The sequence below is a fragment of the Emydura macquarii genome, unplaced genomic scaffold, assembly GCF_026122565.2.
Source record: "Emydura macquarii macquarii isolate MOO-44397 ecotype Brisbane River unplaced genomic scaffold, CSIRO-AGI_Emac_v2 contig_1253, whole genome shotgun sequence".
Taxonomy (NCBI): Eukaryota; Metazoa; Chordata; order Testudines; family Chelidae; genus Emydura; species Emydura macquarii.
In genome coordinates this window covers 72,904,134-73,480,849 of record NW_027131390.1, presented here as the reverse complement: position 1 = coordinate 73,480,849, position 576,716 = coordinate 72,904,134, and the positions used below count along the sequence as shown (strand labels likewise).

The window sequence follows — 576,716 nt, the reverse complement described above, 5'->3', positions numbered from 1 at the left end:
GAACCCTTGGACAATAATATTTTAAATTTCACAGCAGTGTTCTCATTTTTAGGAGGAGGTCATGTAACTATTTTGCTACCTCTAATTGTTTAGAATAGAGGAATCTCAGCTACATTGTAGTTTACTTCCCAATTCTCCATCTGAGAAAAAGTTAGCAGAGCAGTAAAGCTGCATTCACAACTAATATTTTCCCAGTAATTTAATTTGGAAAAATATTCTTCACTTCCTATCCTAAACTGTTGTACAGTATTGCTAAGAGATGTAAACAGTAACTATATTCCACTTTCAAAAATGGTTCCCTTTCTGTGCTGGATGATGTGGTATGTCTTCATGCAAAGTTAACCCAATTTTTTGCCCAGGTTTTAGCCCTAACCCTGCTACTATACACACAAAAAAACCTTTTACCTGTTTTTAGAAGTGCTTTGAACTAGGGCTAGATTTAGGTTTAAATTAGAACTTGAGATCTACTTTAACTCAGACTGGAACTTCCCCACTTTGCAGCGTGCACACAGGCTGTAACTCAAGTTGCAGAACTCAGGTGCTAATAGTCCTCCAATACCTTCCCACAGTTCCCCTGGTGTCATATTTTTCTGCTCTTCTACCTGCTCCATCTTCTGCAACTACCAGTTCTCTCTCTCTCTCTCTCTCTCACACACACACATTCAGCATTTAAACCCACATTCCATGCATCCTGCTCCATACCTACATAGCACTTGAACAGAGATGACTTCCAAGAGATCCTCATCCCAGCATGCTGCTAGTTCCCCAGAGGCTCACTCCAAGGTTCTAGTCGTCTGGCATGAAATTAGTAAATTCTACAATTTGGGGAGATGTACTCAAAATCAACATCTCTCAAGAACATCTTCAAAAGGCTGGCAGAGGAGGAGGATAAACCAGGCAAGCAATTCAGTGGAGGAAAGAACCCAAAACCTTAAGGGCATGCAGTGCAAGGCCAAAGATTCCAAGTGCAAGTCTGGCAACTCTCTGACAACCTGCCCCTATTACAGGAGTTTGACTGGATGCTCAGCCCTGCCCCAAGCATGCAGCTCGCTGTTGTGCTAGATGGGCTTTTGAGAATAGATGGGGTTATTGCTTGAGCAGAGGCAAAGGGACTTGAAGACCCTGAACAAACTGTGAACAGCAGACCTCTACTGCTTCAGGGGATAGCCTTTCAATCTGGATGCCCAGGATTTGTTCAGCAGGTGAGACCAAGGAATGGGCTGGGAAGAAAGCAGCATCACAGCTAGCTAGTTAGAGGATGATGCCTGTGATACTGGTAGACCATATGCCAGCTCATACCAAGACCCCTAGGGCCTCACTGAACACTCTCTGTTTTAGTATTGTTAAAACACATTGTTTAAAAGAATTATGAAATGCCTGTGAGTTGCTGCATGCATTAATCTTACTTACAATATCTGTATCTCATATTGTAAAGGTAATATTTAAGTGTTTGCTTTGTAACTGTAAAAGTGTTTGCTATGAAACTAGAAACCTCCCCAGTCAGGAGAGAAGCATTACCAAGTGTGAAATACAAGTTTACCACAAGAGGTGTCAACCCCTACCGAACAAAAGAAAGCTGATAGACACCAGACAAACCATTGTGGAACATCAATGGACAGAAAACTTTATTGATTGCTCCCCAATACCCATTAAGAGGGAGCATGCACAAACTCTCATCCCATCACAGTTTGAACTCTGGGAGAAGGAAATAAAAATCCCTGACCAGAAGGAACTGTATAACTATGCTGCTTGGAACTTGCAGAGGGGAACATTCCTAAGCAGAAGCAAAGCTCCGTAAAATGCTTAGCTTAGGTTAGCTGTAACATATAGAGCTTGCACATTATAGCAGCTGCTATGATGTTTTGGAACCTAAGACTGTAATTCATTTGCATGTATGTTTACCTGCTTTAACCTTGTAAATAACTCATTTCCTTTTCTTAGTTAATAAATCATTAGTTAGTTTATTACATGATTGGCTACTGGTGTTGTCTTTGATGTGTGATCTGAGGGTAAGTGACTGGTCCTTTGGAATAACCTGAATATTGTTGAGATTTTTCATGTTAGGGACCATCCATCACAAAGGCAGACTTGCTTGGGTGGCAAGATAGTCCCCTTGGGCATTCCAGTCTGTCTTGTGACTCTGTTTTTAGGCTGTTATAGTGCTTGAGGAGTTCACACTTGATACATGGTTGGTGAAATCTAATTTTAGAACAAAGCCAATTTGAGATTTGTGCCCTGGTTTATAACAATCTGCCCTGAGGATGGCACCCACATTCATGAGCCACTCCAGACAGCTTGACAACATTATCTTTAATGTTGTTATGGGGGATATTGTAACATAGGTGGGACAGCTTTGCTAGTTTATGACCAATCTCATTATTGTGGGGCTATTATGTGCTGTGGGGTAGGTTTTGTTTCAGTGGAGGGCAGACAAAATGCCATTTCCCTGGCCCTCCTTCCTCTCCACATCCCCCTCACTGGGCTTGTGAGATACAAGATGGATTTCAAGCAGGGGGGGGGAAATTAAACATGCATCTACTGTTCTATTGTGGCATGCACTGCTGCATGCATGCAAAGTAGGGATTATTATCCTGGCCTCATGCACCCTGCCAGGACATCCCATGTTAGTATTCATGAACCTGCCACTATGATCAACTATAAGGAGTAGATCTTTTCCAGTTTACATATTTACGTATACCATGTGCGGAGACAGACAGTGGACACATGAGAACCATCAGTGTCTCCTGCACAATTCGGCAATCACATTCGCTCAAAGCCAGCCATTATTTCGGGGACATTACCCATGGGTAGTCTAGATTGCCAAAGCACAACAATAATTGCCTTGCAAACCTTCATCACCACAGTACCAATAGTAACTCGCCAATACCAAATTGATTATTCACTGATTTGTAATTAGTGTAGGGTAGTCACCATCTAGATAGCCACTCACTTCTGGACTGGTATGGCCTCTCTCATCTGCATCTCCTGGTGAAGAAGAGCCTGCAAGCTCCTCATATAACTCCATGATGGTGTCGTTCCTCATGTGGAAGTTCTGTACTCACTACTGGTCATCCCAGGTCTGTAGATGATGTACTCCCACACACCTGTGTGCCTTTGGTCTTACTTCAGGACCACCAGTCAACACGGGGAAGTCACAGCTATGAAGCCCAGCATCAGCTGTCTCCACTCCACTATGTCTGCATGCAGCCTGCATGATCCCCTTACCAAGGCACCCTGCTGCCTTCTCAAGGTGACAAGCTGCTGCCAAATTGCCCTCTACCATGTCTCATGCCCTGCATTCACCTCCTGTTCCCCAAATGAGTGTTGCATTAATGCCAACAGCTGGAACAGGTCATCTTAAGTTGGATCCATCCCTTGCTACCAACTGAAACATCTCCACAAACAATAGTTTGATACATGTCAAGTTGGAAATGTTTTAGTTTACTGAGCTCAGAACACTTCTTACAAGGCCCAGGGAAGGACAGAAGTTCTCCCACAATACACTGTGAAACAATTAATAGAGCAGTGCAGCGCTAAGAACCATATGATATCCCCCGCAGAAATCATTGTACCTAACCCAGGTTAGTGCAGCACTAATATGGACCCGACTGCAAGGACTCGAGAGTGGTTTAGTACTGTGGATGCTCAGACCCAGGCATGGCGAACCAGGTTTTCCAGACCCAGGTGTCCAGATCTGGGTAAAATCTGAACACCAGGCAGTGAAGACATACACTAAATTTAAGGTTAAATTAGAGTTTCACCTTCGTAGCCTCTGTAAACAAAAACAAAAACCTATAGTCAGTCACAAGGATTCCTTTTTTCTCAGGGATCCAATCCAGTTACATGTGTGTGTGCATGGCATTGTCAACCTATCATGCCATTGTTTTAAGTACAACAACTTTTGTTTAAGAGTGAGTGGCTATACTAAGACGGTTGTACTGCTCATAGCAACATATTATGCTGCTCATAACAATGTATTATGCTAGCCTTTGGATATTCTGTTGAATAGGAGTGCTGAAAGGGAATAGATAATTGCCTTCTGATGTTAAGTTGTGGGAAGGATGAAATTGAAACAACAATAGTAATTTATTATAGGAAGGAACCTTTTTGTGGTCACTGTTGTGTCAGATATGCAAACCTATAAAATTAAATTGCTGTTACGGATGTAAAAACAGATCAACTGATTGCAGTGCCACAACATCCGAACTAAGCTTATCAAAAGAAATTTTCCGATGAGGAGAATTGTCTTTATCAAGTAAAGTACTCACTTGGTCTGCTTTCTATCCAAAGAAGATCTTGGGATGCTTGATATGCCAGTTACAATTTACAGGATTGTTGACATCATCATCGGAGAAGTTACACATTTGCATAGGTCTTTTTCAGAAATCAAGTTCTTAAAGTCCCCTTGTCCCCCATCTCTAACTGTATGACTAGAAGAGAATGAATTAGTTCGTGGGGCAGAAGTTTTTAATGTCAAGAATCCAAGCGTTTCTGAAAGATCTATAGTGTATAGCCATGGCTGTATAATGTGAGTGGGGTTGCTTAAATAGTATTGGCAGGAAGATTAGTTCTGTGGTTGCTCAGAGTTCTAACTGCCAATTCTATTCTATATAGAATATCTATTTATCCATTTTCATTTCAATGTTGGGAACAATAAATAATCTCTTTCCTGATATATAATGAAATCTTAAAGTGGGATATATTCTTGCAGGGGATTTGTGGATGACTGTAGAGAATAATGGTGAGATTTTCAAACTTGCTTAAGGGAGGTTGTCAATAGAAGTTGGGTGCCTAACTCTCTTGGGCAGTTTTGAAAATCCCAGCCTGACTTGAAGCTACACAAGATCATTTAAAATTTCAATAAATTCTCCTCTCCCCCACCCCTCTACAAATTGTTGAAAAAAAATGATGTGTTTTGTTTTTACCATGATGGTTAATCTTTCTATAGTTTATCTTTACGATTTATGTTGTAATTGTTGATCACACTGCTAGCCATGCAATGATGTTTTTTATGAATTCTGTTCATTTTCCTGATGGCCCTGTGATCCAATCTGCAATCTATTTACAAGAAAATACTTTGTGTGCCATTTTGTGGTTGTGGTTGTTTGGAGTTCTATTTCAGCTTCATTAATATTGATGTAGCTCGTCTCCTGCCTTATTGTCAGTAGATTATTTTAAATTAATCTTCAGCGTTTGCTGTGATTGGTTTCTGTTTTGTGCTTCATCTCCTAGTCCAGTTCTTCTCCAGTTAATTTTGTTTTCTTTATTTTTATGCACTTGCTATGACAGTTCTCCTACTTGTACTACTGTGGTGTGTCATGTCCTTTATGGGATCCCTGTTTTGTCTCTGCATTTCACTGTGATTTTCCATCATTATGGACCTCTTGAATAAAAATGTAACCCTTGTTTCTGACAAAGTCCATGTTCCTTTTCTTTTCTTTCTGTGTGATTTTCCATCATTATGGTTCTTAAATTTCTTGAATAATGATATATACTATGAACAAATGGATGGAGCAGTAATGGCTTCATCAGTGTTTTCTAAAATGTACCTGCAGGTTTTAGAGCATACAGTGCCACAGTAGAATCTGTACCATGTTTGTAAAAAATGTTTTTTTTTAAATATATTTTATAGTCTATTTTGACTATTCTATCATGCATTAATAATTCACATTTTTGCTTATAATCTCTATTTCTTAGGATACTGGTTCCAAAATACTATTTGGATTGAATAATAAGCACGAGTTTTAAATGTCTTTGAACAAAGAGGTGAAAGTATATAATCACTTTGTAATGTTTACAAAAACAGCTACTATTTTACTATTTTATCTGGTTAGCATTTTACAGACAGGAAGTATTGACTTCAAATGCTTACTTAAAAAATTGAGATCAAGAAAGAACTGTTCTAATTTGAGGTTATTTATCTTAATGAATAATTATACTGAATGCTTAGAACAACACACGACGGTAAAATTAAGTGATAAAAGAACAGTATTCATAATTAAGTTACATTAGTTACGTTTAAGCAATATCAGAGATGTGATGGAAACCAAATGTAAGCTCTAGATTTCTTAAGCGTCTGACTGGACAATAGCCATTCATTGTTGTGAACAATAATTTCTAAAATGTGATTCAAAAAAACATAAGTATATTTAAATATCTTTTAACAATGGACTATATGCTGCCCCTTGAGCTTCATGCAAAATCAATGTATGATACTAGTAGTTCTGTATGCAGATGGGGGTCAATATATGATAAAATATCAATAATGGGGCAAATTTTCCTTTCATTCTGACTTCAGTTACGTCTCATGGACATGGCTGAGAGCACAATATAGTCTTTTATGTTTGTCAAATCCTAGTCTCACTTATGTAAATTACTAGACTCCAACTGAGTTCAGTGGGATCAGGATTTGACCCTAAATCCTCTCAGAAGCATTAAAAAAAATTAAAAAAATTAAAATCACATGCTGTCCTTTAGTGCTTGATTTTGCATTTGGGTGATGCATCTTTCTCAGAGATGTGCAAAACTCAATCACAGATCTGAGGAAGCTCAAGAACGTAAATCATTCTTTACAAAACCATTTGTAATATAAGATCACAAAGGGCCTGAACCATCTTCCACTAAAACTTCAGCGAGAGCAGGATTGGGCCCGAAGTGCCTAGTTCTCCCCTTTGTAGCTACAAGTTACATTATCTTTACTCAAGAAATTTGAGGAATCATTCACTCAATGTTGTCTCCTTTGAAGTAGTAATATACTCCCTCCTAAATCTTGCTGAACATAATCCAATCTCAGATACAAGCCCCAGATCATTCTAGCCAGTCAAAGAAGGAGATCCCCAGAGGAGCAGTCAAATGGTTCTAATGGTGCAGCCCTTGTTAAAGGATTATATATTATTTTTGTTGTTCCCCACCCTCACCCCATAACATCTGGTCAGGCTCCTGTAATTACCTGAACCAAGAGTCTTCATCTCTCTATTTCTTTGTATCAGACTGAAGTTTAAATCTGAGTGTTTATTTTAGGCTTTCTAGGCTTGGATCTAGCTGTCAAGCTGCTTGTCTTAAAACTGGCCCCTTTAAGATCATTGCCTCAAGTTTATTTCACAGCCATTTTCAATAGCTTGTGATCCTTGGAGCTTATCCTGTTGCCCTGATTTGGTTAGTGGTTTTGAATTGAGGGCACTTTGATGCTCCATCCCAGTATCCCCCCTCAGGATGTAGTGAGTGTTTAACAACACTCCCCCCCTTCTTATTTCTTTCTACTAGGTTCCCTGGTAATGTGAACCTGGTCCATCCATGACAGCTGCTTGCTGTCCATGCACCGACGTGGGCATGATCAGCTCTTTAGAACAGCCTTCTGTTTTCATGGGGGGCCCTCTTTGGATTGCTCTCCTCACGTGCTTTGGCATATGGAGATGTACTCAAGGATGGGAGCTTCTTGCAAGCCTCCGAAAGGTCAGAACTCCCAGCCATCAGGATTAGGACATTCCTGCTTGTTTTCTCTCTGCTTGGCCAGTAACATGATCAAAGACAGACTGAAGCACTTGGGAGTGAAATACATTGTGGCCAGATCTTAGTTTCTTGTCAAGGAATATGGCTGCTGCCTCAGTGTCCGTCACTAGTAATTGGTTTAGCTCTCCAGCTAAACTGAAAAATTCCAACCTGACAGAGGCAATAAAACAAAATTCCAAATAAAAGCAAATTCTCCAGCCCTCTGGTATAATAAAGGGGACCACTGGGGGATTCCTATATCTAAAGGAGAGTTGCTGTCCTCACCCTTACAGTAATTTCAGCTTTGGGCCCTAGATGACAAAATGGGCATCTGACTCCATTGTGAATTCTTCCTTCAAGGGTATTTTCCTTGACCCCTTAGCTTTCCCTCTTGGGATTTCTCCACCTCTGGTGAAATGACCCCTATATGGAGGCACTTACCTAGCTATCTGGCTATATCTTTAAGCCTCTTCCATAACCACTTCCTCCTAACCCCCTCCAGATTCAAGAGCCATCCATTGATGCTAAGGAGATTTCTCAGCATCTGGTGACTGACCAGCACATCTACAAAGGGAGGGGCTTGTGAGCTACAGAGGCAGCTCGAATAAGTATGTCCTTCCCGAGGATGCATCTGACTACCTGGAGTTCCTACCCCATGAGAAGTTCTCATGCATCACTGCTCAGGAATGAGGGAAAATTCATGCCAAAACAAATAAGATGCTGATTTAGGCTAGAGATGCATTACAGTCTCCTTACAAGAAACCCTGCACTACTCTACAGACCCAACTAAATACATTGCCTGTTTCCATGAGGAGTCATAATACCGACACCATAGACTAAATGGTGGGACCATGGACTTATAATACTGGATCCATGCTCCGCTACCATTTGGGCTGGCACTATAAGCAGCCCAGGATACATCAGCTATGCTGGGAGGATGGTCCAGCATGGCACATTTTGAATCTGTGTTGTATCTGCAGTAGAGGTAGTGTCAGGTTCAGAAGTCTAATACGCCAGACCCATGTTTCTAACAATAAGCATACACTTGTAAAATTTCTTGCTAAGCACTTGATTAACTCTTTTCCCCCCCATTTCCTGATCTCCATTTTGACTCCCACATGGTGTTGCGGGGGCATCTGCTAGGGAAATGGCCTGGTTTCTGTGCTCAGACACACACTACAACCCACAGCTTGCAATAATACTTTGATTGGACAGAACCCAGAAATCCCTCCCATTCTTAATATAAATAACAAAAAAATGCATCTGCCAAAATATACCAGGCTCTGGCTCCAGTGCTGCTGCTTTTGCTGCCACTTTAGCTAAACTGGTCTGGTGGCATAGCCAGATTTGTGATTGGCATCCGCACCAAGGTTATTTCTGCTTCTTGATCAGGCAGCTGCAGGCTCTCCTGCAGTGGTGCCTCTGGCTGAGGGGTTATAAGTGTGCCATCCCCACTCAGATTGTTATGCAGCACTGTGGGTTTTGTGCTTGCTTTGGTTCGCAATACCCAATCCAATTCCTTGTAGAAGAAGCAGTTGGTAGACAAGGAGTTCCCTGAGGTGCTGTTGGATTCATGGTAGTTGGTCTTCAGCTGCTTGACTTGCTCCTGGCACTGATAGGTAGTCAGCTGGATCCTCCAGCGCCACCCTTGCTGAGATATTTCTGTATCTATGGTAATTTCTGGTGTTCCTGTGGAAGTCAAATGTTTTGCTTTGCTCACACCACATTTTTCTCGAAATTCAGCTATGTTCCTCTGGCCAGCTAACAGTGTGCTTGATGTAGGACATCTTGTTAGTGCTGGCCATAGCTAACACATGTTAACTGTATTTCTAGTTGAATAGTCAGTGTGGAAATGAAGGATTAAACACAGAGCAGCTGTATTTGAAGCAGAAGATTGCAGTCCATTTCTGGGACTTGAGTGGGAAGATTGGAGATGGAAGGGTCAGGATGCACAGGCCTAGGGGATTGTTGGATAATATTGGCAGACTCCCCAGGCACGAGCCTGGCTTCAGCAATGTCCACACTGCAAAAAGAATGGGTTTGGACCCATGCCACAGACGCAAGTCCTGGGAGGTTTCTGGTGTGAGTCTGAAGACTTGTGCGTGTGTAGATGGTAGTGGGGTTTAAGCTTAAATCTGAGTCTGAGCCCAGGTTTACCATGCAGTGTAGACATACATACATACCTTCTGTACCACGAGCAGAAAACTGGTCACTTCTGATTCAGGTGAGTGGTGAAGATGTCTATCACTCTCCTACCAGAGCAAGATCTAATCCTTTATCCCCCATCTAGAGATCCTGTGAGAGAGTGCAACAGGGCCTACTGGCCAATTAAAACAAGCTACAGGTCTAGCACTGCCCCACTCTCAGTGGAAATCTGGGTTCTATAGTTTCCAGACTGCTAGAAACTGTAGGTCGCACAATAAAGAGCGCTAGGAAGGGAGGCCATATATAAGTAGCTGTCTTTCTTCAGACTCCTGAAGGGAGCAAGTTCTGCAGTGGGGCTCTTCAGTCAAAGGACCTGTGACAAGGGACTTGAATCTAGCATTAATGATGTTGACAGGTCTGCCTTTTGAACCGATAGCTACTTGCTCTTTATTTCACCTGTCCATGAAAGTAACATTTTTGGTAGCTATTACTTCTGCAAGAAACATGGTGTAATTATGAGCATTGGTAGCTGACCCTCCTTACACAGTCTTTTATAAGGACAAAGTTTACTTATATCGGCATCCAAAATTTGTGACTAAGTAATATTAGAATTCCACCCTTAATCAAGCAATATACTTTATCTTTCTTTCCTAAGCCTCATTCTCTTAAGGATGAAGAGAGACTCCATATCTTGGATGTCAGAAGGGCGTTAGCTTTTTACGTGGACAGAACCAGTTTGTTTAGGTCATCAGCCCAACTGTTCATAGGAGTTGCAGACAAGATGAATAGGATCCAATTTCAATGCAGCAAATCTCATCATGGATTTTCTCCTGCAAACGTACGTGCCATGTGAGATTGCCAAAGTCACCCCATCAAACGAAGTGGTAGCATGCTTGGCAAGAACTCAAGCAACTTCTGAAGCTTTTTTAGCTCATGTGTATATAACAGACATTTGTAGGGCTGCAATTTGATCAGTGGTACACATATTTACAACTCATTATGCCATATTTCAGCATTCCAGAGACAATGCCAAGTTTGGTTGAGTAGTCCTTTCAGTTGTTATTCAGAGATGATGAACTTCATCTCCGGACTGTGCTGCTAGTGAGTCACCTGAAGTGTAATGGACATGTGCAATCACTCAAAGAAAAAACAGTTACTAACCTGTTCTGTAAATGTTGTTTTTCGAGATGTGTTGCACATGTCCATTCCATGACCCACCCTCCTTCCCCTCTATATCAGAGTCAGTCTGGTAAGAAGAAACTGAGGGGGCAGAGGTGGCTCTGCCTGTTATACAATTGGGCAGCAGCACAAGGCAGCAGAGGGCGCATGTGCCACTCCGAGGGGTACTGCTGAAGGAAAAGTCTCCAACTCTGGTGCACTGGGCAAGCACACACCTGAAGTGGAATGGACATGTGCAACATATCTTGAGGAACAATAGTTACAGAACTGATTAGTAATTATTTTTTCCTGGGATGCATCCTATTTATCACTGAGTGGTTAAACTTGATGGGTTGTGTTTTCTGTGGGGCATTCTTTCCTTCTCTACTTAAAGCATACAAAAAACCTCAAAAAACCCAAAACAAAAATACACCCTTGTTTCTTGTTGGTATCAGTTTGTGTTTTTCCAAGCCCCTGTTAAGTCATTATTCCTGCTTCCTTTGTATAATCTATTCTACAGGAGTTAGAATTCCGATGGTATCTTTAGAGAAGGGAAGATAGTATGTTCAGAGACAAAAAAATTAAAAAGTATGTTTTTAGGCAGCCACCACATGTCAGATTTGCAATTTTTTAGGTAAGTATTCTGAGTTTTCCTACTAGATGATTATATATTCACTGCCTGCTCCTGATCTGGAACATTAGACACTTTCGAAGGGAAAAAGAGAATTCTTAATAATATTATATATTTGTGTAATTAAGAGCTTCCTTGGAGCGCCTAATCCTGCTCTTAAAAGGGATTGGCTGGAATATTCTGGGGCCCCTGAAGTACCTTGTGATTGAAGCATAGTTAGTAGGTCAAAGACCTAGAGCTGCCTGCAACAAGGGTAGGTCTACACTGCAGCTGGGAGCAAAGCTCCCAGCCTGGGTAGGCCGACTTGGGTTAGGTCAGCTCAAGCTAGCATACTAAAAATAGCCGTGTGAACGTTGCAGCTCAGGGTCTCAAGCCCGACTCCATCCCTGGGTCTAAGCTCAGGTGACTGGACCAAGCTTCAGCCGATGCCACAATGTCCACGCAGCTATTTTTAGCATGCTAACTTGCCTGGACCTAGTGTGAGTCCATCTCCCCAGGCTGGGCAGCTCACCTGCTGCTGCAGGGGGGACATAACCGTCGAGCTTTGGAGCACCACAGCACTAAGCACTGTAATAATTACATTATCTTCAGAGAAGCACAACTACAAGCACTTTTTGTTTTCTCCTTATTCAGATAAGACATGCAATGGGACTCACCCTGCTTATAAAAGTTTCATAGGCAGCTTTAAATCTCAGTTTCTCCACTTAAAACCAGATTAATTTACATTCCATCACTATTCCATCCCCAAGAGTTCAAACATCATGTCGAACCCTGCAAGAGGGTCACCACCTCCCAGAGCACACCCTCACGGCCAGGCGCAGCACTGCAGCAGCCCTGCCTCAGTTTCCTTGTGAGATTCCCAGAAAGAATCCACAAAGGCTTTTTTTATGGCTAATCCCACCCCTGTTTGGGGGCTGATTGAATAATATAAACAATTCAAAACAATCCTCAAGGTCCCCAAAATAAAGTCTGTTACCATAACACAAAAGGTCATACTCAGCTTTGGCAACTTCTGTCATCCTGGGCCTCCTCTTCAGCTAGAAAGGGCTGGGGATGGCTGCTGGATGGAGTCTTTTCCTGCTCTTCAAGCAACACTCTCAGGCCATTCTACTTGGAGTCATTCCTTCCCCTCAGAAGAGGATCTATAACTCTGAGTTGTCTTTTCTCTGCCCGGGCAAACCTCTCCTCTGCTGCTCTCCTAGCATCTCAGGATCTCCTGCAGAAGCTCCAAATCCAGGCTTTTGCTGCAATTTGTCTCTGTCTAATCAGGCCTCTTCATTTTCCCCAACTGGAGAGACAAATTAACAATGTTACAGGTGAGGGTAGGTCTCATTCCCGTTAAAGGGCCAGCCACACTGTCACATGACTAACAAAAAAATGTTTGTTTTAAATCAAGAGATTGTCTTAAAAATAACCAGATTTTTTAACTTGAGGGGGGGGGGGGGGGAATTATTTACCTTCCAGTTTGAACCTTCTGGGGAAAGCTGCCAGCTACAAAATGCATGTGATCATTTCAGGTTCAAAATTCAACCTTAAATTCATATGTGAAAAGGCAAACCTCCTGCTGGCTACTCAAAGTGGGAAGCTGCTTACCCTCACCTACTGTAATTCTATCAGTCTCCCTCCAACACCTTGACACTATCCTGTCTCTTCCTTTCCCATCTCCATCCCTGTCTTGCCCATTTTCCTTTCCTATTCACTTTCTCTCGCCATGCACTCCCTTAGTCTTCTGTCTCCCAACTGCCCTACATTTCTCTCTCCTTTTTCCTTTCCTATATCATACCCTGCACATTTTCCCTCTCAGCCACCCCTCAGTGTCCCCTGCACCTGCACAGTCTTCCTTCTGCTCTACACATTCCTGTTTCTTTCACTGTCCCTTCCTGTGCCTCACATTATCTTGCACCCACTTTTACCTGCCCTTCTGTATCTCCCTGGTAATCCCATTCTCTTGGACCCCTCAGTTTCCCTCCCTGTACCCTGATTCCTCTGCATACTGATTCCCTTGCAGCCCCCTCAGTCTTCTCCTGCTTCCAGCATTTTTTGCACCCTCTCAATCTCTCTCTGAGCCATGAGTCATCTCTTCTCAGTACACCACATACCTCTGCACCCTCTCAGTCTCCTGCTACCATATTTTCCTTCAGTCTTATGTCTCCTGCACTTTTTCAACCTCCTTCCTTTTCTATTGTCTAATCATAGTTTCCTGTCAGCTCCATAATATTAGGGCAGCAGCCATCTTTCCTGAAGGCAGCCTGACTTCAGTCTCATTGAAATAAATGAAAATTGGTGGCCATCTTTACTACAGAGAGCCTCACTTCCACGTGCCTTTGCATAGAAATTGTGGCTATCTGGAGTAAGGGCAGTGCATAAGCAATAGTTTATATGGGAATACAGACTAAGTATAAACTTCAGAATTTTATGTTTTAAGTGGGTTTCATCTTGATAGGTCTTTAAACCAACTTTTTTCTATCAAGATGATGATTCCAGAAGATAAGATTTACAACCTATTTCCAGAATAGAATATTGTAATGCTTAGTTTCAGAGAAAAAACTGAGGATGACAAACTGATCATAACTTTGAACATATTTTTAATTTTGCTGATGGATGAATGTTGAGTAACTAGCTGTTCCTAGGGTTCTTTTTCAACCAGCTACTTTTATAGAATATTTTTATATTGACCTTTCCAAAAATTGGTGACACAATGTGAGCTCAACACCTTTTTACCCCAGATAAGATCATGTCAGCTTTGTCAAAAGTAGCCCCATATATCCACATTTTTTATATTTTTGGAGAGTCACAGATGTCCGTGGTATGCAAACATCAAATATTTTTACATTGCTGATTTCAGCAAGATTTTTCTAAGTTGACATGCACTCAGTATGACCTAATTAGAACCTGACTGGATCAAGTTACATGGCTCCAAAATAGGGTTGCCAGATATCCCAATTTTATAGGGACAGTCTCGATATTTGGGGCTTTTTCTTATATAGGCACCTATTACCTCCCATCCCCATCTTGATTTTTCACACTTGCTATCTGGTCACCCTACTCCAAGATGGGCCTCACACCTGCTTTGTCTGAAGGCTTTGGAAGGAGGTGCTGCAAGGTAGAGCGAGCAGAGTTTGCAAACCATGCAAATCAAGAGGAAGGCTGAAAAGCCTCACCTTCAAGCTCAGCAAGCCAGCCAAGGGAAGACTGAATTTCCAATACTAGCTACATTGAGAGGAAGTCACAACATCAACAAAGAGGCCACTCCAGCCTTTGCTCAGTCTCCCTGCACTCTGAGGTGTCCAACCAGAAAGAAGCACTGTGCTAGCAGAACATCACTGTCCGGCTCCTTGACTGCAGTTTCAATTCCTACTCTACAACGGTCCAGAAAACTATGGGAGCTGAAGAGTTTGCAAATGCCTCCCTCTTTTATCTTCATTATCTTATTTTTCCTTTTTCTATTTGTGTCTTTTGTTTTTCTTAACTGTGAGCAGGGCCGTATTATTCATTAAGCACAATAGGCACAGTGCCTAGGGCCTACGAAACTTTCAGGGCTTACGAAAAAAAATTTTGTATATAATTTTTTATTTTATTTAAAAATCTATTTATTAATAGCTTAAAATCAAATTAGTTATTTCGGTCGGGGGGTCTACGAAGGCAAGTGTGCCTAGGGCCTATGAAGATCTTAAAACGGCCCTGACTGTGAGATGTCCCAGTTTATTTAATTTTAGGATATGAAACTGGAAGTGTGTCTGAATGCAAGTGTCTGTGAATACCAATAAAACCCTCACAGGGAAGGTGCTGGAAAGAAAAGTTCCCCTAATTTAAACAGCCCTAAATATTGTCTCATATAGATAGTCATTAAAATGAGTACTGTGTCTAAAAGGCCTGGGAGACTTGAGATTGTCATCTATAATTTCTGGTAAATAAGAGCTGCCAAACTTCTGCTTATCAAGAGTGTTCTGTTAAACTCAGTATCATATGTCTGCTGAGGGGAGGGAAAGACTTAGTAATTACATAAGAACTGTAGTCTAACAAGGAAGCTTTATAATTGGCTCTGAGTTGTGGTTTCAACATTAGATAATAATTTGGTTTCAGTATTAAAATACTTAACCATTCAAGCCCTAAATTGGATAGACTTTGGCAACATTTTAACTAGTATTTATAATAGCAGACAGCCACCTTTTAGACTCATTCTTACAATTAATAAATATTGATTATTTGTGGTATTCATTTGATTATTTAAATCCAATCCGATATTGAGACTGATTTGTTTGATTTGATCTTGAGTGGATAGTAGTATTGTTTCATTTTTAGTTTAGTTTATTATTAATAGCTTAGCTTTGGTGATATGTTCTCTTTATTTTATTTCAGTTTAGGAATAAAATGTCTAAAAAGATAAAAAGTCACGTTTCTTTCAATAAGCAATGTGGGTTTAGAACCGTTGAAGATCTAGGTGGAGAGTAACCAGTCAGCCTAAAAGCCTGAGCAGCTCCATTTAATCAGTCTTTGGTTCTCTCAGCAGTCTGGCTTCAATCCCATTTAAAGCCATGTGTCATGAAGCCCGTTTTTAATACAGGAAAATTTGTGAATTTGATGCCAGCAATTCTGAGATCATGGGAAAATTAAAAAAGAAACAATCCTCCAAAAATCATGAGTCATGAGATGAAATCATGAGAGTTGGTAATACTGCCCCAGAAATAGACTTAAAGCTAAGCAGAATATATATATATAATTAAACCATCTTGTTAAGCAAACTTTTTTATTAAACATCCGTCCGTACCCCACTTTTGGAGCTTAAGTATGAGCTCCATGTGAATCTGGAATCAAGCATATTTGGGGAGGATAATCGAATCTCACAGATCTTCAGTTAAACTTTTTGATTCACCTCATTTTTCAAAAATGCATGTGTAGATCGGAAGGTAGAATGACCCAAATGTGAATGGCTACTTCAGATAGTAGCATATTGTAGAAGGAACTTCTCTATTTTACACAAGACACCATGCCACTTTTTTTAGATCTGATTTCACTAACTTAGAAGACATGTAGATCTGAAGTTCTGCACTTTCTGAAAGATTGTGTAAAATTAGCAGATCAAAAGTTAAACAAGGAAACTACTCACAAATACATGCTGTGAACCCCTTCAGTATACACGTGTTTGGCAATACACTACTCGCAGTCTACATGCAGAATCATGCACAGATGGCATAAAGGCAATATATCATCCTTTGTTCCAAGTCCTTATGCTATATCTGGTCAATAAGAGCACTGCAGTTGCACATTATCAATGACAACATAGTGTGAATTCACAATGGCCCATTTTTATCAACTGTAATAATTAGCCTAAATTTTGTTTCTATAACAGTAATAGCTATTTGTTTGTAAAATGCAAATTTCATTCCTGAATTATTCCAACACAGAAATGCAACTTATACTTCCCTCTTTTTCAGAGCTTAAAAGTGTTTGAAAAGTGGCCAAACAACAGATGTACATGAAATGAAGAGTAAAGCAGCAGCACTCCTGAATTCCATACCCTCCTGGGTGGAGAGGCATGAGATTTTCATCCCCTCCATCCACAAAGGCAGAGTAGATGTTCTGGCCCAATGAAAGGTAATGGTTTAATATATTCTAAAAGAATGATTTTCATGGTGTAATTTAACTACTATTTTCCTCCTGCTTGGATAATGGGAGTGCTCCTGTTCCCATTTTTCCAACCATGTGGAATACATACCCCTTCTGCCACATGTTAAACTTAAACTTCATATTTTATAGTATGTAAAGTCTGTGGCACTGTATGTTATTAATCAAACTTTAAATATTTTTCATACTGTTTAATAAACAATTTTCCATCATCAAAAACTTACAAAATCACAACCTGAGACACTCAAATGCCTTAAAGCACTAGAGAACGTTTCAAAGAGTAACTCCTTTGTAGAGTTCACCACAGAACATTCAACTTCATTAACATAATGCTGCAAGCTTTATTTAAAAAGTTAGCAAGAAGCATTTTGTGTAACTCTTTTAAATCATTAAGCTATTAAAAAGTCATGTTCAAGTAGTTAAGATCAACACTGAGACACTTCTCATAAATTTTGACACAAGAAAGCTCTAAAGATTGTATATATTACTGATTTCAGAAATAATGTTGTATACCTACAGTAAATTAAACTGTCACATTTGATGCATGCAGTGTTGTTGTTGCCGTGTGGTCCCAGGATATTAGAGACAAGGTGGGTGAGGTAATATCTTTTATTGGATCAGCTTCTATTGGAGAGAGAAACAAGCTTTCAAGCTGAAGAAGAGCTCTGTGTAAGCTCCGAAGCTTGTCTCTCTCACCAACAGAAGTTGGTCCAATAAAAGATATTACTTCACCCATATTTGATGTAATCATTATCAAAGATCACAGTAAATGTACAGAAATTCAAATAGTGCCAATAGCTCTACATTTGAAAGATTTCTTATGGATTTTTACACATCCTGGAGCAACTTCTGATGATCAATGAAATAGGACTATACTATTAAAGCATCTGAACAAGATTTTTTAAATTGTTAGCTAATATAATACATCTCACCCATATTTCTTTATAACGCTTGTTCAGAAAATATGTAGTGTGACAAAGAAACATGTATTATTACTTTTCACTTTCTTTCAATACTGCAAATTTATTTTCTACGTTATAGGATCTTGAACTGGGTAACCCTGATGAAGCAAATAAAATCTAGTAGGCCAGTTGTAAAGATAAACATTCTTAATATTATCAGTCATTGTAAATTGCAGTAGTCTGAAGTACCACTTCCATTTTTTATTTTAAAGTGATCTGAGTGAGCAAAGAGTATTAGATCAGACCCCTCAGGGCAGTGTTTCTGAACCAAAAAGTGAAACTACAATCCTGGACCTACAGCTCAGCATTCTGAAAAGCTGCAATATATTAACACGTGGGTATATTTTTGTAATATTTTGAAAGGATGGGAAAAAATTAATTACAGAAAGTTTTATTTCTTAAGTTACACAATAAAAAATAAAAAACAAAATGCTCAGGAAGAGATTACTATCCAGCTGGAAATTTTAACCTAAATATATTAGTTGCGATTATTTCTGCCACACAGCAGAAACTATAGTATAAAATGCTGCTTTAAACACCGATCTTTCACTAAAGTCCTTAATGCCCAAACCAACAAAACTTGATCCTGTGACCTTTACTTATGGGAGTAGTCTAACTGAAGTCAATGGGCAGACTTTTATCTCTGTTATACTGGTGTGAAGCTGGAGTATCACCACTGGACTTAATAAGAATTATTTACATGAGTAAGGAGTGCAGCCTCAGCTGCTAATAGTGATGGATTGAGAGAAAGTGTTCCATATGTTATTTAGCAATACATTCTTAAGTCAGTAAGGGTAGGAGACTTTAAAAATTAGCATCTAGCTAAAATAAGACACACAGATGCACACATACACACAGACCAAGAAAAATAATATGCCAACACTAGATGGCTATTTTTCTTAGTTTTCCATTCACTAAACCTTAAGACTACCATGCATAGCTTACCCATCCTTATTTTGTTCCAAAGCAGTGGTTCCTAAACTTGAGGTTATAAACTTAAAAGTCATGCAGCTATTTTTGGGATTCCATGCCATTTGCACACACAAAAAATTACATTAAAATTTTTCTAGTTTTCTAGTACAAAGAGACTATACTGAATGTAAATAGCTGTAATAAATAGATTCACTGAATGTGTACTTTTAAGAAAAGTGCAGCTCCTGAAATTTTCAATATGAATGAATAAATTATATTTTTGGTGAAATAGTCACGTTTGTACTCATAGAACATAAATGTGAAATCTAATGTGATATTGACAGCCAGATGTAATATTGGTTAAGTCATTTGAACCTAGTGCCTCAGTTTCCCCATCTGTAAAATTGAGATGCTAACATTTCAGGGAGATGTGAGATTTTATTAACTGATGTGTATATAAAAGTGCCCTGAGATTTTCAGAAGGAAGCTGCTATGGAAGGGCAAGCTAATTATTATAATAAAATAAATTAGTAGGAATTTAAACAACAAACTGATGACATTGTCACTCTAGCATTTGTGTGGCCTGTGACAGTTCAGTTATTGTGGTGATTATTCAAATCAGTTATTGAACCCTAAAACCCTGTGAAAATTGTCCAAATGTTATGAGGCAGCCTCATTGCACATTATTCTTTTATTAAATGTATTTAATGTATTTATTTATTTATGCTGTGACTAAATCTATTTGGTGCATTCCATGTTATAACACTTGGTGTTCAATTGTACCAAACTGCTCTTTTTATAGCTACATTTATTTCAAGAGAATAAGAGAAATATATTAAATGATGAAACTTGAGATTACTAGCAATTCCTCTTCCTAAAGGGCTCTCTCTCATTTTTTTTGGCACTCCAGTACTTAAGATTCTTATGGGAAAGCATGGGTCTGACTGTTGGGTCTTTGTTTTGGGATTATTTTATTTTGTTTAAATGACTGGGACCTTTAGATTTTTTTTTTTTTGCTTCCCCCTGTAAACAGGGCTAGCAGGTATCAAGTGCCTTATCTGCTATCAAGTGATCAGTGTTGAATCCTATCTTTATTGGTATTTGCTCTTTGGAGGTGGAAAAAATACATGTTTTATAAAGCTCAAATTGGCCCTATCAAACAAAACACCTGCTAGATTTGTGAGTGACTTATGACAGCAGGACACATCAGTGCTGGCCTCACCAATAGAAGTCACTACAGTTAATGGAAGCTATTATGGAAGAATTCTGGCAAGAATTTTTTTCAAACAGCTAAAAAAATTTTAAAAGAAAAATATATTCTGTTGCTATGGCAACTGTGGTTTGAAAAATTATTGTAACAAAAGGGGAGTCACATATCAAACTATCAAACTTAATTTGACTGGATTTTTCTAAAGTAACTAATTTAAAGGGATTTCCCCCCTCCTGATCTAGTCATACTTGGTGTGTCTGTGCCTGTGTGTGAGAGGTGAGATCACTTGCAAATAGTTTTCATTTGTAGAGTTTCACTTACAGAGTTTCAAAGCCTTTGCTATCATACCCTTCTCCTACCCCTCACAAGTTCCTATCCATACTAGTTTGGAATAATAACTAGGTGTATAGGATTAGTCACTCTCACACGTATGCTTATTTGTCCTATAAATATTGGCCCAATGACACGTGAAGCACATTTTAAAGTAAACAGGGTGTGTAGCATTCCCAGTCTGCACTTTTGGCACACTGAAAACTGAGTAATTTGAACGTTTTGTTACTTCCCAGAAAACCCTAGTTTCTTTGCAAACATTGTATCTAATTAATGAAACGGTTTTATATGTGTAAACTGAAGAACAAACTGTTGTGAGCTATAAATGGTTCCCAAATTACCACAGTTTAGTGAATCGAGCTTTAGTTCTGAACACAGTGTGACAGCATACTTTTCCATACCCTGCCCCAGGATTTCGTAATTGACGATTTTTCAGATAAGGCTCGTGAAACGGACAAGAGGGGATGTCTATCGTTCTCGCACTTTTATTATTGTGAGTCAAATCCTGCAGTCCATACCCAGCTAAAATTCCCATTGAAGACAATGGGATTTTACTTGGGTAAGGACTGCAAGATCTGGCCATTTGTTGTCGTTACATGCTGGGTTATATTAAACAGAGAGGATAACAGGAAACAGCTACTGCTCTTGTATGGAACTATTTTTGTGAAACGTCATGTCAAAAAGTTCTTTTTTTGTGATTATGTGTAACTTGCTGTCTCCACCTGAACTAGCCTAAGAAGCAATGCCAAATTTTACTCCGAGCTACATAACTGGGGTTGAGAATAACATCTGTTGTTTCCTTCTGCATAATGATGATTTTAGGACTGTAAATGTACTGCTTTCCGTTCTCGTGGAGTGTACTCCTACTCAGGGCGCTCAACACAGTCTACACTTGACTTTTAGTCCTGTTTTAATCGGAGTAACTAGACATTTTAACTAACACGATTATAAATGTTAGTGTGGAGAGGACACACCTGTTTGCTGCTAGTCTGTTTCATCCTAGGCGGCAATCCAAGAGCAACACACCTTTTTAAGTGTGTCGTCCCAAATATCTGTTTAGTGGCTACACTAAAATTTACCAGCTGGTGATTAATACGCTTTAAAAAATAGGAGGGGGGGAAATCAAAAGTAGACATGAGCAACTTTTGACAGGGCGAAAGGAGTTTAAATAGTCTCTTATTTCATTTTGCAAAAGTGAAAACCAGATAGTTTTCATCTATGGCTTCCTGACTCAATATCATTTTGCAATTTAGGGTCTGCTTACACGCTACCATGTAACCGTGCCTTTGAATTTAGAAACTGAGTGCAAAAGGTGGGATTTCTCAAAAGTGTCTAAGTAACATAAGAGCACAAGTCTCATTAAAAGTCTTTAGGACTTGTGCTCCTAAATCACTTAGGCGTTTGAGAACTCTCACTCAAAGTGATCCTTTAAGGTGTACCTCACTTACTCTATTTGTCTTATGTTACATATTGATCTGTTGATTGTTTACTTTTGAAATAGCCAGTGGAGACATTTATGTAAATGACCTGAAAGAAGGATTGAGCCGATTGTGAACAGAGAGAAGTTAAATTATATTTGCTTTGAAATCGGGGGACAATCGGCATTCGTGCCTCATTATTGTTGTAAAAGGACCAGTTCTCCATCACTGCTGTTTCAGCTAGGCTTGTAGCTATATGGGAAATTCTTCATTCACCGTTTACTTAAGTATAGCAAACAAAAAGTTGATTTCCTGGATGGTCCCAGACTGAGTTCAGCTGTGTAGAGAACTGAAAGTGTTAGCGAACGCCTAAAAGCCCAGTCATGTTCAATATGTGGTGTAGCTGTAAATTATCACCTATTCCAGGTCAGAAAGGCCAAAATAATTTCCAGCTCTATTTTTCTAAAAGCCAATTTCATTTAATCTGTCCTTTACAAATGGTAAATTTAATGAGAACTTCAGGCATAACTCAGACTAAAATGTTTTTTAAAAAACCTCCATGTATATTCAAATGTATTTCTGTAAGCAACAACCTGCCACTATTGAAACAGTTCTTGAGTACTGTTGAAATAATAGGTGTATTCGCAAAGGAAACCTGCTTTCCTTTAAAGTGACTGTATGCATTATTTCAGCTTCTTCTGATAATAGCACATTTAATGCCAGGGCAAGATGCAATCACAATCTTTTGTGTTGGAAGAAAGTGTTGTATTGCACCCCTATGCTTACACTCACCTAGCTGTTTCGATCTGTTAAGCAACCTGAAAGTTCAACTGGGCTGCTGCTTGGCCTCTGTGGCTTTTTCTTTTTTTCCTTCTCCCTTCTCTTCCCCCTCCCCTTTCCGCCCTTCCCCCAGTACAGAGACATTGAATTAGATTGAAGTGAATAGTTGACATCCTCTGTAATTATACACACATTGAACTCTTTACAGTTGACTTAAGTTACTCTGAGTTGCATTGGTGTGGCCCTCCATATTGATTAAAAGCAGCATTTGTTTACCTAAACAATAAATGTGGAGATTAGTAAAAGTTCACTTGATCACAATAAGAAGACAGATCATCACAGGGCAATGCAACCCAGATGTAATATAACTGCCTCAAGCAGCACATTATGAAGGCATAGGCTGTTTTCTCGCAAGAGAACATTCAAGTCTGGGTTTAGGCTCGAAGAAAGCACCTTAAGTAGCTATACGTTTTGCGCAGAGACAAAGTAAGGGAACTCCAGGACCTGTCCTGAGAAGTTGGCACGGTAACTCTCCCGGGAGAAGCGTCCAATACAAAGCTTTGGAGAAAAAATGAAAGGGGGAGGGGAGACTTTAAAGCAAAATAATTAAATGGACTGTGTATGGAAAGCCTCGGGATGGGGCCTCAATGTCTTTTATTCTTCTTTCACGTCTTCTCTATCAGAAAGAACAACTTTAAGGTAAGCAGGACACACTGCTGGTTGTGTGCGTTAAGCTCTTGATGGTGTAGGCTCTATAAGAAAGGAAAAAACCGGGTTTGGTATATGTCAGGTTCAACAGAAACACTCCCTCTCCCATCAAAGGATCTCCTATAGGGAAGGACAGTTCGTGTCGTCCTATTGCATCTACTGCTCGGTTTACACGCTAGAGGATGCATTTTACCAATCCTTTTTAATCGAGAAAAGAAGCCAGTTGATAACTAGATTAGTACATAAATAGGCTTGAATCTCATAGGAACTATTGGGAAAAACAGATTCTAAACTAATAGTATCCGGTCCCTGTAACAAAAGGCTCCGGTCTCTTGATGGGATTTGATTCCGCCTCTGTACCGATCCTGATGCACTGTGCTTACCGCCTGCTCATCAACTGATGTGACCGAAGGGTTACTGCTGACAAACTTCGAAGGGAGTGCTAGCGATGATAATGTAGAAAACAATAGACCCGACGGTAACTGGCATATGACAACCTAATGTTTAGAAACTCGTGCTAGTTCACATTGTCACTCGTGTGATATGTTGGATTAAATGACCAGCCGAAGGGTACATTGGGATCGTAATTCTTGTGCACACTTTTATTAAAAAAGATTTACACCAGTTACATTGTGCCCACCGGGGATTAGTTGGGATAGTTTAAAGAATGGCTCAGTTTGTGTGGGTCCCCCCCTCCCTGTTTTAAATTCAGAGCATTTCATTCAGAGAACTTTAAAAACAACCCATCCAATCACTATGTGATTATAATAGAAACATGCACCTTTGCACTGAGTTCAGAAACTGATTCGGTTTAGCACCAAGCAAAGAGAATGGGAGGAGAGAGGGAAGGAGAGCGGCCATCCATTAAAGTCAAGACTAAACCAGATTCTGTTCGTTTCGACCTGAATGTAGGCAAAGCCTACCAGAAGTGTTTTGGCAAGTGTGAAGTGCGTCATTCCTCGCCTTCAGCCCCGACTTGCAGGCTGTCGGGAACTGGAAAGAATTTTCTTGTCGTGAGAAGTTCAATGTGTCTTGAAAGAAAACAACTGCAAACAGACCCAGGCCTATGGGGGGAGGGGGACTGGGCTGGCTTTGATCGCCGCAGTTACGTTGTCATTTCTTCGTTTTAGGTTAGTTGGAATATTTAGCCACGGTAGGGAACGTTGTGGCATAGCCCTTCCTTCATCAGAGCGGGGCTCTGAACTTCAAGGGCTAATGGGTCTGTGTCCCCGATGTAATTAAAAGGCTACAAAGCTACCCAAACACTTCATTAAACAAACATGTAAACCAGTGCTTTTCTCCTTGCATTGCCTCTGCACAGCAGATTAGGGAGTTGTTTAGGAAGTCGTCAGGAATCTCTTTGTTTCCTTCTTTCAGGTACAAGGTGAATTAATCCGTTTGCAAATTCCCAGCAAATTTCCTCTCCCCCCCCCATTTCTGAATTCTTGTAGCCTATGTCTCCTTAACAATAAAGGGAGGCAGACAAAGCTCGAATACCTCTCAAGACGAAAGAATCGAGTCTGTTTCTTTGCATGTAAGTTTTCTAAATAAATAGCTTTTGTTGTTTAACGCTGTGATGGATGGACTCACAGGGCCAGGTTGGTCTCTGGAACAGTACAATGGATGTAAGAAGGTTTTTTCTTCGCCATATAAATCATTCACATTGTTTAAGGTACATTGATCAATCTAATGGCTTGTAATAGGCTCCTAATTGCCACTAGGAAAGTACTGCAAGCTTGCATTTGAACGTGAAATGGTTCATGATCTGAGCTGAAATTCACCTTAAGCTTGAGATCCAATAATTATAGCACACATAGGAGCACAATGAACGGCTCCCCCTCTTTCCCAGTCCTAATACCAGGACAAGAGGAAGGGAGAAGGGGGAAGGTACTGAATCTCTCCAATTTGTGTATTTTTCCTCCCAGAAATCAGCAATTCATTAATAGGCAAAACCTGCAGCAGGATTTATTGGTCATTGTGGACTGAAGAGCACTTTGTAATGTCAGTCATATTGCTTATAACATTCCCATATACCTAGTTAGAGAGAGTTTTCTTAGTCACAAAGCAACATACTGAGTCATACCTTGCCGTACATGTTAATAACCTAGGGCAATATCAGAAGTACTGTTCAAGGAAAGACCAGAGATTTTTTTTTTAAATCTTCCCTTTTGAGGTTCACCGGTTGAGCAAACATGTCTAATGTCGCGTTTAACTTCTGCAGTACAAATGCTTACCCTCAGATCTAATAAGCCCTGCTAAAGGAAGGAGGGGAATTATGAAACGTGAAAGTAATGATACCGCTGTTATTTTGGCTTCTATATCTAGAAAGCAAAACTAATAGCTATGGCTAGCTTTTCTTTACTTAAAATGCTACCAAATTGCCGAAGTTATCAGGGCTTCTTCTTTAACCGACTTACATGCAAAAGGTAGCTTTAGGCTCTGCAAATATGGGACCAATCGTTTGCTAATTGAATTCCCTTTACTTAGAAACCCATTAATTTTAACACAGAAAGCGCTAAGAACGCTAGCATTGGCTGAGTTTCAAACCTGCTGCGGTTTGATCTGGTCTTGTCTAATCTATATACCAGAACAACATTGTAAGGAATGTGAACCAAGAAGATAAAATCCCCATAAAATGATCCCGAGGCTTTCCTATCGATGCAGTAAACAAATCTATGAAGCTTGTTGAATAATCTTTCAATAATTGTAGTAATTAAAATCATCATACAGTCTACCGGCACCTTCCTTCCTTTGACACTGCAGTCTCCCTTTCATTGTTAACGTGTCTTCGGTTGAGATAAATAGAACGAGGAAGGTTTAAAATAGATGGTCCAAATAAATTTAGCGGAAGAAAATCGGTTTTCTAGGCAAATGTTTGGACAGCACTTAACAGACAAGGATTTTTTCACTGTGTCCTACAGATTTCACAACTGGAGAGTATGTGTGTGTCGCCCTGTTACTTCTAAAGAGTGGCAATTTAAAGACAGAGGAGAGATTAACGCCTCGTCCAACAATTGCTCCGTCTTGGGTGTTTATTTGTATGGGTCAGGGTGGGGGTGAGAGTGGGAGTGGAAGGGAGGGTGTTATGTAACAAATATAAAATGAAAGCACGTACAAACTCTTGGAGAGTTCCATAATTTTCACTTAATGTCCATGATCTATTTGATCCCCGCGCTCGTTCCCTTTTTATGAACTATAAAAGATTTCCTTCTAATCAAAAGCTGCACTTCATCTTTGCCCACAAATGAAAAACTCTACAGCGGAAATAATTCAGGAGACTCAACAGGCACCATGGGCTGTATTTTAACACTCTCTCTGTATAGCCTCCCCCTTTTAATATCTACTCTTCCATAGACTAGAGAGGAAGCCTTTTCTTAACGAAAGTTATTAATTTATCACCTGGTCCCCCTCTGCGCTGCTCTGATAATCAATGGTGGAGTCTATATCATGTAAATGAAAAGCATAATTGAGAGAGAGAGAGAGATGTTCACATGGAAGCCCTGATGCTAAACAATGGCAGGATGCAATTATTTGTGTAAGCGATGGGCATTTTGCGGGTTTCCCCCACCCGTTCCTTCTGTTTGGCACAGAATTTGATTGCTTCTCCTGAACTTGGAAAGGTTTACACCTTCCCCCCGTCTCCCCCGTAACGTCCGCGTGTAAATTCTGTGTCCGTCCTGGGATTCCCGGGAAATAGTACAACAACCTCACATTTAACTGCTGTTAAATCGATTTATTTGGAAAATATTTGGCAGATCTTTCCCAGAGCCCTGTTTGAACAGAAGAACCATTTAATCTGACGCTCTTGAATGTGAAAACCCAGGAGCCTTCCAATCAGCTTTAATGAACGAATTGTTTCCCAGCTTTACCTCCTGAAGACAGCAACTTTAGTAGTTGCACAGATCAAAAGATCCATGTTAAAGGGAAGGTGGGAAACAATATTTGTTCAAAGGAAGTGAACTGTTTCATTTAATTAGACCATTCTTCATTATTAGTACTCATACTGAGACTTTAAAAAAAGATTTATGTTGATTTAACCATAGTGTATTTATGATGTAAATATATTCCGAGATGAAAACGTCACGGATCAATTGTAAAGGACCCGGATACATAATTTAAAAAAATCAGTTTCAGTGTATATGAGGTTCTCACCCCACTTTCGCTTCTTAGTCAGATTTGTTTATGCAGAATCGACATTTAATAGTGCTAATTGCACTCCAGTTAAATTGCCCTGATTGCAGAAAGGGAAGCAATTTCGTGCTCTCTGTCTGGGTTTGGAAGAAATTGTTTTATATTCACCTCTTTATAAAGAAGTGGAGATAAGGCACCGAGCCTTTGCACAAATTGCACTTATGGGCTGACTGGCAGCATTCAGGCGCTATAATAGAGCATTATTTGGCCGTTTTGAATAATGTAAAGCGTTTGCTGAAAGCTATTCTCCTGAAAATTGCTTTAACTTTTAAAAGGGTGGTGATTCACGCCAAACCAGGCCTTTGTTACATTGTCATTATCCTCCCAAATGTTTTAACAGTCAGCTCAACACTTTAGCATAACACATTGATCTTTGTTTAAAAACTAAATTTTTGGCATATGAAAAAATCTGTCAGAAAATTCTTGACCCTCTAAAGATTTTTAGGAGAGTTTCCTATTTCACCGCAAGTCGTTTTATTCTTTTAAATGCGTGCCTTCCTTTAGCAGATTTCAGTTACTTGTATTATTATAAAAATGATGAATATATGTAACGCTCCTATCATGTGTGTTCAAAAACAGAAAAAATGTGATTGGATTTGGAAACAAAATGTGAAAAGGCCAGTAGGTGCCTTTACCCTCCGGGTTAAATAGCTGGGATTTGAACATCACAATTTCCAACTGCCTTTGCAGATTATTTTATTCATTACTTTGTCAGCTTTCCTTAAGGAGGGGGGGGAAGCCTCACCAGTTCTCCTCCCTGTGCTGCCCCGGGGTTGGTCAGAAACGCCTCGCTGCCACTTAACAATCACCTCTATTAGTAAATCAACGGCAGATCCTCTAAACAAACAGTAGCGCGGGCTCCCCCCGTAGGAAAGAGTCACCTGTTGGGCGATTGCTCCCGGGTGCCCCTGTCGAACTCCTAGTCTTCCCCGTGCTCCATGGCTTCCCACCCCACCCCACCCCCCTCGCTTTTCAATCGCCTCCCCCCGATGAGTACTACAGCCCCCCTGGGTAAAACCGCCGTTTATGATCTGCTCCAGGCGGACCTCCTCGGGAAAGGGATTGCAATTCACTATCTGGCCCCCCTGTGCTCAGCGCAAATCAATGTGCAAAGCATTAGGGGCAGACCAGTATTCCCTCCGACTTCCACAATTTTAAATATTCACCGCGTCAAAAAGGCAGCAAACACCCTTTGACAATAACCTTGAACGTTTAAATGAAAGAAAATCCGCACTGACATCCCTGCCCATTGTGGCATAGTTACTGCAGACTGGGTCAGGCTCACATTGTACCACAACATGCTATTCTTGTCTCGTTGGAACACTTCACAATGAAATTATAAAAAACAAACAAACCCGAAAAAGAACCTTAATCCATGGTTTCCCCACCTCGTCCTTTAACTCTGTGTATTTTGCATCTACTGCTGGGTTTTGTGCTGGATTACTGAGGCGGGTTGGAGGAAAAGGAAAATATTTACTGCAATCCAGACCAAGTAGCTAGGGTTGCCTGAATGCACTCAGACTTCTGGTTCAGAACTATAACGATAGCTGCACCCGGGAAGAGAGAGAAAGAGGAACCCGTAATAACCATTCTCAGCGCTACACAGACAATCGCAGTATTTAAAAAGTTGTCCGTCTATTGATCTTTCCCCCACACAGTGCGGGTGAGTCCAATGCAATTACTTAAGAAGCTTCCAATAATTACAATCAAATGGACTAGCCTACAACACATTTAGGAGCCAAGATGTGGACTTACATTTCGCACATGCAGAGAGCAGGTAAAGTCTCTGTCGCTCACTGGGCGTGTGGAGTGTGCACAGTGCAGAGGCCACAGGCGAGTGCTAGGGAGGCTTATTCCAGCGGCGCTTTAGCCCTGCGAGGAGGAAGCACGCTCCCTGCCATTAGCAGCACAGATTTCATGGCTTTCTAGAAGGGTGGAAGAACAGGCTCCAGATTGCAAACTTGACTCTCAAAGGCTTTAACCAGAGATGGTTATTTAAGATAAAGCCCTTCCTCTCGAGCAAAAAATGTCGGTCCTCGGGGTCTTTTTGGCAGTTATGAGACTATAGAAAGAAAGAAAGATACATACGTGTCGGTTTAATATCCTGGTGTGTTTTTGTTTTGTTTTGTTTGTTTTTTTTTTTTTGGGGGGGGGGGGGATATGTAACTAAAAAGCCTCTTCAGCGTTCCACCCTCCCCCCAACTTGCAAATATATTCTGCATCAGCATGGCGAATCACTTAGTCTTTCGACAGAAATAGAGAGAGTGAAATAATGAACTTTGGGATCTGGTTACTGAACAGACACAGAAATTCCTTTCTATAATCACTTTCGGGTATGTCTGAGGTGCATTGGTTGTGCCCCCGCCTCCCCCCCCCCTCCCCGCCCATTGCCTGATGGGCCAGACTGGCAATGAAAGGAAAGGCATGTTGAGCAACTAAACTCTCTTTGTACAAGAAACAGAAATACATATTTCCTGGATCCACTGGCATGGTGGCTTGGGTAAGTAATTATGGATACCATACAGTCGAATAATGTTCAAGCTGACACAATTCAAAGTGAACGCTGACCTCCCAGCTCCTGCCCTTTGTGGCTTTCCCCCCCTTTTCGTACAACCAGTGAGTTAAGGAGGAAGTGTCAGCCCTAAATTTGAATTTCCTGGCTTTTGTTGGTTTGTGTCACAACCTTAAGGATATTTAAACCCAGGGTTTTTAAAAAAGTTAATTACAGTATAATTTCTGTAGTCCAAAGCACTGAGTTTTATCCCTGTGCCTTTGACTGGCACGCGCCCTGAGCCCTGGTTCTTGCACCTCCAAGTGTCTGATTGGCTGAAGGGCAGCTCCTGCCTGCTCTTTCTGCGCCCTCATTGGGTGAGAGACCCAGCCAGCGGTACTTCAAAGCAGGCGCTCCCCACACTTAGGCTGAGTTTAGCCCTCCAGAGCCAGGAGTGTACTTAGTGCAACTGGAGTAAAGCGGGGAGCTAGGAGAAAATTGAGCAAACTCTCCGGTCTGAGCGCAAGGCAGAGCCCCCCATTCGATCCCATCACCCAGTCAAGGGACGTGCTATGGCTACGTCTATACTTGGGGTAAGTCGGAGACACATCTCTATACAAACGGCACGTTTTTCGTTGTGGTTTCTCGGGGGGCAGGTTTGTTACTCTGAAAAAAACTGTTGCTGCGTCTGCTGTATTGCAGTTTCCCGTTATATAAATGATGTGCTGCAATTGAAGGGTAAACTCGATTCATGTTTCGGGGGCGTTCGGGGCTGATTTCCAATCGCACCGTTCACGTGCAAGATCGCTTTAGTATCAAGTTTATTTTCATTCAAAAGAAATGAAGCCGCTTTTACTTGGGAAGGGTTATGCCAAATGGGAATGGATTTCCCCAAACCAGTCTTGTGTGTGATGCTTGCACCAAAGCACTGCAGCAATGTAATCGTGTTTACGTTTCTGCCGGCTCGTTTTGTAAACTCTAAGCCTTGTGGCTTTAAAGCACATCGTTTGTTCGTTTCCATCGGGATGTCTGCCTTTACAATCGCACGTTGAAAGAGGGAAGCATTGCCATAGAGTCTCACACCGACACAAAACTCTTAAGAAATTACGTCTGTCATTTTAAAACATCACTGTCGTTCGTCCCCATTCTGACTATGGAGAAGTGTATCGTTTAATTTAAATCGGTTTGTAGCGCTTATCCAAGCACTGTGGGTCCCTGAAAGCAAGATAGAAATGACATCAAGCTGGGCAGGGTGGCGTTTTTATGCAAAACGACAGATAACTTTTTCCGTGTTCCTTTTCGGGCACAGTATTTAGCCACGTTGCTGTGTCTGCGTGTGCGCCTCTCCTGGCCTCTCCAAAGCTCACGGGCTTGCTTTGTGTCTCCCTTAGGAAGAGCCAAGATTTGGAACAACTCCCCTGGCCATGCTGGCTGCGACCTGCAATAAGATCGGCAACACCAGCCCCCTGACCACTTTACCCGAGTCCAGCGCCTTCGCCAAGGGAGGTTTTCACCCCTGGAAACGCTCCACCTCCAGCTGTAACCTGGGCTCTAGTCTCTCGGGCTTCACGGTGGCCACCAGCCGGGGCTCCAGCGGACTGGCCAGCGGCACGGGCACCGCCAACAGCGCCTTCTGCCTGGCCTCCACCTCGCCCACTTCGTCGGCCTTCAGCAGCGACTACAGCGGCCTCTTCTCCAACTCGGCGGCGGCTGCGGCGGCGGGCGTGTCCCCGCAGGAGCCCGGCAGCCAGTCGGCCTTCATCTCCAAAGTGCACAGCTCTGCGGCCGAGAGCCTGTACCCGCGGGTGGGCATGGCGCACCCCTACGAGTCCTGGTACAAGTCGGGCTTTCACTCCACGCTGGCCGCGGGCGAGGTGGCCAACGGGGCGGCCTCCTCGTGGTGGGACGTGCACACCAACCCGGGCTCCTGGCTGGAGGTGCAGAACTCCGCTGGGGGGCTCCAGAGCTCGCTGCACTCGGGCGCCCCCCAGGCCTCGCTGCACTCCCAGCTGGGCACCTACAACCCCGACTTCAGCTCGCTCACCCACTCCGCCTTCAGCTCCACGGGCCTGGGCTCCACGGCCGCCTCGCACCTGCTCTCCACCAGCCAGCACCTGCTGACCCAGGAGGGCTTCAAGCCAGTGCTGCCCTCCTACACGGACTCCAGCGCGGCGGTGGCCGCAGCCAGCGCCATGATCACAGGCGCCGCGGCGGCCGCGGCCGGGGGAGGGTCCGCCCGTTCCGCCCGCAGGTACTCGGGCCGGGCTACCTGCGACTGCCCCAACTGCCAGGAGGCCGAGAGGCTGGGGCCGGCCGGGGCCAGCCTGCGGCGCAAGGGGCTGCACAGCTGCCACATCCCGGGCTGCGGCAAGGTCTACGGCAAGACCTCGCACCTGAAGGCGCATCTGCGCTGGCACACGGGCGAGCGGCCCTTCGTCTGCAACTGGCTCTTCTGCGGCAAGCGCTTCACGCGCTCGGACGAGCTGCAGCGGCACCTGCGGACTCACACGGGCGAGAAGCGCTTCGCCTGCCCCGTGTGCAACAAGCGCTTCATGCGCAGCGACCACCTGAGCAAACACATTAAAACGCACAACGGGGGTGGCGGGGGCAAAAAGGGCAGCGACAGCGACACGGACGCCAGCAACCTGGAGACCCCGCGCTCGGAGTCCCCCGACCTCATCCTGCACGAGGCGGTGACCGCGGCCCGGGGAGGCGGCGGCAAGGAACCCACCGCGGGGCCAAACGACTCGTAGGGAGCCCGGACGGAACCGCCGCCCCCCTTTCCCCGCAAAGGCCAGGCCGGGGAGAGGCGAAGGAGCCGCCCCCAAACTGCGCTCAGACTGCAGGAGAGACTGGACTAAAGCGCAGGGTCTAGGGCCAAGCCCCAGAGCCACAGTCCAACCCCTCACCCCGCAGGACACTGACACTGACCCAGCTTCCATGCAGAGCAATAGCGAGAGCCAAGCCCGCACAGACTGAGCAGTGCGAAACCAACGGGACCTAGAAACCGCCCTTGGTGTGGATTACTCGTCTCCAGCTGCAGCTAAACTAAAGCAGGTCCTGCTGCTTGACGAAATCTAGTTACAGTGACACTTTGTTTTGTTTTTGTTTTGTTTTTTTTTTAAAGGAAAGCATCCTAAAAGAGGCTAAAGGTGAGAAATTAAAGTGGAAGTCTGAGACAGTTCCTCTGTATTTCATAAACATCTGTATAAATAGGGTTAAAAAAGATTGTGTTCTCTTATTTTTCTTGTAAGCGTTGATTCGGATAGGGGGTTTATTTTTGTCCTTTTCTTTGGTCTTTTTTTGTGAATTCCTGAAATTCAGGGAGTTTATTTTTTTTAAATTTCTAATGCACTTTGTGGAAGTCAGTATATATGTAAAAGCTATTTAAAATGTTGAGTTAACATTTCACTCAAACACACGTAAGTTAAGGTCATTTAAAGAAATTAAATGCGTTTATCTGTATGAAAAAAAACTTGACTTAATATTTTCATTTTGGTATTATTAAAGGACTCTGAACAATATACTTACGTTTTTGTTCTTTTTTCACCAGCCCTTATATGGGTCAGCTTTTAGTGCAAACCTTAGTTTCTCTCTCAATGCTAGTACAAGGGAATGGGATTTAAAAACAAGAAATACAAATTAATCAAATATCTTACCAAGGCAAATTTCAATTGGATTATGTCCTATTACTCTGTTTCCGCATTCAAATCCTCCCCCCTCCAGATCTGACCCCAAATAAAAAGGAAGAATGTTTAAAATCTATACAAATTTGGAAACGCATTTTATAAAAATGCCCCCAAATAGACAAACGGTGCAAAGAAACTGTTTTTTAAAAAGTCGTCAGCCCCACAAAGCTTCCTAGACTGGGAGATGATCTCAGGGGAATAAACCGCTAGAGTCAATACTCCGGAAAAGACATTTCATGCCTAAATGAAAATCTTGTTAAATGTTATTAATTTTGACTTAGAGCACACAGCAGCCCCCTGTGCCTTGTATTCCCTTATTAGGGATTCATGTCTTATCAAATATCTAATTAATCTCCTAGACATCATTTGTTCTGGCCAACTTTAACTCAGCTGGTCCACGGGGACAACTCCGAATATTCTCGGTGACAAAGCTCCCTTGAAGATCCTTTTAATTGTCTAAATTAACTGCACCAAATTTGCATGTCAAACGGTAAAGGGCAACCTGAGATAAAATGTAAACGTTTTAGAAGCCCCAAACTAAGCACTTGATTTGATAACTAGGCTTTTTAATGTTATGGAAGACAACTGCTCCTTTCCTTTTCAAAGACAGTTGATCTATGCAAATAGTGAATTGGAAATGCTTATGTCCCCATGCAGTCAAATGGTCCTTGCATGTTATTTGAATATCAGTGGCTCTGCTATTGAAAAGGTTCAAGGATGCTCTCTGACTTCTTTGTGATTACTCAGTGCAGCGTCTTATTCTGAAGGAAAAAAAACCTCAGGAATAATTAAAGGCTGGGCTAAGGCCTGGGAACACATTTGGGACAGGAATCTCATTTAGACAGGCTCTTTCAAAATAAGGCACAGTTAAATTGACCAGAAGGCAATTATTGAAATGAAAATTATTTTCACTCCCTTTGTCTCCTGACCACCAACTTAACAGCCACAGTATTTTTTTTTTTTTTTGAAAAAAGAAAATGGTTAAATGAGATAATTGCGCTATTTAAAAAGAAAAAAAGTTAATTTAGTGCAGAGTGGAGGAATAACACTTTAAGCCACTACAAGAGACAGAATGCAAATACAATCAGAAAAAGGACAGTGCTGTCAACCACAAATTATAAAGATTTTGAATGAAAAAATTCTGTGACTATTAATATAAGGTATTTAACTTTCCCCAGCAGTCACAAAAAGCGAACAGAATCTGTGCCTACATTATTTGTTTAGGCACACAAGTGTAGCTCAGCGGCGATGCTGAAGGGACTGACAGAAGAAATCCTAGCAAGAATGCAATTTTAATTACTTTAAAAAACAATCTTATGAGTCACCCTTGAATTTTGCCAGCCTAAATTATCGAATAGCATCGATTTTTCCCTGCTTTCTTTTCTCCTTGCCTGACCTGTTTGTCTTCCTCATCCCCGCTTTTTAAACTTAGACCGCTCTGTAAAATGAAGGGAAAATATTTTGCTTTTCCACACCACTCTTTCCCCGGAGTAGGCGGTGGGTGCCTAGAGGGTCTGGATTAGATCTATTTTATTCTAGGACAGGCGGGGAGAGAGACAATGGGAGTTGGTGAGGATGACATTGTCGGGCAGAGGTAAAATAAACAGTGCGCTTGCAGGTCTGCAGGACATGGCTCTCCTGCTTGTCAGTTGTTGGGGTTTCCGAGGAATGCATTCTCACTGGTGTTGGGCAGAAGTCAGCTTTGTTTTCAATCCATAATAAAACAGATCAAAGGAAGCCATCCAGGTCCAGTTTCTGCCAGGCCAGGGTTACAATTCTCAGCTCAATGATCAAGGACCTCTTTGCCCCTTGGGGTCAGAAAACGTCCATCATTTACAGACTCCCCAGAAATGAAGAAGGGAGCAACTCCGGGCCGCAGAGCCGGTTCGTTTAACCAAGAAAATAGAAAGCATGTAACCTTTTAAAAATAAATGGCACCATTCTTTAGTACTTGTTGGTGATAATTATATGGTCTGGGGACTATAGAACTTTTGTACGGCTGGATAAAGAACAGACAGTGTGAGAACCGAAAAATAATTCTGATTCACTCTTTTCAGTTACAGTTAAATAGCATTTCTATAGAGGGAGTTTGCAAATCCGGGAGCAAAAAATAACATTGGGGGACAGAAACGTTCTTTTAAATTTGTCACCTCTAATGGTAAGAGAGCGAGGGAGGATTTAGATATTTCCCCCCCCACGTTGCTGTTTCCCTGCCGTTTTGGCCCCGTTCAAACGCGACTTTTCCATTTCAACCCACTGACTATTCGTAATTTACATTTTGCCTGAGCGGTTACTTCCAACCAGTACACGATGTGGGACCTGACTTTCATACTCGATCCTGGAGCTCACCCATTAAAACAAGGTTTAAAGAGAACTAAAGATAAAATATCAAAGTAAACTATGTAGTAAATGTTATTTGAGCGCTCTGCGTCTGATTCGGATATGGCCCCTACCCCCCAGGGTGCATTACAGTCCTTTAAATAAATAAAAACAGAAGTAAAGGAAGGATGAATATTTTTGCTTTAAGGAGAGAATGTAGAACTCGACCTTTGTGTTTGGACAGTTAATTTTTACTTGGTTTTCTTCATTTCAATTGAGAGGGAAACTTTATTTATTGACGCTCTAATTTATTTGCAGCTATTAGCTGATTTACGAAGATTTTCTTCCGCACTCCCAAAATGCAGATGTAGGAAATCTTACAGAAATCCCTCCCATTTGGGTAATTGGTACACTAAGTGTTTATTTTAAGTGAGAATAATTTAGCTACAAATTTTCTTAAGGAATAACATTCTTAACACATTAACCAAAAAAAAAAAAAAAAAAAAAAGGCGGGGGGGGGGGGGGAGAACTGATTTGCTTTTATGGTTGACAGTCGCTCTTGATTCCTTTGAGTGAGGCTTACAACTGTGGCTCTTTGGCGCCATCTAGAGCTTCAGGGAGCACAGGGCGGCACTTGCTGGGCTCCCTGCGCCACAAGCCCCGCACACCTAAGACTTTTGCGCCCGTGCAAGAAGGATCCCTGCTCATTTCGTTTGCCAGAAGGAACCAGCGCCTCGCGTGCGGCTGGGCCCGGCTGCAGTCCGTGTTTTCACCCGAGCAGGGTTGGAAACGTGGGCCAGCTAAAGCTCACATAAGCCACTATCCAGCCAACTGGCCTGGAGCTTGGATTTCAAAGGTATTGCAACTCTTTGCAGGGCAGGTGAAGTACCGCAGCCACCCTCGTGGCCCTCCACTCCGGAGAGCAAGGGCGAGCCGCCCTCAGCGGCCCTGACGGCGGGCACGGGACCCCCGAGCCTTTAGCAGCCGCGGGAGACACAGACGACGCCTGTTCAAGCTAGCCCTGTGGTTTCGTGAGCACAGTGACCAGACCGGGAGGGGGAAATCGAGCCAGGCTGCAAAGATCATCCGCTTGAGAAAGGGTCCTGCCTCGGCTCTGCGCCACCGCTCCCCTGCCCTACTGGCCCGGCGCCCAGCCTAGGCAGCCAAGCGGCTCAGGAACAACACGGCGCCGCTTGCTCTGAGGTGTAGCCCTCCTTAATTCGGCGCAATCACTTCATGGGCCGGAGCGACCCTTTCCAATTAGTTGCATCGTCAAGGCCGCACGTGTCTGATGTTTTAAAGTCCACCTAATGTGCGGTTTGGGGCCTTCACCTCCAAATGGGATCTGCACCTCGGTGCCATTCAGCCTTGGACTCCTGTGTCGTGCTAGGCTGGAGTTCGTGTTTGGGAAGGCGGTCAGCTGTGGCCATGCACAGAGTAAAATGACCTGTTCCTCGGTAGCATGCAGCTACCTCTGCACTGGATAATGCGGCTGAACGCGTGTTGGTGTTTTAATACAAATCCCCAGCCATGCCTATTTCAAAGATGTGCTAATTACTACTTGGGTAGCAGGGCGCGAAGTCCTTGTCCATTTCCTAGTACAAAGTAGGTTGGTAGAAAATTTGAAATTGCCTTTCAGCCTAAAGCTGCCTTACCTGAATGTCATAATTACAGTAATTATGTACATCCAAATTACATGCTAATTAAATTAGAATCAAATCGTTCTAAATCGAAATCAAATGAGGTAGCGAGAATTAATCAATGACAACATAAATAGAGAGCTTCCTTCAGGGATATTTATTGTAACGATCCAAGCAGGGATTTGATCTGAGTCACCTGTTTATTTACTTTCAAATTAGTAATAATTTATTTTCCTTCTCCATAAATTTCAGTGATCAGTTTTCCAAGCGCCCAGAGTTAAAGGAGAAATTGGGCAGTGCGGAAAACCATGATCTGGACGCCGATACTCCGAGTCACTGGACCACCACACAGGCTGAATCAATCGTCCTCCTAACACTGCAACGCGCAGGAGCTTTGGCCAGCAAATCGACCCATAGCGCCGGCTGCAGAGCGGCGCCCTTTTACTAGGCCCTGCAGCCGGGCAGCGGGCGAGGCTCCATTTTACCACGACGTACATTGCTGGCTAACGGGAAACGGCCTGTTTTCTTGCCGCTCGCTGTCATTCCACGCCTAATTAACACGTTCCCGTGACAGGTTCCAATCCCATTGTTACAGCAGGGGAAGGCGAAGGGTCCAAACTAAAGCGGCAAACGCCTTTCACCTGGACGGGAAACTCACCCGTGCGCTACGCCCTGAACGCGGGGCGCCCCCCCGGGAAAGGGGGAACCATAAACCCCCTCCAGCAAAGCCTGCCCAGGGGCTTGCACCGGGGCCCCCGTCGAACCAGCTCTAAGAGCAGCGGGAGCTGACGGTGCAGTGCGGGCGCCTCTTGGAGGAGACAAATCTCGGCTTCCTCAGGCCCCGACACCTGCCCCAGGGCTGGGCTCCCGCGGGGAGGGCCTGGGCCGAGGCTGCGGCCCCGGGGACGCCTTCGGAGCACAAAGGCGGCCCGAGCATCTCCCGCCTTGCCCGTGGCAGTCTCCCAGCAGCGCAGGGCGGTGACACAGCCGCGGCCCCTTGTCCTGTGCCCAGGGGCTCAGGCCTGGCCTGGCCTGGCCTGTGCTAATCCCCCTCCCCTGCCCAGGCGCCGTTGACGCGCTCCCCTCCTGTGGGGGCAGGCACGGGGGCTGCTCCGGGCTCCTGCCTGTCCGTCCCGCTCTGGCTAAGCACGGCGGCGCCCATCAGCACCCCGCCCTGCTGGCTCCCCCCTGTGGGGATCTCCCTGCCCACTGCAAGGAGGAGTGGGGCCGGCCGAGCTGCAAGCCGAGGGGCTCGGTCACCCTGCCGGGAGGACTCGGCCTGTTTACAGCAGCGCCCCCCGACCCCGAACTTCCCACAACTGACTGGGTAACTTTCCCTGAGGCGGGAGGGGCAAGGTGCGGTCTGGCCGCAGACAGCAGGGGCGGGCGCCGCATCACACCCCGCCCCAGCGAGGCGAGGGGGCTGCAGAGCGCGCTGCAGGGGCGCAGCGAACGAGCCGGAGCGGGCAGGTAGCGGGAGGGGGAGCCCGGCTCTTTGACCCACTGACTTCGCGGCGCCAAGTGCAACAGGCGTTGTTCATTCCCCCTCCTCCAGCGGACCCGATCGCGCGCGGATCAGCTGGCCGTGCCCTAGGGTTAGGGGCTGGCCGTGCCCTAGCGTTAAGGGCTGCCCCGCTGGCCAACTCTCTCCCCCCTCCGGGCCCCTGCTCCCACCCCGCGGCTGATCTACCTGCACCCGGAGTTCATGGGCAGTGAGAGCAGCCGGAGCGTCTCCCCCGACTGTTGCATCACCCGCCTCGCAGGGGGGCTGGATTTAACAGTGCGGGTTTAGCGGCTTCGCTGCTGCCAGGTTATACACAAGTGGTTCCCGGGGGCGGGGGCCTTACCGACCGGCCAGTCATCCCGCGCGGCCCGGTGTCACGGCTCCTCCGTCCCGTCCCGCTGCAAACCCGAGACAGCCAACAGCCCAGGCCATCTGTGAGCCAGCAGCACCTTCTACAGGCGCTAATCCGCTAGTGCCAAGTTGCGCCGAGGCAAAGCCACGTTCCCACAACAACCCCCTGCCCGCAGCAGCTGTGGGGCCGACGACGCTCCCCGGGGCGCGCCTCGCGGGCGGGCTCCGTGGAAGGGCTAATAATTGGTGGCTCGCCGCAGCCGGAGCTTCCTTAGACTCACCTGTCGCCCACGCTCGCGCGAGGACCTCCGCGCGCTTTTTGTGTCTGGAGCCCTGGGGCGGGCGGAGAAGGGCCCTGGCGGCCAAGGTCGGGCGCCCGAGCTGCTCCCTGCGCGCGGAGCCCGAATGCGGAAGGGCTCCTCGTGCCCAGCTCAAGCTGCTCCCGAGGCGTATGGGAAAAGACTGCCCTAGCATCCTGCCCCCTTTGCGCTAGGTTTGAGACACCTTTGCTGCCCCCGTTTAAAAGCACGGATCCAGGGATAACCAAAGCAGGCCCTTCTCCGCAGCAACACCGCCAAACTGTCGGATCCTCCTAGACCCTTCCCTTGGGGTTTCACTTTGGACTGGTCTAAAGAAAATGTTAAAGGCAACAAGGCCCTTGGCCCGACCCAGTGTGAATCCTTCCCCAAAGCGGCCTCTGCTCTCTGCTGAAGGTAGAAAAGCAGTTTAACTAACACAAATATGGCATTTATCAGCTACCCCATGTTGCCTCTTATACAGATATTTCCAACATGGCATTGCTTGTTTCTGTCTGTTCCTGGTTGCAGACATGTAACAGCCAGCCAGCCAGCAGAACAGATACACACCCCTTAACCACAGACTAATACCTGCTCTGTGCAGGCACAGAGGCAGTGGGGAAGACAGTGTCAGATGCTCAGGGTACACTTTACCAACTGCCTGCAAACAGAAACGAAATACACAGCATACACAAATGCCCAGGAGACGTAGAGGGGCTGAGCCCTTCCTCCTTTCTGCATCAGAAAGTTAGTAGCTGTATTACAGAGAAGTTGCAAGGCCGGCAAGCCACTAGCACAGATCCAAGGCCCTGTCTGCCATGTGCAACAAAACAGGACGTGCATTCATGGGCTGACTGAGCTCTTTAGAGAAAAGAGCAGAGGCACATCCTGCTGGTTTCCAGTGCCCTTTCACATTGGGTTTGAAATACAGACAGTTTAAAATGAACACATGGGATATCAAAACAGACCATTTCCCCAACTACCCAAACACTGGAGGGAGCAACCCTGGATTCTCTCTTGTATCCAGGCTGCTATGTAGTTTTTTTTCAGTCTAGTGCTCAGTGTTTTTCAGACCTTTTGAAACAAAGTAAATGCCACTTGGTAACAAATGTGCCTGGTTCCCTTGGTGCCTCACCCCCAATATTTAGGTGGATATGCCTGAGAATACTTTAATATGCTGTGAGTCAAATGGAATGTACTTTAAAAGGTTACACCCCAACACTGGGCAGGTCAAGAGTGAATTCCTCTCACAAGTTTGTTTGGTTTATTTATTAAAGATCTTCCCCTTCCCCCCAAGGAGTTTATCAAATCTTGTCTCTTGTCCTTTTTAAATGACAGCTTTTACAAACAACTACTATGGATTAATTTAGAGTCCAATCCTTCCAAGTGCTGAGTGCCCTCAATTCCCATTTATATCAGAACTGCCCAGGGCCTAATGGGCAACCTGGTTCAAAGTATTTAAACAATAAAAGCCTGACATATTTTAAAGGATGATCCTTTCAAACACAGTGTTTAAAAGGTCTAATAATTTCTATAGCATTTTAACTCCATACGGTATTTAAAAACTTCTGCTTGGCAGTTTTAAGATGTGCAGGTGGGACAGTTAAAGAACTACAACCTTCCATTTGTAGTGTGAGTGAAGAAGGGGAAAACTTGCTTGCCTGAGTCTGATTGCTCCGTTTTACTATTTCACTGCTAATTAAAGCATCTTCTATTTTCTTAAAAACTGTAAAGGCATCATTCTCTTTGCACCAGAAAAGCATGTGAATTTCCTGCCTGTGCCTTTGAAATGACTTAGGACTTTGAAAAATTAAAGCGATTCATATTGCTTTTAGAGAACAACAGTTTATTAAGGTAGTTCATCATGACATATGGTAAAAAAAATCCCACAAATGTTAAGAAAAAATAAAAGTCAAACTGCTGCATGACAAAAGAATGAGCATTTGCCTTAACTTTCTATTGCACACAATGAAATACCTGGAAACAGTTGCAAGGGTGAATATTCTTTTCATGTCTTGAGAAATTCTTGAACAATATCTGGACGCTGTGGTGACACATACCAACAGGCATTCAAGGTATTTAGATAGCCCTGTTTAAGTTAGACACTACAAGAGGTAAAAAAAGAATATTGGCTACACACTTACGTGGAACTATGTCTGTCAGTTGTTTTAACTAGAGAAATTGCCCTTTTATGTGCAAAAATTTCAGTACAAAATAATCTAATCTTCTGAGGTCTGAAGTAGTGATCTTTATCCTGAACTATTTCAAATGATGTTTGGCATCATTATACAAATCCTGGGACTCTTCCAAAATTACCCTCTGCTCCTCCAAAATCGTTACATCTCAGAAGCAAGGAGAAATAATACTCTACAGAACTTTAACACATCATGTACTGGTATTTTAAAAATATTTCTGAACAAAGGAAGTATGATTTACAAAAGGTCTATGACTTGTTACATAAATGCAAGAAACATTTACAAACAAAATATTTCTATAGTTAAAAATACCATAATGTTTATATCTAACTTACAAATATCCCAAAATCATTAATGGAGTTGATGCTGTTTTGTAGGACATGACGATTACAAGACTGGAAAATGAAAAGTGACTTCTTAGAAAGACAGCAATGCATAACTGAGCCCTGGTTAAACGTATTCAACAAAAAGGGAGATGTGTTTGCACCTGTCACCCACACTATATTTTCTCTGTCTGTCTCTCTCTGCTTCTACTTCTACTGTTTCTGCCTCTTTCCTCATGGTCCACTCTACTTCGGTAGTCTCCACAGCTCTCTCTACATTTCTTCTCTCTGTACACATCTGTGCTCTGGCTTCTAGTTTCATTTTTTCTGTGCCGCTCTTCACTGGGGCTTCGACTTGGTCTTCTTCTTATCTGCCTTTGCCTGTAACTGCCATGACTTGTGCAAGAGCTTCTCCTGCTCCTCTCATCCTTGCTTTGGCTTCTACTAGCCCTCTCATTTCTTTCAGTTTCTCTCTTGTCTGTGCTCTGATTTCTGCTTGTGGACTTTCTTTCACTCTCACAGGAGCTCCATTTGTTGTTCTCCCCAGAACTATATTGCTTTAAATGTCTATACTTCTCCCTATCTTTGTCCTTGTTACCGTGACTACTGGGTTCTTCATAAAGTTTTTGCTTCTTAGTCTTTGCCTTCCCTTCTGAATCACTGCTGCTAGCCTCTGAAAACGTGTCTTTTTTTCTTTTCCTAGAATATATCTTCTTTAGTACTGCTTTATCTTTGCTGTCAGTCTCACTATCATTGCTGCTTACTGAAGTTTCACTGGAGGAGGAGGAAGAGGAGCTGATCTTATGTTTCTTATGTTTACTTTTGCTTTTCTTCTTTTGCTGCTTTTTCTTCTTTCTCTCTTTCTTCTTCTTCTTCTTTTTCTTCTCCAGACGATCCAATTTCCTTTTATTTTGAAAAGAAAGAGAAATCAAGCATTTTAAGATAGTTAAAAATGTAGCATCACTGCCTTCTTGCAGTCAGTACTTAAGATGATAGTATGCAGTAAACATGCAACATTTTCTTACAAAGTGTGTTGAACTTTTTCTTTCAAAATATTTTTAAATTTCTGATCCCAAACAAAATTGAAGTATTTAAAATGTAGCTCCATGTAGCCCTCACTCAGAACTACAATGAAGTAACTTTTAATTCACAAAATTTAGGAAGGTGAGGGTGAGAAATGTGAACCTGGGCCTTACAATTGGTAATGCAGCCAGTTGATATTTCTTAATTGAGTTGGCTCTGTAGGAATGACGTGTAATACAACGAAGAAAATGTTCAAAGGCACAAATAGCAGTTAGGTGCCCAACTCCCAATGACCCTCAATGGAAATTAGGAGCCTACCTGCTATTTGTGCTTTTCAAAATCTCCTCTGATGTTAACAGCTTTCTGGAGAACTCTATAATCTATTCAGTCATAAACAGAAGTGTAACATTTCTATTCAGCAGTGCACTGTTCTATCAGGCAGCAAACATACTCATTTTCATTTCAACTGCTTTTATCCATTCCAGTCCTTGGTCACTCTTATTTTATTAATTCTTAGCAATGAGACAACCATTAAATTTGATATGCTACCTAAACTGGCTTTACTGAAATTAAAAAAAATTAAAATCTTAAAATCACTGAGGACATAAACACTTAGCTAAATTTGAGTGTTTAAAAAATATGGTAATTTAAACAGTGCTTGGAAATGCAAACAAATGTAGGTTAAATTATTGAAGCCATGCATGCATGCGCATGCGCGCGCACACACACACACACACACACACACACACACACACACACACACACACACACACACACACACACACACACACACACACACACACACACACACACACACACACACACACACACACACACACACACACACACACACACACACACAATTATCCTTCACAGATAGTGGAAACTGTTTTCCTTCCTTAAAGTTAATTACATTTTTGGACCTCACAATGCTCAGACACTGCTCTTTTAACTTTTCTAGAGGTTAATATATTTAAATAAATATGAGTGATACCTGTGTGGTCTATCAGCCAGTGATTCAAAATTGTTTAAAAAGGACACAGAAAATTAAAGAAGAAATGTGAAACCTTCTCCCTCAACCATAAGAAATCAACAAGGCAGCAGCAGAGGAAAAATAAACTTTTTGTGAGAACCACAAAAATATGAGCTCCCCCTACTGGCTAAACCTAATCCTAGAACTACGGTAAGCTGTTACACCAACAGTGATGCTGGTGCACAGAAGATGGGTTAAGTTTAGCTCTATTAGGAACAAAGGAAGTATATCAAGCTTTGCCAAGTGCAAAATCAATAAGGAAAGAAATTTCATTTTCAATCTTGGAAGAGGGCATTGTAAACAGTGGAGTGTAAAATAATATTTTAAAATAGCAATTGACATTGTCCTCTACGAGCCAATGCATATATAATGTTAGTGTGTATGTCATAGCATTCAAAGTTAAATTTGAAATGAAACTGAAAACAAAGCCATTAAAACTGCATTTCAACAACTGGTTTACAAAATGATGAATAAGGATGCTGCACAATAGAAAATGTATTCTGAACCATTTTGTAGTCAAGTGTAGATTAATCTAAATTGATTTTTTTTCAATAGAAGCAAAACTGTAGTTAAAAGCTATTGGCTATATATTTGCTAAACTTATATGAGTAGGTGCCATGCAACTGCGATAAAATTACCTCAGAAGTTTCTGTTTTTGTTTAGTGGACAGTGATTTTAAAAATTCAACTTCTGGGTCATCTTCTCCTTCACTTGCAACAAATTCCTGCAAACAGAAAAAGTAATAAGATACCATGTCCTTAAATAAGAATAAGATGGCATTTCAAATTTATGTTTCCTGTATTAAAAATATTATGAACATTAAAAGATGTGTTTGAATTTGATTGCATGTATATAAATGCACACACAAACATCCCTTATATAGCAATTTTGGGGAGAGATAAACATTAAACCTCCTACAGAAAGGGAATCTATACTAGGTTTAAAGGGAGGTGGGTGCCACAGTACAGGAGCCATATATCACCATAACATGAATGCTATAATGTTTCCAGAGACTGAGTCATTTAGGGAAAGCTGTCCTGAGTTAGGCCTAGTGTAAAAGATGGGAGCATTGGCTGGTGGCTGGGAGACTGCCAAATCTCACTGAGCCACAAAGGAATTTAGGCAAGTCACTATACCCTTTTCTACATCAGCTTACTCATTGGAAAAAATGGGTGTTATACCCATCCACCTCACCTGTGTGTTATGATCCTTAAATTGTCTGTCAAGTGCTATACAAGCACAAAGTGTTGCAACTGTATCTTTTACCCACAGTAGTACCACCACCACTAAAAATCAGGTCAGGTTTAAATTTAGGAATTTTAAGAGTCCTTTTAAATTATATGCATCTCGAATACCTGATTTCTCACTCTTCACATTTTTAATTTTAACAACACATGAGCACTGACAGGGCAGAAACTAGGGCAGATGTTCTTCATATGTGATTTTTCTAAAAAACTGGTGAGAACATTGCAAAACATTTAATACTAATCCCATAAACTGGATTGTCTCCTGGATATGTAACATCCTGTAAAGGCAAAGAGAGTGCTGTTTATGTGCATAAAAAGGAACATAAGAAGTTGTCTGTTTACTCAGACTTTTTGTAAAGGGTTCAGAGGTACAGTCCCCAGACCCTGCCCTCCAAGTCCCCTCCCCACCTTGGTTGCTTCATGGTTCAGTTATCTTGTTATATGAGCGAGGTTGCTTTATGGTGGGCTTGCTATTTTGGATAGTGTATATAAATTGTGTATTTTACATTTTTGTTAAATGTATGTAATAAAAATAAATTAAGCTAAAAAGCTTTAAATATGGAATTCCCTGGATAGAGCATTATTTTTTCCATACTTTCCCCTGATTTCATCCATAGCCAGTTAAGGGATAAGGCAGCAAAAATCACATCAGAAGTATGTTGCCGAAACCCAAATCATCCCCTCTGGGAGATATTCAATTTCTAGTCACCCAGAGGAGGCATTTAATTTATTAAACTGTGGTCTTAAAAAATCATTTCAGATTTGTCCCTTTGGCTAAAACTAAGCAGCAAAACACAGTAAGTTTCAAGACATTTTCCACTGCTAGATCTAGCCAGCTTTCCTATGGATATGCATATTGAAAAATGTTAAGTCGCAATTCACAAGCAATCACATTTAGATTTACAGACATTTTCAGCTTACTGATAAAAAGATCATTACCTGTGATGGATCATTTGCGGTCAAGTTTCTCCCCAGTACATTTTGTTTCAGTGCAAACCCACTGTTTCTCATCTCCGCTATTAGCTCTGAGGGGTGCATTGATGGCCCTGTTCACAAAAATCACAGTTTGAATGTATCATTTATATCTCTATACCTTTTTTGGACTCCACAGTAGGAATTCAGTTGAAGCTTTGTTAAGTAAAATCACAGCTAAATCAACTCAATAATCTTCTGCTGAGCAAATAATCAGATATGATTTTCTAAAACAGCAGTCTGGAGATTCAGAATAGAAAATAATTGCATTTTTCTTTAAGTGCAAGGGGATTCTCTTCTTATGTAACTTTCTCATGTTGAAAACAATATATTTAGGTATTGTCTGCTTGTATGTTTTTGACTGTAGAACAAAAAATGTAGGAAACCTAGAAAAACCAAATTAACTTCAGGACTTTTTAACACTTCCTCTCTTCAAAAGCAATAAGAAACCACACTTTTAAGAGAACAATATAGCATTTTTCATAATCATACAATACACATTTTTAAACTTAATATCAAAATTCATTGGAAGCTTTGAGTCGGGGGGAGGGGGGAAGGGAGGGAGGGAAGGGGAGTCAGCACCCATGCTCATTCCCCTCCCTTTAACTTGAGGGGCTCCTTAGTTATTACTGTCAGGTTGTTCATGAGTTCTATTTGTAACAGTTTGAAAAAAATAATTCAACAAACCTCATCAGAGCACTTGTTTTGGAGTACATGCAGATTATATTTGTGTCATATTTTGGGCCTCTCAACCTTGATTGTGTAGCTTATAAAATTCACAAATAACCCTATTTTTCTAATTACCTACTTCAGTAGTCAAGATCCCTCATATGGTCTTAAAAGTTATTTCTGATGTTATACCATGAACTGGACAGACACTTTTTGGTATTTCAGCTTTGCTGAAAGTATTGCAATATTATTTTCTTTTCAGTAAATTTAACTACTGAACAGTGGATTATACAATGATTCAGTACCTCCACATCAATGCATTGGTAAATTGTACAAGGCTAATAAAAATGACAGTCTAATACAATATACATATTTACCAATACTTCTATAGGTTTGTTGTAAATAATGAAGTTTGCTAATTTTATCAAATGTAACTGTCCTTTGTTGAGAGTCTCAGAGAATTTTATGAGTTTCAGAGACCACATCCACAAGCTAGGAATTAAGAAATTAAAGAATTATTTTTTCAAATATACTTAAAATTATATCAACTTTTTCATTATAGAATCTTCATAAGTTTCTAATTTTACATGATTTCATCAGAGGAGGTGACTTTTAGTGAAATGTTTATAGAAGTGGGGCCTTCAATCTGAATTTCCATACATTTTTATAATTTAGTAATTAGACTTCTTTGAAATGGTTTTTAAAGAAAAAAAGTCTGTTTTTTTCCTAAAATATAATTGAGACCAGAGGTACATAATATCCATGTACTGATCACTTGGTTATATTTTCTTTCAGTTTTGATTTCTAGTTTTAAATACTGACTGAGAAGAGGCAGGAAGCATCACAGTGAGTTCTAACTCCTCAGCATTTCTGTTCATGCTTATCACTGTACAGATCAGAGCCCTGGCGACTATGCAATACCAAAAAGGCTATGTATATCTGCAAACAAAACACAGATACTGTCTGTGGAAGAACTGTTATGACTTATTAGGTAAAAGGCAAATGAATCATACTGATACAAGTCATTCACAAGAAATTCAACGTATGTAGCATCTCAGTATTCCATAAAACCTCAAAAGGAAATTTACTAATATATTTTAATTACACAATCTGTAATGTCAGATTAACAACTGGATGCAAAAAGGAAAGAAGTGACTCTTCAATATTGTCTGAATGGATGTCTATCTTGGATACCTTTTAACTGGTATTTTCAGAGAGATGTAATAACTGAAATGGCAATCATACACTGAAGCATATTTCAGTGCCAGTGAGACAAATGGGCCAGCAGACTATGACCCCAGAGCCAGCCCTAGGAGCAGTAGGTGTGAGCAGACCAGACAGAGCAAAAGCTGGTCAAGATTCGGAAGGATTTATAGGTCAAGAGCAGCACCTTGAGTCTAATTTTGAATGTGACAGGCAGAGTGTGATTGAGTCAGAACGGCTACTGTAACCTTCCTCTGCTTATCCACATCTGCTCCTGTTGTATTATCCTGGTACCTGCTTATTCCAGATGGAAACCTAGCAACAAAATTTGGTATGAGCTGAAGTCTTAATTATGATTACAGGGAAACTAACAAAAAGGGCATTATAATAGCCTAAACAGGGCACAACAATGACCTCAGAATGAGGGACAGAAAGGCAGACACACTAGGGCAACAGACATGAAACTGCAGACAGCAGATTTCACCATAGCAGAGAAATCAAAATGTTTGACCAGACCAAAGCCCTGAAGGCCACTTCTAAGCTTGCAACCATGAAATGTGGCTCTGGAAGAAAGACACCAAATGACAGGAAAAAACAGTAATTCTAGAACTCCTTCCCTTTTCAGGATCTCCCAGCATTTTATGCATATTAATGAATTAAAACTAGCTATCCCCTGTTGGCAGATGGGAGAAACCGAAGCACAGCAAATATAGGCAACTTGTCCAAATTTCCCCCAAAGGGGGAAAAATAAATGCATGCGCTCTTTATTTTTTATGAGATTAAAAAGTCTGAGAGATTCTTAAGATTTTTTTCCCCCATTTTCCTTCCTTTGCTGTAGAAATATCAGCAAGTTCAAATCTTGTCTTTCCTATTTTTGCTGGAACACTAATGAATTAGAGTGGGAGCTCTCAGAGCTCTCCATTGACAGGCTATGTAGGGCCGTTCAGCCTTTTTCAAAGACATCTTTTCTTCCAATTGCTCACCAGTATTTAAACAGTTATTAAAGGAAAAAAGACAAAGGGCAAAAAACCCCAAATCTGACTAAATATCACTGTAATTCCCTTGGTGTTTAGGATGTCATGATTTTACTAGTTACCTACCCATCCATAAGACAATCTGCTATAGCTCCTTTTTTGTTGGCTCAGCTACTGTAAAGTAGCCATTGAATTGGCTTATCTGATCCCCAAGGAATATTCTCAAGGGGCTCTCCTGGCAGCACAGAGCTGATAGAATGATACCTGTGGAAGGGGCATGTCAGAGGTGGGAAGGTACATAGCTGAGCTCAAAGTACTCCAATTGATCTGTAGACTGGCAGGGTGAGTTATTCAAAATTGCCATTACTCAAAGCAGTCTTTGGGGGTAGCTCTATCTTATGCCACAGCAGTGATACTCAGACTGTGGCTTTTAATGTGTCTCCTGTGACTCCTTGGAGCACATATTAAAACACTGTGAGATGTAATCATTAACCAATCAGAATGCTTTTACTATGTTATTAACCAATTGTAGTTGATAAAATAATAACTGGGTCAGTCACTTTGCTGTGAGAATAATATATATATATATATATATATATATATATATATATATATATATATATTTCATTTACTATTTATTTATTATATGCAAATAAATAGTAATTGAAATAATGAAATCACACTGCTGTGGCTCTTTTGAGTAATGATCACTAATCTGGCTCCTGAACTCATGAGCTGTGAGTATCAATGTGGTACAGCTATGCTCAGGATATGAGAGGTGCAACAGAGAATTACAGCCCCCTCATCTCCTGGATCACTTTGCTCAGGTTGTGCCTTCTAAAAGGTGCAGTTCAGAACAGGGGCCAGAGTCTTCCAGGAATAAACTTCTTTAGTTTTAAAAGACCTTTCAGGCCTTCTCTGCATATAGTAATTGGGGGAGAGGAGAAAGCACACCATTTTTAACTTCTTTGCATAATCAGATAACCCAAAACTGTATTTAAACTTTTCTGTTCTCTAAAAGCATGAGAAAACTAACTGAATTCAGCAAATTAGGAAGTTTTCTGGGGAATAAAAAGAACCCAAAGATAAACCCAAAAAGAAAATGAATTAGGCTAGTAAGAGATTTAGACAATTTCTACATTTTTTGTTTTTTAAAAGAAATTATGGAGCCATGGTCTTAGCTCCACCAAGCTGCAATGCTTTAGGCTGCAACCAGGTTCTACTATAATAAGCGCTTGAAGGAGGTCAGCGTCATTAGATCTATAAGGGTGTTACATTTAAGTTATATCAAAGATGCTTAGAACATATGGAAAAGTTCCCTCATTTAGTTTGTATAAATTGAAACATATAAAATAAACACGATCCCTATTTTGAACCTCCACATAATTCTGGTTGGGGAAACTAGCTCTACCTGAAATTGACCGGGCTATTGCTCTGAAGATAAAGAAGAATTTTCTGCAAACTTTTGAAGAAAACTGGTCAAACTGAGTTATATGTTTCTAAAAAAGTATTCATTTGGAATTTTGACAAGTGTAAGTTTTCTAGCTTGCATTAGCTCAGAAATGTCTGGTTAATAGACCTTGAATCTTCCCATATATTTAAATCTACTGCAAACTTGTGCACAGGCTATGTTTGAAGAAATTGCTCTGAAATTACAAAATATTACTAATGATAGTTGTATTTCTGATTAAGGGTTATAGTATGTGTATGACAGACAGAGTGAAACAGAATGCCAGATGTTATGACCCTGGATGGAAGTGCAGACCTATTTTGCTGATTTAGCCTGTAGCTAGATGATGTGAATTTCATTAGAATCAACTCAAGAAGAAAAAAAGAAAGCTGAGTTATTCATTAAAATAACAGAGTTAAGAAGAGGACAGGAAATCTTGTAGAGGGAAGCCCGGGAATAAAGCAGTGAAAATAAGCTTGAGTGAGGTTAATGGAAAACTGCAACTAGAGACCTGCGCCTTGAGGTTTTGTTGCACGTTATGTTTCTAAAGCTGTGGAATAAAAGCACACCCCAGGAATGGGTAAATTCTGAACAAGCCACTACTGTGCATGTGTACTGTGCTGTGTGGGGGAAATGATGGAGGAACCTCACCTATTCACAATGAGCATGTCACTGAATAGTGGATGGTTGCAGTGTGTGTAAGAATCCCTTCTGTAGCTGACAAGTAATGGAGAGATTTTTTCCGTATTAAAAAGGTAGAGACCTATGTTTTTTGGACATGTAGAGCTGGTGCTAGTTTAGATGCTGCTGGTTTATTTATTTAGTAATTTGTAGCTGTGAGAACCAAAGGCTAATTTAAGTGGAGTCTGTCAGGCTTTTGGATTGATTGGCTGGTATCCATCCAGGTCCTCAAAGGCAAAACTAAGCTACTATCAATAATATTAAATTAGCTCAGATATATGTTTGTACAGGGCTTAGTACAATGGGGTCCTGGTCCATGACTAGGGTTCTTCAGTAATACATACATAAATAAATAAATAATAAAGCAATCAATATCAAATCAACAAACTGGCCTCAATACTGGACTGCAGTTAAATCATCAATCCTTATACATTTTAAGACAGGAGCTGAGAAGATGGCTATCTGTTATAAATCCCAACTAAAGAATTTAACTGAAGTCATGAGGTTTATAATTTGAATGGTTAAATAGCTTAATACTGAAGCCATATTATTCTCTAGTGTCTGGAACACAAAATCAGAGTCAATTATAAAGCTTCCTCCTTGGATTTTAATTTCTGTGAGCTAGCTAACCCTTTCTGCCCTTCTTCCCCCACTCCTGCCTGGAGATATTATAATACAGACTTTAACAGAACCCTCTTGATAAGCAGAAGTTTGAGACTACCAGAAGTTACAGGTGATAATCTGAAATCTCAGGATTTTTAAACATATACCACACTCTAATGAGTAATTTAATTAGACAACATTTAGGGCTGGTTAGCAAAGGAACTTTTCTTCCCCCAGACATCTTCCCCATGTGGAGTTTATGGTGCGTGCGTGCTCACACACACACACTCGGTCTTGGACACACTGTCTCGGTCTCAAACTCTCAGAGTAGAAGTTGGATCTGCAGTCAAGGATCCAGGCAATGGTGTTTGGCTACCACAGTGCCTCTCGCTAGTGGACCTTCTTCTTGTGCAGAGAGGCTGGAGTGGCCTCTCTGTTGGTGTTGTAACTTCTCGTCAAAGTTGCTGGCCTTATAGTATCTGGAACGTTACTCTTCTCCCTCAGGTGGCTTGTTGACCTGAAAGACTAGGTGTCTCAGCTTTACCCTTGATTCTTATGGTTGGTGAGCTTCTCTCACTCCATCTTGCAGCATCTTCCCCCAAGTTCTTTGGACAAGTCTAGTGTAAGGGCTATTTTGAAGCCACACAACTTGATCCAATTAGGTTTGAATTAGATCATCCTTAGTGATTGTCAACTTGTAAAAGTTCCACTTAAATCAGCAATTTAAAATATACTTGATGTTTGCATACCAGAAACAGACATCTGCAACTCCTCAAACTATATAAAAAATCTGAATACAAGGGACCACTTTGGAGGAAGATGGCACAGAAGTTGGGTGAAAAGGTCCTGAGATGACACAGTGTCACCAGTTTTTGGAAAGTTAGACATAAAAATCCTATAGAAACAGCTGATTGATTGGACCCTTTTTAGTTACTCAACATTCATCCATCAGCAAAATTAAAAATAATTTCAAACTTATGATCTGTTTCTTCATTTCCATTTCTTATTCTTCTTGAAACAAGGCAATTACAGTATCTAAATTATTTTTGAACTGGGCAAACTTTTTAAGACATTAATTTAAGAAATAAAAATTTTGAATTTCTGTAAGGTCTGTATATCCATAAAAGATATTGTCCTCAAATAGCAATCCGGTCATTGCAGAATGGTACCAGTCTTTTTCCCTCTATAAGATGACAATTGGCTAAACAGTTTAGCTTTATGCATAATTAAAATTACATTATGGAGTCACAAAGAAGAGACTCCATAGTTAATGGATGCATCCAGAGATCCAACACAAGGCCCTTATTTTCCTGGCCCTAATAACTTTGCAAAGAAAAACTATTTCCAACTAAGTCTCCTGTGGTGTGTAAGAGTGGCCCTCCCGAGGACTCTGCTACCCAACAATCCCTCAGCTCAAGTCCAACTTCTCCCCAATAAATTCCTGCTGCTCACTGCCCTCCTTTCTCCACACACCTATTATCCCTCCATTGACTGGCATTGTGCACCTTTGGGGTTCCTACAATACTACTGTATAAAGCAAAGGGAGACCTGAACAAGCAAATGAGGGGGAGGTAAAAGGTGATTGAGCAGCAGGAACCCAGGTTATGAGGGTGTCCTTGGATAGGCTCCAAAGCTACATTGACCCCCCATAGCTCTACTTCACCCTCTGCCTCCCCCAGCCTGCCTTAGAATACCTCTATGGTTACTCAGCCTGCCTATGTGGTGAGTCATGGAGGCAGGCAAGTAGCATCAAAGAATAGAAATAGCTGGTGGAAATTGACAGTTCTATGAGCTTTTCTGTGTAGGGATCAAGCAGGTTATGGCAAATAAGAGAAATAATTCTAACATTTTAAATTAAAACATACAGCGTGGCCTAATCTGAGCTGTTATGTGCATGAATATGTGAAGTTTGTGGAGACTGTGATAAAGCTAGCACAGTCTGAAAACATCTCAGGTGAAATTTAAAAAAAATGGGCTCATTCTGGAATGTTTCTTCTGCTAAAATTACTATTTGAGAAAGAACACAAACAATTCAGTTAGCCCAGGAAAAGTTAGGATATTAAATGTGGACACTATACTCATTCAATAAAGTGTGAATGAGGGATTTAAGTCCTGTTTGAAGTGTAATCTGAGTGCAATCTTAACTATACAGCTGCCAGCGCACCTCTGTAATATATATAAACAAATAAATATACTGTTGTAAACAGAATTTTTCTGAAGCTCTGATACAAGAGCCAATTATACTGAATTGCAGTAAGGTATTAGATAGGGATATCCTTGAACATGTTGCCAACTTGATTCCATTACAACAGAATGCTCAGATTTCTCATGGCATTCAACTGAGATCAGTTTAACAGAATCTATCTGATCATCTGTATTAAATAACAAAGATTAAAAAAAAATCCTGTATTTCACTTGCTACAAGTCTAACTACAAGTTCTCTCATCCCCCATTTAAGCCCCTCCTCTCCGATACACAGGACGACTGGAAGTTATGTCTGAAACTATTCCTTTTTAGGTCTTGTCCACACTATGGCTGAAGTCACACAGACAACCACTGTATTTAACACACAGTAGTTGCTATCATGGTTTCACTAACAAATGTGGGCAGGGATTTCTTGTTCATGAGAATAATTCTTGCTAAAGTGTATGCCTATATGAAAGTAGTCTAAAGCATAGTTTTCAAAGTATCCTCAACAGTGGCAGAAAATTAAATTAAATATAGCTGTTGCTAGAATGGTTCAAACTCTAGCATGGACTGTACCAAAATCTTATGGTCACTAGTGACTAGCAAAAATAGCACTTTGTTATTTCTTCTATCCGCTCCTGATGCACTGCTTGATAATTCCTGCTTTGTTTACTGATAATAACTTTCATTTTTGTCAGCACGGCAGAAGATCAACCTGTTATTCTGCAGCATGCAATCAATTAAATTACCAACTAAGGTTTGATTTTAGACAACCTATTGAAAGTGATGAGGTAAGAGGCAGCGAAAGCATAACCCATATTCCCACCAGAGGCAGGAGCAGATTACAGTAACTGATTTTCAGACATCATGTTATGCTTGCATAGTAGTGGCAGTTACAGTTTTTACCAAAGCATAGATTGTTTAGATCTAAACCCTTCAAGTTTGGGTGTGGAGGCTGTACAGATCCAGAATTCCAAACTAGAAACAGACCAGTGTGATAATGCTGAGATCAAAACTTCCCACAGGTGAAGGGAGCTGGAATGGGGGTTCTGGTTTGGGACAGTTTCTAGATTAAATGTATTCTTTTTACTCTAAAAAGGCCAGCCCTAAAAAATCATCATCATATTAGAGTCTCTATAGATTTATGCTGATAGATCTGATAAGGACTAACCACCCGCAAGATAGTATCCTTTGAATAATGCATTGATTTGGAACAACATTTGGCAAAAGCAATCTGTCCACTCTCTTCTATCCAAAGAGTACCTTTAGATTACATGCTACTGTAATATTTCCAAAATTGTATTTTTCAGATGGAATAAATCTACAGCATTGTTCCTCTTTGCTTCCTATGCAACAATGATTCTAAGAACACGTTGATATTTCAGAGGGAAACTGGTGACTATACCATCAGTCAAGCTTTAGACATAGCCTATCCAGCAACCTTTAAAGGAAGGACAAGGATTTACTGGATTACCCATTCAATGTGAACTTTGCAACCTATATTTACAAACCAGATGATCCCACTGGTAAAAAAGAACATAGCAGAGTGGACTGGACTACAATGGGAAGCATTTAGTTGTGCAGATCACCTGGCTGAATTGATCATATTCTTGTCAGATCTGAATTCACAAAGTCTTGCTGTTCTGGGTGATTTCATTGATTACACAGACAAACTCTTCTAGATTGACTCAAGAGCTCTTAGCAACCAAGGGCCGTTTCTCTCATTGGCTTTGGATGAATATACATAGTTTGCCACACTCTGGATTTTATTTTTGGGTTTGGATTAGAGATTCAGAACACTGCTTCCTATGGTTGGTGGTCAGGGCTCACAGTCTGAGGAGGAAGTCCAGTTTTAATTGGTCTGTCCTTGGAGACTAAAGACAATTGGCTAGACTTTAAAATTCTTGGAGGGAGAATGCTGTCAAGCCAAAGAACTACTCTCCCAAAAGCTTCTTGGAACACACTTTTTTGGTCTCTATCATTAAATGCTCTCAAAATGTCCCTTTCCCTTTGTATCATCGAAGAAAGAAGGAAGTTGAGCACCAGTGAGGGAAATCACAATCTGAGCTTGATCACAGGATGGAATTTTTTAATTTAGGTCATAGCTGCAATGCATATAAAAGTAGAGCTCTTTTTCACTCCACCACAAGGACAATTAAGTCAGCAGAAACATTCCAGGTCAAAAGACAACCTAAGTGAATCTGGGCTACACCTCCACTTATACAGAGTTGAGCATTTCTCATTCAGAACTTTTCTACCTACTTCATAGAGAAAACAGTAAATGCAACATCTCCGATCCTTTTCTTTAAACTAGTTTGATCTTTTGGGAAGATCCCCATGAACTTCAGACTATGGCCTTTATGGAGGACTCTATGGAGTCAGTGTCTCTTATGGGTGGTTAAACCAAGTGGGGTGATAATGACACTATTATTGGTAGAGCTAATCAGTGCTTCCTTTGAGGAAGAGTAGGATGCCAGAATATCTTAGATAAGCAGTTATTAGGTTATTATTAAATAAAGTGTCTCTTGATGCAGATAATCTTGGCAATAATTGCCCTGTCTCTAACCTTCCTTTTTGGGCGAAGGTTACTGTGACTATTTTAGCAAAACAGCTTTGCTGATAATGGGGAATATTCTGATGCCCTGGAATCCTTTCAAACTGGTTTTAAATGTGGTTAAGTTATGGAGGCAACTCTGAGGATTTTCCTCCTGGCAATGGACAAAGATCAAATATCTGTGGGGTCTCAGATAGGTAAGCAGCCTTTAATAATATTAATTATAAGGTATTGGCAGCATGTCTGAAGACTTTGGGAAAGAGTTGCTCCAGTGACTCTGTGCAGGATCTTCAAAAGTGCACAGGTCAGGTTGAGGCACAAGTTGATGGGACATACGTTTTTCACTCACTTTTGAAAATCCAATCCTATTCTCTTCTCTAAGAAAGGACCCAGAGAACACATCAGGCAATTGCTCCTTTGTCCCAGGGATTCTGTTGCATGGGGTGCTGAAGATTCCAGCCTGTTAGGTTTCCTGTTCAATGTGCAAATAAAGCCACTAAATTGTGAAAGTGTAATGCCGGTTATCTGAGGGTCTGACAAATGAAACATTACTAAAACTAAGCAGTAAAGAATTGTTGGGCTTGGGGAGCAAGGAAGGGACATTGCTCGTAAGGGGACATTTGCTCTCTTACAAAACAGTAATGAGGATAATGAGAAAGGTGGATTGCATGGTTTGAGTCTGAGTCCTGGTTACCTTAGAGACTATCCATCCTTACATTATATTATGGCAACTGAGATCAGCTGAGGCACTTGAGCTAACAACCCCATTGATTTAAATATGAGAAGGCTGAAGACAGGGTATTTTCAATGAGGGACCCCCTACACTGGAGCTTACTTCTCCCCCACGTTGGTTTGACCAGAAGGCCAATATAATCAGTTATGCTTTTGCCAGAGGCTATATTTGGGAGAGTGTTCAAGATTTCTCTTTTTTTTTTTTTTTTTGGGGGGGGGGAGGGGGATGTAGAGTGGGGGTGGGAGGGGAGGAGAGGGAAGAGGAAGTGGTCTTATTGACGTATTAAAGTTTTGTTACTGTATTTAACAATGAACACGTGTTTATTGAATTTATCAGTGCTTTTATAGAACCTAAGTATATTTAATGCACATAAACTATAACAGAGAATTCTGAAGCATGAATTTGGGTTTAATGTAAAATCTGATTGATGCCAAGGCTAAATGAAGATTTTGCTAGGATCCTACTGTTTACAATCAAAGTGCTCAGCTGCAGATCTTTAAGGAGGGTTTTGTTTTCTATGCATTTTCCAGTAGTACCTAAATACAGATGACTATACACATTTTCATGGTTGTCACATTAAACCACTTTTTCTTAATAAAATACTATTCTAAATTAAATAGACAATTAAGTTCTGCTTTCCTATTTTTTATCTGCTAGGAACAAAAAACTGGTATTAAAAGCATCATGCTTCTCACTGCTTTCTGGAGCAGAGTCTCACTTCTCTAGTAATGCTTCTAAGTTTTCAGAAGAGATTGAGCCAGTTGTGATTCTTCTGACTATCTCTAACAATTTTCATTCCACACTTAATATTATTACACTGTTGCAGGTGTGTGAAGAGATCCATTTTCTCCAGTGGAATTAAATGCTATTTTATTTTACATGCCATGACCACATCTTTGGCGTCACGCAGGTTTGAAACTAACTGTGGAGTTTTATTACAGCCCTTTTTTGTTCCTCTAAAAATAAATTCCATTACCAAACTTATATGGCATATTTTATATTTGTGTACGTCACTTACTGTAATTGACACCTTGGAATGAACAGATATCAAAACATTATGAAGGAGTTCCAGGATTGTGAACAGACCACTGATGTATTCAGAAATGAAAAGCTGCTGCTGTTTGAACTCCATAAAGCATCAAAAGAACAAATAATTGACAGATGCTGGTAGCTAATTAGAAAAATAAGGGTCGTATAAAATCAGGCAAAGTTTTGGTGGCTATCTGAACTTTCGTGTATAACTATTAAATACCAATACATATACACACAGAATACCAATTCATAGTCAGAACTGATATATAGTATTGTATATAATTTTTACCTTATTTTGATTATGAACCTTAGTAGTTGATTGTGTCAGTAAAAAACATTCTAAACCAGCTTAGCCTGAAGAAGCATTTTGATTGCCTAATTTAACTTTGTAAAGGAGTAGTAAATCTTATAGTTGGTCTCTGTAAACCTCACAGCTGGAACATTCTAACACTACCTTGCAGTTTCCAGTGATCAAAGTAAGTTACTTTATATATCAAACTAAGAATTTCATAATGGAAATAATGCAACACCAGGGGGTGCAGTTATCATGAAATAATTACACTCCTGGGAGATTACAGATAAGGCTGTACCCCAGGGGTGTGATTATCCCATGATAACCACATCCACTGAAATTGCTTTATTGCAAAAATAATCTCTATTCACTGGTGAGATATTATTCAATAGGCGAATTTTTAAAGGGTTTTTTTCCTTTTAGCTTGAATCACCAAATGAATTAGTACAACGGTCTGTATGCAAAGAAAAATAAAACAAATCTAACTCAGCCTTGGGTTGTTATTATTTTCCTGTTTGCTGCAGCATAGACCTACATTTTGGATCTTGAGAAATAGCTGTTTCCCTCCACAGAACAAGACTCTGATTACCAGTAGACATGTGCTTTAATCTGTATAGGCCCAATCCTGCAGCACTTCTACATATGGAATCCTCACTGAAGTCAATGGGAGGTTTGTACATGGAGTAGATACGGTATCTAGTCCTAAAGGGCAATGCAAGTCTGTTTGTGTGTAAAGAGGAAGATAAGTCCAATGCAGGCTCCTTATCATATCACTACCAAAGGCCCAAACATTTTTTGTTAACTTTTAAAACAATTTTAGTTTTTATAGGAGCAGTAGTTGTTATTGAATTGCAAACTTAATACTTAGCACTTGCATAGTGCTTTTTATGTACAAAATGTTTTTCAAACATTATTGAATTAGTCCTCAACACCCCTGTGAGCTAGGTAAATAGGATCTCAGTTTTATGTAGATGAGGAAACAGAAGCAAAGATTTATTTTTTGGTCAGGGAAGAAAGTGTCCGCTTGCATCTCATTGAACAGACCCGAATTCCTAAAGATGCACACGTCATGCACCTTCCAGACCACTCCACACTGAGGTCGGTGAAACGTCCCCTGTGATCCACAAGGGCCTGCAACATTATTGAGAAGTATCCCTTCTGGTTTATGTACTCTGTGGCAAGGTGGTCAGGTGCTAGGATAGGGATATGCGTGCCATCTATTGCACCCCCCCACACACAGTTTGGGAACTCCGAGGCAAACCCATCCACTATGTCCTGCATGCTTCCCAAAGTCACTACGCTTCTTAGAAGAAGCCTACTGATGGCCTTACACACTTGCATCACAGCAGCTCTAATGGTGCAAACCAATATTAAATATGCACTCTAGATTTGCCTCAACCCTGACCAGTCATCCCCGTACTCCCTAACCTATGTTAAAAAGACATCAGGAGTCGCTCAGGATAGCATCCTTTCTTCTTCTGAAAATTTCAACAAATGATTGTGCTTAGGAGGTGCTTAGTCCCAGAGCACACAAGCTTTGGAATTTATAGCGCTTATGTTCAAACCGAAAGTACATCAGACATACTAAATCCCTTTCACTGGTGCTCTTAGCAGTCACTTGGGAAGATGCCCTGGGGACAGGTACCTGACTAGGAAAAAGCCTGACATACTCAGAGACTACTTAGGGTTGATGAGATTGTGTAAAACAAACTCGTTAGGTTTTCAACAGTCACTGAAAAGTGGCCTTGGTGCAGTTATGAAGAGGAAGAAAAATAGGCACAATATGATGTGTGTGAACACTTATTTACAAGTGCTTTCAAATTTTCACAAGTATGTATTCTTGAGGATTATGTAAGTCAAGATTAAAATCAGCACAAAATTGAATTTTCTGAGTATAAATTCATCTCTCACAAGTAATAGCTGTAAAGTATATCCCACCACCCCACACATACACCAACATATACCAGTAAAACTTTCCAATAAAAATGTCTTCTCAGCTGAAAACAAGCATGAGAAAACTATTTGGCAACATTATAAGCCATTGAATACAGAGGCTCAGAAAGACTGCCCATCTCATCTACAACTATAAAGTTACTATTATGATGGTATAATTTTCAGACAATGCTTAAAAGCAAAGCAGTATAAGATACACTGTTTCTTGAAGTAAAGAATTATGGCACTTCCCTTCAATAAAGTAAAACCATATAATTATTTTAATTAGTCCCTCTAGATAAGAGAGATCGTCAGTAGGCTGACTATGCAGAAAGAACTAATAGTTTTGCTCTGTCATCTTTCTTGTTGACTAGAAACACTTATGCTGCATTTTATTGTTAGATCATACCACCCTTTAATCAGAAGCGCATGTGATTAATACATACCACACTATATCTACTTTGAATTCTTGAAGGGGAATTCAATTTTTATCTTCAGTAATTTGACCCAAGATTATGACTCTGAAAGTGTTAAGGATGTCACAGTGAAATAGCTGAGAGTGATTCTAGTTTCACTGAAGAGATATGTTATAAAAACATGAAGGCGTCTTCATGTTGTGGTACATTCCACTCCAAGACTATGGAGAATTTTATAATCTGAGAATGAAATGTATTCTCAATTCATTTCTTCAGGGATGCCATTACAGTTGACACCCTGGTTAACATTCTGAGAAGAGAGGCCAAGGATGGAAGCTGAACTATGTGACTTTGATGTAATAAACACTGTTCTTTAAGGAGTGAAAACCTAACATGAGGGGAAAATGTGGCATTTAGAAAACAGCCTCAATTACTCATCTGCTAATTTATTTAGGCACTTCAGATTTCTAAGAAATTAAGAAAAACTATATCACCAGTATGAATTGGTGTACCCTACTTCTTATGCCCTTATGGTTTGAGTCTGAACTGTGGTTACATTGATTTTGATAGTCCTTTTAACCAATTAATTTATCAACACAGAAACATCTTTTTTCCATTCAGAACTGAAGTAGACATCACAACGCTTCATCAGAACTAGATGGCTATAGAAAGGGGAAAAGCAATGTCACCAGGACAATGTTCGGGAGATTTTTTTCATGTGTTACTAATTGGATAATTATATCTTTGGATTCTGAGATATGATCTTGAAATTACAATAGATGCAACAATTAGAATCAAGGATCCTTGTTTCCTATTTCATCTACCATTTGAAACATGATGTACCTGTAACATTCAACATTTAGATCTAAAGAAATGTCTTTGAGATTTATGGTCAGTTCCTTATGAGATAGACTGTTACAAAACATTTGAAATACATTTCTAGTGCCTACCTGATCCATCATTGGAAACTGAACTTGCATTAATTCCAGAAAGACCAAACAAAGGACATTCTCGGTCAGTGTTTACATGACCCCACTTGTGGCATTTAATACATCTCACATTCCGCACCTGATGAATAAATAGTATAGTCATAATTGAGTTAACAGTACAACTTCATGTCTTCTAATAATTTGCTATGTTCTTATGCCTAAGGAAGTGTTTTAACTTACTGAATAAGATATGATAAAATCAATGTGAATATCATGCAGTTAGACAAAAATTTGAAATACACCTAAGACTCTCACAAAGATAAGTGTAACTTGCCTGGATGCCAAATGGCTGATCTCTGATGTTCATGTCATCTTTAGCATATCTGTTACATGCAAAAAGAAAGGTTAAATTCTCAAGACTAATACAATCAAATAACTGGAAAAGTTTGTCAAACTATCATATACAAAACCACTACAGAACATCTCATTGTTAGATGTATAGGATGCATATCTATTCCAAAATCAATCAAAATATCTCATACACTACTAACAAGTGGGAGGAATTTCAAATAATTTAAAGGTGTACTTAAGTGTTCAGTACTAAAACAGGTGTGTTTTCAAATATGCATCCAGAAAATAAACAAAAGAAAACTAAGCTGATCGAGGCGTTTGTGTGTTCTAGTTTTAAAAGCTTGATTAACCAGCTACACTGCCATGACAGCATCAGAGAAACCATCTTCCTGAAAAGTAACAGAAGGAAAGCAAGCAAAAAAACATTGAAACTAGCTCCAAAAAGAGTAGATTTTATCCAGCTAAATAAACTGTTCTTACTTTTCTCGTGGGGCTACTTTCTGCCATTCAAATTTGTACTCGGTCTCTCCCTCTTGCTGTAAAACATAAAATACAAGAACGTTGAAAATTTTATATCAAGTTTGAAAATTATATTAAGTAAATGTAAAGAAAGTGTTAAGAATTGATGTGTTGAATTACCTCTTTGGTTTCTTGTTTGAACAACAGAAAAGCATGAAAAAAAAAAAAGACAAGACATTAATCACACACACAGCCTGTTGTGGATACCTACATTGGTGACAGAACATTTTAATGGTTTTTAATACTGTAATACTGCATCTTATTTCAGAAAATAGTCTATATAAAACAAAGAAATCATCTCTTGCATATTCAGTTACAAACTCTGTAAAGCCATAATCATCACAGCCTTGAAACCTAAGTGTAACATTTCCTCCCTTTTCAAACTAACACAGCAAAGGAACAGGAGAACATAGCTGAAGTTTTATAGCACTTTTGTAACTTTTTGAACTCTGCATTCGTTAGTAGGTAAATACAAGTGAAGTTCCAAGTAACAAAACAATCTAATGTTCCAGAAGCTAGGGCCTTGATCCTGCTAACACTTATGCAGAAGCTTAACTTCACTACTGTGAGTAGTCTCACTGATTTCAACAGGGCTACTTATGCTAGTAAAGCCATACTTGTGCTTAAGTGCTTATAGGATTGGTGCCTATATTTTCAATTCTTGAGAAAATACTTAAAATAAGAGTTCATAGTGAAATATTATTACACAAAATGAAATTAATGTTTTTCATACAAACAGATTTTTCTTAAAGGAAAACTCTAGTGATACTTTACAATGATTTAGATACAACAGTTATGTAGGCATGGATACTTTAAGTAATTATCTGCAAATGATATAACATTAAGAATTTCTTTGAATAGTTTTTATAAATAACCATTCAGCATCTCTCTGCAGGGACTGCTTTCTTAACAATCCAGTAGAACCTCATTAATTGTCACTTACCTATATATATTTGAATCAAATTTCCCACAAGACATTAAGAAATCAGAAGTACCTTTCTTTGCTCCAGGTGGGGCCTCATACATAAAATTAAGACCATTCTTCACACGCTCATCACCCATAAGCAATCTAAATTAAAAGAACAGAGTTTAGGACATATCACAGGAAAGACAAAATTTACATTATTTACTGAAAGAGCTATTTTAAAGACATAAAAATGGCACAAGGGAATTGAGATAATAGTTCACAATTTCTCATTTGTTAATCTTAATATTAATATAATATTAAAAGAATCGAGAGATTGGTCAATGGCTTTGCAGGCACCACTACATAACACGATACATGAATGCTTCAGACAATTTTGTGTCTCGCTTCCCTGCTAGCAGCATTATGGAAAACAAACTTTTATGGTGGTACATTTGTACCATACACATTTGCTTGCTTAGAAGCTGCACAGCAGTCTCTGGTAACTTGCTGCTCCAAGAAGAGAGCATAGTGTTGCATTTATATGAATCGGATGAATACTCCTAACATTTTTGGAGAATTGGAGGAGCAAACAGAAAAAATGATGGCCCAAAACAAAAGGAAGGACCAAAATCCTTATGACTCCTGCTTAGGTAGATTCAAATTTATGAATCTCTGTTCCAAAGTGATGAGAACTTTTTTGGACTATGGGACAGATGGAAACCACGTGTTGATGAAATTTCAATCACTTGAGTGTGGGCTGTTTCTTGATGCCAGAGAATACAGAAAAGGAGGAAATCCTCCTACTCCCATCTTTTAGCTTTTGTTAATACTGCAGAAGTTCTCACCTATTATCATAAGATTCCTGTTCTTTAAGATATTGTTGCATTAGCTCTTCTTGTTTCTTCTTATCATAAGATATTTTCTGTTCTGCCATCCATACCTATTTAAAACACACACTAGTTAAAAATTAATCTTTAATTCTCATTACACATAAATAAAATCCTATTATAGCATAGATACACAAAAAACAATATATTCTCAGTCTACTTATATATAAAGTTGATTAGAATTGAGATTTGCTGCTTATGATCAAATAATATCTACAAACTCTTCATTTAAGCAAAACAGAATAAAAGGATGCCCATACAAAATTACATCCTATAAAATAATGTCCAGGTATGTCTATGTGTGCAGCAAACAATCATTATATTGCAAACTGATTTAGATAAGTGATGTATCATTCCAAGGTCATTTTTCTGCAGATGTGTACATTTTTTTAAAAAAAAGATTGGCCTGTAATAAGGTAAGACTTAAGGCATTTTAAGCAACAGAACTGAAGCAAGCAAATATGATTACACATCAACTGTACAGAAGGATAATAAGCTGAAGCAATACTACCATCCAACTTCAGGTTATTCTCCTTCATTGGGATGTCATAGAAATTATAAAAGTGGATTTGACAAATTATAGCTTCCCTGTCTCACTTGTGGCAGGAGGAGGAAGGTGACCTGGATTGGAAGAGGCAACTGGAAATATGCATCTCAACAGGGTAGGAAAAAACATCAGTCTAGAGCTGACTGCAGTGCCACAACAGCTCTGTGGATCAAGACCAGAGCCTGAATGTGGGTTTCTGAACATCGGAATAAATCACACCCATCCTGGGACAGGATACCAACTAACAGCACTTTGATCCCTTACAAACCATTACGTAATTTAATAACAAAAACTGCATACAGCAAAACGTAAATGCACATGTGCATTTTCATGTACAGATATGCACCATGGTGAGCTCAAAGCAATTACTAAATATACCAGTCATTGACTGAGCTTAGTGTTACACTTTCAGGGGACACTAAGGGAAGGCATTCCAATGCTATGCCGATGAGGGGTAGTATAAAAACCTATACAGAATAGAATAAGGCCAAAGTGTCCCCTCTGCATCATTCTGGCCTCCAGGGCAGGTCAGATGGTGTTTCCACCCTTTCCCAGGATTTCTGCCAGTCAAGGGGTGGAGCAACTGTGAGTGAAGCTGATGAATACGGTGAAGCCACGTATCTCCCAACTGCTCTGGCCATACACCTTCTCCCCAATCAGCACTGCCCACCACTGGGACAGGAGGTCAGAGCTGACTTGTACTGCCCCAATCCCTTGAACAGACTTTTTCCTGAAGAGACACCTTCTGTCAGGGTCTCTGCTCACTTCTATCAGTCAATCTGTCACGGGGTATGCCTACACTGCTGGCAGCACTGTTGGCCAAAATCTTGTTTTTGAAAAAGACATGAAAGAACAGAGCCACAAACACCCCACCTCCTTCCTACCAAAAGGCACTTCAGCCTGACACACTGTAACTTTAATCAAAAGTTAAAACCTCAACTGACTCTTATTGTTTTACCCTTTTAAATGTTCACTTACTTTCTATAAGTCTATCTGTTTTAAGACCATTTTATCTGTTAATTTTACTATTTACCCACTTTCAATATACCTACCTAATTGTAGAAGATACTGGCAAAAATGAAATAATGTTTGCTTTAAAAATAATATGTAAGTTTTTCAGCTAGGAGTTGGCCCTGAGTGATTGAAGTGTGAATGGCTGAGCAATTGAGTTGGGTGTAGACAGAAAAAGTGATTGAACAATTGGTCTCAGTAAGGGATATCGAAACAGACATGAAGAAAACACCAGCCTCACCTAAAATGCTTGAGAGAAGAAGAAAGGAGCAAAAATGTTCAAATGGCCAAAGAGGAACCCACCCTGATAACTTTGGAGCCAGCACATTTCAAAGGACAAAATCTGATCAGGCTTGCAAGAATGTGGGTGATTGAGAATCACACCAAGAATGCAGTTGCAGCATGATAATGCAAAACCCATAGACTTACATGGGGTCCTTTCCCTATAAAATGGGACAAGAAGATGAAGGCTCGAGGTTCGGGTCTACAACATCACATCAGCCAGGAGTACCGATGCACATTGGCAGAACCTTGCTCCTCATCCTCATGCTCTAGACCAGCGGTTCTCAAAAAGGGGGGGGGGGACTTTCGGCAGCGGCGGGGTTTCGCAGCGGCGTTACATGGGGGGAACAATGCCCTCAGCCAAAACCCTGCCGCCGTTTGCCCCTTTTCGGCGGCAGGATTTCACGGGGGTGGGGGGGACTTGCGGCGGCAGGGTTTCGCAGCGGCGGCAGGGGGGGGACTTTCGGCGGCGGTGGGGTTACATGGGGGGAACAATGCCCTCCACTGAAACCCTGCCGCCGTTTGCCCCTTTTCGGCGGCAGGGTTTCGCAGGGGTGGGGGGGACTTGCGGCAGCGGCGGGGGGGAACTTGCGGCGGTGGCGGGGTTTCGCGGCGGCGGGGGGGGGGGGGGGGGACGGGACTTTCGGCAGCGGATTCAGCTGCGCGGTACGGCTCGCATACCATCCAGCCTTCTTCAAAGTACCACCGATGGTACGCGAACCACCGGTTGAGAACCGCTGCTCTAGACACCTGACCAGTGACTATCATGAGCACCAAGAGGCTGGTAACTATGACATCTGGAAGATCCCTATGTATGTTTGTCTGTCTCCCTGTCTGTGTATGCCTGTCAGCGTGTGTGAGTGTGAATGAAAGCATCAATTGAAACATGTGTCTCTGTAATTGTAGTATTGATATAATGCTAATACTGTTTCCCTAGTGTTTACATTATTATTAATGCTATTTCACTAAGTAAAGCACAATATTGATGTTATTACAGTGTTGATACTTTTCTTTTCTTTAATACTATTTACCAAGTTTCTGTGTTCACAATAAATGTGGCTTGTTGCCTATCCCCTAAAAAGATCCTGTGATATTTGTTATTTGGGTAACAGCACCACCAGCAGTGCAGGATTGATTTTGCAGATTCGACTGAGCGGCAGTGAAGACTCGCTCAATCAAACCCAGAAGTCGACTCTGTTAATCCACCCTGGCAAAAAGTGTAGCACTGCATTGATGGGAGGGCATTTCCCATCGGTGCAGCGGAGACACTGAAGTAAGGAGACATTAGGAAGTCGATGGGAGATATGCAAGTTACTGTATATAGCTTGCATATCTCCCGTCGACTGCCACCAAAATCCGCGGCCAGTGTAGACCAGACCACAGAGTCATCATTTGTTATTGGTGCAATTTTCTACCTTGTACTGTAAGCTTCAGCATACAAAGTCTCATCTTTATGGCTTACATTGCATGTTAGAAGCATCCTTCAGGTGGACAGTTAATAAGACTGTTACTTAACTTGTAACTGTTGTTCTTCGAGATGTGTTGCTCATGTCCATTCCATTGTAGGTGTGTGCTCCTTTGTGCATGGTTACCGGAACTTCTTTTCCCTTTACCAGTATCTGAAGGGCTGGCATCGACGCCCCCTGGAACCACGCACACATGCCGTGGTACATGAGGAGCTACCAGCCCTATGCCCCCTCAGTTCCTTCTTGCCGCCAACTCCGGCAGCAGGGACAGGGGATGGGTCATGGAATGGACATGAGCAACACATCTCAAAGAACAGTTACAAGGTAAGTAACCATCTTTTCTTCTTCAAGTGCTTGCTCATGTCCATTCCATTGTAGGTGACTCACAAGCAATACCTTGGAGGTGAGCTGGAGTTACGGATGAGGTGCTTGCAGCACCGCTCTGCCAAAGCCTGCATCGTCCTGTGCCTGCTGGACAATGGTGTAGTGGGACGTGAAGATGTGTACAGCCCTGCGGATGTCTTGAACAGGCACTCTTGCTAGGAAGGCTGTAGATGAAGCATGAGCTCTGGTTAAATGGGCTGTAATTATCCCCGGAAGTGGCACCTTCGCTTGCCCATAGCAGAAGCTGATGCAGGAATGCAGGTTATCTACGATGAGATGCGCTGGGCAGAAACAGATAAGCCTTTCATCTGATCAGCCACTGCAACAGAGTTGTGTAGATCTTCGGAACGGTCTCGTGTGCTCGATGTAGAATGCTAACACCCGTCTAACATCTAGCATGTGTCACCTCCTCTCCTCCTCTTAACCATATGGTTTGGGAAAAAACACGGGGAGAAAAATGTCTCAGTTATAATGAAATTAGGAAACCACCTTAGGCAGAAAGGCCAGGTAACTGAATTTTGTCTTTATAGAACACAGTATAAGGAGGCTCTGAGGTCAGTGTCCTAATCTCAGAGACCATCTTTGCTGAGGTAATGGCCACCAGGAAGGCCACCTTCCATGACAGCAGCAAAGGGCATGTAGCCAAGGACTCGAAGGGGGGCCCCGTGAGCCACGAGGACCAGGCTGAGATCCCAGGAAGGCACCAGGTCACAGACCCGCAGATAGAGCTTCTCCATTCCTTTCAGGAACCTAATTGTCATAGGGTGGGAGAAAACTGATCTCCCCACCAAAGGCTGATGGAATGCTGATATAGTCACTAGGTGGATCTTCAGGGAGGCCCTGGCTAGCCCCTGGAGTTTTAGCTGCAAGAAGTATGGGTTGGATGAATGGACTATAAAATGGATAGAGAACTGGCTAGAGCAGCGGTTCTCAACCTTCTTTTCCCGAGTACCACTCGGGAAAAAAAGGGGGAGGACTTTCAGTGGCGGCGGGGTTTTGAAGCAGCGGCGGGGGGGGAGGGGAGGGAGGAGAGGGGACACGACTTTTGGCGGCGGATTTGGCAGTGCAGTACGGCTCGCGTACCACCCAGCTTTCTTCGAAGTACCACCGGTGGTACGCGTACCACCGATTGAGAACCGCTGGGCTAGAGCATAGGGCTCAACGAGTAGTGATCAATGGCTCCATGTCTAGTTGGCAGCCAGTCATAAGCGGAGTGCCCCAGAGGTCGGTGCTGGGGCTAGTTTTGTTCAACATCTTCATTAATGATCTAGAGGATGGGGTAGATTGCAGCCTCAGCAAGTTTGCAGATGACACTAAACTAGGGGGAGTGGTAGATACCCTGGAAGGTAGGGATAGGATACAGAAGGACCTAAACAAACTGGAGGATTGGGCCAAAAGAAATCTGATGAGGTTCAACAAGGACAAGTGCAGAGTCCTGCACTTTGGACGGAAGAATCCCTTACATAGCTACAGACTGGGGACTGATGAGCTAGGCAGCAGTTCTGCAGAAAAGGACCTGGGGGTAACAGTGGATAAGAAGCTGGATATGAGTCAGCAGTGTGCCTTGGTTGCCAAGAAGGCTAATAGCATATTGGGCTGCATTAATAGGAGCATTGTCAGCAGATCGTGGGAAGTGATTATTCCCCTCTATTCAGCATTGGTGAGGCCGCATTTGGAGGATTGTGTCCAGTTTTGTGTCCCCCGCTACAAAAAGGATGTAGACAAGTTGGAGAGAGTCCAGCGGAGGGCAACAAAAATGATTAGGGGACTGGAGCACAAGACGTATGAGGAGAGGCTGAGGGAACTAGGCTTGTTTAGTCTGCAGAAGAGAAGAATGAGGGTAGATTTGATAGCAGCCTTTAACTACCTGAAAGGGGGTTCCAGGGAGGATGGAGCTAGGCTGTTCTCAGTGGTGGCAGACGACAGAACAAGGAGCAACAGTCTCAAATTGCAGTAGGGAGATCTAGGTTGGACATTAGGAAAAAGTTTTTCACTAGGAGGGTGGTGAAGCACTGGAATGGGTTACCTAGAGAGGTAGTGGAATCTCCATCTTTAGAGGTTTTTAAGCTGCGGCTTGACAAAACCCTCGCTGGGATTATTTAGCTGAGGTTAGTCCTGCTTTGAGCAGGGGGTTGGACTAGATGACCTCCTGAGGTCCCTTCCAGCTCTATGATTCTAAGTACTCCAGAATCGCCTGCATCGGCTGTGGGTGCGGAGACAAAGGATGTCAGCGCTAGGCCACATTCCTGGGGGGCTGGGTGTTGGGCCCAGGCTTTGGACACGAATTATCTTGGGCTGAAAAGGCCACGTACTACACAAGCAATAATCATGTGCAAACCACAGCATTTTTCTAGCCATGAAGTTAGGGACAGAGGGAGCAAATCAGGGCAACTTTCTAGCAGTGGCTAGAGCAGGACAGACCTATCCGATAGGTACCATGGTAGCGAGGGTGTAATATAAGTAGGCTATCTTCTCCCTTTAATTCCTTCCCCCCCCCCCCCCCCACTGGACAAAGAATGTAGTAAGAAGAGTGTTATCTTTTCTTTCCCAGACCTCTGGTTCTTCCCTTGTTGATAGTTTGTTAAATTTATAGTAAGAATGCATATGCCACTCAACTTTTGTGGTAAATAACAAACAAGGGCGGGTACAATTATATGCCTCCCCTAGCCATTAATATTAATTTTATAATTATTTATATTATCAAATAGGGGTTTTATGGGGCATTGTAAAAGTATGTATATTTACATATTATTTTAGATAAAATGTTGTAAAGTAATGAATTCGGGGTTCACTTTGTTGGACACGCATGACAAAGAGGAACAGGCGGATTAGAAGCTGTAACCGAATAAACTCTCCTTATCACTCCACCCGGCTCAATCTCTCTCTTCGACCAACCCTGCAACATTTTGGCGCAGCGAGCAGGGTGCCAGGGTTTGGGACTGATCTCCCCAACATGGAAGCGGGTAAGTGCAGTGTTCCATTCAGTTCAGCTCCTATGGTGCGGTCCTGGTTGGACCACTGGGTGGAAAAGGAGAGGAGTCCATTCCTCCCTCCCGTGGGGGCTCCGGATTCATGGGGAGCCTGTTTAAAGTGGATGGAGGACACCTTGAGTAGTACAAAAGCCTCCAAAGGGAGGAAGAAAGCTATGTGCTGCAGGGGTTAACGGCAGGAATTTCCTCTGCACAGGAATGGAAGAATCGGGCCCTTCAAGCTGAAGCTGCTTTGGCTAAAAGAAGCAGTTTGACAGCAGCCCCTCCTTCCATGCCTGATCTCCCTGGGTTGAGGAAAGCAGTGCTCCCACCCCATATCCTTCCCTGTCAACCCTTTCCCCTTCTGCTCCCCCCTCATATGAGGCAGTGGGTGAACCCCCGTTTGCCTGGTTACGGCCAAGACCATCATAATGGCTACTAATGTTGCTATTCCCTGTGACCTAGTCCGCTGTAGCGGTTTACTACCCCCCGAGGACACGGACACACACACTCCAGCTTTGGCAGGGAATGCCCAGCAGGAAATCATAGTGTCTATCTTGGACCCCCCTGAAAGAGCAGCTCTGAGCCAGGAGCTGATCCATGCCAAGGGTTTTTAACCTCTTCCTCACCTGGTTGGTGGGGATGGAAAGGGCATTGGAAACTCTGGAGGTGGCTGATGTTCCAAGAGTGTGGGACACAGTTCTGGGATCCCTCGCCTCCTGTATTCAGACACGGGATCGAGAGTATCAGGCCATCGCTTCTGATTTAGTGGCTACAGTTTTTGGGATTCATAGCTTAACTGCCGGTCTCTCAAAATTGCAGCCCCCTACTCAAAGAACACCCGATGGAGGCTATTCACCGCATTCAAGTGTGGACAAGAGTCTGGGAATCCCCCTTGTCAAACGGATGGCTGATGCCGGCCAGAAAGGGACAGGGTACCAAACTGTTGGAGGCACAGGTTTTGGTCCTGCCTTCTGAATTAAGGACCATTTGGAGCTACACCATGGCCCCCTCCAGGCAGGCCAGCTGAGAGCCCTAATAAGCACAGCCGCCACTTGGTTGCACCAAAAAGGCCGTCAAACAGAGGATCTCTCGGGACTGGTGGAACCAGACATGGTTACAGGGGGGCAAGACAGCAACCGGCGGTTGCAGGAAGAGATACAGAAGCTTAAGGCCCAGCAGGCGCCTAAGCTACCTGGAGGGGCAGTGCAAAATAAAAATCCGCCCAGCCCTCGCCCGGGTGACTGGATCTGCCTGGGGTGTGGGAAAAATAACTTTGCCCACCTGTCAGAGTGTTTTGCTTGTCAGATGGCTAAACTCGGCACTAAACCCCAGGTATGCGCTATGGGTGCCCCAGAAGGGCAACCCAATTGGGTTTAGGGGTGCCAGCAGTTGGCAGGTTCAAGATTTTGGCCCCTTACCTCGGACCGCCTTGGCCGCCTCATCATCCAAAGAAGGGTGGGCCAAGGGGATTGTGCCACCTTCTTGGTAGATAGAGGGTCTATTCTCAATTTGGTTTGTCAAAATAACCCCCCCAAAGGGGGACAAGTCATTCAATTCCAGGGGCGGCAGGAACTTTTCAGAGTGCTATGCTACTACCAGCATGGTTCGAGGAGGCTTCCTCAGGCCACCATGTTCGCGGTACCTGGGCGGTGGGACCCCATTTGGCTCTTAACATTGTGGGAATGCCCATCCTCCAAGGCTGTACAATTGATATGGCTAATGGTCGGCTTTGGTTGCACAGCCCGGGTACGGGAACAGTTCATTCGGTGGATGTGTGCGGGGCAATCCGTCCCTGTAAGGGAATGAAACCTTTTATGGTCCCCCCTGGTTGGGAGGAATGGAAGGTTTGGATGCAGGACAATCTCGAGTGCGGACGGCTTAATGTGGGCCCAGTAACAAATGAAGGACCGGACTCCCCATGTATAATGCCTTACCCCACTCCAAGGGAAAGCGCTGACACCATCACACAGGTTGTGGCCATATTCCTGGAATGGAGATTACTACAGGTCACAGTGTCCAGGACGAGTGCCCCACTCTGGCCGGTCAAAAAGCCCGATGGGTCCTGATGAACGATCGACTACCAGGGACTCAATAAGGTTACCCTGCCCCTGATGCCAGTGGTTTCCCTGTACCCCGAATTAATTTCCAAGTTATCGCCACACATGAAATGGTTTTCGGTTTTGGATGTGTCTAATGGCTTTTGGTCTGTTCCCCTGGCTCCAAAGGATCAATGGAAAACTGTATTCACCTGGGAGGGGCAACAGTACTGGAGGGCGGTTCTTCCCCAGGGGTACCACAATGCCCCCACACTGTTCCAACAGTTCCTAGCACGGGTGCTGAAGCAGGTACCCCCACCTGAGGGTACCAGCTTCTACAATACAATACAATGCCCCCACTTTAGTGAAAATGGACCCTACCAAACCCCTGGTAATTTACCCACATGCTCTCGAAGACATGTTGATGGCAGTCACGTGCCAGCAAACTGGGGTCCAGGTCCAGGTCGTGGCTTATGCTTCCCGCCTGCTCTCCTCGGTGGAACTAAAGTTTGGACCTTGTGAATGGGCAATCCTCAGTATGTATTGAGCTTTGCAAAAGTTCAAGAATCTTGTTGGGGGGGGGAGGGGGGGAAGTTGTTATTAGGTCTGCCCATTCCCTGGGTTGCCTTTTGCGATCGGGGGAACTGCTGAAGGAAGGGGTACCTGACACGTGGGTGGAGTGATGGTCAATGGCCCTGAGGAACCATAATATCACAGTGGAACCAATTAAGGGCCAGGTACTTGACCTTTCAGGACTGGTCAACCCAGGGGAACCACACGACTGCTTATTGAGCGCTCTGTCACTTCCCTCAAACCCATTTTGAGAGATCAGACCTGAGCAGCTTAAGGAGGGAGACGTGCTGTGGTACACTGATGGAAGTGTGAGCGGCTCCCCCTGCATCACGGCAGTGTGGGTAGTCACTTCCTGGTCCACCTGGTCAGTAGGGCTTCCTGGGGAGAGGCGGGGCACAATTTGCTGAGGCCGTGGCTCTATGGATGGCCGTAGGCCTCATTCATGGAATTCAGTCACCCTGGTGACAGACAGCGATTATGTGTTCCAGAGAGCTGTCAATTTGCTCGCCTGGTGGGCAATGCACCAATTCTGGGATTCTTCCAGACAACAGATGCAGCATGCTCACATCTGGAGAGCCATTTGGGAGGAAACCCAGGGGATATCTGTTAAGCTAATCAAGGTCAAGGCTCATCGAAAATCAGGTTTTGGGGCTGCAGGAAATGCCAAAGCGGACCAGGCAGCCAAGCGGGCAGAGGCCCCCCTGCTGTCCTTTCCAACCCTGCCATCCAAGTCCCTTGATCAGGTGGCGGCTGTGCAAACCTGTTCCAAGACCCAGCTGCAGGATTGGGCGTCATCATATCGGAACTATCAGGAGGACTGGGACTCTGAGGACAGCAAACCCGCTGGATTGGAGCAGATACAGGGGATCTGGGTCAAAATGGAAACCTCTGGGCCAGTCCCTTACATTCCCAAAACTGATCAAAAGGCCTTATTAAGATGAGTCCATGGATCAGAAGTAGGGGGCCACCCTGCCCTCCCTGAGGCCAGCCATACCCTTAGCCAATTGGGGTGGTGGCCCACCAAAAAATTCGACCTTGAACAGCATTTAGCAGGATGTCTGCAGTGTGCCCGACACAAGCCACAGGCCCCCCATAATCAGGGCCCATTACAACGGCAGGGCACAGAGGGACCTTGGACTCGTATTCAAATCGATTATGTCAGTCCCCACCTGAACTCCACGGGGACACTGCTTTTTGTTGGTGATAGTGGACGCCTTCAGTTGCTGGGTGGAGGCCTTCCCCACGCATCCCCAAACAACAGAGCAGACAGCACAAATCTTGGTAAATGAGGTTTTTACCTGGTGGGGGAGTCCCACGGGTTCTGGATTCTGATAATAGGCCTGCCTTTATATTATCAGTACTAAAAAACGTTCTTAAGGTAATCGGGGTCCAGCAAAATTGGCACATCCCATATCATCTGCAAGCCAAGTCGAGTGCATGAACCGATTCTTAAAGGAGGAGCTGCGAAAAGGTGTTCATCTTGGGGAAACTAACTGAGATCAGTAGGTTCCCCTCATTCTTATGAGAATCCGGGCCCAACCCAGTAAGGGTACTGGACACAGTCCGTACTCAATCCTGTTCAGATCTGAAATGATGAGATGGGAACAGCTTCTTACCCTGGTTCCCCAGAACCTACAAGAAAGCGTCAAATAGAGGAGTGGGTCACAGCCCATGTGAATCATGTGCGGGCCATACAACAAGCTGCAGCTCGCGAAGACGAAACGAGGGCTCAACAGGTTTGCCTTTGGGCGGATCCTAAGCACAAGCCCAGTTTTGATTCCATCAAGGCTGGTAATCTGGTCATGTATCAGCAACCAGGTCTCCACCTTTTTCCCCATCCCATTGGAAGGGCCCGTATTTGGTGGCTGACCAGTGAGGCCCGTGCCTGTTCCGCCTAACTTCTGAAGGGCAGCATTGGGGGTACATGGGCCACAAATTTGTTTATCTTCTAGGCCCCAGCCACTAGTTAAGGATACAGGTGAAGCTAACGAAGGCCTAAGGGCTGTTTTTTATATCGCAGAAACTTGTGTTTGGCTGCTGGGCCTGTTTGCCAACCTTTCTCTGGGTTCAGCTCTGACTGTGGACATCAAACCAACTTCTATCCTATGGCCCCTACCTGAAAGCACCTGCAATTGTACGGCTGCCTCAAATCCACTCCTTCCAGTCCCTGTGCAGTTTGGAGTATGGCCTGATATCTATAACCAATCTATTGCATGTGAGTGGGTGGAATTGGTAAGCTTAACTTCTGTGTTGCAAGATAACTCCTTAGCGGTCCGTCACCAATGGAATACATCCCTACATGCACTGTGGTTTGGTAATTCCCAAAGAAGTGAAGCAGGGACATGCCAATACTGGGATTGTGAAGGGTTTGGGTGACCCTCCCTTCGCCAATTCGGGGTGGACCGGGCCTCACTTGGAATTGTCCCAGTCCTAGAATCCCCTACCGTATTTGGACAATAAATGTAACAGGGTATCAGGACTCTTCCTTGCCTCATTCTGTGCCGCGTGTCTGGAGCCCTTGGTGTTAACATCTACTTATCTTTCCACCTCCTCCTGCCTTGATTTGCCTGCGGTATGTAAAGTCCAGGGACTAAATCACTGGTGGCCAAACTTTACTGATTTCCATACCTGGCAAACTGACTGGTCCCTGGCCATCTCTGAACCGACAGATTGGGAGGGCATTATTTGATATCACTTGGAAAATTGGTCAGTCCATGACAGTATTCGAACTGACCTGTATGCAAATCAATTAAATAAATGGAAACTGGAGCGTATTGGGGCAGGACGAATTTGGGGATGGGTATATCTGTGGCCCAGCCAGTTTTGGCAAATCCTGTGCATGACATCAAGTGGAGGTAAGGGATTCACTCGTTTTACGAAGGCCCCTTTGCCAACACGAAATGCAGCTGCTGCACCCATAGGGAATGGTCCCTGGGTGATTGACCACTCGCAATGTGAACCTGGGAAGGTGGGGGGGGAGGGAGCAAGTAAATTTTCACTCAGACCTCCAGGATTGGAACGTGGGTTGTACCATGCCGCTCTGCGCAACCTGGGAACCCCAACACTCCGAAGGCCTTCGGATGTTTGTTGTAAACACCCCATTCCATACTAAGCGCGCAGCATCCGTACATCCGGAGTTCCTACCCCCAATTCTGCTGCAAGCATTAGACTCATCACTGTATCTCCACGGTAAAGCTGTTCAGTATACTACCAACATTGCCAACCAACTTCATCAAGCAATCTTCAACCTCACTGTAGAAACCCACAGGGGAGTCATCGGAGTGGGACAGCTCGCCGTGACGGCACAAACAATGGCCCACTGTCACTTGGGACAGGCCACGTTTAATTCTTTTCTTATACGTATGAACTCAGCTCCCCGTGGACTAACTGTCAATGACTCGCACGGAACAAAATGAACCATGTTGGGGGGGGGGAGGGGCGGGGGAGAATGTGATTTGTCTGTTTGTGAATGGAAATTCTCGCGAGTTGTTGTGGGTGGCTAAGGTATCTATTTGCCCAGTTATTGCAGTGGGAGGAAAGGGCTAGTGGGGACGATGGAAATCATCTGACAGGGTGGGGGTGGTAACTCAGGGTAATCATATGCTTGATTTTTCTTGGTATTGGGAATCTCAATTCCACAAAAGTGGGGGGGAGTGGTGGTTAAAGGGAGGGGTCACTCAAATGCTACTCTCCAACCCCCCAGAAACAGAGTATAAAGTCTCAGAGAGTATGTGGCTGCAGGAGGGAGAGATACGGTGTGTAAGGGGAGGGTGCAACATAACCATTGTTAAAGGGAAAAAGAAAAAGCCAGAAGCGGGAAGTGACATGTGTTGGATCCTGGATCCAGGGACCAAGGGACTACGGATAACGGGGTGGTGTAATGGCACCCGGGAGACCCTCAATATTTTGGGACAAATTGTCAAAAACGCGTATATATCCCAGTGGGACCTCTGGGGCCAGCCATCCCAACAAATCGCAGATACAGTTCAGGCTCTGAAAAAAATACAGGATGCTCTTAAAGTGGTTTTAATAGCCTTCCATGATAACACCCAAGTGAGTGACCTGCTACAACGTGGCCACACCCTCGCTACACATATTTTATCTTTGCATAAGAACATTTCACTTATCCAGTTAGCAGATGGGGAGCAAGCGAGCACCCAATGGGACAGCTTATGTGCGTGGTACAACCTATTATGCCATTTAAACATCGGTTGAAAAGAATGCTTCACCTGGGACTTCCTTTGTCATTTAGGGGTAATGGACGCCTTGGAAGGAGTAAAAAAGGTCATCTTTTTAGGATTAGGAGCAACTGGAGCAATTCTATTGTTTGTGTTGGGCCTATGGATGCTTTCTTGGCTCATGCAACGTGCTGCTAATAGGGCTTTGCGACACCAGGTAATGGCCCTGCAGTATGAGGTACGTACTCTGCAGCCCCTAGATATATCAGAATAAAAAGTGGGGGCATGTGGGTGCGGGGACAAAAAGAGGTCAGTGCTGGGCCACATTCCTGGGGGGTTGGGGGTTAGGCCCAGGCTTTGGACATGAACTGTCCTCCGTAGGACCCCTGACTTGGGCTGAAAAAGCCATGTACTACGCAAGCAATAATCATGTGCAAACCACAAACACTTTTCTAGCCTTAAGTTTTTTTTTTTTTTTTTTTTTTGGGGGGGGGAAGGGGGGGGGAAGTAAACCACAGCAACTTTCTAGCCTTGAAGTTAGGCACAGAGGAAGCAAATCAGGGCAACTTTCTAGCAGTGGCTGGAGCAGGGCAGACCTATCCGATAGGTACCATGGTAACGAGGGTGTAATATAAGTAGGCTATCTTCTCCCTTTCATTCCTTCCTATCATCTGGGCAAAGAATGTAGTAAGAAGAGTGTTATCTTTTCTTTCCCAAACCTCTGGTTCTTCCCTTGTTGCTAGTTTGTTAAATTTATAGTAAGAATGCACATGCCATGCAAGTTTTAACAATCAGGGGCAGGTATGATTATACGCCTCCCCTAGCCATTAATATTCATTTTATAATCATTTATATTACCAAATAGGGGTTTTATGGGGCACTGTAGAAGTGTGTGTATTTACATATTATTTTAGATAAAATGTTGTAAAGTAGTGAATTCGGGGCTCACTTTGTTGGACGCGTGTGACAAAGAGGAATGGGCAGATTAGAAGCTGTAACCAAATAAACGCTCCTTATCACTCCACCCGGCTCAATCTCTCTCTTCAACTGACACTGCAACATCAGTGAGAACCCAGGCGAAATCCCTGGGACTCTGCCCAACAGGTAAATCGCTTCCATTTAACCCAATACACAATCTGCATAGAAGGTTTCCTGCTACCCAGCAGGATTTGCTGGACTTTCGCCAAACAGGCTCGCTTGTCTGCGCTCAGACATGGAGCCTCCACGCAGTGAGGTGTTGGGAGTCCAGGTCCTGGTGAATAAACGACTGTGAGCCTGGGACAGGAGATCATGCCATCTCAGAAGCTCCAGCAGAGGGATGATCGAGAGATCCAGCAGCATGCTGAACCAGTGCTGGAGTGGCCAGGTCGGTGCAAATAAGATAACGTCTGCCTTGTCCCTCTTGATTTTCAGCAGAATTTTGTGAAGGAGAGGAATGTGCAGAAATGTGTACATGAAACTCCCCAACCACTGCAGAAGGAAGGCGTCAGAGAGCAACCCAGCCTCCAGACCACAGAGGGAGCAGAACTGTGGGCATTTCTTGTTCCATGCCGACACAAACAGGTCCATCTGGTGAGAGCCCCACCATTGGAAAATCATAGAGACCACACCTGGATGCAGTGACCAGTCGTGGTGGGATAAGAACAACATGCTGAGGCAGTCCACCTCATCCTTCCTCACTCCCGGAAGGTGAGACTATTATGTGAAAATTGTGCCTCACCACCAGGTCCCACAGACAAATGGCTTCCTTGCAGAGGGCTGAGGAACGGGCTCCCCACTGCCTGTTGATATAATACATGGCTGTTATGTGCCGAGGTTGGTACTGATCTGGGCCCCCCACCTTAAGTCCTAGGCATCCAATACCAGAGTTACCGAGGGGACTAGCTCCTCGAATGGCACACCCCTCAACAGTGCCTGGGGGCTCTGCCACCACTCTAGTGTGGCAGGGATCTGGTGGGGGGACTATGACCATCTGGTCCAGGGAATGTCTGCTCTGGGCATAAACCAAGGCCAGCCACAACTGAAGTGGTCTGAGCCTTAGGCGAGCCAGCCTCACCATGTAAGTGTAGATCGCCATGTGGCCTAATAGCTGCAGACAGTGTCAGGCTGTTGTCATCAGGCAGATGTGCAGGCAAGTAATGATGGCAGACATTGCCTCGAAGCGTGGCTGGGGTAGGAAAGCTCTGTCTTGGGAAGCATCCAGGACCACCCTGATGAACTCTATCCGCTGCACCGGAGTTAATGTGGACATCTATTCGTTTATTAGCAGGCCCAGCTGGCAGCATGTGGTGCACGTCAGATCTACATTGTTCTGGACCTGGGCCCTGGACTTGCCCTTGATTAGCCAGTCATCCAGGTAGGGGAAAATTTGGACCCCTTTGCGCCTCAGGTGTGCCGCCACCACTGCCATACATTTAGTAAACATCCTCGGGGATGAGAAAAGACCAAAGGGCAACGCTGCAAACTGGTAGTGGGAGCCAGCTACCACGAAACAGAGAAAATGCCTGGGGCTGGGGAAGATAGAAATGTGGAAGTATGTGTCCTTTAGGTTGAGAGTGGCATACCAGTCTCCTGGATCCAGGGAGGGGATGATGGAGGCAAGGGAGACCATGCGAAATTTCAGTCTCTTGAGATATTTGTTGAGACGACACAGATCTAGTATAGGTCTTTGGCACCCTTTTGCTTTGGGGATGAGAAAGTACCTCAAGTAAAACCCTTTTCCCCTCATGTCTGGTGGAACCCCTTCTACAACCCTCAGACTATGAAGGGTCTTTACCTCTTGCATGAGGAGTTGCTCATGAGAGGGGTCCCTGAAGAGGGACGGGGAGGGAGGGTTGTTGGGAGGGGTAGAAACAAACTGGAGGGCATAACCTGCCGAAACTATGCCAGGGATCCAGCGATCCGAAGTGACCTTGGCCCATTTGGACAGGAAGAGAGCTAGACAGTTCAAGAAGGGATGGGAGGGATCCAGGGAACAGGCTGGAATGCCAACCTCAGGCGCACCTTCAAAATGGCCTCCTTTGATTACTGGATCGCCTAGATGACTCTTGCTGGGGGGCTGAGGACCCTCGCATCGGTTGACGTCTCCTAGACCCCCTATTTCTGTCCCTCTGTCTGTAGGGCATGAACTGCTGTGGCTGGTACCCCTGTTGTTGCTGACCCTGAGGACGGAACTGGCATCTAGAGGTCTGGGGTGTATAAAGACCCAAGGAGCGGAGCGTGGCCCTCGAGTCTTTCAGACCATGCAACTTTGCATCCGTCTGGTCTGAAAACAAGGCTGAGCCATCGAAGGGGAGGTCCTGAATGGACTGTTGGATCTCCTGGGACAGACCCGAGGATTGCAACCATGAGCATCTGCGCATGCAGATGGCGGAGGCCATGGCTCTGCCCGCTGAATCTACTGCGTCCGAAGACGCCTGCAGCACTGCTCTGGCCACCATGATACCCTCCTCCAGGATGATACTAAAGTCCAGCGCCTGGTCCTGGGGCAAAGCATCCACAAAGCGCTTTAGCGAGTCCCAGAGATTGAAGTTGTACCTGGCCAGGAGAGCCTGCTGATTGGCAATTCGAAACTGCAGGCTTGCTGTCGAATAAACCTTTCTCCCGAACAGGTCCAATTTCTTGTTCTTTTTATTTTTTGGTGTGGAAGCGGGCTGTCCCTGTCTGTCTCGCTGGTTTGCTGCATCTACCACCATGGTACTGGGAGAAGGGTGGGTGAAAAGGAACTCAAATCCTTTGGCCGGGACATAATATTTTTTCTCAACCCCTTTAGAGGTTGGAGCTACTGATGAAGGGGTCTGCCACAGGGCCTTCGCTATCTTCAATACTCCCTCATGCATAGGGAGAGCAACCTGGGCTGGGGCGGCCGCTGCCAAGACATTAAAGAGACTGTCTGACACATCTTTCAACTCCTCTGCCTCCAACCCCAAGTTGGATGCCACCCTCTTGAGAAGTTCTTGATATGCCCTGAAATCATCTACGGGCACCGAGTGTCCCTGGATGACCGCCTCATCTGGGGAAGAGGAGGATGACTGGAGGGGCATGGTGGGTGGTGGCATCCCTTCCCGCTGACAAGGGGCCCCAACTGAAGTCCCTTCCTGGGGGTCCAAATCATCATCAGAGGCCCAATGATGGCCTTTCTCTGGCACTGGTGGTGCAGACTGCACCTCAGATGACCGGAATGCCTGCAGACCTGGCCCGACTGGAAACCCCCAGGGTACCCAATACAGCCATTGGGGTGGCCACTGCCCCTGGGGCCATCCTGGAGCTGCCTGAGCTGAAGGGTGCTCTAGCATCTTTTGCTGGTGGCAACGACTCGCCCGGTGGCCGTCCTCTCGAGAGGACACCGACTCACTGTCAGACAACCATGGTGGGGCTGTCTCGGAGGGTCCAGCTGCACGGTGCCGAGTGGTGGGGGAGTGATGACCCAATCTGTGGGTGCTCTGGCGCTCTGGAGAACAATCTCTCGGCGTTGTCGATCGTGATGATGACGAGACCTGGTGCCGGTGCCACAACCGATGCCGACGCGGGGAACCATGCTCCAACTGTGAACTAGAGCAGCGCCTGGGCAGTGATGACTTATGACATCGCTTCCCTCTCGGTGCCGAGTCAGCCTCTGGCGATCGGGTTCTGTGCCGCAATGGTGCAGGTGAATTCCTCAGTGCTGGGAAGCGGGAGCAGTATCGACTTCCCTCTGGGAAGCGGCCTCCTGCAAGCGACCCAGACAGGCACCGCCCCCTGGAGCCAACTTCACCCGGTGACAGGGATCGTGACCAGTGCCGGGAGGGCGACCTCGCTCCATGCCCCGCCGATGCAGGATACTCCGGTGACTGTGATCTGGAGCGACTTCTGGGGGAACAGCGCCATGTCGACCTCTCCACCTGGGGCGACTGGGTTGTTGGAGATCTTCCTCTCCGCTCCGGGGATTGCCTGAGCGAATCAGGGGGTCCCAACGCGAGTTTCCCCTGCGACACTGGCTCCTTCTCTCTGGATGGAGACCGGGGTGGGGGCAGTGTGGGCAAGGCCAACAAGGTCCGATGCCTCTGGTGTCGATGGTGCCTGCAGGTGTAGAGACGCATTCCCACTCCCAGGAGTCGGAAGTAGCTCTCTGGTTGGAGACATAGGGTCCGGCGGCGACCAAGTCTCCACTGTCTGGCTTCGGTGCGGTCCCGTGCTCGACCCCGCTTTCTTAGACGGTGCAGGGGAGCGACCCCACTCTGTGCGCTGCTTCTTCCTTGACGGAGAGGAAGAAGTCCGGTGCGGAGGTGGGGCCGGTGCCGACGGAAAGAAGGAACTGAGGGGGCGTAAGGTCGGCAGCGCCTCATATACCACAGCATGTGTGCAGGGCTCCAAGGGCGCCGAAGCCAGCCCAACGGGTACTGATAAAGGGAAAAAAGTTCCGGTAACCGTGCATGAAGGCGCTCACACACCAACAATGGAATGGACATGAGCAAGCACTTGAAGAACCAGATATTTTATACTCATCATACATTGATTTGTAGATGCAAATTAATCTCACAGCAAAATCTTACTACATTCCTTCTCTCAATGAAACAGTAAATTAGCTAGCAATAAATTGTTAACTGAAAATGCAGTTAAATCACAATCTCGTGTTTAAGAAATGCAGAAATCAAGAACGTGTTTCCAACTTCTATATATCTATGCAAGATATTATTTTAAGAGTCTCTTAAAATAAGGGACCTGATCATGCAGAGAGATTTACTAATGTGGTCCTGTCATATGTTTGTAGATTAGAGCCAAGATTAGGACCTGCCTTTGATATGCTATAACCCACCCCCAAGGTTTGCATAACCTAAAGACTCCAGCCCCTCTATTAACTCAAGGTAGTTAACATATTTGTAAAGGCTAGTCTCAATGCTCCCCAAATGTTCATTAAAAACACAGATGTCCAGAACAGCCTTTGCATGTGTTAACTACCGTGAGTTAATTGGCAAACAATTAACGCAAAATAAGGGTTTGGCTACATATGGATTTATTTTGGAATAGCTAGCTACACAATGCATGATCACTCTTACTACTTGTCTATACTTAAAATGCTACAGCAGCACAGCTGCAGCTGCACCATTCTAGCAACGCTATCTATGCCGACCAGAGAGCTTCTCCTATCACCGTAGGTAATTCACCTCAACAAGAGGTGGTGGTATCTAGATTGACAGGACAATTCTCCTGTTGACCGAGAGTTGTCTACATCAAGAATTGGATTAACTGCTTTACTCAGGGGTGTGGATTTTTCACACTTCTGAGTCATTTAGGCCTTGTCTACACTTGTGGTTATGCCAACATATATTTGTTGCTCAAGGGTGTGACCTACCACACCAGCAATATAAATTTTGCCAGCGTAATCACAAGTGTAGACAGGCCTTAGTTATACTGACCTAATTTCGTAATGTAGACCAGGCCTCATTGTGGATTAAACTAAACCAGAAAAAGGCGCTCTTATTCTAAAATAGGAGTGGCCACACCTGGAGATATTCTGGAACAGTTATTCTGATTAAATTCAAACCCTACCTCAATCCAGAGTAATGTTTATGTATAGACAAACCTGGGAAAAGTCTACACTCCAGACTTCTGCCAGCACAGCTAAGTCAGCCAGTGGTGGGTAGTGTAGACACAGCTGTAAAGGCTATATGGGCTTTTAGCAGTATAGCTTGTTTCACTCATAAAGAGAAGTTTTACTAAACCAGAACAAATTACAGCTTTGTTAGTATAACAAAGTATACTAACACCCACACCAGGAGTGCTTTGCCAACATAGTATACCGGTATCCTACACCAGTTAAGTGCACCTACTGCTGATACCGCCCCAGTGTGAAAATCTATCCTAGGCAGCTACTTGATGTGTTGTAAACCCACCTGTGACAGCCTGAATTGGCTCTGAACCCTCTTTTTTTTTCTTCTTTTTAAAAATACTTTGAAATACACTCACTTCTCAAGCCAATCAAAATCTGAAGGGGGATGGAGGCTCTGGCTGGGCGATAGGAAGAGTGGGTAGGGAGAAGAGTGATACCGGGGGTCGGCGGCTCTGGCCAGGCGGGGCCGGGATGGGGGGAGCAGGGTGGTATTGGGGGTCGGCGGCTGGGGGGGGGGGGTGGGAAGGGTGGTACCGGGGGTCGGCGGCTCTGGCCGGGGGGGGGGGGGGGGGGGCAGAGGAGCTGCTGGGGGTCGGCGGCTCGGCCAGGGGCAGAGGGGGATGGAGGCGAGGCCCGGTCCGGTCCGGTCCTGCCCCGCTCACCTTTTTGATGTTGGATTTGGAGGCGGGGTGAAAGTCCTTCTTGCACATGAAGTTGGCGAAGGATTTCCCCATGGCGGCGGCGGCGGCGGCGGCAGAGCCGAGTCGGGCCGCCCGCTCGAGTCGCTCTGCGCCACTAGGCCAGGCCGGGCCCAAGCTTCCGGGGCAGGGGGCGGGGCTTCCGGGCAGGGGGCGGGGCGAGGGTCACACCTGACCCGTCAATCCTGGAGCCGAGCGGCCGTGGCAGGCCGCGTGCGCCAGGTGAGCCCTGCGCGGAGCCCCTCCGAACCTGCCAGCCCGCGCGCTACTGCCCTGCCAGGATCCCTGCATCCCGCCTCCCCGCCCCCGGCAGTTCCTGCTCCCCTGAAGTCCCGGGTGCCGCAGAAGAGCGGCTCGTCTAGTTCCCGTTTTGCACGTCAGCCCCGGTCACTGAATAGTGCAGCTACCTGTGGGATCGCAGCCGCTCACCGGCAAAGTGCATTGACTGCACTCGGCTCAGGTTCAGTGGGGCTGGAACTGGGGATGCTGCACCCTCCCGCTTGAAGCAGTAATAACAAACACCGAATTAAACCTGGTTTCCATTATCAGCATCCCCCCTAAAAACTGTTCCCGCGCCCCTGCTCATACCACTATCAGGGGGGAAGCACACCCGCATCTGAATTTTTAAGTTCACTCTTGTACATTATTATTTAGTTCAAGGATGGCTTCAGGAACCATTGAACCTTGCTCCTGTGACACATTTGTGGCACTGCCTCCAGCAACAGTTGGCAGCCGGATTGTTTTTGGAAAAAATTCAGATCGACCGTCTGACGAAGTGCAAGAGATAGTCTATTTCCCTGCTGCTTCTCATAAGCCAGGAGAAAAGCTTGAGGTAAGAGCAAAGTCTCCTGGAACAGAAACAAACAGTGCTTGTCCACCATATAATAAAAATAGTAAAGAATTAAACATGAGTTTTAAAAAATCTCCTGTGTCTGGCTAAGCACAACATGTAAAATAGTGTGAGTTTTGTATTGTGGTGTAATACCTGAGCACAGCAGGATCATAACCCTCCATCAGAAATACCCACTATTGCAAGGAGAATGAGAGTTAGCTTTGGACACCCCTTCAGACTCTACATTTGAGGACCTTGTTTGATTTGACTCAGTCTAAACCCACTTTTTGTGGGTCCCAGTCTAGCCATTGCTTGGACTTTTCTGATGAAGATTGCTTTTAGCAGCATATTAGTTTATTTATAGATACCCAACATCTGGCACAGCAGAGAACCTGGACCCAGGAGTCTGCCTGCAGCATAGAAGTTACTTTGGGGGCCTTTTGAAATGTGTAGCTAACTACCTCCCTAGAGCACCTTCCTTCCAGGTGATATACCTAATAGTGAACTTACATGCAGGCCTGTAGAAGGAGTTTGAGCAACTTCAGGAAAATCCTGCTTTTTCTCATCAGTACACACTTTAAAATGGAAGGACAGGACCACGGGCCAACTTTACTGTTCTGTGTAAGATTTGAGCACGTTGCCAGACTTTAAAGATATTTTTCAGTATCTGTGTTGCCATGATAATTCATGAAGATAGAAGTTATTTTGTCTTCTTTTGCAGCCCCTGCTGCAACAGATCATATTTTTATTGTAATTATTTTAATAGAGTAATACTGTATCTAGTATCAGTAATACAGTAAATTTCTCTCAAAGCTACATTTAACAATCCAATTACCTTGATTAGAGAACTATTTGAAAATAGATAGAATTTGGGGGTCCAAAATATGTGTCAGTATTCCTTTAATCATTTGAATAGGAAACCAGATACCATATATTATTTTGTCTTCCCCTGCAAGTTAGGAATCAAGTACCCTTGAAGAAAGCTTGTTTCCATTAATTATACTACTTCACTTGCACAGTATATATATGCATTTCTACTGACTGTTTTTTTTTAAATGATAGCTCACTATTCTATGGTTTTGAGGGATAAGGAGAAGAGGAGGAATTGTAAGTACAATATAATTTGGTTGGTTATGGTTGGAAGTGCCTCTTCCAACCATAGCTAGGAGATCTAGCTGAATGAAACCTTTCAGGGCCTGCATTCATTAAGTACTATTTTGAATTTGGGTCACACTTCTTGTGCCATGATTTTTCTTTCAGTGCACCTATATAGAAATTGAGCAAGCAGCAAAAACATACGCAGTTGTTTTGAGTCGTCCATCTTGGCTATGGGGTGCTGAAATGGGAGCCAATGAACATGGAGTTTGCATTGGGAATGAAGCAGTGTGGGGACGAGAAGAAGTCTGTGATAATGAAGCACTTCTAGGCATGGACCTCCTCAGGTTGCAACATACTGTAGTTGTATTGTGTATACTATGTTGAATTTGGATTTAAGATATAACTCAGATACATGTTTTTATATGGAAACAAGCATGCTCTAAAGACAAGAAACCTGCCTTTTCTGCTGTTCTGTTCTTGGTTAAAATATAAACACTTCTAAGAAGAAAGACCTGATCCAACTTACGTTATAATCATTGGGAATCTTTGAGATGGATGAGGTATTAAAACAGACTGCAAAGAAAGATATTAGAAATTATTCTATCAGTACTACTAGAAACTTTTTAAAAGATAATTATGAATTAAAATTCTCACAAGTGCACTGTTGCAGTTTGAGGGCTGGGGTCATGCCCTGTAATTGTTCCTCCCAAATTTTCTTTTCTCTCTCTCAGCTTTGGCCACGGATCCCCAAATAAAACAAACACCCAGCTCCTTTTTGCCAATTTCTAATTGGCTAGAAATAAATAATCAAGAACAAAACTAGTCTTACTATGGTAGAAGTCTCTGCCAATAGCTTAACCCTTCTTTCATAGGTCAGAGCAGGCAGTTAATTCCCATCTAGGAATGGGGAGTGAATGAGGACATTTCCCAGGAACTTTCTTCTTCCTCCTTCGCACACTTCCATTTTATTCCCGGCCCCCCCCCCCCCCCTTTCCCCCTCACACACAGAGGAGGCACAGTCATCAGATCCTCCATCCAACAGCTTAACAAGGAGCTCAGATAGGTTCCTCTTTTCTTCCCAGGGAAGGGATCTGATTCCTTCCCGGGTTAGACAGGGAGAGGGTACTCCTACCCCAACATAGTATCACTCTTCAGCTTCAACTTGAATATTCATGTTTATGAATTCTTCTAAAACAAGCTTATATACGGTAACATCTTAATTTTGGTTTAGACTTGGACTCGAAAGAGCTGATACAGCTGAAAATGCGCTCACTGTCATGGTTGACTTGCTAGAAAAATATGGTCAAGGAGGAAACTGTATGGAGAGTCATATGGTATTTACCTACCATAACAGTTTTCTGATAGCGGATAGAAAGGAGGCTTGGGTACTGGAGACTTCAGGAAAATACTGGGCAGCGGAGAAAGTAGAAGGTATGAGTAACATTCTTCATTAGGGTTTTAAATCTTCCCAGTGCAATAGCTTGTGTAATTCCCTCCTTTCCATAAACTAACTGCTTCATTAGGAGATAAGCTCAGGGAGGTTACCATACATGGGCCACACAGGTGAAAGCGCAAGAAACTGGGAAACACTAAGGGAGGAGCGAACATAGGCAACGTGAAGCGTGATAAGAGAATGGCAAAATTATGTAGAGCTTTAAGGGTGGTGATGACGTTTAAAATTTGATGTGATAATAGACATGGAGCTATGGGAAGGATTCAAAGAGAGGAGTGAGTGGATCTACTTGATGGGCAGAGAAGATGACTGTCAGCTGTTTGTTTTTTATATGCATTGGAGAGGGAGAATTGTTTGGGAGGCCCAAGGGAAGGCTGGTGCAGTAGCTGATCTGGAATATAATGAGGACCTAAATAAAAGACTTGGCTGGGGGAATGGAAAGAAAAGAGTGAATCTCAGAGTTGTTGAGGAGGAAGCAGCAGCAGTAGAATTTGGATATGGCCTGGATGTATGTGATGGGAGAGAGAGAAGCCAAAAATATCCCAATGATTGCAGGGGAACTCAGCACGTTTCATGAAAACTTCAAAAAAAGCTGTAAAATACAAAATCGGTTTCAGTAAGCTAAATGTAAACAAATAAAACAGTGGATAAATCACTGCATAAGAGAGATGAAATTTCTTTTCCCACTTTACAAACAGAGGGTGTGCGGAATATCTCCAACCAGTTCTCCATAACAACCAAGATTGATCGGGAACATCCAGAAATGAGAGATTATGCTAAGAGCAAAGGCTGGTGGGATGGTGAAAAAGAATTTGATTTTGCTGCCATATATTCCTATGTAAATACTGCTAGAATGACAACTTCAAGGGGCAGATATTGCGAAGGCTATAAGTTACTGAATGAACACAAAGGTACCTATTATTATTATTTGAATATAGAAAACCAAATAAAAGTATTTAGTATGCTGTGTGCATTTAATTCAAGCAATTAAAACATCTGCCGTATTAGTAAATACATACACTGGGTTAATTCAATAAGGTGAATTGAAGATGATATTAGAGTGCTTGGATTTTTCAAGGCTGTTCATGATTTTTAAGTTTTCGAATATTTTCTGCATCTTTCTGAAATGAGTGAGGCTAAATAATAATAAAACAAATTTTATATATTAAAAACCTTTTATACTTCAGCAGTACCTCTAGGCTGACCAAGTCAGGGCGATGTTGTTCTATGCTCAGCAAGGACTGACTAATTCTGGAATATGTGATGGATTATTTGCCATCCACCTACTTACCAGAATAAAAGCAGACTTCCAAAAATTCACTGCCACATGTACAAGCTTGAGTAGAGCTTTGGGGTAGGCCTATATTTGTACAGTTTTTAACTCAACACATCTCTGAACACTCTTTTCATATAAATATTAAGTCATTCTGCCTAATCTAAACTTCTTTTTGGACTTGAAGATACTTATATTAAAAACAGCTTCTAAAAAAGTTACTTTTAAAATTGTATAGTGTAGTAAAAACACCCCATCTGAAAGCAGGATAAAGGAATTTACAGAACTATCAGAGGAAAATCTTAAATTACCAACTTATTCACATAACTTTTCTTCACATTTCTGCAGAGAGAAACTACCACTTCTCTTCCAACCACTTCTACTTGGCAGCTTTTAACTGTGGTATATATGCCTCAAGATAGCATCTGTATTCACTGTTGCATTTGAAATGATTAATCTAAAGAAAAAGCAAATTGCATCCCTGTGTGCTTTTTGTTTTGTTGAGCTCTGTCACCCCAGCTTTAGCACTTATTCACTGCTTGCTAGTGAATTACCTATAGATATCCTACTCTGGTGATCATGTAAATCCCACCTCCATTTTGGGAATTGCAGGTTCTGAATACTTAATACCTGTATTATATCAGCATTTTCATTCTAAATCCCCATTTTCAGGCATTCACCTCAGCCATTTTTAAATCACCCTAGGTATTCAAGTTATCAGCCTGATATAGTTTCATTTCATTTAGATGTTTTTAAAATCCATGACTTGAAAGCTATTTCATTTAGAGCAACAACAAAGGCATAGTTATATCTCACCCTTCCAAGCTTTATCTCTCAATAGCTTAAAAAAAATCTTCCAGACTATTGATCTTCAGTGTCTGGATAAACCTTTAAAATAGCTGATGTTTGTTTGTAAAGTAACTACTGAGAGACTATATGAGGAACCCAGGAGAATCAAAAACTTGATCTAGATAAGAGAAATTTAATACTTAGTCCTGCTGGACAAGCTGCTGACCTCCACTTTAATCTTGGTTTGTAGTGACTAACCTTGACTAAATATGAAAACTGCCTCTTCTCTTGAGTTTCCTTCATTTGTCTGTTTGGTTTACTGTGCTGATTTCCTCCTGCTGGCTTCCTCCAGCCAGTTGTGCCCATACTTGAGAGGAGTGCATGCACATGGTTAATTAAGCATCTGCCGTTCTTGAAGCACAGCATGGATTGCAACTTGCATCATTTACAGGGAAACTTGGACAAATCAACTTAAGTTTTCTCAATGAGCAGCCATCTTCATGATTTTCTTAGTTCAACTAGAAATGGCAAGGCCATTTAAACTAGAAATCTTAATACATTGAGAGATGATATGAGGGAACCATAGTAAGAATAGGAGGTTTCAAGTTGCCAATATCCCTTTAAAATGGAAAAACAATGAATATTTAGCTGTTTCCCTCCTTTATATAAGCACTTGCTCACCCGTTGTACTGGCTTTAGAGAGAAAATGTTTGTGGGTGCCCTTGTTAAAATATTGGCAATACATCACTAGACACTCACATAAGCCGCTACAATATATAAAAACCAGAGATAGTATTTGTACATTAATTACTTGAAAATAATTTACTTTTAGAACTTTCACAAGAATAGCCAATACCAATGAAGGGGTTCCATTCACCCTATCTCAGAAAGAAAATTATTTTCACAAGGATGCTGCACTCCAGTTTGCCTTATTTAGTTGTGTGCTGGCTGATCAGTATTGCATAGCCTTTCACAAGTGGATACGTTAGTGTGGTTCCATTCCATTCAAGATATAAAACTGATTGTTCTCTAGTGCATCATTTCAGCTGTCATCTTGAAATATAAATTACTTGGGAAGTCAAATAATAAGGAACAGTCTAATCTCTTAGAGTTGCATTTTCAAAGCAGTGCATAGGAAATCCACATATAGTTGTCATTATTTTTATATTTTCAAAGCAGTCTAGTGGGATGTATATACAGATAATACCAATAATCAATACTGTGATGTGTCTGCTTAACTCCTGCATAGCACTTAGGAAGTTTAGTCTTTCATCTTGAACTATGAATTTTCATCTAAAAGGTTATTTTATGTGAATTGCTTGCTAGGTTTATTATTTGTCATACACTTTGGAAATCCAAAATACATTTTTTATAGCACTTGAGTCATAAATGCAATATCACATTGTCATTTACCTATCAGAAAAGATAAAAATAAAATAGTAATCTTATTTGCTATTTTAAACATGTGTTTATTCCAGTATGTATGTGGACTGAAGAATTATTTGCTTTCATGATGGAGCTATAGAGTATGTGTTTCATATTTTTAACTAGGATGTAGGAAGCGACTCTGATATCTCTTGTTTTGCACCAGCCTTTTTGTCAACACAGCATATTAAAATGAACATTAGCTTTGAAAAATTTGAGGAGTGAAGTAGGAGATTGTAGAGTAGATGGCATTTAGTTGCTAGTAGTCTTGTATGTAAAGTCATTGTTTTGTATTTTAAATAGGCAATATAACTGCTGAAAGAATGATGGAAATTCTTCGGGATAAAGAGAGCGGCATTAATATGGAAGGAGGATTTATGACAACTGGAAGTATGGTCTCCATACTACCTCAGGAGCCACGTCTTTCTTGTATTCATTTCTTTACAGGAACTCCAGACCCTGACAGGTGATGCAATAACTAATTAAAATGAAAACATAGCACATGTTTTCTAAGTTATCAGATGATGTCATTTACTTGCTTATTAGTTTTATTTTGTTATTTTAAAACAAGCCTCAAAATGTAGTGAGAGCAAAATATATATGTCATAATTTAGCAGTTCATTACCGCTTTATGTACATGCATAACACTGATGTAAATGTTGGGAGACTTCATACACATTTTAAACTACTAATTTACTTAAAACAGGGCTAAGAGTTATTAGAAGCCTTTCTACAGTGGAAGTAGAAGGGAGAAATGGAGGGAAAAATACGACGCATTGACTTCTACTTGGTACCTTTAATAAAACTCTATCAGTAAAGGATCTATGTTCTGTTTCCTCTCTCTAGATCTGTTTTTAAGCCTTTTATTTTTGTGCCAAATATTACTCAGTTACTAAAAACCAGCTCACCAGCATTTGGTCATGATGATCCAGTGAAGAAGAAACCACGGTTTCTGACAAAGCCAGATCGAAGACATGAACTCTATAAGCAGCATGAAAGGGCTGCTGTGGTTATGGATACCTTCAAGGTACATTTGATTTCAGTGCAAGGTGGTAATTTATGTAATTCCCTCCACTCGTGTTTTGCAGATGTGATACTATTTAATACTCCAGTTTGTTGGATGGTGAAGAATATTTATGTAGTGCAGCAGTGTGCAGCCTGCCCAGCCTCCAGTATGCACACATTTCAGAAATGCCAAGGGGCCACAATCAATCCTTGGCTCAGGCACGGCCAGTCAAACTTCGGTCCTAGAGTTCCCAGAGCCTGGAATAGAGCAGGCAAACTACTCTTTCCCTCTCTTGTGATTGCATCAGCCAGATTATGGGGGTACTACTTAACAACCCCAGCAGGGAAGGAATGGCCCCTGGTCAGAACACTCCCAGCAATCACTAGTGCTGCTCTTGGATCTGAAGATACTTACAGCAGTACAGCATACCAGCCACAGATGAGGATTTCAAACATGCTTACTGCACCAGTCATACATTGGTACTACTTTGCCAAACCATAGCTGTGCTTACACCAGGAATAATGGAAGCCCTAATTCCCACAGATAAACTGATGGTGGCAATGGGCAAGGGTGTAGCCAAGACAAGTCTCAGGCATTTATCAGTTTTGTTTAATGCTACTCAGAGCAGGTCAAGACTATATTGTGTTAAACATGAGCCCTGTTTACATTACAGCTTTCCTTATTGATACACTTTAGAGAATTACAGGCCCCCGTTTTCCTCCTCATTAGAATTGCCTACATCTTGTGGAGCAAAGAGACTAATTGCTGACTCCTAAAAGGTCATTTGCTTTTGGTGAAGTAGAGCTTAGAATTTATTTTAACTTGGCGTCCAAATATGGATGCCATTCAAAGACAGGGCTATTCAGAAGCTACACCCACCCCCAATTCTAAAAAGGCACTTCTGTACAATTAAGTTTTGCTGCTGGAATCACTGGTTTTAGTTTTTCCATTCCAGCCCCTCACACAAAAGGCTTGTAACTTGTAGATAGATGGGGCATGTATTGTATAAGGGACAGAATACCTGAGCAAGAACACTATGTAATCTAAACAAAACGGACAGCATTGATTCCCACTACTATTACAAACTGTTGTTATGGGCACAGGTATAAGTCTAGGTAGAAGGATAACTGACTATAGCAAGCCTTTATTTTAAACTGTACATTGTTGTTAGTTTCATTCGGAAATGTGGTTTTTTGTTTTTGTAGGAAAAAGGTAAAGAGATAATGGAACAGATACGGAAGTTGGAGAAAGAGAAAATTAGGAAGATGGAATCAATCCTGCAAAATGGATGTCTTGATGTTAACCAAGCTGTTAACCTTTTTTCACAGTGTGTGGAAGAGGAAATCAATACATATGCCTAAGAGTATAAATCAAATGCAGTGGAATTTGATCTTAGTGATCATCATCCCTTGTAGTCATGTGGCTCTAGGGATCAAATCTTACTTTCCAAAAATGATTTCCCATTGATGATTATGTGTTCAGCATCTTATATATTCTGGCCAAGGGACTTTTGATAATGATCAGACAAAAGAAAGGTTTTCAAAGGTAGGGAATAATTTTTCCTTTAAATGACACTTGGCTGAAGGTAAAGAATATTTCAATTAGGTGAAATGCCAGTTAGAATCAACTTCATTAACTCAACTAAATATTAAAATGCCTAATAGATATTAAAATGCTTGGTTATTTTATAATTAAGAGTTTCATTCTGTGCATCTTTGATTTGAGCAACTCACTCTGTGAATATGCATGTAGATTTTAAACTCAAGAAGTGTTACCCAAGTCGATCATCATAGCATAATTTCACGTCTGAATTAAAATGGCCAAATGAGGATTCTCTAAAATGCAGAAGCCACTATTATGCATCATTATCCTTTGAGCTTATTTTATTTCTGTAAAACAAATAAAAGTTGCAGCACCCAGACTTAAACTCTCTACTAATAACCCTCCAGTTGTACAATTGCCACACAAAGAAAAATACGTTACTTGTCAGCAGTAAGAGTTTACATTACAGTTGTACACTTGGATAGACTATAGTTCAATCTAGTATTGCACTGTTATGTATGTTATACTTGTATTGCCACTTTCACAATTATGAATGACAAACTAACCTTCAAACTGACACATGGATTGTGTGTGCCTAAAATAATCTGCCATTTTAAAACCAAATTACAGCTTCAACTTTACAATCAGTAAATTGTTCTGAAATTTGATGAAATAGCTTAGACTTTCAAGTTGCATTAAGGTAATGAGTGTTTGGTATCTTAGCAGTACAAAATGTCCTGCCAGTTACAACAAAACATTTAACTTCCCCATCCTCATACATTTGCTAACTTTTATTTAGAAAGAAGGTGTGTTTTGGTTTTACATACTATTTTATGATTACTTTGAAATTAATTCTGCCCGTGCAGTTTTCAAGACAGCTTTTTTGGTAATCTTTTTATTGAATCATTGAACCTGTTTAAAACACACAAGTACAATGAATAATAGGTCTGAGTATTTAAAGATCTGAAGTGTGTGTACTTTGACAGCATGACAGTTTTTAAAAGACACCTTTTAAACTTTTCTGCTTTAGGTTAACTTGTCTTGCCAAAGCTACTAATTTAGGATTTGTTTCAGCAAAGTTAAATCCTTGATCCTGTATTAAAGTCGTGATGAATTTGTAATATTACCTTCATGTTCATGGCAAGAGACTGAAAGGATAGAGACAGGATTCTGACTTCATTCATACAGAATCAAGCCAAAGGTAAGATAGACTTGTAAAGGAGAAAGTATCTGAAGTATAGAATGTATAAAATAACTGGTGATATTATATTATGGGCATACATAAAAATCAGTTTACATTTTCTGTAACTAGTTAGTAACTGTAAGTAATAAGACACATTAAATATACCAGGCAATCACTATTATCACAGAAATCAATTTATACAAAGTATTTTTTTTTTTAACAAGACTTTTACTTTTCCTGGATAAATTTGAAAAACTTATACAAATAGTTAATTTCCCCCCATTTAAAAATTGTTGCTTTTCTGTGTCTATAACTAAGACTGTCTAATAGAAAGCGTCCAGGCTGCACTTTGTTACAATTCTTCATATACATTAAAATTGTTTTGAAATGGACTAGCATCTAATTATTTAACAACAAATATCTCCTTTAGTCAGCAAAATACTGTGAGAAAACATTCTTGTAGTATCTCCCTGTATTAGGAGCCACACGCACTAGCAGAGGCATGAAAAATTCAACCAGAGGAAACCCTCGTACCCCACAGCTACCGTAAATACAAACTGCCAAGTAGGGAGTCTCTTGCGCATTCCCCCACAATGTGAAGTATTTGAAAGAACAACACTTCTATGGCAAGGTGTTGGAAGTGATTAACACATTTTTATAATTCTATAAATTAAATATAGGGTCTAAAATTGTGATCAGGATTACAGCTACGGCAAACTCTCCAGAAAACTTTAAAATAGTTTTACAGATGTGTTTCTCTCTGCAGGGGCTACATCAGATGTACAGTGCATACAGGCCCTAAGAGCAGGTTCACCTACTCTCTTACCCTGCTTGCCCTCTTTGGTCTCTGTATACATCTATTCAAGGCCTTCTGAGACCTGGTCTACGTTACAGACTTTTGTCGACCAAAGTCAGCTTTTTGCACCAAAACAGTGATGGCATACACACTACAATCCCCCACCTCACACCTCCCCACCCCGCTGACCCAACTCCCCTGATTTTGTGACAAAATAAAACCACCTTGATGAGAGGCATTGAGCTCTTTGCGCCAAACTTGTAGCGACAAAGCATCAGTGTAGACACTGCATTTGATTATGTCGTGGTAAATGGCCTCCAGGAAATGTCCCATAATGCCCATCCTGACTGCTTTGGCCACCAGTTTGAACTCCACTGCCCTGCAGCCATGTTCCCCTCCCCCTTTAAAGTCCTGGAATTTTTGAAATTCCACTTCCTAGTTGGTCGGGGTGGAGAGCTCACAGCTCATCTTCCCAGCTGACCATGGTGGCTCCATGCACAAAAACGCTCTCCCACTTGGAGCACACTGGAACTTCTGGATCTGATCGGCATTTGGGGAGAGGAGGCTGTGCAGTCCCAGCTCTGCTCCAGCTGAAGGAACTTTGATACATACAGTCAGATTTCTTGTTTAATGGTGGAGAAGGGCTATGAATGGGACACACTGCAGTGCTGTGTGAAAATCAAGGAGCTGCAGTAGGGGGTACACCAAAAGGCTACGAGTCAAACCATCGCTCTGGTGCAGAGCCAAAGCCCTGCCGCTTCTGTAAGGAGGTGGAAGCCATCCTCTGCGGTGACCCCACCTCCACCACCAAGAGACCCATGAATACCTACGTGGGCCTGGGGGAGCAGACACTGGACTCAACCCCAACGAAGTCATGGATGGAGGAGGTCAAGTTGGAGGATGATGCAGAGCAACGGACCAAGTAGTCGGCTGACATGGGAAGCCAGGACCTCTTCTCGACCCTGGAGGCTTCAAGCCAGTCCTAGCCTTCTAGCTCTCACATGCAGGATGTAGGAGAGGGGAGCTTGGGTAAGTGATTTTTTTGAGCTGTTGCTGCTCAGTTACATGAGGTATAGCTGTCCATTGCTTTGTTGCACTATACAGCTGTTTGAAGGGATAGAAATGCACAAGAGTAGCTGTGTTTGCATGTGCTTCTCATTCCCCTGTTCAGCTAGACAGTGTGACGGAAAAGCATGTTAATGCACACCAAGATTTCCCAATAATCCTCCAGAGAGATCTCTAAGAAACTTTACTGGAGGTACTTGCCAATCATCCGCCAGAGATTCCTTGACAGAGCAACTTTCTTTCTTTCCCCCTTGTAGGAAACTTTCCAGCGCCAATTGGCAATCACTTGTGCAGGGACCAAAGCAGCACAAGGGCGAGCAGCATAGGGACCAAGTTTGAAGCTGCTCGCATGGAGGAGAGGCATCCTCCCTGTTTACTCTCAGGGGTGAAATATCGGCTTCTATGGTGAAAAAAAAAAGGGCATGGAGACACATTGTGTCTGAAATCAGAAAATTGATAGGCAGGAGAGACGGGAAAATAAGGAGCAAGTGATAGCAGGTCACAAGTGCATGATAAAAGCCATGGAGGAGCAAACGGAGCTGCTGAAGTCAGTAATAATTCTGCAGACTGAATTCATGCATGCTTCCCCCCCCTTGCAGCCAATACAGAACTACTTCCCATGCCCCTTCCCAAACTCCACCCACACATTCCTACCAAACTGCCAGCCTGTCTTGGTATCCCGTTCACTCCACCCCTTCAAACAGCTTCCAGAACGATAGCTGGACTTACACCCAGCTGTCATAGCTCACACTGCCCCCCATTGCTTTCTCCCCTCCAGCCCAGCTTTTTGTGTGTTATGAATAATTATTTAATAAAGACATTCTGTGAAGAATAAGCAATCTTTGTTTGTGTCTTGCACACGGTGGTTGCCGCTCACAATGATACACAGTGTAAGCTGGATAGCAGTCATAGCATGGCACAATGCTGTTAACAGAGACACCTTATTGTTGATCATTGTCAAAATGACTCAAGACCTCCCTGATTCAAAAGCCTCCCCTGTTGTGCCCCTCTAATGCCTCTAGCATCTGGCTGTTCATATTTAGATGCAAAACGATTTGCCTCTGCGGTACCCTCTGAGGGAAAGCTTTTTCACCCTTAGCTTCACATAAATTATGGAGCATACAGCAGGCAACTATAACTATGGGAATATTGTCCTCATTTAGGTCTAGCCTGCCATAAAGGCATCTCCAGCGAGCCTTTGATCTGCCAAACGCACATTCAAATATCATTCGGCACCTGCTCAGCCTGTTAGTGAAACGCTCCTTGCTGCTATCCAAGTTGCCCATATAAGGCTTCATGAGCCATGGTAGTAAGGGGTAGGCTAGGTCTCCCAGGATCACTATGGGCATCTCAACATCCCCCATTGGAATCTTTTGGTCTGGAAAGAAAGTCTCTATTTGTAGCTTCCTGTACAGACCAGTGTTCCTGAAGATGCGTGCATCATGCACCTTTCCTGACCAACCTGTGTTGCTGTCAGTGAAACACACACGGTGATCCATGAGCACCTGCAGCACCATAGAGAAGTACCCCTTTCTATTGATGTACTCCATCACAAGATGGTCTGGGACCAAAATTGGGATATGTGTGCCATCTATCACCCCACCACAGTTAGGGAATCCGATCACTGCAAAGCCATCCACTATTTCACACACATTTCCAACACAATTCTTCATAGCAGAATGCAATTAATGGTCCTGCACACTTTTGATAACACAGCTCCAATGGTGGACTTCCCAACTCCAGACTGATTAGCAACCAACCAGTAGCAGTCTGGAGTTGCCAGTTTCCACATGGTGATTGCCACGGTTCTCCACCGAGAGGGTAGCTCTCATTCCGATGCCCTTATGTAGCAGGGCAAGGGCAAGCTCCACACAGAGTTCCATGAAGATGGCTTTGTGCAGTCGAAAGCTCTGCAGTCACTGCTCATCATCCCAGACCTGTATAACAATGCGATCCCACCACTCAGTGCTTGTTTCATGTATCCATAAGCTTCAGTGCACCAAGTGCAGATGCTCCATGAATGCAAACAGTAATCCAGCATTGTTTGTTTGAATAACACACAGCAAGTCAGGTGTCTCGGATTCCTGTTCCAGTTGGGAGCTCATGATATACTGTATGACCAGATGCGATGTGTTCTGAACACTGACAACAACAGTGGAGAGCAGTGCAGAATCCATCCTTTTAGATAGTGATGGCAGGTGCACAGGAAACTGGGGCCATTGAAAATTGCCACAAAACAGTCGGAAATCCATGGAATGATGAGACAGAAATCACTGCATCACGGGACGTTGAGCCCACAGCCATGGTGCACTGTGATCCTCTCCACCTTCCCAGAACTCCTAGCAGCACAAGGTAGCGAGTTGCACAGTGGGATAGCTGCACACAGTGCACTGCTCTCACTGTTGATGCTAGAGCACCAACTGTGGCCGTGCTTTGGCGACAGAGTGAGCGCTGTACGAAGAGGCGCAAGCATAATTACAGCGCTTTTTGATCATCACTATAACTTGCATCAACAACATTTCCAGTGTGGACAAGGCTTTAAACTCCTCCCCTTGAAATCAAGTATCCAGTATTTAATTGTTATACAAAGAACTATAAAACTCAACCAACTTTGTATCACACCTCCAGTCCACCCACATCAAAATGATAGTTAACTTTATGTGGTTGATTTAGAGAACTAAGTTATTTCAGATACTATACCTACCACTGAGACAACCTGGTGACTTGTAGTTTTACAAATCCAGTTTTACTATTTTGTAAACGGTTTCCTTTTCCTCATCGTGAGAAAGAGCCCACAAATAAAAGTTGAAATTGAAACTGAGTGGAGTGCTGCCAAGTATACAAAGTAAACTGAAAACCTTTGCAACCTTTTAGTTTTAGCTATCTGAGGTGTTACAAGTAACACCAGTAGGTAAAACATTTTCTATAAAAGTTTGATTAAGTTGACTGTGACTCTTTTATGTCTATGTTAGCAAACACTAAAAAAAACCCCAAAGATTTCTTGAAGGTTTAGCAATACAAAGAATGTTCATAAACTGTCAAGAGTATATTTTTGAATAAAATGATTTGCTGTGTTCCATATGAGCTCCTACTGGATGCCTGTCTTCGATCGGGCGAGCCATTTGGCAGTCATACAATCTTGGGCTGTGATCTTGTCACACCTCCCAGAAGGGCACCTGTATGGACAGCTTCATGTTAAAACCCAGGTGCTGAAAGAAGCTGTTGGATCAGAACTTAGCTCAAGCTTTAGTCACCAAGACCATGGGGTCAGATTGTGAAATAAAAAATGTACTTTTTAACATCATAGTCCTTGATTCACTACTGCCCAGTTTTATGATGGTGTAATTCCTGTGATATCAATACATTTACACAGGCATAAAATAGGAATAATGCAATGGTGAAGAAGGCCCATAAAGTGGACTAACTTACTACTTGATCATAATGAGTAGGGGTGTCCCATTGTTGCAGCCCAGATTCTAACATGCAGCATTGTTCCGGCTATTCCCCTCTAGTGTCTATTATGCTTTCCCTTTCCTGGCCTAAAGTGATATGTAGTGTAGACTGTGTGCTAGATTCTGGAGGTGGGTGAACAAACAAACCTAAACTCTCCTCTAGAGGGCAACCTCTGCACATATGTGGTTTAGAGACTCCACTCCAGGCTAGCTGGCAATTTAAAATGGCCCAGGGCTCTTCTGCCCGTGGTCCCACCCACACTCCACCCCCACTCCATCCCAGGCCCCGCCCTACCCGGACGCTCACTGCTCCCCCCCCCCCCCATTCCCTACTCAGCCTCTCTGCTGCTTGCCATGTCCCTCCCTCCACCCCCACTCAACTCCCCTGGTTGTCACTTGCCACCTGGAGGAAGGGGGAGTGTGGAAGAGAGGAAGGGGATCAAGCCGGGGGGAGGAGGGGCGGCGGAGGGAGGCGGCAGCGAGCTGGCTGAGCAGGGGGGAGGGGCCTAGGGTAGACTGTGGGCGGAGCCACGGTGGAAAAGGCAGGATGGAACTGTTCTGCCCTGTGGCCTGGAATTGCTGTCAGTGGGCCTGCCCCACTCACTTGCTTTTCAAACATTAGAGGAGGAAGACTGTTTGCCAACAATTCACTGAAAAACATTACCTAATAGTTTTCTATTATAAAAACCTAGTACAAATGTCCTATTTCTCCACTGCTTCCTTTGGTAAGTGCTAGAAATATAGACGAAAAAGTTAGAGCTCAGTGCTTCATTCTACAGGGTATTTGAATCATCCTTCTGCAGTTTGGACATATTTCTGCCAAATTATAAGTAAATACTGCCAAAATTGAGGTTCACCCATAATTAACTTACCTTAAATACAGAAGAGTCCAATTTCTTTAGATTTTCAAGTCTTTATATGTCTTCATAACAAAAGCCACTACTGTTCAGTCCCCAACATCTGCATGAATGTGCCATGGGCATTCATAAGCCACTTTTAATATTTCCACTGATAGCACTGGAAAACAAGCACCTGTCTTGCTGTGGTAGGGCTTAGACAATCCCCTAATGTTGTTTAAAGCCTATTACTTAGTTTGTAGTGGTGCCTAGCCTACTTGAAAAAAAACCAAACCTGACAAGGCCCTATATTTAAGGTAGAGTTGTGTTAACCAAAGTACACAACCTATGTAATCAAATTGATGGTGCAGTATCAGTGGGTCACATAATGTTGTTACTCAGTTGATAAAGTATCAGTTGGTCTAAGATGGTGAAAGGAAAGCATCTTTTTAATTAAGATGATAGTTTGAATGTTTTTCCCTTAGAGACTGATGGATTATTTGGTATGCCAAGTTAGGCGAGGCTCAAGGCACCCATGGAAAGAAAAACAACTGAAGGACTATTTGTAGACACTGAAAAGGTGGGAAGAAAAAGACTACTGAGACGATGGGCAAATTCAATACTTTAACAAAAAGACTTGGCCAATTTCTTGAATGTTTGGAGAACTCACCTAATCTAGGAAGCCAATAAACAGGAGTTGAGCCATTTAAAATATTTCACAACTGGGTTGAATAGGTCGCCTCATTAACTCACATAGGAAAACAGAACAATAGTCTCCACTTGAAAGAAATCAATTAACTGTCAACAGCAAGCCCTCCAGTCAATTAGAGAGCAGTGTTACAGAGTATTAAAAGGTGGCAGAAATTGGGATTCCCAAGTCTGTAGTGTGAGGAAGAGAAGACCCTCCCAAGGAGATAAAAGTATTCCTTATGGTGCTTGGCCTGTTGAGATAACCCATAATATTACAATACACAAAAATTCAGAATCCCAAGATAAAATAATTATGGATTTATTGAGATGTTGCAACATTCAGAAGCTAGAGATATTCACTGCTTCCATTCTTAAAACACATATCCATAATTCATCCAAAATAGTTTTAACACAGTTGTTTTCAGCTGTTGCAGTGTAACAAATACACAATCCATTTCATTCCTGGATTATGCTAATCCACGGCCTGCTACAAATGTCAGTTTCTTTGTTATGGAAAAAGAATATGCTAGTTTGTATAGCATACAGTAGGACACTATCTGCATCAGTGCACACAGCAGACTAACGTGCAGTAAGACTACATATTTGACAGCAAAAGGAATTGGTTTCTCAGTGTCAGTCTTGCATACATGTGGGGTAACATCCAAATTGTAGTTACTGTAAAGTCACTTCTCCTTATTCAGTGGTTTATGCTGTTAAAATGACTATAGTTTTACTAGCAGATAATGGCCACATAAAACGGTAAAGTAAAATGTTTATTTTAAAAAAAAAAAAAAAAAAAAAAAAAAAAAAAAAAAAAAAAGGCTGAGGGAAATTGAGGTATGCATTTAGCTACTCCTGATGAGGAAACAAAGCTGATTTTGTTCTTGCTTTTTCAATTACACTGGCGATTAGAAGTTTTATGGAAACAATTTAGCGCTCTCATTGCAGTTTTAAAAGGGCAGTAAAAAGGGCTATTCCATACTCCAGGGTTCTGCTTTAACCATTTCCAATTATTACAAATAAGATGGACTCAAACTCTCCTTTTTGGTACATTCAAGTTAGATCTGACTATAGTATACAGTACTAAAGTAACTATTTGAACACTTGAGACACATTACTGGGACTTATTGGAATTTGATTATCTTGTATCCATGAAATAAAGCTTTGATAAAGAATGAATACTAAGTAATTTTCAAATCCTTAGATATTCTAAAACCAAATTCAGAAGTTCAACAAGGGTTCTTTGGACCAGGCATTTTAAAGTCATTACACCTAGTTTAAAGGTTTTATGCTTTGTTCAAAATTTTGGGCTTGCTTTTGAGAGAGTGAATGCCTACCGCCCTCCACAAGAGCTGCAATTGCTTCTAGGGTTTGAAGATGAAGGGCCTGATTTTCAGAAGGTATAATTTGCTGGCCACTCTGTCTTTGCAGAGTTACTAATGCCTAAAAGAAAAACTTCAGAAAACAAACTATTTAGAATTCATTATATTCTGTCATTTTTTCAGGGTCTTGTTTGGTTTGGTTGTTTTTTTTTTAAAAACATCTCTTGGTAAACTTGTATAAAACCAGGATCTTTGTTAATCATTCATCTGCTAATTTCTCAATCCTAATCTCTTGATATTGTGATCATTTTCACAAGCAATTATGTAATTGCAAATAGAGGATTTATCTTCAAGGGAGGAATAAACAGCATAAACAGTTGAATATAGAGTTCCTGGCTTTATGCAAGGGTACTGGGCGGCAGGGGGGAATCCTGGCCCCATTAAGTCAAAGGAAAAACTCCCAATGGGGGCTCAGGATTTCACCAGGGTAAGGAAATATTCTCTACATAAAATGTTGAAAAGTTTTTAATGTGGCATCAGCTGTTAAATGCAGTTTTATTGTGCGGGGAGAGAGAGAATCATTTTACTATTGCTTATATTCAAACTGGAAAAATAACTTGAACCATGAGAGTCCTACTTAGTTTTACAGTTACATTACTTAAAATAATTAAAACAGATTTTTGCATTAGTGAGCATTCAAAGCAGGCCATTACTACAATTTCCTTTAGGTGGAACAAGAACCACCAAATTTCTTATGCATTACAAGTGAGGAACACCCAGTTCGGTAAGGGTCATAAGAAAGAAAATGCTTTAGATATCAGTGGTGAGGGTAGATGAGAACTTGCCCTTTGTTGCCTACTCTCTGAGTACATGCCCAGTTCAGTGGCTTTTGGTCACCATGGATTTCTTATGAATAAAGCGGTAGTATAAGTATTCATCCCGAAATTCAAATTCATTGGTAATATGCTGGATGACTCCTCCTTTCACCAGTCTGTCTCCATATATCACAGCTTCACCACGGTCAGAAGCAAGGCCAACTTGGATAAGCCAGTTCACCAGCTCACAGCCAAAGAAGATGCCAGTCGAGGTCTTTGCACCACACCTGTATGTCAAAGGAATGATTCACCCATATGTTCTGTAAATCTGCTATCACCACTGCATGATGGGGGGAAGGCAAGGAAAAATACGGGGAAACAAGGAAAGACAGCATGATAGTTAAAAGTATGTTAGAAGAGAACCTGTTAGTTCTGTATGTTAAGGACATGCACATTTCATTACCTTTTCCTATAAACACCTCAGTGAAAAGCAAAATGCATGCAAGTCTCTTGTTATGCCTGTAAAATAAACTTTATTGAATCTGCATAGCAATTCTATTACAACACACGTACACATACTAATGATAGGATACTACTTCAACTGTATTCATTAGCATGACCACTTCCGTAACAAAAATACCTGATTTAATTAAATGTAAAATGCCAGTAGTGTTAGGTACTTGGGCTGCACTTTAATGCTCACTTTTCTTCCATTTTAACTGGCCATTGAATAGTTATGTATATTGTAGATAAGACACTTACTTTGCTTATCCTACTGAATCTTTATTTAACACAGAGGGAACAATTGAGAACAATATAACACGGGTGCAAGATGGACATGCTTTGTATTGGTTTTTTGACTAGTGAGGCAATATTACTACTTTCTAGCCAGTAGTAGTAAAACTATCACTCAGAAATTTACCTGTGGCAATGATTATTTCTGCTTATCTAAAATTTGCTCTATGGAACCCAACTGCGGGGTTTCTGAAGTTTGAGCAAAGAAAGATGATTAATAGTTACACAAAACAGCAACGAACCATGAACTTTTTTATATTTTAATTAAAACAAGTAGTAAAAACAAGAGCAAATGTTAGCTTATATTAGTGGAGCAATAAAGCCAAAAAACAAAATCTAAATAGTAGACTCTCAGACACAGTATTATTAAATCAAGGAGAAATTAGATGAATATTTAAATATAAAATGAAAAAAATATTTGATATCAGAAATTGAATTTTTTTTTTAAAGTACAGAGACCAAAAACATATGCGCAAGCTTGTGTTTCACTCTTCTGCTATCTGCCTTGTGATCTAAATGATCATCTGTCCATGTACATTTTTGCCTGCAAAGAAAATTCTCTTAAACTGAACCACATTCAAGTCTGATTAATTCTCAAATGAATGAAACAAATTGTAAAAGCAAAGAAATAGGAGGGGAGATAAATTGCCACACAACATGTAGGTACAAAGCTCACCCCTGTCTACCTCGTAAAAATATCTCCTGATGCACCAAGTTTGCTTGTGTGGTAGGAAGCAGGCTATCCGGACTGTCTTACTTCATCCTCCTTTAAAGAGTTACACATCATGGGATGATCTGAAGCGTTCTAATTAGAACAATCATTCTTCCCTTTTCTTTATACCATGGATATTTGCAAAACAAGCAGAAATGCTTTTCTTTAAGTTAGCCTGCTCCTGCTGCTACTTCTCCCCTACGCCCCACCTCAAACATGAACTTGAAGCTATAATCTTCAGTTTGGGGCATCCATTTGTTTCTGAAAGCTTTGTGTGACATCACAAGATGATTAGGACTTCAGGTGATGAATAAGCAACAAGAATAGATGAACTTGTAAGGGACCTGCAAACCCAGAACCACATGATAAGTCTTTACTCAAGAAGCCACGGTGAATGCAGAAAAGGACCTGGGGGTTACAGTGGACAAGAAGCTGGAGTCAACAGTGTGCCCTTGTTGCCAAGAAGGCTAACACTATATTGGGCTGCATTAGTAGGAGCATTGCCGGCAGATTGAGAGACGTTGATTATTCCCCTCTATTTGGCACTGGTGAGGCCAGATTTGGAGTACTGTGTCCAGTTTTGGGCCCCCCCACTACAGGAAGGATGTGGACAAATTGGAGACAGTCCAGTAGAGGGCAACAAAAATGATTAGGGGGCTGAAGCACATGACTTATGGGGAGAGGCTGAAGAAACTGGGCTTGTTTACTCTGCAGAAGAGAAGAGTGATGGGGGATTTGATAGCAGAATTCAACTACCTGAAGGGGAGTTCCAGAGAGGATGGAGCCAGGCTGTTCTCCGGGGTGACAGATAATAGAACAAGGAGCAATGGTCTCAAGTTACAGGAGGTCTAGGTTGGATATTAGGAAAAACTTTTCAGCTAGGTCGGTGGTGAAGCACTGGAATGGGTTACTTAGGGAGGTGGTGGAATCTCCATCCTTAGAGGTTTTTAAGGCTTGGCTAAACAAAGTCCTGGCTGGGATGAGGTAGTTGGGGTTGGTCCTGTTTTGAGCAGGGGGTTGGACTACATGACCTCCTAAACTCTCTTCCATCCCTAATCTTCTATGATTCTATGAATGCACATAAGTATAGGATGCAAGATTAGGCCTCAAAACTCTTTATCATGCAAATACTTTTAGTAACAACAAAATGAGGTTTGATGTTTCTATTCAAGACATTACCAAAACAAGCTGCTAAATACTCATCTTTCACACTGATGTATAGTGCAATTTGAAGACATTTGCCATCACTGCAAACATTAATGGAAGTGCTATTTTACTATTCCCGGCCTGTGATATCTGAACAGTTTACTGCAGTTTAAATGAATCTCTGTAAAGGAACACAGTCCCACCTTCTGTCTTTGACAATGCTTCTGACACAGACATCTCTGTGATAATGAATAAACTGTTGACATGTCATCCCGATTTCCTCATGTACAGAGGAGTCTGTATGTTCTGGTGCTTCTCTACTATTCCAGAGGAATTCAAACCTGAAAAATAATTAACCAAGAAATCATCAAAGAAACTGGCAATTTAAAAAGAAAGCTGGAAAATTATTATAGAACTCAGGGAATTTCTGTCACCGATACTGTTATAATATTGTGCATACAACAGCTACTCATGATAGAGTTTCCTAGCTCATATATTGTTGGCCTTTGAATATTCAAAAGCTTGACTATAGCTAAGGCAGAGTGGAAGCAAGGAATCAGGTATGGATCCCTGAGTCAGAATTGTCTGGCCCCTGAGCACTTTAGGGTTGCATATGGGTGGCCATTCTCTCCCAAACTCCAGCCACAGCTCAAGTTCTTCCCACAGCTTGGGGTAGTGGAAGATTTGGAGTCCCAACTCCCTCATGTAGGTGGCATATTCAGGCTCTCTGCATTTGGGGAAGCAGCAGTGGCTTTGGCGGTTCCACTTGTACCAGCAGTAAGAGATCATTTGCAATGCAAGCTAAGGATTGAATGTAGTTTCAGCTGAGCTTTTATGTCCCACCAGATTTTCAGTTTGGCACCCTCTGACTCTCTGATTAGCCATAAGGGCATGGCCTGAAGAGTGCAGCTCACTACTGCATGTGTCTGAACCAATCCAATCCTAAAGGGGCATTCAGGAGTGGCAGCTTGGAGCATGGGCAGGAGAGGAGACAGGAGCAGAGATGAAAGTAGAGCTTTAAAAGACCAACAACATTTATTACTAAATTATCCTTAGAATTAAACCTGCCTAGATAAGTGTTGAAAGGTTAGATTTACCTTCTTTTGAATGGCAGAATGATTAAATGTTTATCCAAACCAAAAATACCAAAGGATATGAAGCCCTGAAAAAAAACACACACACACACAACAACACAGAAATATAAGTATTATAAACCTAGAAATGACATTATTTCAGGCCCAGGAAAGAAAATTAAAATAAAATTAATCCACTGAACATAACGCCTGCATAACTGAATTGTGTGTCCTGGACGCTATTTCAAAGAATAAATAGGAGTGAGAGTCCTTTTAATTTTGGATCTATAGAGATAGACAGATAGGTATGCAATAGGCTGTCAAAGAACCTCTCCAGCAAGAGATCTGGTAAATTTATTCTTTTAGATCAGCATCTCATCTGATACTACAAACACAACATCCTTCCAGAGCTATCTGCATGATAAGACCAGCTAAAATAAAGGGGAGAATCAGTTGATAGCAATTTCTTCTGGAACACTTGCCCATCATACAAAGCTTGCAAACAAGAGGCATAGCATGAACAACCTGTGAAGCAGAAAATGTCATGGTCCAGCAGACAGAAAAACTTTGATGAGTGACCTGTTTCAATGAATCACTGTCCGTTTCTAGCAAACTTGATACACCTCACATTTTTTCAACCCTCCACTGAAAGTCATGTAAAATCTCAGCACGTTCTTTCCTATCACTGCTGATTAGCAAGATGTCTGGGTGTGTATTATATACACTGACCTGACTCTTTTCTTATCAGCCTATTCCACATTCTCAAATCAGTGATACCACATTCCTGCACATGTGGCATCAGAATCTCATCCAAGGTGATGAAGTGTGACATAAGGACATACTGGCTTGGAACATCAAATTATCAAAGCTGACTGGAAAGGAGAATTTGTCTGTCAATGGAAACTTCTCAATTTGTGTGCTAGTAAAATGATGTCACACAGACACACACGTATGCGCACAAATTTAATGCTATTTTGATTACACATTTTAAGAAGCTTGCCAGAAGGCATCAGTGGTTTTTTATGACTGCTCCTACAAATTGCTAGCTGCTTCTGCGAGGTGCTGACCCCACTCAACTCTCATTGATGTGAAATATTCATTGGCATCATCGATGAGAGCTGAGGACATTGCAAATCTTAGAAGGCACGAGCCCCTTGTATGATTTGGTTCCATTTTGACTCCAAGAGCACTTTGTGTTATTTCAGCAACGTTTGCACTCCTGTTGTACAAAAGAGGAAAATATTCCCAATTTAATGCTTGGTGTTTTAGCCAAAGGACACCTATTACAAAGAGTGAGGGGAAGATATTCAAAGGTAGTATGGTCCCTAAGGGCTCATCTACCTAAGAATGTTGCACTGATATAACCTGAACCGTCTTTTAAACCAATACAGTTAAACTCATGCAAGAGGCTGTGTAGACATCCTTAGTTCAGTAGAAGATGGCTTATTTCAGTTTACTTTAAGATGATTAGGAACAGGTTTAACAAAACTGAAATAAGCCACTGTTATACTGAAATAAGCGTGCCCAGACAGCTTTTTGCCAGTTTAATTATATAGGTTTGAATTCACACCTTAAGTTAAACTGTTCCACTGTAGACAAAGCCTAGCTCCCTTTGACTTTCAACAGGCATTGAGCACCCTGCTGCCATTTGTGCCATTGAAAATCTCCAGCCAATGTCTATAAAACACTGTGCAGGGTTAAGATGACTCAGGTGCACAGAAGACAAAACGCTGAAAGAAAAGCATAACGATGATAGAAATTGGAGGTTTTAGCATGGCTTAGGGACTTCAGCCAATGCAAGAGTGCTGCCTGCTACCAAGACATGGAAAGATGGCAGCTACCAGTGTGCAGCAGCCACTCAGAAATAAGTGATTTCAAAGGAAACATTGCTAAGTACCTGACCAAAATTAAACACAGCACAAAAGAACTGCAATTCCACGTAGAGCCTTCCAGGTTCTTGGTTGAACAACCACCACAAACAGCTGGACAGATTCTGTTAAAAATATAAACTGAGTGTTAGGAAAGCAATAACAAAAAACTCTCAGTTATTTAGTCTCTTTATGCAATAAGCCATCTAGGACAAAAACAGCCACTGAAAAGTAACCAAACTACATTCCTTGTGAGGGTCAGTAGCTGTAAATGGGACCCACATATTCTGATTGATTTTAAGGGTAAAATGTATCATCAGTGCAGAGGGCCTGCACCTCTATTTAATAACCTAAGAAAGGAGGACATTGTCCTTCTATGTTCAGATCTATGGATACTTAGGTAATCCATAAGTAGCAAACCTGTCTGACTCAATATTTCACAAGGGAGAAAGCAAACATTCCTATAGAGCTGAGCATCAACATTTTCTACATTGTTTCTTGCTTTTATGGAAGCTCAATAGCAGCTGAAATGCACTTCAGCAGAACATAATCTGGAAAAACCAATGGTAACTCATGTAGGCATAAAGGTCAAATAATCTTTTAAGTAGTAATGGGCTCATAGTTCATTTAATAGTTTCTATAACTAAAAATGTGATAATTGATTTATAGATAAAAATAGGAAACAAAATTCCAGGTACCCCATTATCTTGTGGGACACCACAGAAGATTTATAATTATTTGAAATGTCTGATATATTTGGATATAAGATATTTGGGAAAAATAGGAAAACCTGCTTCAGATAACCTAGTTAAAATGCAGTTAAAATTGACTAATAATGGCACTATGGGGTTCACTGATTCCTCTTGGTTTCTATATCAAATGCACATTTTTTGCAAGTAAACATTTATTATTTTTGTTGGCTCCACAAACTCTACTTGGGCTCAAAGTCAAACTGGGTTGCTTCCTTCTCTTGCAACACTACCAGCAACAGTTTTTGCAGGCCAAATCCTGACTTAGTTACACCCCAGCAAACAGTCTGGAGTCTTCAACGGTATTGCACAGGAGTCACTGATTGGCTCTAACTGGAAAGTAGTACATAATTCTGCTGATGATGCAGCAAAGGAATAGAGTCCAGCTTACTGTGTGGACTCTACAGTGCTAATATAAATAGTACAAATATATTTTTCTATTTTATTCTGTGTGGGTTCTGATACCATGCTCATCACCATAGTATTTGTCATTGCTAAAGCAACTCGGATTCTGAATCTACACAGATCTGTTCAGAAAGAAGGAGCCATTTTTAGGTAGTCCTTTTTCAAAGAAGAACTGCACTTTTTAAAAGCTGACTTGGTATAGTGAAGAAAGGTATCCCTGAAAAAAAATCTGATGAATTGGCAGACCTAAGAGATCATTCAAATTTTGGCCTTCCTCTTAGTGTTTTCATCCCTGACTTGCTCACTATCCCCAGCAGTGTTAACGGTACAGAGTTAGCACAATTAATTTTGTGTTGCACTCTTTTAATGAGGACAGAACTGAGACTCACATACTTATTTAATGTAGTGCGGACTAACCTGAAACTGACCCAGAAAAATGGGGAACTACATGCTTTTTACTGGTCTTTCTACATAGGTTTCCTGAAAAGCTGTCACAAACCGTTGATCTAATCAATGTCAGAAAGAGGAAATATTTACAGCAAATAGGCCCACAATGAGAAGTAAACACAGCAACACATGTCTAGCCAGTTGTTTGTCTCCAATCTGCTGCAGACGTTGTTCTTCCTGTGCCAATATGCAGTTTTGAGAACTGCACTGACTCTCACATTGATTTGCTGCAAAACATTAAGCAGAATTTATAATTAGGGTTTTTAACTCACACAGTCTGACCATTCTCACCCTGCTGTCAAGAAGTGTACTAGACAGCTTGTATAACACTCAGCTAAAAGCCACACTATCTTACAACAATCTTCAGAAGCAATGAGGAGGAAGAAGTATTGGGGGAAAATGGGAGGAGGAAGAGAGCAATAGAAATAGCCATGCACACAGCTTTCTTCATGTTGGGACCTACACAGTGCAAAGAGTCTCCTCCCAATTATTCAGAGCTGAAATGACTGATATAATCATTGCTGACACACACTGTAGTCTTGAACAACTCAGAAGTTCCAAGTCTATGCACAAAGTACACTATTACTATGTCTGGAATTCGTATGTATAACATTAATTTTAATTTCTGTGCTGAGGCTGCATGCCCAAAAAGGGAAAATTTTATGTTAGCTTTGACTATAAATTGTTCAGACATCTATCCCAAAGTGGACTGGTTGATTTCTGGTGGAGATGGTTAATCTCTCCCTAACCAAGAAAACTTTACAAAACAAAACTTTTGCTGCCTAAATTATTGCTCTATACCAGTGCAAAGTTTAGTACTGCTTAGCTCTGAGAAATTTTTACTGGCAGCACTAAAAAATTAACAGTTTTACAGAACAAGTTTTTAATCCAACAATGAATTTCCAGGATAGTGAAAGTATTTAGAAAAACACTAAACTCTAACTTTTGCTGTATATCCCAGCCCCGTTGAGCTACAGATTAATCAGTTAATTTCTTCCTGTTTCTGCCAATATCAGAACTCTATGCAGTTCTGTTACATTTCTTTAGAATTCTAAGATACCATAATTCCACATCATTAAAGACAGCTATAAATACCTTGCAGAATGGATATTACTTTTGTTTCAGACTGCAAATTACAGGAGGTTATTAAAGAGTTCTCTGTACCTACCACTAGATGGCAACAAAAGAACTGCATGAAGAGGATATTAATAGAAAACGATATTTATCAACAGCAGTTCAGGAAGCATTATCAACTGCTATAGTTAAGGTTACATAAGTATTTCCATTGTAACCCCATTTTCAGTTGTGGAAAAACTTTCTGAAACACCCCCCATCAGGCTGAAATCATCTCTGCTTGGTGTGTCCTAAAATGGGCTTTTGTAAAAATAAATAAATAAATAAATAAATCTGAGCAAACAACGTTCAGCTATTTTGGGGTAGGAATGAAAAAGGCCACACACACATGCAAAAAAAAAATAAAAAATCCGTGTGTCGTTTGTTCCAATGGCTCTACAGTCGAAGTGATTGGGAGTAGACTGTGTGGAACAGTCCTCACAGAGGAGACCTGATTAAGTGTTGCCGTTAGAAATGGTTTGAGTTCCAAAGAGTTCAGATCTGTTGAAAGTTATATTTTGTACGTGCAGTACATATGCAATGGAGTTTGCCTGTAAAGTGTGCAGCTAAGGAAGGCTGAAGTGTGCAGGATCACTTTGCTTAATATTAAGAAGTTAAGGTGTGCATGGCCTGGATAAAGGGTTCTCACAGGGTGCAGAAAGTTTCTTGTGAACTATTTTTCAGTTTCAGTGGCTCTTTGGGCCCCCGCAGACACTTGCTTTTCCAAACTCCAAATACTTGGAAGGGAATGTTCAATAAGAAGGCAAAATAAGATCTATAGGGGCTTGATTCAGACACCACTGAAACCAATGGAAAGACTTGTATGGACTTTGGATTAGGCACTTCATGTAAATCCCAACAATTTAGGACCAGGAATTCATGAACTGATAGAAGTGCCCTGTGCCTTGAAAGTCACACTCCCTGTGCGAAAACTAGTGCTGAAAGATCTGAGGGCAAATCCCTAAAAGAGTTGCAAGCTGTGAAGCTTTCTAAATGGGTTGTTAAAAATTAACAGTTCTGGACAATAAAAAAATACTACTAACTGTCTCAGATGGCAGAGCATAAACAGTAATAAGTTACATGATGCCAAAAGCCTTCTATTTTAATTAGGAGTTCAGGATATCCAAGTAGAACAGTTAAAGTGACATCTCCCAATTCATTTTTAGCTGTTATTGCAGCAAAACTAAATTCAAGTTAGTGCAATAGATGGCATATTAGATGAGAGTACATTATTATTTTACCTGTCTCACTTGGAGGAGTACAGTGATCATTAGTGCTGGCATTTGCCACTGGCTCTCCCTCTCCAGAGCAGCATAACTCACCATTTATTTTTTGACATGAACAGCAACCTATTAAAATATAAAATATTAAAGGGATAGTTATGGTTTCCCTGATTTATAGTAATGTGATGGGAAAACAAAAGATCCTATTATCTTCTAAGAGAAGAACAACATTTATTGTACATTTGCAAGTATCCGAATTACTGACTGCCTAAAGGAGAAGAGCGTGACAATTCTCTCCCAGTTTCCATTCAGAGAAGGTCTTTTTCAGACTCCAACTATACCAAAAAGTGTTCAACACATTACACTATGGGAGCGACACAGGTGCTCTTGGCTACATAAACAACATAAGGGAGCACTGGCATAACTGAGCGCATGAGCAGGACAAGGAATAGTTTGTCCTGAAAGAGATGGTTTAGTGGGCAGGATACAGATGAAATGGTCAGAGAAGCCTGATCAATGAGATTTATCACATGAATATCACATACACCCCACTCTATTTTTAAATACATACAGCCACAGTATTATGCATAGTGATAACTAAGAAACCTCCTTTAAATCATCATTTATTAAAGCAATTGAAAGAGAGTGCGCACTATCAAGGTTCTAATATTTGCATCCATCACCATAGTATTTTAGCACTTCTCAAGAATTGACAAAGACAAGCTCTTCCCCACCCCGCTTTCCAGCAAGTAGGAGGTAAATGCTTGAACAGAATTATCCCCAGCTCCCGCTTCCTTGCACAGCCAGGCACTGTACCTCTTCCTGCAGAGGATTCTGTAAAAGGTGGAGAGCCACTGCTTGATGTCCAACTCCCCTCATTCCCTTCCCTTTCATGGTCCTCCATCTGGCCACTATGTGAATATGGGTTCAATACCTCATAGTCCGTTTCCTGTCCGTTTCTGTTCATACACAGAAGCGAGATACCTGAGATCAGAATGCTGATGAATAGGGTCACGGCTGTAGTAATCATCTGTTGGAGAAAACCAAGAAAAAAGAAAATGTAAAAGATGGTTTTTTGACACACTGAATACTAGTAACTTTTCTAGAGTTCAACTCCAGGAGCACCTAAATCTGAACAAACCAAAATGTATTTCTAGATTTATGCCACAAGACATAAAGGCAGTTAAAACCCCACTATCAGCACACTTGGCTGAGCTGATCTTCCTAGCCTGGATAACTTAGACAGTTTTTTCTCTTTGGCTTGTTTTCTATAGGAACACTTCTCTCAAGGCAACAAGCGCTCTTGCCTACTTCCTGTCCTTTCTCCCTCTCCTGAACTATTTTTCCTTCCTCTTAGATTGTTATTTCAAGGACAAGTGCACTCTCTCTTCCTCTTTTTTCAGGGCTCCATTTTCCACCCCCTCTCCTTCTGTGAGTCCCATTAGCCGTTCTGACAGATCTGCCATCAACACGCAGTATCGATTCTGAAATCGTTTTAGTACTTGCGACAGGCACCAGATTGACAACCCTGCAAACTGATGTCTTCTCTATCTACTGGCAAAATACAATCACAGCAAGGGGAGCTGCCTCCCACTGTCCCAGCCATGTACTCATGAAAGGACAATTTATCAGCAACACTGTCATTCAGGCTCCAGGTGCTTTCAATCCTTGGTTCCTCTGCCAAGACTCCCAATGAGAATGCTAGTTATTGCCATTTAGTGTAATGCTCTAGTAGTGTGGACGCCCGTCTAAAAGACCTTGATCAAGACCACTGATTAGCCCATAGATGGCAACAACTTTCGATAACTACCAAGCTAAGCTGGATTGAAACTGGTAACCTAGAGCAGTGTTTCCCAAATGGTGGGTCGCGACCCACCAGCAGGTTGCAGGCCCAATGTGGAGGGGAGGCCCCAGGGATCAGAGGGTTAGAAAGCAAGCCTGCCCCTCCACACACTGTGCAGCGCTGGCTCCTGGCATTGAGACCGGCCAGATGGGTTAGCAATGCCGCACACTCAAATTTGGCTCAGCCACCCTTCCATCATGACAGAGGGATGGCTGGGTGAGACCTGAGTCATGCTGCAACCCTGTGCACCAGGCAGCAGAGCCTGAAAGGGGGAGCCAGGCCCAGTCCCATGGAACAGGAGCTGTTGCTACTGGGTGACTGCAAGGTGGGCTTGGCTCATTCTCTAACCCTACCCCCATCTTCCATACCAGGCTGGGATTAAGGTTAGAGTTAGGGCAGAGGGTGCTGTTGCGGGTGGCTGGTGTCCCTTGGCAGAACAAGGGGACATGGGAGGAGAAAAGGACGCTGGCCTATGATTTTGCCCTCCCCACCCAAATTTGCACTCTGGGTGGGTCACAAAGAAGATACAGTGCAGTTGGTGGGTTGCCTTAGAAAAAAGTTTGGGAACCACTGACCTAGAGGACGTGGGTTTTACAGCCCATTATCACTCCCACCCTAGTCAGTCCCTGCTTTATTTTTTCAATGTTGCCAAAAAGGCTCCTTGTTGAAACAGTCCTTCGTAATGGTTTATTACAGAAAAACATTTTAGTACTACAGCCTCCAAGCTGAGTAGTGGTTATTTGATCCATAGTATTTGCATTGCTAGTACTGTAAACTGTACTTTGATGAAAGCTCTTTAGTTATATTTAAAGCAAAGAGACTGCAAACAGTTTCTCAATAACGTACTGTGAAAGGTAGGTGTCAGGATGGGGAAGAGAGAGAAATACTCATACCTGATATTTTCCATAAAAAAATGCTGAGTCAATGCTATCAGTGTTACGTTCACCAGTTATTAGTAAGATTCCCACTAGAACTGTTGGAATGCTGCAACAGCAAAATACAAAGTGTGTGTCAGGAAAATAATTATTTAGCATGTTCCTATTTATTCTACAGAAACTTTGGCAACTTACCCCCATCCAGCTATGATGATAAATCCAACAGGGATCTTTATTACATCTCTTTTCTTTAACAGGAGTAAAGTGAGAGAGAGGAATCCTAAGACGACAATAGAATTGTCTACTTTATTGCTTTTCATTAAAAAAGGTAACAATTGAAGAATCTAGCTACACTACAACTGGTATCCAATGTCACACAGCTGGTTAGATTTTTCTTTCTAGCTCCTCAATATATTAAGTCAAAAGCTACAAGCTATAAGCTACAATGTTTTTTCCTACTTTTACTCTGACAAAATTATATAATAACGATTACCTTCAAAAGTTACATTATAAATAGGCTTTTAAAATATTAAAGAAACTTGGGCTCACTGTACGGTAAGGTAAACCATTTACAAACAGTTTCTAATGGGTTAATAAACATTTAATAGATGTCATAAGAATGTTATAGACATGAGTAGTTTGTTTTTATAGTTGCTCATAAGGACATTAGTAACAGGTGTTATAGATGGTTATATCAACCTATTGACCAACTGGACACTATAACAATTATTCATTAAAACATCTATTAACCTGTTATATATAGCTAAATATAAACAGAACTTTAATATAAACAATACATAACCAGAAACTCTGTACATTTTTACATATGCACAACAGTGTCTTTGAGCTGGACTTCCCAATTCTATTATCAGTCCTTCATAATTCAGGAAGTTAGCAAACTACATACTTCCATAATTTAGGAGAAAAACTGTGGATAAGATTATTTTTAAATGGGCAACGAAAGCTGGGGTCCTAACTCCATAATTATGTATCTAAATAAGGAGCCTGATTCTCAAACAGCTACTCCCATTGGGAAATGTCCTGTCTTTATGGGGCTAATCGTATGTGGGTATTTGTGAATGAAATGCAAGTGCAAAGAGGCTGCCCACTTAAAACTGGTTCTGAGACACACATATGGTTGAGTAATACAGGAGAGGTGGGCGGCCTTTTCAAGCCAAGTTTCCTCATAAGAAATCTTGTCTGTACCTGTTCATGTTTCATCTTCAGAGGCCACTGCAAAGCTAAAAAACCATAATCTACATGATGTAGTTATCTGAGCTGTCTTGTTCTACATGGTCACTCTCACCTTAGTCTACCCAAGTGCCTTGCCTCATTCCGTCTACTTCTTTTGATCAATTTTCTCCACTTTTATGCCACCCCATATGCCTAGCATAACTTTCCCACAGCTCTGATATTGTACAGCAATCTGAATAATCCTTAAGAACCTACGAAAAACTCACACACTGTTAATGAAATATTAAAAGGCTACACCCCACTGTTCACTCTGTGTTTGCTTTTGCCTTTAGAGCTCGCTTCTGCAATTTGTTCAGTACAAGCGGGCTGCACCTGTGCAGAACCGTACTCAAATCATCAGAGCTCTGCATAGGCACTGCAGTCTATCCACAAGCCACCAACTGCAGGATCAGGGCCTTACACTGTGAACGCCTCAGTGCAGGCATGTATGTTTCTGGTTGGCAATGACCAACCGCTATATAGCAGTGGGAACATTTATAGTATTATATAAATTTTTAATATACAATCAATGAGGAAGGATGACTGCAAAATATAATCAAATACTCCAGAACATTAATTGTACACTACAATACATATTTTTACGATGTGAAAGAAGTTATTCACAGTCCAACTTACCCGTCCACAAATAAGTACTGTAAAGTGAGCTGTATAACAAGATGAACACCAAAATCTGCAGGGTGATGTTTCTCTCTCTAATAGTGAAATTCCACATCACCATTCCAATGCAGGCAACAACCTGTGAAAGAAGAGTGAAGCTACAATCATTTTAGTATTGAAATGAAAATATTAGGGAGGGAAATAAATAGCATTTATAACAGCTACAACAGTTACAAAAAATCCACTATCCGCAGTCAGATATGCTGAATTGTGTTTGAATTTATGAATGATCAGATATTTAAAAATGAATAAAAATATCTGTTTTTCAGGGATTTTCTATTTTTGACAACAAACGTATACTCTAGAGTCAGACAAACCTGAAATAAGAGGATTCAGAAAACAAATTTTATAAAATACCTAAAATAAAAGGTACACACCCTTTTTGTCTAAAGTGTTTTAGGGATGCTGAAAAAAAATGAGGTTGATAGAGGTTTGGATATCTGGGGGAGTTCCCAAGTAAATAATTCACACTTGGGGATGCAACCTGTATAAGGAGAAGTTTAGTAATGAAGGGGCTCAGATAAACAGGGCTTTTCTGTAATACAAATGTAAGAAAAATAGCCTTTACAGTTGAAGTTAACTTGCCATTATAAAAAAAAAAAAAAAAATGTCTCTAATTTAAAGAAACGATATTTGAAAAAGATGACCCCATAATAAAGCCCAGCTGTTTTTAATATTTTGTACTCTATATTTCTATCAATATTATACTTAAGAAAAGGGTCTGCTGCACATGCACATGACAGGCACCATCATCTTCCCACTGAAGTCAATGGGAGTTTCGCAGTTGATTTCCAGGGAAGGAGGTCCTATCTGATCTTTTCTCCAAGTGCTAGGCACCTGTAACAGACTTTTACTTGTATCGATGACAATTACAGATGTGTATAGAGAGCACTCCCCCAACTACTGAATGAATTTATGATGTTTATGATCATATCTATATGATAAGCAAGAGTACCATTTGCAAAGCATAGGGAAAAAGAAGCGCACAGATTCCAGTGAGCAAAGGTTGGTTCAGTCTTTCCCTCTCTCACAGTACGTGCAGAATTCTCATGCAATTTACTCCATTTATGTGAATCTTGCAGCAGAGACCTTATAAATCCAAATCTTTTCTGCCAAGTCTGAACCTGAAAGATCCCATGGCTCTTTTTTCAAATACATGATTTTGCTCTAGTGTCCTTGGTCAACATTTCCCTCTCACTATTGACCCATCTGTGTACCAGCTGTCCTCAAGTGGTTGGCAGCCACCAAAAGAAGATGGCTTCATTTCAGTGGCGCTTAATGTATATATAGATTAGGAAGCATTTTGGGATGAAAAGATATATGATTAACACCACCTAGAAATATACATATAAAATTGAGCGAAGAATGTATTCCGAATTCGAGCATTCACTCTGAATTTTCTGTATTTCTCAGTTTGAGACACAATTCTATCAGAGAGACTTTAATGTCCTAATCATTAATAATTTTATTCCAACAGAATCACACAGGATTGTTCTGTATAATAAATACTAGACAGTGTACTACACAAAATTTCTGAGGCATAACAACACTGAAGCTGTTTAGAAAGTAATGTGTTAGATCTTTTTTCCCCTTTCTTCATCAGATGTCTATAAAGTAATCTCCGTGGAAAGCAGTCTTGGAAAAAATAAAAGCTTGTATCTAAAGATTTGTATATGCTACATGGCACTGACCTGAGCAATGAGTAAGTTTGTAGTAAGCATATGAGGAAGCTGTTTATATTTCTTACTCAAAAGAATAACAGTAAGAGACCAGATCTGTAACAGACAAAAGAGTCAGAGTTCAATTTAGGAGTTTTAAAAATTAAGATGAACACTCAGGTTACCATACCAGAAATTAAATATTCAACAAGTCATTTCCTTTACTTTTTGGATAACAAAGCTGGAATAGTCAGCTCTCTGCCACCTGCTCCCAGTCCCTTTGCCGCAGGAGGCATAGCCACAGCGCGGTTCTTCTTTGTGCTTGAGAGGGTATGACTTCTAGGGGGCTGTTGTTCCTGGGACAAGTTAGAGTTGCTCTATCACGTGCAGGAGGCTGGTTGTCCCTCAGGAACAAAGGGGTGGAAAGATGCTGAAAAGCCACCTATGCCTCCTTAGGGGTGCTCAGGATAGGAGGATCTGGCGCTTGCTTGCTCTCTCTCTCTTTTTAGTTTAAGATACAGCTCCTACCCATTTCTCTTTTACAATCCCCACAAAGGCCTGCTGATTGCCAATATGCAAGTTCTAATTGTGGCTGGCTTCCATTTCTCCTCAGTGTCACAGTCAGTGCCCCACTCTATATTCTGCTGTTTTGTCAACTTTTTAAGGTTCTGTTGAGATATTTAAGAATCCAGGTTAACAATATTCACACTTCTTCAAAAAGTATGATGAGCTACATTTAGAATTCTATCTCCAGAAGCAATCTTCCTACATAAAATTGATAATCAGTAAGGAGAAAAATTTTGCTTATTATGAAGGACTATATATATTACACGCATTTCATTTTTACTTCATTTTTCAGCTGTGGGGCACATATTCTTTCCTTTAAATTAGTGAAACTTTAGGGAGTACACACAAGAATGTAATCAGTAAACCACATCTATTTCTTCATATTCATCATTACATATTTTATATCTCAACATAACTATTTCCTCCTTTTATTAGAAATATCAAAAAGGGGCATTAAAATTGTGACACACACAGGCAAAAGCCATGAAACTCAAAAGTAAGTCTGAGATAGTTTCTGGAAAGATGAACTCCAAAGCTAAAAATGGAATAAAACCCAGAAACTGTGTTACATGAAAAAAACAGAACAAACCTACTCATGGCATTGTAATGACACCAAATGATGCATTCTGGGATGTCACATCCTATTTTATGAACAAGGCAACCAGAGGATGATGCCAGGAAAAGTATTTTCCAAACATTTTAATGTAGAACTTCCATGCGAAATGCTCCCACTAGCCAAGTCTGTGGAGGCATTCAGCTCAGAGAGATGCCTGGGCTTTAACTTCGATCTGAGCTACTTCTATGGCCCCTGGCTTGGTAGCATTTGAGCGCCTCACAATCTGTAAACTATTTGTCCTCAAAACCCCCTATTAGGAAGGGAAGTGCTGTCATCCTCAATTTTACAGATGGGAACTGAGGAAGAGAGGCCAAATGGCTTGCCCAAAGTCACACAGGTGGTTTGTGCCAGATCAGGGAACTGAACCTGGGTCTCCAAAGTCCTAAGATAGTGCCCTAACCATTGAATCATCCTTTCTTACTACTACTTAGTGTTCATGTTACCTTTACAGTTGACCCTTTACCCTACCTCTGTGAGCCTCTCTCTCTCCTTCCCATTCCCTCTGGCAACAGGATAAGAGTGATGAAGTGACAATTTTGTCTTTCAATTACCTGGTTTGTTGTTTGTCATGACCTTACTATCACTTAATGTGGTTTTGGTATTTCCTTCACCTTACAGTAATATCAATACTTACCAGGGAGACAAGGCTGACAATACTTATATCAAAGCTAACATTTTGGATTGCAGATGCCAGTGGGTTTGGATCCATAGACGGAATGGTCAATAGCCAAGCAGAAACATACATGATAGGAGCAGACACAAATGTGCTTATCACCATTCCTGAGGTAATCTGCAAACAGAAATCAAAAGGAGACAGTGGAGAAGATATCAATTCTCTAGTTAAATTATCTGTTTTTAGAAAACATACCATGGGCAAAATTCTACCCTTGTCTTAAATACCATATGAAATTCTACTGAAGTCAATGTATTGCACATGTAAAAGATCAATCAGAATTTGAGCTATGAATTGTAGGAAATACATCCATTTTTTGCAGACAGTTAAGAATAAGATGAAAGTCTTGTAATGAGCATCATCTAAAACAAGTTCAGTTTAGAAGCCCCCTCTGAAAATTCTCTTTTACATTAGCAGTGCTTTCTCACATGAGTAATTCCAATAACTCCAGTGCAGGACTGGGCCCACATAGTGCAGTGTTGTGTCACAATTTAGTGTCTCCCTCCAGTGCACAGCTTTATATTTTAAATTGACAAACAAAATTTGGTTTTAACATACCTGCATTTGCCATCACTCAAATTTAAGGAGGAAAAAAACCAAAAACAAACAAACACAGGTGTATTTGTAAGTTATATATTGGCAGGCTGCAGGTCCACCGACAGCAATTCTGGGCCCCAGGGCAGAACAGTCTCATCCTGCCTCTTCCGCCCACAGCCCACCCCCACTCCGCCCCAGGCCCTGCCCTGCTCAGCCTGTTTGCCGCCATGTCCCTCCCCCCTCCTCCATTCCCCTCTTCTCCGCAACCCTCCCTTTTCCTCAGCTGGTGAGCAACAGCTGGGGAGGCAGCAGCAGCAGGGATGCGAGGGGAGGCTGGACGCAAGTGGTGAGCAACGGCAGGGAGGTAGAGCGGGGAGCACGTGGAAGGAGCAACGCAGCGAGCAGTGGGGCCAGACAGGGTAGGACTAGACCTCCTGAGGTCCCTTACAACCCTAATCTTGAGTGTGGGTGGGGCTGTGGACAGAAGAGGCCTGGTCCCTTTTAAATTGCCGGGCCCCTGGACAATTGTCCCCTTTATACCCCACACCCCACCCCCCGTCGGCGGGCCAGTATTTTGGTTTTCCATGGCTTTCTCACTTTTGGAATTCCCATGGTAGCAGCAGCAGTGGGGATTCTACAAACACCAGCCCCTCTGACTAAAAAAGGGACATTGCCAAGCTTGAAGGACACAAAATTCAGCCTACAATACTTTGTTGTTATATTTTTCTGCATATTTTTTGCAAAAACCTGTGCAATTCTTTTTTTAAAAAAATTACAAATGTTTTAATATTATTTTGCCTAGAAGGAATATTGAAAAAAAACAAACAAACAGTTACAGATACACGTCTATCTAGGACCAGATTCTGGAACTATGTGAAATGCCACCCCAAAATGCTGCTAAAAAGCAGCATCAATGGTGTGCTCATATTCAAGGCAGCAGCAACTCCACATACAGCCTCTTCCCCGGTCTCTCCCTCTGTCTCACAGCATCTTGAATAATCTATATGGGAAGTGTGGACAGGAGCCACTGCCAGGTCAGGTAATAAACATGATGCACTCTGGCTACTTGGACTTTACACCCTGAAGTGTATGGGGAGTATGTGCAAGAATTTGTCTCACTTTATAAAACAGCTCTCCTGCTCAAGAGTTATTTGTAATAAATCCAATAGAGTTAGAGCAATGTCCTTAGGATAAAAAACAAGAACTACATGTATTCTTAACAAAGGTTTAACCAAAGGGGAGAGAGTCACTCAAGGTGGGATTTTCAAAACTGACCTAACTCAGCACTCACTGAAGTGAATGATAAAACTTCTATTGGCTTAACAGGAAAATGAAAAAAGTTAGGTCAATGCTGAGCACTTTTGAAAATCCCACACTAAGTTTTTCCTTATGCTTTAAAAGTTATTTCAGTCTACATACTCTTAATCTAGACTCTAGGAATAGGACCTTAGGTTTAAAAAAAAAAAAATCTGTGTTATGTGAACACTTGAGACAGAAAGAAAAAAACTGCCTAGTTTAATTGTTAATTTGAAATGCAATTCATAGTTTGATCCCATGCATACGAGAACCAGATGTGTCTATATTATTAAAAGCTAAATTTCTCAAAAGTTTGTATTGAAAATATTTGTTCAGTAAAATTTAAAATTAGTGCTGAGTTTGCTAAATGTTAGGCACATACAATCTCTACTTCCATATTGAACTGGGTTGCAAAGATAGCCACGCCAGGTGCTGCTGGAAAAACTCCATAGAGAAATGCATAGTTTGATAAACTGGTGTGGTTGACTAAGTTGTCACTCTTGTCCAACAATTCCACCATTTCTCTACAGAAGAGTGGCATCATCAGTCTGAAAAGGAAAGAAAAAATGAATACACATTACTCACTTAAGTGACATTTCCCTGTATTGCTTTCACCTCAAAAGGGGAAATTTCAGGCTTTTCTGAATAATAATATTAAATGATATACAAATAGGAGAGGGACCTCACTTTCAATAACTGCTTCCCCAGATACAATGGTGTGTATACACAAAACATCACCTTCAAAGAAATATACAATAGAACTCCAATAGTAAGTTAAGATACTTACAGACTACTGCAACATGTTTGCACAATGAACTAATACAGACAGAAGTAGATTCCAATCAGTCACCACCTAAATCCTTTAAAACAATTTACTCTGATTTTAGGGCCAGATCCAATGCCCAATGATGTCAGTATGAGTTTTATACCTGCACAACTGAGATCAGAATCTGGTCCAGGATCTTGTTTAAGATAACCAAGTCAGAAAAAGCTCTCCACATGTCAGGCAGCCAGATGGAGCACCTAGTTCCTGGCATGATTTTGAGAATGCTGTGTCATGGAGACAAGATATAGTGGAAGCTTTGCTATTATTAGCATCCTTGTGACATCTCCCAAACAGTCCATTGATCAGAAAAATTGCAGAAGGCTCTGAGAAAGCCACACATACCTTGCTCTGCTAACTGAAGGAAGGATGCCATATAGTGGCAGCTGCTTCTGGGGGCAATCTATAGTAGAACTGGGGAAACCCTACAGGCTGCAGGATAAAGAAGTGGGCAATTACCCATGGTTGAATAGCTTGTTGTATGAGTTCAGTGGAGAGCAGGAACTTTACAAACAAAACAAAGCTTTTATCTATAAATATTCAGGTTAAACAATTTTGGGTATACTGTCCCTTCTTAAAAAGAAGAAAACAAACAGCAAGCATCTACTATAAATGGGAAAATCTTTTATGTGGTAGGCGGAGTAAAGAATCTTAGTGGAGTTCTTTTTGCAAAATTGAAACAGCATTAATGGACTACCCAGTAAACTTCTTACTTAGTCACTAAACATCAGAGACAATTTAAAATTGACAAGCTCTCCAATAATTTTTTATAAGTTGCACTAAGAGCTAGAATTTTTTAAGGATATAAACCCATTTTTTCATAATATGCTGACCTGCTTTTTGTGCAAAGTCAGAAACCAACATTTTCAAAGGCGGGTGCCTCAAGTTAGTCTCCTAACTCCTTGTTAAGATATATAAATAAAAAATTATCTGATTTTCAGGGTACTGAGCATTCACAAATGCCACTGAAGTCACTGGTACTGCAGGTGCTCACTCACCACCTTTGAAAGTTAGGCAAGTCCCTAAATATGGAACTAAGAGCCTATTTTTAGGCATCTAGGTTGGGAAATATTGGCCATGATTTCCAAGCAAGTAAAAAATAAGTTTCCCTTAACAACGCTGTGTCAATTCAGCACCTTTTTTGGATATTGGGTGGGGGAGCAGTGGGCAAAAATTCACACAGATGTATATAGCCCTAGCATTAAACAAAAAAATAGCATGGACATCAATTAGTTTTCCTCCATTTTTTTTCATGTGTCCAATTCACAACTTCACCATAATTTATCTGGGTTATGCATGCTAATTATTTTTACTCTACCAACATCCAAGCTCCTCTTCAGATGATGTTTATATTTCTTTGATTATACCAAAGCAGTAATATTGCGATGTGAACTGTAGCTCCACAGCAAGCAAAGAGGGCACAGTTCATCAGTAAGAACATTTATCTTTATTTAGTCAGGGCAGAGTGATGGCAGAAGTTATTTCACAGGCAAATTGGCTGAACTTTAAAGGGAAACTATCATTTACTGATACTCGAAATTGAGATTAGACTATAAAACTGTTTATTTAAATGTGAACAGAAGTGGGTTTTAAAAATAATTTAATCCCAAATACACATTTGGGGGATTTACACATTCCCACGCAGCACAAAAAGTTAAACTCACTCAAAAGCAAATAGGAACAAGTGAAGCTCACCAGTTTAGTTTCATCCTCTAAGCTAAGCAAAATGCAAAATCTAAGCAAGCAATTTAGAATAATGAAAAGATATTTTAAACAAATTTACTGTTTTAATAATCTAAGATATTATTTGTAAGCGATATATATTAATAATATTGACTCTGTCCCTTTAATGCTTTTCTAAATGTTGAGAGATACAAAAAATACTGAGGCATGTAAATACAAAAGTAAACACGTCAAACTTACAGTTTAGCTGTGATGAGAAGAATCAGTGCAACAAACGCACTCTTCGTCAGTTTTTTTATTTGTCCCACCATGGTGAGTCCAAGGTAAAAAAGTGCTGAACCAGAAAATGAACTGGCTAGTCCATCAAGGAAGTTTTCAAGATACACTGGAATCTTCTGGCCAAGAATAAAATTTGAGGCAATTCCTATGAAGACCATGAATACTATTGGGTTCTGCAACACTCGAAGGAGCCCGAGTCCCACTATTTTTATTTTGTTGTGTGACATACTACGATTATCTCTCCATTTCTGGATTTCACAGAAGATAAACCCAAGAGGGTTTAACATCATAAGAGATATTGGAGCCACTAAGTAAATGTACTGGAGATATTCCGGGTAAGTGGTTTCATATAAAGCTTCAACTAGAAAACAGGAAAATGGAAAGTGATTATTGACAACATTTTTAACAAAAATATATGATTTAACATTAAAATAAATGATTGTTCTCTCAAAAATAAAAAAAAAAATGTTTTTTATACTAACCATATTAGCCTAATTAACAGTTGAGTATTTAAAACTAGTGCAAGAGGACAGTGAGGCTATAAAGAAATGCATGGTTAATTCCCATTAGACCATGGATATGCATTGAAAATATTAAAAATTATGATAAAAGATTAACTATCCCATGTTGCTTTATTATACTATGAATATCCCAAGATCCAGCTGACAATGATTCATTTTGAAACAGTTCTAATACTGTTGTGCAACACCAAAACGATAATACCACATGCCCTCCACGGTAGATTGTTCAGCATTTCAGATAAAATAAATTGTTTCTGCTGCACATTCCTGAATCATGGGAGAGCCACTGCATATTAATAGCACAGTTTGTGTAAGAGTCCAATTTGCAAATTGTTTTTCTTCTGACAAGTCTTTTAGATCTCTTTGAAATTTAACCAGCCACTTGATGTGTGTGTGACAGGTGTAATTCATCATATTGTATTTATGCTCACTTTATGGCACTCAGCATAATAAACTGAAAGATAAATTAGTGCAAAACAAATAAGCAGTGTGAATGCCCTGGGATTACTCGGGTCAGGAGCTGGGATTTAGGTGTCTTGGATTGTTTCCAACTTTGACCACAATTTGTTTTGTGACCTTGGATAAACCACTTAGGACTCGCACTTCAAAGGTACTGAGCACAGGTAGCTCTCATTGAATTCTGAAGAACAGGCCATTAGCCACTCTGACTCACTTTAGACATCAGTAAAATGAGTGTGTGATATGTATACATGATTGTCATCAAATAATTGGTTAAAGGTTAATAAATACTGTAGCTTTATCAATCTTTCCCACCCCTTTTATTAGATCACTTCTTCAGGGCAGTGTCTCTAGCTTTTGTATGTTCGGCAGATGCCAAGCACACTTCTGGTCACTTTAAAATAACCAGTAAGATACTTTTAGAACACTGGATGAAAGCAGCAAAGGAAGTTCAAGTTATTATTAGAAAATGCTACGCTACCACCGTAACGCCATAATGAAGACACTTCCTACCTCAATGGAAGAATAGTTTCCATCTATGTAGTTAATCTGCCTCTCCAAGAGGTGGTAGCTATGCTGATGAAAGAATTCTTCTGAGAACCTAGCTGTATCTACACCGGAATTAAGTCAACCTAATTTCATGGCACAGGGTGTGAAATTTTTCACAGCCCTGAGTAATGTAGCTAGGATGAACTAATTTTAAGTGTAGATCAGGCTTTAGTAAGCCAAAACAGGGATAAATTAGAGATTAGTGCAAAAGACACTTAACTAGGGACAGGTCTACACTATGAAATTTTGCTGGCATAGCTATGTCAGCCAGGGTGTGATGAGGTGTGATTTGAGATGGACATAGCTGTGCCAGCCAAAACCTCTAGTATAGTATACCAGCGTAACCATAGCAGCAAAGCACTCCTAATGTAGACCTAGCCTAGACCTTTCAATTTCAGACATCTGCTAATGGAAGGATTAGACCTGCTAGCCAGAGGTAGGATTGGGAGCTCCAAAAGTGAGATCCAGGGATACATCCCTGGGGAGAAGCCCAACCCTTCTGCAAACAAGTGGGAGAGGGTGGTCTCTGGATCCATCTCGTGCACCAGTCTCTGTCATATTTGGAATGCCAGCCCCCCTCTGTAGTCGCTCTCCCTCTCCCACCCACCCCCCAGTCTTTCAGAACTTCTTAGCTAAGGTGAAAGGCAAGAGCTGAGATTCTTCACTACTTTACATCTCCACCAACTTCCCGTCTGGTGCAAAAGGTGGGAAGAAAAAATATCAGCTACTCTTATCTGCCCTTCAGCCTCCCCTGTGAATAGCTCCCCCGTGAGTGCCTCCATTGCTGTTCCTATGTTTCACCAAGAAGCAACTGCATAAACTGACAGGAGTCTTGATAATTTCACTACTACCGAAAGCAGCAATGAAAACAGAGATTTTAAAAAATTTGTTCTGCTTCTGTTTTGCAAACCTATAAACTGTGGAAGCACTCAGAACAAAGACATTATGTCCTTTTAATCAGTTCACTTTTGGAAAGTTACCAGCACAACTCTAGCCCTTATAAATTTTAATTAAATTACAATTACTGTTTGCAGCCATTATAGGTAACAGTCACCTCACTTGCTTGGTAAAGTGTCCCATTTCTCAGAAGCAAGTGGATTTTTTTTTTAGGCCTGTACTACACTCCACAGTTGACAACAATCACACCAAAAGCACTTTGTTTCCAAAGTTATAAAACTGAGTATTCACAGATACAGTGATATAACAATCTTATATCTGATCCCTTTCCTGGTCCCTCCCAACAAGTCCAGGAAAGTTACACCTTCTGAAATAAACATTAATCTTGGTTTCTGTTGGCAGCCTTTTTACCTGTGTCCCACCTGGACAGGCCAACAAAAAAGACACCCAGCAATTAGCCAGTGCTATTTAATGTGCCAGCCAGACAGGAACGCTGAGAAGTCAAATTAGTACCTAATATGATAGATTAAAATCCATTTGTACATTTCATATTCCAGATAGAACAGAATTAGTTTTGCCAGAAATCTAAGAATTACGTGAACCCCTCTCTTTAGCTTCAAGGGCAAAGCAGACAACTAGCTGTCTGCTAAAATAATCCCATTGGTTAGGGAGAGCAAACATTATAAAAATAGGTCAATTAGTATCTCCAAAAGGGACTTCTAACAACAAGAATCAATGCAGCCGGCAGGGGATTGCAAACGTAGGCTGAAAGCTCCCATTTGCGTGAATCTACCTTCAAAGCAATATTTGAAGAAATAAAATACCGAGAAGGAAAAGGGGGAGCCTCATTCCTGTTTGTTTGATACCATTAATTATAATAATAAAAAGACTTCAAAATATGCAATGGACATTTCATAAGGGATAGTGACAACCTCCTGCTTAGAGAGGCTGAGTCAGGGGACAGAGATATCCGATTCAGAGATATCCGATTTTATGAACACACTAAACACCTTCAAGATCAAAAAGGATCAGACTATAGCTGAGAGGGATGATGCAATACCAAAAAAAAAAAAAAAAAAAAAAAAAAAAAAAGATTTGCTGGCTCTAAATGAACACACACCTACAAGACTCACTGGTCAGCTATTTACCTCAGAGTACTTGGTAAAACACTTCATTTTCTGTTTTCAGCTTATGAACTCAGCATAATTAGCATTACTCACAGTACATACGTTATCAGCAGCATTTAAAGGGCAAGTTATTAGGATTCATTTATGCCCTGTTCCTATATTTTAATAATGAAGGCCAGAAACCATCTGGATTTGCAACATATTACTGGACTGCATCACCTTTACAGATTCTTGGATTACCTTTCCCAATTGAGTACTGAAAATACCACAAGTCAATCTAACAATGATTTGCTTTCCTGCATCTGCAGTAGTGCCTACCTATACTAGTGCATCAAAGAACATATTCTTACTTGATTTCCAAACATTTTAATAGTACTTCCTGATATTAGTTCTTCCATATTCATGCAACTTAAATATATATATATATAAAAAATGTACACTAAGATAAAGCAGCTCTACTCATTCATAGAAATATAGGGATGGAAGAGAACTCAGGAAGTCATCACATCCAGCCTAATGTGCTATGGCAGGACCAAGTAAATCTATTCTAGACCATCCCTGACAGGTGTCAAAGCTGTTCTTAAAAATTTCCAGTGACAGAGATTCCACAACCTCCCTTGGAAGCCTATTCCAGAACTAACTACCCTTATAGTTAGAATTTTTTCCCCTAATATCTAACCTAAATCTTCCTTGCTGCAGATTAAGCCCATTAATTCTTGTTCTACCTTCAGTGGACATGGATAACAATTGATCACTTTATAACAGACCTTAACATATTTGAAGACAGTTATCAGGTTCCCTCTCAGTCTTCTTTTCTCAAGAACATGCCCAGTTTTTTAAACCTTTCCTCATAGGTCAGATTTCCTTAACCTTTTCTCATTTTTGTTGCTTTCCCTGGACTCTCCAATTTGTCCAGCTCTTTCCTAAAGCGTGGCATCTAGAATTGGACACAATACACCAGCTGAGGCCTCACAAGTGCTAAGCAGAGCAGGACAAATACCTTCCGAGTTTTACATATGACATTCTCGTTAATATACCACAGAGATATTAGCCTTTTTAGCAAATACATCACATTGTTGGCTCATATTCAATTTGTGAGCCGCTATAACGCCCAGATTCTTTTCAACAGTACTACCACCTAGCCAGTCATTCCCCATGTTGTAGTGGTGCATTGATTTTTCCTTCCTAAATGAAGTACTTTGCACTTGACTTTATTGAATTTCATTTTATTGATTTCAGACCTCTTCTCCAATTTGTCAAGGTCTAATCCTGTCATCCAAAGTGCTTGTAACCCCTCAAAGCTTGGTGTCATCCACAAATTTTATAAGCACACTCTCTACTCCTTAATCCAAGTTTTAATGACAGTAGTGAATAGTTCCGGGGCCAGTACTGACCCCGTGAGACCCCATTAGATATGTCCTCCCAGTTGAACAGCAAACCATTGATACTCTGAGTGTGCTCTTTCAACTAGTTGTACACCCATTTTAGAGTAATTTCATCTAGACCACATTTCTCTAATTTGCTCATGAGAATGTCACGTGGGTATAATCACGACACACACATTACTTGCTCTGAACACCAAAGTCTGACATTTTGTCAGAGAGATTTTCCAATTGTGCGCGTGCTTGCCAACTGCTCTGTTGAACTCTTGACCTATTGAAGCACAGACATTTGGTTTCATTGGCTTTTAAGTAAATAGTGGCCAGACGGATTTCATTTTTAATTTTAAGCTTATTGTGGAGTACTTTGAGATATAATGAAAAGACTATGAAAATGAAAGTAGTTACCATTAACTTAAAAATACACACATTACAGTTATTTCTGATTTTTTAAAAACTTATTGTTACAAGCAACATCTACGATTATTATAAATGAAAGTTTAGGTGGCAAAAAAATCAGTGAGTTTACTTTGTGCATTTAAAAGCACTTTGTATCTAGCCAGCTTCACCGTTCTTCCTGTACAGTCACTTTTTCCTGTTTCTGTGGGTCTTTCATACAAAAGCAAGGGAGAGAACAACATTTAAAAAATAGGAAAATGTGATAAAAAATACACAAAAATTAATATGGGAATTCACAGGTAGATGCTTTTGTTTTATTTTTAAAACTGGCCAGAGTTCATGCTGAAAGGGTACTTTTAAGTAGTTGCTATTGTAAAGTGCAGACATGCCAATTTTTTATTTTTTTAAATTTTTTTAAATAAACTTCAGCTGGAATTGTGTTGGTTTTTAAATTGTGCTTTTTTTTACCTTTTAAGTAATTGGTGTTTAAATAGCCAGTTTTTCCTGTCAATTTTAATAACACATTACAGCTCACTATAAGTAAATTGTGTGTGTATGTTTGGGCTGCCATACACAGTAAATATTTTTGTAAGTGACTAAAAGCACATAGCACCAGCAACAAACACAACTACAAAAAGCCTGCCTACCAAAAGTAGAAGAGAGGGAGTGGACTTATGGACTATATTTTTATATTGTTTGAAATTTAAAAAGAGGGATGCAAAAACAAACAAAAAAGTAGAGAGAATAAAAGTTGTATTCCCGAAAGAAATATGATTTTTTTTTGTAAGATCTCCATTAGAATGGAGCTTTCTTGTTACACTCTGTGCTGAAGGCACAGAAAAAGTCACAAGAAGCTCAGATTTGAGATACCTGGTCATACACTACCAATGGACCATACAAAATCCTGTGTACATACAAAGTGACATTTCCCCCACAGAACATATGGCAATGCATGCCTGATGATCACATATTAGAACTGAGCCCAAAAGATGCAACTTTTCTCCATCACCTGCTACAGAAATTAAGATGTCAACATGCAAACAAGTATAGACAGCTATCTTCTGTTTTGAGCAGATTTAAATCTTCTTGAACAAACTCTACAATAGGCAGAAACACGCACATTAGATTATTTCTTTGTTAGGTCAAGAGCTAGAGCCAAGCAGGTACAAGGCAACACTGCTATTTCAGATCCTGAACTGTTGTATAAATGTACAATTAAGCTGAAACAGTGGGATTTTAAAGTTTGGGGAGACTCTAGTAGCCTGGATTAGAAATCAGCATGTTTTCAGTGGAGCGGTAAACCCTTAATAAGCCACTCATAATAAGAATTTTATTCTGTACTGCAATTTGTGGAAACAAAACCGTTTTGAAACAAAAAGAAAACTCACATAAATGATAAGCCTCTGCAGCCTCCAATAACTCTGTGACAATAGTGCAATGAGCAACACGACTACAGGACAGTGACAGTTTATTTCAGTCAAGTTTTCTAAATCTGTGTATGCAGTTTTCTTTTGGGGAGAGAGGGGTAGATCAGATCTTTGTGCGGGTTTTATAGTGCAATGTATACTGCATTACAAATCTTCCACACGCAGTAAACATTTCTAGTTTTAGGACTCTTTTGCAAGTTTTCACAAAGAACTAACAATTTTGATTATTTTAAAAACAAATATTTAAGGTGAGAATATTGCTCCCAACAAAGTTCCTCAGACAGCCCTGCTAACGTGCCTCAGCACAGATTTAGAGGGATCACTAGTGGGTATGAAATGTTAGATCCTGTCTACACTTACCTCCAAGATTCGGCGGCAGTTGATGGGAGTTACACAAGCTATGCAAAAAACTTGCATAACTCCCATCGACTTCTCTGCTCCTCTTCTGTGCACTGTCTTCACTGCACTGCGCCAGTTCCTGTCGACGCAGCACTACACCACTTATGAAAGTGGTCTTAATACGTCAATTTCTGGATCGACTGAGCAGGTCTTCGCTGACCACTCAGTCAATCCAGAGAAATCGATCTGAAGGCGGCAACTTTGCCACCATCAGTGTAGCCATAGCCTTAGTGTCAGCTACTTTTTCTTGGTCAACATGAACGTGGGCATCAGTCAATTGAAAACCAAACTAAGATCACCAGCTCATTATATGCAGGCCAATGAATAGCTAACAGATGGTAGTAACTTCTGGTCCCCATATACTTGGGGTAGATGCAAACTGACAAATTGCAGCTGAAAGACTCTATCCCATTCTCTGTTCCATCTGGTCAACACTTTTGAAGTCATAAGCATTGCTTTGTACAAGTAAACATATGTTTATTCATTGACAACTGTTTACACAGCCTAAGATTTCAGTTCAGCAGAAGGTAAAACAGCTCAAATTTAGACGCACAAGAGCACAAAACTGTACTAGGACAATGAAAAATAATGTTTAACACAGAAGTTTAAAAAAAACAACAAGAAAGTATAAGTGGTTTCTTACCTATAGGATATCCCAGTGCAAAGTCATTGCTTTGTGTAGCAAAAATAGGGAATAGTCCTGCTTTGCTAAACCGGCTTTCAGGACTGGCTACCAATAATGTTAAAATGCAGACTAAGAAAAATACAGAAGCTTTGGCAACCAGGATGCTGCAAAGGAAAGACCAGTTCACATTGGAAAAATTAAGTACCACCATGTTTTTGAATAGCAAAGCTGGGAGTGCAAAACGGGAGACAAAATTTCCCAGTCCTTTGGCCTGAGATGACGTGATGATGTTGGCTCTTCCAGCTATATATCCACAGAGGATGATGCCGAAGCATTGTAGCAGAGCTGGGAAAAGCCTGCTTATTGACATGGAAGGAGAACCACTGGTAACATTGAATTGGTAGCCCAAACTGCCAGGCAGGGAATCCGACATATTGGCTGAAGAGGAGAGGTTCTTTGCAGTAAAGTCTGAGAAAGTATCCATCTTCCCTCAATGCTTGTTTTAAAAGCAGAGTATGCAATGTTCTGATGTGTAAAAAAAAAGAGAGAAAGAAACAGTGTTATTCAACTTCTGAGTGGGTGTGTGTCTCACTGATTACTTTAAAATGCACTTCTAAGTCCCTCCCCCAAGCACTTCTATCTGCCAGCAGGCCAGAAAACAGCAACTACTTAGAATGAGAAACAAAATTGATAAAATAGAAAATTGTAAAATAATTTGGGTGGATCCCAAATACACATTCTTCCCTCCTTGGCTATTTCTCTCTTCTGTTGAAAGTGGCAAGTACACACAATTCACCAATAGCACATCTGTCAATTGGTACAAATATTAAAATCTACTTGGGTTTCAACTTTAACTCTAGTATACATTTCAAATGAAACATTAAAGCTAAATGTAACTCGTGAGCTGAAACAATTAAAATCTGTTGGCATAGAAAATGACATGACTTGAAGATTTTCTGCTGTATTCTCCAGAATCTAAAATTTATTTAAAATAAGAAAGACACTTTTAGCTCTTCTGGTTTAAAGAAAAATAAATCACTGTGAACTATCACAAAGTAGAGCTATGGCATTTGTCTTGTTGGGCCAAGACTAAAAACTAGTTTCACCTACCATGGCTATATCAGCCAGTGTACACAACGTTATTTTTAAAAAAACGAACTGTTTTAAGTAAGTTATGTCTCATGGACACCAACTGGCAGCAACATTTTAGCTGAAATTATACTTAATAGCTCTCTTTAAGAAACTGTTTCCTAACATCATGAAAAGCCAATGTGAGCAGGGCCAGAAGATGGAAGTTTCGTATATACTAAACTCTATTCAAGTCAGGAGATCCTGTTACACCACCGCTGGAAGCTGCTGGGGTAAAAAGTATCTCTCTGTTACAATCCATGCATAAATATCCTATATATGGTACAACTTGTAATGGTGTTATAATGAGCCAGGGGACAAATGTGTCATATTTGGGTCTGTCACAGGTGGGAGTCGGGTCTGTTCCATAGCGACCCACTTCAGGGCCAACTGTGGTAATGCAGATGCTCCCTGGCTTAGTCCACAAATTTTGGCTGCCTGCTTGCACCAGGGTAGCATGTGCCATAAGCTTGACTTCAATATCTAAACAGTTAAATAAAAACAAACTCATAATTTGGCTGTCTGCACCATTAAATAAACAAATACAACCACAAAAGTAAGCACTTAGTTGCAGTGCCTGAAAGCAAGACCAGAGTTTCTGTGTTAGCTGGGCTCTTTATCTGTCCTAGTGTCATGCTGAAGAGCTGCGCTGCACTGCCCTGAAAAAAAGGAGGCAAGCCTTTTTAACTGGCTTGCTGGCTCCTGATTGGTCAATGTCTCTTCCTCACCCATCTAGGCCACTGGAGGACTAAGTCTTGTTAGTAGCCTGGTCTGGTCATCGAGTACGGGTGGTGTCAGGGTTCCAATCCGTCCAGCAACGGACAAATAAGGACTGATAGACCCCCATCACAGGGTCTCATTACTAAACTATAGTTGTAGTGTAGATGGGGGAAGGAGTCAGCCTAAAAAACAGTGAGCTTTCCCCATACGTGATACCCTCTAGTCAAACCTGAAATCTACACTATTTCAAATGAGGAGTTACAAGCAGTTTCAGATCCTATCCTGCTCCCAAGTTCCTCAGGCAATTGTTATACAACCATATTTACATAATTTTAAAAGATTCCCCTCCCCCATCTTTGAGGATGCTGCATAAGATACCAATCCAAATGGGAAAATGTCTGACTCTGCTGAGGAAACAGTTTAACTGACTAAACACAAAGTGCTATCAAATGCAGAGTAAACAATCCGATTCAGTCTAATCTTATTTGGTTACAGCGTCGTTTGTGAATGGTGGGTAATGCCATTTGCAGACAAAATTGTGATTTTTTTAGTTGATGTGCCTCTTTCATGAAATGCCAAATGCCCCCACTGTGAATCATCTCATTGCTGACTACAAAACCAGAAAAATGTGTGGGTAGATGTACCCATCATACACCTTGATGTTCTATTCACCTAAAAGGACAAATTATATCATTTGATAAGAAGAATGCAAGTTCTGAATGTACAAAAGGGGAAATATTCTTTCAATTATTCAAATAGTTAAAATGTTTTCTACAGTCTTTAAAAATTGGCTAATGGCAATGTGGCTTTTAATGCTATAAAGTGCAGGGCCTCTTGTCCAAGACCAGGGACAGGACAACTCAGTTTAATATATTAATACATATTTTGGAGCGCACTGCTTTCTCTCTTACAATGCCTTAGGCATTAAAACGTAACATGAGCACCAAGCAGACTAGAAAGTAAGGAACTAGCCTCCTCCCTTTTCCCACTGACTATTCTCTGCCTGACCTCCAAGACATTTTGGAGTGGAGAGGGCACCTTACCATAAATAAAGATAGCTCTCTGTATTTTACCACCACTGCCTAATGCTATTCAATAAGATGCTACAATAGATGAGAATTCCTGTTCTAATCAAGAATAAATTCCAGTGGCCATAGAAGAACTCCTGATGTCCTCTGCTACCGCACCAGGTTAAAAAAAAAAGATCAGATCCCCATTCTAAGACAATTATCCTTTCTCACCAGCCAGACTTTCTGCATCATTCACCTGCTTAAGAACTCAAGACTCTATGTTATTTTTATGCTGAGAGGTGGTGGTGACTGCATGGATCACAGATCTGGGTAAGTACCTAACATTCAGGCTAAATGAGGGAACCATTAAATAAGATAATTTGTTTAGTACTAACTAACAATGGAAATCACCACTCAAGGGCTAGACCAGCATGGCAAGCCTGGGCAGTGGCTGGGCCACACTGGCCCAGGGATTTTCCTGAAGGCTGAAAACAATCATAGAGGCTGGCCAGGACTGGGGCAGGACAGCTGTGTATGTGAGAGACACAGAAGAGAAGTCAGAGCAGAGACAGAAGTAGCCAAGAACACAGCCTGAGCAAGCCCTGGGAGCATGGCTCTGAAAAAAAAAAAAAAAAGCCTAAAGAGGGAACTTTTGGGTTTGAGTGGTGGCTGAAAGGGGCTGGAAACTATGAGAAAAACTCTCTCTTGAGGTTTGATTCTTCCTATGTTCAAGGAAATAGGATTTTGTACATTCTCGGTAAGCAAACAGTTCTGCATCAAAGACATGCCTGGCTCTATCATCAATTTCTCTTTCTAACTGAAACCAGGTGCAGGACCCTGAATTTTGACTAAGGGCTCAGGTAAAAAAAGAGTTAAAAAAAGAGGGTAACGTTTTTGCCCTAGAGTAACCACAAAAGAAGCACTAGCATAGATACAGCACAGGCATTCTTTACTATCGGTAGACAACACAGTGTTAAAGATACCAATTGCTGGTCTACACTAGCATTCCCACTGTTGCAAGCAGTGGTGATGCTGCACTGGTCCTAGAGCAAGAGTTGGAGATTTTAAGAAAAATGCTAACACAGACCAGGCCACGGAGATACTGCTTTTTTTCTGTGCCCCAATTCAGACTGAGATGGAGACGCCCTTTCTAAATTCTACAGTTGCTATGGAAGCACAGCCAACAGAAAGTCACAAATCTGTTACGTGCTTTGGGATCTGCAGTTTGAAACAGAAAACACAATTTACAGTTTGTTTCTTTGCCAGTTATAAAGACAACCTTCATGCCTTGATTACTTTGCAGCCAGTGTGACAAATGCTCTAGTATCAACAGTGGTAGGAACTCTTCTCCAGCTTAATAGCACGTTAAAAACTTCAAAGCTTTGTTTGGATCATTTAATAGGCTGACTTTTTAAAGAAAGTTTTCCTAACCCAATTGAATTATAAAACATATTGCACTGTTAATCCAGGGTACCAATGAAGGCCAGTGTTCTCAGAGTGAGCTCCTTACCTGCCCACAGATGTTATCTTTTATATCGTACATGCATTTAGAATGCAAGTTCTTTGGGACACAATCTTAATATTTGACATTCTTAACCAAATTGCAGCATTGTGTACATTTACCACACTTAATCAACTGGGATGAAAATGGTCTATTTTTAGGTCAACCAGTGCATCCCTATCCCATACAGTATATTTTCCAATGTTATGTCCATTCTACACCATAAATCTCCCAAGCAGCATGGATTCCAGCACTTCTCTTGAGAGAATGCAATATACTTCACTGTCAGGAAGTTTTTCCTGATCATCTAACTAAATTTCACCCCATTACTCCAAGTTTTGCCCTTGTAATGGGGTCTACAAATCCATATTGAGCATAGACAGAGGGAGGAGGAGAAAAAGTCTCCAGTTTACAAGCAAGCAGCTTGAATACACCCCCACACAACTGCCAGGACTGCCAATCATGAAGACAGGCACCCAGAGCTGCAACCAGTAGAGGAAACAAGTCCTCCTATAAAGGGAAGAGTAGACAGAAGGAAAAGGAGGCAGAAAGGCCTGGGACAACAAAGGGCACATACCAGGCTGCCTCCAGGAAAGTAATCAAAAGACTGAAGCAGACCGTAAGCCCTAAAACTGAAGGACCGCCAGCCTTAATTAGAGCTGCGGTCCAGGATCCGACCTGACTGAAGACAAGCTAAGGAGGGTCAACCAGAGAGACTGGGGTCATTTGAAAGATCACACCAAGAGGCTGACACCACCCTCCATGTACCAATTTAAATTTTGAATTCTTCTTCCTCCCTAGGGTTTTCACCCTTCAAGTATTTGGATGGAGGATATTTAGCTCAGCCATACATATTTAACTCCTAAACTTTCTTCCAGCTCACAGATTATTATTCTTGCTCAAGCTTTCAATATCCTTCTGATAATAAGGCACCCAGAACTGAACATAATATTTCTGGTATGGTTGCACCCGAATCACACAGAAATTATTACCTCTCTGGTCCATAACACAGCTGGTTGCAGCCTAAAGTAACATTGGCTTCTTCACTCCCATATTACATTGCAAACTGAGGTCTAGTTTACTCCCCATTCTCTCCCGTAAGGCTCTTTCAGCATCACTTCTACCAAGGTTTTCCCTCCAATGAACATCTGTATTTGACATTTCCCACTAATTTATTATTAGACAGTACTTTTCCAGCCTAGATCTTCAGATCCCCTTTTGCACAGCTTAGACTGCAGCACAGGATCAGCGCAATGATAAACTCCTAGGGCTGTCAATTAATTGCACTTAATGCCTGAGATTAACTGAAAACAAAATTAACACGTTAATCTCTTACCTCTGGGCAGGAAGGGAGGCACTGGAATTGGTAGGGCTGAAACTCAAGCCCACAGCTCTGGCAACAGCAGGGGGGCTGAAATCCCAACCTGCAGCTTCAAGTGGGACTGACACAAGAAGCCCCATGCCCTGAGCAGTGCTAAAGCCCCAAGCCCTTTGGGGCTGATGGTGGGGAGTTAATTTTTTTTTTTTTTTTTAAAGTCCAAATGTGGTTGCCAGCACAAATAGAGAATAGGGACCTGGTGAGCTCAGCATCCCTACACCAGCCTCTCCTCCCCGGCTACATGCTTAGTCTCTGAGATAAAATCCACCCTCCCTTGTAAACAAAGGACTCACTCAACTGAAGGGAGTTATGTAATAATAATAACAACATCGGCGCACACAGGGAGTAGAACCTTTTATATCTGTCCCACAAATCTTTCAGATTTGGTCCAGTGGTGCTGCCCCCAAAAGACTGCGGACGCGCACAATTTGTCGGTGGACGGGAAGAAAAAGCAAGCTGCCGCTGAAATGGAAGGAAAGGCACCACGCTCTGCCATCGAAATCCCATTCATCGGGAGATTTCTCGGCGGCAGGTGGTATGTGTCAAGAAATTGAAATGTGGCCTGCCGGCGAAATTGACGTCGATACCCCATACAAAGATTCCCTAATCAAATGTGCTGCACACGCTAATGAATAATAATAATTCTACATTTGTAAGTTCAACTTTCATGATAAAGACATAGCACTACAGTGCTTGTATGAGGTGAGTTGAAATACTATTTATTTTATCTCTTTTACAAACACTTGTAATAAAAATAAAGTGAGCACTGTATGCTTTGTATTGTGTTGTAAAAGAAATCAATATATTTGAAAATATAGAAAGCATCCAAAATATTTAAATAAATGGTATTCTATTATTGTTTACAGGGTGATTAATACTGCAATTAATCACAATTTTTTAAAAATCCCTTGACAGCCCTAATCTCAATCCTTCCCTCTGCACTCAAACAGCCCCACGCAGGATACTATTGAATAACTACCACCTTGCTTGACAAGGGTGTATATTTTGGCCTCTGCAGGTAGTAAACCGTAAATGAGCTTGAGGCAGCGTTACAGAGGCCAGGCTCTCAGCTGCACTAAAAACTTATCCTGCTTCCTGGCCTGCCCTGGGACCTTCCTAGTGATAACCTAAGTGTGAGGCTCCGTCACCCAAAGGCTTTGCTCTGATCCACAGCAGCAGCTGTTGTCCCCGCCCTCCTATTAAGATCATGTCTACATGACAAAGCTTTCAATAGTAAACTTACTGGTTAGGGATGTGATTCCCCCCTTCCCCCGGAACACTTCTATAAAGAGCAAAAGCCCTAATGTAGATGTAGTTATATCAGCATAAAAGTGCTTTTGCTGGTGTAGCTTATTTTGCTCACGGAATTGGAATAAACTACACTGTCAAAGCATTTTTGCCAGTATAAACTGTGGCTATGTCTACACTGCAGCACTAATTCAAATTAGCTTAATTCGAATTACAGAAAGCGATTTATAGAAAGCGCTGCAGACTGTCCACACTACAGTATTTGTGCTGGTTTCTTGCGTCCACACTGGCCAGCCTTAATTCGAATTAGAAAGCAGTGCAATGTGGGAAGCTATCCCACAGTGCAACTAACCATAGAGACTGTTGTGACGAGTGTCATCATCCCAGGATGTAATGCTGCTTCCCACACCCTCTTCCCCCACCCCCAAACAAACAGGTAAAGGATTTTAATGCTGTTTTTTTACTCTCCCATTGCTGCAGGCACATGGAGCCAGCTGAACTATGCTCTCATTTTGACCCTGACAAATACATTGCAGCTTATCCTGGATTACTTTAGAACAGTATGCTGTTTGCCTTTTATGCTTCCCCCACCACCTCCTGTATATTGCTTGCCTTTGATTTTTTCCCTCCACCAAACCAACCCCCCCCCACCTGTATGCTGTTTGTCTTTTATGCTCCCCCTACAACCCTCTGTATATTGCTTGCCTTTGATTTGGATTCTACCGGTGTCTGTAGAATATAAGATAAATAACAACGGAGTCAGTTAGTATATTAATACAGTGATACAAATGTTTCTATTTCACTGATAGAAAGCATGATATAATGTATCCACATGTAGTACTGTGAATAAACTCTTAAGAAAGTATCAATTTCCATGATTGGCCTCTGAAACAACGTAGCAACGAATTTCCTCTCACTGCTGGCATTTAAAACGCATTCACCACGCGGGGAGGGGGGTGGGGGGTGAAATCTTTCAAAGGGACAAACTTTAAATGGCTAAACTTTCAAAGGGACAAACTGCAAAGGGCTTGCTGGGCAGTTAAAAAGCATTCACCACATGGGGAGAGGGGTGGTGAAATCTTTCAAACCCTTAAAGAGACAAACTGAAAAGGGCTTGTTGTGTGTGTGTGTGGGGGGGGGGGGGGGTGTGTGTGTGTGTGTGTGTGTGATCGCAGCTTGGATTTTAAACCCATTCACCACAGGAAATGAAGATTTAAATCTTCCCGGGGCTGCTTTGGGGGAGGGTACTGAAATGGGGCATCATGGGATACAGTCTGGAGGCCAATTAATTCGAATTAAGTCCCATTACGTCCACACTCTCACTAATGTGAATTAACTGATGCATTTCAGGAACTAATCCACTTGCAGAGGTGGTTTTATTAATTCGATTGTAAAGGCTCCTTAACTAGAATTAACAATGTGCAAGTGTAGACGTGGGAATAATTAATTCGAATTAAGGGACTTTAATTCGAATTAAGCCACCAGCGTAGACCAGGCCTGTGTCTACAGTTGGTGGGTGGAGCCAATAAAGTTACACCAGCAAACCTTTTCTAGTGGAGTCCTGGGCTAATATATTTATATGGCCCCCATTGCCACAGATCTGAGCGCCTCACAATCTTTAATATACTTATCCTCAAACAATCTTGTGAGATCATATTTTCCTATTATCTTCATTTTACAGATCAGTAACTGAGGCCAGATCTACATTTGTAAGGCCCTGCTGGTATAGCTATATGGTTACAATGGTATATTGTGTTGAGCTTATACCAGCAAAACGTTGTTTTTGCTCGTGTAGCTCCCTCCCCAATACGCCCCCTCAGACAAAATAAGCTATCCCTGCAAAAGCACAGTTTTATCAGTATAAGTGCAGCTACACTTTGAACTTGTCCTGGCACAACTGTCAGTCACAAATCACACCCCTAACTGGATAGCTACACCATCTAAAGTTTGTAGTGTAGACCTGGCCTCACACTTTTTCTCCCTATTCCAGAGAAGGAGGGGGTGAAACTAACTCACGGATGTTTCACAGATACCTGCTTCTGGCACATGGACTGCTCTTCCCACTTTGACTCAAATATCCACTTCAAGCATTTCAGGGAATGCTACACTAGAAGCCCAAGACTCATGTCTTCTAATACAAATCTAAACATTCAGACTAACAACTTTGTTAACTCAGAGTTAGGAACATGTTTGAGCAACCCAACTAGTGCAATCACTAAACATTCAGGCAATCACCAGGTAAACCCACATTCACATCGATACAACCTCAACTCCTATTGGCTGGTAAGGCACAACACACAAACACACTCAGATGCACAAAAAAAATCCACAATCTGTGTCCGAAAGTCAGAAAATTGATAGACAGGAAAGGAGGGAAAACTATGACAGGGTGCTAGCAAGTCATGAGCGCACGATTAAGGCAATGGAGGAGCAGATGGAGCTGTTAAAGACAATCGTGACACTGCAGACAGTGTTCATGCATACTTGCCCCACCTTGCAGCCACTACAGAACTGCTTTCCATGCACTCCCAAAACTCCCTCCACACATTCCTACCAAATGCTCAGCCCGTCTCGAAACCCCGTTCACTACTCCCTTTCAGACAGCTTTCAGAAGGATAGCAAGATTTACACCCAGCTGTCATAGCTCACGCTGCCCCTCACTGCCTTCTCCCCTCCAGCCTGGTGTTTTGTTTGTGTTGTAAACTGCTTGTTTATTAAAGACAAGCTGTGAGAACAATAAGCACTCTTTATTTCTGTTTTGCACATGGTACTTTCACTGTCACTAATACACAGGTCAAGCTAGATAGCCGTCATACCATGGCAGAGTGCTGTTCACAAAAACCCCTTACTGGTTCTCATTCTCAAAATAGGCCCTCAAAGCCTCCCTGATCCGAATGGTCCCTCATTGTGCCCCTCTAATACCCCTAGCATCTGGATGTTCATATTCAGATGCAAGACGATCCCCCTGTGCGGTCCACTCAGGGGCAAACTTTTCAGCCTTAGCTTCACATAAATTATGGGGCATACAGCAGGTGACTATAACTATGGAAATATTGTCCTCATTTAGGTCTAGCCTGATATCAAGGCATCTTCAGCGAGCATTTAATATGCCAAACACACATTCAACTGTCATACGGCATCTGCTCAGCCTGTTAATGAAGCACTCCTGACTTCTATCCAGGTTGTCCATATAAGCCTTCATGAGCCAAGGCATTATTTAGTAGGCTGGGTCTCCCAGGATCACTATGGGCATCTCAACATCCCCCCACTGGAATCTTTTGGTCTGGAAAGAAAGTCTCTACTTGTAGCTTCCTATACAGGTCAATGTTCCTGAAGATGCGTGCGTCATGCACCTTCCTTGACCAACCTGTGTCGATGTCAGTGAAACAAACACGGTAATCCACGAGCACCTGCAATACCATAAAGAAGTATCCCTTTCTATTGATATATTCCATCGCAAAATGGTCCGGGCCAAAACTGGGATATGCATGCCATTTATTGCCCCGCCACAGTTAAGGAATCCCATCACCATGAAGCCATCCACTATTTCACGAACATTTCCCAGAGTCCCAGTACTTCGTAGCAGAATGCAGTTAATGGCCCTGCACACTTGTGATTACACAACTCCAATGAGGATTTCCCGACTCCAAACTGATTAGTGACTGACCAGTAGCAGTCTGGAGTTGCCAGCTTCCATGTGGTGATTGCCATGCACTTCTCCACCAAGAGGGCAGCTCTCATTCGTGTGTCCTTATGCCGGAGGGCTAGGGTGTGCTCTGGACAGGTGTCCATGAAGCTCTGCAGCCACTGCTCACTATCACGGACTTGTGTAATGATGTGATCCACCACTCAGTGCTTGTTTCACGCATCCAAAAGTGGTGGTGCACCGTGTGCCGATGCTCCATGAATACAAACAGTAATCCAGTGCTGCTTGTTTTCATGGCACATAGCAGGTCAAGCACCTTGGATTCCTGTTTTGATTGTGAGCTCATGATATACTGCACAACCAGCCGCAATGTGTTCAGAACACTGACAGCAACAGTGGAGAGCAGTGCAAGATCCATCCTTTCAGACAGAGATGGCACACACTTAGGAAATGGGGGGGCTGTTGAAAAATGCAGCAAAACACAGCCAGGAATGCAAGGAATGAGGGGAGGGTTGGAAATCAATGCATCATGGGACATTGAGCCCATACCCATGATGCATTGCGATCCTCTCTGTCTTCCCACAACTCCTAGCGGCACAAGGTGATGAATTGCACAGAGGGATAGCTAACCACAGTGCACTGCTCTCACTGTTGATGCTAGAGCACAAAGTGTGGATGCACTTTAATGACACGAGTGCTGTGTGGACGGCACAAGCACTGTAATTACAGCGCTTTTTGATCACCGATATAACTTGCATCAATAAGCCTTTCTAGTGTAGACAAAGCCTAAAAAGCAGCAGAGTGTAAGGACCTACTGCACTGAATTCTGTAACCCCAGCTCTAACATTAACTTAGTACCCTATCTGTAAAACTGAGACATAAATACTTACTTACCTACATATGTATTTCACAGGAGTGGTGTGGTGATTAATACTTGTAAAACACAAACTCACCAGAACACAAACCAAACTCTCCAGGGGCTAAGAGTTCAAGCAACTCCCAAATCCCTGCTTTGATCAGAGTAGTGTTTCTTGAAGACTCTTCTAAATGCTGGCAACTATGCCAAACCCTAGCACAAGCAGGCGGGTTCAACATCTCCTTCATGAAGATCCCCCCACCCCCATCACCCTCTCCTCTCTTTTAATGGAAAATAAAGTTTGGAAATGTCCAAAACGTTCTTCTCACTGACCCTCCCTGAAATTCTCAGATGGAATCTCCACCAGAAACATGCTGATTTTGTTGGAGGGATTCTGTAAATTGTTAATGGATCCTGAGATCACTCTCACAGAACAGGTAACCTATATTGCATCATGTTGCAAATGAAAGATGTCCTGATGGTGATAAACACATTATAGTCCTGTTGGACAAACTCACTTAAGTGGAAATACTGAAAGAAGGAGCAACATCCCCCATTAAAGAGCTCTACATCCCAGGTGCTCACATTAGAGGAAGAACATACTGAATGGGTTTGTCTGCTTTTAAATCTGCTAAAGTAATAAAATCACCAAAAGAGGAAGTGAGTTGCATCACCTTAGTGATTTAAATTAAAAGTTATGTAGTGGCGAGAAATGATTCGTATGGATCCCACTCCTGTACATTAAGCAAAATCTTTGCCATCCTGTTTTCTAGCCTGTTGGATAGCTTTAAATGACTATTAGATGCTAAATTACCCCCCTATAATTACATAGAGTAACAGTGTAACCATTGGCAAATCACTGAAAAGGGACACCATAAATTTGAAATCTAGTTAATTCCAAAAGTAGTTTCAGGTTCTAAACCTTCTTTGTACCCTCCACATTGTCTATGGTTTTAAAACTATATTTTCTATTTTAAATTATTTTCCCCCACGCTGCAGCTGTGTGAAAGTGACTAGATTTCACAGTAACAACTACTAAGAAAACTGACTACACAAAAGCAGCAGTGAAACTAAGGCTGTGGTACAAAGTGGTACTTATATAACTAAAAGGGGTGGTTTCCAACTAAGAAAGTTAAACCAGTGAAAATTCTGTGTGTAAAAAAGCCCTGACAAAATACAAAAGCGTTGTCAATTGCACAAAGTAAACAAGCTGGAAAAGAAAAATACTTTCCCCTCCTCTCTTTTAGCTGTAGTAATTTTATGTTTTATTTGTAGATGTGATCTTTGATGCCACAACAGTCAGTAAAACATTTTCCAAACAGAAGTGTGATTTTTAGATTCAGCATCCCTTTAAAACAACCAAACAAAAACCCTCAGTGCCTCAGTTTTCCCATTTGTAAAATGAGATAAGACCCACACTCTCCTTTATTAAACTCTTTTAAACTTACAGTGAAAAGCAAAGCCTTATTATTACTACTTCATGTTTATTTTCTATGACTGCCAACTATGCTCCTCCTTTCTGTGCATGAGTAACCACATTTTTGACTGGGAAATGTCTATGTCTGAGAAATACAAAACTAACTGCACTATACTGCATGACAACAGAAGACTCAGAAAAAGCTGGAAGATTACAAGGAAAATGAAAGGTAGAGGAATTTCTTAAGTGTTTCACTTGATGGTGTGTTTAAACTAAATCTACTTTAATATATTATAACTGAGATATACACAGCCAATGTTTCATTTTATCTAGTTTGACATGTATGAAAATAATCAATGCAAAAAATAAACAAGGCAGTACTAAGACTGAGGAAAGACAGATTCACCACCAAACAGTCAACCAGGGGCAAACTGTACCAGAAGTGTTTAAATCACACTGAAAATACTCTGGAACCAACACAATCGTTTTTGAATGAGCTCACATTTGCCAGTAAATAGGATTTGTTGTTGGATAGCTTTAAATGACTATTAGATGCTAAATTACCCCCATATAATTACATACGCACCTAACACACTGCTGCAGCTGCAGCTGTCGTTGGTAGGTTCTGCAGAAGTTAGTCAGCTAAAAATAAGTAAAGCCTCCCCTGCCTGTGGGCAGCAGCCTGAGCGCCTCTGAGGCGGAGAGAGCTCAGGGCATCAGCAGCACAGAGTATCCCTCCTTGTACACAGCAGTGGGAGAGACACACACACACCGTGCACAGCGGAGCCTTATGTAAGGCACACACGGGAGCAGGGACGGGCTGACATCCCCTGAACACGCACCCCTGCCAGGCCCCCGCGAACATACAGATTTCAGCAGCTCTCCCAGCGACGGTCTCCCCCGCGGGCGCGGAGTCACCCCAGCCCCGACGCGGGCGCGCACGTGCCGGCTTCGAAGCGCCCCGCCACCGGCCGCTCCCTCCGGCCTCCTCTGCTCGCCGAGGTGCCCTTCGCCGCCTCCGCCTGGCGCACGACTCGGCCGCCGCGCGCTGGGGCTGGTGCCCCGCTCAGCCCCATGGAGCGGGAGGCGAACTGCAGCTCCGGATCCCGCGGGGGGTTCCCACGCGCTGAGGCGGGGCCGGCCCCGGAGAGGAGGCTCCCGAGGCTGAGTGCCCGCCCTACGGAGGGAGGGGGGAGCGCGCGCCGCCGGTTCGCCGCCCACCCCCGGAGCCGCGCGGGCTGAGGGGCGGGAGCCTGGGAGGGGGGAGCCGGCAATCGCTCCCTGCCGGGGCAGGGCGGGGCGTCAAGATGGCGGCGTTCAGCGGGGTCCCACGGGGGGGGACCCCAGCCCCTGGCCAGACGCAGCCGCTTGACTCCCGCCCTCTCTCTCTCTCTCTCTCGCGCGCGCGCGCGCGGAGACTGCTCTGTCGCCCTGCCCCCTTCATGGAGGGGAGGCCCCGGCCTGCCCCTCAGCCGCTGCCTCATGGCGGTAGCGCGCGCGGCAGCTCCTTCCCGGGCTACAGCGCTGCCCCCAGCTCCTCTCAGCTGGCGGTGCGTGGCACAGACACGCTATCTCCCTGCTATCCGTGCTGGGGGAGGGGATGCAGACTTGTCCACTTATCTCCCTAGGAAGGGGCTGCAGAGCTGTCCCCTCATCTTCTAACTAACAGGGGCTATAGATGTGCCCCTAAGTTTCATCAGTCTGGGAACGCATAAGTCTATCGTGCATCCCCACCCTGGCTTCTCTTGGGGAGTGTCGGGGGAGTCACACACATCTGACACCTGCATTTCCTCACTCATGGGGAAAGGGGGAATGTAAACCCGAAGCCAAGTCTTCCACCAGCCAGGGGCAGTGACAGACCTACTGCCTCCAAAATCCTCACTCTAGCCAGGGGAAAGGTGGCCACAGGACCTGCCCCAAGCCTCCCCCCTCATTCCCTGTGACCTTCCAGAGAAGACCTCCTCAAAAAGAGTTAGTCTCCTTATCATTGTTAGGAAGGGAGCTGCTCCCAGCCTTATACCGTGGGAGGAGAGAAGGGGTGGTGGATTCTGTCCCCCCGGCTGAGAGAGACTCCATCTTTGGGGATTAGTTCTCAGCAGTGTTTGGAATCTGGCTTTGTGGCAGCCTGCAAGAGTAAGAGGCTGGGCCTCTCTCTGAGAAACTTGCTACATCACTCCCTTCATATTGTCACAGTTCTGTATGAACCCATCAGCAGGTGAAGCATTGCCCACCATGAACTGGCAGCTCAAGCCCACAAAGCTTTGGCTCTGTAAGCCCCCAGATTCTTAGCACTCAGGCCTGGTCTACACTGGCGACATAGGTCGACGTAAAGTCACTTACGTCGACCTACCTACACCTGTGTCTACACTGGCACCACCGTTAATTCGAATTGTCGCCTCAAAAATTGACTTAATAAGACCACCTCTGCAAGTGGCGTAGCACTAAAATCAAATTTGTTAATTCAATTTAGTGTCAGTGTAGACACAACTTCACTTAAATCGAATTTATTGGCCTCCAGGAGGTATCCCACAATGCCCCGTTTTGACCGCTCTGGATAGTCGCGCTGTGCTGCTCTGTGGTCACGCTACCAGGAAATGTCCCCTCCCCTCAAGCCCCAGGAAGATTTGAATTTTCATTTCCTGTGCTGCCAGCATGGAGAGAGCTTTGTCACTGTTCTCCGCATGGCTACTGCAAAGCCCAAATGCACTCCAGCATGAAGTCAACCAGAGGTTTTAGATCTCATGGGGCTGTGGGGCGAGGAGTCCATGTTGGCTCAGCTCAGACCCAGCAAAAGGAATCTGGACATTTATGGGATGAAATCCCAGGGCATGCTGGAGAAGGGACACAAGAGGGACACTCAGCAGTGCCATCTGAAGATCAAGAAGCTGCGTCAGTCATATCAAAAAGTCAGGGAAGCTAACAGCCATTCTGGCTCCTCGCTCAAAACATGCCGCTTCTATGATGAGGTGCATGCAATTCCCGGTGGCGATCCCACCATGGTGCTGCCCCGCAGCATCGTTACCTCCACTAGGTCACAGTCCATGGACAATGATGAGGACTCCATGGACAAGGAGGAGGAGGAGGCTGAGGAGAGCAGGGTGCATGAGAATGTGCTGTCCGTTCTCCCTGAAAGTCAGGCCATATTCCTGACCCCAGAGCAGTCCAGCAACACACAGGACAGCATTAATGATCCTGGGGAAGGCACATCTGGTGAGTTTTTTCTTCTTCTTAGCAGTTCTGTCCTTTTACATTGGGTGGGGCAGGGCATGAAGGGGATTTCAGGCATTTTGGTGACTGTACTGGGGGGTTACCCAGGGAACAGTTTATTTATGTGATGAGAAATGCTACGTTTATCATCAGTTGTGATCTCACGGAAACTTTCATGTATATAATCTGTTATCCTTTGCAAAACTTTTCAGGGGAGGGCTGCCTTGTTCCTCCCTCCACTGGAGGATACTTTGCTGCAATCAAGGGAGCCTGCATCATGACAGAACACTGCTGGTACCCTGCTGCATCCAGAAAATCTTTGTTTTAAGCAGAGACCCCCCATCCACAGTTCTTCTCTGTGAGGATTTAAAATACCAGCAGAGACTCTCCCCCCCACCAACTGCCTGCAGTGCCTCTCTGTAAGGGCACACCGCGCATGTTTAAAATACCTGCAGAGACTCCCCCCACCCCACACTCTCCACCGTTCCTCTCTGTAAGGGTTTAAAATACCAGCAGAGACTCCCCCACCACCACCACCACGCTGTCCTCAGATCCTCTCTGTAAGGGCACAGCCAGCAGACCCTTCTGGGATGTCAGGAATGGAATGAGGCTCTGTATTTGCCCTGTGCACTGCATGGGGATTATTGTCTGCATTGTTGCAGTTGTATCATTTTCTTCACTCTGCTAACTGTGGCTACCTTGTTGTTTTTTTTCATTCCGTAGACACCTTGGCCTTGGCCCCGCCCTCAAGAAATGCTGCGGAAAGACTATCGCAGATTAGAAAGAGGGGAAAAAAACCCAAGAGATGACATGTTTTGCGAGCTCAAGAACACCTCAGTGGCCACAGAGACAGAGCAAAGAGCATGGCAGCTCACCTTGTCCCAGAATATGGACATGGACAGGGAGACTTGCAGAGAAATGATGGAGCATGATCGCAGTCCACGCAGGAGATGCTGCGAGTCATGCAGGACCAGGCAGATATGCTGCAGAGGCTTGCGGAGCTTCAGGATGAGCGGAGGAAGGATAAAGTCACGCTGCAGCCCCTCCATAATGCTCCTCGACCGAGAGCTTTGATGCCCACCCCCTTCCCTGCCGCCAGCCGGTCTCTGAGGAGACTGGCCAGGCTGCAGTACATGCTCACCTCCACCCTGGTGAAGGTGAGCAGAACGCAGCGGCGGCCACGCCAACAACTGGCCAGCAAGCTACCACCCTACCTGCTGAGACAGTGAATGAACACGCCCCCACTTCCCCCATGACTTGAATGTTCATAAATAAAGTTAAGCATCACTTCAACACATTTCTTTATTAAATCATATCTTATTCTGGAAGGATTTGGTGGGTACAGATATCGATTGGGGGTGGGGGTGGTTTCACCAAAGGCAAACAACATACAGGAACAGAAATCAGTCCTGCATCTCATTGCAGAACCTGGTTTTCAAAGCTTCCCTAATGCAAAGCGCTACGCAGTTAGCTCTCAGCATAGTGCTGGCATCTGGCTTCTCATAATTGGCGACCAGTCTTTCTGCCTCCACAGCCCAACCCTGGGGGAACCTCTCACCCTTCGCTTCAGACACATTATGAAGAACACAGCAAGCACGTATCACAGAAGGGAGGTTCTTCTCAGTCATGTCTAGCCTAGTGAGGAGACTCCTCCATCTACCCTTTAAACACCCAAAGGCACATTCTACAACCATTCTGCAACTGGTTAACCTCTTATTAAAACATTCCTTGTCGCTGTCAAGGTGACCCATGTACGGCTTCATTAGCCAAGGGAGCACGGGGTAAGCAGGATCCCCCAGGATCACTATGGGCATTTCTACACCCCCAATTTGAATTTTTTGTTCTGGAAAAAAAGTGCCTGCCTGAATATTAGCGAACAGCCCCGAATCACAAAATATGCGCACATCATGCATCTTCCCAGACCACCCCACATAGATGTCGGTGAAACGACCCCTGTGATCCACAAGCCCTTGCAGGACCATGGAAGAGTACCCCTTGTGGTTTATGTACTCAGTTGCTAGGTGGGCAGGTGCTAAGATAGGGATGTGCATCCCATCAATGGCCCGCCCGCAGTTTGGGAACCCCATCATGGCAAACCCCTCCACTATGTCCTGCACATTTCCCAAAGTCACTATCCTTCATAGAAGTAGTCTATTGATGGCCCTGCGTACTTGAATCACGGCAGTGCCTACTATAGATTTACTGACTCTGAATTGATTCCCAACCGAGCAGTAACAGTCTGGGGTTGCCAGCTTCCACAGAGCGATGGCGACTCCTCTCCACCGTCAGAGCTTGTCTCAAGCGAGTATTCGCGCGCTTCAGGGACGGGGCCAGCTCTGAGCACAGTTCCAGGAAAGTTGCTTTTTGCATATGAAAGTTTTGCAGCCACTGATCATCATCCCACAGCTACATGACAATGCGGTCCCACAAGTCTGCGCTTGTTTCCCTGCACCAGAACCAGTGCTCCATGGAATGCAGATGATTCGTTACAGCCTGCAGCAACTGGGAATTGTTCTGCTCGATGGCTTGTAGCAGGGCAGCCTCAGTGGCATCGCTGTTGTGTGTGCTTCGGCTTCTTGCTCTACTTTGAAAATACTTGATGATAAGCTGTGATGTAGTTGTCACGCTCACACTAATAGTGCAGAGTTGAGCTGGCTCCATGTCTCTGCAGCAATGGTGAGCACAAGGAGTAAAAAAACGGTGTGAAAATACTTTTCTTGTTTGTTTTGGGGAGGGAAGAAGAGAGGGGGAAGCAGCGTTGCATCATGGGACGATGACACTCGTCCCAACAGCCTCCGCGGCTAGTTGCACTGTAGGATAGCTACCCACATTGCACTGCTTTGCAATTCAAATTAAGAGTGCTCAGTGTAAATGCAGGAGATCTGCGCAAACAGCGTAGTGTATACACGCTGCTGCGACTTCTAAAAATCGGCTGCTGAAAGTCGACAATGTATGTCGACTTTACTTGGCAGTGTAGACATGGCTTTAAGTCTCAGGGGCTGTGAGCCTAGAGAATCCGGGTATAAGGTCTTGGATAGCCCCAGTGGATGCCTAAGATCTCAGATACTAGGAGTCTGAAGCTTTATAGCTAGGGCATTATCAGTAGGGCATAGAGGTGGAAACTTTTAAAATTAATTTGCACTTTGTTTCTTTTCTAGGTAAACTAGAACTAAAACTATAGAAATTAAACATTACCCAGGTAAGCACTTTGCTCCCCAATAACAGAGAAATGAGCCTATTAGCATAGTGCAATGGGGGGCAGGGAATGATAGTTTTCTATATTTATTGTAACTGAATAGCTAAATTACTAGAACATAGGCAGGGTTTCTAAACTGTGCTTATATATAACCTGCCACTGCTGGCTTTCAATTAACTATGTCCCACAGGAAAACTTAAGTTGGGTGTTTGGAATCAATAGTCATGATAATCTTGCTGGTGGAAGGGGGAAATCAGGCTTTGAGTTGCCTCTGCTTAACCTACTATCAACAGAAGGAGAAATCAGGTCATGACTTATCTGTTTTCCAGCAGTCTTGCTGGTGGGTGAGCAGGAAGGAACTAAATCATATGTTGCTTCTGCTCTAAGCTCACTGCTAGCTGAAGGGGGACAACTGTAAAATGCCTTCTTTGTATACTTTCTCTTTCAATCACAGTGTAGAACCTTTAACAGCTCAAAGCCCAAAGCAGCTTGTTTTCCTTGTTCTGAAGTATGTGCCTGCAATATTTGAAGTACACAGATCTGTGCCAATAGACCTCTTAATTGAGACAGTCGAACGTTCATTGACGCCCCATTTTGAAAATAAACTATTTTAAAAAACCTGGGGACTTAACCAAACAACTTTTAAACTAGCTAAGCCAGAAAGGAAAACAAAAAAGTCTGAGAACTAACACTTGCAAAGGAAAAAGAATGGACACATGATAGACAATTTAAAAAGAACCTTTATTTTTTTGTCAAACATTCTTTCTCCAAAGTAGATTCAGGGGTATAAGAGCCAACACTGACTCATCAAATCCACATGGGAGGTTGAAGGGAACAAATAGGAAGTTATATTTTAAGAAGGTGGGGGGGAAGGGGGAAATGGAAAACAACATGAATAGGATACTAAAGGCAAGGATAGTGAAAAGATTTACATAAAAAGAAAAACCCTTAACCAAAACAGAAGGGGGCATTACAAGAACAAAATGTTTGGAAAAGGGATTGCAGGAGACTTTAAAGGGGCACGGTGTAATCTTTCCCAAGCCACCAGTGGCTACTGTAAGGAATGGTCAGTGTGAGATGTTACTTCTTAAGCATGGTAATCAGATGTACACCCCATCCAGGAAAGTGCTCCTATCCTGATTCTTACACGTCTGTTTTTGGAGTATTGTGGGGAACATTATTAAGGGAGGAATGGCAGTAGAAGAGAAAACATTGATAGTAATATCACTTCAACTTTTCTATTTTAAAAGTACAGTAAGAGGTCACACATTGCTAATACCCCTTGTGTATGAACTACAGCAAAACAAATAACATAAGTTGACTTATAACACCTTTCTTCGTGACGAGACTAAAACACTTTAAACTATAAGTGGTATAGGGACAAATATGCCCTTTGTGGAGCTGTGCATTTTTTGTTTAGTTTCTTGATGACCACTCTGGGGGATCAGAAGCACTGTTTGTGACTCGTCAAGGAGTCTAGCTTCAGTGTTTCTCCCAGAATTAGTGGGTATCCACTCCCCTTTTTGGAGCCTGCCTTGACCTTGGTATTTTCAGGTGGGCTACCCTAGGCATGGATGGGTCACACGTGTCAATTTCATTCTCTCCTTTTTCTAGACTAGTTCTATGTGCATAATCATCATGGGGGAAGGAAAAAATATAAAGGGGGAGAAAAAATGGAAGGAAGATAAAAAATGGAGAGACAGGGCAACACAAAAGAGAAGCTAAGGAGAGAATAAGCTGGGAAGGGATGCTCACAAATAGGAAAAAAAGAGTGGGAAGGGAGTACCCCCTCCCCACCTCCCCAAGTGAGTTAGCTACACTAGTGGAACATTGTTTAAGGACCAAACTCAAACCCATGCTTCCTAGCCCAGGAAGGCTTTTTCTAGGCTAGGACTTGGAAGATGTTAGCTAACCCATGTTAACAACCTCATGTAGACAAGGCCACATGTCTTTAACATATTAAATTAGTTCTTTAACTCAACTAATTGAAGAATACAAGTAAGAAAAATAACCTCACGGTCCTCAGTACAATACTAATGAAATACCGTACAGACGATAATTACATCACTGATGTCAACAATCTAGTAGAAAGTACTATGGAACACAGAATATTGTTACCCCTTTTTTACTTGAGCAATTAGACAAAATTCAGGGTCTAGTGGGTTGTTTCAATTAGGTGAAGTTGATTTGGAATCAGATGTTTTTTTGATGCAATCCTCTTTCTTTACAAAGTCCTGCTTCCCTGAATTCAGCAGGCAAATAGTTTCTTTACTCACAGTTCTATGTGCTATTCCAGTCAGCACTTAGCCCAAAATCTCTCTGGGCTTTTCTCAGGGCCACATTCTTAGTGCTTGTTCTGGCTGTCCTTGGCTTTCTGTTTCTTCTGTCAGTTACTCTGATTTTTTTCTCTCACACACACACAGTTTCACCAATTGATGCCCACGTCAGTACGTTTATTGTATCAGTCCCCAGGGGAACTCACATAAGACAACTTTTTATTACAGAAAGGGGAGACAGCAATTAGCGGAGAGACTGATCTAGATTTGATTCTGACAAATAGGGAATAATTGGTTGAGAATTTGAAGGTGGAAGGCAGCTTTAGTGAAAGTGCTCATGCAATCATTAAGTCCATCATCATGACTTGATCATATTTATAATGTGCAAACAGAATAGAGTCCAGATCAGTAATATATATATTTGTTTTTTTAAGAGTACAACATTCACAGAGGTGAGAACAATTGTGAGCCATATCAGCTGTGAGGAAAAATTTAATCAGTGAACTGGAAATGATCACTGGGAATTGTTTAAGAACAGTTTACTAGATGCCAAAAAGTCCACAATCAATCAGGGAAAACAGATCTGGTTTAGAGGAGAAGTAAAATAGCAGCTATAAAAATTTATATATAATAAAAACAAATGGAAGCAAGGGGAAGGCTGATAGTAATGAATATAAGCCAGAAGCTATGAACTGTAGAAAATTGATAAGGGAAGCAAAGGGAAACAAGGAGAAATCTATGGTCAGTAGAGTTAAGGGCAGTGAGAGTTTAAATATATTATGAACAAAAGGATTCCTAATAATGGTTTTGGTCCATTACTGGATGAAAATGATTGAATCATCAATAATAATACAGAAGAGTTCAATAAATATTTGTTTTATATTTGGGGGAAAAAACAGATGTCATATCATATGATGTGATGGCACTCTTTCCCTTCCACTAAATGGATATTTGGGAGGATATTAAAGAGCAGCTACAAAACAAACATTTTTAAAATCAGTGGGTACAGATAACAGGCACCCAAGAGTTTTAAAATACCTGGCCGAGGAGCTTGCTGGACCATTAATGTTGATTTTCAATAAGTCTTGGAACACTGGGGAAGTTCTAGAAGATGGAAGAAAGCTAATGTTGTGCCAATATTTAAGAAGGGTAAAGGAGATCACCTGGGTTACCATAGGCTTGTCAGTCTCACATTAATCCCACGTAAAAATAATGGAGTAGTTGATACAAGGCTTAAGAATTAAAAAAGGCTAATATAATTTATTACAATCAACATGGGTTTATGGAAAATAGATGCTGTCAAACTAACTTTATATCTTTTTTGATGAGCTTACATGTTTGGTTGATAAAGATAGTGGTGTTGATGTAATAGACTTCTGTAAGGTATTTGATTTCATAACAACAATTTGATTGAAAACTAGAATGATATACAATCATCATGGAACACATTAAGTGGTTTAAAATCTGGCTAACTGATATCTCAAAATGCGATCATCATTGAATGGGTGTGTTTCTAGTGGGTTCCCACAGGGATCTGTTCTTGGCCCTACATTTTCATCAATGACTTAGAAGAAAATTTTTTTTAAAGTCCACTGATAAAGCTTTAGGATGACATAAAAATGGGGGAGTGGTAAATAATGAAGAAGACAGGTCACTATTGGAATTGTTACAGATATTTAGAGGGTACTGCCAGATATTAATTTAACCATAAATTCCTTGATTAAATCCATTGGCCAAGCAATATTTATACAAGTACTCTAAACATGTTTAAAAGCCTAAATAATAAGCAGTTACTACATCCATACAACCAACTACATTTAAAAGTAGTGATCAAATACTTACAAAAGAAAAACCCTGGGGTGCTAAGACCCATGCTGGCTGGCTCCAGTTTGGTCAGCCAGGTACTACTGATGATGATGATGAACTTTCTAAAAGTTCACCCTTTTCTACACCTTAACAAACAAGTGGTGTCATTGTCAACTGTTAACTTTAGCAGTTTAGGGCTAGACCCTGTTCTTAGGCCTGGTGTAGACAAGATTTCTGACAAGATTTCCAAGGCTTTTAAAAAAAAAAAAAAAAAAAAGTAAGTGTTTACCATACTTATTCCTAGCTGCTGACAAACATTTCTTCAGCTGAAATGTGTATTCCTAAGTACAGCTTCAAGGTAACATTGATATGCTAAAAAGTCACTATAGGTTCAATAGTCACAACCCTTCTTTATTGTTCAGACTAGTCAGAACCATCCATGATAATTAGAGGCCCCCTTCTCTTCTCACCCACATTCTGAGCTCCCCATTTTTACAACTTATCCCGCCGGTTACATTTTTTTCTAATGTTTAAGCATATTGTTTCCAAGGCCTTCCCATGATGATTAAAATCCCTTTAATTACCTATCTAATCCCATGGTCACTGTGACACCGAGGCCCATTGGTGTTAGGCCCATTGGTGTTTCACTGCTCTGTGTCAGCAACTCCTATCAAGCCTGACAAACTCACTACACCTCACACATTGCTGTCATGATATCTCATACAACATTCTTTATAGACGGATATCAAATGAAAGCTGGTGATTTACTGGTCATTAATATCATTGTGAAAATGTATTACACTATGAGGAATTATGGATACTTACCAATATTTTGCATTGTCTGTTACCTGATCAACTGGGATCTGATATTAGGGCATTCAGGAATTGACACGATACTCATTCGATAATGACAGAAAGGCTTTAATTACTATACTTATAAAATTAGCCCTCAAACCAAAGTCCAGTATATATATATATACACACACACACACACACACATATATATTGGGTGAGAAAGCAATTTTCCTCACCAATGCAGGCAAGAGTTCAATTCTTGACAGCTTCTCTGAGAGTTTGAATCCGTAGTCCCAGAAGGAAGCTGGATGAAATGACAGTTCTGTGTCTGGAATGATTGCTCAGTCTTGAAGTGCTCTTGCCAGTGGAATTGCTTCCTTCTTTATACTCTTAAATTCAGTGTTTTCATAGCATCTTTGGTAGTTACATGAGAGAACAAAGGAAGTATGAACAAAAACAGGGGAAAGACCTACATGTTTTTACTCAGTTCAGAAGGTCTTAGCCACCTGGATTTTGTTTAGTCAACAATCCAGCACTTGTTTGTTACAAAATTCCACCCTGTCCTAAAAAAGAGGTTGGGGTTTGCTGAAATGACAGTTGAGCAGTACCTGTGGTGGCACACATCAGAAGAGAAGATCATAAGGACCCTTGAAAGATATGGAGCCACTGAGGTATAGATGAGTTACTTACAGAAGAGAATTTCACTAGGGAGACTGGTCAGTCAAGAGGGGCCATTAATCATAGGAAAAGCAGTTATCCTGTTGAAATATCAGACATGCTTAAAGGGGGGGGGGGAAAGCACGTGATGCAATAAGAAGCAATCACTTCTTTTCAAAAAGAATTTCCAGCCACCATCAAACTTTTGCAATATGCATCTTATTAGTAATATTTGATAGCTTAATTTTATAAATAAGACCAGCCTTGCTCGAATTTCATAGTCTACAAGTCTATAACCAAACTAAGGGAGAAACAGGTTTTCTTCCAGTCAAGAGGGAGTATAGTTATCTCCCTGTCTCTAATTCAGTGATGTCAGTGACAGTGAGCATTGGAGGTAAACAGGAGAAACAAATTAATGTGAGGATGTGAAATCAGCATGGGAAGACACTGGAGTCTTAACCCCAGGGTTCATCCTGACTCTCATAACAGAGACAAACTTGGGGGAATATAAGGGGAAACAAAAAAACATTTTGGTTATCCATCACTTAGGGGACAAAGAGGCAAGTGTTCTTTGTATCTTTGCATGATGGATCCCCTGACGTGGGTGGTTGATAGACTTTTAAATAAGAAGCTTATAAAATAAGCTAAGGCTTTTAGTCTGTTAAGTCTTAGTCACTTAGAAGCAGGTATCAGTTTGTTTTATTTGTAACTATTTCTGTCTATTATCTTTGCTTAGTATCATTTGAATCTCTGTTCTTTGTTAATAAACTTATGCTTGGTTTCAATACAATCTCATCCCAAAGTAATGTGTTAAAACAAAGTGTGAATCCTCAGCTGAGCCAACAGGTTGGTGTGTATCCTGTCTCTTTGGAGAAAGCAGACGTGGTCATTGCTGTGAGTGGCCAGTGACAGGGGCTGGATGCTGCAGGGTGATGCTTCTGGAGAGTTCGGGAGCTAAATGCACCAAGGATTAACCTGCAAGGCAAACTTAGGACTGGTAGAGTTCTGAGGGATCTGTGGAGCTGGCTAACAAACTGGAGTGACTAAGAATTGTCACTCAGTTTAGCACCAGCAGATTCCTTTTGTGCTGATGCAAACGAATAACAGAGTGGCTTACAGTTCTGGACACTTCGATTTAGATTGCTTGGTAAGATGGGCAAAGCAAACGATATGCATTTTAATACTGCTAAAAGTAAATGTATACAACTAGGAACAAAGAATATAGGTCCTACTTCCTGGATGAGGGCCTCTATTCTGGGAAGCAGTGACTCTGAAAAAGATCTGGGGGGGCGGGATCATGGTGGAAAGCTAGACAAATTAAGACTGGAAATAAGGTAATGTTTAAACAGAGTGTAATTAACCACTTGAACAATTTACCAGAGTCTGTGGTGGCTTCTCCATCACTGAACTTTTAAAATCAAGATTGGATATTTGTTTAAAAGATCTGCTCCAGGACTTATTTTGGGAAGTTCTATGGCTTGGGTTATATAGGTGGTCAGACTAGATGATCACAATGGTCCCCCTTCTGGCGTTGGACTCTATGAACTCACCTATGATGGGGGGTGGGGGGGGGGGGAAGCAATCACCTCTTGTACGTGCCTGCTCTTGGCTGGGTGTGCCACTGTAATTTTCTTTTTCTTCTGGTGCCCCCTGTAGATTGTTGCCCTCCTCAGGCGGGTCTTAAATGGCTCAGCCTTCTGGCTAAGTCACGCAATCAATAATGGATGAACCCCATCTGGGGTAACAAAGGTCCAACAGGGCTTATTACTCTTCCCTTGCCAATGTATTCAGCCCAGTCTCTGGGCTCAGTTTTCAGCCCTTCTGGCTAACTTAAGTCCACCCCTGCCCTGCCATAGAGCACCGCCCTCAAGGCTTTCTCCTTCGAGACTCTGTCTTCACCAGTTCTCATGCCCCAGCTCTTCAGCCAGGTCATCTCTCAAGTTTAATTCCCTTCCGCGGTAATGAGGTTCAACAAATGGTTGGCCTTCTCCAGGACCTTCAGTCCCATCTCTAGGCCCTTTTAAATCTAGGCTCTTTTCTTGGGCTTTTAAATTAGCTACGTCCCCTTTCCGGAGTTTAGGTTGCTCCAGCACTGGCTGGTGGGGGAGACCCAGACCCGCCCACTCACTACGCCAGGGCCCAAACCAGGGACCCTGTAAACAGGAGCCATGCACTGCTTCCCTTAATAGTTGCTGCTTATGGGCAGCTGGGTATAAGAGGCTCAGCCGCTGGCAGCAGAAGTTTCTGCTTGGCCTCTGCCACAAGGCCCTGCCCTCACTCTGCCTCCTCCTCCCACCCCCACAGTAGCAGGCAGTTTGTGGGAGGGGAGGATGAGCAGGAAGAAGCAGAGCAAGAATGGGGGGGAAGGGGAAACCGAGAGGAGCAAACAAATGGGCAGGGGGGAAGGGCCTCATGGAAGGGGGGCCAAGCAAATGTGGGAGCTGGAGCATGAGCAGGGCCTGGGGGATAGGAGGTGGGTGAGGGGGAGGAAGGCAGGGCCTCAGGGAGGGAGCCAGCCTCAAGAGGTATGCACTGCCTGTTATTGCTGCATTCTCTGGGCTGCCTCCCACTCATTCCCACCACCTTTTCGTGTTACCTTAGGGTTATAATCCTTAGGTTGGCTCTGTCCTGTCCCTTCTTGAGCAGGGTCTCTCCCCAGCCTCCTTGCCTGGAGAGTTATGCAGTTCTCCCAGTCCTTCCTCACCTATTTGGTCCTAATCATCAACTGAACTGCTCAACCCCTGCAGCAACTTTTATCTGAGCCTACTGCACTCTGATTGGTTGCTTCTCTGCATTTCTAGGCATGCCTGGAGGCCCCTACTTTTCTGCAGATGAGGTGTGCTAAGACCACGAGATCTCCAGCATGGAGCCTCAAAGGCCCTAGAACATCCTGTCACACCACCCCGGATAGAAAGAAGAGAAATAATGTTAACATGAGATACTGCCGCATAAGGGCTCTTCCTGCACAGGCAACCTTAATTTTGGTATTTCCTAACTTCAGAGTGCTTCACTTTGAAATGTGAATAATGTTCTTTTCACTTAGGTTTTTTTTTTTTTTTTTGGGTGGATGGGTAATATCCTATGTTATTAAAATAGCAAACTTAGCTCCCTCCTTTCCCCGCCCCGAAATTCTGTCATATAGCGTCATAGTGACATCCACATGGTTCATCAGCAGATTTGGAACCCTAAGTTTAGATCCACTGAACAGACCTCTGCCAATTGAGTGATGGGTGTAACTGATAACACTTGTACATCATCATCCTCTGTCATCCAGCACTAGAGGGAGATGAGACATACACTTTGCCAGTAGGTATCACAGATACTTGCTGATAGCGGAGGAAAGGTGAGTCACAGGAATCTTGGGTTCCATTCCAGGCTCTGGAGGGAAGTGTGCTTTAATGGGCACAGAATTTTCTGCCATTACCCTAAACTTGATCCCCTCTGCCCCATCCCCTCCAACCTGTCCCTGTTTAATTCTTCCCACTCCCCCCAGCTCCTTGTCTCAGTCCCATTCTCCCTGACTACAAAGTCCCTGTCTCCACTACTTGGACTCTCATCCCAGTTCCAGTCTCCTTGCACAATCACTCCTAGTCTCCCGTTTCTGCCCCTCATCCTTCGCCCCCGTCTTTTTACTCCGCTGTAAATCAGGAGTTCCTCCGTCCTGGCTCCTTGTCTGATCTGTCTCTCCTCTTCACCCCCCACTGTCGCTGTCTGTGATGATGATGTAGCATTAATAAAAGAGAACATCAGAGTTATATTTACCTGCATCCTTTAAGGGTTTGGACTGTGCCAAAGCGGTCAAAGGCCCTGGAGCATTTCAAAGAAATAGTTTCAAAAACATTTTAATATGGGAAAAATAAAGTATGTTCCCCTATGCTCATTCTCAGAACTGGCTGAACAGTTTTGGCTGAAATTTTCCAAAAAATGCAGCCTGAGGCAGACTGCCAGCATGGAAAATTTCAGGCAAATGGTTAAAGTCTGGTGAAATTTGAAGCAGCTGAAAGCAAGGATTTATAATCACAAGCAAAGATGAAAATATTGTTTGTCGGAGACTGTGCCCAGATCCATCCCAGCCTGGTGCAGAGGGGAGGCCTGAGGTGTGGGCCCACCCAGCATTCACCCTGGGCAGCAGCAACTCTGCTCTGTTCCCATGGTGCTGGCCTAGCCCCAGCTCTATGCTCTGGCCCATTGGCTCTTGCTGCTAGGAGGAGGCTCAAGGAGCCCACAACAGCATCAAATGGTACACATCTGGTCTTGCCTGTGGAGCTGGGCATGGGGGAGGGAGGCAACCAGGCACTTAATGAGCTGGGATGTAGATAGATTTGGGGTGACTGAGTCACCTCTAGCCCTAGCCACCTGCTACATATGCCAATAGTGGGAAGTGTCAGGCAACCTTAATAATAGGCGTCCTGTCCTAAAATATTAATGCATGTCATTTCCAACTGCATGATAGAATGAACTGAAGTGATTGCAGATACAATTCTCATGGATCCATTTTGTAATAGCAAATGGAGTCTAGCAAGGATATGTTTTGATATTAAGTTTCTTTGCTTTCTTCTCTACAGCAACAGATTGATGGTGCCACCTGAAATATCATAAAAGGTATTTGTATTAAATGTTGAACATCTAGCCGCTCTTTAAAATGAACAGATTGAATGACTGTCTGAAATTTCTCTTCATCCCACCAAACTACTATCAATTGTTGGGGAGGAAGTGGCAAAAATGGAAGACATTTACCAAAAGTAAATGACAATCTTGTATAGGAACGTCTCTTTGTGGATGATGATTCTCTTATTGCACATATGCCATATGACATTCAGTTTATCATCTACAGTTTTGCTGAGACAACTATAAACTATAGACTTACTACCAGTTGAAAAAAAAACTGGAATAACATAGCAACTTATAAACTTATATAAGACCTAGCATCATACCAATGATCTGAAACCCAATGAAGATGCAGATTTACCTTGGAAGAGTTTTGGCAAACATCGTCTTCATTGACCAAATTACCTGTCTAGCATTTTACAAGAGTACTAGTCATTGTGGTATCTAAATTGAGTACCAGAATCAAACTGGCATTTTCTGTAGGGCAGATTGGAACATCAAATCTGGAGCCATTGCAGTATCACACAAAAGCTTGAAGTCCATGTTTACTGCCTAGATTCCTATAATGGCTTCCTCATTTTATATCTAAAACATGGACATATGTTGCTGGTTGTAACAAGTTGACTTGCCCTGGGGCTGGAAAGCCTGAGGCCAAGCCAAGTCTGATTACAGAATGAGCCGCACCTGAGAGGAGTCATGCAATTTCCTATGAAGAGTAAAAGGAGCCTCCCAGTAAGGGAGAAACTCAGGAAGCTCTAGTGAGACTACAGAGAGTGAGAGAGGCTCCTACAAGAAAGACTCTGAGAGCAATGGAATTGCTCCAGTTAGGAAGGGGTGTGAGTATCTCTGAGCAAACATGGTGAGTTGGGGCTGTACCAGGCTTGGGGAAGATTTTGGAACTTTAAGTTTATACATCAGACCCTGAGGAGGACAGGTGTGATTGGACTGGAAAAATTCTGTGTGGAGTTTATTTGGGGATCCAAGAAGTGAAACTGAAGTGCAGGACTGCTCTGAGGCCACCAGGGGGTTCTGTGAGGTGGCTGCTCATCAACACTGACGTATCAAAGAGCTGAAAAAGTAATAATTATAATCTTCACCCTAGTTTCCATATCACATGACACGAGACAAATCTTTATGAAATTCTGCAAACAGATTGTACAACCAGAATAGTTGCAAGCACAGCTTTACTGAAATGGAAACATCCTCTTCTTGTAAGGCACCAGGCACTAAAATAAAAAGTTATACAGGGTGAAATTCACCCCCTTGCAGAGTATAATGATCAAATAGAGGTCTTAGTGATGTCAGTAGCAAAATTCCCAAAGATGTCAGTAGGACCTGGATTTGGCCCAAAAGTTTATGAGGAAGCCAGAAAAAGTGATGCAAATATATTCTGAAAAAAGCGGCTTGATCATTTGCCAGAGATGTCAGCCTCTGGAAAGCTATCCCAGCAAACAAATCAGTTTAACAAGTCAAAGTACAAACCCTAACCCTCCTCTCAACACTGTGTTAACATGTTGAACTGCAGGGTAAAAAATTCCCCTCCTTCCAAATAGTGGCACTATCAAGAAGTATTCTAAACATCACTGTTCTAACATATTGTTTTATAAGTGCTTAATGTATGGGATTTGTTACTTAAAATTAAAAGTTTTGCCTGCCAGTTTTATGTTATGATTTAGAAATAAAAACATTTGAGTAGCATTAACTTATAGTGTGCAGTCTATAGATATTGTCGCTATTGTACATTGTACATGCATATTTTTAATTAGCTGAGGACCCACCATATGATAGCATGAAATGTGATTTGTGGTTAGTTTCCATGTGAAGCCACATTCATTCACTTTACTGTATAAAGACTGTTACTGGTATCGTGATTCTTATATCTTTCCATCACCTCTGCACTCAGTTAGGAGTTGTTATCCATAGTCATTGTAAGAAAATTAAATTCGCTTTGATTCTACCGAAAGAAAGAAATGGAACGAGGTTAGCAGTAGTAAGCCGTCTCTGACTTTGCTAAGGAAACTTGTACTCAGACAAGTTGCATAAAAAACCCCCTGTCCTCTTGATAACTAACAGGTCATGCAGATTTCTTATCAGCTGTTCACCAATTGATTCATGGTATATGTTGAAACCTTTTCAGTGTTGACCAGGCCTTAATAGAATTATCTCCCCTACTTATCATGATTCTAGTTGTGAGCATAGTATATCCCTATGGAAACAACAGCTTACAACGTTTAGGAAAGCATATCTCATTTAATGAATGTGTACATGTGCAGTTAAACATTACATTGCAATTACTATACTTTTGTGTTTTGTCTGTTTTGGGTGGAAAACCCCATCAGACTAGTTCTTTTAATTTCATCTCCCATTCCTAATTCCATTTATTTTATTCCTCTGTTCCATGATTACACTATCAAGTCTCTTGTTCTCTCTACACTTCTCCATATGTGCTAGTGGTACATCCTTCTCCTGTGCTTTTGCATATGCCTTCATGCTTAGTTTTCTTAGTTTCCTAACTACATCAGCCATATCATCAGGAACTCATTCACCTGCACATCTACTAATATAATATATGCCATCATGTGCCAGCAATGCCCCTCTGCCATGTACATTGGCCAAACCGGATTGTCACTACGCAAAAGAATAAATGGGACACAAATCAGACATAAAAAATGGTAACATCCATAAGCCAGTCGGAGAGCACTTCAATTTCCCAGGACACCCTGTAGCTGACTTGAAAGTTGCCATATTTCAACAAAAAAACTTCAAAAACAGACTTCAGCGAGAAACTGCAGAGCTGGAACTCAAATGCAAACTTGACACAATCAAACTGGGTCTGAATAGGGACTTGGAATGGTTATCTCATTACAAGAAGTATTGTCACTGTTCACACATTCTCACCTGCTAATTAATGGTTGTGAAAAAGTCTCATCTACCCTAACTGAATTGACTTTGTTAGCACTTGCTCTCCCCATTGTTTTGTTTCTCATCCTTGGATGTATATACATACCTCCTATCTGTGGTTTCTACTTCACGCATCTGACAAAGTGGGTTGCAGCCCACGAAAGCTTATGCCTGCAGGAATTTGTTAGTCTTTAAGGTGCTACAGGACTCTCGTTGTTTTAGTTTTCTTTACTGCTCTACACATGCTTCACCATTCCTTTTCTTTCCTCTCCCCACTGTTTCTCATGTTTAGTGATTTTGCATTTTATTTTAACCTTTCAAAGTTTTTAGAATCATGTGGGTTGCAAGGGATCTCAAATGGATCATGCGTTCCAGCTCTTTGGATAACAGCAGAACAGATTTAATTATTCTTAAATGTCCTTGAGAGATGGGTATCAATGTTTCTAGATCTGAATAGCTTCACTGACGGCAGCTCTCTCGTCTTCCTTTATTCCTTCTGGATAGCATCAATAAACAGATACTCTTGGTTTAAATTCTCACCTTCTGTTCTGCTTCTAGCAGGTTAGCTATAATAATGTGGTTTTTAAAAAAATGCTAATAGTATCTGGCCTTCTGGATGAATCAGTTCTGGTAGCAAAATTATGGATCTGGGTCTCCACTTCGTTACACCAGTTTTATGTTGGTTAGTAGAGTTACACTGATCTAAAACTTGTGTGATTAAGTGGAGAATCAGGCCCTGAATAGATTATACTCGAGTCATTTTATAAGTTGCTGTACCAGCAGGCAAAAAATAGGTGCTGTTGTCATTAACTTTAAATTTTCATAGCTATACTTCTAATCAAAAAGTAAAACAAATATTTTCTGAGTTAAATATTGGACCTATACCTTGAAGTGTAAAAATACATTTTGTTCTCACATTAGAGGTAAAATATTGATCAAAATTAATTTCTAAATGATATAATTTCATAATTTGATGTTGACCTCGGAGATCTAGTTCCTTGTGATTGCAATGCAAAGGCTTATGTGAACAAATCACAAGTGCCACCTAGTGCTTGCTTGGAAAATACCATCTTTGCTTTCTTAACTAAGGAACAATGATTATGGGGGGAAAAATACAACTTTTGCAGTAACTTGAGATTTAATGCTAATATTCAGTAAGTCAAGATGTCGTCTACTGACAAAATACTAGTAAAGCCACATTTTTTTTCTTTGCAAATTGGAATGGAAATTGGTATGGAGTCAACATAATTACTAATCAAATTGTAAACCAAGAGGAAACATTTTGAAATGCACCTCAGGAACAAAACCCACAATCCTGTTAGTGAGGCCGGGCATGCAGACCCCTGAGCCCACATGAATCCTTACCTCACAAAAGCCAGTTGGCATTTTGGCAAGGACTTCAGTGGAGACAGGATCTCACCCATTCATTTCAATAGTGCTCAGTAAATTTTTTGGTTTTGAAAATGTGAGGAGTTCTTAAAAGGTAACAAGAATTCCACTAGAGGGAAAATATGACTCTTCCTACCCCGTCGCCCCAAAAGAAGAAAGAGAGGGCTCAAATAGATATTTAAGACAAAAATTACAATGAGACATAAGCTATTAGTGACACCAGACTGACGAGAATAGATTTATTTTTTTTAAATGGGCCACTTTCTGTGCTGAGTTACACCAGTGTAAATCTAGAGTAACATTATGGAAATACCCAGAATAAATTAATGCAAAATGTGGCCACTATTTTTTGAATGTCCTTTTTAGAGACTTATTGCTATGATATGTCATGATGTGTTATGCCACTCTCATAGTATACTGTGCAAACCTCTTTAATTCTTTAAAACACTGAATTTAGATGTTTTTGTGTGTTGTGAATTGTCTCTCTGAGGGTATTATCAGCTGCACACTACTTGTGATGTCCATCAAATGGAAAGTCATATGTATCATATACACCTCATGCTCCCAGGAAGGTGGCAGAAAATAGCCAAAGTCTGGGTAGATATGGCTTTTTCTGCTTAGTAAACATGAAGCTGTACTTATGCAGGCCTCTGAGGTTGTGTTATATGTATGTACTTGTGTGCACACCTGTTCCATTAGCTGCAGAAATTTCTAATAATTTAATGTTTGTATTAATAGAATTATTTTTACAGCCCTCCTCCCCCACAAGCATGCGGAGCACTTTGCAGAACTGAAAAAAAAAAAATATGGTCTTTACCTTGAAGAGTTCACAGTCTTGTTCAAGATACACGGACAGGATGAGGGTCACAGCAATAAAGTGATATGGTTATTCAGTTTAGGTACATGGGCATGATTTCATTTTAAAGTATGAAATAGTTCACTGGGTGGGGGAAGGGGGAATAGCACAGCAAAAATGAGTTTGAAGGAGAAATATGAATGAAGAAAGGGCTGGGATATTGCAGGCAGACTAAGGGAAGATGTCCCATGAAACCAGACAGAAAGAAAAACAGGGACACTAAAGTTTTGTAGGCATCCTTGTGTGTTCTCAAATAAAACATCTTTCTTATCTCACTGCTTTTATAGTTAAGCAAGTAACCTGCAAGATAGCAGAAGTGAAAGCTTCTATTTTCAGTAAGACTCCAGAAAGATTTCACAAGACTCCAGCAATAAAGAGTTGGTTTCTACATGATACAACAAAACAACACTTTCCACGACGCTGACAGCTGGCTCAGCGGAAGTAAGACTTAACACTAGACACTAGTTCCACTGTGTGTACTGCTTTCACAGCTGCTCTCTCTTCATGCAGATTGAGCCACTTCCTTTTACAGAGCTTGTTCCGGTCTGAATACTTCAGCTACCTATTTGTCATCCACAGATACCTTTCCCTTCTTAGGAAATGGCTTACTTACATTGATTTTTAACTACATGTGATGCCCTTGGCCCTCTACTGTCCAAAGAGAAAAACTGCAACATATTAGAAAGTACAAGGAATGCATCACATTTCCCATATTAATGGTAATTGTTTTTGTGTTTTTTAAAATCTACTCTGTGCAATGAATGGCAGAATATTGGTGCAAACGGGGGGATTTATCATTATACATACCATGTGCAAAAGGCTCACATTTTCAAATAAGAATGAGCTAAGACACTACTTTCGTGTCCAAATTTATGTGCATACAAAAACTTAAGATTTCCATAAGAAAATCAGATTATTAGATAGCTAATTATCTGATGTGTGTGTGCTGGTACACCTCACGCACAAATCTGAATGTTTCTGTGCACATAAACTTGGGTTGGACTAATTTCACACACAAAAACACTTTGGCAGAGTGTGTGTGTATTATTAGAGTCTATTTTTGAAAACAGAGTCCCAAAAGTTTAAAATGTTCTTTCTTAACAACTACTGCCATCAAATATCAGAAGTTCTTATTTGAAGGTGCACGGGTTAGCCCTGGAAAGCAATGCCCTACTTAAAATATAATTCAGTTGCGTGCATGTCGGGCCCCTTTTCCAAACCCTGTGTATTTGTCTGTCTTTAGATTGTGCAAGGATCGTGCCTTTTTTTTTTTTGGAGAGCACATTATGGGTGCTAACAGAAATAAATAATAAAAGGAAAATTAACAAGAAATAGTTTTCAAGGTTCAAAATAAGGAAGGCACTCACATGAACTAACTAGCCTCAGCACTTCTGAAATAATGTTATTGGTTTCAGCTGAGGAAGAAAAAAAATGAATGATGTAAAGATAGAGGCATTTATAGTGGTTAAAAAAAAGGCAAGGACGAAACCAAAACAATTAATATAAGGGCCCACCTGGCTCAGTTCTGTAGTGCTCCTTATGTTAGCTTACACTCCGTATATGTCATTACAGAAAATCCACCACATACTGTGATTACAGGTAATATTTACTATACTTTATTGTTAAGTTGGCTTTTGCAGAAGCACTTTAAAAAAAAAAGTAATTCTCCCACCTTTTGTCTTGTCTATTTAAATTATCCTCCTTGGGAAAAAGACTCCCTACGTTTTAGTTCATTGCCTCGCACAATGGACTCCCTCTCCCAGCTGGGGTCTCGGCGCTACTGGAATAATACAAATAATAATGGTAACCATTATTACAACCGTCCACTGGTTCTCACATTAAGGCTTCCTCTTCTTGTCCTTTTTGTGCTCACAGCAAGCCAGGGTACAGCCACACCTCATTCTTGGAAGCCCCCATTGAAGGCTTGCTTTTCTAAACTTGTGGGGAAGCTTCTTCTAGGCTCTAAAGCCACTAAATAAACTACACTGGAAACTGAAGATTTGAATTCCTTTCTGTTAGAGACGTGGTGTAAAATGTAATGACTTTCCTGGTGGTCTGGCAGAGGGCAAATGACCATGTAGTGGGAGATAACCATTTGCAGGGGTGCCTGTGCGGTTTTAGGCCCCATCACACTAAGAAGTTCAGGAGCTGGCAGTCAGATTCCTGTTTGCAGCTGAATAAAGAAAACTGTTGCTGACCTAGTTTTCTGGCATCTCTTATTTAAAACTCTTATTCAAGGACTTTACAGTAGGAGAGTCAGACTGAGCACAATAGATGTGAGCTGTAATATTATATTAACATTAACTCCAGCTGATCTTAATTAGCTCCTTCCATGACATGCAGCCTCATTTATGAAAGTTAAGGTTAAGGAACATAAGGCCCTAGCTCCTCTACTCCTAGCCGATCTCCCTTTATAATATTTTACTTCAATTATTCACTAGATTTCCATTTTGAAATCACAATCCTTTTAAGTATTCCAAGTTTCCAAGGAGAGGTTTAACAGCATGTCCTTTGGTCTGGAACTATTTCCTTCTATAAACAAGAACTGCAATTTTGTTTCATCTCAGCTCCTTGGTAAATAGGTGTAAAGATTTTGATCTGGGACACAGATATCGTTGAATCTGTACAAATCAATGAGAGCAATAGCAGCAGCTTCCCTTGGGAATACAATGAAATTTACCCTCTATTTTTAACTCTTGAAGTTATCTTTTGTGTCTTCCTTTCCAAGACTATTCAATGCCTGACTTTCTATAGAAAGTTAACTTAGTTGTCTAATTGCAAAAAACTTCCCATCTCCAAAATGGGTGTTTTAAAAGACTATATTCTAATTATAATTCTCTGCATGTACCCTGAATTTAACAGTTTAGCCATCTCAGAATGCACTATTATACAGATGACATCAATTTCAGCAGCTGTGAAAGAATAATAGGTGAGCCAGCTGTATTTTTATAATGGTAAATTGAGATGCAATACTATAGGGACTTCTTTCACAGAAGGTTCTGATCATTAAAGAAGGTTTGTTACAGACATCGGTGTCAATGTTATTTCCTCTCCTCCTCTCTCCTATTGCAAGCTCTTGAGGTCTCTCACTAGGTGTTTGTTCATTGCATAGCACAATGGGCCCCCATTTTCAGTTGGGACCTCCAGGAACTACTGGAATACAAATAAAAACTGTGATAAGGAGAGAGGTTATCAACTTGAAATCCAGTCACTTTAAGAAGAGGGTTAAAATTAGTCTCAGGAATTCAGACACCTGCCAATTTTTTTGGTTCCATTTATTGGCTGCTTTAGGGTTATTGCTGTGAACTATCCTGAGCGGAGATTGAAGGGAGAACCTGAGTTAAGTCCAGTTTGGATTTTCAGGCATTGACTAAGGGGTCTAACCTTATACACAAGCTCCAAAGGGGACCAAAGTATAGGAAAAGTCTAAAGACCAGGAGTGAGAGCAGGGAAATTTGAAAATGCCTGATGTTTTGCATTCCAAAAGGCAAAATATTTGTTTCTCCCTGTTTAGTGAAGATGTTCAGTGCACAAAGTTGTCCTCGATTATATATTTGTTTGTTTGGCATTGCATCTCACCTTTAAAATACCATGTTTGTCTTGCTTATAACCAAATCCCGCAGCCTTTATTCAGCCATGACTGTAGGATCTGGTCCTAAAATAACAACTACCTATAAGTATAGTATCATAAGACAATGCAAATTTGTGACATTCATTAATCAAAATTAACAGGCTGCTACTATTAAATTAGTGTATATGGATCATTGTAAAGTGTGACATCCTTTAAGTCACACGCTGTGCTGCAAGGAAGTGGTGTATACCAATTTGGCAAGAAGTTTTGCAAGTCTTGAGCAAATGCCCAGCTCCATTATTAAACTTCTGCTTCCTTTTAAGGGCAGGAGTCAGTTTCCTCCCCGTCTCTCCAGAAGAACCTCACAGTGTTTGTTGCCATGCTAATGTAACAGTCTCTACAACAAATTCATTATCTTAAATAAAAGCAAAATTTATTTTCTGTCCTATGCCAAATAAAGAGAAAAAAATCACAAAATAAATGTTAAGCAGAACAAAAATGACGACTAACATTTTATGAAAAACTCGATGAGCTTAGCTCCAAACTCAACTCTGGATAATTTTGGTTAACCTTCCCAACGACTTCCCATAGTTACCAGAGTCTCCTCTCTCAGCACAGAAGGCTGTCAGCTAGACTTGAAGCATTTCAATGTCATTTGTTCTTCAGGTAGCATCTTGAGCTCTGTTCCTCCCTCTTTTACAGTCTTGTGTGGCTTCATGAGTCCATATGCTAAGAGTTGTCTTTAGTACATTTTATATTACCTTACACTATAGGCCTGTCATCAGTGCACCAAGTTAAATTGTATTTCAAACATACTTGATTAGGTGCATTATTTCTTTTCTCTGGACACAGTCTTCATTTCCTCCTCTTTGACTTGCATAGTCAATGTACTTATTTGGCAACTAAACTTATATAAGCCTGAGCAGATCCCATTGAACACCTGCAAAACTTCCCCTTTCTCATCAATGCTGCAGGTCCAGATTCGAATTAAACAGCCCAGAATATTTCACTTTACACACTTTGGAGTCTAAAGGGCTTCCTCACCTCCTCTCTTTTCCCTTGAAGAGACATTTTCCTTGCAGTAATTTCTTTTAGCTAATAAATGAGTATTTCATGCAAGGTGTTCTCCTGGTTGATTACAGTTTGATTTCCCGCTTGATTATAGTTTGGAAGACTAAAATTTATAATAGACATATAAATCCAATGTTCTGTCAGAGCAGATTTTGATCCCACTGGACAGTAAGACATCAACACTCACAATACTACAATGACATTGAGAAAGTGCACATAAGTCTTGCTTTGTACTATGTTATTTATATCAATATTTAGTCCATTTTTTATGGCATCCCATGCTCACAAATTCTTCCTCTTTTTAAGATTCTGTTGACGTAATGGCTCTCTGTGTCAAGGTTTCCCATTACATAATGTTTTGTTTGAATTAAATTAAGATTGCTCATAAGACTCAGAATTCTTGACCCCAAAGGAAGAAAGGGCAGTTTCTAACGACTTTTTTTTGCATAGCAAAATTATAGTATAAGACACCCAAACACAATAGCAAATTAGTTCCCTACACCTTCCTCCATAAATAGAATGCAAACTCCACCACAGACATGTAACACAGTTAGTCCTGTGAATGGAGCTCCTGTTTAGCTTTTTAAGCAACAGTGTAAGAAATATCTGGTAGTTCCATCCAAAAGAAGCTGTTCTTCTGAACCTGCTAGTGCTGGGACTCCTGGTTTCCAAAAAGAGTTAATGCAAGACTATTTGGTTTGTTTAAAAAAATTCCTGATTCCTATATCACATTTAGTTTCCTGTAACAATTTTTATCCCTAACAGAGTGGCTAGAATGAAGTCATAAAGTGTAAAGAAAGTCACTTCAACAGTTATATATCATGTGCTCTTCATCCAAAAACACTGAATAGAAAATATAAATACAAATGGCAATCTCACACAGAAAGCTCGGATTTTATTTATCAGGTTGATTTGCATAGAAATGAGTTTCAGTGGTCATCTTTGTCACAATCTAAGACTTGGTGATGACATACAGATAGTTTAAGGTGTGCACATTTAAAATGCTATGTCATTAAATCAAACACACTAAATCCTAAACACAGTCAGTCAATGGTCCTCTAATACACTTGCACGGCCCCACTGAAGTTAACTGGATTGTACAGATATAACAGAGGAAATACATTGGTCCAATGACTGTAAACATGTGGGGTAAATGCGCTGAATTTCCAAATGCATTTATACCAAAGATTGATTTGCAATTAGCGAACTCCTATTCATACCCCAAATAAAGGCCTGATCCATCAGTCTTCCCATACATATAACTCCCTTTGAAATTAGTGGATCAAGCACATTACAACTGCAAGTCTTAGCTCATATACTGTATCACACTATAAGCATTGTTTTGTATTTTACATTAAACATTAAAGCATAACATCTAAAATTTTTTATAAAAAGGCAATACACTGTAATTGCTATTTTGACATAAAAAGTTTGTTAAAATATAGTAAGGCACCATTGGATTAACCAGTTTTGTTTCATGCTTATCTTTTAAAAACATTTTGTGCATAGTGAAATAAATATTTTAATACTGATCTTATTGTAAATATGTACTTGTATACAAAATTATATAAGGAATGTTACAACGATGCATCGTTTTTTGAATATATTTGGTGAATTTTACAATAAAAGATATACATTTATTACTATCTGAGGGGAAAATGACTACTTTCATTTCTCTGAAAGGTGTTTTATGGATGCTTAGCATATACATATTGAAAAAATTTCTAATCATAAAGAAAGTGCTAAGAAGCAGACAATTCCAAACAGACAGATCAGATTTCTTTGCTTCACTCACTGAAGCCCACATCACAGTTTAAAATTAGATTTACACTAATTTGTTAAGGCTTTGGATATGATGATAGAAAAATTCTGCTCAAGTGAATTGTAGAGTAATTGGATGGCACAGTCTGCTACATGAATGAAATGCAGCATTTTCATTGACACAGCCAAAGCAAAACTGCCTTGCTGTACTGCAGGTAAGTTACAAAAATGTGTAACTTCTGGAATTGCTCTCAGTTGTTACACTGCATAACTATTCATATTTTATTAAGAATTTGGCAGGGTGATGCATTAAAATATTGTATTCTCATGTCCCTGATGTCATTCCTCAGAAAGTTGTAAGTGCTTCAGTTTAACAGCATGAATACAATAATTTATCCTATAAATATCACTAGATCTTTTAAATCTTCTTTGGACTTTAGACTCACACAATAGGGTGTCAAATACAGACTTTCAATATTCGTAGCCTGTATGTTTTTTGGTTTTTTTAAGTGCCATTCTTACAAGTGATGTTAGTACATTTACAGATCAAATGTGCTTGATCCAAAGATGCATTTCACACATGGAGCTTCTTCTGAAATCTGTGCAAGAAGCTCACATGGCTCTGACCCTGCCGCTGAGTGTATGTGCTGGTGGGCAGATTTCAATGTAGGGTCAGGTCTGTGGAACATCTTAGAATCAGGCCCTTAGGTAACAAAGTGTCAAACAAAATGCGTATTTTATCAAATACTATTCTAGGTAAAAAAATCCAAACATGACTCTGTAAACATATTGGAAAGGCAGAGCTATATTTACCATGTGCAAATCCTATCCTGTCTTATGATCTTCAATGAGATTGCATAGATTATAAGGCAGGGTGGGATCTGGCACTACATTGTCACATAAAGGAGAAGGTCCCACTGTACACATTTCTCTAGGTTAAATGTTCATTTTGAAGAGTCTCTTCTACCAAACCCTCCAGATGTTCAAGTGCTGGCCTCAGAAGTCTCATACTGTAACTCAGCTCACAGAGTTGAATCAAGAATCATGTTTTCCACCTTTGGGGTGCCAGCATTTTACCCAGTATATTTCTAACTTCCATGGCTTTCTTCCTCTGATTTAATGAGCAACACAGTACGAAACATGTCCACCAGTAAGGACTTCCTGTGGACTCCAGTGAGCACGTCAAGAGAGTCAGAGATTGGTGGGGAGGTGACGGAGAGTCATTCTTCAAAGCTAACTTTCAGAAGTCCAACTAACAGAGATACATTCATCAGCCATGTTCAAATCCAGAATCAAAGTCTTCCTATGATTTCCAATGGCTTTTTCCATTTATTTATATCAGTTTATAAAATGCACTAATCAAACACTCTTTGCTCACGTACAGTATTTAAAGGCAGTTCTGCAATCTCATCAATCACCACAATGCCTAAAAAAACTTTGCTTTTTCCTAATAAGAGAATTTCCTTCAGATCCCTCCTGCTACCCTCTCAAACAAAAGTTTGAGCACAGGTAGGCCATGCAGCAAGCTCAGAAGGTCAATACACTCCACCTCTATTGAACCAGGATGGGCAGCAATTTCTAGAATTTATGACTCTCACTAGAAAATGCCCTTCCACCAGACCCCTCCTGTTTAAATGGGAGGGCTGTTCACTCAAGCATTCAGTTGATCTCAATTGCCAGGTAATAACACAAGAGATGCACTTTTTTGAGCAGCCAAACCATTCAGAGCTTCGTAAGTCAAAGACCCCTTGAATTATATACCCAGAAAACAAATGGAAAGCCAATGCAGTCTGTGGAGCACAGATGTTAGAGGCTTCACAGAAGGATCATACAAGTAAGGGGGATGCATTTTGTACTAGCTGTAGTTTCTGAGTAGTCTTCAGGTGTAGACCTACATAAAGAGCATTACAGTAATCCAATTTTGAGGACATGGATAACTGTGGTGTGATCCAAATCCAAATGGAAAGGATCAGTAGAGTCTAACAGCACAAGACTATTACAAAAACAAGGGACCCGGGCCATACCGGACACTGTATTACCTGGCTGAATTCTGATTTTTTTTCTTTTTTTTGAGGATTCTCCTGCATGTCATGGCAGCCTTTGCTCTGGACAATGAAGGCTGGAGATAGCTTCTACTGGAGCCCAATCGTGGTGGGGTGTCAGAAAACAATGAAGCTGTCTCCCTCAGCGGAAGACTGTGCAATTTGTAGCATAAATATACATTTCTGACTGGCTAAACTGCGGTCAAAGGAGTTTGAGTTGAGCTATTAACTTACAAACTCACAAAGTTGGGCAGTAGATTGTGGAAGCACGATAGGGCATTGAGGCATGAACAAAAAAATCCAAGGGAATCTCATCTGTGTGGTGTCCCTGGTGAGTAGTTTTCAGGCAGAAAGCAGTAAACTATTGGACTTCATAGTTCAAATGTTACAACTATTGCACCCAAAACTGGTCAGCGGGCTTGAATTTAATGGCAAAATGTCCGTTGAGATTACTGGGAACAGGACTGGACCCAGTAAGAATATGTATATTTTTATAGATGGTCCCCAAAATGCCTTTCATGATAGCCTGCAATATAAGCAAGTAAAATCTATAGTTTTAAGCAACTATGGTCCATAAACTGTACCTTACTTCTCTAATATATACTCAGAGATTACCCCTAATCACAAGCCAAAAGTGGAAATAAAGCAGAAGAGTCAACTTTCCAATGATGTGGACAGGAGAAGTAATTCAAGAGAAATTTAAAAACAGCAGTCACCCTGAGAAGGGCTGGAAACCCACTTCACCTTGGGATAGGTGGAAGTGGTGGGACACCTCTTTCCCTTCGGCCAGAGCTGCCTAGAAACGAAAGAAAGAGATAGCTGTGTTCATCATGATATACTCCTTTTACACATAAGCGCATAACCAAGCTCCTCATGAAAAGATTTGTGAAGAACTACTCATTTTAAGCACCTGTACTATCCATTTTATGAGCAGCTTTGTGTAGGTTTTTTTGGATGGTTTATTTACTAAGGTTTTAAGTAACTATTTAATACCCACAAATGCCTGGAAAGTGTGTGGTTTTTCTGCCTTTCTTTCCTCCTCTTGAGACATGTCTGTAACTCTTGTTAGCATTAATAAGTTTCCAGTTATACAAGGGCATTAAGTCATACTGTGAATTTAAAAAAAATGCAAATTGTAATAAAAACACTGAAGTTCTACAGTTTAAGTGTGATAAAATTTCAAAGCACCATTCCCCCCCCCCGCAAGAAAATTTTCCTCCAAATACTAAGCAAATTAAATTTGAGAAATATATACAGGTCCCTCCCACTAGTTTAAGAACAAAAAGTAACACAAGTTTCCTAGGACTTTATCCTGCAAAACATCCTTTCAGTGTTTCCTCCATGGAGTAGGTGCAGGATCAGGCCCTTAAGCTTTATCAATCTTAGAAACTTAAGAGGATTTTGGGTTCTCCCATTTTTCCCCCAAAGAGATTTTACCTATTTTTGTGTCCATAGAGTCTATTATTAGCAACAGAAGAGGGCCTTGCACAGGGAACACCTACACTATTCGTATAGATGAGAACTCAACCATTAATTTATTCAAGCCAACAACAACAAAAATATTGGTAGATCTATTAGGTCCAATTCTGCCCTCAAATACACCTTTACAATCCCAATGGGAGTTGTGTTTGCATATCTAAAGACAGAACTATGAGTTTTTAGGTTGGATGGTTTGTTTAGTCAATAGCTAACACAAAACGGGTGGTGGTAATTAAGCAGAGAAATTAGTAAACTCAGTCTATTAAGGGAAAGCAGAAATGTACAGATGCAAATTGTTCCCAGTTCTAAATATTCCTAACTGCTATTCAAAACAGTATCCTCCACCACACTGTGCAGGTTCTTTCACCACATCCATCACTAGGCCCGCTAGTAAAGCCTTACTCATTATCGCTCAAAATTAACAATATTTGGCAAAAAAAACTTACCTCTGCTTTCATTCCTTGACAGTTTACTGGGGTAACTTTTGTTCATTGGTACATATGGCTCTGGAGGCGGGAGGTCAGATATAGGATGGAAGGAAAATCTGCTTTCCCACTCATCTGGGGAAAAAACATTTTTTTAAATTTTCCTATAACAATCCATAATAAAGAGGTGTGTAGTATTGATATTCTTAAATATTATGTATTGCAGTACCTTCTAGGAGCCCCAGTTGTAGATCAGAACCCCATTGTGCTAGATGCTATACAAACACAGAATGAAAAGGTGGCCCAAATTAGCCTGAATTCATTCATTGATTTATGTCACTGCACCTGCCTTGACTTATGGTTTACAATGCTCTATAAAAAAATAAAAACTAAGAAAAATCATCAAACAAGAGGCTATTGAAGTGTTCTAGTGACTGAAGTGCAACAAGCTAATAGTGTGAATCAGAACTTTTTATGAAGATGCAGCATGTTCCACCTATATTACCTTTTGTTCAGAAGAAGCTAGTCCCCAGGGTTGAGATTCAGTGCCCAAAGAGATGGTGGCTTCAAGCCATGGCATAGATAGGCTGCCTAAGCTAAGTTATGATAGTTTCCCTGGACTGTCCTACAGGCTGCAGTGCTGCCTGGAATCTCTGCAGTGCTGTGTGTGTGGGGCCCCTCCTGCCCTGTCCCACACTGTCATGGCCCTTATGCAATGGCTTGCGAGGGGTCACCAAAAAAAAGAACAATTAATAGCACTGTGAGAAAATGCATGATCAAGGAGAAATGTGCATCTTTTGTAAAATGTGTGAAAATATAGCGAAATGTATCAGTATTTCTTCACCCTCTAAAGTCCCACGTTTCCCTGACCCCTCTTTTATTGTAGAGGATTCCAATAACATATTAATAGTAAATCAAAATCATGGGAAAAAATAGCCTGTGCCATATTACACTGTTCTGTATCCGAATGCAGATGCTTAAGGGGCAGAATAAGGTTACACAGGCAACTTTGGTTTTCTCATTTCCAGACTTGAGTGTTTCAACATTTTGCAACCGTAACACTCTGGTAATGCAATTTTTTGTATGAAGTTATCCAGCTTTGACCTGAGTAAACTTTACCAGCAGTTGACCACATGATTGAATATTTTGGGGCCCAATTTTGCATTCCTGATACAAGCAAGCCTCCCCTTGATTTCAATTGGAGTTCTGCTTGTGTAGGAACTGTGTAGGTTCTGATTCTTAAAGATGACTAGCACAGAAAAAAATAGTAGTTGCGTCCAGTTTTCCCTTTTATGATGTATAAAGGAAGCTCAGAAGGATTATTTTCAAGTCTTATTTTCTTTTTGCTTTTTACCTTAGAAATATCAGGAATGTCAAGTCTGGTCTTTCCTGATTTTGTTGGGAGACTCAGATGTATATTTTGTGAGCGCCCGCCTTAATTGAATGGAAAGGACTGATTAATCTTTAACACAGATATCCTTTATCCCAACTGTTTAATAGGCAATCTAAGTGTTTGCAAAAAGAAAAAACCCAAAGTTTGAAACATTTTGACTAAAGATCCCTTTCCTTCTGTCCTGCTCAGCTTTTCATTTTGTCTCCTTTGCTGTCATAATCCCACTACTTCAGTCATCCAAAGAGTTTCAGGGCAGAGAAGACCTGAATTTTTAACATAGAAAAAAGAAATCTTTCAGGCCTTCTTTATATATCATAAAAGAAGCAAAGACTGGCACAAACATGTTTCCTTTTTTCAGGTTACCTTTGAAGGGTTATTTGTGAGGTACAAGACTTGCTGAAGTCCCACTGGCATGCTGGTATGTTCATGTCAGTATTGTTATCTTTGCACTTCTGTTTTCCACATTCAAATATCTAGATAACTCCATATGGCAGGCCTGAATTAGACTCAAGTTACACCTGTGTCAGTCAGGAATAACTCCTGTGTAAAACTGGTGAGAGTTCAGAATCAGACCCAAAGCAACTGTGAAATATCTCATTTAATGTTTGGGGGTCAAATGCGGATAACTTTACTTAGGCAAAACTTCAGAGTGAGGAGAGAGTGTGATATGTTGAAAAATGTCTGGAACACATCTCACCTTCACATGACGAGTCCTGGAAGCCATTTCTGATTGTTGATGATGGTGGAGGAGGTGGTGGAGGAGCTCCGGAAGAAATTCTATCAGGAGGAAGTGGAGGCCTTGATCCACCTCTCTGGTTTTCTAATCCTGCCCTGGAAGGCAGCTGTGGAGTAGCAGGCAATGCCCGTGAAGTGCTACCATTTCTGTTTACAGGGGGAGGAGGTGGAAGGGGTCCTGAATCAAGACAGAGAAACAAATAATCAATCTATTGTACCATAAAACCTACTATTATTCTATTAGTTCTAAGCATTCAGAGTCTTGCATCACTCTGAAGGGATTGTCCTTGGCTGTCAAATAGAACGCTAGCTTTGATGGACTCCAAAAGCAATGGGGAGGGCTTGTTTGCCTCCTTCAGCCATAGGGAGAGATCATAGCGATAGTCTTTGACATCTCTTTCCTGATCCGCCCTCCCCGGGGGTGTGGCTGATTTGCACAGAGCGCAGGTTCAAGGGGTATGTTTATACATAAAGGTGGCTTAAATTTCACCTTTCCACTCCCCTTGTCTAGCATAGCCTCTGTGCAGGGCTGGTCTCTTTGTTCCATGTTAATGCAGCCTACAGCTACTCTAACTAGTGCTGGCTGTGAATGGTCACAAAGGGCTCAGCATCAGTGTAACACAGGGTTCTGGGCATATCCCATTTCCTTCAGCCACACCCTCTTACAGCACTGGGACGGGAAGTGGTGTAAAAGCTCTCTGATATAAGAACATTAGAGCAGCCATACTGGGTCAGACCAATGGTCCATCTAGTCCAGTATCCTGCCTCCAACAGTGGCCAGTATCACAGCTTCAGGGAGAGTATACAGAACAGGGTAATTTTTGAGTGATCCACCAGTTTTCCACACCTGGCTTCTGACAGTCAGAGGTTTAGGGTTTGCCCTGATCATCTTGGCTAATAGCCATTGATGGACTTATCCTCCATAAGCTTATCTAGTTCTTTTTTGAACCCAGTTATACTTTTGGCCATCACAACATCCCATGGCAATGAGGTTAATTATGAATTGTGTGAAAAAGTACTTCCTCTTCTTTGTATTAAAACTTGCTGCCTATTAATTTCATCAAGTGATGCCTGATTGTGGTATTGCTGGAAAGGGTAAATAACACTTCTCTATTCATTTTCCATACCATTCATGATTTTATAAACTTCTATCATATCTCCCCTTAGTCGTCTCTTTTCAAGCTGACCAACCCTAATCTTTTTAGTCTCTCCTCATATGGAAGCTATTCCATAACCTTGATCATCTCTGTTGCCTTTCGCTGACCCTTTTCCAGTTCCACTATATCCTTTTTGAGATAGGGCAACCAGAACTGGACACCGTAGTGAAGGTGTGGTCGCACCATAGCTTTATATTCCAGTATTATGATATTTTTCTATCATATTTTCTATCCCCTTCCTAATAGTTCCTAACATTCTATTAGCCTTTTTGACTGCTGCTGCACACCAAGCAGAAGTTTCCAGAGAACAATCTATAGAGACTCCAAGATCTCTTTCTTGGGTGGTAACAGCTAATTTAGAATCCATCATTATATAGGTATAGTTGCACATTGGAAAAAAGAATACTTTGCACTTATCAATGTAGAGTTTTATCTGCCACTTTGTTGCCCAGTCACCGAGCTTTGTGAGATTCCCCTGTAACTCTTCAGTCAGCTTTGGACTTAGAACTATCTTGAATAATTTTGTATAGTCAGAATGTTGGCACTTCACTGTTCACGCCCTTTCCCATAATGAACATGTTGAATAGCACAGGTCCCTGTATGAATCCCTGGGGGACCAGGCTGATTACCCCACTCCCTTGTGAAAACTGACCATTTATTCCTACCCTTTGTTTCCTGTCTTTTAAGCAGTTACTGATCCATGAGAGAACCTTACTTTCTTACCCCATGACTGCTGAGTTTCCTTAAGAGCCTTTGGTGAGTGAGCCTGTCCAAGACCTTTTGGAAATCCAAATACATCACATAGACTGGATCACCTTAATCCACATGTTTATTGACACTGTGTAATAATTCTAATAGACTGCTAAGGCATAACTTCCCTTTACAAAAGTCATGTTGACTCTTCTCCAACATACTGTGTTTATATACGTGTCTGGTAATTCTGTTTTTTTAACATAAACCTCAACCAATTTGCATGGTACTGAAGTTAGGCGTACCAGCCTGTACTTGTTAGAATCGCTTCTGGAGCCTTTTAAAAAAAACCCAAACAAACAAAAAACCCCAAACTGACACTGCATTAGCTATACACCAGAGGCTGATTTAAGAGATAGGTTACATACCACCATTAGTAGTTCTGTAATTTCATATTTGAGTTCCTTCAGAACTCTGAGGGTAAATCATCTGGTCCTGATGACTTATTTCTGTTTAATTTATCAATTTGTTCTAATACCTCTCCTCCTAACACATCAATGTGGGACAATACTTCAGATTTGTCATCTAAAAAGAATAGTTCTGATGTGGGGATCTTTCCTATATCCTCTGCAGTGAAGACCAAAGCAAATTATTCATTTAGCTTCTCTGCAATATCCTTGTCTTCCTTGAGTGTGCCTTTAACCCCCCTTATTGTCCTTATCGGCTCCACTGCCTGTTTGGCAAGCTTCCTGTTTGTGATGTACTTAAAAATTCTATTAGTTTTTGCATCTTTAGCAAGTTGCTTCTCAAATTCTTTCTTGGCTTGCCTTATTATACTTTTAAAAACGTTACCTGCCAGAATTTATGATCCTTCCTATTATCCTTACCAGGATGTGACTTCCAAATTTTAAAGGTTGCCTTTTTGTCTCTAATGACCTCCATCATTCTGCTGTTTAGTCATGGTGGCATTGTTTTGGTCCTTTTATTGTCTTTTCTAATTTGGGGTATACATTTAGTCTGAACTTCTGTTATGGGGTTTCTAAATAGGCCCTCAGCGAGGATCCTCATTGCACTGGCATGACTCATTCTTGGTGTTAGGACCAGATTCTGCCAGTGGCATGTTATAAAGGAGAATTCAGCCCAATAATGGCAAAGTTAAGCAGTGTGGCATCAGTAATCTCTCTTTACATAAATATTTGCTGCCTGCCATGTTCTGCTGTGGTTGCAGTACATGAGACCTCACACACAGATTTTAACATTTCCAATGTCAGTACATCTGTACAACTGTCATGGTAACATGCCTGGAGCCAGCATGAAAGATTTCCCACATAATGTGGGGCAATAAGGAGAATTTAATTTGTTGATTAAGTCATTTTTATTACACGTATTCCCTCATCTCAAAGAAATCTAGTTACATCTGTTACAGATCTATTACATCCATTAAAAAATGTATCAGCAGATACTGTGCCACTATCCAAAAACAAAACGTGTCACAAGAAATCCCATGTACTTTGTGGTTTACATTAGTATGCTACCACAGCTTGCATTCCTGGAATGGCGCTCCGTTAATGAAGGATTCATTTTAGTAACTTTAAGATAATGAGAGAAATTATTCTAACTAAAAACAGAGTAATACTAAAAGGATGTGGATTAAGAAGCAAACAAAGGTCCCCTCTACTTACTATATTATCAAGAATATTATTATTAACAATAAGTTTTGAATGTTAGCAATATAAGGCACAGGGCAAAGTATACTATGAAACATCATCATGGAAAGAATACTACTTTTTGTCTTGTTAGAAATCTGCATATGATAAATGACAATGTTTACTCAAATATAATGACATCTGTTTTGCTAACTACTGTAGTATACCTTTATTAAAATCATTTACATACTGCCATAAGTGTACACGATGTTTAACATGAATAGGGTCTGTTTCTGCAAAGATTTACTTGTGAACATTTCCACTGACTTAACCTGGATTACTCCCAGTAGTAAAGATTACTCATGTAATGGGACCCACGGCTAAAACAAGTTTATTGCACCACAGAATATAATGGTCAAACATACCATCTGTAATTGTTATTAACTATGATGGTAATAATGAATGTGTAAATACTACAGTATTCTTAATACTACTAAAAACATGACTTCAGTGAGACAGTGTTTGTCATCAGCCCAGCTGAAGAAAGGTAGTATCATGTGAAGTGGCAGCTACATGCCAGGTCTCTGCAAAAATAACTGCAAAACAAATTCAGGTCACGATAGTTAATCGAAATCTGAATAGTTATTTTCACAGATTTAACTGATGAAACCAGTCAGTCACTGTCTTTCAATGAAAGGAGGACTTCAATTTTTAAAATGGATTGGCATTTTGGTCTATGGCTTCAATTTATAGGGCAAACAAACAGCAAGGCATGTCAATCAATTTAAAGCTACAGCTCACTTTAGATTCTGAAAAGCATGAAGGAAATTAGTGTTATTGGAGGTAAATTCAGCTACGTCCCTGAAGCCATGTGGATAACAATTAGTTTAGTCATTAAAAGGATGGTCCGAAGAGCTGAAAAAATGCACACTGCCATACCTGATCTGCTCGGTGGATCTCTTACTGGAGGAGGTGGCCGCTCATTTGGAGGGGGAGGAAGAGGGCCAGAGCGACCTGACCCAGGCAAGCTGGGAGGAGAAAGACCAACTAGAGATAGATTCCTTTGTGGAAGACGTGGCATGTCGTCATTTCCACTGGAAATGGATTGAACTGGAGGTGGGCCAGGCCGGCTTGGAGGTGGGGGTGGAGCCTGTGAGACAGGGGATGGCCGAGGCATGGAAGGAATGGGAGGTTTACTGTTTTGAGGCGGCGGAGGTGGCAATGAACCTTCCCGGTTGAGGGGTAGCCTGTTTCCTGTTGAAGGTGGTGGTGGCGGTGGCGGCTTGTCATCTGTCGGCTTGCCAGGTGCAGGAGGAAGGGGAGGTCTGTTCAAGAAAGAAGGTGAGGAACTTGGAGTTGACTGGCGAATGGATCCTCCAAATCCTGTATTTCTGTTTCCTGGGAAAGATGGAGGGGTAGGCCCTGTGCTGATTTGCCTGTTTGCTCCTGGCACAGGAGGGGATGCTCTGTTGTGTAGACTTGATGGAATGGGTCGTGGAGTATTTGGCACTGGAGGAGGTCCTGTATCTGGTTTGGAACCAAAATCAGGTCTCGGAGGTGGCATTCGGTTTCTCTGTGGTTCGGGAGCAGCACTTCTTTGCCCCAAAGAAGGCCCTGGGAATCTCCCTACGGCACCTGGAGGTGAAAAAGGCTTGGCAGATGTTGTTCTTCCTCCTGGTGGCATCATGGGTGGTCTGTTTCCTACAGAATCTGGAAACACAAGAGAAGTAAATACTACTCACACCAGTGTAAACGGCTGGGCAATAGGCGAGAGAAGGTAAAACACATTGTGAGAACGAGCCAAATCTTGAAGTCTTTACTCGAATGCACTGCACTGGGAGTAAGGACTGACTAAAGTCTTCGGGATTTGTCCCCAGAAGAATACTCAGTAGGTAATTTAAATTCATTTGTAGCAACTGCTCCAAAGTTGCCATTATGTTCTGTCACAGCAGAACTGCATACAAAGGATCCTCAAGATAGACTAGATCTATTATGGACCATGGCTAATGATATAATAGGATTTACTATCAGGCTTCCCTGATGCAAATATTAACAGCAGGGAGGGAAGAAACTTTCCTTGGAAAAAATGGTGAAGAACAATTATTTAGGATTTTCAAGATGGAGGCAAAGGCATATTAACTTTCAATCAATATTTGATAGCTAGAATTCAGCAAAAGGAAGAGGATTTGAAAATAATCCAGAAAGTCACCCATTTCTCCGCGCTTCCACTCCCCATTTTTTATGGATTTTCTTGTGTTTCTCTGGATAAGGCAGTTTTACAGTTGAAGAAACACTGGCCTGTTATTCTGAGAACCTGTGGATTAAGAAGAGTTCCCAGCACAGGCTGTGCCACTATAGATAATACCAGCTCTGAAAGACTGTGTAGTGCAAACATGTGCTGAAAGATTAAGTTAGGCCTATCATGTGTACAGACCATTAATAGCATTCTAAGTACACACTTGTGACCATGACATCACCTCATGTCAATAATCACTAGGGCCCAATCCTCCTCAACAAATGCTGATTGGCAAATCCTCAGTTTTATAAGCCTTGCCAACACAAAATCTGCTTTGTTCCATGGGGCACAATGCACTCTGCAGCTCCTTCGAAAACCTGTGCAATGCAAAAGTGTGTATGCCCAGCTAATGCATGCTGCTGCTGTTAGCTAGAATAGCAGCTAGCTGGGATGTTCCCAACATAGCCTAATGGGTAAATTATGCCCCCCTTGGGGTTGATGTGCGCTCTCCAGTTTAGGAGGAGGTCTGTTTCCCTAGGGCTAAAGGGAGTTCTAGCTTGGAATCCTCTTGATACTACACTTTGAGGATGTACACAAACAGCAACAGACTGGATCTGGCCCTGATTACTGTACACCGCAGGTGAGGTCTCAATCCTTGATATTTTTATTTCTCAGTAATAGATTCCTTCCTTCCTCCCACCCTGGAAGGTAGGAATCTAACTTCTCCCCCAGAACATCCCTACATAACATAGCACTTACACACAAAGGCAAATTTAAGTCTGAAACTGCGTTTCTTCTGAGCTCCCTTCCTGTACCTAGCTACCCAAGAGATGATCTTACCTGCTACAGAGACTGAAATACTGAGGCACAAGAGTGAGCACTTGTCTTCTTTGGTGTTTACTGTGTGGCGAGAGTTTAAAGGTAACCCCTTAGTGGTATTTGAGGCTTTGTCTGCACTAGCACTTATTCCAGCAAAACTTTTGTTGCTCGGGGGTGTAAAAAAAAACCACCCCTGAGCGAAATAAGTTTTGCCAGAATAAGTGCTTCTGTGGACCGTGCTCTCCCGTCGACATAACGCAGCTACACAAACGCTCTCTAAGTGTAGACTAACCCTCAGTTGTATTTTGTTTATGTATGTCTAGAGGCATTGCCTGAGCCAAAGAACTCTTGCATTATTTTATTACTTTTGTTTTAATAAATTTATCATTTAGAAAGCTTTTAATACTCTTGACTGAATTCACAGATCTGGGAAATCCTCCTTACCGGAATCTCGATTCGCTGCAGATCTAAGCTTTGGCATTCCTGACTGAAACAGGCCTCCTAAGCCAGTTGGTCCACCTCCACCATAGCCACTGCCACCACTGCTACCTCCACCACCTCCGCCATAGCCACCGCCACTACTGCTGCTGCTGAAACCTCCACCACCACCACCAGATCCTTTGGGTTCTGTTAAAAGAAAAAAACAGAAATTTTAAGCATAACCAATATTTTTCCTAGCCCCTCTCTCTCCTTTTACCTGTCTTGGACTAAAGGATTATGAAGCAGGTACTGAGCAGAAGTTGGGACTAGAATAGGTTGGGGCTATGAGAATTCCAAGTGGTATTCAGCCACACATTCATGTCGGGTTTGCTTTTTCTCCATGCCTTTGGTCCCTAATCTTTCTCTACTTTCCACCTATAAGCAAGCCTAAAACTTGGGGGAAGAGGTGTCCCTCCTGGTGGTGGTCTGTCCAATTTGGAGGCCTGGAGCATGCATAAACCTCAGTCCCCAACAGGGCTGCTGCCACAAACACTTATTGAAACAAAGCCCTTCAGGGGATCAGTGATTTGTTTTTAAGCTAGTTTTGGGGGGGCCTAGGAATGGATTCACTGGATTTTAGCTTGTTTTTCCTACAGGCAGAAATGGTTATAATATAAAAATACTTTTCTCTACTGTGAATATGACAAATATTGTGAGACCATAACTGAAATGGCATGTGAAAGAATTTATCTAATTCTAAATAAAGGCAAAGGACTACTTTAGAACAGCATGGTGCAATGTACAGGGCACAGGATTGGGAATCAGGAGACCTGGGTTCTGTTCTCTGCTGTGTCACCGATACTATGCGACCTTAAGCGATCACTTCATTTCTCTGCTCTTCAATTTCCACTTTTTTTTTTTTTTTAAATAAGGGGAGAATGATATTTTCCCTCCTTTGGAAAGAGTTTTCAGGTCTGTGGATGAGACACACTATTCAATAGTTCCTCCCTTAAAGAGAAAAGATACATTTATTGGGAAATGCTCAACTGCACCCTTTACCTTTTTAGGTGCACCATGCCAAATTCAGCTCTGACTTGCTTAGGGTGTAAACCTCTGGAGAATTTCTGCTATGAGACTTTAGTCTATCATTTATTAATTTATGCAAACAAGAATATAGACCACATCATCTATGTTACTATTTAATCTACCTTTAATCCCCATTGATTGCCTTGCCACGATAGTTCTAATTCAGCACAGTAGTGAAACGCGTGCCTAGCTTTCAATGGGAATACCCACATGCTTAAAGTTAGGCACCTTGCTGAATGTGGCCTTAGATCTACTTGGCTTGTTTTTTCTAGTTCACTTTTAAGAGATTTCATTTCTTTCAGTGCTTCAGTGTTCTTCAGTCATCTTCCCATTAAAATTCAGGTTTAAAACATGCTGGGCTAGACCAGGCTGTATTGCTCTACACACCCATCTTGGACGTCTGGACTGGGTGCCTGTCAATGTGCTTCCCAGCAGCTAATCTGGCTGTGAAATGCTTTCTGTCACCAGGCAATGACCCTATGACCTTTTAAAATGATGGGCTTTAATTTTCTTGATCTTCTTTTCTGTTTCTCTCCTGCCTTCCCAGAGTTCTTGGTAATTAGGCTTTTCCAGACTCCTCTGCATCTGCCAAGTTGAGTTATGATGCATGGTAGTGGCTCAACTGGATGGAGAGCCTCCTCCGGCACAGGCAGCCCTGCATGCAGCTGAGTTGCTAGTGTTCTGATGAACTGTATCTGGCAGGTTGAGCAACAAAGCATTTCCATTCCCAACTGGAAAGAAGTACTAAGGCCTGGTCTACACTAGAGAGTTTTGTTGACAAAAGTCATCTTGTTGACAAAACAATCGAGTTGAGAGACAAGGTGGATGAGCCAATGTCTTTTATTGGATCAACTTCTGTTAGTGCGAGAGACAAGCTTCTTAGCTACACAGAGTTCTTCAGGTCTGGGACAGGTACTCAGAGCGTCACAACTAATTACAGGGTGGAACAGATTGTTTAGCATAAGTAGCTAACACATATCGTTAGCACATATTTATTCAAGGTGAAGCAAAGCGGCCTGTTAGTGCCTCTGCAATCAGACTAAAATGTCTAGCTAGGTAGCTGTAGAGTCATCCCAGCCATCATGGGTAATACGTATAACTGGCTTGGGGAGGCTAAACCTCCCCAAAGAGCTGCCAGCAGAAGCTCCCGCTCGGCCTCTGCCCCTGTGGTCTTGCCCTCATTCCGCCTCTTCTCCTGAGGCCCCATCCTTGCTCTGCTTCTTCCCCTGAGGTCCCCACTGGCCCATCACTCGTCCCTCTCGGCCCCATTGCCTATCACTTGCTCCTCTTGGCTCCTTACCTGGAGGCTGCTGGGTGTGCTGCTGATGCTGGAACAACTCAGCTAGGGCCAGCGACAGATGGAAGAGGGGGCGGAGCGGTGTGTACAGGTGATGTCACGGGAAGAGGCAGAATGGAGCAGGGCCTGGGGTAGAGCATGGGCGGGACCTCAGGAGGGAGGCGGGTGAGCAGGGGCGGGGCCTCAGGGTGAAGCCAGCCTCTCCCAAATGCAAGAGGCATGCGCCTCCTATGCCCAGCATGGTATGATTACAGCATCAGAGTGACACTTCCCAGGTGCAGCAGAGGTTCTAAGCTTTGGCTAAGATTTTGTTTAGAGATACTGGGGTCCATTCATAAGCAAGGACTGAACCCTGGCACTATCTCAACCCTGCATATGTTTTTGTCTTGTTGTGTAGAGCAGTGTTTCTCAGCCTTTTAAATAGCAAGTACCCCCTAACTTCTGAAAATATTAATAAGTACCCCAACACTCAATTTTCCACAGGATTTGATATTTACAAACTAATGTGAGCCATATGTTGGAAGAAGGGCTGAGTATATAAGGCCGTGATATGACAGATGTCGGATCTAGAGTGGGTAAGGTTACCACCTTTATACCAGGGGTGCACAACTCAAGTATGTACCTGGGCTAGAGGTGATGTTGGCCAAAGCTAGGAGGCTTTAAGCAGCATGCCGATGCTGGGGAATATAAAGCGCTGCACCAAATTTTATGCCATGGATTTGAGAGGAGGAAGGGGTGAGAGAGAGAGAGGGAAGGAAGGCGAGAGAGAAACAGGAAAAGAGGGTAACTGGTGAAACCTGGGTCTGTCATAGTTGTCAATTTCACTGCTCAGCTACAGCGGTGAAATTGACAAGTTTTCTGGGCACTGGGCTTTGAGGCAGGGAGGGGGGCTGCCACCTGGGCAAGTTGCAGGTGGCTGTTGCCTGGCTGCCAGCCCGGGAGGTGGGCGACTGCCACCCAATCCAAGCTGGGGCAGAGGAGGCTTCCGCGCCGGCTGGGACCCAGGTATGTGGGCAGATGGCTGCTGCCCGTCTTCAAGCCAGGGTGCTCGAGGGTGTCCCTCGGCTTAGAGCTGGGGCTTGGGTGGCTGCCACTCAGCTGCAAGGCCAGCTCGTGAGACGCAGGAGGCTGCCACCAGGCTCCCACCTGGGAGCTGGGACCCAGCGGGAAGCGGGGGGCTGCTGCCCGCCTCCCAGCTGGGAGATGTGACCAGGCAGGAAGCAGGGGGCTGCCGCTTGCTTCCCAGCTGGGAGCTGTGATACGGAGGGAAGCGGGCAGCTGCAGCCCGGCTTCCCGGGACTGTGGCGGTTGCCGCCCACCTCCCAGCTGGGAGCTGTGACTGGGCAGGAAGCGGGAGGCTGCCGCCCGCCTTCCCCAGAAGCCAGGGGCTGCCACACGCCTCCCATCTGGGAGCTGGGACCGGGTGGGAAGCGGGCTGCTGCCACCCGGCTTCCCCAGAAGTCGGCAGCTGCTGCCCGCCTCCCCTTCACTCTGGTTTTCCCCGAGTAACCCCTGCCTGTGTCTCGTGTACCCCCGGGGTACACGTACCACAGGTTGAGAAACTATGGTGTAGAGACTTTTAGTGCATTACAGAAAAACTGCAATGGGATTTAAAGAGCGTTTCCATACACTTGATCTAAAGTAAAACATTACTAAATAATTCAGGAGACATTTTTAAAATAAACTTGTAATAAACATTTAATACAAAATAATTAGATATTATCAGACTGATTATGTCTTCCAAGTATTATGACAGGAAGATCAGAGATTCAGGGAACAGTATATGTTTTTACCAGATATTTTTAGGCAAATTCAATATTTTTCTGGATCTTCTCTTTGGTTTAAGTCATTGTTTCCATTCATCTAATGCTGACCCCGGTTAGAGCCAAAGGGCCAGTGGTAGCTGTGTAATACAGATTGCTTCTAATACCAATGCATCTGAATACTCCTGAGCAAACACCAGCAGCTATCATACTCTTGTCCTGACATCAGCCTGGATTTCCTTTTGCAATTATTAAAACAACTGCCCATTTCATAGCAGTGAAGGATGCAGATATTTTTATATAGTGCTTTGAAATTAAGAACATTTTTCTATAGCCACCTAAAGAAGCACTTTAAAAAAAAATCACTGAAGTCTGCATTTAAAATAAGCATGTACTGCAAAACTTGAAAGCAATACACTTTTTTCCATTCCCCATCATTATACTTAGTTGGGCCAATTCCATTTTGCTATAGACTTACCAGAGTTAGCCCACAAATACACATTTTATAAAAAGTAATTGATATCTCAAGTGTTTTAAAACATGCATTAATATAGCAAATCCATATTTATGACCATTTTACAATACTCTATTTCGCCCGATCATCCTGCATCTCTTCACTTACTGATGATAAAGCTACTCTAATTCATTCATTAATTACATTAAAATAAACAATTGTACTTACTGTCTAGGACAGGGGCACTTCTATCATTAGTAACAGCCTTCTTTAGCTTTTTTCCTTTGTTAATATCAGATAAGAGAGCACTTCGTCCTGCTTGTTCATTCTTGTTTAAGGAAGGCTTTTCAGTATTTGCCTGCAAAGCGAAACACAGAAGTAAAATAAAACTGCAATGTTTTGCTTAAGTGTGGTGTGTAACTGATGCCTCCATTTTTAACCCAAAAGAGTTCCAATCTTTCCAAACATTTCTAAAGCCTCTCATGACCAAAGGAATGCACACGTTACTCATTCAGTCTGAATTTGTTGCATTAGGTTCCCCCTTTCTTTGATCTACTCCCTTGCAAAACTAATTTGTTTTGAGATTGTTTAATGACCATTGAAAGGGTTTCTTGACTTGTCAGCTCAGTAATATGGACGTTTCCCAGAAAATGGTGACAGCGACCAGAGAGACCTTGCAGGAGGCCTCTGTACCCTTTGTGTGGGGTGGCTTTCAGTGGCAGTGTAAAGGGGAAGTGGGGCAGGAGTAGATCAAGGTCACTGTTCATTGAATAGGAGGATCCAGTAGCCCAGTGGTTCTCAACCTTCTCCATAGGATGACCTCATGTTACAACAGAGAAAAAGAAGTTTCACGAACCCCCTCCCACCTAGCTAGAATGACAGAGAAGGTGGTCACCACCTCCTGAAACATGGCCATGACTCCCAGGCTGAGAAACCATTTATTAGACGAAGCCACCTGTGTGGAAGGTGCAGGGGGATGCATAGCAGGTATAGACAATAGTGCAGTCAGTGGGTAGTAGCGGCAGCATTGCTTGTGCTCCTGCAAGAAGTACGTTCTCCAGCCACCAAGGGAATCCCATACCCCAGTCCCAAATCCATGCTTTGTGCACAAAGGTCCAGAATTTGGCCCTTTAAATATGACACACATGGTACATTGCAACACCACATATTTTACATTTATATTGCAAGTGACTATTTCTAAGTTGAAACTTACCAGTGCAAGAGTTGGGGGAGGCGGAGGAGCGGGTGGGGGAGGGACAGGCATGGTCTACAGTGGAACTTTTCCTGATATTGCTACAAAACCTGTCAACAACAAAAAGGAGATAAGTAACAGATCTATAACCTTTGTGAATACTTTATCTCAACTGCTGAACCGCATGCTTAGCGGACAGATTTATCAGCAACATTTTCCAAGCAAAAATCAGTGTTAGAAGAGTATTTCGTATTTTAAACTTTGACAAGAAAAATTTGACAAGTATTGGCAGTGGTGAGGTACATAAACCGGGGGTCCACACGAGATTTCAGTGGCTTGCAATGATGGTAATTCCAGGTGAGATCAGGTAAAGATGTCTTGTTACCAGGTAATACCACAGTAACATATATGTATGCAGTGTGGGGATTTAGTTATGCACCTCCTGCTCAGGGGCCTCATTCTACACTACTCGCTCTGGTACCAGGGACTTTAGAATGTGCAATAATAAATCATGCTCAGGCAAAATGTCCATTGAATCCTATGATATTTCCTCCTGAGCAAGAAATGCAGGATAAGTCTCCGTGATTGTCACCCAGCTATATCCGCAAGCGTCACTTTGAAAACACACCCATGGTGAGGAGACCTTTTCAAGTCCTACTTTAAAAAGGCCGCCGTCCCCTGAGAGCCACTGAAATGATGGCGTTTGCAAGCACTGCTACATCTACAACTTGTATTTTATCAAGGGCTACAGCGTAACACTGGGCTTATCCCAGCCCTGAGTGAAGGCTGCATGTAGTTGTGCCACCCTAGGATGAATTACAGGGAAGAACTGTGCCTCTTCTGTGCTCCATATTTACCATAAGGGACTGTTCGGGCACCCCAGAAAGGATGTTACTCCATTTCTTCTTGGAAGCCCCTTACTCCCCCCCAGTGCACCTGGCCAGCTACTCTGGTTGTGAGTAGCATGCACAACCATGGCTCCTCCCACTCCCCACCGGCTTCCTTCACAACAGAGTATCAGGCAAGCAGCCCACTCTCCTCAAAACTCCACTGGCACTGCAATCTGGGCTGCCCTTACCTGGCCATGCAGGAGAAACCTTACTTCCATGCATGGCTGGGTAAGGGAGAGTCTAGCCCAAAGTGTTTGGGGGTCTGCAAGATGAAAAGCACCAAATAAATGCAAATTATTATTGTAACAGAAACCCAGACCTCACAGTACAACGTAGTTTAAAAAGAAACATCTCAGCTTGGTATATGAATAGACTGAGGGGATGAGGAAGAAAGAGATCTCCAAATACTGTGACAGCAAGTTACCAGTGACAGGCACAAATGACACTATTTCATGAATGTTTCTAGGGGTGAAAATTGAACAAAAACACCTGCATCCCAACTGTGTGAGAGCAAAGTACCCCTCTGCAGCCTATCCTAGGCTATGTCCATATTTGCGACAGTATGCACAGCATAGGCACTACGTGTGTAGCTACATGCCACAGTGAAAGGCAGCTGTGTCCACATTTGTCACTGTGGTATGTAGCTACATGCTGCACTGCCAGGCTCCAGCAGTGGGTGAAGAAGACTCCAGCAGCACCCTGCTGTCTCCTGCCTGCCAGAGCCTTTTACTGCAGCGAGGAAAGGCTCCAACAGCAGGGAGGCAGTGGGTCACTACACTGACAAAAACAGCAGTGTAGACATGGGTGGCACTGCCTGGATGTGTAGAGAACCCATCTAGCATACACACCCTGAGGATTCAGGTGTGTGGGGCCCCCTACTCGCGTTAGCTGAGCCATACCATCTACACTGATATTTATACCCATGCTAGCTGGACGTGCAGTGTCTGTACTCTACACACCACCATAAGTGTAGACATACCCTAGTGCTTTAGCTGCCGAGGAGGTTCCATTGGCAAGCAACACTACATGCAACCACGGCCTCAAGACAAGACTTGCATACAACAAATTCTACTTACTTCAGCTCTACCTCATGCTCCATAGAATACACTGATTAAAATCAGATTAATGCTAGAAATTAAAATTAATGCTAGTTCAATTATCTGAGCGTTTAGTAGCCATCTGGATTCGAGTCACCACTTCACAATTCTGTAATATCTTAGAAATGACAAGAAGGTTTAGGGGTGTTAGGAAAAACTTGATTAGAAATAGAGATTCATATCGTAAGATGCCAAGGTGTTTCAAAGAGGAAAACACTTATTTTCCTAGTTACTTATAAAGTAATAAAAAAGCATTGCAAATACAGTAAAAACAAAATCCATGCTACACAGGAGAGAGCAGAGAAGAAATTTACATAGGTCCTAGTTCAAGAAAGCACTTCTATTCCCATTGATACGCTTAAATACTTTTCTGAATTGGAACCATAATGAATACTGCCTGAAGTTTTCAACTGGGGGAAGAGAGCGCCACCAAATTGAAATCTAATTAACTGGTGGTGGTGGTGGTGGGGAAATGAAGTTCAAAATGGTTTCCTACTCAGAGTCTCTCTATCAATGTTTGTGGGTTTATAGTCTCTTTAAAAAAAAAAAAAAAGTCTCTCTCTCCAGTGCAAAGGGGAAGCTGACTGACTTACCGAGTCCCCACACAGTGCCGTCAAATACACAAAAACAGATAGAAATTCTCTCTGAACTTCGCAGTGCTAGGCATTACCTCTAATATTAGTAGGCGAAATATTTCCAGACAGAAGTAGGCACGATCAATTGACAGCATCCATTTAAGTTCTGAACATTTCTTTTCAGAGTTTTGCATATTTGCAACTCTTACAATCAAATAAAATTGTGAACAAAATATTATCCATTCCCAACCTTATTATATTAAAATTAAATATTTAATATCTGAAATCTAATAGAAGAGCTAATTAAGACCTGTTTAAAAAAAAAAAAAAAAAAGTCAACAGGAAAATTAGTTCTTACAGCAAACCACAACCATCCTGTTTCTTAACACAGTCTTCACAGCTGCAGTTGCCTGCATAGTTACTATGCCATCATAACGGGGGTGGGGGAGAGAACATTCATGCTTTTCACTTATAAGAAAATTTTTAACTCCTTCAGCTGAATGAAATGAGTAATAATTTGTTTTCCTTATTTAAATGCTATACAAAGGCAGTTTGGTTAAATCATTCCACATTAATGACACCATTGCAGTTGCCCCGAGAAAGCATCTTCAGCGGAAGGAGAAAACATCTGGTCTGAAATGTACATTTCATATATAAAATGCAGGCATGTAGGCAGCTCAAGGATAAATCAGTGAGTAATTGGATGAATCTATTCATATTTCCTTGAAGATCGGTTGTTTGCCTGTTACCTATTTCAACTGTCCAGTTTTGCATAACTGTACAATTTAGTTATACTTCCTTTTTAACAGGTCATTTTAGACCAGCAGGAACTGGTTTCTTAAGAAGCTCAAGGCGGTAGAAGTGAACAAAGGCTACAGGCAGGGCTGGAAGTTAAACTCAAATGTTTAAGGAGACCCAGCACTAACCCAAAACAGGCTTCTCCTATCTTCCCAATCCCCCACTCTTTAGAAAAGAGGTAGGGGGAAAACAGTCACTAAGCAATGGCCTGCCTTCCGATCCCTCTTCTTCAAGTAGCAAATGGTCCCCTCTGCTCTCTCCCATGTGTTTTTAGTGACCCACAGGTAGAAGGTACCCACAGGTACCTCACCCAGTCCTTCAAGAGTCTTCTGGGGCAGGTGGGTGTGAAACCAGATGTGCAGTCCTGGTCCCAACAGCATGGCGGGACATGAGCTGGAGCTGATCAAGCCCCATAATCTGCCTAGTACACAGTTACTAGGAAGATCCCAAAGACTCATGAAGCTTTGTGACCACAGGCTGAGATTCAGTAATGTGCCCAGGCATAGGCAGAGTGAGTTGGAAGCTTGATGCAAGAATTTTGCACAGCTCTAGTCATCTTACACTACTGTATGGCTAATCTGTGGTTTTGTTTTCCTCAGGACAGTATCTGAGTAAGTATACAATATGCAAGCTAATATAACCTTTGATAAACGTTTTTTAGGGCTCAAATAAATTAAACATGGGGACTAAATGTGAATAATAAAGCTGTACTGAAGCTGTACCCCAAAATGCTATTAGATCAATGTATAGTGGGTCAAATTTCTTCCTAATGCATTGTCCTTCAATCCTTCCAGCCGCATTGAAGTCAATAGGGTTGCAGTGGGATAAGTCACTTCAAAGCTTGGTCCAGTGTATTCTCCCATTCCACTGAAAAGGACAACTTTCCAATACTCTGGTATGAACTACAATTCACAGTTCTTTTTCTGTGCTGTATTCAGGTGCTTTTATTTCACTTAGCCGCTATTAGAAAAAAGGTGCACATGGCTTTACTCAGATATCAGCAAAAAGAGTATGATATATGTGTATACAGTGACCTGTGTGACACACGTTTATCAAGATTCAAACAGAGGGAATTATGATGTTGTTTAAACGTTACTTGTGTAACTAGTTGAATTACACCGAGGTTCGTTTTCTATCTAGATCAACTCAAACTGCAATTTTGTACCAAAAAACAACTCTCCCTCCTTGGCAGCCTGATTCATCCCTGACAGGTGTTCATTACATTTTGGATGATATAATCCAGTTTCTTTCCTCCCTTTTTGTGTGTAAATGCCAGCATGCTTGATCTATAAAGTTCTATTACTCGGAGCCTGTAAGAAGAACAAAGGTGCTGAAAACAAATAATGGCTCTAAGATGTTAACTGTAGTCCTCTAGTTAAAGGATCTAGGAAAGCTTCAATAATTGTATTATGTTTGGCAAGCATATTGACTCTTTCCCAATGAGCAACAGATTAAAGATGTGCACTGTATGATTTGTGCATGATCAGTGGGAAAAAATTCCACTTTTAAGAAATGGGTTGTATACTTAATGTCGGACAATTAGCATTTAAATAGTCTGGAGTTGTAACGGACCCTGCAGCGTTATTGTAGCTGTGTTGGTCTCAGGATAGAAAGAGACAAGGCGGATAAGGTAATATCTTTTATTGGACTAACTTTGGACCAGCTTTTATTGGATCGATGTACAGATCAAGGGGCTCTAGTGAACAGAAGCAGCAAACGGGAGTTTTGTGAGGGAGTTCTCCAGGTGAAGGAAGAGTGACCACATGACCCTTGGAGTGAGTTTGTTTGACAGATTGTTTGTTGTTGTGTGTCTCATTCAGTTACATAACAAAGGCAAACAACTAAATACTGACAAATTTAGTAAGTGCTTGTATACAAATGCAAGAAGTTTAAATACTAAGAAGGGTGAACTTGAGTCCCTCGTATTAAATGAGTACATTGATATGATAGGCATCACAGAAACTTGGTGGAATGATGGTGATCAACAGGACACAGTAATACCGCGGTACAAAATACAGAGGAATGACAGAGTAGATCACATTGGCAGGGGAGTGCACTATATGTGTAAGAAAGCTTAAAGTTAAATATAGTAAAAATCTTAAATGAATCTAACTGTAGCATAGAATCTTTATGGATAGAAATTCCATGCTTGAATAATAACAGAATAGCAGAAGGATTACATTACCAATCACCTAACCAGGATAATAATGATAATGATTGTGAAATGCTCTGGGAGATTAGAGAGGCTACAAAATCAGAAAACCCAATAATAAACCCAAAATCAGAAAACCAGAATAACCCAATAATAATAGGGGATTTCAGCTATTCCCATATTGACTGGGTACATGTCACCTCAGGATGGGATGCAGAGATAAAGTTTATAGACACATTAATGACTGCTTTTTGTAGCAGCTAGTCCTGGAGAGGCAATTTTTGATTTAGTTCTAAGTGGCACACAGGATCTGGTCCAAGAGTGAATATAGCTAAATTGCTCACTAAAAGCGATCGTAATGTAATTAAATTTAACATCTTTGTGGGGGGCAGGGAATATCAAAGAAACCCACCGCAGTAGCATTTATCTTCAAAAAGGGGAACTACACAAAAAGGGGCTAGTTAAATGGAAATTAGAAGGAACAGTAACAAGAGTGAAATGCCGCAAGCTTCATGGTAACTAGTTTAAAACACCATAAAAGAGACAAACTATATGTATACCTCCAAATAAAACAAAAACTGCAAGAGGACCAATAAAATGCCACCAGGGCTAAACAGAATAAAAGAGATGGTTAGAGACAAAAAGACATCTCTTAAAAAATTGGAAGTCAAGTCCTACTGAGGAAAATAGATAGGAACATAAACTCTGGCAAGCCAGGTGTAAAAGTATAATTAGGCAGGCCCAAAAAAAGAATTTGAAGAGCAACAAGCAAAAGACACAAAAACTAACAGCAAAATTTTAAGTACATCAGAAGTAGAAAGCCTGCCAATCAGCGGGGCCACTGGATGATCAAGACGCTAAAGGAGCACTCAAGGAAGACAAGGTTGTTGTGGAGATGCTAAATGAATTCTTTGCATCAGTCTTCACTGCAGACGATGTGAAGAAAATTCCCACACTGAGGAATTGTCCCAGACTGGAGTGTCAATAGACGAGGTTTTGGAACAATCTGATTGATTAAACAGTAAAAAGTTACTAGGACCAGATGTTATTCACCCAAGAGTTCTGAAAGACATCAGATATGAAATTACACAACTACGAACTGTGGTATGTAACTTATCACTGAAGTCAGCCTCTGTACCAGATGACTGGTGGATAGCGAATATAACGCTGATTTTTAAATAAGGCTCCAGAGGCGATCCAAAGCTCACCAAAACCTCTTAAGGAAACTAAGTAGTAGGATAAAAGGGAAGGTCCTCTCATGGATCAGTAGCTGGTTAAAAGATAGAAAACAAGGGGCAGGAATAAATGGTCAGTTTTCACAATGGAGAGAAGTAAATAGTAGGGTACACCAAGGATCTGTATTGGGACCAGTGGTGTTCAACATATTCATAAGTGATCTGGAAAAAAAGGTCAACAGTGAGGTGTCAAAGTTTCACAGACAACACAAAAGTACACAAGATAGTTAAGTCCAAAGCAGCCTGTGAAATTTTACAAACAGATCTCATAAAACTGTTTGACTGGGCAAGAAAATGGCAGATACAAGTCAATGTCGATAAATGCAAAGTAACGCATATTGGAAAACATAATCCCAACTATACAAAATGATGGGGTCTAAATTAGCTATTTACCACTCAAGAGAAAGATCTTGGAGTCACTGTGGATAGCTCTCAGTGTGCAGAGGATGTCAAAAAAGCTAACAATGTTAGAAACCATTAGGAAAGGGATAGATAACATGACAGAAAATATAATGCCACTATATAAATCCGTGGTGCGCTCACACCTTGAATACTTTTTCAGTTCTGGTCACTGCATCTCAAAAAGATAAATGGAAGTGGAAAAATTCAGAGAAAGGAATCAAAGATGATCCAGGGTATGGAGTGGCTTCCAAATGAGCAGAGACTAAAAAGATCAGGGCTGTTGAGCTTAGAAAAGGGACAACTAAGAGGAGATATGACAGCTGTCTATAACGTCATGAAAGGTGTGGAGAAAGTGAATAAGGAAGTGTTATTTATCTCTTCACATAACACAAGAACCATGGGCCACCCAATGAAATTAATAGTCCACAGGTTTAAAACAAACATAAGGAAGTACTTCTTCACAATGCACAATCAGCCTGTAGAAGTTGTTGCCAGGGAATGTTGTGAAGGCCAAAAGCATAGGTGGACTAAAAAAAGAATTAGCTAAGTTCATAGAGGATAGGTCCATCAATGGCTATTAGCCAAAACAGTCAGGAATGTAACCCCATGTTCTGGGTGTCCCTAAACCTGACCACCAGAAGTTGGGAATGGAAGATAGCAGATGGATCATTTGATAAATTGCCCTGTTTTGTGCATTTGCTCTGAAGCATCTGGCAGTGGCCACTGGCAGAAGATAGAATACTGGGCTAGATGGACCATCGGTCTGTCCCAGCATGGCTGTTCTTATATTAACTTCTGTTGGTGCAATAATAAATTTACCATTGTAGTTGCAAACAACTAAGGTACTTGTAACACTCATGAGGAGTGAGAAAGAGCACCACTTTACAAATCAAAAGGCGGAGGGTCTGAGGCTTTGACACTTTAGGGGACTATAGATTTTTGAAATCCAGTGTTAATTTCTTTGCATCTTATTTCTGGACAGTACTGTGTATTCACACTCACACAAATTAAAAGGGGCCAAAGAAGAGGTACTGTAAAGAAGAGGTACTTAACACACATCTTGGAATCCCAGACTAGAAACCTGGTCCTTCAGCTCCAAAACAAAAGGTCTGTATGTGTGCTGAAAGAAGAATTTTCCACAGCTAGCAGGAGCAACATCTGTGAGGCAACCACTAGCGGGCAACACCACATATAAATCCAGTATATTATAATAACTCCACAATCAATATCATGGGCCATGTGCAAAGTAATAATAGAAATACCCCAGTACTGTCTCTAGTATTGCTCAAAATGTTGCTAGCACCTTTCACCAAGGAATGATAAGAAACTACCACAATATAACTGCTTTTTAAATATACCTTAGAATATCGATAGACTTTCTCCATTTTCAGTGGGCTTCTCCAACTCTTCCCTTTCTTAAATAAAACAAAAAACCCTGCAAACTTGTTTAGGTTAATAATCCATCATGTTTGTGTTGCTAATAGCAGACAGACCATCCCAGATTGGTTTGGGGACTCTGCCCCTGCTGAGACACTAGAACTAAACTCAAATCCAAAAGCATCAACTCTAAAAAGTCCTCTAGAAGAGGATCAGAATGCAGCATTATAGGTTTTCATCCTCTGTCAAGGCATCCACTCCAATCATGAGGAGGTGACAACTAAAAACTGCATTAAAACCCAGATATGTTAAACTCTAAGGACCAATGTAGGGAGGCTGTGATCTTAAATTATTTTGCAAATTACCAAATGTGCATGAATGTCGTGCTAATTAAGTCCACCGTTATTGGTTAGATAGCCATCATACCACTTTCAATAACGGAATAAAAAGAGTCATGATATGCAGCAACAAAACAATTGGTTTCATTTAAAAAATCTAAGTGTAGGAGTAACACTTCTCTCGTATACATCACACTCTGCAAAGGTAAACTGCAAAGGAATGAAATAGAAATGAGCCTGCCGAGATCCCAGATACCCAAACTTTGACAATTTCAGATTCTAACCTTGTAGTTCAGGCTTGTCTTGAGAAATAAATTTTGTTTTTTTTAAATATAAATTTCTTATTCTGCTAAAATTAAAAGGATGACTAGTTGTGTGGGATGGCCAAAGTGAACAACTGGACTCTAAGTCTGAACAAAAGCATGTTGTGTGCATCTTGCCAGCCATTTTAATTCCCTTTCAGGCCTCTCTCAACATGACACAATGAGTCAGACAAGCCGACGGAGAGCTAGCTGCGGTTAATCATTTCCTGCATGATTAATTTCCAAACAGAAAAAGAGGAAGGAACAAACAAAAAAATGTAGAAAAAAGTTATGGCACTTAAAGGGAAAAAAATGAAATCACCAGTCAAAACTGTTGACCGTCTCTCTCAAGACTTTCCTTATTCTGTGAAAAAGAGCCTAATTTCCAAAGTAGCACGGATTTGGTTCTGTTAAAATACCCAACTTTTTTTTGCTGAGGACAAAGAGAAAGGAAAACAAAAAGTGTTGCATTTGAGGAAACTGGGTAAGATGATAGTAATTAACTATCAAGGGTCACCTTCAGGCAGAGCAAGCCGAAGAGTTACAACATCACAATAAAAAAAAAGAACTTGAAACTAGAGTTGGTCAGAAAATGGGCTTTCCTCACCCATGGACAATGTCAATGCACATGAAAAAAATTAATTTTATCTCAGTTTTCCATGGAAAATTTTGATTTTTTTCCCAGCAAAAATTCAAATACCAAAATATTTTGATTCAGAAATGATGCTTTGGTGCCTAACGAAAGCTGTAGTTCAGGAGCCTCATGTCCCCATTCTGCCCTGCCGACCGGGGACCCTAGTTAGTCTACATCTCCCACACAATACATCAGTGTTCCTTCATGGTGAGAGCTGCATCATGAGAGCGCATCCTAGAGGATGCAGTCTGACTAGGCAGCCCGGCTCACAGAGGAGAATGGGAACACAGCTCCCAGGAGGCACTAGGGCAACATAACCAAATGGCAGTATTTCAATCTTTAGGCAAAAAAATCGATTTGGGGGCAAAACAAAAAAATAATCTTCCATGGAAATCATGGGAGCTCAATAAAGGGAAAGTGATACCTCAATAGCTTTGTGCACAGTAACAAAATCATGGAACAGGTTCTCAAGGAATCCATTTTGAAGCATTGGAGGAGAGGAAGGTGATCCGGAACACTCAGCATGGATTCACCAAAGGCAAGTCATGCCTGACCAACCTGATTGCATTCTATGTTGAGATGACTGGCTCTGTTGATGTGGGAAAAGCGGTGGACATGACAGACCTTGACTTCAGCAAAGCTTTTGATACTGTCTCCCACAGTGTTCTTGCCAGCAAGTTAAAGAAATATGGGTTGGATGAATGAACGATAAGATGGATAGAAAGCTGTCTAGATCAGGCTCAATGGGTAGTGATCAACGGCTCGATGTCTAGTTGGTAGCTGATACCAAGCAGAGTGCCCAGCGATCGGTCATGGGGCTGGTTTTGTTCAACATCTTCATTAATAATCTGGACTTTGGGATGGATTGCACCCTCAGCAAATTTGCGGATGACACAAAGCTGGGGGAGTGGTAGATATGCTGAAGGGTAGAGTTAGGATACACAGTGACCTAGACAACTTGGAGGATTGGGCCAAAAGAAATCAGATGAGATTTAACAAGGACAAGTGCAGAGTCCTGTGTTTAGGATGGAAGAATCCCATGCACTGGTACAGACCGGGGACCAACTGGCTAGGCAGCAGTTCTGCAGAAAAGGACCTGGGGGGTTACAGTGGACAAGAAGCTGGATGAGAGTCAGCGTGCTCTTGTTGCCAAGAAGGCTAAGGCATATTGGACTACATTAGTAGTAGCATTGCCAGCAGACCGAGGGAAGTGATTATTTCCCTCTATTGTATTGTGTCCAGTTTTGGGCCCCTCACTACAGAAAGGATGTGGACAAATTGAAGAGAATCCAGCAGAGGGCAATGAAAATGATTAGGGGGCTGGAGCACATGACTTTTGAGGAGAGGCTGAAGTAGCTCAGCTTATTTAGTCTGCAGAAGAGAAGAGTGAGGGGGGATTTGATAGCAGTCTTCAACTACCTGAAGGAGAGTTCTAGGGAGGATGGAGCTAGTCTGTTCTCAGTGATGGCAGATGGCAGAACAAGAAGCAATGGTCTCAAGTTGCAGTGGGGGAGGTATAGGTTGGATAGGGGGTTGGACTAGACCAGTGCTTCTCGAACTTATTTGATCATGCCCCCTTTCTTTGTGTCTGAAGTTTATGCTCCTGCCCCCGCCCCTGCCCCACAATGACATATACTGATTAAGAATAACCAACATACAACTCTCACTAAATATGAAAAGCAGCAAGGCATTGATTGAAACAGAGCCCACGATCCATTGTAATAAGAGAAAGAGCAAAACTGCCCTGGTGATTGATGCTTGCAATTAAATGTGTACACCGCTTCATAGCAAACAGATTAAAGTACAGATGGCAACGATTTTGTATAATGCTATGCAAGCTTAACAGAAATCCATGCAAATGCACAGCGCCAACTGAGAACCTGATCTGTCTGGAGGGATCAGCTCAGCTAGTTATTCTTGAGGGTGGGTAAAATGTGCGCAGTAAGTTTTTTCCCTAAGCTTCTCATGCCCCCCCAGAATACACTCCGCACCCCTCTCAGGAGGCCCCTCCCAGTTTGATAACCTCTGGGCCAGACGACCTCCTGAAGTCCCTTCCAACCCTAATCTTCTATGAAAGCGTATGTACCTTTAAAAGGAAGGCCTGTGGTGTAGCATAACCCTGTCCTGTTCCTGCTGCAAGGCATACTGGACTTGTAGACCAGAAGAACACCAGAGCATTAAAGGTTGTCACAGTAAAATACGCTGAGAAACAGCAGAGGTGTAAATACTACTAACCTGTACTACAGGAGAAGCAGGGAAGGAACAGGAGATGTAGACATTTCGCCTTTAAAAAGGCCTTGTAGAGAACTGGATAGCCAGAGAAAGGGAAGTTAGTATGGATACATGGGACCTAGGGAAATTCTAGAGAGAAGACAACTCCAGAAGGAGGAAGTTCGTTTCTTCTGGGACTTTTTATGGGTTTCTTTGAAAGCAGAGATGGTACCCAAAAAGGGGTGGTATTGCTTGGCTAGAGACCTGAACCCAAACAAGCCACAGCCTGTGTAAAATCCCAGTATCACTAAAAAGCTAAGGAAGCAGCCTGAGCCAAGGAAGCAAGAGAAGGCATCTGGTTTCATTTTTGGGACCCAACTCAGAGCTCCCCTTCTCCTCCTATCAGCACCAAGATACTGTGAGGGGGTGTCTCAGTCACAAGCACCTTGCATAAAACTCACCCCTGTGCAGAGAACATAATAAGGCCTATACACCAGTTAAAATCTCAAAATAGGGCTTAATGCGATTTAAATGGCATACAGGTCTTGTGTGGACCTTTTGTGCAGGAGTGAATTTCACCCTTACAAAACAGAACTGACCAGAGTAGACCATTTCACACACTACTGTGATTTTACAGGAGTCCAAAAGAAGAGAGTAGCAAAGCAGGCTACTAGAGATCTTAACCAGCAGTGTGTGGGGAAGTCTTTGGAAATACATGAATGCAAAACCAATGTCAGGGTAAGTGTTTTTCCAGACCCAATCAGACTGCAGAGAAACATGTTTCATTTCTTTCAGAGTCATAGTTTACATTTTGAACTACAGGACAACATTTTAGTTTATATTTTAATCCCTTTCCACTTGCAAATAGCAGCATGTACTGAGACATATAGAAACCACATGGTTTATGGACAAGCATAAAAAACACAATAGCAAGACTCAAAACTTTTGTTCTTGAGAAAAATGCAAGGATGCATCTGCATTTTTATGGGTACAGCAAGGTAGATTAGACATCTGTTCAAATAGTCTAATGCATGCTATAAAGTCCAATCTCCCCCCTTCCCGGATGTTTGTCCTTTAATGGGGGGAAAAAAAAAAGAAAGTTCAGCTCATATTGGCTCCCAGGCATGGTTGCTCTTAGGGTTCTTCTCAGATCATCTTCTTATTAAAGAATCAGTGCATTTACTTTATATCTGGGTGAGTAGGCAGAACCCAATGAACTCTTTCTGATAACACTAACCCTCATTATTCTGCTGAAAAATTCCTTACTTTCTCACTCAATCCAAACTTTCAATCTACTTAGTAACAAGTCACCACAGGAACCCAGAACAGATCCAATGAAACAAAGTACTTAACTTAGAAGAAAGTAAAGGCAAAACCAAACTGAAAGTGACAATTGAACCATCCAAACAATTTAAAGAACCAGTAGGAGATCAGATATGTGCAAAGAATGATAGCTGTCACCAGCACAGTAATATTTTATTAGTTCAGAACAGTTGTTCCCCACCAGCCTGAGGCAACCAAGAATTCCATTATGGAAATCCAGAAGAGTTGTGTATGTGGAAAATTCTAGCTAAGTAACAGACTGCCATGGTGCCAGATGTTGTTATAATCCAAGTACTTTAAAAGTTATTTCCTTCTCAGAGACTATTTTTCAAGACATTTAGTGTCATAAGCAGTGACAGTTGGCTTTGGTTGATAATTAGTCTCCAAGTGACCATTATTAAAAAATGTTTTATTTGTGAGGAGGGGAGCAACTTTTGCTCAGTTTAAGCATTCGAAAACTGACCTGAGTAGCGCTGCTAAATAAAGAGTAAACACATTATGGCAGCAAGTGAAGTTTTCAGCTTTAGTGAAATGGATGTTGTCAGAACCCAGAGCAGACAGAGGTAAATCTCTTCCAGTGACTACCTTAAAACAAGGCAAACATTTCAGCACAGCAAGGGCTTTGAAAATCAGCACACATTTGCCATGGCAGGGATCTAACATGAGGTGCTGTTTCTCTAGGTGTTAGTCACTGCGAGGAAGTGGTGCTTCATGTAGCATCAGATCAATTTAGAAGTGGACACAGACATCTGATAGGAGTTTTAAAACATTACATAAATATACACACACACAGTTTAAATAGAATTAAGCTTGATGCCAGATTACAAAGCCAAAGAAATTCATGTTCAGTCAGCAACCACCACATACTCAAATGGGACATGGGGGCAGAGAGATACATTCCCCCAATCAACCTGGCCTGAGTTTACATGGCGCCTGTAAATATTTATAGGCAAATACCTTGAGGCTGCTTCATATTCATTCCCAAATGTAACTCAAATTTGAATGTGGAAGGCAAACAGGCAGTTTTTAATATTGTCAACCTGGAGTGTTTAAAAATAATGACTAAGGGCTTCAAAATAACGAACTAAATAAAAATCACACGATTAGCTTACAAAATACATTTTGGATTCATGTTACTTGTCTTCTAATTTCTGACCCTGTAAACTTTCAAGCCTTCCTTAGCAACCTTACTAGGGCTAGAAACTTACTTATTTGTAAAAATGAAGGCTGTCTCTCTCAGATAACATGACTCCAGGACTTAAGGGTTTAAGAAATACCACAAAATAGCATAACAAAACTGAGTTTTAGACTTAAGAAACGCTGCCTCTTTTACTGGGCAAAAATGATGTGAGGCCTAGTACTAAGGCACAGCTTTGTAAGGCCTATAGGGTCTGGAAGTCTCTCTTGCTGCTTGCACCACAGCTCTCCCACTGTTAGCTTGGACCCTTGTCTGAAAAGCAATTGCCCCCAACTCCTTGCTGACGATTACATAGCGCAGCTTTTAGCAAACTCGCTTATATTAAAAAAATACAAAAAAGGACTACAGTATTCCAGAGTAAGTTGTTCAAAATACTACAGCTAGGACTACTTGTGTAATGTTATTTTACAGATAAGTGAACTTAAATTTTAAAGGTATTCTTTTTGTGACACGCTGAAGTGGCAATGAAGGTAATTGCTTATCGGCAGAATTTTTATAAACTGTAATCCCATCCATACACCCAGAGATACAGAATCACTTGCCTGTATTCTTGTTCACGTCTTTCTCTGACATGCTGTTCTAAATATAATTTAGTTTTTATTTCAGATTAGTTTGCCTATTCCTAATGTTTTGATTGCAACAGAACTGATTCTCCCAGTATAGAGCTACCCAACCATCCAGCTGTTTTCTCATCTCTAAATTACCTTCTCCCACACACTCTGGCTGCCCCAAGCTCTAAGAATCACTAATAGGAAAAACATACACTTTTAGAATAGCTAAGTCCCCCATTATTGCCTTCATCTTAATTTAGATGGACTTCCCATAGTCAGAACTGAAAAGGAAAAGTTGGATTAAAATTATTTACTTTGTAACATATGGCAGACTGCCCCTTGCCACCATCCCCAACAAATTAGCAGATAAGTATCCATGTTGCAATGTAGAGATATAAAACCTCAAGAAAGGCTACCTTCTATATTTCTTCACTACACTATAGGTTAGTGCTTTTGATTTTTGCCAGATTATCATTTTTCTCAGTAGGTGTAAAATGAACATAATTTACATATATGGAATTAATTTGACAGGCACTTTATTAAAAAAGTATTTCTCAGACACAATCAACTGAATCTTACTAAAGTCAGCAGTGTACAGAGACCCTCTATTCAACAACATTTCAGTAGTGACTGCCAGTAAAGTGGGAATCCCCCAAAATGCAAAAGGGGTGATTTGTATGGCAGACATATGGAATGAATTAAAAAAGACTAATTGCTTCCCAAACCCTACATCTTGTACTTGTTCTATGATTTAAAAGCCTGGTACTATTATTTAAAAAACCCTGTTTGCTGAAAAGTTATAATAGGATAGGAGATTTATTATATTCATCAGAAACTCAATATATGAAGTACAGTGACTCCAACAGTCAGCAGTGAAAGAGAACTTCTACACAGGCAAGTATGGGAATGGGTTTTTACAACACAGATGTCTGCATAAATTAGTGAGTAATGAACACCTATCACTAGACGAGTGAGCAAAAACTGATTTGTCTACAGTGTGGAGAAGACTAGATTTGCACAATTTAAGACAGCCTAGAGAACCAGATACAGTGGAGACAAGTGAGAGCTACCAATAAAAACCTCTGTTTTCATGTTCCAAAGGACAGAGATACACATAGGGCCTGATCCTGCAAAGTGGTAAGCACCCATAACTCCCTGAAGTCAGTGATGTAGGGTCTAATCCAACTCCCAGAGTCAATGGATGGACTGCCATTGACTTTAGTAGGAATTTGCTTAGGCTTATCACATGTTTAGGATCTTGAAGCTGGGGCTCAAAACATTTGGGATCAGGCCCAAAATTTGAAAACAGTGTAATACTAATGTTCAATACTGTGCAAAGAAAAGAGTTTGTCGGTTTACTAAATTGTGATTGTGCACACAGATTGTTTCGAAGGCATCTAGTTATTCATCTGCATGCACAACTAATACACTAGGGAATGTACTAAACAGTATCCCCCGGTACTCCTTATTAGTAAAAGTATATCTTGTGCTCCCTCAGCGCTGATTGTTTTGCTGGTGAGAAAGGGTAATGGCCCCGGGCCACACCCACAATCTACATTAAGGTATCCTCTGTGGGTATCCAGAGCTGGCACCCCACCTCTTGGGTTTGGGAAAAGCAACCTGAAACTCGTGTGCCAGCTGCATGGAAGGGCTGGGACCGGGTGAAGAACTCCCTGTGACTTTCCCTCTGTGTTCCTGTACACAGGCAGTGATGATTTGGACTTGTGAACTGATCTCATACTGAGTGAAGACATGTTTTGGGCATACAACTGCATCTCTCATGCTCCCAGATAGCCACAGACTTCAAAGGCAAAAACTACTAGCTATAAATAGCTGATAACAACTGATATTGAAACAAACAACATGCTTATTCAAACTTCATGACACTACTGGATCCAGTCACTTTTCCAAACAAAACAAAGGTAGTCCTGATATTATTCACACATCCTGAGAAACTAATACAAAATTTATAAACAAACAATGCAAAATTTCAGTTAAAAATAAAGCTTTAATTTACCCACTGAAGTGCAAATTAGTCCAAATGACATCAATTAATGTTTGCATGCTGAAAGCTTTGTTTTTTGTTGTTTTTTTAAAAAATAGCATTTTATTAATTGCTGTCATCCTAAAAGAGCCTCTAAAAATAAAGTATGCCCTTGTGTAATTTTTTGGCCCACATTTATTTTTATAAAAGGAGTTAGAGGTCTGTTTGCCATAGATGTTTGTACAAATGTGCATATAGATTGGATAACTGTGTGTGCACAGAGATGGATGACAATGGATGAGCAGTGCATGAGCAGTTAAAGTAACTATGCTTACACATTTTTGCATGCTAGGAACTGAGCCTCTGCCCTTTAAAGTTTAGCGTAGTCTGGATTTTACATTTAATTTTAAAGCACATTTTTAAATTTGGAGATGCTGCTATAGTTCAATAAATATTTTATAGCTTCCAACAATTTAAACAAATTAGCAGAAGCAGTTTTAAACCTAAAATTAAAAGAAAAAAGGAAGTTCCCATGCAAAAAACAATCTAAAATAAATGTCTCTAGCTGACCCTGAAATTCTTAGGTACTGTGGCTCATACAATGAGAACTGCAATACTCAACAAAAAACCAACCCCCACAGGGTGATTTAAGTGCAAGGATTTAATCTCAACTTTAAATATCCTGACCTAGATTTTTTTTTGTTTTTGTTTGGAAGGGGTTGGTTTTAAAAACTGACTCTGTACTTCACTTAAAAATGAATTCACTTAATCACCTAATTCCTCAGCAATATTAACAAATGAGATAATTTTAAGAAGGCCATGTAAAAACAAATCAGAAGAGTTTACCAGCTATGTTCCTTCACCATTAGATATCTTGCCTCCAGGAACTTCTCCTGCAAGCTTTTTCAGAGAAATGGGTGAAGGAAGCAATATGGTGATACCGTTTAAAAACAAAAATCCATCAAACAAAAATACAATTAAAAATATCTGTAGGTGGTCAAGATAAAACAAATGGTTCAGATAACTTCAATGTAAAATAGTATCTCAGTTGGTAATTTTAAAATATTCACCAGATCTCCATATTACATATATCAGATTGACTTAAAAAAGTGAAAATAGCTTTTTGCTATTAAAATATAGCTTTTATACCATGTATTGCATTAACTATATTGTCTTAATAAACATCATCCAACAAAAAGCATAATTTAAAAATGATTTGATGTCTATATGACTAAAAATAGAAGATCAGATCCTCAGTTGATATGAATTGGCATAGCTCCATCAAAGTCAATAGACCTACGCAGATTTACAGTAGTTGAGGATCTGGTCCAAAGTCTGCAGTTACAGAAGCTAAGATAAAATTACAAGGACTATCAGTTCAAGCTTCAGGGGACAAGTAGTTTATTAGCTAGGATCAGGAGGAATTCTCTCTCCATGGTATAATAGTGAACAGCTGAATGCATTATAGGTTTTTATGCCTTGCTCTGAATATCTGGCACTTTCCACTGTCACAGGGAGGATACTGAAGGAGAAGGACTATTCCAAATGGCAATTTTTTATGAGGAGTAATCGTTTAGGGTGCAGTCCACAGACGTACTTAGGTGCCCAAGTCCTGTTTTAAGCACCACCGTGATCCTCAAAACTCCCACTTGGCTGCCACCTAACCCAGTAAGTGCCTAAAGTTGTCTGGTGCTTACATTTTTGCAGTGACACCTCCTCTGTGCCTGTGTTTCTGCCCCTGAGCATGTGCACTCTGTGCCCCTCTACTGGGTGCCTGTCTCCCTCCTAAGCCCCATAGCGATTCACAAACCAGGGAAAATAAGTGTTTGGCCTAGGTTGCGTGGGGGGAGGGGGCCTGTCATGGGGTGTGGCTCCTCTCCCACCTTGTTCTCTGCAGAAACTGCATGGACTCCAGTACTTACACCTTCACCGTACCCTTTTTATTTTAAGTTCCCTCCACCATTTCCACAACTATGCCCGTGCAACAGTCTATTTATGACACCAATAGCACTTTTTGACCCTTTCCCCAGGACCTGAGGGAAAGAGAGGCCTCCCCCCCCCCTTGAGGCCTCCATGTTACTGAGCTCAACTAGCCCTGGTCCCCTCTCTCTCCTCCCTTGGCACGTCTCTCCTGGCTCATTATCAGCCTTGGGCTGATGGGGTAAATGGCTCCTTAGACCAGCCAGCCTGATTGTCTAATTGCCCATCAGCTTTTCTCAAGGAGAGCTGATTAACATCTAAGCGATCAGAATGCAGGCTCACCAGTTCGCTCCCTGCCCTTGGCCACAGAGCCCAATCTGGCATGTGTGCTCAGAGGCTTCTGACTGGATTGGGTCCCCTCAGGTGAGTTCACACAAAAACAGTCAAAGGCAGCAAATGAGCTCCTTTAGCCTGGAGGCTCAGGTACTCAGCTAGGATGTGGGAGGCCACTAGTTCAGCTCCCCCCCATCCTGCTGAGGGGGAAAAGAGATTTGAACCGGGATCTGCCACAAGTCAAGTGAGCACCCTGACCACTGGACTGCTCTAATGTGAGTATCCCTCAGTCTCTCCTGTAATTAAATATTAATTTGGCCAGAGACAGAATTAGAATGACTCTATAGCCTAGTGCACAAACACCCGTCTTTCCCACTTCATGGATTGCAAGCAGAGATAGGCACCTTCCTGCAGCCCCAATTTAGGCACCTATCTCTGAGTGGGGGAAGGCCTTAGCTCATGCCCCCCCCTCCACTGATTAACTTTGGTGGCAATCCACCTAGCGTTCTGGTTTTGTGGATCGCAGTCTAAAATGCTTCTCTGCCCTTATCCATTGTACAGGAGCCTATGCACCTAACTCCGGCTTGGTCAGATGCAGTGCCAGTGATTTTCTAGGCACCTGAAAGTTAGGTTCTGCAATGCTCAGCATCACAATGTCAAAGTCCCTTTGTGGATCTGGGTCCCGTCCATACATCCACCACTTTAGGTAAAATGAACAGCTTTGTGGAGAATCAACAGAAGCCTCAGGGGTAGCCCGATGCTAAGAGAATGCAGTAGTGCAGATGGAATGGGAGTTCCGCCACACCCTGTGCGCTGGGAAAGGCGTGCCACTGGAACAGATCAGGGATGGGACCACTGGATTCATGATTATATCAATCCAGTAGCTCTATCCAGAAACTCCTACAAAGAAGACCAAGGAGGGTAGTGCCTGCTATTCTAGTCTATCTGATGGAATAGCAGCTGGAATAGACCCCCATTGCACTGAATAGAGGACACTATAGCCTTCAGCTCTTGTATTTAATATTTTATCCTTATGCGGGCAGTTCAGTCATCAATGTTCATTTGCTCTTCCTATCACCCAATATTTCCTTTCAGGCCATTCTGGAAAAAACACCCGAGTAACACAAGACTATGTAATATTTCCAGTGCTGCCCTTTGGAAAGAAGAAATATAACATTGTATGGCACTTGAAAAAAACGGAGGTGAACTTTTTATATATATTTTTATGAATGTTTTATAAACTGATTTATACAGTAAAGTCCAATTAATGCTAACATACTTTGTTCCTCAATGGTCTAATTTCCACTTAGTTTATAATGGTGTAAATACGATCAAGAAAAAATATTTTATTTCACTCACTGAAGTTCAGATTCAACAAAACTTCAACTAGACAAAACTAGGCAAGCACATAATTAGGTATTTTCTGGGGCTTACTCAAACTTATGTGGACGGAGCACTGTATTTACTGAATCTGGCTCCATGAGACGAGAAAATATTCAAATACAGACCCCGGTTTTTAAATGTGGGCACCATACTGGGATGGCCAAACTCGGCATTTGGACAATGAAATTTGCACATAGCTACAGAAAAGCCTACTTTATGCATCTGCAGTAATTGTCAATTTAAACATCCAAAATTTGGACACCATATTAAATTGCCTGCATTTAATCCAACAATTTTACTGTCCATTAAAAGTCCCATAATTAAAGTAGGTTTCTCAACATTCCATTTATGAAATAAAAAGACACACACCAGAACTATGTTCCTCCCCTTATTTCTGCACCAGATAACCAAGTAGTCTCTGTTTTGGATCAGTTTTATGCGGTGCTTTTTAATTTTCTATTAAACAAGTGCTTCCTCTTCAGTTCATAGCAACACTAATAAGATGGAAGTTTAAAAAAAAAAAATCGCACTGTCAACTTGATTGACCAAATTAAAGCTCCCATTCTATGTATGGAGAGATATTGTATTCTATTCCTGCTATGTGCATGTGTGAAGTCTACAGAATTCAATCATTTTCTTCAAGAAACAGTTAGCACATTCACCTATAGATCCAGGCCAATTTTTTTTAACTTGGGGAGTTTAACTTAAAGTGCCCAAACTCAAATTTTAAATTTTAAAGCACCATTTTCAAGGGTTTGTCTTCGCAGAAGGAGCTTGAATACAGTTCTCTTCTCTCACATAATATGGCATTGCTGATACAGTAGAGGCCTTTCTTACAGAACCCAGAACACTGGCAGCATCAGCCAGCCTGCCTATCTGAATTTTTGATAGATGATACAAGGTGGCAGGCCAGTTTTTAATTAGATGAATTGGGTACCATTGTACCCAAGACATACACATGAGTAAAGCAGGGGGCCCAAATGTCTGAACATCAAATGTACTAGTTAAGGCACAGCAAGAATATCAAGAGAGACCTTCCCATGCTGAGGTTACAGAAGTGCACACTTCCGGCTCCAGTTCATAGCACAGTTCATTTCAGAAGTAGTTTTCTGCAGCTGCATCAGAGAAGTATTTGACTAGTGAATGAAGATTGTTGGAAGCTGGAGAGAATGTTGAATCATAGACCTCCATAAACTGGGGGGCCTACAGCATGCTGGGAAGGGCTGGTCAACACAGGTTCTGCCAGACCCAAGAAGGAAAGAAGATCCAGCATCTAGGCTCAGCAGGTGTGTAAATCTATGGTTCATCAACTTGAGCATCCCACATGATCTCAGCTGCTGGTATAAAGAGGGAAAGAGAGGTGGTCTCTCAGAAATGCAGGACCCATCCGTAAGGATATCTACACCGCAGCTGGGGGGTGAGCATTCCAGCCTGGACAGACAAAGTTGTGCTAACAGGGCTTGAGCTAGCTCACTAAAAATAGTGATGTGGACGTTCCAGCCTGGGCTCGTAAGCCTACCCAGGCTAGGAGACTCGCTCCCAGCTGCAACATAGATGCACCCTAAAAGGTTCACTAAATCAAAATCAACTTCACAAGCTGCACGAAAAATGAACTGGAAATGTGAAAATTCATTATAATGCTCCTGTCGCAACACTAATTTCTGCATGGTTGAGAAGGCACTTTCATTACAGATTCACGCCATAATTTTGCACACTCTGAAGGAGACAGAACCACAACACACATGAATTCACATGCAAACACTCAGCTGAATATACTGTAGTATGTTATATGCTCTTAAATGTACATCTGAAAACCTATGCAAAGTATTTTATATGCTCAAGGAAGAGGCCTTACAAATAGTGAGGGAAACATCACTGAATTTCCTGACCATTGTTTAACGTCTCAATCATCACCAACACATCAGAATTCAATAGCATAAAGAAAAATGCCCTCGCCCTCACAAAAAAGAGAGTATTACAGATTGACTCTGGAATGCTTTGTGTTGTAGTCCCTACCCTGCAAGAACTCTGGGAATGACAGCTAATTTCCCCTTTAATTTCCTCCTTATAATGGAAATGGCAACCAGTGGCAAGGCGGTGTTGGGTCCCAGATTTGCTCAGCACATTTAAAATGTAGTTTGAAGCCCGCACAGATTAACTCTGGTTAAAGATTGTTTGACTGGATAGCATGGACAAAGCTAAACTGGATTTAGTTTAAATGAGTTTGGAAATCAAGTCTGGAATATGGAGGACTGAAGCCTGGTTCCTCAAATCTCTGGAGTATATACATGAAGACTCACCTCAAAACTGAACCCCAAAACCTTCAAGAGGGATGGAGGAACCCCAGACACCCAAATCCATCTCTGCATTTGTATGTCTGGGGTCAGCTTGGAGGGGGCAGTTTTGTGGTCCTTTGCTCAGTCATGACCCAAGGAAGCATTGTTCTCATGAAAGCAAATGTTACCTTAAGACTGTAGCCCAGGAGGGCAGTGATCTTTCAAAAACCTCACAAGACTTGGACTTTGCAATTATTGAATTTGTCAAGGTGCTTTTTATCAGCCAAAATGACTCACAGGCTGCATCTACATTAACTTTTCTTTAAGATTTTCTGCTATTGCTAACACTGTGTAATACTTCATTAGCACAGAGTAGGCAAGATGCTGCTCATCTAATCCATTTTATAACTGCAATAATAATAGCAACGGTGAGAAACTGTAGAGGAAAAAAGGCTACTGTAGGCAAAGGTGAAAAAGATCCCATCCACTTACACCACAGCACTTCAAGCCACCTGTGTTCCTCCTTAACTTGGTATTCTTCAGGAAGCCCTATTTATAACAAAAACTGGTTTCACACAGCCAGAAATTCAGTGTAGATCTTAGCCCTCCTGCCAGGGTCCAAGCTCACGGCATAGAATTAACTGCTGCCTCTGGCTCCTGAACAGCTACACCTATGGAATTGCTTGCTCTCCTTCTGTGGAAATGGAGTGGCTTGCGGTTTCCTGGCTTGCAATTTCCAGGCCTGCCTTGTTACCTTCCTATGAACATCTGTGTTTAGCAAAGACCTAGAGTTAACCCTCTGCATGCTGGTAATGGACAGTACCTCCATACCCAGTCCCAGTGCATAACAAAACAAACCCAGTTCATCTGATGACTTCACAAAACTAGCAGAGTCAAATCTGCAGGAGGAACCTAGCAATAACATGTCAGTTACACTGCCTGAAATATTTTAGCATTGAATATACTGCTGTACCATACATTTGAAAGTTCTCATTGCCTTTCTAGACATATAAAAGTTGCTGTTTCCCCACACTTTAAAAATAAATCCATCAGCTTTCTTTAGTAGCTTGAGCAATGTCAAAGTAAGCTGTCAATAGAGACCCTGCAATTAGCCATATAATGTGAAGTTGGAATGGGACCAGTGTGAGACAGTGTATCAGCATTATTCCTCCCTCAATATATTGCATTAAAAACTGCCCTTTACAGCACACACTGCCACTAATTGGGGAGAAATGCAAGTGTTCTTTTTAAAACATGCAGTTTCCCGAATGAACAAGCTTGGACACATTGACCTGGTACTTCACAATAAACAGCTGTAGCCATACAAACTTACAAATGTGCTCTCTTTTCTATCTCTTTCCAAGAACTTGTTCATCATCTCTGCCCTTCAGACAGTGACTTTCCTGCCAAAGTAAAGCAAAAAGGCTGCTAAAAGCCTGAGTTTGGTGGGCCTTACAAACACAGGGCTCCAACATGACCATGGAGAATAAAAATCCCAAACATCACTGACAAAATCTTAAATCTTTGTCGTTGGATGTTTTTTCTAAAGGTCTGCTCTAGGAATTATTTTGGGGAAATTCTATGGCCTGTATTATACAGGAAGTCACACTGACTAGATCATCACAATTGTTCCTTCTGGCCTTGGAATCTATGAAGGCATCTCAAATCAAGGAAAAGCTGTAGCAGTAGAGTGGGATATGGCACCCTTCTGAGAGCAGGTTGGCTCAACAAGGAATCATATTCAAGCTATGTCTACACTAGCACTTTTCTTGGTCAGGGTTGTGAAAAAACCCTACACCCTTCACCAACATAAGTTTTACCGAAAGAAGTACTGGTGTGGACAGCGCTACGTTGGCGGGAGACGCTCTCCTGCTGACATAGCTACCGCCACTTGTGGTTTAATTATGCTGGCGGGAGAGCTCTCTCCTGTCGGCATAAAGAGACTACACAGGAAGCCTTACAGAGGCGCATCAGCAGTGGTACAGCTGTGCCGCTGTAAGGTCTCTAGACACAGCCTAAATCCTTGCCATCTTTCCAGTAAAAGGGTGAATTAAGGACACAAAAGGAGGAGGAAATACCTAAAATTTCCCCTTTCAATATATTTGTGGATCCTTGGAATAATGCCCAGCTCTCACTACCACATATTCAAAATGAATTTGAAAACGGATACTTGCTGATGGTTGTATTTATTGGTAAAGACCCGTGGAAAGAATGCACCACCTTTACACCAAGCTAAGCTAGTCCACCAGTTGTGAATCTGTATAGAGTTTATAGCCAGAAGGCACAATTAGGTCATCTAGTCTGACCTCCGGCATATCACAGTCCATTAAACTTTACCTCAGTCCATTGAGCTGGATACTCCTGGATACTACTGAAACACTAAACTGGAGAAGAAGGTTCTTCTTTAGCAAAAATAAATAAATAAATAAATAAAAAATCCCATCTTCATATTTAGCTTCACAGTACAGTTACTGTTCTGGCTCCAAATATGCAAACTTGCCAAATTATTCTTTATAAAAATCCAGGAGTTAGGACAAGTAGAAATTCATGATGTTTGGTCAAAGCAAACCTTTCTGTTAGCTCCTGACCTGCCGATACAATCTTATAGCTCTAAGATGTAGTTAACTTTGGAAAAACATATTGTGCGTGCCAATTTGCTTGTGGGTCTGGCACAGGATCTGATACACTTAACCTAGGAACAGCCATCATTTAAATCATTCCTGTGGCATCAGGAAAGAAAACTGCCACATCAGAGGGATTTCAAACAACCTGCCAACATCACCATTAATTCTTTCCCAGGAAAACCCTTGCCATTCATTTGCAATCAGGAACCTTCTAAAAAAAGTAATTACTAACAAGTCACACACACTTCATTGTTTATGTATCTGAACTCATTGCACACATCAGGGTCACTTCGCATCCCTCTGCACCATCCTACCATACCCCTCTATTTTTCAAGGACTCTCTGCAACCCTTTCCATAGTCTCCCCATGCCATGGGCTCTGTGTACCCCTATGCCATAATTCCCGAGCCTCCCACACATACCAAGAGTTCTGTGTGCACCCCCATTCACCCTTTCCCCCTGATATCAGGGTCTCCCATTCTCCCCCCACCTTGCCGGGAGGCATATGCATCCCCATTCACCTCTTCCCCCGATAATCAGTGTCTCCCATTCTCCCCCCACCATGCAAGGGGACATATGCATTTCCATTCACCCCTTCTCCCTATATCAAAGGATTCGAATCTCCTCTTTCCCCCACCATTGAAACAAACAGAGAAATGCCATCAAGTTGAGTGTAAAAAAATACACTGAGTGAAGTTAACTTTGGAAATGTCATGTTGTAACTAAGGGTAAAACAAAAGCATGGAGCTAGTATCTACAGAGGGCCAAATTATCAGAGGCCTCTGAACTTGTACACGCATCTATTTATGCCGCAGGAAAAGAGAACGTGCATTTGCTCATGGGAGTGGGAATTTGTGCATGAAAATCTGGTAGTTGTGCCAAGAGGATGCTGCCTCTTTTCTTTGGGCAAATTGGTGAAGACACAGAGAAGCTATGTGAGCACCCAGTATCCAGAGGCAATACCTGTCTCTAATAGACAACCGACTTGATTTTGTTCCCATGTGAATGTAAGTCTGTCAGTGGACTTACATCAGTGTAAAAAATCAATGTGAGTGAAAGCAGAATGAGTTCCAACAAGTATGTGTGCAAGGGCATGTTCGGAGGAGACTGAATGGTCCATCTGCAGTTGCCCCCCTGAAGGAACCAAGACTCAGTGAATAACTTCATAATAAACATGCTTAATGAAGTGTAATATGGAAAAATGCATGCAAAAGCTGAAACCAACCCCCACACCCTTCAGCCGCATTGAACAACCAATTACAGAAATGATTTGCAGAACTTGAATTTGAATGGGGGGAGGGGGCCAAGGCATGTGAGGGAAGTACAGCACACACCACAACAGGCAAAGAATACCATTGGCCACCTCAGCAGATGGGGCACATTATTATAGGCAATGAAAGAGCTTTAAAATTTACCTGAAAATATTCTTTTTAAAACTCAGTTATTTTGGAATAGCGTAGTGAATGCCCTTCTGGGTAGGGTTAATGACTTACAAAACTTACCTGTTTTTTTTAGGTCAAAGTGTCCAGATCATGTGCCAAACGAAGTCCCTGTGTGAAGTATGCTAGCCAAGTGAAAGCCGCAGTGGAACATTGCTCTTGTCTCTGACACTAGCCTATCGTGTTCAGATACAGATTGGTTACAGTGCTGTGCATTTTTGTTCACTCATTCGACCCTGTCGGATGGGACAGCTTTGTGCCACAGTAATGGGTTCTGTGATGGCTGTGACAGCACTAGCACAGTGCAAGCTGAATTCACATAGAGCAGGAGCTGGTGAGTGAACAAGTGTTGTGCTGAACACTTCTGTTCCTCCTTTTGGGGGGGGGGGAATTCAGCACATTTCTAAATGTGATATTTCTTAAACATTATTGGCAGTGCCCTCTTAAACTACCTAACTTAGAGTTGTGTGCTTTCTGCCCTGGAGAATACATCCAAAACATAGATAGTAATACAAATAAATCAAATTCTCTACCCTACAAGCTAAGGACCAAATAATACCCTTAGATGTAACACACACATCTGGTTCCATTTTTATATTTTGTTTTTGGTTTCTTTCTTCCCCTCCACATCCATTTTTTATTTCCTTCTGTTTAGTCTGTACCCTTTTTTGTTCTCTTTTTTGCAGCACTTTTAACTAGTTTGAAAAAATGAATATGCTTCCGCCTTTTTTTAATTAGTATAACAGACTGGCACAGCAGACCCTTTTATAGAAAATTCCCTCCACCCCTTTATTTGTTTTTGCCTACTGTTCTGATTCCCTAGCTCCTCTTCTTTGTACTTCTTCCAGTTGTTCTGGTCATTGGTGCTTGCTCTTGCTGGCAGAATAAAACTCAGGCCTTGACTACATGAGAAACTTGCAGCAACTTTACTTAAAATTCATTTTTAAACTGATTTAAATATCTGATGCAAATCCCTTTGTGGACACACTTATTTTGGCTTAAGGTTTAGTTTACACCAATTACTAACTGATTTACGCTAAACCACTATGAAACTGAAACAATGTCCACATAGGGCTTTGCACTGTTTTAACTAAATCATTTTAGAGTCACACCTTCAGTTAAACTGGTGCAGCTCTCCATGTAGACAAGGCCTAAACCTCACATAGAATACAAAAGGAACATGGCAGAGGGAGCATGAAGAAGGAAGAGCCATTGTGATGGGAAGAACTCATGATTTAATCACATTTGTATCATATTTAACAAAAAACCTGCCAGTCATTGATGTGCCTACTGCCAAGGACTGCACAGAAATAAAAGTTCCCAGCCAGGCCAAACCTATGGTCCCTGACAAACAGAATACACACCATGCACGTCACTAGTTCTATGGACTAAACATTTTATTTTAACTTTTTCTAGTATTGCCAACCCCATGCATTCAAAAATCATGAGGCTGACTTAAACACCAACTTTTTGGTCTTTTATTTGCCTTTTTGGCTTCATGTCTCCGTGTCCATGATGGCTAGAATCTTACATTTTGTACTTCCCCACCTACTTCCCCAGAAAGCTGAAATTCTCAGTATTTACATGATTCCAGGAGCTGGGGCATTAAGTAAAACACAAAATAGACTGAAGATGGAAAACTGTTTTACTTTTGTTTACTATTTCCCTTCAGGATGCAATATTAAAACAATTAAGAGTAGGGCAATCACATGAAACTCACTCAATAGCTACCCTGGAGAGAAGATAACTTCTTTATAGTTTTATACTGTGATTAAGTTTCCATTACATGCCCCAGTTTCTACCCCTCCTTTTGCTACACCAATCTACCTTCAATGTCTTGTGATTAGTCCTGTGTCAGAAGTTTTGGCAAAGTCTGGTCGGTAACATGACAAGGCACTTGAAAAATAATCAAGGTTTTCATTTTTAAAGAGAGGTTTTTTATCTTTTTGGGTGAGATTATAATTCAAAGAAATGTCACCATTCACCTTATTCCATGGTCCTCAATGAAGAGTGGTGCCTTTTTGTGTGTGGAAGATTTGGGGTGTTCATTTAATGTTATTGGTGAGCCTATGAGAAATACCTGGGTTTTAGAGAGTCCACAGGGTCCTGGTAAAGATTATGCACTCCACTGGAGACGAGATTCTCATTTGGGTAGCTTGCAAAGTTTGTGAGTTCTGCAGGATCACAGAAACTCAGCTAGGGCTAAGAGCTTTTTTAACAAAAGCTTAAAAACTCCTCAAACTCCCTGGACCTGGATCTCACAGCTCTTGCAGCCTTCTGGGTTTATAAACTCTGCAGGACTGAAGAGGGTCACTAAAGTTAGGGTTGATACAAGCTGTATCTGTAGGAACTTCTGCCCTGCAGAGTTTCAAAGCTCCATGTAGACCTATGCAAGAAGCTTCAATATACTGCTAGGATGAGGAGGAACATCAGCAACACAGAAACAGCCATTGTGGGAGGCACTTGTGTTGATATCCAAGGGCAAGCGGGAGGACAGTCTTGCATGACCATGCAAGAAAGAGTGTGGTCCTTGACATGCTGCTCAGTGATTATTATACTGATGTTTTTAACACTGACCTTAGGACTGAGGTGAGGGAACTCAGCTCATATGGAAGTACATAGGGAAATATGATTTTTTTAAAAAGGAATGAACACAAATATTTTTTTCAAGAAAATCAGTCCTTAATGATGCTGGGAACAGAAACAGGTGTTAAACACTCAGTGTAAGTTTCAATCTTTACTCTTACACTTCCCCTTGACCCCCAACCATCAAACCCCACATCCAATTTCATCTAGAGGCTACAAACGCCCCCTAACTCAGAGAAAACACACCCGCCAGTGCAAAGTTTGAAGAAAGACCTTCCGCTAGCTTTCCTGAACAGGGCATGGGCGACAACATCTCCACACAATACTGGACACAGGGTTAGTCTCGTTATACTTCAGAGATCATACTTTTGAAATTCATGCACACAAAAAGACACGTTTCTTTCATGGCACATTACCAGAATTGTCCCATTATTAAGTGGAGGATAAACGAGCTTAAGAATGCAGTTACTCAGTTAAAGTTAAGTCACTAGCTTCATTTCCAGGCTCTCTGCTTACATTTTTTTTTTTAAGTACTAGTACAACATTTCATTTCCTGCCTTGTTTTATTTTTAACTTTCACACTGAATTTTCTGACTTTCAAACTTTTTCATTTTTTAAAATGACAACGTTCTAGTAATGTTTAAAATTGTATACGTCTTTTTACCCCTTAAACAGAAATATTTGGTCTGGAAATTTAAAAATGAAGATCTCATTCAGTCCCTTTGCATTCCAAGTGGAACATGAAAGACATTGGTTCAGTTTCATTTCAGACACTTAGAAATTTCCAAGCACAAGAAACTCAAAGTAGATGAAAAATTGAGACAGAATCTCCACTGGGAATCTTGGGGAGGGGGAGGAGAGGGGAGAAGGAAGGGCAGAATGGAGAGAAGAAAAAATAAGTATCTTGGACTAATGAACAACAAGAATTTATGTACATGAAAAGAAGAGAAGGAACTGTAGATTTTCTTCACTTAGTATCAGCCAAAATTTCTTACACTAGCTGACAACTTCTACCTACCTTTTAAAAAGCACTTTACCGTATTTATTAGCACCTGAACTTTAGCTTTATAAAACTGATTCCTTTGTTCATTACAAGAAATATAAAGAAGCTAAAAAAACTACAACAAAAACACAGTAGAAGTGTTTTCACAGTGAAAATTTGTTTTAATAAAATTCATATTTTAAACAATTCAAGTCTACACCATCACAATGCAACAAACCATGCTAAATGCTACTTTTTCATACTCATAATGCCTCCATGTTTGTTCAATAGCTCATACTTACAAACAGCTACCAACACAAGTGTCATGCTAAAGCCTTCCTAATCAAATAATTGCTAAAAGGGACCTATAAAAATGCAGGTAACATCTTTGGAGTGGATAGAAACAGCCATTTCAGAAAGACTAACCTGTGTTGTTTTAATCCGTTGGAAATCACCAAATTCTGAAGTTCCCCTAAATATCTTCTAACTTATTTCCTGTAAAGCTGCATGTGACATCACACTTCCTCACCACACCTTGCCTCACTTACTGGACAGAAGCATATGAAAAACTACTTGTTTTCATTTAAGTAATGTAAAACACAAACATGCTGTAACCACTATGGCAAGATGAACAATTCAAACATTTCTGCATGGCCAGAAAGACACCCAGTACATTTTTAGGGGGCTGCTCCCAAAGGACTGAATGGATCACTGTACGCTGCTCATTAGTATTAATGCTGCACTTTGACTATTATGATGCTGTTACAATATCATTATCTAGCGCTTTAAAAAAAATAATAATAAAGGAAGCATGAATGGCCTTATCAGGCAGTAATTAGGTAGATTTGCACTGATGCAGTAGCACAGTGGTTCTCAACCAGGAGCACATATACCACTGGGGGTACTCGGAGGTCTTCCAGGGGACATTTGCCTAGTTTTACTACAGGCAACGTAAAAAGCACTAGCAAAGTCAGTACAAACTAAAATTTCATAGACAATGACTTGTTTATACTGCTCTGTATCCTGAAATGTAAGTATAATATTTATATTCTAATAGATTTATTTTATAATTATATGGCAAAAATGAGAGAGTACTTATTTCACAGGGGTGCTGTAATGAGTAATTATTTAATGCTTGGAAAGTGCTTTGAAGATATAGGGCCAAACTCTCCTCTCCTTTACAACAGTGTACATCCAAAGTAACTCTATCTAATGATAGACTTGAAAAACAAGTTGGGACTTGGGTAGGAGAGGGATGGTGAAGGTCATGGGTTACAGAAATATGATTACATGGTTACTCAGTGATGTAGAAGTGCGTTTTCAGGAGTGATTTGAAGTTAAGAATGGAGACCTGAGAAGGGGATTTTGGAAGAGCATTTCAGTCTTAAGCGGCATCATGGAAGGAGACATTAAGACATTTCTGAGAGAAAAAGTATCAAAAGCTGCCATCACAAATGGAAGAGAGGGCATGGAAAGAGGAGAAATAAAATATGATTATGCTGGCGACCATCAATCACAGTCCTGGTAAGAACAGATGGGTGTCTTAAGTAGCCTTCATTTAGGCTAACTGAAGGAACAATTAAATGCCTCTGTTTTTTGATAGCTGAAGCAATAGAAGGCAAGTGCCAGCATGGCAAGGCCTGAGTAGAAACCTAAGCCATGTGGACTGAGGAGTTTCCCTAGAGACTAACTGCAAATACAGGAGCTTGGGCATTGGTTTGCAGCTGCATGTGTCGGTGTATGTGAAAGGAAGCAGAAAGCAAGCACAAAAACAGAAAGAGAAGCAATGGGAGCGTGGCCCTGGGAGGGAGCCAACAGCGTGAGCTTTGTTTGGGCACAGTACTTGCCGAGAACGCAGACTTGGATTTCTGGATGAGAAAACTGCTTCCTGTTTGTTTCTACTGTGTTCAGAAAAACCAGCGACTTTTTGTACATTTTTGTAAATTAAGAAGAATGCATTAAAGAAATACCTGACTCATCTCATCACTTTCTCCTCCTAGCAGAAACAACCTGACAAGGCCCCAAATATTGGGTAACTGTTCGGGCTAAAAGGGGAAACAATAGACGGATTTCTAAATAGATCTATTCTGTCTGCCGAGAGATCTCTGGAATATGGAAGGAAACTAAAGGAGATGATAGGCCCCTCCCCAGTCCCTGGAAAAACTATTGCATTTCTCCTTCTTTGTACTGTCTGCCCTCATGCGCGGATGCTGTGTCCACCTACTTGCACAAAAAGCCTTTCATCTGAAGACTTCAAAACACTTCCCGACAGATGGGGAAGTATTAATCCCATTTTACAGATAGGGGAAAAAAATGAGATACTGACAAGTTAAGTAACTTGCCTCCTGTCATAAAGTGAGTCATCAGCAAAAACAGATCTGCCTTCTTCTAGCCCTGGGAAAATTCTGCTTCCCTTTTAAATTGGCCCAACACTGGTATAAAAAGCTATGGTGTAAAAGGATGAGTTCAGAATGAAGCTGATCCATTTCAACTGGAAAAGCAAAACCAATTCACCAGTTCAAAACTTAAGAAAATTTGGCTGCTGAATTAGGGTGAACAATCCTCCATGTAATCAGAGAGAATAATATTTTTCAAGAGGAGGGCACAACTCCACACTCAAAAGTTTGTGCACACGTGACAGAAAAATAGGCACTTGTGTGCAAAATGGGTACTTGTGCATGAATTTCCATTTTGGGTCCACATGTGCCTGTTTGTGCATGCACAGCCATATGTTCGCAGAATCACTTACTTGCATTGAAAATCTGGGGCCAAATGATCCAATAAAGGCCATAGTATTACTTACATTGGAAGATGATTTAGAGAACTGTGAAATGCCTTCAGTTAAAATAATCTCTCTCGGTGAGCATGCAGAGACATTCTGCTATGTATGCCTCAGCACTAGAGGAGTGAGGGGAAGTTGAAGAGTTCAGGAACTTGCTCTATGTTTGTTCATAACACACTACTCCATTGTACTCATCTTCATCTTAAACTGATCCTTTAGAAGTTTTTCAAAAGTAACAGTCATTGCTGACAAGCAGCAATTTTTTTTTTATTACAAGAAAAAGGTTACATTTACAATGGCACATTTAACATAGCTAGCGATAGAAAGCTAGATCCTCAGTTGTGCCAGAGCTCTCTCCTTGCTGCAGTTGAGGGGGACAAAGGAGCTCTAGATCCCCATCTCCTGGGGGACAGGCTGTCCTCAGCACAATTTAGAGCAAACCCAGAGCTGCTTTAAAATTATCCCTGGCCACAGTTCTTCCCAAGGAGCTGTGCCACAGCCAGAGATCATCAGAGTGCAGCAGCACTCCAGCATTACCTTCCTTGTTCTCAGAAGATGGCCAGCCCTGTGCCAGCTGGGGAAGTCACTGTACCCCCACGTAGCTGGATCTGCTGGGTTTCTGGGCGCTCTGAGCCACCACTATAGGCTAGTTCCTTAGGCTACAGTCTGTCAGGTCTGTCCTCGGCTCTCCAAAACATGGAAGGAAACATGCATCTCAAGGCCAATATGCCCATCTCCCACAGACAAACTATTTGTTTCTCCACTCTCATTGTCCTGTCTGTCCCTGCCAGCAGTGTGGAAGCTGTACTCTAGCAGATTTGGAGTACTACATGATGTGGTGAGCCAATCATTTGTAACTAATGTGGTGTGTTCTATACATCCCATGAAACAAAGTTATCCCTTCGTCTTTTGAGGGCAGGACATATCTGAAGTTCCTCCTGCTGTGCACCTCTATAACCAAGGAAGGGGTGGTATGTGCACTAACAAAACAGTAAGTTACTTGGAAGGGTAGATTTTTACAATTGGTCATGATCTTTCCCTCATTGATATTACAAGATTCAACAATAACTTACAATTGAAAGAAACCACACTTATTAGGAGCGAATGGAGTACGGTGTGGATGTATTTCAGCAAAGAGGACTGTAATATGCCACCAGGAACTGTGGTTGCAACATCATATTATAATGCTTTGCCACACCCGCACACTTGACATGCTGATTGAGCCTTTGGGCCATAGGTCACCGTGCAGCTGATTAGCATATCTACCAGTACTGTATATCAACCATTATTACTAGCTATTGTAAGATGCTAGTACACATAGCTGTAGTGATAATTTATACCAATACGTTTATTGTCCTAGATGGGTCGTGAGTGTAAAATGAAAATCATGGGATGTTTGAGGTTTCTGACTTGGAAACAAGCGAACAACTAGTTTATGAAAATATCTGCGGGTATTTTGTGACAATGCAATATACACAAATAGGGAATGCTAAGCCCCAGAGTTTACTCATGGTAAATAAGCCAAATCTAGTGCCTGCTTCAGAGAATTGGACCATTCATATCTGTTATGTGGAAATCCACATATCCTTAACTAACATGACAGTCTGCATACACACTGATTAGTGAAATATTGAGAAATATTTTCTATTTCTAATGTACCCATCACAGCCATAACTGGGCAACAGACATTTCACTGACGTGTTACTCGGGAAGAGTCTGTACTGGTCCTCAACTTTAACAAGCAAGACATACATGAATGCAGGCATATTGCAGCATGTGCAACTGCTAACAAATAAATAAAGAATCATATAGTGGCATGTGAATGGACATTTGAGGATGATCAGAACAGAATAGTAAGTAGTGATATATTTGATTTCCACATGCTTCATCTGATCCCCTTGTCTGAAGCAATTTGGGACTGACATCTGAATCACTGAAAGAAAATTGTTTCAACACTTGCAAAGCCACTTATCTATATTTTAAAGCTATTTCATTTTTAAGATCAGCATTTTCCCCATATAAAAATCTTTACAATGACCCTGTAATGAGTTTCTTAAAAGGACAGCAATTTCATAGTAGGGGCTAAATAATCTCCTACTTCCATTCTTAAATAACAACCTTAACAATTTAACATACTTCTTTGCTTTGACACTCAAAGGCCAGCATATACACAGATATTTGAAAGACATGTTCTCTTCAATGTTAAATATTAAAAAAAAATAAAAACCAATAATCTTCCAATATCAAGAACTGGGACACAAATAGAGAGGTGTTCAAACTTCAAAGCAGGCGTATGGTAGGCAATATATGCTGAGAGAGTTATGTTCAAGCATGAAAATTGGGACTTCTCAATAGTTTATAATCCCTGCTGTTTCCACTTCCTCTTCTTCATTATCTGCACAGAGGGGGGCTGTAGATTAGTAAACAGTGGGAGTTTGGTATTGGGGTGAACTAGAGCACGTGTGATATAAGACTAGGTATCCTCTTGGCATCAGTGGGACTTTGTAGTGAGATTTAAATATGTAATGGATGCCCATGAGGCTCCTTCACAAATATAAAATGTAAGCACATATTCCTGTTTCTTGCATGGTATAGTGATGAGTGAATTGAGTTTTTTTTTAAAAAAAGACATGAACCAAATTTTTGAGGGCCAAACATTTTCAGGTAACTTCCTTTCAAAAAATAGTTCTCAACCATTCTCTGCTGATCTCATTTCAAAGAACAGAACTACCACCACACCACCAAAAAAAAAAAAAAAAAAAAAAAAAAAAAAAAAAAAAAAAGTGTTCTCATGCCATTTATGACTTGTGTGAAACCATCAGAAAGAGGAGTCTTGCAACAAAACCTAATGCGGAGAGCTTTTAAAAAGTTATAGATAAGTGATTTTTGAATGCTTTTCCAACATAAACTTCAAGCTCTTTAGGGGTTTGCACCTAAAGTTATAACAACTAAGAGGCATATGCAAAGAGCAGACTACATTTTCTAGTTTCTGCACACTGGATGCCCAATTTCACTGTTTTACAGGATGCCCAGTCATATAGCTAAAACTTTGCTTGGTATCATGAAAAGATCAAGAAACTTGTAAGTTTTTCCACTTATCCTAAGTGAGCAACAGTTGCTGAACTGACAAACAGTGATCTGGAAATGCTTCTTGTCTGGCTCCAAGAAAAGGCAATAGCATGCATATCAGTAAACTCCTGAAGAAGTTATGTAAATTTTTTTGGCTTTACAATACAGGAATCACATGACCGATTGTTGCCAAAAGTTCTAGATATCTGTGGAAATCCTGTGTTGGATTAGATAACTCTGAATTTTAGTCTCACCTCAATAATCAGAAAAAGGACTTTTCTTATAATAAACTGAACTGGTGTCTGTTTGTATCCACAAAGTATTTGATTTCTAAGTCTGCAGCATTTCCAAATACAGTATTCTCCACTTGAACAGAGAGCAAGACATGCTCCAAAAGACTGGGAGTTAGTGACCCAGCAGCATTAAAAAAAAAAAAAAAAAAAAAGTTATTTCCTGGTCTCTTTTCAAAGAAGATATTTTTAAATTATTTTTTGCCCACCTAAAACTGGCCACTTGCATTACGGAGAAATATAGGGCCTGACACTTCTCTCATTGATTCCAGTGCAAATCAGGGATCTAACTACATTGACTTCACTGTCGTTACTAGAATAAAACCCCTGGAAATGAAATGAGAATTTGTCCCATGCTCACCCTCTGGGAAGCATTAGAATGGAACCTGTCCAAAATTTTTCTAAAATATTGGGTTGCTAGTGGCATGCCTGCTAGCTACTTATCCTTTTGACTATATTGCATTAGGTTGTGGTGGTGGTGGATGTTAAAAGAAGTTTAGTACAGCAGCAGCAATTCCTTATTAGCAGCCATTATGCGTTCCAGAAACCACATGATGTGATCTCAAGAGTTTCTGTAGTTTGCATACTTGGATGCTGCATTCCTTACAAAATCAGAACTCCCACTGTCCTCAGGGCAGGAGACCCACCATTCAGCTAGAAAAGATTAAAATATTTTTCTTTTCCAAATTCTCAAATCACAAAACAAAATTTTATATTCATACTTCAGTCCAGTGTTTTACTTTAAAAAATATAGGAAGCCAGTTACATAAATTCTCCTCTAGATATTCCCTTAGAATTTGTGAGCTAGTGTAACTTCATAGAGGCAAAGCTTTTAAGGCCATAAGGGATAGTTCAGATTTAGTGCAGTGTTTCCCAAACAAAGAGTTGTGACCCACTAGTGGGGAAAGGGAAGGTTCTAGGTGGGTCATGGGTCTGGTGCAGAGGGGAGGCCTGGGAGGCGCAAGGGCAGTGGAGAACAAGCTCACTCCCACACCAGCGGCTTCTGTCCCACAGGGATGGGCTTGGCTGCCTGCTCTGGGTTTGCGACCTGGTTCACGGGGTCACAGTGCCATTCAGGGGAAGTGAGGAGGCAGACAGTAGCCAAGGAAGAGAAGGACACTGGTCTGTGCATTTAGTTCACCCCCCCCCCCCCCCACACACACACACACACACACACACACACACCCTGAATCTGGACCTTGGGTGAATTGGGGGGGGGGGGGAAAGGGGGAAAGAGACAATGCAGTTGGTGGGTTCTCTTAGTAAAAATTTTGGGAATCACTGATTTAGTCCAACTTCCTGTGTGACACAGGCCATAGAATTTCACCAAGTAATTTCTGTCTCAAGCCCATAACTTCTGGTTGAGCTAGGGTATATATATTTTAGAGAGACATCCAGTCTTGAAGTTTTTAAATCAAGTGATAGAGAATCCACCACATCCTTAAGTAAGTTGTCCCAATAGAGGGCAATTTCCAACTGGAGTATTATTTCTCATCTGAATGAGTAACAGCTTCAAATATCAATTTAGTTCTGGTGAAGTTGAATAATTTCTATTTTTGACAAAATACTGTTAACTCTAGATTCTGGTTTACTGGACACTTCAGTTAAAGTCACAAAATATTTAAAGATCATGCACACTGAACAGCCACAATCCTAATCATCAACTGAAATCTTTAAGATCATCGGTTCCACACAGAAAGTAGCATGAAAAATTTTAGTAACTTGTTTCATTTTGCAAAAAAGCCTAATTTCCTTAATGGTTTCCTATGATAAAAGAAGTCTCCCATCACCTTCTTTTCTCAAGTTAAAAACAAGCATGATGCAATGGTTCTTGGAAGAGAGATGGATTAATATGAAGTCTCAGAGCTAAAAGACTACAGAAGCTTAAGAAATATTATAAAAATGTAAATATTGCTGCCAAGGACAAATTTAGAATTCTGAAGTGAGCTCTGTTTTATCTCAGACCCTATAGTCTAGAATCCTAGAATCCAAAAGGGGAGTCTTGAAATAGATTAAAATATTACCTCAACTATGTGTTACTGCGATTCTGAGTCTGATGAATTTTGTTCATGTTGAACCTCCCCATGCGATTACTGAAAGCTTAATTTGATTTACATTAAAATAAAATCTTGTGACCAGATAAAAAGTAAGCAGAGAAGCAGCAACTACAGGCCAGATGCTCAGCTAATGTAAACCAGTGCCATGCCACTGAGCTCCACCAATTTACAGCAGATGAGGATATGAGAGAAGCATCTTAGGATTTATCTATAGTAGGTCATTTTAGCAAAGAATTCCTACAGTGCTATCACCAGTGGGAACCACAGAGGATGTCAACATTGCAATCTGAGGTGTGGCTGCAGCTTGGGTAGACGTACCCACACTACTATGGCTACAAACTGTAATGCAGATGCGGCAGCAGAGGCTTCAACAAAATGCGAGCAGGTATCCAGGGTCCCTGGCATGCTTCTGCAGCCTGTGCTGACACCCACACCGCCGCATCTCTACTAATATCTACACCTGTAGGTTATGTCTACCTGAGCTGCAATCACACCTCAGATTGCAGTATGTATATTTTACCTCTCATGCATTATGGATGGCATCCTCTGCTCCTTTCTTAGGCAAAACTGTCAGCAACTTCACATGAATAAGAGCTTTGACTGAGTAAAGAATGCACATGTAGTCTGTTTCTACTAGCTTTTAAAAAATTACTCTTATTAGCTAGCCTTGGAGATTGATGTGCTCTATTTTATTCAGAGGGGGCATATACATAGGGCAGGCTCAAGGCCTATGCATCACTGAAATCCCACTTAAGTTCTAGGGATGTAACATAGGTAGCATCCAGGCACATTTCCTCAAATCACCAAGTCCCGAAAGGGCTGCCTGCGTGGGCTGAGGGAGCAGTTTAGACTTATAATGAGGTGATCAAGGACTGAATCAGCATGATTTGCAACATGAAAGTTTGCTAGCATCTCTCCTGATGGGGACATCTGTCCACCCCACTAGACATAGACGTGAGACAATTCACTCATTTCTCTGACTAACAGAAGTTGGTCCAACAGAAGATATTAGCTCACCTACCTTGTCTCTCATTTCATGTAGACTATCCAAAAGCCATTATATGGCAATGATGTTCAGTTATGACCAACCTGGCTGTGATTCAAATGCTAATCTAGAAGTGAAAGGCTGATTACTGATGATCAGTGCCTGACTCCAAGTCCCCACTTCAACCAATTTTTAGTGGATTAAAACTTGAAAAGTTTTAGGGGTCACCTCTCTACCTTAAAACAGATAAGTGTGTGGAGTATTATCTGTAATCTACATATCCATTAGAAGGAAAACATTACCCACAGTAGTCAGGAGCTGTGGTGGGTTGGATAGACAGGACCCCATATTGAATCTGGCAAGCAAGAGGTGCCCTTGAAGATGTAACCTAAGACTGAAAGATAAGGCAGCCATCTGGTGTTCTGGCTTCAAGCAATCTGGCACCAGTGCCTCAAGTCAGCAGGAGTTCCGTGGAAGAATGCAGCCAAGTGTAAACGGCAGTAAGCATCTGATTATTCAAAGATGAAAAATAAACAGTAGAAGATTAGGTCCTCAGTGGAGAAGGGAAGAATTGAATTTGTGCTTGAGCAGATGGATTTATGTTTTAACAAGATTATCTTTGGGCAGTGAGGAGCTTTGTCACTGTATATTTTGAGGCTAGGCTGTCTGAAGACTTCTGTTCGGTTATTACCTATGGAGCAAAAATATAGTTCAATCCAATTTCCAAAACTCATCTTAACTAAGTTAGTTTACTACCCTCAGGGCTGTACTGTACTTGTAAACCCAGAACACAGAGAATAGGCGATCAGCAAAGGGATAGTCCTAAACCTCCCCTCTCCTTTACAAGTTAGGTGTCCCAGGAGTGGGAAGGGCACTGAAGTGCAAGACTCACATTCGTTTTTATGGAGGTTCTTCTGTGACAACCTCTCCCCCCGTTGTTTGAGTTTTCTATGGGTCAGATCGCATAAGGCAGAGGAGGCCTGAGTACCGTGCTCATTGGAGAATGGATTCCAAAGACTGACTGGTATGTACGCTATTGGCTTATCTCCAAGCATCTCCACATGCTACAGGAGATTACCATTTTACTTCATCCATTTTCCTGTTATTATGCAGTACAGCAGAGGACTGAGCTAAATCAGCTGTTAGACAGTAAGTTTATATCTACTCAGGGTTACAGAGGAGCTTGGCAGGGTTCAATTTAAGTTGTGGTCAATGTCGATTTCACTGGACATACAGAAATAAATGAAAATGATATCCATTCACAGGTCAGTGAGTGGAACCCTCCCAGACAACGCACGCACAGGGATCTGGTATCCCAGCCCTGAGGCCACACAGGGAGCACTTTGCAGCCTTGCTACTATGGCCACACTCACTCCCTGGCTAGGAGTAGTGAGCTGTCCCCTAGCAGGAACCATTCAGCAGCAAAGTGGCCTCCCCATGTCCAAATGTTCATCTTTCCCCTCTTCAGTCCTGGCCAGGGGCCTCTGCTCTGCCCCACCAGTACAGCAGCCTTCCCCCACCTTGTATCTGCAAGGATCTGGTGTCACCTGCCCCACAGAGAGCCCCTGCAGCCTTCCTGGGGAAAAGAAAATGTATTAAAATGGATTATTTTTAATCTTTTTCCTGATGTGTTTTAAAATCAGTATTAACTGTTGAATTTACATAAAAGAAATACAAATTGAATTCTGCCAAGCCTATTTATATGCTAGTAATTTAGATTTAAGTTAACTCCTTGATGTTTTTAATTTTGGACAATTACTATTCTCCCAATTAAGCAATAGCCTAATTTTTAAAAACTGCGACATGGAATTGCCATTGTGAATACTAGTTTTGAAGATTCCTGACTGCCTGTTTGTGACAGATGGTCCCAAACAACGTATTACTCCCTGTATGTTTTCAACAGCAAAAGTCCTCTAATTTTGTAGCTGGCATTATGCTTAGATAATCCCTTAGCGACACAAAGTTCTAGGAATCAGCTCTGATGTGGTTTATATATAAGGCTACTGTGGCACAAAGGGTCAAGCAACATTGAAGTGAAGGATGCAGAGCCTGATCCTCCAGTCATTGTGGGTGGGGGGTCAGAGGGAATTCCATGGGAATTTTATGTGCAAAAGGACTACAGGATTGAGATCATTGCATCCTCCCTACCCCACCAGCATAACCAAGACAGAACAGCCTTCTCCCAAATACATTCCAAACACTCTACAATAAAGGATGCTCCGTGCACAGAGCTTTAGAAAAAAAACCTCATCCCGCTTCTCTCTTTAGGGAGTGGGAATTAAAAAAAAGATGACAATAAAGTACTGCTTTATTCCCTAAGAATTTTCCAGAGAGACAGATGGGACCAGATCATAACTGCCAATGGCAAAGCATACAGAACAAGAGTTGCCCCAGGCATGAAGCAGGGGAGGGGAAAGCACAAGGCATCCTCCCCTTTCATGCTGGGCTCGGCTGCATACAGTCTCTGTCCCTGCACTACCACACTCCCCAAAAGGGGGAGGAGTGTAGGGTCAGGATCTCCCAATACATCAGCCAGCAGAGTTGGCTGGGCACACAGGGAGGAATATGTTCTTTCCACTAAAGGGCTGTAGTAGTAGGCAGGCTCCCCAGATCCCCTACGGGAGGACGTGTGTGTTGAAGAATACCCCAGAGGAAAAACAGCCTCTAAATGCAAAGAATCTGCAGGGCCAGGGACAGCCTTGCTTGGGGCTATCCTATTGCCCTGGGTCTCCCTGAAGCACCTTTTCCACAGTGCCCCTCCCTGCGAACAAGAGTTAGTGCCACACCTACCAATATTCACTCTAGTGGCAGTGTTGCCGTAGGTGCATCTGCCAGTTTTAGAGGGGATCATGCTGCATGGAATGGCTGCTCCTTGGCCCTGTCAAGCCAGCGCGCCACAGCCACTCAACTGGCATTTGGAGGCATCCACAGATGGTGAGGGGGGGGAGAGGAAGGAGGGGAATCAACAAACGAAAACCACACACCAGAGATTTTTTGCTCTCCCTCCTTTCAGGGCTTTCCCTCCCCATTTTACTTGTATTTGCCTCCCTCCATGCCACACAGTGGAAGGGCTGAAATAGATGCAGAACCAATACCAATTAGTTCGTGTTTGTGTGGCACTTTGAAGTTTCAAAGTGCTACATTACAGCAATAACGAGTATCATTACCATAACTGTGGTCTCTAGTCAGTCATACCCTTAACATTGAAAGGAGACCTTAGCCAAAACGTAAGACGTTTCAGTTTAAGAATGGAGCAGTCTTGCACCACTCCTACTATAAGGAATTCAAATCACCATTGCCTCTCAAGAGGAGAATGTTATCAAGATATCGTGAATTTGCCTACAATAGTCTCATCAGGGCTCATCAGGCCTTCACATTGACATGCAGCAGCAGGTTTTACCCTGCAATGCACTTGTGAGATCGCAGATGTTCTGCCATGCAATCTCTCATTTTAGATGACTAAAAAAGAACTTTTCCAGTCATCTTGTGCAGTTTGAGAGTCATGGAACACTTCACATTCTAGTTCCCCTTAACAGTAGGGTAGTTTGTCTTGCTCTTGACTTTTGTCACAGTATACAGACACTCAGACACGCGAATGAAAAAAGGGGCCCTGTCAAATCTCAGGGGGCCTAATCCTGCAGGGTTCTGACTAGGAGAGGTGGGTGGGCTCTACCTATAAACCAGAACACTTCTAGCTATTACTCCACTTCATCTGTTTTAGGCCTGTCAGGGAGTACAAAGAAGAATGTAGTTTTATATTCTTCACTTTGAAATGCACCACGTTGGGTAATTCGAAAGAGAGACGATATTAAAAAAGACACCACCTGTTTCAATCAAATTACTTCTTTTAGGGTTTCCTCCAAATCCTTCTTAAAATCTCAAAGATCCCCTTCATTTTTTTCCCTTTAGTTATTTCCATCATCCTGGTCCCACTTCTAGTAAAGAAGGACTAAATCAGCTCTCCTCAGAGCCCATCCATGCTGCTCCTCCAGACCTGACATGCTCTCCCAAATGAAAGTGACTCAGAACTTGGCTCTCCACAAGAGAATATGTTGTGATGCCACAAGAAAACCAGCCCAGCCCACTCAAAGAACTTTTAAAATGAAACAAAAATAACATCAATTTTTCACTCTATCCAGAGTCTCCTGTTTAAAATAAACACAGATCTTTTTTGAGGGCCATTTCAATGTGGTTTGTTACTGCTTAGAAAAGCAAAATGCTGGGAGCTGTCCGTTTTCCGTTGAAGCTCTATGGTGTTAGATACAATCTGAGCAATTGCTTGGCACAGCTGCACATTTGTTTTAGCACATACATTAACGCTTTGAGACCAAACAATAAGAGTCTCGGGTGTTCTGAGCACACGACTAGAAGCCAGGAGCTACAGAGTTCTAGATCAGATTCCGATGCGCACTCTCTGAGGCTTTGGGGTGCATCACATCACCTCTCCCCCTTGATTACTCCAACAGTATTACTTTCATACCTACCTCACCAGGGTGTTACTATTTGATCCCAATGAGGATCAGAGCCCTATTGTACAAACACAGCCCCTACCCCAAAGGGCTTGTATCTTCTTCTGGACTGTAACAAGTGAGTGTAAGAAACAGGTGAGGGAGCATGAGTGTAACAGCAATAAGAACATGGAATTACGGACTACTTGCCTGGCTCCAAGGTTCCAGGCCACTTAAAGGAGGAGGAAGCTGGAATGTAAACATGTGAGAAGGCAGACTGGGAGAAAGTGGGACATGGACCAGAGTGGGGGAGGGGCAGGTGGTTGATTGGTACGTGGAGTAGGGGTGGGGATGAGGCAATAGGATCAGTAGCCACTAGACACTCTCAGAACCAGAAATAGAACCTAGAGTCCTAGTCTCACCATTCATTTGTCATCAGCAAGTAATTGTGAAATCCACTGGGAAAAAGAATGTAATGTCTCCCTCTTATGGCCGGTCTACATACAGGATGACAACCTACTACTGTTATCAGTTACTCTGTTAACTCAAGTGGCAGAAATTGGTGCATCTAAAGGTTTAGAATGTGAGAATCAATATGGCTCCACATCACTTTTTTCCATTTGCCTTTAAAAAAAGGCCCTAGGAAACTATATTAGAAGAGTATTCAGGTTGTGAAATCAAGCACTCAAAAAAGGAAGGAAATCCCCAATTAAGGTTGCTTGTGCAATGTGTGTCAGGATGCAAAAATGGTAGTGATCACAGTGGTCAATTGGGAGGATTAGTTAAGGGTTGTAAAATGATTTGAAAGTGACAAGTGATAATGAAGAGCTAAGTATTTAATGGTTGGCCTTGTCCATACAGGTAAAATGCTGATCACTATTAAATTTGGTCAGAAAATACACTGTTACAGCAGAATTCCTAGACAGACTACTACTAGCTTTCCTAAGCTTCTCACAGACGCTAAGGTCAGAAGGGACCAATACGATATCATCTTGTCTGACCTCGATGCAAGCCACAGAACCTCACCCATCCACTTCTGTAATAGACCCCTGACCTATGACTAGTTAGTAAAGTCCTCAAATCATGGTTTAAAGACTTTAAGGTACAGAGAATCCACCAACAAGTGAGCCATGCCCCCATGCTACAGAGGAAGGTGAAAAACTCCCAGAGCCTTTACCAGTTTGCCCTCGGGGGAAAATTTCTTCCCAACCCCAAATATGGCGATCAGTTAAACATTCAGCATGTGGGCAAGACTCACCAGCCAGACACCCAAGAAAGAATTCTCTGTAATAACTCAGAACCCACCCCATCTAACATCCTTTTGCAGGCCATTGGCATATCTACCACCAGTAATCAAAGATCAGTCAATTGCCAAACTAGGCTGTCCCATCATACCATCCCCTCCATACATTTATCAAGCTCAGTTTTGAAGCCAGCTAGGTTTTTTGCCCCCACTGCTCCGCTTGGAAGGCTATTCCACAACTTCTCAGCTGGCGGTTGGGTCATTTTAACAAAAGGAGGAAGACAAGAGAGTCATTCTTCTCTCCCAAGAAAGCAGACACCAGATATGAAACCTGCTAGATTTCAGTCTGGGTTACCCACGAAAAGGAAGGATCTTCTGGCACTCATGGGACGTTTCGATTAGAAGCTGCACATCATTGGCTTTGAATGAACTGTTCTCAGATCTAATGGGAGTTGAAAGTAAGTATCATCAGCTGAATTCAAGACAACAGGTTTGGGTGCCAATGCCCTGGCTCAGATCTTCAGTTCATGCACATTTCACTTGGTACAAGACCAAAAGGAGGCAAAAAGCTGCTGTAATTTACAGCCAGTTACCCATGGCTCTAACAGGCCATTCTAGTAGTTGGGGATTGCCAAGGCCCAGGAATGTCCCAGCTATGGCCCCTTACCCTCAGCAGCACACCTTTCATCCATGAATGGAGGACAGTAGTGTAGGGGCTGATACAAAGGCTCTATGTTACCCAGGGGATTCCCTTAGGCAGGGAGAATCTGAGTTGGCTGGACCTACTGGCTTTAGAACAACATGGCAACAACATGGCTAAAGATCCAGTGATCTGAGTGTGAAGCCAGAGCCCAGTTCTGAACTATTTGTGCAGGCCCTCTGGTTTAAAAAGGGACACCCAACTAAAGGATTTCAAAGAACTGTGACTTCCCCCTTCCATTGTTACAATTAACACCTAAGAGGACTGTTACAAAGACTAAATATTTTGTACATTTGACAGCACTTTGTATGAAGTCTTTTCCATTGTTCCTCTGTCTGTGTGGGTCTGTCAGCCAGCAAAAGGGAAAAAACACAAAGCAGGAAAATGTGATAGTAATCTGCAGGGAGACTGAGAGGACATGCTCTACAACTAAATTTTGACTCATTTAAAAAAAATATTAGATTTCAAGTTGACTGTTCCTTTAGGTATCAATTGATGTTGGTAAACAGAAGTCTCCAGCATACTGAAACATTACTATAAACAGACTCTTGAAATCAACTTGGGTCAGTGAGCCCTGGAAGATCTCATGTGGATGGATATTTTTCTTTCTGCTGTACATGTGTCCCATTTGGGGACTCTTCTTCTAAAATTTAGTTCAGCTTGCTCTATTCAAATCATCGAGTGTCTAATCTGTGATTGAAGGGCTCATGCTCTGAAATCTATTTATCACTGCCATTGCAGTCTGGCATAGGGGCCATATGTATCTTCAAAGCAAAGTTATAAAGCTGAATTGTCTGGATTTATTTGGCAGGACTCAGCTGCTACAGAGTATTACTGACACACAACTCTCTTTGCAATATAGCACTATAATATATAGTCTGATCTTTTATAACACGTGTATTGACAATAAAAATGACATTTATTATATCGGATTTCTGTGACAAAGGATTTCAGAGCTTTCAGCTCATACTTCTGCCCTCTTAATATTTTGCTATCCATCGCAAGTTAGTCAAAGCCAAGCCGTTGCAGAGTTTAAAATAGGCAAATCTGAACAACGCACGGTTTTACGGACTTTTTAGCTATGCTTGTGTAACCTAAGCAGAGTTCCACAGCTGCTAGCAATTAGCAGATGACCTGAATGAGTTAAGTTCTAGGCAAATAATTTTGCAAATGAAACAGGAAAAAAGTAGAATCATGCCTCATCACTTAAAAAAAAAAATTTAAAAAAAAGAGCTACTGAAACTAAAGCAACTGATTTAAACACTAAGTTGAAGCATCTCTCTATGATTCACTTTTTCTCTTCTTGATACAATTCAGCATAACTTATAACCAAAGAGTTGAATGGCCCCTTGTTCACAGCATTTGGAATTGGAAACAGAGACATAGTTAAGACTGCAGGCTTAATTCCCAAATGGTTCCCTTGAATATGCTGCTTTGTTTACTTCTAAACAATTTCTATATTAAAAAAAAAGATTTGAGGTAATTTTTAAAATGTGAGTTTCAAACTCTGATTCTGTGGATGACTTTTAAATATTAAAAAAAAATAGAATGAGACAGATGATTAACCAAAATAAAAGCAATAAAGTGGAATGAGGACCCCAATAACCCCTGTTGGTCATTGATTTATAATAGCTGAATAGCAGGAGAAGATAGCCTTATGTTGAGAAGCAGCTTGTTTAGTGCAGGGGTCAGCAACCTTAACAAAAGGCTGTGCCCAATCTTCCCCCCGCTGTTCGCCCAGTGCCGGAAGCAGTGTCATTGGCAGGTCTGCAGACCCATTCCGGTGGCGGTGGCAGTGTCCGTGGCGGGGGCAGGTCTGGAGCCCCTCTTCCGGCAACAGTGTCCATGGCGAGGACAGAGCAGCATGGCTCTGGCCAGGGCGCCATGTACTGCTCAAAGGTGGCGTGCGTGCCACTTTTGGCACTCGTGCTGCAGGTTGCCGACCCCTGGTTTAGTGGATAAACTAGGAGTCCAGAAGTCTAGTTGCATTCCCAGCTCTGTCACAAAACCTGCTGTATTATCTTAGGAAAATCACTTCACCTCTCTGTGCTTCTGTATCCCCTCCCGCCCCCTTTGGAAGTCTTCTCTATTTAGGGCTGGTCTACACTGCACATCGATGTAATTATGTCAGTGCCCATACTACAGCCTTCCTCCTGCCTATGTAAGTGTCCTACTACACCGACCTAAGCCTTATGCCTCTCATGGAGGTGGAGTTAGGGCGACGCTGTGTCTCTGAAGACACTGCATTACTTACATCGCTGTTACTGTCTTGCTGTGAAATCGATAAGAAAGTCGGGCAGCTAGATCCCAGCTGGCCCCTGCTCCCAGCTGGGGTGAGAAGCCTGGGCAGCTGGACGCCACTCCTGGTGGGGATGGCCGGGCTCCCAGCAGGGAGCCCCCAGCAGAGCTGAGAGACTGGGCTCTCAGCTCCCGCCACTGCCCCTCTTAGGTCGGTGGAAGTTCTCCTGAGGAGGATGCACACCACAGACCCTAGGAGGGTAGTGTAGACATCAGCCACCACGGTAATTACTGCAGTGGCGGTAAGTCAACCTAACATAGGTTGGCTTACCTGTCTATGTAGACATACCCTTAGAGTCTAAACTATTTGCGGTGGGGATTGTCTCTATGAGTCTGTAAAGTGCCTAACACAAGTGGGCCCTGATATTGGTTGTGGCCTGTAGGTTTTACCGCTTTACAAATAAACAGGTAGGGAGATCTGGGAGTGCCTTTGTGTTTTGAGACAGTAGGTTCTCTCAGTGAAGTGTTTTAAGAAAAACTGCAGAGGAGCCCAAATATTGGCTGCTGTATTTTTATAAATTGAAAAAAAAAAAAAAAAAAAGACAGGCAAAGGTCTCAAGTCCAGCTTTTAGTGGCCATCTTTCCATGGGCCAGCTGGGGTCTTACTGGCAATCTCAACAAAGAGAGGCCAAAGACTGGATGGGCACAAAAGTTTTACTCCCCTCTCAAGGCTAGAAGTGCTCCACTCCAGATCAAGGCTGAAGTACATTAGTGAAAAAGCCTGCTCTGCTGCTTCCTATGTTGTACCTATATTGCTATCAGAGCACTTCGTGCTCCAGGCTGATCTCACACCTTTAAATCACCAATATTAAGGAGAAACCCCGCTCCAGAAAGCCTACTTAGAGCAGCATGAACAAGATTCCATTTGAAGCCAGAAGAAAAGGGCTAAGAAAGGCACTTAGGTTTAGTATTCAATTGGCTATTTATTTAGCCTCTTTTCTTTTCCACAGTACAGAGAACATCCTGTACTTTAACATACATCCAGCCATAATGTCTGCACCAAAAGAAAATAAAAAGGAGATGTAATGAGTGTGTGGGGTGGGCATCCTTCAAAGGACAAGCCTTAGGAGGAGGACGATGGAAAGATTAAAGAAGGTAAGTATCGTATGAACACCTTAAATAAACCAAAGGAATCTTGGTCTTTGTATCAGGAGGATAAATTAACTAAAATTTGTATTTAAAACTCCTAATTTTGTAGCTATCTGTAATTAGAACCAAGTGCTGAAATACACCCCTCTAGACAGACATAACTTGACACAGTGCTAATAATACACAAAACAGGCAGGGGTCAAGCTATTTAATGAGTTTCCAATTTATTTCTTACTAGGGCTCAGCAAACTTTCTACTCTCAACTACATTAATCTCTCAGATTTGGTTTAACCTGCTCCCATAGTATCTACACCTCTCTTACCAGATACAAACTGACACCCTCCAAAATCAGTGGCAGGCAGCCTTCAGTGGGAGTTAGACCAGGCCCTAAGAGAGCAGCTCTTTCATTCTATAGTAGCCACAGTCCTTTAGACTCCTTATCTTGCAAAACCCCATGACAAATGCTCTGTAGCATCCTTTTAAGATTCAAATCTTAAAGACTCAACAGCAGTCAATTTTTATTCTCTTAGCTATAAATGCTAAGACTGTCTCTATTATTTAAGTATCCAACCCATAACACTAGATTATTGTGGTCCAGATACTGATTTCATTGTTTGTTTTCCTGGAAAAAGTATCTAGATGCATGTTTTCTACAAGAACTATCCAGCACGTTGCTAATAATCCCACTCAGAAAAATTATATTTACTACTGCTTTCTTGTAATATAGCATTTGAAAACTGCAGAACTGTCTACAATGCTGCATGCTAGTGGTCAAACCATATCTCATATTCCATCTTAATCTATAGTGTCAACATTACAGCTCAGAGAATCAAACTAAGGGTATGTCTACACTGCAGACTGAAGTGGATTTACTATAAAATCAACTTTCACCTGCCGAATTTTAAAAGTCTCAGGAACGTGATTACACCATGCTGCTTGAGCCGGGCTCTTGCATCCCTACTCACCACGCTTAGGTCGACATTCAAAGCACTGCACCATGAGTAGCTATCCCACAGTGCAACTAGCTGCAGAGGCTTTTGGGAAGCTTGTCATCCTCCCACGCAACATGCCCCCCCCCTTCTTGTCCCAAACAAACTGCAAACGCTTTTTTTGTGCCATTTTTCCATGCCATGCACGCCGTTGCCAGAGAGACATGGAGCCCGCTCAGCTCTGCACTATCACTGTGAGCATCACAAATACCACACAGCTTATCCTGCAGTATTTTCAAAGGCAAGGGAGGAGCCACAGCACAGAAAATAGCGATGTTACTGAGGCCGCCCTGCTACAAGCCATAGAGTGGAACAATTCACATTTGCTGCAGGCTGTCACGCATCATCTTCAGTCCATGGAGCACTGGTTCTGGTCCCAGGAAACAAGCACAGATTGGTGGGATCGCATGGTTATGAAGGTGTGGGATGATGAGCTATGGCTGCAGAACTTTCATATGTGAAAGGCCACTTTCTCTGAACTTTGCGTGGAGCTGTCCTCAACTCTGAAGCGCTTGAATACTTGCTTGAGACCAGATCGGACAGGGAAGAAATGAGTGGCCATCACTCTGTGGAAGCTGGCAATCCCAGACTGCTACCAATCAGTTGGGAATCGGTTTGGAGTCAGCAAATCCCCTGTTGGAACTGCTGTGATGCAAGTGTGCAAGGCCACCAATAGGCTTCTGCTAAGAAGGGTAGTGACTTTGGGAAACGTGCAGGACATAGTGAATGGGTTTGCTGCAATAGCGTTCCCAAACTGTGTGTGTGTGTGGTGGGGAGCAATCCCACTCTTAATACCTGACCACCTTACCAGAGTACATAAACTGGAAGGGATACTTCTCAATAGTATTGCAGGTCCTTGTGGATCACAGGGGATGTTTCACCAACCTCAGTGTGGGGTGGTCTGGAAAGGTGCGTGACGCGTGGATCTTTAGAAACTTGGATGTGTTCAATAAGATGCAGGGGGGCACTTTCTTCCTTGAACAAAAAAAAACAACACATTGGGGATGTGAAAATGCCAATAGTGATCCTGGGGGATCCTGCCTATCCCGTGCTCCCTTAACTAATGAAGCCCTACACCAGGCACCTGCACAGCAAGGAGGAGCGTTTCAGTAACAGGCTCAGCAAGTGCAGAATGGTGGTGGAAGGGGCATTTGGCCATTTAAAAGCCAGATGGAGATGTCTGCTTACTAGGCTTGACATCAGTGAAAAGAACATCCCCTCAGTTATATCAGCATGTGCGCCATAATTTGTGTGAAACAGAGGGGGAAAAGCTCCCCCAGGGTTGGGCTATGGAGGCAGATAGGCTGGCTGCAAATTTTGAGAAGCCAGATTCCGGCACTATGCCCAGAGCCAACCAGGGAGCACTTTGGCTTTGGGAAGCATTGAAAAATTGGTTTTGCAATGAACTGCAGTAATGAATGTCTGTGCTGTGCCTTTATTTCCCATTCCCCACCCTCGCTCCAGTGGCCCCCTCTTTTTCTCTCCCCACCCAAGCTATGAATGAATAGAGACAGATGTTTTTTAATACTACGAAGTTTTATTTGTGACCTTTTTTAATGGGGGGGAAAACGAGAATAACTTAACATTGTAAAGTGGCACTGTGCAAGCAACTGTGGTTGTGTGCAGTTCTTAAAGGGACCGTCGCGTCCTTCTGCTTGCCTCCACCGGTGTGCAGTGCAGCACGTACTGCACCCTGCTCAGTCTCCTCCTAAAGCGCTTGGGGGTGGGAGCTGATAAGTGGTAGGTGGTTGAGCGTTTTGGAGGGGCTGCAGAAGGAGTCTGTCCTGCTGCTGCTCTTCCTGGAGCTCTACCAGCTGCCTCAGCATGTTGGACTGATCCCTCATAATACGCAACATCTCCTGTTGCATATCACGCTCCTGCGCAGATCTTCTATGTTCCATGTCCATGTCTAGTTTTTCAGGCAAGGACATCCTCCAGGCTCTGTGTCAAGAGAAAATGGAGGCGTTCATTAGTTTGTGGAACATATCATCTTGTGATTCCCACCCGCTTCCTAATCTGGGAAAGGATTTCAGCTGAAGTTCAGCAAGAGGGGCTGAAGACTGAGGTGTCTACTGTAAGATAAGCAAAGCACAAAGTTGCCATTGTTAGCTGACCCAAAGTAGTAAAGAAAATGTTACGATGCAACAAGTACTCCCCTTCATGTTCACAAGGCTAATCCAAACCTGCATTCCACTCTGTACATCTTGGAAGGGTCGGACTGGCGTTACAGACATGGCAAGCAAAGGGCCCTTGCATCTGTTATAGAGATGCTTCATTAGCACTAAAATTCACAATCCACACTTGAGCAAGGAGAGGGATCACCCCTGGGAGGAGGTGGGCAGAACAGAGTAAAGGACACTGCGGGTGAATTGTAGTGGCAGAAAACATAGGGCAACCAGTGTCCCGACCCATGATGCCCATTGCAACAGTACTAGGACTAGGACTAGCCTTGGGGAGGGACCCAGGGACCCTGTCCACAGCACAGGAATAAAACAGAGTGACTGTAGTGGTCAGGTATTTTAACTTGCGCCATCTTCCCTAGGTGACCATGTGTGACATCAGTCTTCTGAGGGTGACGCAGGCAGAAAGTGGAGATTTGCTGCAAGCATCAGGATACAGGCCTGGCCTTTAAGCTGCTAAGCTGTGTTCCGCAATGATGCCATTCTGCTATTAAATGAGCAGGCAGGGAAAAGTCTCCTACTGTGGCGGAAGAAATAAGGCTGCCCTCCCCAGAAACCTTCTGCAAAGGTTAACAGATTACCTACGTGAAAGTTTCCTTGAGATATCCACAAAGGATTCTTGGAGCATACCGCTGCACATAAATAGTCTGTTCTAGGAGTAACCCTACACTGAAGTTTGCCACCACACCGTAAGACCCTCCCCTCAAAAACACAAACTCCTTTTAAGAAGCTGGAAGGGGGACACAACCGCGCAAAAAAAAAAAAAAAAAAAAAAAAAAAAATTGCCCCCCACACTCACCAGATGTGCCTTCCCCTGCATCTTGATAAGTCCCGCTGTCTTGTGTGTGGCTGGACTGCTCTGGGGTAATGAACAGGTCCTGGCTCTCAGGGAGAATGGATAACCCACTCTCCTGCATCTTGCTCACCTCATCCTCCTCGTCCACAGAGTCCTCCTCATTTGTCCTGGACTGGGATTCTTTGAAGGAATTGATGCTGCGTGGTGGCACAGTGGTGGGGTCACTGCCGAGAATTGCATGCATCTCCTCATAAAAGTGGCATGTTTTGGCCAAGGAGCCAGAATGGCTGTTAGCTTCCCAAGTTTTCCAATAAGCTTGCCTCAGCTCTTTGATTTTAATGTGGCACTGCTGCGTGACCCTGTGGCACCCCTTCTCCAACATGCCACGAGGTTTTTTTCTTGTATATATCTGAATTTCTTTTGCTGGCTCAGAGCTGAGCCAGAACAGACTCTTCACTCCACAGACCAATGAGATCCAAGACCTTTGATCGACTCCAAGCTGGAGCATGTTTGGGCCATGCAGTCGCCATGAGCAGTTCAGCTACAAAGCTCTCTCCACGCTGTCCAAACCAGAAATGGGAATTCAAAATTTCCCAGGGCTTGAGGAGAGGAGCTATTTCCTGTTTATGTGGCAAGTTACAGCAGAGTGTGAATGTCCAGAGCGGTCACAACAGGGCATTATGGGATACCTCCCAGAGGCCAATGGCGTCTATTTATGTTGAGCTCTGCTTACACTGACGCAAATTCAACCTATGGAATTTGAGTTCAGCACTACACCACTTGCAGAGGTGGTTTTATTAGGTCGACTTTTACCACGCTTTAAAAATCGACAGAACTTATGTACCAGTGGAGACGCATACTTTAGGGGGTCGACGTAAGCAGCAATACGTCGACCTCCCTTGTCAGTGTAGACCGGGTCTGATATTGCAAGAGTAATGGTCATTGCAAAAAAATCAATTTCTCTTTATTTTTGTTCAACACTATGTGCAGTACAAAGCATCCTTCCAGACAACTTCATTAAATTAGGTTCTTTATAATGCATTTCCCTGAATTATTTGGTAACTGGTACAAGTTAGCAACTTTCATGGTTGACAGACAGATAATTCATGATCATTTTTGAAAGAAGAAATATCAAATAGAAGAGTGTGACTACTGCTATGCGCTTGATGCAGTATGATTTATATCTTCAAGACCTATTATTTAAAGACCGTTCTAGAATTCTCATCTTTAATATTGCCAAGTATAAAAGCTATCCTGCCCAGCATAGGTGACTTGTTTGCTACTTATATCAGCAATGCTGCTTTGAAATTTCTCTCAAATGGAGAGTCTTACTGAGCAGTTGTGAACCAACACATATTACACCAGATCGAGTGCTTAAAATTAGAACTACAACACAGGAAGGAATGAAGTCACAAAGGAGAAAGTGTCTAAATTAGTGCTGAAATGCAAATTATCAAGAATAAGAGATGTCAGTACGGAGAACACAAACTTTTAATCAGAATGGAAGTTTTACACCATTTCACAGCAGCTCATTGTTCAGTTTAGGATACACGTTTTATTCAATTCACAAGAAATTTAGATAGCTCTTTTCTGCTGTTTTTCTGCAATGTCTTCTCATTGTTTCCAAACAGTAACTCCAAGCTCCAGATATGAGTTAGTCAAGACTGAAATGAATTTTTAGTTGTAATGCAAGGGCACCGCTATGATGTAATTGGAGATAATATATATACTCTTAGGAAGAACTCTGTTCCTTAGGAAGACTTACGGAATTTATTGTTTTCGGGCTGCTACTATACCACCAGCCAAAAGGTAGTCTTTTCTGCTTCCAAGAAAGCTTGGTAATTTGTACAAGCAGAGTAACACCATGGTAACTAAGAACTTCCAGGAGATATTGGTAAAGGAAAACAAGGGCGGGATGCACAGTCTAAGTGTCTCCTTCACAAAGAGGCTAGGATAGCACCTGCCAGTCATTAGCCTCTCATGCCATGTCTCTTACATCTGCAATTTTGTTCTCACTCATGTGAGGGGGGTGGGGTGTGTGGGGGGGGGGGGGGGGGGGGAAGAGCACACATCTGCCTTAGCTAAAAGACTTGCTTCCAATACAGCTGAGATTTTCTTTAAGTCTACACTTTAAGTGCAGAAACAATTGCGCAAGTGAAAAGGAAGGCTAGAGTTCAGATGCAATTATGGGACCCTTGTGCATATTTCAGGGGTGAAAGTCCTTTGGAGCTTTGTTTCTACAAGAGGCATAGGGATATCTGCTGTCATTCAATAAGTGGTGTGTTACTGTAGAGTTACATTTCAGGGGAGGACATTGAAGTTGTTAAAGAAATATTGGAGGGCAACAAGGTAACTTAAGTGCTTGTAGTTGCCATTTCAAGGCAGATGGAATGGTAAATATTGAGCAAAAATGTTAAGCTGTATCCACAGTATTAAGAAAAGATTTGAGAAAGAAAAAAAAAATCTGCAGAACTGTTGGTTCATGCCACCTTTAGTTTCAAGTTCGCTATATAAAATGTGTGTGCATCTGGAAAGGAATAACTGAGATATGAATTTATTATTCTTATTATGGTAGTGGCTAGGGGCCAACTGAATCCAAGAACAGGACCCTCACGGTGCTAGATATTATATGAAACATAGAACTGAGACAGTCCCTGCCCCAGAGAGCTTCCATTTTGAAGAGACAAGACAGCCAGATGGGTTTCTTTAATTGTCACATAACATTCCTAGTAAATTTGTTTTCACTGACTGTGGAAGAGAGACTGGGCAACATAATGATTTAAGTAGTAACTCAAGGGCCTATGTATGTGGCAGACACACATTAAGGGCAACATCCCAAACACCTCCATGGGAAGAGGGCAACAAGGAGCAGAAAAGCAGCAGAAGAGAGAAGTGGGGAAGAGACAAAGGCCTGGTCTACATCTACAATGTAAATCAACCTGTCTACGTGCTGAGGGATGTGAAAAAATTAACACCCCTGAAAGCTGTAGGTTGATGGAATAACTCTCCTGTCAACCTAGCTACCGCCTCTCAAGTGGGTGGATTTACAAGGACAAAGTCCTTCCCTCACTATAGGGAGTGTCTACGCTGCTGCAGCAGTGCTACTGAAGCGCTTTTGTTGGAGATATACGCAATTACTGGGAGATAAAAGACAGCAGCAGTTGGAGACAGAAAGAATGGAAGAGAAATGACCACTTTGACTGTCAAAAAAAAACAAAAAAAACAAAAAAAACAAAAAAAAAAAACAGCCAAATGACCACTTTGACTGTCAAAAAAAAAAAAAAAAAAACTAAAAAAAAACAAAAAAAAAAAACAGCCAGTCATCCTACAACAGTAAGCACATAACCACCATGCTTCTGCATGGAGGGTCTTCCGTAAAAAGAGTTCTTCTTATGTAGCTTTCCTCTGACCCTCAGTCTTTGTGTTCCTGCTCCCTTCTCATGTGTTCCCACTGAGCAGACAGGTGGGAGCACATAACTGCCATGTTTTCCCCCCCACTTTGTCATACTCCTTCCCCATGTGTGTTAAAGCATAGAGAATCTGCTTGTGCTTTTTCTACAAGCCAAGGTATATGCTATGCTTAACAAGGCTGTGGCGGGCCTGCAGGCTGTCATTTCCCTCAGCCATTTCCAAAGCAGCATCAAAAAGCCTACCTAGGCAACATTTGAAATGACAGCTGCAGCAGCACAGGAACCAGCAAACAGAGCTGAAACTGGGGAGTTTGAGTGGGCCTTACAGGAGAAGGTTAAGGAATCTAGGCATGGCCAATATCTAAACAAATACTTTGCCTCCAGGCTAATGATGATCTTGGGGATAGTGGCAGGATGGCTAATGGGAATGAAGATATGGAGGTAGACATTAGCACATCCGAGACAGAAGCCTAACTCGAACAGTTTAATGGGACTAAATCTGGGGGGGGGGGGTCAGATAATCTCCATCCAAGAATATTAAAGGAACTAGCACATGGAATTGCAAGACCATTAGCAAGGATTTTTAATGAACCTGTAAACTCAGGGGCTGTACTGTATGACTTACTAACAGTTCCTATTTTTAAGAAAGGGAAAAAAGTGACCATGGATAACTACAGACCTGTTAGTTTGACCTCAGTAGTATGCAAGGTCTTGGAAAAAATTTTGAAAGAGAAAGTAATTAAGGACATCGAGATTAATGGTAATTGGCATAAAATACAATATGACTTTATACAAGGTAGATCATGCCAGACCAACCTAATCTCCTTTGAGAAGATAACAGATTTTTTTAGAAAAAGGGAATGCAGTGGATCTCATTTACCTAGATTTCAGTACGGCATTTGATACGGTTCCACATGGGGAATTATTAGTTAAATTGGAAAATACAGGGATTAATATAAAAATTGAAAGGTGGATAGAGAACTGGTTAAAGGGGAGACTACAATGGGTCCTACTGAAAAGTGAACTGTCAGGCTGGAGAGAAGTTACTAATAGAGTTCCTCAGGGATCAGTCTTGGGACCAATCTTATTTAACCTTTTTATTACTGACCCTGGTACAAAAAGTGGGAATGTGCTAATAAAGTTTGCAGATGACAAAGTTGAGAGGTATTGCCAATACAGAGAAGGACTGGGATATCATACAGGAAAATCTGGATTACCTTGTAAACTGGAGTAATAGAAAAAGGATTAAATTTAATAGTGGAAAGTGCAAGGTCATGCCTTTAGGGAGTAATAACAAGAATTTCTGCTATAAACTGGAAGTGAGAGAAGGACCTGAGTGTATTGGTTGATAACAGGATGACTATGAGCTGTCAATGTGATGTGGCTGTGAAAAAATGCTAATGCGGTCCTTGGATGCATTGGACAAGGTATTTCCACTAGAAATAGGGAAGTGTTAGTACCCTTATACAAGGCACTGGTGAGACCTCATCTGGAATATTGTGTGCAGTTCTGGTCCCCCATGTTTAAGAAAGATGAAGTCAAACTGAAACTGGTGCAGAGAAGGGCTACTAGGATGATCCACAGAATGGAAAACCTGACTTTAAGAGAAGACTCAAAGAACTTGACTTGTTTAAAAGAAGGTTGAGGGGAGATATGATTGCTCTCTATAAATACATCAGAGGGATAAATACCAGGGAGGGAGAGGAATTATTTAAGTTCAGCGACAATGTGGACACAAGAACTAATGGATATAAACTGGCCATCAGAAAGTTTGGACTTGAAATTAGATGCAGATCTCTAACCATCAGAGGCGTGAAGTTCTGGAATAGCCTTCCAAGAGGAGCAGTGGGGGGGCAAAAAACCTAGCTGGCTTTAAAACTAAGCTTGATAAATTTATGGAGGAGATGGTATAATGAGACAGCCTAGTTTGACAACTGACTAATCTTTGACTACTGGTGGTAGATATGCCAACGGCCTGCGAAGGGATGTTAGATGGGGTGGGTTCTGAGTTATTACAGAGAATTCTTTCTTGGGTGTCTGGCTGGTGAGTCTTGTCCACATGCTCAGGGTTTAACTGATTGCCATATTTGGGGTCGGGAAGGAATTTTCCCCCAGGGTACATGGGCAAAAGCTCTGGGTTTTTTTCACCTTCCTTTGTAGCATGGGGCACGGTTCACTTGCTGGTAGATTCCCTGTACCTAAAAGTCTTTAAACCATGATTTGAGGACTTTAATAACTCAGTCATAGGTTAGAGGTTTTATTACAGGAGTGGGTGGGTGACATTCTGTGGCCTGAATCATGCAGGTCAGACTAGATGATTATTCTGGTCCCTTCTGACCTTAGAGTCTGTAAGTTTGATGGTCACTTTGGTTTCCTGGTGAACATCTGATCTCCAAAACCTTCAGACTCTGCCAAGGACAGGTATGGCAAGAGGATGGGGAAGGTCAGGAGAGAAGCACACTGGAAAAGCATCATGGGAGAATCTTGCACATCACTCCCCTATGCCTTGCTCTAGCCAGCTGTATTGCCCCTTCTCAAGCAAAATTTAAGAACAGCTGTGTGATAACAAGAAGTTCCGTGTTTTGGAAATCTGAACAAGTGTCTCACCTAAAATCACAGGGCCAAATTCTGCCCCAGCTTTGGCTCAACTGATTGTACACAAACAAACAGATTGCAGAAACAAAAGACACACACAAAAATCACTTCAGATTCTGAAGTGAATGTAAATAGACTCAAGCAGAAATCACTCCTCCGCTCCCCCCACGAAGCAAACAAAAATAAAGCAAGCGAGTCAACCTGAAACAATAGCTCAGAGGTGTGCACAGCTCCATTCCTCTCCATGGGATGTTAACGCTGAAGCCTAATTACATCATTTAAAATATCAATATTTAACTGCTGATCAGAGCACTTCATAAAACAGGCATCCCTTTTTTTCCCTTAAGATGGTACAATCTAAGGAGGTGGCACCTTCCTTCGGTGTCCCAAGTGGAAGGCGCTTGGTTTCTTGGGGCCTCCTCCCCCCATCCCTCCACTTTGATCTGGCTGCATGGGATGCACCTGGGGTTAGCTGGGACACACCTAGGTAGGGCAGAGCAGAATTATGGGGTGTAAGGAAGGGCAGCATTCGGCCCCACATCTTCCTAAAGGCACTGCCAGACCAACCACCCAGAGGGCAGAGCAAAGGGGAAGACCGAGGCGAGAGGGCGGAGGGGGAGCGGCGGGCGCTCGCTCCTTCCACGCAGACGGCTGGGCAGTGCGGTGGCGGCTTCGGCACGCAGGGAGCTTACCCGAGGTCACACAGCCGGGGCTGGGAATAGAGAGAGGCTAACGGCACCGCACAAGCCCGGCTCGCTCGTTTCTTCCTTGGCGGCGGCGGCGTTTTGACCGGCCGGCAGGGACCGTTCCCCCTCCCACTCGCAAACTTTGGACGAGCAGCTCCAGCGCTTCCTGAAAGGCTGCGCCACCTCCGGGCCCAGCCCGAGCCCCGGGAGCTCGCCCCGGCCGCGCGGAGCGCTCCTGCGGCGGGCTCCCCGGGGACTGCCAGCGGGCACGGGGCGGGAGGAGTCGGAAGCTCCCGCGGAAGGGAGGGGGAGAGCCGGGAGCGAGGCTCTGCCCCACCACGACAGCAGATTCACGGCGCTCAGCGCTGGGATGGGTGTGGGTCGGGGGGGACTTTGCTGCAATAAGCAACTCCTCGCCCCGCCCCGCCCCGGCAGCCCGCTGCTTCCCCGGCGCTCCAGGGCCATTTCACACCCCCGGCAGCCCCCAAACCCGCCCCGCCGCGCTCCGGCTGTTGCCATTTACCCACCCCGCGGAGAGGGGGCCCCTCGCTGCCAGCCCCACCCCGTGACAACCCTGCCCCCTCCCCCGCACCCCACTGCTGGGCTCAGTCCAAAGAGCGGGCGGCGGGGATCCCCGCTCCCCCGTGCCCTTACCGCACTCCGCCGCGCTCCCTTCGGGCTCCCTACGCCCCAGGCGAGGGGGACAGCGTTTGCCGCTGTAACGACCGGAGCATTTTGGGATGGGAAACTATTTATAGAGCCCGTGAGTCGCTGAGCGGCTGCAGCAGCAGGAAAAGCCCCCGGCCGGAGCAGCCCGAGCAGAACCTGCCCAATGAGCCCTCTTTGCTTCAGCACATGGCCCAGGCGGCTCCGGATCTGTTCCGAATGAGCATGTGCGACGTGTCCGCACATGCCCACTAGCCAAGTGACGCTGCTCCAGCCGGGCTGGAGCCTGGTGGTGCCAGTCTCCTGCCCCGGGCACTGAGCGGCTTCGCTCCCCGCCAGCGCCGCTTCCCTGCAGGCCAGGCAGCCCCGCCGTCATTGCACCGGCAAGAGCTGGGGACCAGCCCCGCTGCCCACGGCGGAGGGAGCAAGAGGGGGATCGAGCCTCAGCCCAGCTGCGTTTATGGTATTTTCTTCCTTTCTAGACAGTCAACAGGCTGCAGGTTTACGAGTTTTATAGTTTGGATTCTAAATTGCGTGGCTGTATTTCCCTCCCTCCTTGATCATCGGCAGGGATCCTAGTTTTCCCTCATAAAAATAATTTAATACCCCCCCTCCTAAAAATCCCTGTTTTTCTGCAATTAAAATGAAACGGGATCTTTCGTTTCCCGGGTCAAGAAATATATATAGGTATCACTAGAAGAGCATGTTTTATTGATACAGTCACAGGTTTTTAAACTGACAGCCCAGCCCCTGGTGCATTCTCCTGATTATCCAATCTGGCCCCACCCCAGTTAGAGCTAGTGGTCTGGGTTCCACTGTGTTTTTATTTTTTTCACAAAATGTAAAAACTTAAAGTTCTCTGTAAAAACACAAATTCCATGTTTTTTGTGGTAAATGGATTTCTAGGATCCTTGCTGACTATTAATTAGGTGACTAATAATGTTCAGCTAACATTGCAATAATGAGACTGCTCATTAACAACTCTTATATAAAGATATAGATGGAGAAATTGGAAATAAGGCAGGGGATGAATAACCTTGTGAGCCACAAGCTAATGTTAAAGCTCTTGCCTTTAACTCAGTTAGCTCTTGAAGAGATGCTGTCACATCAGTTGTAATACAGTACTTTATAGATGTAAAGCATATCGTCTGTAAAGTCTATTCTCTGCCTGAATCTCTCTGACCTGGTCTGGCCTACAATTAAAAATTAGATTGACCTATCTACATTGCTCAGGATTATGAATAATTTTGTGGTTTGGGCACTGTAGTTATGTTGGTCTAGTCTCCCATATAGATGCAGCTAGGTTGATGGAAGGGGATTTTTTATCAGTGTAATCAACCTCTCAGAGGCAGTAGCTAGGTCGATGGGAGAATTTTCCCATCGACCTAGCCATGCCTACACTGGGGGTCAGATCGACCTAACTACAGTGCTCAAGACATGACATTTTTCACAGCACTGGGCAACACGACTAGCTTGAGCTAACTTTTAGGTGTAGACCAGGCCTAAGAATCATTTGTGGTTGTAGAACTGCAGGCTTAATAATGAGGCCACATGGGGGGCAGGGGCTTGAGGTTGAACTCAAAGCTACATGACCTAAAACCCCTCAGCACCAACTGACTAGGAGGTTACAGGAATATCTTGATCCTTGCACATACATTCTGGTTCATCAAAGAGTGTCATGCAGGATCTTAACTGAAAGCTAGGATCATGCTAGTTGTTAATATCACTGTGAAATGTACATACAGATACAATATGAGGAGTCATTTATGTATAATGAAAATGTTCCTAAAGACTATATCAAGGCAGGATTGATAGACAGGTTTTAGCCAGACAAAGGATGTATGTTCACCTGTCTCTCAGTTCACATGTAAATTGAGCACTGGAAGCCCTTTTTACATACAAATGTAACAGAGGGATGTGACATCAGCAGGAAGACAGGGCACCAGAGAATGAACCTCAGTGAGTTCTCCTCTGGGAGAGGCAGTGAATTTTTGGGACTATAAGGAGAAGGCAAAAAGACACCCTTTTATCCTGACCCAAAGTATTAATAGGGCAGTGTGATTACATTTGTGAAAAATGGGATCACAACTAGCCTTGGTTGAAATGCAAAGAACATTTGGTGTGAGAAACTTCTTTAGACAGAAGATTAATCTATTAAGTTAAGTCTCTAGAAAGTGTGTTAGACTTTCATTTTAGATGTAATCTGTTTCCATTATCTTTACTGTCTCTTAAATCTTAATAATAAATTTACGATTATTTTCTCTGTAACTATATCTCAGTGCTGTGGTATTAAGTGCTAATTCTGAGCTGGTGTGTATGCTGTCCTCTTGGCGATAGCAGGCCTGGGACTTTAAGTGTTGAGTGGACAAGGGGCTGGAAAGTACGGGGGCTCAGGAACTGGATACACCTATTGTTAGCCCACAAGGCAAAAGAAAGATTGGGTAACTTCCAGCCCATCTCCTTTGGGTTCCAATAGGTTGGTGGTGTCTGGTGGGAGCTGACACCCAGTTAAACACAAATAATCCTCTTGTTGGAGGCAGGAGGGTACCAAGGTGACTCTCAGCCCAGAGCAATCCATGAACCATCACAAGCCATCACCCCATTGATAATGAACAGATGCGGTTCACAATTCCTGCCCCTCACTCTTGTGCTTGCAGATGAGCGGTTGTTCTCATTCAAAAGACTGTCTACAAACTGGACAAAGAAGAAATCAGGTGAAAGATGGTGCCTTGCTATGGACCAAGGTAAAAAGTAGATAGTTGATCATTTATTGAAGAGTATCCAAAACCCTTCAGTGGAGCTCTTAAGGAGCACGGATGAACACAAGTGGTTGGGCATCTGGTGAGGGCTGTACTGCACCTCTTGTGCCCTGCAATGGATCAGAGACATAAGTTGAAGGGAGGCATTACGGGCATAGCTTACATCTCAGAATGTGCCCTCATATCGACCCAGAATGCAAATAGGAGGGTTCACATTTTCTAAATGATCTAATCAAATAAAAGTGTGACACACAGATGCTGGTGTAAGAGCGTGAATTTTTTTTCTGATCACTGTCACATGATCTGATCAGGGTTCAAAAGTGATTACCCTTATCACATGACAGGGTGGATAGTTAAGGCATTTTTGAGGCATATCAAAACCTGCAGCCATATATTTAATTACCAGAAGTTAGAGGGCTATCAGGCTCCTTTTGAGGCAATCTACTCTATTTTATATCCTCTTTGTTTAGGAAGTTTCCCTTCAAGTATAAATAGGGGGTTGGGTGGATATGGGTGGGAGAAAGTTTTGGGAAATACTAGTATAACTTAGAAGTAATTAGCAAATGGACAGGCAGGTAAAAAAAAAAATGAAAAAGCTTATAAGGTGAAAAGTAGCATTCCGCATACTCTTCCAGCAACACCTACCCCAATAATACCATGCATGGGAGTCAAATAGAGAATGAGAATCAAGAGGAGAAAGTGAGCCAGCTATAACCAGGTTATAAGAACAAGCGAACAGCCTACTCCCAGAGAAAGTCTCTTCCTAATCCTCAATTGTTAGAGGTTGGTTTATGGCCTGAAGCATGGGGATATATATCCCTTCCAAATTTGTTATTTTTTAAAAATTCCTCCTCAAATTTCAGATACTTGTTATCCATACAAATGGATGATCATTTTTTAATCCAGCCACTGGGCTCTTGGCCTCAATGATATTTTGTGGCAAGGAGTTCCACTGACTAAGTGGAAGTGCTACATGCTAACTATCCAGCCAGCTTAACATTGCCCTGACCTTGCAGTAGAACAATGAGTCCCTCAACCCTCCAGCTGGAACCATATTTCAACCCCAGTCCAGATATTTTATTTGTGTTCACATTCTCCTGAGAGTTATTTTCCTGGCCTACCTCTGATAACTTTGATAACAGGCAGCAGGGGGAGAGTAGTGCAGCTGTGGGGACAATGATGCTGCAGGCAGAGAGGCAGGCAGCAGAAAACAAACATAATTAAACAGTGGGAAGGAGATGCTTACTTTTCCTTTTAAGCTTTGCTCTGTGCAGGGATATGGGGAGGTCAATTACCCCTCTCCACATGAGGCCCCTGAGCAGAATTTTTTGTCTTACCTCAATTAACTTGTTCATATAGAAATTGCTTTGACAAGCAAGCAACAGATTCTTCTTCCTTTAACCTTGGATTCCTCCAGTTTTCTAGATAGAAAACTTCTGCTAATGTCTCATAGCCCAGTGCTGAGCACCTGAATGAAACAGTTCTCCAAACTAAAGGGCTGGTGACTTAGCTTAGCAGGGGGTGATGCTGTGTATATGAAAGATGACCATTTGTGTCATTGTTGCTACCAATGTTATACAATTGAACAAATCTTGTACCAAGTAGGTCATAGAAGGTGTCAATGGAAAAGTTATGATGTGCTGAGTGTGATTACCCTGTTCACATGCATGATTATCCTGTTCATATGCATATAGTGGTTCCCAACTTGTGGCCCGCAGGCCATTGCCTAAGCACCCAGGCAGAGTGCATTGCCTATGCAGGCTCCTTGCCACAGCCAAGGGGATGGGAGATCAGTGCTCCCCTCCTCCTACCTGTAGCAGGGAGCATGGCAAAGCTCTCCTCCTGGGTCCATAGGTGCTGGGTCCCTGGTGGAGCCAGAGGGAGTCCAGCACTGATCTCCCTGTGATGCAGGCTGGATTAGGGGGGCCCTTGAGGTGTATTCAGGAGCTCTGATTACTCCCTTCTACACCAATCTCGCGTTGGGGGTGTCATGCTGGCTGGATTGGAGGGGAGGGGGATTTATTATATTATTTAACATCAGTATGTCAAAATCATAATTCATATAAGATATACCATATCAGGTACTGTTAGAAAGGCTATAATGTGCTAAGTAAGATGATAATGTTTATGTTCATGTGTTGTGTGTGTAATGGAAGATATGGTTGATATATCTGTATTTCTAATTGTGCTGTCTGGGACACACCCCAGACAGGATGGCTGCAGCACTAGCCTGCTTAATGGCCCATTAAGAAATTCACAGGTACAAGGGTCCCAGGGGGAGAAGCCAGGGATATACCTGATGAGTCACCAGGATTTACTCATGTGACCCTGGACTCCATCTTATTCCTGTAAAATTCCACAAGCAGCATGGCCAAGGCCAAAGGACATAAAAGGCAGCTGCACAACATCCAGTTTGTCTTTCAATCACCACCAGTCTTCAGTCTCTAGCCTACCTCTGGATCAAGTCATCTACAACTGAACTGATGCTGTGAAACAAAGGACTGAGACCCATCCAAGTACTGGATGTATACCAGAGGGACTATACAAGCCTGCAAACTCCACAATTCTTCTAGAAACCTGATATATATGGACTTTCAAATCATTTGTATGCATCTGATTGATTTAATCCTTTAACACTTCTCTTGTAATTTGTTTCTTTCTTTTTATAATAAACCTTTAGTTTTAGTTACTAAAGGATTGGCTGGCAGCATGGTATTTTGGATAAGATCTAAACTTATATTGAGCTGGTACCGTGGCTGACCCTTTGGGGTCAGGAGAAACCGTTTTGGTAAAGAGCATAGAGTTTTAAATAACTGATCTCTTTACTGGACCTTGTAGCCAATTGGGAGCCGGAGACTGAAATGCAGTGAAGGGGGCTGTGTATATTTTTATTTTGGCTTCTTGATAACCAGTGTGGGGAATCAGAAGCACTGTTTGTGGTTGGTTGGGAAGTCTGACTTCAGTGTCACCCAACAGTGCTGGGAGAATCTGCTCTCCTTTTACAGCCTGCCCTGACCTTGGCATTTTTAGGTAGCTACCCTAGGCACGGATGGGTCAGACTCCCATCCCCCTGACTGCAGAAGGCAGTCACTGTCTAGGGATCCAGGTGGAGCACAAAGTTTCCCTGAGGCAGCCAGGGGGATGGGAGATCCTTCTCGCTGAACTTCCCTCTGGCTGCAGTGGGGGATGGGGGCTGCTGGCAGAGACTGATGGCCCTTCAGGGTTGTAAAAATTATATTTGTGGCCTTTGAGTCAAAAAGGTGGGAACCACTATATGCATGTATCATCTTTGCATCTGAAGTTATGAATATTGGCTAAGTACCTGTATCTTACACTTGTATTCCTGGGTGACACCTCCCAAATAGATTCACATCGAGGCAAGATGTCTATATGTCAATGACCCATTTAGAATATGTCACTAACAGTGGGCTATAGAGGAAACTCATCTCACTCACTAGGTCTTCCTACCAAAACCTCAGGCTCCGACAAGCCAGTGGCCACCCCCTCTGATTCAATAAACTATGTAAGGATAGATGATAGGCTCACGTGACTCTGGACTCCCTCTTGGGCCAGTAACTTTCTACAAACAGGGTTGTGGACTTTATTTAGGACAGAAAGTTTCCACATACATGGCAGAGGATATTAAAAGGCACCTGAAACCTCTCCCTTTTCCTGCTTCATTTCTCTGGCCTGGATTACTAACAAGGAAGCTCTGAAAAAGGACCTATGACTCCCCCCCAAAAAAACTGTTTGGGTAATTCCAGAGGGACTTTTGCAAGCTAGCACTTTATTCCATCATTGCTATGATCTTGATCTGTGAACACTGAACCAGACATGTATGTATATGATCTCTTAATCATTTATAACTCTCCTCTTATTATTAAACCTTTAGTTACTAGAGGATTGACATCAGCATGGTTATTGGGCAAGATCTAAGATTCACATTGATTTGGGGATACGAGTCTGATCCACGGGGGTCAGCAAGAGCCTCACAGATGGTGAAACAGGTTTTCCATAACCCCTCACCATAATAGAGCTGTTTATCTGGACAGGAGCCGAGAGCTGGAATACATAAGGGGAACGGTGGCTAACCAGAAGCCAAACAACATGGTACTGCAGAAGCTCATTTTGTTACCAGCCTGCTGAATCTAACTATGGAGTAAGCCACTAGTTTGGGGGAATTGTTTACCCTAGCTTTTGCATCTGCCCTGAGTGTGGCACTCTCAGTGAGGCCCACTCCAAGCACCCCCTCACACCAGCATTTATCCTGGGCATTGCTTTTTAGCTGCTGTGGGTAGAAGGGTGAGAGGGATTCATCCTTGGGCACTGCTCTCTATTGGAGGCCAATACTATCATTGCTCCCCACACACTGTGTTGCTAGGTGTACATCCCATGTATTATAGGCTGCATTCTTCCTTTCTTGTAACTGACCTGTCTCGTTTGCTCCCTGTACAAACCCTGGCCATCTCAGCAACTGCAAATGACTTTATATAAGATTATCACAGGTCCACTCACTGCTCGTGGTGCCTCCTCCCAGCAGCTCCACAGATTAGCTCTTTCCAGGTGCTGTGCCCTCCTCTGGCAGTCTCTCCACCCATCTTCCTCTCTGACCCTGTAGCCCCTCTTGTTCCAGGAACTGCAGCTTCTTCTTCATGACTTGGCATTCTAGCCAGGTCGCTATGGTCCTTCCCTTCCAAGGTATCCAAGGATTTCATTTCGGGGCAATCTGTCCCAGACAATCTGCTCTGCACTGCCTGGTCTGTGTCACTTCCCCAGTAGCTGATAGAAGAATCTGGGTCTACCCTCTACTCCAGGTTCCAGCTCAGTAACTCTCTAGTCAGCAGCTAAGGTCGGCATTATCCTTACCTTGCTGCTTGTTCCTTGAGCCTTCCTACCTTTCTGACTCCACCCTGGGTTTGCTTGTCAATCTCTCACCTCTAAGGGAATAATTGTAGACTACCCACTATAGTCCCAAACATATCTCCTTTCACCCAGGGAGTGACTACAGACCCCATCCCTTCAGCTCCTAAACTTTATACAGACCTCTCCTGTTCCTGTCCAGCTGAACCTCATCTCTAATTAAGCCCTGCGCTCTGGCTTCTCCTCCAGGTGCAGCCTGGGCAGTTAATTGGCCCACCGAGCTACCTTAACCCATCAGGCCTTGTGTGGAGTGGACACCTCATCACAGAGGTATAGCCAAGGCTTCTGCTGAAAGACATCCAGGGAAATCAGAATACATGCTAGATTCCTCAGGGCCCAAAAGGTCACAGCACAATGAGGCCAAAGACTGTGTAATCTCTTTGTTGAACAAACCAGTTAAGTCTTATTTTAACTCTTTCACCGACAGATTACTAGTTACCCCCAAGACAGCACTGAGGGCTGCATTATAGTGAGGCATGCTGCATTCCTATCAAACTAAAGTGGTATCACCACACTGAGTGCCCTGCCATGCAATGCAATGTTGCAAAGCCCTCAAATGCTTTTATAAGCCATTTCTATGCAGTTGTATCATTATGCACACACTGCCCTGCAACATTTAAATAGAACAAAGACTATTTTCTCCACTTATAAGTGGATTAATTCACAAATGAAGACTACTATCCATATTACAAAGCAGATGTGTTTGCCGCCACTATGGGTTCAAAGACAAGGACCCCTAAAGAGGGTCACACAACTGCATGAGGCTCTGCAGTATTAGATTTTGCATTTGGGTCACTGAGATAGCTAGAAGCAGCTTAAAACTGATGTAGGTAAATTGCCCCCTATGGACTATCTATGGAGGGAACTCATGAGTTGTTTATTCCACAATGTGTATGGAGTAAATTACATCAAGATACTTTTTTCTGATTAACTCAATTGAGATTACAGTGAAAATCCTGTTCCGAGCACCCAGCCAGAATACTTGGGCTGGAGGAAATGGGAACCTCCACAGGGAGAGGGAATAGAGAAGAATTCTCTCTCTTATGTGGCTCTGCTGCCCCTATTTCAGCTTCACAAGGTCAGAATAGCCTACACAGCCCTTGTGCACTTCTCTGTGTGGTCAGAGTCTGGTCAATCCAAACAGCAGCATATTTCATTGGCCTATCCCTGTTTCACCATATGCCCACCCTTCAGACACACTGCATGTAGCTATGAAGATAGTTTCACCCACAGACCTGGGCTGTACAGTGCACCTGCCCTGTGTGACTCCACAAAATCCTCCCCCTACCATTCAGCAGATCTGACCTGTGAAATTGGGGGCAGGATTTGAATCGTGGGAGTAAGGCTAAGACCTCTGTTTGGTCACACAACATGTAACAGACTATGTCGGTACATGTCTATTTCAAACTACAAAATCCATTTTGTTTTGTGAATGACATTTTGAGTTTAACTGCTCTGTGCCTTCACTGTTGCCTTTTTGCCTCCAATTTAGCTTAGGATTCTCAGAGAAGTTAGCAGATGGCTAACAATGCAGAGCAATCAAGAGTCATCAATAGAGCTCTGCAAATCCTCAGCTACCTGCTTTATATCCACAGATATCTCCATCCGCAAATTGCAGATCAGATGCGAATCAAATTTTGTATCCATGCAGGGCTCTAGTCATTAACCTGGAGGGAGTCCCATTCAAATTAAGGTACCCTAGAACAATAAGATAGCTACTGCCTACAGGAACCAGTTCTCCCAGGTAAACTTGTAACCAACTAATGGAGCACCTAATGAGGGACTTGAAGCCACTGAGGAGAGTCAGCTGGAATGGGGTGGGGATACTGAAACTGCAAGAACTGCAAGGACAGAAGAAGAGGGTCCTGGGATCCTGAATATACTGACCAAACCTAAAGGGTGCTCAGAGTAGCGAAGACACAGGAGGATTTTGTGTGCAGGTGTTTGTTAATTTGCCATAGATAGGTATATCTCTTGTGCTTTGTCTCCTGTGCTAAAGTGTGATTAGTTTAGAAATTCCTTTGCAAAGTTTCTGTGTTCCTTGGATTCAGCCCCAAAGGGAGAAACAGTAATCCAGAGGGTCCACAGCTTGGGTGGGAAGGGTTGGGAGAGCTAGCCCTAGTTTTGAAGTCTGGACAGTTTGACTGAGGAGTCCTTATCTCTCAGAAAGGAGTGCTAAACAGAAAATCTGCACCTGGAGAGTGTATTTAGAGGCCCAGAGCCAGGAACTGTGCCTAGACTCTATCTAGCCTCAGCTTGACTAAGAGCACATGAGTCCAGTGACTGAATCCCAAGTACCGCAACTTGGTCAGTATCTACCATGGGGAGCGCCTCTTGGGCTGTAAGACCATGTACAAATATGGAAGATTCCTAGTTGTCTCAAAGGATATATTTAGGGTGTCAGAATCCAAGTGAGTTACTGAGCACTGCCCAAATTCCTACACAACTCTGTGTTGATGATACATGTGTGGGTAACTGGTGATCAAAAATTACTCTGGCCCAAGGTCTGTGCCTTGCTATCTTAAATTCTGGACCAATATCAAAAGCAGTGCTAGTGTGAGAGACCAGTGACAGCTTTAAAGTCTGACATTGTAAAGATCACCATATCTGAAGACAAATTCTTTAGTGGTGATAGGTTTTTCACAAGATTCATCACTCTCTTCAGATATGGAGTATACACCTTCCATTCATACCTTGTTCAGATAACTATCTTATTCATCTAAAGAAAGGGTTTGACACAAGATGGAGTACATAGGGTCAAAATGGGGTTTTTACACAAGATGGAGTTCCCAAATCCAGGCAGTGAGCCAGCACAATGCTTATGCACCACATTAGTCCCTCTTAAAGCCCAATTATCTCTTCCCCTGCCCCCCATTTAAGTCCAGTATTTTCTCCATTTAACTTCAATATGCCACTGTGGCAGCTCTTAGATATGAAAACAGGAACTGCTTAGTCAGCAGCATCATGAGACTCAAATTGTCTCTCAGGCTTCTTTGGGAGAGGCAACCATAGCAAAGGGACAAATAGCACCTTAGGCTTTGGGGGAATGCTGAGAATGCTTACGATACTAATGCTTACGATACTAATATTAAAAAACAACATATTACAATGTATTCAGATTATCAAGTGACACCTATCTTTTAATGTCTACTAGCTCATGACCTGACAGAGCCAGAACCACTTTGGCAGGACCTGGACAAATGCTTTCAGGACCTGGTCCTAGGTGAGTGATCAGAAGGAAATATTTTCAACTTTTGGCATATCTGAGCTCATGACCAAGCTTTTAAAGTAGGCTGCTGTCGTTTTCCTGCTCATTCTGCCATATCTACTTCAACTCAGCTGCATATCACATAGATTCATAGACTATAAGGTCAGAAGGGACCATTATGATCATCTAGTCTGACCTCCTGCAAAACACAGGCCACAGAACTTCCCCCATCCACATAGCTGAGGTAGAACTGGTTGAGTAAGTTAAATAAGGCCATCAACTTTAGCTTATTTGCACTGCGAATGTTAAGAGCATCATCACATTCTGATGGTAGCTTCCACTCCAGGCACATGCAGCAGTGGAATCACTCCTCTGGAACTCCTTAATGGACTTTTTAAAATGCAGACTTTAAAGCCCTCAAGTTATGGGTTAGGTCCCTTGGACAGAGTAATTGCTGAAGAAGATAGATTCAGGATGGCTGGAAATTTCTGAGGGCAAAATGTTCAAGACCCATTAGAAAACAAGCTAAGTGTATAAGAACAAGAGCTAGTGGCCAATATGGTTAAGAGTCTCTGAAAGTAGAAAGAGAATCCTACCAAAAATAAGGTAAACTAGATAAGTTACAGGTGGATGCTGAATTAGGAACATAGAAGAGTAAAGTCAAAAGTACATGAAGGGGTGCTGTAAACAAAGGGTTACATGGAACAGTAACAGTTTTATAAGCAGGAGGATGACAATGAAAAGTGCAGATCAATTACTTACAAGTACTACTCACTACGCAAATGGCACCTTCTTACTCAGCAGATCGGCACACTCTTGTTAGTCTTGAGAGTCAGATAAAATAGTTACCTACTTTTCTGTACTTGTTGTCTGAGATGTGTTGAATATGTTCATTTCACTGTAGGTGTGTGTGCATCTCATTCACAGATGTTGGAGATTTTTCCCTCAGCAGTACGTGTTGGGGCAGCATGAGCACCCTCTGATGCCTCACACCACCACACCCCCTTTGTGTCTTTGGGATTAGGAAGTAACAGGAATAAAATCCCTTCTCTCTGGACAACATGGGAACTTCTTGTATGAGCCCCCAAGGAGAAGAGACTGGAAATAGCGTGCTCTCAGAGCATGGTCCCCATAGAGGGATGGGGAAGAAGGTGGCAAGGGGAGACAGAAGTAAACTGAAGCGTGTCCCAGCTCCACCATGCTTAAAACCCACAGAGCCATGGTGATGCAGCTCCAAGCACTCAGGAAGTGGGATAGGCAGTTGGCAAAAATTGGGATGGGGGAAATATGGCACTCTGGTATGTGGTAGACTGCTCTCAACCAACAGGTCAAAATGATTGTTTAGAGGAACCAGTTTGCCTAGATGAACTGACAGCTGCAGAAGGGAGGTGGGGAGAGGAGGAGGACTCCTCTTTTTCATTAGCAGCAGTGACCACGGGGGAGTCAAGTGGAAGTTGTTATAGAAGTTCTCAGATCCGATATTATGAAGGGATCTAATATCTTCTCTCCACCTTTTAGCAGTGGGCATACACCCCACTGAGGCTGCTGGGCATGCTCAGGAGAAGGCACATGTCATCCAAGTCTGAGGAGGAGTCTGCTTCCTCAGGCCATGGTGGAGATGGCCCCTTTGGTACCAGTGAGACTGGCTCTGTGTCTGGAGATGGGGTACCAGCGAGCTCATCGCTGGCTTCCCTCTACATGGAGCCCTATGGAAAACTGGTACCAAATGGTGCTCTGGGTCTGGCACCGGGGCTATGGGATCCTGCACGTCCTATTTTGCTACTGGGCGAGATTCCTGCACAGCAGGGGAAGCCAGCACTGACAGGTGAAGCAACTCTTTGGCTGCCTTGAAAGCCTCGATGGCACCAGAAAGGGCTCCTAACTGCAGTACCGAAAGGTGCGCTGGCACTTCAGGGATCGGTCTCAATGGAGCCTTCCTGGGCTCCAGAGTCAGCAATCCTTCCTGGCTTACGGAGTGGGCCTGAGGGTGCCATTTCTTTGGTGCACCTCTGAGTCCTTGCCTCTGCTCGGTGCCTTCACCGTAGACTTCAAAGGCCCCGGCCCTGCGTCTTTGGGAGACTTATATTGTCTTTCCTTAGGTACTGGTGATGAGGCGCAGTCTCTGGACTCACTCACACCTGACTGATTCGGACATGCTTGGTGCCCATTCTGAGTGGGAAGGTGCTGATGGTGGGCGAAGCACAAACTCCAGAAGCAGATACTTGAGTCTGGCAGCCCTGTCCTTCTATGATCGGGGCTTGAACACTCTATAAATGTGACATTGGTCACTCAGATGGGCCTCTCCCACACACTTAATGCACCTGGGATGGGGGTTGCTGGCACAGACTTTTACATGAGTGACATGTACAAACACACTAGGCCAGACCAAAAAAACCAACCTCTCAGATACGCTATACACTAAAAGCGGGAAGACTTGCAAATACAAAGCGTGAAGCTCCAACACCTGTCACTGGCAGTAGGAAGGAACGAGGGAGTGGGTGGCAGCACTGCCCTTTATATCTGAGGGCAGTGGCACGAGGTACCACAGAGTGCTCACGGTGCCCCGATGGGTACTGCTGAGGGAAAAATCTCCAGCAAGTGTGCATGGCGCACACACACACCTCCAGTGGATGGAGATGTGCAATCACTCGAAGAACTCTTCACTTTCGCACCAACATTAGGCTTTCACACCTTTTTACTCTTGACGTTAATGCAGAGGCAGCACAGTGCTAAGTGCACGAGCTGGATTGTGTACTCACATGCGCATCAGCAGAATAGTCAGCTAAAGTTCAGAGCCAAATTCTGCCTGTCGAAGGCCATAAAATTGCGCCATTCATTTGATGGCAGAATCTGAAGAAAATGGGATTGTGCAGGTAAAAACCAAAGGGAGCATCTCTGTTACCAAGGCTGATACACAAGTTAGCTAGAACACAAGTTAAGCTTTAAGATTCCGGGTGGAGCGTGCAGAGTTGAGCATTAGCAATAATCAGTAGACCTCTCATTATACATAAACAGAGCAGGTTAGATCTGGAAGTGATTGAGACAATATAGTCAACCTCCCCAAAGCTGTTTTTACAGGCACACTGTTCAGAGTAGAACTGACTTTAACAAAGAGGGTGGGAGGGCAAGTAACAGATGACACAGATAGGGTGAATATTGTTAACCGTACTTTGTTTTGGTCTACAGATACTAATGACAAAGGGCTTGATGTAACAGTATTCCAAACAAGGGTGAGGTTACAAGGTGAATCAGGAAGGGCGATATTATAGACAATCTAGATACTATGAATATTCAAATCACAAGGCCCAGGTAAAATCTACCCTGAAGCACTGAGCGGTCTGTCAGGAGTTCCGTGTTAAAATTCTGCTAGCCAGGAAAAGCTGTTCAGATGATTTCCCTGTCTCTGATCCCTCTCTGGATACAGCTAACTCATCTCTGCCAAGGGAGACTTAAAAATAGAAGAGCAAATATCATGCCTTTAGGATAGAACAGAGTGCACTAAAGATTTTCAGACCAATTTCCATGGAGAAGAAATCCCTTGTTAGAGGATCTCCAGCCCAGTCTGCCTCTCTGGGGTGCACAAACTGGACACTTTCCTATCACCTCAATATACTCTAGAGACTTTTGGGAAACAAAGTATAGATAATTCCTAGTAAGGCACAACTTAAGAGAATTGGGTTGCCTCCTTCTTTGGTTAGTGTTAGGAGAAAGTGTTTAGTCTAAAGTGGAAAAAGAAGGCACTGCTCACTTCTGAGACAGGGCTAGCTGGCTGTGGCAGCTTTGTATTGCCACAACCCACCTTTGGGTTAGTCTGTCACTAGGGACTCTGTATCCAGCGTCATGCCAATAGAAGCAAACTCTTGGGCAGTGGTACAAGCCACCAAGGGAGGATGTGAAATCACTAATACCAGCTGTGATGATTTGGCGTTGCTTGTCATAATATACCAGTTTTGTGTGGGTCCTTGTGATATCTACTGCATGCATATATTGAGGTAATTCAGTAGCAGGATTGTCAGGAAATGCACCCAGGAAGGGGGAGGTGGACCGTAATGTACATTTCTTGGCACACATTTGAGAGGCAATGCAAAAGCCTTTTTTTTTTTTTTTTTTTTTTTTTTTGTGGATGCTCTGGTGCAACCTCCTGCTGGTTTATCAGACCGGTTTCTCCAGGAATAAATCAGTCTCTGTGAAGGGGTCAAAAGACTTAGGAGGGTTTAAAGAGAGACACTCCCTCAAGGCAAAAGCAGTCTTTTGAGAGTGGAGACCCTAAAGCTTGCCATGGGAGAGTCTGGGAGAAGTTAGATGTATCAAGGTCCCCATCAAAAGGAATGCTTGATTCAAGGTAAGATAGATGTGTGTGGGTAGACCTTTTGCTATTTTAAAAGACGCCTTCTTTTAGGTTTAATGCTTTGTTCCTACTGCTAAGTACAAACAATGTTTTAAGAAGGCAGGCTGGTCACTGTTTTCATTGCTGGTCACAATCTCCCTAAGGGAAAAACTGCAGGTACCCAAACCAGTCAGACCTGGTGGATAAGCACACTTGGTAGACTGGATGCCCGACTACAGTACCCTGTGTATGTGTGGGAAAATTGACCTGAAGACAGGAAAAGGCACAAGGTCTGAGACCTATGAAGACATGCTCAGAGACCACAGAGAAGTCAGAGGTACAGCTAGCTCTGTAACCATGACACCAGAGACCTCACCTTGAAACTTAACTCTCAGTGGTGGTGCAAAGGGATAATAGACTCAATTGTACCAGGGAATGGGAGAATGGCAAGATGTGACTTGGGAGTTTCCCTTCATTCTCAAATAATTTCAAAAGCAAAGAGCTGAGAGTGAAAACTCTTGGGACACTGGTGGAGTACTGCAAATAGCAGGTCTCTAGGCCAGACAGCAAACTTGTTTATTTGTATTTGGGAGCTGCAGCTCACCAAAACAAGACTTCGCCAGAAAACGCTGAGCATATAGTTTAGTACTGGGGCAGCAGAACTGAGCCTGGAGGTGGGGGGGTGCAGCCGGGCTGGGGTTGGAAGGGGCAGCTAGGCTGAACTGAGTCATTTCAGGAGTTGGGGAAGGCTGTTTCCCTTCCAGGACAGGAGCCTCTGCCAATTGTATAAAAGCAGCATCCAGCGTGGGGAGCAGCGAGCCGGGTGGGCAGTTGCTCTGGGAACCTGGAACAGAAAGTGTGCTGCTTTCTAGACCTGCCGTGCACTTCCAAGGCGAGTGCCTATCCCCACCACCCTCCTCCACCCCTGCCACTGCCATAACCAGGGGCTGCCTGAGCTCCCACTGCACACCACCTCCTCTATGCACATTCCCAGAAGCCTCAGCCTCCCCCCCCCCTATTCAAGTTGAGCTTCTACCACCTCTTGTTTGGCAGAGATTTAAATGTTAAAGCAGGGATGAGTCTACACAATGCAAACACACAATACAATTCTTGCAAAACAATAGCACAATATTATATTCCAAGTTGTTCTGTTAAAGTTGCAGCAAATTCTTTAGAAACATTAAGATAGCAACTCTGCTTGCCTGGGTGGCTGTCTTGAATGAGTAGTAATTAATTTCAATCCTTTCTCTTTAATTTCTATTCATTATTCAGAAAAAAACAGGCTGCAAAGGGAGAATTTCAAGCCTAATATTGTATCAGCAAAACTAAGTAACGTATGCTTATTGCCTACATTAGTTCAATATTGACTTAAAAAAACCAACAGTAGCAAAGATTTCGAAAATGGCTTACACTCACAAAAGCAGCAGTACTCCATTTTATCACAAGTCGGAGCTGCTGTCTAACTTATCTGCGTAGTAGCACATTTGCTTTGGTTTATCGTTATTCAAAATGATGTAATTTTATTTCACTGTTTTGTCCCTTAATGTTATATTAAAGTCTCCACCTAGATATATTTTCCAAACAACATCTTCAGGCTGTATATATAGATATTGATCAGTCTAATGAGAGATGCTCCTCATTTAGCTAGCTTGAAAGCACTGAAACTGAGCCTTCTGTCTATCCACAGACCAAGTACAAGAGCAAACGTCTGCACGCTCCCTTGCAAATTTGCCTTATTTCTGAGCTAGCAGGAACAGGGATAGGATGATAATTCAGTCCAAGGTTTTACCCATATAGCAAGCCTTGAACAAATTAATTAATAGTGTCAGAATTACTGATTTTAGCAGTACATAACACACATTCCTTGCTTTTTTAACATTAACTTTGTAAACTGCCTGCTTGAGTTGTTTTCCCTTAGAAAATATATTTAAAGGACACTAACATTTCACAAAAATACATACGGTGTACAAGTTAGGGAACATATGTTAATGGAGAGCCAGCATACTACACATATGGTACACTGGAGGAATGAAAATCAAATATCTTGTAGTCAGGGCATAATCCAGCTCCCATTGATGTGGCAAGACTCCCACTGACCTCTATGGGAGTTGGATCAGGCCCTCAGGATCAGGAGATTTGATTTTTCAGGAGACCAGAGACTTTGTGTGTTTTGATTTTTGATTGTTTCACTTGAGATACATTAAAGGGCCCTGATTTTCAGAGAGAGGGTTCTCAGCACTTTTGGAAAACTGGACTCCTTTGAGGGACTTGTGGGACACACAACAGGGTCCAAAAGACACCCTGGCGCCTGAAATGAGAACACACATGGAGTTAAGCTGCTAAGACAGGAGGGATACTTCAGATCATTCTTGTCTAGCAGTGGGATCGAGCTACATCGGGGTCTAGAGAGCTGGGCTGGATTCTACCTACAACACCTGAAAGGAAAGTTGCCCCCTTCTTGCTGAGCCAAGCAGAGTTTCATGGGCAGAAGTACTTCTCAGAAAGCGTCACCTGTCGTTGAAAATCACACTTACCAATGACATTTTAGAGCCTCTCTTGTTAGTGAAAGGGTCATTTGTGATATGGCCATTATGGAAACCACACATCAGAGATTTAAAACCAGCCTGAAAATGAAGTTTAGGTACTGATTTAAAGCTTAGCTAAAGCATGAAGTGAAAAAGCCTATCGTCAGTTGTACCTTATTGACATGGGTCGCAGCTGGGGCAGAGTCTGGCCCTTAATATGTTTCAAAGTTAAACATTCTATTTATATAGTAATATTTTTTATGATTGTTAAAAGGGGTCAGAACCTGGTTTACAGCCATTTCCACTGCACTTTCATCTTGTCAGTGGCACAAATGGTTTTCTTTTGACAAACGAGACATCACCAGGAAGTGGCTCTGATATGCCAAGTGTGGAAAATCTCATTTTACTTTTCCTCATTTGTTCCCAGTGGGAAGGGATTCTTAGCTGTGGAACCTTCAGACAGCTGGGTAGAACACAACAGGTGGAAAAATGAAATGTATTAAATAAAACCTAATGCAATTAATAAAGGTGTGCTACCCCGGCCAGGAATAGCACACAGTTTAGATTTGATGTTCATCCTTGCTGATTTAATTCAATAAGACGACCAGCAAACACGGCCAATGTTCCAGTAATGCAAACCAGCATGAAGATGCCAAGGAGAAGATGATCAATTACCATTGCAACAAACTTCCATTCTTCTGCAGCCTGGACATGAAAGAAAGAGATGATAGTTAGAACTTCCTGAGAGCTATGTTCCTTATGAGGCAGTATGTGGAAGTTTGGGCAATTACTGTCTTGTGCAAAAGAATGCTTCTTTCTGGGTTCTAATATTATTGTGGAAAAATACTTTTCTTTGAAGTGAGAACTTAGTGGTCTGCAATATCTACGTTATCTGGACCCACAAATTCAAATTAAGGGATGATTCCACCCTTCAGCCTTCCTTTTCACTGAGGCCTTAAGAACAGAGATCCTGTGTGTTCTACAGTGGTTTAAAGATCGTATTGCTCATTTCTGGCCAAGACTCTTGAACACACACTCTCTTCCCACACACCAACTGTGCAGTGTGCTGGCAGCTGCTAGATTGGGCATTTCAGAGTGCTAGAAATATTTGCCCACAGGCTTATTCCTGTTTGTGGGGACTTATAAATATCAAAGCAGGTCTGGGTTTTAATTTAAATAATGAAGATTTTCAAAGTGGCTTTTAATTGAACTTATGCGCCTCAATTCCTTAGGCTCGTTTGAAAATCAACCCCAGTGCCCTGTAGGCTGAAATGTGAGCCTTAAAAATGTATGCCAATTGTGAGTGCTCACAGCCAGTCACCATTTTTCCCCTAAAGGTTACAGGTCATTCACGGTGCCCACTTTGTCCACCTAGCAACCTTTGGGACCTGACACCCTTTTTTATAGGCCCCTGGATTTTTGTGGGGATCCAAACTCAATTCAGAGTTGTGGGAAACAACGGTGCCCTAGCTGGTTTTGCCAGTACCAGGCCCTTCAAGCTAGTTACTCTGAGTTGGCTCTTTTGCTGAGCAACTTCTGTGGGAAGATGAGCAGTGTGAGAGTGAGCATAGAGTGGGGTGTCAAGCATAGGACTGGGCACACAGAATCATACAGTCTAATCCTCCCTGTGACAGTGACGTTCTATGATCTAAGGCTTTTCCAACCTTTCTGCCTCAGTTTCCCCATCTGTAAAACTGACTATTAAATTTACCTAGTTCCCAGCAATGCTGTGATCATCAGTTTACTATTTTAAAGTACTTCATAAATGCTACATTTCACCAGAATGGCTACAATCCCCAGCTTGTTTGGGCAATTTGCCCCTGAAAACATTTAGTAAATGTTAGAAATGATGCACAGACCACACAGACAGCTGAGCTGAGCTTCACTTCAAGAGGCTGCCAGTGACCCAAAGATCCTATTTTACAGATGAAGGGGAAATTTTCAGAAGGGCTGAGGCCAGGCCTCCCTTTTCCCAAGTGCAGTTTTCACCCATAAAATGTACTCAGATGCAAACTGGAGTATTTGATTAACCTCTAACCATCTCATCTGAGCCAGCAATTCAGTTGTAGGCATAAACATTCAGGTGAGAATTTTGCACCTTTTTTCATACTGTGGCTCAAAATGAATGAGTCAAGTCTGGGAGGCCCCGAAATAATTCTCTCACCAACACTCCCCAAGCTCAAGTTACTGCTGCTGCCACCCATCCAGAAACGCCTGCATCTCCATGGTGCTCTTTGTATATAATTGAGAAGTTTCTAGGATCCTTCAAAATAAGTGCTCTTTGAGTATTAAAGTTAGCCTCCAAATATTAGAATCTACTCATGACAGAAGTACATGCTGATTGCCCCAAATAACAGGTAGAAATAAGGGGTTTTACCACATATACTAACTTTCTACAGAAGAAGGGCAAAACAGGTTTTCCTGGGAAATGCTGTCATACAAAACTGTCTAAGCCTTCATTTGGCTGGTATAGTGGAAAGGCCAGTCTGTTCTAAAAGATGTTAATTAGGTGCCCAGCCCATAGGAATTATTTGATTCATTCAGTACATAAAAATCAAAGCTAATCAAAATTGGAATTAACATTTGCAGGTCACATTTAAGCTCTCGGAGGTGGTGAAATAAAAATGTTTCTGTTAGCATGGAGTTTTGTTCAGGTTTATTTCCCAGTTTTGAAGGGTGCTGCAAACTGCCTATTTTGTTGGGATGATGCCCTGCATGAAATACATTAGGAATCTATTTTGGAATACTGTTAATTGCCTTGAAACCATTCTAAATAGCCACATTCTCTCCTCTCTGAGTTCATGTACTACACTTGGAAAATCATAGTGCATAATTGTTTTTGCAAAGACTCAATTGTCATCTGTAATGATTACTTATCATTCCTGACAGATTGCATCAAGGGGAGAACAGGGCTCCATGATAAGGCACAGACTATGATAGGGTGTACTTGTGAGAAATGGAAAGATTTATTATTCCTAGAAAATAAAGCGTCTTATTTTAAAAGCGAGGGATGAATCACACATAAAAATGCCTTACATTACTGGATTCTTGGTCTGATTTCATCGTTTCAGCAATGTATTTGATTCCCTCTATAGCACTTTTCACATCAGGGTTTTTGGTAAGTGGGGAGTGGAAGTTGACGGCAGAGGGATACGGTTTTCCAGAGATTTCAGAAATATCAATGTCTTCTGTAAAAATCCTTTTCTCTTGTTTATCCCTGGATGGTCGTTTCATTGTTGAAAAAAACATAACATTTGGGATTGTGTCAATAAAGATCTGAAAAAGAAATTGTATCAGTTTAGGGAGATTGTTTTACTGATGTGGCATTGTAACAAACAAAAGTAGGTTCAACTTTCTTAATTACTAACTAATCTCTACTGGATTTGCTAAAAATTCCCTGTTTGAAAGTATGTCATAGCACAAGCTGTAGTCACACTTTACTTGTCTTGTATAAATCTGATGCCCTGAGGCTGACTGAATTATACACAAGCCTCTCACACATTTTCAGGAAACAATTTCTTGCTGCCATATAAACTGTACATTCATTTAACAGGGTCCAAACATAACCGGAGTGTAACGCCCAGTACCAGCTCTTCAACTGGTGTAAATTGGCATAACTTCACAAACTTCAATGGAGCTATGCTGATACATACCAACTGAGGATCTGGCCCACAGATGTGTTGCAGAGAAATCCCTTTGGCCTGCTTTCACTGCTTTCCTCTGCTTGTTGGCTATACTGTTGCACATGTTTTATTTACGCGCACACACAAGATTATCACAATCTTCTTTAACTCAATGGAGGTTTTCCTCCTTGATAACACATGCATAGACTTTACCTTTTAGAATCCCTCATGGTCTGCAGGGGATTTTCTGCCTTGCAGTGATTTGATAGAATAGTATTTTTAAAAGTTCCATTAAAAAAACAAAACAATTTCCACTGCAAGACAGGAGCAATTTTAAAGGGTCAAGTCTGTTTGTGGTAGGTCTGGCTTACATAGTTTAATGCCAGTTCATGCACGCTGGGTGATGGAAAGACTAGCTGGATTGGGCACAGATGGTCTGGGTTCCCTTGCTGGAGAACCTATGGTGACATACCCACAAGTCTGCCATGAGTCTTGGTAAGGTCCTGTGGCCATCAGAGTTCTCTCCCTTCCCAATGGCTGTGGAGTAATCCTGTTTCTATAGGACAGCAGGGAGGAATGCATGGACTCTTGCTGGTATCCTGACTGTCAATCCCCGGAAGAATGGGGCTAGAAGTTGTTGTGGGCTCAGCCCCAGTTGAGCTCTGCTTTGTGGATCCACAGTGAACACCCAGCAGGCAGCTGGCTGATAGAACTGGCCACTGGTTGGGCCAGGAGTCATGCACCCTGATAATCTATGGGTTCCCATAAAGAGCTAGATGACCAACCTACCTAATTCCTTCTCTCTGTGCCTGCAGCTGCCTCTTTTTTTTTTTGCCTCATCTGCCTCCCATGTGTTGGGTTCCCCTGTGGTAGTCTACCCCGTAATAGGCAATTTTGCAGCCCAGCCAGGGAGCCCTGCTGCTGTTTGCTCAGGGTTTTATCTGGACAGGGAAATTCCCACAAAACTTTGAGATTTTATTACATAAACCTCAGAGCTAAATATTCAAGACCCTGCTGGAACAGATAAATTCACAAATAACCCATCTCACCTTCCTCACCCACTGTGGCATAATGTGGGTACTTGGGGAGCGATGGTGGGTATTGATTACAATGACGGTAATGATGATTGACGTGATGACAAACACCATGGTAAATAACATGTATTTGCCTATCAGGGGCACTGCACTGGAAGTAGAGGGAATCAGCTCCACAATGACCAGAAGGAACACAGTCAAAGAAAGCAAAACAGAAATGCTCAGAGTCATCTTCTCACCTGCCACACAGAACAAAACAACAACACTGCCATTAATGTGGTATAGTGTAGAGGGTGTTAATCAGGGAGAGAAACAGAGTGTGATTTCATGGGTGATTGGTTGCTGGTACGTTTTGGATGCTTGAATGTATACCTGTACATCTGGCCTGCTTTTATATCTCCCTGCATCACAAGAAGAAGCAAACCTGGCTGATCATTCATGTTCTTGTGCCACTATGGAGGGATCAAAATTGGATCCAACCCCCAGCATCAAGTTGGAGTTTTCCAGGACACAACTGGGACTGGGGAAAGGCTGAGGGCCCTGACAACTCACTTGTTATGAGCATGTGTGTGGGCTGTGGGAGTTAACTGAGTGAACAACACCTCTGATCAGTGCTTGCTCCTTTGGCTTGATTTCCTCAGCTCCTTTGAGTGGCTTTGTTTTTTGCTCTGGATAACTGGCAGCCTCACCTTGGGCTGAGTGGATGGACGAGAGAACACGGGCTTTAGAGCACAGTCAGTATTTGAGACTTCCTTTACATTCATTTTGTTCTGTTCAGTCCAGTTGCATGTAATTTTTATTTTATTTTTTTAAAAAAGCTCCTGACCAGGACCTTCATAAGAGGAAATTGTAGAAAATAAACCACCAAGGGTAAGGGGCAAATTCCTGGCATGGATTAAAAACAAATTAAGCACCAGGAATGGCTGCAGTGAATAGGTGCTTTTCTCAGATTGGAGAGCAGCTAATAGTGCGGCACACTAAAGGCCAGGAAGAGATCAGGGTTGCTTAATATATTTATTCATGACATCACAGATAATATCAGACAGAAACAATCCCCTAACCCAAACACGCTATAGCAGATTTTCCAGTGCCACCATTTCTTGTTTATTAACATATTCAATGCATTAATTTCAAAGGCACAAAACCAATCAACCCAAGCTTGCTCCCAGTGAAATTAAATGGATGATTTCCAAGGAAGCTGGGTCAGGCGTACCTAATAGAAGTTTTAGAGTTTAAACTGTCCCTCAGCTAGGTTTATATTGTCCATCAGTTTAGGGCCTGATCCTGACAGGTGCTGAGCACCTGCAATCCCATTGACTTCATTGTTAGTTATTGCTCTTTGAGAATCAGGAGCTTATTAGAGTAACTTAATAAATGCACATACCTGAATCGGTGGGCAGATAAAACACTAACCCAGTTAAAAACGAGAAGAGCAGACAGGGAATGATGACATTGACAATGAAGTAGAGAGGTAAGCGCTGCATGAGGAAGTGGTAGGTAATATCCAGATATGGGGTTTCAGGGCAACAGGCATAATAAACCAAGTGCTTCCAGCTCCGGTAATCTTTCATCACCCACTCGCCGCTCTCCATGAAGTTGCTCATATCTGGACGATCACTCTCCTGCCAGGATTAACAGTAAATCTCAATATTAGAGCTATTAAACAATAACTAAAACTTGGCACTGATTCCTAGCGAAACCAAATTCAATATAATCATGTGCTTCTGGTTTTGTAAACAAACCAACCAACCAGCCAGCCATTCCTTTCTATGTTACTTTTATTTTAATACAGTGCTTTTCTCACACAGTTCAACTAAATGTTTTACAGAAAAAGTCAACTATAGCTAAGCTAAAGAGAAAAGGGAGTCTTCAGTGCAATATCTAAAGAGAAAGGAAGTGGTGCAAAGTGGGACAGGTAGGAAATCACAGGTAAAAATCAGCCCTTAGAAATAAATAAGCAGAGAGACTGAAGAGGCTGAAACAGAAGGAGTGGTGTGAACTGGCTGGAGGGTAGGCAGATAGGTCAGTGAGGCAACTGGGTGTGGAATTTTAAAACCAAGAGAGTGGATATAAAGTGGATCTCGCGATGGCACTTGGCTACAATGGTGATAGTGGTTATAGAAAATGAGAGAGAGGGAAGGAGAGAGACAGACAATGTATATGATTGAGGGGCCTTTGTTTCAGGAGTGAGAATGTCAACACTGATACATGTGTAATTACAATCAAATGGCTGTATCCTAACACTAAGCCCTAATACTACTACAGCTAACAAAGAGTTGTCATAGCTGTATTGAAGTCAGTGGAGCTGTGCTGATTTGAGGAGCTGGCTCTCTGAGTTTTAGCCATGCTGTTGACCATGAAGTCTATGCACTCAGGGTGTGCAGAATAACTCCAGGAGACCTATAGTGCTGAATACCGTTTGCTAGTACACTCTATATTTTGGCATCAATAATTAATCATTTCAGTAATTTAGTACTTGTGTATTTTTCACTTAAAAGCAGTTTACAATTAACATTTAAACCTGAGACATTCAAAAAAAGGCATGGGAAAAAAGAATCCAGTCCAAATATTCAATGTCTACTAGTACCCCCATTTACAGAGTTGTTTCATACCGGATTGATGATAACAACTGTACCATCATACGTCCAAGTGCCCAACTTCATACTGCAGTTCTGCTGGTCGAATGGAAAGTGTGTGACTATAATTTCACAGTAACTTTTAAAAATTGCTGGTGGTGTCCACGTGATCTTGCCTGTATGTTCTAAAAGAACTTTGGTGAATTGATCAATAGCAAACTCCCCATCTGCACTGCAAAAGAAAAAGGAAATTAACAGTGACAGACAGAATAACTGAAGTACATATAATACAGTAGCTATCTGAAGGAGACTTGGAAAGAGTAAATATAATGGGGAAAGAGGTTGCTCTGAGGAAACTGGGTGGAGATTTGGGTCATTGAATATAAAACCTATGGGTCAAATTCAGACCTGAAGTACCAGGGTGTAACGTCACTGTCATTAAGTCACGTGGAGGGGTGAGTGCCAAGAATTTGGTCTTGATCTTTAAAGGATGGACAGGTTTTCTGTCCTGCACTGGACTTACTATAACTGTCACAGACCCTGTTTTAGACTTTATCTCTCTCCAGCTTTTCCGTTTACTAATCCAAGTGATGCTCACCTCAGCTAGTCATTCAGACACATATAAAATGTTCAAATAGGTACTGAAAAAATACCAGACTGATCATTGGTCCCTTTCTTCTACTTCAGATTCTGTAGCTCTTTGTTATGTGAGGCTGTGTGCAGAAGTTTTATACCATTAGCACTACTTACTTGTTATAAAGAACAAGATCGGGGCGCCAGATTATCTCAGATGGGATACGAATTTTTTTCAAACCACCATATTCTTCTGGATTCCATTTTAGGTTGACATCTGTCCATTGCTAAAAAAGAAGAATTTTAGCCCATGAAAACCTGTTATCAGTATTGCTGGAACTAAATCTAATATTCCCAAGATCTACTGACTGTCAGACCGTTGATACATGTAGATAGCCACAAAAGTACTGCATGTGTCCCTCTGACAATGCTGCTTTCTTATGTATGTTCAAACCATATATTATGATATTTCCTCAAGAATCTAAAATAACACCAATCTGCTGTTTGAAACAATATCTGAGAAGGAAATCTTGTCAAATGCAAAGTGTCTTTTTTCAGGAGCTCTATGTTGTTCAATGGAACTTGCCCTTTAGGACAGCTGGAACTTCAAGGTTCCAGCACTGTACAAAAAATCATCAGTCAGCTCTGACAGAAAATATTGTGTGTGCAATCTTAATTTCTGGAGAGTAGCACATTCCTGATTAGGTCCAGTGCATTTGTTTGCTTTGGAATAGCAAGAATAATGAGATTCAGAGGTTACCTGTTTCAGGCGTACATTGGTTGTTACAATCTGATTTACTTCATCCTTAAAACAACAAACAGAAAGTTTAGGGGAAAAGTTTATTCAAAACAAATGTTTGATGAGCTCATCTAAACACCCACAAATAAACAGCATCATTCATACTGTACCACATTAATAAGCTGAATAAGCTGCAGCCCGACTGTGACCACAACGGCCTCACGATGGTCTTCCACTGGGCGTACTACTTTGTTGTAGTTCTTGAATAAATCATCAACCAGACGAGTTTCATGTTCAGAGCACAGGATCAAACCAGCTGCAGAACAGCAAAGATGTCATCAGTAAGACAGTGATAGAGTACTGTGATCCTGGGAAGGATATTCTGCAAATATTGATATAAAGTCATGTGCCAGTTTAATGAGGGAATCTAACCATAAGAAAGTTCATTTACTATTTCAGTGCTTCTTTTTAATTGCAGACCATTTCTTAGGTCATTCCATAGTCCTCAGGGATGATGACCTATTCGGATTCTGAGCAATATTTGCTTGCAAGGGTAAGTATAATTCAAAACACATACAGTTCCATCCAGGAGACTAATAAACATCAAGAACTCCCACCATCAAAGCTGGAATCAGGCTTCATGAAACTCCTAACACCTGTCTCACCATGCAGCTGTAATAACAGCCAACGTTTTTGGAGAGTTAGGCAAACTGAAAACTCAATGCCAGGCATTCCTTGCATCTTTTTTCTTGGATTCACATCCTTGTCCTTGCCCATAACATTGGAGTTTTAAAGAACATGCACAAATAATGTTAATGTGTTCAGCTAAAAGTGCCACCTCGTGGTTTATTTTTGTATTTTATTTATGTGAGCTTATCTTATGCTTTGCATTCTGGGAGTTGTCGAGAGTGATTCTCAGCATGGCTGTGCGGTTAAGGAGACATTAATGCTATGTTCCTGCAATCTGTTCCCTGTGTACATCTGTTGACTCATCCAGATTCATCTTATTTTATATCTGAACCACAAGTGCAACAAACATGCAAGTCAGTCATTTCAAATCCACATGGAAAAGGAAAACAGGCTTTCCCTCTTAATTAAAAGACTCGTGCGACTTCAGACAAGACAGACCTAACACATTATCTTTATTTAATGTTCATTCCATTTCCTCTTTCCATATCTTGCTCATTCACTCTTTCCTTCAGAGAGCAGGCACATACAGAAACAATCTGTTTTAGAAATTATTTTGCTCACTGGGATACCCTCATGTCATGATGAGTTCCCACCTCATTTTTGTGTGAGCCCCAAGGGAACAGTCATCTTGCAGTCTTATTCCTACATACTTTCATCTCTTCTCCAGAAAGTGGTTGTGTACATCTGCTTCAGGTCACAGAGAAAGCTAATCCTTGGTATGTAAAAATGGATCTTGTACATTTTGCATAATGTGGAAACCCAAGCCCTCACCTCTTCGAAGAGGGATAAATACAATGCTAAAGCCCTTTGCTACATTGCATATATGCTAGAAGCTGCTATCAACTTGCCTTTTTCAGTAGCAGCATATTTTTACGAGTCAGTTCATTCTCTTCACACCGGCAGAGAGCACATAATAGAATCAATTGTGAAAATAGGTTGGGTATGCCATGTGATTGAGAAAATGTCCCACTAAATCTCATTGCCTACAAGGGACCAAATTGCAGCCTGGCTACTGCAGTGTTACAGGGCACAAAACATTTCCTTGTACCCCGTCTCAAAGGTAGCAGCATGGAAGGTGAAGCAGGCTCTGCAGAGCCTGCTCTCTTGCTCCCAGTGAGCTTTCGTCCTGCAACAGGAATGGATTCCGGTGGAAGCAGAGTTAGGTCAGACATTAGCACTTTTGAAAATTGCTTCTCTGAGCTCAGACCCCTGAATAAGTTCTTAGGGCAAAATCCTGGACCCATTGAAGTCCATTGGACTGTTGCCACTGACTTCAGTGGGGCCAGGATTTCATTCTTAGTTTCTAACTGATTTACTCTCAGGTCCTTTCAAATAGTTGAATTGGGATACTGAGGACCCCGCCTTTACCTGCTCCGGGTTCTTTGCTGCTTTGTACTACTATATGAGATACTATTCTCCAAATGGCTCAGATTTACTTAAATGACACAAACTCTTGCTGTTAAGATGCTTGGATGGCAAAACACGGAAGTTTACATTACATTCTGCCACAAACAAACAGCTCCTATTTCCACTGACAGGAAGGGCAGTATTGGGAGTCATGTTTCAAATGGTATGTTATGATCCCAGAGTCATATTTAGGTCAAGAGTTACACTGGTTTCTATTAAACCAATTAACAAAAATCCTTCATATAGTTCTATTCTAATAAGGCTTGGCAGGAATTTAGCAATTTTTTTAATTTGGTGAAAAACATTTAAGATTACAAAATACTTAATCCCTTAGGGGACAGTTTAATTGGAATTATTAATAGGTCCCAACATAACACATGCAGCTGCCAATCAATTCTGTTTCCTTATCAGTATTCCTTACAAATAAATGAAAATGTTTGTTACAGTATATTGCATTTCAAGCTATATTTGCTAAAAATCCACACAGATTTAAAAGTCTTTTTAGTTTTATGCTAAAACTTGGCACAGCAGAAAAAAGCAGCACATATAGAGGGGAGAAAGCAGCTCAAATTTTGAATATAGCATATACTGTGATTATATCATCTAAATATTTCTGCAACTGTTCAGTTTTCAAATGTGAATAAGCTGGTATCATTGCACTTAGAAAAGCTTTATGAACTTGCAAGGGTGATCTACAAAATTAATACAATAGTGGTTTCTAACACACATTTATCATAAGTCACGATATATACAAAGAGCTGTGGGCAACACTTTAAGCAGTGAACCAAACCAAAAATTAACCAACTCTTGAAATGAGCTTACCTGAGCAAAAGAAGAAGAGGTGTGTATAGTGGAACTTCATAGTGTGGCCTTTTGTCTCAACTAGACACACAGACTGGGGGGAATCTTGAAGTCTTACAATCTCTCACTGAGGAAGGTTCTGCTACTTCCTGATAGACAGCTTGGAAAATGTGACTGCTGAGCTATTGTTTTACACCACCTGCTTATGGGACCGACAGCTGAGAGCTATTGCACCATTTCAGAAACAGGAACACGCTATATTTGCCCAGTCAAACATCTTCTCTGGTTTACAGTGGGATATTTTTTCTAAGCATAACACATTCCATGGTAAAAGGAAGATTGCAGAGTAACTTAGCGTCCTAGTGAGGATCAGCTAGAATGCTCCCAACTTAAAAAAAATCTCTCAACTGCACATTATCCCTTTTGACCTGAGAGGTTAGCTGAATTAGGGGTCTTGTCAGTTTCAGGTGGGAGGAGAAATTGATGATGGAGTCAGATATTCTTTGATGCAATCCTGTTTATTTACAAAGCATGTACAAAATCCTATCTCCTTGAACAAAGTAGGAATCAAACAGGAGAAAGTTTCCTTGTTCAGTATTTCAAGCCTCCTCCCCCAAGTCTGCATTCTACCAAAAAGCTCTCTCACTTAGCTGTCTCTCGGGGTTAGGCTACAAGTGCATCTCTGCTGCACCCGGAGCTTCCTTTTGACTTCCTGTTTGCTTCTGTGGTGTTTTTTACTGCATCAGGTCTCACACACAGAGAGCTCCACCAAAATACTACCCAGTTCTCTGTGCTTGCATTCAGCCCCAAGGAAACCCCTCTGCCTACGTAGCTCAGCTGCTGACTGGACTAGCATGTGGCCTGTGTTTTGAGTGGTGGCTCCTATTGTTTTAGCTATCCTACTTCAAAAAAACTTAACTGGGGATTTCCCCTCCCCCCAATGTATTCTGGGAGATTTTTTTTTTTACCTCCTTCCTCTGAAGCATCAGGGATGGACATGACTGGAGCTGGGATACTGGGTAGGGAAGGGCTAGGGCTCTGAGATGGCACGGAGCATTCTCTCTTTCAGGTGCTTGTCTGTCTGGTTCTTGTTCACATGCTCAAGGTCTACCTCACTGCCATATGTTGGTTCACGAAGGAATTCCTCCTCCCCCATCTCAGATTGGCAGTGTGTGGGTGCGGGTCACTTGCCAGGATTATTTGTGTAGATCTTACTTAATCATTTTGCTGCCATTGGGGGGCCTCAGACATTGGTGCAACAGGTCCCTCCTATTATCTGCCTGTGAAACAGTCTAGTCTCCTGTGGTCATATTTACTTTGGTCTCATTTCCATTGCTGGGTTTAGTGTGCGGGTGCTGGGTGGTATTGGTGGCCTCTGATATACCGGAGGTCAGACTTGATCTAGTGCTCCATTCTGGTCTTAAATTCTATGCCTCTATAAACTGCTTCTTACATTTCTCCCAAATGAAGGATGGCTATTATGCCCACCAGCTTCAGCGAGGTTGCACCCACCCGCCAGCATAACATTGCACAAAGATACAAATTCATGATGATATCACTGGAATGTTGACCATGCAGCTTCAGATATGCACACGGTATCTGTCCCAGCATTCCTTGCCCACCCAAACCAGGAATGGCAGGTTCAGGCCCAAACAGAGGCAGTGAAAAAGTTACCATTTTCTTATGAATATTATAGCTCTTGGATAACATAAGTTTCAATCATTCAAAAGGTCCCACTAAACTACTATGCATTCTCTTTGGAATTAGACAGACATGGAATTTGTAAGTGGCCCAGAAAATTTGTACACTCAACATGGTTTACTTTTCATGCAGCTGTGTAGACCTAAAAACAGATGCCTTAGTTCTGGGGAAACTGCTGTACGTGGGATAGCTAGTTATAACTTACTGGCTGAAAGTCAGAGGTCCATATTTGAAGGACATTGCAAGAGTAGTTTTCTCAGGAAAGACCTATTGGGAGCCATAGCCTGACTGGAAGTGGTGGGACGTTAGCTGGCAGAGAGTCTGGATACAAAAACTTCGCTCCAAAAACTCAGGCAATCTGAACTCAGAATTTTAAATATGCACTGACAGAAATGAAAATTGTTTGTTGTTAACAATGGAGTATGACTAGTTATTGTCTTGGTGAAACTAAGCAGACCAGAGTAAAATAAGTGGTATTGAGAATTTGTCTGAATTTACAGTGAGAACAATACAACACCTGGTTTCCACACTTTGCTAAGGAAAATGTTTTCAGCTTCAAAGTCTCAGGCTGCTTTAAAATAAATTAATTTTCTAATAGAAGACAGCTATATCCTGCCCTGACTTATTCCCATTGTTGCCCTAAAATTTGGACTCAAAAGAACCTATAATGACTTAGGTATACTAATGGACCAATCACAAAGCTTAACTCTATAAGTGGGTAACAGGAGGTGGTCCACCCCACGGGATTTACAAGGACTTACTAGGGGTTTCCCTTTAAATCATAGGAAAACTCCCTAAACCTGCCTGCCTCAGTTTACTCTTGGGAGGACACGGATATGGCCCTTCACTCAGCAATTTCTTCAAAAAAACAGGGTTACTTACCAGTAACTGTTGTTTTTCGAGATGTGTTGCTCATATCCATTCCAATATAGGTGAGAGCGCGCCACCGTGCACTGGTTCCCGGAACTTTTTTCCCCTTAGCAGACCCCGTAGGGTCGGCTCAGGCGCCCCCTGGAATACCGCGCTAATGCCGCGGTACATAGGGCACTGCCGACCCTGTGGGCCCTCAGTCCCTTCTTTCTGCCTACTCCGACAGCAGGGACGGAGGGTGGGTGTGGAATGGATATGAGCAACACATCTCGAAAAACAACAGTTATTGGTAAGTAACCCTGTTTTCTACTTCGAGTGATTGCTCATATCCATTCCAATATAGGTGATTAAATAGCCATACCTTGGAGGTGGGTAGGAGTTACCAGTGAGCTGTCGTCAGCACGGCACGTCCAAATCCCGCGTCCTCACTCGCCTGCTGCACGATGGCGTAGTGGGACGTGAAGGTATGTACCGACGACCAGGTGGCAGCTTTGCAGATGTCCTGCAGGGGCACGCTCTCCAGGAAGGCCGCGGACGAGGCCTGGGCTCTGGTTGAGTGCGCTGAAACAGCCCCTGGAAGCGGTACATTCACCTGCTCGTAGCAGCATCTGATGCAGGCGGTGAGCCAGGCGGAGATGCGCTGGGTGGAGACAGGTGAGCCCTTCATCCGGTTCGCCACCGCCATGAACAGCTGCGTAGACTTCCGGAGCAGCCGCGTCCTCTCAATGTAGTAGGTCAGGGCCCGTCTTGAGTCCAGCGAATGCCATCTCTGCTCCTCTTCAGACCCGTGTGGCTTTGGGAAAAACACGGGGAGAAAAATATCTTGATTATAGTGGAACTGGGAGACCACCTTAGGTAGGAAAGCTGGATGGGGCCTCAACTGCACTTTATCCTTATAAAAGACGGTATGGGGGGTTCCAAGGTCAAAGCTCTTATCTCGGAGACCCTCCTAGCCGATGTAATGGCCACCAGGAAGGCTACCTTCCATGAGAGGATGAGCAATGGGCATGTAGCCATGGGCTCAAAAGGGGGTCCCGTTAGTCTGGCGAGGACCAGGTTCAAGTCCCAGGGAGGCACCGGGTCACGGACCTGCGGATATAGCCTCTCCACCCCCTTGAGGAACCTCACCGACATGGGGTGGGAAAACAACAACTGTCCCTCCATTGGCTGGTGAAAGGCCAAGATGGCTGTCAGGTGCACCATCAGGGATGCCAATGCTAAACCCTGAAGCTTCAGGTGGAGCAAATACTCCAGGATCGCCTGTATAGGTGATCCGCTAGGTGGGATGCCCCGGGACTCCGCCCAACAGATAAACCGTTTCCACTTGGCCCGGTACACAACCTGAGTGGAAGGTTTTCTGCTGCCCAGCAGAATCTGTTGGACCTGCGCTGAACAGGCTCTCTCTCCCTCCATCAGCCACAGAGACTCCAGGCTGTCAGGTGGAGTGAGTTCAGGTCCAGATGCAGCAAGCGACCCTGGTCCTGGGATAGCAGGTCGTAATGCCTCGGGAGCTCCACAGGTGGGGCAATGGACAGGTCCAGCAGCATACTGAACCAATGCTGTCTCGGCCAGGCAGGGGCAATTAGTATCATGTCCGCTCTGTCCCTCTTGATTTTCAAGAAGACCTTGGGCAGGAGCGGAATGGGGGGAGACGCATACATAAGGGTTCCCTGTCCAGTCTATAAGGAACGCGTCGGAGATGGAGCCCAGCTCGCGACCCTGGAGCGAGCAGAACCTTGGGCACTTCCTGTTCCAGGATGACGCGAACAGGTCCAGTTGGGGAACACCCCACTTGCGGAAAATAAAAGTTAGCACCTCCAGGTGTAGCAACCAGTCGTGTCGGGGTAGAAACGACCTGCTGAGGTGGTCCGCCTCATTGTTCCTGACCCCCGGGAGGTGAGAGGCAGATATATGGAAGTCGTGCCTCACCGCAAAGTCCCAAAGTCGAATGGCCTCCTGGCAAAGAGCCGAGGAGCGTGCCCCCCCCCGCCTGTTCATGTAGAACATGGCCGCTGTGTTGTCCTTGAGGACCTGTACCATCCTGCCCCTCAGGAACCTGAGGAATACTTTGCAGGCCAGCCATACTGCCCTGATCTCCCGGACATTGATATGGAGGCTCTTTGCCTCCTCCGACCAGAGCCCCTGGGTGCTCAGGTCGGTGCTGATGTGGGCCCCCCACCCGACATCTGAAGCGTCTGTGATTAGGTTGATAGAAGGGCCAGATCCTGGAATGGGGCCCCTCTCAATACTTCCCTGGGGATCCTCCACCAGTTCAGGGAGGTCAGGACCTGTGGGTGAACCGTGACCACCCTGTTTAAGGAATGGCGGGCTGGTGCATACACCGAGGCTAACCACGCCTGGAGAGACGTGCGTTTGAGGTGAGCCAGCCTCACCATGTACGTACATGCCGCCATGTGTCCCAACAGCTGCAGGCAGTGCCTGGCTGTCGTCGTGGGGGACCTGTGGAGTTGGTCGATTATGGCGGCCATCGCCTGGAAGCGAGGCTGTGGGAGGAAGGCTCTGGCCTGGAGTGGCATCCAGGGTGGCCCCGATGAAATCTATGAGCTGCACTGGGGTGAGAGTTTATGAGCAGCCCCAGTCTGGTGCATGTCGCGCAGGTGAGGGCTAGGCTGTTCCGAACATGGGCCCTGGATCTGCCCCGAATCAGCCAGTCATCCAGGTAGGGGAAGATCTGCACCCCTCTGTGGCGCAAGTGGGCCGCTACCACCGCCATGCATTTTGTAAAGACCCTGGGGGTGGACGAGAGCCCAAAGGGGAGGGATGAGAACTGGTAATGGCAGCCAGCTACCATAAACCTGAGGAAGCGCCTGTGGCTGGGAAGAATGGAAATGTGGAAGTATGCATCCCTCAGGTCGAGGGCGGCATACCAATCTCCTGGATCCAGAGCAGGGATGATGGAGGCTAGGGAGACCATGCGAAACCTGAGACACCTGATAAATTTGTTTAGTCGGCAGAGATCTAATATGGGTCTCAGGCCCCCTTTTGCTTTGGGAATGAGAAAATACCTGGAGTAAAATCCCCTCCCTATTTCCTGTGGAGGAACCGCTTCCACTGCCCCGAGGCAGAGGAGGGAAACGACCTCCTGCAAAAGGAGTTGCTCGTGAGAGGGGTCCCTGAAGAGGGACGGGGTGGGGGGAGAATCTGGGAGGAAAGCCGTAAATTGGAGGGCATATCCCCCGAGGACTACACCGAGGACCCAACGGTCTGATGTAATAGCTTGGCACTCGGTATAGTAGGGTCTGAGCCTCTCCGCAAACGGGAGGTGCGGATCCAGGAGAGAGGTATCGGTGCCACCCTCGGGCGCACCCTCAAAATTGTTTCCCGGGGTTTGGCCCCTTAGAGGGCCCTTGCTGGGGGGGCCCTGGAAGATCCTGGGCGGTCGCGGCGCCCAAACCCCCTGTTTCTATCACGGCCCCTACGGGGCTGTGATGGTCTGGGTGATCGCCTAGCAGGCGGTTGGGCCTGGTGCTGGGGCTGCGGCTGAGCCTGGCGCCTCGAGGCCTGGGGGGTGTAAAGGCCCAAAGAGCGGAGGGTCTCCCTAGAGTCTTTCAGGACATGCAGCTTCTCATCCATTCTGTTCGAGAACAGACCTGCCCCATCGAAGGTCTTGGATGGATTGCTGCACGTCCTGGGATAGCCCTGAAGACTGCAGCCACGAGCAGCAGCACATGGCAATCGCGGAGGTCATGGCTCTGCTGGCGTTGTCAGGGGATCGGGACCGGTGCCGAGGCAAGGGACTTGGTGCTGAGGAGCTGCGCGAGGCGGGACTATAACAATGTCGCCTTGAGTGGGACCTTTCCGGTGCTGCGGCTCCTCAACGGTGCTGCGATGCGGAGGAGCTCGACGACCCCGAGTCAGAGCTGAGAGGGGAGCCCACACGCTCTACCCTCTCTGACCGTCTGGAGGGAGACTTCGACTCCTGTCTCTGTCATCCACCGGGACCACCCAGCGCAGGTTTACCCTGCACCCTTGGCCAAGGGGGGGATGGAGGCGTGGGCATGCCCATGAGGGCGCGTGCCGCAGCGAACACGTCCGGCATCAACAGCCCTTGCAGTGGCGCTCCCCCACCCCCAGGAGTCGGGGGGAGGCTCCCTGCGAGGAGATGCAGATGCTGGAGTAACCTCAACGGCCCGTGGCTGGTGCATCTCCTGACTCCCCCCAGGCCGCGGCTGTGGTGTGGGGGATTCCTGGCGCTCGGTGCCTTGGCGCTTCTTCTTCTTCGGCACCGGTGACTTGCAATGGGTCGGCTCCGGTGCCGGTGTAGCACTCCGCACTGAGGAGATGCTCGGTGCCGTGGGCAAACGTGCTGGTTCGGAGTCCGGGCAAAGCGCGGACTCCATCAGAATAGCCTTCAAGCACGTGTCTCGTTCTTTTTGCATGCGTGGCTTGAAGGCTTTGCAAATCCTGCACTTGTCCTTACGGCGCTGCTCTCCCAAACAGCGGAGGCAGCAGTTGTGAGGGTCGCTCACGGGGACGGGTTTGCCACAAGCGGCGCAGGACTTGAATCCTGTTGTGCTAGGCATGGCCCAAAGTAAGCCCTTACGGGCTTCTTATCTAATCTAATGCTAATTATACTTTAACACTACTTAACAACTAATTAACTCTAAATGTTCAACTATAAAGAACAGTTCAAACGGGGAAAGCTATTTGCTTGTAAGGCAAGAGGCAGACATTCCAGTAACCGTCATTGGTGGAAAGAAGGAACTGAGGGCCCACAGGGTCGGTGGTGTCCTATGTACCGTGGCATGAGCGTGGTACTCCAGGGGGCGCCTGAGCCAACCCTGCGGGGTCTGCTAAGGGGAAAAAAGTTCTGGGAACCAGTGCACAGTGGCGCGCACTCACCTATATTGGAATGGATATGAGCAATCACTCGAAGTAGAACAAAATGTCTTTTTATTAAATGCTAATTCTAATACAATTTAAATTGAACATCAATACAATATAATAAATGAAATAAATAAGTGGCTTAAAACAATACAGAATACTATAACAAAAACCGTCACACTTCAGTGCAATACTCATAACACAACACATATTACAGTTTTATGACTACTTAATTATGGCCCAACACGACAAACATGCAATGTTGCAACATATAACAATGTAGCGAGAGAAAATCCTTCATACATACGTATAAAATGTTGTACTCATAATTCAGTGTTGTATTAGATACCAAATCTATTACAATGTAATACGTAAATCTCTTATATATATGTATAAAGTAACATTTCCATGGTACACATTCAATACCGTTACTACAAACTAACATTCTATGAGTGTTGATCAGACAATCATAGAATGGGTGGGGTGAGAGATCATTTGGATGCAAGCATCCAGCTCTATTTACAATAACACACACATGCATTCCTTATCCTAAGACAAGTTATAGTTACTTACTTTCTTGATCAAATCCCTGTCTCCCATCTTAGTTCCTTCTGTTCTGGCTTTTCCTGCTTGTTGCTGCTTCTGCTGTTGTTGTCTTCTGCTCTCCTCCTCTGTTTATCTAGTCTCAAGCCAGTGTCAGCTGTCTGCCATATATACGATTTTCTGCCCTTTCCTGATTGATTGCTTTCTTGATGTCAATCAACAGCATCTTCCCCTTCCAGGGGTGATATCATTTTCGACCAATCAATTGTCCATATGCTAATTAGTTTCACTTGTTTACTTCAAGCTGGACCTCCTTGAGATCCTCCTTCCTACCTAACTGATCTCTCCCTTCAGGTATTAGGCATGAGCTTTATTTCACCCCAATCTACCCTTCTGCTGTTGGTCAGTTTCTTAATACCTCCATTTTGTTTCCCTCCCTCTCTTAGCATGACATCATCACAGCCACCATTTTAGATTTCTAGCTAAAACTTACTCTGAACTATAATTATTTGCTATTGATCAAAAGCCTTAATTCTAAAATTAACTATATTTTTATTCATGACTAAACATTATGGATACTGTCATCACTTTTGTTATGCTAATTAGAACAGATTATATCCATAATGTTTTTCCCTCTCTCTCTGCTTGCTTTTCAGCTGTGTGGCTAAATGTTATCTCTGGTGCTGATCGTCTTAAATGGACTACAGCAGCTTAAAAATCTCGTGTCACCCACACCTACTTAACCTCAGCCTTTTGGTCTTTGAGACATTGGTTTCTCAGGCCCTCAGCACAGCCTCCCAGATCTCAGCCTGAGCCATGGCCTAGGGTTCTGAAAGTGCCATAGCTACACACAGCAATGCGAGTGAATAGAGTGGAGAGATGGTTCCCATCCAGGCAGGCTATAAAGAATTTTAACTCAACATTGTCTGAATTTAGGATTTTATATCTTTATCTGAATTTGTTAATAATATTGGGACCAAGTTCTGCTCTGACTCACACCCAACAATACCCCAACAATGAACTAATGTTATTAAAGTTAAATCCTCTCTGCATAAGAGCGACAGCATAATGTGATCAATCGGTTTACATCTTAAGTTAATTGATTTTAGCCTGATTATTAAATGCTTCTGATGGAACACTGGGGAATACAGACTTTGACTTAGAATGTATTAAGAATTCATACACACACTTGCATCTATTCACTTCCTGAACTATAGTGGGAGATGGAGGAGAAGAAATTATACAAAAAGGCAAGGTATGACAGCTGCATCTATATCATTGCTTGACATGAAAACTAGGAACTAAATTAAAAAAGGAATAAAAATAAAAAAGGAATTTCAAACAGGACAGGGAAAAGTGGCGGGTTGTTTCTCTGCTCACCAAACCACTTCTGTTACATCCTGTGGTTTAACTCAAGTTATTTAATTCACACGGATCTGCAGTGCAATCCATCATTTAAGGAGTGTGTGAATGTGCGTGTTTGTGTATAAAAGCTTTCAGCCATTGTAACTGGCTATCCTGTCAGGAAAATGAAAGCGGATAAGAGCTGAGAAATAAATAATAGAAGTCTGTTTATTTCATATATAATTGTAAACAAGCACACCTTAACAGTGTTTAATTCAGTTTGGTATGAGAATAATGGCATTGTTGGTGACAGTAGATTATGGCACTATCTGATAACAGAAGGGCAGATTGTTTGAAAAGTAATTTGTGCATTTGCCATGTGTTTGTTACCAGATTGCCCCTAGTTATATACAGTATGGCATACATTTTCTACGGGAATCTATCACACACTCGTTTGGCAACTCAATACTATCACCAGCAGGTGGCAACAGATGGTTAGAAAAGATTCAGTGGGCACATCAATGGCGTTTAAGAGATAACTATCACAAACAATCACTAGGAAAACCAAAACAGAGGAAATAAATATTTTCAACAAGAGATCCATTCAAAGAATTAACAACTATCTTGAGATCCTACTGGAATGCACTTTTCACATTCTTTCCAACGTATTTTAAGGACAGCACAAGGACTAGACATAAATTCATGCAAATGCCTAGCTTAGTGCACTATTATGAGTTGGATTTTAAATTAGTCAACATCAGGAAATTCAAAGTTAGAGTTTTCATGTCAGACACGTCTCAGCCCTCTTGTGAAAAAGTATGTAGAATCAAGACTCTAACCCCTTCCTGGAGTTTTGCTTTTTTAACAAAGAAATTAACAATTAGATACCAAGTTCAGCTCAAGCCATCTTCTTAGACTTGGCTACTTCTAGGGTTCCTGTTTCAGGGGTAGGACTTAAATCTTGGTTCTAGCTGAGTTGTGCTCATGGTTAGACGCTAGTTGTGTTGGGGCAAAAGTTGATAAAACCCTAGTTTGCAAGGGTTGCTCTAGTTTGCACCTGCCTCCAGTTCCCAAGGACCATTTTAGTACAGCAGCACTCCAGCTGTTTCCCCGGTTATGTTTCCCACTTTGAAGATTGAAAAGTGATCATGGCCAACTACAACAAGTCTTTCCCTCCTGGAAATTCTCCTGCATTGAGGGAATCCTAAGGTAGCCTTCTTTGCACTCTTGAATCCAGTCTTCTCTCTCAAGGTAGCTTGAGAGAGACTCTCCCTTGTATCTGCATGGCATAATGAGCCACCCACATTAGAGAGTTAGTAAAACATATTTAATACTTTCCCAGCAGGTCAACCCATGCAGACAGAGTTGATTGTTTCAGGCAAACGCTGCCAGCTTGAGACAGACTGCTACTGATTTTTCTGTGGCAAGAGGTGTACCAGGCAGAGCATTTATAAATCACTGTTCTAACTGAGAAGGGTAAATCCAATCCTAGATGTCATTCATGAAGCTCCATATCTGAAATCAGATAACCTTCAGCCCTGCACTCAGAGAAGGGCTGCACAATAGATGCCCATTCTAACTGACAAGTGCACCATGTTAGATCACACAGTCGTGGCTAGTTCATTGTAAAAAGCATCCAGACTGCTCCGGGATTTTAAGGATATTTTGGCCACTGTGATGACCTGGTGCCAGGCCTAGTGTGTGTCTAAACATTTCCCCATGGTTTTGGCTAGGTGCACTACATAGGCCCTTTCAACACCAGTAGCTAGAGCAGCTTGTTTGGACATTTTTGTATAACAGGCAGGCAATATGTTCCTCTTTACATAGATGGATGAGATTTGCACAGCACAAAAGTATGGCTGTAGAAAATTACATTTCCCACACAGCATGGGCTAAGTGGTTAAAACTGGAAGTCTGGACATGTAGGCTTTATTGCCAGCTGTTCCACAGCCTAACTGAGTAGACTTGGAGAAGTCATTTCAACCTCTCTGATGCCTTAGTGCCCTCAGAAAAATACCTGCCTCATGGGGATGGCATTATTTTGAACTATTATATTGTATTGCATTTTGTATATATTGTTTAAAACCTGCTTTCGTAGATATGTGCAATATGGCTGAGTTACTGCAGCTGTGGGAAATAGAACTCGGCATTGCCTTACTTTTGGAAATGTTGCCCATTGACGTACATTGTCTTACCAATATACCTTTTCTTGTACTGGCCAAATTCTGCTACCGTATAGTCACCGAGCCTGCCCGAGTAGACTGATGGGCAGCATTTGGCCCAGTATGTGTATCTGACTGTAACATTACATGTCTGAATAAACGTGTCATTTTAAAAGTGGACTGATTTTCTAAAGTGCAGAGTATTCGAATCCCCCACTGATTTCAATGGAGTTTGTGCGCTGTTCAGTTCTTCTGACAATCAGGTTACCTATTTAGGTGCCTAAATATGGATTTTAGGTATCGAGATGTCAATATTTTGGCCCGTGTTAATTCAGGGGTTCTCAGTGCCCCCTAGGATAGCATAAGCAGGTGTTGGGGGTTGCTAAATGGGAGAGGATCCTGGCAAGTTGAGAAGGAGATCCTGATAAGGAAAAGAGGGTCATGGTATAGAAAAGGTTGAGAACTGCTACACTAGTTGATTGCTTGTCAGACCCAATTCATATAAAACAAAATTACAATATTTTATTCCAGCACTTAACTGAAATAAGCACCTCTCTGGTGGCCGTTCCGTAAAGACACAATTGACTACAGCTCCTTTTCCAATGTCACTGCTACCAAACACAAAACTAATTAATAACAGATCTTAACTCACTGGAATGTCAAGGACTACATGACATATGCCACAAATAATCTGATCTTTGGATTTAAAAACACAAACATACATTGGGAGGTCTTCTGCTTCCAATGGAATTCTCTCATCAAAGTAAGAGATAGACATGTTAAATCACTGTACATCACATCTGGAATAAGAGAGCACTGGGCAACCAAAATAAACTTGAATAACCTCAGAAAAGCTTTTGTAACCCTGACAGACCCCCAGAACACCCAACCTCACAGTACTGGCTCTTTTACTACTAGAGTCTTTTGCAGGGACTAGTTTAATTTGATTTTTTTTTAAATATATTTTGTAAATATCCAAGATGGCACTTCAGAGTTAGAACTAGCTCCTTATCTTTCTTCACACACAGTAGCTATTCTCTTTAAGCCTTTGCTTATTGCATGTAATGTTCTAACAATGACCTCTACAAAGTGTCTGCACCTCACCTCACGCTACAGTCTTTGCCATTAAAAAGTCAACATTCACCTCACTGTGCTGTTTGAGATACCACAGTATTTCTCTATGTTTAGAACAGGAAATATTGTAATGTGCTGTATGTTAGCTACCAGGAACTGATTTCATCTTGCCACATGACAAGTTATATTTGGATTTCTTGATATGCAATTCATTAGTGCCTGGGTTCATGCCAAAGCATGTGCTTTTACTGGTTATTTCAGGAGCTTCACCAATATGTGCATAACATTTTGCTGGTAACGAGTGGTAAATATGGACTTTTTAATGGTATCGGAGTATGATCACCTGGTGCAGTCTGAACTGTTTGTTTTGTGGTTTAAGCAGATTGTAAGATGCTTAGAGCAAGGCTCACATCATCTTATATATTTGCACAACATTGAACAAACTGCTGCTGAATATACCCAATACAAAACCCAAAGATGGACCCATAAGTGTCTTATATAGTATTTTTTAAAAATAGCTTTAGAAGTGCACTTTGCAGATGGGGTAAGGTACTGTGATGCTCCCAGTTCCGATAGCGGTCACTATGGGTGCAGAGATAAGACTTGGTGGTTGTGTTGCGCGTGAAACCTTGGTGGTTGTGTTGTGTGTGATTTTTCCTTATTTTTATGAGTCTGTGGCTTGTGTTTTCTTGTAACATTAAAAATCATTGTCCAGATGTCTAACAACTGGGTTTCAGCATGGGGAGAAGACAACTGTCTGGTGCTGCAGCAACCTTAAATCCACCTTATACATGTGTTCTCACAGCTAAATTCCCTCTGTTCAAGACAGTTATTGGGAATAGCTTAGACAGCCATAATATCGCCAAGAGAGCAAATAAGAGAAAGATAAGTCAGCATCAAAACAAAGAGCAGAGGTTTTTTATCATTTTTAAATGACTAAGATATTTTTTCAGATATTTGTCTCATCTTCCCAGTAGATATGGAGTGTTTCAGTGAAAATTAACACTCAACTTAATATGTAATATATGTTGGTACCCTACCTGAAAACAGAAGAACTTATGGTGAGTCAGGTAAATGGCCATGTGGAAGTAGGCACCCTTCATGTTGAGAGTCACGAATCAGGATCCCTGTGGGAGAGATGGGATAATTAATGCCAGCATCACCATACAGAATTTTGGACTTTCTGATACAGGTGTTCAGCACACAAGGATTGAGAATGGGGTGGCACACTCCTTCTTTCTTCAGGATGAGGAAGTATGGGGAGTAGAAGCCTTGTCCTGTATAGTGAGGTGGGACATGCTCTATGGCCCCCTTGAGGAGGAGAGTGTCTGCTTCTGGTTGGAGAATGCATTAATGGAAAGGGTCTCCAAGGGAAATCCGGGGGAGGGGGAGAGTGGGGAGGAGGAATAAGGGAGGCTGATGCGGCAGGAATGAGAGAAATTCTATGGAGTAGTCATAGTGGATGATCTCCATTACCCAACTGTCTGAAGTGATCTTGCCCCCGCTGTGGGCAAATAGGGCAAGACAGCCCCCAAAGATGATACAGGGCACCTCAGGTAGCATTGGGGGAGGTTTGTGGGTCTCAACCAGCACATCAAAACTGATGTTTTGGCTGCTGCTGGGAGAGGGTTGAGGAGGTGGTTGTGGTGGAGGTGGGGAAACATGGTAATTAAGAACGGTGGTTGTCTACGTGGGATCTCCTGCTGGCTTGGTAGTAGGGTAGGTAGGAAGCATGAGGGTGCAGACAGAAAGGCTGCCTCTGCTGTCTGAGTCGTGGGGCTGGGGTACATATCCCTAGGGACCATAATATGGCCCTGGAGTCCTTCAATGACTGAATGGATTCATCTGTCTTTCCAAGGAACAATTTGTTCTCATCAAAGGGAAAGTCCTCTATTGTATTTTGGACTTACCTAGGGAAGCTGGATGACTGGAGCCACAAGTCCCAAAGCATGATGACCCTGTTACATGCGCACAAAAGAGAGGACGTGTCAGCAGCGTCCACAGCCACCTGGAGGCCCATCTTGGTGAACTAGACAGCCCTCATCTACCAGTGCCTGAAGCTGCTGTTGTTGGTGTTCTGGCAGCTTGTCCCTGAACTCTGTAGTTATTAAAAGCATACTTGGACAGCAGAGCCTGGTAGTTCGCAGTCCAGAATTGTAGTGCTGCTAGGAATATACATTTCTCCCCAACAAGTTCTTGTGCTTTGCCGCCCTGTCCAGAGGGATTGACTTCTGTGGGTGCTGGCATGCCCGCTCAGCTGCCACAAGGCCAACAAGAGGTCCGGGGGTGGGGCATGAGAAAAAAGAAAATCCGCTGCCTTAGCAGGTGCATACCTCCTCTCTGCCTGCTTAGGTGCAGGGGCACAGGAGGCAGGGGTTTGCCACGCTGCCCGCGCTGGTTGGAGATTGGCCTTGTTAATAGGTAGAGCCATGTTAGAGGGCCCCTGACCTTGGAGAATGTCCAGGAGCTCATGTTGCTGGTCCTGAACCTCCTCCCAGGGAATCCCTGGGTCTGCTGCAGCAAGTCTTGGCATTGACTGATGGCGGAGAGAGTGAGAGGGGACTAAGCTCTTCATCTGGTGAATAGGAAGTGGCTGTGGGGACCGGTGGAGCCAGCAATACCTTTTCGATGTCTGCTTCTTCTTCAGAGATCGACAGTGCTGGTGAGAGAATGGGAGAGGTGCAATAGGAAGCATGGGAGGGTGCCTGGTGTTGGCAATAGTGGTCCCAGGGGGCCGGCCCAATACAGCCAAAGGCAAGTGTCCTGATTCTTGCTACCAGATCATACGCTGAAGGGTAACATGGTTGGAAATGCGAGTCTGAACCGCGGCATGAGATTGGGGAGAATGAGGGTTCTGACTCTGAACACTCCCCGGACTCTGAAGACGGTTCCAGCAACAGGGGAGCCGGTGGTACGGGAGGGCTGCGGTGTGGCAGTGGGAAGGGCCTGTCCTGCAACAACAGACAAGGTTTGTCTTGCGGAGTGGTGATGTCCCAGGTGAGCAGGGCTCCAGAGAGGAGTGGAGACGGTGGGCATAGAACAATCTACTGTGTTGTCAACAAGAGAGGATTTGGGCGGCCAGCAGTCCTCCGTGTGCCCGTGGAGATGCGAGAAGGCCCCGGTGGTGTGTGCAGAGCTGGCTTGTCCGGGAGCTGCAGGGGTAGCAGCAAGATGGGTGGCACATGTGCTGGTGAACCTTCTAGATGCAGGAGTTTTGGGGTTACTGTTAGTATTGTCTGATCCCATTTCCACCAAGCTTTACCCTCCACAGGGGCAAGAATGGGCGCTGGTCCAGTCGGATCCATGTGCGACATCTCTCTTGACCTGACCTGGCTCAGGGATGAAACGCTGCTCTTGGGAGCAGTCTGTGGTGGGGATCTTGTGCCCATGAGAGTGTCTGTTACTCTCATGTTGGGACTTGTCCTTGGTCTTCGGTATCAATGGATCTGGGGCATGCAAGGAAGGGCACTCTCTGCCGGTGATGGCTGCTGTACAGGAGATTTTGACAGTCCCAGACCCAAATGTGCACATGGTCGCATAGCTTCCTCCATTAAGAACTTATGGCGGCGGAGCTCCCAAGCGTCCCAGGTTTGGGGTGGGAAGGACTTACAAATGGAATAGTAAGCTGTGATGCAAGTCTCACCAAGACAGTAAAGGCACCTCTCATGCTTGTCATTGATGGAGACCAAGTGCAGGCAGGAGACGCAGTTTTTAAATCCCATAATCTGGGGCATAGGCCCTGGGAGAGGGGTAGAGGATGGTCCCCAAACCAAGAAAGAACTTCACTAACTCAACTATCTACTCTAAACACTTCCAGACTCAGGCGCATGGCACACGTGTGGAATACAAACAGAGACCATCACTCAAAGAAGATTCTACATTACATGAGTTATATTGCACAGTATAGCTCATATAATGATGTTGGTAGATAAAACTGTAGGCAAAGTAGTAAAACAAGGAAAGGGCCAGGTGCACAAAAATGATGAAAGCCCTTTTCTGCACAACAGACACAGCAGAAAAGCAACAACCAGCAATGTATGCATGTGTTAATGCTATACTTTTGGAGCTTCGTTTATTAGTCCATTATGCTAATGAATATTCTCACAACCTGGATAACTGTAACGGCCTTGGACAATCCTATTTGTGTAACTGACACATTTACTAAATTGTAAAGCATCAGATACACAAAGAACAAAAACTCAAAATCAAACTCCCAGAAGCCATAGGGTGGGAAAAACAAGAGCTTATTTAAAAAGTAAATCCTTCTTGGCTGCCAAGTGTATTTTTCAAAAACAATCCCCAATTGCCTCAGGAAAAGCATCAATCAAAGGATCCCAGAGGTCTGAAAATGATTTGCTCCAATCCACTGAGATAAAATAGATATATTCCAAAGAGAGAGAACTGCCTAACACAGTGATCCAGAGAATATGAGGAGTTGAATCTGTCCTTGAGACAAAATACATATGTGAGTAATACAAAAGGATACAGAAATTAAACAGTCCTTAAAACAAATTCCTTGAGCAACGGAGTGGGATCTCTCCTGAGAGAAACAAATTTGAAGAATCAGTAATGTAAAGGTAGAATCAGCATTACTGATTGGAGTAGTTTATGGATCTACTGTCAATACTTGTATCAAAAGACAAGTGAGTTACAGTATGGGGTCTCTATCAATGTTACCCATATAAACAAGGGAGGGGTTGAGATGCCACAGATAAGAAATATACCAGATGGTATAAGAGCTTTGGAGAGCAGTTTAATTTGAGGTTTCCCATGATTGGAAGCAAAGTAAGACTTGGTTTTTGCCTATTGAGCAGCAGTGTTAATTGCTTAACAGTTAAAATCTTGTTCTAGTTTTAACTTTAATCATAAACCAAAGTGAATTAGATTTAGTCATTAGAATCTTACATAATGCAAAGAAATGTATCCTGCTCAACCTGGGCAGTCAGATACGCTATGTGGGAGAGCAATGCATATCAAAACAAGCTCAGCTGCTATTGTTACAAAGTTCTCCAATATTTAAGGTGAGTGACTAGGGATCCGAAATAAGCTGTGTAGCTAGGATCCATGGTGCACTGGAATACAGACCTCCTGCATGAACCTCCAAGTCCTGCTTTCCCTCATACTGCTGCAGGCTGGGGCTATCTGGCGCCATGGAAGACAAGTCAGGATTTGCCCCACAAGGTGCAGATCAGGCAAGTACAAAGTGTTGTGCAAAATTAAGCACCTGGGACTTTTTCAAGGGGAAAAGGCAGTATGCCACATTTATTGACAGAAACTAAAGTAATAACTAACTTAAACCTACACATACACACATACACGCGCCCAAACGTACCAGAAAGCGTTCTATAGTTATATATAGCTACCAGTCCTGATTGTGGCTTGAGATCGTAGCTAGGGTTCGTTGCTGGAGTTCGTGGCTCGTGGCAGCTACCTGGCCAGGGAAGCTGGGCACGAGGAGAGCAGGGTCCTTGTCGGGCGCGCACCGACGCTCTTCTTTAGATGATATGTAGAATGCTGTTTTTCCCCCAAAGCCTTGAAATCTCACCCAGTCTTTTATAGGTTCTGGGGTGGATCCTTCTTTGCTTTTTGGGGCTATGTTCACACTCTTCAGTCTAGGATGGACTTCACACTTCATCAGGACAACTTCATCAGGACAGGCTGGCAGTTTGGGTCTGACTCACACACACATACACCCTCCATTCATACCTTGTTCAGATAACTATCTTATTCATCTAAAGGTTTAGAAAGGGTTTGACACAAGATGGAGTACATAGGGTCAAAATGGGGTTTTACATTCACAATATGGAGTATGACTGAGAGAAGTTCAAATGTTACATGATTTCAGTAATAACCATATAGAGGTTGACACAAATAAGGGTATGAATTAAAAGCTATGAATTAATCTACAGGGTTACAATTACAATTTTACACAAAGGTGCTAATTTTACATAGTCACTTGTCTGACCACAAGCACACTTTAAAGACGAGGTTGATTAAAAATTAAACAAACAACCCTTAGCGCATTCAGTGTGTGTACGAAGAGCACCGGAAGTTTGCTGCCATTTCAACAAAAAGCACTGTGAGAAGCTTACGACTAGCCAGCTCACAGGTAAATCTTCCTTTTTTTGTTGTTGCTGTTACATTTTTGCAGCTATGGCATGTTACCTAAGCGTAATGACCTCCTTATATCCGTTTGCTTAGCCGTCATTTTAATCCACAACAGATTTCCTACCCTCATTCTCTTGTATTACAGAAGCACATCAGAACTGGAAAGCAGTTGCTAAGCAGTAATTTTGCCTGACTAAAATACCGAACTATTGCCAGGTTCACTAGATCATTTTTGTTGTTACAATATATCAGGGGTGGCCAAACTTACTGACCTTCCGAGCCACATCAACAGTCTTCAGACGTCTGAGATCCAGAGTGAACCTGCCAGGGTGCGGGACTTTATTCCTGTGGTGGGGTAGTGAGGCTAGGGGCTGCAGCCCTGCAGGGAGGGTGGGGCTCGGGACTCCAGCCCCTAGACCCACCCCCTCCCCAATGGGCAGAAGCCCCTAGCTCTGCCGTCCTGCCGCAGGGTAAAAGCCCTGAACCCCTCTTCCCCCCACCGCACCAGTCTGGTAGGTGGAGAGTGAAGGGGAGTGTGTGTGTGTGTGTGTAAGGGGGCTCCTTGAGCTGCACTTTAACTGTAAAAGAATGCATTCAGCTTGCGAACCACAGTTTGGCCACCCCTGCAATATGTCTATAATAAAATCATTTCAGAATGTTCATCAGCGTGCAAAAGCTGGGTCAGCAACACAGAGGATATATGCCTTTTAGGAGCTTTTACCTGGTCCTCTGCCATTTAAAAAAGAAAAAAAAAAATTGGTATAACACAGAAACATAAATAACAGGGTTCCCTGCTACCAATTTATTGCAGGGGTAAGCAGAAGTTCACTTTATTGTCTCAGAAGGGTAGTTGGCTTTTTTCCCCTCTTACTGAAGTATCTGTTTGTAGCAGCCTCCAGTTTTCCACAATGCACATTTACACTTAAGATGACTGCTGCTAGCTGGGAGCACACCCACAACTTCAAGACAACAAAGATCATGACTTTTTTGATCCCCTGGCGGGTGCAGACTAAATATGATATTGAAGCAATTTTCTTAATCTCTAGGGAGGAAGGGTTTTGATTGCATTCTTCTCCAGCACTATTTAACAGCTGATTCAGAAGAACCACAGTAGCTTTAGAAGAGTCTGTCTCCACCTTGCCAGATAGCAGATTATAACACCCTGTGTCTGAAAACAACACCCCAAAAAAACCCATTTCTACCAATGTCATATAATTATGATGCTTCCTGTACAAGGTACACCTTATTTGGTATTATTTTAAAAGTCTTGATCTGCTGAACATTAATATCCTATTGCATTGTATGTGCTACCATAGTACGTGGATTTATAAAATATTGTAGGCAATGCTACTAGAACATGTTGCAAGGTGGGAAACTTCCATAAACAGCCTTTCAGGCACAACGGAGTGGCCAGACAGCGTTAATGGCTCTCTCTCACCCACTCAAGAATAGATTCCACTAACAAGACTAATGACAACTGTAGGAAGCATGTTCACAACGGGGTTGCTTGACCAATGGGAAGCAGCCACCACATCCCATGCTTGGACTAGTCTAGCAAGCTGAAACAGACTATAAAAGGAGTGTGACATCATCATTTGGCTCCACTCCCATTCAGCTGGACACCTGAAGGATTGTCTGGAAGATAAAAGGACTTTGAAAGAGGAGAGGGGAGTCTCAGGCAGGGAAGGTTACCCAGCATAAATTTAAGAAACTGCTTGTTTTTGCTAACAAGGGTGAGACATTGCTAATTCAAGAGCTTGTTAGTGTGTAGAATTTAGACTGCACCCGTATGTTTATTTCATGTGGTAACTTCTTTTAGTTGCTTTACATTTGCCATTTATAACCATTTAAATCAATTGCTAATGAACTTGTTTAGTGTTTTATCTTAACTAGTGTGTCTTTGAGTGAAGTGTTTAGACAAACTGCTCAGTAACAAAAGCTATTGCATGTCTTTTCCATTTTGAGGGAAGGGCGGACTGGATAATAATCTCCACTGGTCAGGCTTTCTGACCAGGGTAGATGGTGTGGTCCTGGGCTGAGGAGCCACCTGGAATTTCTCTATTGTTGGTTCGTGAGTGGCTGGCAAGCGTTCATTGAACTGAGCTGGGTGTGGTCCCTGCCTGTGGAGAGCTGTGTAAGTGCAAAACCTGCAAGGGGTTTGTGGCCTGTCACAGCATCATAATGTGAGAGGGAGCCCAAGATAGTCAGACAGAGGGCTCATTGGTATGCCAACTACCAGGCAGTACACCACCATTTCTGCATACCAGTGTCACACAGATGTAAACTGAGAGAGGAATGACTGGTGAAACATTGGACTAGGACACAGGAAATCTAGGTTGATGTCCCAGCTCTGTCATAAATTTCCTACTAAAACTTGGGAAGTAGCAATTTCCTTGTGCCTCAGTTCTCCCATCTTTAAAAGAAGATAATATTCCCCCACAGGAGTGTTATGATGAAACACCCATAAATAGATGGTACTGAGAAACTATAGTTCTGAGGGCAAATCAGTATCTAGACAGCTAAACAGAACTGGCTAACTTCATACCACAATATACATATTTACTAGTATTACTATTAATGCTCCCAACATACAGAGTCACAAGATCATAGATGATAAAACAGGAAAGGTACTCACATACCATGTGATGGCTGGGGTATATGAACCTAAATGTAACAGAATATTGGATCACCCAGGCTATCTGCCTGCAAATTCAGGCACATTGCTCACTGTATATATTTCAGTATTTGGTCCAGTCTAGATCTAAATGTCTCAAGCAACAATGCTGTCACTATTTCCTTTGCAAGATTATTCTGAAGTTTAATATATCTCACAGCCAAGAAGTTTTTTCTCATAACTTAAAATTTCCCTTTTTTTCATTTCATACCATCACTATGCATGCAAATCCTACCCTAAACAATGTTCTGATATTTTATCTTTATTTTGTTCCTGTTAGAGACAGATTTCAAATAGATATTCAGTGCCTCAGCTATTTTTGAATCATTAAGTTCATCCTCCTTCTCTGCCCCATTAACAGACTTACTTTCCCCTAGTACTATTCTTATACCTCTTTGGTTACAGTGACTCATTCTGCTTCTTTCCCCTTATGTTTTCCCTGCAAATTGGACGGAGCAGTCTTTCTTGGTTTCGCCTTTCCCATCTCCAGAACTGGCTTCTTTTTTAAACTCAGATCTTTAAGCAATCCCTCATTAGGCCCATGTATTTCAAAACCTGACCTACAGTCCCATAGATTTTTCTAGGAACATACTTTGCTTCAGCAGGCACAGTCAGTCATGCTGACTTATGTCACCTTAATGTAGTGATTTTGGGATGTGGACAATCACTTTACTTGTGGGGTTTGAAATCCAGACACAGGTCTCTAGGGATTAAAAGTCAATCAGAGATTGTAATGGTTAGGCTAGTTCCTCAATACCCTTTTCCCTGTTACTAATACAAATTAGGGCCCAACCATCTGAATGTAAGGTACAGTTTTATAAATGAAATGCTACAAGTATATTTCAAGCACTGAAAAGCAAATCAGTAACCACCTAATGTACATTTAATACATTTTGACAAAACTTAATGAAAAATAATCACCTTACTGAAACAATTTTAATTAGCTTTATTATTTAAAAGAGGAAAATCATTTCAAATTAATGGATGAAGCATGTAAAATTAAATAGAATAAATTCACATATTTCACTATAGATGACTGTACATTCCAGAATGTGTTTTCCCCTACGGTATTTGGGGAACTGTATGTTTATTGGAAACATTCTGACCGTCTTAATTATGCTTTGAGATTAAACATATTCAGAGGTTTTAGCATCAATATTTGGTGTGTATTTTCTTCTATCTATAGTCACGTTTTGTGACTGAGGGAAAATGGCATGTGCTTATTATAGGAGAGAAACAGATACATGACCCAGAGGTCCATATGTAGGGTAGGTGCAGAGTAAAATCTTAATTACTCATTAGCTAGCTCTAAAGAGGGAAGTGTGCATAAAGGAAAAATTATGCGTCTCTTGAATTCAGTAGAGAGATGATCTCCTGTCTCTTAAAAGCTGAAGGCAGTTAGCTTCTTTCCCTTCCTGGGTGAGTCTTCTCAAGGTCAACCACGCTGGTTGTAGGTCCTTAGGAGCTACACATTAGCCCAACATATCACAATTTTACAGTAGCATGTGGCTTTTTGAGGCAATATGCATCACTCTCTAACACTGAACACTCCCCAGTCTAGATAATTCTATCATCCCAAGGAGAGATGGCATTTCCAACACCAGCAGCAAACAAGAATGTAACCAGCACACGTTCAAAGCAGCTAACATGAAACTCACCTTGCTCAGTTGCTGTTGGTTCTTAAGTAAATTGCAAGTCCAATCACTGGCTGATATTTTGGGTTTGTTTTCACCAACTCAGTTTGGGTCTAATCCAGTTTTCTTATGCACAGCCGGCAGCATTGCTTTAGATGTGCCACGCCTTCTAAAGGCTGTTCTGAAAAGTGAAGCATATAGTCATTACTGTCAACAACATCAATCTATTAGCACACTTGGACTGGAGGAGTGGTGTACTTCATATCAAAGGATGATAAAATTATCTGAATAAATCCTGTTTACCAACGTATCACACATATTCCTGCAATATGCTTTAAACAGATGGCTTTTAACTCTACAGTTCAAGTTTGCACACACAGGCACTGGGAACAAAAGTTCATTCACTGTGTTCGTTGGCCAATCCACTAAAACCTACTCTGCCAAAGGACGCAGAGGGCATATGTACGTGACAAGTGAAGGTGTGATTGTAGCATGAGTAGGCATATATGTGCTAGCTTTAATCTAGTTAATGTGGGTTACCATAGTAATGAAGACACAGTGGCGCAGGCTTCAGCACAGGCTAACTACTCACGTACAAGGCTGCTGGGGAACCAGGGGGGTCAGTCTCAGGTTGCAAACCTGTGCTGATGCTTGTGCCATATACACTAATACTATTATCCACGCAAGCTTTACTCTAGCCAGCACAGGGATGCCTATCCATGCTACAGTCACACCTTTACTTGCAGGGTAAATGTACCCCAAGTGTCATTACAACAGGATTTCCAGTGCACATGGATGGCCCAGCGCCACCCCCGTCTCTAGCCACACTATGCTGTCTGCTGCTAATCGGTTAGTTAGGCATCTCTATACTAGTGCTACACCATTGGAGGATGCTCCTACAACTGGGCAATGCTCTCATGGTTTGCTATGCTGGTTTTCAGGCTGTTGTGCACTCCAAATGCAGGCAAGAATTGGAGCTAATGAATCTGCAGGTGCAGCAGTACAACCAACTGAAGACCGCATAAAAGCTGGCAAACATTATTTAAAAAAAAAAAAAAGCAGCAGCTCATGGACCTAAAGCTGGCGCAGAACACCGGGGCAGGCACTGCACCAAAGAACTGAGACCTGTTGACAGGGCCATGCAGAAGATGTCCTTGCGCTATTGGGGTATAAAAACAGCAGAGGGCGTATTAGGTCAGTAGAGCTAGGAATTTACACACAGCGGAGACAGCACATTAGAGTAGCACAGTATACATCCAGCAGAGGGCATATGGCGCTGACAGAGCAAAGCATTATAAAACCCAGCAGAGGGCATAGGGGGCCATTAAAGCAGCTGGGTCTGAACATGGCTGAGGGCCTATGAGGCTTTTATGGCAGCGCAGCATAAAACCAGCAGCGAGTATTATGCAAGGTAAGAGGGGCACAGACATAGACTTTTAGAGATGTTAGCTGCAGTGCTCCAGTCCTAAAAATAAGAGTACTGGCCTGCTGTTCTGGTTTCCCAGAAACGTGCGAGAATGGAGTATGCTTTTTTATTGCCCACCAGTAGCCTCAGCCATAGGAGAAGGGGCCCATGAAAAGCAGTGTCCCGGCCAAGCTCTCAGCCCAGAGCAGCAGGTCCCACAGGCGCTGGCACACCAGGCTCAGTGAGGGAAGGCGCAGCACAACCGGGCTGCATACGGTCAGGACGCTCTTTGCACAAGCAGGTGCCCAGCAGGCAGCAGCACGGCCAGGTCCAGGCCTTGCATGGCCTGCCTTTGGCAGCTAGCACAGCCATAGCTCTGCATGCAGTAGCCCGTTCTGCACCTGGCACAGCCCCCCAGCCTCACCTCCGCTTCTGGTGGGTTCTTTACACGCAGCCCAGGCCTGGGTGGCTGCAGTGGGATCTCCTCTTCCCCTTCCAGGCTAGGGAGGGGGCAGGAGCAGACATGCCAGCCTTATTGCTCACAGGAGAGCAGAGCTGCCCTGACTGCTGGGCGGTTTCTGACTCTGCCCCCCCCCCATGTGAGAATGGCTTCAAGTTTCAGAGGAGATGGGGGAAGCGCACTTCCTGCTTCCTACAGCAGCTCTGATTGGTTGTTCTGCCTTACGAGGCGGGCAGCAATTGACAGCCTCACGTCTGCTAGCGAACTGGAGCGTCTTGCATCATTGCAAGACTGGCTTCGGCCCTGACTGACAAACTGCTGTCACAAGAGACAAAATCTCTAGAGTTGGCAACATAGAGCCCCCACCCAGTCCGTGAGTCTCTGATTCCTTTATCATCCCACCCCCACCCCTCCATCTCCAAGTCCGCTTCCCCCAACGGAGGCCCCATTGATTCCATACTTCCCCAACCACCATCACTTAGACCCTAGTCTTCTCTGGGTCGCTGCTTCCTCCTCCACTCCCACCTCCACCTGGTTCTTGCTTCTCCCACTACCACTGCCCAACCCTTTAGTTCCTGCTGCGTCCCTCCTACTCACCATTCTTGCCCTTCTGTGTCCCCGTTTCCCTCGCTATAAACATTCCCTGTAAAGAGCACTCCTTTTTTCTTCATCTTTTTAGACATTGCCTTCAGATAGTGTCTTTAGGCAGCAGATTAAGCTGCTATCCCTGATACATGTAGGTAACTGTATAGGGCAGCAGAGAGATTCCTCTGTCTGCAGCACCATGTAGATTAGGCCTCCTGCTTTTCCTGTGAGTCAGGATTTTCTGGTGTTCTGATTTGTACCAAAATAAGTAGGGTTGGGTCTTTTGATGCCTAGAACTTTCCTGCAATTTTGAAATTGATTGGGTTTCAAAGTTATCTTTTTACAGATGGAGAAATGCCATTGAGTTGAACATCAGACCGCGCTTCGCTTGCTCCATAAATGTAAATCAGAATGGTAACATTTTACATCCAGTGTGCACTCACTTTGCACTTGTGTAAATAATCACGCATGTGCAAGACAATGAAGAATCAACTCCAATATATTTTAGGAGGTGAAAACGAGGTATAGTCACATATTGCACGTGGACAAATCTTGTCTGCCATTCTTGGTGACAAGAGTGAGTCAGAAACCCTAAAATGAAAAAAATTTGGTTGACTGGTTTGTTTGTTTTTAAGGGCTGTGATTACAACAGTACAGAAAATTCCAGCAATGCCAGACAAAATTCACTGGAGTATACCAGTCTTGTAGAAATTGTGAAAGCTGAGAAAATAGCGCTTGCAGGATGACTAAACCTTACTGTAGTAGCAGTGCTACCCTGCTTAGAGATATGCAGTCAGATTCTACACTGTTGGATGGAATAATGTTGTTTTGACAAACTCAGGAGCATTTCTAGAGAATAAAACGTGAATACATGGAATGGCTCTATCATAGGGCCTGCTAAAAGGCTGATAAGCCATTTGTATGCATTGCTAGATAACAGAGGAATTATTTATTGTCCCCTTCATATGGAGGATATGGTGGGCAGAGCAGAAGTGTGGAGGTCAGTGTTGAACAATTTAAGCCTGAAGCAAATATAATTTGGTACATACACAAATACAGGTGGCCAGAATTGGTGAAACTGTAAATTGAAATACTGTCTATAGACAAGCAAATAACTATAAGCAACTGTAAGCAAATACTGTCTATAGACAAGCAAATAACATTTTTTGAAAAATTCAGAGAAATGTAGTTATTAATAGTACTGTTTTTGTTTTTAAGAGGTGCTGAGCAGCACTGGAAAAATGTTCTGAATGCTGTTTAAAGAATTTTGCTAATAGAATAATCATGAGAATTTGATGAGAACCTTAACAAAAGTGTCAAACTCCAAGCTATTTAATTGGCAATGCCCTGACCAAAAATAGAAATATAAATGATCTCTTTTCAGTCAAAGGGTGTTCAATATGAGTGCCAAAATGCCATATATAATTCAAACAGTTCAACAAGAAATGAGTTGAGATTTTATTTTGTGAATATAAATGTTAAAACAAAGACATGTCAAAATATTTTCATTTATTTAAAAAACCACAGCACAATGTTAGATTTCTAATAACAAAATTTAATAAATTAATACATGCCAGATAAAAATACAAAATTACACTTGAAATAACAATAATGAAAACATTGTTCAGTGTTGCATATTTTACTGCAACCACCATAAAAGGCATGGAAAATTACTTAAAGTGACAGTCAAAGTACACATTTTGTTTCTGTTAAAAACAAATTACTACATGATAAAAGAACAGAGAAACCAGGAAGAAATCACCCAAGAAAGTGGGAAAAGAATGATAGGAAATGTCAATGTACGGCCAGAAGCCCCATTTCAGAGAAATCTTTCTTTTTTAGTGTCAGAAACCAATTACACAGAACAGAAAAGCAAATTCACAATAGATTTACACTGAGAAACATGCTGAAGTACAGTCACAAAACTATCCGGAACAAAGATGCTGTACCAGTTGTTTCCTTTGCAGAAAGATCTTCACCAAAATAGGGAGAACAGCGAGCCAATCATGCAATAGAGCTTTAGATATTTGTTTTAAACACGATAAACACCCAGGATTACTAGTACTGGAAAATGTGTTAACCTTTTTTCAACATCAGCTGAATGGCACTACAGAAGCAACACAGAGTTCCTTCATTTTTATCCTGTATACATCAAAAGCTCTAGCAAATATGGAAGCCAGCTACGAGAGCTGGTTAAATTACAGTAAAATATTCCTTCCTCCATAGAATATTGTTTCCTTTTTTAGAAAGAACAAAAAAAGATATTCAAAATAAAATGTCTTCATTTTTTATAAGCATCTCCACCACAAGTCTCTGATAACGGATATCATTCAGTGCAGCCATTGCATCTAGTTCTGGTGCTCGCATAAGGGTTGGTCCAAAAACAATGCCAAGATTCTCTGCATTCATGAGGTTCTCCTTTTCATGAAGTGTTACCCTGTAAAGGAGGACAATGATGTTAAACACAAGGCATCGCTGATATGGTGCATATAGGCATGTGTCTGAAAACCCCTGGGCTGAGGGGAGGAGCAAAAAGTGCTTTCTTTGCCCTTCCCAAAAACCTGTCGAGAGGCTGCTTCATAGCCCATGTAAGAGGAACCACACAGAGGTGCTCTGCGGAGTAGTTAGGCATTAGGTGGTAGTATGCACTTTGTGGTGTAGTTAGTTGTGTTTTCTGATGCACCGTCTTTCCTTCCTGCACACAGATTATTGGTGCTTCTAGCAAGCATGGTCTGGGGGTTTTGTGTGTGTGTGTGTGTGTGTGTGGGGGGGGGGGGGGGGGGGGGGGGGGGGGGGGGGGGGGGGGTGTGTTCCTACAGATCAGAACATGGGTGCACACTAATGCTACTTTTGCAGTTTATAAATGTATTGAGGGCCATTTAGGTGGGGAGGCAAAACTTAATTCAATGATCCACTTTACAGGATTGTTATAAGATTACCAATTTAAAACTCACCACAAATGTAGTACTATTCCCATTTACAGGATGGGGGGAAACCTGATTTGATTCACCAGGCTCAAACTGTTACTATCTCATGCATTCTATTATAATGCAGGTGAAGCACATCTGAATTCATTTGATGCATACATTGCAAACTAACCATGAAATGAAGTGGTAAATTGGGTGATATGGGGTGAGATTCTCTCCCACAGGCACAAGCGATGCAAATCACATCCGCTTGCACATACAAGGGTAGCGGTACCTGAAGGGGGATTAGACCTCGGGCTGATTTAAAATCCAGTCAGGGCTGCATTGGAGCCTCATTTGTAGAGGCCATCTAACAACAAACGTACTAAGTCCGTGCGTTGACTGGCCTACCTTTACCCTTCTTGGCTGTATCAGACAGTTACTCAGTCCCTAACAGAGAGGGGTTATAAATTGCTTGCACAGATTTGTCCCCACTTGTAACAACTTTCTATTGCTAGTAATCTGAAACCTAGGTTCCACCAGTGCCTTTTCTGATAGCTCACCACCTGCTACTGTATTATCTTTGGGTGGGCCACAGAACGTAATTTATCATGTATGCACACAGAGCAGAATATATAGAGTATTCTCAGACTGTACATGGTTAAGAAGTGCAGGGAAACAGAATGAATGCTTCCCCAATTTCTGGTTACTGGCATAATAATAGTAAACAAACTGCTGTCTAGAGACACTAAACTTCTGCTTTGGTTTATGGCAGTTAATTTGCCTTTCTCAATAAAACAAATTCAAATTTGTAAATGAGTTTGTTCACAGACTAAACAAGGAACTTAATATAAACTATTGCTTTATCATAAAACAAATCTCCATAAGTATTCTCATAAATGACTAAATATCCATTGGTAGGAAGTTTGTGGGTTGTAAAAACACTTAAGTTCTTTCACACTGCTGCACTACCTAATCTCCTGTGTTGAATAAAATCCCTTCAGGCATATACAATTGTTGTCAAGATTTGATGTTTGGTTTTTTTTGACACATTATTCTTATATTTCCAAAACTATGCTTCCTACTTTATGGTGATTCCAAATAAAGGATCAATGAATTTCACAACAAGCCAATGAGCTAGCTGTTCTCTCACTACAAGTCTTTTCAGTAAGTATTTTAAACAATAGAAACTAAAAATAATTGAAATATAACCGTTTTGGCTTTCCTCCTTATGCTGGGCAAATGCCATCAGTGTAAGAATTTATAAAATGACCTGCTAATCAGATCAGCAACAGAATATGAAATACAGAATGTGAATATCAACAAAAGAGTATGAAAAATTAGCTTTACAAGTAGTACAGTTTACTTTTTAGCTACTTTGCTGCTGGTCTTCCATTCCTTTGTATGTATGAATACATTCATTTGAAGTTCCATTGTAATAAGTGGACACTGACATATGTGGTCCCTGGGGCTGCATTTTGCTGGACATACTAAGCAGAGTCAACAATTCCTGCAGTGCAACTGTGTTTTCACTGAAATGAATCTATTTACAAGGCAAGAAATGATTATTCATGTGTTGGCAATAGGTGCATGTCACAAACTAAAATGTGCACGGGAGCTAATCTGCCAATTCCATGTTTTACTCTGTGGTTTTGTATATATTTTGACAACAGAAAGGGAATAGTTTCTTGCCTTGTAAATGTTCATAGTAACTACAAATACAGTAGAAATTTGTTAGGCATATTGGGTTTTTTTGCTTGAAAATTGTGTTCTTTTTATTGGTCTAAGCCCTAGGCCTATGGATAGTGCAGAAGGTGGGAGAAAGCACAATATTTGTGTATCTGTTTTAGTGCATTCTAATACTCTATTCTTTTAAGACATATTTAAGTTAGTTTGTTCATTCTGCTATAACAAATGACACTGGAGAGACTGTAGTGCTGTGTTAAATTTAAAAAAATAACTCAAAATTTGCTTTATAAGAAGCCTGTACAAGACCCAAAATACATCTTGTGGGGCTTACACAGACTTGCATAGAGGCTGTTGTTTCAGATGAATTCATCTAATTTCTTTTCTAATAAACCACATACCTTTTTAAATGTGCCATGAGATACCTTAAGGTTTCACAGTGTGCAGGTGGCAATAGTTTCAATGCTTCATGAAGTGTTTCCAGTTGTTCATCAGGATCCATGGTTTCTGAAACAGAAACATTTAAATATCAGTGCAGACAATGCCAGACTCCAAGCAGAGAAGTACAGAACTGGCAGGTTTTGGGATTGACAGGTTCTGAATGGAGTCCTCGTGATTAACCCTATTTATCTCCAGATTATGTCAATGAGCTTTGTTTTGCTTTAATCAGTGTGTCTCCCCCTTGTTCTGGAAGTTCTCTTCTGGAGTGATGGGATGACTGTCACAATAGCCACTCAGCCTCCCCAATGCACTGTCAAGAACAGTATCAGAGGAGAAGAGCTGTGATGGGTTGTGACACATGGATTTCTGTCCACTAGGAACTGGACTGAGTCCACCAAGTCATTCCTCATAAGTACTGAAAAAGCTGTCCAGATGGTAATCACTACTGACTTGAACTAGTTTTGCACAAGTGACCTAGAGGTGAAATCCTGGCCCTACTGACGTCAATGGGAGTTTTGTCATTGACTTCAATGGGTCTGAGATTTCATCCCTAGAAGTCCTTTAGCTCATTACCACTCACTCTCACAAATTACCTCATTCCTAGTAAAAATCATAAAATAAAATGAAAGGGACTTTAGATTACGATGTTTTCAAGTAAATAGGATCACTCAATTCTTGGTGACGGAAGAAGAGGTTACTCACTCTCTGCAGTGTCCCCCTATGGGCACTCTCTTGGTGTGCTTGCCCCTCAGGTACCTTAATCTGAGATTTTCATTAGCAGTGTCCATTCAGTCCGTGCATGCTCTGGTGGGCTGGCTTGTACCCTGTATCGAGTCTCTATCAGGCTGCGTGGGCGAAGCACCCCCGCAGATCCTTCTTCACTGCCAAGTCTCAGAAGAAACTCTGACCCACAGGGGGACACATCTCGAAAAACCAGTTACTACACAGCGTGAGTAACCTGTTCCCCTTTGAGTAGTGTCCCTATAGGGGCTCCACTCTTGGTGACTCCTGAGCAGTATCCCCAGCAGGAGGAAGGGGCTTCAGAGCGGAGTCCAGCACAGAAGAGAGAACTGCATTGCCATCTGCAGCATCAGAGGGGGAGGCATCGACTAAGGCAGAAGGACTAGAGAAAATATATACTGAAGAGCATGTAGCAGCTCTGCAGATTTCTGGAATGGGAACATTTTTAAGAAGAGTCACAGATGTAGATTGTGATCTAGTTGAGTGCTCTGAAATGCTGACTGGGGGTGGAACATCGACAGCCTGGTAGCAAGCTATAATAAACTCAGAAATCCATTTAGAGAGGCTCTGGGTAGAAGTGGTGGAACCCTTACCTCTGTCTGCAAACAAAAGAAATAATTTATTGGGTTTATAAAATGGTTAAGTTCTATCTAGATAGAAGGATAACATTCTCCTGATATCTAAGAGCATGCAGCATGGTCTCCTGGTTTGAAGTATGCAATTTTGGGAAGAAACTGGCAGGCATATGGTCTGAGTCAGGTGAAATTTGGAAGTTACTTGAGGAAGAAACCTGGGATGCACACACGAGGACATTTTATCCTTGTGAAACGTTGTGAAAGGGGGCCTGCCATTAAAGTCCCAATCTCTCCAACTCTGCAGACTGAGGGTTTTTTTTAGTATTTTGTTTGTTTGTTGCTTTACATAAATGCTAAACAAATATTAAACTAAATACACTAACTAAATAACAAGAAGCTCCAAAACTACCATGGAAGGCAAGAAGTGGATACACTAGCTCTGTCTCTAGATGAGAAGGAACTGAGGGGCCGGGCAGCCTGATATAGCCCCAGTACAGAGCACAAGAATACCAATGGCAAATATGGGGACTGAAGAATGAAAATGAATGCTAATGAAAATCGCCTATGGAGGGTGCGTGGGGCGCATGCACCAAGAGTACAGCATCCATAGGGACACTCCTTGAAGAACATTCCTTTCTAGGATGTGTGGTGAAAAGGAAACATATGAGAAAAATGGAGGAGAAACTGAAACAAAAAGCACTTAGTACCACATTCTTATAATCTATGGCACATACATAGCCCCGCTTTCATCTCACTGTATAGTACCCATGAGAAGAATGTAAGCAGTACTTAATTAATAACGCATGTTAAAAAAGAAAACAGAGAAAAAGGGACAGAAAAAAAATGGGAGAAATGTTATTTTATACTTACTTGCAGAATCTATAAATTTTGGGTAGGCATCATATGTGATAAGGGGAATTGGCAAATCCCTGAAGTACAATTTAAGCGCACCAGTGATAATATTGATATCTTCATACATATTCACAGAAATATCTGCTTTTTCCCCATCTGCGTATAGAAAGTAGCTGACATTAATGTTTTAAAATATAAATAGATTTAGACTAATATTCAATGGAAAAATCTAGGCAGTTTAGCAATTAAGTTCAGCATAGCCACAGACTCTAGAGTATGTAAACTAATCAATAAAAACCTGTTATTTGACTGTGAATTTCACTGTTTCAAGATAAAGCCTCAAGCCTTTTGTACACAGACCAGTCCTTTCTTCATATCAGATTAACAAAATTAAAAACTGTTATGAAGAAACCTGTGTGATTGTTTAAATGGTGAGTGTCTGTGTTATAAAAACGTGTTGCAGATCAACTATATTTGAACATATCACTTTGCCAAAAACACATTTGTCAACAGTGAATGGGAAATTAGGAAGGTTTGCAAAAAGGAAAATGTTTTTAGTGCTTAGTCGTTAGGAAAGGCTTGTGCTCATCATCTCAGAGCAGTGGAGCTATTTATTCTTTGAGTTCAATGGGCATTGGGCCAGGCCCTGAGTTCGTTCAGCACCCCAACACCACATAGAAGGCAGGTATTAACAGAGCTCACTTTGTGTAGCCCAAGTAGCCTGGAGAGGCAGAGAGGGATGGTTTCTAGTTGAAATTTTTGGCTCAGTAAAAAAAACACATGGGGAGGGATCACACCTCCCCCTGAATGCTATTGTGGGGTATTGAGGGTGGAAACTCCTTACTTCTCCCATTGCCTTTGGTGGAAGAGGATGGATGTTTAGCCCATGGAATCCTTACTATTTTGGAGCTATCATCCAGGAGAGGGTTTCGAATTGCTCTGCTCATTTAAGGTTCTTCTCCAGATGACTCATGGTCCAACCCAGAGAGGAGCTTGTAAATCAGGGCAATAACGGAGAATGTTCAATACTTTCCTATCCAATGACATCATTCCCAAGAGCCCAACTGTCAGTCAGGCACTGTGGAGTCACAAACTTTGCCCTAGGGAAAAGGGCAGCTTTTGGCAACCTAGGCCAAAATGGGATTTATATGTCTTTCCAAGGGAAGGGGACTCCTCTATTCAGCATAATGATCAGCCTCTACATCTGCAGAGCCCAACAGGCAGATGGAGCCTGCCCTGAGGCACCCCTGGGCTGAACAGAACAATTCACAATGTGCTGGCATAAAAGTTACAGCAAAATACTAAAGAGGATACCTCTGTCAAATGCCATTTTGACATCTTCAATTAGATCACTAAAGCCTGAGACTCTGTATAGTCCTTCAGAATTAAGACCTGTTAAGAGAGAACATTTTCACTTGATTAAAAATTAGTATTAACTGCATCTTCCTTGAAATGGGCTCTTCCCTTGCCAGGTTCTTCATGTAAGGCAATGAGGCAACAAGGTCAGTTAGGTTTTAAAAGCTTTATCAGACTTTTCATTTGGAAGACAATTTCATGCCCATCCTTTTAACTCTGACCCTTGCATCAAATGCTTTGTTAGGCTCAGCTCCCAGTTGTTTTGCGTACTCATGTTTATGATAATAATTCCCAGAGGTGAAAAAACAGATTAGCCCAATTACAAGCTAATTCTTTTTAATCAGTTAATTGAGCTGAGCATACTAGATGTACAGTAAATATTTTAGAAGCAAAACATATATATTCTAGTAAAGAACTAGGAAGATGAGATATGTAATGGTTGACTAGTTTTTGCTGTGTAGTTCATTTAATCTTTCTGATTAAAATGCCATGAGAAGTATAGGAAGAGGAAGATGCACATATACATCAATAAAATAGGAAATCATCCAAGACTGAAGTTTAGCACACACACAGCTATGTCAAAACAGTACTGTACACTGTGTGCATTATAAAACATGCATTGTATCTGTCCATCTCTTGTGCATTAACTAGAAGAGTCCTTGTAAGACATTAAGTGATTTCAGCAGAGCTTTTAAAAAAATCACAGATATTTGTGAACCAACAAATAACACCAAGTATGATTTGAACTGTGAAGGATAATTGGCAATCATAAAATGCCCCCATTTGAAACTGTTTTGAGAAATCATAAATTCAGCAAAAACCCAAATGACCCAGATCAATCTAAAGGGATTATCAGTAAAGCAACCAAAGTCCATTAACTATGCCTTACCTCTAGATTCAATTTCTCTAATGCACATGTCTACTACCATTGGTCTCTTAGTGATGTGTGCTTTTACTAGCGTTGTAAGGTCACAGCTGTACACTTTTTTGACATGCTTCAGGTCTGGCTTGCAGTCATTTGGGACCATCTTGGAACACTGCTTGTGAACATTTAAACCACAATCTGGAAGAAAAATGAAAAGACGATTAACCCAATATTGGGTGAAAATGTGCTATGATGTTAATATAGTAAAGTATGTATTACTTCTACAGGGTCTGATTCTGCAGCCCTCATTCCTGTAAGGACCACTTGTGTGGGTAAACTGCAAAGGACTGGTGTAGACTTTAAAGAACACTTTATTTGCTGAACATGGTCCCACTCCAACATGCAAACACTGACCTTTCCTCTACTCCTATAGGATTTAACAGAAATCAACCAACAGAATGTAACAGAGAAAATTAAATGGTTCAAGTCTATAATTCTCTATCAAATCCCACAGGTTTTTACAGTAATTTCAACAGAACCCTATTGGTTTAATCCCCATTACATTCTGTATGGCTTTTTCATAGGGGAAGAGACCTATTACTCCGTAATGTTTTTGTCTTCTCATTTTATGCGTGACTATTTTATGATCCAATCCCTGCCCCTGGTCTTTATATTTATTTTAAGCTAAGTTTACACGACAAACCACTTTCGGTGGCGTGTAGTGTGTGTAGCTACATGCCACAGTCAAAAGCACACCATCCATACTTCGGTGTGTAGCTACATATTGCAGTGAAAGGCTCTGGCAGAAGGGAGCAGCTAAAACAAGGCTGAGCCTTTCCCTGCTGCTTCCCCTGTAGCAGAGTCTTTCCCCTGCAGTGAGAAAGGATTCTGGCAGGGGGGGAGCTGGCAGAGCCTTTCTCTGCTGCTGGAACCTCTCCTTGTAGCAGGGAAGGGCTCTAGCATGAGGAGTTGCTGGAGTCTTTCCCTTTGTGGAGAAAGGTTCCAGCTGTTGGGAGCTGGCAGCCTTTTCCCACTGTTGCCCCCCCTCCCCCCCCTCAGTCTACTGCTGGGGTCTTTCCCTGAAAAGGAGAAGGGCTCCAGCAGTGGAAGTTCAGAGGGACATACAGTGTAGATGGGTAGGCACGGCTTGGGCTGGTAGAGGATGTATAGGCACGTACTCTGGGTACATAACCACATCCTTCAAGCATGTCTTGACTGTCCATGCCTCACCTGTCTATACTCGTGCTATGAGCGCTATGCATGTATGTACACTACACACTGCCAAAAGAATCATGCAGCGTAGAGGTACCCGTAGGATTAGACTGTGACATTTACGTTCAACTCTGAGCAAGCTAGGGGAGGAGTTCTCCAAACTGTTTCTTATTACTGTGCAGCACGTTGTGGAGTTTATCATCTCACAGCCATTTTACTTCCAATTCTGTTTCGTAGACTGGGTTTTTGAAAGAGAAAGTCCAGAAAGCTGGCAAGTCAAAAATAACTGTATTTAAATTAAAATGAATCTGAGAAGAATTTATTTAAAGAATTTAAAAATTAAAACAGTTCCACAGTTTTATTGTAAGCATTTTACAAATGAAGCTTTTGGTTCATTTTAGAGTAAAATTTAACTGAAATCAGATATACAGAAAAAACATTCATTCTGTACGAAAATGTGCCATGCACAGCTATCAGCACTAATGCTCCATCTGGAGTACAAGAGGAGGAAAATCAGCAGTCATACTCCAAGAAAACAAGTGAAGATAGGCAGAGCAGTGCAGTTCCTTTTAAATTAACAGAATGTTTATATCCATGATTTGAGTCAGTAAGTCTTGTGTGACAATGTCTGACCAGCATTTTGCCTTGTCTGAAGTCCAACCTAGTTCCTTCTGACTTCACTGGGAGTTTTATCAAGTCTCTTCTGTCTTGCAGTAGGGACTCCTGTCTTGAGAGATGCTGAGCATCTTGAACTTTCATTGGTGACTATCAATGAGACTGTCACCCAGAGCCCAATCCTGCAAAGTGACATGTTGAATTGCCATAGCATAACAGAACGTAAGAGCGGCCATACTGGGTCAGACCAATGGTCCATCTAGCCCAGTATCCTGTCTTCCAACAGTGGCCAATGCCGGGTGCTTCAGAGGGAATGAACAGAACAGGTAATCATCCAGTGATCCATCCATCTGTAGCACACAGCCTACAGTGTTCACTCTCTTGATCCAGCCAAGATTTCCAGCGTGCTTAATTTTACTACCATGAATCGTCCCATTGATTTCAATTATTTATTGATCTCAGGGGGACTGCTCATAGGATTCAAGTTAAACAGACGTAAGAGTTTGGAGGATTGGGGCCTTAGTGAAGATTTACAATATCCCTTCCCTTTCCTTCTCCCTCTGCCCCTCTCAATATCTAGTGCAGTGATTCCCAAACTTTTTCTGTTGTCCCCCCTGACCTGTAATGGGATCCCTGGAAGCTGCAGTCAGGAGCTGGGTCTGGAGCTGCAGCCAGGGCTAATGGAAGCAGAGCCATGGCCGGGAGTGGGGCTGGGACTGGAACTGCAGCCAGGTCTATGACACGGCCAGAGCAGAGCTGCGGCTGGGGGCAGGGCCAGAGCAGAGCTAAGGGAGGGGCAGGGCTGAGTGGTGCGCCTTCTCCAAGCCCTGTGGGGGCTGGCCCAGGCCCTGCCGCACCTTTCGGGACATTCTCTGTTCCCCCATAGGGAGGCATGCCCCACAGTTTGGGGACTTTCAATCTATAGTAGTCACCTTTGTATCTGATTATCATTGATTTTGTTGATATTTTTATTTATAGTAAATAATCCACAGATGATGTGGCTCTCTTCTATGCAACAGTAAAAAGCCAGTGTTTGTGTCTTAATTTAATTCTAGTTCAGTCACTCATGTGCTATTGAAAAAAAGCACTTTGTTTTTTTACTAGGTTTGTAAAGCTAAGAGTTTTGTCACTTAGAATTTATTGTAATCTCAATCTCTTGGTAACAATAAAAGTTCAACGTGTCACATTCAATCAGTCAAAATTTATGCAAACCCTGTTCCAGACAAAATGACTGCTTAAAATTCTATTTCACTCTTTAAGTGTAAGAATAGCTCCCTTCCATGAGGAAAGGAAAGTGGTCTTGTGATTAAGGCACAGGAATTCTGTGTTCTGCACCTACTACTGCCACAAAGTTCTTGCGTGGCCCTAGGCAAATAATGTAGAGGAGAGCCTCTGCCTCCACAGTGGATCCTGACTAGCAGATCTGGCCTAGTGGGGCAGGATCTGAAGACCTCTGCAAGGAAGGGGGGCCTTTTGCAGAGTGCTGTCCTGTTGGCTTCCCTCCACCTCAGCAAATGGTGGGGGGTTGGAAACATTAGTGGGGATGGGGACAGAGGATTACTCAGATCCACCAGCCCCTCTCTCTTGGTGGGGGAATGGACCCACTACTAAGATTGTTATGCTTCTGAGATTGCATAGTGTTTGTGGCACAGCACCACACTATGGCGGGAAGTTAGGGGCCTAACCCTTTCTTATTTAGGCTGTGAAGAACTGCCTGGCACAGCCTGGCCCTTTTGTGTGCTTTAAGATTTGGTGTTTATATCATCCTGTATCTCACATTCTGCCTGTGACTCCATCTGGAATATAAGAGTTTATATTATTATTGATATTAATATTGCAAAATTACAATGACTTGCAAGATATGCTATGTCAGGCACCATTGGAAAGGTTATAGTTTGCTGAGTATGATAATATTGTTTATGTGTATGTATCATCTTTGTACTGTAAGTTACGGATATGTATGATATATCTATATCTAAAATCTTGTGCTGTGCTACTGGTTGACAGCCCCAGACAGGATGGCAGCAGCACTAAGCCTGCTTAATGACCCATCAAGGGAACGTAAATGTACAAAGAATCCAGTGAAAGAACCCAGGGGCTACTTATGAGTCACCAGGAGATGTAAGAACATGCCTATGGACAGGGGACTCTGAGGCTTTTCCATGCCATGTGCTGTGTGGCTGTATTTGGGACAAAGAAAGTACAAGTCTCACGACAGAAACGAAAAAATGCCACTGCCCTATTTCCATCTCGTCTTCATTAATCTTCCTTCCTACCTCTGGATCAACTATTCTACATCTGAATCTGTGAAACAAAGGACTGAGACCCATCCAGGTACTGGACGTACATCAGAGGAATTGTAAAAGCTTGCAAACTCCAATACTGCTAAGAATCTGATATATATGGACTTTAAAGTCATTTGTATGTATCTGATTGTTTTGACCATTTAACATTTCTCTTATTTGTTTTTTTCCTTTTATAATAAACCTTTAGTTTTAGTTACTAAAGGACTGGCTGGCAGCGTGGTATTTTGGGAAAGATCCAAACTTATATTGGTCTGGTAATGTGGCTGAATCTTCGGGGATCAGGAGAACATTTTGGTAAAGGGAACAGAGTTTTAAATAACTTATCTCCTTACTGGACCCAGTTGTTGAGTAGGAGCCAAAGACTGAAATGCAATAAAGGGGCCTGTTTATTTCTTCTTGTAGCTTCTTGATAACCAGTGTGGGAAATCAGGAGCACTGTTTGTGACTAGCCAGGGAATCTAACTTCAGTGTTACCATCAGTTCTGGGAGAATTTGCTCTCCTTTTGCAGCCTGCCCTGGCATTTTCATTTTGGCATTTTAAGGTGGACTACCCTAGGCACAGACAGGTCACACCGCCTCTGTAAAATGGAGGGAAAAGGAATTTGGGCAGAGGGAGGACAAGAGATAGATTGGATGAGAAGCTGTGAGGGGGGGATACTAGACTGGCTGGGCAAGGGGATTGGGACTGAGATGAGAAGCCTAAAGAATGGAGACTAGGACTGGGTAGGTGAAGAGAATGGGACTGGGACAAGGAGATGGGGGTGAGGAAGAGACTGGGGCAGGACGCATTGGAGGGGATGGGGCATAAGGGGTCAAGTCTGGATGTGCATTTGCATTATGACACAGCCTTTAATTATTGATCACAAATTATTTTTTCCACAGGACCACTATCTCATTCAATGCACATGATGGACCTGCTCTGAGGATGAATCAGGGTTGTCTAGTGAAGGCTGTTGTCTGTAGAACCTCTGCTTCATTTGTTGCAGAAGCTGGAATGCGGGTAAAGAATGAGTCAGGGACTGCAGTAAGAAAACAGATGGTCTCATGATTAAAGCAGTTGAATGCTAACCTGAAGAACTGAATTCTACCCCTGCCTCTGCCGCAGAGTTCCTGTGTGCTACTAGGCAAGTGAGTTCAACCAGACTTTTCAAAGGTGGTCACGAGTTGCATGTTCTTTATCTGATGGTTGCCCAACTTGAGAGTCTGGGCTCTGATTTCCAAAAGGGCTGAGCACTCTCAGATGCAACCAAAATCAATGGGAACTGTGCTTTGAACAAATGAAGTGTTATATAACGCTAAATACTCTGAAAAAATCAGGTCCTAGGTTTTTCAAATTGGGTATCTAAAACAAGTCAACATTTTTGACCTTAATCTCTTTGTGCCTCAGCCTCCCAACTGTACAATGGTGATAATACCACCCGCTCATCTCACAGGAGTATTTTAAAAATAAATTCATTAATGTTTGTGAAGCATTCAGATACTACAGTGAAAAGCACAATATAAAAGCTCATGAAGAAATTAATAATTCAGTCTTCAGAGCAGACATGAATAGTTTGTAGTAAGGCAGGCCTAGGGCTACACATTGAACAACTAAGAGAAAACAAAATATGGAATAACTGCTTATTAAGAGAGCACCATCTATTCTATGCCCTGAATGAGGCATGGGTCCTGGGGAAAAAAAATAGTATGTGATTATGTAATTAAAGAATATCATAATGCAAACAGCACTAGGTGGCTGAATTAAGACTTCACCTACAACCTTAATGCTGGCATTTCCTAACTTTTGAGTGCTTGACTTTGCAACCTTCAGAATGTTTTTAATATAGTTTTTGTATGCGTAATCATCATATGTACTAAAATTGCTTTAAGACCCACTCATTACAGAATGCTGCAAGTTTATCCTCTACATCTTTAAAGATTTAAATATTAAGCAGGCAGCAAAACATTTTGCAGAAACAATGTTTATATTCTTAAAGGTCTGTCTCAACTGATGTGTGGGAAAGTGGAAAGGCTAACCCGCATTTATGGAATTGGGTTGGTATTGTGAGCACACATCCACCCACACTGATGGGAGAATAGATATCTTAGAGCTACATTACTGTGAGAACCAGGATTAATTTTGAAGTACATCAAAATGAAAAAAACCTATATTTACAAATATCCTATGCTTGAATTAATCTTTATATTTTCCATGGTCATCTTAAGGATATTTGCCTACAACAAAGTGCTAGTTTATTAAAATGTTTAGCTTGCAGGGATATTTTCAACCTGAAAATCATATTTCTAAAAAAAAACCAAATGTAGTTACCTCTGTTAGTGCTAATCCTTTAGGGTCCTGCTTCAAAGTCCATTGAAGTCAATGAAAAGATTCCCACTGATTTTAAGGGGCTTTGGATCAGGTCTTGTTAACGCTAGAAACATTTAAATAGTCAACATTGTTTTTCCATCTCTATGTTCTTCATTTTTTACACTTCATTGGTTCTCATACACCAGCACACTGCTGCAAGGGTTACAAATACTCCTGAGGAATATATAGTCCTTTAACCGAAGTTTACAAAAGGCAGAATACGTTTCTGTTACCATTATTAGGCTTTGCAGGATTTTTTTTCCAAATAACAAGGGACCAACATTTCCGGTCCTTATCTAACTGTCTGAAGACCTGTGTCAACTCAATTAATGTTTTTGTAAGATTTAAATGCACTGTTTAGAACAAGAAAAATATGTGTGGCTTTTTAAATAAACAAGTTGGAACATAGCCATTTTGTGATGCTTTTGTCATGGGAGATCCTTTCTGAGTTCACAATACTCTTTGGAGGCAGAATGGTATTGTTTTAGTCAGTAGGCTTTCACTCTGAGAACTTGATGAAAAGTTAACTTGGTGATAGTTACACACCAATATAAGAGCAGCTATCTGTTTGCTTATTTCCAACAAAGTAAAAAGTGTATGAGTGCCATGACAGGCTGCCTTCCATATAGTCCTGCAGAGTCCCAAAGTAATCCACTGTTCAAACTTCCTACAGTAGCTATATTCAGCCTAAATCTGGGAGGCTAGAACCCAGTATTGTAAGACAAATTACAAACAATTAAAGCAAAGTATCATTTTTTGTTATACAACCCAGGAACCGAATTCTGAGTTGTAGCAAGCAGTCACGACTTCCATTGGCTTCAAATGCTCAGCACCTCTAGGGATCAGGCTCTAACACCCGTTTGCCATACTCATACAAGTAGACCCACTGACTTCAATGGGGCAATTTGCATGAATAAGATTAACACGATTCAGACCTAAGAGTTTGTTTTATTTCCTGTTTATGGCCAATTTCCACTTTCAGTTACAATGAAGTAAATCCAGAGTAACTCAATTTATTCCAGTGGATTTACTGCTGATTTATACCACAGTAACAAAGGATCCAATACCTATGGAGGTCCATCCAAGTCTTTTCATTGACTTCGATGGGAGTTTGGTCATGCCCTAAAAGAAAAATTTGACCCTTTTTTGTTAAAACTATACAAATTACATAAAGTATGATATTCTCCCAGTAAAGTCCATGATAAAGGAAAGATTTAAAAGATTATGGGTGAAATCAAGGCCACATAGAGATCAATGGCAAAACTCCCATTGACTTCAATAAAGTCAGGATTTCGTCATATAAGTGGATCATTTCACTGGTTGGATTTGTAGTTGAGTATATGTTTCTTTTGTATGTTACCATCGAGCTACAGCCATCCTTCACCAAAAAGTACATTTAGAAATTCATGAGCAGGTAAATAAGTTTACAAATTTTGGAATAAAACAGCCTTTGTAGATTATGTTTTTGAAAAAGTTTCAGGTACACTATTCTGTTTTTAATAGCATATTGAACTTACTACTCTAGGAGTTTGGGTGGGCTGTGGGGCATTACTTGTCTGAGAGATCCTGCCTTTAAAAAAAGAGCCTGACATAGCCAATGTTTTTCTAGGAAGCCTAGAAAAAGATTTCACAATTTTTCTGAAGCAACTTATATTGACTTCAGTCCATTGAGCTGAAAGAAGAAATAATGTCTTCATATCAATGCATGAGCAGGGCCAAAAATATATGCATATTAATACTGCCCTTTGCGCGCCCATTATAAATATTTGCTGAGAACAAAATATGCATAGCTGTCACTTTTTGTTATGCTGCTGATTTGATTTAGTTAGTTTTAGATGTTCTTTTGCTTATATTTACTGGTAAATGTGGCTGCTGAGCATGCTCTATTGAAATTATATCACATATAATATACATCATTATAATTATATTTATAAATGATGCTGAAGGACATTTATGTATTTTGTCTTTCTGAGCAGAAGGTTTAAGAACTGAGAGGTAGATTTACATTTTCCACTAAGAGTTCTGAAACATTCTGCATCGATTTATGATAACTGCAGAGTGGTGTGGAAAGAGGCCTTGGTTCTATTCTTGGGCCTGGCATTAAATCACCATGTTACCTTGGGCAAGTTATTTAAGACTTGTTCCTCGGTTTCCCCATTTGACAAAAGGGGATAATACTACTACCCACCTTCGTAAAGCACTGTGAGATCTGCAGATAATGACTGCTGTGTAAGAACTATTAGTATTGCTTTAATGAGAGTGAATTGGTACAAAGGAATTTGCTCCAATAAATCATACATCAAGTAGAAGCTTTCCTTTTATGGTAGTCAAATTTTCTTTTCTTTAGTATAAAATTGAAGTTTACTCTCTCTGTAGCACATGTAATCATTTACTATTCCTTAATTTTACTGCCACTGGCAATTGACCTTATTTGTAAATGCTATGATATCCATAATAAACACCATTTGTTGACATACTGCATTGCTCTGACATGAACCTTAGTGCAACTACCGACCTGAGATGCTCTTTTAAGTGGCACCAGGACAAAAACAGATCTCAAGCATTCATGACCAAACCGTCTTTCCTACTCTATGCCTCTCTGGGAATGGGTAGACTGACTATTCTGCCAGAAAACCACCTCCCACCGGTCATGGTTTCAGAACATGAATGGCATCCACATGAGTCCTTCTTTGCTCATGTTCCTTCCTCTTACTGTTCTTTAATGCTGATAGCCTGTGCTCTTGAATGTTAAGTGTACAGTGCAGGAGGAAAAGCAGCATGCTGCTAAATAAATCTACCCTTGATTTCATATATTACAGGCTTGTGGGGCAGAGGGAGGAGGTAGAGAGAAAAAAACATAGCAGACAGTGTCAAAGAGGCAGACAGAACTTGCATGTGCAGCAAGGAGAAAGCACAGGGAAAGTACTGTAGAAAAACAGGGAGAAAGAAGAGGGGCTTGACTGTGTCTTTAAGGCACAGCTGTGGGAGGAATGGAAGCCTAACTGGACATAAACCTGAGTCTTAACTTTGGAAATACAAAATCATCTTTTTTCAAGAAATGCAAAGGAGCAACCGATTAATCAAGAAACCTTAACAGTCAAGATGGCAGCTACTTGCTCTTTACAATTCTCTCTCTCAGGTTTTTTGATCTATGTGAGACAAGTTCCTACTGGACCATTGTTCACATAACAAAACCCACCAGCACTGTCACCTTCTCCATTTGCCAGTTTCAGGAGACAGGTACTGACACTGTGATTATCCCTGGACCTCAAGCAGGCGGATAGTTAGAATCACTCTTCTTTCCCTGCCAATCAACTTTCACAAGGGGTAGGGACAAACTTCCTTGGAGAGAGAATTATACTATATATGGGACAGTATCTGAAGGAACATGGAAGTTACCCAGGCTATACTGTGGCTAGAGATGCTAAGTTGTAGAAAAGAATGAATAAGTACAGTTCTAGTTGCTATGCATACTTGCTAGTTGGTATGGCATAATATGTACTGTTGGGACTACATTGGTCCTAGATTTTTTTTTTTTTTAAAAGGATTGCTTGTGTTTGTATGCCATAAATTAATCTATATGCCAATGGCAACAATATCCTTACGTTACTTTTTCTTTCCATTTCTCCTCCTACTTTCTGAAATGGGTGTCTTTTATTCTTATAAAGGGAATCCAGGAATGCCCTGCATTTTTATTCCTTTGTATCCTGCTGAGAGCAGGACTGAGAATGATTGAGTATTGCCCTGCAGAATTCATTTACATCTGTTATAAATATCGCTTTTGTACAGCTAATAGATTCATCTTATGATCAGTAATTGTTTGCTTTAAAAAAGCAAACTCATTAAAAAATACAAAATATTATAACCAGCACAGTTTTGTTCCTAAAGCATTTTCAATAAAATGATTGCAGAGATCACAAGTCAGACTTTCTGGGGTTTCCTGGGGTGATGCAGAGCCCAGTTTGAATGTTAGTAGGCTGCATCCTGCTCAATCCTGTAATTTTTAATGTGGATTTCTCCTCAGAAAAGTGATGGGTGCCCTGGAGCTCACTGTTTATGGTCTCTCAATGGTTTCCATATCAAAGGTGTTCAGTTTAGAAGGAAAATATTTTTTTTTTAACTCTCCTTAGGCTATGACACTCTCCCTGAGTTCCTTCCTTCTTACATATCATCACCAGCAGCAAGGGTTCTACAGGGCAAATTAAGAACCTCATTTACACCTGTGGTACCCACCCTTTCTTTCATTTATGCCCTCAGTTACACTTGGGCAGCTTCTCAGTTGCACAGTTCTAGCTGACTGGAACAAGTAAACAATCTGTTGAAGAGGCACAAGAAGGAATAGAATCCAGCTCACTTGCTCTTAGCTGTGCTGGCTCAAGAGTGAAACAGGTGTAAAAAGCAGTACAAGTTATATTTGCTTCGTATAGTAAGCAAGATGCAACTTTGAACACATATGGAGAGCAAGTTTGCTGAGTTTAGAAGGTGACTTCTTTTACACAGCCACTTTTCAGAGGAGAACCACGTTTACTGAATTGAATTTTTTCATGGAATGTAAAGTAATCTCTCCCTATCCATCAGACATGTTCAGCATCACTGCTGGAGCCCTTAATGGTTCCCATTTCCTTCATATAACACCCTCTGTCTTTGAGTGTCCATTTCCTGGCCACCATCCATCTTGGTGAAAATGATAGAATTTGGCCTCCATTCAGAACTCATTTGTCCTTAGTTGGCTGGAAGGCTTGCTGTTTATTAACACATGGCACTTTCTCTCCTCCATCCACAAGGGGCTGATTACAAGTGGCTTGTGAGGGGATTGAGAGAGTAAGGATAGTTACGTGAATGAGTATCTCACCACCACACTCCCTGTCATTCCTCAAATAAGGTATGGCAGACATGCATTTCTGGAACTTTATTACATACTTCAGGTGGTGTATAAAGATTATGATCACAGGCTAAGTGACCTTGAGCATTCAAGAGGTGTAACAGTCTCTTAGTGTGATGTATTGGTATTATGAAATGGGATTATAAATACAAAAAGGATCACTGTGTTTATTGGGTGTTGTTGACACGGGTATGACAAGTTCAAATAAACAGAAAACTCCAATTATGTCTGAAATTCTAAATCCACCTAGTTTACATTTGTTCCTTTCTTATTACAATCGTCTTTGAACAGAGTCAAAGAGAGAAAAAGAGAAAGCACTGTAGTTACTTCCCACTTCCATAATATAAGCTAAGAAAAGGAAACGACTAGAATCTTTTGGGGAAAAAAATCTGCATTAAAATATAAAATCAGACAACAATGTTCTCTAGAGTATTTATAAAGAAAAGTAGAAAAAACAAAAGTACTGTCATTTAATTATAAAATCTATCATTTTTCTCATTCTACAAAAGTGTTAAACTATTCTGAAAAGTGAAACTGTGGGCTTTCGTATTTATTGTCTTTATTAAACATCCAGATCAAAGCTACTTAATGTAAAACTAAAAAGCCTGTTATTTTTCTTAACTGCCGGCATTGCAAATTAACATGAGATCAGAATCAGAGAACTGTGTATTTTCTGGCTCATGTATCACCAAATATCAAGAATCTACTCTGAAAATTTAGTTACCATCTCTGTTGCTGATGCACAAAGCAGAATAAAATCAAGATCTCTTTCCCAGAGCTGCATTGGCTGTGCAGAGTTAACAAGAGTAAAATCTGGTAAAAACTTAATTTAATGAGTAGAGTATGTAGCTAGAACTCTGAATAAACATGGCGTAGGACAACTAAGTAAAGAAGTGCCATTTTTACAGAATATAACTGCATTTGAATGTTCTTTCATTTGTTTCACTTATTTATATAACTAATGAGCTATATCTTTATAGACAGTAGAGGATCTGCTGACAAAGAAAAATCTGCATCAATGATAATAAAAACATTACATATCAAATATTTCTTGTGGAAGATTTTCAAGATTTTTCAGTCATAGCTTTTCTATAAACTCATTTGTTTATGTTGAAGTTTCTACCATTTTGCACTGACGCTATAAAAATCCTATTACTGTTTAAGACAAGATTTCAGAAAGCTTTAGACAGGGAAAAAATTCTTAAATTAGTTTGAAAATTCAGTTTCCAAGGCAACAAATGTAGCTCTTCCTACACCAACATTTCTTTATACTATTTTTATAAAATTAGTTACTGGAACATCATAAGGCACATTTTAAATTAAGCAGCTTGTTTTTCCAATTACTTTGGTCTTTTTCTCCTAAACAAAAAAGTTGATTTCTCTCTCTTTTCAGAGGATATCAATAAAATCGCTGCATTATTTTACCTAAATTCTTTAGCTACAACAGAAAGACTAAATCCCCAATGCATGCAGTATCTGTCTGTCCAGATATTTATAACAAAGCCTCTGAGTGCTTATATAAAGGAAGGTTTATGTATATACCCATTTTAATCATCTTTGTTTCTCTTCTTCTCAATCCATTATGAGAGAGAGTATGTGTGTGTAGTGCTTAGAGCAAACACACAAACAAGACTGGGTTCTGTACCCAGCTCCCTTTCTAACTCTATGCGCAACTTTTGGCAAGTCACTTAACTGCTCTGCAACTCAGTTTATCTATCTGAATATAAGTATCTCTCTCACACAGGTATTATGAAGTTTAATTATGGTCTACAAACTGCATTAAGATCCTCAACAAGTTTCTCATTCACACACACATCCATCCATTACAAAATATATACAACTAACAACTCATCAAGCTACTTCTCCTACATGCTGAAAGAAAGGAAGGATAAATTATTACTTCCATCTCTGAATGTTTGGAAGGTGCTTCGATAGTAAGGTTCAATGGTCAATAGAGGTACCAGATACAACTATCACTGAAATGAAGGGGCATCTTTCCAGTGACTTTAACAGGAGGATCAGACCCCAAGTGCACGATTCATCATAAAATAAATAGTATGTCTACGGACTGTCTTAAGAAGCAAAGAATGAATCAGTTACCTGCACACTTTACTCCCTGAGCAATGAGACCCCACATAAAGTTGGCACAGTATTCACACCAGTGTGGACCCCTGAACGTGTGAACCTAAAAAACAGTAGCAGAAAGGAGAGACTAGATTATTTCACAGGCATAATATTAATGTGCATAAATAGGCCACAATTCCCTTTTTACTAAGGTAATATTTGCATTCATTTCCCTTAATTCTGATTTGGTGCTTATCACTGAAGAAAAAGATGATGGAAATGAAGAGAAAAATGTAACTGCCAAGAGTCTTACAGCCTTATGGAGAAAGGTGAGCTTTCCATCCTGAGGGCCACCTTGAACAACGGGCTTTGCTTCCCAGGAACAGATTTGTAGGGTCACGTGATGGAATCCTCAGTCCCACCTGACCTAGACTGGTACAGTGGGGCTAGGCTCACTATTCCAAGCCATGTAAAGTAGCAGCAGCCACAGTTTGCTGGGCCTTTGCTGCCCTAACCACCACCAGGGGTGGGATTACAGCACACTGCATTAGTACTGTAATGGAACTAAACGGCCACTGCTTTCCAGCCTAGCGAAGAGCATGTAAGATATGTGGAATCCCCTCTTTTAGGATTTCTGTTGCCTGTCCCACTACATATGGTCTTGCATGATACGTGAAGGGGGGAGGGGGAGTGCAACTGCAAGGCTTGTACCTAAATCAAAAAGAGCCCTACTAGGCAAATATATTGGTTCAACATAGAAATGCTGCATAGAGAGTCGGAGGGTTCCTTGGTTTAGTATAAAAGATTAGCTTTTTTTCAGAACAATGTTACATATTGAAAACCTACAAGCATGGATTTAGTAAGTAGAAAATGAACAGGAAACCACTTAAGCAAGAAAAAATTCAAAGCTAAGGAAGAAGCCAAAGCTAGTCTCAGTCCAGGCTTGCCTGCTTGTTACAGTCCTTCAGCCACAATGAGCTGCCTCTGATTTATTTTAGTAGGCTTCCTGCTTAGAAAACCACAAGATTCTTAACAAGGAAAATCATTATTTTGTTAACCAATGCAAAGAACTTTGAGTGGTTACTTGTAATAGATGATGAACTTAAATGAAATCAGTAACTGATGATCACAAAGTAATGAAATTCACAGTCAAGAATACTTTAACCTTAACTCATTCAGTTCTCCTTAGATAGTGACAGGGGGTCATCTTGCACATGTATTTTCGGTACCTAATCATAAGAGGGTGTATCAAAGAGAAAGATGAACCTTTTTCAAACCTTGATGCCATAAGTTAAGAATATAAATTCATACAAGTATTTAGTGTATTAATAAATAGTGGATGTGAAGTGGCCTAATTTTCAGAGTTGTGGAGCATCCACAACTCCACTGATTTCAACGCGGCAGGAATAGGCCAAAATGACACTTATCTCACACAAAATGAGTATTCAGAGCAGTACATAGACATTTAGGTAAACATATGGTTTTCGTTAAGGTGTCCATAGGCCTTTGGACAGTTGGTATCATTAAAAAGAGAAAGATGTAACTGCTATATGACAAGTGTTTAGGTAAATCCATGAGCCAGTCTGGAAACTTACTTCTGAATTTCACTGTGATTTTTATATAGAGTCAGGCTTTTAATACTATGGCAATCAGGTTTTTGTGGTATCTTCTTTGGTATTTTTAACTATATGGTATTTGTAACTATAATAGGGTTAGATTGTGATACCAGTACTCATATTTAGCAATAACTTACACCATGAGTAGTTCCACTGGGCTGCTTGTGAACTATCACAGTCCAGCCTTTATTTATAACTAAAAACACATTTAAAAAAAATGTTGTTGACACTGCATGGTCATCCCACTAACCTCTTGCCTGGCTGACCCTCAGCATCTGCTTCCTCCACTCCTGCCCCTGTGCTGTCAGACACCTCTGCAGGAAGGTGTTGACAGACACCTTTGGACTTCCTCCACTACTGGCACAATTCACTCTCTCTTTCTTCAGGTCTGCTATGTAATTTGCCAAGCAGCAGTATTTTGCCGCTCTCGCTGAATTCCATTTCCAGGCCTCCCTCTTGAAACCTTACCTCTTCCTCTCTCTCTCTACAGGATTTAGCTGACTTCTGCAAAGCCAAGCATGACAAGATCAGTAGTTGTAATCACCATTCCCCACAACCACTACCGTGAGATTTTTCATATGGTCTCCTCCTTTAATCCATAACCTCTTTGCGTTCTTCCTGAGCATCTCACATTCCTCTGTCTCTTTTGCTTTACAGTATAGGCATGCCCTTGTCTCACCCATCCAAAATATCACACAGAGATAACTGAATTTTTTTGCAAGAAAAAAAATTCCTGCCAGAAAATATGATTTTGTTGAAATCAACATTTTCTAAGGGAAAAATTGTTGATTTTGATTGCATTTTTTTATTTTCTGATATTGAGTAACAAAACAAAAATGCTGTTTTGAAATGTTGATTCTTTTCCTTTTGATCAAAAAGTCAAAAATTCATTTCAGCATTTGCAATTATAAACTTTTCAGAACTTTTTTGTTCTCTGAATTTTGACTTTTCATTCCAATTCAGAATGGAAACTATATTCCCCACAGCATAAAAATTTTGTTTTCCAACCAGATCTAATGCCATGTGCCTCCCCAGTTGCTGCTCTCTCTCTCTTTCTTTCACTTCACCTCCTGACTCATTGAATGGGCCATGTACAGCCCTTCCTATAACTGTCCTGGATCCCTTACAATCTGGTTTCTGCTTTCTCTGCTCCATTGAAACTGCCCTCACTAATGTCTCTAATAACGTCATTCTGGGCCTCTACTCCATTCTAATCCTTCTTGACCTGTCTGTTGCTTCTGCCAATCATATCCTACTTCTTGACATCTTGTTTTCCTGATACCATCTTCCTCTGGTTTTCCTTCAGCATCTCTTTTGGTGGCTCTTTTCTTCTCCCACTCCATGTAGATGCGGAACAAAGCCCAGCCTTGTCACCACCTTTTCCACCTTTCCTTGCATATGTTTCAATATCCATCTTTCTATTGATGACTTACAAATCTACCTTTCTACTACATCCCCTTCTCTTGCCATCCAGTCCAGGTGGAGGTCTGTTTCTCTGACATCCCCTGCATGACTCATCATCAACTCAAACATACATGGCCAAAACTGAACTGCTGATGATACTTCCTCCAAACCACTTTCTGCTTCTCCCCATACTTGGTCATTGTTGACAATAACGAGATCCACTTTGGTACTCAGGCCCAATACCTGGGAATCATCCTAGACTCCTCACTCTCCCTTGTCCCACACATCCAGGCTGTGTCCAAATCCTGCCACATCTTTCTGTATAATGTTCCTAAGAAATGATGTTCTCTTTCTATTCACATAGCTGAGTTTCCTGTCCAGGCCTTCATATTGAATACAGTATCCTATTAATTTCTGAACTCCCTGACCACCTGAAAAACAGCAGTATCCTGGAAGTCCTAACTTAAGTTATAGTGTTTTTCCCCCTTGTAAAAAGCATCCACCATATGCAGAGTTTACTGCATTATAAGACGTGACAGCAAAGTTGCCAATTTGTGGCTTCACACCCCAAAAAATTCTTATTTTTTTCCTCAATCTTTCCATGATCTTTCATCCAAAGATTATATTTCAGGAAGATCTTGGAAGAGAGGGCACAATCCATTTTTCAAGATCTATTTTTAATTTTATAAAATTCAAGGCTAATGTATACAATTTGAAAGAAAAATGTAACTGACAAGTTTTAAAAGAACAAACCTGTCTCAAAAGCAGCCTAAATTTGACCTGCTCCCTCCCCAAAGCCTGAAAGTCTGTTGTTCTTTAAGTCGTGATAAGAGGCTATTTCTGTCAGACTACAGAGGAAAACAAGGTTCAGAGCATCCAAATCCAAAAGGTCCAAATCCAAATCCAAAAGGTCCATCAGCATCCAAATGTTTAACTCTAGGCACTTTTATTCTGAGTTCTCCACAGTATAAAGTATATTAGACAAACAGAACTACTATGATGGGACATGGAAAGGTAGCTTGTCTCTCAGGTTTGTAGAATTCTTAATTCTTTTACTTGAACGCCATTTTTTCTATACATAGAAAAAGCACTGCTGCACTACAGTGATATATAATCATATCTATTTTGTGATTTTATTTATCTTTGTACTCTATTTAATTAGAGCACTAGGTAGTGCTTGTATGTCCAAGATCAGACATTTAAAGAGTCCAAATAAGTAATTTCACTGAGAGCTCTGATGACAGCATATACCACAAGCATGACATCCTCAAGCAGGTCTCATTTGCAGTGACATTTGAGACCATGACAAAATAGGTCAGTGACATATCAAACAGAAGTGCTAGCTATCTATATCTTTTGGGGGTCCATCTTTCTACATATTATCTTTTGCCTTTTGAAATTTTTAGGCTGCTCTTTGTATAGCTTGACTAATCTGAGAGACAAGAATGACCCAACATATAAATAAAATTCATAATCACTAATGGGATAAAATAAGCAGACTTACATCATATTTAAAATTAAATTAAGACAAACTCTATTTCTTATTTTAGCTACCAAATTCTTCTAGCAGTTATTTTAACACACATTGAGAAAAAGCAAGGAATACAATAAAAATGCTTCAGAAATGTGATGTGATAGAAAAAGACTAATTTGGAGCACCTCACCAAAGCCAGCGGTGAGAAAAATGGCGGGTTGGATCTGACAAGTGAGGTATGTATGGTTTACCACTGAAGCATACAAATCAGTCCTAATGACTGCGCCTTGAGACGAAAAAAACATCTTCACCATTTATAAGCTGAAGCCAGTATTCACTGTGCCAGCCCTTTAGGGCATCAGCTTTTCCTTCATCTGTGTCAGATGACACCCATACTTTTTATATTGCAATGTAATCTATTGCATCTACATCTCAGTTAGGTGTCAGTAAGAATAACAGTTTGTGACAAATCCATACTCTCTGAAAATATGTCATGCATTAATTAAAAAACCAACAACATAGAACAACATTGCAAGTGTACCTCCTGGGACTGCAGTCTCATCAGATTCATAAGTAGAGCCCTGTGTCTATACAAAATTTATATCCACATCCGATCTGCAATCTGCAGCCATGGTCCGCAGATACCCACATAAATAAAGTGGATATCTACAGATTTGCAGGGTTCTAGTCATAAGCTAAGTGGGCTGAAGCCTGGCCAGTGCTTGGAGGGAAGATCTCCATAGGAAATCTAGGGTGTTGCAGGAAACAGTATTGGTGGCTGAATAAGTGATGCACTTTTTGTGTGTCAACACTGAACCAATAAAGTAATGTGGTATTCAGAGGGTTCTGTTATGATGGAGGTGCTATCTTTCAGGCAAGGCATAAAACTGAGTTCCTAATCATCTGTTGTCATAAAATATCATCCTATGGCACTTTTGGCAAGACCAAGGGCTTGTCCACACAGTGCTTTAGTCTGCATCAGAGTGGTGTAAATTTTAGTGTGCAGTAGTGTGTTGCGTGCTAACTGGCCTGTGAGGACCCTGCTGGCACACACTAAAAATCCCCTAGTGTCTGTTAATGCAGTTAAGTCCTACTACATTAACACATACTAGGAACTTTCAGTGTGCGCCAGAAGGGTCCCCACAGCTATTGTGTGACATGCTAGGGCAGGCTAAAATGTACACCCTTCTGGTGAGACTAAAGCTCTGCGTACGCAAGCCCTATGGAATTAGCTCAGAGATCCTAGCTGAATTCCCATTTCAGCAACTAAATTCTGCCTACTTAAATTCCCCATGCAGTTAAAATTGGATACAATATTTGTTTAATTTTTTATTTCTAAAGGTATTCTAAGGCATTTAAAGTATGTCAGCTTAAATGATTGACCCAACCTGTAGTATGCTCACTGCCACAGTGGATTTTACCAAGCACTGGAATAAATGTGCCACTTAAGCCGTCATAATTTCTATAAGAAAAGTACTCTATATCCATATCTGATAGTGAGTCACAGAGATGCAAAAGGTGAAGGAAACAGATGCCAGTAACAGATTAATCAACTCCATTGTCAATATGGCCATTATTCCTACACATTCCTTAAAATAATACTTTGTGGTTAAATAACACCACTCAGACAAGGATCTCAGAGTACTTTGAAATACGAATTAAGGAAGCCTCTCAGCTCCTGAGAGGCAAGTATTATTATCCCCATTTTATAAATGGGGACATGGAGGCAATGAGAAGTTAAAAAACCACCAGGGCCATACAGCGAATCATTGGAAGAACTGTGAATAACTTTTAATTAATTAAAGAAAGAAATTAAATTTGTTAGTCTTTAAAGTGCTACAGGACTCTCATTGTTTTTGCTATATATGTCACCTTACACTCTTATAGAAGTGAAGGCTTTGGTATAAGTCTCTCTTAAAAGTGAGCTGACTATGCTTGTATCAATGCTGGTGTTAACTTCACAGAGCTAGTCTTGAATTGTGTCAACAACTTTGTTCAGCACTTCTTGAGAAGAGGGGAGATTCTGCACTGAGTGCGCCATCATTCAGCGAATGGAATATAAATAGCACCTTTATCAGCAAAGGATTCGTTGTCTTGAACGTTGAGCAGGCGAACATTCCTCCAGGTGTCCTCATTCATACCACGCCAAGAGTGCTGTCATGTCTTGTTACTTCCTGTTTGTGCTGATCATGTCAGCAGGAATGTGAACAACTGGGAATTATATTTAAGTAGTGCTATAGCAGGGCCAGTGCAGGAAGCAGAAGGAGAAAGGATTGTTTTGCAAATTCAACAAAAATTGTGGCATTTGTTTGAGCAATAGAATATTGTTTTGTTTTTTTAATTGATATTTAGACTCTGGATCACATGATCCATTTTACCAGAGGGTCCACATCACTTGATACAATGTGTATGTACATATAACAGATAGAAACTGGAGGTGAAAACCAAATAGAGTCCTTAGATGTAAATCTATGAGTAAAAGAAATGTAAAAGATTCCTCTGAAAGAGCAGATGATAAAGGAACTTTACTGTGCTATGTGCTACAGCTAATTTGGAGAAAAGCAAGTGATAAGCTATGACACACTATGTTTGCTCCTTGAGGCAAATGCCTTGACTGCATCATTACAGGCAGCCTTTCTAAACTTCATCATATAAGTGAGCTAGTCAGCTCCCAGGGCCATGCACGTGCAAAGGCATGAGACCTACAAACAGAGATGTGTAAAGCTATTTGTGTCTGGGAAATGTGCAGTAGTTTGAGTAAAACAAGGATTTGAACAAAAAGCCATCTTGTTTTTAAGCAAAGGAGGAAAGCTTGAAATTGAGGACTGGCATCTAAAACCAGAAATGGTAGACTAGTTTTGTGCTGCATAAAGAAAATGCCTTGGAAAAAATAGGGCAAAAGTACCAGTAATTGACTCCAACTTTTGTTGGAGAGAATGCACTAAAGCCTAAACCTTAATGGTATTAAAAGCTATCTTAAAGCCTATTATCAGTTTGAAAAGCAGAGATACAGAATCTCTGAGATCTTCCTTGAAGCCTTGAGGAACTTTAAAAAAGCTTTTTTCCCTCTGGATTTATGGGAAGAAGAGGTTTTTTTTCATTTTTCTTTGACATTTTAAATGTCTAAAAGAAACCTCAAATTTCTCAGGGTTCTCTCATCTCTGTGAAAGTGTAACGAGAGAGACTGTTTTTTAAAAACTAGAGACACACTCAATTTGTTATCCAAATGTTAATTTGTGTGTAGTGAATCCTTTAACAATATTCTGAAATAATTTAAAAAGAAGGTAGATTCAGATCCTTAGTTGTTGAAGCGATTTACTTCAATGGAACCAGGCCAAATTACACCAGCTCAAGATTTGGTTTCAAAAGAATCAGCTATGAAACCATGTGCATTAGTATGAGAAGCTATGAAAAAATGTATCCAATGAACATTTGAAGGGTCTGTCAAATTGTTTTTTCCCCTGTATCATAGGCACTTTATCTTTCAACTCTAATAAGTCTTAGATCAGGTCTACCCTAGAAATTTTTGCCAGTATAATGTCAGTTAGGTAGATTTTTAACTACGTTCTTATGCCAGCACAAAGCCCTAGCATTGATGCAGTTATACTGGCAAACAAATGCTTTTGCCAGTGTAGCTTATTTGTTCAGGGAACTGGTATAAACTATACTGGCCAAAGCTCTCTTTTAGTGGTGTAAGATGCCTCTTCATGAGAGGGGTCTGTTAGTATAGCTATATGATCAAACCTTTTCTAACAAAGACGTGCCCTCACTTCAATCTCCACTTGTGTAAAACTTTAAGGTCATATTCTGCCTTCAGTGACACCATACAAGCCCTTTGATTTCAGTGCAATGGAGAACAGTATTTCGCCCTTAATGTCTAGTTCTCAAGGATGGTGTTATGACGACACATAAGTATTAGTTGCATACTAGGGAATCACAAAAAGAGGGTTAATCAGCATCTCTGCTGACATATGAAATGGAAAAATGAGTCTCAATGGAATGAAGTTTTGGTTTTGAAGAGGTTAAGTTAGCATGTGCATCAGTAATTTATCAAAGCAGTCTTGCAATCAGTAGTACAAGCATGTTAAATTAGCCAATCATGCTCTGAAAGATACTAAACAAAGTAACAAAGACAACTACAAATGCTGCAGGAAAAAGTTAGATAAATATTCTTCTGGAAACATTTCCTTTTTACCATCACAAAATAAGTAAGACAACATTTTAGGGGAAAAAGATACAGGAAAATGTATCTACTGTAACATACAATTCCAACCCTGCTTCGACAGACATGAACACCTCCTTGCTTCAGTGAAGCAGCACAGGAATAATCTGGGTAGAAAAGTATTTTTGCACCTTGAAATATGGACATTTATGAAATGTCATCTTAAACGAATTCCTTATAATTACTATGTTTGGAATTGCTTTTTTTGCTTTTAATAATAAAGTTTATATAAAAATACAGAAAATCAGATGTGCTTATATTTTATCACTATAAATATATTTAACATTTACCTCTTACCCTGGAGGTTATATATTAAAAACTCACTCTGGCTTGCCATTTGTAAGTTGTCATTTCTTTTTTTTTTTTTTTTTTAATTTATGGAGATAAATTAAACAGAATTCAGTCACAGTGAATTTGTATGTGAAATGTGCAAATATCACATCATAACCACACAATCTAGAGAATATTATAGTACTTGCAAAATGATGATAATTAACTGTGCTAGCATGGTCCTAACTTGAACCGTTCAGAATCATCCACAACCAGTCGGGCTGCCCACTTAAGGCAGAAAATAGTTTTGGATGAATGCTAGACTTTCACTTGGCTTAAACAAGACCACGTATTCAAAAACAGTTCTATCAACACAGAGCTGAACTCTAATTTTCAAACCCTTTTTCTAATTCCACATCAATCAAAATTTGTGTTAGCAGATTTATTTGAGACAACTCTTGATGATTTAAAGGGGACAGCTTTTATATTTGTGCTACAGTCCCATCTCCATTTGTATTTACAATTTCTCCAGTTCATTATTCAACAAAAGACTATTTCTGCTACTGCATTACAATATTTCTAAGTGGCTTAAAATTTGCTAGAGGCAGCAGCCAAGTCTTTTGCAACTTTCCATGCACCCAGCAGCCAGCAGAAGAATGCAATAAGCAGCCACACTGATTTCCAACGTGATGGTTATGTCTGTAACAGCATACGCAACAAAAGTAATTCTCCATTTCCGCTCCCACAGCTATGCTATGAGGCACCTCCTACCTCAAGTGCTTTGTGAAACATTCTAACAAACAAAATAAATTAACAACACCTCACATATGTATACCTGCCTTTTACTCCCAAAGGAACCAAAAGCACTTTACTGACTGTACATACACAGAGCTGTACAACAATTCAGACAGGAAGTAAAGAAGCCTACCATTCTCAAGTGTAAGGTACAGAAGGTATCTAGAGAGACAATACGACATTTCCAGGTCAAAAGTCTTCCAGGACACTTCTATCCTTGTGAAAAGTGACGTGACATGGTAGAGCAGTAGCCTGGAAAGGGTTAAAAGATCCCTGCCTATCACATGGCTGGGCAAGGAAGAGGAAGCTGAGCCCAGGTACTGAAAAGTGTGTCCTCTCTTCCCCTGGTTGGTGCATGCAAAACAAAAAAAGCCTATGGGGGTGGACAGCATCCAGCTTGGCCCATGGAGTTGCTTTATTTTGTGGAATTTATAGTTTGTGTGTTCAAACAATACATCGTGCCCTGAAGCAAGGGCCTTAATAATACTTTGGCAGGTTGTTTGCTTCCTTTCCAGAACCGGCAAAACAGCTCACCACCATGCTAGTGACCTGAGATATTAAGCTGGTGATTTAAAAGGATTGTATCTATACTTTTCAGATGAAAATCTGACTGTCATATTGAGCAATAATGCAGAAAGCCACATAATCTACTGCCTGCTGGTGATTTCAGATTTGTGGCACGATAACGCTAAAAGGTTTATAGTTAAAAAAAAAGAAACAAACAAAAAGAAAATAGGGATTTTAAAAGCCATTGTAAATGGGGTAATGGCCAGATTTTAAGCCTGGCATTCATGGCAACATTCTTAACAGCTAAATTTACTATCATGTGCTCACTGGTACACAAGTTTCTGTTCTTGTGAAGAAATAGAAGAATTCTTATTTATTTATTTTACAAAAGGTATCTGTTTACACTGACTTCATTTTAATGGCTTGGTGGAAGAAGTGTACTTTTAATAGGTGTATTTTTCTAATAGGTATACATTTAAGAGAACAGCAGTACAATAGTAATAAGAACAATAATCTTCCTGGAGGAAAGTTTGTGCAGTATTTACTACTTAGGGTCAGGTAGTTTGTTAAAGCAGCTAGGATAATAAATTAAAATTTACAATGAAAACAGAAAAGAAAAGAAATAGACTAACAGGAGTCAGACCACAGAAATATATTGAGATCAAAACAGAAATATATGCTATTTTATGAGAGCAGCTAAGAAAAAGGCAGTGTACAAAATTAAACATAAAAAGTATCCTTATATATACTGGTATCCATGGGAAATCAGTATCTATTAGCACCTGTGATTATCCTCAGAATCGAAGACAAAGGTCTCAATTGCAAGGCAACATTTTAAATCACCTGTACTAGCCAGGTTCTTGCAAAAATATACTGCGGATTTAACTGACAGCCTGCAGGATTATTCTGTGCCAAATGTTCATATTAAATGTTAATTTTCTATTTTTATAGTATTTTGTATACATTTTTCAAATTTATACTTTATTGGAGGAGGTACATCTAGCAGAACATTGTGATCATGAAGCTTTCCAATTTTAGTGATGATATGAAATTGGAGGCTGTGTTAAAAAAACAAATCAAATGAGGAGTATCTGAGTACTGGAACTGTAAGTAAAAAATAAAATATCAGATGGAAATGGAAACAAAAATATGGGAATGTCATCAGATTCCTCGCTACAACAGTCAAGATTTTCCCTTGATGCTAACATTAAAACAAAACAAACAAACAAAACCTTCAGGGAAAAAACCCAACAACATGATCTGTGTTCCAGGCACTCAGTGTAAAGTTAGTATAATCACTCCGTTCACTTATACAGGCTTCCTTATACAGACTGCCTGTTATGTGATGAATTTGGTTGCAAAAAGCTGAATTTCTAAGACTTTACATGATCATTACAACAAATACATACACAGAGTACATGTATTGTCATGCACATCTCAATGGATGAAAGAAGAATATAATTTATAAAAACACATTAGAACAATAATTAGAAGCTACATAAATGTGAAAGCAAATTATATTAAAATGAAGAGTAGGTGCTTGTGTCAGCAGCTTCAATAGTCCCATGGTAAGCCATACCCCTTTCATCAGAGTCAATTCATTAACACAGGAGAAAAGCCAGAAACTAAGGGAAATGCAGACCATCTGCTCAATCCAGATGCAACAGAACATGCTTCTTATATCCAATGCTATTTACCAGCAATGAACAGGGATAAAATCTGTTTAATTTTCTAATCAAAGATTGAAAAAAGGTATTTTCACATCTTTGTATCACAAACATTAAACTTAAACAATAATAATTAAAAGATAGCTTTCTCACTGTATCCCACTGCTAACTTTTCTCTGTCTATATATAGAAACAATTTTAATTAACAGATACCCTAGGTACAGTAAACATATTTAAGCATTCAGCAATAAAATCCAGATTTTACTGCTAATTTATGTTTTTAGATGTCTAATTGCTTTAACTAGCAAGAAGATTTTAAGCTGAGATGTTTAAGTTTAGTAAAAGCCATGCTGTATATATTTACTTGCAGTCTTGAAGCTATTCTAGAACTAAAAAACATTTTCTACAGCTCTACATTGAAAAATGTAGGATAATTTCTTACCTTGAAATTGTGAATCTTTTCATATTTTGGAATATGTTCATTTTCTTTCAGCGTTGCTCTTCTGACAAGTGATGTCAACTGTGAATAAGCAAAAAGTTTAAGAGGTTGCCAAATTGTCACTGATGATTTCTGAGAACGCAGTCTCATTCCCAAGGCTGCTATCAATAAATCTTGTTGACGGCTCTCTTGTTTTGAGTTGTGAACTGCAGATCTATTAGCTTTTAGCCCTGACCAAGACTCTTTGGATGGCATTTTAGAATTGACAGGAAAGAAAAATAAAAAGCTATATTGATCTGTGCTCTCTGTAGATTAAAAAACAAAACCAAACATTTCAGAAACCTAAACTAATCTGGAGAAAGACACGTTCATAGTGATGATGAGGATGCACTTCTTATAAAAAGGCTGATGTAACTAGGCAGATTCTTCTTGCTTCTGTTGTTAGAGGGCTCTAACATGAATTTGAAAAGCTTAAAGATCTGGGATATCAGTAAAATTGAATGTTAATATAAGAAAGCCCAGTGTCTCTTCATCCATTTAAAAAAACATGTTATTTAGTCAAATAATGCATTTCTAAAAGCTCTCATTCCTGCTCAATATACTGATGTCCATTTTGAATGAAAGATGCTCACATACTGCATATAATCTGTTTCTAGCAACAGACACTCTGCTAACCTCAGTCTAGCAAAGAGGGGGTGGCAGGATGGGCTTTAACAGTCAGGGATGAATTAGACTGGTCACATTACAAATGCTGATAGCCAATGAAAAAACAGCAATAGTATTTAAGTACTGTATTCCTTAACTCACTCACTCCACCTCCTCCTGTGTAAGGCTTACTTGCTGGCTCAAGGAAAAATATCAGCAGGAAGATAATGAGCAATGAATGAGTCATGCATCATTACAAAATGGCATCTTTTTGCCATTTAAAAGCTGAGGAGATAGCAATACATTTTCATGCTTAAAAATACTGTGAACAGATAACCCAGGAGAGACTAAGGAAAACAGCTCTGTTTTTGCTAAGTATGAAGTGATGCTGGCAAATGGAACCAAACTCTATTAATGCTAAGCATAGCAGTCAGTGAAGATTGTTTTTCATTTATAATGACACTCTTCTTGTGTTTGTTGCATAAAAATGTGTTTAACAAACTAACTCTGAGTGGAAGAAGCATCAGCTTTTTCTTCTCTCCAGTGCAGATCTCAGCATTTAAAATGTATCCCACCAAGATCTCACCTCTTTAAATCACCTTTTCCATCCACAGACCTGGGACTGGATTCGCTGTTGCCCTGCAGCTTGCATAAAGGTTTACATCTGCACAAAATGAGTGCAAAGTGGGTGTAAAAGAATAGCAGATCAGAAGGGTGGTGTTTCACACCCACTTTGCGCTAGTGTAACCAATTACAGAACGCTAAGGAGCACTGGAGGATCTGGCGGCTATGGTTGTGGCTGACACTCAGAGTGAGACATGGTCATGGAGGGCCTGCATTGCATGCACAGACTTGACCAACCAGCCAGAGCGCAATCCCCATTTACCCTGCCTCCTCCATCTAACTCCAACACCACAAACATCCTCCCCTTTGCAGTAGTTTTGACCAGTTTTTATATCCCACTAGTCTATGGGTGATACCTAAGACAAACAGGAATGTGAAGGCTGATGGGCAGAAGCTGCATGGAACCAATTGATGTGAGCTTTGTGAATCAAGATGCTTGAGCAAGATTTTCTGATTTTTCTGCTTGGCCAATCTCTTGCCAGGTTTGCAAAATATCCTGAATCTCAAGTCCAGGCTCAGCTTGAGTGAGTTTAGATGCAATACAGACTGGTACTGCTACTGGTAAGACATTGCTTCTGGATAGCCATGAACCAACATGTTGCCTATGGGCTGCAGATGTACCGCAGTGGTGGTTCCTAGACTGGCCACATAAGCTGTTCAGTTCAACTAAGACAGGGGATTGGTTAGCCAGACTCTGAATACTGCTGCCCAAATTACTTGTTGGGGTCTGTTCCTGCCATTACTCTACTGAAAAATAATTGCCTAACTGCTGCCAGATCTATAGATTTTAAGCACTCCTCTCTGCAGAAATATCTGGCCTTAATTTTGACATACCTAATATGAATCAGTGTCCATTTCTTGTGCTGTCTTATCTCCATCCTGGTTCGTAGAGCCCACACACAGTGGAATGAATGTGGGGGGGAGGGGGTGGTCCCAGAAAAGTAGCAGGGGCAGAGAGAGGCTACCATAGCACATATGTGGAAGCAGGTGGGGAAGAGATGGTCACACAGGTGAAATGGAAGCTGGCTGGGCCAAACAGCTCACCCATTTCCTCAGGGTGCTGACATTCTAGGGCATATCCCAGCCACAAATTTCTGGCTAAGATGACACATCACAATTCCACCCCTGAAGTACCAGAGCTGGTAGCATTCACTATTAAATAATGTACAGTTAAATCCACAACAGTGGAGTACATCCATTTCAAAAGGGCTCCCAGTGACAGCCAGTTCAGCAAAGGAGAGACTGGTCCTGGGAACCAAACATGGATGTCTTCGATGACCTTGTGGAATACTAATGCCACAAGGCCAGCAACTAACCCCCAAGTTCCTCTTCACTTCACTCACCCCTTTAAACAAATAAAATCACAGACACAGTATGTTAGGTTACAAATGCTCTGAAGATGCACTGAACTAACAAGAAAATAATATATTTTCCAGTTCAATTACTAGCAGAAATAAGCCAGCCATTCTTTAATGATAAATTTGCACTGAGACAATTATCAGAACATACCCATTAGTTCTTTGTAGCACTATAAATGATTTTAGTTAAGAAGTAATATAAATCATTCTGATTTTTCCTTTTTATCCTTTGGCAAAGTGCATATTTATAGTTTGACATACTTATTTCTTAGTTGTCAATTTCCTTTTTCATATGTCTAAAAGACTGATTTATTTTCAATTACACTTTAGAATCACATTAGTAGAAAATGATTTCTGGGTCCTAGAAAATTAAATCTAGAGAACACCAATAAAAAGGTAAACAAAACCACCCAACAGGGAAAGGTCACCCACTCACTGCTGTAATTATGAAAAAGGTTTGTAATCTGAAAAGTAGCTTTAAGATGAAGTAGTGTTAGAATTAAAATGCATTGTGTTAGAAAAATCTACCTACCACTGGTTATTAGCCTTGCATAAATTAGCTTCACATTGTTTATTGCAAGGTATTTTCTGATGATTACACTTATAGGTATACTATATACAGATACAAGTATAAGGTATGCATAGTATTTTTATTTTTTATTATATATGATATAATTTTTACATCCAATCAAACTATGTTACACAAACAAAATTGAAAGTCAGGCATTAAAAATTATGAAAAAATAGTATGTGATCATGCAATCAAAGACTCCTATGTCATCCTATGTATCATAAGGTATACGCACAAGGTTGTATAGGCAATCTTAATTCTGACAGTTCCTAACTGAGTACTTAGCTTTGCAACCTTAATATTCTTTTACTGAAGTTTTTTGGATGCTATTTCCTAACTTTTTTCACAAAACAAACTGAAAAAACAAAAGGTCCATTGTGTGAAGCCATACTGACCCTCAGCTTGGGTCATCAGCAGGATTCAAACCTTTAAACTTCTGCCACATGAGTTAACAGTAACTATTAGTACGCTGTTATCCTCTATGTGGACCAGCCATTAAAGTCAATAGATGAGACACACTCTTTGCCGGTGGGTTTCACAGGTATTTGATGACAGCAAAGGAAGAGAGACTGAGGACATTTGTGTTCAATTCCAGGTTCTGTAGGGAAGTGTTGTCTAGTGGTTACAGATCCTACTGCTCCTGTGCCCTTAGCCTGTTCCCTAGCCACCCCATTCCAGCTGCTCCTGCCCCCTTCTTCCCCTCTGTTCCTACCCACCTCCCTACTCCTTGGCTTCCTGCCCCCCTCTCCTCCTTTCTGCCCCTCCACCGTTGGCCCTTGCCCTCCCTCTGTTCCCATCCACCGCTTTAGCTTCTGCATGCCTCCCCAACCTCCCATCTAGCTCCCCATCCCTCCGCTTCTGCCACACTCCTCCTCTGCTCCTACCCAACTTCCTAGCTCCCTCCACCATTGTGGCCCCTTCTTTGCTTCTGCAACACGACCTCTTACCATGATGCCACCATACAAGCACCTATAACCACTACCAAGTATAACAGACCAGTTGCGCTCTTTTTTCTTTTATTTGTGAAATCCTTTACACTGTTGCAGAATTTGCTACTCTCTTCAAGGCATTGTGAGTTGTGACCTGGTTTTTTCTATATAAGATTGAATTAGGCTATATACACTTATTTTTGCTAATCTCAGCACCAGTGAGATCTTATTTTATTATGTATCAAACACAGAAATATTTTGTACAGTGTTCCATGGCTTACAATGCATTCTAATGCGTCATTTTTTGAGCTACTAGCTATGTTATAAAGCTTAACTCAGTTATCACATAATTCAAAAAGTACCATACACGATATTTTTCTGAAATGGTAAGTCTACACATTCAGTATTTGTTAAATAATAAAATAAAACTACTCAGTAGAAAATGATGATAATGGGCCATTCCAGACGCACAGATCAGCTCTCTAAAATCAGAAAATGCCAAAGTCAAGCTCGCATGGACAACCTCTCCTCTCGCTTCTTGTGCATGTTCATTATAATATTGTGTTCAGTATCAGGACCACCTGGGTCCTCTTTCAAATACAACAGTATACTATTTTTTTCAACCTTAGATACACATGTAATATCTTGCAGTTTTTGTCTCTCATATGGTATTTTTACTGCTGTAATGATTCAATATGCTTTTATTGATTTAGACTTTGTATATAATACATTCTCTTTGCTCTAAGGAATTTTAATATTTGTCAGAAGCTATATCAAATACATTTTCTTTATAATCAGCAGCACAGCCTCTCTTACGCATGTGGCAGGGAATAAAACATTTAAAAAGAAACGTGATTTGCTATGCACTTAGCTACTTCCTAGTGTTCTCACTACATAGCTAAGTTAGCCATGTACATGTGTCTAGAAAATCTTTCCTTGTCTGCACACTGAGAGTGTATTTTATGGCTCAATAAACAATTTTCAAAGCATAATAAATTGGTCAAATTGTTAAGCCAAGCCCCAATTTTCTCCAGTACAAAACTAATCAATGGCTATCTCCATTCCAAATCTCATTTTCCCAGACATTTCAGCTATAGGGTGGCTCCAAAAAGGTCACAACATTTTGACTTTGGAATTTGTGACCAGTTTATTTCTTTTTCACTGTCCTTGAACTTGAATTTTTTTTCCCCCCCCAAATACGCAGGATTTTCAGACACAATTTATCTACAGGTAGAGACAATGCATAAAAAATTTCATCCTGGAAGATGACATTTAGCAAGTTATGAGCAACGAAAAACAGGAGTTTAGAATGGAAAGAATCATGCAACCTCAACTATCAAGAAAGTGGTTGCCATTTGTCCTGTTATAATTTCATATATGAAAACAGCACCACCACAGAATTTTGCTGTATAAAAATAAATGCAGTCCCAACCTCTCATGTCAATAGGTAATACATTGTTTTTAGAGATGTATTTCTGCAGAAACATATCTTCAAGAAAAATAAAATATTTCCACAGTTCCACTGCATAACTGCTGCATCATGTTTATATAACTCTCTGAAGATATTGACACATATTTATTCTGTGTGTAACTCTGTATGAGTTAACAGTTATACAGAGATGAATTTGCTTTTAGAGCTGGCTGAAAAGCAAAGCCTATTATTGAAAACATTTTGATTGCCAGTTGTTTTCATTTAAAAAATAATCAAAATGGACCCATTGTTAAGTTTTTAAAAGATTTATTGTGAAATTTTTAAATTTTTATAAACTTTTATCAAAAAGTTATTGAAATGGTTAACACTTTCATGTCAAAATATTGATAATCATTTACATTTTAACATTTTTCATAACAATTTTAATAAAATCCAAAATACATGCAACTTTCCACAAAAAATGTTTACCATATCAACATTTTTCCACAAAAAATTGGTTTTTTTTTTAAATGTCATTTTTTTGTTAAAAAAATATTCGTCAAGCTGTATTTGTGCTGTAAAATTCAACTGTAATTCTATCTTTCATATGTAATCCTTTATTTGAAAAAATAATTAATAAACCAAAAACTAAGCTAAAATAGGAGGTATTAAAATTAAAAAAGCCATTAAAATTTGTTGTGCAGTCACTGTGCATAAAGTGTGAATTGTGTTTTGTGTTACTATTTTATGCATTACAGCTGGAGTATATTAATGTTATTATTTATGAAGAATTTTAGATTCATGGTAATAGAAAAGATGGTAAGATACAGAAATATAATGCTAAAAGTTTTAGCTGAACATAGTTTTCTTACACAAATGAACACACTTTTAAAATAAAAAAGATCTTCACACAGTCAACTTAAAAAGTTGTTATTCTACGGATTTAGTTTTACAACCCTCCATTCACTATAGCTGATTCAGCTCTGGGACCGTCTGGATTATTTTGTTACTACAAACATGATTTGTTTTAAGTTTACTTAGACACAAGTTATAAAAACTGGCCTTTTGGAATGACAAGTAGAAAATGCAGACTGTCAAAAACAGTCCACTGTGACTGTTTATCTCTATTACTAACTCTAAGCCAAAAACAGTTAACATTTTCTGTGCTGGAGAACAATAGAATCATAGAAATGAAGGGCTGGAAGGGACCTCAAGAAGACATCAACTCCAGTCCCGTGCTAAGGCAGGGCCAAATAAACCTTATATTATAGTGAACAGGAAATGACACTGAAAAGTATTCCCTTACGTACAATATTGCAAACAATTTTATTCCTGTGCCATTGGATTACATGATACATTAGAAGAAAGTACCGCAAATATATTAGAAGCAAGAGGAAGAGCCAGGACAGAGTAGGCTCATCACATAATGAAGGGAGAAAGACAATAACAGAAAACATGGAAATGGCAGGAGTCCTAAATAACTTTTTTGTTTCAGTTTGAACCAAAATGTTTAGCAGTGACTGGATGTCTAACATAGTGAATGCCAGTGAAAATGAGGTAGGATCTGAGGCTAAAATAGGGAAAGAACAAGTTAAAAATTACTTAGACAAGTTAGATGCCTTCAAATCGGCAGGGCCTGATGAAATACAAGGAGCTGACTGAGGAGATAGCAGAGCCATTAGCAATTATCTTTGAAAACTTATGGAAGATGGGAGATTCCAGAGGACTGGAAGAGGACAAATATAGTGCCAACCCATAAAAAGGGGAATAAGGACAATCCAGGAAATTACAGACTAGTCACCTTAACTTCAGTACCCAGAAACATAATGGAACAAATAATCAAGCAATCAATTTGTAAACACTTAGACGATGATAAGTAACAGTCAGCATGGATTTGTCAAGAACAAATCATATCAAACCAACCTAATAGCTTTCTCTGACAAGATAACAAGCCCACTGGATGGGGGGAAGCAGTAGATGTGGTATATCTTGACTTTAGTAAGGCTTTTGATACAGTCTTGCATGACCTTCCCATAAACAAACTAGGGAAATATAGCCCAGATGGAGCTACTATAAGGTGGGTGCATAACTGGCTGGAAAACCGTTCCCAGAGAATAGTTATCAGTGGTTCACAGTCAAGCTCGACTGACATATTGAATGGGATCCTGCAGGGAATGCTCCTGGTTCTGTTCAATATCTTCATCAATGATTTAGATAATGGCATAGAGAGATCACTTAAAAAGTTTGCGGGTGATACCAAGCTCAGAGGGGTTGCACGTGTTTTGGAGGACAGGATTAAAATTCAAAATGATCTGGACAAACTGGAGAAATGATCTGAAGTAAATAGGATGAAATTCACTAAGGACCAAGCAAAGTACTCCACTTAGGAAGGAACAATCAGTTGCACACATACAAAATGGGAAATGACTGACTAGGAAAGAGTACTGCAGAAAGGGATCTAGGGGTTATAGTGGATCACAAGCTAAATATGAGTCAACAGTGTAACACTGTTGCAAAAAAAGTGAACATCATTCTGAGATGTATTAGCAGAAGTATTGTAAGCAAGACATGAGAAGTAATTCCTCTGATCTACTCTGCGCTGCTAAGGCCTCAACTGGAGTATTGTGTCCAGTTCTGGGCACCACATTTCAGGAAAGATGTGGACAAATTGGAGAAAGTCCAGAGGGGAGAAACAAAAATGATTAAAGGTCTAGAAAACATGACTTATAAGGAAAGATTGAAAAAACTGGGTTTGTTTAGTTTGGAGAAGAGAAGGGGGGGGGGGAACGTGGGCGGGGGACACGTGATAACAGTTTTCAAGTACATAAAAGGTTGTTTCAAGGAGGAGGGAGAAAAATTGTTCTCCTTAACCTCTGAGGATAGGACAAGAAGCACGTGCTTAAATTGCAGCAAGGGCGGTTTAGGTTGGACATTAGGAAAAACTTCCTGTTAGGGTACTTAAGCACTGGAACAAATTGCCTAGGGAGGTTGTAGAATCTCCGTCATTGCCAACTTGTTCTTAAAAACCTCCAAACACATGTCAGGAATGATCTAGTTATTACTAGTCGTGCCATTCCGTTGTGCATTAAACAATGTTTGTTCTCTTATTCTCTTCCCAGGAGATGCGCACACACGTTTAATGTTAGAGAAGGCAAGGTCAAAGAACTGCATCTTGCACTTAGAGCAGAAGGTGGTGATGTTTGTGATGGCCTTAGCTCAGAAGGGAGAGCGAGGGTTCATTTCAGTCTTGGGATGGCTTGCAAGAAAGTTCTGTCTTCAGCACAGATGAGCATTACTGAGTTGACTACACCCACAGTAGATCATGGCTAGGAAGGTGTTGAGCTAGGACTGTTACTTACAGCGCAAATTTGCTTGTTTCACTATTACCTCATCTTTCCATTCCCAGACGTATCTGTCTCATTCGCCTTGTCACAAACCAGGATTATGAGATGTCTGGGTCAGGGACTGTCTTTTTACTTTTTATGTCTGTACAGTGCCTAGTAAAATGGGGTTACTGATTGAGGTGAAGAGGTGCTAGTATAATATAAACAGTAAATAACTACCACCTTCAAATACTATTCTGGAAAGTTCTTGCTGGGGCAAAAATGACATCCCAAAAGGAGGCATGGTAGCCATGTGACCCTAATTAACTGCCTCCTCTGAACACAGCTGGCAGTTCCTCTACCCTCACTTCCCATTTTGTCACCTTATTCTCTTTTTTCAGCTAATGGCATTACATGTATCTATCATTTTCTTTTATTTTCTTCTCTTGTCCCTCTGCCTTCTCCTATCTGTGGGGATCTGCATCACTGTGACTAAAAGACAACTGACATTTATTTCTGTGAGGTCTCTCTCTCATAAAAATTTCTTGGGCTGCAAATCCTCATGGCAAATTTTATCCCAGAATGTACTTCTAAGCCATTTGCAAACCCCACAACACAACATGCTCTCGAGTAGAAACAACAGTCATAATATAATGAAAAGCAGCAACTGCATTAACAGTAATCTTTCTTCAAATGTCCATTATCAGTAATATACCACATTCGATAATCAGTCAAAGACAATCAGGACTATTAAACAAATATTCAAATACCACCTTAACTATATTTAGTACTAAAAACCTTAGAGGAAAATCATGATTTATTTCTGGAGTGACCCATAATATGCTGAACACTTTCCAAATATAAAAGAAGGCACAATCCCTGCTCCTTATAGAGTTTGCACAATTACTTTTGTCATACAGGTCCTTTTGTCAAGACTATTTACAAGAAGTAAAATTTTCTGATGGTGACAGATTTTTATAGAAAAATTATTAATTTACATCACAGTTCTTCATCCGATCTACTCCTGCGCCACATTCTCATGCATATGAAAACCCTACATCTTTTTTAATTCAAGAAATTAAATTTGTGGATAATAATTGTTTAGTCCACAAAGCTCTCTTTGATTTGAGTTAATTTGTAGTATTCATGGAATAAAAGGCTCAGAGCTGGATATAACGTGTGCAGGTATTATGCACGTTTCTTTTTATCTCTTGTTAATATTTTCTTACCTCATGCATAATATTTCACATCCACATCAGTCTTCTCATGGCAGTCTGCACTGTGCCCCTAATATTAGCCTTTTTTTGTTCTGTGTAATAATTCAATCTAGAATGATTCGATACACTTTGTAATTGAAAACTGCACCTCATTAATTTCTAAACATTCTTTGCATTTCATGCTACACCTGTTCTTTTGGCACAGCCAGTATTCTGAATTCATCCATATCCTCCCGTGTAAGCTATGTTGCTAAGATACATGTGTTGTCACAGTTTTTCCCTTCAACATACTTTCAGTTCATGATCATACTCGTTTAGCATAATTAAGACTGAAAAGTGCTAACTAAGCCTTCTAATCCTTCCATAAATAATACCGGATAAAAACCCCAGTAATCAAGATGAGTTTATAGTTTTAAAATATTTTTATTACAAAAAAATGTTGAGTTGTTACATTTGCAGGTAACAATCTTGAAGATCTTAACGTGATTGTTCAACACTGAAAAAGCTCTAGGAACTGTGGTGGTCCAAAGTGTCTACTAGTTAGTACTTCCCCCAGGCCCTGATCCTCATTTATTGAGAGCAGGACTCCGCATGGATGCAGCTGCGCCTGCACTCGGTGAACTGTTGGATTGGACTGAAGGCTGACTTTACAGACAAGGCTATCAGTGCAAAATGAGAAAAATGAATCAGAATCCACTCAAGCACCAAATCCTATTTGCCTTACATATGCTCTCGGTTACGCTCATGTAACTCAGGGATAACAACAGACTGTAATTGTGTGATTTCTGATTTAAAACCAGGGTGGATAAAAATCAATGATTTTTTTTTTTTAAATAAAAAAAAAAAAATCAGAATTTTTTTATTGAAATCGGATTTTTTTAAAAAAAAATCAACAAAATAATAAATTTCTCTCATTTAAAAAATTAGTTACAATTAAATCTCATTACAAACATGCTAAACCTACACTTACAATCTCATAAAAATGAATTAATAGCTCTAATCTGTCCAGCCTAACTATCAGCTCTTGCTTCTTGAAAGTTCTGGGCTTTCAGTTTCAGTTTCTCAGCAGACTAAAGTCACATGTGCAAAGAAAGACACAGGGTGGATAGGACTGCTGTTGTTCTATGTTTATGTGGTGGTGGAGCTGGGCCAAGCAAGGCAAAGAAGTTAGTTAAGACACTGTCTTAAAGACAGAGAGACAAAGGACGGAGGCAGAGTAGAAAGGAACAGTGGAGTGGACTGGAAGGAAAAAGGGAAGACATTATTCAGTACATACACAGCTTCCCCCACATTTTGCCACAGAAAAACTGTCATGGCTTCTGGGTGTAAGAGAGACCCTATCTGGGAATATTTTAAAGAAATTCCTTCCCTGGGTAAAAAAGAAAAACATGTCATGTACATGTTTACTGATGATGTTTTGAACAAAAGTCATTCCCCTGAACTGGTGGAAATCATTAGCCAGGTACCTTGAAAGAGAGTTCCTTCAGTTGCTAAGCCAACTTTTTCACAGCAATAGCTTCCTCTGCAGCCACAGAGAGAATATTTTCATTGTTTGGTATTATTCATTCAAAGCTAAGAAATCGACTGGGAGTTGAAAAAGCAAGAAAACCCGTATTTCTGTTTCAGTCTATGAATAAAAATGACAGTGGGAATGGGGAAGATGAGAGCTAGTTGTAGAAGTTTTAAGGACAGTGTACATTTAGTGTTGTGATGACTCGTCTGTTAGAGTTAATAAAATTTGAATATTAAAAAGAGTTTAAGGACAGCCGTCAGCTGGCAAATCAGGAGACTGCTGCAACTGCAAATGAGAAACATTTATGTAACATTTATGATTTAGTTTAATAAAATATAAGTGCTATTGTGTTTGTGTGTGATTTAGTTCTTACCATTCCTAATGTACTGCTGCTGCATCTGCAGCTTGACACAGGTAATGAGTATTATGTACTATTTCCTAAATTCAAAAAAATCAAGTAATCTAAAAAAATTACACGAAGTATACCCCCTAGATGTTGTAAAATGCAGTACTGAGTTGTAAATTAACATGTTTTAGTCATTAGATTTGCATCATTGTTTAAGAAATATGTGACGAAGTATCAGTGGGAAACTTGATTTAAATCAATGATTTAATCATGATTTAAATCAATCCACCCTGTTTAAAACTGGAGTAAATGAGATCAGAGATTGACTTGAGATCTCCAGCAGTGGAACTACAGTCTAAAGTCTCAGAAATCACCAGCAAAATCTTTCAATCTCTAATTCACCAAGAGATATAAACATGTGCCCTAACTGAACTCAGTGGGACTATACATGTGCTGAACACTGGGCATGGACTTAGGTCTCTCTTGTTAAATTTGGGCCCTCGTTGAAATACAAGGAGAAAAAGGTAAGATAAAAGAAGAGGAATAAAGAGAATTAGTAATTGTAAAGAGCTTCTACACCAGCACAGTGAAATAGAATATTGAGCACACAGTTAAAATTGTAAATAGGGAATACAAAGCAAAGCCAAAACAAGGAAAGTTTCTCTTTTCCTTCCAAAGAAAATTAGAAAAAAAAAAAAAAAAAAAAGGAAAAAATGAAAAACCTTCTCATGCCTGTAATTTCCTACAGGAGTCAGGTTTTATTACACTGTTCAGATTCTTTTTTTTTTTTTCCTTTACCAGTTGCTGCTCCCACAAAACAACCTTGCTGGCTTTGATAACTTGGGACAACTGGGTGCTTTTGGAACATTACTCGGTGGGTTCTTAGTTTCAGACTTGATTAGCAGGCACTAGCGAGTCTAAAATAGAGCAACTAATATCCTAGATTTGGAAAACCAGTCAATCTATATCCGATTTGAATGGTTCAGTTTTCCCACACCCCCATAAATATTAGCCTTCTTTCTTATTTACTACCTCTTATTTCCTGTGTTACTCTTACATTTTCCTATCATGTGAATGTTTATGTGAGAAGGCAGCAAACTCGCCCATGTTTGTGGCTGAATGATGGCCACTAAGAATTCCCACTTTGAGAGTCAGCAATTCAAGGGATGAAGAAACTATTGTCTCAAAAGGGGGAAAACAGCAGTTCTGAAACACATTTAAATAGCTTCTTCATTTTAAAACTGTATCATTCTGAAAATGGGCTGCCACCAACCCACTTCTCCATCAGAGGTTTGTGCTATATTAGTTATTTGGTTTAGGAAAAGAAGTCAGCATGCAGCCACAGCAGATAGTTTATATCCCAATGGTGTTTTTGTGTATTTTTTTAAAAATTCATTGGCATTGTGTCTTTCCTAAAACATGACTTTCAAATAAAGCCCAGGAAACCTACCACTCTTAGGCCCTATTACAAATACAAAAGTCTGGCATTTCATTTGGAATTTGAGGTAAAAGATCTTTGGAAAGAATAGTTTGTTCTTCTGAACAACAGGACATAATCCATGCTTAAAGTATCATTTCATTTTTATAACTCATTTATGAGGATTAAACTAAATACTGATCAACAGATGCACTTTCTTCTGCTTATTCAGCCATGTTATTTTTCCTTTTATCTAATCCAGGCTCCTTTTAATACTCATTTTTCCTGACTAAAAGTAAAAAAAACCAAACAAATCCAAAAACAACAAAAAACCACACCAAAAACTTTTCTCATTTTAATACGACCACTATCAATCAACATTTTAAGTGGTTGAAACAAAATAAAATAGATAAACTTATTATTGTTCTGATTCTCAGCTATAAAAATAGTTTAAGAGAATTAACCCTTAGCCCCATCATAAGTTATTCAGTTGCTGTTAGCATACCAACTTGCTGAGCAATGCACCTGCCTTAAAATCTCATTTATTACAAAAGTGGTTGTCAGTTCATAGGTCTTTTGTCAGTTTCAAAGCTCCAAGCTGCAGGTTTGAATGATAACAGCATTTGGAGTTTGAAGTGAATGAAAAGTGGTCATTTAGGACCTGAAAAATTTCAGCTCTTTGAAAAATACAAATATACATGATGTTACTTTCAATTTTCATGCATTTGTACTAAACATATTGCTACTTTAATCTGATTCTGAGTCATGGCAATGTTTGAATGCAAATGTACCTCACTTCCATCTTAGCTTTGCTAATTGCTTCATAATGACTTTTTCTGCACTATAAAATCACCCAAAACACTCCTCACCCAATAAAATATTTGGGACATGATATAATGCATAATGTTTATTAAACACTTCCCAGCTATGTTTAGTACAGAAACAGAAACCTTTCATCTCTATATTCCTCTACTCTCACCTAGGAAAGGGCAAAGCTGCCTGACCTTTAAATGCCACTACCCCTGATTCACAGACTCAAAATTAAGAACATAAACCCAGGAATAATGTTTAAGATGGGACATCACACTTTGCAATAAACACCCTAATTCTACAGGTATAACAGGTTTCTTATTCTGTACTTTCATACCATATCCATCTAACAATATCACTATTATTAACTGAATGCAGCATACAAATGTATCTAGCATAATTTGATCATCTAGGCCTTGATCCTGCAAACATGTAAGCTTGTGGTTAACTTTATGCATATGACTAGTCCCACTAAAAGCCAGGAATACTGATGCTGAAGGGTCAATGCTAAAATATGAGTCAGACTGGTCAATCTGACAGTTCCTACAGTGCTTACGAACATTAGGAGATGCAGGTCAGGGAACATTAGAAGCTTCACAGGCTAAACAATTGCACCAGATATGCCTGCATGGATTATGCAATTGAAAGGCAGAGGATGACAGACTGATTTTGATCTCTGCATAGACGCCTGATGATGTGGATTCCTGTTCAGGATGATTTAAAGATAACCGGCCTAAAAGTTTGTTATTCATTTAGATGGGAAAACATTTTCACACCTCAAGCAGGAAGGAGAAGACGATTGAGAGCTATGTGTATAGAAAGGGATAGTGTGTTAAGGTGGTAAAAGATATGTATGTAGAATTTCTCACTATACAGCTGAAGAAGGGCTTGATGTTAATTCTTAACACCCAAATAATTAGAATCTTGGACATTGGTTCATAACTGTTTCTGAATGAAGAGAGCCACAAACATCATCACTTCTTGCAAGCCCTAGGTTTTCGTTGGGGGTCTCATATACAGTACTAAGCAGACCTGACTGATTAATTGATGAGATTAGAGACAGTAATAGCTCAAGCTATACAATGTTGCATTATAAAATCTAAGCAAGGTAAGAAAAACTTGTAAAGAACAAAATCCCTTTCTAGTTCTCCTAATTCAACAGTCCAGTCTGTTTCCTGTAGAAGTGATTAGCAATAGAAAATAATTAGGACAAGCCAGATGGAAGAAGGAGGGCAGAACAAAAACAACTTATACAGCCCAGGAAACAGACTGACAAATGATGGAACTGACAGGCAGCAAACCAGCTACAGAGCACCACAATTTGGGGATATTTTATGTAAGCAGGCCTATTGCATAAGTAAAAATTACCATTAAATGTCTCCTTTAGAAACAATGAACAAGAGACCCACCTTATCCTAGCTCTGACTTTTGGAAGGATAATGTCACAATCACAATATTCTGCTCTTAAAATCCCCTCACCCGTTCCTCAAATAACAGAGTAGAGCCTTCTGCAATTATTTTTTCCTGACGATTCCTCTTTGTAACCGTGATTAAAATGGAAAATGAACTCTTGTGCAATAACACAGCACTGTATTATGGAATGATAAACATCTTCAGCCTCACTGTAGGACCGTCTCTTCCTCACATCTCAGGAAGTCCACAGGAGACATCTGATCTCTTAACTCACCAGCACAATTCTCACCCAGACTCTGCCATTTCTGTGCCCTCCTCCATGCCTTTGAGTTTTTGCAGCAGTGAAAATTCCCCTCATGGTCCATGACAGGTTTGTCCCTTGGTGGAGACGTGAGGGAGAACTATGCCTGCAAGGGAGATCTGATCCCTTCTTTTGGGCATGCTTAGGCCTGAAGGATAGGAGATCTCTTGGTGAGTATCAGGCAGCTCATCTTTCCATGTAGACAGCTATACTGTCTTATAACTTATAAACTGTATGCAGGAGCTGATTTTCCAAACCAGCTATTATTTGGGGTAATTAATCTTTCTCCTTGACTTCTCCTGCTACACCATGAGCTTGTCCTAAGCATCCCTCACTCTACCCCTCTGCTCCTGGCAGCTTCTTCATATCTCTGAGCAAGACATAGGGTGGGGTGTTCTCCTGATCCCTCATCTTCCACAGACCCAATGATTTAGGAGGGCCTCAGGAGCAGTTCAGTGGTAAAGCAGCACAAGACAGGAGAAGAAAGCAGCACTTCCTTCCCTTCTCCACCTGACAATTAACTTTCTGTCCTTCATCACAGAGGAATTAGGCTAAGCTAGTGTGAACCACAAGAAATTGGTCTCCCTCTTTGCCTTCTCCCGCAGTGAAGACCTGGTTCCCTCAGCTCTCCCACCAAATCCTCTTTGCTTTTGACAGGTCCTCGTGGCCTCCGCCAGAAGTTTACTCTTACTAATGTGCCCACAGGCCACCCTGCCCCCACATACACACCCTATAGCTACGAGGGCTTGTTGTGGCCCACAACTTGCCCAAGACTCACTGGAGGAGAAAAGCAACGACCTCCTACAGTAGTAGTTGATGCACTTACCTAGGTGAAGCCCTACTTCTGTGCATTGCTCAAGGTCCACAGGGGATGTGCACCCCTCCTAAGGATCATAGAAGGCATGCAGCAGTGAGGCTATCCTCTTCTGATGTCAGGAAATAAGGGGAAGCTCCCCAAACTTCCTTCACTTCTTATCCTATGCTATGACTACTTAAATAATGAAGGAAATTCCCAAGATGAAGTTTAGGTTACAATGGTCTGAATGCTTCCAAGAGCATTAGAGTTTAAGAACCAAAACATCCAAACCTATAGTATTAGGAACCCTAGAAATGGCTATACTTTACAGATAAGGCACTCAAACTACCTTAATTGCTGTGGGCACAGAGATCTATCTGAGAAACGTAAAAAGGAATATCTTATTTCATCCATAACTAACAGGTTCATTTGATTAGTGACCATAGAAACAGAATTTTTCGGTCTTAATTTTACATCAATGGGGCTGCTTTACAATCTTCTTAACAGTTATTCACAGTACTCATACAGAAATGTTACAAATTCCTGAATAGAAAAATGGTATGTTGAAGGCAATTATTCTCTAGGCTTTGCTGAGGGACTGATTCTGTGAACCAAGGAGAACATTCAGAATTGATTATCCAAGTATAATTAGACAGAGAGCTCGAGTGTCTCTGTGGATTAACCTAATTTGCCCAGCAGTACGTGATAAGAGCAAAAAGTTAGTGTGGTGAGAAAGCATCTCCTGAAGTCTCAGATTGTAACATGGCTTGCACTCACCATGCTGCTGCCTCCAGCTGGCCATCTTGGGGATTATCTCCGCGGGTGAGCATGCCCTCTCCCAGTGGTGCCTCACCCACCATCACTCATGCTCCTGGACCCACGTCAGTCCAAGGACCACGGCGTCCTCTTCATGACACAGCCCTCCGGACGTGTCACGATCTGTGCTCCCACCTTTCAGGGACTAATGCTGCAGTCCAACTGTCCCATCACTTCCCCAGCAGCAACTGGGTGCGGGAGGGGAGCGGGGAACCATGCCCACCCACTGCTCTGAGTCCCCAGTCCAGGGAACCTGTAGATGGCAGTCACGTGCTGTGTCCCTTCTAGCTCCTCAGTACATTTCTCGGGACCACTTCCCCGGGGCCTCAGCACCTTCTTTGCCCTTATCTCAGGGCCTCAGCCTGCCAATCCCAGCAGCTAGCCAGGAGCTCGCTCTAGCTCCCTGGGTCCCTGCTAGCAGCACTGCTCTGTCCAGGGTGCTAGCTGCTTCCTCCTGACTGCCAGACACCCAGTCCTTCCTCCTTGAGCTCCAGGGAATAACTGACTCTGCTCTGCCCTGCAGCTCTTCTTATATGGGCCTGCCTGGCCCTGATTGGCTGTCTCTTGCGCAGCATCCCTACAGTTCTATTAACCCCATAGAGGCCACTGTGGGGCCAACGCCCTATCACACAGAGAGATGCATATATAAAACAAATAACTGAATTACTGTTCTGTGGTGCACATTCTTAATAGTATACCTACAAGGAAGGGAAGATTGTAGGCTGGCTTCTCTAAAAGGGCACAGTACTATGAAGCAAAGGTGCCTTGTGTTAGAAACGCAACCGTAACTGGGCATTTCCTAGATTTTTAATGTCTTGTGTAATGTATTTTTTTTATGTATACTCTTATGTTCTTGACAGGCAATAATGTACTTAAACCCCAATAGGTGCCAGCAACTTTAACCTCACCTTAATGACATTATTGTGCAAGCATTACATTAACATTCTTTGGATACACACTCTTTTGATAGCCCCAGAGGGATTAATTGGAATCAGCTGGATGATAGTCTTTTAGTACATATCCTCTTAAATAAAGTGCAGGAATAAACAGTGGCCATCTGAGCACCTAACTGAATTAGCAAGGATAAAAGGGAAGAAAGAATTCAGATTAGAAGCAGAAGAAATACTAAGGAAGCATGGAACTGGAACGTAGTCCACAGTTGGGAGACTGGCTAGAGTGTGGCTTATTTATCCTTTCTAAACAAGACACATTGGAACTTAAGGCTAGATATTCTGTAAACTAGATTATTGTAAAAAATCCCCAACATTACCTTTCATCTGGGAGTTTTGGCTCTTAAAACAAGAACAGTGTTTATGATCTTTTTGTAATGTATCTGTTTTAGTACAATCATAGCATGAAAGTAAATTAAGGGGTCAATTGCTTAAAGTTATTATGAATGGAAAACACCTCTCTCACAGCAATCTGTTGAAAGGATTCCTTACATATTACTTTAAAATGTGCTTTATATTCTGGATGTCTCACACTGGAAACCACCCATCATTCCACCCACTTTTATTAGGCCTTAAATAATAATAAAACATTCTTAAAGGCTGCTAAGAAGCTTAAATAATTATCAGTGATCTTGTTTCAGAATGAATGGGTACTACTGCTTTAAATGGAATCCTCACTACAGTGCATGCTAGCCGGAGGACAGGGAGGAGATTAAAGATGATAAGGATATGGCAGCCCAAGTGGAGTGAAGTGGATTGTGCAGGGGTCTCTTTTCATGGTGAGAAAGGCATTCTTGGTATTGACAAGGCTGTGTGGCCTTGGAAGCCTCTGTTATAAGAGGCACTAGGCATAGAATACATAGACTGAAGTTTTTACCATCCACAGAGCTAAGTTTTGTTTATAAATTACACTAAATTTACAGAGTGATTGTCATGGACATCCATCCAGAGACTTGTGAGGGCACATTTGTGAGTAAAGAGTTGACAATCTCATCAAGTTAACCCACATGCTTCTTCAGCACTCAATGTCTTTATACATATTTAAAAGGGAAACATTATTGAAGAACAGCTGCATTTTTAAGGGTTTTGTTTTGTTGCTAGGGGGAAAGGGCGGGGGCGGGGGAGGGGGGGTAGCTGCAATGGACTTGAAAAGAGCTTAAACACCACATCCCACTATCCTCCCCTATTCCCCCAGAAACACAGTCTGGTAAGACTGAAACAGTGCTGGTAGAAAGAACGTATTTCAAACAACTTGTAACAGTTACGACCTTGCCAGCTCCTTAGGGTACATTTGGTCATTGATTGTTAAAGTGGTGTTGTGTCTCAGCCCCCACTGGGCTTATCACTGCTTCTGGACACCCAAACAACAAGTGCCCAAAAACGTCTTCATCCATCTATGGACCTAGGCAAGGTCCTATGCTTTCATCAGCTCCAGGACAAACTACTGCAATACACTCTATATTGGGCCAAATCGAAGGCCACATGAAGTTACAACTAGTACAACATGCTGTAACTGCTAAGCAAGGCTGACCAATAAGAATACATCATGCTCTGTGTTCTTCGTTGGCTCCAATTCAGAGCCCATATCAGTTTCAAGTTTCTGGTCTTAGCTTTAAAGCCCTCAGTGATCAAAGGCTAAGCTTTCTCAGGGGACCACCTCTTCCCTCCACACTCTGCCACAGCAATTTTGACCAATGATCCTGAGGGGACAATTCTCAGAGGCAAAACATTCTCTCTGTAGAAGACTCTATTACAATAAACACCACCATTGAAGATTTGCCTGAATCTGACCTTTGTCATTTAAGGCCCATTGGAAGCTCTTTAAGCGAACTCTTCCTCAATACCAGAGGTGGGAGATAAGGACTTGGGTAGGTTTCTCATTAATATCACTTGAAATGGCAGCCTAAATTAGGGAGGGAATCTAGATCTAACTTTGGACATACATAACTGGGACTTTAACTTTGTTTATGGCTCCTGCATGCCATGGTGATGGGTGTATTAGAAATGCATATAGAGATTTACACTAACCTCCAGGCTCTTGAGTATTAAGTAGACTCAGGAGCTGGCCTGAAGAGCTTGTTTTCAATTAAGGCACATTGGGAAGATTATAAAGATTTACTGTTCTAGATCTCTTTGATCAGAGCTGCATGCAGAATCAGATCCAATTTATCATCACAGAAAGCCAATAATGGCCCTATTATAATATTAAAAAACCTAACAAAAATCCGTGCTGTTGGAGGATTGCTACTTCAAGACTTTTTTTAACTGTTTCCATCTTTAAAAATTAAGTCAATATGTTGATGTGAGGGACCGGAAGGTCCTTGTTCACAGCTAGTGTAATTACTTTTATAGTAACTTTTCTTGCAGAAGTATCAGTCATTTCTTATGTAAATAATATTTAAACAACTATTAAATTTAACTTGCATAGATCTTAACATACACTGAATGTGCAACTGTTGAAATTAGGCACTTCATTCTGAGAGACAGGGGATCTGTAGTAGCACATCTAAACCATGGATAGACTTCTGTAATTTTTTAAAATGCCAATATCTTAGTGAAGTAAAAAAATGACAAATTTTATTTAAATCAGTGCCAGATAATTGACAATGACAAAGAAGTAAATAAGAAGATATATTTTTATTAATTTCATAGAGCTATTATCTTTCATGAAGTATTTAACTGAATCAGGTCATCTGCTTGTGGGCCACTACCCCTATTGTGATTATTGCCTTCTGAAGGAGGAGAAGTTGCAGTGATTTATTAACTATTCAAGAACTGAAGTGCAGAAGAGGCTATGACTCTGTGGTATTAGGAACTATCGCTATTTCTGCAGCAGGCCACGCAAACAGAATCTTTAGGTGGAACATACTTTCAAAAGAGTCTTGAGGCTTGTTTCCCTAACTTAAAGGACCATAATGGCAGCATAACTTTGCTTTCTGAACAGCCTACAGATTATTTGGGAAACAATCATTACCATTACCCCTTTTCAATTCTCAAACCCACCAGTTATCTCTTTGACTTTATTAATTCTGTCAGAGGTCATGAAAGGCAGAAATTAGTGAACTAAAAAAAAATTTTTTTTTCCTATTTAACACTTGTATATGACAAGTAGTCAAATGCCTTCAGATAATCAGTGAAGCTTATAACAAGTGGTCAATTATATTCTCATGCTTTTCCCATTAAAAACTGTGTCTTAGGTCACACAAGAATATATTTGTATGCTCCTTACAGAACTCAATGCTTTGGCTCATCATAATGGTTTGTGTTCTGCAACCCTCATCCAAAGATTGCAAAATCTGTCAATGTTGTATCTTTCATGGTCTTTAAATCCTTCCCCTTTGCTAAAGCCAACTGTTATGGCTCTTCCATCAACCACAATAATTTTTTAAAATTCACCCAAAATACAATAGTTTCTGCTGCTATAAATTAAAGTTAATTTCCATAAAGAGGCACCTCAGGTACCCTTGGATTCCCAGACACTGCCTCTTGCCAAATTTACCACTAGGACTAGGCCTAGAACTCTGATATTTTATTCTGATGTTTGAGGTGTGCTTTGTGGCTGCCCTTTCCTCGGCACTTTTGTGACAGCTCGTGAAATTACAACCCCAGTGGCTGTTCCCCAATCAGGCCCTGTGTGTCCTTGTGCTCTGTTTATTCTTCTCCAGAAATGATTTTTTACACATCGTCATTTGTCTCTCTCATGATGACAGGCAGGCCTGAATCACAAAGTTCAGACCCTGCTCAGAATGTCCACAGAGTCTGTAGGTGTGTGGCATGGGGTTTTAGTAAAAGATAGAGAAGCTTTTCTTCCCATGTGCCTTGAAAGAAACATAAGGCTTTATACCTAAGAGGTGAAAAATTAGGGAGAAGATATGAAGCTGCAGATTAAGGCTGATGAAGATGCGCACACACAAAATACAGAGCCCTGCAGAATTTTTTTCCTCCAACTACTGAAATCATTCGCTTTAGTGAATATTATTACAAACCCCATTCACCATTAAAGGCATAAAACAGCATTTTCTGTCATGTTGAACTTTGTACAATTTTCTTTTCATCTTTTGTTAGACTTATTCAATTCCAATTTGATTATATACCTAGGTTTGGGCAACTGAGATTTAATACTCCCCTTTCTATCATTGAAAAGAGAAAAATTTCTCAATCCATTTAAAAACACACTATAGAATGAGTATATAGTTGCTTTATACTGAGGTCAAGTAATTCTAATTATCATTTATATTATTGTAAACAAAAGGGTAATGTCAGTTATTTATAAATACAGCCTTTAAATAATCAGCAACAAATATCAGCATACCATAAAAATACAGTACTATATTAACTTTTATACAGTATACATTTCTAAGTGGCTCTAGAAATTTCTATTGCAGACACTAAATGTTTATTTTGGTGGAGAAGGCTAGGGTCTGCAGATTAACTGTGGATACTACTACTATGTCTTGTGTGCTATCACTAACCATAAAATACCTTTATATAGTAGAGACAAGGTGGGTGAAGTAATATATTTTATTGGGCCAACTTCTGTGGGTGAGATAGGCAAGCTTTTGAGCTACACAACACTCTTCTTCAGGTTGGGAAAAGGTACTATCTGTTTGATCTGATATTTAGCTGTGACACTCTCAGTACCTTTCCCAGACATGAAGAAGAGCTCTGTATAGCTCAAAAGCTTGTCTCTCTCACCAACAGAAGTTGGTCTAATAAAAGATGTTACCTCACCCACCTTGTCTTATCCTGGGACTGGCATGGCTACAACACTGCATACTTTATATAGCAGGCAGTTTAAAAAAAAAAAAAAAAAAAAAAAAAAAGGCAAAGGAAATATTTCCTATTATCCAGTGTTTTGAGTCACTTTCTGGTAAGCATTTCTGAAACACATTTTACACAAGTGACGCAATATTTAAATAAAAATGCATATTATGTATAACATGGTTTTTATGTTCTTTATAAAACTTAGCTGAACGTGGTGATTCTCATGTATTTTATGAAACCACTAGTCGGGTCTATATTGATCACATGAACCACAAACATTCAAATGCTCACCTTGTTAGCTGAGGTGTGACTCTGATGGGGCTGGGAGTAGTGGAGATAACTGGAATGTGGGGTGAGGAGAGCTCAACCAGGAGCAGCTAGGGCAGTGCTCCATGTTGTCCTTCTGCTTCCCACTCTCACTTGCCTTCAACATGTGTATGTGCATGGGGGTTGATTCTCTCTTTTCCCTTCCCTCCCTCCCTTGTGCTGTGGGAAGGAAGGAAGAGTATTGCATACTACATCTAGGCACTGAAACCTGTCCTGCCCACCGCTGCTGCCATAGGTTGCTGGGGGCGATAATGGTGCTGGCTGATTGGCTCCTCCCTGGAGGAAGTGGATGGGGAGGAAGATTGCTATGATTTGCTGTCTTATCCCTTTTTAACCCAAGCAGCTAGTCAAAGTTTGGGAACATGGGGATGTTCCACCTGGAGGTGGTAATTTATGGAGTCCAGTATTTTCTTTGATAAAATCTTGCTTATTTACAAGAAATGTACAAGATCCTACTTCTCCAAACCTGAGAGAAACCAGAAACAAAGTAATAGTTTCTTATCTTACAGCCCCAAGCTTCTTTAGCAAATACCAGACCCCAAAAACTCTCTTTCTGGCTTTGTCCAGGGTCATATACCATCCTCACAGGTTGCTACTTAGCTTTCTTACATTTTGCCTCTGTCTCTCTCAGTTTGTTCTTTCTTCTACTTTTCCTCTCTCTCTCTCTCTCTCTCTCACACACACACACACACACACACACACACACACACACACTTTACACCCAAAACAATACTCAGCAGAAGCCCCTCCGCCCACCCTATATAAAACTTCTGTGTGGGTTCACATAACCCTTTTGTCTTAGGTGGGGGGTTGTGATTAATTTAGCCTTACAGCTCTGATAACTGAAGGGTGTGTTCATACCTATCAACCTCATAAGATTTTTTTTTTTAACTTGACCTATAACAAGGTTTCACCCAGCTCAGAACAAGTGCATAGTGAGTAGCCATTTTGGGTTTCATATTTCAGCTTCCAGTGAGGGTCACGGAGGAGGCCTAAGGATGTAGATGTAGGGTTGCCAACTTTCTAATTGCTGAAAACTGGACTGCCTGCCCTGCCTTCCCCCCGCCACCTCCTTCGAGTCTCTGCCCCCTGCCCACCTCTTCCCCCAGACCCCACTCCCCCACTTGCTCCTATTCCCCTGCCCCCTTCCCTGTTGCTCAATCCTCTTCACCTCCCTCCCCCGCGCAGCTGAGCTCCCCCTGCTTCAGGGCTGGGACCGGAGCTGCAGCCTAACACTGGAGCCCTCCTACCTCCCTGCCCATGAGATGCAAGTAGGAGGCAGCACCAGCTGAGCAGAAGCTGGTGCTGCTTGATGACCCAGTGCCCTTGCCCTCTTCCCCTCCCTCCCCCCAAACCACGGTAACAGGAGTTTTGGTGTCCATTCAGTACATCTGACAGTACAGACACCGCCAGGTCCCCTTTTTGACTGGATTTTCTGGTCAAAAACCGGACACCTGGCAACCCTGTGTAGAGGAGACATGGCTTACACACCCACCCTCAGATTTGTATTACCTAGGGCTATTGGTGCCAGCTGAAGTTCACACTGGAAAAGCTTTGCTGGATAGTTTGGGGTGTTACCCCAGTTTGGTAACAGTTTTAAATGAAGTTACAGCCTCTACATTTATCCATGCTATGGTGTATCTCTCACTAATTACATCTACACTGAAAAAACACCTCTCTGGCACTGAGTCTCAGAGCCCAGGTCAACTGACTAGGGCCCATGGGGCTCACGCAAGCAAGGGGGGAGGGTTTTGAGGTATTTATACCTGCAATAGAACACCTGCAGATGGCCTTATCAGCTGACTCATGCTCACAGGGATCAAGCTGCAGGGCTATAAAAACTGCAGTGCAGACATCAGGCTTGGTCTAGAGCCCAGGTCATGGGATCCTTCCCGCTCATGGAGTCCCAGAACCTGGGCTCCAGCCCTAGCTCGGACATCTACGTTGCAATTTTATACCCTCACAGTCCATGTCCCATGAGCCTGTGATATGATATGGACCAGCTATGGGTGTTTCATTGCAGTGTAGACATACCCTTAGAGCTCCAGTTCAAGCAAGAACATCTACACTGCTGTTTTTAGTCTTGTAACACAAGCCCTAGTCAGTTGGCCTGGGCTCTGAGACTCGCTGCTGTGGGTTTTTTGGTTTTTTTTTTTAAAACACTGTAGATTTACCCATTGTTTCTGTGTCCACATCAATAAGGTTCCAAAACAAATAACGAGAACAGATTCATAAAGGCTGGACTTCAGGCCAGTCCAGGCTCAAACATTTTGGAGACAAACAAGATTGGCTGCTTATAACTTCCAAACAAAATGGTGTGGGATGTGGCAATTACATGACTAATCTCCCTAAGGCTTTTCATCTAAAATTTCAATTTGAGAGAACTACTTCATAGTTCTTGATCTATTTCATGAGAAAAAATATGTAAATTTTTGTTGTTGGAAGTCTGACTTGACAGCATCCATCTGAGGAAAAAAATAGTGTTCTTCCATAATAATCTCCTCTACAACCCTAATACTGTATGAACTTTTCTATCAGTGCATAAAATGTTATGACACTAAGCAAATTCTATTACCTCTTCATAAAATGACTCCAATGATAGCACTAGCTTTGAATAGTGGTGATCATGTGAAGTATGATAAATGCTAAAAAAGTTGAATTTACCTTCCCCTCCCCCCGACCCACAACAACCATCATCTCCACTACCACATATGATCTGGTGATTTCCAGAACTTCTTTTCAAAATTTTGCCTTAAAATGAACCCTTGTATGATTAAATAAATCCCAATGCAAAAAGCCCACTCAAGACCCTCCAGCACGACGTAAGCGTTTATCATGGGGTGTAAGTGGTGTGGAAGACCTTGTGTCAGCCTTCTGCATTGGGCTGAACTTTACCTGTAATTAACAGGTGACATTTTCTACTAACATTTGACATCCCCCACTGTTAGGACCTATAGAATTCAGTACTAATAGCCTGATCCTGTGAGATTCTCTGTCCCCTTGATTCCCAGTGAATTCAGTGGGAGTGGAGAAAGCCTCTGAAGTACTGAAGAAAAAAGCGTGTAAGGCCATTTAGACAGTCTACGCCATTAAAAAGGTATTTCATTTACATCTGTCATCTATGGGGCAAACTTATATAAACCAACCTATTGATTTGAAACCTAGTTTCCTTGTTCCCAATAAATGAAGCCTGTAAGTAAAATAAACCTATTTTTAATGGAATAAACTCCATTTAGGACTATAGACAAGCTTTGGGGACATGTTCAAATGCATGTTGTTTCTCCTACACACTCGTGAGTAAACTTTGACAGCCAGAGATGGTCACAGAATCATAGAAGATTAGGGTTGGAAGGGCCCTCAGGAGGTTATCTAGTCCAATCCCCTGCTCAAAGCAGGACCAACCACAACTAAATCACCACAGCCAAGAGTTTAAGCGGCACCTTAAAAACCTATAAGGATGGAGATTCTACCACCTCCCTAGGTAACCCATTCCAGTGCTTCATCACCCTCCTAGTGACAAAGTTTTTCCTAATATCTAACCTAGACCCCCCCACTGCAACTTGAGCCCATTGCTCCTAGTTCTGTCATCTATTACCACTGAGAACAGCCTACCTCCATCCTCCCTGGAACCCCCTTTCACGTAGTTAAAGGCAGCTATCAAATCCCCCCTCATTCTTCTCTTCTGCAGATTAAACAAGCCTAGTTCCCTCAGCATCTTCTCATAAGTCACGTGCTCGAACCCCTAATTATTTTTGTTGCCTCTCTCCAATTTGTCCACATCCTTTCTGTACTGGGGGGCCCAAAACTGGACACAATACTCCAAATGTGGCCTCACCAGTGCCGAATAGAGGGGAATAATCACGTCCCTCGATCTGCTGGAAATGTTCCTACTAATGCAGCCCAATATACCATTAGCCTTCTTGGCAAAAAGGGTATACTGTTGACTCATATCCAGCTTCTTGTCCACTGTAACCCCCAACTCCTTTTCTGCCAAACTGCTGCCTAGCCAGTTGGTCCCCAGTCTGTAGCAGTCCATGGGATTCTTCCGTCCTAAGTGCAGGACTCTGCACTTGTCCTTGTTGAACCTCATCAGATTTCTTTTGGCCCAATCCTCCAATTTGTCTAGGTCACTCTGTATCCTATCCCTAACCTCCAGGGTATCTACCACACCCCGCAGCTTACAGTCATCTGCAAACTTGCTGAGGGTTTAGTAATGAAGATGTTGAACCAAAAGTCATATAGTACTTTTCAACTTTACGTCACACCAAGCACTTTACAAAAGTGGATAAGCATTAGTATCTCAATTTTATAAATGGGGAAACAGAGGCACAGAATTGTAAAGTGACTTGCTCAATATCACACAGCCAGTCAGTGGCACTAGGGAACAGAACCCAGGTAAATCATACCTATAACAGTGCTAGTTTACAGGCAAGAAATCAAATGGTTAAAATGGTCAACTAGAATCAATATATTTTCCAATATTTATTATATAAAAAAGTTCAATCACAACAGTGTAGATGTGGCATGACAATACACGTAATGATTACAAGAAATGTGTTCCTTAAATCTGATTGGGAAGATGAATGGGTAATCAAACCTAAATGGAGTATTTTCTTTTGTGAATTAAAGTAATTCACAAGAAACTCTTAATTACATTATAACAGGAGAGTCTTTAGCCCATATATGCACAAATACACAGATATTCAAAGTAGTACTTTTAAACATACACTTTAAAATTAGATTTCCATTTATGAGTTTTTTTAATAAACAGGATGAAATCAATTTTTCCTCTAGTTATTTATTTTAACAACTATCATTATTTTAAAAATGTATTAATATGAATTTAGAAATACAAATTTTATATCTGTCATGCTAACAAAGCTACTTGGCATCTGTTTTTTGGATCTTCTACATTACATTAAGGAAGTTCTACGAAAATACAAAATCTTAAATTTATCCTGCATTGGTTCTAATTTATTTATTTATTTAACCCCCTCCTCCCCCCACTATGCAGTTAGTTCTCAACTGATAATCTCTGAAAAGAGATATCCTTCTTCTGTCTGGTTGAGGCCAAAAAGTAGTAATGTCAGTTTCTGATAGGTTGAACTTAGTCATATGAAATGTTTAAACATTTTATCTTGTTAATGAACAAACTTATTTATAAAGTGGACAATTTTACTGTCATTGTATTGGGAATGCTGAATAGATTATGGAATACATTTCTGTATTAAATGGCAATTGCCTTTTTGCACTGTAAATAACTAAGTTTATATATATATCTTTAGCCCATCTGGAATATCAGGGGATTGATATTTGTAATAGTAATCATTTAAAAAAAAACCAAAGAGCCTTATGAATCAATATGCAATATGGAAAAAATTTCCATTTAAAAACCTGAAAACATCATAACATATACCTTACAGTTAACCAAAAATATTTGATGTAACCATTTAGATTAAACACCTATAGACATATTTCGTATTCTTCAGTGGAGTTGAGTTAAAAGTATAAAATAAAAGTCTAATAAAAAAGTGTGTTTTAACAGTTGCTTACCCTTTTCTCTGCTACCTCATCTTCTCCTGTAGACTCTTTGCCATCATATGTATCTTTCAGGGTTGGCATATGTTTTTTGTGTGCTGGCTCTCTGTTTAAGGTTGTATATCCTATGTGTTCATAAATTGGATTTATTGTCATCTTGGCAATATATTCTGCTGCCTTGGTTTCAATATAAAGAGTAATCAATCCATCTGTCACCAGGTCATGGATGGACTCAAAACGTTTCTCCCCGACAAAGTGTTTTCCATCGTAGTAGAGTCTGAAGTTTCTGGTTTGATTTCCAAATCTGCCTCAATGAAATGGGAAAGTATATATGTATATATATGTATACATATGTATTTTAAAGAAAGATTAAGCAAGTGAAGCCTTTGCAAACAATAAAAATACCCTATCGTTTCAAGCTGTGACTATGCTCTGTGTATGGTCTGAATGAGAATATAAAATTCAGCTACCATATACAAATTAGAAGGGTAGACTAACAACAACTGTGGATAGACAGCCAAACTAATGCCTGCCCTAGAAGGAGCTATTTGTTCTCTTATCCTCTTTAGACACTTCATTATCCTGTGGAAAAATGGAAAAATACTTCACACTCTATTTAAGGGATTTCTTTAGTACAGCACCTCTATATTCAATTGCTTGGTTCTCTGATATGAAAAGTTCTCATAACAGAGTCCTTTATTACAGTAGGTCAATACAGAGATTTAATGCAGTGTTAGACCTCTGCACTCCTGTCTTTTTGTAGGAAGAGGATATTCAGGGTACAGTTTAGCTTTAGTGCCAACAATTACACTGAGTCAAACTGCTGCCAGAATCTGAGCAGTGGAGGACACAATGGCACAAGGGCAAGCTTTCTTTATTGCTGGCCAAATGCCAAGGACTAACTCCTCAAGCTTTGTACAAAAGCCCCTCTGTGCTATGCTTCAAGCAAATCTTTGTAATATACAGGATATATAAGCCATAAGCTATCTGATGCTAGTAATTCTGAAGCCTGGTTTGAATAGCATTTTGATGCAATCTTTTAATAACCATAAATGAGAGTGTTGACTTCACCTGACTTCCAGCACCTTTTCAAAAATCTTACTGAAAGCCTGGAGCAACTTGCATTCTGAAGCCATCTGCACATGCGTGAACAGACATCAGTGTGTGCACTTGGCAACTACCAATGTTTTTCCTGCAGAGAGGATGGAGGCAAGGAGCTGCTTTTACCGCTGACTCCAGTGTCACTCTTTGGCCAGACAGCAGCAGGTGCTCCCATTCGGGCTATTAGACTTCTTGATGCTATCTAACTGGTCAAACCAATATTAAAAACAAACCTGGAGGAGGAGGTATTTTCATTTCAGAAATGAAAACTGCATGTATGCTGTTTAAAAATACAGGAAACAGAGGTGCGCTACTAAAAGTATGCCTTTTGAATGCCGCCTACCTAAACAGATGAAAGCACAAAATTGTATGATTTGTATTAGACAAACACATATATATTCTTTACAAGAAATAATTGAAGTTCTTGAAAAGCTATGTATTTTAATATCATAATATAGGCAAAATAATTGATTCTCAATGAAAATTAAGCATTCTGGTTCTCAGTTTAAACTGGAAAAAAAATATAAACTGTAAATTCAAGACCCGTGCTTTAAAAATAAAAGTTAAGGTTCTTTTCAAGGAGCTTTCCGGGGACTGGGGAGTTCACATCCTGTTCATTAATAATATGGGATATGTATATAAATTAGCGGGTGGAGTGCACACAAGATCAATCAAATGCTTCTATTTACATTTTCCTTAAAAAAAAAGGTCACAGAACGAAATTGAAAGGCAACAAATCAAAAAATGATAAAAGGAAACATTTTTACACACCTGAACATTAACCTGTAGAACTCATTGCTACAAAGTATTACTGAGGGCAAGTACTTTATACAGATAATGACAAAATCCACAGTTACATTAAAATGGATATAAAAATATTTAAGGTATATAAAGCATCAAGCTTCAGGGCATACGCCAACCAATATCTGACAAGTCCTAGGAAGAAATTTCTTCTCTGGGCAGGTTATTCCATTACTGACTATCTTCCTTCTTTCTCTAGTGCACTAATACTAGTTACTGTGAGAGGCAGGATACTGGACTAGAGCATCCATTGTACTTATCTGGAAATTCCTATGTTCACTTGTTTATCATTATTTGAGTTGCAAAAGAATATAGGGGAACCATTCCAGAATCAGGGCTCTAATATATTAAGAATTGTACAGACTCACTCTAAAAAACAATTCCTAGCCCAGAGAGCTCACAATCTAGGTTATGACGAAATGCTACAGGTGAATAATTCAAGCTGGGCAGGATGAGATAACAAGCAAGTTAAAATCAAGTAAGCAATATCATCTCACCACATATTTTGGCAAGTGGCAGGGTCAGTTTCTCCATTGTACATGTATATATTTAGGGCAATGCAGTGGCTTTTTCATAAACTTGTTTTTTTTTCCTGTGCCAATGAAGAGTTCTGAAAGATTTTAAGAAAGGCAAGACAACAACAGAGACAAACAGACTCCTGCATTGAAGACAGGCTCTGCACCTTATTTGTTAAATTGTTGCTGAGCACCTCTAGACTTCAGTGTGCAGTGTATAGAACCTGATCATGAGATTAATTCCATGGGTGCAATCTTGAACACCCTACACTCCCTGTGAAGTCAACAGGAAGTAAGAATGCTCAGCACCTTGCAGCATCGGGTCCCATGTGTGTAACCCTAACACATTCTAATTACATGGAAATAACACACACACAACACATCCTTTAGGATTTGCCAGGAAAGGAAGTTAGAACTGAGTAAGTTTCAGATATATTCAGGATGCTGAGAATAAAGGGCCTTTGAGGTTAATAAACAAAAAGGTTGATTTTTATTAAGAAGTGAAGAGTTAAGAACAGTGAAGAGCTGTTCAAATCTGTAACATATGCTCCTATAGAACTTAAGAACTAATACCCGGATAGCAGAGTTTTATACAAGCTGAAGGCCACTTATCAATCTTCTTGGCTTTCTAGCAAGGAAAGCATTACATTAATCTAATCAGGAGAAGATAAAGGCACAGACGAGTTTCTCAGGATCTATCACTACTAAGGCCTTGTCTACACTACAAAGATAAGTCGATTTGTGTTAGATTAATTTACAGCCACTCTTTGAGTCGGTGGTGCACGTCCTCATCAGAAGCACTTCCACCGACCTAAGAGCGGCAGTGTGGGGAGCAGAGAGCCCCCTGCCGGCAGCCTGCTGCCCCACAGGCTCCCGCCAGGCTGCCCCACAGGCTCCCGCCAGGCTGCCCCCTGACACTCCCTGTTCCCCGCTGGGAGCCAAGGGAAGCCACTTGGGGCTTCTTGCTCCGCTCCCAAATGGGAGCAGGGTCCAACTGAGCGGGGGGTAGCTAGACTCTAGCCGGGCAGCTTTCTTGTCAATTTCACGGCTCCAAATTGACAAGAAGGACAACCAACAGCTGATGTAAGGAACTCAGGATCTACACTGAGACTGCATCACCCTAACTACAATGACATAAGCCCATTGAGGTGGTTTCGTTGTGTCAGCATAGCAGGGGAGTTACATCGGTGGGAGGAGCATTTCAGTGTGTACACCTCCACTGTTTTGTCGAGAAAAGCTGACTTTTGTCGACAAAACTCTGTAGTGTAGACCATCCCAAGTATATCTGAAGCTTGGCAATATTCTTCAGATGTTAATACAAAGTTCTGACAAACAGAACAATCAAACACAGAGGAAGGATGGAAGGACACACTTTAAAGGACTGATCCTCTTCCCATCAAAAACAATGAAAGCAATGAAACAATGAAATCATGTCTCCTGTATATAGTCAGGCACAAAAACACTATGTTGCTTATCAGTTAAGGTTCCATCACACAACATACCTGACAACTCAAACACAAGCAAATGGAAAGTTAAGGTTCCTAACAGTACATATCCTCTATCACTTCACCCAGAGACTTTCACTTTACCACTAGCACAACCTCTAGACAATGCTCCATAACTTTAATTCTGCATCAGCAGTGGTCAGCTTTCCAGCATCCACTTCCACAAACTCACCTCTCTCTCATACACAACACACACAGACCAGACTACTCCTGCTCCCCCTTCAGCACAGTTCTAGGGAACCACACACTTTCTTTCTGAAAAGCTGTACTTTTCCAGGTATCTAATCACAGTTTCAGGTGCATGCTCCTAACCCAAGATCTATATCTGAAGCAAGGTACTTAGATAAATGGACCTAGTGTGTGTTTCTGAAATCCAATCAACAACACACTGATTTAGAAAAGATGCCTGAAATGAACTGTGCTTTCTGTAGCTTCCCCTACATTCCAATGGAACCTACTTCTCTGCTATTCCTTCTTTATGGCATACAGGTTAGTACACATGGGGAGCTCTATGTTTTCAAGGAGTACTAGCAATGAGAAAATAAAACTTTACTATGAAAGAGCAGCTGATTCTTTCCATGGATATAGTTATTGTCTAGAAGGCATCCATCTCTTCAACAATTCCAGGTTTTGCCTCTTCCCACCCCTTTTAAATCTCTTTATTACTCCATAATGTTACTATTCTGATTAATTACAACATGTATCTTGATGGTGCAGCTGCAAGCTCTCTCCATTAAAAAAATTGTGTTTCAATCCTTTGGCTCTTCTTGTTTTACCTACATTGATAGCTTGCTTTCAATTTTTCCATCAGGACATGTATTTTGGTGTTTTTACCTTATCTAGAACATTCCTACACCTCGTCCATTTCTACATTGTCATTGAACTATGCAGGGGACAGCTTTTGTGTCCGAACTTCCCAACATTTTCCTTCTAAAGGAAAGCTTTAGCGCCAGCTGTTTTTTGTTTAATAAACAGAAAACAAGACATATACAATGTACGCTCTCTTTTAGTGAACAGTGGAACATTGGAAGCTTTTCCAAGACAGAGTATAAAAAAATAGACTGTGACATACCATCAAAACATTCTTATTGTATCTATTGCACATTTGTTTGCAAGTAGCTGACCTAAAGATAATGGACTTATTTTTTTCAAAGTTGCTTGAAAGGCGATTGCTCTGTCTAGCCCATTTGGCTACCAGTGGGGCAGAGAAGAGAACACAATCTGGGAAAGTGGATTAAAGTGTAGGGGCAATAATAGCCAGAAATAAAGGAGTGAAGAGACCAATTAGGTGTCTTAGTCTGCATTACATCTTTCTAGGGCTACCTCAGCTACCTGCTCTTTATGCAGCAGTCATTGGGAAGATGTTTAATAACTGCAAACCATCCTGATTTTCATGAACATTCTTATCCTCTATGAATACGGATTTTAAAGTACAAATGCAACAATGTGAAACCCACCCTGCAATATACCCCCAGTTATCCACCTCCATAATATGCTACACTGACCCTACTTAATATATGTGGCTGTATCAAAATGTACCTATGCACTGCTCTAGGCTCATGCACCTGCGTGTTTACAAAATATATACAATTACAAACCAGCGTTCAGAGTTAGTGCCACAACTAACTGCCACCCCCCCCCCACCACTGCTCTAAACCGCCTAATTCATAGCATCTGGGAAAACATAACAGGATTTGTAGTGGGGCTTTGAAGGTTAGCAAACATGGACTCAGTCTCATCAGGATGGGTAACAAAGTCCGGAGCTGATGACCCTTCAGTGAAAATGGCCTCTTAGCAGCCCTTCCCAGTTGAATCTGAAGACTGTACACTCTAGTGTGTCAGCAGCTGATCACAACAGCTGTAGCATGAATCAAGGGCAGAGGCAGTACCTAGCTGTTGACATTCTGATGCTGTACTACATATGATAAGTGCTTTAAAAATACAAGTAATAAAACAACAACAACCAACAATGGAAGTATGTTATGTTTTGTTTTATCTTTAACTGAGTTTCCTTGATTTTTCTCATTTGGTTATACAAATGTTAGAGCCAAATTATTAAGCAAAAACTGCATTAATGTGTTGTAGTATCACCCCTAACATTGTTCCTGCTTGCTAATAGAAACTCTGAAAATAATATAACTGGCTTTGCAATTAGTATCTTATGGAGATGAAAAGTTTACCAGCTCCGATTTCACTGTGATACTCCGGTTTTATGTCCATGTAACTCAATTATTGGCTTTCCACTGTCAGGAATAACAATAGTGAATCAGTCAATAACATGCAAAGTCCCAGTATGCTTTCAATATATATAACAGAAAGATTTGTTCAGGTGAAATTAAGGTAATAGGCACAGATCATTTCAAGAAATGCAGACTTTTTAAAACCCTCAAATATTAAAAATGCAGAAAACCAAGAGTTAAGATTGCAGTTCTCAAGCAAATCTTAGCAGTTATTTGTAATGAACTTCCTCAGTTTTTAATATAGTTATAACATGAGACTGAGAAGGAAAGGAAGCTTACTCCTGTGCTCGAAGCAACCCCCCTCCATGCCCAGAGGAAGACACTCATTTCTGGCCAAGTCCTCATGCCCCTTTGCCCCCTCAGGAAAGTCCCACCAGGCACCTAATGCTAGGGTAGGAACTGCCAGAAGCAGAGGAGTCCAGGTGAAGGTTTAGCTCTGACTCAGGAGCAGTCAGGGGAAACACTAGTTCTTCACTGCTTTCTCTACTTGATGACCCTCATGTGGTTCACTGGGTGGTGAAGGTAGAGGAGCACTAGTTCTCCCCTGAGCACATTCCATCCAAAGCAAGAGCTAATGCCTCACCTGGACCTCCCAGCTCTGGCAGCTCCTGAGTGATCAGCTTACACTTTGAATTCTATTGCCATCTGGGAAAGGGCTAAAAGCCTTATTTTTTTCATAAAGTAAAGGAGTCCTTTGATATCCTATTGTAACGTGCCTGGAGCTAATATTTTCTGGGAATGTTACTAAATAAAACAACAATAATTTTTGAAATTTCATATTAACCAACTACATTTTGGTTCTGGGCAAAACATCTCAGCTGGGGATATCCAGCAGAGTTTTGAGTTCTGATTTTTTGTTACGGGTCAAAGAGCTGGAAAAAATTTGGAATTATGATTTAACCCTTCTATAGTTAGGGTGTCATAATTCAGGAACCCAGTGTACAACAAATTTCAAAATTTTCACAGAGATTCTACATTAATCTCAGATCTCCTAATTTTGAGGCCTATATGAACTTTTTTTCCCCTAGTAAATGGGGGGAGAGAGGACAAAATCAGGCTTGTAATGGAAACAATATTACAATCATTACTATAGAGAGACGACTACCATTCCATAATATTCTGTAAGAATATGGCCAACTTTGTGCCTTCATTTACACTAGTGCGATTCCCATGGGTTTCATTTAAGCAGTTTTCATACAATGATTATAATCTATCCCTTTGCCAGCATAGTTTTCTCATACTAACTTGTTCTTAAATTAGTTTCCTATACCCACATAAATATTTAAATTATGAATGTAAGAAAACATAAGGCTTGAATGGACAGTTTTAAGATATGAAACTTATCTGTATTATTAATACCACTTTGTAACATCTAAAACTGGAATAATTTTAAAAGTGCAATTTACTTTTCATTATTTATGCTATTCACTTATTCTCTCTTTTTTCTACCAGGATAAAACAAATTATTTAAATAGGTTTTTATTTTATAGGCTATTCACTTTTAGTTTCTCAGCATTTAGGTTGCAAACATTGCAGTCAAATCTCAAATTGAAAAGTTCCCATTGGATTAAAAGTCATCATGGAAAGATTTCCATTAGTCTTCAATTTTGTCAAAGCTGTTTTTTACCAAACGTAATTGTTAGGCCAAAATTGAGTTTGCAGCTTTGCTAAAGACCATTTACAGGTTGTGATTGCATTTTATGGTTACCCTTTCCAATACAAGTTTGACTTCAGAAATTCCTGCAGCCTGGACTCATTTCTTTCGTAAACAGTATACCATACAATATAATTTATTCATCATGCTCTCTTGATTTGTTCTCCATAGTTTAATTGCTTCACAATCATAGTATTTAACAATGGCAATATACACACCACATTTGTTAAAACTGATTACCAATTTTTTTAAAAAAAGGAATTAATAGTAAGTGAAGCCTTCTTATTGCAACAAGTAATGGAATTAACAAAATATTAGTATTTTTATTTACCAGGGGAGGCTGGGGATATCTAAAATTGGTCAAAACTACACTGGCACATACAGATGAACACAGAGTCAAATAGCGTGGCAGGTAAACAAACAAACAAAACACACTATGATTCAAAATCTGCCCTGAGGTGCTTCTACAGATATTTGCTTTTAATATTGATGGTGCACAAAGCCAAAACCTTACTGAATAAGACATAATGCTTGGCTAGTCGATAAAACGACAAAAGGGTTTAAGCTACATCTGAGTAATAATAATGATATAGTACTTACATAGCTCTTTTCATCCAGAGATCTCAAGGTGCTTTGCCTCCATTTTACAGATGAAGAAAATGAGTTATTAAGTGGTTTTCCCATTGTTACATTGCAGGCCAGTTTCAGAGCGGGGAGTAGTATCAACTCCCAGTCCAGTGTCCCATGAGCTGTAGCATGCTGCCCTCACTAGACCACTAGCATCTGCTGCTATTCTTGTTACTTTTGAATAAGGGTGGTAAAGTGCTTCTGGTTCTGTAGTCTTGATGAAATTTAAAAACAAGGTCCTAATTATCCGTAGTCATTAAAACTCCTAGGGTGTTTGTGTTCTGGCTAAATTCCAATTCTAAATTCCAAAGTCATCCTGTAAAAAGGAATTCTTATTTTTCTATCCTGAACTGGTGTTTAATATTGCTGCATGTTGTTTGAAAGCTGCTGCTTTCCTTCCAAGAGGTGGCCACATTTCAGTGATTTATGATGTGAAAGTTACACATAGTAGTTTGTATATATTATTGAGCACGTCGGATGAAAGGTGCCATGTTTTACATACATGTCAGCTGTTATTTACTAAAATATTAATGTTTGAAAGAGTCTAGAGTCTTTCCTACTGTTCCCCTGGAATCGCAAAACCTCGCAGGAGTTAAAAAAGAAAAAGTTTTGTACTATGAAGTCTTTTTTAATAAATTTCACTTTAATTTACTAACTAAATGTAATAATTAAAGTATTCAAGGAATGGATTAGATGTCAGAGTAGGTCAAAACAGGTGCTATGTTGATAATAAAAACAGATAAACTGCTGTTTTTATGTACCTCTCCCCTTAACTTCTCTTGACCATGGTTACATAAATAAACTGAAGAGGAATAGTTTAATTACCGTTCTATGATGCTCCACCATCTATAAACATTTAATTCTCTTAGTGTGATGCCTGATCTGCCATTAAAATGCTTGCTGCATTAACAAAAGGGAGAGAAAATATGATAAACATTCACTGTAAAGTAATATGCCCCTTAAAATTACCTATACTACCAGCGATTTTTCATTTTAATAGGACCCACTGAAACAGAATAAATTAAAAAAGTTTCAGCCAGCTGGCACCCTAAATGTTTGTACTGCGTATGTAGCACATACACACACCAATATTTATTTGTTACCAAAAATATTAAAGTCCATTTGGTGGTTTATGAATGTTAAAAAAATGGCCATGATTCTCCTCTCACTAGCACTGGTATAAAGCAGGAGTAATGCCATTTAACTCAATCGAATTATTTTAAGTATAAAACAGGTATAAATGAGAGGAGAATTTGGCACTAATACATTTACTATTTACAGTGCTTTTTGTGCTTGAATAATTAAAAAGTGTGTTTGATAAAAACAATTATGAGATAAAACAACAATATGGAGCTTGCTTTTTTGTTATTCTGAAAAAAAAAAAAGCTTTAAAAAGGCCAAGGTATTTATAGTTGAAAGATTTCTTCTTTTTTATGCATAAGCAATAAGCTTTAAAAATGATTCCTGAAATGCACATTTATAAAGCAGCCCATTTGCAAAGACAGACAACAGAAGCGGGCAACTAAAGGACTGGCTGGAAGAGTGTGTCTAAACTGCAGCCGTCAAGATATGAGGTGGTCGAGGGAGCAACATTGCTGGTGGGAGTCAGAAAGGCAGTGGCCTTCTTCAAGAAGAGAACACACCACACAACATGGGTAACACACTTCGTTTGACACTTGAGCTACTGGATTTTTATTTTTATTTATTACTTGAATTACAGTAGTGCCTAGGGGCCTCAGCCAAGATTGGGGCCCCATTGTGCTAGGCACTGTATAAACACAGTGAAATACAGTTCCTACCCCAAAGAGCTCTGGGATGGGATTTTGAAAGGGGTCTAAAAAATTTAGGTGACCAACTCCCACTAACTCCTTTAGGTCTCTTTTCAAAATTCCAGGCTTCCATACCAAATACATTAGACAGACAAATAGTGAGACAAAGGAAGGATTATTACCCCATTTTATAGATGGAGACCTGAGGCACAGAGAGATTAAGTGACTTGCCCAAGGTAAGACAGGAAGTCTGTCAGAGCTAGAAAAAGAAGGCAAATCTCTTGAGTTCCAGCACAGTGCCTTGACCACTAGGCCATCCCCTCTTGCTGTGGAATGAGTTACAGTAGATAACTGCAGTGCAGTAGTGACTGTAGTGAAACATGAGCTATGTGCTCAGCAAGAAGCTTGGACATATGCTACACACACTGAACCCAGTCTTGGACATTGGTTATCTAGAAAACAAAACCTTACCATGACAATGAAAACATCTCCAGAAACTGCTGAAGTTAGAACAGCAGGGAAAAGTCTGCAATTTACAGAACAGCCACGGATAAATTGGAAGCTCTAGCCAAAAGAAAACAGAACTGGTAACAACAACAGATGGGAAGAGGAGGCAAGGAGAACAGGAACACAGCAAGAAGACATGAACCATAAGGAAAAAAAGCATTTCAGTCTGTGGGAGGCCCCAAGTAGTCAGTTAATTACTCATTAAGGTTAGGAGAGGATTATCATCATTCCTTACACTTATAATGAGCCCATCTCTGTGGTACCCAGATGCATTTATATAAGACAGATCAAATACAAGACAACTATTTCTCCCAAATCTTGAGCATACAGGCCAAAACCTCTCATAGCCCCAAATTAACTTCCATGGCAGTACCAGAAATGGGGAGATCTAAGCACCCACAGGTTCTACAGCAACATTTAATGGAAACCTGGAACAAAGAGATAAGTTGTACAAAGCACACTTCTAGGGACCAGGTTTGAGCACAGAAGTATTTTCAGTAGGAGCAAATTCCAGAGGACGTGACCCACCTCAGACAATACCCAGCTCCTATAGGCTCACCCATCATCCAAAGCATTCCTACCAGCCAATACAAGTAGTGTGTGGAGCACAGGTATGGAGGACAGAGAGAGAGAGAGAGAGAGAAAGGCATTTTACGAGATAACTGGAACCCAAGCAAAGAACTGTTCTGAAGACAGAAATCACATTGCATTTCATCTGGCAGCAAACTGGTAGTAAGTGCAAATAGCAAGGCATGGGGGTAAAATACTCTCAGCACTCTGCCTAACTCAAATGGCAGACAGCTGCAATTTGCATCAGCTAGAGCTTCCAAGGTTCCAAGGCAGCATGCTGAAGTATGAGATAACAAAGGAGGTAACAAAGGAGCATGGTGACACCCCCATTTGAGCTTTTGGGCAGATGAACTGGATGGTAGAGCAGAAATGACCTAGTTTGGTACTCTATTCAGGGAAAGAAACTCCCTTTAAACAAAGACAATTTATGCTCTGGCTTTAGAGGTAAGTGACTCCCAGTCTTCCCTTCCCCTGATTCAATCCCCCTTCTCCTTCCCACCTATACAATTAGCTCTCCCACCACTGCACGGTACGCTGCCTTGGGTCCTGATCCTGCACAGGATTTACATGCTTAACTTTACTCACATGAGTAATCTCTCTGAGGTCAATGGAGGTCTTTGCAGGGTCACAGTACTGGAATATCATGAGGGTATTTCTTTAAAACATACACTGACATTCCAAAATTGAAGCAACTGTTCTCCAAGATCTGAAAAATGTATCTTGAAGCACTGAACAATAAATTCATGGGTAGGATGATGGATTATGTACTCTTTAAAGTGAAAATTCATTCTGTAATTAATATTAGTATCACATTTTTTTAAAAGCCACTTCAACATTTTGGGATCTTTTTTTACTGTTCAGTGTATTAAAATATATTTCAAATTCCTGCACAACGCATAACATTAGTGAAACAAACTAAGAATCAATAAGGTTTTTGACATTTAACTTTCCTCAAGAATTATATCCCAGTGCCACCTACTCTTGAACGTACCTACTTGTAAACAAAACTTGTGATTAATAATCACAACTAAGAGAATTACCTTTTTTAAATCAGGCTGCAGAGCCTTATTTCCATTTATTCACAATATTGAAACAATAGGATTTGAAGGAAAGGAAACCATGGTAACCAACTAAACCTGCTGCTGCAGATATCAGCTCAAAAGAACATACAGTGCGATCACACTCAACGCCTACCACGAGTACATTCTCTCCCCATTTCCTTTTTATCCTCATCCTAATTATTAAACAAGCTTTCAATCAAAAAAAGCTACCTTGTGAGTGATGTCTTATTGTTATCATCATTTGCTCTAGGTCTTGGCATTAAGCATAGACCTACTGTTTTGCTGACATTTAAAAGCAAATCTAAAACCCCTAGGAATTAATTAGGAATTTCCAGTTCTTTTCATGCATTAGGAATATCTAATTGACATTACAATGTATGTTATAACACTTTTATTTTTCTATACAGACTCCTATATGCAAGAATTTACTCCTGCCAATAATATTTTTAATACACAGGTAAAAATGTATTTACTTTATCATTTTCTTCTGTCCTGTGAATTCACCTCTACCCTTGAGACAAACTATGATATATTCATTTTCCTTAGTTAAGAATTTAAACATTGGTCATGTGCGGACATAAAAGGGCACTCGAGCTGGAACAAAAACAGTAAAGATGCAAACTAACTAATAACAAAAGGAGGAAAGAAATCATCAAGACTAATCAAAATGCAGCTCTACTAATCAAAATGCAGCTCTCTCTCTATGCATATTTCACTACAGCTTACAGGCAACCCAGCTAATTGAGAAACTTCATGTTTAAAAGGTTATTTGGGGGAAAAACTGTTAGTCCACTTTTTTATTAAAGCAGGAAATAAATATTTGTTAGAAAATCTAAACCCCATATTTCATCTTCTAAACACGACTCTGAACTTCTCAGAGCACTGAATATTTTGTTTGGTTTTTAAAATGGACTTGGTCTGCAATTTAGAGGTTTGAGGTTTATTCCAAGCTTTCTCAATGCTAGCCTGAAGCTAGTCATTTCACCTCTCTGTCTTATTTTATTTATCTTCCAGGAGCTGTGAGGTTTAATTAATTGCAAAGGGCTCTATGGTTCTTGGATGAAAGACCTACTGAAGTGAGATCACTGGATGTAGGGCCGCCACTTTGGCCATAAAACCAATTCACACAATCCTAGGTAGGATCATCTCAGAGCCAGGGTGACTATACAGTGCTGTAGAGCTGACATAGGGCACTTCTACAATGCAAAAAAAACCCAAAACCCAACAAAACCCTGCAGCAGTGAGTCTCAGAGCCCAGGTCTACAGACTTGGTCTTGTGCTATGGTGCTATAAAGAGCCGTTCAGATGTCTCAGCTAGGGTTGGAACTAGGGCTCTGAAGCCCAGGGAGAGGGACGGGTCTGAGAGCCTGAGCTGGAATGTCTACATGGGGGTCAGACACCATACACCCACCCTGCTGCTTGCATGCAAGGAAAAAAGGGGACATGCCAGGATGCACCTATGCCATACGGATTGTAGCCTAACATTTTTAGCCCACATTGTTACAGGCCAGTCTAAGTTGGAGCACTCCTCAGGCTATATTGAGAGCTCAAAAGGAATGGCAAGAACAGAGTGATACTGGGATTAGGACGGTGCAGAGAAGAGCCTTTGTGAACCACCCCATTTTGCATTCTGTGCATTTTGGTTTTACTGAGGATGTGGCCTGCTATTATTGCCCACTCTCTTCCCAAAGAAACATCTTTGCTAAACTGTGCATCTGCCATGGATTTTATTTGGAATACATGGGGCCAAATTGATCCCTGGTGTAACTCAACTGGTTTGATACATTTATGCATGGGATTATATGATCGGATTGCCTGAGAGAGCAGTGGACTGGACTGGATGATGCAGTCCTGTGTCTTAAGTCTACTTATCTAGTGATTTGGAAGGTTGCTCTAGAAGAGGTATGATTTGTAATGCTGACAGCATTCTCCATCTCTTTGAGTGGTTGGGTTCAACTGTTCCACGAGTAAAAATCTTTAGCGTGAAGTGAAGTGAAACTGAACATCTCATGTCATCAGAGTCTGATGAGGTGTGAATAAGCAGAGGAGTTAGAAACAGAATGAGAAGGGTTGTGGGTGGTCTCTTGTTCCTACAGTCTCTCTCTCTGCAGGGTAGTTTTGTTTCACAAATTTAGAAGGAAGGCAATGACTCAGATTAATACAGATGGTCTAGTGTCCACCAGTCAAACTAAAATAAACTGGTCGAATTTCTATACACAAGGGACAAGATTCTTTGGTTCACCTGAGTGACACCTGGTGCAGATCCTGGAAAGGATGTGGCCAATGTGGTGTTAAGCCATCCTTACATTCCCCCAATCCTGGAGTGGGCCAGGGGCTGTTACACCAAATTTTACTCTAGTGTGATTGAGGCTCTTCAAGATGCTCTAATTTAGGCCCAGCTACTTTAGAGGCTGTACTGACAATTGTGAATGTCCTGGCTACACCCACTTTCTCTATGGGAACACCACTTGCATTTGAATTACGCTGGGCCTATGTCTTCTCAGGATGTTCCTTACAGAAGGATAATTCTCTGATTGGCCACATTCACTGGGAATTTAGAAGCTTTGCAGCATGGGAGAGCCAAGGCCATGGTTTTTATTTCAATGATTAAAAATTTTCCCCAAAAAACTTTAAAAAAATGTAAAATGTCTCTTTTGAATCCTGTGATTTGGAAAAAACTTTGAATTTTCAACTTCTATCACCATTTTAAAAATTTTTAGACCAACTCTACTAGAGTGATTATATATTAAATGGCTCCAAAGTTCATTAAGTTTGCCCAATGGTGCTTCGTGCATTCTCCCCTCCTGAATGCGGAGGGTGGTTAATTTTAAACCTCAGAAAACCAGAAATGAAGAGTTAAGGAAAACACCAAACCCGCAACACATCCTTAACTCTGGCCCTTTTGTGCAATGCCCCACCATGACTATAACACATGTATTAGGACTCTACCCTCACAGATGCTACAGAAGTTGTTGGGAATAGAGCACAATAGCACTGTATGATAAAGTCTAACACTGTTTCTTTTCCAAGGCAAACTATGGGTTCACGTCAAGCGTAGCAAACAGGAGCTACCTATATCTCGCCTACACTCAGACCACCCTGGACTTGCTCTATCCTGGTCCTGAGATGCTTACCACTGGAGATTGCTGTCATCTATGGCACCACACTGCTGACAATCCCCATGGCAAGAAGACATCCTTGTGCATCTCTACTGCCACAAGATTCAAAATTCAGTGCAAACATGAGGCATATTTGATCCCTCAGGGTGCACATGCACTTTTCTTCATATCACAGTCAGAGCTCTGCCAAGCTGCTCCAGCTAATCCCTCCACCATTCAGTGCAGGTACAGTTAACACAGCTAGAGTGGACACAGATAAATGCTGGAATTCTTATCTGTGGAACACAACACAAATAATGGCAGTCCTTCCTTATATCTTCTTATTGGGGTTTCATAGATCTTAGGGCTATAAAGGACCATTAGATTATATAGTCTAACCGGTATAGCACAGGCCATAGAATTTCACAAGTTACTGATGTACTTCCCTTATCTCAAAAATCAGTTATTTTCTCAAAGAAGAAAAGCATGTTAGTCTGATATGATCTACCTTTGGTAAATCCATGTTACATTACATCCCCTTTACCTCTATGAATTTAATTATTCTTTCCTTCACAATTTCTGCTAAAGCCATGCATACTACTGAGATCAGACTAACAGATCTGTAAGTGTCCAGATCATGCTTGTCCCCTTTCCCCTGTCATTCTCCCTCTTTCTTCATCCTTCCTGACCTCTGTGCTGCTTTTCATAGTGTCATCCATGACATCCTTCCCAACCACCTGGGACCGTTTGCTGGCGTCTCAGAGAACTGGCCTTCTTGGTTTTGTTCCCATCTATCAGATGCCTCTCTTTTTTTTTTGCAGCATGCAGCAGAGAGATTGGCTGGTCCAGTGGACAGGAAGCTAGCCCTCAGAGACCTTCTACTTCCTCCATGGACTGCCTATATGATCTCAGGCCAGTGCGGTAGAGACAGAGTTTCAGAGATTTTTAGGCACCCAAAGATGCAGCTAGGCATCTAATGGGGTTTACAGAGCACCTAACCTTCTAAGCACTTTTGAAAATCTCATTAGGTGCCAAAATAACTTTGAAAATCTGGCCCTTAGTCTCTCTGTGCCTCAGTGCCCCATCTATACAACGGGGATAACAGCACAACTCTACTTCACCGAGGGGCTGTGAGGAGAAATAGGTTAGACATTGTGAGGTATTCAGATACTACAGTGATGGTGCCAAATGCTATACCTTGCCTTGGTTTTGGCCCCTTCTTTTCAGCTATAGTTCAAATCTCTCTTTTCTGTAACCTTGCCTGTACTTCTTCTCAGTCCCCTGCGTTCTGTCTTCACAAACCCACTCCACACAAAAGAATTCCTGGTTTACAGGCTCATAATTACCAGCCCTTTCTTATCTTAACCACCCTGCCTCCGTTTATAAATAAAATACTGACTCCTGCCCCAGTGGCACAACCTGGGAGCAGCACTTCTCCCCTGTAGAACTCACATTTCACCCTCAGTTGCAGTTAAGAACTCCGCTGGGGCTAGGATGTGTGCTGAAATTCGGGGATGGGGGTGAGGGGGAAAGGAGGGCGGAAGCCCTTCCCCTGGTTCCTCCTAAATGACGCACATATTCACAGGTCAGGTAAGTCTGGCACACTGGAGGAGAGCCAGCTACCCTCTTGTAACAGCTAGCCAACCCTGATACAAGGTTGGTTTAGTCACATGGAATCACAGAGGGACCTTCTAACTCTTCTCCTCTTCCGTTTTCAATATCCAGATGTGGCATCTGTGGGGTGAACTGAAGAGTAGTGGGAGAAGAGAGAAGGAGGGAAAATCTATAGCAAAATAATACCAACCAGACATAAATAGTTATCCCAGTGTTTCAAATCCAAGACATTAATCTCACACTGAAAGATTTAAAGTACTTTGAAGATACTGAAACAGTAACTAGGCCACAAAAATATAATGTCATTAAATGGTCACTATTACAAAAAAGCTATAAAGAAATTAAATAATAGTTCATCTTAAAACCATAATGAAATCTTTACAAATATTATATAACTTTTACAATAAAATAGTAATTACCAACCTTAATGCCAAAGTGTAGGTTCCTGGTTGGCGCTGGCTTTCACGAATGAGATAACTTCCCTCTGCAACACTTAATAACTGGTCGGCTTCTTCTCTTGAGATCATACCATGGAATCTAACAACCAAAGCCCATCTTTATTAGCAATCAAAGATGTTTCAAAACACACTTTTTTCAACTTTAGAACACACCTTTTTCTTTTTCCTTAAAAACAAACAAACATGGCTTTTTAAAAGAAGCTTCCATAAAAACTACAGTAGTTAGCAGGAACCTATTCTTTATATTAATTTCTCTGTCTGCTTGGCATTTGGCCAGCATGATTATTTGCAGCTGGTAGGCTTTAGCTGTCAAAATCACTTAAGGGACAGCATGGGAAGAACACTCTTTCCTTACAAAACAAGTGCATTCTTTTCATAACATGGATATCTTACATTAGTTTAATTGACAGACAAGTGTCCATTAGCTTAATATTCTATGCTAGGAGTACTCACACTTTTTAACGTTGAGGGACATTTTGCTAGTTTGCCAGGGGCTCCACTTAATCTGACTAATAATCTGCATAAAAATGTGCACAATTTACATACACTGATACCAAAATAAATACAAACATAAAATTTGCTTTCATTCCCTGTACTAAACAGAACCATCTTTGCTTAATGCAGTGAAATGGAGAACAAGGAAATACAAATGATAATGTACATTTTTATAACATTTGGCATTTCAAATGGTCCCAAAGAGATTTTTACGCACACACTGCAGCAGCCACCACCTCTGAGGTGGAAAGAATCAACTAACCATTTGAAGCACAGCAGCCCTACATTTTCCTAGATAAGGCAGAACTGAAGAATACCATATGCATCTGAAACTGCAGAGGTGATTTTAGGTGGGCAAAATGCCATATCCAAATTAGAATTTGCAGGGAAGCAAGAGTGTGATTAAGTGGAGCAAAGTTTCCTGCTGTATATGCACAATGAGCAGACTGGCAGAAACAGGGCAGAGCAGAATTTCACAGTGATCACTCAGAATGTACACATGAAAATGTAATGCATGACCTTGACAAGTATGCTGAGCAGCCAAGGGGGTAGGCTATTATAGGGTCACCACTTAGCAAGACAAAATGTCCCGCAAATTAAAACCTTTAGAACACCTAGCTCCACATTCCTATGGTGTTAAACACACAGAGGAGATGAAGAGGCCATAGGGTGCATTTGCAGAACCTTTGCTCAACACTGAATGCTAGTTAACATCCACTCACATTAGACTCAATGATTCACAGCAGCACATTACTTACTCTCTTCCATAATATTTGGGTCTGTTCTCTACCTATTGAAAAAACAAACAACATTTTCAATATTTTACTTTCAGAAGGGCTGTCACATAACACGTTGTATATAAGAACTTTTATAAAAATATGAGAGAACATATGGTGTATCTCAAAGGGAAGGACCAGAATCACTCAACACTACAGTACTTTTCCAGTGGGTAAAGTGTAAGACACATTGTATGGCCCAACAATACATTCTGAAACAACCTAAACACAGCCTGAGGAAGCACCCTGTTTAGATGCTGAAATGGAGAGTTTCTCGAAACCACCTGCGTGCTGGTGCTTTTCTAACCCACATTGGTAACTTTTTCCAACTACTATATACCCAAATTGCAGATTTTTTTAAATGATACATGCCACTATTTTATTGCCATAAATGTGATCATCTAGAAACAAATTTAAAGAAAATCTTCAATTTACAAGTCACCTTCCTGTCCTAAAGTTGCTAGAAGTGTTCCTGTGCATTTTTAAACCACTGCCTTATTTCACCTGAGAGGTGGCTACATTTCAGTTGTACGTGAAATGTTGTTATACAAGTCTTGCATTTTTTGTGCACCCCAAAATTTCATATTTCTTATGGGTATTATGGTAGCTCATAGATGTCCCACCGGTATTGTAGATATATGCTTGTAGAAGATTGTGATTTAGAGATGCTCGCTAGCATGAGAGAGTGTTGTGTGAACTGGGAGATGTGCCCTACATCACATCTAACACGGTTGCTCCCAGCTGCACACCTGGGAATCACTCCTGTCTGTGTTATTAAAGTTCTATTCCTTACTCATTAAATAATTTATTCTTTAATGAACCCTCAAGATTGTTATATGATGTCAGAAGTGGTGAATGAGTTTGGAAACTACAAGGATTTAGATGAAAACTCCTGTGTTTGCAACTGAAAGCACAGACAAAGACAGGGGATACCTGAAAGCACAGACAAACAAAGGACAGTGCCTTGCAGCCTTCAGCAAGTAAGTGAAAGCACATCACTCTCAAGTGAGTCTTTACCATCCATTTTGCACACCTATCCTAGCAAGTCTGTACGAGTCTTCCAGACATTTGATCATCTGATCAGATCTTCTCAGTACCAGCCCTTCATTCAAGTCTGAGTTCTTCTCTCGTTCCCCGACAGTTTCTCCACTATGTGTTGATGATACTGGATGATACCCTCAAGATTGTTACAAGCATCAAGACACTTTTGTATTAGTTGCTGTACAAACACACAGTACAAGACATTTCCTTTCCCAAACAGCTAACAATCTAAATGTGCACACAAAGGGTGGAAGAAGAAGAGTATTATTACCCCAATTTTACAGATGAGGCACGGAGATTAAGTGATTTACCCAGGATGTCTGTTGCAGAATTAGGAATTGAACCCAACTCTTTCACATCTCACTACAGTGCCTTAACCACAAGACCATCCTTCCTCTGATTACAGAACTGGGAAATCTTTTGGGATTAGAATTCAATAGTTATGCAACCTTAACTATAGCAGTCATTAATGATCCAGCAATAATCAAGCACAAAACATTCACAGTATATTTCTACTTCAGTTTCATCTTCACATCTTTTCAGGGAAATGTCAAGCAAACTAAAATAAATATTTTCCCCCTGAGATAGTATTTAAATGGGAAGTCTGAGATGTTAAAAATTAAAATATGATGCAGAGTCTAGCAACAACAATCCTTCCATAGTCACAGGCAATACAAAGCTATTCTGATGGCTGATCAGTTTAGAAAATTGGTCTTCACTATTAAAGTGATCAATAATGTTTTAAAGTGTGCATGTTTCTGCTATAATCATTGGTGCATATATATTAACTTAGCTGTCACTAAGTGGTATAAGATGCCATTTATAAAAGAAGAAACAAGAGTTGACTTGTGTAACCACAATCTTGCAACTTGTTTTAAGCCTCTGACTAGATTACAATATTCTAAATGGAGAGTAGGCTTTGTATATTGTTAGAAAGCCTGTATTACCAGAGAAACAAAATTAAGCCTTTATTCTGCAAAGACGTGCTTGACTTTAATCATGCAAGTAGTCCCACTGAACTGAGTTGGACTACTCACATGCATAAACCTTTGCAGGATCAGGTCCTAATTCCTCCCCCCTCCACCAAACAAACCACTTCATTATATACATTAAGAGCAATATGAAGGTAGACAAGCTGAAAGCATTAAACACACACACACACACACACACACACATGTGTGAACTGACATTGAAATAATGTGCATAAAAACTATGTATAAGTAATTTTAACAAACTTAGATACTGGCCCTAAAGAGTTTACCTGGGATTAATGGCCAAAAGTGTGCTCCTAACATGGCACCCTGAGAACATTTCCAAATCACAATTAAATCTGAGTGTGCAAACAAGATGAGAATGTGAAGTGGCAGAAGACTAGAGCAAATTGTCAAAGGAAAACTCAGCTGGAGAGTAACCACAGGCAGTCTAGAACTGGGGATGGGACTTTACTTTGGTGGATGATAAATTAAAAGGAAAAATGACCATTTCTCTTAACCTCGGCCTGGCTTCCTCTACTCCTTCAAACTATTTATTACATCTACTTTTCTTCAGTTAGACTGTATGCTCTCTGGACAGGGATGATCTTTCACTGTGTGTTTGTACAGTACCTAGTACAAAGGGAGGCCATTCAGGATTAGAGATAAACTGAGCCTACCTAATTTACATGCCTGTTTCTTTATAATCTCCCATGTTATCTCATTATGCCATCCTATTGTATTGGCTTTTTGTTGTTTATTCTGAATGTATTCATTTAGGGCTTGACCCAACTCCCACTGAAATCAATGGGAGTCTTTCCCCTGACTTTAGCAGCAGGTGGATTGAGTCTTTAGAATGGAGTTGATTTGTATGTATTAAAATACGCAGGCCTACTGTCGGTCAAGTGTATAATGTAAGTCAGGGAATTATGTGCCTCTTATTCTCTGCAATATTTTCTGAGTATTATCATAAAGGTTTCGCCATAGGCACATCTCTTTAGTCAGCATCCAGAATTTATCATAATTTAGTTGTTGCCATTGCCATTAAGTGCACCAGGATTGGATGCACAGTTTGACCTTGCCATGACCTTTTGCAAAGAGTCTTTTTTGATATCATAAGGTTCCTGCAACAGCGTATTTGCTCTGAGTTACCGCGTATGTCCTCCTGGTCAATCCAAAGTTATCTGTCAAAGTAATTATACATATTTGGTAGGTTTAACCTTCCTTTTTTCTTTCCATGATGAAGCTTCATAATGCTTATTCTCACTCATCTCAACCCTCACATAAAGGAACAAAATTATGCCTTCCAAGATCAGAGCCACTTACTGTCTGAGATGAAATATGGATATTACCATAATAAAATGAAGCAGCTGAGAGAGGATGATCATTTTAATTAAATCTGTTCTTGCTGAAAAGGTCAGTTCAGCTGTGCCCTATCTCCACATAATTTCTTTTGCTTTTTGCAATATTTTGGGGTCACTTAACTGAAAATTTTATTTAAGATGAGGTGTAAGATGTATCCTCAACTAGTTCATTTTTTCTTGCATCCAAGTAAATGTCAGTAATAAATTTCCTTATATTTCATAAATTTTTATTTATGGGTATAATTTCTGATTTCTGCTTGTGTAACCTGTGCCCAGAGTAGTTTGTAAATTGCCTTATTATTTCAATAATCATAAGGATGGTTTGTACTGGGTTCTTAAAAGTTGACACTTGTATTAGCAAAGACTTTCAATGTCAGTTCTACATTGAGGTACAATTTTTGGCCAAATTTTTCTCTCTCCAAAAAACGAAGCTTTGGGAAGACAAACATTTTGCAAATGTGTGTCAATTTTGACAATTTGTTATCAATTTTGACAATTTGGTTTAGTCAAAATGAAAAAGGAGAAAATTTCAGAAATGTCTAAATGAATCATATGATCAAAAAGAAACATTTCAGTGTCTTGGGCTAGAATACCAAGAGGATTTAGGCACCATGCACAAGAACAAGGTGAGATGGGATGGGGGTGCTCTGGAGTACGGACTTGAACCAATGTCTCCCACATCCCAGCTGAGCGTCCTGGTGATGGAGTATTTTAGGGTAGAGGGCCTCTCAGTGTCTTCTGTTGAAGCTGTCTCACTTTGTATATATAATTTAATACTCACTGAAGTAGGTACTGGAATCCAGGTGCCCCCCACGCAGGTGAGGGTCCTAGCCAACAGGCTACAGGGTATTCTGGGATGGTTCTCTCTCAGTCCCTTCTATTGAAGCTGTACCACTTTCTATAAAATACCTGAATAATCATTGGGCCAGAAAGAGAATGTGAGAATGATTTTATAGGTTCTATGCCTGAAATTAAATGCCTTTTTCAATGTGCTGTAAATTCCAGATTTTTTTTTTCTGTTTGACCAGAATGGAATTTTTTTTTTATTATTATTATTTTTTGGAACTACCAGTGAACTGAAAAATCAGTTATTCACACAGTTCTAATTTGTAGTCAGCATTTGCCCACAGTTACTACTCTGTGGTATGAGAGAGAGCACACTTTCCCCTGTTCTTATAATAGGAAATAACAGTGGTACTTTTGTGGTATTTGTTGTCTATTATTATTATTTGTACCACAGAAGTGACCACAGAGCCCAGGAAGGATCCAGGCCCCATTGTGTAAGGCACTGTAACACAAAAGTCAACATGGTCCTGCTCTGGTTTGTTTCTAATTTTTTTTCTAAACTATGGTGTATGGCTAATAAAACTGAAGTGGGTGAGTAGATAAATGGTGTAGACTTGGCGTGCGCCTCACACTTGACTGAGTCATTCTGAATGTCCTCATTTACCACCACTGTGGCACTTGGGAAGTCACTCAGGGTGAAGCTCATTCATATGAGATCAAATTTAACAACAACTTACATTAAATACCCCCATTCAATGTTATCAAATGCTCCTTAGCTACCCACAAAGTCTGCTTTGACAAGGGTATTTAGAGATGCTGCTCAATCAGGCTTGCTAGCAATTAGCACTAGATCAAGATGGAGTTTTATTATAAGACGAAAAAGGGCAGGGATTTTAATTAACTCAATCATTTGGTTGGCTTGATCTCCTTTCACATATGATTATTTTAAATTCATTGTGAGGTGCCCTGCTGTGACAACCGGGGATGCCCTAGGGATAGATTCTAACTATACATATATATTCATGTGCGCACAAACGTGCACATGCCCACGGCCCAGAGAGGCAACCACAATGTGCTTTGAACAATGTGGCTGCATTTTATATGTAATCAGAATATGAATCTGACGTAGAATTCAAAGATCCCTAAATATTTACAGCACTGACTCACAATGCTATTTTCACTCAAAATGTTATAGTGTTAACTGCCTCAGCTGGGCTGCACCCTCACATTAAAAAAAAGAAGGGCCTGATTCTCCAGTCCTTTATATTAGCTTTACTCCAGTGTAAACCTTTAACCTCAGCAGAGCTAGAGTATTTTAGAACCATTTTCAAATTACTGGATTATTTGGTTGTAATGTTTCTCTACATTATCTCTTGTAGCAGCATGTGTCTTTGCGCCTTAAGTAAACATTATTTATGGTGTGATTTCCAATTACTCTGACAAGTACTTTTTTCTTTAATCATCATTCCTGCTTATATTTCAACAAAAGGAATAAAATAATTAATACCACCAAGTAACATATTACTCCTAACCTCTGATATTCTTTGGACTAGGATTCTCTTCCTAATATTTATAAAATTACTTATACAGCAGGACTATTCAATTACTTAGAAAAAGATTCTGCTCTCCACCGCTTCACTCAAGGCTGCTAATAGAAACCCAACTGAGAAAGAGCAGATCACAAAGCTCAGCACTAGTAGGAGGGTCTTAGACCACAGAGAAAGGTTAAACACGTTTCTACTCACTGAATATATTTTCACTCCAACCTTGGCTCAGCTCTAGAATATGTTCAGTATTTATAATGAAAAACATTGTTTATAGGCAAGACACTGAAATCAACCCCCTTCCCAAAAAAGGGTAAAAATACACATTGATGCTACATTATCGTTATTTCAATTTTACTGTTATGATGTAAAAATATCCTTCAAGGTATTCATTGTTTTGACCTTCTGATTTGAGAAACAGGTTTTTTAAAATGTAACATTTCCATTTTAAAAAAATACCTTAACCTTTACACTCAGCAGCTATCTACTTGCAAGAAATTGTATCCTGACCAAATCCGCTTTGTTCAGCTCTCAACTCCCACGTGATTCCTAAAAATTGCAGATATGCTTTTCTTATCCCATACTAAAATGTTCTTGAGTAAGACTGTGCCCTACTCTACAATTTACATTTTGGGACAAAACGATTTAAACACCATTCTAGAGTCACACTTGCTTCTTCGTCCCTCCTGTCTGATGACACACACACACTTAAAAATTCGAACTCGGTTATGGAATAAGATAGTATAGTTTTATACATGCACTAAATATGCACACCAGATTGCTGAAATCAAGAAAAAAAGTACTCAGCGAAGTTTGGTGTTATGAATGTTCACAAGTGCTTGTACAAACCCTTATCTCTGTTGAGCCTGAAAGACTTTACAGGATTAGACCTGGAGACCTTACTAGGTACTATATAGTAAGCCAATATACCTTCCAGAGCTTGAATCATTAACTCAGGGTGATCACTGCTCAGCTCCAGCATAAATATATATATATATATAGAGAGAGAGAGACACACACACACACACACCCCTCCAGCCCTTGGGATGAGAAAATTATGGAAGTAAAGGTAAATTGTAACTGAAGTGCCAGCATCTGGATGCTTGTAGTTATCCCCAGTATGAACTGGCCTGATCTTGTCTAATTTTAAAAATAATGCAAGTGCAGATCTGGTTCTTATTTGAATGAATGACCAGCTGGTGTTCTACGCTTGTTTCATCACTGCAAAGGAAACAGAAGCTCAAAATGTTTATCTACATTATATGACTTTATATCTTTCTTGTCTTGCCTTTGTACTCTAGTGGTATATTGCTAATGTTATAAAAGAGATCTTCATATGACTCCTGCTCATGTTCTCTCATTTCTGAGGACATTAATGACTAACAAAAATACCTGGCCTGCGCTGTGCTTCTGATAGATCTGTAAAGCTAAACAAGGCTAGAACTCCTCAGTACTCTTATAGGTAGCGCTCCACCATGGGAAAAACAGTCCTTGAAACATACAAACTACAATCATTATTTTATCTCTTATAAGGCCTCTCCATGCAGTTCTGGTTGCACTATTCCTCCATATTTTATATTTCTCTGTTGATTTAGTCTCTTTTAAGAAGGGACGTTCATTCTGAAAGCTATATCAATAGTAAAGTTGAGACTCTGACTACACAAATTTTAGGAATGTAAAGTTAAGATTCCCATACTGTCTAGGTACCTGAGTGGCACCCATTACCACAGTAGCCGAACACCTTTGTGTACATGCATTACAATATGGTCTTTCGTTACATCAACAAACAATGCTGGGCAATATGAGATACAGTTCATCAAAATAAATAAATGTAACAGTCTATGCTGTTAACCTGCCAAGAGTGCTTTATACACTTAAATGTATACAAACTGGATGCATTTCACCCAACACTGAAACATAGGCACCTTTGAAGAGGAAAGCAGCAGTTGTTTATCAGCACCTAGCAATAGCATACAACAGTGTGGGGCATAGAGTACAAATAAAAGCACCATACCCAAATAAATGTGTGTAATTTTGAGTCAGAGTATAGCACCTTGCACTTGAACCCCACATTTCATTGACTGCACTCCCAGTGTCCTGCCATACTGCCAGATTGCCCTGGAGTGCTATTCCCTTTCTAACAAGCATTTTCTGGTGCACAAATATTGTCACTGCAAAGAAGAGTGGGCAGAAATGGGGTGTCTGTGGGCTACATACACCTTGGCAGCTTTTGCTGCAGCAGCAAATATCTTTCCTCTCTAGCAGAACTGGTGAGAAAGGGAGAAGAAGCAGAGAAAATGCAGGGAAGGAAATTAAAAGGTAAATATTGAGGAAAAGTGACGCTCCATCTTAAGGGGTCATTTTGTGGGTCTGTGTCACACCCTGCAGTGGTAGGGGATTGTAAGGCATACAGCAGTGCATCCAGGCCAAAGCACTTGAGCACATTATTAGTGGCAGTGTGCAGTCCCATTGAAATCATGGTAAAATTCCCATTGACTTCAATAGGGCCAGAGTTCCACACAACAGGAAGCAGTTCTAATGAGGGTTATTTTGGTTTGTGGATACTGCATACTTATGTAATAAAAAATCCTATTGTGCTGAATACATGGAAGAGAAAAATACAAAGGTTGCAATGGAAATAAAAACTCTGAATGTCATTATTTCTGTGTGACTAAAATATCAACTGCAATATTAATGAGTAAGGTTTCTGCACCAAAACAACTTAGATGATGTTTCCTTGTTAGGACACTCATTAACAGCACAAAACATTTCTTAAAACTAGTTTTTCTTGCTTAGATATGTTTCACACAAAATTAGTCTGTCATGATTGATCAAGATATAGCTACAAGAAAGAGTGATCAACTATAGCAGAACACCTAATAAAAAATGCAAACCTAGAAGATCAGGGTGTTTTCATTAAAATTAAGCATTTCACTCCCATTAAATCTCTTTTTTATCCTAGAAGTTGACAGACTATTTGGAAGAACGGCAAATGGGCATCTGACAGAGAGAACAGAGTGTACTGTGTAATTCAGTAAAGTAATCCTCTTTGTGATCTAAGCTGTAAATTATCCCCTTACAGTACTATGCACCACTATATTTAATGCTATGTCAACATGACAAACGCATTCCAGAGATAAATTTCCTTCTTCTTGTTGCACGATAAAAAAGTTGCAATAAAATTTGAACAATTCAATCATTTTCAATAGTTTAGTATGAGCAGTGTTTTGTAATATCATTTAACAAATCAAACCCAACATTTCAGCATTCTTAAAATTGATATAGATGTTTCCCAAGTTCCTAGATGTCATGATGGGATAGAGATGCATAAAACTATTGATGTGTGTCAATTAAAACTCTACTATATTTTAATCTACAATTTCAAATCAGTTATGAAAAGTGCTGATCTTACAATCTGAGCTGACTCCCTACACACATGTATTTCCATACGCTTCAACAGGATTCCACAACGGCAGCATCAGGGCTTTACCCTCACTTTCTGTGTGTTTTAGCTAGTATTGCTAGTAACACTTCAGGTGATTGGGATGAGAGGAGGAGTTCACTGTTCTTTCATTTTATTCATAGTGTGCATTTAACAGCACTTTACATGGGGACAGTCTTGGTATTTGCCCTGCAGTCAGTTTCCCGTTTGTGGGGTCTTTCATACGAAAGAGGGGACAGACAAATATTTTTAAAAAATAGAAAAGTGGAACTGTAAAAAAAAAAAAAACATTAAAGTTACCACGTGTTCTCAGGGAAGTAAGTACCTGAAGGTACCTGAAGGTCTTTTTAACTCATTTTAAATTAACCAGATTTCCAGTTGATGCTGCCTCTTTTACATCAGAAAAAACAATATATTCAAGTTGCTCTATCCATAAATTCCCATGTCTCCCATGTAGCAGTTGATCGGAATGTATGGTGTAAGTATGGATTTGGAGTTAGTTAGTGAACAATGTAAAGCTTTGGATCGTTATGATACCCACCTCAAAAGTACAGGTAATCCTTCTAGGATGGGGAGCTTCCTGTTGCAACTGATACACTGAGAGAAGGCAGAAGTTAAATATATTTCAGTTTTCTGCTTAACACAGAACTGTTTTTGTTAAATTAGGCATTTTTTAACATTACATTTAGAAGTAAAATACTTGCTGCAAGATTTTGTTCAGGGGGATACATATGCCAAGACATTATAATTGATTCACAACTAATCAGAAACTATTCACTATTAGAATTCATTTAACTAATTAACTACTATGTAACAACTGGGCAAGGTGGAGAAAAAAGCTAGATTCAGGCAGAAAAGAACAGACGTGAAGATCAATGCAAATGTCATTTTACAATACATCAAAAACACGTTGGTTCTAGAACTCTGTTCTTCAGCAAGATGATTCAAGTCAGTCCTGCAAGGCACTGACCACATCCTGCAAGCCTCTGCTCACCTTCAACTCCCACTGATTTCATTTGGGACTGAAACTGTTCAGGACCTTGCAGAAGAAACTCAGAGCTTTGTAGAATCAGGCCCTCTGTCTCCATGACTGCTCACTAACTAACCTTTCTGAGCAAACAAAATGTCATTTGTGGCTCTGAATCTATGGTCACTCAGAGGGCAGTGTTCAATAGTTAAAGGCCAAAACGTAACCTATTTTAAAACAGTGATATTTTCCAAAAACACAAGATCTATTTGTGTTATCTTTTATAAATTGAACCTCACCAAGACCAAAGCATTTTTAAAAGTAAATTGTAAATTTATGATAGTACCATGCTACTGTGCTGTAAGGGAGGGACATTCAGCTCCTTCTTCTGAAGTAGTTTGATTTAGCAAATCACCTGAAAAATGAGGCTGTTGATACTTATTTTATCTTTACAATAATTTGGATCTGATTAGATTTCTGTCTGATATAGACATTGAGAGATGTAATCCCTTAAAATTAAATTAGCTTTCAATCAATATTACTAGCAAATGACTGGTAACGTGCCATCACTTCTTTCACATAACACGCACACATGAGTTTATCCAGTGAGATTTTATTTCATAGTGCTTGGCATTTGACTATAACTATTTTTCTGACACTCATACTTCATTAAAATGCTAAGAATATAAGAATCAGAATGGAGAAAATGGCTAAGTGCTAGATGACAATTAAATATTCACACTAGAGATCCTTATTCCAAAGTGAAAAAAAGCAACGTTTTTACCTTCGATTTCATTAAAATCTATTTCACCACTTTTTAAAAGACCGTTTCTCATAGATATTAAAAAGGTGATGTTTGCAAGAGATGTAAAATAACAAAGTAATGTAAAATTAGCAAATTTTCATTGGAAGAACAGCATGAACATTTATTTCCCCCAGGATGGACTACTTCCAGTTTCCAGTATAAAAATCATGTTCTATGCCACAAATGAAGAAATTATTCCCCTATCCAAATCTGATACTTGTGGAGAACTAGCTCAGATTTTATATGCAAAAATTCACAAAGAATGGATCATTTTAGATTTGAAGATGTGTAATGGATAGTCACAAGTGACATGCTTTGTAGAGCACTAAAAAATTCAAGCTAATAATTTCTCACTAATCATCATCATCAACATTAGAAAGATTTTCTAAAGATTTTCCTTAAACACTGAGCCTTTTATTCTTTGCAGTTCAGGAATACAGTGTGTGGCCTGTCAAGTTATAAAATGTGCTTTGTATACTTTTCCTCTAACTGCTGCCTGAGGACCAAGCTATTGGCTGCTATTTCCTTGCTACTACTCTTGCTGGTGAACTCAAACAAGACTTTCCTATTCATCCATCAAGAGAGACAGCAACACAAGCAAATAATATGACTGTGTGCACTTAATTCTAATTATGGAAAATTATGAAAAACATAAGTTGTATTCCTTCAGCTACTGGGCAAGCTGCCAATGAGGCTTTGGTATTGTAAAGGTTGGACACCCCATTATCGATTATGACGTAAAATAAAATGAACAAAAAGCCAGAGTTCACTGAGTTCACAGAAGGTACAGTACTGTGATTTATTATTAATATTTGCAACCGAAAGCAAAACCTACAGAACTTGGTGACAAATGCTAGGTGAATGGCTGTTATGATTAATGATGTTTAATATTAAAGCTACAGTGTGCTCCAATTTTATTCTTTAACCATCATCTACAAGGCAAACGCCTGCTTCAAGTCACTTTATGTGTAAATGTCTTTATATTAAGTGACTGGCTTGACATATGGCAAGCCATTGATGTAATAAGTTATGATTCAAAAGCCACACACAGCGATTGCTACTAGGTTCACATGCAAACTAAGGCTCCAACCACTGCAATTACACGACAGCAGTTGCAATGGTCGGAGATTGTTACTTACATTCAACTCCTTCACATTCAACCATCTAACAAGAAAACCAAAGATAGCTGGGGAAAAATCTTCAGCATTTCTCCCTCTCCTCACTGCTTATTTTTCATTCATTTCAATTAGTTTAAAATACATTTTCAAAGGTTCTGGAGTTGCTAAAATTTTAGCAGTGTTGCCAACTCTCATGAATTTATCATGAGTCTCACAGTATTAGGTGTTGTACTTAAAGACCCAGTGCCTGGAAACTAGTGATTACATAAGAATCTCAGCTTTTTTTTTTTTTTTTTTTTTAAATATACATTTCTAGTCTTCATGGCGGCAGAGAAAAGCTTGAAACTATTACTTGAGTTCATCTTAAATGCTCAGAAACCAGAAGGCAAATAAAAAGAAACCAACACTAAAGTTTTGGGTTTTTTTGAGGCCTGACTCATGATTTTTGAATGTTTGGGGTTGGCAATGATGTTTACACAATGATGTTGGAACAGAAGAATCCAATCTTTGCAGGACTCATGGAAACTGAAAGTGACTATTTCAGAAGAAATGGAAGTTTTATGCATCTAGAATATATACTGTAGATAAGAATCCTGCATTAGCAAAGGTGTGAACTAGATGATCCAAAAGGCCTTCACCTCCTTTCATTTCTATTATACGTTTTCAGTTGATAAGAGTTTTTTAATCCATTCTCTGTAAACTTTTGTAAACATCTTACACTTCAAAAATATGCTTATACATTTTTTCATCAAAGGTTTAACACAAACTTAAAACCTTGAACTCAGCAGAAAAATAGATTCCATGATGTGCAATCATTTTGAAATAAATGTATTCTCTTGGATGCTGGATCGTAAGTCCCAACTTACAAAGTGTGGCAAATTGCCAGCTCTGCTGTCTTGGGTCCCGCACTCTGCCTTCTCGTGGAGGATCAGGGCACCACCTGTTGCCCCTGTTTCTGGGCGTTGGCCACCCCAATAGTGCCCGGTGGGGTAAATGGGGAGGGAGAAGGGACCCGGGCCCACACTCTAATCCAGGTCCTATCCCAGGGGCCCTATGAATAGCAGCTATGAGCTGCTGACAGTGCTTGTGACTGCAGTTCTTTCCCCTGGGTTACTTCCCCCTCTCTGTTCTCAGTACCTTTCTCCTGGCTCTTCTCTGATCCTCTGGTCAACTGCAGCACTCCTCCAACACTACTGCCAACTCTCCTCTCTCCGGATGGAGCAGGGGTTTTTAATCAGGTCTCTGGCTGGGCCTTAATTGGCCTCAGGTGATCCTAATCGACCTATACTATCCCCTGCTCAGTCCACAGGGAACAAGGCTTTGAACATTCCAGGGCTAATATATCTCTGTTCTATCACCCTCCTGCTGCCTTCCGACCCTGCTATCTCACAAGAGATTAATTCTTTCATTATGTTAAATGGTGCTTTCATGTCTCTTTGGCAGTGCTGGCCCATTGGGGGCCCTAAGCAGAAATATTCCCCCTTCTCCCTCCTAAATACATACTAATCATTAACAGGGGGCCCCCTGGAGTTAGTTAGGGCCCTAAGCAATTGTTTAGTCTGCTTATGTCTAGCGCTAGCTCTGGTCTTTGGGCATGATGTAAGGACATCAACCCTCAAAAATATGTCAGAAAATGTAGCATTAGTGGGTTGGGCATTTTAAAAATAGTTGTGTGTGTGACGTGTGGCGCCACACACACACACTGAAAATCTGCTGTTAAATGAAGGCTGATTCTTCCTCCTGCTCCCTCGCAGCCTCACCAAGTGCAGTGCCTCCATCTTATAGATACAGTCAAGGAAGTGGAAGTTACAGGTGTGGCATCCTAACAGCCATTTCACTTTTCCTTTTCCAATGCATCTCTTCTCTTGTTCATTTCAGGGCAGGTCTACACTAGAAGTGCTACATCAGTGCAGCTGTGCTTCTGTAGTGTGTCTGAAGACGCTGAATGCCAACATGGGAGCGCTTTCCTGTTGGCATAATTACTCCACCGCTGAGAGAGCTGGAAGTTATGTTGGCAGGAGACACTCTCCTGCTGACATAGCGCCAGTGTGGACAGCGCTTAGGTTGCTGTAACTTGCATTGCTTGGGTGTCTTTTTCACACCCCTGAGCAACGTAAGTTAGATTGACTTAAGCAGTAGAGTAGACCTGCCCTCAGTCTCTTTCAGCCTCTGCTACATGTGGAGAAAGGTCATTCTGTTTTGAGGAGGATTTAGATCTTTCTAAATCTGATTTCATTCCCATTAGGAAAAGAGCCCCAAAAATTCAAAATTGTCCTTGAAAGGGAATGGAGCCTTGGCTCTGGGGCAGACAGGCTTTGGGGCAGGCCTATGGAAGCTCTAAAGTTCCTCTCCCAGAGCTGCCTGCATAGCTGGGTTCCAGCAAAACTTTGGTAAAATGGATCTTTCTTCAATAAATGTCCTGATTTTGCTGAATCAGCAAATTCAGACTAAATAACTTTTCCAGCTAGCTCTAGTCTCAACTCCAGTGATGTACATGATTAAGGCAAATGGATCTTAATATGTTCCCATATGATATCAGGTTTTTAAATGCAAGATTCCAGATCACTAAAGCGCCACTACAGTAGGTCATGCCTGTGCAAGTAGTCTCATTGACATTAATGGGAACACTCATGTGAGCAAGGTTTACAGAATCCAATCCCAGGAACTGTACAGATGCACTTGGCCTTTGGCATCAAAGGAGTGCAAGTGTCTCCAAATGACAACATTCCCTGCTATGGGTTATTCTTCATATTAATGCACATTTCTTGAGCACGTATCTTGATAAAAATTGATATTTCAATTGTTTTAAAAGCACTAGAAATTAACCTTTTTTTGTATCAACATCTTAAAAAAAATCTGTTTGAATACTTACAGTAAGATTTCCAAATAGGTGGTCGGTATTCATCAGTATCTGAAAGAATAATGACACATCTAAATACACTATTAAAAACATTCCTGCAGAAGCATTAGTAAATTCTGTAAGATAACCATACAAAATCTAGCCGTAATATATGCTAGTACTACTGGCATTTTAAAAGCTACACAAAGGGAGGTGTAAAAAAATAAAGGAAAGTGCTAACTAAGAGTTTTCTCTTCTTTACTTAGAAATTTGTAAAGGTATTTTTCAAAACACGGTGGAAGAAGAGCAATAGAATACCACTTGGCAAGATGGCCAACTTACACAGAACCCTATTGTTACTATAAACAGAAGTCCAAAATTGGGAAGAAAAAGCATAATGCTCTCTTTAAATATGCTTTTTAAAAAAGTTTGTACTAGAAAGTAATTTTTCCTTATAAAGATACTCAAGTTAAGGTCAGATTCATCAACTTTCATTGCACCTATTAATAACCCAGCCTTTCTCCGAGGCCTATAGGAATTGGGTACACCTCTTTACATAGTTTGTGAACTCTCTAATGGAGTTCAGTGTATTCTATGTTTGTTTTAGAACATGGTGTCACAACAGGGCTCACAAACTATGTAAAGGGATACTACCCAATTCCTATATGCTGCATGCCTCCACTGAAATCAGTGGCCAAACTCCTAGCAGGATCAGGCTCTAAATCTGTGAAAGCAAGAGAACTAGAAGGTATCAATCTATTTAAGAAGAAGCAATGTTGTGACCATTCCACTGAGAGCTCTTTTCTTTTTCAAATTTACAAATTACATTGATTTCAGCTAAGCCTTGATCTGCAATCTGGTACACTTCAAAGCATATAAGTAATACTGAAGAAGCTGCCCAAAAAATGCATTCCTTTTATACTGCGTACAAGCTCCACGTAGTAAAAATGATCAGATACCATAATAATACCATATTAGCTTGTCTCCAAATGGAAATCTTGCAAACCTCAAACTTTAATTCTTGTCATGTACTTTGGAGTTTGCCATAAAAATAAATTGGTTTTCTAGGGTCTGTCTTGTGACTTGCTGACAATTAATCAGATGTTTTACGTTACAATGCTCTGTGATAAAAATAGGGCAAGATTCTGGCCCTCACTGCAGCTGCTTTGTGCCAGTCCACTGGTTCCTCTCCTCTTGTCAGGTGCCGCCTAACTTTGATTTTGATCCTTTGAGCTACTGATCCTACAAGATGATGAGCTACATCACCTCCCATTGCAGTTGATGGGAGTCAGTGGCACTTTGCATGTTGCAGGATCTGAAACACAACCACACTTGGGAGTTGGATAGCCAGAATCTTCTGCTACACCACAACCTCTGGTAGGCAAATATCTGCTGTCTGATGCATCAAACGTACCCCTTATTTTCTGACTATCAGCTTGAAGACACAAACAGAAGATGTTTGTCTAAACGATATGCTCTAGTTCAAACTGGAATTAATTCAGGGAAGTCCTATGGCCTGTTTTATTCAGGTCAGACTACAGCACCACAATGGTCCATTTTGGCTTTATAAACTATGGAACTGACTACCTTTGAGACCTCTTCTTTGAGCCTTGTAGTGACAGACACCTGCCCTGTGGCATCATCCATCCACTTTTCAGGGATTTCACCACTGAATTTGAGGTTGGGAAAGTCTTTAACTTGAATACCTTTAGGATATGGAACTTAATTCTGGTGGATATTTACTTCAACCCACCCCTCCCCTTTCACAAACATTTGTAAACACTTCTAATTCAGGAATGTTTTCTATTTTCATTCCTGTCAACTATGGGTGGTACTGCACCTTACATCATATTTGTATTAGCTGTCATTTTGTTTGGCTTTTTATTATCTGTCTTGTGATGTTTTAATTGCTACATATGAGTATCATATATTAATTGCTTGTATAATGCCTCAAGTGGCTTGGTATGAGGAGCTTTATATATTATTATTATTATTATTAAGTGAGCATCTGGGTCAGATAAATGGATCCCCAAAATCTGATTATCCAAATCGTCAAAAGATAATGCAGATATGCCACCATCTTGTGGTTGCCTGCCAAGTGTCTTATAACAGTATGGATGTTTTCAGCTGTCCATCCTATGCTGTGTCAGTGAATACATTAAGGGTTATCCATTCCTACTTTTTATTTTATTTTATTTTAAAGAAAAGCAGTGTTAGAGGACACATGCTAGGAGCACTGGAACATGATCCTTCAGCACTATACACTATGTCACATGGAAAATGACAAAACCTGTGTCTAAAAATAATGGGTCCTTATTCACTGAAGAATATTGCTACACTATTAGCTGGCTTTTTGTTTACTGTTGTTGCTTTATAAATAACATTTCCATCAGTATGATTTACAAATAAATGACAAGTAAAGGACATCATCCCCAATATTAATAATAACAACACAATATGAGCTGACTATTATGAAAATACAAATATCTAGGCTGTCTAACCCATTTTTGAAGCGACAACAATTATGTTATCATTACAACTAAGGGCATTAGATTTACAAAACTGAGAAGCAACGACATTTTTGCCTATACAAAAAAATCTTGTTAAGTCAAACAAGAACAGAGGTAACTTTCATATAGCAACAATTTATAAAACTCAGAAATTGGAAGGAATGATTTATGTTCTGCAGCTGTGCACAAGTATTTTATTTAAAAATCTGTCAACATACTTTACTGCCTTAACACCGCTAGAATACCCTGAGACCATTCCACATTCGGGAATGAAAAACAAAAGGTCATTTCTATTATAATTTTAAAAAATGTTATCCGATATAAAATAGTGTAGCAGCAAGCACAGCACAATGACACTAGTGAAGGAGAGGTTTTGTAGCATCCATTTGTATCTGTAACAGAGTGCTGTTGATGTTAGCACATGATAAAAATTACTCTGCTACCTAACGATAAAAAGATAAGGTTCAAACATTACATGCAACTATTAAAATATATTTTAAAAAATTATTGATATAGATCAAATTTTCAAATGTGGTCAGTATTTTGGGGTGCACACTTTGTGAGGAGACTGGATTTTCATAGGGTAGGTGCTTTTTCTTTAAGGTGTCCTAGTTGGGCATCCAAAAATTAAGGCACCCAGATCACTAATCACTTTGAAAATTTAGGCCAGACATGGTCTTTTTCTTTAAGACACAATTCAAAGACAGAGAAATACAGTGCACTGTAAAACTGACCCAAAATATAAGTTCCCACCAACACAACAGGGCTTTTTAATTAATTATGTAAATTGTACTCAGTCTCTCTCAGGTTTTCTATAGCACCCATCAGTGCAATGTTTGAGCTCTGCTCTAATGTTCTCATAATAAGATCAAACCATTTTCTGCAAGTTGTACATTGTTTTACCTCTACTGTATTTTTAGTTAATTTATATTTAATTCATCTGAATATTGAACCTGGTGCTGCAAACACTTACTACTGGGTGTAGTCCTATAGATGACAATTTGTCTGCTCATAAATTGCTACTCTCATTAGTGAGAGCTTTTAGGATCAGGCACATTTCAATAAATTTGCCACTTCAACCTGAGCTGGGATAACGTGATAGGCACAGTATTTAGTTACTGTAACATAAGGGGCAAGAAGTCTTGTTTTTAAAATGGCAATGCTAAAGAAAAAGATTAATAAATTTCCCTCTCCCAGTCAGTGACAATTTTTGACAATACAGCTCTGATGAAGAAGAAAGAAAAAGAAAAGGGGATGTGTGAAGGACAGGTTATTCCTTGAAGTACAATACTGGGATTTCTGACATTTGCCAGCCTAGGACAGCTCAGTAAGAAACAGTTGTTTTTCCAAAACCTGCACTAACTTTTTAGCTCCCAAAGATCCCTGTTATACATATTTATAAGGTTAAATAAAGAGAAGAACATCATTTTACACTGATGTAGCACTTTTCTTTCCACTGAGATCCAAAGAAATGTATAAAGTAAGGGTAAAATAGTGCAGGATATTTTCACGTATTAAAAGCATGGATATCAGGAAAAGGCCACTGTCCATAGTTCTTGTATCCTGCAGTGAGTTCCTGCTATGTTGGACCAAGAGCAGAATCAGACCTGTCCTGGAGATGAGTGCCTCAGCACAGACCAGCAGAAGTATATGTGCCATGACAGAGAAGAGAGGTCCTGGTTCCACCCACTCATTCAAAAGTGAGTGCAATTTCTACCCACAATTCAAATCTTAACTAGAGGAACACAGGGCCCTGAGCAGCAGCAGCAGAGGCTCCACCCATTCCCACACATCATGAAGTCACACAGTGTGACAGATCATGCATTAGCCTTCTCAATGACAGGGGCAATGCCACCAGAATTTGCCTACTCATCTCCCTTAACTGGGCAAGGGAACCTTGGGCTCCCCACGGTCCCCCAGACAATTCCCAATCCTCCCTCCCTCTGTTTCTTCACAGACAGCACTCTATTTTCTTCTTCTCCAGCTCCTGGCCTCCTTGCGAGCTCACCAGTTTTCACTCTCACAGCAGAGACCCACCATCCTCACCCCATGCTAACTTTTAGTTCTGCTCCCCAAGTTAGCCCCATCCTAGCTCCACTGCAACCTGCCTACCCCCTCACCGAACACGTTCAACATGTAAATCCCACCTTCTCATATCTCCTCAACCATCCCTCGTTATCTGGCTAAACGCATTCTCAAGTCTCTCAGAGGTTCAGCTGTCCTCTCTTTTCCTCCTAGACCTGGAGATGTGGGTGGAAGATTTGCCAATCTATGGTAGGCTGACAGGCTCTATCCACATAAATGACAAGGGCAGAATTTCCACACTGGGAAAGGAGTATGTGAAGAAAACTGTACGTGTCCTTCCCTAGGCTAGAGGACCATTTTGCCCCCTTAATAAGGAAGAATTCTTTCATAATGTGATGGAGCTGAGGAAGGCATCAAACTAAAATAACAAAGGTCATTAGAAGTCTAATGGTAGCCAAGAAAGTATAAGCTGATGCTGAAATCTGAAAAACACGCTAGCATTCAGAGAATGGACTCCAGTTAGAGGGAGCTATTTATGAGAAATTCATATATAGATTACAAAATGGAACAAGAATATTTCAGGTCCTTAGGCATATAAATGGCTAATTCTGACATTTAAATGTAGTGTCTCCTTTGTTCTTTTCCTTCTTTCTTCCTTCATTCACACGTTCTCATTATCTCTTTAGATAAAGCTGATCTAACTTTAATGCTTGCAAAATGAACAGTTTAATCATATATATTAAAGCTGTTTTATCATTGCCTCAAACTGTTGAGACTGCAAGTCTCTGTGTATCCCTTTTATAGAAAGAGTAAAATGTTTATGTATATTTAGAAGGAGAAACCATTTCACCACCTCAGTGAAGTTCAGCCAGCTCTGGGCTGGAACAATAGCTGCTTAAACATGCATGGCAACACATACAACAATTTAGGACAGTAAGTGATGTATGTAATATCCAACTAAAACCAAATTTAATATAGGTAGGCAGAATATAATTATCCTGACTAAATTCTAATTTGGATAAACCCATATTACTGTAGGGACTTCATTCAGTTTTACTTTTAATAGATGTCATCTCCAGCAGCAGAGTGCTCTATAACATTATGCTGGAGGAATGGCTTAAAACTGACTGTTACAATAATGCTACCAACTAGGTACCAACAAATCCCCCCAAACTTTGCTTTTCTAAATTGAAATCCAGACCAGGTCTTAACTTCCTAACTTTGTGGACCAACCCAGGTTATACCCAGATAAACTGAATGGAAAATGGTTAGGAAACAAGAATCCAATTTAAGTATTTCTGAATGGACAATTCATTAAAAAGTTAGTTTCTTAAAAATTAAAGACAAAAGGATGGTTTGACTCTTAGATTAGGAGAGATGTTAGGAAGTTTAAAACATTTCTTTCTGTGCTATGATTAGTTCACTGGCCAACAAGCACTGACAATATCTTAAATGCCCTTGGCTTCTTTGTCTTGCTTCAGGTTGCAACACAGCATTTCAAAATGTAACTGCTGCAGAATGGAGGAACATAAAGCTCACATGCCCATTTGTTGACCCATGCAATGTTTACCATGGAACTCTATATGCTTTCAGAAAAATATTAGGTTTACATGCAGAAAAGGGCCACGCATTTTTCACTGCCTATTATGTATATGCAGGACTTTTGCCAAGAACCAGGGCCAGTGAGTCACCAAAGACAACCACACAACAGCCTAATAAGACACTTCTACAATAATGCTGGTAATCCTTGCATGAACAAGTTCTCCCTTAAGAATGACAGGTGTTTCCTACTGCAAGAAGGGAGAAGAGAAAGACCATGCATTTGAGGCATAATCAAGTATTATTCTTTTTCTGTTTTTAGAGTAAGAGTGCCAACAGCATCTCAAAGATGGAACTCAACCTGTCAGGAAATGTTTTCAATTGCAGGAGTGAGCAGTCAGGGCCTCTTAATTCCCAGACCAAAAAAATAAAAAATGAAGTTAAAGTTTGTACACAGCAAACATTAATAAAATATATTGATCTATGGCCTCTACTTTCGAAGTAGACATGAAAATAGTTTCTCTCAGGCTCGTGTCAATAGTCTGTGATCTCTTAGCTATTCTGAGAGAACTGATAAGTTAAAATAAGGTATCCTGTCTGCATGAGGTGATGGATGGAGACAGGTTCTTGGTGCAAAGGGTAATAAGCCCTTGATCCATAGCATGAAGACCTGCCTAAACCAAGAAAGATGAGCTCTCCAGCAGGGAGTCTTTTGATTGTACTCCAGCCAAATCTGGAACCAGTACATTTAAGAAGTTCATTTCAGCCTAGCATATGCTTGGCTAGCAAAATGAAAGCCCTTTTTAATTTTTCTGACTCTTAATTTTTTCCCCAAGGAGCAAGGATCTCTTTGGCATGAGGTCTCTCTACCTCCATGGCTTTTCACAGGGGCACATGAATATGAAGAGGTAAATGGTCCTTTGACTCAGTAATGCCAGATCTTTTCCTTCCAGTAGCGCAGAGATGACAAATAAATTCTGTAAGAAACTCAGGTTTCTGTTATACAATGTTAAGAACCTTAAGACTATTCTTTTATACATTCCCTTTTATCTCAGCAATTATTATATGGCTTTGTTAGTAAAGAAATTCCCATTTTATTTAGAATTTGAAATACATTAAACACATTCTTAATACAAAATTAATATTGGTATTTTAATCCACGAAAGCAAGGATATTAAGTATTGTGGCCCCTGTTGGCACATGCAGTAATTGTTATCATGGTACCATGATATCTCCTTTACTATAAGAAGGTATCTTGGGTTTTGTAGGTATGTGGGGCAGTGAATGTTGAGTTTTTATGGTGTCCACTGTAAAACCAGTATGTACGATGTTACAGTGTTGGAGTTGCTCAGGAGTCATAGCTAATTTTTCTGGATTTCATTCAATTAGTAGCTAACACTTAACATTGCTTTAACGTTGTTCTTTGCATGTAATTTCCTTGTGTTAAAAAAATAGGCACAAAGGTAGGGAGATCACACATTTAAAAAGCTTGCTGAAGCATCAACACAGTTCCTTGAGTATCCAGGTACCCTAGATAAACAAAGAAGAGCCTCAAATCAAAGCAACATGCGTCTCAGTGCATCTCCAGACAGAGGCACAAATATTTGTCTGACCATCACACATATATATGAAACCACTCATGCATTCATTTTAATGTCTAAATATTGACGTGCAAGAGTAAGTATCTGAATACACATATTAGATGTGCATGGAAGGCTAAATTGTTCTACTCCAGTAAAGGGTTTACTGTGCAGGGAGGGGCAGAATGCAGAGAGGCTACAACAGGGGGCATTTCACTCCCTGCGCCTGCAAAACACATATCTACAGCACAGCGGTGGGGAGGGTGTTCTGGTATAAACAGGGAAGTGGTGTGGTATGGCCAGTAAGTATATAACTATACTATATGATCAACCAAACCGCTACATAAACACGCATGGGTTCAGTGGCTACAGGGGGAGGATATGGTCACCTACGACTCATCTCCACACAAACTCTTTTGCCTCTGTCCTTGGCTCTCGTTAGCAACACTTTGCACTTGTACAGCATCTTTCATAAATACTGTACATCTACGCCAGGCTTGGACTTTGAAAATTAAACCATGTTTAAGTTATCTGAGCAATAAAGCAACACCAGTTGAATGGATTCTCTTCAAATGTCTCCTACAAATTCATATGTGGGATGAGCATAAGAATATAATGCAATTTTGGGGAAAGTTATGAGCCAGTAAAACAGGATCATAGAATAAAAGTGGCCTTCCAGCTATAACATGGCTCTAAATCATATATACTGCATATCAGTATGTTTTAAAGGGGTCAAAACTCAGCTGTTTTTCTTCAATGACACAGTTTACATCCTCACAAGTGTATCCTAGTTATTACTTTTCTGAACAAATGTTGTTAGCTTTCTAAGATGGAATATTGCAGTAAATATAGGTAACAGAAAGCAACAGTGAGCTAAATGCATGAAGCCTAATGGGGCTATTTCCATTTCCCAACTAATCTGCTGCTCTGCTTGAAAGAGAAAAGAAACAGCTCTTACATATACTGAACAGAAATGAGGTGGCTTAAAGAAGGCCACGCATTACATTACTGAATCAAGCTTTAAGAAAAAATAACAACACTACTCCAATATCAGCTTCTTTATAGGCCTGATCCAAGACCCAGTGAGTTCAAGGGAAAGCCTTCCACTGGGTTTACAGTGAATCCTGATCCTGTGGGGGTGTTGAATGTGCTCAGTTCCCACTGAAGACAACTGGAGAGTTGGTGTACAGCTCCTCCTAGGGTCAGCCTACTATTACTATTTGTCCAATGAACAACAGAGAAGGAATATCTTTAATGCTTTCTCACATACCATGCCGCTACAGTAAATGAATTTGCTTTGTACATTAATAGATCAGATTGCAGTAGTTTCCAAATTTTCATTCTTGATTTCATCAAAACAATGGGAACAGAGAATCAAGTAGCTATGATCAGCTATTTTGCAGATGTTGATACTTTCCCTTCCCAACACTAGATATATAATGATAGCTGATTAGAGGAGTATTTGATATGTGGAAAAAGGGTTGAAATATTTATTATATCAAGAAATTACTAGAGACAGTCTCAATACCAAAGAAATTAGAATTAATTTTATTTCCAGTCTAATAAGAACTGGATTTTATACAGATTAGGATTGTCTTTCCCCCTGCAATGCAGCTGCAATGAAAACACTGCACATAAAAACACAGCTGTCCAACTATTTTTAAAATGTTTTCAAAACCTCTAAAAATGGCTGCTGCAAGTGTAAAAGTAAATTTGAAACAGAGGTGAAAAGATGACAAGTGCCATCTTGTGGACATTTGATGTACATAGAATTTAATTTTGCTCTCAATTTACAGCGCTGCAGGATTTGCAATGGTTGTACAGCAGCTGAGCAGTTTAAAAATTGTATTCAACTTGTGATTTACTGCTAGTGCATCTACAGAGCATTTAGCAATGGCTAGGCCAGGAGCAGCACTCGAAGCGTACCAAATATATCAAACACAGTTGTGCCTCTTACACTGCCCTCCCTTCTTCCCCCACCTGTTTTCATATGCTTAGACTGTAAGCTCTTTGGGGCGGGGACGGTCTTTACTACAATGTCCAGCACAGTGGGGCTACAACCCATACCTAGGGCCTCTGAATGTTACCTCAATACAAATAAGACTCAGGTTTTATACCCTCAACCAAAGGCATATTGTATTACATGTTATCTGTACTGCAGTATTCCCTAGAGCCCCTGATCAGAGCTAGGGCTCCACTATGACAGGATGTGCACAACTACACAGCAAAAAGATGGTCCATGCTTCAAAGTTTACAGTCTAAGTAAAATATCAGAGACAACAGATGGACGCAGAGAGGGGGAGCACAAAAAATGTCTGCAATAAGTAGATCAGCAACACTATTGAAACGACATGGGTTACGCCACTGTTGTCTGTAATTCCAAACTGATATTGAAAGAAGTCTTTTGCAGCCCCGCTCTGTGAAGTCAAAAGGATCAACAGCAGTCTATATGGTGCATTAAATCAGCAAGCAAACCTGTTTGATGGTGGTAGTCGATGTGTTTAAGTTTCTGGCATGTGAGGTCTTCAAAGGATTGAAGTAACACAAGGAAAAACAACATCATTTAAACATGAAGAACATGGTGAGCAGATTTTCAAACCAACAAGCTGGGATGCCTTTCAGTGGGGGTAACACGGGGGGGCAGTTTTGGTAGGGATTAAAGAGGTTGTGCTTGGCAGAGCTTTGGCAGATGAAAGCAGAAGTTTGCATGTTTAAGCTGCTCCTTCCACATAGTACCCTCTCTTCCCTTATCTTTTAAAACTGAAGTCCAGGATGGGTTACAGTAAAGAAAACACCATTTACCCCTCTGCATTCCCTTTACTGTTTGACCCAGGCACAAATCCTTCACTTTATTTTGGTCCTCATGTGTCCAGCATTATTAACATGTTTCCCTGCTCAGAGACCTCACTTGTTTCTTTTGTTCCATTCCTCCTTGGTTTAGGGTGGTTTGTCCCTGACCTATGCATGCTTAGCTGACCCACTGTCAACTTCACCACCTCTTCTGACCAGTGACTCCTTCAAGTGGTCAGAGTCTGAAGAGGTTTGTATGAAGACAAGATACTTTTTTTTTTTTTTTTATTAATACAACCAACTGGGAAGTTGGAACAGGTTCTGAAAACAGACACGTTCTAGATACATGGTCTGAAGTACAACTGAAGAAGAAATACAAGGGAATGTGTTATAAATGTGTTTTAGACAGAATGAATTCTTTCCTCTTGGAGGAAAGGCAAATTTGTCCAGCCAAGATCCACAAGAGACCTTAAAAGAAAAAGCTTTCAAACATTCCCAAAATGTAATCCCTCCAACCCTGGCTCCACAATCAACTTCACTGAATCGGATGAAGGCATGTTTTATTACAGGTGGGTTTGTTTGCTTTTTTTAACCTACATGAAGTAGTTAAGGTTTTTTGCCTTCACTACCAAAGAGGTGGAGGGTTGTTGTTTTGGAGGGAGAGGGTTGAACAGTGAGATAACCCACATGCATTCACTATCCTGTCATAAAATCCAAATAAAGACAAAGCACCATAGTTTTCCCAACAATAAACTAGGAGAGGTGAACAACGAATGTGGCTATAGCATTGTCCTCAGGTGCAGAAGAAGATTTTCCCCCATTGGGCACTGGTGGCAGCTTGGGGGTGTGTCTACACTGCAATTAGACACCCATGGCTGGCCTGTGCTAGCTGCCTCCTTGCGGGTCTCAGGCTGCGGGGCTGTGTCATTTCAGGGCAGACTCCCAGGCTTGGTCTGCAGCCTGGGCTCTAGGACCTTATGAGGTAGGAGGGTCCCAGAGCTAAGGCTGCAGCCTGTGCCCAGAAGTCTATAAGTGCAAAGAAACAGTCCCGCTGAGCCCCGGGAGCCCAAGTCAGCTGGCACGGGCCAGCGGCGGATTTTTCTTTGCAGTGCAGATACACCCTTAGTCTCTCCAGTTCCTTGCCCGTGGCACACAACTGTTTGGCTATAACTACACTACAGTTTAAGTGGACACAGATTATGTCGCGCAGGGGTGTGAATTAGCCACCCCCACCCGAGCGACACGATTTATGCCGATTTAAATGCCTGTGTGTACAGTGCTATGTTGCGGGCTGGAGTAATTAAGCCAACGAGAGAGAGCACTCCCGTCGGCATGGAGCGGCTACATTAGAGATCATACAGCGGCACAGCTGCATCGGCAGCGCTGCGCTGCTGTAAGCTCTCTAGCGTAGCCATAGCCTAGGTCCCTTGAGGACTGTAATGCTTTCATCTAACTGGAGTCGTTGAGCTCAGTATAGATGTATTTGGGTGAAATATGATAGCCTGTGATATGCAGGAGGTCAGACTAGATGATCTAATGATCTCGTCTAGCCTTAAACTCTATAGCTACCTTGCAGTATGATTTTACAGCAAGATAACTTTATTGCATTAGTTATCTCACTCTAAAACACTCACTTTATTAGCAGTGAAGACAGATCTTAAGCCTCCAGGAGATTATTAAGAGCATATCTGATTTCTACCTCTTACTACAAATGATTTTTTCAGTTTCTAAAACATTCATCAAAAACACAAACCATGGCTTCTATGAAAATTGTGGTTTGAATTGATACTTTCACTGTCCAGGACAGACACAATACCACCATTCATGCTATAGCCAGGAAGGACACATTTGCCGAGGGAAGTACTTTTGGCCTGTAATGTGATCAGGTTAAGGATATAACCCTGAGAGAAGTAATCTGATTACTTTATTGCTCTCCAAGATGATGGAAGAGAAAGTTAGCCTGATGGACATACTTCTATTTCTAAATTAGAATTTACTTTCTTTTTAATCACACACCTGAATCTTCAGCCACTGAGATTTTTTTTTCCCTGTGATTTTGAAATTTAAGGCCTCACTCATTTTTTTAATATATCCTATTAAAAATTCACCATAATGACAGATTGATTTGAGATCAGCCAAAAGGGCCGTAATCTATGGAATAATGTAGATTCTTTTAAGTTATCTAATGGCTCACTGATATAAAGAACTACATTAAAGTTAATCATCATTTTACACAATGCACCACATTGTTTTGTGGTGATTCTGGTTCTACTAAGCAAATAAAAGATGAAGCAATATATTAATTCCTTTCAACAGAATGACTGATGATGGATTTGTATGAGATGGTGTAAAACAGGTCCCATTACAATGTCTACTCCAGATTCACAATTGTGACCATTTCTTCATTTTCTAAATCTCTTTCCTCACAGCGAGTTTCTCTGTTGCAGTAGGAAAGAGCTGGTCTGCTTGCAAAAACTACACAGAGAGGGAAAGGAGCTAGAAGGAGCACTCTGGTCAGTGAAAAAACAATGCTCTGGGGCTTCTCTCCTATCACACAAGCTTGTAGTCAGACTAAAGCAATAGACAAATGACTGTCTGGAAGCCAGGGTGGCCAACTCTGAAGAGCTGTGTAGTGTGAGGGTTTCTCACTCTCTCCATCTATCTGTGGTTCTTTCTGTACATTTGTGAGAATGAGAAGCAAGATCTTCTGGCTCGAGAACACTAAGAACAACACTTAGGATGTAAAGTGGGAGACAAGGGTCTCTCACTGCACAGAAGGAATGGTAGAGCTAGCTAGAAAACTCAGCATGATTGACGCTTGAATATAACCTACAAGTCTCCCTCCTAAGTAACTTCCACTTTTTCCAAAAAAAGTTTAATTCATCTAGTTTCTTTTCCTCCCTATTTTCAAGTAATTTCTCTTTCTATTGTCAGTCGAAAGACAGACTGGTCTGAAAGTAATGAGATCTTAGATTTATTACCTTTTTTAAAATAAGGACGCATGGATCTAGAACAGTCATTTTAAATCACCATTATTTACATTCCGGTAGCACCTACACACGACATGAGATTGGGACCCCATTCTGCTAGGCACTGTACAAATTCATAGTGAGACACAGTCCCTGCCCTGAAAAGCTTGCAATCTAAAGAGAAAAGACCAACAGCACCACTACCACCACCCACCTCTTACATAGCGCTTTTCAAAAGTAGATCTCAAAGCTCTTTACGAAGGAGGTCAGTATAGCTCCAAACTGCATTATCTCCCATCAATCCCCTCTGTGTTTGCAGTTGCACAGTCATGGAGGAAAGGAGGAACAAGCCAATAGAAACACAGTGTACTTTACATCTGACAATTAAAATATCAACTGACCAAACCTGACACCAAAAGAGTCAACAAATCCTTAGAAAAAAGATCTTCAGATCCCTCTGTTCCCACAGAGAGAAAGAGAGAGAGTGCGGCCAATGCATAAAGTGCATTGGAGTGGGACTCGAGCCCTGGATTCTATTCCCAACTCCGTCCTAGCCTGCTGGGCAATGTTAGGCAAGTCACTTCTCCACGCAGTGACCCAGTTTCTCCATCTGTAAAATGAGATCTACGATGAAAGGCTCGATGAGCTAGCTGTTATTATGGTTAGCTTTTTGAAATATCTGAGTGCAGAGCAGAGGGTTCTACAAAAGGACTGAGCCAGTGTTTTCACCCTACTTTATATGAAGTGCAATATATAGTGGAAAAATGGCGAACTACTAGAGTTAAGGAAGTCTCTGACTTTTTCTGTTTAATGTAGTTTCCACATTTGATTTGGGGCATTTATAACCTGTAGTATTAATAAATATTGCAAATACAGATGCTCTGATGCCTCATTGGTTAGCTTGTTACTCTGCCACGCTGGGGACTCAGAGCCCCTAACAATTCTGCTTTACAGATTGGTTAGGACTAGACCATTGTGTTGGCAACATTCTTAGCCTCAGGGCATAAGTGTTCAGACTGAAATGCTTTCAGCATCCCACTGGCAGTCATATTAAAACAATGCTAGAGCTAAATTCATATGCTGGGGTTACAAGAGAGGGAAGTGCAGACCCTCAGAGTGGCCTTTGGAATTCTGTGTCTATAAAAGCTAACAGACAGGAAGGTTTATATTTACCTGGTGCCAACAAAACTATCAGTGTTTAAAATAAAGTCTTTTTTTTTTTATTGCTATTAAAGGCTCCTACTAGTACTTCTAAGGGTTCCAATATGAAATCCATTAAAGCAATCTCAAAATATCTCTGCCTTTCCATATTGGAAAAAAGTTAGAATTCATTAGTATTTTTCATTTCCTTATTTTTTTCCAGTAGTAATTTTCATTTGGACAGTTACCTCTTTCTCGTTAATAGTAGTCACACCAGCTAGGGTCTTCTGCATTAAGTAAGCACCTAATGTAATTCCTTTACCTATCATTTGTACTGAAATTGAGTTGTATTTTCCTCTTGTTTTTGTTTTGTTTTCTAATTTAAATAACACTCAATGCAACATTTTAGTCCCCCCCAAAATTTGATTCTTTCAAAATATAAATGTTAAATGAAAAATAATATAAATGAAAAAAATGCTCAATTTTACTTCAAGATAGATGATTGCTGCTATTAAAAAGGACACTCTTAGGTTTATTGTCATAATCTTTAAGAGATGTAATTATTCCCTGGAAACCTGAAAGTGAAATCAGTTAAATGAGATTCCTCGCTGAGGTTATACTTTCTCCATTGCATGAATAGTTGTTCATTACTGTAAAGTTGTTTATGAACAGCAAACTTTAATTTCCCTCCACCCACTGAAGGAAGGATTGACCTTTGCACTTAAACATTAAATAGCGAGTCAGATATATGGATTCTATAAACATAGAAGAAAAATACAGAAGATCACATTTTGGGCCTACCAAATAACTTCTGTTGACTTTTTACAGACTCTTGACTAGAATCTCATCAGATATTAATCTGACACCGGGGAGACCTGCTTATGTCCTGCTAGGTGAGAATCAGGGATTTACACTTTACATTATGCTGCAGTAAGAATCCTGTACTTACTGTTACTCCCTGTTCTGGATCTCTCCATCCTCCCTGCTCCCTGGCCCATACGAATTAGCCTGGTAACCCTCTTCCAACGGCTCCAGCAGTAGTCAGGGGGTTCCTTTGCTATATTTTAATAACCAGTAAGCCATTTGGCTGATGGTTGGCACTGTGACATTCAACACTGCCAGGCACTGAGACATTTTCATCATTTGTATTAAACACCAAACTAAGGTCCTGATCCCACAAACTGCTCCACAGAGGCAGACCCATGCATCTTTACAAAACTTCGTCGTCATCAATGGGGTGCCATGCAGGTGCCCAGAACTGCTTGTGAGATCAAGGCCAAGCCTGCTGCTACTCAGGCAATCTGCTACAGGGACAGAGAGGCCTGACTCATCAGCTTGCTATGGGCTGAGGCCAGAGGGTACAGTGTTATAATTCCTTCCTCCCTCCTCCCCCCTGGGGTATGTGGATTTGCTTACATGAAAGTTCAGACCATGCACTCATGTCAAATCAGTGTTTGCTTGTAATGAAATAAAACCCTAACCAAGGATTCTGACCAGCCCAAGCTGTCACTTTAGCTCCAGAGGTCTCAGATATTATACAGACCTCCTTAACTCTGCAGCTTCAGACTGTACTTTCCACTCTAATGTGGACAACCCCCTCCCAGGACTGGAATCTGCAACGCTGCCCCACTATACTGCCATATATAGCAACCAAGCTCTTGGGAATGACACTGAGATGAATTACTGTTAACTTGGCTGAACATAAAATACAAGCTGCCATATCGCCTTCTTTTCATCAGTCATCTTGTACCTGCCAGCGTGAACGCCAGGAAGCTGCAGACAGAAGCTGCCATGGATTTTTGAATGCTTTAACAAGCTAACTTCACCTTTAGTTTATTTTTTCATTAAGTTTATAGCTTTTTTTCCTTGCAAAGACGGTCTTGAAAAATACAAACTCTCAAGAGGGTTAAAATGTTGTTAGTCATTTTTTCTAAAAATCACAAGGCATGTACAGCCCGTCCTGCAACTGACTCTGAAAGCCTGTGAAATCCACAGCTATGGATTCCTTGATTTTTGAGGAGATACCAGGCAAGTTTTTCACTACATGAGGGAATTCCTTCTGCTCTTCCAATGGCTACACAACTGCATTCCTGGCTAGCAACCACTCTGCTGAGCAGTCTATGGCCACAAGGTGGAGCAGCTAAGACTAAGCCTAGCACTGAGAAAAAGAAAAACTGTCTAACAATGCATTTTTGGAAAATATTATGTAGGTCTATCGACTTGATTTGGGCTGATGAATAAGTTATGCTTGTACATATCAGTATATACTCTTCAAAAAGAGTTGTTCTGGGTTTATGTGTGAGCTTACTGATGAAGATAGGATTTATTTTAAGTGACAGTTAAAGCTGTTGGTGTTGTGTTGTGATGAAAGATGTATTCTCTGGACTTGATTAGAATGTGTCTGTGGAATCTTTTAGGTTCTTAATGAGACAATGTTTTGTTTTTGTAGATTAAATGGAATTTCTCAGGTTTCTAATTTTATATATTTTTTATTTCATGTAAGACAAAGATACATTTTTTTAATTTAAAAAAATGATACAACTGTGTCACTAGATTATTGAATAAGAGGAATGAATGGTTCTGGTCAAGCTCCTTTGTTTTGCTCTAGTCCTGTGGCACCTGGCCTCATTCAGCACGCACCTGATAAGATATGCATGTTCACCCTGGGTGGGATTTTCAGAAGCATTCAGCACTGGCTTAAATCAGCTCTCACTGAACTCAGTGGGAGCTTTACTGTTGATTTCAGAGGAAGAGTAGTTAGATCAGCACTGAGTGCTCCACCCAATGCAGCTAAGTTAGCCATACATGCATGTGCAGCACAGCCTACTTAGAGACTTCAAGGCCAGAAGGGACCATCATGATCACCTAAGTCTGATCTTCTGCACATTGCAGGCCATAGAAACTAAACCCTCCTACTCCTGTAATAGACCAATAACCTGTGGTTGAGTTACTAAAGTCCTCAAATCATGATTTAAAGACTTCAAGTTACTGAGAGACCACTACTTACTCTAGTTTAAATTAGCAAATGACATGCACCCCATGCTGTACAGGAAGGCGAAAACCCCCAGGATCTCTGCCAATCTGACCAGGGGGGAAATTCTTTCCCAACACCAAATATGGCAATCAGTTGGACCCTGGATCACTTTTTTCCCTTTCTTAAAAACAGGTAATAGATTAGCAATTTTCCAGTCAGAGTACAACCCCCAAGTTTAGATTAATTAAAAATCCTTGATATCGGGCTTCTAACTTCATGTGCCAGTTCCTTTAATATTCTTGGATGGAGATTATCCAGGCCCCCTAATTTGGTCTCATTAAGCTGTTTGACTTCCACCTAGGATGTGGTAATTTCTACTTCCATATCCCCATTTCCATTAGCCACTCTGCCACTACCTCTGAGTTCCGTCCCACTTCTTTTTTCCTTGTTTTCTTTTATTTATATGGCTACAGAACCTTTTACTATTGATTTAATTTCCATTACAAGGTCAAACTCGGCTTGCCTTTGGGTAGTTGTCACTTTTTCCCTACACTTTCTGACATTCAAAAGATAGCTTTCCTTGCTAGTCCATCCCATTTTCCTTTCCTTGTAGACTTTCCGCTTTCTCCTAATAACCTGTTTGAAATGCTTGTTCATCCAGTTTGTTCTGCAATCCTTCCCTGTGAATTTTTCTTCTTGCTTGGGATACAGTCTTCAGATAGCTTTTGCAATTTTGATTTAAAGTAATTCCAAGCCTTCTCCACATTCTTTGAGTTCTTCAGTCCAGTCCACTTCTGTAACTAGTTCCTTTAATTTTTTTAAGTTTGCCCTTTTGAAATCAAGAACCCTTGCTGCAAACCTATTTGTTTATCCTTCCATTTAGTTTAAACTGAATTAGCTCATGATCATTGGAACCAAGGTTGTCCTCTACAACCAGTTCTTCTCTGACGTCCTCACTACTTACCGATACTAAATCTAATATGGCATCACCTCTTGTGGATTCGGTGACTATTTGGTGAAGAAATCTATGAGCTATCACATCCAGAAATATCTGGGCACTACCACTATTAATAGCACTTGTCCTCCAATCTGTATTTGTATCTGTCTCCCATAATCATACGATTCCCAGCAGTATTTATTTCATTACAAATATTAAAGCGGTCTCTATCTTCTGTCTTACTTCCACTCTGATCTTTTCTGCTAACAGATTAAGTTAAGTACCAGACTCATGACTAGAACCCAAATCCTCTGTTTTCCAGCCAATGTCTAATCCACTTGAACACAGCACCTCCCAGTCATGTCATTCAACTTCTGTGTGCCGTAGTTACCCCAACTGAAAAATGTGGGTACTAATATTTTGCACTTCTGTGGTGCTTTTGAATCTTCACACAATGCTTTACAAAGGAGACGGCCTTTGGCAACTCACATTTTCTGTTTATCAATTATGCCATCCCAACAAAGGACTTGTGCATATACTAGGCCAAAGGGGCATTATGGTGAGAAATGGAGGAGGAGCCATCTCCCCAGTTCTTAGAGTTTCTCCTTCATTTTGGAAGGGTAGCCTTGGTTCAAAGGCTACTTTCTTAGGTCACAGTTTATACAGAAATCTTCTCATTTAAAGAAGGGCAAACAGTGAGGGGTGGCAATAGAGAATAGACAAGAGGAGGAGGAGGCAACACCATCAAAGAAAGGCATAGGCAGCAGTTTATCATGTATTTTGATTGCATTTAAGAATGCTTGTCCAGAACTTCTATTGGAGAAACTGGAGAGCTGAGGCCCAAAAACCCAGAGAGGAAGAAAAGATCAGCTGTGTCAAAAACAGACAACAAAGGAGTAAGGCCTTTCCTCAGGTCCGGGAGATGGACTGGAGTGAAGCTTAGACACTGCTGATTCCCACCCAGGCCTCGGATGCATGGACAGAGTTTAAGTACTGCTGCTCCTCACTTGACCTACATCAGATCTTTGGCAGGCACTGTGTGGTGGTGACGTGCAACACAGGCTGTGTCCCTCAGCCAGCTAGCCAGACAGCTAGTGCCCATCTCTTATTTTTTCTTCATTGACTCTTCTCCCATCATGAGGGACTGCTCCAGGGATCAGTTTATTTGATGTCAGGGAGGCATGGAGTAAATTCATGTCATGGTGGGTTGATGGAGCTTAATTGATGACATGTGGGTGAATTTCCATGGAATGGAGGAAGATGATTGATTGGGTTGGGAAGGGAGGATTAATTGGGCGAGACTATGAGAGTTTGTGACAGGTACTAACAGCAGGGATGAAAGTCCTTCCACATTTTACATATAAACATGAGTGTTTATCCCTTCTTTATTTTGTTTGTTTTGTTGCGGGTTTTTTTTGGTTAGTGGAAGGGGAAAGGTCCATTACTGGATTTGGATTGATCACTTCTGGCTCTACCCTCTGATGCATCTACAGGCATTTCTCCTGCTACCTGGTTGGACTAGCAATGGTCATCTTCAGCACTGAGCACATCAACTGGACTCAACAAATAACGTTACAAAGTCTCTGTACAGTAACCTCCATCTCTGGATTCAATTCCAAAACCTCTTTTTATTAGCTACCTCTACATGTTATTGACCCAGTCCCATCAATCTTCATCAGGTAATCCTGAACTCCGATTACCTCTTCTAATGTTCTTCTCCAATATTCAAATTTGAAGTGAAGTTCTGTGTTATCTTTACCCACTGTAGTGAACCAAAAATTTTAAGGATGCTAAATTGAGAATACATGACTGACTTTTTTTTAATCCTCATTTATAAAGCGTTCAGTGCTTCAAATTCTTTATCAATTGACAGCACTGTATCAGCTAAGAGATCTGTTTTATTTTCCAAGTTTCTAAGCAGGTTTTTTCCCTTTTGATTTTTTTCCAGACATTGCACTTGCAGCAAAACCCTTTCAAGGTTACTGTCCTTATTTGCTTCATCAGAGTCTGTAAATTAGAGCAGGGCAGTACAGCATCTGAGAGAAAAGGACCTTCTGATTCTCGGTATTGGGATTCACTTTCCATCCCATGTTCACGCTATTGAGGCTGTCAAGAAGAATACTCCCTACTTTTGCTTCCATACCACTCTTTATTTGTGTTTTAGGAAACATATTCCTTATTTGCTGTTTAAAAAAATTAAATTTCGGCCTGGTCTATTCTAGAGACGTTGCCCTGATGTAACTCAATAGATTATAAATCAATTTAGTTAAACCAGTGAAAACTATCATGCAGATGGCCTTTTACCATTCAAAATTTGCTTAAATCAGTTTAGCTTGTGTCAGTAAATAACCAACTTAACCTAAGCCATTTTAAGCATAGGTTAAATAGGTTTAAGTGCATACCTTATAGATCTGTGCCAGTTTAACTAGGTTGCTCTAGAATCTATTTACACTGGTGCAACATTTCTAGTATAGACAGGACCTTAGCACAATGGGGATAATGGTGTTTACCCATCCTTGCAAAGTGCTTTGAGACCCTTGAACAAGTATAATTACAATTCAAATTGTAACATACTCTATTTTCTTCCTTCCTTTAGGCACCCCTGCATGGAGTCCTTCTTCACCTTTCTTCCAGTCATCTTTCATGGGGGAGATATATTATTTTGGTGCCCTACACAGCTTTGGCCAGGCTGAGTGTTACTCAAAACCCTGTACCAAGCAGCACTGAGCTCACTAATGGGGCTCAACAAATTCATTGTAGTCCTACACAGTATCTTTGCTTGAATATTTTCATGTAAATTTGAATTAATATATAAAAATACATAACATACTTGCAAAAAGTAATCTCTTTAAAGAAGCTATAAAACTAGTACCAGTTTTTCAGAGAACAGTAATCATATGTGAATGGGATTAACTCAATAATAGGTTCAATTAGCACCTTAGGTACAACAAAACCCATTATAAAGGACTAGCATAATACACATAGTAATCTTTTGATGTAACAGTAAATTAACTTTGTACAATTACTTTTTCCATGGATATCATTTAAGGTAGTAATAAAATAGAGCTTTGGCTGTAAAATTCAGTCTATTGGGCCAGGGTTGGCAAGTAGTGTCATATTTGGATTTCAGTGGTATTTGGACACCCTAGTCAAAGGACAAATACTACATTTGGTCTTGTTTTCCCACCCTTTCTCCTTATACTGGCACCACTGTTTATACCTTTTCATTTGATATCTTTCCCAACTCTCTATAATCTGTTCCTGTCCAGCCTCGCATTAAATAACCCTTCTGGGCTCTATCTCTAGTATCATTTATCTGTAGGCATTCCTGTGATGCTCATCCCCATAGAATGCAAGCACTTCACAAGATTAAAGGTGTTTCATTTGACCTCTTTTATTTCTTAACCACTCAGGAGACCACAACTTTATCCACCACAATGTTCATAAAAAGCAAGAACACAAGTACACGCATGAATCATATTTCCAAACATCTTCATGCTGGAAGAGCTCTCTTAGCCAATTTGAATCATTTTCATTTTTTCGCACAAGAGAATTGATGAGCCATTATGAAAAGCAAACAAATTCATAAAAGTCAAGGAAAATTTGCAATAATTGAAATAGACAGAATATAAAACCATATTTTTTTCAAAGTATAATCATTGCTTTCTTTAAATGAAGCTTAGGTCATCCAATCAGAGAACCGAAACCATACCATGGAAAGCGGGTGACTAATCACATGCAGCGAATTGCAGATCAAGAAAAACAAATACGTATACTGATCAGTTCATAAAAGTTTGCTTTAACTTTTTGTTGAACAGTTTAACTAAAGTTAAATTCCTAAAACTCACCAACTGTTCAGAGGCAATTAATTAACATATAAAAGGAGTGAATTCATCAGCTCTATTATTTTCAACAAATAATTCAGCCAGCTCTCTGTTTTTTACCCAACAAACATCCTGATGGACTTTCAGTCCTCTTTCATTGTGGCCATAGCATAGAAATTGCTCTTTTTCAGTAGTCAACCACCTCCATGTTCTCTCTGACCTGAGCGCAGTCTCTTTGGTGGTGGCCCCTCCCCTACCAGGAAAAGTTACCTTGTATTTCTTCCACTTAATACGCTCCATAGTCTGTCTATCAAATATCCCACCTACTGGAGGGCCTGGGGAAATGGATAGGCCGTTGCAGCATTCTCACTAGGCATAAGAACGGCCATACTGGGTCAGACCAATGGCCCATCTAGCTCAGTATCCTGTCTTCCAACAGTGGCCAATGCCAGGTGCTTCAGAGGGAAAGAATAGAACAGGTAAACATAAAGTGATCCATCCTGTCGGCCATTCCCAGCCTCTGACAAACAGCAATCCCTGCCTACACTGCCTAATCCTGGCCATTGATGGACCTATCCACCATGAACTTATCTAGTTCTTTTTTGAACCCCATAGTCTTGGCCTTCACAACACTGGCAAGGAGTTCCACAAGTTGACTGTGCATTGTGTGAAAAAATACTTCCTTTTGTTCATTTTAAACCTGCTAATTTAATTTGGCAACCCCCTAGATTTTGTGTTATGAGACTTCTTTATTTACTTTCTCCACACCATATCCCCCCTTAGTCATCTTTTTCCAAGCTGAAAATCCCAGTCTTATTAATCTCTCCTCATATGGAAGTTTTTCCATAATCCTAATCATTTTAGTTGCCCTTTTGTGTACCATTTCCAATTCCAATATATCTTTTTTGAGATGAGGCAACCAGATCTGCACACAGTATTAAGATATGGGCATACCATGGATTTATAAAGAGGCAATACAATATTTTCTGTCTTATTATTTATTCCTTTCGTAATGATTCCCAACATTCTGTTAGCTTTTTTAACTGCCGCTGCACATTGAGTGGATGTTTTCAGAGAGCTATCTACAATGACTCCAAGATCTCTTTCTTGAATGGTAACATTTTATCTGTATAGTTGGGTTTATGCTTTCCACTGTGCATTACTTTGCATTTCTCAACATTGAATTTCATCGCCATTTTGTTGCCCACTCACCCAGTTTTGTGAGATCCCTTTGCAATTCTTCTCAGTCTGCTTTGGACTTAACTATCTTGAATAGTTTTGTATTATCTGCAAATTTTGTCACCTCACTCTTTACCCCTTTTTCCAGATCATTTATGAATATATTAAACAGTACTGGTCCCAGTACAGACCACTGGGGGACACCACTACTTACTTCTTTCACTTCTGAAAACTGAACATTTATTCCTACCCTTTGTTTCCTATCTTTTAACCAGTTACTGATCCAGGAAAGGACCCTCCCTCTTATCCCATGACAGCTTACTCTGCTTAAGAGACTCTGGTGAGGACCTTATCGAAGGCTTTCTGAAAATCTAAGTACACCAAATCCACTGGATTGCCCTTGTCCACATGCTTGTTGACCCCCTCAAAGAATTATAGTAGATTTGTGCGGCATGATTTCCCTTTACAAAACCATGTTGACTCTTCCCCAACAAATCGTATTAATTTATGTGTCTGATAATTCTGTTCTTTACTATAGTTTCAACCAATTTGCCTGGTACTGAAGTTAGGCTTACTGACCTATGATTGCCAGGATTGCCTCTGAAGCCTTTTTAAAAAGTCACATTAGCTATCCTCCAGTCATCTGATACAGAAGCTGATTTAAGTGACTACATACCACAGTTATTAGTTCTTCAATTTTACATTTGAGTTCCTTCAGAACTCTTGGGTGGATACCATTTGGTCCTGGTGATTTACTAGTGTTTACTTTATCAATTTGTTCCAAAATCTCCTCTAATGACACTTCAATCTGGGCCAGTTCCTCAGATTTGTCACCTAAGAAGAATGGCTCATGTTTGGGAATCTCCCTCACATCCTCAGCCATGAAGACCGATGCAAATAAATTAATTTAGTTTCTCTGTAATAGCCATATCTTCCTTAAGAGCTCCTTTAGCATCTCGATTGTCCAGTGGTCCCACTGGTTGTTTAGCAGCCTTCCTGTTTCTGATGTACTTACAAAAAACTTTTGAGTTTTAGGCAATTGTGAACCTGAGCACCTCAGATGATCATGACTGCTCTTGTATGGGCATAAGGAGGAAGATACTTATTAAGGTAACCAGCATCCAAATCATTAACGGTTTAAAGGCCAAAAGCAACACAATAAACTGCAATGGGAACCAAAGAGGAAGCCAGAATAGATCATGGAGCAGAGTGTTAACAGGCTTTCTTCAGGTGTGAAACATGCTTAACATGCAGGCAGCCAGGTTCTACTCCTGCTGAACTTTCCAAATGGTCTTCAGGTGTAACTGCCATCAAGCACATTACAGTCATTACATTACATTACATTACAGTGTGGTGACAAAGGCACAGAGGTAGGAATGTCCACATCAGGGCACAACGTCACTTGACAGGTGAAGGTGGGGACAAAGTACACTTCACCATCATTCCTATCTATATATTCCCAAACAGCCACGTATCCCTCTTAACCTTCAATAAACTTGCCCTGCCACTGTAGTCTGCTGTCCCAGTTCCCTCTACTCCACCTGATGCCATCATTAGATAATATAATCTTAAAAGTGGAGAGAGGGAATATTACAACTCAACCTCCCGAAACGTACACGTACATACCTTCCAGATAGCATTGGAAAGGACTTAGTAGAGTTGGTGGATTTTCCCCCAATCAGATATAGCTGTTTATTTCTAATTTTTGCATGCTGTGTAGCAATGAACTGCACACTGGCATACATAGCCCCAGAGTGTGTGACCTTTGACTGAATGTGTGATATACTGATAGAGCATTAGAATAAATGCATTCATGAGACTATTGAATATTTGAATGCGTAAAACCACAATTAAATCTCTCTCTTAGGGCTTGTCTTAAGGAAAAGTTATACTGGCATAAGATAAGATGTGAATTTAAACTGGTATAACTGGTATTCCTATATAGATAGGAATGATGGTGAAGTGTACTTTGTCCCCACCTTCACCTGTCAAGTGACATTGTGCCCTGATGTGGACATTTCTACCTCTGTGCCTTTTATTCCAGTTTAAGAGGCCCCTTTTCAGTTTAGTTTACGTTGCTTTGGAAGTGATTTAAACTAAACCAATAAAAGCTACTTTTATTCTGGAATAAGAGCGTCAACACAAGGAATTATACCAGTATAACTGTATGGGTTAATTATACCAGTATGATTGGTAAAACTTTCCCCTGCCAACAAACCCTTAGTCTTCTTCTCCTTTTTGCCCCGTTTAAAAAAGTCCTACTTTTTTTTGCACACTAATATAACGTGGTGTCAGAGAGATGATTGTGTATTGTGAGTAAAATGTGTTTTGCATTAATGCAGTTTAATGCATTTAAATAGTCAAAAAGAAACAAAATGAAAGGTGAATGCAAAAAAAGTGCATAAATAAAAGTTATGCTTGAGATTTACATGAACAAATTCCAGAAAATTCAAAGTTCTGTGTCTCACAACAACTGTATTGCAGCCACACTGCACATATTTTGTGCATTTATCTAAATTTTCACTCAGATCCCTACATTAACTATTGCTAAAGAAGAACTTTACTTGTTTTCCATTTCTCAAATGAATCATCTGTATTTATTACCACCTATTGGGCTGATTCGCAATGTTGTAATTTTTTTATTCCCCATTTTGTGCTTTTTAAAGGGGTCAAGTCAATGGAGCTATGACAAGTTACACCAGCTGAGGATCTGCAGTAGTCTTCAACTGGTGCAAGATAGTATTAAAAACTACACACAACAGAGTGAACTGAGGACAGACTGAAGTCCTCACTTTACATTTCTTCACTCGTTAGTCTAATTGACACTGGTTCATCCAAAAACACATGATAGATGAACTTGACCTTTCTATATACTATTTATTTTGTGATTTACATTGTTATTTAAAAAATAACAGCAGCAGCATCACATTTAGTAGATAAAATACATTTGTAAAGTAAAACAAGAGAAGGAAAAATCAACTTGTAGATGACTAATTAATAAGTGGTTTTTGTTATTTTAACTTCAGTGTTTGCTTTGTTTATTTGTAGTTAATTATAAAGTCGGATGACAATTGTGATGGATCTAACTGTGTAACTTCTCACCAGTGTAAGTACGAGGTTCGTAATGTGGCTCTATTTTCTACATAGTGTGAAAGTTCTTTGATTTTATTAATGTTTATGAATAACTGAAATTTATCTAGTATTGTTAACCTCCTACACTTGCCATCTCTCTCTCTCTACTAGACAAGTTACATTGACATAATTTAATATATTCAGTAATATTAGCATACAAATATCAAATTGCTATTGGGTCCCTATATCTTGCATTCGCAAAGGAGTGGACTTAGGCCCCAATCCTGCAACTGGCACCAGGTAAGAGCCCTGCACCCACACTGAGGCCCCTTGAAGTCAATGGGACTCTGCATAGGCACAGGGGTCCATCACAAGGAGTCAAGCAGGATCAGGGCCTGCAGTGATTCAGTAGGTTTGTTCCATTTTCAACTGTTTTGTTTTACAATCTCGGGCATCCTAAAAGACTGAAACGGGAAATAAAAATTCAAATGACAGCACATAGCTAAATGTAATACCCACTAGACTTTACCTGAAGAGACCTATTCAGTACACATGCTGCATTTGTCTTCGGGGGTAATACACTCCAATAATTATAGTCAGAAAGACTGAAGAATCAAGTCTGATATTTATAAGACTTTGCACTAACCTAAGAGTCAAAATAAATCTAAACAAATTATTTACATAAGTAGTAAAAAAACATGGTCTAAACATTAGAAACACATTTCACATAATGTTAATTGCGTAAAATTACTTACTAGAAAGCACTTCTGAAGTAAGACGCATCCATGAGTTGTTTATGAGAGCAATGAAATTGGTTCCAATTAATAATATGTTAATATTAATCACGTTACATTTTGCTTCCTTTGTACTGTTGGTTTTAGCATAATTAGGTAAATGGACTTTGTGGTACCCAATACCTTTTTTAAATTGTAAAATAAATAACATGCACAATAAAGCTTAATCATCGTATTTAAAAGAAACCATATTTTCAACAGTTAAAATTGGAGATTTTACATTTTGTTTTCCAACACATTGTCTAATGTTATAAAAACACTCGAAGCCAACATTCATAACTTCTGGACACTGTGTTCTTTCTTGAATTTGTATTATTAAATATAATTATAGAAACACATCTAATTGTTATGGGCAATTAAGCACTATACAGAGATATTCCCAGAAGAACAGGGGTTGTCTCATTAGCTAATTTATCATTTTGCTGTACAATTCCTCTTGTGATTAGAGCACTTTTTAAAGCAGCATAACTTTTACTTATATTACCATTCAAAAATACTTTTAGTGCAATGTCCACGGCACATAGCTATCTCAGTGAACTCTAATGTTGTGCTGAGCACAGTTGTTACAGTGGTTGGGCTATAAAAAACTAATTATAAAGTGTTTTATTTTTTCTTTTGCAAAACCATAAACTTTTGAGTAAAAATCAAGTGATGTGTAACTAGAGGGCTCATGCAAAAGATCATCTGGAATATCTGTAGCCTAATACTGCAGTTCCAGCTAGCCATTTAGTTTACAATCCAGAAATTAACTGTAGGAGCACACGCCCATAGGCTCTGCCTTGAGAGCAAACAATGGAAGAGACCAGCCTTATCTTGCTAGCCATCATCCCTGTATAGGGAACGCTACGCTAGACACACATCAGACAGCCCAGCATTATTGGATGGCCACAGATATACCCCACTACGCTTTCTCCTGGGAGAAGAGTGAGCCGTAGAGCCCGAAGTGTAAAGACGGGTTTTTACTTACCAAACAAGGTTAGAGCCATTTTAAAGGTTCTGCAAGTCGCAGGATCACGTCAAGGCTGGTCAGACGGCACGGACCTGGCATTGGCTCAGCAGCTCTCCCATCAGCTGGGCGCAGAGGGGCAGGCAGGAAAACCCTGCAATAAAAGTTAGACACGCTGGTGTCAGGAGCCCAGCAGGAAAAGCCACTTGCGGCTGCGATGTGTGCAGGAGAGAGCAGGGAATTGCAACCCGGGGGTGGCTTTTGAGCTGCTGAGCTCGGTCTCCCTGGCTCAGAAGCCAGGAGTGCAATGCAGAGGCAGGGGCTGAATGCATGGTGATGATAGACAGTGCCAGCCTGTACTCACTCTCCTCCCACTCTCACTGCAGCCTTCAGACTCTGGGAGCCATCTTGCTTCACCACATGACCAGCAGCTTCTCCTCCCAGTCCAGTCTGCGGAGGACTGCGTGAGTTCCCATAGCAACAGGGACTTCATGTGCAGGCCCTGTGAGCCTGGGCTCAGAGAGGGGGTGCACACAGCACCAACCCAGCTGGGGAGGGAGGCAGGCACTGATTTATTTGGGGGGGAGGGGGCAGGGAATAAACCCAGAAAATCTCCCCCTCTGCCCTTTGGCTCTAAACTTGCAGCAGCTGCGGGCAGATAATGCATCTAGCCCTCCTCCCCCTGCTGTGCATCTCTCCGCTCTGTGTGGCTCCAAAGCTTGTCTCTCTTGCCAACAGGTTGGGCCAATAAAAGATGTTACCTCACCCACCTTGTCTCTCCCAGCTTTGCAGTCTCTCAAACATAGCACGGGGACAGCTAGGGCGACTGCACTGCCAGTGTGGAAACACAGGACAACTGAGGCAGTGGAGGCAGGGAGCAGAGCATGGGATGGTTATGGTGTCAGGCAGGTGTGGGCAGCTGGCTGTAACGAGGAAGACCCAAGCTAGGGACATGGGAAGGGCCGTATGGCCACAAGTCCCAGGTCTGGTTCAGGGTGGTTCTTAAGGTGCATATATACTCAGCCAGCCTGTGCCAGTTTTACTAGCTCAAATGGGCAGAGACTGCAGGTTTCTAGAAACACCAGGAGAAAACACCTGTTTGGGTAATATTGAAAGGCACATTGGGTGAGGTCTCAAAAACTGGGATATTCCTAGCCTTCAGGAATATAATGCAATTTACCTCAGTCCCTTTCCCTCTGCAAAATTTTCACAATGAAATCAGTGAGGAAGGAAAGCAATTAGATAATAGTCATTCCATTTTTAACTTTGTTTTATTTTAATTTTAACAATAAAGGAGAAAAAACCTGCATGTGGAATGACAGTCAGTTTGCTTCCCATAAAGTATTGGCACAAGAGTGATCAAGTGTGAATAAGGGGTCCAGACTGCTAAGAGAATACAGGGTGTAGGACTATGGGGGTCTGCAGAGTTCATGCTGCTCTGGTCATTTTGGATTGCTGTTCTGGGAAGTGAGGGAGTCCTTGTGAACTGCAAGTGTTTGATTCAGATTCTAGCCTTAAGCCCTGATCCTGCAGAGAGTTACACCTTGAAGCATTCAGTTATTCTGGCAGGAGTTACATAGACTTCAGAACCATATACCTGTGCATAACCCTTTACAGAACTGGACCCTTAATCTGCCTCTTTTGGGAACAGGGAACATGTAAAAGGAATTGCAGCAATAAATTTACCCTGTATTAAGTTTTACCTCTTACTTTTACATTTCATTTATTCTTTCTTGACATGTTCACAAGAATACAGTAACATGCTGTAGATATACATTTTCATTTACATTACAGCTTCATGCTCGTGGCCTTGGGTAACTTCTCAGTACTTCAGTCTCCACAACTGTAAAATGGGGTTAATCCTCCCTTGCCTCAGAGTGATGTTGTTAATCAGAGGATTAGTTAATTAATGCTGGTACTACATTTTGAGAATGTAAGGAACTACGGGCAAAATTTTCAAAAGCATCTACATGACTTAGGATTCTAAGTCCCATTTTTAACAGTAAGGTACCTAGGAGTCTAAATCTCATTCAAAGTCATAATATACTGGCACAGATATCTTCAACCTTCACAGTGCCACATGAAGCAGGTAGAAGAAATAGAGAACACTTTTTTTTTCTTTTTTTCTTTTCTTTTTTTTTTTTTTTTTTTTTTAAAACTTAAAAAAACTGAAATTATTCAAATTTATCATTAAAATGTTAACCAGCCCTATAGCTGGGTGAAAAATGAAGAGAAAAATAGTTGAATTTTTATCAAAATTTGGAAATACAAAATTTTGGAAATATGTGGTCCTACTGCCACATGTTTTGAAATTCCAAGGCCACACCTTTTAAAAGTGAATCCAAGGTTGTATATAAGGTACCAAATGGCTGACATGTTGGAAGTACGGTATATATTGCTTAATACAGACACAGGAAAATGTGAAGTGCACTGTTACCCGAAAAAGTAGAGACATATAAATGGCAACATCTACTCAGCAGATCTGAGTCAGATTTACTTTATTTTAATGACAGAAATAACTTTTTGTTGCTTTTTATTTTATTTAGCCCTGCTGAGCCAACTCAGCAGAAATTGAATGAGTGGAGAATTCCAATCCATCCTGAATATCAACCCAATTATTTAAATTACAATCAGTTATACCTTTGCAAAAGCACTGACGACAACAGGGTCTGCAGAGGTACCACTGAAGACAATGAGATAGCACAGGTGTTACTGTGAGCCTAATGTAGCCTGCAAGACCTTTATTTGTAACAATAGAGGTAAGATGGAAAGACTCCAAACTTGACTCTCAGAACAGGCTATGTTTTCAGGACTGGCAGTTAGAAAAAAGCCCTTCACTTTTACCTATGAACTGAGCACAGTTGGTACAGAAATCACAAACTATAAATAGAGACCCACAATGCCATTTTGCAGACTAGTTAAGTGTTTTGAAGCTCAAAGGCAGTGTATATGCTATGTGATGGCAGGGGAGGAGGGATGGTGTTTGTCTTTTCCTGTTTATCAACTAGAGCTGTCCAAAGGACAACAGTTCTGTTTTGCAATAACTTTCAAAATTTGTGTTTGTTACAAAAACAGAATTGTGTCTGGAGCTTTTTTTCTGGATCAAGGGCTCTCTGCAGTGAAAGGGGAAAGAAAGACTCAAAAGTGTGGTGGTTAGGGTACTGTCCTGGGATGTGTCCCCCTGTTCTGCCTGATTCAGAGAAGAGTTTTTTCATTCCAAATCCCTATAAAGTAAGCAGAACAGGGAATTGAACCTATGTCTACAATTAATCCCACTACAGCAGGAGTGGGGAACGTCCGGCCCGCGGGCCGTAATTATTTGTTCTGGACCTGGCGGCGGGGGGAAATTTGGCGGCGGCGCGGTTTCACGGCGGCGGCTGGGTTCCGTCGGGGGCGGGGGGCAGTGCCCGCCGCCGAAACCCTTCCGCCGAAAACCCTGCCGCCGTTTGTCCCTTTTCGGCAGCAGGCACTGCCCCCTGCCCCCTACGGAACCGCGCCGCCGCTGTGAAACCGCGCCGCCGCCAAATTCTCCCCCGCCGCCAGGGCCAGCATCAGGCCCTTGACATAAAAAAGGTTCCCCACCCCTGCACTACAGCAAAGCCAATTTTTGTGCATAAAAACTGTTCACATGGCCAAAGGTTGAAGGATTAGGCCCAATGGGTGTATAAAAATAGGGCAACCTTTTAGCAAAGTGGTTACAAATTGAAGTCTACAACATTCACTTCCTCCATCAAAATTTGAACTTTTTTACACAGTGAATTCGCTTGCTTGCACATAACAGTTCAGACTATCCTCCTATTATTTAGCTAATTTCTGCTTCTTAAATATCCCACATGCTTGCAACTTTGTGGACAGCTTTCAAACTAGTGCTCCTACTCCAACACATTAATGCATAGAGCTGTGCAGAGGACTGAAGTTCCATTTTATGAAGGATTTTGAAATCTCGAAACCTGGTTTTGCTCAGAATAGGAACAAAAAAACAAGGTTACTTAGCAGTAACTGATGTTCTTCGAGATGTGTTGCTCATGTGCAGTCCACTACAAGCGAGTGCACGCCTCCGTGCACAGCTACCGGAACTTTTTCCCTTAGCAGATCCCCTAGGGCCGGCTCCGGCGCCCTCTGGAGTCCCACACACATGCCACGGTATATGAGGTGCTGCCGGCCCTACGCCCCCTCAGTCCCTTCTTTCTGCCAACTCCGGTGGTGGGGACTGGGGGTGGGTTGTGGAATGGACATGAGCAACACATCTGGAAGAACATCAGTTACTGGTAAGTAACCTTGTTTTCTTCTTCGAGTGCTTGCTCATATCCATTCCACTATAGGTGACTAACAAGCAGTACCTTGGAGGTGGGCTGGAGTTAGCAGTGAGCTACCTGCAGCCCAGCCTTGCTGAAGCCCATGTCTTCCTGCACCCGTTGGACTGAGGCATGGTGGGATGTGAAGGTATGTACCGCCAGCCTGGCAGCTGCTCTGCAGATGCCCTGCCTGGGCTGTGGATGGAGCTTGAGCTCTGTTGAGTGAGCTGTGGTGGTGCACGGAAGCGGCACTTTCACGTGCTCATAGCCGAATGCGATTCAGGAAGTTATTCACAAGGAAATGTGCCGGTGGAGGCCGGTGAACCTTTCATCCAGTCGGCTGCTGCACCGAAGAGCTGCATCGCTAGTGGAATGGCCTTGTACATCTAATGTAGGAGCCAGGGCCCCTCTCACGTTTTTAGCGAGTACCGCCTTCTTCTGTCCTCCGAACTGTGTGGTTCAGGAAACCCAGGGAGAATATATGATTGGTCGCAATGAAACTGGGCAACCACCCTGGGCCAGAAGGCCTGGTGCGGTCTCAACTGAACCTTAGCTTATAGACTACAGTATGAGGGGAGAGCTCTGAGGTCAGATCCCTGATCCTGGAGACCCTTCCTTGTCGAGGGAAATCACCCCAGGAAGGACACCTTCCTGGAACGCTGGAGTAGAGGTCATGACGCCGTGGGTTCCTGTGGTGTGGGGCCCCTGTGGGCCGGGAAAGGACCCGGTCAAGATCCCAGGGAGGCACTGGGTTGCAGGCCTACAGATAGGGCCTCCCACCCCCTTCCGGGACCAGATCGACAACAGATGGGAGGACTGCAATCCCCTCTCCCAGTGACTGATGGAAGGCTGATATGGCTGCTAGGTGGGCCTTCAGGAAGGTCAGAGCCAGTCCTTGGGGCTTTAATTGTGACAAGTGTTTCCTGAGTCGCCTGCACTGGCGAGAGGCTGGGCAGAATATCCCGGGACTCCTCCAGGCAGGCAGCAGCCACTTCCACTTAACCCGATACACGACCTGCATGGAGGGCTTCCTTCTACCCAGCAGGACTCACTGGACTTGTTCTGAGCGGCTCGCTCGTCACCTCTCAGCCACTGCTCCATCACTCCCTGAGGTGTTGAAGGTCCAGGTCTGGGCACCGCAGGTGACCTTGATCCTGAGAGCTGGGATCACACTGATTTGAAGGCTCCCGAGGCAGGTGATCGAGAAGTCCAGCATTGGCGATTGCCCCCCACTCCTTGACCATGGAGAGAGCAGCATTGTGGGCACCTCATGCTTCAGTCTGATATGGACAGGTTCCCCTTGGCGGAACCTCCCTTCCAGACGGTCATAGATGACCTCTGTGGGCGCAGCTGTTCATCATGGTGAGGAAGAGCGACCCCTTGACGCAGTCTGCCTCATCATTCATCACCCCCGGGAGGTGATTGCCGCCAGGTCCTAAGGACCAATAGCCTCCCTTCATAAGGCTGACGAATGGGCTTCCCCACACCTGTCGATGTGGTACATGGTCGCTGCACTGTGTATCGGCACCTGTACTGCCCTGCCCTCGATAAGGCGGAGGAACATTCCGCAAGCTCTGCGAGCGTTTCGCGGTTCTTTATACTGGTGTGCCAACTCCTCTCCTTCCTTGGCTAGACTCCTTGTGAGCCGAGGTCAGTGCTGATATGGCACCTTACCCTCTGCTCAAGGCGGCTGATATCAGGGTAACTGAAGGAGTCTGTTCCGTGAACGGAATTCCCCTTCACACATACTGAGGAGCTGTTCACCAGTCTAAGAGGCTAGGGCTTGCTGCTGTTGGTTGGGTTTTTTGTGTTTTTTTGGGGGTGGGGGAAGGGAAAAGAGGGAACCGTAGTCTCCCGGTGCAGAAGCTACCCGCTCGGACTGTATCCTGGGGCCGTGACTGAAGTGGCCTAGGCGTTGGGCTAGCTAGCCTCACCCCATATATGCAGGCCCCCCTGTGACCTATCAGCTGTTGGCAACATTTGGCTGTTGTCGTAGGGTATTTGTGCAGATGGGCCATCCTGAGGGACACTGTCTCACAGCATGGCTGGGGCAAGAAGGTCTGATCCTGGAGCAACCGGTCACGCTGATGCATTCCGTAGACTGCACTTGAGCTAATGTGAACTTTTGTGCGTTTACCAACAGGACCCACCAGCCGCAAGTGGCGCCTGACTGGCTCACACTGCTATGGACTTGGGACCTGGACCTGCGTGGGCGAATCTTGCACCTTCAAGCATGCAGCTGCCGCTACCAGGCCTTCGGTAAACACCCTCGGGGCCAAGTGACAGGCCACGGGGTAAAGCCATATAGCGTTAGAGGGAGCCAACCCCTACGAAGTGAAGGAAGCTTTGAAGAAGTGCATCCCTGACATCCAGGGCGGCATACCAGGCTCCTGTTTCCACTACTGGAGCTGGGGAGACCATGCAAGACTCTAGTCCCTTGTTCGGTATTTGCAAGATGACATGGGACTGCCACCATCCTTAAATCCCCCTTTTTTGGGTGGGGGGGGGGGACTAGGAAGTACCTCAAGTAAGACCTCTTCCGCCATGCCCTGTGGGACCTTTCCCACTGCTGCGGGCTGAGGCGGCCTCAACCTCTTGGATGTGGAATTGCCACTGAGAGGGAGGAAAGGGGAGGTGTTGAGGGGGCGGGGGAGGAGACGACCGGGGGCCTAGCCCACCAAACTATCTCAAGGACCTGGTGGTCTGAAGGCATTCTGGCTCACATGAACCTGAAGGAGGGTATAGACTAGGGTGCTGCCCTTGTGTGCACCATGAGAAAGGGCCTTTTCCGATTGCCCTATCACCAAAAGGACCCTTACTGAGGGCCTAAGGAGCCATTCAGGTCAGATGGTGTCTTTTAGGCCCCCTGACTCTGTCCCATTGCTCGTAGGTCACGAGACGGCCGTGGCTGACACCTCTGCTGCTGCTGCTGTCCCAGGCAGCCCATCTGACACCCAACGGTCTGTGGCATGTAGCGGCCCAGGGAACAGAGTGTGGTCTAGGAGTCCTAGAGACCATGCAGCTTTGTCTCTATCTGAACAAAAGACAAGGCTGACTCATCCCAGGGAGGGCCCCGGATGGGCTGCTAGACCTTTTTGGGGCACCCTGGGATTGCAGCCACTAACCACTGGGCATGCTGATGGCAAGGGGTATGGCTCTGCCCACTGAATCAGTGGCAACTGAGGATGCCTGGAGCACTGCTCTAGCTCCCGTGGTACCCTCCTCTGTAACGGTATACAGGTTTCAGCGTCTGCTGCCAGGCAGAGCCTCAGCAAGGCAACTCCCTGAGTCCCCCAAGCGCTCACCTTCCCTTGCTGGTAGTGCTATTGAATAAAATTTTCTCCAAACAAGTCAGGCTTGAAGTCGCCGTTGTTCTCTGGAGTAGAGCCCGGCTGCCCTACTGCCTATCCCTGTAGTTGGTGGCAACCACCACCAGGGACCTGGGGCGGGGTGGTGAACAGTATTCAAACCCCTTGGCTGGGGTGCAGTACTCTTCTCGGCTCATTTAGGCATCAGGCTATGGAGGAGGGGGTCTGCCATGAGACCTTCACTGTGTTAAGTGCCCCTCTGTAGACCAGGAGGGCTACCACTCTGGAGCCCACCGGTAGCACCTACAGGAGACCTTGCCCATGGGGCCAAGTGATCGTCTGGGGTGAATGGTGGCCCTTTCCCTGTACCTGAAGTACTGACTGCATTCCCGAGGGGTTGACGGACTGTGGTCTCCCCCTCTCCCCCCGGGGAGCCCCCTAGGCCTTCATACAGCCATAGGGGTGACCATTGCCTCTGGGGCCATCTGTCTGGAGCTCTGGCACCTTTCGTTGGTGGTTGCTCCCCCAAGTACTGCATCCCCACAGGGATACTGAGGCACCGTCAACAGACCACTGCTGGGGCTGCCCAGAGGGCTCTCACTATGCAGCACCGTCGCTCGAGAGTGACACCTTGACGACCTTGACTACCAGGTTCGTTGTGGGTGCCGCGGCCATAGCAGGTGTACGGACAACGGTCCAGCGAGCTGGGCTGACTCGAGCATCATCCCGGTACCAAGGATTTTTTGTGCTCTGCATGCACCTCGGCACTGAGTCAAGCTCCGGCGACTGGCTCTGCCTGGCCTTGATGCAGGACGAACTCCTCGGTGCCGAGTCTGTCTCCAGCCACCAAGTTTGACGCAGCCTTGGTGGTGAGGGGAGGGGGTGAAACCCTGTTGCCAAAGTTGTCTCTGGCATCTGGGCTTTTTGCCTCAGTGCTGGGGGGGCGAACTCCTTGGTGCCAACTCCGCCTCTGGCATCCAGGTTCAACGCTGCCTCGGTGCGGGGGTGGCGAACTCCCCAATGCCGAGCCAGTCTCTGGCCACTGGGATTGGCACCGCCTGGCGAATCCCTTGGTACCGAGACTGTCTCCGGTGACCGGGATCAGCGCTGCGTCCTTACGGGTGAACTCTTCGTTGCTGGAACAGCAGGATGGACCTCACCTGGTGCCAGCGGGTTGAGACCGGTGTCGGTCGGGTGACTTCGCTCTCCACCTCGATGAAGGTCAGTCCGGCAACCACAACCTGGGATGACTTCTAGGGAAGCGTTCCTGTTCTACCCTAGGAAAACAGTCTGCAGGAGATCTTCCTCCTCATTACGGGGATCTCCTGAGCCATTCCGGGGGGTCCCAACATGGGCTTCCCCGTAATGCCAGCCCCTTCTCTCTCGTGGAGGTATGGGTGGCGTTGGTGTATGCAAGGCCAACAAGGCTCTTGCCGCCCTTTGGCCACCGAAGACGACGGTGCCAGCAGGTGCCGAGGGGCTCCCCCACTCCTCCGAGTCAGGGGAGGCATCCTGGCTGGAGACGCTGGCTCAGGCAGCGGGTCTCTGTGCGGACTGGTACTCCACCCCACCTGCTCCGACAGTGAGGGGGAGTATCCACGCTCCAAATGCCAATTCCGTCCTCACGGTGTCGAGTCGGGTCGGTGCTGACGGTGCCCTCTGCACCGACGGCACACTGGGTTCCGCAGCGGGGCGGGTTGGCTCGGAGGCTCCATGAGCCAGGCTTTCAGGTGGATTTTCTGGAGGTCTGAAAGCCTTATCGATCCGTTCTCTTCTCATGAAGGGTTTCCTGCCCCCACGCTTCAGGCAGCGGGGGGGTCACTTAGCGGGAAAACCTTCCTGTCGGAAGTGCGCGGCTTGAAGCCATGACACTGGAGCATACCTGCTCCTTGTAAAGTCTCAGCTAGACTATCTCAAAGTCTCTAACTACCACTATAACCCAAAAGTCACCTACTACAGGACAGACGCAACAAAGAAAACAACAGAACCCCACTGGTCACCACCTACAGTCCCCAGCTAAAATCTCTCCAGCACATCATTAAAGATCTACAACCTATCCTAGCAGATGATCCATCTCTCGCTCAGGCAGTGGGTGGCAGACCCATCCTGGCTTACAGACATCCCCCAACCTGAAGCAAATACTCACCAGCAACCGTACACCCTACAAAAAATCATACCCAGGAACCTATCCCTGCAACAAACCCCGTTGTCAGCTCTGCCCACACATCGTCTCTAATGACATCATCACTGGTCCTAACCACATCAATCACACCATAAGGGGCTCATTCACCTGCATATTCACTAATGTTATATATGCCATCATGTGCCAGCAATGCCCCTCTGCTATGTACATTGGCCAAACTGGACTATCACTACGCACAATGATAAATGGACACAAATCAGACATAAAAAATAACATCCATAAACCAGTGGGAGAACACTTTAGTTCCCCAGGGCATTCTGTCTCTGACCTGAAAGTTGCTGTACTTCTCCAAAAAAAACTCCAAAAACAGACTTCTAAGAGAAACTGCTGAGTTAGAAATGATCTGCAAACTTGACACATTCAAACTGGGTTTAAACAGAAACTTGGAGTGGCTATCTCACTACTGAAGGTAAATTACTTTGCTCACCCATTCTCACCTCCTACTCAATGGTCGTTATTAGGTCTTAAGTACCGGACTCCACCTCCCCCATTGTTCTCAATGCACCTGGATATCTATAAGATGCCTCTGTGTTACCTATTTTCTGTATTACTGCATCTGAAGAAGAAAGCTGAAGTCTCTCGAAAGCTTATGTCTGCAAATATTAAATTTGTTAGTCTTCAAAGTGCCACAGATCTCTTGTTGTTTTTGCTGTATACAGACTAACACGGCTACCCCTCTGGAACTATACCACTATAACTGTTGTTAATCTAACAAGCTAGTAAGCACAAACAATCCTTGTTTAAAGTTTAAAACATGGGGAATTAAGCGCTTGCAATGCAAGCGCAGGCAGTTCCAGTAACTGTCACAGGCGGAAAGAAGGAACTGGGGGGGTGTAGAGCTGGCAGCACCACATATACTGCGGCATGTGTGCGGGACTCCAGGGGCCCTATGGGATCTGCTAAGGGGAAAAAAGTTCCAGTAGCCATGCACGGAGGCATGCACTCACCTATAATCGAATGGACATGAGCAAGCACTTGAAGAAGAATTGCCTTTTCCACTCTGCTTAAAGAATGCCTAAATTTTCTCCCCAAAGATTTTTTAAAAGGAGTTGGATCTTTTAACTGTTTTTCTTATATTTCCTGCCAGCTTTTACTGCAATTTCCTTGAATTAAATAACCAGCTTTTACTCTTCTGCTATACTGAAGTGTTTCCTGCTATTTAATGAACTGCCTGTTTACATGAGAAATATGTTTCCTATTCAGAGAAAGTAACACTTTTTCATAAGAAGTATTATCAATGCTAGAATTGTTAGGATCAGTGAGATTTATCTGATCAGTCTTTACACTCAGTCTGATGTTGTCTCTACTACAGTTACGGCTTACATTTAAGGAAGTGTGTTAGTTATTTCACAATTACTTATTACGGTGATATCTTTGCCAGAAAGTATTGCGAGACTGACCTGAGTTTTCAGATCAATATGTCATGCTTAAACAATATCTCAAATGACTTGGTGCAGACCCTTACTCTGGCTCCCATATTAGCAGCCTGCAGAAAAGAAAGGAACCACATCAGCCCATGGGAAAATTTGTAGAGCTCATATACACAGCCTGGTGCTGCCCATCTCCCCTGCAGCCCCTGGCACAGTGACTTGCTGGGGATGCAAGGAGGAGTGGCCTTAAGTCAGTGCTTTGCCCAGAGTGGCTGCTTTAATTTACCCAAGGGGCCATAGCAGCCTCTGGAGCAGGCAAAAGGAGCAAAAGTGATGTAAAGTCACCTCAGACCCCTGTCCTCTTAGGGAGGTGCAGCTCAGAATGAATCTAGCTCAAAGTTAACAAAGCAAACATTGCTCCTTTCACCACACCCTGGTAGTTTGAATAAAGCTGAAATTAACATGGCAGCTTCTGTTTAACAATAACATTATCTTAAAATTACATAACACCTTATCATGCCAATACATCTTAGTGCACCAACAATAACATTGATTTAAGCACAAATCTGTGAATCATGCTTCAGGGCTAAATCCTGCAAAGTACTGAGCGCCCACAATTCCCACTGGACACAGTGGGACCCCAAGATGCTCTGCAGCAATCAGGATCAGGCGCCTTTGGGAGCAGACCAGGCTCTAAATTTGCCCTTTACAGCAGAGAACAGAAAACCTGGGGCACAATCTAAGGGAATGGGAATTTTGCTTTTGATTTAAATTGATTCAAATTTGGACACCCCCCTCTTTTTTAAATTGTACAAAAATATTTGCTTTATTTTACGTTTATGTCTCTTAAAAAAAGGAAACAAGATGCTAAATATTTATAACCTTGAGAATTTTATTCCATTGGTAACAATGTGAAGAAAAGAAACACAGAGTCTAAAACATACCTTGAAATATTTGTTTGTGGCAAATATTCAACACTTCATTTGCCACTGAGATCAACTAGTTAAGGTTAATAACCAGTATACTCTCTGTGTCTGGGGTCCATTTCCTGCTTTGCCAGGGGAATGGATTACAGGATCTCATGGGCCTTGTTGTCTCTAAATTATATGAGTTAGATGAGAGAGTTATTGAAGGTTAATCAGAAAATATTTGATATAATTATTGATTCAAATAGATTTAGGACCAGGTTCTGTGAAACCTTATTCCTAAGAGTAAGGGTTTATATGTCAGGCTCTTGTAAACATACACTAAAATTAACATTCACATAAATTTACACATACCAAGACACCTTGTAGTATTAGACAAGCCATCATTATTTAGTATATCATAACTGCTGCTGGCATGTTAGGGGTGAGTTTCTAAAAACTGAGAGCCTATCGTATTTTTGGTTGTTTTATATAGTTATAGAAATGAAAATGTTTATATTGTTCTACTAAATTATAGGCATCTTTCATGTCATACACAGTATTTTGGATTGTTTAACTGAAATGATTTTTCATTAAGCACTATGCTTTGTATATTTTAAAAGACACCACAAAGGAGGGTGGAGAAAAGGCTGAATTTTCTTTTAAAGATGTATTGTTTCTAGTTGTGTTTATGTTATCATTTTGACTGATCTTTTTTACCCACATGGTGAATATCAGTTAAATACAGACTTCATGATGGCTTGCCAACCTAAATATATGACAAGAATCAGTGCTCTTTGATCTCATTCTTTCTGGCACCAGTGATCTAGGGTAGATTTTTGGGCAATTAATTCTGAATAAAAAACACACAATGAATAAAACAATGAATAATGATCCTTAGTAACCTCTCAGGCAAATAGCACCATTGAATCTCATAGGTTGGCAAGATCAGACACTTACCTTTCAGTTATTGTAAATCTCATTTATTTTTGATACACTGCAAGTAATTCACACAGCTTCTTCCCCTTATTCCCATCAACTGCAGTTAGATTGTTGTACAAGCATACGCCACCTCCATCTATCTGAGGCGACTCTAAGATCCACCTACTTGCCATCATTTTTGGTGCAATCTATACATCACTTCCTTGGCTATCCTCAGGGTCTCTTTCCTACCACCCTCTTCTGCTATGCTATCTTTACCAGGTCCCCTCATTCATCCTTTGCATGTGTCCATACCAGTGAAGTCATGCTTCCTGGATTTTGTCTGACACATCACGGACTGTGATTTCCATCCTAATACTTTCATTTAGGAATCTGTCTTTGAGCAACAACTCTTATGGCACAAACACCTGTAGACAGTGAATGTCTCTTTATTGCCCATGCTTCTGCACAGCATTGCAGTGCGCACCATCATTCTACACATTAGTGCTTTTAGTCTCAGTGGCATATAATTGTCATGACCAACCCCATGTTATGCCACACTCTTCCAGCACTCCCCAGTTTGGACTTTATCTCACATTCAGGCTCACCATCTTCTGTAATCCTGCTGCTAAGGTACTCAAATTGGTTAGCCTGGTTTAGTCTTACTCAATTAACATCTATGTCCAATTTCCCTGGGACATCTCTACTGGTCCACAGGACTTCAGTCTTAATCATGCTCATTTTACATGAGAACATAAGAATGGCCATACCAAAGGTCAGACCAATTGTCCATCTGGCCCAGTGTCTTGTCTTCTGATAGTGGCTAATGCCAGATGCTACAGAGAGAATGAACAGAACAGGGCCATTATCAAGTGATCCATGCTCTGATGTCCCATCCCAGCATCTGGCAATCAGAGGCTTAGGGAAACCCAGAGCATTGGGTTGTATCCCTGACCATCTTGACTAATAAATTCATTGAGGATTGGTCTATCAATGGCTATCTAATTTTTTTCATCCCATGCCACCTTAGTTGGGCATACCACTGGTTTTCTATTTCCTCCAAGTCTTCTTTTGAGGACCTTTACTGCGTATTGCCACTTCTCATCTTTCTTCCTGCTGACATAGTCCAACAATATGACAAACAGAAGGGGACTTAGGGCTGACATCAATGCAGTCCAACTTTCACTTTAATGGGGCTTGTTGTTCCAACAGATCACTGTATTTCACCATAGTTATTAAATCCTCAGACACACCATATTTTGTCATCATTGGTGTGAACATCCTTTTGTCCACTTCATCGTATGCCTTTTCTAGGTCTATAAAAAGCTTTTGGTACGCTAGCTGCTTCTCTATCCATTGCCGAATTACAAACATGACATCTGTGGTTCTTCATCCTTTCCTAAACTGAACTGTTATAGTTTGAGGAGGGGTTCCATTGTTGTGCAAAATGAAGCACTTGGGACTGTTTTAAGGGGAAAAGGCAGTATGCCGCATTTATTATCAGAAACTAAATTAATAACTATCTTAAACCTATGCACACACACACGCCCAAACACACCAGGAAACGTTCTGTAGTTATATACCTACCAGTCCTGATCGTGGCTTGAGGTTGTAGGTTGGATCTGTTGCTGGAGTTCGTGGCTCGTGGCAGCTACCTGGCCAGGGAAGCTGGGCACAAGGAGAGCGGGGTCTTTGTCGGGTGCACACCGACACTCTTCTTTGATGGTGGGCAGAACGTTACTCTCCCCCAAAGCCTTGCAATCTCACCCAGTCTTTTTATAGGTTTTTGACTTCAGCTGTGTTGCATTGCTTCTCTGTGACCGTTGATTGCCGGACAATAGCAGACGTGACTTTCAGCTTGTTCTTGGTGTCTTGATTAAGTTTTTCTTTTGTTTTCTGGGGTGGATTCTTCTTTTGCTTTTTAGGGATGTGTTCACACTCTTCAGTCTTTAGGGTGGACTCCACACTTCATCAGGACAAGCTGGCAGTTTGGGTCTGGTTCACACGTATATACACTCTCCATTCACACCTTATTCAGATAAAGTTACCTATTCATCTAAAGGTTTAGAAAGAGTTTTGTACAAGATGGAATACATTTGGTCAAAATGGGGTTTTACATTTACAATATGGAGTACGGCTGAGAGGAGTTCAAATATTACAGACAGAATTGTGAGATGGTGATTATACATTCTGGGTATGAAGGGTTGGAAACAACTTTAGTAATAATACCATATAGAGGTTGACGCAAATAAGGGTATGAATGAACAAAGCTATGAATGAATCTATGAACAAAGCTAAGAATGAATCTACAGGGTTACAATTTTATTCCTACACCATCATTCTCCTAATCCTAGCGTCCAGGATATGTTCCTGTATCTTCATTCCTTGTGACAATAGCATCCTCTCTCAATAGTTTTCACATCATGGATACTTCCCTTCTTACACTGGAACCATGATTGACTTGCACCAGTCTTTGTGAATTTTCTCATCTCACCATACAGCATTAATCACTCTGTTCATTCATTTTATGCTCTGTCACCCAAGACTTTCACAAGGTCTGTGGTCATTTCCATTTTTCATTTCCTGGATTGCATTTCCTACCTCTTCCTCCTTTATGGCAGGCGCAGTCACCACATTAGGATCATATTTTGACAACTCCACCCTAAAAGAGTTGCCTTTTTTAAGAGACTATCAAAGTATTGTTTCGACCCCTCCTTCACTTGTTCAGGTGTTACTAGCAATTTGCCTGATCATCATTTACAAACAGTGTTACAATACCTTACAATACTCCTTTCCTTTGCATCTAATTTTTGCAATGCTATAAATCTTTTCAGCAGCCAGCTATGGGTCGTTTTCAAGCTCAGTGACAAATTGTCTGGGGCACTCTCTTTGGCCTTCTTCACTGCCAGCTTGGCAGCTCACTTTGCTTCTTTGTATTTGTTTTTGTTTATGCTCAATGGATTAATTTCTTTTTATTTACGCATCATTTTCTTGTTTCCAATCACTATTTGCTCTGTCAGTCCACCACCACTCCTCCCTTTCCCTTGATTCAAATGACTCATCCTCTTTTGGAACCATGTATTGGCTATAATCCATTGGTTGGCTAGACACATGTTTAGTAGCGCTGTCCCTTCCTTAATCATTTTCCTAAGACCATTTTATACCCCCTTCTGGTTTTGCCTGTATGTTCAGTCAGATCACCCAGCACTAAGAGCAGCTCCCTCAGGGCACCTCACACAATTTCTAGGATATTTTATTTTATTTCACAAGACAGAATGCATTCCAGATACTGAAGTGAAGGTGCAATCCATGAGCCACTTCCCCAACAGACCCTTACTAAAAATGGTTGAAACAACTCACCCAAAACAAGAGAAGATGTATTATCTGCTGGAGTAGGTGCCAGGACCAATGGCATTATCAATGGCATACTATGTGACCCTAAGACATCATTCTCACTGACTCCTTAACCTCACTGTAACATTCATAGAAAGGGCATAACTTACCTACCTCACAGGGATGTTGTGGAGCTTATTAATGTTTGTAAAATATTCTGAAGTCTCCACAAGAATGGCATGATATAAATGCAAAATACTGTTATTCTCTGCTCTGCTTGCTTTCCTTCAGCGAGTTTCTTGCCATATTTCTTGCTTCTTTCCCACTGCTCTTTAATAATACTCAATAGCAGTAATTTATTTCTGCTCCACTACTTTCGTAGGTTCTACTGTTGGGATCTGTTCTTGGTTTTCTATGTTGCATTTGAGTTCTGATACAACAATAGCTTGATTTCTAATCTGTTCTCTTTCCATTCTTCACCTGGTCTAAGAGCCTGATGTAAAAATCAGTGCTACTTAATTATTTATTCTTCAAATATTAACTAATTCACTAATCTTATAGCAAAAACAATGAGAGTTCTGTAGCACTTTAAAGACTAACAAATTTAATTTCAGCAGGCATACGCTTTCGTGGGCTCCAACCCACTTCCTCAGATGCAAGTAATAGAAATCATACTGGGGGCAACATATACATATCCAAGGGAAGTGACAACAATGGGGGAGGTGGATGAAGGCAGGTACTTGAGGCCTAATTACAACCATTGAGTAAGAGGTGAGAATGGGTGATCAGAGAAAATTACTTCTTGTAGTGAGATAACCATTCCAAATCCCGATTCAGACCCAATTTGATTGTGTCAAGTTTGCAGATGATTTCAATATCAGCAGTGGCACAGCTATGGGCACCCGCATGGCCCCACAGCATGCCAACATTTTTATGGCTGACCTAGAACAACGCTTCCTCAAAACTCATCCCCAAGCACCTCTTCTTTACCTATGCTACATTGATGACAAAGAGTCCCTCGAAGAATTTCACCGGGATTTCAATAATTTCCACCCCACTATCAACCTCAGCCTGGACCAGTCCACACAAGAAATCCACTTCCTGGACACTACAATATAAATAAAGGATGGTCACATTAATACGACCCTATACCGAAAACCAACTGACTGCAATACATATCTTCATGCCTCCAGCTTCCATCCTGGACACATTACACGATCCATTGTCTACAGCCAAACCTTAAGATACAACCGGATTTGCTCCAATCCCTCAGACAAACACCTACAGGATCTCTATGAAACATTCTTAAAACTATAATACCCACCTGGAGAGGTGAAGAAACAAATTGACAGAGCCAGACGGGTACCCAGAAGTCACCTACTACAGAACAGACCCAACAAAGAAAAAACAAGGTTACTTACCAGTAACTGTTGTTCTTCAAGATGTGTTGCTCATATCCATTCCACTATAGGTGAGTGCACGCCCCATGCACGAGTCTGCAGAAGCTTTTTTGCCCTAGCAACCCCGGCAGGTCGGCTCCAGCGCCTCCTGGAGTGGCGCGCGTATAGCGTGGTACATAGGGTGCTGCCGACCACGCGGGCCCTCAGTCCCTTCTTTCTGCCAACTCCGACAGTGGGGACGGAGGATGGGTGTGGAATGGATATGAGCAACACATCTCGAAGAACAACAGTTACTAGTAAGTAACCTTGTTTTCTCTCTTCGAGTGATTGTTCATATGCATTCCACTATAGGTGATTAAATAGCCATACTTTTCGTGGCAGGTAGGAGTCACTGGCGAGAAGCCCTTTTCAGCACGACTCTGCCGATGGCTGCATCCTCTCTCGCCTGCTGTACGATGGCGTAGTGGGAGGTGTAGGTGTGGCCCGATGACCAGGTTGCTGCTCTGCAGATGTCCTGTAGGGAGCACTCATTCCAGGAAGGCCTCAGAGGAGGCCTGGGATCTGGTTGAGTGCGCCGTCACCGGTCCCGGAAGCGGCACCTTTGCCCTCTCATAGCAGGTGCGGATGCAGGCGGTGATCCAGGTGGAGATGCGCTGGGTGGAGACAGGTGAGCCCTTCATCTGGTCCGCGACTGCCACAAACAGTTGCGTTGACTTCCGGAACGGCCTGGCCTGGTCGATGTAATAGGCCAAGGCTCGTCTGACGCCCAGCAAGTGCCATCTCCGCTCCTCCTCCGAGCCGTGTGGTTTAGGAAAGAACACGGGGAGGAAGATATCCTGGTTATAATGAAACTGGGACATCAACTTAGGCAGGAAGATCGGGTGGGGTCTCAGTCGTACTTTATCCTTATAAAAGGCCATGTAGGGGGGCTCCAAGGTCAAGGCTCTTAACTCGGAGACCCTCCTAGCCGATGTAATGGCTACTAGGAAGGCTACCTTCCATGAGAGGACGAGCAGTGGGCATGTAGCCATAGGCTCAAAGGGGGATCCTGTGAGAATAGTAAGGACCAGGTTTAAATCCCAGAGAGGCACCGGGTTGCGAACCTGCAGGTATAGCCTCTCTATTCATTTAAGGAACCTGATGGACATTGGGTGAGAGAAGATAGACCTCCCTTCCACAGGGAAATGGAAGGCCGAGATGGCTGCCAGGTGTACCCTCAGGGAGGCTAGAGCCAGGCCCTGCATCTTTAGGTGCAGCAGGTACTCCAATATGGCTTGTATGGTAGAGCCCACCGGCAGGATGCCCCGGGACTCCGCCCAGCAAGTGAAACGCTTCCACTTCGCCCGGTATACGACCTGAGTGGAAGGCTTCCTGCTTCCCAACAGAATGCGCTGGACTTGCTCCGAGCAAGCTCTCTCTCCCTCTGCTAACCACAGAGCCTCCTTGCAGTCAGGTGGAGGGAGTCCAGGTCCGGGTGGAGCAGGCGACCCTGGTCCTGGGAGAGGAGATCGTAGCGCCTCGGGAGCGGGAGTGGCATGGCGATGGATAGGTCGAGCAGCATGCTGTACCAGTGCTGTCTCGGCCAGGCCGGCGTGATCAGGATGATGTCCGCTCTGTCTCTCTTGATTTTCAAGAGGACTTTGGGAAGCAGTGGAACTGGGGGAAAAGCATACAGTAGGGGCCCCGACCAGTCTATCAGGAAAGCGTCCGAGATGGAGCCCTGCTCGCGACCGTGTAGGGAGCAGAACCTTGGGCATTTCTTGTTCTGCATTGTCGTAAACAGGTCCAGATGGGGAACACCCCACTTGCGGAAAAGAAACGCTGTGACCTCCACATGGAGTGACCATTCGTGGCGGGGTGAGAACGACCTGCTGAGGCAGTCCGCCTCGTCGTTCCTGACCCCTGGGAGGTGAGAGGCAACCAGATGGAAATCGTACCTCACCGCAAGGTCCCACAGTTGAGTCGCCTCTGGGCACAGGGCCGAGGAGCGTGCTCCCCCGTCTGTTGATATAAAACATCGCTGCGGTGTTGTCTGTGAGGACTTGCATCACCCTGCCCTTCAGGAATCTGAGAAAGACGTTGCAGGCTAGGAGGACTGCACGGAGCTCCCAAACATTTATATGGAGGCTCCGCTCCTGTACTGACCACAGACCTTGTGTACTGAGGTCGCAGCTTATGTGGGCCCCCCAACCAACATCGGAAGCATCTGTAATCAGTGTTACGGAGGGAACCAGGTTTGCAAATGGGACTCCCTTCATTACCTCCCTCGGGTCTGTCCACCAGTTCAGGGACGCTAGGACCTGGGGGCAGGACAGTGACTACTCTGCTCAGTGAGTGTCTGGCCGGGGCGTAAACAGAGGCTAACCATCCCTGAAGAGGCCTGAGCCTGAGGCGAGCCAGCCTCACCATGTATGTGCATGCCGCCATGTGTCCCAACAGCTGGAGGCAGTGCCTGGCTGTCGTCGTGGGGGACCTCTGTAACTCAAAGATGATGGCGGCCATGGTCTGGAATCAGGGTTGTGGGAGGAAGGCTCTGGCCTGCACTGCATCGAGGGTGGCCCCGATAAATTCTATGCGCTGCACTGGGGTCAGCATGGACTTCTGCTCGTTGATGAGCAGCCCCAGTCTGTTGCATATTGCGCACATCAGGGTCAAGCTGTTCATCACATGATCCCTGGATCTTCCCCAGATCAACCAATCATTTAAGTAGGGGAAGATCTGAACCCCTCTGCGCCGCAGGTAGGCTGCCACCACCGCCATGCACTTTGTGAACACCCTGGGCACTGAGGAAAGGCCAAAGGGAAGGGCCAAAAATTGGTAGTGGCCACCAGCTACCACAAATCAGAGGAAACGTCTGTGGCCTGGGAGGATAGAAATGTGAAAATATGCGTCCTTCAAGTCAAGGGCGGCATACCAATCCCCTGGATCCTGTGCGGGATTAATGGAGGCTAGGGAGACCACGTGGAACTTGAGTCGCCTGATAAACTTGTTTAGACGACGAAGGTCCAGAATAGGCCTGAGGCCTCCCTTTGCCTTGGGAATAAGAACCCCCTGCCCCTTTCCGTAGGGGGGACTTCCTCCACTGCCCCTAGGCGGAGCAGAGAGCGAACCTCCTGGAAAAGGAGGTGCTCGTGAGAGGGGTCCCTGAAGAGGGACGGGGTAGGGGGAAAGTCCGGCAGGAAGGCCGAGAGCTGCAAGGCGTAACCTCTCCGCACCACACTCAGCACCCAGCGGTCTGAGGTTATGCCCTGCCACTCTCGGAGGAATGGCCGCAGCCTGTCTCTGAAGGGCAGGGTGTGATCCAGTTCAACTGTGAGAGCCGTGGGAATGGGGGAGATGCCACCCTTGAGCGTCCCATCAAAAGGGGCGCTTATTGTTTTTCTGCGGCCCTGGCTGGGAGCCCTTGACAGGGCCTGGGCGGTCCCGACGGTTGGGCTGTCTGAACTGCTTATGACCTCTCCTGGGCTGAGGTGGTCGAGGGGTTAGTCTGGGTGCGGGTTGCTGCTGTCTTTGAGGCTGCTGTCTGCCCTGGCGCCTTGTAACTTGTGGCACGTACAGGCCTAAGGACTTTAGTGTGGTTCTTGAATCCTTCAAAGCGTGCAGCTTGTTGTCCGTCTTGTCCGAAAACAGGCCTGTACCTTCAAAGGGCAGATCTTGTATTGCCTGTTGTACCTCGGATGAGAGGCCTGAGGACTGTAGCCAGGAGGATCGACGCACGACTATGCCTGACGCCATTGTTCTTCCCGCAGCGTCTGTTGCGTCACTGGCCGATTGGAGCGTAGCTCCACCCACCGTTGTCCCCTCCTGGAGCAGGGTGTTAAAATCTGCTGCTAGGTCTTGTGGTAGTGCCTGCGCAAACCTCTGGAGCAAGGACCAGAGGTTTAGATTATAGCGCCCCAGGAGGGCCTGATGATTGGCTATGCGAAGCTGGAGTGCCGCGGTTGAATATACCTTTCTCCCAAAAAGGTCCAATTTTTTATTTTCTTTGTTTTTGGAAGTGTTTGACTGGGCATCTTGTCTTTCCCGCTGGTTAACAGCATCCACTACCAGCGTGCCCGGGGCTGGGTGGTTGTATAAGTACTCAAAGCCTTGTTGAGGGACATAGTACTTTCTTTCGGCTGTCTTTGAGATGGGGGCCACCGAGGCGGGGGTCTCCCAGATAAGCTTGACCAGCTTCAGTAGTTGGTCGTGAACCGGGAGCGCGACCCTAGACGGACCTGCTGAGGCTGGTACCCCGAAGATAGGGTCCTCCTCCTCGGAAAGCTCTTTTAAATCAAACTTTAGGTTCTCTGCGAGCCGTTTTAAAAGGTCTTGGTGAGCCTTGAAGTCGGGGAGGACGACGACTGTGGCAGGGGACCCGTGGAGGGGCTTTCCCTGGGGTCTGACTCTTCTTTGGACAAGTGGTCGTTGCCCTGTTGGCTCGGGTGGGGGTGGAGGTTGGGCCCCCATAGATGGCATAGACCCCGTTCCCTGGGTTGTTTGTGGTGGCCCGGTGCCGGGTATGGGACAGCCCCTCTCTGAGCTGGGCTGATGGACCTTCGGCTTTTCTTGCGCTGCCACTTTGCCAGAGATGTACTGCAAGACAAGAGCGAGCAGTTGCGGTGGCGCTTACTGGGCCAGTGGGGGGGGCGAGTAACTGGAGGACGATGAGTACCTCTGAGGTGCCTTGGGCTTACGGCGATGTTTGTCTGCCGCAGACCTGGGATGAACGCGCTCTGGACTCCGCCCTTTGTCAGAGCTATGGTGCGGTACCGTAGGGAACCCCAGTGCCGAGAGCTCCAGTGCCGGGGCCCGTACTGGGCTACGCGACAGGGACCGCGAGGTATGTCGGTACTGATGACTGTCTCTGCGTGCCGGGGAGGGATGATGCCGGCGCAGTGCGGAGGTGTCCATCAGTGCTGTAGGATGCACCGGGCTGCGCATTCAGGACTGTGGGCTGTAGCGGTGCCGGTCACATCCCCTGGGTACCGGGGAGAGAGGGCGCTGACGCAGCACAGGGGCGTCTGGTGCCAAAGCTTGTGCTGGATTAGGCGTCCAGGATCGAGAGCAGCGGCTTGGTTTGTCATGGCGCCCTGGATGATGACCGCTGCTGCCTGACCGGGAGCGGTGTCTGTCTCCCTGTGCGGCTATCGGGCTATAAGCCGGGGATCTGGACCGGTACCGGGTGGTTTGCGTCTGGGCCACCTGGATCCGCACCGGACTGTGCTCCGGGGATCGAGAGCATCGATCTCTTGTCGGCCCCATGTCTCTCGGCACCGGGATGGGAGATCGTGATCGGTGTCGAGGGCCTGAGGATGAACAGGAGTGGTGCCACCGCTCCTTCGGGGAATATGAGCAGTGCCTGCCGTGCTTAGGCGAGTTCATGCGGTGGCTGGAGCTGTGGACCAGGGATCGAGGGTAGTGGCCCATCTCCCTCGATTCGGTGGCTACTGACCGGTGCTGGGACTCTGATGACCGCCTTCCATTTGATGCGGAGCTGGAACGGCTCCTCCGGGAACCTCCGGACCGCCCCTGGTGCCGCGGTGCTCGACGACTCGCGGTCGGAGCTAGGAGAGGGGGTTCCCGTTTTCCCCCTCCTTAACCACCTGGGGGAGACTCTGCATCCCGTCTCCTCCATCCACCGGGGTAGCCCAGCGCGGGTTTACCCCAAGATGCCGTCCCCGAATCCCTCGGCTGAGGGAGGGACGGAGGCATAGGCATGGCCATGAGGGCACATGCCGCTGCAAACGCCTCTGGCATCGACGGCCCCTGCAGGGGCACTCCTCCACCCCCCGGGGTCGGGTGAGGTTCCCTGCAAGGAGATGCCAGTGCTGGAGTGGTCTCAACAGCACGTGGCTGGGGCATCTCCTGTATCACCCCCTGCTGTATCGGTCGCAGGGGGGAGTCCATAGATATGGCCATAGGCCATTTCTTCTTTTTCGGTACTGCCTTCTGGGATGGTGCCATTGTCGGTGCCATTGTCGGAGCCGGGGGGAGTGCTGTGCACCAACGAGATGCTCGGTGCCATCGGCGACCTGGACGGCTCCAAGTCCGGACGGAGCACCAACTCCATCAGCATTGCCCGGAGGTGGGCGTCTCTGTCCTGCATTCTGGATTTGAACGATTTACAAATGTGGCACTTGTCTTTGCGGTGCTGCTCTCTGAGGCATCGGAGGCAGCAATCATGCGGGTCACTCACCGAAAAGACCTTTGAGCAAGCCGCACAGGGTTTAAACCCCATGGAGCCCGGCATGACTCTGGTACAGCCCCTAAGGGCTAACTGTCTAACTACTACTATTTACACTAATCACTATGCTAACTACTTAGAACAAAGAAACTCTTAACTGCAAACAAAAGTCTAGAGGTTGCTACTTGTGATGAAGCAAGGGGCAAGCATTCCACTGACCATCACAGGCGGAAAGAAGGAACTGAGGGCCCGTGTGGTCGGCAGCACCCTATATACCACGCTATACGCGCGCCACTCCAGGAGGCGCTGGAGCCAACCCGCCGGGGTTGCTAGGACAAAAAAGCTTCCGCAGACTCGTGCACAGGGCGCGCACTCACCTATAGTGGAATGCATATGAGCAATCACTCGAAGAGAGAACAACAGAACGCCACTGGCCATCACCTACAGTCCCCAATTAAAATCTCTCCAACACATCATTAAAGATCTACAACCTATCCTAGCAGATGATCCGTCTCTCGCTCAGGCTATGGGAGGCAGACCTATCCTTGCTTACAGACAGCCCCCCAACCTGAAGCAAATACTCACCAGCAACCATACACCCTACAAGAAGGCCAATCCAGGAACCTATCCCTGCAACAAACCCCGTTGCCAGCTCTGCCCACACATTGATTCTAGTGACAGCATCACTGGTCCTAACCACATCACTCACACCATAAGGGGCTCATTCACCTGCACATCTACTAATGTTATATATGGCATCATGTGCCAGCAATGCCCCTCTGCCATGTACATTGGACAAACTGGACTGTCACTATGCAAAAGGATAAATGGACGCAAATCAGACATAAAAAACAACATCCATAAACCAGTCGGAGAACACTTCTATCTCCCAGGACATTCTGTCTCTGACCTGAAAGTTACTATTTGCTCACAAAAAAACCTCAAAAACAGACTTCAAAGAGAAACTGCTGAACTTGAAATCATCTGCAATCTTAACACAATCAAATTGGGTCTGAATCGGGATTTGGAATGGTTATCTCATTACAAGAAGTAATTACCTCTGGTCACTCTTTCTCACCTCCTACTCAATGGTTGTAATTAGGCCTCAAATACCCTGCCTTCATCCACCTCCCCCCATTGTTGTCACTTCCCTTGGATATGTATATGTTGCCCCCAGTATGATTTCTATTACTTGCATCTGAGGAAGTGGGTTGGAGCCCACGAAAGCGTATGCCTGCTGAAATTAAATTTGTTAGTCTTTAAAGTGCTACAGAACTCTCATTGTTTTTGCTGTATACAGATTAACACGGCTACCCCTCTGGAACTAATCATATATTAATGGATGAGGTTTTAAAATTAATCACTAACTTTTACAAAGATTTATACACAATTTTAAAAGAAGTTTCCCTGCTTGTAAATGTAATACTGTTTGAAGAAAACAAACAGATACATTAAAATGGTATTAATGGAAAATGGTATAAATAAGGACACGATGAAATGTTACCCGATGAATAGGTGTGGCATCTTACCATAGATACAGCTCCAATATGACAGGCTCTCTTAATAGCAGGAAAACAGCTTTGTAGAATCTATTGCAGCAGGAAAGAGGGAACAAACAACAACAACAAAGGCTGCATCATTGAGTATGTTTAGAGTTCACGTTATCTGTAATGGAACATTCACTTGCTGGAAAATAACATGGTAGTTTTCATACCCACTTGTTCAGTGCGATATCTTTGAGATAAATTCAATTGTTCTATATAACTTAAACATCATAAATGAAAGTTAGATGATTATGACTATCATGCTTTCTATTTAAACAAATATTTATATAAATTACATTTTAATGATTTCGGTGTAACAGGAGACCACTGTCATACAGATTTATGAGTGTATATAACATTTTGACCAATCTTTGCATGACTGGGACAACGGACTTCCTGCCAGAATCAGCGCTGGATTTTTATGGAAACACCATCCTTTGTACTCATCACAATAACAATCATTTATATGCAGTTTCACCATAAGTTTACACAGCACTTTACAAAACATAGTGGAAGACATGTTCAAAGAGTGAGCTTGGGCCTGGACTGTAAGCAGAATTGTTATGACAAACATGGTTAGTGTTTTACTTACATCAGTGCCCATTTGTGGTTTTCTACAGTAATTGAACCTTTTGTAGATACCAGGGTTCCAATTATTTTTTACAGGGGATAGAATAGCAAAGTAATAACTATGACTGTGCAGAACTAAGTTTGGCTAAAACAACAGCTTAATGAATGTAGTGTAAATTTTCAATTAATTCAATATATGCACAATATAGTGCCCCCATTCCTCATGTTCTAGATCATAACTATTTAACTGAAAACACATACAACATAATATCTGATCAATATTAATTGCAACATTTCACATGATGGGTTGAAGTAGTTCAGGATACAGTCTGTAGCAAGTATCAGTGAAATGAACAATGGGTCTAACATCCGATATTTTTATCTCGGTCACAGAAAACAAAACTATAGATCAACGCAACACATTCACTTATGTCGCCAAGCCATATGCTATCTTTTAGGGCTCTGTGGTAGAGAAGGAACTGAGGATTCACCTGCACAGCACTTGATAACCTCGAGGCAGACCACGAGGGAGGGAGAGCATGTGTGCAGGCTGAATGGACACTGTTACCGTGGTAGATGCTCATCTCAGTTGTCTATGTTGTGATGCATGCACCAACTCCAAAGTTTGAGTGGTTTTGTGCAGAGGGAGGGAGATCTGGTGCCCCCCCGGTGACTTATGTAAAACATAAATGTGGGCATCCTTGATGAAAGGCAGAAAGTGTGCACAGGTGTTCCTGACAGCCTTAGCTCCAAAAGATTGATATGGAGGATCACTTCTGTGGAAGACGACTTGCCATGAACCTTGTGGTTATGTAGGTATATGTTATGTAGGTAAATTCCCAGATTGTTCGTAACATAGGTGTATACATCCTGATATCCATCTGGATAGTCTCTGGGTGGATATTGTAGTGCCCTTTGTGCGCTCTGCGATAGATACAAATAGTCTCGGTGATTTGCCGATTCCTTTGGTTCTGCTGAGATAAAATGAGAGTGCTCTTTGGGCATCTAGTGTGTGCCATCTAGCCTCTACTCGATCCTTGTGAGGTTTGGGATAGAATGTTGGCAGGTGTATGGCTTGGTTCATGTGGAAAGATTATGATATTTTTGGTAAGATCTCGATGGGATCTCATATTGACCTTGGACAGTAAGATCCTCCATGTGTGCACCTCAGCCTATCAATGAGGCATTGGTTGTAATTATGATTGATGGTACGCGTTTTTGAAATGGTATGCCTCTGCACATGTTGTTTAGGTTTGTTCACCAGTCTAGGGAGTTTTTGATTATCTGAGGTACTGTTAGTTGTCTGTTCAGTCTGTGTCTGTTTGGAATGAAAACCTAACATAGCTACCCTAGGAGGTCTTTCATGTGCAGTCTGGCATATTGTACCATGAAAGTGATGGCCGCCATATGGCCCAGCAGCTGAAGGCAGGTGCGGGCTGTAATGTTAGGAATGTTTTTGATTTTTAGACTAAGGTTTGATATTGTGTGGAACCTCTGAGTTGGTAGTATCGCTCTTGCTCTGACTGAGTCGAGTTGCGCCCCTATAAATTCTAGGGTTTGAGTCGGTGACGTAAATTTCTGGTAATTTAACTGTAGACCTAGCCCTTGGAACAGGTCTATGGTTCTCTGAGTATTAATTTTTGCTTCTGCATAAGTTGAACTTCGGAGATGGTACGGAAAAATGATCACCCCTAGTCGTTGTAGATGTGCCATGACCACTGAAAGTATTTTGGAAAAGACTCACAGTGCGGGAACAGGGCAAAGGGTAGTACCGTATATTGGTAGTGTTCCATACCAGCTATAAATTGAAGGAAACGTCGATGAGATGGGTGTATGGTAATATGAAAGAAAATGTCCTTTATGTTGAGGGCTGAGAACCAATCTCCCCGTTCTAAGGCAGGAATTACTGTTGCTAAAGTGACCCTTTTGAATTTTTGAACACAGAGGAATTTGTTGACCCCTCCACCCCCCATTCTTCTTCTCTGTCTGAAAATACTGGGAATAGAATCCTCTGCTCCTATATCGAGGTGGGACCTATTCTATTGCTCCCAGTTGTAAGTGAAGCACTTCCTGCTGTAGTAGAAGGTGTCCCATGAAGGCTATGGAACAGCCCATGTAGATGATTTCTAGGGCCCATCTGTCTGTGGTAATTTCCGCCCACTTGGTGAAAAAAGGGCGTAAACGGTGTCCAAAAATGGTCGACGTTCCTGCCGGTGGGATGTGCCTCAGACCCTCAACCAAGCCCTTAAAATGACTGCTTGGACTGAGCTGGTTGAGAGAAGGTGGATTGGTTTGATGGTTTTCTCCTTCTCTGTGACCTCTGCGTTTGCCTGTAACTATCATAAGGTCTTTGTTGGCGGTTGGAAGAGAAGTCTCTCCTCTGGTATGGTAGGTATCTCCTACTTTTGAAAGATGGAGTACATATTCTCAAGGTTCTGAGGATCATCCTAGAGTCCTTCATAGAGTGTAATGTCTCATCCATTTTTTGGAGAACAGTTTGTCCTTTTCAAAAGGTAAATCTTCCACCTTCATCTGCAGGTCCCTAGGAATGCTGGAGGATTGGAGCCAGGAAGCGTAGCGCATAACTACAGCTGTTGCTGTCACGTGAGCTGCCATATCTGCAGCATCAAGGGACGCCTGCAGAGATGTTCAGGCAATTAACTGACCATCTACTAAAGACCTGAGTTTTGTCTGTTTGTCTTCAGGTAAGTGTTGTCTTAGTTCGTTAATTTCCCCATAATTGTCATTATCATATTTGGCTAATAGGGCATTAGAATTAGCCACTCTAAATTGCAAGGTTGCTGAAGAATACACCTTGTATCCGAACAGGTCTAGGTGTTTGTTGTCCTTGTCATCTGGAGTGGATTTTGGCTGAAACTGTTTAGTCCTATGATGTACTGAGTTGACCATCAGGGAGTTGGGAGGAGGGTGAATGAACAGGAATTCCATGCCCTTTGATGGGATGTAGTATTTCCTGTCAGTTCTCTTACAGGTTGATGCCGGTGTTTGCCAGATGGTATTGGCAGTTTGCATTATTGCATCGTTAATCGGCAGAGCTATTTTTGTATTGGCCGATGTATGCAGTATTTGTAGTGGTTGTGTTGGGTCTCTTCAACCTCCTGGAGAGGTATGTCTTGGCTTATTGCCACTCATTTAAACAATTCTTCGAATTGTTTGAAATCATCGGCAGTGGTTGGTGAGGGAGACATTATTGCCTCGTCTGGAGATGAGTTGTGGGTTGGGGAGATGTCCTCTTGCATCCTGTCATCTGTCTCATCAGGATCCTCCTGTCCAGGAGATGGTGAAACAGATTTTTCCAAGCCTGTGTCCGATATTGAAGGTGCGCCAGGTTGGACCCTAAGAGATGTGCATGGATCCCTTGAAGTGTCATGTAAATGGAGAGGTGTTTGAGAGAATAGTTTCATCTGTTCGATCCACTCCCTCATAGTCTTTTCAATTTGAGCCAGCGATCTTAATGAGGACGTAGACTCCCTTCTCACTGTGGAAGACTAGTATGGGGAAAAAAAACCATGTGAGCTTCCTTCCTCATTGCTGGATAGTGGAATGGGAATGGCTGAGATGGACGACTTTGATGCCTGCATGTAGGGAGATATGTTGGTAGCGTAGAGAGGGGAATGTGATGGAGGTGTGTCCTCCCGTGTGTGGTGCCGTGAATGTTGTCTTGGTGCCGATGGTGTCTGTTCTTTCGGTACGGTGGTTGGTATTTTTGCCCTGTCTGGTGCTGAGGATGGTGACGGTGCCAAAGATGGCGGCATGCATGCCAGTGCAGGTTTTGGCACTGATCTAGCTGGTGTCGAAGACAACATCAATTTGCAGCTCAGAGTTCTTGGTGCCGACGGTGCCAGAAATGGTAGGCACCATAACTGAACTCTCCTGTGAAGTAGACGACACGGGAGATAAAGACTTGGCCGGAGACCATTTTATTTTTGGAGCATCTCTGACTGGCGAGATCGTGGCTCTTTTCCTTCTTTCAGTGGAGGTTTGAGCCATAGTTCTGCCCTTTTTCCCCAGTATCAGACTCGGAGGTGGGCTGCAGGGATTTTTCCATGAGAATAAGTTTGAGGCAGAGATCTCTATCTCATCTGGTTCTCGCCGTGAGTTTGGCACAGTGTGTACACTTGGCTGGAATGTGTCCCTCTCCAAAGCACCTGATGCAGAGAGCGTCAGTCCGAGATCGGGATTGCCTCTCTGCAGGACTCGCATCTCTAAAATCCTGGTGATCCAGACATTTTAGAAGTTTTAGGGAGTATGGTACTCTCTTATATCTAATTGAATATAACTATACGTTTAAAGGGTTTTTTTTTTTAAACCAATCTTAACTATCTAACTTAACTAACTTATCCTATGACTGAAACTATGAATAAACTATGTCTAAACTATTTAGAAACTTTTATCTTAGAACGGAAGGAGTGCTGTGGAGCTCCGTCTCAGGCCAGGGACGGCTGAGAAGGAAGTAAGGGGGCCGGGACATGTGAGCGGTGGTTAGGGCACCAACAGTGTTATGAGACACCCTTCACACATGCGCGGCCCATACAGGCGCTGCTGCAGAAATTTCCAATTGATGGCGCTGGGACGCACCAACACCTGAAATGGAGCACCCACAGGGATATCACTCAAAGAAAAAGAAGAGGCTGTGCAAGCACAGCTATTGAACGGTAGAAAAATGGACATCTATCGACAGATTTCATGGGGAATGCAGACACAGGGCTACAAGAAGGACCACCAAGAGTGCCATGTGAAAGCAAAGGAGCTGTGGCAGGTGTACCACAAAGCCAGGCCAACAACAGATCTGAGCCATAGACCTGCCACTTTTACCATACCTCAGTACCCACAGGCCATCGTAAATACCTCAGAGAAGTTAGAGACAGAGACCCCTGCCATGGACAGGAGAAGGTGGGTTGGGGGGAAATGGAGCAGAGGGCTCCACCATGCTGTGAGCCAGGAACTGTTCAAGACTCCATCCCAATCAAGCCAGTGCCACCAACTGAGCACAGATGAGCCTGCTGAAGGGGAAGGGACTTCAGGTACGTGTGTGCATGTATTTGTCCTTACAATGTTCACATTTAAATATGGCACCAAGACCATCCCCAAGAGGTAGCAGTACAACAGAAATAGAATTGGCATCTTCTTTTCATTCCGCCGTTGGCTTAGGCAGGGGGAGCCATGCAGAGCAGTTTGGTTATGTACATAGGGATGTCCCTTGTACCCTATTGAAAGATCTCTATGAAACTTTCATGGAGATACTCTGAAATCCTCTCCTGAAGGTTTCTAGTGATGGCTGCCTTATTAATTTCTCCATGGTAGGACACTTTCCACACTACTCTACGATGAGTTTGGCTGGCATCATTACAGTAATCAGAGTAGCAGGGTACAAGCCTGGGTGGCTTTAGGATGCCAATAGCAACTGTGCTTACAGTGCTTTTGTTACCCTCATGAGTGAGATATCAGCTAAAAACTCCATCGCCGGTGGAAAACAGTGTCTGTATTCAATGCTATTGTCCTGTACTTGTACCCATGTAATTGGGATCAACATTTTATTGCTTCATGCAACCTAAAATCCTTTCCCACCTCCCCTGCGGCAGGCCACGCTCACCATGGCTGGGACTGAGGAGCACTGCTCCATAGCTGAAGTATGTTTTCTTAAAAGTATTTGTGGAATAAAGGAAGGGAGTTTTGAAAGTTATATTTCCCTCTCCCTGATGACTGTAAATCCAATGTCTGTTTTTAGGAGCAGCTTCTGCCATTGTGGCCTTGAGAGATGCCCTCTCTGCACCACAGAATGCCTGACACTCATGAGAAGAAAGAAGAGGACTAGGAAGGACATGTTCAGTGAGATCCTGCAAGCCAGTATGGCACTGGACCATGTACAAAGGGGCTGAAGGGCCAACATGACAGATGGCATAGAGAACGATAGAGCAGACAGGAGAAAGGCCCAGATGCCCCAGAAAGAAAAGGAGAGGGAGATGTACTAGGACATGAATCCTGGAGCACTCTTTGTAGTCCTTGGAAAACTCCATGGTAGCAGCTTCCTCCCCAACATCCTTCACCATACTGCATGACATCACGGGATGCATCCTTACCCCTACCACTCTATGCTAGGGGACAGCAAGGAAGTCCACAGCTTCACATACATGACCTGTGGGAACCATGGTTGGTGTGTGCATAGCCACCATGGACTACATTTGTGCACTGAAATGGACAGAAATGTTTGTTGCCTTTCCAATCCCAATGTTCCATGATCAATTTATGTTAAAAGTTTGTATTACATTGCCTGTGGGATTTTTTTTTTGCACATTTGTTTTTCTGTACTATTTTTCCCACTCAATCAATTTTTATTTTTGGTGAACAAAAGTATATTTATTAGTTCACACACACTTTACAGAACTCATAGTGGTACTCGAACACAGTACTTGAAAATTTACCGCAAGCACTACACAATTCTTAGCAGTACCCAAAGCTTCAGGTCCCAAGAACACTCCAGCAAAGAACACTATTGTGGATGACCATTAAAATGCTCTTTCAAAGTCTTCCTCAACTGGGCTTTTGTAATAGCCCTCGTGTCTGGTGGTTCAAACTGAGAAGACAGACATTCCACCTTTGCCCTCCACCCTGGCTGCAGCTTTTTCCACTTTACCTCACCAATATCATGCAGGATACAACAGGCAGCTATAACCATTGGATATTTTTTCTAATGGGATCCAATCTAGTGAGTAAACACTGCCAGCATCCTTTCAATCTAACAAAAGCACATTCAACAGCCATTCTGCATGTGATGAGCCAGTGGCTGAGTCTCTGGTGCTCTTGAGTGGCCAGAGTACGGCTTCACAAGCCAGGGAGCAAAGGATGGTGATTCTGGGAGTACCAGCCCATCAACATTTCAATATCACAGTGAATCTCTGGTCAGAAAGGAATGTCCTTCCTTGCAGCTTTCTGAACAGTCCTGTGTTTTTAAAGATATGAGTGTCATGCACCTTCCCTGACCAGCCCACACTGATAGCGAGGAAGCATCCCTGGTGATCCACCAATGCTTGTATAACCACAGAAGAGTAGCCCTTTCTGTTGATGTACTCTGTTGCAAGATGAGCTGGTGCCAAAAACCAGATACACATGCCATCTATTCCAGATTAGGAACCCTATTGCTGCAAATCCATCCACTATACCCTGCAGAGCAGGGAATGTTTAATGGTCTTACCCATTTATATGACAGCAGCTTCCAATGTGGATTTCCCAACTCCAAAACGATTTCCCACTGACCACTAGCAATCTCACGTTGCAAGCTTCTGGAGTGTCATCACTACTCGTTTCTCCACTGTCAATGCAGCTCTCTTTCTGGCATCGCTGTCCAGAGGGCTGGGGTGAGCTCAGCACACAGACCCAGGAACATGGCCTTTCGCATCCAAAAGTTCTGCAGCCACTTCTTGTCATCCTAAACCTGCATTATGATGTAATCCCAGCAGTCTGTGTCCATTTCTCAAGTTCAATAGTGGTACTTCACTGCCTGCAGCTCTTCTGTAAATGCCACCAACAACCTTGAATTGTTTTTGTCTGTTTCCCTTAGAAAACAGTCCTCAAAGAAAGCCTCGTGTCTCTCATTGTTGCAGTACTTCCTGCAGGTCTGCACATATAGGAGAATCATTAGTCCTGTATTTGTCATAGTCATAAGAATAGTGCAAAGCTCTGCGGGCTCCAAGCTTCTGTCAGAGATGGCAGTCACTGACAAATGCTACACAGGTTTGTGGGATTAAAGAAGAAAGGCATGAAAATGATAGAATATGGATAGCATCAAGGGATGGATTAAGCTGCATGCTGGGAACTTGTCCCTTAGCAACCAGAGATCCCTGGTCAAGTCATTTTCTATCCTATAACCTATTGCAAAAAATTGCTAAAAGGCACTGTGCTGGAGAGCAGCATGACACACACTGGGATTCCTACCTCTGGTGCAGCGCACTTTGCATTGACACAAGCACTCCTGCTGAGGGCATGCAGTGAGATGCAAGTAGCCACGTATGCACGTGCCTGAACAATATACAAACTTTTGCAGTTGTTTGCCAATGTAACTTGCAGCCTCCAAAGTTTGTAGTGTAGACTTGGCCTAAGTGGGTTTAGAAACAGATGTTATTAAATTGATGCTAACTGGGTTGTGTGTGGAGACAAGATTAGAAAGTAATGTTTTTTTCACTTGCGTTGCTACTCATGTTTGTAAATTATCTTATTAACAAACCCTTTAAATGAGTTTCCTTTGTCTTTAATCAGTGTCTTTGATATGGAAGTTTCTCAGTGAAATAAAACAAAACATGAATTGCAGTAAAATGTGGTAGAATATCTGAAATATATATAACTTCATGAAAAACTTGGTACAGAGTAATGTTCAAAATATTTTTCAGTAACCACTAGATGGCATTTTGTTCCAGAGAAATCAACAGTAGAAATCCTGGGTTTGGATTTACATGTAATAGAAAGCAGGAAATAACAGGAAATGAAAATATTTAGCTGATTCAGTTAGTAATTTTGTCTCAATTTTCTTGTTCAAGTAAAAGACCATTAATGCAAACTCAATTGTACTAGCAAATTTGTGAACTCTTCCATTCTATTCTATTCCATTCCATTCCGTTTCTCTTTGGATTGTGAGCTCTCTCACGGGAAAGACCATCTTTATTTTATGTCAGGTCCAGTGCTGAGCATGTAGTCAGTGCTTAACAATGCACTTCTGGGGAAGTGAACCCCTTATTTTTAAATGAAAGACAATTCTAAGCCCTTTCCTGGCTCCTGAATATACCCAGAAAATTTGGTAAATATACACTGCTCTAAAAATTGTGTTACATGTAGCATTTCCTGATGCTACCTTAACGTCAGTTAAGCATTCAGTGCAAAGAGCAGCATAGAAGAGGCATTTCTGTCCAGCAGCAAAGGAGTTAAATGTTCTGCTTGAAATTTATTATACCTTGTATTTGACCATTTTAATTTTAACCCATACTGATTTGTGAAATGGTGACATGAAATTGATTTACATGCAGCCAGTAGTGAAGCCAGGTTTTGAGCAGAGGTGTAGCTGGGTGGGGGGCGATAGATATTTAACTGAAGATGGCATCTATCGGCTTGAAAAGGCCCCACACATATATCTAAAGCCCTGTGGGATGTGTGTGTTGCCCTCCCGTCCTCTCCTCCCCTCCATTAGTTCCACACCCAAATCTTTGCATGGTGCTGTAGGTTCTAATAGATAGTGGGGAGGGCCACAGGGAGCATTACAGAGGCCTTTGCATGCCTCAAAATTATGTGCAATTCAACCACCCTGCCAGCAGGAGGCCTGCTGTTGCCTGGAAATGCCAATGGCCAGTAACTGCTGCTTCCGTGATATGATGATTAAATATTACAACTAATCAAAACAATAATTTCCCCTACTCTGAGGGGGAGTAGGAGAATGAGGAGTGAACTATATGGAGAAGGAGAATGACATAATTATATGCAGGTAGTTTTAGTCACTAGAGAAGTTAAAAGCCTCCAGGATGTCTCTGCACACAATTTTATAGCAACGTGTATAAATTAAATGATTAAATAAGAACCAGCCACAGGAAAATTCACCATGTAACCGGAGTATCAATACACCATCCAAGGAAACAGTAACAAGAAAGTGTGTGAAAAGCAACCAATTACCACAACCAAATGCCCATTAATACGTTTCCTACCATTCCCTTTTGTAAATAGGATTGCATGGCAGGAGACATGGGACTCCCACACTACTGCTTGGATGTGCATTAGCATGTCTGCAAGCAGGATCTGGGCCTGTGCTACTTGTCCCCTAAAACAGTACAAACTATGGGCTTGACTACATGGAAAAGCTTTGCTAATATACGTTTTTCCCTTATAATTAAACAGGTACAACTATATTGAAACAGTGCATCCACACCATTTCATTTAAGCTGCTTAAGTCAGTGTGTCCATGTGTGCTTATTAAAATAGCCACATAGCATTCTGTGCAGATGTCCCATGGTGCAATGTTTTACTGATAGGCTCAATGCATCCTGGGATTTTTCTTGCAGCACATTGTGGGATACCCTACTGGAATTCCAGAACTTGAGGACAAACTACCATGATTCCTTTCCTGGTATCCAATAATTTATAATATTTTAGGAAGCCAGCACTGTTTTCAAACTGCTGTCACACAACATGGAGGAAGCACTGTGATCCTGACCATCAATACCAACAGGATGCTCCACATGTACTTGGAAACATGCAAATGGGTGGCTTTGGATGAGCAGTTAGCCAACCACTAGCACACCACTGGGCAGATACTGCAAAATAAGGAGGATAAAGAAACTGGCTAGTAACCCCAAACAGACACACATCTCCAGACGTAAAGCAATGCAGTATGGTTTAAGCAGCGGGAAGCCTGCTTGAAGCATTATAGTTAGTAAAACTAGTGAAAAATCTTGTGTCACATTATGGTTTAAGATTTTTTTTCTTTTCAGTTTAGCTTAGCCCTGTTCCCACCTGACATAAGCTAAATCAAAACAAGTCACTCTTCAGCCGAAACAAGTATCCACACAAGGGTTTGCAGCAATTTAACTACATTTTTTTAAATTCACAATTTAAACTCACGCTTTAGGTTAAACTGGTTTAACATCTTCAAGATGTTAGACAAGGCTGATGCTGTTATCTGCGATTTTGTGAGCTTCCTTTTGGGGCTAACAAGTTTATGATAAAGACTGACTACATTTCACCCATATGCAGATTTCTGTTGCCTGGCATTGCAGTGAAAGCTTGTGACATAAAGAGGGCTAAGTGAAACTGATACACAAAGATGAACTAAGCCAGTAAATATAATAATGCTATTATATAAATCCATGGCACACCCACATCTTTAATACTACATGTAGTTCTGGTCACCCCATCTCAACAAAGATATATTAGAAATGGAAAAGGTACAGAGATGGGTGGGGGAAAACAATTAAGGGTATGGAACAGCTTCCATGTGAGAAGAAATTAAAAATACTGGGACTATTCAGCTTGGAAAAGAGATGACTAAGGGGAGACATGACAGAGGGCTGTAAAATCATTAATGGTGTGGAGACAGTGAATAAGGAAGTATTATTTACCCCTTTGCATAGAACAAGAACCAGGGAGTCACCCAATGAAAGTAATGGGCAGCAGCTTTAAAAACAAACAAAATGAACTACTTCATTACATAATGCACAGTCAACCTGTGGAACTTGTTGCCAGGGGATGTTGTGAAGGCCAAAACTACAACTGGATTTTAAAATGAATTACTGTACTTAAGTTCATGGAGGATAGGTTTGTTAGTGGCTATCAGCCAAGAAGGACAGGATGCAACCCATGCTCTGAGTGTCCCTAAACCTCTGACTGCCAGAGGCTGGGACTGGACCACAGGGGATGGATCATATGATGATTGCCCTGTTCTGTTCATTCTCTTTAAATCATGTGACATTGGTCACTGTCAGGAGACAGGATACTGGGCAAGATGGACCATTGGTCTGACCCAGTATGGCCATTTATATGGTCTTACCTCAGAGCCAAATTACTGCAGCAGTAAAAGATCATAGCGCATCTTGCTGTTTCACCAGGCACAAGCAAGGAAGGAGTCGCAGTTTATAGTAACTTGCTACAAAAATGGCTGCTAGGTAAAGTAGAAGGGGGGACTAATGGGGAAGCATCCATTGCATGAAACATGTTTCCCTTTCAATGCACTGGAATCTATGCTGCAGTATGCAGGATAAGACAAAACTACATGAGTGCAGCTATGATGATACCACAGCAATAGAACTAGCAGCTGTGATGACTGCCCTTGGGGAATTGTAACACTTTTGCAGACCCATGGATGCTTCTTGCTTACTGTTTATGCTGTATCCAAGTAAAGTGTTAGGAACTCTATAAAAGAAATAAAAAGGCAAAGTCCCTGTCCCCTGTCTAATGCCCAGAGATCTAAAATGTTTGGATTAATTGTTAGCAATATTTTAAGGAAATATTTTATATACTCACACATGCGTGACAGTCGTAGAAGTTGTAAATCTGCCAGTTTAAAATTTATGTCATGTTCAACAAAATGATCAACAGAATTAACAAATCTTTCTATCATGCAGTGATGGATATACAGCATCTGTTCTTCATTTACCCGGATTATCTATTTTTTCAGCAAAAATCATTAGTCCTCTAATATAATTCCATTGAAAGGCTTTATTTGTCTGGATGCAGAAAACAAAACCTATTACAAGAAAATTAAAATATTAGTCTCTTTTCTTATAAAATCATAAGCATGCAGAATATAAAGTTTATATTGTTGGTGTTTTACACAGCAGGAAATGTAGAATGACTAAGGCCTGGTCTACACTACAGAGTTAGGTTAATGCAAGGCGCCTTATGTCAACTTAATTCTGTAAGCGTCTACACTAAAATGTCGCTCCCGCTGATGTAACTTGCCTGCTACGCCAACATCATAACTCCACCTCAGAGAGAGGCGTCGCGCTTAGGTCAACAGATAGGGTGACACAGTATCGCTGTAGACACCGCATTACTTAAGTCGACTTTAGTGGCCTCTACGAGGTGTCCCGCAATGCCCACCACGAATGCTCTAGTTACCATTTTGAACTCTGCTGCCCAGCGGCCAGGTACGCAGGTACATGCTCCTCCCCTTTTAAAGTCCTGCGAATTTTTGAAATTCCATTTCCTGTTTGCTCAGCGTGGAGAGCTCATCTAGCAACTCTCAATCATGTCTAGCAACTGTCCAGCTGACCCACCGGCTCCACACTGCAGACGTGCTCCTGCTGGGAGTACACAGGAGGTGGTGAATCTTTTGGGTATGTGAGAAGAAGTAGTTGTGCAGGCACAGCCCCGACCCAGCCATAAAAATGTCGATATATATAAGCAGATCGCTTGTGGCATGGTGGAGAAGGGCTACAAGAGGGACATGCAGCAGTGCCATGTGAAAGTCAAGGAGCTGTAGCAGATGTACCAGAAAGCAAGAGAGGTTAACAGTTGCTTTGGTGTGGAGCCACAGACATGCTGCTTTTATAAAGTGTTGCATGCCATCCTCAGCAGAGCCTCATGACCATTCCCAAGAGTCCCGTTGATACTTGGGGAGCTGGAGTCACAGCCCCCCAAAGTGAACAGTGAGGAGGTGGTGTTGGATGAAGAAGAGGAGGAGGAGTATGGAGCATGGGCGACCAGGGGATCCAGTGGCGAAGCAAGCCAGGACATGTTCTTTTGAGTCCAGCGCAGTTGAGCCAGTCCCTACAGTCCAGCTTGGGCGAGCCTGATGCAGGGGAAGGAACCTCTGGTAAGTATGAAGTTTCCTTTGATATTGCAGGGATACAGCTGTCCATTTACTCTTTAATCATTTAATCAGGAAGAAGTAATGAAATAACCAAGAGAGGTAGAGTCACTATCTGTTTCTCATTCCACTGTACAATTAGGCTGTACAGGGGACTCTGCAGAACAGTTCTTTCCTCATCTGGAAGCTTTTCCATACCCCTAATCATTTTAGTTGCCTTTTTCTGTACCTTTTCCAATTCCAATATTTTTTTTTTGAGATGGGGCGAGCAGATCTGCATGCTGTATTCAAGATGTGGGTGTACCTTGGATTTACAAAGAGGCAATATGATATTTTCTCTTATTACCTATCCTTTTCCTAATGATTCCCAACATTTTTAGTTTTTTTTTTTTTTTTTTTTTTTTACACTGCCGCTGCACAGAGTGGATGTTTTCAAAGAACTATCCACAATGACTCCAAGATCTTTCTTGAGTGTTAACAGCTAATTTTGATCTCATCATTTTACATGTATAGTTGGGATTATGTTATCCATTATGTTTAGACCTTCAGGTTCAACAGTCCCATGCTCACCTCCCTCTGCAGCTCATAGAGAACTGCATTTCTGGACCTCCCTAAACCACTGCCTCCCGTTCCAGGTGGTGTCTGGGGCTGATGCACTCCCATACCACTCACCATGGAGGATAGTATAGACAATAACAGCTGCTCATACTGTGAGAGACACGGTTGGTATATGTTTGTGAAAATGATTGTTCTTTCCCCTTCAAAGGTTTTTTTCCATGTATGTATAAAGTTTCATTCAGTTATAAATATGTTTGTTTCCATGGGTTTGGAATAAAAATCTAGTTAAGGAACTTAATTAATCTTTATTAGTTCACAACATATGCTGATTGGGTCGTCTTGCTCATTCAGAGATAATAGCAATACATGCATGTGCAATGTCATATATTACTACACGCACAACACTCATTACAAGATTCATACTAGAGTGCAAAACAACCCTAAGGCTAGGCACAGCTCAGTACAGTAACCTACATTACTGTGGCTCTCTATTAAAATGGTCTTTCAAAACCTCCCTGAGGCATATAGCTTCCAGTTGAGCTCTTCTTATAGCCCTGGTATCTGGCTGCTCAAAATCAGCAGACAGCCATTCCACCTCCGCCATCCATCACAGAGATTTTTTTCCCCTTTTGCTTCACAGATGTTATGAAATGCAGAGCAGACAACTATAACCATTGGAAATTTTTTTTCACTGAGGTCTAATTTCGTGAGTAGACAGCACCAGAGGCCTTTCAAATGACCAAAGGCACATTCAATTGTCATTCTGCACTGGCTCAGCTTTTCATTGAAGTGCACCTTGCTGCTGTCCAGGTGGCAAGCATACGGCTTCATGAGCCATGGGAGTAAGGGATAAGCTGGGTCTCCCAGGATCACTATTGGCATTTCAACATCCTCAATGGTGACCCTCTGATCTGGAAAGAAAATCCCTGTTTGAAGCTTTCTGAACAGGACTGTGTTCTTAAAGATGCATGTGTTATGCAGCTTCCCTGACCATTCAACGTTGATGGTCATAAAACATCCCCAGTGATGCACCAGCGCTTGCAATACCACAGAAAAGTATCCCTTTCTGTTGATGTACTCTGTGGCAAGGTGCTCTGGTGTCAAAATGGGGAAATGCATGCCATCTATTGCTCCACCAGAGTTTGGGAACCCCATTGCTGCAAAACCATACACTATGTCCTGTACAGTGCCCAGTCACAGTCCTTCATAGCAGGATGTGATTAATAGCTCTGCACACTTGCATCACAGCAAACCCCACAGTAGATTTCACAACTCTAAATTGATTCCTGCCTGATGGTAGCAATCTGGCATTGCAAGCTTCCACAAAGCAATCACCACTTGCTTCTCCAGTGTCAGTACAGCTCTCATTTTGGTGCCACTGTGCTGGGTCAACTTCCAGGACACTTCCAGGAACGTGGCCTGGTGCATCTGAAAGTTATGCCGCCACTGCATAACAATGCAATCCCATCAGTGTGTGCTTGTTTCTCAGGCCCATAACAAGTGCTCCATTGTCTGCCGCTGCTTCATGAATGCCAACAACCATGAATTGTTTCTATGTCCAACAGCAAGTCAGCCTCCAAGGTATCATCTTGTTCCGCCGCCCAGCTCCTCTGGCAGTTCTGCAAATACTGCAGGATCAGGCACATTGTACTTGCAACGCTCACCACAATAATGCAGAGCTGTGCAGGATCCTTGCTTCTCACGATGATGGATCTGCATGTTTGCAGGGCTTTTAAAAAGAGGCACAAAACATTATGGGATGCAGATAAAATTATGGGATGGAGATAACGGCATCATGGGACATTGAAAGCATGTTCCCAGTCACCCCTGCGTGATTCATTTGCACAATGGACTGCTCTCTGCATTGATGCAACGCTGGTAGTGAGGACGCACACAGACAAAACAAAGAGCACAGTGTGGACATGCAAAAGTGATTTAATTATTGTGGCAGCTGTACATCAACATAACTTAGGTTGTCTTTATTTCGTAGTGTAGACTTGCCCTAACATACGTTTAACATTCCTGAAGCGTACCCTTCACAATACAAAAATATGTATTGATGGCTATTTTATAATATTTACTGGAAGTGTGATCAAAAGAATTTTATAACTTGATTATGAATACTATATATTGAAGAAATTTAAATTAATGACCTTAGTATACATTTGACTATCCAAAATAGTCTCCGTAATCACGATTACCCTAAATCTTTTTCTGTTGTTTAAATTTCCTACATATATTATTTAGCAGTAATTTTCCATTTTATTTTAAATATCATGGAAGCCAAAAATATCATGGAAGCCAAACAATTCCATTCTTTCAATGGATCAGACCAGTTTATCAAGGGTAGTATTTTGTCTCCAATAGTGACCTCTTAGTAGTGATTCAGAAAGAATGGGGTTGGGGGGGGCGGGAGGGATGTGTGTGTGTGAAAGAGAGAGAGAGAGAGAGAGATGTCCATACTGTTCCTTGCCACTACTATGCTGGAAACAGGTGAAGGAATGCCTTACTTGAACAATGAATGACCAGTTTATGATGTAAAACTTCAGCTGACATTTAAATTTGTTCAACAAGCCTATAATACATTTTCACACCCATTATGTTCACGCTGCTTGGGGGCAGGCTATTGTAAATAGAATTAAAGTAGTTTTGTTTGTACTTTGATTTATCAAGATGGTCCCAAACAAGATTTAGGGCTCCATTTCCTGACAACATCTGTGCACACAAGGGAAAATTTCTTACCTGTAATTCTGCTCTTCTGAAGATCTCTTTCTGACAGGATTCTCCCTCTCGAATCTCATGTTCCAGTGTGAGACTGACAGAACTTCCAAAGCTGTAAAACGTTGGCCCTTAAGGACAACAGTGGCTAGGTAGAATATCAACCACATTCTCTAGGCAACCAATTGCCATCTCCTACAGACACCATTGCCACCCCACATCCCCCCGCAGCCAGTTTCTTCCTGTTCACAACTGGTGAAGGCATTCTGGGAATCATGATTTCATTTAATTGCCTCATGGTTTTCTGTATCCTTATGATTATTGCCCATTTTCAGTCAGCCTGTATGATGTCTAAATTACTGGCAATTTGTTTAGGCATGCTATAACAATGACTATTCTTGCATATTAATTTCACTGCATTTTTCCAATTAAATCTTCATTCTGAGATAAAAATTAGCTATGTAGCTATATATACTTTATTGAGTAATGGAAGAATGTATAGATCACTCTCATTCCTGCCGCCCCTCCCCCCCCGCAAAAAAAAATTAAAAGAATTATGTGCAGGTTTAGCAAATAAAATATGAATGCCATTACAAAAATGGCAAAAGATGAGGGGGAAATGTTTTACAGCAAATAGCATACATTAAAAACTATCAAGTTTTTAATATGAGCTGTAATCCTATTAAGTGGATAGACCTATACCAACCCTACATTTGGGAGATTAAAAAGCCTCTTTTAAATGCAGAGTTATTCTTTATAACTTAGAGGCAGGGCCCTGTGTGGCGCACACAAGCTGAATTCATTTGCGAGGGCTTCTGGTTCTTGCATCACTGCTAAATTTCATATCAGACTGAAAATTTTGTAATAATGTGATGTGATTGCAAAGTCATTCCAGAACATATTTTAATTAAATCTAAAAATACACTATATAACCCATATGCAACAGGTTTATGCTAGGGAGATATAAAACTTATATTCTCATGAACTTTTTGGTTTGCATTGTGCTGTGGAGTATCTTGCAGTGTATAGGCTGCAAAAAGATTACATGTCGTATCCAACTCTAGGTATACAGGCTGAAGGGAAATCTCCCTTTGACTACTCATTGCTGGAACATAAGGGGAGGCGGCAATGGCAGGTTATTATAGCCCACATGCTAGATGCAAGCAAAGATGAGGAAAGAATGAAAATATCCAGTGTATCCCACTGGAAAGATATACACAATTACTGGGGCACCCACATGTAGAAAGAAACATACTGGGGGAAAAAAAGGGAAGTGGTAAGATTTTAAAACCCAGGAAAAGCATTTGGGAAAAAAAATACAGAAAAGAACCAACAGCAAAATACAAAAATGGAAAACAAGAAAAGCTAGTGGACAAGGAACCGTACAGCCACAAGGACCATTTTGCATAGATATAGAAAAGAAAAAAGAAAAGCTCCTGGAGAATATAATGTAAAGTTAAAAGTAAAAAAAAAGAAGTCCAGAAATATAAAAGAAACATCTACTGGTGGAACTTTAAGGGGAAAAAAATCAGATATGGAGAGAGGGGGTGGGAGGGAGGAAGCAAGGCCAACACATTATTTTTGCATGGCTTTTATCTATGGTGTGTAAACTCTTTCTGACAGACTTGTTCTTCTTTGTCTTGTACAGATCTAAGTGCACAGTAACCATTTTAAAAACAAACACCAACAAATGGGATAATGCCTCTGAAGTGAGATGCTTCATGCATTCCTGCCCTCAAGTGCAGCAGCAGCAGCGAGGACCCAAAAAGTCAGGAAGATGACTGAACCCTTTAGTTTTGTACTGCATTTTTCATAAAAATTTCCCACCAGTAAGAATACCAGTGTATAAATGTGACCATTAGCAGTGCTGTCTAGGCCTGTCCTATACACAGTTAGATGAAACAGTGGTTAAAATGCCAGCAGCCATATATGTTAGTGCACTCACAGTTGCTGACACTGGCAATAATGCAACACACAATAAGAATTTTTAGAGATAACAGTCAGGTAACATTTGCAATTCTACAAAACAAATCTCTTTACTGCTAATCATTTCACTAGTGAGACAGACAGGCAGATAGTATATTACAAAAGATGTATGTTTATACAGACAAACGCTAGTTTCCCAAAATAGTTCATTTCCTCCAGTGTATATAAAATATATCGAAGAGTTCTGAGCTTATTTAAAACCTTATTCAGCCTAATTTAACATCACATTTTATTGCAATATATGAGAATTCACTTATTTAAATTTAATATTCTCTATATGAACCAATTTATTTAACCTAGTATATTTTCTCCTTGTCATCCTGTGTCAAGTTCTGTTCTCAGTGCACTTTTGTCTATCTATAGCAAATTAATTCTAGAGTTTGGATCTAATCTGGATAAGTAAGATGCCATTTTAATCATTGTTTTGGAGGCAGTAAATACCATCAAAATAGTTCAGTAGAAAGATTTGTTTTAAAAAGTTTTAAAAAGTGATAGTATTTTAAGCCATTTTAACCTGCAAGCCTGCAATGTACAAATGAACTGAGAAGTGGGATCAAGAAAGGAGCCAAAACCTATTTACCTCTTTTGTGACAGTCCCATTACCGAACTATTAGTGTCAAAGAGCAGCAACAAGAGGGAAAATAACAAGGGGAGGAGGGTTGTAAAGAGGCAAGATGACAAAAGGATTAGAAAGCAGAGTACAATTTGTCCTGGATGTTCTACAGTGGGCCAATAGATATTCTCTAGATTTGAACTAATCATTTACTCCACACAGTCCATAAAAAGTTTGTAGCCAGGTCATTTTCTTAAATAAAATTGACACTTTTCTTGCTTTCTTCTTTTATTACCCTACAGACTGAGTAGAAACAGTCTTACTGTGAATCATAGGCTATGTCTTCACTGCAAAAGAGGTGGTTTTTTTATATTGAGTTGTAAAATCATAGTGGATACAAGACATAGGTAGTTAATGTCAACTCTCTATCTCCCACCCATTTACATCACCTAGTTACATCCAGGTGAAAACTATCCATCACTCATCTCCATTAGGATTCTATATTCAATAACAACTAACTAGAGATAGTTATTTCAGTGCAGTGAAGACATAGCCTCTGACTAGCACGAGGCAATTTTGGGAGAGCGAACAGTAAATCTGCCAATAAATTGGGGGAAGCTATTCACAAATTCAGATCAAATTCAACAGATAGCTTAGTAGATTAATAGATTCCAAGACCAGAATGGACCATTGTGATCATCTAGTCTCCTGTGTAACACAGCCCAAAGAACTTCGCCAATGTAATTCCTATAGCATATCTTTTAGAAAACATCCAATCTTGATTTAAAAATTGCTAGTTATGGAGATTCCACAATGACCCTTGGTAAACTGTTCAAATGGTTAATTACTCTGTTAAAAATGTATATTTTATTTCCAGTCTGAATTTGTCTAGCTTCCACTTCCACTCATTGGACTGTTATATCTTTCTCTGCTAGATTTAAGAGACATTATTAAGTATTGGTTCCCCATGTATGTACATATAGACTGTAATCAAGTCATTCCACCTTCTCTCTGTTAAACTGAATAGATTGAGTTCTTTGACTATCACTGTAAGGCATGTTTTCTAATCCTTTAATCATTATCGTGGGCTCTTCTTAGAATACTCTCCCATTGATCAACATCCTTCTTGAATTGTGGACACCAAAACTGGACACAGTATTCAGCAGTGGACGTACCAGTGTGAAATACAGATAAAATTACCTCTCCCCATTTATGCATCCAAGGATTGCATTACCCCTTTTGGCCACAGTGTTGCACTGGCAGCTGATGTTCAGTTGATTATCCACCATCATCCCCAAACCTTTTTCAGGATCACTGCTCCCAGGATAGAGTCCCCAATTCTGTAAATATAACCTACATTTTTTGTTCCTATAGGTATACATTTATAGTAAGCCATATATCCAATGATTCAGATCTCCATGTGTATCAGTGACCTGTCTTCTTCATTATTTACCACTCCTAAAATCATCGATAAAGTTTGCATTCATGTTTTCTTTCATCAGGCCGTTGATAAAAATGTTAAATAGCATACAGCCACAAACTGACTTCTGTGGAACCCCCAGGAAACACACCCATTCGATGATTCCCTATTAACCATTACATTTCAAAACCTAGCTGTTAGCCAACTTTTAATCTATTTAATATGTACCATGTTAATTTTATGTTCTCGTCAATGCCTTACAGAAATATATTACATCAACAGTATCCCCTTATGAACCAAACTTGTAATCTCGTTAATAAAAGATATCAAGTTAGTCTGACAGGATCCATTTTCGATAAATCCATGCTTACTGGCATTAATTATATTACTTTCCTTTAATTCTTTATTAATCAAGTCCCGTATCAGCTGCTTCATCATCCTGACTGGGATTGATGTCAGGCAGACAGGCCTATAATTACCTGGGTCATCCTGTTCACCCTTTTAAAATATTGGCACACCATTAACTTTCTTCCTGTCTTCTAGAACTTCCCTGGTGTACAAAGACATACTGAAAATCAACAGCTGAAAAAGAAATGGAAAATAATTTTTTAAAAAGTCTAAACTGTTTCAGCCATTTTGACACTAAATGTTATGACTGGGTTTCAACTATTTTGAAATGAAACTTTTGGACTTATTTCACAATTCATTTTGTAAAGAAATTTAGCTAATTACAAAATGGTTAGATACCCAAAAAAATTGAACAAATTTTGTTTTGGGTTGAATGAAATCGTTTCATTTTTTTGTTACTACAAGAAAAACCAAATAAATTCAGTTTCAGTTCAAACCACACTGATTTTCCTCCCCACCCCACCGCCCCCAGAACTGAAAAATTAATTATTTACTCAGCTCTGACCCAACATTCAATATTTGAACAGTGGAGGTGAGTAGTGATTTGTCACATAAAACTGATGGTTTTGTTTCTCTTTCCTGAGGTGGTGAACATAATCCTATAATCAGGAAGGGAATTTGATGAAGACAAAGGGCATTTGAATGTCTCAGGGAGAAAAGCAAGAATAGTAAAATGTTACATTTTCCTTTCTTTATCCCGTAGGCCTTGTTTGAGGCAATTTTCCTATATTAAACTTCTGTAAGATTTAATGACTATGTGCAGAATTTAAACAAACAGTTACACAAAATAATTGTTTGTGCAAGTCTAGCTGAGAAGGATGCAGTCAAGTTCCTGTTTGCCTTGTTTTACTGCTTCTGTATCAGAGTTCTGTGGAGAGGTTTTGGGAACCATGTCTCCTTGATACTTTAAGGGGAGACCATACAGAATGCACCAATCTGAGTGTGAGCATGTAAGCTTGTAATGTGCTTTCCACAAGCTTTTGTGAGAGTAAATCTTAACCAACTCAAATGTTCTGAAAAACCAAACACAAAAGGGGCACAATTCATTTTTAAATTTGATTGAATGCTCAATCTTTATAGTATTTTCCCACCTCTATTTTCTACATAGCTACAGTGTTTATTAAGGGATTATAAGAGTTAGCTATGGGTTTACATTACTTTTGTAACTTTATAGATTATTGGCTGAGAGATAAATAAAAACATGTTAAATTCTGCTATGGAACTCACTGCCACCAGAAATCAGGTTGAACCACATCAGTGACCTACAGGTCAAGTTGCAAGACACCTTTCTGATGGCCATCTTCTGCTCCTGGAACTAAATGATGTAAACCTAATTTCTGAAAACAAAGTGATTTGAATCCAAGGGTAGAAGAATGGAATTGGATTCATTCTCTAGAAGACAGGGGTGGGTCTTCTACATTTATATAATGTTACATTGATACTGTGGTGATGAATTCCACATAAAAGCTAATAACCACAACAGTAACAGAGAGAGAAGTCTGGGTACACTACTGCTTTTTAGAACAGTTGTAATGTCATTAAAATAGGAACATAATTTAAAGATTATTCTCATTGATGATTTACTCATGCAAACTGCACATAAAACAAAACAGTACAGTTTGTGAAACATATCAAATGTAAAGCCTCCAAATGCTAAGTACAGAACTAGTGTGACATATGTCTCAAAACGGAATTCATGGTTGAACAAACTAATAACTGTTTTCTCTATTTACTGAACACAGACAGGTTTATTATGGTTCTTTTCCAAACCCCATTGATGAATTTGTTAAATGTTTACATGTCTCCTCACACTTATGTAGATTTATTTTACAGGCACAACAGTTTTATTAAAAAAATGTCACTTGCATAAATAAGATAAAAATGCCTTAGTGTTTAGGAGAATGAATGATAATGTAACCAATGAGGTTTTATCTAATCCACCAAAATTACAATGAAAAGTAGTAATTGTATAGCTTTCTTGCATAATTCACATTTTGTGCCTTTGAGATCAATTCCTTTCTAGCAAGACTTATGGTATATTTTACCATTGTGGAATTTTTCAGTAAATTGAACCCCCTCATGAAACCGGTAAAGAAAAAGTATTTAAACATGGATTTATCAACTCAATTACTTGCTTGTTTTTAAAATTCAAAATATTTAGAATTCCTATTATTTTCATACTTACAGCACTGAAATGATATACACATAATCAGATATTTCTTTGTCCAGTTTTGATTATAGTATGGTTGTATATTATACAAATTATGTTCTTCCTCTGCATTACCAATTACATTTCATAGACTTAAAACCGAATCTCATAAGAAATTTGATGGCACTGAGATTTAAAACAGTGTAGCATGGAGAAGGAAGAGAAAATGAATTACACAACCCATTATAAATGCATTAAATCTTTGTTATATACATAATGGAATCCTGTCTTACTGCCAGAAGTTGCTACTGTGTATTCTCTTTTGCTATTATACAAAGTTTTCTGACCTGAAAGCACACATCTACTTTTTTCTCAAATGTAATCTATTGTAAAATATTGTACTGTGTTTTGAACATGAGTACAGAAATCCAAATAGATAATGGCACATTTAAAAAACTCAATATCCTACAAATGATTGGATAATGAGAAAAAGTGTACCTACAATCTTCTCATCAGAAACAAACTTACTTCATGGAATGTTAGTTATCCAAGTTCGCACAGTAAATAACATTTTTAAACTGCAATCTATCAGCCAGCATCACATTGAAGGCATCTTTAAACATTCAAGCAAAGATTGCTGGCATAAACTACTGAACCATTCTCACACACACACGCATACACACACACCACATTATAATTACATTGTTTCCAAGATATGGTAGATACTGATTTTTCCACAAGAAAGGTATCAAAAATTTTGCTACTAAAAGATGACAGTGCTTACACAAGAATTAAGTACAAGTTAGCTTGCAAATACATAACAATGACAAAGAAGAAGAAAAAAAGTGTTGTTTAACAAAGGTTTTTTAGGCTTTTCTGGCATCCATACTTGTGTATGAGTAAACTCCTTAGTTTGTGATTCAAAAATCTGCAAAGTATGAAGCTAGCTAGGAAAATTATTCCATATTTGATAACCCTGTATTGTACAACATCTGTTTACTGTTTTCTACTAGCCTAGCAACATAGCGTAGTTGCAGAACATTGTTTTGACAACAGAAATAAAGCTTCTCCTTTAAAATTAAAGTATTGAAAAAATTGGGATCAGCTTTTAAAGAAAATCTAGTTAGCAATGACCCTCATCTAATTTAGGTATGTGCATAAAAGTACTGTATTGTCCTACATCATACTGGCCCTGTTTAACAATTAAAAAAAACCCCAACCAACCAAAACAGTTAACAAGCCAAACAAAATGCTACACATGATATAAAGCAAACATTTTCTCCCACTGTTCTTCCTCTCATAATGTGCAAAACAATAAAAAGGCAAAAAGACTAAAAGCAAATTTACTGTTACTGTCTTTTTCTCTTGCCTAGTGCTTTATGACCTTGCTAACATTACAAAGTCAATAGGGACTATGCAGAACTTTGGTATAAAATGTCACATAACAATATTACTATCACAGTCTTGGGGATGAGCTTTAATAATTCACCCCAGTGTTGGTTGAAATAATATCAAATTAAAAGTGAAATAAACCACATTGTACTGTACACACATTTTACACATTAAACACAGAAAATAACTAGTAAATCTAAAAATTAAAAAAAGAATCGATCTTCTGCAAAGAGACTAGAAACTGCTGTTCAGTCTCCTCTTGATTTGCCAATCTTTAAAGCCAAATTTAAATTTAAATTTTAAAAATGAATAATTTTAAGCTACATATTTCTTTTAGATGGAGACTAGTCTTGATTTCCCTTTAAAGTCACAAACGTATATCTAAGAAATTGTCGCAGTGCAAGTTTTTAATCAACTTCCTGAAGGCTGTGACTGGGAAGGAGGAGCCATAACAATCTGTGAAAGCACTGGCTCTGTACTCTGGTCCGCCATCTGGGTGAGAACTGACGTGGCTACGGCTTCTGCCTTGGAGGTTGAACTTACTCCATTGGAAGTGCTCACGGAACTATGCTGAATAGCTTCTGTATGTGGACTATTTGGCACTGAAATGTCTTCAGAACTGTCATCTTTATCTGCAGCTAAAGAAAAAAAATATTTACTTGCTGGTTTTTCTAAAATATGCTTAAAAACAATTTTCAGATAACAATAAGATCACAATTGTATATAATCACAATTAATAACACATATATAAAGACATTTATCAAAATTTTATTTTTATTATAATTGCTTTATATTAAATAAATAAATAAATAAACAACTGTATAAAGATGAACAGGTAACTGGGTTTGTATTTTTCTATAAATAAAAACCAAGATAGCATGTTAGAATATTTATGACAGGTGTATTTTCAAATAATTATTCCCACATATTTAAAACCACAGTTAATTCTAGTTGATTTTCCATATAGTGCAGCAACTGATGATTATAACACCAGATTCTAATGATGCACACACATGAGAATAACAATATTTATAGTCTAAATGCCTCCAGCTGTTCTATAGTTATGTGAATTAATTGGATTCAGATTTTTTTAAAAAACCAAGATACTGCGTTTGACTAGTAATTCAGGAAGAGAATCATTCTCAGTTTGATAATTAATAATGTTTATGAAAATCACTCTCTCTGTAATACAGTAAATTGTTATTGCTCAGTTGGACAATAAGGTTTTCAATATGAAAAATCTTCCTTCTTTCAACAGGGTGAAATTCAATTCATTTTGCTTAGCACTTAAATACCTGCCAATAAGAGTTAAATAATTAATGCATGACATACAAGTCTTTAAAAATGAGCAGACATCCAAGAACTTCTTTGTTAGTTGACTCAATGAAATACTCAAGTGAATTACCCAAACATTCCTGTCCATGTTTTCTTCTGATCACAAAACCTAAGTATTAAAAAACTAAAACATTTTTTGCTGTGCAAATTTAGGTTTTTTTAAAAAAAATACAGATGCATGATTTAACAGGAATTATTCTTTCAATAAATGCATCAGTTATGTTTTACCACACAATACTTAGAAAGTATATAAATATAAGGCATTTTAGGAGGGAAGAAAGCCAATATGAGAAGTGAAATCCACTTAATAGATTAATTCATAAACATATATATTTAGATGAAAACAATGTTTAGGTATCAAACTTTTATTTTTTTTAATAGGTGATAACTGGTAAATGAATTAGTGTTTTAAAAAATTCCTGAGTTTTATCAAGTCTCTTCTTCTCACCAGTGTCAGTGTATAATCTCTATTTTTGATTAGCCAGATTATTGAATAGGCATTGTCAAGTAATAAATTGAGGAAATAAGATTTTTACCTGTAAGGGGTATCCCTTCAGATAAAATAATCTCAGTTCACAACTTAATAGGGTTTTGCTCATATAAAAATGGAAGGTGTGAATGATTAATTTAACTGAAAGATTTTTTTGGTACCAACCCTAGCTTCCTAGAGTGTTGCTCAAGTCTCCTGTGGCAACTCCCATTTACTTTGGGAGAAATGGAGACAGACACCTGGTTAGATGTTAAGGAGGAAAAGACCTCCATTCTACAACAATGCAATCAAAATACAGATTTTTTTATTGAATAGGATATGCATAGAAAAACTGAATCCAAAACTAAAAAGAATGCCAAAGACAAAACAAACACTGTCCAAGGAAGGATATACCAGTTTTTGATAATAACTAAGAACGAACACTCAGCAAGGACAACAAAAAGACTCTTGAAGGTAAATTATTGTGGGCTGAGGTTTTTACACTCAGAAATATCAGTTACAGGAATGAAAATTAACTGATGAGCAAGTCAACTCCACAACATAAATGAGATCTTTGTAATAGTCCTATATTCACACTAAGAAGGGATTAATTTCAGAGACAGAAGATAACAGTTTTACACAATCTTGCTTCAGTAGAAGCAAAGTAAAGTTATACAAACATGCCAGTAGGCAAGATTGAAGCCCTGCAAATCTATTCCAGAGAAATGTTAACTCATATAAGAGTGTAAGAATGGCTATACTGGGGCTCACCAAAGGTCCATATAGCCCAGTATCCTGTCTCTGACAGCAGCCAGTGCCAAATGATTCAGAGAGAATGAACAGAACAGGGCAATTTCAAGTGACCCCCTGTTGTCCAGTCCTAGCTTCTGGGAGACAGAGGTTTCAGTACACCCAGAGAATGTGCCTGGGTAATAGCCATTGATGGACCTATACTCAATTAACTTAGCTAATTTTTTTTTAAACCTAGTTATTCTTTTGGCCTTCACAACATCCCATGGCAATGAGTTTCACAGATTGACTGTGTGTTGTATGCAGTAGGTATTTCCTTCTGTTTGTTTTAAACCTGCTGCCTACTAATTTCAGCAGATGACCCTTAGTTCTTGTGTTATGTGCAGGGGATAAATAACACTTCCCTATTCACTTTCTCCAAAAGCTGTTCATTCATGATTTTATAGACCTCTATCATATGCCCCATTAGTCCAGTCTTTTTAATCCTTCCTCATGTGGAAGCTGTACCATACTCTTAATTTTTGTTGTCCTTCTCAGCATCTTTTTCAATACTAATATATCTTTTTTGAGTTAGGGCGATTGGAATTGCATACAGTATTTAAGCTGTAAGCATACTATGGATTTAAATAGAGGCATTATGATATTTTCTGTTTTATTATTTGTCACCTTCCTAGTAGTTTCTAACATTGTTAGCTTTTTTGACTGCCACTGCACATTGCACAGATGTTTTCAGGAAACTATCCATGATGACTTCTGGATCTCTTTTTTGAGTAATAACACCTAGTTTAGACTCCATAAGTTTGAATGTACAATTGGGATTATGTTTTCCAAAGTGCTTTCCTTCGAATTTGACACTGAATTTCATCTGCCATTTTCTCACCCAGTCACCCAGTTTAGTGAGATCCTTTTAACTCTTCGCAGTTATCTCTGGATTTAACTATCTGAGTAATTTTGTATTATCTGCACAAATATTATTTTGTATTATTTGCCACCTCATATTTACCCCTTTTTCCAGATCATTTATGAATATGTTGAAAAGCAGAGGTCCCTGTACAGATCCATAGGGGGACACTGCTATTAACCTCTCTCTATTGTGAAAACTGACTGTTAATTCCTACCCTTTTTTCATATCTTTTAACCAGTTACTGATCCATGAAGGGAGCTACTCTCTTATCCCATGACAACTTAGTTTGCTCAAGAGTCTTTGGTGAGGGAACTTGTCAAAGGCTTTCTGAAAGTCCAAGTGCACTATGTCAACTGAATCACCCTTATCTAGTAGATTGGTGAGGCATGATTTCCCTTTACAAAAGCCATGTTGACTTTTCCATCAACATATCGTGTTCATCTATGTGTCTGATCATTTTGTTCCATACCATAGTTTCAACCAATTACCTGCACTTAAGTTAGGCTTACTGGCCTGTGATTGCCGGTATCACTTCTGGAGCCTTTTTAAAAAAATTGGCCTCACATTCGCTATTCTCTAGTCATCTGGTACAGAGGCTGATTTAAGCAATAGGTTGCATACCAGATTTAGTAGTTCTGTAATTTCATATTTGAGTTCCTTCAGAACTCTTGGGTGAATATCATTCAGTCCTGGTGACTTATTACTGTTTTAATTTATCAAGTTGTTCCAAAAACTCCTCTACTGACACCTTAATCTACGACATTTCCTCATTTTTTGTCACCTAAAAAGAATTACTTGAATATAGGGATCTTCCCCATACCCTCTGCAGTGAAGAACGATGCAAAGAATTTATTTAGCTTCTCCACAACAGGCATGTATTCCTTGAGTGCTCCTTTAGTGTCTTGATCATCCATTGGTCCTACTGACTCTTTGGCAGGCTTTCTGCTTCTGATGTTTTTAAAAAATACGTTAATGTTAGTTTTTGTGCCCTTAACTAGCTGCTCTTCAAATTCTTTCTTGACCTGTCATATTATACTTTTACGCTTGACTTGCCAGTGTTTATGCGCCTTCCTATTTTCCTTGGTAGGATTTGACTTCCAGTTTAAAGGATGCCTTTTTGCTTGTTATCACAGTTTTTTACTCCACTGTTTAGCCATGGTGGCATTTTTTGGGTCATCTTACCTTTTTTTTTTTTTTTTTTTTTTTTTTTAATTTGGGATAGACATTTAGTTTGAGTCTCTATTATGGTGTTTTTATGGTGTTTATGGAATGAATCTATTCCAAGAGTGTAGTGCTGGTCCTTTGGAACAGACTGCTACCAAATTCCTATTCACTTAGGAACAAAGTCTACAAAAATGTGTTATTTTTTTTCAAATGGATCCTTCAAACATTGGAGTCATAAATTATATCAAGAAAGGAGAGGGAGCTCACTGACTAGTGGCTGTTATACATCTAAAGTTCACATGGCAATGGAATGCAGCAAGAAGAAGAAAAAGGAGATGAGAAGAACAGCTTTTGAAGCCATTTCAAGTCCCTAAACAGGGCCTTAGCCACCCAAGGTGGGGAGCAGGGAGGGAAAGAGTTCGTTCATTCATTCATTCATTCATTCATTCGGCGTGCTCGTCTCAGTAATGGTCACATTCTTGGTATTCCCTACCCCATTGCCAGAAGGATATGAACCTGCATTGATGTAAAACCAAATAAAAATGGAGACGCAAAGAGGTTAAGAGGTTTGTCCCTGAAAAATAATGGAAACTTCAATGCAGTTTCCTGCATTTAAAAAAAAAAATTTATGAAAAAACAAGAGACTTATGAAGTGTCTCCTCCTTTCCTTTTCAAGAATGAGGAGATAGTGGATGGGGCATACATAGAGAAGAGGATGTACAATGGGGACTCCTAGCTGAGACATCATCTTCCTCTCTCAGGTGCTGCTGTTGCTGCTCCACCCATTGACAGAAAACACTGAAAGTCCCAGAAACTTCTCAGCCTATGCATCAGTTCCTTCTGCTGTTCACACTTCAGAATCACCCGCCTGGTGAGTCCTTCATATCACCAGCCAGAAAGAAAGGGAAACTCTGGTGGACCTTCCAAGGGCCAGCAAGTAGAGCTCTTCCTCTGCTTTTAGCAGACAAGGAGGGAGCTGCTTCCTTTGTTTCACACCCTCCTTCCAAAAACATATATTCCTCTTTAATTTAATTCCTGAAAAGAATGCACACAATAATTTTACTGGAAGGAATAGGGCAAAGAGAGGAGAATACAATTTTCTGGGTTTAGTGAACACTGGGAGAGCATTTATGCAATGGAAGAAAACGGGTATAAAAATTTACCCGTATGAAAAACTATATAAAGGCCAGTAAGAAAAAGAAGCTAATTAATGTCAATGAGCAAATAAGCATACTATGGCAACCAGAAATAAAAGCATTTGGTTCAGACATTTTCAGAAAACAAAGGTTGAAAGGGGACGCTTACACATATGTTACAATCTCTACTTAACACTCAGACTTAATACTCATTTAAGATTAAAAAAAATGGTAACTCTGGGCCCAAATGAAGTTTTATCCAAACCAAGGCTACAAAGAATATTTGGAAATGGGATACTGCCCCATAAGGTAGCTTTCAACCTGTTCCTGATAGCCTCAAGTTTAGAGGCATGGCATTTCAGGCAGTTAAAGGCTGGAATTAAAAAGTTCCTTTTGAAGAGCAAAAAATTCTACTCAGTGGAAATACAGTGCACTTAAAGAACCACTTGACACCAAAGAAAACCTTTTTCCTAAATCTGAAGTAGGAAATGGAGACAGAAGGTTTTCTAGAGTGTAAAAAAGTTAGAATTGCATTCTGACACACCTGCCTATGGAACAATTAACCTTTTATGTGTCAAGCTATCAGGGCGAGTGTCAGGAAGCCCAAATGTATAATAGTTGAATCTGGAAGCCACCATGACAGGGTGGCTGATAGAATAAATTTGTCCAAACTCAATGGTCTTGATGGGTTCCAACTAAAAATCAGGAAAAACTGCAGGGTCCACAATTGGACACAGGCGTAGGGGGCTTAACTTGTGATTGGTGCACTGAAATGCTGAAAAGCAGAGAAATTTACCACATAAGCAATCCTGGTGAATTCACAACTCCTTTATGTCTTGCTTCATTTTGATTGTCTTCTTCAGACAGGTGGGCTCTGCCCACTCACTTTGGAAGCAGGCTACCACAGCCTAGATTGTGTTGGAAGTATGGTATTTTGAAGAAATTCACAACAACTCTTCAAAGTATGGGAGAATGTTTTCTGGGTATACTAAAAAGTATTGCTAGTCAGTCATCCAAATGGGAAAATATTGCAAATACTTTCTTCCACAGGTGTGCTGTTACTAGAAGTGGTTCAACTTTCTCAACCAAAACTGGAATTTTGGGTTAATCAAAACATTTACTAAATGTGTCAGTTTTGCCAAATTATTTTGGTTGAAAAAAAAACCTTAAAAAAATTCAACATTTTCATATTTTCTAAATGAAAATTGTGATTTTTCTATTTGAAATGACTTTGTTTTAGATGTCCTTCAATTTTATTTAAAAAAGATAAAGCTCAAAAGTGAAATGAAATGTTTTGGGTCCAATGAAACATTTTGTTCTTTCCAAACAATTTTTTTCTCAAATTTTTGGTTTGCTGATTTTTTTTCTGGAAATGCCAGCAAACTGAAAAAATCAGTTATTCACACAGCCGTGACAGCGTGTATAAGCTTGGTGCAAATGCACAGAACAGACTGGGTCAAGTGGAGAGTGAAATACTGAAGATGAAGTCTCCAGAGATAAAAGCAGATACTATTGGTGCATGGGGACTATGGGAATATGTAGGTCAACATCTAGGCAAGTCTACAGAAGCCAGAAAATTCTCTGGGGGGAAGGGGATGGGGGGGGGGGTTGTGGCATTGTGGCTAAATCACTGAAAGGGTTGACTTATCCTGAATAATTTGCAGACAATGGACCGGTATAATTATATAATGGCTAGACCCCCCAACTGTTTCTTTACAATTAACTAGAACAGGAATCCAAAAATTGCTGATTTAATGATGGCTGGATGATAAAAAATAGGGGCTATCAACCTGGAAGCTTACTGAATCTTTATAAACAAATAGGAGTAATGTTCTCACCCCTAGAACTCTCCAACTACCCTGTGCCCCTTCATGACTTATCATTCTCCCTCATTTTCCACCACAGCAAGAAGTCTAAGAGACTATATAGGCCGTGGACCAGCATGTTCCTTAAATTTGGTCTGAGATAGGACTATGGATAGAAAACATAGGATTTAGGTGTCTCTTGTAGCTTACACATAAACAAAATTTTTAATTTTTGTTTAAGTCTTTAAGGGTTTGTTCAAGAAGTTTCCTGAACAACTGACCAGTACATATCTGCTTGGGAAGGACATGAATTTATACTTGGCTGATAACTCTTACATTGCCCCAGGGTGTCATCCAGACAGCCTAATGAAATGTAATCACTTTTCTTTTTGCCTTTTCTGGTTTTTTAGTCATTTTCATCTCTTAGAGGCTTCCCCTTGAAGCAGGGGAAGGGTATTTATTTAAAGTAACTGGAAAATGCTAGCGAGAAAGAGGGACCTTAGTACTTGTGCTTTTTAATCCATGTGAAGCACAAGTTGTTCAAAAGATCTTTTAAGGAATACATAAATAAGTGTAAAAAAATCCTGCAATGCCATTGATCGTTTGTGCCATTTTAAGTGAAACCCCATTAAATTTTGGACTGAATTGTTAAAGCCATGTCTGCAGGATATAAATTAACTGTGTCTCAGCAGCACACAATACCTTGCACTACAGGGACATTCTAATTCTGCCTCTTTGGCCTCTTCTATACCACACAAGATGTTAAGAAACTATTTAACGCTTTTTAAAAAGTTCAGCTAACATGGTCAAGCTGCTGATGTAGATAAAGCATAACTTCGTAAATTTTTAAAAAAGATTTGAAGTTATTTTCTATCCACACTACAATCGCAAACATTAACTAAAACCATTTTAATTGGTACTTCCTATGACTCATCATGGAGTCTTGTACAAGTCACTTAATCTATGTGTGTGTTATGCCAATATCTGTTAAATTAAGATATTATTTAATTCTCTCAGAAATATTGTGAAGTGCTTTGGACATAAACACTTATACAGTGTGAGACAAGGGTTTGGTGTACAAATGCATTCTTTATCCACTTACATATCCAGCTCAGCCCCATACCATATTACTCATTACACTAATCCTGTAGATCATTATTTTGTGTGGCATTGTATCAAATGCTTTACAAAAATACTAAGTGAACTATGCCTCCACCTTCCCATCTGAACATCTTTTTATAATTCTTCTAAAATGTAGTTCCTTTTCTCAATTATAGGTATTTTAGCACCTTTACACTCTCTGTTCTATTTAGTAGTTAGTTTTATTTTATCTTTTATAATGAAAATGATTTAGAAAGTGATTTAGAAATACAGTAGCATTTTTTCAAGGTATGAAGATCAACAATATTACTAAACATTTAGTCTAGTATTTTAATGAAGAAATCCTTAATATGTAATTATCTGCCAGTCCATTTAAAAAATGCATAAGTTTAATAATTTCTCATGCAAATCCAGAGAAACAGATGTATTTTCAAACTATCAAAATTCAAGAAACCTAGTTTGCTTAGGAAAACCATCCATGCATAATGCTATCCCCTAGTAGCTTCTATATGAAATTATGTTGTTCTGTCAGATGGGAGCCATAAAGGCCTCATCCCTGCAGCAATCACTGTTCATATAAATCCCAAACATACTTCTATATGGTTCCAATTTACTCCAAGATGCTATTTTCCATCCTGTCAAAATGACTGGAGATCAAAGGACTAAGATTTATAAGCTCAAAACCGACAAAATCAGTGTTCTAAATATATATGGCAACAGAGAGTTGCTAAATCTCCTGAATCTTTTAAATTAAAAAATATTGCCCATTCTGATGAAACTGCTTACAATGACTACAAGTAAAGATGGTGGCCATTAAGTTTTATCGCAAGCACCTGAGGAACTGTTTGCATGCAATACAAAATGTTCCTTTATTCTCCTGAATTACTGACACTGGCAAATTAAAATGAAGTGGCTACATATGGCAGAAACAATCTTCACATTTACAAATATCCTGAAATATCACTAAATCATAAAAATGAAAGCTGTGGGTTATATATTATGAATGTTGCCTAATGCATTCCCAGCTCAGTTATTTGTTACGAATTTGTGTACAATGGACAAAATTGGTCATTTATTCTACAGAAGCAGCTGGTTCTAGCTCTGTGCATCATATCCAAAAAAAGAAGTTACAAGTAAGTAAAGCACAATTAAACTCTAAAATGCTAAAAAAGTGAAAAATTAAGTGAACAACTTCATTTCCTTAAAATTTTACATTTTTACTAATTTCACTTTAACTTGTGAATTCTCAGTAAATCCTTCACTATTAGAATCCTACTTCAAAAATTCAAACATCTTAGACTCTTATGACAAACAACAGTTATTTTAAGTCAAAACAACCTAGGTAGGGGACGGACACAGTAAGAACCAAGAACCTGCATCTGATTATTTTAATGGGTTGACTGATCCTGGATGTGCTATTAAATAAGGACAGCTGTTATCCTACCCTCCACTGAAATCTCATTACGAAATGGAAGAAAGAAGGACCTTTCATCTTACCTAAGATAATGCATTACAGAGATTGCTCACTATATACCGTCAATACTTCAATTGTATATACTAGAAGCAGCTATTGCAGTTTACAGTCCTTTAGTATTAATTACTGTATACACTTATTACAGAACAACCATCCATCTTTAAACTTCAGATAATCTACATTTTTTTAAATTGAAAGCATTTAGAGAAGTACTTTCAAAATATCATATATTTATTTCTGTCTTGCAATAAGCTTGCAGAATTTTATATATTTAATGTTAAAGATTATAACTGCACTTCTCATTTTTAATGGTCGCTCAGTTCACTCTGGCAGTATTTCACTGATGCAGCCTAAGGCTATAGGTAATGGAACATTACTCACTCTGATAGCCAGATTTCTTCTGCATGGCGGTTACAGGGCAATCTTTATGAGCCAGAAGAAGCTGTTTCAGCTGTGCCACTTCATTTCTCAGCAGGGTGACTTCATTCTAAAGGAGAAGAAAGTTATGCACTTTACCAGGCTCAGACTACATGCATTTCAGAGGTAAGTATTAACAATCTTAAATTTTACAAGATCTTGGGGATGTTCATTTAAGGGTAAATAAAATACAGTACACATTTCCATGGCTGCAGACTGCAAAAATATCTATTTTTGACTTTAGAACACTTTAATATTAATTGTAGATATTACTTGTAAAAATATTTTTTTTATAATAAATGCCATTATATTTATTGTATTACATGTTGTAGTTAGTAGACTGCAGGTTCTACACATAGTCTCATTCACAGGATCAGACTGTTCTAAGACTCTTCTGGATGATTTTATGGGTTGTCTTAACATACATTATAATCACCAAAATCCTCAGTGAGTGTGGAATGAATTTTTGTGTGAACACATTTAGACTCTATAAAAGAGAACCTCTCTACAAAATTTAACTTGAATGATAAGAAATATAGCAATCTATCAATTTGTAGATTTATTTTATTTTTTACAGTCATTAACAGGAAACAATCAGTATGCAAGAATCAAGTAATGAGAATGAGCATAAACACACTGTAGCAGAGAAGAATTTATAATGATGTGGAAGACAGGAGTATGTCAGCTAATATCACTTGGACCCAGTGTAACCTAGCAGATAGAGCACTAGACTAAGACTCAGAATAACTGGATTCTATTCCTGGCACTGTTACTAGCCTGCTGGATGACCTTGGGCAAATCATTTCACCTCTTCATGCCTACATTTCCCCATCTGTAAAATAGGGATAATGACATTGGCCCTCCTTTGTCTTGAGATCCACTGATGAAGAGTGCGATAAGTGCTGGGTATTCCTATATTAGACAAGAATCAAAGCTAAGAACAGCATGACATTTTAGATGTAATCATTTTTATTTAAAATAAATACAAAACATCTCAAACAACACTAAGTTGTCTACAAAACATTAAGTTACCTGTCAATATTTGTTGCTCCCATAGCTTTTCAAAAAGTATTTTCAATACAAGTGTCGATGGGTTAATTTTTACATCAAAAATCCTTTGTACAAATATACACATCAAAGAGTTCTCACAGTAGTTTACAAAATTTGACATAACACTATTCAGTTTATTAATGTGTTACTAAAGTCATTAAAAGAGTGAAATAAAGGAAAAAGGAAGAAAATTAAACCTGAAAGAGGTCCTTGAACAATAAAATTATGTAAATATGGTATATATTAGCCTGGAGGTTGGAAATAAACACTATGGTTTTGAGAAGAACTGAATTGGAACTAAAAAGAACAAAAGCTAAAGAAATAAAATTGAGCTGAGAACAGACTAATAGTTTGCATTACCTTGCACTAAACAAATGTAATTCTACAAACGAATATTATTATTAAAAATATTTTATTTCAAAGGGTTAATTTTTTTCTTTTAAAACCCCTAAGTTTACCCGTTCTCATACTCTTAGCAACTTACCAGGTATTTCTTTTTTACTTGGTCATACTATTTCACCCAACATTGCTTGTTCAGCTACACTGAAAGTAAACAGAGCTGGGCAGAGAACTTCAAGATTTCTAAATTGCATTTTGTTCTGATTTGTGACAAACCCTCAAAATTGCAAATATTTATGGAAATGGAATTACTGTTTTTTTGCCCAGTTCTACGAGTCCTGACTTTGGGGCACTCCACATGGCAAGCTGCCTTGGAACTGGGGCCCTGGAAGCTATAGTGCTGGGACTTATGTTCCTCGTCAGCAAGCCAGGCAGGCTGCTGAGGAGCCATGAGTCTGGAAGCCCAGACGGATGAACAAATGAGTTGGCAGGAAACCAAGCAAGTTTCAAAACTTATTTTACAGAGTTCCATCAGAAACCTACCTAGTTTCTAGTGGAATTTCATCAAAATCGACATTGTGTGGTGGAATGCTTTCATTTTAATGAGTCAGCAAATTCTCACCAAAAAAAAAGTTTGTGAAATTTTTCCTTACTAGCTCTAGTAAATACGTTTTTGTAAACTGAGTTGGCATAAAAGATATCTCAATAGTTCAGAGAATAGGGTATGCTAATTTAATGCTGCGGAAGAAGCAGCAGAGAAAACTCAAGATTGTAAACTTATTTTTACTTCTCTCAGTACATCCTATGTAAATATTAGGTTTTTCGTTTCTTTTTTTTTTATATACACTATCTTTATATCTTAATAGTTTGGATCTCCTTTCCGAAGAGGGACACCTTGACTCCAGAGGATATTCTGAACAAGATACTGCAATTTTAAAAGATGTTGCATTTTCGGCCTACATTAGATTGTGTTCTTTTGCTTTTTCCTGTTCCTGTGTCTCTTTAATTTTTATGAAAATTAATTCTGAACAATTCCATACACTAATGGGAGACATAAGATGAGGTGGGTAATTATCTGCATAAATAACTCCAGAATGTTTTAAAAAGATAATGGTTGAAAAAGTATTTTGTGGACCAATCCCATGTAGTTATTTTTAAACATTTTTATTTTTTCTAATAAAAATATGGAAATTCAAATCCCTTATACGTAAGCAGACACAAAAGTGAAAGATGAAATGTCAGATGTTTGTATGTCAAATTTTAAAAGCGGTGGAGGTATCTAACGAAAACCAGAATCATTATTAATAAGCGAGGTGACTCAAAGAAGCCACCAGCAAACAATAGCATATACTATAAATTTATCAGTGTTTAGTGCTAACAGATACACTGCATTTGAAGTTACTTTCATCAAAATCATATGAGACTATGAAATTAATCATTCTTAAATGTACCATAGTGTATATGCAAGTACTTACATTGTATGCAGCGTAAGGACTAATGACACACAAATTTGAGTAAGGGCAGTCATCTGGATATTAATACTAGAAACCAGTTTTGGCAGGCAATGAAATCAAGATTGAGTGTAATCTAGACCCAACCTCTATCTTCCCAATTAGAATTCCCTGGCACTTTTTTGCTCTGTGTTGAGGTTTCTTCCCCTAAGTGTTCATAAATAGTCTTCTTTACAGAAAACAGGAAAAATGGAAGGAAAACAAAGACAGAATACTTAAATTGGTGTAATAAAAATGAGATAATTTAGATTCTTGGCACTGGGCAGGTGAGCTGTCACCTTACTAATGTATTCAGATACCAAGGCAACATCAACAAGCTAAGTACACGGACAAATATTTGGTTAGATGCAAATAAGTATAAAATACATCTTGAGCAAAGAAATAATGAGGAAATATTATTTTTCTAAATTCAGAGATTTCAAAAATACTACCAGTAAGAAAATTTGTGGCAAAAAACATGAGTCTCTATTAGATTCCTCAAAGCTTGTTCCAGAATATCTGTATTTCCCCACCCAAAAAACCCCAACCTTCTTTCTGCCTCCAATCCTCAATGCTGTGTATGAGATTCAAAATATGAATTTCTCCCCTATACCTGCCTGTTATGAGTTGGAGCCAAGGATAATAGGTCCAGATTACATGTATTTGTATATACTCCATGGAATGGATTAAGCCTTTTTGTTTCCTAAGGGAATTGGGGGCTAGGCAATAATTGTGATGCATGTCTGTCAAAGCCACCATAAAGAGGGAGCCATTCATTATAGTGAAAGTGGATGGATCATCCTAAAGGAACCCCTACACAAAGTTGGGTGAGTAAGCAAGTGCAGCAAGCACTTCATGGGAAGAAAAGGACTCTTTCCACACTTGCGGTCCCTTTGGCCAACAGTTAGACACTGACTCTTAATAACTGGTTCAACTGGGATCTACAACGTATGACCCTCTCTGTAAGACAGGCCACCCCCCCAGAAAAAAGCAACACTAATGAACGTATGCCAGAGAGAAGCCTGGGTGGCTTGCAATTCCCCATCTTTAGGGCTTCTGAGCCACATGTCTATATGGGACCCATGAACTGGCTAACTATGGAGTATTGTGGTGCACCACCACTGGCTGGTTACTAATGACAGATACTCAGCAGTCCATATAGCAATTCTGCCTATTGCTCAAGTAGCTGTTGTAAAAAAAACCCAGGGTATCTTTTATTGTTACAGGAATACAGTATTCTGCAATATTTCTGTAAGGCACAAAGGCAAAACTTAGAATTATATATAACGCTTGAGATCCTTAACCAAGGAAATATATTGACTGAGAAAGAAGTCCACAAAAGCAAGCAGAATGCAAGCTTTAAAAGATTGAACGTGTGCAACAACTGATGTAGAAGACCTTGGCTTGGTCTACACTTACCTTGGTGATTTGGCGGCAGTCGACGGGAGTTATGCAAAGTACGCAAAGAACTTGTGTAACTCCCATCGACTTCTGTGCTTCTCTTCTGTGCGCCGTCTTCACTGCACTGCATCGATGGGAACCTGTTCCCGTCGATGCAGCGCTATGCCACTTGAGGAGGTGGTTTTAGTACATTGACTTCTGGATCAGCTGAGCGGGTCTTCACTGACCGCTCAGTCGATCCAGATAAGTCAATGTGATGGCGGCAACTTTGCTGCTATCAGTGTAGACATAGCCCTTGTAATAAAGAGGAGACTTTGCCCGTCTATCTGAAAATATTTAGCATTATTGAGGTGATGCAATTAACAGACATTTGCTCTACATATACAATAAAATAGAATAGCATAATTTAAAACCAAGAAAATGAAGGGTAGCAATGGGAATTATACACAACCATTTAACTTAAGAAGTAGGTAGGATACTATCCTACACTTGAACAGCACCGAGAAAGGTCAAAGTAGATCTTATGTGTATAGAATTGCTTTAATGGAAAACTAACAGAAAACATACAGTAAAATATGTCTCATGTAAAAACTACATCAAAAAGAATATCCATTCTCATCTTCCTATTTCTATATGTATTGTTTAATATCTTCATTGTAAAAACCCTTTAAAAATTTACACAACACAACACTGTAGATTTAGGACACTGTAAATTTAGGACAACTACTTATTAACTTTGTTGAAAGAAAAGATTGTCAATTGTACTGAATTATTGGACAAAAACTGCGTTTATGAAATCAGTCTATTTTTAGAAATAGCTTAATGATGTCAACAGTAAAATTCAGCTGAGCAGGGCATTTAGGTATTAAACAAAATATGAACTATTAAACACTAGCATGTAGTCTGTAAAACTATGCTAAGGCAAAGCTCCAAACTTATTACATTTACTATTAAACAGAACGTAAGTAATCATGGGTCATTACTGCCCACTATGCTGATCAGCTGTGCCAGGCTGTCAAGTGAAGAACTATTATGGAAATGCAGGATTGATTAATGTTTTCACATAAAGTACAGTTTAATTATTTCTTTGACATTCAATTTTCTTTACAAGTCATTCTGTTCTTCACAGTTAACGGTTTTGCTATTGGCAGTCAGTAAGAAATTTCTTTCCCCTGAATTCAGTACTATTGGGTTAACTCTTGACAGTCTGGAAGCCAAAAGCTTACTCCTGTATTTTTAATGAAGAAAATCTTTAGGCATAGATACAGGCCTAATAGTGCAAACAGATAAAAGATACAGAATAGTCACCTGAGTGAGTTTACTCATGTTAGTATAATCCCATTCATGTCAATGGGATCACTAACACAAATAACGTCACCTATGTGTGTAAGTGTTTGGGCCTTTTAGGCTGATACTGCAAAGTGAACACAAAATTTTACCTCACTTGTGACCTGGTTGGATTCCCCATTTGTCTCAAGACTTACTTCTACTGCCTACAACATGTGACAAGCCAGACTAATGCAAATACAAGCAGTGGGGAATTACAAAAAATGTTAGCTTCTTTTTAGAAGCAGATTTGTGAAGTCCAGCAAATGTTTACCAATTAATTGTTTTCTCCCTATGGCTGTCCAGTCCTTTTTAACAGATACAAACATTTATGGTGCAATAGCTAATTTAAATACAGATAGAAGCCAACTATATTACTTTTACTAAACTATCTGAAGAATTGCTATAACTTTAGGATATATCTATAAAACAGAATTATGAACATAAATGCTGAGTACAGCAAAAACAGAATTCCTTTTACAGTTAATGAAAAGCAGAAGAGTACCAAGAGCACTATAAATAGGGCCCTACCAAATTCACGGTCCATTATGGTAAATTTCAGTCATAGGATTTTTAAAATCTTAAATTTCACAGTTTCAGATATTTAAATCTGAAATTTCATGGTGTTGTAACCGTGGGGGTCCCAGCCCAAAAGGGAGTTGGCTATTATAGGGGATAGTGGTATTGCCACTCTTACTTCTGTGCTGCTGTTGGCTGCGCTGCCTTCAAATTTGGATGGCCAGACAGTGGCGGCTGCTGTCCAGGCGCCCAGCTCTGAAAGCAGCATTGCCACTGACGGCAGCACAGAAGTAAGGATGGCAGTACCATTACCCTCCTACAATAGCCTTGAGACCCCCTTTTGTGTTGGGACCCCCAGTTTGAGAAATGCTGTTCACCCCCGTGAAATCTGTGGGTAGAAGTATTCAAAAGACCAGATTTCATGGGGGAGACCAGATTTCATGGTCCGTGACGCGTTTTTCATGGCCGTGAATTTGGTATGGCCCTAACTATAAAGCATTAAAATTGACATTAAAGAAGTGGCTAAAATACAGTGTATAATTTTTAATGAAAAGTTTTAAATTACACCATAAATATTTGCTGCAGGCAGACATCTGGCACTTTCTCAAGTCTAAGTCATTAATAAATTGCTAACAATATCTTATTTAAGTTGTTTTAAGGTATAGGAACATGAAAAAATATAGAGATTTATGGATTTAAGTTTGTGAATTAGTGTAACTTGAAAATAGGTTTGACTAAGAAAAAACGATTACTTACCTTCTGTAACTGTTGTTTTTCAAGATGTTGTACATGTCCACTCCACTGTAGGTGTGAGTGCACCCCAAGCACTGTTGCTGGAAATTTTTCCCTTGGTGATATCCATTGGGGCGGATTGGGTGCCCCTTAGTACCGCGCACTAATAACCCTATGCCCTCTCACAGTGCCTTCTTTCCAGTCAACTCCGATGTAGAGGAGTAGGAGGGCGGGTCATGGAATGGATATGTGCAACACATCTCAAAGAAAAAATGATTACTAACCTTCTGTAACTGTTGTTCTTCGAGATGTGCTGCTCAAGTCCATTCCATGCTAGGTGTGTGTGTGCTGCGTGAACTGTTGCTGGAGATTTTTCCCTCAGTGGTATCTGCAGGGCCAGCTCTAACACCCTCTGGAGATGCGCACATAGGCGCCAGAAAAAGGAGTGCCACTGGCCCTGCATCCTCTCAGTTCCTTCTTGCCGGTAACTCTGACAGAGGGATAGGAGGGTGGGTCATGGAATGGACATGAGCAACACATCTTGAAGAACAACAGTTATGAAAGGTTAGTAACTGTTTTTCTTCTTCAAGTGCTTGCTCATGTCCATTCCATGCTAGGTGTTTCACAAGCAGCACCCCAGAGGAGGGCTCGGGGTTCATGGTCATGCTGACTGCAACACTGCTTTCCCGAAACTGGCATCATCACAGACCTGTTGGGTGATGGCATAATGGGACGTGAAGGTATGAACCAACGACTGTGTTGCAGCTCTGCAGATGTCCTGGATTGGCACCTGTGCAAGGAACGCTGCAGACAAAGCCTGGGCTCTCATGGAATGAGCGGTCACAATGGCTGGAGGTGGAATCTTTGCCTGTTCGTAGCAAACTTGGATACAGGAGGTTATCCAGGATGAGATTCTTTGGAATGACACAGGTAGCCCTCACATTCTTTCTGCTACTGCTACAAAAAGTTGCGTGGACTTGTGGAAGGGCCTAGTTCTCTCAGCATAGAAGGTGAGGGCCTGCCTAATATCCAGTGTCTGAAGCTGATGTTCCTCAGCAGTCTGGTGAGGTTTTGGAAAGATGACAAGAAGAAAAACATCCTGGTTGTTGTGGAATTGCAACACCATCTTTGGTAAGAAGGTCAGAGAAGAGCGCAGCTGGACCTTGTCCTTGAAGAATACCATATAAGGGGGTTCTGACATCAGGGATTTGATTTCAGAGACCTTTCTGGCCGAGGTGATCGTTACCAGGAAGGCAACCTTCCAGGAGAGAAGCAGCATGGGGCATGATGCTAACTGCTCGAAGGGAGGTGCCATGAGCTTCGACAGGACCAGGTTTAAGTCCCATGGGGGGACTGGATTGCAAATTTCAGGGTAGAGTCTTCCAGCCAGTTGAGAAACCTGACCATCATCTTGTGGGAGAACACTGATCTGCCGTGCACTGGGAGGTGGGAGGCTGAGATGGCTGCCAAGAGAACTTTTATAGATGAGAGGGCCAGACCTTGATGTTTCAGATGCAGCAGATAGTCCAAGATAGATTGCAGAGAAGACTGGGATGGAGAGAGATTCCGTTCGGAGGCTCAACAAATGAAATGTTTCCACTTTGCTAAGTAGGTAGCCCAGGTGGAAGGCTTTCTGCTACCTAGCAAGACTTGTTGAACCTGTTCCAAGCAGGCCTGCTCGTCAGGGTTCAGACATGCAGCAAAACCATGCTGTCAGGTGCAAGAAGGTTTGGTTTGGGTGAAACAACAACTTGTGAAATCAAGTTCGGGAGGGGTGGGAGTGCAAGTGGAGCTGCTACTGAGAGGTCCAAAAGCATAACGAACCAATGCTGGCGTGGCCAAGCTGGAGCTAACAGGATAGCCTTTGCCTTGTCCCGTTTGATTTTTAAAATGTACTTGTGAACCAAAGGGATCAGTGGGAAGACATACAGAAGGCGGTCTGCCCATGAGGGCAGGAAGGCATTGAAGAGAGAGCCCATGCTGCACCTGTGCAATGAACATAACTGGTGGCATTTCCTGTTCTGTCTGGTGGCGAATAGGTCCAGCTGGGGAAACCTCCACTTCTGGAAGATAACTCTGGTGACCTCCGGGTGAAGAAACCACTTCTGGTGAGAGGAAAAGGATCTGCTGAGATGATCCGCCAGTGCATTTTGGGTTCCCAGGAAATACGATGCGTTGAGATGAATGGTGTGTTTCATGCAGAAGTGCCACAGACAGAGGGCTTCCTGGCTCAGGGCTGAAGATTGTTCTCCCTGTTTGTTGATGTAAAACACTGATGTGGTGTTATCCATCAAGACCTGCACCAGTTTGCTGGAGATCTGGGAAAGAAACACCTAGCAAGCCAAGTGTATTGCCTTGAGTTCCCTGTTTATATGCAGGGAGAGTTCTTACTGGGCCCAGACATCCAGAGTCCTGAGACTTTCAAGGTGGACTCCCCACTGCAATTCTGACGCATCAGAGATTAAGGTTACTGACAGATGAAGGGCGACAAAGGGTAACCCTTTCATTTCAGAGCCGGGGTCTCTTCACCAGGTCAGCGAAGCGAGGACCAGAGCCAGAATCATATCAAGTCCAATGGTGACTGCTCAAGGAGTAGACTGATGCCAGCCACTTCTGTAGGAGTCTGAGGCATAGCCTTGCATACCGCACCACTTAGGTACATGCTGCTATGTGACTCAACAATTTGAGGCAGACCCGAGCAGTCGTTAGTGGGTAGGTTGTGACCCTGGAAATCAGGTCAGGCATAACCTGGAAACAGGCTTCCGGCAGGGAGGCTTTGGCCTGGGTCATATCGAGCACTTTCCCAATGAACTCTATTCTCTGAACCAGGAACACAGTTGACTTCTGCTTGTTAATCAATAGCCCCAGCGCCTGGAAGGTGGCTTGAACCATATTGATGCTGTTCTGCACCTGAGCCTGCAACTGGCCTTTGATCAGCCAATCATTGAGGTATGGGTAGACTTGCACAACTCGACATCTGAAAAAGGCTGCTACCACTGTCATATACTTTGTGACTCAAGGGGTTGCCGATAGGCTGAGGGGAAGAGCAATGAATTGGTAATGGTGTTGATCCACTACAAAACTGAGGAATCTTCTGTGACCACAGGAGATAGAAATGTGAAAATACATGTCCTTTAAGCCAAGGGTTGTGTACCAGTCTCCTGGATCCAGGAAGGGAATGATGGAGGCCAGGGAGACCATGCGGAACATGTTTCTTCAGATATTTGTTAAGGCGACGCAAGTCCAGGATGGGCAGTAGACCTTGGCCTTTGGGATTAGGGAATATTAGGAATAAAACCCCTTCCCTCTCAAGTCTTGAGGAACTTCCTCTATGGCCCCCACATGTAGGAGGGCTTGCATGTCCTGGGCAAGAAGCTGCTTGTGAGAAGGGTCCCTGAAGAAGGATGGGGGTGTAGGGTAGGAGGGAGGGGTGAATGAAAATTGGAGGGTGTAACCCACTGTTACCATGCTCAGTACCCAATTGTCCCAGGTTATACATGACAGGAGGCCGCCCGTTGAATAAACCTTACAACCAAACAAGTCCAGTCTCTTGGCCTCTTTATTTATGGGGGTGGCACTCTGTTGCCCCTATCTGTCCAGCTCATTTGCTGCTGACACTACCAGGAACCCGGGTGAGGATGCGAGTAAAGGTATTCAAACCTGCTGACTGGGACATAGTATTTCTTCTCTGCCCTTTGTGAGGTGGCAGCCAGAGAAGAAGGAGTCTGCATGGTGTCCTGACCAGCCCCATCACCGTTTCATTAACGGGTAAAGCCACGCTTGAGGCAACCACTGCAGCCAGAATGTCAATCAGGCTGTGTATTGACTCCTTAAGCCCTCAACTTTCATGCCTAAGTTTGCTGAGACCCTTTTCAGGAGCTGCTCGTAGGCCCTGAAGTCGTCTTGTGGGAGCATGTTACTAGGCCTACGACCACCTTGTCCAGGGATGATGATGATGAGGTCTGTGCTGGGGATGGGGCTCCCTCCTCCTCTACCACCACCACATCCATTGGGGCCATTTCCTGGATGTCAGCACTGGGGTTGATACTGGAGTTGGGGTCTGGTGCTGGATGGGAAGAGGTGGTAACCTGCCTTTCTGACACCAAAGAGTATGAGTGGCGTAATAGGGGGCCCGGTACCAGGGGAAACTCCTAAGGATTCCAGTACTGCCACTGCATTGGCCAGTGGCCCGGTGCTGGCATTAGGGCTGGTACTGAAGTCAGATGTATAGGTTGGTAGGTTCTGGGAGGAGCAAAGGATTCCTCTTCTGACTCCAACAATGATTCTTTCCCTGGAGATCATGGTGGTGCACTACCATGACCGCTTCCACCTCCTGGTGGTGCTCAGGGACCAATGATGGGCCAGTGACTTCTGCATCGAGACCATGGAGGACTTGCCCCAGACAGTGCCGTGGTGGAGCTCACCACACCTTATTCCTTTTTGTCCCTGGTCACCTTGGCTGATGAGGGACTTTGAGGGATTGGTGGGATTGGGAAGGACGGCAGGTCCTTTGCCGCCTGGAAAGCCTCCAGGATCAAAGGGGCCAGCAGATGCCTGACACTGCGGCTGTTCCCATGAATCAGTGGTGGGTCACATACCAGACTCAGTGCTCTAGGTGGAGTTGGCGGAGCCATCAGAGGCTTGGAGGACAAGTGGCCTGATGTGGGTCTCGCTATGCCTGTTGATCCCCACTTGTCCCTATTCTGCACCAGAGAAGACCCTCTCTTGGTGCATTGTTTCTTATGCCTTTTCCTTGGCACCAGGGATGGAGAGCGGTGCCGGGAAGAGCACAGTGCCCGGGAATGCTCCACACAGATGTCGAGGTGCTTTGTGCCAAGTCAGAGCTGAGGGCTGCCTTCAGGAGAATGGCCTTTAGCGAATATCTCTATCTTTTCGTGTGCAAGGTCTGAAATCCCTGCAGATCTGGCACTTCGCTTTATCGTGAAACTCCCTCAGGCACTTTAGACAGCCACAGTAAGGGTCACTCACTGGCATTGGCTTATTGCACAAAGAACATGGTTTGAAACCTGGGGACTGAGGCATGCCCAGCCCCTGGGGTGAAAAGTCCCTTGACAACAAGGGCAACTACTAGCGCTACTATCTAGATACACTAGATCTAACTAAGAACTATGTATACTAACTATAATAACTATACAAATAGAAAGTCCAAACCACTGGGTGAAAAGTCTTGCAGCAGCAAGAAAGATCATTCCAGCAACTGTCACGGGTCGTAAGAAAGAACTGAGAGGGCGGTGATGGCAGCACCCCTTATATTGGTGCATACGTGCGGGGCTCCAGAGGGTGCTAGAGCCGGACTCGCAGATACCGAGGAAAAAATCTCTGGCAACTGTGCACGTGGTGCACGCACACCTAGCATGGAATGGACATGAACAACCACTCAAACAACAAGAGTTACAGAAAGGTTAGTAACTGTTTTTCCTTCTTCGAGTGCTGGCACATGTCCATTCCACTGTACGTGACTCCCATGCAGTTACACAGGAGATGGTATGTGTTGTGAATACATGATGTGATCCAAGATGAAATTCTCTGAGCAGAGATGGGGAGACCTTTCATCCTGTCAGCTACCGCTACAAACAATTGGGCAGATTTACAAAATGGTTTGGTCCTTTCTATCTAGAACGTTAGGGCATGTCTCATGTTGAAAGAGTGAAACTGCTGTTCTTCCCTATTTGCATGTGGTTTTGGGTAGAAAACTGGCAGGAAGATTGCCTGACTGCTATGAAAATGGGAAATCACCTTTGGGAGGAAGCTAGGGGAGAACATAGTTGCACCTTATCCTTCAAGAAGACTGTGTACAGAGATTCTGACATGAGAGTGTGAATCTCCAAGACCCTTCTAGCTGAAGTAACGACTGCTAAGAGAGCCACCTTCCAAGAAAGGTATATCAAGGGACACGCTGTCAACAGTTCAAATGCAGAGTCCATAAGTTTTGATAATACCAGGTGTAGGTCCCATGCAGGGATGGGTTCTCACACGTGGGGTTGCAGTCTTTCTAGGCCTTTTGAGGAAACAGATAGAAATCTCCTGTGAAAAAAAGGACTGATTAGCAACCTGAATGGAAAGCCAATGGGTTGGCGGAGCCCTTTTCTTGGAAGTCACTGAACAGGAGCGCCTTGAGTGGGGTCCCGGGATTGGGAGAAACCCCCAGGGGTTCCAAAAGGGCCACTGCATCAGCATAGGCCTCCAGTGACCACTAGGCCAAGCACTTGATGGCACTCCTGTGCTGGGATCCACGGCACAGCAGGGATGACTGGAGGAGTGGCGGGGTCAACTCCTTGTGTGAGAAGTATGATCCAACCTCTGACTCTGAAGTTGAGGAGTCTGTCTGGCGACCACGGAGGAGCGGTTCCCACTGGTGCCAGAGATCAGTACTGAGGTGGGGAAGTCTACGTTGAGGCTAGGATGGTCAGTTTCCCCTTAGATGGTACTATGGGCCTGGTATCGGATGGTAACTGGTGGCTACATGTTCTCTCCTGCCCGTCCCAATATCACCGACTCCTGTATTGCTGGTGACATGGGTACTGAAAATGCTAGCAGGTCCCTGGCAGCAGCAAATGCCTCTGGCATGGACGGCACTGCAATAGTGTTGGTACCATGATGTCCCTCGGGTAATGACAGTTCATCCGGTATCAGATTCAGTGGTGCCAGCATAAGGATTGGAGTCAATGGTACTGACTGCCGTGATGGCAAGGCAGAGGAGTGGCCTTATTTAGGTCACACTTAACTCTGCTCCCTGTGCCTGCCCCTTTGGTGTTGGGGAACATCTCCTCTCGACTGGCTGCTTCTTATGCCTCTTCCTCGGCACCAGGGATGGTGAATGGTTCTGGGACTCTCACACGGTGGGAGGAGCGCTCCTCACTGATGCCGAGATAGAGTCCACCTGATTCGGCTCTGAGGAAGGTCTCAGCGCCACCTCCACAAGCAGGAACTTTATCCTGGGTTCCTGGTCCTTCTTTGTATGGGGTTTAAAGTCCATGCAAATCTCACAGCAATGCCCAGCATGAGCCTCACCCAAGCATTTCAAGCAAGTAGACTGCGGATCACTCAGAGGCATAGCTTTGTTGCAGGAGAAACAGGCTTGGAGCCCGATGACAAAGGCATGCGTAGGCACCAGTTACAGATGAAACTCCACTAACTGACAGAGAAAAATAAACTGTACTAACAGACTAATTAACTATTTACAACTACTAACTATACACAAGTATCAGAAAAATGAAAACCACTGAGAATGCTTGCCACAGCAAAGAAAACAGCTCCAGTGACTGTCACAGACGCTAAGAACGAATTGAGGGAGTGCAGGGTCAGTTTGGCCTTTTATACTCACACTATGAGCGCATAACACCAGAGGGCGCCCAAGCCACCTGGACAGGTACCACTAAGGGAAAAATTACTGGCAACTATGCTCGAGGTGTGCACACACCTACCGTGGACTGGACATGTGCAAGCACTCGAAGAGGAATTCTGGCCAGTAATTATTGCATACATTCTAATTTCTTCAGTACTCTTCAAAAGGTTTCATTTAGTACATCTGATAATTAGTGGGATATGCACAAGTCATTTTCACAACCCCTATAAATGTTAATAAAATGATGGCTGGAGCTAATAGATTGCACTGAAGAAGCCCTATGTATTTTAAAAATTCTATCAATATTACCCTTTATAAGCCTACGCCCATCCATTTTTTATGTTAATTAACTCTCGTGCATATATGTTCCTTGCATTGTTGTATTATAATACTCTGAAGTCGGAACTATTACTCCACTACTCTTAGAAAAATGTTTACAGAGCAGTGATAGAGTATAGGGAGACACTATGTATTGTATTTGAAAGGAATTCCACCAATACTGAGATATTATTAAGGATAAGATTATGTCTCAGAAGTCACAGAAATCATGGATTCCGTGACTTTCAGAGACCGCCATGACATTTTCCGCTTCAGCCCTGGAGTGGCACAGGCTTCTGTGAATTTTTGTTTATTACCCGTGACCTGGTCCCTGACTTTTCCTAAAAATCACCATGACAAAACCTTAACCTTAGATATAATGCAGCTTTTCTTGAAAATTTGGGGGACAGCTTTATGTCCTTCACCCAGACTTAAATCTCATTTGCATAATGGGCCAGGATCTTCGGACATGTTGAAGAACCCTGTGGACGAGGAGCTGAGGGTGTTCAACATGTTGCAGCATTGAGCTCACATGCCTGCCCACTCCTCAGGACAAAGAATAAAGAATGGATGTTTGAAAATTTATTCTTTCTTGCTCTTTGCTATTCTTTCTCTAGTTTTGCATCCAACTGTTTTCAGGACAATGTGGAAGGACAGTGTGGCATAAGTACATCGATCTTATTATATATTGCTTCTAAGTTTCACTTAAAAATGGGGATGTCAGGAAACTTAGAACCAGATCCTGTTGGTGTAAGTCAGTGAAGCTCCACTGACTTCAGTCACCCTGCACTAATTTATACCAGCAAGGATCAGACCCTAAGTTTTCTGTATATTCACTTCATGGTTCCTGAATATTAATGTTACTGTGATTTTTGTGTTATTCTCTATCATATTATATTTATGACAATCTTCCATTAAAAGATAGCTTTTTTTTTTTTTATTTACCATATGATCTTACAAGGAAACATTCATTGTCTATTGTATTAATTCTTATACACTTCTAAAGTGTTTTTTGGTTTTTAAAAAAAACACTTTTGTTTAAACTCCTATTAAAGGGGCTTGGCTGGCTCAAGTTGACTGATACAGACCTCAGGCCCAGACTGATAGCAAAATGCCAGTACCACCAATTGTCTGTTCTATTGTCTAAATGAGATGAATTGGTGGTTTCAGTTCACTACACTTGGGTGGGGGGTCCACATCACAACTTGGCATTAATTGGCACATTCTTGGCAGTCTCAGCAAAGGCACTAAGAGCTGACTGGGAATAGATACTGGATAACCCTCTCATACCATACGGTCCCTCAAAAATAGGGTTGAGGCACACTGGTAGGGCAGTGTGGTGAAATTCGCACTGCCACTGCCTGTGCTGTACCTGTTCTGTGGACAAATAGAGGCCTTCAGTTTCCAGTGCTGTCAATCTGGCACCTTTCACGAGCACTACATTCACTTTAAAGAAAAAAAACTACAGTTAAAAAATACAAAGAAAATTAAAACAAAAATCTGAAGTTAAGTAACTCAGGTTGTGACCCAAATTGATAAAAGCAAGACATTTTTAAATTAAGGCTAATATTTTGCCAATGAGACTTCACTTCAACATGGACTTGCTCTTGTTGGTTTGTGTCACAACCCTAAAGTTACTTAAAATGGGACAAAGGCCAAGTAAGGCGAGATCCCAAATTTCACACATCTTAGAAGCTGCATAGTCTCATTCTCATTATAACTATGATATGTGCATTTTAATACTGATTATGTCTGTTCTGAATTCAATTGCATTTTAGAAAGCTATTCATATTGTAGATCCTATACCAAGTTTGTGCTCCATGACCCCAGGATTGCTAATTGAAAATTCAAAGAACTGTTTACATTTTGCTTGTAATCAAAAAAGAAAATACCTGTAATTGACCATTTAATGAGCTCAAGTCTTCTGCTTTCTTTTCCAATGACTGCACCCACACTTTTCTTTTTTGTCGACACCTTGAAGCAGCAGCACGGTTTCGCTCTAGAAACTTCCTTCTTTTTTCATCAGGATCTTCATTTGCTGCTCTTCTTCGACGACCTCCTGTATTTTGGGTTTGTGGTGTGGGCTGAGTTGGGGAAGCCTGAAGGAAACAAGAACACTGTCATAGTTCAGTGTAACACAACATAGAACTGAAATGTAAGGGTTTGATATACATGTATAAATGTACATATCTTTAGATAGGAAAGTATCAACAATTTGTGGTCTAATATTCAATATAGCTTTCAACTAAAGGAAACATTAAATATACATCTTAATTCTATGAATACTGACTAATGCTTTTCACTGCTCACTACTGTACTACATTTAATGTTCTGTCAGTATTTTAACCATGACCTCTAGTTTTCAGATTTGTAATCTTGCTGCAAAAATTCACTCCATTCTGACATTTGGCATACACAAGTAAGCCTGGAAGCAATAACTTTTTAGAATTTTTTTCAAACATTCTTTTGCCCATTTTAAAGTTACAGGAAGACTTTTTAACTTTTAAAAAACCCTTTAACTAAAAATGACTTTGTAAAATTTATCAAGTAATAACTTCATATAGTTTCTGCTTCTGGTGTTTTCCAAACACTTAGCATCCTAAAACTTAAATATACTTTGGATGTTGTGTAATATTTGCCCAACATGTAACTGCTTGTCACAAAGCATGGACTAAGGGAGCATGGACTAAGCACTGGTATTTACTGATCCTTAGAAGAGTAATTTCTTACCTGTTACTTTGGCTTTTCCAAGTCCCTCTATGCCAGCCCAGACATGGATAGGATCAAAGTAGTTAAAATGAAAATATCCTATTAGATCATACAGTCCATCCCCTACATGGGCAGAATATAGTTCCTAATAGAAGGACTACTGCATTACAGCTATACAACCTTGGATCTTCAAGTCTTATCAGCTGATAGGGAGGATAAAACTGCTCCTTGAATTAACTCTCCTCCTAAAGGGACCTGGCTGACTCTGCATGCTAAATACATCAAAGAAATCAATAAATAAAAATAAAATCTATTAATTTAAAATAAAAATCAGAGTACCAATCTTAACTCCAACAGCTCATGGTATGAAATCTAGACTGGTATAAAGGGACTTTGAGAAGTAAAATTACAGTTAAGAATTGACCATTTGTAAGTATTTCCCCATACTGATTAGATCAGGGGTGGCCAAACTTACTGACCCTTCGAGCTGCATACAACAATCTTCAGAATTTCAAGAGCTAGGGTGCACCTGCTGGGGCTTGGGAATTCAGCCCTGCGGTGGCGGGGTGGTGGGGATAGGGGCTTCAGCTCTGGGAGAGGGAGGGTCTCAGGGCTTCAGCACTGCAGGAGGTGTCTGCTGGAGCTTGGGGCTCCAGCCTTGCTCCTGCTGAAGCTCTGAGCCCCACAGGTGTGCCCCGAGATCCCCCTCCCCACTGGGCAGAAACCCTAAGTCCCATCACCTTGCTGCAGGGCAGAAGCTCCGCGCTCCCTCCCCCACATTCTGGTAGGTGGAGAATGGGTGGGATCATGGGGGGGAGGGGAAGCTACGCAAGCCGCACTTTGTAAAAGATCCGCATGTGGCTCGTGAGCTGCAGTTTGGCCACCCTTGGATTAGACTCTGAGAACTTTCACACTAGTACTTATTCACCAGATTATATATACCAGAAGAAAAAGTTTGACTGACTGAAAAAAATGATCTGTCTTCTCAGGGCAGCATCTACAGAGACTGTCACATCACAATTAACAACAGAAAAAGCACAGAAAGTCACTGATGTGGCAAACTTACACAGTCTCAATCCAAGAGGTAACCATTGCTCTCGTGGATAGACTCAGTAAGAAGAGTCTCTTTACCCTGGGCAGCATACACTTGCTTAACCTAGCCTCAAAACCAGTAGGGGACAAGATTTTCTAAAAAGGATGTTGGAAGTTCAGTGTGGCTTGATTTTCAAAAGTGCTGAGTGCCTAGCAACTCCCATTGCTGTCAGTGGTTGCTCAGCACTTTTGAAAATCAGGCCACTTATTTAGAAGCTTAAATGTGAATTTACACATCCATTTTTGAAAGTCTTGGCCAACAAATCTAAACCTTAAAAGCTGTTATGACTTTTTTGGCACTTCACAAAAAAAGTATGAAAGTATGTTGTTGTTCTTCAGTCAGTTTCATCAGACCTGACAGAACAAGGGGAGAACAACTTCCTGATCCCAAGTCAAAAGGAGAAATTATCTGTTGAAAAGAAATCAAGAACACACAGCCAGACTTTTTTAAATGGTCTCTTTTTGCACTAAACAAATTTTGTGACCAAAATTTGTAACATCCGAATCTTACAGTAGATTGCACTGACAGCGCATTCACCTCCAATTAATAAGCCTGCTACTAGTTGCAGGCACAAAAAGAGAGAAGGTTAAGAATCCTTTACAATTTTGGCCCTTAGTTACTATCTTGTTATGATGAAAGAACTGGTAAGGATATCTGTACAAAAGAGGGAGCTTCATCCTCAATTTTCTGGCTCAGCAGATGGCCATTATTAAAACAGCATTATGGTCAGAAATCTTCCTAAAACACTCCACAGAGGCTCTTTTCAAATCCCTGAGAAGATTTTCATGACAAAGCTGAAATCCCATGCAACTATACTATGAAAGTCTTTGCTTTAGTTTCTCAGAAGCCCTGAAAAACCAACCACCACCAGACCTCTAAAAGGAAATCCTCAGAAGAATACTCTAGTTTGGTTCTTAAGGCCCTACCAATTCCTGTATAAATCCTAAAGGGAATCGATGTTCAGGCCTTTATTCTGTGGATCCTTAAAAAGACTAACGTATGATGTTACTGTTCAAGAGATCCACTATCATGTGAGAAGGTTCCAGCCTTGTGCTACAGAGCCATGAAGTATCCCCAGGTAACAGAGAAGAGACATTCTATACATCTTTTCTTTGAAGGTCTAACTCTAATAGCTAGAGTTTGTCAACACTGGAGCAATGATATCTGAGGATAGGTATTTCATGCCAGTTTTTCAATTGGCAGAAATTCTACAGCTGGGAAAACAGACAGGAAGGAGAGAGATACAGGTAATCTGATTTTAAAGACACCATGGGAAAGAAACAATTATTAAACAGCCACAGGGACCAATTTCTGACAACCACTGTCCACAAAAATGTCATTTTCCAAGTGTAGACTAACCTAAAAAAGGAAGTTACCACCTGAAATATATTCAATAGGGTTACTTCCTGCATGTTTGTCTCTTTCTCCCCCACAAAAGGTGGGTGTGGTTCTGTTTTTACTGTGCTACTAAAAAACCTTCCCAGACCTTCCCAGGCTTCTCTGACCAGATGAAAGCAGATCAACAGCAACCCTTTGAGGTAAGAATTGGAGCTTCTGAATCCTTTTCCTATAATCAAGGGGACCAGATCTCTCCCCAACTCCTAACTGCACATCTATTCCCCTTCCCAATCTGACTCTTTGTTCCCACCCATTTTCATCCTATTCCCGCTTATCATCCCAACTAGCTCTCCCACCATCACCATTTTCACAACTCCCAGGAGAGCACAGTACACTAACTAAATTATGCATCTGAGGGCCTCATTTTTATATCAGTTAATAATAGCTCTTTCAAGTAAATGGTACCTTAGGCAGGAACCTGAAATGATTGGGAAATATTTATGACATTTAACATGAAATTAATACAATACCACACTAACCCAGTGTGCTACAGAAATCAGGTGGCCTTAGCTTCAGTGTACCAAACAGTACATAAAACCACCCTCCCTCTCTCCCCCCCAAACCAGTATTGATTCAGGACACACCTCAGAATCTTATTTTCAATATATAAAATAAAGGAATGAGGATCAGAGATTTTTACATAACAAAAAAAGGAGTTAGAAATAGATCTTGACTTTGTTGTCATACCGGTGTTTCTGTAGTTGATGTAGCAGGCTGTTGTAATGACTGTGGTCGGGCTTCCTCTGACTGAGTCCTAATCAATCCACTAGCATGCCCCTTGGCAGTATCTCCATTTGTGACCTGAGGATGCTGCTGGGTCAAGGCAGCTTTCAACCTCTGAAAGTAAAGAAAGAAAATATTCCTTCACATTTTTCTTAATGGAAGATACTGTGATGGTAACTTACATTTAAATAATAGCTATTGCAGTAGCACCGATATATTGCTAGCTGCTTTCTAAACATACACAATGAACTCACACTTTAAGGAAAGAAACATACAATGGGTGCAGAAGGATAAAAGTTTTTTTTTTAAATTTCAACAGTCTAACGAGCCTTCTGCTAGCCATTAATAGTTGAAAATTGCTTGCAGTCATCCCGATAGAAATGAATGTTGAAAAGGAATATGAAGAAGTTAAAGGGTAATGGCTTTATGGACAAACTTAGGAAAGGCCTTCCACACACACAACATCACATGGAAGAAATGCAAAGAACAGTGTGGGAGAATTGAACAAACAGTGGTTGGTGCTAGTATCACTGATGGAGTGGAGTGGACAGTGTGATAAAGAAACAAGCATGGATAAATACACAGGGACAATAAACCCAGACACAGGAAATTTCTTTCAAAACCGAATTAAAAAACTTCTGGTGGGTTTATATCTTGTTTTGAATCATATTCTTTGCTCTAAGATGACATTTTGATGATGCATTAAACAACTGACATCTTTTAACTCAGATATGAAAGTTAACTAATGTTTACATAGTAATGTGAAAGGTAAAAATGCTATGCGTGGGCTAAATATTTTCAACAAAAATGGTTTACAAAAGCTTTTATATTAGCTTATTTATTAAGCAATCGCAAAAAATAGTAACTACAAACTATCTATATACAACTATTTCAAGAGCCACGGATGATTTAATATATAAACTATGTGCTATATTTTAAAGCTGATCTTATTGATTGTACTAGTCTATTTGATAATGAAGTTTAATGCTACTTGAAAATAAAAGCTATACTTTCACTATAAACCTGACCTTTACTGAAATGAATTAGAATTACAGCAGATTTTCAACTAAAGTTAACGCATTCTGTTTACAACAAGCTTGTATACCTATGTGGTATAAGGACAGATTTAGGTATCTTCAATGGCTATTTTAAGAGCTGTTTTTATTTTTCACAATAAGATTTTATTCAGTGTTATTAAACAATTTCCCGGAATATAAACTTTGTATGAGGATGCTTCTTTCCAGCAAGCAGTATTGTACTTAAAACTATCAATTTTATTAAAAATTAGATTAGTATACTTTTACAAGAGATTAACAAAGATTTTTTATTATATGACAGTCTAAAATGAATACAAATTCACAACTCCCTTGAATAATCTTTATTATTGCACATTGCTATCTTCTGCACAAACATACAAGAAAAAAAATCAATATTTATTATCCTCTTTTGAGTGCCACCAGGCTTACAGTGTACATTCAGCTCTCCTGTGTACCATAGCCAAAAGTGCACAAGAAAAGAGGTCATTAATTCAATAAAGGCAAAATGCAGAGATATTGATGAGTAAGGCAGAAGCATTCCCTGCTTCTCACCCCCGGAAGCCCCCGAAGATACTAGGAAGAACAGTGGAAAATGGGCTTGCCATACTTCTCTGACTATAAGCCTCCTCACTACCCAACAAGATTATGACCACGGTTTGCTTTCCAACATGGCTTTACCTAAGGGAAGTTGTGGGGACAAATGGGGACTCTCATGAATGCCTCTACAGGTCTTGATAAGCATCCAAAATTGTAGATGCTTAGCCAAAACCCAAATCTTACATGGCACTGAATTGAGATATTTGTATTTAAATAGCCTAAAATTCACATTCAGCTCTACAATACCTGGAGACTACTCGGAGTATAAGATATTACAGGCAAAACTGGCAGTTATGCCTATTGTTAAGGTTAGCACTTTCCATTATAAGTCCTTGTTTTCAGTTGCTTATAAATTTTGTCTAACTTTAATTGTTTGGGCTAGAATTTTCCATGCTCTCTTTCTCTAACTCAGACTGAATTTTTTGGAAAGTTTCAGAAAAAAGGTTTGCTAAATATGAGAATGAAGATTGACAAAACTATTTTCCCCTATGATAAATTTCTCTTTCCAGCAATTTCTTTGAAGAGCTCTGGGCACCTCCATGCATTGGAGCATAAACTTGAAATTTGGCAACAAGGATAGTCCTGGTATTAGAGAGGCGCCTTTTGCTGTTCCCAGAGAAGTCTATCCAGATCTGCACATGTTCAGCAGAGGTTGTTGGAGGCTTGCTGCTAAAGTCTCCAAATACTCCATTCTGAACTGGTATACCCCAGTTCCACAGAACTCCCTATATACCAACTGCACTAAGCATGCCCTCAGCCCCGAAACAGTAGACACAAAGCTAGATGTCTGAAGAGAGGAGGCAGTGGCAGGCATCCACCCTATTGGCCTAAGAGAAGGTTTATTGGGCTGGGAGTCAGGAGGAGACAGTGTTCTAGTCTCAGCTCTTTGACTGACTGGTGTTAATTCTGTGAACTTCAACACCATTATTGTTAAGCAAGGACTCATACCTCTCCCCTACTTTAGGAGGCAGGAAAGCATCTTAATCCATTTTACAATTAAAGTAACATCTGGAACAGAATCACTTCTGTCAGTGCTGAGAACAGAACCCAAGACTCTAATATAGCATGTCACATCAGTTGCTTTTCACAAGTTATGCCAAATCTGCGTGTTTAGCTGTGGTGCTTGGTTAGACTACAGTTGCCTGAATAGAATCCAGAACTCCTAACTCCCAACACTACTCTGCTGCCTTGCAAGTAGTTGTGCAAGCCACTGACATTGTATCTGTAGTAGTGACTTGTCCACATAGAGGATAACAGCCTAGTTATTGCTTTAACTCAAGTGTATTCTTACATAAAATATTAAGGGCGCTTAGAGTATTGTATGGGCACTTTTATAACAGTGTGCATAAATCTTAACTAAGTGGTTGAGGTGTGTGCTATCTCTTTAGAAGTCCTGGGTTTCTGGTGATAAACATGCAGTGGATCAATATGGGTGCACCTGACAGAATTTTTTTCAATTGGCTTTTTAAAGAAGCTAACAAATGACTCACCAGAATTTTAAGGGTTAAAAAGTCAGTAATTAATAATTTAGGAAATACAACCTTAATTTGGCCCCCTTGTGCATATGTGTTATTAGAGTTGTCCAGGAATTTTCCAGTGAAGCAGGGTTTTGCCAAATCAAACCCAAAATGTTGTTCCTTTTGCGGGGCATTTAAAAATATTCTATTTTTCATTCTGAAATTGAATGATTCTTCCCCCCTTCCAGAATTTTGGAATTTCCCATGAAACAGAAATTCTGACTTTTGACTAGCTTTGTGTGTTATGATACAGAGGGTTACAAAGAACAGGAAGGATGTTCTCTTGTGTTTAAAGCACTAACTAGACTAAGACTTCAGTGACTTGGAGTTTGCCCCCCTCGCTCTTTTATGACCTTTTTACAGAATGCTGGCCAACATCATAATGCATACATGTAAGGTGACCAAATTAAGGTTGCATAGGGAACCTTAATCATAGCATTTCCTAACCTTTGAGTGCTTGACTTTGCAACATTAACATTCTTTTAATTTTGTTTTTTGTGCATAATATTTAAAAAGCAGTGCCAATGAAGCTCTGCCCGTTTTTTTACATTGCACATTTTCCCAGCTTTGTCTGACTGTGCAGCTCTGGCAGGGACACAGGAGTTGCTAGAACAATTTGCGTGAGGAAGAAAGTAACTTGTCCCACCCTCCTGTCAAACTAAAAAGTCAATTCTAATACCCAACATGAAAGAAAATTCCAGACATGTGCCAGGAATTTTTACTGCATTCTATAATAGTCTGCAAATTCTAAACTCTCATTAAAAAAAAGTTAATTTTTCTACTACTGTAGACACAGCTTTGCAAAAATAAATAAATAAAACCTCAAGCCTTACCATCAACTGTCTCCAGTCAAACAAGTGCAGGAGCAAAGGTTTATCCTTTGTTCAGTCAATTCACCTTACTAAACTGTAATGTCCAATGAGGACCATTTCCCCCCTTATTCTGAAAGTACAGATAGGCTAGTGGCAGTTTAATGGTAAGTTTCCAAAACTGTCAGGAAAATGGACTGGATAATCTAATATGTCTTTTCTATTTCTAGAGATAGACAAATATTTAATAGTAATATGACAAAATTCAGCTCATTTTCTCTTCATAAACTGTCTGCAAAGACAGATTTTTCTCAAATGTGTTTATTATTTTTAATTATCATCTGAATAACTTCAAATAATTCTTGAACTATAGCTTGTTGATAAGCAGTTCATTTTAAGTACTATATAGTTACAACTAGGACAGTATTCATTAGACACAATTTAGATGTTATGTTTCTATTCCAGCTTTCAATCAGTTTTCTGATGCAAATGCTCACCATTACAAATTAAAAATTCATTCCATGCAAATATGCTGTAATATTTGGTTAAAGTTGGCTGGTTCAGTGAACACCCTTGGCTAGTACACCCATTTGCTAGATCAGTAACAAAGAAAATGCAAAGAGGTGAGAAGATAGGCAGAGTAAATTCTTTTAAAATAATATTTGCAGGAAAAATTTTGTGGTATACATCCATCCAACTCCATTTTTTAAAATCTCCTAACTGCAATGATTCTACTGAATTAAATACAAAAACCTCTCACATTAAGTTTGCAAAGTTAAAATCAAAGGAAATTCAAATGTAAGGTTCCAACAGCAACATTAACTCTGCCAGAGTGCACGTGCATATTTTCTATTGAAATTTTTCCAATTAAATGTGTAACATAATATTATTGCCTATGCTGTGAAATGTATACATACCATCAGACACACAGGACTTGTAAATGGGCACACTAATAATGTTTTGGAAACTTAACTTTTGTATATAATGCTAAGGTTATTTAGTTAAACACACATTTTTCACATTTAATAGTAAATAAACTCCATCTGAAAATTAGTTATATAGTTCAAACAAAATAGAGATTTACCACAGAAATAGGAATACAAAACAATTCTCTGTTTTAGGCACTGAAAAGATTGAGAGAAGAATACAAGAAACACAAATAATGTATTTATTGTAGGTGAAAGTTATCTACAAATACGTGAAACATTAAAAAACCAGTAAGGGAATAGCTTTAGATATTTCAGAAGAATGGAGTTTAATCAGGAGGATCGTCTCTAGCAATTTTATTTTTAATACTAGTTTTGAATATCAGATAAGTATTCCAATACTTGCATGTGGTATATCTGTGGACATCGTATTTCAACTGAATAGTGGGGTAGTCACCCAAAATATTATGGATTTTAGTTTTAAAAATCAGATACATTACCACATATATTAAAGATTTATTCTGAAGATATATTTGTAGTATTGTATGTGAAGAAATAACAATGGCTATTCATAATCTAGATGCTTATTCAAGCAAGGTTAAATTATTGCAGGCAGAATAAAAATCTGATTTTAACATTTTAAGTGAAATTTTATTATGCATGTGTACCCTTGAAAAGAAATCCTTATTACATTTGTCAAAATTTGGTAGGAATAGATCCCTCCATCAACAGCTCACAGAAACAAGATAATATTCTCTAGAAACAATTTATGAAAAAGTCAGATCCATATTTCATATCTGTCACAAAAGCTCATCAGAGTAATAACCCTCCTTCTCCTGGGTGTTATCCTACCATCTGCTGCTCTATTACTTATCTTTATTTTGCAACTAATTAACAGCATAATCTTCTAAATTCAGCAAGTTAATTATCATTATTGTGGTCTTTGCAGCATCATCAGTCCTCGTGAAGTCTTGTCTCTCCACCCCCAGAGAATGTATGAAAATGAACTAGGTTGGGAAAGGGTCTGTTTCTTTAGAGTAGGCTCATTAGGTGTTTGCTGATTAGCTCGGCATGCAGAGAGGCAGGTCAGAAGAATTCTGCTGAACACAAGGTCTCATGCCGGGCTCAACCAAGTTAATGTAGGTTTCTGAACATTTGCCAAGCTGCCCTCTGTCAGCTCTCAGTAGAAACCCCCTGCAGAAAAAGCCTACTTGTTCCCCACTGTGTTCAAGATATTTCTCAGTTTGTCACAAAAGGCTTTATATGAAGGGTTCCTGAGAGTAGAACTTTGTTTAAACAAAGATTTTTAATTTGCTTTCTTAGGAAACTTCATGATTCACTCAGAATGTTTTCCCCAATGTGTTTTGTCTACATCCTCAAACTGCATGTTAACGACAAACATGCTACACAGCTTGAAGTAATCCATGTATTTATTTATTTACATACATACTGATATCTGGAATTTCAGATTTTCTCTCAGACAAAATCAAAGACCCAATTCTGAAATAACTTAGCTCTTTTTTACAATAGGATATAATGTATTTTTTCACATCACCTACTGTAACTATGTTCTAGACACCACAAAAACACCACAAAAATCAATCTGCATGTGTGGTTTTACTTGTGTGTGTGTGATCTTAAGAGATTTCTGTATAACAGTGGACACTGAGCATTTGTGTGTGAAAATCCACAATTAGTACATGTGGCACACTTTATACATGATCTGTAAAGCTGATCTTCATATAAGACTCCTAGAGCTCTCAATGTGATGCTGTGACCATTTGAGTGAATGCACTCCTGGGATGCATAAACGGGAATCTCAAGCAGGATAGAGAGGTTATTTTACCTCTACATTTGGCACTGGTGCAACCGCTGCTGAAATACTGTGTCCAGTTCTGGTACCCACAATTCAAGAAGGATGCAGGTAAGTTGGAAACGGTTCAGAGAAGAGCCACAAGGATAATTAAAGGTTAAGCAAACATGCCTATTTAGCTTAACTGAGGGAATGTGAAGGGGTGACTTGATTACAGTATAAGTAACAACATGGGGAACAAATATTTAAAAATGGACTCTTCAATGTGGCAGAGAGAGGTGTAATATGATCTAGTGGCTAGAAGTTGAAGCCAGTCAAATTCAGACTGGAAATAAGGTATACATTCATAAAAAAGTAATTAACTATTAGAATAATTTACCAGGGGTCATGATGGATTCTCCATCACTGACCATTTCTAAATCAAGATGGGATGTTTTTTGAAAAGATATGCTCCAGGAACTGGGGAAGTTCTATGGGTTGTGTTACATAGGAGAGATCAGACTAGAAAAATCACAGGATCCCTTCTGGCCTTGGAATCTATGAATCACCATTCCTATTAAAAGCTAACAAAATATTTTCAAAGGAATATGAGCAACTGATACCTAATGCCAGGCAACACTTCCCACCCTCCTGCAAACAGCGGGTGATCCAAGAATATTCAAAATCACATTAGCCCAGAGTTTAATGCAAGCTAACTCTGTGTACATGAACATCCAATCCAAAAGAACTACATTATTTTAGAATGCCTGTTTCATCTACCTAAATTTAATATTGTATGCAGAAACTTAAATGCAACACACCTTACTAATTTCATATCATAATGCTTCAGCATTTAAGTATACACTCTGTTGTACATTATACGGTATAGTTTTAACACTGTCTTAATGGAGAGCCCTTCGCAACAAAAAGATCAGAGCTATCTAACTGTTTTCCTATTTTCTTTCTCTCCTGGAATTTTTATCCCTGTTCTTTTTTCTTCTATATATATATATTTTCTGGTTTATTTTGATGCTTTATCTTGTTTTCTTGCTCCTGTTATTCTCTCTTTATCCCCACCCAAGGCACTTGTGTTCACAGTAATGTCCCTCCCTATAGGCTGCTTACAGCCATTGAGGTGGCAGGCAGTGGTAGTGCAAACTACAGGACAGAACACAGCAGCAAAGAAGACTGAACATGGGTATGGCAGTGACAGCCTCAAAGTTCTCTTCCCATGAAAGGCCAAGACTGTGCCACCCTGAAGGAGTCTGACATGCCCAGATTGGCGATGGCATCAAAATAAAAGCCATACAAAATGGAAAACAAAATAAAAATCCAATGATTTAAATTATGCATTTAAAAAGTTAATATGCAGTTGAGCTTGCACATTTGTGTTGTTAAATTAATACTGGCATGAAATTTGATTGCACAGGGGAAAAACATCAGAAGTAAAATACCCTATAAGGATAAACTTTCTCCAGAATGTTAGCACCGTCATCTCACTGATACATCTTCAAAGACCACATACGCATTCTTTCAAGTCAAATTGAAAAGAAGGTTGTAATTAAGTAAACATTTAAAGATGTGCAATCCAAGCATTGCAGGGAGACTCAAACACATGTGGAAGTGGAATACAGTGCAACCAACCAAATGACAGGCAAATCTGAAAATTAAGTTGAGCATCTCCAGGTTGGTAACGCTTTGAAATGTCACTAGAGAGCAGATTTAAAAACTGAAGTAAGACTTCAGGAGCTGCTCACATTTAGAATGTAAAAAATGGGCAGAAGGACATTCTTCAGATCCATGCATGAGTGAAGGCCATATTTGGCATGTGAGATGGATTAGCTATCCTATCGCCAATGACCACGGGATTTGTGTCTTCTAGGAAAGCCAAGATGAAATTTTAACCGTGACTTATATCCATTATCAAAGAGTATCTTTGCTGACGGATTATTTTTAACAACTGAGGTTTGAATTTTTTTTCCCATTTATTTCAGTGAAGCTCACTCTTATGATTATCACAACAAATAGTGTTTTACATGATTTTGAGTGAGCAGCTTTGCTATATATAACCCATAAGGAAACAAATAGGTATTTATCAAAATTTGCAGTGGTTCTATCCTCTGGGTCACTCTAAAAAAGTATGCTAGGTTCGAGTCAAATGGTAATGAATTATGCATCCAACACCCATCTAATATTCTATTTCCCCCTGTACAGATGGGAAAACAGAGCAAGAATGGGATTTTCAGAAGCACCTAAGAGAGTAGGTGCCTAACACACATTTAAAGTTGACTTCAACTACATTGCTATAACCATGTCATCCTTCCCCATGAAGAATATTAGAGAAGTCAAGGAAGCTTGTAGCAAATGGATGTCATTTCTGTTAACCATAAGAATATGAAATCATAGGGCTGGAAGGGACCTCAAGAGGTCATGTAGTCAAAATTGTGTGTCAAAATTAGGCATAATTAGTGGACAAAATAATAAGGGGATTGGCTATTCTGCCTGTCACTTCCTTTTGTAGTACTCAAAGAGAGACTTGTGGAGGGAAAAAGCTGGCTACTGTGACAATAGCTGACTAAAAGATGAGAGAAGGGGAAGCAGTGCATGCCACCATCATGACTGCTACTCCTGCTATCCCCTGAGACAGCAGGAGATAGCATTGTTTGATGTTGGACACTTACGTTAACATCTTTGACACTTTGGGCCCATTTATTCCATCTAACTTAATACAACACACCCTACTAGACATCCGTCCAGTTTGACAGCGAATCATTGATAACTACTCTGAATATGATCTTTCAACTGGTCGTGCACTCACCTTATAGTTATTTTCATCTAGGCCACATTTCCCTATTTTACTTATGAAAATGTCATCCGGAACAGTGCCAAAAACCTTATGAAAATCATGATAGATCACATGCTTTTCCCCTATCCACTAGGCCAGTAACTCTGTCAAAGAAGGAAAGTATGTTGGTTTAGGATAATCTGTTCTTGACAAATCCACGTTGACTATTCTTTATCGCCCTATTATCCTCTATGTACTGTACAAACTGATTAATAATTTGTTCCAGTATTTTTCCAGGTATCAAAGTTAGACTGACTGGTCAACATTTTCCCAGACCCTCTTTGCTCCCCATTTTAAGGGTAGGTACTATGTTTGCCCTTCTGTAATCCTCTGGGATCTCACCCATCTTCCATGAGTTCTTGAAGATAATTGCTAATGGTTCTGAGATTGCGTCAGCTAGTTTCTTAAATACCCTACGGTGAATTTCAGCAGGCCTCAGAGATTGAAAACATCCATCTTATCTAAATATTCTTGAATCTGTTCTTTCCCGATTCTGGACTGTGATCTTTCCCACTTATTATTAACACTAATTGTATTATCTGGTCACAATTCACCTTTTTAGGTAAGACTGATGCAAAAAGGGCATTAAACATTTCAGAATTTCTTGATGTTATCATCTCTGCTTCCTTGCTAAATAGTGGACTTACACTTTCCTTTATATTTCTCTTGCTCTTAATGTATTTACAGAATCTCTTCTTACTGATGTTTATGTCTCTTGCTAGGGTGTCACTCATTTTGTCCCTTTGCCTCATTTTGTCCCTACATGCTTATGCTATTCTTTTGTACTCATCCTTAGCAACTGTATGGACAATTGCTAAGGTCACCTTTTAGTTTTTCAGATCATTAAAATGCTCCTGATGCAGCCGTATTGGCTGCTCACTATTTCTTTCACATCAGGATACTTTGCTGTTGTACCTTAAATGTTACTATGTTCATTATGCTCCCTCGTCTACTGAAGATGGCGGAAGATGTTTCTCTGGTGGGAATGACAGTGCTAGTCTTGCTCAGGGGCAAAAAGTTAGGTCATCACTGCAGGAACTTATGAACATGGTTAAGTGACACAGAGACCTGGATATGACTATGGCTGCCTCAGTCTGGGCAAGTTGTCATGTGTCTTGTCAAAGAAAAGGTTAGATCCCAGGGTAGTGGAACAATTTGTATACTGGGGGTGCTGAGAGACATTGAACCAAACTGTAAACCCTGTATATGATGGAAACCACTGCAAACCAGGGAGTGCTCCCACACTCCCAGCATCCCTATTTCCAGCACTGATGTTAGGACCTCAAACACCACATCAATTACTTCATCCTGAATCTCTGGAATAGTCAGAACGTCTTAACAATAAGTGCCTTACAATAATATCGTTTTATACATAACATACAGTAAAATATGCAAAATACTATATTAAAGATTAAAAATTGCATTTTTTGCATTATAGAAGACAAAAGTTTAACCAATGGCAGTTAAAAGCAACAGCCAGAGGTAACAGCCCTCCAAGCCAGTTACCAATTGTCAAGACATCATTCCTAGTTCAGCAGTCTATTTATTGTCACACTGAATGTTATATATTCAGTAGACAGTTTTGATGTTAGGTAGCCAGTTGTTTTAGCAAGCTGGACAACCAGTTGTTTTAGCAATTATGTAAAGTATACATTTATATTACATTCCCCATGTGTAATATGTGAAAAATCCACAGCCATGAAATATGATTACATGTGACCAAGCTATCTCTTGCAATATCAATAAAAGAGTTCCAAATGAATTAAAAAATTCTGCTTCCTTGTCTTCTAGCTATTAACCATAGTGACAGACTAAGAGAAATACACAATAGATACATACAGAAACAGTGTTTAACATATATTACTAGTATCTAGCTAATCCTGCGAATTTTTATTGAAAACCAGAGCACAGAATTTGTTTTTTAAAGGTATTTTCATCAACTGTGTTTGTCAAGGAAACATTAATGAGACCAAAAATAATTACATATTCTAAGCCTTCTGCTGGTTTAACAGATACCACCACAAATGATAAAAGTAAATTTAATCACATTTGCAGAATTTGAAACGTAACCTGCACTGCATTCTAGCAGTTTCATATTTAACATGTTTTTATATGTAAGAAATATACTAGAAGGACAGAATTGGGGCTGCAAATAAAGATTTACATTTTGAAAATCAAATGGAATTTAAAAAAATTGGCAACCCAGGGTGCCTGTCCACAATACTTTCTATCAGATAAGCTAACACTTAAGAACATGTAATTTTTTGTTGGAGAAATTTTTCTGTGAATATTAACTTTCTTGTTCAGTTCTTTCTACTTTAATAGAAATAAGAATTTTTTGTTTTTGTGACTATACTCTTTATAAAGCAAATGGTCAAAACAAATATACACAATTCTGATATATTCTGCTCATTCTTTATTCACAGAGACAAGAAAGGAAGGAAGAAATATGGTGAGTATGCTTTTAACATCCCATTTAAAGAAGATAAGCAATCACTGAAGTGCACGAATTAGCTAAATTTTAATGAGAAAACTAATGAGATTGTTAAATTTTAAGTCTTGCAATCTCTGTTCTTCTTTATGCTGTTTTTGTGCCTTCTCTCTGTGTGATTGCTTTTTCCTATATGAAATCAAAAACTTTTACCACTTGTATTTTTTCACATATAAAGCTTCATAAAACATATTACTGCATGATTTATTCTTATTCTTAAAAGCCTAATTTCTTGTCCAACTAAACAAAAATTTGGAGCTCTAGTCTTGAAGTTCTAATAGATTCCACATAGCAAAATTCTGTGAGCAGGAGTCTTTTGACCCAGTGGAATATGCCAGGTGAGGAAATAGAATTCTTGTTCTTATCTGATCCCCATTTCTGATATTCATCTTTTCCCAGAATTAAGATAAACACATTCTCTCAGAAGGCAGTTACAATTAATTTTTTCCTGATTCTGAAAATGAAGGACTTCTTTTTTCAATTCCCCTGAAGGATGAGAGAGCGGACTGAGCAGAAAAAGTCCTTAGTACTGTCCTCCCTCGCTCTTGCAGAGCTTCAAAAGCCAGCTCACAAAAGGGAGCAGAGATGGGAGAGTAACTGTGACTGCAGCAGGCAGTTCCCCTCAGAGTCCACTGGGGACCAGCGTACTCCTCAGAATGGTTGTATCATTTTGGGGAAAGGGATTGTATGCGCCCAGCAGCCTCATCTCACAAGACAGATATTTGGTGTGGAAAGGATCCTTGCCCATCTCGGAGGGTACTGCTGCACCCTTCCTCACTACTGAGTGAATTAGGGTTTGTGGTGGGGGCCAAAAAAGGAAGTTCAATGACTGAGGCCTGCCCAGCCTTCTGCCCACATTAATAAAGGATTTTAAGAGGATTCATATCTTATGCTGTCCATCATCCTCTCCTGCCAGCTGTGTACAGTCTCAGAATGGCTCCTCCAGCTGCAGCAACTGGGCTGCCCGTTCCCGCTCCTGCCGTAAAAGCACCCTAGTAGGGTGCCATCACCCCTAAATCCCCCTACCTCTTCACATTTACACATAATATTTGTAACTACTTGCTGTTACTGATTCTTCTCTTAATTTTTAAATAGAAATAAATGAGTGTCAGGGATAACACAACACTACTCTAAGTTAAATGCACATAATCTACAAGACAGATTCTGTTTGTGGAGATATCCTATGGATGCATACGGGGGGTGTGTGTGTGTGTGTGTGTGTGTGTGTGTGTGTGTGTGTGTGTGTGTGTGTGTGTGTGTGTGTGTGTGTGTGTGTGTGTGTGTGTGTGTGTGTGTGTGTGTGTGTGTGTGTGTGTGTGTGTGTGTGTGATTTATTTAATTTTTCTTTCATATATTTCCCATTCCATTTTACAAGAACAGAAGGAATGAAGAAAAGTTAGGTAAAAAAGCATTGAAGGAACTAGCTAACAAATTGCAGAAGATATACATTTTTATTTGAAGTGATTAATTAAAATTTATACTATAATTATTACGATCCTGTTAATGTACATTTACATAAGTGATTTTTTTTCTTTACCCTTTTAATCATCTTCTGCCTGATCCCTGTTCCAGGTCATCTAAACAGACCAACTTTTTGTGTACATCATACCAATGTCTGTTTAGTGACGTTGGTCATTAAACCCTATCAGGTTGCATGCCTGAAAGAAGAGACCATAAACAGCTTGGAATATGAGGACATGTGTGTTGTTATGAACAGCCTGTTTTTTATTCCTACAGTCTTTTCTGCTAAGAAGCCTCACACCTTTTGGTATGGGCTTACCTCTGTAGTTCTTCAATTCTTCTTCTATTAGCAGGCAAGGTTCACCACTGAAATGATATTAAGCTTGTGTCTCCTCCTCCTCCTAAAGCCGCATATACTCCTAGCCATCACCATGAGGAGCAAGACTGAGTTTGCAGTTAAAAATCGTCTACTTCTATTTCACTGCCACTGCTAAATTCAGAAATGTGTTTTAGTCTTGGTGCTAACAATGATACTAGAATCTGAAATTACCATAAAGCCAAAACACACTGATAGCTCTCATTTTTCAGCACTTAGATTCTAGCACAAAGCTTGTTTTCTGTAAGATCAAAGTCTGTAGAAAATAACATTTATACAGCATGATAACAATTAATAGATCAAACAACTACATCTGTAGTAAGACCTAATTATTAATAATTTATAACATTTTTTCAGATTTTGACCTTCTTGAAGATCAATGGAATTCTAACTTACCAATTTAGCCTCTGACTGCACTGGCTGTGGGGAGGAGGGCCCTGGGATTCCTGGGATACTAGGCACCATGGTGACAGGTCTAACAAGCTGACCAGGAAAGTTGTAAAAATGAAAAACAATCTTTGAGTATGCCAGCATAATACAAATTATATGATTGCATTGCCCACTAGAACTAAAACAAATTCTATCAAATTTTGTAAAATTAAGTTCTAAAACAGTAGCTTTTTACCTTTTCATGGTAATTAAAATATTTCTAACCATTTAAGTAATATGTGAAATGATAAATATATACTACTACTAAGTGGTATTCAGAGCACAAAACAAGAGTAGCCAAAAATATGTATCCCACAACAGTAAATCAAGTCCAAAAATCTTTTTCTAAATTTCAGTATTTGAAATAAAAAAAAACAAAAACAAAAAAAACTAGCATTTTTGCAAGTCTGCTTCATTTTAAAATTAAGAATGTATAATGTGTCATGTGTAAACTTACTGGAACTGCAGCTGGGACATGAACATTAGAATTTGTGATTGAGGCAGGAATAGCAACAGGCATGGTTTGTCCATTAGGAAGATGTAACAGCAGAGGAAAAGGACCTGGTACTGGTCTGAGAAAAACAAAGAGGAGAAAATATTTTAAAAGGACATGAATACACAGCAGAAGTGAAAGATACTCACAATTCTTATTACAAAGCTTGATACGTTATTAATTTTGGTTTAACTCTGCCCAAACTTAATACTGCTTAAACAATTTGCCATTTTAACAAAGTATCAATAATATCCACATTCTGTACATTTAACAGCAATTCTGTTTGACATAATTGTGTCAGAGTTATAATGTATACTCACTGTACTGTTGGAGAATATGGGGCTGGAGGCTGGACTGTTTATTAAATTGCAGAAAAAGCAATCAAAAGTACCTTGTAAACCAGACAAAATCTTTTTAGAAATCTGTAATTAAATATTTTGCTATCACATACAACTTACACTATTGGCCTATTGGAGGATGGAGCCTGGGTAATGACAGTGCTAGAAGTTGGTGATGGTATTGCCTGCTGAATAATAACACTTGAGTCAGAACTTGTTAGCAATACATTAGGAACCTGCAATGATGCTGGACGAACTATTGTTGACGTAGGCTGTGCAGTCTGCTGCAGTGACACTTCCTATGGGAAAAATGAAAATTCACCATTGCAATTAAAGACCATCAATATAGATTGTGCTGTGAATATAGATTACAGAAACAAATCAGCGATCTTTATAACATTTACACATTACAAACTGCTGGAATGGAATGAATTATGCTGTTTTAAAAAACTGAATAAGTTCATCAAAAATATAGGCTCAATCATTAAAGTTGTGACAAACAAAATCAAGAAATGCATCTGTTCATCACAATTTTAGGACAAATTCAAGACCAGTCTGCTGAGCTATGAGACATACTGCTCCACTATGCTGTCAGGTTTTATATTAGTAAGTCCAACAGATACAAGGGAAAGGAGATTGAGAATCAACGTTATACTACCGGTTGCATCAGTTCTTGGTAAACAGACCTTTTCAGCATGTCCTGACATTCACTTATATTTCTCTTTGCTGTATATTTCTTTTAGGTTTACATAAAAGCTGAAACAAAAGGCCATTGGAACCAGTAAGAACCAAAAAACTATCTACATTTGTTACTCCTTTTTTCAAAACTAATTTTTCTTATTTAATTTGGAATCTACCTAGTGAAAAATACTCACAAGATTCTACGGTCCTTTCACAGTCTTTCAAGGTGCCTAGAAATATGCTCACCTATGTCTTGATTGAGTCTTAATAGAAAATTTGAGCACAGAAGATAGATCCCTTTGCTTGTAAGCCAGGCAAGTAATAAACAGAACTGACTGACAGAAGATGTGACTGTCATAATCCTGAGCCTGTCCATCAATTAGGATTCAATGAAAATATTAAACAATTATTTAGCATGCCTATACATATCTTCCATCTGAAGACCCCAAAGTACTTCACAGAAGTTAATAAAACCAGGATTTCCTTTAACAATACGGGATCCTGAATAATGTGCTGTACATTTTACCTACTGTACATGGCATCTACCCCACACCCAAATTAATGAGACAGCACTGCATCATGCAGCAAACTGGAAATTATATGGCAATGTTCATTATTACAGAATTCAATAACCTTTAATTGTATTGAAATATAATATAAATGAACCATAAAATGAAAACATTCTCTGAACTGGGCAGTTTATCCAAAACAGGACAGGGCTAGGATGAGAACCAGCTCGCTGAGACTCAAATCAAGATCAGATAAAAGTGATGTTTGCGGTCTGGGGGAAGAGATTATTATTTCCACCAACCAAGGAAGCATGCCTACTGTTTGTTAGATCATCAGTTGCTGTTCAAGGTGCATACCAGTAGCAGCAGCAGGGCACTTTATTTGGACTTGGCTTTTATCTTTCCTTTTGGATGCAGGCCTTTCCAGTTACCTATGCCTTTATCACCTTGAGATTTGATTGTTGCTGTACTCAGGACTATACTTTAAGACTATGAAAAAAATTCAGTTAGTGAAGACTTCGGCTGCCCACTTATTAAATGGTATTTCACATGTTACATAGGGAGCATATTACACCTGTACCCTATAGGCTACACTGGCTTCCATCTGATTTCTGAATGAAGCTTATGTTGTAGATTTTGACTGATAATGCCCTGAATAGTTGGGGACCTGGCTGCCCTAAAGACTACTTCTCTCTCCATGGTGGCTTTTGAATTCAGAAGTTGTCAAACTAGGAGCATTCTAGTTTAAATAGAAATAGGTTGGCAGAGGGCTTTTTCAATTAAGAGACATTCAGCTTTGAAACTTGCTCCTCACCGAAGAGCTAAACACAACCTGGATTTGTTGCGTGGCGCATCAGTTCTTCCAACTTTTGCAAAAGGGGGTAAAACATTTCATTGTGGGAAACCACCTTGTTCAGATGAAGTTTAGGAGCTGTGCAAAAGGAGAACATGACTGCCATGAAGAGCTCATAAGTGCTACAAGAGTGGAGCCATGATCCTGAGCAGTTTACAAGCACCAGATGGCAGCAAATTCCTCTTGTAAGTCTCCTTTGCCCAAGAGAGTGCAACTGCTTCAGCTGCTTTGCCCACCTACCTGCAAAAGAAGGTCTGGTGGGTCAAGTCACATGCTCATCCTTGATGCCCTGAATCATGAAAGATATCCCTTCTGCCTGCCTCACAATGTTTTTTTTAATGTCAGAAGTGTAATAGCCAACAAAGAAAAATATTAATTTCCCCTTGGGGGGGAGGGAGGGAGGGGAGTGGGACAAGCAGAACCTAAGAAGGCAGGCAAAATGTCAGGCTGATAGAGGGAAAATGGACTTTGTGAATGTATATGCTATTTTGGTGAAAAAATTAAAAAATAAACTATGTGGTTATTTGTACAACCACAATCATATTACCCAGGCCAGGGACGGAGGGTGCGGGTGGTCAGTACTCTCATCTGTCAGGGCATTTATCAACAAAAATCAGAGAGCAGTCACTAAACTTGTGACTTTTACTAAATTTACCATGACCACTCCATGATTTTTTATTAAAAAAAAAAAAAACAACTGACAAATCTGCAGCCCTATTTATGATGTATAAAGGCAGCCCTTTAAAAAAAAAGTTGTTTTTCTTATAAAACAGGAAAAGAATGGACTAAATGGAGAAAAGCAAGGGGAGTGATCTGCGATAGGTGAATGCCTATCCAGTGGTGTACCAAGCAGGGAGGTGCGGGTAAGGGATAGACCACCAGGCGTCAACCTGTAGGGGGGTGCCAGGTTGCCCCCTCCAGCGCCCCCCAACCATTGAGAAGGGCTGGCCTGGCGCCCTCCCTTTTCCCCCCAGGCTGGGGGGTGAGGCCACCCCATCCGAGTCGGCACCGGGCTGGAGCCGCAGGTAAGTGCGGGGCGCTGGCTGAAAGGCGGTTGCTCCCGCTCCTGCCCCCCACCCCCGTGCGTTGGGAAGGGCTGGCCAGCCCGCCCACCTCTTCCCCTCCCAGGCTGGGGGGTGAGGCCACCCCTGTCTGAGACAGCGCTGGGCTGCAAGGCTGGAGCGGGAGAGGCGGGCGTGGCAGGTAACTGCAGGGAAGGGGGGGGGGGGGGGAGGGTGGAGTCAAGCCTGCACTTGTGCTCCCCAAGGGAGCTGAGAGGCCGTGCCAGGATCCCTCCTGTCCTGTGCCTATCAAATTGAAAAGTGACATCTACAATATGGTAATTAGGCCTGCATTTTTGTATGGCTTTGAATGCTGGACAATGAGAAAGAGCAAGGAGCAGTAACTGAATACAGTGGAAGTTAATGTATTAAGATGGATGCTTGGAGTTACAAAGATGTACCATGTTTGGAAAGAACAATTTGGGGAAGTGTGAAGGTGGTACCAATTACAGAAAAGCTGAGGGAATCCAGACTTAGATGGTTTATTTTCACATACCCAAGACTGGAAGAATATATAGGAAACAGGGTGTTAAACTTAGACGTGGAAGATAGGAGACGGGCTTGAAGACCCAAAACTAGATGGATGGATGTTATACAAAAAGATGTAATTAGCTTTGGCGTTTCCAAGGACCTACTTCAAGACACACTGGAATGGAGAAGGACTCAAAGAGCCAAACCCATATAGGTGGGACTAAGGCTAAAAGAAATATCAGGAATTTTAAATCTGGTCTCTCCTGAATTTGATAGAGGACCAGTGAGAAATATAAGAGATGCTTATTGTAAGCAAATTTTAACTGAAGGGTTGAGGCTTTTGAATCTGTTACAAAAAGACTTCAGATTCAAAATAATATTAAGTTAGTGTTAATGTGTTTTAACAAAAACTAAACAATTTTAAACTGTCTGATTAAAAAAACCCTTTCCTCTTAACAGCTTAGCTTTCAGAGTGTATTACTGAGTCAGTAATATGACGACCATCATTGTACAATCAACAATTAGATCAAAGTAGTCCCAGTAAAAATATGCAAAACTAAATATGTTGTTGTAAATGCTTTTTATAAAAATGTTTTGAATCCAGAAAAATAAGCTCCTGACCTTTTCATCACTGGTAGTGGACTCTGGATGAGGTAAAGGACTATCCTGATGAGTTGTCTCCACAACTGAAGGCTCTTCAGTTTTATTTCTTATGATTGGTGTTGCAAGAGGAGATAGATCTAGAGGCATCTAGAAGAGTAAACATGCAAATAAACTTATTAGCCACTCATAAATTCAAATACGCAAGAACAAGATACCTGAGGAAGGTATCAGTCCTATTGAGTAGCAGCTCTGTTCTGGAGGAGCACAGGCCATCTAAAGCAGAGCCAGCTCATTAAGCAACCCCATCATTTCCATTTCCGCATGACTGCGCAGCTGCATTGTTCCTCTCCTTTCAAGTCCCCAGGCCAGCCAAAATACAGGCTGACCCCTGTAAATTCTGTAGAATTTCCTGAAAACCTTAGAAAGTTCACAGCTGGGAACAGAGTCTGGCAAGCAGAGGTCCTAAGGTACTCTACTTCACAAGATAGTCATCTTCTCCAGAAAGCCACTCCTTCTGTTCCCCTCCCTGCTCTCCTCCCTCCCCTCTTCCCCCCGTTAGGGCTTCTGCATGGCCTGCTCTCCTGTACTACTCTGAATGCTACAGCTGGCCATACTGATTTATGTAACAACTTGAGAAAGAGGAAAATTATGTGACTATTTATGTGGCCCTTGTAATCACTGTATTGGGTTCCTTGCCTGTAATTGATTACATTTTCGATTCAATCATAAGCAACTTGTAATGGAGAATTCTCAAAGTAGCTAAAAATCACAATACCACTTTACCCCATAAAATGCTAAAACTTTAAATTACATTGCTAAGAATAAAGTTTAAACTTTGAAAGCACTTTAAATCTCAAAATATATGGATGTCTAAGGAGAAAATCTCAACCTACAGCAAAACTTTAAAAAAACCCTCAAGAAACACACAAGACTCATTTTTCTTTGCCAGTAATTTTCTGTCTCTTCTTTAGTGTGACTGCAGATTTGTTCTGAATAACAACTCTTCATCACAACCTAACTTCTACTTTATTTTGAACTCACATCATGAAGTCACAATGTGATGCTTATTGAATCTTATTGTTACCAAGCAAATTATTATAATCACAATTGTGGCATCATAACCTCATTTCCAAAAAGCCACAATGGACAAAAAGTTTTCAAACAAATATATTGAATAATTATTCAGAGAGACAAAGAAAATTTTTTAAAATGAGAGAATGGGAAAAAAATTTTTTAATTTAATTTAGTTTAATTGCTTAAATGACTTCACATTACTAAAATCTGACAACAATTTTAAAAGGGCACGAGGATTACATCTAGGATCATTTAAAAGTATTTTTTAAACAGTACCAGTAGTAAAGTCCAGAGTATTCAGCCACTGACTTACATATTGCAACCTAGCCCATTTGCCAAAATACCTTAGATGAAAATAATTCCTCTCAGAAAGATTTTACCTTCCATTACTTTCCTCCACCTGGTTCATTCAAGACACATCCAAACTTTATTAAAGGAAGATAAAATTGTTTAGGGGTGCCCCTTCTCCCTATACTCTTCCAGAACATGGAAGTTAAAAGCCAGAAACTAAAACTTCTGAAAACCAGAAAATGCGGCTAGGTAAATCCTCTCACATGATATTCCCACTTAACTGCACTCTCCTTTGATCGCTGCCCTTAGGAATCACTCAGGGAGATCATAGTACAATATCCCTCCCTAAGACATGAAGGTCAGCTGCAAAGAAGAACAGCAGTGTCGAAGAAACTGAAAAGAAGTTTTAAAGGTTCTTTGATCCCTGTAGCCTTTGGAGATGGCACAGAAATGCTCTGGAAACCTCCTACAAGTACTTACAGGCTTAATAGTGCTACATATAGTGACGTGAGACAGTGGGAGCGTATCAATGGGAGTCATCATTTGGAGTTGCATTGGGGCACAAAGAAAATGGCAGGTGACAGATTTTCTTAGAGATGAGTAAGATTCTGTTATATTCCCTGTGCCTCTGCTATCTCCACAGAGACAAGGAAAACTAGAGATGTAATCTATATTTATATGAGTAAAGTTTTTCACATTGGTAGGTGTTTGCAGGCTTGGGCTCAAAGTCATTTATAAACAGGAAGAAATTCAGCAATGAAAGACACCATGACATTCAAGTTTTCCATAAAAATTCAATTTACACAATAAGAATAAGTGTGGTGGTTTTGGTTGTGACCAACATTTGTCTTTCAAATAGGATTTGTCTGTCAAAGGGATTTAAACCTCACTTCAACTGAAGTTAAAATGATAAAATCTGGTCTCAAACCATACTTCACTTTTAGCTGTTGATTTTGATTACTACTGTATAAACTCATCACTAATATTCAGTTGTTAAAATAATGTGTATATTGTTAAAGTGTTGTCTAATCTGTATACCTGCTAAACAATTAATGTGTGTTATTTCTTCCATCTGATTTTTATTTGTATTTGTTTTTTCCTCTTGTAAGAATTGGGTTCTTTTTAGAACCATTTGCTCATTTAGGGCCTCATCAAAAGCCCACTGAAGTCAATAGAAAGGTGTCCATTCACTTTAAAAGGCTGTGGATCAGGCCTTTAAATAATTAAAAGACAAGATTAAAGCCAATTAAAACCACATTGTGTGAAATGAAGCAGGTGTATTAGTCTTTGTAGGACTGGGGCCTAAATTTGTATTCTCTCCACACAATATATATGTGCATTTATATGCTGATGACTGGTACATTTCAAAATTGAAAAACAAAATAATGAGAACATTGATTTGTTTAAAGCATAAATTCCACATAACATCGCTCCTCTGCTTTATTAAAACAAACAAATCTCACAGTACACTAATACTTCCAGACCAAAACAAAAAAATTGTATGCAGTAACTTCAAAGCCCAGTATTGCCAACGTACTTTTTTAATGTCATCTTCTGAAGCCTTTTTGAATTCATTTTCAAAAGGACTTGCGAGCTCATTGAATAAACCCACTTCTTCACAGTTCTTCAAGAATCTAGTTGGTGTGGGTGTCTGATCTGAAATGAAATGAAACATACGTTTTTTTCTCTTTCAAAATACCATTTAGTAAGAACATTATTACTATTTTCAAAATAAAAATATGAAAATACCACCAATGCCCAACTAGTCTTAATTACTTTTGTTATTTATCCTAAAGTTAACACTAAAGCAAACAACTACCTAGTTAAAATAAAGTTTGTACTACAGTTTAAGGTCCCTTCTTTAACATTATTTAAAAACAAATTTAAGATCCAATTAACCTTTTAATTATAGAGGCTTGCAGCCCATTCTATCTAAAACCATTATTGCTTAAGATTAACAAACTCATTTGTTTTGCAATGGATGTGGGCATATAACTCTTCAAAACTTTCTGAAAATTTAATTCAAATCATTTTAGATATTTTTACTAAGTGTGTGGAAAAATAATAGTTTGGGATAGTTCTGTGCTAGTTTTTTTTGAAAAAACAGCTTATTAAACAACTTAGCTGTCAGTTATTTCATAATGTGGGTTTTGCTTCCATCTATGTTGGAGAGAGCTGTTATAGCTGAAAATATTTAAATGATTAAAAAGATACTGGGCCAATTTTCTTAGATCTTAGAGTTATTTTTAATACACGCTATAAATAAACTTTACAAATATGGATGAATGCTAGTTCCCACCTTGACAGGGGCACACTTTGCTATGCGCTGGTACAAATTAATAGGTGTAAACCCAACAATACACACGACTGGCTCAGCACAGATTGCTATCAGAGGGAAGGCTTTCATTAGACTTGTTGTTCTGTTGAGTGGCGTTCTCTCTTACCTCGTCACTTCCCACTTTCATATACATGTTGATAAGTAGCAGGCTACAATGGAGGCTTGAATGGTTACATACATAAAGAAAATCAGATTAAAATATGGTATTTACATTAATAACTGTTAACTTTTGGAAGGTGGCATTTACTTGAAGTTTTGGTAATTAGAAAGACTCTCTCATTCCAAACTCCAGTGATAAGGCTGGAAAGAGATATGGCATGTGGCCAACAAGTCTTCTATGCTTACAAAGACACACTCTTTTTTACTCTTTCATTCAGGCCAGCCAGATGTGGTTCTGTTGCTCCACCTGCTGGAGATACAGAACTGAGGTTTGTAGACCAGCAAGTTCCTTATGATACAGATACAGTGGAAGATGTAATCAAATGTCTGAGCTCTGTCTCCATCTATTGACTGAAATGAAGTATTCTTAAGTACCTGGGCTAGTAGAGAGGATCTTTTAAGAAAGAAAGAACCGTTACTTACCTTGTAACTGTGGTTCTTCAAGATGTGTTGCTCATGGCCATTCAGAATTAGGTTCTGTGTTCGTGCCACATGCACCAGTGCTGGAAATTTTTGCGCTAGTGATATCCATAGGGCCAGCTCTAGTGCCCTCTGCAGTGGTATACATATGTGCTCATATATAGGGCGCTGTTGGTCCCCCCTCCCTCTCAGTTCCTTCTTGCTGGAACTCCAAGAGAGGGGAAAGAGGGTGGGTTGTGGAATGCACATGAGCAACATATCTCAAAAAGCAACAGTTACGAGGTAAGTAACCATTCTTTCTTCTTCGAGTGCTTGCTCATGTCTATGTAGAATTAGGTGACTTACCAGCACTGCCTCTGGAGGCGGGCAGGAGTTCATAGACATGATTGCAGCACCACTCTGCCAAACCCAGCATCGTCCCACACTTGCTGCATGATGACATAGTGGGACGTAAACGTGTGTATCAAGGACCACACAGCGGCTCTACAGATGTCTTGAGTAGGCACACGTGCCAGGAAGGCCGCTGAAGACACCTGTGCCCTTGTGGAGTGGATGGACAGGAATCCAGGGGCGACTCCTGCTTGCTCATAGCGGGTCTGAATACAAGCTATAATCCAAGAGGAGATCCGTTGAGACGACACGGACATCTCTTCATCTGATCAGTGATAGCAATGAAGAGCTGCGTGGAGTGGCGGAAGAGCCTGGTCCTGTCGATGTAAAAAGCCAATGCACTCCTCACACTGAAAGAGTGAAGACACCTCTCCTCATTGAACTTATGGGGCTTTGGAATATGTCCTGATTGACATGGAAGTGGGAAACAACCTTCGGCAAAAAGGATGGGTGAGGACGAAACTGCACCTTGTCCTTGGAAAAAAAAACGTGTATGGTGGCTCTGAGGTCAGGGCTTTTAACTCCAAGACCCTTCTCTGCTGAGGTGATCGCCACCAGGAATGCCACTTCCAGGATGGAAGGATGGATGGATAAAAAGAAGCTAACGGCTCAAATGGCGGTGCCATAAGTCTTGAGAAGACGAGGTTTAGATCCCACTGAGGACCAGGTCTCGTATCAGTGGAAAAGGTCTCTTCAGGCCCTTGAGGAATCTGGATGCCATCCTGTGGGAGAAAACTGACCTGCCTTGGATTAGAGGGTGAAAGGCCGAAATTGCCAGCAGGTGCACCTTAATAGATGAGAAGGCCAAGCCCTCCTACTTCAGATGAAGCGGATAATCCAGGATCATCTGAATAGGGGATTTTGTTGGCGAGACACTTTGAGCCATCGCCCAGCAGGTGAAGCATTTCCATTTGGCTAAATAAGATGCCTTCATAGACTGTTTCCTGCTCTCCAACAGGATCCTCTGAACTTGGACCGAGCAGTGGCGCTCATCCCTGCTCAACCATGAAGCATCCACGCTGTCAGGCGCAGAGTGATCGGATCTGGGTGCAGCAGCCAACTTCGGTCTTGAGATAGAAGGTCTGGTCTCAGCGGGAGTGACCATGGCCTGGCCATCGAGAGTTCTGACAGCATCCCAAACCAATGCTGCCTGGGCTATGCCAGGGCTATCAGGATGACCTGTACTCTGTCCCGCTTGATCTTCATGAGGACTCTGTGTATGAGAGGTATCGGGGAAAAGCGTACAATAGACCCCTCGCCCATGACAGGAGAAAAGTGTCCAACAGGGAGGCGTCCTCCAACCCCAGGAGGGAGCAGTATTGAGCACACTTCCTTTTCTTCCTGGTAGCAAATAGGTCTACTTGGGGAGTTCCTCACCTCTGGAAAATGCTGTCAGCTACCTTCTGGTGGAGGGACCACTTGTGGTGAGAGCAAAAGGTTCTGCTCAGACGATCCGCCAGAGCTCAGGCTCACTGTTCACTACAACTTGCAACCACATAAATCTAATTTTTGGCCTCTTTATTCTTGGGTGTTGAGCTCATTTGTCCCTGCCTGTCACGCTTGTTAGCTGCCGCCATGACTAGCAAACCCAGGGATAGGTGTGTGTATAAGTATTCAAATCCCTTGGTGGGCACATATTTCTTCTCCACCCGCTTAGAAGTGGGGGGCAGGGAGGCCGGGGTCTGCCACAATACTCTGGCGAGCTTCAGCACCCCATCATGCACTGGGAGGGCTACTCTGGAGGGAGATGCAGATGCCAGGACTCCAAAGAGTTCATCCACTGGCTCAGAAAATTCCTCTATTTTGAGGCCCAAGTTGGCTGCTACCTGCTTTCACAGGTCTTGGTGCGCCCTGTAATCATCCAGTGGGGCAGCATGAGAGGGGCCCGCAATAGCCTCATCTGGCGAGGAGGATGAGGAGGCAGGAATCTAAGGGGGAGCCGGATCTTCTTCCCTGGTCAGGTTGGTTACAGAGAGGCTGGCCGAAAGAGCGTCTTCCCGGTCTGACCCGATAGCTGCCTCCAGTGTCACGGCCAGGCCCTTACGTGACTGTGGTACCGAGGTGCTCGCAGACGACTGAGCGTATGGCATCGCGGCCTGAGGGAACCCCCATGAGTTCCAGTACTGCCAGGGAGCTGGCCATTGTCCTTGCGGCCAACCGCTGATCTGCGGCAGCATGGGAAACCCAGTGGGTTGCTTAGGGGCTTACCCCTTTTGGCGGGGACTCCGAGGAGCTAAAAGCTGGTGACCAAGGGGGCACTGACACCGTGTGCTTCTCTGCACGCTGCTTAAGTGTCTGGGCTCCGGTGATGGGGAGTGGTGCCAAGAGCCCGAGCACTGTTCATGCCTTAATCATGTCATGTCCTTAGGCTTCTTATAGGGACTTTTGCGGTGCTGGGGTTCTGGAGATTCCCCACGGGGGCTGAAGCGGTGCCGGGGGCTTGGGGAGTGATGGCATTCCGGAGATCGATGCTGGCATTCTTCAGATTGGTACTGATGTCCAGTGACCAGCACCTGGCCCCAGGTGACCAAAGACTCTATCCCAACCCATGCTGATGCAGTTCCAGGGAGCGGTGCCAAGATTCTGGAGACCGCTGTGAAACCGGCGAGGAAGGAAGAGGCTGTGGTGGAACCAGCGCTGGCTTCCCTTTCGAGTGACCACTGGCCTGGGTATCTGAGCTTCGGTGCCCTGCCCTACCCTTCTGTGATGTAAGTGGCACCGGCAGGGTCAACAGGTCCTTCATTGCCTGAAAGGCCTCAGGTGTTGAAGGGACCAGTAAATGGCACGGGCCTCTACCACTCCCAGGAGTTGGCGGTGGTACCGGAGTCAGGTTCGACGCCCTCGCAGGCAGAGGTGTTCTCAGGGCCGAATCAGCTTTCCTCACGGTGCCCGAGCTCTTCTTAGCTGACTTCGGCTCCTTCTCGGCATGCGCCTTTCCCTTTTTCGGTGCTGGCAATGTTGAATGGTGCTGTGCAGGTGCCAACTCCAGAGAAGGGCCTTGAGTCTAATGTCCCCGTCCTTCTTGGTTCAAAGGCGAAACCCTGTGCAGATCTTACACTTCTTGTGAAGGTGGGCTTCCCTCAGACACTTCAAACAGCTCTGGTGTGAGTCGCTCAACAGCACAGGCTTCTTGCACAAAGTGCAGAGTTTAAAATCCGGGGACCGGGGCATGCCCCAACCCTGGGTAAACTACTAACTAATCAACCACTAACTACTAGATGATAAACTCTGAAACAACTATGTACACTATGTAAAACAAAGAACCACTAGGAATACTGTAGCTTTTAGGAGCAAGAGCGTGTTATAGCACCATTACGGGCAGTAAGAAGGAACTGAGAGGGAGAGAGGCCAGCAGTGCCCTATATACAAGTGCATATGCACGCCACTCCAGAGAGCACTAGAGCCAGCCCTACGGATACCACTAGGGGAAAAATTTCTGGCACCGGTGCATGCAGCGCATACACACCTAATTCTGAATGGACATGAGCAAGCACTCGAAGAAGCAGCTTTATTTTCAAACAGCAATGAAAGATGCTCCTGTGTGAGAGCCTGCAATTCAAATCCAAGGAAAAGTGGCAATCATGGAATTGTGGACCTGTTTTATATTTAGTCTTTTATTGTGAACAATGACTACTGCTTTTGTAATTCAGATGCTGTGCCATTTGTAAGTTGCATGCAAAGTGTGGTGAGATAGTATGCCAAACCTTTTTGATTTAAAAGGTCTTTGCACAGTAAAATTAGAATCACAGCACTTCCATTGACTACTGTGTGAATGACTTCTGTACTAACTGTAAATTTATATTTTGCATAGTATGGAAATTCCCATTCATTTCACATAGAATTTATGCATTGTCAGATTAAAACAAACTGTTTTATTGTACAATATGTATTATAAATATAGGAAATAACACTACACAAGATTCCACTAATTTCAAAGAGAGTTCATGTATAATAGTGGGTGAAGATCATGGAAGTACTGTAGTGTGCTTGGGAAGGCAGATAAAGAACTCTCCCATTCTTTCACAGCCACTCACCTGATTACCTGATAGATGCTTTCCCTCTTCCCACCCCCTTCCGCAAACCGCACATACTGCAGATAGCATATATTGTTTTAAAAAGTCTGCCAGTTTTTTTTTTTTTTTTAAACTGTAGCTGAATGCCATTTGTCTGCCACTCCTAATAAATTAGCAACTTGGGAACACAGAAAGTTGAAGGAGGAGCTACTGCATATGCGCAATTAAATTAGACTGCTCCACCACTGGAAAATGATTTGACTATATCCATGGCGTAGTTACATGCACTATCCCCAAGAAGTTCAAGAGGAGCTTGTTTCACAATATTACAGTTTAATGGTCCATTAATGATTATCTGGGTCTATAAGAGCCATAGACTTAATAAAATTTAGAGAGAAACTTTTTGGGAGACTGTTCTTTTTAAAAAAATAAAACAATAAGGAAATAAGATTCTGACTGACCAAGAAAGGCAAACAGATTCAGAGGTGAAAGTCTGATTTCAGATATTGTAAAAGTAGTTTGATTTGGACTGTTATAAAGGATATAAGTCTTTCTTTTAATTTTGTCTATTTACTTTAGAACATTTACACTATTGATTTTTTCTTGAGACAACTGAAGTCTGTAAAATGTGTAGTATTTTTAGAAAAAACCTTTATTTTAACATACATGTAAACTATAAAGGCAACAAAGACCTTGGGAAAGTGTTTTAATGTCAGATGGTTAGATATAAAAGGTTATACAGTATGTGCTTTTTGTATGAACTTCTACATAGGTTAATCAACTACTGCAATATTGACAATTAATTCTGTATTTAGTCTATATACATATGTGAACAAAGGCAACAAAAGATAGAAATGTAATGGATAATGAATACATGTTGCAAACCTATATCATAAAGGAATTCTTTGATATTTTCTTTCATCAGTCTAAAGAAGTTATATCATGTACAGAAAAAACAAAATTTGTGCACATTCCAGGAGAAAGATGGATAAGCTATTAATAAAAGTATATACTAACCAGCCACAATGACACTGTCATTACGAGCTGGACCAAATTTCAGTGTCATCTCATGTTTATGTTTATGGACAGCCAAATGATCCTCGTTGGTAAAACGCTGTGGCAAAAAGTTTTAAAGTACAGTTAAAACTTTGAATTTGACCAAAGTGAATATAATTATATGGAAAGTCATTTTCACAGCATGTAAAACCATCATCACTAAAATTTCAGTTGATTTCTTTAAACAGATACACATCTGTTCTTGTTAATGCTAGATACAATATTCACCAAATGATCAGAAAAAGTTAACTAAAATATATATATACAATACTGATAAAGACTGTCCACAATAATTAAATAATAATACTACGAGTCAATGAAAGTAAACATAAAATAAAATTACTTTTTGATACTGTGAAGAACACTACAGTCATCAAAAAGCCAAGATACATTTTGACACAAAGGGAATATTATAAATATGTATTGTCTTTGAGCAGAGTAACTTCCATGGTTTTTGCAATTACAGAAGAGCTGGTTCTCTGCCACAGCTAAGGCTGAACATGGCTTTCTGCTTAAATGTTGACCATTGTGAGTGCACTAAAATCCACATGCCTACTTGGATCGTCTTTGCTGTGCCTCATGGGAACGTAGGGTAGGGTTAATTATCCATATTGGAGTCATTTGAGCAAGAAGGGCCCAGAGATACAGCCCCCTCTAAAAACAACTTTTTACAGAATCACTTGGTTATTTTCCCTCCCCCCACACACAACTGAGACTCTCACCGTAGCTCCAACAGTCACACACAGATCTCATTCACTCAACATTTAATTTAGCTAGCACATGGCACCCACTGTGCCCTTTGGGGAAGAAATACTGAAAAAGTTACTAACATTAGAGTTTAAATCTCCAGAATGGCTTATGCCAAAACTGATGAGCCAACAGCCAAAGAAATTGAAATGCACATGTGCAGCAAGAGTGCCAGGCAGGCTACTGTCACAATAACTGGATGGCTCCAGGAAACATGCTGTGTTCATTGTACCTGAACTGCACCCATCCATTTTGAATTCAGGCCCTACCACTGGAGCTTTCGGAGAACATGCATTGTGCATATTCTTTGCTCTGTGCCTGCATTCTGTAAGGGCTACTTTTGGAAGTTTTGCCAAAACCAATGTTTCTGGTTTAAGAGCAATATTTTAGAGTGCTCTAAAATCCACATGTAGATTCTGATTTTACTTTAAAAGTATTGTCCAGAAAATGACCATTAATTAAATAGAGGGAAGATGAAAGACCACTAGATAGAGTAACTAATCAGTCTTTGCCTGTTTCATAATCAGTGGAACAGAGTGTGATCAAAAGGATAGCAAGTCAATGTGTCATTTGGTCAGGGGATTCTTAGTACACAGTGCACTTGCATGAGCTTTTCATAATTTTTTCAAATTCTTATAACTGTGTTGGGACACATCTAGGAAATATTGGGGGCAGAGTGTCAGAGCAGTGCAGGAGAATGGAGGGGTTGGAGCAGTGCAGGAATTGTGGGATTGGGAGGGCAGAGTGGGGGATTTGCCCCTTAGGGCTGTATTCTGGCAGTTAGTGAAGGGTCAACACTCCAACGATCATTCAAATACTGGTTTGTCCCACATTCTCCCCTCCCCTGTTCTCCTAGTCCAGCCCAGGCTAGGTAGTGGTAGTAGAGGGGGTAAAGGAAGATGCCTCTTATTCACAGCCCCAGCTCTCAATGCAACAGCTAGGGGCTGGAGTGCAAACTGGTACCTGGGAGCTCCCACCTCTCAGAGGGGGATCTTATCCCGTCCCTCCCACCCTGCAGGTAAGCCAAGATTGAGGGTGGGGGGAGTCCTGCCCTTCAGGGAGAGGTCCGAGTCCCTGCCCCACCACGTGTGAGCCAGGATCTGGACCCTCTGCTGAAGATGGATGACTAGGCCCATATTTGGGGTAGGGACTCCATCTCCACCTTGTTTCAGCCGATACATGGAATCCTCATAGCCCCATTACCTTTCCATCTTCCTATAGCCCCTTCAAGCTCACCAAATGCATGGAGTGCCAAGGTGAAGGGTGGAGCTGGTACTTGTGTGAAAGGGGCTCAAAGAAGCAGGCATAATGGTGGGAATGTTGGAGGAGACGGAGCAGTGTCAGAGCAGTAGCAGGAGAGTCTGAGCAGCTGGGAGGAATATGGAGGTTGGAGCAGTGGGGCGTGTTGGAATAGTATAGGAAAGAGTGAGGTGTAAGGGGAGTCAGAGCTGTGCAGTGGATGATACTGGGGTGGCTTCAGCTCTGTCCCCCCAAAACACCCACATCAATCAATATTAAAATCAATTATAAGTACTTACATGGCCCCTATCACTGTAGTATCTGAGTGCCTCAATCTTTCACGTATTTACATTCACAATACCTCTGTGAAGTAGGGAAGTGCTCTCACCCCCACTTTACAGATGGGGAACTGAGACAGAGAAAGATCAAATGATTTGACAAAGGCCACACTGGAAGTTGATGGTGAAGCAGGGAATTAAAACCAGGTCTCCCGAATCCTTGGTCCTAACCACTGAATCATCCTTCCTCTCATGACCCCACCCCTCTCTTCAAAAAATGTCCCCCACCAACTCTATGTTAGTCCCTGCACTGTTGTTGTAGCCTTTCCCCAGTTTCTCAAACTGCATGTCCCATGCTAATGCCTGCTTCTTCGTGGACAAGAGGGCTGAGGAGAAAGAACCGAGCTGTGCCAGGCAGGCAGAGAGACAGGAGATAGGGAGATGATGCAAGGGCCAATGTATTCTGTGGCTGGGGTAAACACTGCCAAGGAGACAGGGGCAATGAAGGTGGATAGCTGGGCTTGGTACATGAGCACGCTGAGATATTTAAAAAAAAAAAAAAAAAGTCAAAGGAAATTAAATGCATCAAAACTTCATTAAGGCAGAGTTAATGTTAGTCATGCTTTGTGCCCTTGCAGAATGTGGAGAGTGGCTAAATTTAAACCTCTGAAAACCAAGAAATACAAAATTAAGGTACATGCCACCCCTGCAATACAACCTTAAGTCCCTCCTTTTTGAGTGATGCCCCACATACTATTTACACACTTTTTAGCATTCTACCTGCATAGATGCTACAGAACACTTGGGAACAGAGCATATGAGCAAAGTAGGACAAAGTCTAGAACCTTCTCTTTTCCAAGGCAAACCTGGGGTTTAGGTCAGGTCTAGGAAACTACCTACTTATCCCTTGACATCCCTCAAACACTGAGTTTACTCCACACACGCCACCCCAGACTTGCCCTAAGGATTTGTTCTGAGACATTACCTTTACTTATCCCTCACACCCTATCTTCATGACAAGATAACTGGTGCCCCTCTACTGACAACCTACAAAATTCAGTGCTGATATGAAGCATACTTGATCCCTCAAGGTACACACACACCTCTCTTTATATCACAGTCAAAGCTCTGCAAAGCTGTTTCAATTAATCCCTCTACCATTCAAAACAAGTACACCTATAACAGTGAATATAGTTGGAGTCCATTCAGATAAATGCTGGAATTCAATCTATGGAATTTAATGCAAATAATGGAACATTCTTAGTCCTTCCTCATATCTACCTACTGTAGACTCAGATTTTAAGGCCAGAAAGGACCATTAGATCACAGATTCTGACCTTCTGTATAACACAGGCCAGGGAATTCCATCTAGTGCCTGCTGCATTGAGCCTAATACCTTGTGTTTGACTAAAGCATCTTCCAGAAAATAATCCAATCTTGATCTGAAGACATCAAGAGATGGAGAATCCTCTTCTTCCATTGATAGTTTGTTAACCTTTGCACCACCCTACTGCCAGCTCCAGTGAAAGTACAGTTAAGATTGCATTGTTGGGAGGGAATGTATCCTTCACTCTGCACTCCAGGTTTTCAGAGGTTTAAGTTAGCCACTCTCCACATTCTGAAAGGGCACAAGACAGATAAAGGCAAACAGCTCTAGGCTAATGACGTTTTTGGGCATTTAGTTTATTATAAGATTAATCATTTTCTCAGTTAACATGGATTTTTTAAATCACTGAATTTTTACAATTAAATTCTTAAAGTGATGCTATCAACTTGAGTTCTAGACAGATTTTTGTTTGTTGTTTTAAATTAGCTAGAAGTACTTTCAGGTATTATAGTGTACCTGTCCCTAAGCCCCACTCTACATTACTTTTAAAAAAAAAAAGTAAAATATCCTAACAAACCATTGGAAACTGATCAATTTTATAGAGGAAATTGTGAAACAATGTAACTGTATTGTCAAATGCACAAAAATACTTTCCTCTACTCCCTTTCAATTACAGCAATCCTCAATAATTCTTGTAACAGGTAAAAATATTCAGACAAATTTTATTTTTAAATGTACTATGTCCCTTAAATCTATTTTTATTTAAATTTGGTCAATATTTCAGTATTCATGAAAATGAGGGACCTCTGGCACTCCTAGAGCAAGGCAGAGTGCAGGGTGGTTTTCCTTTTATTGTACTGCGCTAATGAGCATATATTTTACCTGCTCATTGAGCATATATGAAGTTACAGCATTTACCATGGTGACAAAAACCGTAATTCTCATTGATCTCTACACTACTATATACTTCAGAAAATGTTTGCCATTTTTTATATAATTCAGATCTCATAAATTACTTCTGACACCTACCACATAATTGAGTTTTCTCTAATCTCAGTCTCTAACTCCATGGCATGCAGCCCCAATAGCTAAAAAGAAACTACTTGAAAGAACGTTTCAGATTACAATTAGTTTTGATTTATTTTAAATATAAACCATAGCATTCCTTCAAAAATAAAGATATGCTGAACTCTTGAATGTAATTTTCTAAATTCCATTTAAAAAAATAAAAAAACTTTCACTTTCTTGAATCTTTGGATTATAAACGTTATGATCAGAAATTAAATACAAAATTCAATGTTGAAATGATGATCAGAGTTTGACAAACTGACAAGAAATCAAATTTAGAGTTAATGTTATCACTCAGTACTTAGGCACTGCCACACAAATGGTATTGTATAGGGCTAAGAACAAACCTTAGAGATGTATTAAAATAAAGCTTTTTGCTTCTAAAAAACTAAGATAGAGGCATACCACCTAAAGTGATTAGCACAACTATTGTGCAAAACCCCCAAAACAAAAAAAACCTCACACAAACCAAAACCCACTGTCTATAAGAATTCAATGACTTTTCCTTACAGAGTAAGCATAACTTGAACATTATTAGTACATAGTAAGAAAAACAGAAGACAAACTTAAAGGAAAATGGCTAATTAGCTTCAATATTATTTAACACACAGGAAAATTACACTCATCTATATGTGGAGAACCTGTACAGCTATGGGTAGTCACGTTTTCTGACCAGATTAAATACCCGGACTTAATCATCATAAGAATAGGTAACAATGAAAAGGTCTTCACAGTCTGCTCAGGGGGACCAAACCACAGGCTGCCCACATGTGATGTGTAACGTTAACTTTAACGCTCTTATGAGAGTTGTGTCCATCTAACTGTCAAGCCCTGGCTGTCCCTTACAGTTAGTGTGTGCTTAATTACGTAGTATAAGTTACCTCTCCAACTACAAACTGACCCAGACTGGGAGACTGACATCCTGACACCTCCCCCTGAAGCCTATATATGTCTTCCTTACTAAACCCTGCAGTAAGGACCATTTGCAAGTTCGCAGTGAATACTGAGAAAATTGTGAGTAGATAAAATAGAAGTGAATATTTGGTTACTGTTAGCATCAAGAAAACCTTAAGTATTACTTAAAACCATACAAACTGGATCATAGCAATATAGAAGGGAAGAAAAACAAGATTAGTAACTTAGAACAAAATATAGTACCCCTTTCCAATCCTGATATGAGTTGAGAAGGCATGAAGGCCTCAAGTTATAAGAACATAAGAATGGCCATACTGGGTCAGACCAATGGTGTATCTAGCTCTTAGGGGATGAACAGAACAGGGCAATTATCGAGTGATCCATCTCCTGTCAGCCACTGCCAGCTTCTGGAAGTCAGAGGGTTAGGGACTCCCAGAGCATGGGGTTGTGTCCCTAACCATCTTGGCTAATAGTCATTGATGAATCCATCCATCATGAACTTGTCTAATTCTTTTTTGAACCCAGTTATACTTTTGGTCTTCACATCTGCTGGCAATCAGTTCCACAGGTTGACTGTGCCTTATGTGAAGATGAACTTATTTATGTTTGTTTTAAACCTGCTGCCTATTAATTTAATTGGGTGACCCCCCCCCCCCACCAGTTCTTGTGTTATGTATACTTCACCTTCTCCACAACATTCATGATTTTACAGCTCTTTACCATATCCTCCCCTTAGCTGTCTCTTTTCTAAGCTGAACAGTGCCAGTCTTTTTAATTTTTCTTTGCACAAACTGTTTCATACTACTCATTATTTTTGCTGTCCTTCGTTGCACCTTTTCCAATGCTAATACAGCTTTTTTTTTTTTTTTTTTTGGAGGTATGGTGATCAGAACTGCACTGTATTCAAGATGTGAGCATGGCATACTATGGATTTATATAGGGGCATTATGATATTTTCGGTCTTATTATCTATCACTTTCCTAATGGTTCCTAACATTGTTAGCTTTTTTGACTGCCACTGCATGCTGAGAAAGTTTTCAGAGATCTATCCTCAGATGATTACAAGATCTCTTTCTTGAGTGATAACAACTAATTTGGAACTCATCATTATATATGTATTGTGGCAAAGCACCTCCTCAGTCCTGCCGAATTAGGGCTCCCTCCTTTGGCAAAATGAGCCTGAGGTAAATCTGCCCCACCCTAGAGAAGTCTTTTAGCTTCTCCCCTGAACACTTCCATCTTACAGCATTCGGGGTGGACCTTGGACCCAAGGAATACCTCTCCGACACCTGGGGGGAGGGGAAGGTAAGTCTATAAATCCAGACCCGGGGAGAATACCTTTCCCTGCCCCCCTCAATGGGGCTAGCGTCGTGGTGGTGTGGCTTGGAGGGTGGGGGTTGTCAGTCCTTCCCCCAGGCTGATGCTCAGTTTTGGTTGTTCCCCCTGTGGGGAGAAGCACTGTCTTCTGGGGTTAGAGAGGTCTGCCTCCCTGCTGTCACAAGCCTTCTCTAACAGCTTGTGTCTCTTCCCCTGTTCTCTCTACCAGAGGTGGGGTTTTAATGGGCCTGGAGCTGCCATTGGGCTCTGGTGTCTCTAATTAGCCCAAGGTAATCTCCTCCCAGCTTGTAGGGAAAAGGGCCTTTAACATTCTGGGGCTCCCATACCGGCCTTCTAGCACCCTCTTGTAGCCATCCGGCCTGACTTTTTCACAGTGTAGTTGGAATTATTTTTTCCAATGTGTATTACTTTGCGTTTATCAATATTGAATTTAATTTGCCGTTTTCTTGCTCAGTCACATGGTTTTGAGAGATCCCTTTGTAAGTCCAAAGCAGTCTACTTTGAACTTAACTATCTTAAGTAATTTTGTATTGTTTGCAAATTTTGCAGCCTCACTTATTCACTCCTTTTTCCAGATCATTTATGAGTATGTTGAACAGCACTGGTTCCAGCACTTAGCCTTGTGAGACCTCTGTATTTACCTCTCTCCACTGTGAAAGTTGACCATGTATTCCTATCCTTTGTTACCTGTCTTTTAACCAGTTACTCATCCTTGAGAGGACCTTCCCTCTTATCCCATGACTCCTTACTTTGCTTTAAAGACTAGTGAGGGACATTGTCAAAGACTTTCTGAAAGTCCAAGAACACTATATTGAGCAGATCATTCTTGCTCTTGATGACACCCTCAAAGAACTCTAATAGAATAGTGAGGTATGATTTCCCTTTTACAAAAGCCGTGTTGACTCTTCCCCAAAAATATGTGTATTCATCTTTGTGTCTGATAATTCTGTTCTTTACTATAGTTTCATCCAGTTTGCCTAGTTAGGCTTACTGACCGGTAATTGTCAGGTACGCCTCTGGAGCCTTTTAAAAAAAAGTTATGCTTCAACTCAAAATGGAAGGGAAATTTGGAAAAGTGCAAGAGCAGAATGGGATTTCAGTTCCTTGTACAGCCCATTTGTAAGGGCTTTTTTCTCAAACTGGCCAATCAAGAGGAAGGCCTCCTTCTTGAAGCATGGTAGAACCAGTAGTCTAGTACTTGATTTTATAATGCACTGGGAGAAATTGAGATGTTTTCTGAAATTTAAAAGTATGCCCCCAGGCTTCACTATACAAGCTCCCTGCTATCACTTGACTTCCACAGACTTCATCAATATTGGAGCTGTATTATACTTTATACTGCGCTTGTTTTTCTGCTAATTCTTTCTAGAGAGTAAAGATTGTAATCAGTATTATGAAAATTAATGCATTATTTGCTTTCCTTTAGAAAATTACAAATGCAAAATTAAGAAGGGTGTTTTTCTGACAAATATGACACTTGTGGGAGTTTTTCCTTTTGTTTTTATTTTTTAAAGAATCTATCCTTCTGTGGACAGTATTTTTTAATAAAAATGTTTTTTAAAAAATTACTAGAATTTCTTGCTGTCACCAGCTTTACAAAATAATTACAGCATGCAGTTACTTTTCCAGCATCTGTCATTAAGAAATATTTCTATTCTTCAATCTAACATAAAATACATTTACCTGTTTTTTTCTACTTGACCAACATTAATAGATTCAAAGCATCCTATTACCTGGCCACATCCAGGGGCAGTGCATAAAAAGGGTTTGTCATCACTCATATTCCACAGGTCTTTGTGCTACCTACGTAGAAATGATTAAAAAAAAAGACATTTCAAAATATTTAAAGTAATTGCAAGAAGTTACCAATACATCAACCTCCAAAGCCCAGCGTTGGGAGAATTACTAAAGATTTTAGTATTGCACTAGCAAGAACCACCTCACCCCTCTTCTGACCCCAATGAGCTATCTAAGTATTTGATAGTCAATGGAGTAATATTTCAGTACATATAGCTTTGCGGGTATGTTATCCAAGTCCCGTGAGGTAGATACACAAATCCAAATAGGTACACCCAGCAGATTTTGAGCATGCATTTGTTTGAAAGACAAATAATAAAAAATTGTATGCAGTACATAATTAGAAAATAAGAACGGCCATACTGGGTCAGACCAATGGTGCATCTAGCCCAGTATCCTGTCTTCCAACAGTGGCCAATGCCAGGTGCTTCAGAGGGAATGAATAGAATAGGTAACCATCAAGTGATCCATCCCATCGTCCCTTCCCACCTGTGAAGCACATTTCACAAGATATCACTGAGGCAGCTTTTATAATTGGAATAAAAATATATCACATATGCCTGGTTTATACAAATACAAAAAAAAATTAATATAGCATATAACATCCAAAGAGAGACATACACAGCACCAATAAGCCATGGAAAACATCTCATTTCCCGATTTTCTCATGATCTACCTTTAAAGCCAAGTCAGAAGATTAGAGATGCCTATGCACATCTCCACAGCCAAGATGCCCTTTTAAAAAAATAATATTTACAAAAATATATATTTCAATACCACTTCAGAAATACTATAATAAAAATATTTACCTACAGACTTTTATATTTATATGAAGTCAGCAGTAGCTCCTAATGTTACATTAGTTAGCAATGTTCTAAACAAGCAGACAGAGACACACACACACAAGTGTCTATACCTGGCAGATTTCACATGTAAGCCAAATTTCATAAGGTGAGCAGTTTATCACATTCTCCTTTTCATGGCAATGAACTGTAATCAAAAGAAAACAATTATGGTGCATGCTAAATAAACAAAATGCAGTTATTGCCCTGTAATTTCTCTGGATAAATTATATAATATTCATTACCTGAATCAAGTTTGTATTGCATAGAATTCTTGCTATTTGTGCATATAATTGAGTTTAACTCTCCATAATACAGCCTTCCTTCTCAGAACTACTATTTTTCAATGTAATACAGTTTCATACATGCATGATTATATAGATCATGAAATGCAAAGGCATCTAAAGGAATCTAAAGAATTGCTTAGTATTACTTAAGTGACATTTCAGTTAAATCAGTAAAGATATAGACTCTTGGATCTGAATCATAACTTTGCTTGTGCAAAAGTGTGCTTCTTAGTTGGGGCTTAGAAAAAACACATAATTTAGGGTTTGAAAAGTTTAAGGGGGAGGGGGGACGGGATTTGGTGGGTTGCTCTCATACGCACAACTCAAAAATTACTGGAATGGAGTAAATGTGGATTCACATACTAAATCATTTCTACAAATAAGATCTATATAAAAGCAAGAAAATCCTCCAAGACAGAAACATCATGCTATTTCAATAGCTAGATAGGCTTAAGAATTTATTACAAATTAAAAGACTCAACCTGTTCACAAGGCACTCCATTTATGCACTGACTACCCACAGCTTTTCATTTCATTGATGAGTAAACTTTTAAAAGGTTGATTTCCTCCCTAATAGCTAATTTTACTTTCCTATGGAACTAAACAAGGTATTTTTACAATTAACTTTTTCACAGGATAGGGTGAAATAATCTATTTCCCTACTACATGGACTTTGAATTATTAAGCTTCTTTTCTGCCAAAAGTTGGAAAATGAAAATAGATTGTAATTTTTCTTACGTTACAGGACATAACATAAAGGGCTTCCATGCTGGGTCAGACTATTGTCCATCTTGCCCGCTATCCTGTCTCCGACAGTGGCCAGTCCTGGAACTTGAAGGGGACAGTACGGAACAAGTCAGCTATACAGTGACCTTCCGCTGTCTTCAACTCCTGGCTATGGGTAGTCTGAGGTTTAGGATCAGTTCAAGCAAGGGGTTGCACCCCTGACCATACTAATAGCCATGGATGGACCTATCCTCCATTAATTTATCCAGTTCTTTTTTTAACCAAATTATACTTTTGTCCATCACAACTTCCCATGGCAATGAATGTGTTGTTTGAGAAAGAACTTCCTCTTGTTTGTATTAAACCTGCTGCCTAATAATTTCATTGGGTAACCCCTGGTTTTTGTATTGTGGGAAAGGGTAAATAACACTTCCCTATTCACTTTTTCCATACCATTCATGATTGTACAGATCTCTATCATATCCCTGTTAGTCATCTCTATTCTAAATGGAACAAATCTAATCTTTTTAGTCTCTCCCTGTATGGAAGCTGTTCCAGACATTTGATCATCTTTGTTATCCTTCTCTGAACTTTTTTCAGTTCCACTATACCCTTTCTGAGCTATGGTGTCCAGAACTGTATTCAAGGTGTGGATGCATAATAGATTTATGTAGTAGCATTATAGTATTTTCTGTCCTATTTTGTATCCCTTTCCTAATAGTTCCTAACATACTGTTAGCCTTTTTGACCACTGCTGTCCATTGAATGGAAGTTTTCAGAGAACCATTCATAGTTTGTGGTAACTGCTAATTTAAAACCTATCATAGTTTATGTATAGTTGGGATCATTTTGTCACCAAGTAACCCAGTTTTGCGAGATCACTCAACTCTTCACAGCCTGCTTTGGACTTAACTATCTTGAATAATTTTGTATAATCTGCAAGTATTTCCAGCTCATTGTTTACTCCTTTTCCCAGATCATTTATGAATACGTTGAACAGGACAGGTTCCAGTACAGATCCTTGGGGGACCCTCTCTTGCTGTCTCCACTGTGAAAACCAACAGTTTATTCCTACCTTTTGCTTCCTATCTTTTAACCAGTTACTGATTCATGAGAGGACCTTTCCTTTTATCCTATGACTACTTAGCCCTGTTCTATGCTACAAACTTGTGCTGGTATAACTACATCACTCAGGGATGTGAAAAAAATCACACCTGAGTGATGCAGTTATACTGACATAACTCCCAGTGTAGACAGTACTATGTTCATGGCTTCTCCTGTCAACATAGCTACCACCTCTTGGGGAGATGGAATACCCACGCCAATGGGAGAAGTTCTCCTGTCAGCACAGGTAGCTTCTTCACTAAGTGATATAGCTGCTGCAGCACTATAAATGTAGATAAGCCCTGTTTCCTTACGTGCCTTTGATGAGGTACTTCATCAAAGGCTTTCTGAAATTCCAAGCACACTATATCAACTGGATCACTTCTATCTACATGCTTGTTGACTCTCGAAAAGAATTCTGATAGGCATGACTTCCCTTTGCAAAAGCCATAGTGACTCTTCTCCAACAAATCATGTTTATCTATATATGACGGTTCTGTTGTTTACTATAATTTCTACCAATCTGCCCGGTACTAAAGTTGGGTGTACCAGCCTGTAATTGCCCGAATCTCTTGTAGAGCCCTTTTAAAAAATTAGCATTACATTAGCTAACTTCCAGTCTTCTGGTACTGTGGCTGTTTTGAGAGATAGGTTAAATACCAGAGTTAGTAGTTCTGTAATTTCATATTTGAAGCCCTTCAGAACTCTTGTGTGAATAACATCTGGTCTTGGTGACTTATTACTGTTTAATCTATCAATTTGTTCTAAAAACTCTTTTATTAACATATCAATTTGGGACAGTACTTCAGAGTTTTCACCCAAAAAATAGAGTTCTGATGTGGGTATCTCCCCCACATCCTTTGCAGTGTAGACCAATGCAAAGAATTTGCTTAGCTGCTTTGTCATTGCCTTGTCTTACTTGAGTGTTCCTCTACCACAGGAGTTTTACTATTGTCTATATTTACATGAACACACTGTATGAAAAGAGAAAAAACAGCTCTTTAATTAATCTAAAATCTCAAAGGGGTGGGGAAAAAAGCCAGAACAAAAATACAGGAATGTTACTAAAAAGAAAACCAAAAAAATTCAGACTGTTTCTAACAAAATTTCTCTTACCTGGATCCCTGCAAGTATACTGGTACCAAAGAACAGTAACATCTACTTAAAAGATAGTTCTGAATTGGTTCATCAGAGATGCAGAGACAGATTTTTTTAAAATATGTAATGAGGAAGCCAGAAGAGAGGGATGGTGAAAGAAAATGCAACTGTATTTCTTCAGACCAGTGGATCAAAAATAAATAAATACATAAATAAATAAAAAGCCTTCCATAAACAGAGCCTCCTTCTCTAGGTAACTAAGAACAGTATAGGTACTGGACAGTATTTGTGGGTGCAACTGGTCAGTAGAGGGCCACCCCATTTTAACATTCAGAGATAGAAGATAAGGAAACGAAGCAACCAAATTGCTTGATGAACTAAGAACTGACAAATACTCCCAGCCCATAAATTTCTTTAACCCCAATAAGAAATAGATTTAGAAATTTAGGAGAAACACCATTGAAAAAGCATCTTTAGACAGCTCCAATGAGTGGTGGTTCCAACTGCTGCTTTGCTAGATGAAGTAAGCAATGGCATCTTTAACAACAGAATGTGGTATGCACAGATCACTCTGCTTCTCTCCCAATAGTTTGGACATGAAAGGCCATGAGACTTTTGGAAATGCCTAAATTTTCATTGAATGTGTATTTTCTCTAAAACATCACTAACCTTTAGACATGAGACAGCTCAAGTGTCCCCAGATAGATCCAGTAAACTGATATTTGTCACTGATGTATGTCTTTGATTATCCACTGCTGACAGACTTGTTCCAAAAGACAAATATCTACCCACTCTCCTTTACTAATTTTTTCTCACAAGCAGCACTGGATAGATCTTTTGGCTACTATAGACAGGACAAAGGCGAACTTGTGACTCTAGCCATGAGCACTACACTGGAGAAGCAGCAAAGATATAGAGTGGAAGAGGTTACAAAGTGTTGATTCTACTACACACATTCAACAGGAGAGGACTTTGACTACCTCAGATCAGGAGCAAAGGAGAGATTAATCCAAGAAGAGACACTTAAGAATCACTGACATTGACTGCTGAGGGAAAGGTTGACAGATCAGAAACTGCCAAGACAAACCAGGGACTGAAATTGTTCTGCTGTTCCCTTCAAAGAGTTCATGACTTGACTTAGGTTTCTGAAGGAATTCAATATTTGCTGAACTGTTAAGCAGACTGTTGATATGGATTAACAATCACTTTTATAAAGACTTACAGGAACACAGGCAACTGGCAGGGCACAAAAATGAATATGACTAAACTGCATCATCAAAATTATATTGGAATATGGAGTCATCTTGAATTTCAATGGATGCTTGAAAGTCTACCCAGAGAGAATATCATCCCAGTTCTGCTGTACTCCATTCAGAAATTTTTTTCTTGGTTCAGTTTCAAATCTAATATGGGCTAGTCTCAGTTAGCCCTTGAAATGAATTAACTAAATGTCGCTGAATCTCTCTCCAAGGGGCACTGGTAGACAATTTCTATATTGGAGATAGTTGAAGGTGCTCTGTAGCCTTTAGGATTTCCAAAAGTCTGAAGACAATCATGATGGGGAATGTGGAAGGGGCACAATTACCCCTTTATCTGTCCACCGTGTCAGTACACCTTGCTTTGATCTTCAACGGGGCAAGCTAACTCTATATCAGAGGAAATAGTACAGTATCAGTCAAAAAGGCTCTAGCAGATCTAGCTTGCTTCAAATAAGCCTTTCTTCTATCCTAGGATTTAAATATCAAATGTTTTGCTATCTGCCTATTTCCCCTTTTGGTAAAAGATTAGGACAATGTAAAATAGCACATAGACAGTTATCTGACTTAAATCTATTGATTTGAGAAAGAAATAATCCTTTATTTTTTACAATATTTAATTCCTGATCACATCAATCCCTTTGAAACAGGGAGTTGAACTGAACCCAAAAACTGGTTCAGAGAAATTTTTGAGTGAACTAGAACTGACCACTGAACTGAAAACCTCTGGAGTCACATTGACCCCAAAGGGGAACCAAATCCAAAAACACAAAAACCAGTAACCAGCTCAAGACAAGTTAAATAATCAGGAGGTTGAAAGGGTCTTTTTATAAAACTGAGGAAGAGTCTCCTTCTGCTCCAACCCTGAAGAAAGAGAAGCAGAGACTATACTTCCAGGAAGCCACTGGAGATGAGGGGTGAGGGAGGAGAGTAAGCGAAGGATTCAGGGATTGGTAATTCTCCTGTCTATTATGCCCAGGTAGAGGACTCCACACAGAAGGGAACTACAACTCCCAGAACACCTCTTGTTCCTCCTCACCATCTCCTCTCTCCTCCTGTTTGCTGGTGAGAGCTAGAGGCCAGTAACTTCGGTTTCAGACACGGTCGGTGTGGCAGGACTGGTGTGGAACACAGGACCTATGTTTTGAGTTGAGGCTGCAAGGCTCTATTGCTCTTCTGCTCTGTTCCTGGCTTTGTTTCCCTGGCGCTGAAGTTCCTTCCTGCTGCCACTCCACTAGTCACTCTGCACAGGATAAGTTAAGTTATGTTATGCTAAGGTGGACCACTTAAAGAAGGGACAAAGAGACTGAGGGGTCTGAAAAGAGGACGTAAGGGAAGGGAGTTCAATGTGAAGAGGGAGAGGTTCTGTATCAGTTCTTCTCTGACTAATAATAACCCCATTGTCATCTCACAGCCCTGACTGGCTGTGCCTAGAACTTCTACCATCTGTCCACTAGATCATGGAAGGTTTTTTGTTTTTTTTTCCAGGACACAATTATTGCCCATTGCTTGATTATAACTTTTTTAAAAACATTTGCAGTCCCATCATAGTGAATCTTATTGTTTAATATAGACAAAAAAAAATTTAGTAGAAAAAACCTAAGGTTTGATGTTTTCCTTTGCCACTTTTTTGGGGGGGCATTTCTTATTTAAAACCTAAGTACTTAATAACTTTCCCCTTCATTTTTAATCTTACAAGAATGTTGGAATGTTTTGAGTTGCATTAAAGTCTTTGAAATGACTGGCTTAAACACATAGAGCCAACTAAATACAGTACATTGCTCTGGCTGGCCCAACTGCTAATCACTCTGAACCCCAAAATGAGGCTCCTTCTACCTAGTCCCTCAGGTATGTCCTTGATAACAGAGGACATTGTATGGGTATTATGTGACTTGCGATTCATCCTAACTCAGCTCAGTTTGAAAATGTAATACATTTCTACAGACAAAACTTTTTTGAAATTCTGCTGAGAAAGTTCCTGAGGAATACAATAATAAATATTCCTTTGTTAAGCAAGCATAAGCATGCAAGCATAAGAATGTGAGACAATCTGCAGGAAATGTATCTGAACTGGTTCAAAGCAGTTGAACCAGTTACTGAACCATCATTCTAAGCTGGTGTCTGAACCAGAGAGTCAGGAAATATTGATAAACCCAAAATGAACCAAAATTTAAATGGTTTGACTCTCTGCACTGAAAGAAAAATAAATATGTTTTATTGAAGTAACTATGCACTGGACAAAGGTCAAAGCTAATCTGGCCTCTGTTAACATTACTTTATTGCAGGAAATAGCCTAAGGTAGTTTCGTGAGTGAGAGTCATCATGCTGTAATGGGCTGCCAATTAAGACCTGGAAAACTATTTTGACAAGCTTTGAAATCTTTAGGTTTAAAAAATAAGACTTTACCCAGCTTTGGTCAGAAAGAAGCCTCTGAAAATCACCATTTCCACATGTGCCAGAGAGCCTTGCTAGACCTTGGCAGCTAAATTCACCAAATATTCTACTTCTACTAAGCATGCTCCATCCCTGTTTTCCAACTCCATCCTGTTTTCCAACTGCACGGATCACGCACTAGAGCGAGGGGGCTGAGCAGGCTGTTCCATGCAATTGCTTCTCCCAATTGCCAGGGGCTGGAACAGAGACAGATCATCTCTCTTGCAATCTCAATGCTCCCCTGCTGTTGCCCCAGCCCAAGCACAATACAGAAGGAGAAAGCAACATGATTTGAATGAATGGAGTATGGCGTAAAGAAAACCATGAGAATACACACCCATCCTGACCCTGGAATAGAATGCAGGGTTATTGAATCTCAACATTCCTCTGCTAGCCAGGAAGAAGCTTTGAAACCCACTCAAAGTGTGTCTTAACCTGATCTAGTGGCCACTCCACAGAGAATCACAACATACTACTACTGTTACCAGTTACTCTCTCAGCTCTAGTGGTAGTGGTCTCTGATGCAGATGTAAAATTTCCTGCAGACCACCCATCTGGCATTCAATATGGTTCCATGATTAAATTTCTGTTTTTTCAATTTGCTTTTTTAAAAACAAACAAAAAAAAACCCCAATTACAACAACTGAAAATCAGGCCCCTGGTGTTAAGAGGAAGCCAAACAATGAGGAACACACAAATAGTGAAAAGTGTGGCTTATGAGAGTTGCTGTGCATCATACAGAAATCCTGTGGCAGTGATAGAATCCAATCCCAGAGTAGCATTCAACTGCCTTAACCAGAAATTCATTCTCTCTCTTCCTGTAGTTCCCTGCTTCATTCACTACATTCTTTCCAACTTATGCAAGAAATGAGGTAGGGATCCTATAAGCAATAGGCTCATTCACTGCACAACCTTGGTTCATCTCCAGAGCACCAGTCATCCTGTGCTTTGAATAAGGCTGTTTTTCTATGGAAAAACAATGTGATCAGATAGTTGAACACTGTATTATAACAAATATGCACAAGGGGGCTGAATTAAGGTTGCACAACCAACCTTAGTTCTGGCATTTCCTAAACTTTGACTGTGCAACCTTAAAGTTCTCTAAATATAATTTTTAAAAATGTAACTGAACATTTGTATTACAGTAGTGCCCAAAGGCCTCTTCTAGGATTGTGTCCCCCTAATGCTAGCAGCACAAAGACACATAGTAATTTATAGTCCCTGCTCCAAGGATCTTACAGTCTACGATTACAAGTGGGATATCATGGGTGGAAGGAGAGGGATACAGAATCAAATATATATAATTTTGATGTACATACATATATTTGCAGATATTTTATTGTACAGTAAGTGCCAACTATCCTCATCTGCCCTTCAAATGAGACAAAATTAATCACTGATTTAAGTGTCATGGCAGAATTGGGACTTGAGAGATTTGTGGCCTTATGGGATCAGCTCAAGGAATGGGTTCCACACATAAGAGGCAGCATGGAAGAAGGTTCAGTGTCATTTTTACAGCAGAACCTCAGAATTACAAACATCTCGGGAATAGAGGCTGCTCCTAATTCTGAAACGTTCATAACTCTGAACATTGTTATTGTTTCAAAAGTTTACAACTGACCATTGATTTAATACAACTTTGAAACTTTACTATGCAGAACAAAAATGCTGCTTTTAACCATCTTAATTTAAACGAATCGAGCACAGAAACACTTTCCTTACCTTGTTAAATCTTTTTTTTTTAAACTTTCCCTTTTGTTTTTTAGTAGTTTACATTTAACAAAGTACTGAACTGTATTTGCTTTTTTTTTTTTGTTCTTCGACTCTGCGGCTGCCTGATTGTGCACTTCTGGTTCCAAACATGGTGTGTGGGTGACCGGTTAGTTTGTAATCCGGAGGTTTGTAACCCTGAGGTTCTACTGTATATGAGAAGCTGACAAATGGGTAAACAAGACCAGCATTTTTAAACATAGCTTCTCTGTTCTGCTAATGTGATGAGAGACAAGCGAAAGCACGTAGATAGGGCAGAATTCTGAAGGTTCTGGGAGGTGAGGACAAAGAGCTTGACCTTGAAGCAGTGAAACAGGAGGAGGGTAATGGACCCACAAAGATTATGTTAGAAGCTGTATTTTGTATCTTTTGGAGCCTCTTTCAGCCATGTTATCATAAGTAATTTGGTTTATGTAGTTCTACCTGTCTGTCTATTGGTATCACTGGTCTTCATGTGTTTGCTTTGATGTTAGTCCTACACAGAGAGAGAAGTATAGAAGCAACACAGTTGACCTTCAGATACCAAAATAATTTGTTTGAGATACAGCAAGCAGAAATGGGGAAAAAGGAAGTTGTTTCCTTGATAGGTACTTGTGAGCCAGCCCAGCATTCCTGGTATTATTTATACATCTAACAGAAGCAAACTAAAGAACCCAGTCAATGTTAGGCAGCCAGAACAGGTGACCTTGATCAATACCACTTGCATAATTATTTCCCCAAAAATAGACTGGCCATTGGTTGGATATTGATTAGTCTTGGAGGAAAAAGATCTCACTTTCCTCCCATTTCGCTGACCATAGCAACATCTTTAAATGGTGTACAGCAAAGTAACTTCACCCAAATTGTACATAAGAAAATAAAAGTGTTTAAAGGTCATATTTACCCATCTGTCATTTGCCTTAACTGTACAGAGTGCCTCCCTACAAAATTCAACATAATTTAGCATGAGACACAAGCCCAATCCACAATGGCAGTTCAAGAATAACATGGCTTGTCTGATCAATATGGAGAATCATAATAGAGTAAGCATGTAAAAAACATTTCTCTAGAAATTTTCACCTTTCAAGTCTAGAAACGTGTTTTTAAAAGCTTGTACAGAATCCAACTGGCCAGGCAAACTGTTTTAAACTAGTTTCTCTGACAGGTTTTCATTATCAAAATAGGTGACGCTTTAGAGAGTCATGAGTGCAACAGTGCATCTCATCTACAAGGAACACTGAAATGATTAACAATTTATGACATACAGAACCTACAGTAATGATAGTAGATATAGTGTGGGTCTTCTTGGGCCTTTTAACTACAGTACAAATTTCTTTGCATCAATGAACAAGCTCAGTACACCTGTCCTGCAAGCAAAAGGCTAATACTTTATAAACATTAATTAATCAAGATTAAGTTATTTTGACATAACTAGGATTCCTAGGCACTACGGTAATACAAATAATATAATGACATTCTATATGAATGCAAAGCATAATCATCAAGCCCAAACAGTCTCTCTCAAAACTTCTTAAAAAGGAAAGGGTGTAAATGGAAGTGGAGTGGTCATTAATCAGATTACTTACTATACTGTATTTGATGTTTTTACATTTTAGATTTTTAATTTAATTTAATTTTCTGCACATTACTTGAAAATCCATTTGTCTCTCTTGTTCTCTTCTTTCCCACCACTATGGGTGGATGGGTGATAGCCCATAACTGAGAATGATGATACACGGAAAATGTAAAAGCAAACACTATTTTTAAATGAGGAAACTGGACATTTCTTTGAGCCATTAGGATACCTAAACAGCAGCAAAACATATTACATGCTTTGGTGACTGCTAGTAGCCCACTGGGTCTGCACTGCTGTTATTAATTCATGACTTTGTTTATAAACACAGAAAAATTACCCTAAATTATTTTAATTAAAAATGTATAATGCAGATCTCTTGGATTTGAAAAGGCATGAAACCGTATCCTTAAATATTTGTTGTTCTACCATTAAAATAAATATTGGATAGGTAAGCCAGAGCAGGCAAGGAAGAATGGTCATCTAAAAATAAAAAAGGCATGTTTGATCATTTAATTCCTGATTTTTGTTTTCTTACAATGTCTTTTCTCATATAAGAATAAAAATGTAACAAAATATCTGTTTAAGCTATTGTGACAATAAGATAAGCAGTGATGCAGACTACAAGAGTAAAAAACTGAACACAGAAAAGAATATTTATTTAAAATATTTACTTTAAGTTTTGGTGTTAATTTTTCTTCTGTTTCAACCTTTACATGGGAGATGTTAGTTTGGATGGTGTAAAGGGGCAAAGGAGAAAGAAAAGAAGGGTTCCGTTTTTTTGTTTACCAGATTAAAACTATCTGAAGTGAAAAGCAGAGTCTTCTTCTAGAGTCAAAACGAAACAATACAAATCAAAACGAGGAACAGAGTTATAAAAGCTAGCTCAGTTGCTACACTTTTATATTTTCTGGGTGCGATTTTAAAAAGCAATCCACACTGGCCTAATCTTAGTTCCCATTGAGGTTAATGGAAATTATACCATTATTTCTAGGGGAGGAGAGCTGGGACGATTTTGAGCATTTTTGCAAGTTCCACCTTTCACTTAAGTACAGAAGTTGGTAGATGGAAAGTCTCCCAAATTAAACTAATTAATAAATAATGAAAAATAAAACAAATTAAAATTTGTAGTTTAAAGAAAAAGTCATAGTTGCACTGACCTGGAGGGGCTGGAACAGCTTCTCTCAGATTCCTAGAACACAAGAGGAAAGCTGAAACAAAATGAAGTATATTTACTGCTTCACATTTACGGGAAAACCTATCCTCAGCAAAAAAGTGGGTAAATGCATTATTTTATAGACTTCTTGTATTCCACCACCATAGGAATTGAAACAGAATTGAAAAGGAAGGGTTCAAAGTGTTTAAAACTCAAAGAGATTTTTCCGTGCCAGTAAGTCAACCTTTTGTGACAAAGCATTTGACAGTCTGGACCGATGGGTTTTCATCTGATGTCCAAACTTGCTAGGCAGAGTAATTATTACTGGCTTCCAAGAATTATTCTCCCACCCAGCTACACTCTTCACAAGCCAGCTCTTGTGCTTTCCTTAGCACAAGATATGCTCCAGTATATTGCCCTGAGGCTTTTGCATAGGGTGGAGGGGTACTTAAATGACAGCTTCTGTGGTACTTCAATGTCCCTCAAGTTGATCTTCTAAATAAATGTTCTGTCCCTGCAGAGGAGGATGGAGGCTTGGGGACTGAAGCCTGTAGGACTTCACATTAGCAGGATGAGCTCCACTTTGAAGGACCACTTGTCATAAAGAGACAGTGATAAAGGGAGAGAGGCCCTCAGAACACAGTTCAGGAGAATATGCAGCACACGCTGTCGCCTTTGATATGAGAGTGGAAACTGGCACTTGAACTCCTGACACTGACTGCCCAGACAGGAGCTGTACAAAGAGTGGACTCACTATCTGAAGACAGAGCTGAGCCTCCTACTTTGCTGCTACCACTATTGCCTTGCTGTAAGAGGCCATTCTGTTTGCTCTGGCAAGACTACTTAAAACTGGGCTTGCTCCAGTGGGTCTTGAGGAAGAGCATGAGGGGATGTAACAACTGCAGCATCATGAAGAAATCTAAGCACAAATAGCCACACAGCATTTTTGCCCATCTGAATGGCTAACTGCTCCATGAGGTGCCGAAGGTGCCAGCCTCTAGCTGAGGCAAAAGATAAACAGAGAAAAGTAGGGGAGAGAGCATATCGAAGGAGTGCAGCTGGACAGTAAGAAAAAAATTTGAATCTGGTGATTCTGTCTGGTGATTTGTCACATTGCCTGCCATGTCCAAAAAGCAGAAGGAAACCCATCTGTCCAGACTGTTAAGTGACCTGGAGCAAGAAGATCTCATTTACAGCCCAACACTGTTGGCAAACCTAACTAAGGAATGGGGTATGTGCAGAGAAACAAGGAAGGTATGACATGATGAGACAAGGATAGAGCTGGAATAAAGGCTACATTTCCCTATGTGAAAGGCTAGCAGAAGGGTAAACACCCCAGGCAATATTCAAGACTTAATTTTTTATTTGTTGTGTTGGTTGTTTTTTTTTAATAGGAACATGAAAGCGTCAAATTACAAATACTGATAGGAATACAGGAAAGGATCAAACAAGTAAGCAAATGTGAGTTTGGGTGACAGGATATAAAAATAAGTTTAGAAAAGAATATGAATGTATTTATTTAAAGTGCATTGCATGTCCTTAGAAACATTCCTGTTCTAAACATTCCTGTCTCTACCGTTCCTGAAGCTTCTACAATCACTTTGACAACATCTTATGATAGACTATATAATTAGTGGAAACAAAGATTACTTACAGTTTCACAAAAATAAAATTTTAGTTCTCCCAGACATTTGCAGAATAAATCATAATTAACTTAGAAAAAAATTAATAGTATCTTCTGAATTCACGTGCCTGGATTCTTAAATCTTAATATTTCCCATTGAAATCCAAATTAATCAAAAATGAAAAAAGTCTTATCTTCTTTCACTACAATAATGGTAGGTCATTTTTATTGTTTCAACTTTATTAATAAAGCCAGAAAACCTGTTTATTTCTACATTGTTTCAAACTGTATCATATAGCTATGAATTTGATACAAATCATCATTCTGAATATTTGTCATGAAGTTTCACTGGTAAGAGATTTCTATTACTCAAAATAGTAGATTTTAGAAGGGTCTTTACCAAAGTAATAGAACAAACCATTTTGAACACACTTTATTTTGTGAAACTTGTCTTCATTTACCTGCAGATATAAGGGTCCTATACAACTTGGACTAAATTAAAGCCAAAACTTTCTAACTGTAAGAACAATAGGACAATGGAACAAACTGTCCATGGAGGTCATGGAAGCGCCTTCACTGGAGATTTTCAAAAAGAGGTTGGATAGCCATCTGTCTTGGATGATTTAGACACAACAATCCTGCATTTTGGCAGGGGGTTAGACTACATGACCCTTGCAGTCCCTTTCTATTCCGTGGTTCTATGATTCTACATCTAAAACTTGTTGACCAAGCTACATTGCTGCAAGATGTCTTTAAGCCCTGGCTTAAACCACTATTGTTCCATCAACATAGCTATCGCCTCTCGATGGGGTGGATTTAGTACAGAAATGGAAAGATCCCTTCTGTCACGATAGCAAGTGTCTATGGACTGGTCTATTCTGGAAAGCTACGTCTTTTTCAGGGGTGTGAAAAATCCACATTCCTGTGAGTTGCAAGTAAGCAGCACTAGGTTGATGGAAGAATTCTTCAGTCAATTTAGTTACCACCCCTCAGGGAGGCAGATTATCTACAATGATGGCAGAACCCCTCCTGATGTTGCAGTAAGTACCTAACTGAAGTGCTACAGCAATGCAGCTGCAGTTGTGTTGCTGTAACACTTGTAGCCTAAAAGTCACAGTTTTTCTACTTATAATTGTCTTTCGGATACCACCTCCTTTTTGTACTATGTTTTCCATTTATTCAAATATGGACTTTTGTTAACTATGGGGACAATGACGATTTGAAACCGTCATTTTTTAAAATGAATTAAAAGTCCTTTAAGTCCTTCTGCCAGTTTTTGCAGCTTTACAATCAGATTTTTTTAAAGTGTCCATCCATTATTGTTATGTGAAAAATTAGGGAAAGCTCAAGAGTTTTGACGATAAGAATTTTTTTCTTATCTCTTTATAGTAGTAACATTTTAATTATAGTAATCATAGGTGTTTCTTGTAACACCAGTAAAGATATTTCAGATAGAAGTAAAAACAACGAGAGTCCTGTAGCACTTTAAAGACTAACAAATTTAATTTCTGCAGGCATAAGCTTTCGTGGGTGCAACCCACTCTGTCAGATGCAACTACTGGGTTGCAGCCCACGAAAGCTTATGCCTGCAGAAACTAAATTTGTTAGTCTTTAAAGTGCTACAGGACTCTCGTTGTTTTTGCTGTATACAGACTAATATGGTTAACCCTATGGAACTTTTCAGATAGAAGTGTGATTGGTAGGCTAACAGTGTCCTATTAATACTAAGAGTCCACATTTGGTGCTATATAAAATTGTCTTCATTTATTATATGTACTGCAGTAACATCCAAAATCTCCAATAAGGAGCAGAGACTCTTTGTGCTAGGTGTACAAATGTGTGGGAAAGCAAACTGCTCACAAGGGCTTATAGTCTAATTTAAGACAAGATGTAACAAGTGAGAGTGTAACAAGCAATAAGGGATTGTTTGAAGAGAGGATGAGTAACAGTAATAAGATCACGCAGTTATAGAAGCTAGCTCATTTGCGCCACTTGATGACTCCAGTAAGTATTACTATTTAATACTGAGCCATATTATGCTTGTTACTATGAAAGTCTTCAATAGGTTCTTTTTAAGTGGGGATCGGATAAACGTTTTTTAAAAATGGAGGAGCATCAGGTTGAAATCGGATAAAATCCCAGAAAAGCAATAGGTATATCAGCTCAGAGTTAAAGATTGGCATGTCTTTTATTTTTGGTCACAAATATCCACAGACAAGAAGCTTAAACAAAGAAAAAACAAAGATTAACAAGAATTGCTAAAAATGGAAGACCTTGACATAATAGGCACATCTGAAACATGGCTGAATGTCTAAAGTTAATGGAATACAGTATTATCTGGATATATCCTATACATAAACAAATAAATTAGGTTATACAGGTATGGGAGCAGCAGAGAAACCAAAATATTTAATAAATCAAATAAGACAAAATTACTGTGTAGAAAGCAGCATATATGGCAGAATCAATCCACTACAAAAATTCCATGTAATAAGAATACAACTGTATCAACAAAATTAGGCTTACTAACCTCCAAGTAAGGATAAAGATATAGAGTGTGCAATGACAAAGTATTAATTTACAACTTTAACTTCCCAAATATGAACTGGTAATAAATAAATAAGTTGCCCAACCCCCTGTCCCAAAAATGTTTTATTATTTTTAATTTAAATTTCTATCAGAAACCTTTAATGTAAAAAGGAACCCTAGTAAAGTTTTTGTTTTGTTTTGTTTTTTAAACATCACTCATTGCAATGGGACACTGAGAATCCAGAATATGCTATATAAATGCTAAGTGTTATTTTCACAATGGTGTTTTAGTAAGAGTTTTAACTATCAGGTGAGAGCAGTTTTCTACCTAATCCAGTATCCTCTCTCTGGCCCCAATTCTGCAAACACTTGCTTGAAATCAATGGGGCTATTACCAGTAATAAAGTTAAGCATATGCAAAAGCATTTGCAGTACTGGGGCCTCTAATAAAAGCCACTACCAGATACGTCAAAGAAAAATTCAAGACAAATTGGAGGATTGGGCCAAAAAAATCTGATGAGATTCAACAAGGACAAGTACAGAGTCCTGCACTTAGGACAGAAGAATCCCATGTGCTGCTACAGACTGGGGAGTGTCAGGCTAGGCAGCAGTTTGGCAGAAAAGGACTTAGGGGTTACAGTGGACAAGAAGCTGGATATGAGTCAACAGCGTGCCCTTATTACCAACAAGGCTAACGGCATATTGGGCTGCATTAGTAGGAGCACTGCCAGCAGATCGAGGGAAGTGATTATTCCCCTCTATTCGGCACGGTGAGGCCACATTTGGAGTACTGTGTCCAGTTTTGGCCCACCAACTACAGAAAGGATATGGACAAATTAGAGAGTCCAGAGGGCAACAAAAATTATTAGGGAGCTGAAGCACATGACTTATGAGAAGAGGCTGAGGGAACTAGGCTTGTTTAATCTGCAGAAGACACGAGTGAGAGGGGGATCGGATAGCAGCCTTCAACTACCTGAAAGGGGGTTCGAGGGAAGATGGAGCTGGGCTGTTCTCAGTGGCAGCAGATGACAGAACAAGGAGCAATGGTCTCAAGTTGCAGTGGGGGGAGGTCTAGGTTGGATATTAGGAAAAACTTTTTCACTAGGAAGGTGGGAAGCACTGGAATGGGTTACCTAAGGAGGTGGTGAAATCTCCATCCTTAGAGGTTTTTAAGGTGAGGCTTGACAAAGCCCTGGCTGGGATGATTTAGTTGGTGTTGGTCCCGCTTTGAGCAGGGGGTTGGATTAGATGACCTCCTAAAGTCCCTTCCAACCCTAATCTTCTATTTTATAACTATCAAATGCAGGAGTTCATAATCTGCCCATAGGGGATTTCTTTCCTCATCCCATCTGCTAGTGGCTGTTTTATACTCTAAAGCAATGATTTTCATCCTTTTGTCATCTGCAGACCCCAAAGTATTTCAAATGGAGGTGCAGACCTCCAGGTGTCTGCAAAGCACAGGTTGAAAACCACTGCTCTAAAGCATAATAATTTATATCTAATATAACTGTGGATATTCTCAGTACCCACATCAATGGCTATTTTTGTTGGTTTTAGTCCTTCTAAATTTTTGCACTCAGAGATAGCTTGGGGCAATAGAAGGAGTAAAATCCAGGATTCATTGACTGAGGTACAGAGGAGATTTGAACAAAGATTTTGCTAAAGGGGGTGGAGCGGAGAAAACAAAAAGCCCATAATTCATTTATTTGGAGAAGTGGACATCCTAGAATTTACTAGTTAAAGGTGGTAGGGGGAGCCCAAAAATCCATTAATTGTGGAGTCAAACAGAGATCAAAATGTATTTATTTTAGAAAAAAGCAAACAATTTATTTGAGGGATGGATGGAGGGGAAAGGAAAAAAAGACAACCAGAATATAGGTGAGACGCAAGTATTCTAACTGAATTTATTTGCCAGGCCAGAATAATTTTTGTAAGTGTGGGAAAGACAAGAGGTTGCAATGTAAAATAAATAGGTGGCAGGAGGGGGTGTGGCAGCACATGTAGTCCCTACCTCCAATTAGCAAAGGTAATCCTCCTGAGGCAACAGAGCACAGCACCAGTGAAAGGGAAGAATGGCTTTGCAAGCCCTGGAGTATAAACATCATGCTCTGAATGTCTGGGCACCAATTCCACCTCACATAAAAGGTCTTCGGGGGGGGGGGGGGGGGGCCACAAATAGATAAGAGATTACAGCTATTGAGAGGACCCCACAGAAAACGTGCACAATTGGCAACACTCCCACTCACCAGTCACAATGGTGATGGGCCCAAGCAGACCGCCAGGGCCAGGCTGGAAACAGACACAGGCCACGCAGGCTCATCCACACTCAGGGGCACAGCGACAGCCCGCCCCTCTGCAGCAGGGCAGCTCTGCCCGCCCTCGCCGGCAGCTGCTGAGAGGCACCTGGGGTCTCCCCTCTTCCTCCGCCTCCCTCCCAACCTTCAGGCAGACACAAGCGAAGAGAGGCCTCCCCGCTTCCTCAGGCTCGGCCACCCCAACAGCAAGGACGGGGGCAGGCCTCGCTGCACCCCTGAGCGGGGAGAGCAGCCACTCCGCCCCCGGGGACGGGATGGGAGCCGGCTGTATCTATCGGGGCAGGGCTGCCCGCTTCTGGGGCAGGAGCCTCGCTCTGCTCTCCAGCCCCCTCCCTGGGGCAAGGACCAGCCTACCTCGGGGGCGGGTAACGGTCTTCTCCGCGCTGGCTCCGGCCCGAGCCCCGCGGCTCTACAAGCGGCGGGGGCCCCAGGCCGCGGTGGGGGAGGGGGTCCCTGTAGAGAGCGGCGGCGCCATGTTAGTGCCTCCCGGGCACCTCCACCTAGCCCGGGCCGCGCCGCCCCCTTCACCCGCCCGCGAGAGGCGTCACCGCCGAGCAAAACGCTCGCTGCACGCGACGGAGGCGCAGCCCAGCTCCCTTCGCCGCGCTCTGTTTACAAACTCACCCAGGGCAGACCCGAGCCGCCTGAACCGCACATTAAAGACCAGGTCCCCCACAGGCTTCCGTCTCTTCTCGCGATAACTCACTGACACATCTCCCTTCCCGCGGCAGTAAGGAGAAGGGATCACGTGATCCACGGGGTGCTGCTGGCGGAGGCACAGAGAAGGCCTCTGATTGGCTTGGAGGGTGGGGCCCGGGCCGTGTCCGTGGGGCCGGAAGTGGTGCGTTACGCGGAGTACAGTAGGTTGGGGAAGACCGTAGCTGGGTGTAAGCTAAGCCGAGCTCTTGGTGTCAAGCGTCTGGAAGGTGACTTCAGAGAGATCCTTCGCTTAGTTAATGAGTGCCAGAGCGTTGCTCTTCTCTGGGTGTACATCGCTGCTGGAACCGGGGGGGCCGTCACACTCCCTGGCTTCCATTATGTACAGGGTTTACATCTTTGTTCAATAACTCTCAGCAACACCCCTTCACCCCCACATAAACATTGCTCCAGCACCACTCTGGGTGTGTACTCAAGATGATGTGGGAGGTCTTGCTCAGCTGAAGAAACTGTACTTTAAAACTGACATCCTGACTCTTGTGGTAATGTAATTTAGATTGTCTTTGGGGCAGGGACCATCATTTTGTTCTTTGTGCAATGCCTAACTGCAGAATGGGGTCCTGGTCCATGACTGGCTCTCTCAGGGGCTACAGTAATACAAATTAATAATAACAACTAAATTATACATCTGCATAAGTATTGTTAGCTTGAGTGTCACAACCAAATTGCATCCCAAGTAATTAATTATACGTTGTCTTGCTACATTTCCCCTGAAGTTTCAATTAAATGTAGCATTCTTCACTCACTGTCCTAAAGCAGAGATAGAGACAAGCTTTTGAGTTTACAAGGGTGTCAGCAACAAAAGTTGCTCCAATAAAAGCTATTAAATCCTCAGCCACCTAGTCGCTAATATCCTGGGACTACCACAACTACAGCAACACTGCAAACAACTTTTGAACTTTATAAAGTACTTTGAGATCATGGGGGATAAAGGACATAGTATATATGTAGGAGCTTTTTATAAATGTAAAATAAATCTTGATTGTACGTGGGTTTTGAAGGGCTTATAGTAGGGGCAATGTAGATCTTGTACTTTCCAACTGTGCCACTCACACTATTTCTCACATAGCATCAATTTCTGAGGAGCTATATTGGACCCAAGGTATAGTTTAAAATGTACCAGCTACTGGT

General features: G+C 41.4%; 8 protein-coding genes and 1 long non-coding RNA gene across 18 annotated transcripts; 3 read left to right on the top strand and 6 right to left on the bottom strand.

The window, feature by feature from the left end:
- Positions 1-23,007: 23,007 nt before the first annotated feature.
- Positions 23,008-33,563, top strand: SP9 (Sp9 transcription factor). Of its 2 annotated transcripts, none has more exons than XM_067549858.1 (2): positions 23,008-23,358; positions 31,441-33,563. In XM_067549858.1, exons 1-2 carry the CDS (start codon positions 23,281-23,283, stop codon positions 32,800-32,802), a joined length of 1,440 nt encoding a protein of 479 aa, XP_067405959.1. In that variant the 5' UTR covers positions 23,008-23,280; the 3' UTR covers positions 32,803-33,563. The 2 variants fall into 2 exon arrangements, with proteins under 2 accessions (XP_067405959.1, XP_067405960.1); XM_067549859.1 differs by lacking the exon at positions 23,008-23,358 and adding an exon at positions 30,504-30,642.
- Positions 33,564-41,673: 8,110 nt separating this feature from the next.
- On the bottom strand, positions 41,674-85,813 carry CIR1 (corepressor interacting with RBPJ, CIR1). The gene is made up of 10 exons (XM_067549224.1): positions 85,661-85,813; positions 64,919-65,013; positions 64,162-64,235; positions 63,287-63,297; positions 63,128-63,183; positions 62,631-62,679; positions 62,318-62,435; positions 46,609-46,715; positions 45,061-45,146; positions 41,674-43,269 (listed from the first exon to the last, which is right to left on the bottom strand). Exons 1-10 carry the CDS (start codon positions 85,730-85,732, stop codon positions 42,543-42,545), a joined length of 1,395 nt encoding a protein of 464 aa, XP_067405325.1. The 5' UTR covers positions 85,733-85,813; the 3' UTR covers positions 41,674-42,542.
- Positions 85,814-85,879: 66 nt separating this feature from the next.
- On the top strand, positions 85,880-96,689 carry SCRN3 (secernin 3). Its single transcript, XM_067549223.1, has 8 exons — positions 85,880-85,918; positions 86,351-86,528; positions 87,789-87,970; positions 88,858-89,057; positions 89,778-89,990; positions 92,870-93,032; positions 93,413-93,593; positions 94,778-96,689. The coding sequence occupies exons 2-8, from the start codon at positions 86,358-86,360 to the stop codon at positions 94,931-94,933; spliced, it is 1,266 nt and encodes a 421-aa protein (XP_067405324.1). The 5' UTR covers positions 85,880-85,918; positions 86,351-86,357; the 3' UTR covers positions 94,934-96,689.
- Positions 96,690-103,439: 6,750 nt separating this feature from the next.
- Positions 103,440-150,185, bottom strand: GPR155 (G protein-coupled receptor 155). Of its 5 annotated transcripts, none has more exons than XM_067549220.1 (16): positions 149,094-150,185; positions 135,366-135,872; positions 127,527-127,926; positions 125,163-125,328; positions 122,909-123,064; positions 121,125-121,208; positions 119,392-119,512; positions 117,718-117,802; positions 117,541-117,631; positions 115,621-115,834; positions 114,823-114,930; positions 112,559-112,695; positions 110,897-110,992; positions 109,024-109,088; positions 108,130-108,267; positions 103,440-105,560 (listed from the first exon to the last, which is right to left on the bottom strand). In XM_067549220.1, the coding sequence occupies exons 2-16, from the start codon at positions 135,829-135,831 to the stop codon at positions 105,338-105,340; spliced, it is 2,550 nt and encodes an 849-aa protein (XP_067405321.1). In that variant the 5' UTR covers positions 135,832-135,872; positions 149,094-150,185; the 3' UTR covers positions 103,440-105,337. The 5 variants fall into 5 exon arrangements, with proteins under 5 accessions (XP_067405321.1, XP_067405319.1, XP_067405320.1 ...); XM_067549218.1 differs by having other exon boundaries at positions 149,119-150,185; XM_067549219.1 differs by having other exon boundaries at positions 148,838-149,115.
- A 25,274-nt stretch (positions 150,186-175,459) lies between these two features.
- On the bottom strand, positions 175,460-256,241 carry WIPF1 (WAS/WASL interacting protein family member 1). Of its 4 annotated transcripts, none has more exons than XM_067549210.1 (9): positions 256,060-256,241; positions 246,547-246,713; positions 195,201-195,289; positions 194,216-194,345; positions 189,412-189,594; positions 186,852-187,622; positions 182,382-182,597; positions 180,313-180,426; positions 175,460-179,183 (listed from the first exon to the last, which is right to left on the bottom strand). In XM_067549210.1, the coding sequence occupies exons 3-9, from the start codon at positions 195,249-195,251 to the stop codon at positions 179,128-179,130; spliced, it is 1,521 nt and encodes a 506-aa protein (XP_067405311.1). In that variant the 5' UTR covers positions 195,252-195,289; positions 246,547-246,713; positions 256,060-256,241; the 3' UTR covers positions 175,460-179,127. The 4 variants fall into 4 exon arrangements, with proteins under 4 accessions (XP_067405311.1, XP_067405313.1, XP_067405312.1 ...); XM_067549212.1 differs by having other exon boundaries at positions 246,624-246,713; XM_067549211.1 differs by lacking the exon at positions 246,547-246,713.
- Positions 256,242-256,257: 16 nt separating this feature from the next.
- LOC137153631 (uncharacterized) lies at positions 256,258-325,066 on the top strand. The gene is made up of 3 exons (XR_010919856.1): positions 256,258-256,534; positions 266,905-266,973; positions 323,915-325,066. It is a non-coding gene; the product is annotated as an uncharacterized lncRNA (long non-coding RNA).
- CHRNA1 (cholinergic receptor nicotinic alpha 1 subunit) lies at positions 274,218-285,405 on the bottom strand. Its single transcript, XM_067549216.1, has 9 exons — positions 285,275-285,405; positions 282,526-282,671; positions 282,377-282,421; positions 281,794-281,903; positions 281,080-281,275; positions 279,852-280,089; positions 278,483-278,706; positions 276,847-277,086; positions 274,218-274,515 (listed from the first exon to the last, which is right to left on the bottom strand). Exons 1-9 carry the CDS (start codon positions 285,312-285,314, stop codon positions 274,384-274,386), a joined length of 1,371 nt encoding a protein of 456 aa, XP_067405317.1. The 5' UTR covers positions 285,315-285,405; the 3' UTR covers positions 274,218-274,383.
- CHN1 (chimerin 1) lies at positions 312,193-437,069 on the bottom strand. Of its 2 annotated transcripts, XM_067549214.1 has the most exons (13): positions 436,938-437,069; positions 408,671-408,709; positions 403,450-403,505; positions 393,743-393,774; positions 392,455-392,568; positions 374,985-375,273; positions 345,904-345,981; positions 333,543-333,627; positions 320,105-320,278; positions 319,174-319,251; positions 317,878-318,015; positions 315,652-315,757; positions 312,193-313,095 (listed from the first exon to the last, which is right to left on the bottom strand). In XM_067549214.1, the coding sequence occupies exons 1-13, from the start codon at positions 436,954-436,956 to the stop codon at positions 312,924-312,926; spliced, it is 1,380 nt and encodes a 459-aa protein (XP_067405315.1). In that variant the 5' UTR covers positions 436,957-437,069; the 3' UTR covers positions 312,193-312,923. The 2 variants fall into 2 exon arrangements, with proteins under 2 accessions (XP_067405315.1, XP_067405316.1); XM_067549215.1 differs by lacking the exons at positions 403,450-403,505; positions 436,938-437,069 and having other exon boundaries at positions 408,671-408,676.
- Positions 437,070-485,991: 48,922 nt separating this feature from the next.
- On the bottom strand, positions 485,992-575,576 carry ATF2 (activating transcription factor 2). Its single transcript, XM_067549209.1, is given in 14 exon segments — positions 485,992-488,056; positions 497,938-498,043; positions 514,407-514,613; positions 518,402-518,551; positions 532,685-532,771; positions 533,175-533,289; positions 533,669-533,847; positions 537,745-537,873; positions 540,629-540,747; positions 547,429-547,525; positions 556,113-556,182; positions 557,093-557,166; positions 568,405-568,455; positions 575,493-575,576. Coding segments are annotated over 12 exon segments (1,518 nt in total). The 5' UTR covers positions 557,125-557,166; positions 568,405-568,455; positions 575,493-575,576; the 3' UTR covers positions 485,992-487,829.
- Positions 575,577-576,716: the final 1,140 nt, after the last annotated feature.

Bases quoted from the DNA above. Each gene is read 5' to 3' on its own strand.
- SP9 (XM_067549858.1), top strand. From the start codon at position 23,281: ATGGAAAGCCTCGGGATGGGGCCTCAATGTCTTTTATTCTTCTTTCAC. The intron at 23,359-31,440 runs GTAAGCAGGACA...TGTCTCCCTTAG, and splicing joins TCAGAAAGAACAACTTTAAG to GAAGAGCCAAGATTTGGAAC.
- CIR1 (XM_067549224.1), bottom strand. From the start codon at position 85,732: ATGGGGAAATCCTTCGCCAACTTCATGTGCAAGAAGGACTTTCACCCC. The intron at 62,436-62,630 runs GCAAGTTACACT...TTTATTCATCAG, and splicing joins ATCAGCCATTTGGCATCCAG to GTGCGGAATGTGAGATGTAT. The intron at 43,270-45,060 runs GTAATTTTATCG...TCAAAATAAAAG, and splicing joins CAAAAACAGAAACTTCTGAG to GAAATTGGATCGTCTGGAGA.
- SCRN3 (XM_067549223.1), top strand. From the start codon at position 86,358: ATGGCTTCAGGAACCATTGAACCTTGCTCCTGTGACACATTTGTGGCA. The intron at 93,033-93,412 runs GTGATGCAATAA...TCCTCTCTCTAG, and splicing joins GGAACTCCAGACCCTGACAG to ATCTGTTTTTAAGCCTTTTA. The intron at 93,594-94,777 runs GTACATTTGATT...TTGTTTTTGTAG, and splicing joins TGGTTATGGATACCTTCAAG to GAAAAAGGTAAAGAGATAAT.
- GPR155 (XM_067549220.1), bottom strand. From the start codon at position 135,831: ATGGATACTTTCTCAGACTTTACTGCAAAGAACCTCTCCTCTTCAGCC. The intron at 112,696-114,822 runs GTAAAATAATAA...AATGTTTTGCAG, and splicing joins TACTCCTCCAAGTGAGACAG to CAAATCAATGTGAGAGTCAG. The intron at 109,089-110,896 runs GTACTTAGCAAT...GTTTTTTTTCAG, and splicing joins CTGTGTTTAATTTTGGTCAG to GGCTTCATATCCTTTGGTAT.
- WIPF1 (XM_067549210.1), bottom strand. From the start codon at position 195,251: ATGCCTGTCCCTCCCCCACCCGCTCCTCCGCCTCCCCCAACTCTTGCA. The intron at 180,427-182,381 runs GTGAGATGTGTT...TTTTTTCCCCAG, and splicing joins CCAGGACTCGTCATGTGAAG to ATGAGTGGGAAAGCAGATTT. The intron at 179,184-180,312 runs GTAAGTTTTTTT...TTTCGTTTCTAG, and splicing joins GTCAAGGAATGAAAGCAGAG to GCAGCTCTGGCCGAAGGGAA.
- CHRNA1 (XM_067549216.1), bottom strand. From the start codon at position 285,314: ATGAAGTTCCACTATACACACCTCTTCTTCTTTTGCTCAG. The intron at 281,904-282,376 runs GTAACCTCTGAA...CTTCTTTTTTAG, and splicing joins CCAATGTACGCCTGAAACAG to CAATGGACAGATGTCAACCT. The intron at 280,090-281,079 runs GTATGAAACAAC...TAATCCTGGCAG, and splicing joins CAGTTGTTATCATCAATCCG to GAGAGTGATCGTCCAGATAT.
- CHN1 (XM_067549214.1), bottom strand. The intron at 319,252-320,104 runs GTAAGGCATAGT...CTCTCTTAACAG, and splicing joins TAGAGAAATTGAATCTAGAG to GTCTTAATTCTGAAGGACTA. The intron at 315,758-317,877 runs GTAAGTATAAAA...TTTCTGTTTCAG, and splicing joins AAAATTTATAGATTCTGCAA to AAACCATGGATCCTGATGAA.